The 474,794-nt window shown below is 38.9% G+C and overlaps 3 protein-coding genes and 2 pseudogenes across 22 annotated transcripts; 2 read left to right on the top strand and 3 right to left on the bottom strand.

Moving 5' to 3' along the window:
* Positions 1-56,433: 56,433 nt before the first annotated feature.
* LOC101040043 (RNA-binding protein EWS pseudogene) lies at positions 56,434-58,768 on the top strand (annotated as a pseudogene).
* A 13,957-nt stretch (positions 58,769-72,725) lies between these two features.
* Positions 72,726-321,916, bottom strand: TASP1 (taspase 1). Of its 8 annotated transcripts, XM_074406225.1 has the most exons (15): positions 321,817-321,915; positions 320,318-320,376; positions 309,586-309,804; positions 304,860-304,927; positions 303,185-303,253; positions 271,197-271,317; positions 263,382-263,466; positions 249,619-249,698; positions 238,936-239,042; positions 209,706-209,825; positions 206,393-206,471; positions 164,080-164,190; positions 126,189-126,299; positions 102,288-102,361; positions 72,726-73,786 (listed from the first exon to the last, which is right to left on the bottom strand). In XM_074406225.1, the coding sequence occupies exons 3-15, from the start codon at positions 309,728-309,730 to the stop codon at positions 73,694-73,696; spliced, it is 1,263 nt and encodes a 420-aa protein (XP_074262326.1). In that variant the 5' UTR covers positions 309,731-309,804; positions 320,318-320,376; positions 321,817-321,915; the 3' UTR covers positions 72,726-73,693. The 8 variants fall into 8 exon arrangements, 7 of the variants coding, with proteins under 7 accessions (XP_074262326.1, XP_074262324.1, XP_074262325.1 ...); XM_074406223.1 differs by lacking the exon at positions 320,318-320,376 and having other exon boundaries at positions 321,817-321,916; XM_074406224.1 differs by lacking the exon at positions 321,817-321,915 and having other exon boundaries at positions 320,318-321,778.
* LOC141585677 (malate dehydrogenase, cytoplasmic pseudogene) lies at positions 188,027-192,029 on the bottom strand (annotated as a pseudogene).
* A 37,310-nt stretch (positions 321,917-359,226) lies between the features above and the next one.
* Positions 359,227-439,015, bottom strand: ESF1 (ESF1 nucleolar pre-rRNA processing protein homolog). Of its 9 annotated transcripts, XR_012519291.1 has the most exons (16): positions 438,863-439,015; positions 436,395-437,080; positions 432,256-432,644; positions 431,551-431,664; positions 430,507-430,607; positions 429,328-429,480; positions 427,628-427,742; positions 424,619-424,766; positions 418,359-418,517; positions 396,416-396,537; positions 391,460-391,547; positions 384,542-384,618; positions 383,360-383,506; positions 374,604-374,736; positions 366,728-366,832; positions 359,227-359,378 (listed from the first exon to the last, which is right to left on the bottom strand). XR_012519291.1 is itself a non-coding variant. In XM_074406217.1 (15 exons), the coding sequence occupies exons 3-15, from the start codon at positions 437,032-437,034 to the stop codon at positions 381,151-381,153; spliced, it is 2,547 nt and encodes an 848-aa protein (XP_074262318.1). In that variant the 5' UTR covers positions 437,035-437,080; positions 438,067-438,201; positions 438,863-439,015; the 3' UTR covers positions 374,910-381,150. The 9 variants fall into 9 exon arrangements, 8 of the variants coding, with proteins under 8 accessions (XP_074262323.1, XP_074262318.1, XP_074262317.1 ...); XM_074406217.1 differs by lacking the exons at positions 359,227-359,378; positions 366,728-366,832; positions 374,604-374,736 and adding exons at positions 374,910-381,444; positions 438,067-438,201; XM_074406216.1 differs by lacking the exons at positions 359,227-359,378; positions 366,728-366,832; positions 374,604-374,736; positions 438,863-439,015 and adding exons at positions 374,910-381,444; positions 438,067-438,201; positions 438,654-438,856.
* On the top strand, positions 438,978-473,867 carry NDUFAF5 (NADH:ubiquinone oxidoreductase complex assembly factor 5). 5 transcript variants are annotated; one of them, XM_003933194.4, is made up of 11 exons: positions 438,978-439,278; positions 441,258-441,298; positions 442,575-442,638; positions 447,295-447,342; positions 449,071-449,174; positions 451,819-451,858; positions 454,754-454,951; positions 462,517-462,577; positions 470,633-470,716; positions 471,389-471,471; positions 471,641-473,867. In XM_003933194.4, exons 1-11 carry the CDS (start codon positions 439,057-439,059, stop codon positions 471,725-471,727), a joined length of 1,032 nt encoding a protein of 343 aa, XP_003933243.3. In that variant the 5' UTR covers positions 438,978-439,056; the 3' UTR covers positions 471,728-473,867. The 5 variants fall into 5 exon arrangements, 4 of the variants coding, with proteins under 4 accessions (XP_003933243.3, XP_074262331.1, XP_074262333.1 ...); XR_012519293.1 differs by lacking the exons at positions 471,389-471,471; positions 471,641-473,867 and adding an exon at positions 468,282-468,378 and having other exon boundaries at positions 438,979-439,278; positions 470,633-470,721; XM_074406230.1 differs by lacking the exons at positions 470,633-470,716; positions 471,389-471,471; positions 471,641-473,867 and adding an exon at positions 466,889-467,141.
* Positions 473,868-474,794: the final 927 nt, after the last annotated feature.

The following is a 474,794-nucleotide window of genomic DNA, read 5'->3' as shown; positions in this document are numbered from 1 at the left end:
GCGATTCTCATGCCTCAGCCTCCGAGTAGTTGGGATTACAAGCATGTGCCACCACGCCCTGCTAACTTTTGTATTTTTAGGAGAGACAGGGTTCCGAGATGTTGGCCAGGCTGGTCTCAAACTCTTGGCGTCAAGTGATCCGCCCGCCTTGGCCTCCCAAAGCACTGGGATTACAAGCGTGAGCCACCATGCCTGGCCATTTACACGTTAGAATTAATTATTTATACTTTAGAAGGTATTGCCTACTCTCAGAACATTTGTATTTAAGATCTGTGTCTAATTATGGAATGAGAAGCCTTATTCACATCTGAAGCAATTTTATGTAACTGAACTAGTAAGAAGGGAATCAATGGGTCGGTGTATCAGGCAAATAGATTTAGTTTCTAATAATGAGAAAATTTTTTTTGCAAAGAGAATTGGCTGGCAATGGGATGCATTGCCTTTGAGGTGGTAAGTTCCCTTTCAGGACAGGTATTCAAGCAGAGGCTGGAGATTATTCACATGAACAGCCCAACCTGGTGATAAGGAGAGACAAAAATGTATAGGACAAAACCCTCTGATGTGTTCTGTTAAGAGTAAGCACAAAGTACTATGAAGAAATAGAGGCAAAAATCAGGGAAGTATCTGTTGGTTCTAATGAAGGAGTGGGATTTTATCAAGCATAAAAGAACAGGGTGGAGTGGGTGTATTTGTAGTAAGAAAACTGTGGAGAAAGGCAAGGAAATAGGAAAGTACTTGGTATTTTCTGAAAACTGGGAGTTTAAGGTGTTGAGGAGAGGAACAAGAGTGGCAAGTTATAGAGCCATGTCTAAGGTGTTTTTATTAAAGATTTAGCATGGAATCTCAAAAGAGAACAGAGCTTTCATACTACAGTGAAAATGACTGATGTGAGCAATGTTTTCATGAGCTATTTTCCTTTTATATCAGACCTTAATGACCTAATGAACTGAGAGTTGGAAGGTGGGGTGAATTTGGAGGGGAGGGCTTCTGGACTCTTTGCCCTACTGAGAACACCCTGGTCTCCCATGCATCATCAGGATGGTTCCAAACCTCTGGAAATTTGCTGAACTATAATTCACCTCTATTAGGAGGAGCCAATTTTTCAGTCCCAATGCCTTAGTGGGCCAATGAGTGATCTTCAGAAATCAAGACCTCACTGCCTAGGTTGTCTTTAATAAGACAAGGAGACCCTTATCTCATTCAACACAGGGCCCTAAGCTGGTACTAGGGCAACCCCAGGCAGTTGACTCAGTGGGCAGTAGATGATCTGTTCAAAGGCCAACTTAGCCTGTAGCAGAGTAGGATGTCTGCAGTCTCATTGCAACCCTTATGTATATGACCCCTTAGTAGCTGCTCAAATGCTTCTCTTCAAGTGCACTGCTCTTTTGCCTTCCCCTGGAATGAGACCCCTAGTAATTCACGGAGCATCCTGGGTGCCACATCTGAACACAGTAGTGGTAAACAAAGATGCCCAAAGCCCTCTAGTGGCCGCACAGGGGAAGAGTGCAGCCTAGGAGAGGCCAGGAAAGCCTGTAGCTTTCTCTTCTGACCTAGTTCCTGTAATCGCCATAATTATAGTCTCCCAAGCGCCTCAGTCTTTATATCTCAGTGGCCAAGATGGTAGATTTCTCCATCTTAACACCAGGGGTTAAAAAAACAGTGACTATGTAAGACACCATCTTTTGAGAACACACTTCGTGTCTCTGTGTTAATCATTTTACTACAGGAGACCAGCATTATTACACCCAGTTTATAGATGAGGAAAAGAAGCCCAACAAGGTTAGCTGACTTGCCCAAGGTCAGACCACTTGGTAAATGACAGAGCTCCTTGAAGCCAGTTGTGTCTGACCACCAAAGCCCAGGCTCTTAAACCTAATGCCTGTGCTCGCCTCTCCTCCTCACTCATCCCATGTTCTGCCGGATCCATTCTTTGTTGTGACTCATTGCCTTTGCTTAGATTGTTCAAAAAGGATCTGGCTTTATCTCTATGTATTTTGCTCAGTTATCTCATAGTCCATATAGGGATTTGCTGGTTCTGTAGCTGAGCCCTTGCTCAGGTTGGGTAAGTCACAAAGTTCAGCATTTCTAAAAGATAGCCTAATGCACGGATGAGAAGACTGACGGGTCTGCTTTTCTCACCGCACAGAAGCCCTGTGCTAACTGCTGCCTGTTAAGTAAACCTTAGGGGCAACCTAACAGGCACCTCATCTTCCTACATGCACAGCTTCCAGCACTGCACCTGGCATACATAGTCAACCAATGTTCATAGGGCCTCAGAGTGAGGGTTTAGTGGGCCTGGACTCCAATCCTGACTCTCTCACTTGCCTGCTGGGAGTTGTTGGATAAGTTCATACATTAACGTTTAGTCATTTGCCAAATACTTATTGAGCATATACATATGCCAGATGGCAGAGATACAGCGGTGTACAAATCCAAGTCCCTCCTCTTGGAGGGGAGACAGAGGATAAATAAGTAAGTGTAGAATCTGAGATTATGGTAACTGATATAAGACAAGTTTTTGGATCACACATGTGTGATGTTGTATTATTTAAGGTGATGCTAGTTACTGTAATAAATAATCCTCAAAATCACAGTGGCTTAACCCAAAGAGTAAAGAGTATGTTTCTAGCCAAAGGGCCCACCTCTAAGTGACAACCCAGGGACCCAGACTCCTTCCATCTTGCGGCTCTACCACCATCAAGGCATGACTCTCTAGGATGCCCTGGGAGGATCATCTCAATCCCAGTCTGCTCTAAAGGTAGAAAGCAGGGAGAAAACTTGTAAAGGTTTTTGTAGGTCCAGCAGTGAAGTACTGCCCATCACTTCTAGTCACTCTTTTCAGCTCTGCTACATGACACATCCTTCTGCAAGGGAGACTAGGAAATGAAGTCCAGGTGAGGGGTCTAGGAAGCAGGGGGCTGTATGAACACCCAGTCAGTCTCTTCCAACCAGCCACTGCAAAAGACAGGAAAGAAAGGTAGCAGAAGAGGCTCTGGGTGAACCCAAAGTGGGTAGTCAAGGGGAGAGATCCTTCTCACTCCCCCACTGTCTTCCACATTGTATTATAGTGCTGGGCTGGACCCGTTTCCTTATCTATAAACTGTGGTAAGTCCACTTGTCCAAGCTACCTGTTGGCCAGTGCTTTTGCTGTCCCAAGCATCCTCTCAGCACTTTTCATATCTGTTCAAACAAGCCCAACTTTCAGGCAGCGGCTCCTGCATATCTTTGCCTAATGGCATTTTTCAGCCACTGGAGCTCACTGGTCTTGCATGGAAGACTGGAAGTACTGGGAGTGAACAGACAGAGTGCCTGTTAGTCAACTGGTGATCCTGGGGGAATCAGTAACCCCCCAAGACTCCACTCATCGGTCAGTGAATACCCCAACTCCCTCACCCCTCAAGTGGGGCAACTGTGAAGTGTGTTTTATACCAGTCCACGAGCTCCCAGTGGGATTGAGTTCCAGTTGCTTATGGTGGTAACCTACTTGAAAACACATGCTTTATTAGATTCTTTGCCTTCCCTGTCTCTCTTCCCCACTTCTCTATGTGTACTTGTGGGAATCTTCTACCAAAGAAGCTGCTTGCTCAGATCCATCTCTCAGGGTGTGCTTCCAGGGACCTCAAACCAAACCAAAACATCACTTCACGCTTAAATACTTATTAATAATATGTGCACGATGAAATAGTAAGTGCTTATCAAATATTATTTGATAAGCACTTATTATTTCATCGTGCACATCTGAAGATGGTTTTGCTGTAGGTAATAAACCTACCAAAAAAGAAGAGTCAATCTCATTCTGGCAGGAGTTCTACTAGATTTTAATACCGTTGAGTTGTTACAAAATAAAACTAAAACCCTAATTTTTATTATTAGATTCAACAGGCAGAAAATTAATTTGCCAAATGCCTCTAAAATGTTTTCAGCACTTTAATCTTAGAATAATTTCCTTGCTGACTACAGACCCATACTACTCTTAGGACCACACTTGAGTGACGCTGCTCAAATCAACTGAGCAACAGTGATCAAAACCCCTGTGAGTGTCAATTCTATCCTGACGTACAAAGAGTTATGAATAAGCGTCCCAGGAAGTGTTGGGAGGAGGACATTAGGGTGGAGTTCTCTCTTTGTCATTCATTTACAATTTCCAATGGAAAAATGTGTGGGTCGTCACCATTATGCCTGCACAATTTCAGACAAATTAAAGGCTTGCCTCAGTAATTGCTGGGTGGGTATATGCAGAAACATACATTCACATCTACAGGTCCTGCATACAGTAGTGTAAATTAAGGCAGAGAGTTTACAGCCAGTTGCTTTTCTGAAGCTTGGTATTGGTTTACTGTATGAGATCAGAAGGAGAGGGACATATTTCAGGATCAGAAGGTAAGATTTTTAAGGAATGAATTTATGAGACTAACAATTTCTTGTTGAATCCCACCAAAAGAACAAAGTTTAAATGCGTGTCCTTTTTTCTTTTAATCTCTGTGTACAGATTTGGAAAGTCAATCTAAAAAGACCAGTGCCTTGCCTGTAATGGCAAAAATAACATCATACTTAACCATTTTAGTGGCAGGGGAACGGGTGGGGGACTGGATTGAGACACAGCTGCAATAGCAAAGCTGGGTAAGAATTTTATGACTTTGCTAATTTTCTATCTGTTCTGGGAGTAATAAATGTGCCCTTGTAGATATTCACAATCGCCCTCAAAATGAAAAAACCTTTTAAATGGCACAGAAAAGCCTTTCATTCTAGATGCATGTAATTCATGGTTGATTTTCAAAATGTCATGTTTGAATTGGGAAAGTAATATTTCTTGAATTAATCAGCCAATTGCTTCAAGAATATGACTCAAAGGATATAAAAATTTCAAGCCTGACTTTTAAAAAAGAAAAAGGAATTTTTTTCTATGCAGTTTATTTTTCACAAAGGTCATGGCTAAATCAGATTTATTTGCCATGGAAGAGAACAGTCTAAATAAAGTATGCCTTTAATTCTTTAGTGAAAGGGAATGTTAGCAAATTTTAGCAAGCACCACTTTAAATTTTTACACCATTAGACACGCAGCTTCACTTTGTCTAGTTATACCCTTCTTTATTTCCCTCCCTACCAGATTTTGGTGGGTGGTTTTTGTTTTTTTGTCTGTTTTCACCTTTGGAGAGGAGCTCAGCAAATGGAGGAGAAAGAAAAAAAAAAAAGCAAAGAAACTAAAACAAAGACTTTCAGGACAAAATTCCCTTTGGGGCCTCTAAAGTGACTCACTACCTGTGTTATCAACATAAGTAAAGGGAGGTCTTTGCAAAGGGAAGACAAGAAAGACTCATACCACGGATTCAGCTTTTCCCAAAGAGCCTTCAAATCCTCCATCAGGGCTGGCAGGGCCCAGCAAACACCAGGAAGGGATTCCTAAAGGTTTGAAATCTCAGAGCCAAGGAATGGAGACTGGTCAAGAAAGAATGAGATGTTCCATGCTGTAGGCTATAGGGGACAGAAATTCCTGTCAAGAACATGTCAGGATCCTCACCTAGGGATCCTAGAGAGTGGAGACCAAAGCCACCTGCTCCGTGTTTCAGGAAAAAGCCACCTTTGAGTCCCTCTTGAGGGCTCCCTCCTGCTGTTACAGGATATTGGAGGGAGAGAGAAACAACAAAAGCAGTTGATCCATTGCCAGGAAGATAAAGGCTGCTTCACATCACTCCCCAGCAGCAGATGTAGAAAGCTGAACCTTGACACCAAACTCACTTTCTGTTCCATTCTTCGCTGTTTCTACACAGCCCCATTCCCATCAGCCTCCCCACAGCTGTCCTCCCACCCCCTCAGCCACACAGTTGAGCATCTTATAGCCAACTGGCCATCCTTCAGGCCAGTCTTTTTCAAAAGTACTCTTGGAAACTTTTATGGAAGCAGAACATACATTCAGCAAAGCACACACATATCATAAGTTCACAGCTCAATGAATTTTCACAGAATGAACGTACCATGTCACTCACTGCTCAATGAATTTTCACAAAGTGAACACACCCATGTCACCAACATCCATACCAACATCAAAAACAAAATAGAAGGCTCATGAAGGAGCTCTCTGGGGCTATGGGAAAAACTCACTTAAGTGTACACTTTTTAAAAACTGAATTTCTTGGGGAGAACTGGGGCAAGATGGCCGACTAGGAACAGCTCCTGTGCACAGTTCCCAGCGAGATTGATAAAAAATGTGGGTGATTTCCACATTTCCAACGGAGGTACCTGGTTGATCTCATTGGAACTGGTTGGACAGTGGGTGCAGCCCAAGGAGGGTGAGCTGAAGCAGGGCGGGGCATCACCTCACCTGGGAGGTGCAAGGGGCTGGGGTACTCCCTCTCCTAGCCAAAGGAAGCCATTAGGGACTGTCCCCTGCACTCCGGCCCAGATACTGCACTTTCCCATGGTCTTTACGACCTGCAGACCAGGAGATTCCCTCTGGTGCCTACACAACTACCAGGGCCCTGAGTTTCCAGCAGAAAACTGGGTGGCCATTTGGGCAGAAACCAAGCTAGCTGGAGCAGTTTTTTTTTTTTTTTTCAAACCCCAGTGGCACCTGTAACACCAGCAAGACAAAACTGTTCACTCCCCTGTAAAGGGGACTGAAGCCAGGGAGCCAAGTGGTCTGGCTCACACGGGTCCCACCCCCACAGAGACCAGCAAACTCAGATCCACTGGCTTGAAACTTTCACAGCCAGCACAGCAGTCTGAGCTCCACCTGGGTCATTTGAGCTCGGAGTGGGGAGGGGCATCCACCATGGCTGAGGTTTCAACCCTACAGTGTAAGCAAAGCTGCTGGGAAATCCAAACTTGGTGGAGCCCAACACAGCTCAGCAGCTGCAGGCACTGTCTCACTAGATGTCCTCGCTGGGCAGAGCATCTCTGAAAAAAGACAGCAGCCCATCAGGGACTTATAAATAAAGCCCTCACCTTCCTGGGAAAGAAAAGGGGCGGTAGTGGGTACAGGTTCAGCAGACCTGAACATTGCTGCCTAGCAGCTCTGAAGAGAGGAACAGATTTCCCAACAGCGTTTGAGCTCTGATAAAGGACAGACTGCCTCCTCAAGTGGCTCCCTGAGCCCCATGTATCCTGACTGGAATATACCTCCCAGTAGGGGCAACAGACACCTCATACAGGAGAGCTCTGGCTGGCCTCTGGCAGGTACCTCTCCAGGACAAAGCTATCAGAGGAAGGAACAGGCAGTAATCTTTGCTGTTCTGCAGTCTCTGCTGGTGATTTCCAGGCAAGCAGGGTCTGGAATGCACCTCCAACAAACTCCAGCAGACCTGCAGCCTGACTATTAGAAGGAAAACTAACAGACAGAAAGAAGTAATTTCAACATCAACAAAAAGGACATCCACTCAGAGACCCCATCCAAACGTCACTGACCTCAAAGACCAAAGGAAGATAAATCCATGAAGATGGGAAGAAACCAGTGTAAAAAGGCTGAAAACCAAACACCAGAACACCTCTTCTCCCTTAAGAGATCGAAGCTCTTTGCCAGCAAGGGAACAAAACTGGATGGAGAACGAGTGTGACGAATTGACAGAAGCAGGCTTCAGAACCAGAGCACAGGGTGTTGTCTTTTTCCCTGGAACTAAGACTTGAATCCATGGAAAGGGTCGTAGAGTGTGAGTTGGGCAAAAATACTTCCTAAATTCCCAAATGAGTTCAGACCTCATTAGCAGAGTTCTGTATGGTATATTAGCTTTGTGTTACAGGAGGGATGTTAACTCTAAAAGCATTGACTTCACAATGTGTTTGCAAACCTTAGAGACATAAGGTATCAAAGGGCTCAAAGCTAAAAACAAGAGAACTGAACTCTGATTAATTTAAAGAGAAAGGAGGTATACTGGACAGATATTAGGTGGCTTTAGAAAGACGCAAATAGATAAAACCACATCAAATATTGAGGAAGGACTATGTCAATTAGGATTAGGCTTGATAGCAGGTGAGAGAAAAGCAAAGTAACCATGGCTTAAATAAAATAGAAGTTTATTGCTCTCTCATTAAAAACAAGCCTAGAAGTTGATAGTCCCAGCTAAGGACAAGATGTGGGTTTCCTCAGTCTCACTGCTCCATATTTCTCTTGAAGCAATTTCCATTTCATGGTCTAAGATGACCGCCCAAGCTCTAGCCATCACATTCATATTCCAGCCAGCAAAAAAAAGAGGGAGTGGGAAAGGGCTTCCCAGAAGTTAAAGATACCATTTCTCTTTGCATCCCATTGAACAGAACAAAGCATATGGCCACAACTAGTTGCAAGAGGTGATGGTGGAAATCATCTTTACTTGCAGAGCACAGTGGCTCATGCCTGTAATCCTAGCACTTTCGGAGGCTGAGGCCAGCAGATCAGCTGAGGTCAGGAGTTTGAGACCAGCCTGGCCAACATGGTAAACACCTGTCTCTACTAAAAATACAAAAATTATCCGGGCATGGTGGTGCACACCTGTAATCCCAGCTACTCAGGAGGCTGAAGCATGAGAATTGTTTGAACCCAAGAGGAGGTAAAGGTTGCTGTGAGCCAAGATCACACCCCTGCAGGACAGCCTGCGTGACAGTGAGACTCTTGTCTCAAAAAACATTTTTTTAAATCGTCTTCATCTAGGATAGTCATGTGCCCCACATTAAAAAAAAAAGATTTTATGACAAATAAGAAGATGCTCAAAAGAAAATTAACAGTTTCTGTCACAGGATGCCCTGGACCAGACGAGGTCCATATGAATCCTGATAACAATTGTCAAAATTCTTACAGCAAGTGTGGTAGACCAAAAACCCTCTGAAGCCTACTGTCTTTCTAGGTAAGAGGTGATTGTTGCTTGGATCCAAGGGGAGAAACACTCTAGGAAGTTCCAGAATTCAGTCCCCATAAGCATCTAAAACCCTCGTTAGCATTGCAAGGTAAACATGGTCCTCCCTCTCTCCGCCTAGGCCTGGTGCCTTGAAGCCTCAGCCGGAGCACAGGGACTTGGTGTGTTTTCTTCACCATTTGATCGTCATCTCCTAGCCCAGGGCGTGGCATGCATAGTGAGCTCTCAAAGGCATGCTTGTGAAGCTGATGAATGACTGCTACATTCAACTCGCTCCGACATAAATGCACAACTATTTTTCAGGTATACGTAAATATTAAAAAGTAGTGTTGAATTCACATCTTTTCCTTTCATGTGTATTTCACTCGGGAATGTCTGTGTGTGTAGAGAGACAGGAGAGGCAGCAGCCAGATTCTTGGGCTAGACTGCTCGGGTTTGATGTCCTAATTGGCTGCATGCTAGTTATGTGACCTTGAGCAGGTTACTTAACTTCCCCATGCCTTTGTGTCTTCATTTATAAAACATGATCACAATGGTACTGTTGCTCATAGCATTGCCATGAAGAATTAATGAGTCAACATTTGCATTGTGGAAACTGTGCGTGTATATCACTTAGAATAGTGATTGGCACAGAGTGTTGAAAATAAAATATTAAAAGTACAAGTACCCATTTACAAAGTTACTTTTTAATGTCGTAAAGAGATTCTCTTCCTAAGTAGAGCTGAAAAGCTGCAACCTAGTCTAGATGACTTCCAATTTGGCAGCTTTTTAGGTCCAAGCATTTCTTAAAAGTGCTGTAATCCCAAGAGTGAGTTAGTTTGTCATCTTCAAAGACAGTTTGTGCTGCATCTCCTGGGCGTCCAGACTTAGCTTAAAGAGTCACTGGTTGTTCTAAGAGGCAAGACACACCCCTAACCCTGTTTTCTTGGCTAATGAACCCAGTGCAGGCACTGACTGTATTTCTCTCTCCAATTCTACCTGCCAACTTGCTTGCTTCATAGCATCTCAGCAGCTGACCATATTGCAAACAGATCAATTTCCTTTGATGCCCTGGACCAGACGAGGTCCATATGAGCTTCTCAAACAAAGCTTTTGCTTTGTTTCTAAACAACTTAAGAAGATTTCAAAGAGGACGACGTGGCCTGTTTTCTCAGGCTCCCTTTTCCTGCTCAAACAGAAAGAAAAGCCCCAGCCCCAGGAGGGTCCCAGTGATACAGACAGACAGGTTTTGAGAAGGAGACAGCACAAGGAATAGCTGCAAAGCTTAGATTACTTCCTAAAGGATGGCGGTGGGGGCATATGTGATCTTTATCTAATCAGACGGTCTACTCAGGAAGTCCCCGAGATTAAAGCAAGGGGCTTTTTATTTAGCACTGTGTCAACTTGAAAACGGTCCTGGCAAAGCCGCAGATCTGGACAAGCTCACACCTCTCCCTACCCCCACTGCCCTGACCTGCCTCTCAGCATCTGAACTCTCTTAACGTTCCATTTGGAATAAAATCCTATGATAAAAAGAGTCCCTAGGATTACTGTAGAAAGAGACAACATTTGACAGAGCAAGGCAGAAAACACCACAGTCCTTCCTTACTTCCCAGAATGACTACGTGCAGGCTATGGGGGAAGGCAGCACCCAGGCATTGCGTCACAGCATCTCAGAGGAAAAATAGGAACTAAGAGCAATCAGACCACAACGTGGAATAGGGAGGGCGAGCGAACAGAGCTACAGTTCCTAAATATTCCTTGGTGCAAATAAGAGTGTGGGTAGGGTTAGGGTGGGGTATGTTTTTGCAAAGCAGGAGAGGCACACTGAAGAAATGTGTTGGAAAAAAGACAGGGGCTTGAGGGACTAGGGACTGGTCTAAAGGAAGGGAGGTGACTTACTGGAAATACAGTGACTCAAGGGGACCAAGGCAGGAAAGCTGGAATCACATTGCAAAGTTAGAAAGAGCTCATCTTCCTGGATAAAAGGCTATTGAACTACGGTTCCCCCAACCCAGTGTGTTACCAAAGAGAAAGAACTCACACTGTTCCTTTCCCAATGTAAGTTACATCCTTCCAAATCCAGTATCTACCAAAAAACAGACAGATGCTTCAGTATGATACTATTCATATGAAACTACATTTTCTTGGCATTTACTTTGTTAGGCAATATATAGTATCTCATTTAATTTTTATAACTATCATATGACTATAATTCTCATTTGATAAGCTGCATTCATTCCTTTAGACCTGATTTTTCTTATATATGTAATGGACTATTCCCAGAATTAATTAGTAAAAGAAATTTCTTAAATGAGAGTATTTGACATTTATCTTGGAGAAAAGCCTTCTTCTTCAACTCCAGAATTTTGAAATGAAGGATTCTTTAAGGAAGAATAAACCAGCCAGCAGAAAATTATTAGTTTATTCTTTCATAAATAAATAGGCCAAAATATTTTCTATCTCCTCCAACCAAAAAAACATTTAATGGCCTAAATGATAAGAAATGCATTCTTTCTTGTGAGTCTTTCTGGGTTTCTATTTAGTTAGTTCGTTGCTTTTAGGATGTATACTTCTCTAAGAAATGTTATCTGTCTCTCTTCCTATAAAGACAACAAATTGCAGTGATGTGAAATTATTACAAGTTAAGTAGTATTTGAAGTAACTGCTTGGTGCCCTATAAAAACACATTGTAACTTTCAGGTACTATCCCTGAGATCTAGCTGTGAAACCAACTTTCATAATACTCACTAATGCTCATGTACCTGTTTTCAGCAAGTGGCTGTTTACAAAGCAGGTCCCCATGGGTTGTCTCTACTTTCACAGCCCCGCCTCACAGGTAAGGGAACAGAAGATGAGAGCAAGGAATCAATTCGCTTAAAAATTCACAGAATTATAGGGATCAATTAATTGCCTTGTTAGCTGCAAGATGTAAGTAAATGTGAGCTGTGATTTTTAAATGTGACTTCTAGCTTGTTAACTTGTGAAGCTTAAAAATGATAGGCGGTACCGAAAGGTGCAGAAAAGAGGATCTTGTCTACATTTTAGGCAGGGGTATAGAATTTAAATTTACATCCTTACTTCTCACTGAAACCTAACAGGTCTTAATTGTGATTAGATAAGAGATTTTTGGAAGAAACTAAACTAAGTTTCAGTTGGTCTTCTAAACCATGTCTTCATCATGCTCATCTATTTCAAATATTAAGGAAGCCTGCACTGGAATGGGTAGAAAGGGCTAGAAGATGGAAAACAAGGTGATGCCTTCAAAACATCTTCACACTGTCTTCAATTTTCCAGGCATAATCTCTTCTTGAGGTTGGTGTCAAGCCAGGTGTCAGGAACAGCATCTAGCACCACTACAGAAAGTACCTACTAATCATATTAGATATTATATACATTTGAAGCTGGGCGCACCCTTAGAAATAACCTGGTTTAAGTTTCTTCTTTTCCATATGAGAAAATTATAGGCCAGGGAGGCAAAGAGACTTGCTTATGCAGCTGAAGAAAAATACAAGGATCCACACTTTAACACCATCTGATCAGAAAATAATTTGTTTCTTTTCTGCTTCTTATCCTTTTAACGCAAATATTTCTCTCTTGCAGCTGCAAAGAAACAAATCAGAATGTTTCTGCTTGTTTTATAGGTAGTCTTCCAGCCAGGGAGCTCCTGGATGCAAGGAACAGAGAGCCGCTCAGCCTAAGTGACCACCAGAGGGTGCCCACAGGACAGCCCGACAAATGGGGTGAGGTTGTGGGGATGGACCTGGAACATCTCCCTTCTCATGGGTAATGCATGTGGTATCACAACTGAGACTGTTATCTCTTGTTCCCATCAAGAAGTCAGAGATCTCAAGTCTCTTCTGAAACATGAGGTTCTGCATCTATATTGGGCAAGAAACTCTGCAACACATGCCAACCTCGTGCTTAAGATGTATTTGTTTCTAGCTTTTGCATGCTTGCTCTTCTGGTATGTATCTGTCTCCATATATAAGTGGGAAGAAATATGTCACTTTGATTTCCACACAAGGCAGAAGAGAGTTGTGATTAGATGTCATGAGAGGGCCCACAGTTTCTGCTACAGGAAAGGTAATAGGGGGATTATAATGTTCACCTTTCCCAACTTGTTTCCTGGGGCAGTTACCTACTTGTCCCCAGAGATGTGACAATGGATTTAGACAAAACCCCTCTGTGCCCTTTAGAAGACAAAACTCCTTTCAGAAGAAAGCCAGACCCAGAATAATCAACTAATTCCACCTGTATCAAAACTGTGACATGTGGGTAATATCCATTCATTCCTTCCGTTTGATAAACTAGGTTCATCAGTTTGAACCTGATTTTTCTTACATGCCATTAATTACTCTGAGAGCTAACTTTAACAGATTATTTGTAAAGAAGAATATTTGACATTCACTTTGAAAGAAAGCATTGTTCTTTAATCCCAGCAGTTCAAAATGGAGGCTTCTTTATGAATATAGAACACCAAAACACATGTCGACCACCAAAAAGCTAGTTCTATCTTATGACCTCTTTGTAGTCAATCTTTCACCCTACCCTCTCAACTTCTGGTAACCACTGATCTGTTTTCTATCACTACAGTTTTTGAAATGTCATGTAACAAGAAACATGCAGTGTGTTACCTTTTTTTGAGTGGTTTTGTTCACTCAGCTAAGGCCTTTGAGATTCATCCAAGTTATAATATGTGTCAGTAGTTTATTCTTCTTTATTGCTGAATAGCATTTCATGTATGGATACACCAGGGCTTGTTTACCCACTCATCCACTAAAGGATATTTAAATTGTAAGTTTGGGGAAATTATGAAAATAATTGCCATGAACATTTATGTATAGATTTTGTGTACACCTGAGATTTTATTTCTCTAGGGTAAATGCCAACGAGTGGGACAGGTGGGTCGTGTGGTAAGTACATGTATATATTTGACTTTTTAAGAAACTACCAAATGATTTTTCAGAGTGGCTGTACCATTTTCATTTCCACCATCAATATGTGAGTGTTCCTTACATACTCAGTTGCTACACATCCTCACCAACCGTTGGTATAAAATTTTTTTATTTTAGCCATTTTAATACGTATATAGTGGTCTCTCACCACGTTGTTAGTTTGATTTCCTTACTGTTTCATGGTGTTGAGCATTTCTCATGTATTTATTCGCCTTCATATATCCTCTTTAATGGTATGCCTGGTCAGGTCTTTTGTTCATTTTTAAAATTGGGTTGTTTTCACATGATTATCTCAATAGTTGCAGAAAAGGCCTTCAATAAATTCAATATCCATTCATGTTAAAAACTCTCAATAAACTACATATTGCTGGAACATACCTCAAAATAATAAGAGCCATCTATGACAAACCCACAGCCAATATCATACTGAATGTGCAAGGAAGCATTCTCCTTGAAAACCGGCACAAGACAAGGATGTCCCCTCTCACCACTCCTATTCAACACAGTATCGGAAGTTCTGGCCAGGGCAATCAGAAATAAAGACATTCAGATAGGAAGAAATAAAGACATTCAGAGAAAGAAATAAAGACATTCAGATAGGAAGAGGGGACGTCAAATTTTGTTTACAGATGACATGAGCCTATGTCTAAGCCCAAAAGCTTCTTAAGCTGATAAGCAACTTCAGCAAAGTATCAGGGTAGAAAATCAATGTGGAAAAATCACTAGCCTTCCTATATACCACCAACAGGCAAGCAGAGAGCCAAATCATGAATGAATTCCCATTCAGAATTGCTACAAAAAGAATAAAATATCCAGGAATAGAGCTAACAAGGAAAGTGAAGAATTTCTTCAAGGAAAACGACAAACCACTTCTCAAGAAAATCAGAGAGGACACAAACAAATGAAGAAACATTTTATGCTCATGGACAGGAAGAAACAATATTGTGAAAATGGCCATATTGCCCAAAGTAATTTGTAGATTTAATGCTATTCCCATTAAACAACCATTGGCATTCTTCGCAGAATTAGAAAAATGTATTCTAAAATTTATATGGAACCAAAAAGAGCCTGAATAGCCAAGACAATCCTAAGCAAAAATATCAAAGCTGGAGGCATCACACTATTTGACTTCAAACTATACTATAATGCCATAGTAACCAAAACAGCATGATACGGGTACAGTAACAAACACAGAGACCAATGGAACAGAATAGAGAACTCAGAAATAAGACTGCATACCTACAACCATCTGATCTTTCACAAACTTGACAAAAACAAGCAATGGGGGCTTATTAAACATGTTTTAGTGTCCCAAGACATTTTATCTAAGTCTCAGATAGACAATCCCAGCAAACTATAAATGGTTTCCTCCAGATTCAAAACATAGCTCAAATTAACAAAAAAATTCAGGAGTTTCCTGCTTTAAGAAAAGTTATTACACCAAAAACTTTAAGTGCATTTCCAATAGACTAGAAGTGATTCTTCACATCACCAAAAGATTTCTTAAACAATTTTATACTGAAGCACCACCGGGTTTCCCCTTTCTGATAAAAAGGTCTCAGCTTTACCTTGGAGAATCACCTCTGTTCCACTCATAATTCATGTGATTTGTGTTATATAAACTTGTACTTCAATTTTGCTGAAGGTATTTAGAGGTGTTACCATGTGTGTTTTGGGGGGTTTTGTGAGTTTTGGGGTTTTTTTGTCACTTTCACTGAGAGTCCTGGTGACTAATACAAATTTCTGTAACAGGAAACTCTACAGTGCTTTTAAGTATTTATTTTTTAATTTACTCCCTTCTTTATTTTCTATCATACTGGTCAATTAATTCCACAAAGATAAGAACTGTGACCATCTTGTTCACCATGCAAAATTCTGTGACCAATACATATTTTTGAATAAGCGAAAGGTCTCTAGTTTTCAGCTGGGGTTTTATTTGGGTCAGGATGCAAATAGATTAATATAATTTAATATAATGAGACTGGACCATGTTTTAATGTTCTGGTCTCATTGAAGAAATGACCATAAGTGGTCTGATCCTCAATATTTTCCAATATTACTACTTCCTTGGGTCATGGCATGCATTGACTGTGTCCCTGTAGACCCTCAAAAGATTTTCCTCTCATGGACAATTCCTGACAATGTTCTTTGTGGTTTTTGGAAATAGAGATTACTTACCTCAAAACTGTGCTAACATAAATTTTGTGCATTATGATCCATACATATATGTTGGACCAACTATGTATGTTGTGGGGCCCAGTGCAAAATGAAAATGTGGGGCCCCTGTCAAAAAGCAGGAGGATACGCCATTGGAGGTACTGAAATATAAAGCTGTTTTCTCTCCTCCACAGTATTCCTCTTGACTTGTCATGATTTTATTTGCTATTTAATGTTGTTCTAAGTAAAGAAAACTTAAATTACAATTTTAAGTTCTTAGCATGAATGTTATCATTCATCTTTATATTGTGCAATGCCAGTTTTACATATAAATAAAGAGCTTTTAATGTGTGTGAAGAATCACCAAAATTAAAAAATTTGGATCTATACCTCATACACACATATGTATTTCATTCTTACCAGACCAATGGAAATGCTGCACAAAACTAACTTGACTGTTTTCATTTTACTTATTCGTATACTCACCTTCTACCAACATTCCCTAACTGGGGATTAGTGATAAATAAGGAAGAACCGAAAGGAAAATAAAATATAGATTATCCTACCTTTTCCATTCGACGTCATTTTCAGCATATGTGGTTGGCTAATATGGGCTATGATAAGGTTTTTCGATCATACATGATTCATTCAATGCCATTTTCTTCTTTCTGTGTTTAAAGCAAATTCTGGTGTAAATGGAAAGTTCGGCCTTTGGGGCTGTCAGAACTGTTGCTTGATTTGTTTGTTGTGGGTACAACATACTTTGAGTCTTCATGAACTCCTGTGCATCGCCAGAATTCTGTGCTCATGGGCCATCATGAATCCTATATGCAAATGTGCAGCAAAGAATAGCAGGCACACAAATTCCCATTTTGTACACAACTCTTCTGCTCATGTACATGCTCCATTGCTCCATCAGACTTCACTTACACAACACAACTTAAATTATTAGCAGCAGAACATTCCACCAAGCGTGGGGCCCTTCTGAGCATGGGCCCTGTGCCACTGCCCATGGGTCACATGCCCATGCAGCAGCTTGGCATGCACATGGAGAAATTGCTGATAAAGTCATTCTGCATTTTTCATTTGTTTTGTTATTCTACCCACACTTGACTCCCTGGGAAACCTGTGGAATCAAATGTGACATTTTGAGATCATTAGCTACTTGACAGGGGAGGAGAAAGAAATTTAAAGCAAATGTGTCAGAAGTCACACCTGATTAAAGATCAATCCAGAACAAAGATAAAGGCACCTTAGATATTGCAACATCAGTCAAGAGCAAGATAGGATTTGAGTCCAAATATTTTGAAAACAGGTGAGTTACGTCAAGGAACACAGAGCTGCTCTCTCCAAAGCACATTTAAATAAAAATATTCATTTTTTTTCTACCTGTCACAAACTCTTTACACTGCCTTCTTTTAAAATGATGTAGTTGATGTTTCATACCTAAGCTACGATGTTCAAACTTAAATAGCTTGGTAGCATAATAGGGTTGTTGTTCATGTGAAAAATAATGCCTCATTGTTCTATCAACAAAAAATACATTTTATAGTAAGTTAAAGTTAATATGCCCTTTACACAACATAAAAATGTATTTCTTCCTTCATTTTTATTTTTATTTTTGAATCTTTTAAAATGCACCACACACTTACCTTCCTCCTCAACAGTATCCAATTTAACCTTTCTTTGAAGACCAAAGATTGTCAGGTTGAACCTCAATTAGGATACTTTCAATTGAATTCAACACGTATTTACTCAGTGTTTATGATTCCAATTGGAGAAGAAAGGCAGATGCATAATTTCAAAATTCCTGGCAGGACACAGCAAGTTCCATTATATATATCTAAACAAGTACATGGGAACACGTAAGGGTGGAGGAGGGAGAGTACATCATGGGAATTTGAATGGGTCTTGAGGGATGACCTGTGATAGTAAGAAGGGGTGTGCCAAGCTATGGAATTCACGAGTCTGAAGCAGAAATTCATGGGTGGGAAATAGAGCAGGGTGTTTCAGTAGAACCACAGGTCATGAGTTTGGCAATAGAGAGAAGAAGCAGAGCGTGGAACTAATATGTGCAAACTGCAGGGCGCCATAGAAGGCTTGGTAATGGAGGATGGCACCTGCATTATACTTTAATGCAGTAATGCATTTTGAAGTGTGTAGGACTGTTTGAAACTGTCATAGCATAGAAACTGTTGTACTACCTGTATTTAATGTGTTCTTTTAACTGGTTATTCTGTCACCTTTCTCTCTTGATCTGCCAACTAACTCTTCGTAACGCTATCAGGGTATATGACTCTAGCATCTACATCTAACTTTCTGCTAAAATTCTGCTTCTAGTCTACTAAAAGCTTGGAAACTAAATAACCAAGATTATTAGTATTGTATTTAAATCAGTAGAAACAGTCTATGAGAAATAGACTGAAATTTACTATTTTTCTAGACTATTTACTATTTCACTTAGTAAAAAACAGGGATTTGCCTCAGATTAAAGTGCATGGATCTAGTATCCAACAAAGATTGAAATTTCTAAAGGAAATTTCTAGTTAAAAATAGAATTGACTGTGACTATTTCTTCTTCCTACCCAAATCGCATTACAATGACAGTCAAATAATTTTAAGAAACAAATTCATAGACAAAGTCAAAGAGAATGAGAGGCCATTTGCCATAAATGTTTTCAACACATTTTTGGAAGGTGAAAAATGGGTGGAAGAATGGTAATTACCTTGGCAGAATAAGCAAAGAGAAAACCAAATGCTTTCAGACAAGCGAGAACAGAGCAGCTTCGCTCTACAGAAGCTCTAAATTGCTCAGTGCTTCTAAGCGTTGGGTATTTCAAGAGGAAGGTGAGAGCAAGGCCCACTGTGGAAAGACATCTGTTGAAGGTCTTTCACAGCACAGCTGAACCCATCAGGTCTCTGCTCACATTGTGTGCATCCACACAACTCTTTCCCTGCTTCCTGGGAGAAAGTTGAAGGTTTATTCTTTGTAGTAACTGTATTTGGGGAGCATCCCCAGAGAAAAGCATAGATGAAGCAAGGATAAAGTAAAAGTCTGCTGTGGACTCCCCATCCCTCTTCCCTATGCTCTTTCCGGAACTCTCCCCTCATGTACGCACACCCTGCGCATCCCCGCCACACACACACCTTAGCAGGAGACTTAGATTTCTCTCTAAATAGTCCAAAGAAAAGGACTATAGATAATGACATTTGGAAGTTCTTCAATGAACCAATGATTCACTTCCTGATAACCCTATGATGAAATGTGGAGAAAAGCCCCATTCACAATTTTAGAGCACCCAATCATGGTGTCTTACTCTTGAATACAAACATATCACCAGAGATCTGCCAAGGCTCCAATATGAGTGAATGAAATCAAAAAGAAAAAAAGAGTAGATGTAGGAATTAATAAAAGTATTAAAAATAATATTAGTGTTCTCAGATAAGAAAAGATACTGCATCCAAACAAGAACATGCTGTTGTGAGTAATGAACACAGTGAAAAAAAAAAAAGAGCTCTTGAAAATAAAAAATACAATGGCATGATTGCTGAAATATTTTTAAATGCAATAGAAAGTGGACAAGTTTGAGGGGGAAATCCAGAAAAAAGAGGCAAAAAAGCAAAAGCAAAAAGCAACTAAGAAAAAAAAATTAGGGGATCAATCCAACCACCACCAAGAGAAGTTGGTGGCAGACAGAACAGGGAGACAGAGAGAGAGAGGAGAGAAAATTGTCAAAGAACTCAGGCAAGAAAATTTCCAAGAACTAAGAGAATACATTTCCAGACTGAAAGGGTTCTCTGAGCATCTAAGACAATAAAAGGTGAAAAATTTACACCAAGGTGCACATTTGAGAAATTTCAGAACACGGTTGAAAAGATCTTAAACACTTCCAGAAAGAAAAAGAATGATTATATAGAAAAGAAGAGAAATCCAAAAGTCATAAGGCTTCTCAATAACAATAAGATTCCAGGGGGCCCAAAGGAGAATGAGTTTCAACCAGGGTTGCTTCCTGGCTGTGCTACCAGTGACACCACATAGAACCCCACACTCAGAAGGGGGCCTCACACTTGGCTTTAATGGTGTGGTCGCCATCTTGAAATTCTTAATACTTTTATCTTTGAATTAGTTTTGTAAGTGAAGTCCAATAGCACAGTAGTGCATGCCCTGAGCAGTCCTGGCTCGTGCCCCATCCTGCCTGCTGCCTCCTCTTATCTCCCAGGCATGGGTTCTTGGCTACCTCCTCCCCTATCCCCGCCCAACCGTCACTGCTGTCCAGTGCCAGCTGTGGAAGGATTGAGGTTGGGCCAGCACATCCCACACACTTAGCTGCAAGTCAGGACTCTGATGTCTATGAAGGTCTACACTCACCCCTCAAGTATCCCAGAGCCTGAGGCAGTGTGGCATTAACTAGCAAATTCGAAACATCATGAAAGGTTGAGAGAGACCATCATAGAAAGGAAAAAGCTTTTTTCTGGTTCTTTGTAAAAAAAGACTTTAAGTGTTCATTTTGCACTAGGCTCCACAAATTATGTACCCAGACCTCATGTCAATTTTTTCTGCCTAAAGAATGCAATTTTGTGTATGTGTGTGTATCTCAAAAATCTCAACTGTGAGTATCACCAAAGGTAAAAAGAGCAGTACTCCTAACATTAGTTGATGTATGACCATGTCAGAATGGTTCCAGTGTGAACCCTGGGCCTCCTGGCTGGAGATTCCCAGTTCCAATGAGTCTCTTCTGAGCCACACCCTGACTACTGGATTTGAATGTTGGCATCAGGCATCAGATCCACATCCAGCCGCAATAATTTCTGATGAAATAAAACAGTTTCAGATAGGACTAGATGCTCCCAAGGGAATCCATGAGTAGATTTCCAGGTTCAGTGAAGTTTTTGATGTGTGAATAGAGGCACCGGAATTCAGAGGGATTCTTGGGGTTTTGTAACCTCGAGTGAAAGCAAAACCATCTCAAGTGGGGTTTGAGACCCTGAAAACGGCTTCCAGGAATGAGGAGGATTTCCTTCTCTGGGGAATTTTAACATGAATATTCTGGCTCACTTGGAAGGGCACAGTTTTGGCAGGAGGCAATGCGGTAGGGAGACCCAGACAGATTCTCTAAGTCCCTCCCATCTTTTGAGTCTCTGATTTTCATTTTCATAGATGCCAAGGTCATTGCCAGCTGTGAGAGCAGCCAAGTCTAGACCTTGCTCTTTGAAGTAAGCACTACTTGCTTTACACAGGTCCTCAATCCCAAAGCATTTTATTCTCCCCCAACATCTTCCCCCTCGCTGCCACCCCCAAATCTCAGACCTCACTGCATTTGGTGACCTGACAATTGCCCTTTACATGGGGATTTGTATGGTAAATTGCCACTACGAGGCTCCGGATCCACATCTTCCTCACCTATTTATGCTGTCGTGGTTTTCAGACAGAAACCAGGGGATTCATATGTGGCAGGCTTGGTGGTTCATGAGACAGGTTCTATTAACTTGGTCACCAGGTGGTAACTATATTATTTCACGCTTCTTGGTAACTTCTGTGCAACACAATTACCTTTGACAGTTCTTGAGTGGGACAGCAATTTTTAGCAAATGTTTTCAGTAACCAGAGGCCAGAAGGAAAGGAAATGTGAGTGTTCCAGTTAAGCTGTGAGTGTGGCTCTGACAGCTCTTCAGCACCTCTGTCATGTTATAAATAGGAATTCAGTGGAAATTTAGTACACATGGAACTAACAGAAGGAGGTTGAGCAAAGCTGGCTTCTACTGCAATTAAGAAAGCATTTGTCCTTATATTACTAGAAAAGGTTCCTGATCCAGACCCCAAGAGAAGGTTCTTGGATCTTGTGCAAGGAAGAATTCTAGGCAAATCCATAAAGAAAGAGCAAGTTTATTAAGAAAGTAAAAGAATAAAAGAATGGCTGCCCTACAGGCAGAGCAGCCCCAAGGGCTAATGGTTGGCTATTTTTATAGTTATTTCTTGATTATAAGCTAAACAAGAGTGTATTATTCGAGAGTTTTCTGAGAAAGGGATAGGCAATTCCTGGAACCGAGGGTTTCTCGCCTTTTTAGACCACATAGGGTAACTTTCTGACATTGCCATGACATTTGTAAACTGTCATGGTGCTGGTGGGAGTGTCTTTTTAGCATGGTAATGCATTATAATTAGCATATGTGAGCAGTGAGGAAGACCAGATGTCACTTTCCTCACCATCTTGGTTTTGGACAGCTTCTTTACCACATCCTTTTATCTGCAAAGTCTTTGTGACCTATACCTTTTGCCAACCTCCTAGCCCATCCTGTGACTTAGAATGCCTGATCTCCTGGGAATGCAGCCCAGTAGGTCTCAGTCTTACTTTACCAGTACCTGTTCAAGATGGAGTTGCTCTGGTTCAAATGCCTCTGACACTTACACAGGATAACAGGTCCTACCATGATGAAGTTCTTCTGAGCTCCAAAATACAGTAGGTTGCAAGGATTTTCTTTCAGTAGGGTTTCATGCTAAAGATGTTTTTATATCTTTCACACTAATTCCTCATTGCAAAGAATGTGACATTCATTTCTTGGACTTGCTCAAATTTACAATGCCTTCAGCATTCCTTGAAGATATCCAAGGAAGATGTAGTTTGCCCTCCAAGTATTGGTTTCTAATCTCGGAAAAAGATAAGCAGTCATCACAGATTAGCTGTTCCAAATCTGGTCTTACAGAGTAAGAAGTTGAAATTCAACTGCTTCTCCACACTCCTCACTATCAGCATCACCAATACACATACACACAAACACACATGCAAAAACAAATGCGCACACTCATGCACACATATACATACATGCAACAGTCACTTTCTAAGCACAAAACAAAATACCTGTAGTCTCTAATCATACATCACAGGAAAGGAAAAGAGTCATTTGGCCACCAAATCATCAGCTATTAAAGGGATTGATCATACACAATTGGTAGATCTGCAGAGTTCAGGACTGGCAGAGTTTAACATGAGGTCATATGGTCAGAGCCACATCCTGGAGCCTGTACTGTGACTTGAATCCCATTGGCCTGGTACACAGCAAAACTTCCCTTGATACACCCAAGAGAAGAGTCTGGCCTTTGCTCCCATTTCATGAGCAATGTTTTACAGGCGAGTTTTCTTTTGACCTCCAGTGACTAGACACACGTCATCATCAGCTCTAAATCAAGCCACATTTTTACCCTCTCCCTGAAACGGTGAGGACAATGCCAGCTAGTCTGTAACATGTTGCAAATAGCAACATCTCCTGGAACCATCATTTTTCACCTTCTTTGTTTGCTTAGCAGCCACTTTGTCAATAACAGCTGGTGATATTTTCCCCAGTCTCAGAGAACAGAATTTTGATTATAAACTTTTCCTTCATACCTCATCCTTACCAAAGTTTGACATTTAGCCATTACTGATTTTGAACGGATTTCCTATGTGTCTGAAGGCTTTGTTCTTGCCTTATATGTGATTTTTTAATAGACACCAATCATCCAAAAAGTGATCTGCATAGGCTATGATACAGAATAACTCAAGTGGGCATGACCTTTCTTCCCCCAAATATAACAAGTGACAGTGTGTCAAACTTTCATAAGTGTTGAACATTATAATCTGCTTGATTTAGATGATGAAAGGAGGCAAGCAATAGCGAGGGATTCTGTATGTCACCAAGTCGTCCCAGATCATGCTGATTATGAAAACAGTAGGTTGAAGTCTTTTGCTTGATTCCTTTAAAAATATTAATAGCAGTCTTGAGTACATTTTTTTCTTACAGAAACACAAAATATATCTGTTACACAAATGTGTCAGGGAGCGCAAGCAAGCACAAAGTAAAACAAGAACAAACAACCCGTAAACACTTCGATTTTCTCACCTCACTGTCTCTACTATAGAGTCTGAAAAAGGCCAATACCGTCCAGCCTCCCTTGCAGGTTAGGTGGGCATATGACACATTTCTAGCCAATGAGACCTCAACAGGGAAAAACAGGAACAAACACAAATAAACCTCTGGGAAGATTCCAGATTCTCCCATCTTTCTTCCTTGACAGAAACTTCAGCTGCTGTATTGGGACCATGAGACAGTTAGCCAACCTAGCAAGAGGAGGACCACCGATATATCAAGGATGACAGAGTGGGCCTGCAGGCATCATTGCGAAACTGAACCAGGGCCAGCAACCTCCTACCTTCAGATGTTTTATCAAGTAAGAAAATCACAGCCTATTTGTTTCAACCACTACTGATTGGGTTTCTGTTATATGTAGCATTCTAACTGATACTCCCAATCACCTAGCAAAAACTCCATCCTATCAGTATACATTATTCAAATGCTTTTGCTTTTTTTTTTTTGCTTAGATTTACCTTTTTTAAAAACTTTTATGGATATATAATAGACTTGCGTATCTATGAGGAGCAGTTGTATTTTGATACAAGCATAAAATGTGTAATTATCCAATCAAGGTAATTAGGTAATCCATCACCTTAAATATTCATCATTTTTTAGGGTCTTAAGCCTTCCAATTCCATTCTTTTAGTGATTTTGAAATATATAATAAGCTACTACAAAGCCTTTTGCTTTTGCAGAAGGTCAAATACATGTCATTTTGCTTAATCTGAAACAGTTCAAATTTGCCATTGAAATCAACTTCAGTAATGAGTTTACTCTTATAATGATAACAATACATTATATTGTCATGGCACCTTAGCTTTCATTATCTCATTAGTTCAATCCTCATTTTGGAAGTAAGAAAAATGGAGCACAGAGAGATTGAATTGCCCAGAAAGTAGTTGGGGCTTAAATTCAAGTATTGTGACTACAAATACTTTCCTCTTTCAGTAATATTACACGTTGAGTCTTCCTCAGTGAGTCCTAGCAAATATGCAAACCTGCAGCTTGGGGAATGAGTAAACAGGAGCTCCCAGTTCTAAAGTCAGGCTAGCTATCAACCACATTGAAAGCAAAATTCATTTCTCAAGCAGGTCACCCAGAAAGAGCACAGAGAGTTCTGCTAAAGGTACGACTTGTGTCATGTCATCAAATGTCATCGTGGTACCAGAGAATAAGCATGCTAACATTTCCTAGTCCTCTAGAAAAAGAATACTTTTATCTTTCCTTTTCCAATTTCTTTTACCAGTTTGGGCGAGTATGCCACCAATATCGTTTTTAAATATATGAACCAATGTTTTTATCCTAATAGTTAAGAACTTGGCCTTTAGAATCACACAGAGCTGAATTCACATCTAGCTCTACCGCTCACTAGGCATTACCCTTGGCAAGTTAACTTCTTAGGATTCAGTCCTCTTTTCTGTAACATGAGGGTAAAATAGTCACAATATTTCAAGGAAGTTCTGGGGACTAAATGAGATGTGAGCTTGACAAAGTGGGGCATATTTTTTATGTCCTCTGTGGTCTCTTCCAGTTCTGTAACTCTGTAATAGGATTCAATTAACATTTCTTGTGGACTGGTAATGTGGCCTTATCCAGTTTGATCTTCGGAGTAATCCTGTGGTTGTGAAACCATCCCAAACCCTAGCAACTTAACACAACCAACTTTTATCATTTTTCAAAATTCTGCAGATGAGTTGGTTGGTTCTTCTCATCTCAGCTGGCTTGGCCAGGCTCTCTCATGCCTCTGTGATGAAACAGAGGCACACCTGGCAGCTGGCTGTTCTAGCAGAGCCACAATCACACATCTGGGAGTTGGATGGCTGTCAGTGCAGCAGGAGGCCTAGCACGTGTTCCTCCTCCCGAGTGCTCGCCTGGGCTGGTGGTTCACTTTGTGGTCACAAGAGAGTGAGAGAAAGTGTGTAACACCCCTTGAAGCCTAAGCTCAGAACTGGCACACCCTCATTTCTGCCACATTCTATTAGTCAAAGCAAGTCACAGGCCAGCCCGGGTATAGCAGGCAAGGAACTAGACTCCACCCCTTGATGAGAAGAGCTGCAAAATCACATGCAAGGCTAGGAAGACTCTGTGGCCATTTTAGCAGTCAATTAGCTACTCAGCCAGTTTTCTGGCGCCACACATGTGGTCTGGCCTTCCCAAGTCTTCTCTGCCCAAAAAGCCAGACAGAGTTTGTTTTTCCATCAGGGCACATATTGCAGGTCTGGGTGGGTTGTTTGTTTTTGTGTTTGTTTTGACTTTTAGCTATTTCCAGGATGTTTCTTTCATGGAAGAGAACAGCTCAGTTCTGTCTGCCACGTGTTTTAAGATGAGCTATGAGAGAGCTTTGCTTTGTGGTCAGAGGCTCTGAAATCTGATGGGGACAGCATCAGCAGAGACCATGACAGGCCTCGGGGCACAGGAGGCCACTCTGGTCTTCAGCCTTAGGCGCCTGGAGCTACTCGACAGCCAAAGTTGCACAAGGCGCAGGCATGACCTGCCAGGTTGCCCAGCTGGACCATGGATGACAGGGCACATTCACCTCACCAGCTAATCAGAAACAACCCCAGCCCTAGAAATGAGCAGAACTCCCAGCCCTCAGATGAAAATACTCTGCTAGCACATTTGGAGATTTTACAGGGGACACAAAAGGTTGCAAAGGGCCTTGGAACGCCTCATTAATGGAATCACACACTGCCTTCTGGATTGGGCCAAGGAGGGGTCACACATGCCCAGAAGGGTGCCTCCAGATGGGGGCATGTAGAGGGTGGGTGCCCATTCAGCTCCGGTCACTCCTTCCCCCTTCCAAAATCCCACTGTGAGCCAGGACAGGAGAAACTAGAGATGGTGGCTGGCAGAGATACAGGGAAAAAAGTCCTAAAAAGAGCAAAAACTTCCACTCATGCACTCTACTGACTGAGCCTCTGGGAACGGAGCCTTCTCCTGAGGGAATACTGCAATATGGCTCAGATGCAGAAGGCTCGGAGAAGCCTGGCCAGTGGAGGAAAATGTCCCTTCAGCAGCCTCTCTGACCTCCGGCAGAGCCCTGCTCGGTGGCATTCATTCCTGTGTGAGTGGGCAAAATGAATATTCTTCCTACAGTTCTCTCCGCCCACAGAAGGTGTTAAATGAGGTCGGGCAGGAGGCCAGTATCAGATAAGTCTAGAGGCCAGAAACCTCTGGCAGGCTCAGCCAGCACTGAGGGGGAGCAGCGGCTCAGCAGTGCCTGAGGGAGGCACAGCTTGGCTCTTGGAAAATGGCCTTACGGGGCCTCATTCTCCAGGTACTTGGTTTTTGGCTCTAAAGACAATGCTGAGTTCAGTTCTCACCCATGTGAGAGTTTCCAAATCCTAAAGGCAGGGAGACTCCCCACACCCAGACAGAGGGATGAGGAGTAAGACCCACCCACTTCCTTTCTGTGCATTTCTCCCTGTGAGCTGCTGTTCCACTGCTTCGAGGTGGCCGCGTGGACCCGTGCACTGTGGTTCCTGCTTTCCTCAGTAGGAAAGTGCTCTGGATGTCAAGGTGGCCCACCCATGTCCTGTGATGTGGAGCTCCCCCTTGGGACTTGGAGAATTGCGCATCCCCCTCCCTACAGCATCACACCCCTTTCTTTCTTCTGCACCTCCCATTTGCCAAGCATTGGCTGCAGGTCTCCCAGGAGACGGTTATGGCCTGACTGTAGAAAGAAAGACATTAGAACCTCAACAAGTGGTCTATTCCTGCAGAATCCAGGACTTGGGAGGATTCCCAAGCCTAACTGGGCAGCCCGTTTCCAAGGTCATTGGGCCAGTCAAGCCTCTCTGTGGGTCCTCCGAGTCCACCAGGTTTCTGTGCACTTCCTGTCACTCTCCACCGAGAAAGGCTTCACTGGTAGCCCCTCTGCTTGTGGATGTCCTACCTCCTCCCTTTCTCAGTTGCTCCTCCCAGACCTATTCCATCTTTCTTTCATTTTTTAGAGAGCAGCGTATTCTCTTTTCTAGTATTTAATTGACTTTTTGATTGTGTGACACCAATAGGATTGTCATCCTGGTATGGGGAAAAGCATGACCTCTAGACGGCCTGGAAGGACCCTTGATCTTGACCTGCAAGCTCTGAGGGACAGTCTTAGGGATGACCTCAAGATTATGGAATATCTATATTCTCTCTCTTTCTTTCTCTCTCTCTCTCTGTCTCTCTCTCTCTGTCACACACACAAACACACACACACACACCCCTGCCTGGACTGGATTCCCAAGCCCAAGTTTTAGATCCTGGTAAAAGCATGCAAGTAATTAAGTAGGTGGAGGCAAAGCAGAGGGAGGATGTCTACATAATGGGATGGAAAGTGGGGAGGGAAGAGGTGGGCGAGAGAGGCTTCATCTTCATGAGAAAGGGAGAGCTAAAATCAGAGATTCTCAGGATTTAGCAGAAAGAGCTTCCTATAAAGATATATGTACCCAGGAGAAGTTTTCTGGAATGCTCTCTTTATTCTCTCAAAGATTTCCTGCCCTCACTCAATAACATCCTATCTCCTGGGAAGAAAATGTGAGATTAGCCCATGGGGTCAATAGGAAGTGTGAGGTGGAAGTTCCCTGAGGCCAAGTTCTCCAGCATCCTTTGCCTTCTTGGTGTCCCCCAAGGGCCTCGTATTCCCAACATGGCTTTCCTCTTGCCCCTGGTGCTAGTGCCTCTCCGTCTGCATGGGTCGCGTGTTCACTCCACACTGAGCTGTCTCAGCAGCTGACGTGATTCATGGCCGCAGCAGGCCCACAAATTGGCCCCAGTGGTCTCCAAGGTTCCTCTGGCTTGAAGCACAGTGAAGGCTCACAGTCCCTCTGGATTCTGCTGAGCTCAGATCGCTGTAAGGAAATCCCGCCACACACAGGTGAGCATGTCCACTTAAAAAGCTCCCTCCCCAGCCTCCCCAGGCTCATGCACATTTACACACATTCACTACACTGGACGCCTAGAAACATCAACCTGCCTGATTCTACGTCTTAAAACTGGTGTTTCCTTTAGAAAAAAATTGTAAGGACAATGTAACCACAGTGTAGGTAATGAAGAAAACAGAGTTAAAAATCATCATTCTCAGTCCATCTACCCTGACCCAGTTATTGTTACTTCTGTTTAGTCCTGATCTGTATGCACACTGACTTTTTAAAATAGCAGTTATCATCAGAAGGTGGGGAATTTCGTTAGCTGCTTTTTTTCTCCAAGTCAGATGCATTATCTTAACTGTAAGGCCTTTGGGTGCTGGAGTTCATCAATGACTGACGGGTCCACATCCAAGTGCCAGATCCCTGGAACCAGCTCACAAAGCAGTGAAGGGTGAAGACCGCAGCGCCTCCATCCCTCCTGGAGCCAATCTAAGCATCCCTGACCTCCACAGGGGACTGGGAGAAAATCAAGTTGTCTCCCTGAGTTGGACACCTTTGGGTGTATCCAGTGCCATGACTCCAGCCTTGCTCCCTGGCAAGTCTACACTGGGGGATGGGGGGAGGGAAGTCTAGCACTCACCTTTTCCCAGCTGAGTGATGCAAGACTAGTACCCTGTAGAACAGAGCCACCAGTGTCTCTGGAGAATGGCTCCTGGCACTGGAATCAGAGTGAATGGAACACTGGATGCTTGTTCACTGAGCCAACCCCATCAGTTCCACTGTTTCCCCAAACCTACTGGGTTTTCCTAGCTCAGCTTGAGGTTGTAGCGGGGCAGCTGAGGATGGTGAGCAGGACCGAGCAGACGGACCCCACCGCTGTCACAGCCTCCTCATGCTCAGTTTGGTCTCTTTGGTGATAACACGCAGCTTCCTCCCACTAGGTAAAAAAAAAAAAAAAAAAAAAAAAAGAATGAAGAACAGGACTATTTGGCCGACATACTAGCTAAGAGAAACCTTGGAGGCAGCTGGAGGGTTACTGCCCATTTGACAGAGGCCATGCTTTCAAACACAAATATTAACCTTGGCAATCTGACTGTCTTCTGCTTCATGACTTACACAGTGCTTTTTGGAGTCATGTTTAAGTTGGGAAAGAGAGAGGTGAAGGGCAAAAAGATACAAAGTCTCCTGGAACAACTGAGCTTTTGATTTCTAGAGAGTATTTAACTTGTACCAGTGTTCAAAATCCACCCTCGTTAGAGGCCACTACTTTTCTGCTTTTCTTGTGCAGAAGGGATTGTGTAGATAAATCCAAGTAGCTCCTCCCCCTGGGGTCCTGAGGCTGGAGATAAAAGATACAAATGGAAACACCTGGATTTTTGCTAAAGATGGCAAAAGCACAAGGATGACTAATCCCCACGACTCAAGACTGGGAGCCTTGGGAATCAGTTTCACAAGCAGGAAGATGTTTTTCTGCACCATAACCTTCTCCAGCTGAGCCCACAGCCAATGAGCCTGCATCTAAACTCATTAGCAAGTCAAATCCTGAAGACGGCAGAGGTTCTGCCCACAGCACTTTGCTAACAGCAGTGCCCATAGGGCGCGCCAGGAGTTCAGTGCCTCGAGCGATGGAAGGGGAGAGCCCTCCTGACAGCCTCAAGGTTGTCAGCTGCTGGGGACAGCAAAACTCAACATTAGTGCTGAAGCCTTTGAAACCAGGGGCCCCAGACCTCAGCAGTCATCAGGGCTTCAGAGAATCCAGAAAAAATACATGGTGCATCTGTTAAGTCGTTGTTTTGTGGTTTATGCCACAGTTATCTTAATTCCTCAAGCTACATATAATTTGGCACCCCTTTCCAGGAGGGCATTTCAATGCACACCATGTGAACCAATGATTCCACTCTTAATAATTTGCCTTTAGGTGATAATCAAGATTGCCTGGGCAGTCTTAACCACTTAAAAGAAGTTCAAATGTGTTCATAGAAGTGAAACATGAATTGGTTAAATACATTATGTACCAACAAGCAGTATGTCGTCATTTAAAATTATGTCCTAAATAATTTAATGTGAAAAGTGTTGATATGGTAACTGAAAAGGCGTTATGAAAAAGTATGCATGGCATGATCCCAAAATGACTGCAAAACACTGTGTACAGTACGATGCTGTTTTTGTTTAAAATGCCTATAAGTGTTCATACAGTCACAGAAAAGAACTCTATGTGGGAGTCTTTCTTTGCTTCCCACGTTCCTGCCTCAACTCAAAGCAGGAGCTTCCTCCAACTATTTGGCTTTCTCAGGTACTAAGGAGAAAATGCCCACCTGGGAGGGGACCCTCCCATTAGAGAGAATGACCTGTTGGTCACATTAGCACACAAGTAGATTGAGGGTCATTCTGCCTGAAAACCTGAAACAGAAACTCCTTTCCTGGGCTCTCCAACACACTCCCTGAGGGCCATTGGCTCTTTTCCTGCCCAAGCATGTCTCTTCTGTCTGGTCTAGAGTTTCAGGTTGTCTTGAATAAGTGAAAACACTCATGCTCTCCCTGAGCCCCAGTTCCCTCAATTTGAGCAATTAACAAAGCTGATTGGCCAGGCACTATGGCTCATGCCTGTAATCCCCGCACTTTGGGAAGCTGAGGCAGGTGGATCACTTGAGGCAAGGCAACTTGTCCCTAGGGACCTAGCCTAGTGGATTTCGTGTTGGCTGACTTTTTCCTGTTCACTCCGATGGTATGAATTTTTAGCTGCTGACACCACTGTATGGGTGTTGTGGGGCATGCCAGGGAGCATCTAGTTCTGGCTCCATAGATTTATTACGGCTGGCCAGTCCTAATTAAAAGACTCCCTTTGTCTTGTCTTCAGGCTTCCAGACATGGAACCCAGGCTTTATTTTTGGCTCTGAGCATCTATGCTGCTTCCTGTTATGTTGCTGGATTCATGACATACAGCATGTAAGCTAAGGCAGTCCTAGAGGAATATTTCCCTCACCTTTATTCTTATTCCCTAGGACAGTTCTGGACCCAGCCAATCAAGTGCATCACAGAAGAGCCAGCAACTCTGACGTGCAAAACGCCCATGTCCTACCACCCCCGGCATGCTGGTATTTTTGACAGTCCTCAATTAGAGCAGTATGGTTAACTTCAGCCTGTCATTTGTGTGGGTTAAGCTGATCCTTGAGGGATCAGCCAGTGGTGGGAGGACCATTTTCCTATAAACAAATGATGGAACCTCAATGTCTGGAAGATACTAACTGTGGTTTGGTTCCTGGGGCCTTTAGAAGGGACGGAAATGTCAACTCCCTTTTTCCTTGGCTCCCCAGGCTGTCTCACAGCTGGGACTGATGCTCTCCATTCTAACATCTGAAGATCCTCAGGAGGCCTCCGTACCACAGAGTTGCCTGGTTCCAGTTTCATTTTATCATTGCTAGTACTAAAGGTGCAACATTTATCCCCAAGTGACTACATAAAATAACTTCTTCAAGGGAGTTCCTGGGTATCAAGTTGATGTAAACTCTTCAGAATAGCTAGAAAAGTTGATTTTGATTTTATAGTTGATGTTTCACAAAGACCGAGTCACCGAAACTACTTTTGCCATTTAAGTCCATTTCACTAGGAGAATATTTATACAATTGTTCTTAATACTGGGGTCGTGGGAGGGAAAGGGTGTAGATGATCTAAAAGGAGTTTAAATCAGGAAGAAACAAATGAAAAAAGAAGAGGACCAGCATATCCAGGTTGGTTTTACATGGTTTGAAATTTTATCTGTTCTCTCAGTAGATTGTTACCAAAATCCTGACGTTAGAAAGAAGGCTCTATTCATTCACATATAAGATAGTCTATGTAGAAATTTGCAAGAAATCTACAAAAAAGCACCCAGAATTAATACATGAGTTTATCAAGGTCATGGGATATAAGGTCGACATTTAAAAATTAATCATTTATCTATACATTAACAATCAACAATTGGAAATAAAAATTTTTAAAAATAATACAGTTTAAAAATTACATAGGCTAGGCATGGTGGCTCACACCTGTAATCCCAGCACTTTCAGAGGCAAAGGCAGGAAGACCTCTTGAGCTCGGGAGTTTGAGACCTGACTGGGCAACACAGGGAGACCCTGTCTCTACAAAAAATTTAAACATTAGCCAGGTATGGTGGCATGTGCCTGTAGTTCCAGCTACTCCAGAGGCAGAGGTGGGAGGATCCTTGAGCCTGGGAGGTTGAAGCTGCAGTGAGCCATAATGGCACTACTGCACTTCAGCCTGGGCGACAGAGCAAAATCCTGTCTCAAAAAAACAAAAACAAGACATAATTATGTATACACTTTAAAATATGTGCAGAATCTGTATGATAAAAATTACAAAAGACTGATGAAAGCAAATATCTAAGTAAATGGAGAGACATACTGCATCCATGGACTGGAAGACTTAACAATATTAAGATGTTAATTTTCCAACAAGATGATTTAAGGATTTAACTAAATTTCAACCTCCATCCCAGTTAACGATCTTTTGTACACATAGTAACACTGACTCTGACTCTAAAATTTATATGGAAAAGCAAAGAAACTTAAAAAAGGTCCAAAATGTTGAAAAAAATAAACTTGTAGAAATCATATTATACAATTTTAAGACTTACTTTAAAGCAATCGTAATGAGAACCATCAAAATTTAAAGCTTTTACTCTGTGAAAAAGAATGAAAAGCAAGCTACAGACTGAGATAAATATTTGCAAATCACATATCTGACAACTTATAATCATAATATATAAAGAACTCTCAAAAATTCAATAGTAAATACAAAAAACTAACTTTTAGGTTTATACATATATGAATGTATATAACTCAATACAGCCTAAAACTGCTAGGCACACGAGATTCTCCTGCCTTAACCTCCCAAGTAACTGAGACTATAGGACTATAGGCTCATACCACCACACACAGCTAAATTTTTTTATATTTTTTTGTAGAGATGAGGTCACATAAGTTGCCCTGGCTGATCTCAAGCTCCTGGGCTCAAGCAATCCTTGCACCTTGGCCTCCCAAATGAAAAAAAAACCTAATTTTTAAATGGGAAAAAGAGTTGAACAGGCAACTCTCCAAAGAAGATATAAGTATGGCAAATAATCGTATGAAAAGAAGCTAAACATCATTAGCTATTAAGGAATAGCAAACTAAGTCCACAATAAGATTCCACTGGTCACACATTAGAATGGCAAAAATGAAAATTGACAACACCAAGTTTTGACAAACATGCAGAGCTACTGGAACTCCCATGCATTGCCAGTGGGGATGCAAAATAGTACAGCCAGTCTGGAAAACTATTTGGAACTTTCTTATATTAATTAAACAGGTACTTATTTTATGACCCAAAAACCCCATCCCCAGATATTTATTCTAGAGAAATGAAAGCCTATCCTCAAACAGACACTTGGTCATGAATGTTTTAGCATCTTTATTCCTAAATTTCCAAAACTGGGAAAAACAAACACATCCTTCAGTGAGTGAATTTGGAATATTATTCAGCAATAAAGATGGCACAAGAAACAAACTGGATGAATCTTAAAGGTGTTCACTGCATAAAATAAGCCAGTCTCAAATAGTTACATATTACATGATTCCATTTATACAAAGTTCTTGAAAAGGTAAAACTACAGGAACAGAGAATAGAGTAGTGGTTGCTTGGGGTGAGGATAGAGTTTGCCTCTAAAGGAGTAGCATTGGGGAATTCAGGGGGCTGATGAAACTGTCTGTACCATACTTGTCATGGTGGTTATTTATTATGCTTGTTGCATACTGTATATACATGAAAATGTTAATTTTGCTCTATATAAATTGAAAAATTTTCAAATTTAAAAGTAAGCTTTGTGTCACCATGGAACAGAGCTCTCTAATAGAATATTTCGTGATGAAAATCTTCCATATTTTGTATCCAACTCTGTAGCCACTAGTCTCATATAACTAGTAAGCACTTGAAATCTGGCAAGCATGGCAGAAGAGCTGATTTTTTTCATTTTATTTAATTTTATTGAATTAAACTGTAAGTAGCCACATGTAGCTACTAGCTACTGTTATTGGGCAGTGCACCCACAGAACACTGAAATTTCTATATTGCGTTCCAGAGCTTATCCAACTTGTGCTGGTACAAAAAACAAGAATATCTAGAATAATGAGAAATCAAAAATTCATTACACGTGTGCTCATTAAGAATGCACTAACTTCTAGGCTGGGCGCAGTGGCTCATACCTATAATCCCAGCACTTTGGGAGGCCAAGGCAGGCTGATCACTTGAGGTCAGGAATTTGAGACCAGCCTAGACAACACGGAAAAACCCTGTCTCTACAAAAAATACAAAAATTAACCAGGAATGGTGGAGCATACCTGTATTCCCAGCTACTCGGGAGACTGTGGCATGAGAATTGCTTGAACTGGGAGGCAGAGATTGCAGTGAGCCGGGGTTGCACTACTGCACTCCTGTCTGGGCAACAGAGCAAGACTGTTTCAAAAAAAAAAAAAAAAAAAAAAGAATGCATTAACTTTTAGATTTTGTAGCAAATATTGCTTGCAAGTTCAAGTTTTCTGAAATTTGGGCTCAAATAAATTTATATTCCTTCAGCATATCACATTCAATGAAGTGATAGGCCTATGTGCCAGGGCAGTCAGAAGACACACCACTAGCCTGTCAGGTGGCAGTAGAAGCCAGTCTGTGGCGCTTTTTAATTGTCAGAAGTAATTCAAAAGCAAATTCAAAGTATGTTGACTTTACTTTGGACCAGACATGTCTCAGGCGTTGTAGAACCACTGAACGAGCGTTTTAAGATAATACATAAGGAGATACAGGATTCTTTACAATTTAGTCCTGATCACATCTCAACACTCTATATCTACAGAGGAACTTGTAATTTCCCCATGATGCACCTCTGTTGCTTTGCTTTGGCTGTCAATTCCACATGGAGTTCCTTTTCTACTCTCTCTTACAGTGATAAAAGATGCCTTCCCTGGAGTGGGCGAGGTGGTTCACACCTATAATCCCAGTGCTTTGGGAGGCCAAGGTGGGAGGATTGTTTGAGGCCAGGAGTTCAAGACCAGTCTGAGCAACATAGCAAGATGCTGTCTGTACAAATAAAAATTAAAATATTAGCCAGGCATACTGAGCACCTGTAGTCCCAGCTACTCAGGAGCTGAGGCAGGAGGATTTCTTGAACCCATGAGCTCAAGGCTGCAGTGAGCTATGATGGCATCACTATACTCCAGCTTAAGTTACATATTAGGTGACAGAGCAAGGTATTATCTCAAAAAACAACAAAAAATGCCTTCCCTGTCTGTGTTGTAGAGAATCTCCCAGTCATTTGTATATCTTCATAATCTCGTGCCTTGTCTCTATCCCTCCTGTACTATTACTCACCTTCATACTTTGAATTCGGCTCACCTTTATTTACTTAGTCTGTCTTAAGCAATACTGTCTGTGACAGCATGGGTTTCACATGCTAGTTATTTTTGCTAACACACATTAAGTAAACAAATGTATGTGTAAAGAAAGCTATTTAGCCATTCATGCCCTAACATAAACTCACATGCCAGTGTAGCACACATTCATCAGCTTGGTAACCGGACTTCCATAGTTAGCTAGAGTATCTACACCTCCAGGAAGTGGGTGATCTGCCCCCTACTGCTGCAATAATTAGGCACAAGTCCTGTTCAGGGGATTGGAGGACTGTTCTTTGGGTAAATCAACTGCCCAGTTTCTGACATTTGAAAGTCCCCCCACAGAGCAACTGGCCCACTGCCTGGTTCTACTTGGAAGCCCCCTTACATACAAAACTTTCAATCTATTTTTAGTACTTTATTATAAATAGTAGCAGAGAAACAAACACCACCAGATGTTTGAGGAATGCTTCCCACATAAAAGACAGAAACTAAAATAAAAAAAGAGGAAAAAAAGGAATATGAAAGACACAGAAATCATGTGGGGATCAGAAGAAAACTTCAAAAAAACTCAATAAACTTAACATCCTTAGATTTAAATGAGAAGGTGTTGCATCCATGAGACAAGAACAGAGTACTGCGAAAATAATGAATTGTGTAATAAGAAAAAAACTCATCAATTCTTAAAAGGATGGCTATTTTTTTTAAATCACTAGAAAGCTTAGAAAATAAATTTGATGAACACTCCCAGAAAGCAGAACAAATAGACAACTATTTTTTTTAAAGAGTGATAAGATAAGAGTTTTGGAGAAGTAAAATAAAAGATTCAAGATCCAAATAATAGTTATTCCAAGATGTAGAGAAAAAAAAAGGAAATTATCAAAGAAATAATTAAAGAAAAATTCCATGTTGAAGAACATGTCTTGAGATCCAAACAGTCATCCAAGTGACTAGCACTCTGAGACTCACTGAAGTAAAGAGAAGATCCTAAACACTACCCCACAGACAGAAAAATGTCACTTACAAAGGATTGAAAATGAGATTTTCATTGCACTAGTCACAGCAACCTGTGCCAGAAGACAATGAAACCATTGAGTTTCAACCAGAAATCTACAGAGTAATTACAAATAATTGTCAGGGGAAGAATAAAGACATTTCCAGACACATTCCTAAGCTAAAAATAATTGCCTCTCATGTGCTCTTTCTTTGGAAACCATTAAAGAACATAATCCTACAAAAGGAAGGAGTGCACCAAGAAAAGTGGAAGATGTGGAAATCTAGAAATGGAGATCACAAAGTGATAGTGAAGAAATATTTCAGGATGTCAACTGCACAGCAGCCCTAAAGACGGCATCAAAACAGGATGATGGAGGGGTCTTGCAGGGAGGTCTTTTGAGAAAAAAAAACAGGACAAATGAATTATATATTTGAGCTTTTGGAAAAGCTGTGAGTGGGCATTGGCATATCTAATGGATGAAATTAAGGTTAGATCCCAAAACTGCAGCTGAAAAACAACAACAAAATAAAACATTTTACAAGAAAGAGAATCATAGTTCCTTACTTTGTTCTAAAGTAAACCATGTTTATCAATCACAATAATAAAAAACAGTGACATTTAGCTCAAAATTGTGATGCTATAACGTTAGGAGAATAGAGGGAAAGGAAAAGGGGAGAGGGTGTAGGGAGGTATTATGGTCTTAACACAGCAGGGAGTTAGCACATAGAGTCTAAAATGGATAAATCCAGAAAGAATATAAGCAAACAATTTTGAGCAGTAGGACTAAAGCATAGGAAGGAGTAGGTCCCTGCTACTATGGGGCATTTAATTTTTAAATTATATCCGTATATTTTATTTTTAAAAAACTTTTAAAATGAGAGAGATAAATTATGGTTCCTGGGATATAGATCAGAAAGCAAAGATTTAGTTGCTGAGAGGACTCATAAATTGCGGCACAACCATCTGTCTAAAGGTTCCCTTCTGCAACATGACCCCCAGATGATAGGACAATATTACCCAAGGGAAGAAAGGGAAAACCACGCCCAAGCTCCACCCTCTCTTTTGGGAAATTCTTGGCTCAGCTCACAATACTAAATCTTTGTTCCATGGTGTTTTAGGACTGTACCCTTTTGAAGGTGAGATGTTTATTTTCCATGACTAGAAAGTTTCCTACATCCCTACCCACTACGCATGTGACTGAGGAATTGCACAAGCCTCAGCATGCTTTCTCCAACTCTTATGTGTCAAGCCCTGGCTGCAAATTATGTGTAATGTGACAGCAATGGTGGCTTTGGAGTACCCTATGGACTGGCTCTCTTCCATTTCAGCCAGGTGAATGGTTCACCTTAGAGCTAGGGATCTGATGGTGGGGAAATGACAACTTAATTTAACTGCACTTAACTGCCACTATGTAATTCTTTCTGCTCTCCCAAGCCCCTCGACCTGTTTATCTTGGTCAAGGAGATCCCCCAGCCCCAAAAGAGTCCTATGGAGATTTCACAGGACTCTTCATACTGGCCACAAAATAGCCACCCTGATACCATGTGCACACTTTCTTGTAACTCAACCACTGTTCCTTCCTAAATGGTGACAGCTCATTACAGTCATCTATCTGCTGTTATGCTAACTGCTGTTGGGATTTTATCTCACTCTTTATTCCCACTGGATTTTTGGCAGGAGAGCTAAGGTTTTGTCTAGTAAAGCAATCTTAATCAAAAAATAGAGAAAGAACCAAAAGAGAGAAGCATCACAATTCCATACCTTGATTCGAAGATGTGCCATTGAGATGTTAATATCTTACAGAATAAGAGGTTTTATGGCTTAAATTCAAGAGGTGGGAATGTAGCAGCTGGTATCCCAGTCATGTCTACTATTTTCCTAGATTTCACAATGAACAGTAGGAGCAATTGTTGTAAAGCACAGCCTCGTCATTCAGCATGGAAATGTCGGAGAAGTAATCTACCTTTCCATACTCAGTTTTAGGAAACTGGGTTTTGGAATTGAGGCGCTGCCTGCAGCCCAGCCTTGTAACTTACCTATCAAAACTAAGCCTAGCTCAATATGACTTTACTGTTTGTTCCAGAAAATTCTTGCCTAATAAATAACTTGAAAGTTGGCCCCAGGAGCTTCCAGAAAATCTATTTCCTCAATCAGCCTCCTTTCTCAGGTCAACAGATTGCTCCATGGAGCAGACCTTCTTGCTTGTTTATCAAAGCATGAGATATTCTAGAACACAAGTTTCCTGGGTCCTTCAGTCCCAAGGTATTAAATCATGAACTTTGCCCAGTTGAAATCCCCACATTGAAAGGCCTACCTTAAACCACTCAAAAGCAGATCTGAAACTCTGTCCATATCTGCCCTTGACCTTTTCCTTCCACAATACCACCAAGTGTCTGTCAACATGGTGCTCTCCCTCATGGCAGTAAGTAATAAACCTAGCTTGGGTTGATCAGTGGGGTACTTTTGTTGTCTTTTCGGAGAGTTGGCAGTTGACAAACACACAGATTTTCACCCTTGTTTGTAGAGTCACAACTGTTTGTTAGGTTGGTAGTCTTGCTCTGTTAGCCCGTTTTCCAGTTCTTTCATTTATTTACTCTTTCATTCAAATGTTTATTGAATTCTACTGTGAGCCAGGGGATATAAGAAGCCTGGTTCCTCATTTCATGAAGTAGGGAAAGAAGACACAAATCAACAAATCATATAAATATAGATGGTAATGAATTGTGCTAAATGCTATAAAGGAAGAGTGTGGGATGGCAGGAAAAGAGTTAATAGGCTTACAAAGAACTGCAAAGGATTAGATCATTGGGGCTAAGATAGGAAGAATGAGTAATCTCCAGGTAAGTATCTGAAAAGGAAGAAGGAAGACCTATTCCAACCCAAAGGAACAACTCACCCTATTAGGCTATGAATTCATTGGCATGCTCTTTAATTCCTTTAATCTTCAGGATCAGATAACTATTTTGTTGCTTCTGGCTACTTGTTTTTCACAAAAATGAAAAAGAGATAAATGTGCTTCAAATAAGAGGAGAATTGAAAAGACAAAAAATCCATATTTTCTCACTGTTAAACTCCCTTTTTTCTGAGGTTCTTTAAACCCCTGGTAAGAAAAAGTCATAATGAAAATGGAAGATAAATCACTCTTCAACAAAGTGTGGAGATTGCTTATATTCTTATATAAATGTAAAATAAATACCATATAGCCCAGAAATTTTATTCCTAGGTATTTACCCAAGAGAAATGAAAACATATACCCACATAAAGACTTACACATGAAAATCTACAGCCCTGCTATTTTTAAAAGGCCCAAAGTGAAAACAACCCAGTGCTTATCAACAATAGAATGGATCGACTGTGGTATATTCATTCAATGGAATACTATACAGCAAAGAAAATTAATGATCCACTACTACTACTACAAGTAACAACATGGATGCATCTCTCAAACACAATTAAAAAGTCAGACTAGAATGACTGCATGATTCTGTTTATATGAAATTCTAGAAAAAGCGAAAAGATCAGTGGTTGTCTAGAATTGGAAGTAAAAGGAGATTGACTGCTAAGGTTGTGAAATAGCAAGAAATAGATATATTTGTCTCTGCCCCTGTTTCTTGCCCAGAGCTCTTAAAACCTTTATAACTTATAAAGAGAGCTAGGGGTAGGGTGCTAAGAGAATCTTTTGTTCTAATATTTGGTCTCTGTCCTGGTTTCTGAGACAGGAACCCTAATAATTTTGTAGATTGGGGTAATCTAGGGGAATCTTTTGTTCTAATATTTGGTCTTTGACCCCAGATGCTAACATACTGCTCTTTAGACCTTGTGATTCTGAGTATGGGAGTAGCTAGCACAGAGCTCCCAAATCTCTTGGAATTTCCTGGGTGATAGAAACATCTTTTGTTCCAGTGAGACAAATCTTGTTGGGCTCCTAAATTGGGGGTGGTCACCAGAAAGACCAAATCATAAGCTTGGAACTTTCAGTTTCACTCACATTCTTTGAAGAAGAAAGAGGGGCTGGAAATGGAGTTAATAATCAATCATACATACATGATGAAGTCACCGTAAAAATCCCCAAAGTATGAGATTCAGAGAGCTTCCAGTGGGGTCTATTCATCCATGTGGTAGGAGTGTGGTGCATCCTAACTCTGCAGGGACAGAAGCTCCTGTGTTCAGAAATCTTTGCCCTATATAGCTCTTCAACTAGCTGTTCATCTGTAGTTTTTATTATGCCCCTTAATTAATGAACCAGGAAGTGTAAGTAAAGTGCTTTCCTGAATTCTGTGACTCTAGCAAATTAATTGAAACAAAAGAAGGAGTCATGCAAACCCCCAGTGTTTTCTGGCCAGTTCCTCAGAAGTATAAGTGACAACTTATTACTGTATTTGCAATTAGCAATTAGCATCAGAAGTCAGGGTTGGGAAAGGGTCTCGTGGAACTGAGCCTTCAGCCTATGGGATCTGATCTAGCTCTAGGTAATAGCGTAAGAATTGAGTTAAATTATGGGACACCTAGTTAGGGTACAATGGAGAATTGCTTGTTAGTGACAGTGCAGGGAGGGGGAACTCAAATACAGCTGATGTCAGAAGTGTTATATTGAGTAGTGAGTGTGACTGGAAATAAACAACTTTGGTTTTCCTCAAAAATGAACATTAAGGAATTTTTGGGGTGATGGAAATGTCTCCAGCCCATCAGAATCCATCAGAAAACTACTCAGGCAATTTATCAAAAATGCCAATTTCGGCTGGGTGCAGTGGCTCACGCCTGTAATCCCAGCACTTTGGGAGGCTGAGTTGGGCAGATCACAAGGTCAGGAGTTCGAGACCAGCCTGGCCAATACAGTGAAACCCCCATCTCTACTAAAAAGACAAAAATTGGCCGGGCGCGGTGGCTCAAGCCTGTAATCCCAGCACTTTGGGAGGCCGAGGCGGGTGGATCACGAGGTCAAGAGATCAAGACCATCCTGGTCAGCAAGGTGAAACCTCGTCTCTACTAAAAATACAAAAAGTTAGCTGGGCATGGTGGTGCGTGCCTGTAATCCCAGCTACTCAGGAGGCTGAGACAGGAGAATTGCCTGAACCCAGGAGGCGGAGGTTGCGGTGAGCCGAGATCGCGCCATTGCACTCCAGCCTGGGTAACAAGAGCGAAACTCCGCCTCAAAAAAAAAAAAAAAAAAAAGACAAAAATTACCTAGCTAGGCATGGTGGCAGGTGCCTGTAATCCCAGTTACTTGGGAGGCTGAGGCAGGAGAATTACTTGAACCTGGGAGGTGGAGGTTGCCATGAGCAGAGATCGTGCCACTGCACTCCAGCCCAGGTGGCAGAGCTAGACTTCATCTTAAAAAAAAAAAAAAAAAAAAAAAAGAAGAATGTTAATTTCCTCCTATGAGAAGGTTTGTATATCATAACTCACAAAAAAGATTTAATCCCAGATAAAGTTTGAGATATTTTTTCTTCCAAATATACATGCACTAAAAAAGAGGGATTTTTTTTTAAACAATTTTTAATGTTATCTGCTGTGATTATTTCTCAGTGATGGGGTTGTAAAGGAATTTTATTTTCTTCCTTGTCTGCAGATTAACGTTTTTCTGGTATACTGATGGATTGCTTTTGTAGTTGTAAGAAAAGTTTTCAACTTCATTTAAATAAAGACTTCCTATTTTACATTAAAAAATGTTTGATTATGAAAAATGAAGTAAGAAGGATGAACATGTTAGTGTGGGAGACTGTGGAAGACAGGACAATGTCATCTCAACTGTTCTGAGCTGAAGAGTGAATTAAGGTTGGGAAGGGGAGGTGATTCCTTAGGGATGGGAAGATATGAAGAGCCAGAGACCGATCACCCCATGGCCGTCGAGGAGGGGCAGAGGCTGATTAGGTCTTGTCAGTTCTCCCCACGTCATTTGTGCACATAGTGACCAAAGATAAACAGATTGCAAAGATCCACCTGACATATAGCAGCCTGCCCTGTGTGCCTGCTTGTAGGCCTAAGACAGTTGGACTGAAGCTAAGTCTACGTATCTGACTTATTGATCAATTTGGTATCTCCTCTGACAAAACTGCATCCATTGAAAGGAGAGAGAACTTGAAGTGACCTAGGGGTATGCCGACAGACTCTGTCTTAGTAGCATCTACTATTTCATCTGAAAGAAATACCCAGACACAGGTATTTTTGCCTGTGAGCGTGGCTAGAGGACCGGGCAGCTTAGCACCACTCATGAGGAAGCGTGGCCCTGATAAGCCAGAGACATTTGTATTTATTTTGGTACAGATTTAATGACAAAGTCTTGAAGCAGACACCCTTTGTGGGTAATTAACATTGTCGACCCCCCAGTAGGGGACAGTCCTGCATGCAGATGATCAAAGGTTGGTTTCCGGACAAACAGGTGAACAAACCTATCTAGGTAAATTCCTTTGCACTCTCTTGTTATCTGCCCTCTGCCGTTAGTTCAAGGTAAGAGGATTCAGCTGTCTTCAACAATAATTCTTTCCCAAAGCTTTTGCAAAATGTCCCAGCCTTCTAAGAAGATTTGCATCTTTCCTATAATTTTTCCCACCACCCTGACTGGCCTCCTACAGGAGCAGTTTGCTGTTCATTAGATTTTTGTACCTACTGCATCTCCCAAAATCAGATCAGAATGCCCCTTTCTAAGTAAGCGTGTTCCTCGTGTCTTGGCCCCACAACAGATTTCTGTGCATGTGCCCTAGAACTTTCTCCTGTTTGCCACTCTGACTATAGCCACAAATATGCTCCATTAAACTTTTTGTTTCCTAAGCCAAGTTGAAATGGTTTTGTGCCTAAATATTGTGAGTGAGCAAGTGAAAAGATGGATTTTGACTGATAAGTTTCAGAACAGATCAATTTAGCTTGAATAAATATAACTGATGATGGAAAATTCAGTTTGACCAAAGAATATCTTTGTCTCTCACTTGCATATTATGTTTGGCTATAAAGTGTTCCATTGGCTTTCTCTGGCCAACAATCTACGTGTGGTTTCAAATTCAAGTTTTTTATTTTGATAACTTTTCATATTCAACTTGGATATTTATACTTATCTTTTCTTTGCTCATTTGATACATCTTTGTTGATCTCCTACTCTGTGCCAGGCATTATTCTAGACATTAGGAATAGAGTGATGAATGAGATGGAAAATGAACACACAAATAAAGATAATAATTGGAGAGAGCTGTGAGTGTCATAATAAAAAGTAAAACAGGATAACGAAATAGAGAGTGATTGGAATATACACTGAGCATCTTTCAGCACGACGTGTTATCAAAGGCCTGTCTGAGGTGGTGATAGTTAAGCACAGGCCTGAATGATTGAAAGAAAATGAGAGCATCAGGACAGGCAGAGGGAGAGACAGGTGTGAAAACGCCAATGAAGCAACAAGCCTGGTGTGTGGAGGGGGCCTAGGAAAGGCTGTTGTGGCGAGCGCAGAGTCAACGAAAAAGAGAGAGGAGAGGTGGCTTTGAAGAGGCACGGGGCCCAGGCCATGGAAGACCTTGTAGAGTAAGGTAAGAAGTTTTGGGTTTATTTTGATAGAATGGAAAACCAATGGAAGGTATTAAGTATGGGAGAGATGCAATGATTTCTGTGTCTTAACAAAGTCTGGCTGTGGGGAGGAAAACAGCCTGGAGATAGGAAAGGAATGGCGGGCAGGGAGTCCAGTTAGAAGGCAGAAGATGAGAAACACGAGATGGTAGCTTGAACTGGAATGGCAGTGGAGATGTTGAGAAAGACAGAGATTCAGGATGTGTTCGCAGAGATGAGAAAAAGACAGGATTCAAAGACAGCATTTAGAGCAGGCGTCCCCAAACTAGGGCCCGCGGGCCGCATGCGGCCCCCTGAGGCCATTTATCCGCCCCCCCCTGCACTTCAGGAAGGGGCACCTCTTTCATTGGTGGTCACTGAGAGGAGCACAGTATGTGGCAGCCCTCCAACGGTCTGAGGGACAGTGAACTGGCCCCCTGTGTAAAAAGTCTGGGGACGCCTGCTTTAGAGTGAGAACAACATCAGTTGAAATGGTGAATTCTGGGGAGAGAACAGGTTGTGGACAGAAGGGAGGGAGAGGCCTAGGAATATGTTTTGGACATATTTAGAAACGCTTTATTAGATTGCTGTAACCGAGCGAGCGCGAAATCACCACTGAGACAAAGACTAAGCTAAATTACAGGGTCTTTATTGCTGGCGGCCATGGAGGACTGGCGTCTCTTTAACCCGTGGCCCTGAAAGGAGGGTGTCAAGACCTTTTATGCCCGTAAACCACCTCCTGGGTGGGAGTGAGGGCGAGGGGCTTCGGACATTCCAAGAACCAGTGGACTTTGGACATTCCATAAACCACCTCCTGGGCAGCGGGTGAGAGCGAGGGTCTTCAGACATTCCATGTAAATCACCTCCTGGGCGGGGTGAGGGTGAGGGGCTTTGGACATTCCGATTGTTACTTAAGTGGTTCACAGATGTCAAGATAAGCGTTAGTTTACACATTTTCTGGGTAGGGTGGAAGTTACAAACCTTAGTTATTTATTACAAGTCGCAGGAGCCAAGATGGCGTGGGTTTGGACTGCTTGCCTGTCACGTTAGGGTTACAGAGAGCAGTTCTAACAGAAAGCCGATGTATGGTCAAGGTATGCAGTTTATGGGGCAATTACCATGTCACATTCCCCCCTTGTTTTATTTACAGGAATTAAATTATTGATTTCTCAGCAGGTTAGTATTGTTTGTTTGTTTTAAGGGCCTATATTGAGACTTCAATATCATTAATTGTACGGAGTCTACCATAGATTTAATGAACCTGAGAGTTGGTTTAGGAGGCAGGGGCCGAACATGAGTCCCTTTCGGAGCAGGGCCAGAGGTCCCACCAGGCCCATAAGGAGGGAAGTGAGCCAAGGGGACCAGGAAAACATTTTTTTGATACTAACTTTCTGAAGTCTCTTGAATTTGTTTTCTGGTTTTGCGATTTTGTTTGACCAGTGAGAGGCTTCTCAGATGAGGCCTGACCTGTTAGCATAGAAGCAACATTATTTATTAAGGGCAGCACATAACTCCCCAGTTTTAAGAATAACAAATTTAGTTTTTGCCTATTTTGGAGGACTTTTTTAGCCAAAGACTTAACCTGATCAGTGAGTTGGGAAGTGGAGTTTTTTATGTGGCTTAAGTTAGTATTTATGTGCTGAGAAAGAGTTTTAAAATTTTGGTCCCCAGTTATAAGAGCTGATATTTCAACTGCGGTGGAGCCAGCAATACCTAACTTAACCAGTAGAGGGATGACGATAGGGATTTACAGCACGGATTAGGGTGTCAAGATGGTGATGGCCAAGAGCGCACAAGTCTTAGCTTTAGTGAATTGGGGGATGAGTGTTTGACGCTTTATTGTCCTTCCAGTGGGGCAGTCTTGACGTGGGTGTGATGAATCCAGGCTGTTAGTTCGTCCACCTTGAGTGCGGTGGGTGTGGTCAGGATAACCGTGTAGGGTTCTTTTTAACGGGGGTGAGGCTGGAGGGGCAAATTTTTTAACAAGGACAGAGTTTCCAGGCTGGAAGGGGTGTGTTGGCTGGTATGCGATGTCCAATGGGGTGGGACGGGTGTCTTTAATAAGCTGGTGTACCTGGGATTGAACAGACTGGAGCGCCTGTAAGGATTTAAGGGGTGTATAGTTATGGACTTCAGCATGCACAGTATCCGCGGGTCTGGGGAGGAAGGGAGGGGGCCTGCAGAACATGATTTTAAAAAGGGAGAAGACTCTATGATACGGTGTGCATCGGACGAGGAGGAGGGCAAAAGGAAGCAGGCTGACTCAGTTTTCAGCGGTTTTTAGGATAAACTTTGTCAGGGTTTTTTTTAGGGTCCGGTTTATTCATTTGACCTGTCCTGAACTCTGGGGACGATAGGCACTGTGTAATTTCCAGGATATACCCAGGGCCTTGCTGGGCCCTGAGAAATTTGTGCAGTAAAGGCAGACCTATTATCCGACCCCAGCGTTAGAGGGAGGCCGAACCGAGGAACAAGGTCTTGTAATAGTTTTTTTGTGACCACCAAAGCAATCTCGGACCTAGTGGGGAAGGCTTTGACCTATCTAGAGAACATATCTATAAACATAAGGAGGTATTTATAGCCATTTACTGAGGGTTTTATTTTAGTGAAATTTACTTCCTAGTGCTCCCCAGGGCTAGTCCCTCCGAGTTTTACTTTTCCCTGGCCAGACCTGTTTTCTCCCGCATTTACTTGGGCACGTACATCACACCAGTAGTGATTTCCTTGATACGTGCAGGTAAGTGGGGAATGGAGTGCTTGGCTTTTAGCAGTTTAGTTAGGTCTATCCTAAGTGAGTGGCGTGGTGTGTGTTCTTAACTAGGGCCCGTCCTAGAGTCTCGGGGACCACAATTTTTTGGTCTGGCAGTATCCACTCTCCTGTGGAGTCCTGTGTGGCACTCTGTTTTTTTGCAAAGTTTTTTTTTTTTTTTACCTGAGGAGTACATGGGAGTAGGGGGCAGAACTGGGGCGGGCAGGGTTACAAGGAGGGTCAGTGGTTTCACTGGCCCCGTGGCTGCCTGCCTGGTTTGTAAGTCAGCAGCCCCGTTTCCCCTTGCCTCTGGTGAATCCTCGTTTTGGTGTTCCTTGTAATGGACTGGTGCCACAGTTTTAGGCTTCTATATAGCCTCCAGCAGGGCTAGAATTTCCTCCTTATTTTTAATAGCTCTTCCTTCTGAGGTAAGTAGTCCTCTTTATATATTGCTCCATGTACATGAGCTATAGCAAAGGCATAACGGCTGTCGGTATAAATAGTGACAATCTTTCTCTTTGCCCAGTTTAAGGCTTTTATCAGGGCTAGAAGTTCAGCCTTTTGGGCTGAAGTCCCATGAGGAAGGGCCTGGGCCCAGATGACCTGCTTTGGAGGGACTACGGCTGCCCCTGCGTACCTGACTCTGTTGACTGTAAAGCCGCTGCCCTTTTCCGGGTTCCATAAGGGGATGTCGGTGAGGTCCAGTTGAGCGGTTTGGATGACATTTATTATTTGTTGACAGTTATGTATGGGTTTTTCTGGCTCACTATTAGGCAGCAGTGTGGCCGGATTCAGGACTGTAGTCTTCAGGATCTTGATGCGGGGCTGGTTCAAGAGTAGAGCCTGATACTGTACTATGTGGGCATTAGACATTTACCTTCCTGGAGCCCCGTGGAGTAGTGATTTTACTGCATGGGGTGCCACTAGGTTTAATTCCTGCCCCAGAGTCAGTTTGTCCGCCTCCTTTACCAATAGGGCTGTTGCTAACAGTTGGACTAGAACTGGGTACGGTGTTTTGCCAGACGGGGGATTGGTCTTAGCCCACACTCCGGGTATACTCTCCTGGACGTGGTGGAGGAGGTCTGACTTGATGCCTGATTTGTCTCCGGTGATAAAGCTTTCTGCAAGAGATACTCATCTGACAGAGCAGAAGTGATGAGGCTTTGCTGAGGTGCTTTTGCTACGGAGGGCAAAAGGGGATAGAGAGGCAGGCCTGATTTTCACAGAAGGAGATGGTTGCTTGAAGTTTGTGAAGTAGGTCCTGCCCTAATAGCGGGTAAGGGCATTCTGGAAGAACTAAGAAAGAATGGGTAACGGTGTTGTCTTTTAAGTTAACAACTTGATTTGTGGTCCATGAACTTGTGGTTTTTCCTGTGGCCCCCTGGATGACTGTTTTTCTACTGGATTGTGGTCCCAGAAGCTGAGTAAGGACTGAGTGGGCCGCCCTGCTGCCCACTAAAAAACGGATAGGTTTGCCCCAATTGTTAAAGTAACCCTGGGCTCCTGGGGGCTTCACAAATAAGAGCCCTAGCCCCTCCAATCCTGACCTTCTAAATTGAGGATAGCCCTCCATGGTTTTTCTTGAGCAGTTACTCATCATTTTCTTTCAGGACACTTATTTTTTAATGTCCCTCTTATTTACAGTAGGTACGTTGATTTCTTCCTAACAGGGGCTGGGGACCCTGGGGGCCCTTTTGCAAGGCCCCCTACCCTTGTGGAATGACTCATGTCTCCTGGAGGGCTGCTATTACTGCCTTAGAAACTTTTTTGTTTTGTATGGCTCCAGGAGTATCCCTGTTGTTAAAAACCTTCTGGGCAATTTCCAGCAATTAAGTTAAATTTGTTCCCTGGAATTTATCTAGTTTTTGTAATTTTTCCCTGATATCTGGGGCTGACTGGGATATAAAGGCTAAGTTAAAATGGCGCATTGATTTTCCGGGGCCTCAGTGTCTGTAGGAGCATAGGTATGGTACACCTCTTGCAGGCATTCCAGGAAAGCAGCCGGCTACTCCTGCAGACCCTGAGTCACTGCTCTTACCTTGGAGATGCTGATGGGCTACTTAGCCACCCCCTTAACCCCTGCTAAAAGACACCAGTGAAAAGTGTTCGGAGCCTGGTGACCCCTGAGGTGTTGGTGTCCCATTGGGGTTGGGTAGAGGGAAAAAACCTTTTTAATTCAGTCCCGGTTTTTTTTTTTTTTTTTTTTTTTTGAGACGAAGTTCCACTCTTGTTACCCAGGCTGGAGTGCAATAGCTCAATCTCAGCTCACTGCAACCTTCTGCCTCAGCCTCCCGAGTAGCTGGGACTATAGGCACGCACCACCATGCCCAGCTAATTTCTGTATTTTTAGTAGAGACGGGGTTTCACCATGTTGACCAGGATGGTCTCGATCTCTTGGCCTTGTGATCCATCCGCCTCTGCCTCCCAAAGTGCTGGGATTACAGGCTTGAGCCACCGCGCCCGGCCCCGGGGTTTTTTGTTGTTGTTTCTCCCCCTGGACCTATGATGGCTTTTAGGGCTTTTTATTTAATTCTGCCTCTTTCCTCTGTGGTGAAAAGAATTAGTAATAATTGTTGGCAGTTGTCCCAAGTGGGGCAATGAGTCTGGAGTACAGATTTCAAGAGCCCTGTCAAAGCCTGGGGCTTCTCAGAGAACCAGGGATGTTGAGCGTTCTGACAGAATTTACTCCGTTTTAAAAGCCCACCGCTGCCTCAAGTTCCCCAGCCTCCCAGCACGACCCCCTCCTGGGGAACCTTCCATCTCAGCAGGTATCTAACCCTCCCCCTCTCACCATCTCAGCAGTTCCCCTGCAAGACCCTCTCCCGGGAACTATCTCAGCAGTTCCCCAGCCCCTCCCCTCCTGCACAGCCCCTCACACTGGATGCATCTGCCAGCTTGCAGGCCATAAAAGTCCCTTTTGCCATGCCACGGGTGCTGCGTGCCAATTTTGGGTGCAGCCCGGCAGCTTTTCCCCTGCTCTTAATAAAGCTTGTTTCAGCCCTTTCTTTAATTTCTATCACCTTCCAGTTATATAAGTCACTTGACGAGAAGGGGATGTGAACAAAGAATGGGTGACCCTGATTGTCTTCTCCCATTGGGGGCACTTCTCAGAGAGGAAGGACCGCCGGTGGGTGTGGAGCCCCGCTGCAGGTGTGCAGGGGGAACAAGGGTTGGTTACTGGTACTGTCCCAGGGGGGATGCTGAGGCCCTGGTTTAAAGGGCCTTGAGTCGGGTGGAGGTAATTCCTGATTGTCCACTGGGGAGGGAAGTATGTCTGACACAGAAGGGGCTCCTTTAGGGCCTGCCGGCATAACTTCAGCCTCGCTTGTTTTATGCAGCGTTTAAGCCATGGAGGGCAGGGAGGCTGTTGAACTAAGCCTAGCCACTGGTTGATGTATGGAAACTGATCTGGGTGCCCAGGGGAACCTGTCACCACATTCCATACAGCCTGGCTTACCTTGGGATTATATGTCCTGGTGTCTGGCCACCCCATCCCAAACGATAGCCACTCCAATTTACACAGGGTGCGGAGATTTTTCGGGCTTAGTTTTACCCCATCTTGGCCTGAAAATCCAGCCTTGAAATTGGCCATCATGCACTGGAGGCAGGTGCAGGGCTGGGAACCAGACGATCCCATCTGTTTTGTTTTTTTTTTTTAACCTGCCGGTTGTTACCCGGATCTATTTGCCTTTATAGTACTCTCAGTTTTGGAAAGTGCTGTACTTGTGCCTCGCCCTTTCCAGCACTAGATATGCCTCTGTAGCAAGGTCTTGTAAGGAGGGGGCAACAAGCTTGATAGGCCTATACCTGGCGTGAGGCAGGGAGACGGATGGAAGTGGCCAGAGGTGCGGGTCGATGTCACCCGTGTGGGACCACAGCAGTGAGCTTTTAGGAGATAAAAACCGCTCTGGTAGGATCTTCCCTTAGATGTGCCCTGGAGTCCAAGGGCTTAGGGAAGGTTGGAAAGTGACAAAACAAATGAACAAATGCGCCAGCAAATTAACCAGGTGTGAATTTTGAATTCACCATGGCTTAAAGAGATCACAAAACTTTTTCCAGTCAGTATCAACTGGTTGGTGGCAGTCAGCCTCCCAACACTGGGGGTGATGCCAAAATTCAGAGATTAGGTGAGGATAGGAGCAGAACCTATAACAATACTTAACTACTTTCTGACAGAATACACAATGGTCTCTCTTTTTTCACTTTAGGCAGACAAGGAGTCCTTGCTTGTTTTCCCTAGAATCTGACTTTTAAGGTTCCAGAAAAAGCTACAACTGAGTCACAGGGGGCAGAATTGCCTCCCAGACATTTAAAGGAGAAAAGGAGGGACCTAGTGTTGAAAGAGGAAGAGGAAAAGGAAGGAGTATAAAGTTATTTCTAGGGGCATACAATCAGTGAAAGTCCCCTCTAACCAATGGTTATTTAGCCAGTTGAGAACATCTTCTGGCCTTACTGAGGCAGGCCTAAACCACCGCAGATTAGTTAATAAGCACCTCAGAAAACTAGAGAATCTGCAATAAAGACAGTACCACATGAAAGGTAGACAGACACAGGGTGGGTGTCCCCCATGGGAGACCAATCTGATGCCTGTCTGGTCACATCCCTGAAGGGATATTTCAGAGCATCTTGGCTAAGGTGTACCTGTATAAACCCCGGGCCTGGTCACCACAGAGGTGAATCACCATTATGCCCTATGACGTCTTTGTGGAACCTGGGGTGAAGGCCCACACAGGTCCTGTAGCCTGCTGGCCATGGGACCACACATATACATACCCACTCTCTCACTCACACTGGGGTCACGGAACACAACTGAAAACTAAATTACCCGAGCCTCCAGTGACGTCTCATGGTAGGCTTGCCTAGTCAGAGATTAACAGCTGCGTCCGGTCTCCTGACCTAGGCTCCTGACAGACCGCCCCCCTCTCACCACACCACCAATTTCCAGTCGGAAAGGAGGGCATCCAGACCTTTTATGCCTGTAAACCACCTCCTGGGCAGGGGTGAGGGTGAGGGGCTTCAGACATTCCAAGGGCCAAGGGACTTTGGACATTCCAATTGTTACTTAAGTGGTTTACAGAAGTCAAGATAAGCATTAGTTTACACATTATCTGGGTAGGGTGGAAGTTACAAACCTTAGTTACTTATTACAAGTTGCAGGGGCCAAGATGGCGTGGGTTTGACTGCTTGCCTGTTACATTAGGGTTACAGAGAGCAGTTTTAATGGAAAGCCAAGGTATGGTCGAGGTATGCAGTTGATGGGGCAATTACCATGTCACAGTTGTCACGGTAGAGATGTCACGTAGATAATCTGGAGTTTGGATGCAATTCAGGCTGAATATTTTGGAGGCATGACATTTGATAAAGTCGTAAGACTTGATAAGATCATCTATAAAGAAAAGAGGGCTGAGAACCAAGCCCTGAGACCACCAATGTTCAGAGGTCAGGAAGAGAACAGAGACCATCAAAGGATACTGAGAAGAGGAAACCAGGGAGGGATGAGGAAACCAAGTGTCTAAGAACCCAAGTGAAGAAAGTCTATAATTCTAAACCTTCTGCTTCCTACTTACTTCTAATTTCTACCTTTTATCTGTAAACAATTCTGTGAGCAGTGACTGCACTATTTCAGCCCCACAACCCGCCACACCCAGACCTACTGAAAAGATATTTACTGTGATTAAGTCTTTGGACCATGGCCCAACATCCTCCTAGCCACCTGTGTGGTTGATTTTTTCTTTCTCCTGCCCAGGGAAAGGTCAACCAAATACAAGTCCTCTGCATAATGTGAAACAGGTCTTCTTCATTTCACCCAGTATTGACTTCTCTGTACTAAGAAAATGTGCACTTAATAGATATACTCTCTCAGACAAAAGATGGGATCTAGAGAACATTCTTACAATTGCGTACCAAAAAGCATTTCCCCTTTCCTTGCAGACTCTACATTTCTCTTGGTACCAAGAAGGTTTTGCCTTATTTGACCACACACACATGTGCGCTCATTCTCTCTCTCTCTCTCTCTCTCTCTCTCTCTCTCAGGTCAGGAATTAAAAACTTGGAGCAGCTCAGGAATTAGCTTTAGGAGTGGAAATACCAAATGCTACCACAATCCAGCTCTTGCTAAGCCTTGGGCATTGTAGCTAATCAGTTAGTAACATTGAAAGACTCCTTTTATGGAGGCTTCCCCATCATCAATGAACTCATTTTATGTAAATATTTAGCCAGGCAATAAACTGGACAGCCTATATTACTCAACATCAGCCTCAAAAGACCCTCCCGATTTTATATACACAGCATCTTGGTAGAGCAATACATTTTATACGCATGACATAGTTAGTGATAAATACACCAGGGTAGGTCAAACCCTGTTTGGTTCTCTGCTTTTAACTGTCTTGGGCTTTGCGTGTTTCTTTAATCAGTTGGATGATTTAGATAAACAACATGTATTAGTCTTTGTAAGTATAACATACCTTGAACTTTTTCCAGATATTCATTCCCATTCATCATCATAATAATTGCTCCCCCTTGGCCATTGTTAAGATTGGAAACATCCTTGAACCATTTAATGATATTCCACAAAACTGGACAGACTTTTCATGCCTTGATGAATTGCAATCACTCAGCTTAGACCAACGAAATTGGATATCCTTTAATATGCCTGATGACTTTAAGGAGTTTAGGGAAAGCAGTGTTCCAGCATCAAAATGGCTTCACAGAATAACCATTCATTTGGGGAAAAGCATATGACTTACGTAAAAATTGATGAATGAGTTAGATTTAATCTAATAGCTAACTGCAATGGGTATTATTTGTTCATATTGCTAAACATGGTTTTATCTACAAGTGACTATTTATTAAAGCACTCATTAGAATTCTTAATGAAGGTATCAGCTGATTTTTTTGAAGCTCAAGTTAGAATGCTGAAGGAAGTTTCCTCCAAGTAAATTGACTTTTAACCGTTCACTCCATAGATGATGAGAAAAAAATTAAAAACTTAAAAACAAGGCTGGACCAGGATATGTTTCAGCTACCCTGGAGCTAAGAGAAACTATTTGGCTCTATTTTATGGGGTACTCTATCTCCAAATGGCCACTGTGGGAATGATGTGACCACCACCAAAGTTCTGCAATACATAAGGAAGCAGACTTGACAATTTGTGCCATAAATATCTTTAATATTTTCACAAACATTTTGATTCCATAGGCTCTGAAACCATTGACATTACCATGGTGTAAAGCTGCCTATTATATTGGCATATTTCAATCATCTTTAAGTTTTTTCGTAAACCATGGCCTGAGACCACAGGGTTAAGAACAGAAACTCCCAAGTGTACAGTAGAGAGCATTGTTCTTGGAGTCAAAAGACCAGCATTCAAGCCCTGGTGTTATCAGGGTCAATTTAATTAAATTACTCACAGAAGCATCAGTTTCTTCCATTATTTATCAATTATTAATTGAGCATCTATAATTTTCTGGGCAGTTTCTTGAAATAGAGGAGAGAACAAAGGAGAATACAGGGATTACAATCCACTCTTGATCTTGTTTAATGTAACTCCCTTCCTTCCAGAATTGTTGTATGGGTCAAATGAGACATAAAAAACAAAAGCACTTTATTATAAAGTGCTTTGGGGGTATTTATTACTAACTCCTGGGAGCCATAAGTTAAGGGCTGCTCAAAGGAATATCACTTCTGTCCTGCCACAGGCAGAGCAATCTTCTGCATTTTGGAGAGAACCCTGAGGTAGGCACAAATGCAGGTAGTGGTGGTTGGAAATGAGCTGATCCACATTGGAAACAGTAGGGACCAGGGGATATGGAGGGGATCTGTCAGTGATGCAGACATAAAAGGAATAAGCCCATTGTTGTCATTAGTCTGCTGGTTAGATGGTGCCTGCCTGTCCCGTTCCCCAACCCCTGTACCCTAATATGTACCAGCCACCTGCAGTCTGGCTTGCAACACATTAGTAACTCTTCTCATTAATCAGCTGGACCTGAAATTCTCTAGACTTGAGTTTCTCAAACTGGAGTTTGTGGCTTCTGTGGGTCTATGGATGTAGTCTGCAGAACCATGAATTCAATGACAATACGACAATATTTTAAATTTTATTTTGATGACAAACTAAATTAATACAAATAAACTCAGGGTGAACTTGTAACTAGTCATGATAGGCAATTTCATTTTCTGCATTTGTATTTGAGGTTGTAGTAATAGTGATGCTGAATGAAGCTTTCAAGTAGCTGGGAAAAAATAGTGAAAAAACTGAGTGATGATCAATAATATATGCTTAAAGGCTGGATACAGTGGTTCAAGCCTGTAATCCCAGCATTTTGGGAGGCTGAGGTGGGTGGATCACTTGAGGTCAGGAATTTGAGAGCAGATTAGCCAACATGGTGAACTCTTGTCTGTACCAAAAATACAAAAATTAGTTGAGTGTGATGGCATGTGCCTGTAATTCCAGCTACTCAGGAAACTGAGGCAGAAGAATCCCATGAACCCAGGAGGTGGAGGTTGAAGTGAGCCAAGATCATGTCATCCCTCTCTAGTCCATAAAACAGAATGATACCCTATCTCAAAAATAAAGTATGTTTAAATGTATGTTGAACATTTAAAAAGCTTGTGTGGGGCAGGACGTGGTGGCTCACTCCTGTTATCCCAACACTTTGGGAGGCTGGGGCAAATCACAAGATCAGGAGTTCGAGAGCAGCCTAACCAACATGGTGAAACCCTGTCTCTACCAAAAATACAAAAATTAGCCAAGCGTGGTGGTGTGTGCCTGTAATCCCAGCTACTCAGGAGGCTGAGGCAGGAGAATCACTTGAACACAGTAGGTAGAGGTTGCAGTGAGCTGAGATTGCGCCATTGCACTCCAGTCTGAGGCCCAGACTCCATCTCAAAACAAAACAAAACAAAAAGAAGGAGGTGTGGGCTTATCTTTATGCTCATGTTCTGAGCAGAGATGGTGCATGGATCACATCTATGTATATATCAGACTTCATTGGCAGTAAATGTATTAGTCAACTCTCAACGTTTAGAGTGAACCGGCAACCAACAGAATGGGAAAAAATTTTTGCGATCTACCCATCTGACAAAGGGTTAATATCCAGAATCGGAGACGGAAGTTGAGAGAATGAGGAGGAAGGAGAGAAAATGCCATCCACAGATTACAGTACCTATAGCCAAGCTGCAGAGCAGCAGGGCTACAGTGCTTACACCGCCCAGCCCACCCAAGGATGTGCACAGACCACCCAGGCATATGGGCAACAAAGCTATGGAACCTATGGACAGCCCACTGATGTTAGCTATACCCAGGCTCAGACCACTGCAACTTATGGGCAGACCGCCTATGCAACTTCTTATGGACAGCCTCCTACTGGTTATACTACTCCAACTGCACCCCAGGCATACAGCCAGCCTGTCCAGGGGTATGGCACTGGTGCTTATGATACCACCACTGCTACAGTCACAACCACCCAGGCCTCCTACGCAGCTCAGTCTGCATATGGTACTCAGCCTGCTTAGCCAGCCTATGGGCAACAGCCAGCAGCCACTGCACCTACAAGACCGCAGGATGGTAACAAGCCCACTGAGACTAGTCAACCTCAATCTAGCACAGGAGGTTACAACCAGCCCAGCGTAGGATGTGGACAGAGTAACTACAGTTATCCCCAGGTACCTGGGAGCTACCCCATGCAGCCAGTCACCACACCTCCATCCTACCCTCCTACCATCCTACCCTCCTGTTCCTCTACACAGCCGACTAGTTATGATCAAAGCAGTTACTCTCAGCAGAACACCTATGGGCAACCAAGCAGCTATGGACAGCAGAGTAGCTATGGTCAACAAAGCAGCTATGGGCAGCAGCCTCCCACTAGTTACCCACCCCAAACTGGATCCTACAGCCAGGCTCCAAGTCAATATAGCCAACAGAGCAGCAGCTATGGGCAGCAGAGTTCATTCCGACAGGACCACCCCAGTAGCATGGGTGTTTATGAGCAGGAGTCTGGAGGATTTTCCAGACCAGGAGAGAACCGGAGCATGAGTGGCCCTGATAACCGGGGCAGGGAAAGAGGGGGATTTGATCGTGGAGGCATGAGCAGAGGTGGGCGGGGAGGAGGACGTGGTGGAATGGGCGCTGGAGAGTGAGGTGGCTTCAATAAGCCTGGTGGACCCATGGACGAAGGACCAGATCTTGATCTCGGCCCACCTGTAGATCCAGATAAAGATTCTGACAACAGTGCAATTTATGTACAAGGATTAAATGATAATGTGACTCTAGATGATCTGGCAGACTTCTTTAAGCAGTGTGGGGTTGTTGAGATGAACAAGAGAACTGGGCAGCCCATGATCCACATCTACCTGGACAAGGAAACAGGAAAGCCCAAAGGCGATGCCACAGTATCCTATGAAGACCCACCTACTGCCAAGGCTGCCATGAAGTGGTTTGACAGTAAAGACTTTCAAGGGAGCAAACTTAAAGTCTCTCTTGCTTGGAAGAAGCCTCCAATGTGGGGTGGTATGCCACCCTGTGAGGGCAGAGGGATGCCACCACCACTCCGTGGAGGGCCAGGAGGCTCAGGAGGTCCTGGGGGACCCATGGGTCGCATGGGAGGCCGTGGAGGAGATAGAGGAGGCTTCCCTCCCAGAGGACCCTGGGGTTCCCGAGGGAACCCCTCCAGAGGAGAAAACGTCCAGCACCGAGCTGGAGACTGGCAATGTCCCAATCCGGGTTGTGGAAACCAGAACTTCGCCTGGAGAACAGAGTGCAACCAGTGTAAGGCCCCAAAGCCCAAAGGCTTCCTCCTGCCACCCTTACCACCCCCGGGTGGTGATCGTGGCAGAGGTGGCCCTGGTGGCATGCGGGGAGGAAGAGGTGGCCTCATGGATCATGGTGGTCCTGGTGGAATGTTCAGAGGTGGCCGTGGTGGAGACAGAGGTGGCTTCTGTGGTGGCCGGGGCATGGACCAAGGTGGTTTTGGTGGCGGAAGATGAGGTGGCCCTGGGGGGGCCCCTGGACCTTTGATGGAACAGATGGGAGGAAGAAGAGGAGGACGTGGAGGACCTGGAAAAATGGATAAAGGCGAGCACTGTCAGGAACGCAGAGATCGGCCCTATTAGATGCAGAGACCCCGCAGAGCTGCATTGACTACCAGATTTATTTTTTAAACCAGAAAATGTTTTCAATTTATAATTCCATATTTATAATGTTGGCCACAACATTATGATTATTCCCTGTCTGTACTTTAGTATTTTTCACCATTTGTGAAGAAACATTAAAACAAGTTAAATGGTAGTGTGGAGTTTTTTTTTTCCTTCTTTTAAAAATGGTTGTTTAACTAAGACTTAACAATGGGAACCCCTTGTGAGCATGCTCAGTATCATTGTGGAGAACCAAGAGGGCCTCTAACTGTGACAATGTTCATGGTTGTGATTTTTTTTTTTAAATAAAATTCCAAATGTTTATAAACAAACAAAAATCCAGAATCTACAAAGAACTAAATCAGATTTACAAGAAAAAAGCAAATAAACCCATTCGAAAGTAGGCAAAGGATATGAACAGACACTTTTCAAAAGAAGACATATATGAGGCCAATAAACTATGAAAAAATGCTCATCACTGGTCATGAGAGAAATGCAAATCAAAACTACATTGAGATACCATCTCATGTCAGTTAGGATGGCGATCATTAAAAAATCTGGAGACAACAGATGCTGGAGCGGATGTGGAGAAATAGGAACACTTTTACACTGTTGGTGGGAGTGTAAATTAGTTCAACCATTGTGGAAGACAGTGTGGCAATTCCTCAAGGAACTAGAAATAGAAATTCCATTTGCCCCAGCCATCCCATTACTGGATATATACCTAAAGGATTATAAATCATTCTATTATAAAGACACATGCACATGTATGTTCATTGCGGCAGTGTTTACAATAGCAAAGATCTGGAACCAACCCAAACTCCATCCCATCGATGATGGACTGGACAAGGAAAATGTGGCACATATGCACCATGGAATACTATGCAGTCATTAAAAAACCATGCATTCCTGTCCTTTGTAGGGACATGGTTAAATCTGTAAACCATCATTCTCAGCAAACTGACACAAGAACAGAAAATCAAACACTGCATGTTCTCATAGGTGGGTGTTGAACAGTGAGAACACATGGACACAGGGAGGGGAACATCACACACTGGAGCCTGTAGGGGGAGACTAGGGGAGGGACAGCGGGGGGTAGGGAGTTGGGAAGGGATAACATAGGGAGAAATGCCAGATATAGGTGACAGGGATGGAGGCAGCAAACCACATTGCCATGTATGTACCTATGCAACAATTCTGCATGCTCTGCACATGTACCCCAGAACCTAAAGCATAATATAATATATATGTGTATATATATATATATATATATATATATATATATAATAAAAAATGTAATTTATTATGTCATTATTAACATGAACTTTATTGGTTTAGAATCTTGTATTCACTTGGAAATCTACTTGGATGTATAATTGTACATGAACTATATACATAAAAACCTTATACCTTTCTATGTTTGTACATTTTGGAGTGGCATATTTTAAAATGATTTATGTTAATACTAAGGAAATGGAAAATTTTTTCTTTTATAAGTGTTCCAAATTCAAACATATTAAAATAATATTTATAATGTATTATGAGCTGAATTATGTTCCCCAAAAATGCACATACATGTTCATGTGCTAAGCCCCGAGGCCTCAGAATGTGACTTTAGTTGAAGATAGAACCTTTACAAAAAAAGTAATTAAGGTAAAATTTGATTATTACAGTAGATCCTAATCCACTATGACTGATGTCCTTATAAGAAAAGGCAATTAGGATAGAATTCACTCCAGTGTAGCCATTTAGTACTAGGCTTTCTTCCTGGGAGGTTTTTTGGTAACTACTTTAATATCAGTACTTGTTATAGGTCTATTTAGATATTCTATTCCTTTTCAAGTCAGTTTTGGTAGTTTGTGTTTTTTCTAAGAATTTGTCAATTTCATCTAAGTTGTCTGATTTGTTGGTATACAGTTATTCATGGCAGTTCCTTTATATTCTTTTCATTTCTGTATGATCAAGCAGTATCATCCTCACTTCTACTTCTGATTTTAGACATTTGAGTCTTCTCTCTTTATTCTTAGTCACTCTAGCTAACAGTTTGTCAATTTAATTAATCTTTTTGATAAACCAACTTTTGGGTTCTTTTTCTCTTTTTTTTGTTCTTTATTTAATTAAGTCCCTCTCTAATCTTTATGATTTCCTCCTCCTACTTGCTTTGAGCTTAGTTTGCTCTTCTTTCTCCATTGTCTTGAGGTAGAATGTTTGGTTGTTGATGTGGGATCTTTTTTCTTTTTTAGTGTAGGCATTTAAACTTCTCCGTAAGCACTGCTTTCATGGCATTCCTTAAGTTTTGGTATGTTGTATTGCCGTTTTCATCCATCTCAAAATATCTTCTTATTTTCCTCTGTTTTTATCTTAGACGTATTGGTTATTTAGTAGTGTGCTGTTAAATGTTCACATTTGTGAATTTCCCAAATCTCTGTTACTAATTTTTCATTTTATTCTATTATGATCAGAGGACATATATTGTATGATTTCAATTCTTTAAAATTTATTAAAGTTTGTCATATAGCCTAACACAGTCTATTCTGGTGAATGTTCCACGTGCACTTTAGAAGAATGTTTATTTTGTTGTTGTTGGGTAGAGTGTTCTATTGATGTCTATTAGGTCTGCTTTGTGCATAGTGTTGTTCAAGTCTTGTCTTTCCTTGTTAATCTTAGGCCTCATTATTCTATCCAATATTTAAGTGGAATATTTAAGATTGATTATTACTGTTGAATTGTCTGTTTTGCCCCTCAGTCATGTTAGTCATGTATTTTGGGATTCTGCTGTTAGGTGCACATATGTTTATAATATTTATAAATTTCTAATAAATTGATCCTTTCATCATTATATTGTATGCCCTTTTTATCTCTAGTAATGTATTTTGTTTTAAAATCTATTTTGTCTGATATTAGTTTAGCCATTACAACTTTCATGTGATTACGGTTTGTGTGATATATCTTCTTCCATCTTTTTACATTCAACTAACATATATTTGTATTTGAAGTATATCTTCTGTAGAGATCATATAATTGCATCTTGTTTTCAGTCTCATCTGAGACCCTCTCAGCTTTTGACTGCATTGTTTAATACACTCACATCTGTGATGGTTAATTTTATGTGTCAACCTGGAGGGTGTTTTAATATGAAATTAGCATTTAAATCAGTGAACACTGAATAAAGCAGATTGACTATTCTATGGGTACTTCATTCATGAATTGACAGCCTGAATGAATAAAAAGACTGCCCTTGCTGAGCAAAAGGGAATTCTCCAGGAGATTGACTTCAGACGCTGTCATCAGCACTATCGGCTTCCTTGGGTCTCTGTCTGCTGATCTTCAGACTAGAATTGTATCATGGGCTCTCCTGAGTCTCAAGGCTGCTGGCTCACACTACAAATTTTTTACTTGCCAGCCTTTATATTGACTTGAGCCAAATCCTTATTTTATATGTATATATATATAAAACTTATAAAACCATATAATGTTATATATATGTATACACACATATAATTTTATATGTATGTATATATATGCCAGTGGTTCTTTTTTCTGGAGAACTCTAATATAAAATCTAATGTTATTATTGATGCAGTTAGATTTATATTGCCATCTAATTCTTTTCTGTATGTCTCATGTCTATTTTGTCCCTCTATTCCTACTTTACTGCTTTATTTTGCATTTTCAGTATCTCTAGTGTAACATTTTAATTCCTGTAATGGTTTTTTATAGCTTCTCTCATAGTTTGTTTTTTCTCAGTGGTTGCTCTAGGGCTTACCATATACATTAAATTCATCAAAATTTATTTCAGATTCATACTAACTTAATTCCATCAAGAAACAGAAATGCTGCTCCTACATAGAAGAGCTATGCTACATAGATAGAGCTATGCTACAGAGCTCTATTAACAATTCTTCCTTTCTGTGCTTTCATTGTCATACATATTACATCTATAGATGCCACAAACCTAACAATACATCATTATAATTATTAATGTAATTTTTGTCTATTAAAGTGAGATAACAAAGAACAGTAAGTATATATGTAGCATTTATTTTAGGTACTTTCTTTTTTTTTTTGTTTGAGACGGAGTTTCGCTCTTGTTACCCAGGCTGGAGTGCAATGGCGTGATCTCGGCTCACCGCAACCTCCGCTTCCTGGGTTCAGGCAATTCTCCTGCCTCAGCCTCCTGAGTAGCTGGGATTATAGTCACGCGCCACCATGCCCAGCTAATTTTTTGTATTTTTAGTAGAGACGGGGTTTCACCATGTTGACCAGGTTGGTCTCGATCTCTCGACCTCGTGATCCACCCGCCTCGGCCTCCCAAAGTGCTGGGGTTACAGGCTTGAGCCACCACGCCCGGCCGGTACTTTCTTATTTATCATCTCTAGTTACCTTTATTTGCTCCCATGTGTTCAAGTTATCATCTAGAATCATTTCCTCACTCCAGTACAATGCTGCTTCCACCCATCTCGTTTATGTGGCTGTTGTCAAGTATATTGCATTTCCCTCTATTATAGCCCCAACAATACAATAACATATATAGTGTTTTATACACTTGTTTAATAAAATCAGTTAAGAGAAAAAAGAAAAAAATATGTATACTATTTTTCGTAATTGTAATTATCAGTCTTCTTTGTTTTTTCATTATGGACTCCATTTCCATCTGGGTTTACTTGCTTTCAGTCTAAAAATTTCCTTTAGTATTTATGGTAAGGTAGGTCTGATAGCAGCAAATTCTTTGATTTTTTTTTTTTTTTCCTGGAAATGTCTTGACTTTTTTCTACATTTTTGAAAGACAGTCTTTTAGAATATAAGATTCTTGGTTGATTGTTGTCATTTATTTCAACACTTTGAATATGTTAGTCCACTGCCTTCTGACTGCCATGATTTCTTATAAAAAGATGTTCATTTTATTGTGGTTCCCTTATAAATGACATTTTTCTCTTGCTGCTTTCAAAATTTTCTCCTTGTCTTTGAATTTCAGCATTTTTTCTATAATGTGTCAAACAGACAATAATGGATCTCTTTATGTTTCCCACTTGGAGTTTATTGAGTTTCCTGAGTCTGTTTTCCAGCAAATTTGGGAAGTTATCAGCTACTATTTTTTCAAATACTTTTTCTTCTCCTTTCTCTTTCTCTCCTAGCACTTCCATTATGCATATGATCGTTTATTTACAGGGTGTTCCACAGTTCCTCAAGTCTCTTTTTTCTTCATTTGATTTTCTTATTGTTCTCTAGATTGTATAATCTCTATCAATCTATCAGATTTGTTTATTCTTTAGTCTGCCAATTAAAAAATCTCCTATGGAGCCTCTTTAATAAATTTTTTTAGTTCAGTTTTACTTTTTGGCCCAAGAATTTCCATTTGGTTCTATTTTACGTCTATCTCTTTATTGATATTCTATGTTTGATGAGATATTGTCTTCATACTGTACTTCTTTAAGCATTTTAAAAATTCCTTGAGCATATTTATAATGGCTACTTTAAAGTCTTTATTAAATCTGATATTTGGTCCCTCTCTGAGGCAGTTTCTGTTGACCACTTTGTGTGTGTGTGTGTGTGTGTGTGTGAGAGAGAGAGAGAGAGAGAGAGAGAGAGAGAAGTCACTGTTCCTGTTTCTTTTGCTGTCTTATAATTTTTTTTTAAGTGGACATTTTAGGTAATATTTTGTAGCAACTCTGGTTACTAGTTCCTCTCTTCCCTTTCTGGGTCTTGTTTTTGTTGCTGTTTCCTTGCTCATTTGTTTTGCGACTTGGCTAGGCTATTTTGATAAAGTCTGTTTCTCTCATAGTGTAAAGCCTTGGCTCTCACTTTTCATAGGATGCCTAGTCACCCTGGAATTAAAGTAATTTTAGCAGTTTTCTTTGATTGTCTCTTTCCCCTGATCTCTTTATTAAACTGTCTGTTCTTCTGATATTATACCCAGTAATTAGGCTCCACTAATTACCAATAATTGTTCTACTGTTTTGGAAAATGACCTGTGACATAAATTGCTCAGCAGTATAATCCAATTAGATTGGACCTGGGTAGTTTTTTGTTTGCTTGTTTTTGTTTTTGTTTTTTTATGGAGTCTCACTCTGTCACCCAGGCTGGTGCAATGGTGCAATCTCCACTCACTTCAACCTTTGCCTCTCCGGTTAAAGCAGTTCTCTGCCTCAGCCTCCTGAGTACCTGAAATTACAGGTGCCCACCACCATGCCCAGCTAATTTTTGTATGTTTAGTAGAGGCTGGTTTCACTATCTTGGCCATGCTGGTCTTGAACTACTGACCTTATGATCCACCCGCTTCGGCCTCCCAAAGTGCTGGGATTACAGGTATGAGCCAACTTACCTGGCCCAGGCTGGGATAGTTTAGTTTTAATGTTTGTTCTGATGCCAAAGGGCTCTTTGTAGATTCCTCTTTTTTGCTTCCTTCTGATGAACTAGCTAGCATATTGTTTAGCTTGTTCTTAGCTTGTTTAGACACTGGGAGCACCCTTATGCTTGCACTTCTCCACATTCTGTTTTAGATAAATTCAGTTTCTCTGGAGAGAGCATCAGTGCTCCTTTCTTACAGACTGACTCTCTCTCCTTCAGCAAACTCTCGAAGATACTATTCTAGGTGCTGGGCAGGGCGGTAGCCTCTCGTCTTCTTTGTTTGCCCATCCCAGAATGAAACCTCTGACCTATACATGATTCAGGGGGCAAGGGTGATTGGGACCCCACTTTTCTTGGGAAAAGAAACTTGTTGCCTGGGGTAGAGTCTCTATCTATGGATAAGTGATGGCTAGAAGAAAGTAGCCTCCAATGTCTCAGATGTGCACACCAGGATCCAGCCTCCTCAACTTGGAGTTGGAGGGGATGAGAAATGCCGGCAGCCTGCTCCTCCTGGTGAGATATGGTAGGACTTGTTGGGAGCTGAAAGGAGAGGCAGTTCTAGTCTTCTTGCCCACACTCAACCAGAGTGAACCTTCTATAAACATGTGCTGGAATTTGGGGGGTAGGGAGTGGGTCATGGCCCAAATGCCACAAGTTAGCTGTTTTTAGCCAGTATCAGTAAATTTTTCTTGAATACACATTTCTTGAATACGCATAAAACATAATTTGTTATATGCTCTTAGAACATTTTCCAAAGACTTTAAGTGGTTGTTTTCTTCTGTCTTTTCACTATCTTTGCTTGTTTCCCTGGGGAATAGGAGTCTGTGGAGCTTCTCATGCTGTCATCCCAGAAGTAGAACACCCTCAAACTATCTTCTAAAAGTTTGTTTTGGCCAGGCGCAATGGCTCACACCTATAATCCTAGCACTTTGGGAGGCCAAGGTGGGAGGATTGCTTGAGCTTAGGAATTCAAGACCATCCTGGGCAATATGGCAAGACCCTGTCTCTACAAAATATAAAAAATTACTGGGTGTGGTGGTATACACCTATAGTCCCATCTAATTGGGAGACTGATGTGGGAGGACTGCTTGAGCCTGGGAAGTTGAGGCTATGGTAAGCCAAGATTGTGCCAATGTGCTTCCAGCCTGGGAAACAGAGGGAGTCCTTGTCTCAGAAATAAATAAATGTGGTTTGTTTTTTATACTTAGATTTACAGTTTACCTGTAATTTATTTCTGTGTATGGCATGAGATATGGTTCACATTTTTTCATTTGTATATCTACTTGCTCTAGGAACATTTAAAAATACACTTCTCCCTACAGCTTTGCTATGCATATTTGTTGAAAATTTAGTGTCCATATGTTTGTAGAAAGTAAAACATGACAGAAAAATAAAGCAGAAAAGGAATGCAAAGTGCTGGAGGGGGTGTGGTTAGGAGGGTGCTCAGTTAGGAGGGTGCTCAGAGACGACCTTGCCAAGAAGGTAACATTCTACACTCTAGCAGAATGGAAGGAGATGAGGAAAGAGCAAGTCATGTGACACCATCTGGAAAGTGCTTTCCAAGGGGGTGTGGGGGGTGGTTCGAGCATCTGCAGTGCTTCTGAGATGGGAGGGTGTCTGGGCTGCTTGAAGAACAGCAAGGAGGCCAGAGAAACAGTAGGGGATCAGAGAACAAGAAGGGGCAGAGCCCAGGGTCTTGTAGAAACTCCAGGGCAAGGTGAACTGGAAGGTTTTAAGCAGACAAGTGCCATGATCTTACTCCTTTTGGCTGCCTGACAGGTGACTGTCAGGACAAGAGTGGAAGCAGGAAGACCAGTGCAGAGCCTATTGTAATAACTCATGTAAAAGACAATCTGATTGTAGCAGTGGGGGTGGTAAGAAATGGTTAGATTCAGCATACACTTCAAAGGAAAGCCAACAGAATTAGTGAATTGATTCGTTGTGGAATCAGAAGGAAAGTAAAAATTCAAGGATGTCAGGTTGGTGGTCCCCAGTGAATCTAGCCTCTGCTACCACTGCCCTTAGGCTGTCCCTCCCTCTTGAATCTGGGCTGAACCACGTGACTTAATTTAAGTAATAAATGTGGCAAAAGTGATGCTGGGCCATTACGGACTTAAACCTGTAGAAGGCTTGGCAGTTTCTGCTTTTGTGCTCCTGGGAAGCTTTGGCGGCCATGACTTTTGAGGATGTGGTGTAGAAAGATGCTGTAGAGAAGCTCTGAGCCTGCACGGAGGAAGAAGGACACTCAGCAATCCAGCATACCATCTTGGCCTGTCCCCTAGTGCACCTTCCAGCAAAATGCAGCATACTAGTGACTACCAGCAAGAGCAGCAGAAAAACCACTGAGTGATGTCAAGCTCAATTCACAGAATTGCAGGCAAACTCTGGCTCAATTTACAGTTGTTGTTTAAGGCACTGAGGCTTGTGGTGATTTGTTATCAGCCATAGAACATGAGGCAGATGACCCCAAGAGTTTTGGCCTGAGTGCCCAGAGGATGGAACTACCATTTACCAGATGGGAAAGACTGCTAGTTAACAGGTTTGGAGGAAGAACCTGGGTGGAAAGATTAAAATCTTACTACTTGTACATGGAAAAGAGCACATGTTGTTCTTAATATATTAGAAGATGTCCTCTACCTCTTAAGCATTACTGGATTTTCCAGGGCCAGGAAAGATCATTTTAGGAGTAACTCTTTGGTTCACCATCATACTAGCGACAGTAGATGTTAAAGGAATTGTTTTGATTTTTTTTTTTCAAGCTACTGACACTCCATTGACAATCAAAGAAATTCCCATGGCAATTGAAGGCAAAGAAACTCTCACCCACAAAGTTTTTCTGGCATTGCCACTGTGGTTTCAGGGCTTCAGCAACTGCACCATGTAAAGGAGAAACTACTGAACTCACTTTCCCTCCCAGCTTTCCACAACTGGTCATAATGAACCACCTTGGGCTTGGCTGATGGTCTTCTGAAGCTCAGTGTGCCACCTCTGAGGGAAGCCCTTGCCAGTTTTAGATTTAATCCTTCCTGTGGCCAAACACTTTAGAGACAGAAGCATGGGGGGGAGTGAGAGGGAAGATTGCCTGGTCAGTGTGGTAAGCCTGTGGGTCTCTGATCATAGACAATCTGGCTAATACCTTGTGCACTCGAATCCAAATTAAGTGCTGGGGAAACGTGGTATATTCCTTAAGAATTCTTAAGGCCCCAGAACAAATATTAATGTGATATTATTAACTTTATGTTTCCAACTTCCCATTCACTCCCACTACAGCCCACTACATTTACCTCCTTACTTCTCCTTCCCCTGGTTAATCAGCTTCTGGGAAAGGTTTAGAATGTAACTAGAGGAAAACAAATTAATCATACACAATAATCATACACACAGGGATTCATTGCTGCGGGGCTCAGCCTCGTCTTGGGCCACTGTTCCTGGGAGGGGTGGTGGCTCCCACCTCTGTTCCCTCTGAAAGTTCTCCATCAGCAACTGCCACCTTAAGGTGAACAGGAAGATGGGGCTTTGCAGCCAGAGGAGATTCCCAGTGTTGAGCGTCTATAGGATTTCTGTCAGAACAAAGCTGATGTGCCTTACTTAAGCATTTAGTTTTAAGAGAAAAGTTGGAAGACATTTAAAAAAAAATTACCATGAAATTATGTTACTAACATGTAGACTTAAGAGATAGCCTTTTGGAAATGGGTGTTGTGTGAGGCTGCCACGGCATGCACATCGTGAGGATGTGTTCATGATACAGGACACTGTTCTGGTCTCCTTGAATCTCTTAAAGTCATGAAACACCTTTAACTAAAGCTTCTTTCAACTACTGTTAACACAATTCCAGGTCATTTCCTTGATGGTAGCCACCAATCCTTGATGAACTGTCGCTCTTCAGCTTCTGTTTACTTCCCCATATCCTTAAAAGTGTTTGTCTGTCTCCAGAAGTGTGATGCCTGTTAACAGTGACTTAGTGGCAAACTCTTCCCAAACTTTTGTGGCACATCCAGCCTTGTCACTTGGAGAATGTTCCCCGATGTTATGGATGAAAAATGGTTGAGTGGGAACGGTTGTCAGGGAGAGAGCCACAGGGAGGGGCATAACCAGATGGGCGAGTCCACTCCGTGGAGGGCCTAAAACTCACTGAGGCCTCGTGACCAAGAATAGGAGTGGAATGTGTTTCAATTTGAAGTCTTCCAAAAGCAACCCTGAGACAAGGAGTTGAATCCAAGTAATTCATTTGGGAGATGATTTCAGTAAACACAGGTAGGAGAGTCGAGAAGGAACCAGAAAAGGGAAGAAAGCCAACACAGGTGTACTGATAAGTTAACTACCAGAGGGGGAAACAGGCTTAATTCCCATGGGAACGCTCCCAAAAATTGCAAAACACATACTTGGTATTATTGCACCCAACGAGCAAACGAGCTAGCCAATTTATACGCCAACTTCTAGGGAGTGCTGATTCCCTGGCATTTGTGGCCTGCAGCCCCTGGAGACAGAGCAGCTTTCCATTGTTCTGGAAGAGCCTGTAGAAGTTGTGTGGGGGTATACTGAAACAGTGAGGCCCAAAGGCATGCCGGGCTGGCTTTCATTGGCTGAGACCTTCCCACAGTGCTTGTCGTACATACCTGTAGCCTGGAAATAATGGATATTGGCTATTCTGCTCAGCATTGTCATAGATTCCCCAAAAGTTTAAGGACACAAATGTATGTACTGAGCATCATTAGGCTGAGCCAGCATTGCATGGGAAAGCAGTAAATGAGGGATTGTGTAAACCTGTCGGCCTGGTCATCTTTTCATGATATTAAATGAAAACTGTAGGACATATAACCCCATTTGGGGAGTTCAGTATTTTCAACTCCCATTTTTGGTGCGTTAAAAACAGAAAATTCATGCATAAAAAGAGTCTATAGGATGTTTATTAAGGGTTGCCTCTAGGGAAGTAGGATTGTGAGCTAAATTTTTATTTAAAATTTAAAATTTTTAAATTTTCTTATCTGTTTTCTAATTTTTTTCCTAATAAGTGCAGACTGCCTTTGTAATAAAAATGGCCAAGTTAAAAAGATCCCACAATTATTAACACAATCTCAAGATTCACGAATGATGCTGTTTTCTAAATCTCCTCTTCTTCACGCTCTCCCTTCCTCCTTTCCTCCCTCCATCCAGTGTCAAAACGGAGTGACCTCGCTTATCTGCAGGTCACTGGTATGCAGCATTACCACTCTCAAATGTGGGAGAAAACTGGGAATTATGCAAAAAATGCTTTTGAGTAGCCCCAAGAGATGTCCTCATATCCATAAGCCCAAATTCATTCACTTTGCTCACAGACAAGACCCTCCAACTAGCATCTAGGACTTATTTATACATACTTTGTACAAAATTCTAGCAGATATTGATATCCAAATTCAATTTCACATTAATTTTCTGTGTTTCTAACTTTTACTTTAGGTTCACGGGGTACGTGTACAGGTTTGTTGCATGGCTAGAGTATTGCGGGGTTTGGTGTACAGATTTTACCACGCAGGTCATCAGCACAGGACTGATTTTTAATTCTTACCCTCCTCTCACCCTCCACCCTGAAGTAGGCCTTGGTGTCAATTGTTTCCTTGTGTTCATAAGTACTCAGTGTTAGCTCCCACTTTTAAGTGAGAACATGAAGTATTTGATTTTCTGCTTAGGATAATGGCCTCCAGCTCCATCCATGTTGCCACGAGGACATGATTTTGTTCTTTTTAAAATTTTTTGTGAAGGAGTTTTGCTCTTGTCACCCAGGCTGAAGTACAATGGCTCGATCCCGGTTCACTGCAACCTCTGACTCCCAAGTTCAAGAGATTCTCCTGCCTCAGGCTCCCAAGTAGCTGGGATCATAGGCGCCCGCCACCACGCCTAGCTAATTTTTGTATTTTTTTTAGTAGAGATGGGGTTTTACCATATTGGCCAGCCTGGTCTCGAACTCCTGACCTCAGGTAATCCACCCACCTCAGCCTCCCAAAGTGTTGGGATTACAGGCACGAGCCACTGCGCCCAGCCAATTTCATTCTTTTTTTTTGTGGCTGCACAGTATTCCACGGAGTATATGTACCACATTTTCTTTAACTTGTTCATTGCTAATGGGCATCTAGGTTGATTTCGTGTCTTTGCTATTGTGAATAGTGCTGCAATGAACATATGCCTGCATGTGTCTTTACAGTAGAATGACTTCTATTTCTTTAGGTATATACCTAGTAATGGGATTGTTGGGTTGAATGGTAGTTCCATTTTAAGTTCTTTGAGAAATCTCCAGACTGCTTTCCAGTGGCTGACATAATTTACATTCCCAACAGCAGAGTATAAGTGTTTTCTTTTCTCCACATCAAGTTCACATTTACAAGTGTCAATTAGAGGGTAAGACAGGGTCTGCCATAGGCAGACATATTGAAGGCAGAGAGAAAAATGGCAGGGCTGACAAGACAGCCCAATCAGCACAGGTGCTCCAGGTGCCTTAAGCAAAAGCACACACTCTTATCTCCTCACCAAGCCTTGAAGATGCCCCTGTTTCCAAATCCAGAGCTAGGTCACAGTGACCACATTGAGGAATCGAGACCAGGCCTAATTCTACTCAAGAGAACCAGATATCCCATACTCAGGCCTTACAAAGATATCAAACATAGGCACACAGGTAAAAGCATCCATGTTAAAAAGTGGGCACCTTAAAATACAGCTTCAGAATCTTGGTGATATAAGCCAGACTAAAGAATGAGGTTATTTTCCTTTCTGTTTCTACCTTTTCTACTTTAGTGTGAAATGAAGTTGATTTTACATCTCTCAGTATCCTCTGGTTCCAGTAGCTCATCTTTAATATCTGATCTTATAAGAAAGGAACTTATATTACCTGTTACATTTTTGCCTCCATGATTCTGATTATCTCTATGTTCCCCCTCTTGGCTTCACAATATTCCTTAAATTAAGAAAAAATATTTAGAAAATTGAACAGTAAAGTCTTGACAAACTGTTCTTGGAGGAGCTGTGCTCTTTTATACTGGCCAGTTTTAAAACTCTTAATAAAAGGGGTCTTAAACTTTTAAATACAAATGGAAAAAAGGAAAAAAGAGATGAAAGCAGTGGCATTCCTGGTGAAATTGGTCAGATAATTTTCAGACTCCAAAGCGTCCTGATAGTTTTATGTGATCCAATCCAGTTCCTGAAAAATCTCTGCCAACAGGTAACAGGTCTTCCAAAGCTTTTGAAGCCAAAGGCTCCCCACCAGCCAGCCCATCTCTCACTAAGTTCTCAGCCTCATTAAGAATGAGAAACAGATACCACGGCACCAACCTGTCTATGAGAGCACAGCAAGATAAATGTAATTGCCTGAACCAGGGATACAAATCAGCAACTCTCAAATTATTCATATTTACACCCACTCCAGTTTGGTTGTCTTTCCTTTATAATTTGGCCATACATTGATATCAAGTGTATAATTTTATCTGGGCTTTATCAGTTACTGCCCAGAGCCATGATTACATGGTGCAGGGAACTTCCTCCCCCTGAGTGAGTCTATCTTTAGTATCTTCTTGATAACCACTCTTACAAAAATCAAAAGGAAAGACTTGGTTTTCTTAAGTGGCTCCAGAATCCCTGAATATAACATTTAGAAGTAATTTATCAACTGAAACTATCGAGCTTTTAGCTGCCACTACAATTTTTCAAAGCAAAGTGTTCTTATTCCTACTCTTTGTTATTTTTTATCAAATTGCAACAGAAATTTTAGGGACTTCCATATTGACCATTCAATCAGGGACCAAGGTCCGTTTCTATCTCGCCAGTGTCTTCTTTACTGCATAAGACTGGCCTTTGAACAGAATGACAGCAAGATGGATAATGGTGTGATTTCTGGAAGAACATTTTACAAACAAAATAAATGACAGCTCTCCAATCAGGGATTCAGAAGATAATTTATTAGTCTGAGAAGAGGAGTCACATACTATACCCAGTAATATGCTTCTTTTATTTTTGTGCCTTTATCTTAAAAATATATTTAAACAAAAACAAAGATAATATTGAATTTTCCCATAAACTTTGCTTTCTTATTTACAGTGTTATATTGTAAATAACATTCCATTATACACAAATTAAGGACTGTGCATTACTGTATGTTCTCTTTACATATTCTTTCATAATATAGCCCATACAGCTCGAAGTTATGCAACATTTCAGCTTAGAAAAGCTTGATGAAAGAAGTACAAACTGTATCAATCAGACTATTATTTTAAAAGGTTCTGACATTAATTCTCTGCTAGATTGTTTCACTGAAACCATTCTTTGTTAAAGAAAAATGCCCCATATAAGGGATGAGAACAACAGTTTAAGTTACCACAGGATCCACTTAAACTGGTTAACAAATAAAAACACCTTATTACTTATTACTGTTATTAAATGAAGCACTACCACTGTCAAGTCATTTAAACAAGTAGATTTACTCTTCAGTTCTGACACATTACATCAGTGACAGTTGGTACCTCTTGACGAAATAAAAAATGTTTCCTGCAACTTCAGGTTTTACTTGTAAACAGTTAAAGCATACATTATGTAAAGATGATTTAACCATTCCTGGTCACATAATGAGGAGTTTCTATTTCATCCAGGGAGAAGCGAACACACATACTGCACACATACACACATGCACACGTGTGTGCACACGCACACACACACAGTCCCGCTCACCCGCCAAAGGCCCGTGTGTCACTAAGCGCTAACTACAGCAGCACTTGTGTCTTGAGCAGTGCACGAGGTTGCAATAGGGATTATAAAACAAGGAAGATAAAACAGCCAACTTCAGTTAAAAACCCCAAAAAGCTCAGGTTCTGAAATGCCTCTCAGACACTTCACGCTCAGCCTGAAGGGTCAGTTCACTGGGCTCTCCAGGCGGCACACTCCACCTTCGATTGCCACAGACTGTCCTGCCACCGCACCAGGAGGGAGTCTTGAAATGTGAGTCTGCAGAGAGAGAGACAGGAGAGCATCAGAGGGGTCAGTGGTGTCCCTTGCTACACCCCCACCCATGTCCAAAAAAGGTGGAGAAAACACCAGAGCATTAGGCCTTCTCTTTGCCTCTGAGCATCCACAGGCTGCACCCTTGGTAAACTTCAGTTACTAAAAGATCTTTTGTTCAAATTGCTCAGGAAATATTTACTGAGCATCTGCTACATGCCAAGCACAGCACTAGCAACTTGAGATACAGAAGTGACCAAGTTAGCCAAGACCCCTGACCACACAGAATGTATAGTTTAGTCATATTCACAAGAGTAGCAGTTTTAATGTCAGTTATAATGAGTATATTCATTATCTGAAAACTAATAATTTATATGTTTTGTCCTCTAAACAGAGTAACTAAGGATACTTAATACATGTTCATACCCTAAATTTATTCCTTAAAGAATTTAAGTAGCTTACAAAAATTAAGAAAATTCAATAGCCTAAACTAGGAGAGGAAATGAGAAGAAAAATAAGAGCTTACAAATTAAGGAAGTGGGGTTAACACAAATCTAAGCTGAGGAGTTGGTACCTGTGCTGGAGGCAAGACTGCTGCCCTGTCTCTCAGTTTCCTAGTAGCACAGATCAGGCAGGTGATTCATGGAGCATCATCACAGCAAACCCATTGCTCCGATGAGAACAATTGTTCCTGGCACTGAGACCAAGGAGCCATTTCTCCTATAGGTCTTTGTAAAGGGGGCACTGTGTTTAGTGACTGAGTGAAGACATTAGCTTTACAACAGGGAATTTTGTAGGGCTGAGTGTTACATCACCCAAAGGAGGCTGGTGCTGGAGGCTCTGGTAGAAGACAGTACGCACTTCACTCTGTTTCACGAGGGATCAAAATGGTGTCAGTTAAGAATTCCTCTTTTTGGTGAACTGGCTTAATCCAAGGATAGATAAATGTCTGGAATTTCTAAGAGGGGCTGCATAAACTTCAGGCAGTCTTCTCTACTTATTTCTCTAAACGAGCTTTCCCTAAGTACTGAAACATGGTGAGTCTCATCGGAAGACAAGTAACCTTGGTTTGAAAAAGTGTAAGCCAAGATGTGCTTGAAGCTTCCTGTGGAGATCTCAATGGGGCATCAAATCATAGAAAGAGTGGGAGCTGTTTAAGAAAATGTTTTATATGAGCTTATCTCCAAAGTTCTTTTTTAGAGAAGTGAGTTTAAATTTCTCTTTAGCCTAAAATAGACCACTTTCTACAACAAACCTGGATGTCAGCGTAAAAAATACAATGAACTGTTTTACACTGAGCAAGTGTCTAAGGATTGTTTAGACTCTAGAGTATCCTACAAGCAGAATAACCTAACAAGGTACCTTTATAATATTTAAATAGTGTGTACTTTTATTCAAATTTGGAACTAATGTGGAATAACACATGAAAATGATCCATGAAAAAGCAGCAGACATCCATTTTGGGTCATCTCCTTCCACTCCTCGCTGCATTCCCTGCTCACACATCTCTCTGTGATTTCATGTCTCTAGTACTTTTTTCTGGCTCTTTCTCAAGGGAAGACCTCCTTGACCAGGCCCAACTCAACTTAGAAGCTCTTCTTCTAGCTCCTATAGCACCCATATGAGCATTTCTCAACCAGTCTTGGTTTCAAGTTTTTAGGTTTCCATGATTGAAAGTTGGTTGTAGGCAGAAGCTTGTGTTATATACATCTCAGTTTCCCTGTACCTGACCATGTGTTTCACACAGAAGCACACTCTGGAAATGACTGAAACAGACCACTCTAGGGCTATGTTGATGTAAACGTGCAGAATCTTAAGACACTCTGCTCTTTCTGTTCAAGAGATAGCCCAACTTCTCATATGGCGGTTGCTGCATCCCTGGTGAAGGTGAAGGCCAAATTTTCCACCTTCCAACTGATTGTGCTGTTGGAATAGGGATGGAGCTTTAGATTCTCAGATGCGAACAGATCCATACCAATGGAATTAACTGGCTGTGTACTATAATTTGCTGCTTTCTTGCTAATTCCCTGAGACACACAGACCAATTCTTGAGGTTAACACACCTTGAAAAACCATCAACTTGTAAATTAAACTGACTATCCAAAGCCAATATTATTAGGGCTATATCTTTCTTATAAAACCAAACACAGTGGATTAACACATTTAGCCCAAAGATTTTAAAACAAGAAAATTAAAATATAGAAAGTATTTAATTACCTGATATCTTAATCACAATCTAAGTAGTAGCTGAAATTTCCTATCATTCATACTCAATGTTAAGATCTTTTTAAAATATTTATTTATTTTACTTTAGGTGCATACTATATCTGGCATTTCTCTCCATGTTCTCCTTCCCCACCCCACACTGTCTCTCCACCACCCACCCAATTGCCCAGTGTGTGATGTTCCTCTCCCTGAGTCCATGTGTTCTCTTGTTCAACACCCACCTATGAGTGAGAACATACAGTGTTTGGCTTTCTGTTCTTGTGTCAGTTTGCTGAGAATGATGGTTTCCAGATTCATCCAAGTCCCCACAAAGGACATGAACTCATCGTTTTTTATGGCTGCATAGTATTCCATGGTATATATGTACCACATTTTCTTTGTCCACTCTATCATTAATGGGCATTTGAGTTGGTTCCAGGTCTCTGCTATTGTACACAGGGCTGCAATGAACATATGTGTGCATGTGTCTTTATAGTAGAATAATTAATAGTTCTTTGGGTATGTAATGGGATTGCTGGGTCAAATGGAATTTCTATTTCTAGATCCTTGAGAAATTGCCACACTGTCTTCCACAATGGTTGAACTAATTTACACTCCTATCAACTGTGTAAGAGTGTTCCTATTTCTAGACATTCTCTCCAGCATCTGTTGTCTCCAGATTTTTTAATGATCACCATTCTAACTCAGTGTGGTTTTGATTTGCATTTCTGTAATGACCAGTGATTTTGAGCATTTTTTCCTATGTTTGTTGGCCTCATATATGTCTTAATTCGAAAAGTGTCTGTTCATATCCTTTGCCCATTTTTGAATAGAGTTGTTTTTTTCTTGTATATCTGTTTTAGTTCCTCGTAGATTCTGGATATTAGCACTTTGACAGATGGGTAGATTGCAAAAAATTTTTCCCACTCTGTTGGTTGCCAATTTGTTCTAATGATGGCTTCCTTTGCTATACAGAAGCTCTGGAGTTTAATTGGATCACATTTATCTATCTTGGCTTTTATTGCCATTGCTTTCGGTGTTTTTAGTCATGAAGTCCTTGCCTATGTCTATGTCCTGGATGGTTCTGCCTACATATTCTTCTAGTGTTTTTATGGTGTTAGGTTTTATGTTTAAATCTTTGATCCATCTGGAGTTAATTTTAGTGTAAGGTGACAGGTAGGGGTCCAGTTTCTACTTTCTGCACATTGCTAGCCAGTTTTCCCACCATTCATTAAACATGGAGTCCTTTCCCCATTACTTGTTTTTGCCAGGTTTGTCAAAGATCAGATGGTTGTAGGTGTTTGGTGTTTCTTCTGGGTTGTCTGTTCTGTTCCATTGGTCTATATCTGTGTTTTGGTACCAGTAACATGCTGTTTTGATTACTGTAACCTTGCAGTATAGTTTGAAGTCTAGCAGTGTGATGCCTCCGGCTTTGTTCTTTTTGCTTAGGATTGTCTTGGTTATGCACGATCATTTGTGATTCCATATGAAGTTTAAAGTGTTTTTTTCCAGTTCTGTGAAGAAGGTCATTGGTAGCTTGATGGGGATAGCATTGAATCTGTAGATTACTTTGGGCAGTATGGCCATTTTCACAATACTGATTCTCCCTAACCATGAGCATGGAATGTTTCTCCATCCGTTTGTGTCCTCTCTTATTTTGTTGAGGAGTGGTTTGTAGTTCTCCTTGAAAAGGTCCTTTACATCCTTTGTTAGTTGTATTCCTAGGCATTTTATTCTCTTTGTAGCAATTCTGAATGGGAGTTCACTCTTGATTTGGCTCTCTGTTTGTCTGTTATTGGTATATAGAAATGCTTGTGATTTCTGCTCACTGGTTTTGTATCCTGAGACTTTGCTGAAGTTGCCTATCAGTTTCAGGAGATTTGGGGCTGAGACGATGGGGTCTTCTAGATATACAGTCATGTCATCTGCAAATAGAGACAATTTGACTTCCTTCTTTCCTAATTGAATACCCTTTATTTTTTTTTCTTGCCTGATTGCTCTGGCTAGAACTTCCAATACTATGTTGAATAGGAGTGGTGAGAGAGGGCATCCTCATCTACTACCTGATTTCAAAGGGAATTCTTCCAGCTTTTGCCTGTTCAGTATAATATTGGCTGTAGGTTTGTCATATATAGCTTTTATTATTTTATGATACCTTCCATCAATACCTAGTTTCTTGAGAGTTTTTAGCATGAAGGGCTGTTGAATTTTATTGAAGGCCTTCTCTGTATCAATTGAGATAATCATGTGGTTTTTGTCTTTAGTTCTGTTTATGTCATGGATTACAGTTATGGATTTGCATATGTTGAACCAGCCTTGCATCCCTGAGTGAAGCCTACTTGGTCATGATGGAGAAGCTTTTTTATGTGCTGTTGCAATCTGTTTGCCAGTATTTTACTGAAGATTTTTGCATTGATGTTCATCATGGATATTGGCCTGAAGTTTTCTTTTTCAGTTGAGTCTCTGCCTGGTTTTGGTATCAGGATGCTGTTGGTCTCATAAAATGAGTTAGGGAGGATTCCCTCCTTTTGTATTGTTTGATACAGTTTCAGAAGGAATGGAACCAGCTCCTCTTTGTATGTCTGGTAGAATTGAGCTGTGAAGCCCTCTGGATCTGGACTTTTTTTGGTTGGTAGGCTATTGATTGCTGCCTCTACCTCAGCCCTTGTTATTGGTCTATTCAGGGTTTCAACTTCCACCTGGTTTAGTCTTGGTAGAGTACAGGTGTCTAGGAATTTATCCATTTCTTCCTGGTTTACTGGTTTATGTGAGTGGAGCTGTTTGTAGTAATCTCTGGTGGTAGTTTGTATTTCTGTGGGATCAGTGGTGATATCCCCTTTATTGTTTTTTAATTTAATCTATTTGATTCTTCTCTCTTTACTATTAATCTGGCTAAGGTCCATCTATTTTGTTGATCTTTTCAAAAAACCAGCTCCTTGATTTATTGATTTTTTGAAGGTTTTGTGTGTGTGTGTGTGTGTGTGTGTGTGTTTCTGTCTCCTTCAGTTTGCTCTGATCTTAGTTATTTCTTGTCTTCTGCTAGCTTTTGAGTTTTTTTGATCTTGCTCCTTGAGCTCTTTCAATTTTGACAATAGGGTGTCAATTTTAGATCTTGCTTCTCTTCTCTGGTGGGCATTTATTGCTATAAATTTCCCTCTCGACACTGCTTTAAAGGTGTCGCAGAGATTCTGGTAAGTTGTGTCTTCATTCTGCTTGGTTTTGAAGAACACATTTATTTCTGCCTTCATTTCATTCTTTATCCAGTTGACACTCAGGAGCAAGTTGTTCAGTCTCCAAGTGGTTGTGTGTGTTTGAGTGTTTCCTGATCCTGAGTTCTAGTCTGATTTCATTGCAGTCTGATAGACTGTTAAGATTTCTGTTCTTTTGCATTTGCTGAGGAGTGATTTGCTTCCAATGATGTGGTCTATTTTAGAGTAAGTGCAATGTGGTGCCGAGAAAAATGTATATTCTGTGAATTTGGGGTGTAGCATTCTGTATATGTCTGTTAGGTCTGCTTTGTCCAGCTCTGCATTCAAGTCCTGGATATCCTTGTTAATTTTCTGCCTCGTTGATCTGTCTAATATTGACAGTGGAGTGTTGAAGTCTCCCACTATTATTGTGTGGGAGTCTAAATCTCGTTTTAGGTTGTTACAAACTCGCTTTATGTATCTGGGTGCTCCTGTGTTGGGGGCCTATATATTTAGGATAGTTAGATCTTCCTGTTGGATTGATCCTTTTACTATTATGAAATGCCCTTCTTTGTCTCTTTTGATCTTTGTTGGTTTGAAGCCCATTTTATCAAAGACTAGGATTGCAACTTGTAACCCCCTTTTTTTTTTTTTTTTTTTTTTTTTTTTTGTTCTCCATTTGCTTGGTAAATCTTCTTCCATTCCTTTGAGTCTACATGTGTCTTTGTATGTGAGATGGGTTTCCTGAATACAGCACACCGATGGGTTCTGACTCTTTATCCAGTTTGCCAGTCTGTGTCTTTTGATTGGGGCGTTTAGGCCCTTTACATTCAATGTTAATATTGTTATGGGTGAAGTTGATCCCACCATTTTGTTACTGGCTGGTTTTCTTTGCCGTTAGTTGACTCATTTTCTTCATTGTATTTTTGGTCTTTGCTAACCGGTTTGCTTTTGCAGTGACTGGTACTTGTTCCTTTACGTGCTTAGTGTTTCTTTCAGGAGCTCTTATAGGGCAGGTCTGGTGGAGACAAAAATCTCTCAATAATTCCTTGTCTGTAAAGGATTTTATTTCTCCTTCACTTACAAAGCTTAGTTTGGCTGGATATGAGATTCTGGGTGGGAAGTTCTTTTCTTTAGGGATGTTGAATATTGGCCCCCAGTCTCTTCTGGCTTGTAGGGTTTCTGCCAAGAGATCTGCTGTGAGTCTGATTGGCTTCCCTCTGTGGGTGACCTGACCTTTCTCTCTGGCTGCCCTTAGCATTTTTCCTTCATTTCAAACCTGGTGAATCTGATGATTATGTGCCTTGGGGTTGCTCTTCTTGAGGAATATCTTTGTGGGGTTCTCTGTATTTCTTGATGTTGAAATTTGGACTGCCTTGCTAGGCTTGGGAAATTCTCCTGGATAATATCCTGGAGCACGTTTTCCAGCTTGGATTCATTCTCCCCTTCATATTGAGGTACACTGATCAAGCATAGATTAGGTCTTTTCACATAGTCCCATATTTCTTGGACGCTTTGTTAATTTCTTTTTACTTTTTTCTCTTGTCTTGCCTTCTCTTTTTATTTCATTGAGTTCATCTTCAATCTCTGATATCCTTTCTTCTGCTTGATTGATTCAGCTATTACAACTTGTGTTTGCTTCACATAGTTCTCATGCTATGTTTTTCAACTCCATCAAGTTGTTTATGTTCTTCTCTAAGCTGGTTATTCTAGTTAGCATTTCGTCTAACCTCTTTTCAAGATTTTTGGTTTCTTTACATTGAGCTAGAATGTGTTCCTTTAGCTCAGAAAAGTTTGTTTTTATCCACCTTCTGAAGCCTGTTTCTGTCAGTTTGTCACACTCCTTGGTCAAGTTGTGACCTGTATTGTTGAGGAGTTTGTGATCCCTTGAAGGAGAAAATGTGTTCTGGTCTTTGATGGTTTCATCTTTTTTGCACTGTTTTTTTTCCCATCTTTGTGGATTTACCTGGCTGTGGTGTCCGGGAGCTGCTTGATGAGGTTGCTTTTCTGCCTGTGGAGGTGCTACTGGTTTCTAGGGACTCCTTCAGGTTACTAGGGAAGCTTCCTGTGTCTTTTTTGTTTACACTGGGAGATCAGGCCTGCCTCTTCCACTGACCTGTAGGCGCTGATGGGTCATCAAGAATGGTGTTGTGTCCCGTTGGTATGTAGGCTTCCTGCGTTTTTTGTTTAACCATGTAGTCCAGTCTCACCCCTCTATTGGTGGATTGTGCCCTTCCTCCCCTGGGCTGGATCATTCAGGGTTCATCTCAGACTGTGGCACTGCCTGCACAACCTACTAGAGTCAGAGCTTCAGCCCTCTGGGGTTTTTTGGGGAGGGTAGGGACCCACTCAGTGGCACCCGGCTGTCTCCCCCTTTCAGCTTCCTGTCTCTCTGGTCATGGGGTAGGGACCTGCCCAGCTGCTCCTGCTTACAGCTCCCTCTCCCTCCGGGCAGAGGGAGGGGGCAATAGCTCAGTCCACAGGCTCTTATTCAACTCCATGCTTGTAATTCCAGGTACTTGACTGGCAAAAATCCCCTGTTCTGTGTATTGCTGAGGCTTTGGGGGAAGCGCTGTATCTGGACCGGAGTGCCAGAGGGGAGCCTCTGACTCACCAGCCAGATCTACTTTCTGGGTGAAGGAGCACCCCTTGGTCTGCCCTGAGTGGGCTTTGCTCACCATCGGACTAAATCTGTTGAAAGGCACCTGTTACCTTGGTTAGAGCTAGGAGATCTCTGGATTTCTGCGTCTCTCTTGCTGGGTGCTATGCGCTGGAGTTACATCTAATCGGCCATCTTGGATCTCAAGATCTTTTAAGACCACCTTAGAAACTGCTCTTGTATGGTTTCTAGGAAAACTGTACATGACTTCATTTTAAAAGTCCTCTTCAGAGAGAGAACATTAGAGGGATCAGCAATCTAAACAGTAGTCAAATGGCAGCCCTGAGTCTTGTACGTTTGTTGTGTTATGCTACAATAACAACATTCTGACAAATCCAGCAGGAACATGAAAAACACTAGGGTAAACTTGTTTACATGGGCATTTTCCCTCCTGAAAAGCAGGACTCTGGCCTCCTGAGACACAACTGTGTACAACTCAATTTTATGTTACCATGTACTTTTGAAGAAACAGATATTCTTTTTTTCTACCATTTTCCCTTCTCCTATTAATTTTTATTTTTCAAATTGCTAAGTCATAGAAAACATCTAATTTTTCATGCACTAACAATGTCACATGAACTTTTATATAATCTGGAATATTATGTATAGTTTATAGAACAGAATAAAAATCCATTTAACAACAAGTTAAGTTTCCCTTCTGTATTTATCGCTACTTGGGTAATGTAAATATGGTACTGTGAGATCGTACTGTGAGCTGACATTACCTTACATCCTTGTCTCGTGAATTTTTGCCTGACATGGTAATAGTCACCCTCAGCTTTCTTTCTTTTCTTTTTTTTTGAGACAGAGTCTAGCTCCGTTGCCCAGGCTGGAGGGCAGTGGTGCAATCTTGGCTCACTGCAATGTCCACCTCCCAGGTTCAAGTGATTCTCCTGCCTCAGACTCCCAAGTAGTGGGGATTACAGGCGAGTGCCACCACACCTGGCTAATGTTTTTTTTTTTTTTTAATTTTTAGTAGAGACGGGGTCTCACAGTGTTAGCCAGGATGGTCTCGATCTCCTGACCTCATGATCCACCCACCTTGGCCTCCCAAATTGCTGGGATTACAGGCATGAGCCACTGAGCGTAACCGGCCTCAGCTTTCTTTTAGTGGCACAAATGTGATAGACCTTCAATGACTAAGTCCAGAAAGAAAGGCAAGAGAAGGGCTGGGGAAGTATGTCTGGTTGGTTTTTATTGCCTTGTTTCTATTGTGGACTTTTAAATTTTCTTCTCTCTTAATGAGTTGAATCAGGAGGTACTGCCACTCCCTGCCCATCCTTTTCCCAGAAGTTCCCTGCTCATCGCTTTTTAAGAGCTGTCTTTCAAAAAGATGCAATTTGTGAATAAGTATCTTCTAAGTGTTCTTTGTGTGCAGCATTAAACCTTGGAATGTAGTTAAACTGCTCTAAAAATAGAGTTTGGTCTTCAGCCTTCATCCTGAAAGCAGATGTACTCAACTAACTGACAGTTTCACATGAACTTTCTTAATACAGCTCTGGAATAATGTATATATTTTATAGAATAAAAATCTATTAACTATAGTTGAAAAGATCTGGGTGCCTACTTCCTAAGCCTGTGTGATATTGGGCAATGGAAAATGAAGTCTGGGTTAGACAATCTCTAGAGCATTCTTTCAGAGTTTGGATAATCTCTGATGCTGACTTCAGTTAGCTTATATATACATTGTTAATGAATCAAAAAAAAGTATTTCCTTCTATTTTCTCATTGTCTTAAATTAAGAGTATTAAATAGGCCAGAGCAGTTTGAAGATATAATTCCCAAGTTCAACCAACCAATCAGAAATACCAGCAGAATGAGAGAAGAATGCCATATGTTATTCATCTTACTGTGTGTCGCTCACACCTCATTCTCCACATTGAAAACAAGGATGCCATAAAAGATCACTAGCAAACGTGGACAAAACACAAAGACGACATTAGGGTAAATTTCATTGTTAGCACTGAAACAGGGATATATAAAGTATATAAAGGGCAAAATGTTCTATTCTCCCATATAAATATCATGTCCATTTAAGATAAGATTAAAATGCTGTCTGATGAGAATAGCATGTTGTTCTAGCCTCAAGGTCACTTTGGTTCTTACTATTACCAGGCTTACTGACACCACACTTCAGTCAGAGGCAACATCAGACAAGAGTTCCCTCCTATTTTTAAGTTAAAAGCCTGTGAAGAGACTCACATAAACATGGCAAGCCCCACAGTACCTATTACTCCACCACTCAAATGGAGAATTATCATGAATATTCCCTCTTGCTACAGATGATAAAAGTGCTCCATTATTTAAGAAATACTTATTTTGCTAGTTATTATTGGGGAACAGAAGAATGAAATGCAAGAATCTTGCTCTGAATGCAATTATGTCTTTGAAGGATGCAGAAACTACTTCCTTGTGAAATCTTAACAATAAATCCCTATATTTGCATAATGCTTTAGTTTCCATAGCACTTTTGCATCAAAGAGATCTCAAAATACTATACCTATTTTTTTCAGTAAAACAAACAAACAAACAAAAACACGAGACTTAGAATGGTGATGTGGTTTGCTTATAGTCAGAGAGGAAGTGGAAAAATTGATATGTGAATGAAAGCCTGTGGACTCCAAATTTAGAGCTATCTTGACTCCTCCCGAAGACTTAACATGAAGGAGGATTCTAAATCTGGCTCTGTTAAGGGGCATGCCTTTAACTGCAGGAGGCTTTTGACAAAGCAGGTTTTCAGGGTGAAACAGGGCTTGCTCAGGAAAGCTACTGTCACAAATCTTACCAACAAATTTCGGGATGATTCAGGGACTTAACTTGGTTTAAGCCTTAACTCTGCTATTGATAGATTGAATAGTTTCTGGATCGGGAAGTCACTAGCTTTCTGGGTTTCAACGTCTTTGTAGGTAAAAGTGGAAAACTTCAATTACATTCAGAGTTCTTTCTGATTCTGACATTCTATGGAGTTTTACTACTGAGGGTTTCTCTTTGGGTCTGTAAGGGGAGGCTCTGGGTCACCATTTCCTTGGTCGACAGCACAGTTTCCTCTTCATAGGGAACCTGGTAGGGAGATCTCAACATCCTGATGATTTGTACTAGGTGAAACCCAAAATGTCATTTATAGTCTTCTGGTTGGTAAGCTGCCAGATAACATGAATCTTACTATAGTTTGAAAAGGGCATCTTCTATTTAAAAAGAAATGAAAGGCTAACACTTAAACTATCATTAAGAATGAAGCTACTATCCATTTGTGTAATGGACAATTTCCTGAGAATCTCAGTTAATCTTTCAGTGAGGAATTTTGGAGGGGAAAAATGAAAACCACCAACTTATTTGAAGAAAATTCTCTTTGTGAAAGTCTTGTGCTTCCTGACTTACTGATCTGACCCATGCCACCAAAGAACTGTTAAGGCATTAAGACCCAGACAGCAGCATTTCTCAAGCTGACTTCTTCTGGGTCCCGGGAGGTGCTTTCTCTAAGGAAAAGAAAAAAAAAAACAAAACAAAAAACAAAAAACAGGGCGCACCAGGCGCAATGGCTCTTGCCTGTCATCCCAGCACGTTGGGAGGCCAAGGCAGGCAGATTACGATGTCAGGAGTTTGAGACCAGCCTGACCAGTATGGTGAAACCCCATCTCTACTAAAAAATACAAAAATTAGCTTGGCATGGTGGCATGCACCTGTAGTCCCAGGTTCTAGGGAGGCTGAGGCAGGAGAATTGCTGGAACCTAGGAGGCAGAGGTTGCAGTGAGCTGAGATCGCACCACTGCATTTTAGCCTGGGTGACAGAGCAAGACTCTGTCTCAAGAAAAGGGCAGGGGCAGCTGGGAAGCATGGGCAAAAGCTGCAAATTTATTGCTCTACCTTGTTGTACTCTTCTAAGAGCAAGACAGGCACATGAGCAGAGAAAGGTTCAGACATCTTCCATTCAAAAGATCTGTGTGACTCCATAAAAGTCAGTTCATCCCAAATGTCAAGGAATGCCTTAATACTAGCTGCACCTGAAACTACTACAAATAATACGTCAAACTTTTCCTTTCATTTTACTCCGAAACTTAACCTCACTTTCCTTTGCCGATTCTTCCTGATCTCCCCAACCACTAAACGTTGTAGTATCCTAGGACTCAACAGTTAGACCACTTTCCTTCCACTCATTTTGAAGAAAAATGTCTGTGAAGTGTTTTTGATATAAAATAAAGCAGCATCTGGTTGCACTGGAAATTGAGGGAAGAATAACTCTATAGATTTACCTCCTCCTCCAGTCGCCACACCATTTCTTTACTTCCATTTACAGCAAAGATCTTTGAAAGAGTTCTCTACATCTGTTACCTCAAATTCTTTCCTTTCATTTTCTCTTTAAGCTGCCTATAATCAGCTTTTTGCTTTGACCTCTCCACCAAAACCCCTCTTTATCAAAGTAAGAAATAACTTTCAATGCCAAATCCGATAGAGCCTGTCCTCAGATCTAATTTCACAAGGCCCAGCAACAGCATCTGATAAAGTTGATCACCTGCTTCTTCTTGAAACACCTTTTTCCCTTGTTTTTTTTAGGACACCAGGCTCACCCGGCTCTCCTCTGACCTCTATGATTATAACTTCTCAGTCTCCCTGGATGGTTCCCCAACTTATAACTACAAAAGTTCCCCAGGGATCTTTTCTCCTGTCTGGGTTCACTTCCTTGGTATTCTCATCCAAATGTTTTTTTTTTTAAATGTTTATATGCTGAGTTTCCTAATATGTATCTCCATCTTAGTCCTTTCTCCTAAACTCCAGACACATATATCCAACTACCTTTTGGGCCTCCCCATTTGATGCCTAACAGACATCTTGGAATTAACATGTCCAGAACTGAGTTTCTGCTACTTCCCCTCAAGTTTTCTTCCCTCACTTCACCTTCTTCCTCACCCCAATAGATGGCAATTCCATTCTTCTGTTTTGGCCAGAATCTTAAGAATCATCATTGCCTTTTCTATTCTCGGCAAACCCCAATGGCTCTATCTTAAAATACACGGAAAAGCCAATTACTTTTCACAGCCTGTGTGGCTAATGCTCTAGGCCAAGGCAGCATTATCACTCATCTCTATGGCAACAACCTTCCACCCTGCCTCCCGTTCAGCAGCTGGAGTCACCTCTTCAGGTGTAAGTCAGTTCATATCACTTCACTGCTCATTACTCCCCAATGGCTCCCATTTCAGAGGAAAAGCCCAAATACTGACCATGGGTAAGAAACTATGTAATATATCTGGCTTCCTTTGCCTACTCTGACGCACTAAGACTGGCCTTCTCACTGTCCCTCCAACACCCCGGGAACACTCCTACTTCAGAGTGCTTGTACCTGCTGTTCCCTATGCCTGGAATGTTCTTGCCTTGCTCCCATAACTCCTCCAAGACTTTACTTGAATGACATCTTTGAAAGTGTAACCTACCGTTGGAGCCCCTGTCAAATCGTCTGCTCTTATAGGAGAAAACAAACCAGAACTTAAAAATCATATTTTAACATAAAATTTTAATGTTTTAGTCTGTGTGAGATTTTTCCATAAAATTTGTATTTTATATATATATATATATATATATATATATATATATATATATTTTTTTTTTTTTTAAAGCTGATATGATGAATAAAGCCTTTTAATCTTAAATCTGGAGATTCCTGGGAAGGAAGGATGTGGGGACAAAATGTTGTATCTAAGCAACCATCTTGACTCAAAGTTCTACCCTAAAGCTCAACATGCAGTCACTCATTAAAGAGCTGTCCACCAAATGCCTGCTATGTGTTGGGCGCTGTGTTGTCATTACTACCTGTACATATAATATATACCTAGTAGAGTCCATATCTGTCACTCACCCATTTAATAAAATAATGTAATAAGAGTTGTTACAGCATGAAATGAATGGAGGATTCTCAATATTTACAATCATAAAAACCAATATCTTTTCTCAAGTTAGGAAGTTAACATGAAAAAACAATGACATGACCAAGATTACAGGGTTTTCTTGTCTCGAGATTGAAAAAACAAGAGAAAATCCTTTTATCATTTGACTACTGCTTCCCAAACAAAAAACAAAAACACCACAGGTAATCATTACTCATTTGCTATGCATAATTAAGTCAATCATTTTTAAGTACACTTGTCTCATTTACATGTCATGGTTATATGTCCTGTGAACAAACAGCAGGCATGAGTCCAGCTGGGACAGTACCTATTTATCTAAAATGTTGGGTACTAGAAGGTAACAAGGTGATACTCTTAAGTTCACATTTGTGACTGATAACTACATAAGTATCTAGAGACAGAGAAATTAATGTTTTCATTACTTTTCATGTTATAACAAAAAGTTATTCACTTCATTTCAGCTAACATGGAGGGTTTACAAGTCAAGTAACAGACAATAGACATTTATCTTTGCAAAAATCTTACCCTACACCATGATTAAAGTAAGAATAATTTGAATACATATTATCTGCACCTCTGAGAAGATTTATACTCTTTACAACACAGTAAATTCCCTCTTTGTTTTTCTATTTATTGCTTTGGAGCAATGTTGAATGAAATAGAAGAAATTAATGGTTAAGACTAATTAGGCAAAACTAAAATTACCAACAACTCTAAGAAATTAAGAGGGAACTGTTTTTCATACATTCAATCTTCCGCAATCTTCTCCTGTTTATGTAAATGACTTTCTAAATAAACCCAATGGGATCATCCTGGCAGCCCTAAGAGCATCAAAAAGAAACACAAGTTTCTACATTTGAAATTCTGGGCAGTCTTAAAAGGTACAAGTAAAATCAGTGATTAATAACTTTTCCTGTGGCTTATAAGTGCACTTGCCAAACTTAGCTGTCTGGGATGTTTTCTTAGTACATAGCTATATTGGTGACACCTTACCTACCAGCCAGAAGCAGTTGGCTTCCTGCCAGGGATCAGATGCCTTTAGTTGTTGGATAACATGAGAACTAGATTACCAAAAGCAGTTAAAATTTGGTTAAGACTAAGGCCAATTTGTATCTAGGTGGTTCTTGACAAATCTAAAATATGGTCCAATAAATCCATTTGGTTGAATACATCCATTCAATGGCTAAATGCCACTGGCCACTATTGTGAAACCGAAGTCTCTTTTCAGGAAGTCATGGTCCATCCATCCTATAGGTGTTCCACTGTCCAGTGCTCAGTGGAATACAAGAAGATTGGCTGTAATCAAGGTTCACACAAGAGAAATTTAACATAGCTAGTAAGCAATATTCTCCCTTCTGCTTTCAAAAGGAAAATTACTTGGCTGAGTGAGCTTAAAAGAAATACTAAAGGCGCACCTTAGATTTTATTTAAAAACCTAAGTTGTGGTGCTGTCAACATGGTTGACCTCTATCAGACAGTTTTTAGAAAGAGCTCCTTTGTGACCATTTTGGTATTTTTAAGAGCACAATACACTTATTAACCCAGTTATGCTCCATATACCTTATGAATTAAAAAAATGAGAATTAGGAATAAGTGTGTTATTATTTTACTAAGCCTCATCCAATTTAAGAAAAATGACATCCCTAAAGCAGTAACTTCGCCTGAAAAATTCTTTATATCCCTAAACAGACTGAAAGAAAAGGGAAATTATGAGAAACCTATAAGAGTTTACTAGATATTGTGTGCTTTTAGTAGTTTAACACTGGTAATTCTTGAAGGCCAAGAGTAAATTAATAGGATAACATTTTAAAATGTATACTTAATTAAAGTTTAAAGTACATAAGCAATTAGAAAAACTTGTGAAGGTGACTAAAATACATACATCAGAAGAAACCAGTGTCCATCTAAATTTCCTCTTCCATTCTTTTTTAAAGAATATTTTATTAAGGTTGTTGAATGTACAATTTCTCATTTTGGAAATCTTTATTGTAAAGACAATTCTTTCATCTGATGACCAACAGCATCCACATTGCCAGTGATTGTTCTAGCTTTCCATATTGAATACATTTTTTTTTTTTTTTCTAGACAGAATCTTGCTCTGTCGCCAGGCTGGAGTGCAGTGGCATGATCTTGGCTCACTGCAACCTCTGCCTCCCGGGTTCAAGCAATTCTCCTGCCTCAATCTCTCCAGTAGCTGGGACTACAAGTGTGTGCCATGATGCCCAGCTATTTTTTTTTTTTTTTTGTAATTTTAGTAGATATGGGGTTTTCACCATGTTAGCCAGGATGGTCTCGATCTCCTGACCTCATGATCCGCCCACCTTGGCCTCCCAAAGTGCTGGGATTACAGGCGTGAGCCACCATGCCCGGCCGGTTTCTTCTCGAGACAAATTCTGTCTATAATTCTAAGACAATGTTTAATACTTTCTGCAGTGTCCGGTGGACCCTGCTGCATCAACAAATCTGGTAATTCCCTTCCTTCAGAATGCCATGAAACTGCAGAAGAGTTGGATGGTATTCCTGCTGATTTCAAAGCTGATAGATTGATTTTTAGGTTTGCCTCTTCTGTGGAGGAACACTGCCTTCATTACAGTAACTTAACAGTGAGTCTTAAACTATGGTAGTGGAAGTTCTCTAACTCTGGTATTTTTTAAAGTTGATTTTTGCAGTTCTAGGTCCTTTAAATTCCCACACAAATTATAAAACCAACTTGTCAATTTCTTATTTTAAAAAAATCTGTTGGAATTTTTATTGAGACTGCTTTGAATCTATAGCTAAATTTGGAAAGAATGTCTATCTTAGGATTATTGTGCTTTCCAATCCATGAACATGGCATGTTTCTCTATTTAGGTTTTCTTTTATTTCTCTTAGCAAGGTTTTATTGTTTTCAGGGAACAGGTCTTGTACATCATTCGTCAGATTCATTTCATGTCCTCTGAGAATAACTATGGTTTTTACTATTTCTTTTCCAATTTTTATCTTTTATTTGCTTTGCTGTACTAGTGGAGCATCCAGTAAAAAACTGAATAGAAGTGATGAGTGGATGGCCCCTTTGTCTGTTGTCACTGTTAGAAAGAAAGTGTTCAGTGTGTTTCACCAATTAGTATGATTTTAGCTGTAGGTTTTTGATAATGCCTTTAATCCCATTAAGGAATTTTCCTTGGATATCTCATATTTTGAGGTTTTTAAATCATTAATGCAAGTTGAGATGATCATATGGAATCAAGAGGAACATATGGGTTTTCTCCTTTATTTTGGTAACACAGTAAATTATATCAATATTTTTAACAGCTTTACTGAGATATCATTCATATATCATAAAATTCATCCATTGAAATAACTATTCAATTCAGTAGTTTTTAATATATTTGCAAAATGTGCAATGTTCTAATTCTAGAACATTTTCATCACCTCTAAAATAAACCCTCTGCCCATTAGCACTCACTCCCCATTCCCTTACCCCTACCACTAATCCACATTACCTCTATGGATTTTCCCATTCTGGACATTTCATATAAACAAAATAATACAATATGGGCCTTTAGTGTCTGGCTTCTTTTACCTAGAATAATGTTTTCCAGGTTCATACAAGCTATGGTGTGTACCGGCACTTGATTCCTTTTTATCGCTGAAAATACTCCATTGCATGAATATTTCACATTTTGTTGATCTATTCATCAGTTGATGGGCATTGGATTGTTTCTTCTTTTTTTTGCTATTATAAATAATGCTGCTATAAATATCTATGCACAAGTTTTTATGCAGACATATCTTTTCATTTTCTTGGGTATACACCTAGGAATGGAATTGCTGGGTAACACAGTAACTCTATGTTTAGCTTTTTGAGGAACTGCCAAGTTGTTGTCCCAAGTAGCAGCACCATTTTTCTATTCCTATCAACAATATATGAGGGTTCCAATTTCTCCACACCCTCACCAACACTTGTTATTATTCATCTTTTTTATTATAGTCATCTTGTTGGATGTGAAGTGGTATCTACTTGTGGTTGTGATCTGCATTTCGCTAATGACTAAGGATGTTGAGCATCTTTTCCTGTACTTACTATTTGTCTATCTTCTTTAGAAAAATGTCCACCCCAATCTCTTGCCCATTTTATGCCTTCTTATTGCTCAGTTGTAAGAGTTCTATATATATTCTGGTACAAGTCCCTTACCAATTTCATGATTTGAAAATATTTTTTCCTAGTTTGTGGGCTTTTTTTACTTTCTTGATGGTATCCTTTGAAGCATAAAAGTTTCAAATTTTTATAATGTCCTATTCGTTTTTTCTTTTGTTGCCTGTGCTTTTGGGATCATATCTAAGAAATAATTGCATAATTCAAGGACAGAAAGATTTACTTCTAAGTCCTTCTAAGAAATTTATAGTTTTAGCTCTTAACATTTTGGTTCCTGATACATTTTGAGTTAGTTTTTATATATGGGATAAAGGGTCCAACTTCATTCTCTTTCATGTGGATATCCTTATGTTCAGTACCATTAGTTGGCATTGACTGACTTTTGAAATGCTAGGTCAACTGTGCATTCCTTGGAAAATCCTTATTTGGTGTCCACATGCAATAATACTGCTAGATTGTTCATCCCTAAGCAATAACTTTAAACTTCTTTGCACATATATTCATGAGGGCTATTGGTCTGTAGTTTTCCTTCCTTGTAATATCTTTGTCAAATACTAAGGTTACCCTTGTATCATAAAATGGGTTGGAAAACAATCCCTCTGCTTTGATTTTCTGAAAGAAATGGCATAAGATTAATGTTATTTCTTCCTAAAATATCTGATATAAGATACCAGTGAAACCATCTGGGCATTTACTTTATGAGAATGTTTTGCTTATAGAAATTCAGTTTCTTAAATATGTAAATGGTTATTTAAATTTTCTGGTTTACGTGTTTGTTAAGTTGGTTTTTTTCAACAAATTCATCCAAGTTGGGGCCTCTGTTGAAATAAGTTATGCATTTAAGGCCTACAGAATCTGTGATCCTGCATGACTATTTCCTTTTCATTCTTGGTATTGGTAATGTGTGTGTGTGTGTGTGTGTGTGTGTGTGTGTGTGTGTTTTCCTTTCTTTCCTAATCATTCTTTATACTTAAAGTTTTATCAGTTTCATTAATTTTTGTCAAATAACCTTCTAGCTTTGTTTTCCTTCATTTTAAAATTTTTCTGTTATTGCTTTTATTCTTACTTTAATTATTTTCTATTTATTCTTAAAGCTTCTTAAGATGATAGCTTAACTCATTTATTTTAAACTTTCTTTTCTACCATAAGTATTTAAGAACATACTTTTCCTTTTAATATTTTAATTGCATCCTACAAATTCTGATATTGTTTTTATTACCATTCAGTTGAAAATAATTGCTAGTTTCTCTTGGTCAATATTCCTTATGAACTTGAAAATAATAATTTGTTGAATGTAATGTTTTATAAATATCACTTTGGTCAAGTTGGGTCTATCATTCATATCCTAACTAATTTTTATTCAGTCATTTACTATTGTATGTCTTGTTTCATACTGAGAGAAATAAGGATGTTGAAGTTTCCAACTGTGATTACAGACTTGTCTATTACTCCTTTTATTACTCTTAATTTTTGCTTCTTTTATTAGGCACATAAACATTTAGAAGTTTTATACCTTTTTAATTGAATTGATCACATTTTCAATATGAAATGTCCTGTTTTATCTCACACCTCCTCTGTCTAACCCTAATAAAGCCATACCAGATTTCATTTTTGAAAATTATTGTTTTTAATTTTTATCTCATTTAACTTTTTCAATTATTTTTCATCCTTCCTGGGTTTGAAATTATCTTTTAAATGATGTGAATGTACCCAATATCAGTTATTTTATGCTACTAATTTTTTCAACTGACATACTATTTTATTTTTGTTGATACATAATATTTTACATATGTATGAAATACACATGATATTTTGTTTCATGCACTGAATGTGTTATGATCAAGTCAGGGTATTTGGGGTATCCATCACTTTGAGTATTTATCATTTCTATGTATTGAGAAAATTTCAAGTTCTATCTTCTAGCTACTGGAAATATATAATACATTGTTGTTAACTAACTATAGTCACCTTACTCTATCAAAAATTAGAACTCATACTTTCTATCTAACTGTATGACTTGTACCCATTGACCAACCTCTCTTCATTCCCTCCTCCCACTCACATACCCTTCCAAGTCTCTGGTATTTATCATTGTACTCTCTATCTCCATGAGATCAGCATTTTTTTTTTTTAGCTCTCACATGTGAGTGGGAACATGCTAAATTTGTCTGTGCCTGCCTTACTTAACATAATGACCACCACTTCCATCCACGTTGCTGCAAGTGACATGATTTCATTCTCAAATATGTCCAAATAGTATTCCATTGTTTATATACACTAAATGTTCTTGATCCATTCATCTGTTGATATATTTGTAGGTTGACTCCATATCTTTGTTCCTGTGAGTAATGCTGCAATAAACATGCAACTACACTGCAGGCATCCTTTTGATGTACTGATGTCCTTTTCTTTGGATAAAAACCCAGTAGAAGAAAGACTGGATTGTACAGTAGCCCTATTTTTAGTTTTTGGAGAAACTGCCATACTGTTTCCCCTAGTGGCAGTAGTAATTTACATTTCTCCCAACAGTGTATGAGTTTCCTTTTTTCTGCATCCTCACCAGGACGTGTTATATTTTGTCTTTTTAATAATTGCTATTCTAAGTGGGGTAAGATCTTACTGTGGTTATGATTTGCATTTCCCTGATGAGTGATGTTGAGCATTTTGTTATATGTCTGTTGGCCATTTGTATGACTTCTTTTGAGAGATACCTACTCATGTCTTTTCCCTACTTTTTAATGGGACTGTTTTGTTTTTTTAAACATTGAGTTGTTTGAGTTCCTTGTATATTTTGATTACTGTCCTCTGTCTGATGAAAAGTTTGCAAATATTTTCTCCCATTCAACTGGTAGTTTATTCTGTCAATTGTTTCTTTTGCTGTGAAGAAGATTTTTAGTTTGTATTTGTTTCTCTTTGGTTTTGTTGTCTGGGCTTTTGAGGTCTTGGCCATAAAATCTTTGCCTAAACCAATGTCCTGAAGTATTTTCCCTATGTTTTCTTCCAGTAGTTTTATACTTTGGAGTCTTATGTATAAGACTTTAATCAATCTTCAGTGGATTTTTATACACGGAGAGAGATAGGCATCCAGTTTCATTTTTCTGCATATGAATATCTAATTTTCCCAGCACCATTAATTGAAGAGGTTATCCCTTCCCCAATGTATGTTCTTAGATCCTTTGTCAAAAATCAGTTGGGTATAAAGGTGTGGATTTCTTGATTCTCTATTCTGTTCTATTGGTCTATATGTCTGTTTTTATCATAATATTTTGGTTATTACAGGCTTGTAAGGTATTCTGAAGTCAGGTAGTGTGATATATTCAGCTTTTTTTTTATTTGCCAAGGACTACTTTGGCTATTTGGGCTCTGATGGGTTTCTATATAAATTTTAGAATTGTCTTTTCTAAGGCCATGGAAAATACCTTTGGTATTTAGACAACAGGATTATTTTAAAGATACCAATTCTTCTGATCCACGAGGATGTGATGTCTTTCCATTTGTATGTGTACTCTTCAACTTCTTTCATCAGTGTTTTGTGGTTTTCCTTAGTAGGGGTCTTGCATCTTCTTGGTTAAATTTATTACTAGGTATTTCTTTTCAGCTATTGTTAATGGAATTGCCTTCTTGATTTCTTTCTCCAGGAAGTTCATTATTGGTGTATAAAAATGCTACTAATTTTTACATGTTGATTTTGTATCCTGGATCAGGAATTTCCCTTAAGCAAGGTTTGGGACCTGAGCCCAGCTGCAACTCCAGAGAATTCTCCATTCTTAGAGTCCAGGCACCAGCATTCTAACCATGGGAGACTTTCTCTTTGTTTATAGGCAAGCCATCAGCTTTCCATGTTGCTAAGGTGTTCATTTTGCTCTTTGTAACCTCCCCCAGATTTCTGTGCCATGGAATATTTCTTCACTCTCCTACCCTGGCATTAGGCTTCTGTACGACACTGCCTTGCCCTTGATGAAGGGCCTATACAGGTTGGGAGCAGGAGAGGTTTTTTTAAAAAAAATCTACTTTGCGGCCGGGCTCGGTGGCTCAAGCCTGTAATCCCAGCACTTTGGGAGGCCGAGGCGGGTGGATCACGAGGTCAAGATATCGAGACCATCCTGGTCAACATGGTGAAACCCCGTCTCTACTAAAAATACAAAAAAATTAGCTGGGCATGGTGGCATGTGCCTGTAATCCTAGCTACTCAGGAGGCTGAGGCAGGAGAATTGCCTGAGCCCAGGAGGCGGAGGTTGCGGTGAGCCGAGATCGCGCCATTGCACTCCAGCCTGGGTAACAAGAGCGAAACTCCATCTCAAAAAAAAAAGAAAAAAATCTACTTTGCTTTAACCCAGCCTTCTGTTGCAACTGTGTTGCACTTGATAAAGGATCACTAAGCTTCCAAGTTGTCTTGCAGCCTTATGCTATGCCTCTAGTATTTCTTTGGCCACTGCCATGTATTTGGTGAAAATCTTATGCACCTTAATGAATCACTCACAATTCTTTGCTCTGCTTCAAGCTTTTGGTGCACTGCCACTTGGTGAAGGCCTCATAGAGAAAAACTGGTGGTGGGTGTAAGTTCTCTGTGACTGGAGCGTCTCAGGATTTTAATCTGTCACACCAGCTCACACATGGCCATAAACAGTTCATTAAATATTTGGCTGGTTTCTCTTCATATCCCTCTATGTTGAGTTTGACCACTCGGGCTGCTGCTCTGCCAGGGAATAAAGCAATCAATCAGAGTTTTTTGTCTCCTAGGAAGGGCTTGTCTCTTTCTGGAAATAGTTTACTTAGGTTTTCCTCTACGTATTAAGTTCTCTGGATATTTTTTAAAAATTTATGATTCTATAGTTTATGCAGCTTATTAACATGGTTGGGAGTAGAAGCAACAGTCTCTTGCAAATCTCTTCATTCTATTTAGAAGCGGAAGTTTCTTTTCACTTCTTTTGATAGCTCCCTCTTGTGCACGTCATGTTTTATATTTAAGTCTTCTTTCCATAGCTTTGTGTGAGGTAAGTTGTAAGCCTAGCAAAAAGCACTTGAAATTTCATCTCTGCTATCCTTTATAAATATACATTCGTTTTTAAAAAGCCCTGGAAACCATCTTTGTGAAGATAAAACATGTTGGAACATAGTAGATACTACAACAGTGGTTTTGCGAAAATCCTACTGAAAATTGAATGACAACATATTTGTTCATGTAATCTGGAATGCTGAATTGGAATTCTGTAGATTGGAAGCAACATCAAGGACTTAATGGGGTCTAGTCATCTCTCTTCAGACAGATAATGTTTTGCTTCCTCATTCTTATCATATCTTATCACAGGAAGGGCTTAAGGCAAAGTAAGGATTTCTTATTCTCATATTACAGATGAGGCCTCTGGGATCCAGAGGCAGAGTGATCAAACCACAGATCACGGTGTGCATGGAGTGGGAGGGCAATTCAGGCTCCAACTTCCTGGCGTTGCACCTATCCCAATACTTATTTATTTTAACTGCAAGGCCCAAAGAACTAGTCAGATATGCCAAGAATAGAAATCCTGGCATGACCTCATAAGGTTTGGAAGACTTCACAGTATTAAAATAGAAAAACGTTAAAAACAAAATGTAAATATCATTGCGTTACCATCCAGTGCCCTGTGCTTTCCCAAGGTTAGGGAAATATGGTATGGGCAACATCTCTCCTGTGTCACTACCATGTGTCAGAGTATGACACAGGGTTTGTCACACAAGGCAGAGAAACATCACAAATATTTGTTGAGTAAATTTTTTTTTTTGAGAAAAGCTGAGTAATATAACAAAAAACATCCTAAGAGGACAGCACCTTGATCATGAAAAAGCTTAATCTCTCTTTGATACCACTGGAAAACAAGAAACTATTATAGAAATGTTTTTGCAAAATATTTCTAAGAGATGTGTTATTATCTGAATATTTGGTCATTCAAGTCAAAGTATTGCCTTTCTATGAGAAAAAGGCAATACTTTGGGGGAATGTAATCACTCAACCAATGCAGACTCAGTTACAAACCAAGGATATTTTTTGAACTGTATAATTTCAAGTACAAGGCCCAAAGAACTAATCAAATGTGCCACAATACCCAAGAGTGACATTAAAAAAAATTTTAATTTGAAAATAATTTAAGAATTACGGAGTAGTTTTGGGAAGATCTATACATCCTTTAACAAGTTCACCTACTGTTAACATTTTGCTCCATTTGCTTTGCAATTTGCTATTGCTGTATCCATTCACCCACACAATACATTTTTCTGAAGTATTGAGAAAATATTGTCTATATTATGGCTCTTTACCACTAGATATGTCAGTGTATATTTCCTAAGAATAAAAATATTATACACCACAGTAATTCAGTAAGTTTAACAATGATATGACACTTTTTACCATCTATATTCCAATTTTGTAAACTGGCCTAATAATGCATTTATAGCATTTTTCCAATACAGAATCCAGTCCAGGACCAGTTAGTGCATTTAGTTGTCACAGCTCTTTAGTATTGTTTACTCTGGAACATTTCTGCAACCTCTGTGTTTTATGACATTGACATTATTGAAGAACATGGTTCTTTTTTTCTTTCTTTACAAAATGTTCCTCATTTTAAATTTGTCTGATGTTTCTTCACAGTTAGTTAGGTTCAGGTTATACATTTCCAGATGTCATACTACACAAGTGATACTGTATCCTCAAGTTATCATAGCCAGAGGCACATGTTGTCCATCTGCCCCTCATTGATGCTATTAATTTTGATCACATGGTCAAGGTGTTGCCTGGTTTTTCCATTATATAGTTATTATTTTTCCCTATAACTAATAAGAGGTCTGTGGAGGGACACTTAAAGACTATAAAATAGTCTGCTCCTCCTCAAGGAAATTTTTATAACAGTAGTTTCACCACAGTTATAAAAAGTGACCTCTATATAATAAAAGAAACCTAATTTCATGTATTATAGTTGAATAAGTTCCATGCCAGTTTTAACATCTGTTTCTATTACAGTAGTCCATGCACACTGGGTGTTTATTAAAAACTCTTCATTAACTGTCTGCTATCTGGGTAGGATATGGGCAATTTGTTTTTAAAATCCAGCTGGTACCAGTGCCCTAATTTTGGCTCCTTAAAAAGATACATTTAACGTATGCTATCAAAGCAGTTTATAAATTAAATTAAATTATATAATTGCAAGAACATTCTTTTAAAAAAAGAGACTTGTAAAAAAAACTTAGCTCTACTTATTCAAATTATATATACATCCTTGTTACAATGATATTGATTATTATCCAGTCTTTTCTAAGCAGTATGATTTTTGAGCTAAGCCTTAATTCAAGGCTTTATCTTGGATTAAACACAGCTACCTTATACATGCTCAAATGGCCAGGTGGCTTCAGTTTCTGAGTTTGGTAACACAGAGAAAGAGGACAATTTTTGAAAAGCAGGGCACATTTTTTTGAACTTTTAAAAATAGTTTTTAAATTTTAAATACTTTAAAATGCCTTCGTACTCATTTTGCTACCATGGCTCTCAACATTATGGAGGAACGTGCTTCACAAACCAGTCATGATACTGAACAGGTATGCCACTAGTGGTTCAACTATTCTTTTACAGAAGTCAGGACATCAGAGGGAGAGAAAGGTCTAAAACTTAACTAGAATACAAACTTTTCATAACCCCCTTTCTCTTTTGGGCTCAGCTTCTCATCTATAACTTTGTCTTACTTGCAATACAATAAAATTCTAGCCTTTATAACAAAAGAGATAATTTTTCTTTTTGATCAATAGAATTCGGCAGCCAAATCATTAGTGTTTTTGTTTTGGGGGTTGTCTTTTTTTTTTTTTTTTTTTCTTGAAAGTATTTGTAGTCACAGGCTCAAAGGAGAAAGAAAGGAAAAGGGATTAACTCTCCTCAAGGAAGGTCAAAAACATAATTTACAAGAGAGGCAAGAGGACCACCTGCATCTCCTTGCCAAATTGACTACCAACTGGAGAATTTACCAACAATAAGAAAACCATGTCTACCAGATGTCAAGCTATATAACTGGAGGCCAAATATCTTTGGGCTTATAGCAGGACTCTCCACTCTTTACTACCTACATTTTACATTAAATAATAAGGTGTCTTCCACGGGCCACCAGCAAGGATAACAAAAATATTTCCACACAAGGGACCTAATAACATAATCATACCCCACCAGACTGGCTTCAGTGCTGAAGTCCACCTCAGACATGTTCTTTTGTTAAAAAGCAATCTTAGTTCTGAATCAGTATGCAAGGGGACAGAGAAACTCAAATGACTGCAAGCTATTCCTACGCAAGGATTCTTGCAGTTTATCACGCTGTTTTATATTTGGGAACTCTTTTGTCACTGAGAAGAAATAAATCTGAAAATATGAATAACCATTTTCCCACTTATTAAAACTGTGCTGTTCAATATGGTAGCCATGAGCCACATGTGGCTATTTAAAATTAAGTAAAATTTTAAAATTCAGTTCCTCAATCAAACTAGCTACATTTAAGTGATCAATAACCACATGTGGCTAGTAGCTTTCCTGTTGGAAAACAGAAATATAAAATGTTTACATCACACAAAATTCTATTAGACAGTGCTGTTCTAAACCCTTAAATCACCTTTAAAATGAGCAATCATATTTCCATTCTACATAAATTATGAAACAATCTTTTATGCATTCTCTTAGGAAATAGGTCTGCTAACACAATATGAATACTGTACCAGGTGAAGGTGAAACAAAGGGATCTCGGTAATATTTTCACAATATAAGCCAATCCTTGTCTGATTAAATGCTCTTTACATTATTCACAGAAGTTCTGTGGAGCTACTAGCTGGCTGGATAACATACGGAGGACAGTCTGGATGGGTATTATATAGCAAATAAGCAATAAAGTGTTCTTTATTGTATTTATCCTTTATGATTCAATCTGTATCAGACGGTTCATATCAGAAGTCTTATTTTTGTAAGTCGAAATGTACAAAATAAATCATTTCCTTTAAAAACAAGGCTGCCCAACTTCACAGCTTTACAATTGCGGTACTTTAATGCCAAGGAAATATCACAGGCCACAGTTCTTCCTAAAAATTGTATGAACAAGAAGAACATGCCGGGCGCGGTGGCTCAAGCCTGTAATCCCAGCACTTTGGGAGGCCGAGGCGGGTGGATCATGAGGTCAAGAGATCGAGACCATCCTGGTCAACATGGTGAAACCCCGTCTTTACTAAAAATAAAAAAATTAGCTGGGCATGGTGGCGCGTGCCTGTAATCCCAGCTACTCAGGAGGCTGAGGCAGGAGAATTGCCTGAACCCAGGAGGCGGAGGTTGTGGTGAGCCGAGATCGCGCCATTGCACTCCAGCCTGGGTGAAAAGAGCGAAACTCCATCTCAAAAACAAAACAAAACAAAACAAAAAAACATTTAGCCGGGCGCGGTGGCTCAAGCCTGTAATCCCAGCACTTTGGGAGGCCGAGGCGGGTGGATCACGAGGTCGAGAGATCGAGACCATCCTGGTCAACATGGTGAAACCCCGTCTCTACTAAAAACACAAAAACTTAGCTGGGCATGGTGGCTCGTGCCTGTAATCCCAGCTACTCAGGAGGCTGAGGCAGGAGAATTGCCTGAACCCAGGAGGCGGAGGTTGCGGTGAGCCGAGATCGCGCCATTGCACTCCAGCCTGGGTAACAAGAGCGAAACTCCGTCTCAAAAAAAAAAAAAAAAAAAAAAAGAAGAACATGAGGTCAATATAAAATAAAATCCATAAATCACCTTGCTTACTCCCAGGCTCAACCATCAAGAACCCAGGGAGGCCAAGCAACTCCGGAGATGGTATGTGGATGCCTATGTAATTATTGTAACTCACTGAGGGCCGTGTGCCACATGCATGTGGCATGTAGACAAAGACCATTGCTTCTGCCCATGAAGACATGATGTCAGGGCATGACAGAACACACTGAAATATGAGACAGGTCATACTTGCAAGCATGTCAGCCACTGTGCCATCAAACATGCAGGATGCTTCCTAGAGTCAAAGCTTGCTTTGACTCAGGTTCCTTTATTCTAACACTCCTTGCAGAATCATCCACCTATGTCAGCTTATCAGCTTCACTCCCATTTTCTCTTCCCAAATCCCAGTCTCCTCTTTTCAACTTAATTGCAATGGGCAAAAAGGAAAAAGATGGGAGCTGTAGGGGAAGGTAGGCAGGCTTTTCCTAATGCTCCCTTGCTCTGTCACCAAAAGCAAAATAAATATACTGGTTTTCTCTGGGGCTGTTAGCATTGTTAACTGTTGTTATTCAGATTCTTATAAAGATCATAGAGCTACTTCCCAAGAAAAGTTAACAAAATTCATCCATATCAACTTAGCTAGTTAGAGGTTTATGCGATGGCTAGAAGGTTCTCAGGTTATGACCAGTTCTTTCCCGCTTACCTTGGCTTTCCCATCCTGGGCTGACATATATCCAACACACATGCTCTCTGTTGTGTGGCTCCACAGAAATTCCACTGCCGTAAAAGAGAACACAAATAGGCACATTCAGATCACAGATGGAAAATAAATCTTTGCTTTTTAATAGAACAGTTAAAGATAGCTTTATATGTAACATACTCAGTTCCCCACTTTCCATTTGCTCCTTCATAAATGTCAAGATGATTTATCACTCAAAACTATGTAATGCCATTTACTGTGAAATGAAAAATGTATTTCTTTCCTGTCAAAACTTATGATTATTACATGTAAAATAAATGCTCTTCTGTTTCAATCTGTAACATTAAATGCACACACACACTCATACACACTGTATACAATGATTTAGTAAATGTAATATTCCATACTGTGGCTTTTCTTTAAACTGCATGCACGCACACACACAAATGACACACACACTCCAGATCTTAATTTCCTTTTTGTTTTTTTTGAGATGGAGTTTCACTCTTGTTGTCCAGGCTGAAGTTCAATGGCATGTCTCAGCTCACTGCAGCCTCTGCCTCCTTGGTACAAGCAATTCTCCTGCCTCAGCCTTCCAAGTAGCTGGGATTACAGGCATGTGCCACCATGCCCAGCTAACTTTGTATTTTTAGTAGAGATGGGGTTTCACCATGTTGGCCAGGCTGGTCTCGAACTCCTGACCTCAGGTGATCTACCCACCTCAGCTTCTCAAAGTGCTGAGATTACAGGCGTGAGCCACCACACCCAGCCCTTAATTTCTAAATGCCATTCTCTACAAAAAAGAACCAGGAGTTCTTGGAGAAATGTCCATTCCAGACCTGGCACAGAGAAAATATAAAATGAATCTGGTACATCTTGTGCCAGAAAAGAAAGAAAGTGCTCAAAGAGGCTGGGCATGGTGGCTCACGTCTGTAATCCCAGCATTTTGGGAGGCCAAGGCGGGTGGATCACGAGGGCAGGAGATCGAGACCATCCTGGCAACACGGTGAAACCCCATCTCCACTAAAAATACAAAAAATTAGCCAGGTGTGGTGGCAAGCGCCTGTAGTCCCAGCTACTCAGGAGGCTGAGGCAGGGGAACTGCTTGAACCCAGGAGGTGGAGGTTGTTGCAGTGAGCCAAGATCATACCACTGCACTCCAGCCTGGGCAACAAGAGCGAGACTCTGTCTCCAAAAAAAAAAAAAAAAAAAAAAAAAAAAAAAAAAAAAAATGCTCAAAGAATAAAGGAGACTTATCAAAAAGACCTAGGGGTCAATCTGAAAGGCTCTCACTAGCAAAATCTGTGCCTATCAAAATAAATAATGAGCATAATGAATTATAACCACTGAACAAAGTAAGAACCAATGAACACATACTGATCCAAACAAATAAGTAAGGAGAAGACAACGCTCATCCTTCAGCAGAATGCCAACTAATAAGTATAGAAAAATAACAGAAAATCATGGTTGCTAAAACTAGTAGGTGGAAATTTGAAGAGGAACAGGCTATTTACATAGCTTCAAAGTATCTCTCCAAAAAATTCTTGTAACTGGAAAAACTGTTAGTTCACTTTGGAAGCACTTGATAGACTCCAACTTAACTCATTGAACAAAGCTACCACCACCAGTGAAGGCACAAATCAGCACCACATGTCTTCTGATAAAATACCTTGAGACACAAAACTTCTGTGGTATTTGGTCTTCCTGACAAAAACGCATAACCAGAATTGAATGAGAAAACATCAAACAGACTTGAAATAGCAACACTCTACTAAATAACTGGTTTGAACTCTTCAAAAACGCCAAAGTCAGAAAACACAAAGTTGGGAAACTTCCTGTTTAAAGGAGACATGACAACTGAACACAACATGTCACCCTGGATTGCACTCTGGACTCGGTGGTGAGAGGAGATGTCATGAGGGACATTATGGAGATAATTGATAAAGTTGGAAAAAGGACTGTGGGTTAGATAGTGGTGTCATATCAATATTAAAAGCCATGACTTTGATAACTGCACTGTGATTATTTAGTAGAATGGCCTTGTTCTCAAGGAATACTCACCAAAGTATTAGGAATACAGGGGCCTAATGTCTCCACCTCACTCTCAAATAGTTCAGGGAAAAAAATGCATTTGTGTGTGTGTGTGAGTGTGTGTATGTGTGCGTGTGTGTGTAGAGGGAGGAGGGAGTGAGGATGGGAAAACAAATAGAAGAAAATGAAAACACTGGTTGAATCTTGGAAAAGGAATCATGAATGTCCCTTGTACTATTCTTGGAACTTTTCTGTATGTGTAAAATTATATCTAAATAAAAAGTTGCAAAAAGAAAACCGCAAACATCCAGGGATGCACACAAAGCTCTGTCACATTCAAGTACATATCTTCAAAATTCTGAGTTTTTTAAGGCATCCTTAAAGTTGTAATGTACTCCAATAAAAATTTCAAAAGTCCCTGATAATGAAACTGCATTGCTCAACACTAAACCCTGTCCCCCCAGGCCATCCGTAAGCTAGTTAAACCTGGAGACAAGTGTTTGAGTTGAGACCCAACTGTGTGATCCATGATCCTAGCCTCTGAAGGCTTTGCCAGACATATGGGGAAGAAAGAGGCAATAAGGGGCAAAATTGAGTTCCTCAGATAAATGGCTCATTCTCTCATCACTAATTAATTATCAAACCTGCCAACCTGCTCAACAGATGCTCCACTGAGGAGTACAGGGAAACAGTGTCACGCAATGAAGCAAATTCTCTTCACCAGATGTTTTTTCTTCCACACACATCTGCTTTGAACTTCAAAAATCTTGACATCCAGAGCAAGGTCTGGGATATTCTAACTTGCCTAATAGAGCAAAAGCACTCAAGTCTTACTGAAGTTCCCTAGAGTAGTGACAATAAATTGTATTCAAATACAAAGTTAAGGCATTTCTAAAATTGTACCTCTGCCTCATGTCCCAAATATTAAGGGGACAACTGCTCAGGAATTAGCCAAAAAAAAAATAGATAAAAATGTAGCCAATATGACCATGAGAGCAAAGGGTAAAGACATTACCCTTTTATTTATTAACGATCATTTTAATGATTTTTAAATGTATTATTCTTCCTATAAATGTAGTCTGCTTTTGAAAAATTAAATAAACATAAAAATTTAGACTTACAAAAGATGATAAATTAGGGTACATTGATTAACTTCATTAAATAATTATTTTTATATGAAAAGTTTTCAATAAAATTTCTAAATATAGTGCTTAGGAATTTTTAAAGCATATCTCAGTGTCTAAAAACTCATTCTTCACTGTTTATCACAAACATTTATCCCATCCACCAGTAAAAGGCAAAGTACTGTACTGCCACATATTTTAATAATGACAACTCAAATCAGTACATAGTTATGAGTTGTTAATTCACGCTAGCTTGAAAATCTCTGAAGAAACTGTCTAGGATTTAAATTATAAAACACTTTTGAAGATAAATTATTTTATTACTTGTAGTATATGCATAATGCAAGTTAATTTAAAAAATTATTTCTTAGTAGAAGACCTCAAGGAAGTAAGACAGGGAGGGGCTAACATTGAGGATTTCTCATGTGCCAGGCATTGTCTTTCATAGCAGAACTCAGCAAAGCATAGATGGGGAACCTGAGGATCAGAGAAGGGAAGGAGTATGGCTTCAGTTATTTTACTAGGTGCACAGATTGGACTTCAAGCCGGACTCTGGGATCACAAAGCCTGTGGAAATTCCTTGTTCTATTGCTCTGAAATCTACTCAGTATAGATAAGGATTTATACTTATTACATATTAAGAAGACTAAATTCCTTAGAAACACCAAAAGAGACAAAACATCTAACACCAAACACAACTCTTACAACACTTTAAATCTCTCTTAAGGAAAGCTTTTGAACCATAACAAAACCCAGAGACCATAAAAGATGTCTAAGATCAATATATTTAACTAGTTTAAAAATATTTATAGTTTTTTTTTTTTTAGAAAGAGTCTAACTCTGTCACCTAGGTTGGTATGCAGTGGCATAATCTCAGCTCACTACAATCTCCACTTCCTAGGTTCATGTGATTCTCGATTCTTGTGCCTGGGTAGTTTATGTATTTTTAGAAGAGATGGGGTTTCACCATGTCAGCCAGGCTGGTTTTGAACTCTTGACCACAGGTGATCCGCCCACCTTGGCCTTTCAAATTGCTGGGATTACAGACATGATCCACCTCACCTGGCATGTTTACAGTGTTTGTTTTTGCCATGTGGAGAAAAATGGAAGTCAAGAGATGAATGACAAATTTGGGGAAATATTTGCAATTCATCACATAAACAAAGGACTAATTTTCTTAATATATAAAGATCCGATATAAATCAATAACAAATACCCAAAGAAAACGCAGAAAGGATATGAGCAAAAGGGAATATAAATGGCTGTAAAATATATGAAAAGATAATCTACATTATACTAAAATAAATGCAAATTAAAATCACAAGATACCATTATCAGGTTTCAGACTATTATCAGACTATCAGGTTTCAGATATCAAAAAGTTTGAAACAACATTTGTGTTAGCTGGGAGAGGAGAAAAAAGCAGATTCATATAACAATGGTGGGAGTATGGTTATCTGGAAGAGCATTCTCTGAATCTGTGGTAATTATGTTCTGTAATGTTGATGAACACTGAATTAGCAAATAATGAGCCATTACTGGTAGGGAAAATACAAGGCTGGGTTCCTGCACATCTCTGGTCAAAACATTTTAATAATGTATCAACAAATAACCTTATTTTATATGTGTTTCTGTTTAATCTTTTAAAAATATTTATTTACTTATTCATATACAATTCATTATATGCAGTATTTCTTTATAAATAAAACACTAGCCAAGAAGGGTTTAACGTTTTCCTGATGCTAGGTAACATGCCTATAAATTTCTTTGGCTTTCAAGTTTCACAACAATGCTGTCCTCTATGCTTTTTGTAACTGGTCATCATTCCATGAATCCATTAAGTTAGCTGCTTTTCCATCACTGCATATAGAGATGTTAATTTAGCACCTTCTGGAGCAGCCTCACATACAGATCAGTGAGTTTTCTCTTCTTTTATCTGAGTATATCGTATATTAATTTCACATGAATTCACCATTAACAGCACTACAATTGCTGCCTAAATGAAGCTTATCCAAAATGCACATTTTTCCCCACAAAACACTACCATTCTTGCACTTTGGAACACCAGAGAGCACTTCAGCACTATGATGCAGTTTTAAATGGCAAAATCATCATTCAAAAGTGCAAAAATGTGGAAAATATGGCACAAAATAGACCACAAAATGGATACACTTGTAGTATGACAGTTGAAACAGGAAGGCAGAGCATCACCTCGTTCACCTCAGCTGGGAATGTGCACATCAGGTGACTCAAAATGTTCACCACTTCATGCATGTCCACAAGTGACTATGAGAGTGCTGAAATGCTGATTTGGGGGTTACAAATAAATGTTAGCAAGTAGGCAAATTAACAAATACAGAATCCAGAAATAATGAGGATTGACTGTATTTATCAAAATTACACACCCTTTGACCTAGCAATTCTATTTCTAGATATTTATTCCACAGATATGCCCTTATATGTATAAAATACCATATTTATAAGAATCTTCATCAAAGTTACTTTAATTAGCAAGAAATTAGAAACCAATTAATCGCCTATTGGGCATGTACTATGGTACTCTATACAATGAAATACTACATAACAATTAAAAACAAATCAGGAAGCTCTACATGAATGCTTTGGAACAACTAAACTGTTTTTCAAACTTTTTGACAACAAACCACAGTAAAATCCAAACCAAATCAAAACAAACAACAACAATAAAACCTCCACACATTGTCATTTAGTACACACATCTATTTATAACTAAAATTTTACAAAATAATATTTGCTCTTCTACTTGCAATGTGTTGATCTCTTCTACTGGGTTCTTTATAGTCTACTTATAACATTTTAAAAATTCTACTTGTGATCCACTATATTGATTTAGAACTCATTAATGTGACACACTGCAGTTTGTAAAAACACTGATCTAAAAGATAGTTGGCTAAAAAGTAAGGTGAGGTAGAGAATAATGTATAAAGATGGTGCTGCCATTTTTGTGAAATAAAAGAGGATCATGTATGAACATGCTTGTACGTACATAGGGACTCTCTGGAAGAACATCTTAGGAACTGGCAGCAATGGTTGCTCTTAGAGAGGGAACTAGTTGAGCAAGGAACCTGAATGAACGGCAACCTATTTTTCACCACCTCTGAAACTTCTGAATTTGATCCTGTTTTCATATATTTCCTATTTTTTTAATGCCTCCAAAATCAATTACCCTGTTAATCTACAATATCTATGAAGATAATTTCTTCCCTGTTTAGGTTAAGATATTCATATCTTACCATATATTTTTAATTGTCCTTCATTAGAATGTATTATCATGATGTGAAACTAGTCTAAAGCTTCCAATTTATTTCTTCTTCTCATGCTTATCTAAAACAAGCACATCTTAGGATAAAGCATGAAGAAGCTCCTACTTCCATTTACACTGAACACATACACGTAAGGCAAAATCTGCTATGTTCAAAGAGCAATCAAAACAAACAGAGCCAAACAAACACACACTGTATCTGAACACTTCCCCAAGCTGCTTTTCCATCAGAAATTTAAAAATTTCAAAATCACAAAAAAACAAAAATTTCAAAATCATAAGTTTTTAAAAATGAGACATTTGTGAGTGAGGTTTATCTCACAAAGAAAGCTTTTAAAATGTTTTAATATTAGTTAGTCCTAATTTATAATTAAAACTAAGCAAAGGGTAGTACAAAGTTTGCTCAAATACGGTTACATAGAAAAATTTTAAATTAAAAGAGTAGCATTTACCATCAGCGATATCTAGAAATCTATCACGTGTCTCCTGATTTTTGAGTACTTAATCTGAAATTCTTCCATATACTAAAAATTGAAGTTTATGGTAACAGTATGAAAAGATAATTCTAAAATACAGCAAACCTGGGAAATGCTACCTCATAGCATTGGAATTTTTCCAGGTGTAACTATTACATGTAGGAGACCATGAACTCAGGTAATATGCAGGGTAAATGAGTGGCCTGAAGTAACATATCGAAGCCTGTGACAGCACTGACTATAACAAACTCGGTGTGGTCAAGCTCAAGCTTATTTCCATCTAGAGAAGCTTCTAGTTTTTGAGCAATGACCATTTTCCTTTGGTAGTGACTAGTAACTGTTTATAACCTCAACTACTGATTGAAAAATACTATGTTCTTTAAAAGGCCAAAGCACAGAGATTTGTGGGACTACTAGAGATACCCAGACCATGAAAAGATTCTCATCAGAAAACATTAATGACACACTAAAATAAGTTCTGAGGAGGTTTAACATGTGAAACATGGACACAGAGATTTGGCAGAATTCTTCTCCATCAAGTGCCTTCTTCACACATCATGACATACAAATGCAATGTGAAAAAAGGTACACACTACTGATCCTGTTCCAACATCAGAGAATGGATTGGATAGGGATGCGCTGCATTGTGTGCTTCAAAAATGATGGATTATAAGGACCTTCAGGATGTATTTGTACTTAGAGACTAGCCTTTCCAGAAAGTTGTATTTTAGAATTTGGAACAATTAAATTTATATGCCCAACAGCGGTTCTACTTCGGTCTTGGTGGAGCTCTGCTATATAAAGCCTCCCTTAATACCGAATGCATGGTTTTGCCTCCTAGTAGCATTTAAATCACCAGCTTTATGGGTTAAAAGAGTTACAAGCTACCTTTCTCATGATGCTGTCCCTAGGATACTTTACTTTCAAAATCATCCACATATCATCCTTTTCAAATTAAGTCAGACAAAACAGTTTCCTTACCAGGTTGCAAGTAAGTTTTTTCTATCGAAATGAATTCATTTTTCTGACCAGAAAGAAGTCATCAGCCACTTTCCTCCTCTTTAAAAACATATATACACATATTGTCCTCCAACTGGTGTTAACAACGCCTAGCTGCACTGGCCCCTACACCCACTTAAAACGTCTCTGCTTGGCTTCACATCCCAGACTTGCTTGCAAGGAAAACAGAACTCTAAAATCAGAACTGTCTTGGGTTGGGCAGTTGCCAAGTGAGCTGCCACTCCTGAGCCTTGGGTCAAATGGCATGTCCTAGGACATTCTGCACTGAGTTACTCCTTACTGAGTCCAGAGAAGTAACTGGACTTCTTACTGAGTCCAGAGAAATTCATTTTTTAAATGGGAAGAATGAGGAACTGTAAATAGAACCACCTCCTCTTATCGCTGTAGATTTTTCCCCCTGATTGTCAGAGTCTTTATAACCAGTAGGGAGTTTATTTTTAGGGGAAAAAAAAAAAAAAAAAAAAAAGATGCTGGACTGTCCTGACATGGAATCCTTAAGACTCATATTACACATGTCCCATTACAGCCGTGAAGAAACTCTGACTTGGTGTGCTTCCCTGAAAAACTTTCACCACTTAACTGTCTTTGGAGCAATGGGGATCGAGTTCTATAGAATCCTGGTTATACTAAGCCAAGAAAATAATCATTCCCTCTTTCCAAGGCTTGTTTAAATTTGTTCAAGACTAACTAATGAAGGATGCTGACTGAAAGGAGGATGAGGGTCAAAGAGTAACATAAGCCCTGGAGAACAGTTCAATTATCTTTCTGTTTTATACTTTTATTGTACTAAAAACTGCCAGAAACAAAGGGACACTTGATTGGGACTTGGAAGTTCTCTGGTGAACAGAAAACTGTTCAGTAAAACAAGTTTTACTGAAACATGATTTTATTTATTCAACAAATACTTTTTAAGGATTTATTTCATGGTAAACTCTATTACTCTTTGAGCAGATGAAACTGACTATAAAATTTCCTGAGTGTAATAACAATTACATAGTCACTAGATCTATTCATAAATTTCTGTATTCTGTATTTCAGATGGAAAACTTTGTGGGCCAAAAAATACTTCTTGGTAAGGTAATAGCTAGAACTATACTTCTCATGATGGAGAAGAAAATTACAGATGAAAATCTATTTCTAATATTCAGAGTATGTTAGTGATACAATGTATAGAGATACGTTCATGATTTAAAGGAAGGAAAGTTCTGTTATAAATAAAGTGGCAAATTATAGATACTTGCAATCAACATCTTTCTATTGTAAAACCAAAACTAATTCTGAAACGATTGATCTCAGAGTATTACTTCATTGGATTAATGCTACTCTTCGTTGCTGAAAAGTTTAAATATCATGTTTGCCTTATTCACCTTGTATCTAAGTTACTTGTGTTCTTCTTTCCATCTGATCCTTAAATAAGAACTAAAATGCAGCTTATCTCTTAAGAGGTATCTTCACTATAGTGAAGATATAACAATTCCAAAACATTGCTGAGGCATTAAAGAAATCGGCTTCCAACTATGACAATAGACTCTCACATAAAACAAAGTTTTAATTCTATTTTCAAGATAAAATTATTAACATCAGAAAAACATCTATGAGTATTTCTTTTCCCACTCTCAGCCTAAAAGCTAACTTGCCTTCTCTTTGACAATTATTTTATGATCATGTGAGTCCAGTAGAAATGCCTAGTCATAAGTGCTCACAGTGGTGTGTGCCATGTAATGGAAATAAGTAATATTGCTGGTGCCCTGAGAATGAAGCTTCTTTGAAGTACATGTGTTTATATGTGCTCGCCAAATTTTTAATACCAGTAAAACCAAAAGGCGGTTTGGAATTTTAACTTACAGTAAAATAACCTTTTATCTTTTTAATGTTCCAGGAAGCATCAATTCAATTAAGCATTTTTTTATCCTGAAACCACAGCAATACTTTGGTAACAGCAACAAAACAAACTACTCGATAAAAAGCTTTGCCTATTGTGAAAAGAGGGAGGAAAATATCCCATTTTAGTTCTAACTGGCAACAGTGGAATAGTTTGATTTGATAGAGCTATGTCTACAATGACAAAATAACTCATCCTTTCAGGTAATTATTTAAGAGCACACAAAAATCCTCATAGAATAAATCATATACCATTTATGTAAAGTCTAAAATCAAGCAAACTAAACAATATATCATTTAGAGATATATAAAAGTGTGCAAAGGCTTTCAGGAAAAGCAGGAGGTAAACACAAAGTAAAGGATGGGGAGAAAGCACAGTAATAAGATCAGAGAGGCCCCCATGGGGGCTTCAAACGTAATGGGTAATGGGCAATTTCTTAGGCTGGGTGGCGGGTCCACAAGTGTTCATTTTATTATTATCCTTTATAACTCACAAATTTATTATATTCTTCTTTTAAAAATACATGAAACATTTCAGAGTAAAAGATGAAAAAAAAAAACAGGATAAAAGAGTTGCTGGACAAATGGAAGCAGTATCATGTACAAAAGATAATTATCAGTGTTATGAACACATTTGTGGAAAGAACCTGAAGTTATTCTCTGGGTAAGGTGGGGTTAACTTAATGGCAAGGTAACAATTACCGTGTGTGCTCATTACATGATCAGGCTCTGGGTGAACTATAGGCCTCAAATCTGTTTAGGATGAAGAACTCCAACACAAGCCTGGCACAAAGGCCACTGGCTAAACACACAGCCTTTTTTACCCCTAAGAGCCCATATGCCTTCTCTCCTGCATTGCTTAAGATTTTTCTTAAATACATGGAATCTGTTTCTTGTTGATCCCCATATTCACTGCTTCCTATTAACCACTCCCTGGCAGACACTCCTGAACTTCATAGGGTCTACCAGGCCCCCAACAAGACGCGTGGTACAAAGTACAAAACAGAAAATTAACCCATATATTAAGTTTGACTGTTTATGCTATACATTTGCATATATTCTAGTTACTTGTTTCTAATTACAAGCTTAAAATAGTAAAGGACTCATTTTTTTCACCAGAAGACTTAATTTGATGTGCCTTTGTTTATCTATCTATTAATCATACAGCAGCCTCAATAAAGTACTTCTGTAGCAGCCTGAAAAGTACATGTAATTGTACTTCGGCAGGTAAAAATATATTGGTTTATTTTTTTCTCTAAAACCAGAGAGAAATTAATTCTTTTCAGCTATTTCATTCCAGGCACAAGCATTTGCTTTGTGTTAAATCAGCGATTTGTAGGCTGGGCTTTGTCAGCATCTCATGATCTGGGGGTAGGAGGTGGCAGGATGGGTGTTGCAAACATGTTCGCGTCCAAATTGTCCTTTTACAAGGATATTTGCACAGGCTTTCCTCTGTGATCCCATTAAACTGCCTCAAAATTGTCTTGTTCTTGGATGCTCCTCATTATCCAACATTTCCAACCAATACTTTTTGTTTTTTACGAGCATGAGGATATTTCTGTCATATTCCATTTTTCTGGAAGAGCAGTCAACTTCTTTTAACATTTCTGCTAAATAATCAATAAGGAAACTACATTTGGCAACTAATTCATCCATCCAATAATTATTGGGAACCTATTAAATTCAGTATGACATGGCCTCTGCCCTCAATTCATAATCTGGCGGTATAATTCTTAGAAGCAGTGGAATTTTCCAACACCTAGAAAGAGATTTCAAACTTCTGTAGTCCCTGTGTGTGTCACCGGGGCTCCAAGACTGTGATTTATTCCTCTCAAATAACTGAGTTCTGAAAAAAGATTAAGAAGTGCTGGCCTGGGAAAAGGGCAGATACTTTAACATCTAACTAGGATGTGTCATAGTCAGTGTTAGAAGGAACATCAATTGCGTGGTGCTAACAGAGCACAAGGAAGGAGCAAATTACCTCGGAGGAGGGCTTCCAGAAGATTCAAAGAAGATTCACATTTGATTAGGGTTTTAAAGCCTTTTATTGGCCGAGGGTTTAGCACAGAAAGAGCATGTGCAAGTTATTGGGAAAAAAACATAACTCTTTGGAAGACCAAGTGATTTGAAGTGGCCAGAAGTTGAGATTTTGAGAATGAATGAAGGAAAAGAAAACTAGTTCAACATCATGAATATATACAATTATTACAATTATTATTTGTCAACTTGTTTAAAAAACTAGTAGTCAGAAATAACACTGAAAGGGGGGAAGATCCAAGATGGCCGATTAGACACAACTCCAGCACACAACACCCAGCGAGAGAAACACAGAAATCCAGAGATCTCCTAGTTCCAACTGAGGTACCAGGTGCATTTCAACAGATCTGGTCCCATGGTGAGCAAAGCCCACTCAGGGCAGACCAAGGTGGGGAGGAGTGCCATTTCACCCAGAAAGTACATCTGACCCGCGAGTCTGAGGCCCCCCCTCTGACACTCCGTACAGATACAGCACTTCCCCCAAAGCCTCAGCAATACACAGAACAGGGAATCTTTGCCAATCAAGCAACGAGAATTACAAGCTCAGAGCTGAATAAAAGCCTGTGGACTGAGCTATTGCCCCCTCCCCCTGCCCGGAGGGAGGGGGAGCTGTAAGCAGGAGCAGCTGGGCAGGTCCCTAACCCATGACCAGAGAGAGAGGAAGCTGAAAGGGAGAGACAGCCGGGTGCCACTGAGTGGGTCCCTACCCTCCCCCATAAACCCGAGAGGGCTGAAGCTCTGACTCTAGAAGGTTGTGCAGCCAGTGCCACGGTCTGAGATGAACCCTGAATGATCCAGCCCAATGGAGGAAAGGCACAACCCACCACTAGAGGGGCGAGACCTGGCTACATAGTTTAACAAAAAACACAGGAAGCCTACATAGCAACAGGACAGCATTCTTGACAACCCAGCAGTCTACAGGTCAGTGGAAGAGGCAGGCCTAATCTCTCAGTGTAAACAAAAAAGACACAGGAAGCTTCCCTAGTAACCTGAAGGAGTCCCTAGAAACCCAGCAGCGCCTCCACAGGCAGAAAAGCAACCTCATCAAGCAGCTCCCGGACACCACAGCCAGGTAAATCCACAAAGATGGGAAAAAACCAGAGCAAAAAAGATGAAACGATCAAAGACCAGAACACCTCTTCACCTTCAAGGGATCACAACTCCTCAACAATACAGGTCACAACTTGACCAAGGAGTGTGACGAACTGACAGAAACAGGCTTCAGAAGGTGGATAAAAACAAACTTTTCTGAGCTAAAGGAACACGTTCTAACTCAATGCAAAGAAACCAAAAATCTTGAAAAGAGGTTAGACGAAATGCTAACTAGAATAATCAGCTTAAAGAAAAACATAAACAACTTGATGGAGTTGAAAAACACAGCAAGAGAACTACTTGAAACAAACACAAATCGATCAAACAGAAGAAAGGATATCAGAGATTGAAGATCAACTCAATGAAATAAAAAGAGAAGGCAAGAAAAGAGAAAAAGTAAAAAGAAATAAACAAAGCCTCCAAGAAATATAGGATTATGTGAAAAGACCTAATCTACACTTTATCGGTGTTCCTCAATATGATGGGGAGAATGAATCCAAGCTGGAAAACATGCTCCAGGATTATCCAGGAGAATTTACCAAGCCAAGCCTAGCAAGGCAGTCTAAATTTTAACTTCAAGAAATACAGAGAACTCCACAAAGATATTCCTCAAGCAGAGCAACCCCAAGGCACATAATCGTCAGATTCACCAGGTTTGAAATGAAGGAAAAATGCTAAGGGCAGCCAGAGAGAAAGGTCAGGTCACCCACAGAGGGAAGCCAATCAGACTCACAGCAGATCTCTTGGCAGAAACCCTACAAGCCAGAAGAGACAGGGGGCCAATATTCAACATCCCTAAAGAAAAGAACTTCCCACCCAGAATCTCATATCCAGCCAAACTAAGCTTTGTAAGTGAAGGAGAAATAAAATCCTTTACAGACAAGGAATTATTGAGAGATTTTGTCTCCACCAGACCTGCCCTATAAGAGCTCCTGAAAGAAACACTAAGCACGTAAAGGAACAAGTACCAGTCACTGCAAAAGCAAACCGGTTAGCAAAGACCAAAAATACAATGAAGAAAATGAGTCAACTAATGGCAAAGAAAACCAGCCAGTAACAAAATGGTGGGATCAACTTCACCCATAACAATATTAACATTGAATGTAAAGGGCCTAAACAGCCTAATCAAAAAACACAGACTGGCAAACTGGATAAAAAGTCAGAACCCGTCGGTGTGCTGTATTCAGGAAACCCATCTCACATACAAAGACACATATAGACTCAAAGGAATGGAAGAAGATTTACCAAGCAAATGGAAAACAAAAAAAAGCAGGGGTTGCAATCCTAGTCTCTGATAAAATGGGCTTCAAACCAACAAAGATCAAAAGAGACAAAGAAGGGCATTACATAATGATAAAAGGATCAATCCAACAGGAAGAGCTAACTATCCTAAATATATAGACCCCCAACACAGGAGTACCCAGATACATAAAGCAAGTTCTTAACAACCTAAAACGAGATTTAGACTCCCATCAATACTCCACTGTCAATCTGTCAATAGACAGATCAATGAGACAGAAAATTAACAAGGATATCCAGGACTTGAATGTAGAGCTGGACCAAGCAGACCTAATAGAAATATACAGAATGCTCCACCCCAAATCCACAGAATATACATTTTTCTCAGCACCACATTGCACTTACTCTAAAATAGACCACATCATTGGAAGCAAATCACTCATCAGCAAACGCAAAAGCACAGAAATCATAACAAACAGTCTATCAGACCACAGGGCAATCAGACTAGAGCTCAGAATCAAAAAACACACTCAACCACTTGGAAATTGAACAACTCGCTTCTGAGTGTTGACTGGATAAACAATGAAATGAAGGCAGAAATAAAGATGTTCTTCAAAACCAAGCAGAATGAAGACACAACTTACCAGAATCTCTGGGACACCTTTAAAGCAGTGTCGAGAGGGAAATTTATAGCAATAAATGCCCACCAGAGAAGAGAGGAAAGATCTAAAATGGACGCCCTGTCGTCAAAATTTGAAAGAGCTCGAGGAGCAAGATCAAAAAAACTCAAAAGCTAGCAGAAGACAAGAAATAACTAAGATCAGAGCAGAACTGAAGGAGATAGAGACACAAAAAAAAACCATCAAAAAAATCAATAAATCAAGCAGCTAGTTTTTTGAAAAGATCAACAAAATAGACCACTAGACAGATTAATAGAAAAGGGAGAAGAATCAAATAGATTAAATTAAAAAACAATAAAGGGGATATCACCACTGATCCCACAGAAATACAAACTACCACCAGAGTTTGCTACAAACAGCTCTACTTACATAAACCAGTAAACCAGGAAGAAATGGATAAATTCCTAGACACCTGTACTCTACCAAGACTAAACCAGGAGGAAGTTGAAACCCTGAATAGACCAATAACAAGGGCTGAGGCAGAGGCAGCAATCAATAGCCTACCAACCAAAAAAAAGTCCAGGTCCAGAGGAGTTCATAGCCGAATTCTACCAGAGGTACAAAGAGGAGCTGGTTCCATTCCTTCTGAAATTGTATCAAACAATACAAAAGGAGGGAATCCTCCCTAACTCATTTTATGAGACCAACAGCATCCTGATACCAAAACCAGGCAGAGACTCAACTAAAAAAGAAAACTTCAGGCCAATATCCATAATGAACATCAACGCAAAAATCTCAATAAAATACTGGCAAACAGATTGCAACAGCACATCAAGAAGCTTCTCCATCACAACCAAGTATGCTTCATCCCGGGTATGCAAGGCTGTTTCAACATACGCAAATCCATAAATGTAATCCATGACATAAACAGAACCAAAGACAAAAACCACATGATTATCTCAATAGATACAGAGAAGGCCTTTGACAAAATTCAACAGCTCTTCATGCTAAAAACTCTCAAGAAACTAGGTATTGATGGAAGGTATCATAAAATGGTAAAAGCTATATATGACAAACCTACAGCCAATATTATACTGAACGGGCAAAAGCTGGAAGAATTCCCTTTGAAAGCAGGCACTAGAGAAGGATGGCCTCTCTCACCACTCCTATTCAACATAGTATTGGAAGTTCTAGCCAGAGCAATCAGGCAAGAAAAAGAAATAAAGGGTATTCGATTAGGAAAGAAGGAAGTCAAATTGTCTCTATTTGCAGATGACATGACTGTATATCTAGAAGACCCCATTGTCTCAGCCCAAAATCTCCTGAAACTGATAAGCAACTTCAGCAAAGTCTCAGGATACAAAATCAATGTGCAAAAATCACAAGCACTCCTATATACCAATAACAGACAAACAGAGAGCCAAATCAAGAGTGAATTCCCATTCACAATTGCTACAAAGAGAATAAAATACCTAGAAATACAACTAATAAAGGATGTAAAGGACCTCCTCAAGGAGAACTACAAACCACTGCTCAATGAAATCAGAGAGGATACAACAGATGGAGAAATATTCCATGCTCATGGTTAGGAAGAATCAGTATCGTGAATATGGCCATACTGTCCAAAGTAACCTATATATTCAACACTATCCCCATCAAGCTACCAATGATCTTCTTCACAGAACTGGAAAAAAACACTTTAAACTTCATATGGAATCACAGAAGACCCCCCATAGCCAAGATAATCCTAAGCAAAAAGAACAAAGCCGGAGGCATCACACTGCTGGACTTCAAAGGCTACAGTAAGCAAAACAGCATGATACTGGTACCAAAACAGAGACATAGACTACTGGAACAGAACAGACACCCCAGAATAAACATCACACATCTAGAACCATCTGATTTTTGACAAACCTGGCAAAAACAAGCAATGGGGAAAGGACTCCATGTTTAATAAATGGTGTCGGGAAAACTGGCTAGCAATGTGCAGAAAGTAGAAACTGGACCCCTACCTGTTACCTTACACTAAAATTAACTCCAGATGGGTCAAAGATTTAAACATAAAACATAACACCATAAAAACACTAGAAGAAAATGTAGGCAAAACCATCCAGGACATGGACATAGGCAAGGACTTCATGACTAAAACACCAAAAGTAATGGCAATAAAAGCCAAGATAGACAAATGGGATGTAGTTAAACTCCAGAGCTTCTGTACAGCAAAAGAAACCATCATTAGAGTGAATTGGCAACCAACAGAATGGGAAAAAAATTTTGCAGTCTACCCATCAGACAAAGGGCTAATATCCAGAATCTACAAAGAACTGAAACAGATATACAAGGAAAACAAACCCCATTCAAAAGTGGGCAAAGGATATGAACAGACAGTTTTCAAAAGAAGATATACATGAGGCCAACAAATAAATGAAAAATTGCTCATCATCACTAGTCATTAGAGAAATGCAAATCCAAACCACACTGAGATATTATCTCACACCAGTTAGAATGGCCATCATTAAAAAATCTGGAGACAACAGATGCTGGAAAGGATGTAGAGAAATAGGAACACTCTTACACAGTTGGTGGGAGTGTAAATTAGTTCAACCAATGTGGAAGACAATGTGGCGATTTCTCAAGGATCTAGAAATAGAAATTCCATTTGACCCAGCAATCCTATTACTGGGTATATACCCACAGAACTATAAATCGTTCTACTATAAAGACACATGCACATGTATGTTCATTGCAGCCCTGTGTACAATAGCAAAGACTTGGAACCAACCCAAATGTGCATCAATGATAGACTAGACAAAAAAAATGTGATATATATACACTATGGAATACTACACAGCCATAAAAAATGATGAGTTCATGCCCTTTGTAGGGACTTGGATGAATCTGGAAACCATCATTCTCAGCAAGCTGACACAAGAAGAGAAGGCCAAACACTGTATGTTCTCACTCATAGGTGGGTGTTGAACAATGAGAACACGTGGACTCAGGGAGAGGAGCATCACATACTGGAGGCAGATGAGGGGGTAGGGGAGAGACAGTGGGAGGTGGGGAGGGAGGGGAGGGATAACATGGAAAGAAATGCCAGATGTAGTATGCACCAAAAGTAAAATAAATAAATTTTAAAAAAAAGAAAACACTGAAAGCATATTCTGAGGTCAGATCAGGGGATGGCATTTCTCATCAAGTTAGGTAGTTCCCATCTGTCCTATAGGAAATTTACCAGCATAGGGTGTGGGGGTGTGTGTGTTTGTGTGTGTGATCTGTCCTGCAGGAAAGTCATCAGCAGAGGGTGTGTGTGTCTGTATGTCCCATCTGTCCTATAGGAAATTCAGCAGCAGAGGGTGAGTGTGTGTGTGTGTGTGTGTGTGTGTGTGTGTGTGTGTGTCTTGTTGAAAAGTTAAAGGTAGGGAGCATGGAAATAACAGGAAGAGTTATATGTTTGTCTTATTGTAGCATACATAAAAAGATTCAACATTTAGTTTAGACACATGGTAAACTAATTTCATATACTTATGTCACTCTTGGGTTGAACAGTGTCCTTCTGATCTTGGGATTGGTGTGGCTCTCTAGGTCAGGTTCTCATTTTTGCCCTTTCTTCTTTAGAGAAGTCTTCTCTCCTGTCCCTGATTTGGGACCTATGGCTATGTTCTCTGGGCCAGCTGCAGAGTTGTTATATAAAAAGAACTCTGGGAGCAATAATAAGATGGCACTGAGGGGACAAATAGAGAAGGAAAGGCTGGAAGTGAGGAGGCTTAAGAGGTTGGGGAAACTTGATTAGAGACTGCAATCTAAGAAGTCACTCATCAGATTTATCCCACAGGGTCCCCAAAAAGAGAACCAGGATCTACTGATGAAAACCAAAACCCAACATCTGCCTTAAGATGGCAACAGAGCACCTTGATTTGTCATTGTGGCTTATTAGAAGAAAGGGCTTAAAAGGTTTATTAGTTACCTATTGCTACATAATAAATTCTCCCAAAATGTAGTAGTTTACAACAGCAAACAATTATTATCTCACAGTTTCTGTGGGTCAGAAATTCCACAGTTGCTTCATTGGGTGGTTCTTTTGCAGGGCCTCCAATGAGATGCTGTCATCTGAAGGCTCACTCAGATTTCCGAGGCCATTGGCAGGAAGCCCTAGTTTCTCAGAAGCAGCTGTTGGGAAGGAAGTTGCAGTTCTTTTGCGAAATGGGCTTCCCCACAGTGCTACTTGAGTGTCCTCCTGACATGGCTGCTGGTCTCACCCAGAGGGAGTGATTCAACAGAGAGCCCAAGGAGGAAGCCACAATGCCTTTTTGACCTAGTCTCAGATATCACACACTGTCACTTCTGCCATAATCTTATTGGTTGGAAGCGAGTCTCTAGTGTTTGGGTCACAGTCAAGGACAGGGGAATTGAGCTCCACCTCTTGAAGGGAGGTGTATTCAACAATCTATAGACAAAGCACCCGGAACAGGGTCACACAAGTAGACTTTGAAAGTTCCTTCATACCTGAGATTTTCCTACTCTATTCATGAATCAGTAGACAAAGGACAAACCTCAAAAGTGTCCGGTACTTGAGTTATATCACCCTGGAAGCAGCTCACGGAAGCTCTGATAATGTATTTGTCAAGAGGAGAGCCTACATAATGGCTTCAAGGAAACTCCATCAAGTGGCAATGAGGTTTGACTGAAACTCCTTTTGTGGTGTAATGAGAACATTATGATTTTGAGAAAAGAAAGTGAACACATAAAAGGCTATAGTAGGAGATTATGTGATTACATTATTCTTGGGACCAAAAAAGTGATTAACAATATACAGTAGTTAAATTCTTTTTTTTTATTTTGGAAATTGCTTTATTTGGATGTGTAGAAAATAAAGACTTCTGAGCTTTCCTGGTTACTAGAAATTACTGAGCATCCAGGAGCCATGAATTTATCAAGTTATACTCTCATGACAGTGAAAAAGAAATCAATGGGAAGTCATGGTCCAAACATGAAGCAAATTAAGCTGTAGCCTGATTTGGAGCAATTGATAAAAAGGAGAATCCACTTGATCTCAATGACTGACATAGTCTCCTTCTACAGGCAGAGGTTTATGACAAACACGGCTCTTTATGGGTCTGATCTTCCACTTCCAGGGTATGCAGTGGGCAATATTATACTATAATCTTGATACTGTCAATGCTGGTTACTGACACTATTTAGAATCAACCCCTGATCAAACTGCAGAGATAAGTATAGATGTAAGAAGGCAAATGATAATAACAACAACAATGGTATTGTTGACAGAGGTTGAGGTGAGGTAGGGGAGTGAAGGAGGAAAAGAAAAGGAGAAAAGCGAATACTATAGGGTCTGAATGTTTGTTTCCTCCAAAATCCATGTTGAAACCTATTCACCAATATGGCAGTATTAAGATGTGGGACCTTGAAGAGGTGATTAGGTCATGAGAACTCTGCCCTCATGAAATAGATTAATACCTTCATGAATTAATGGGTTATCATGGGACTGGAGCTGGTGGCATTATAAGAAGGGAAGAGAGACCTGAGCTAGCACACTCAGCCCCTTCACCATGTGATGCCCTGTGCCCCTATGGGACTTTGCAGAGTCCCCACCAGCAAGAACGCCCTCATCACATGCAGCCCCTTGACCTTGGACTTCTCAGCCTTCATGATGTAAGAAATAAATTAATTTCTTTATAAATTACTCAGGTATTCTGCTAGTTTTAGGTATTCTGTTATAAACAACAGAAAACAGACTAACAGAAAACAGCACATGAACTTTCTTCAACTTACATCGTTGAAGTGGTGAAGAATGCTTGATAGACATTATATAAAGTTAATAAATCAAGAAACAGTGTGTTAGAGTACAATAAAATTAAAAGTATTATTTCAAGTTAGAGTAGAATTCCAACAAAAATCAGGAAGGAAGGGAAGTGGTATATGGTGTGAGCTAAGTTTTTAATTTTTTCACAGCAAGGGGTCACAAGTTACTGACTAATCAAGAAATGGATGTGTGAGCACGTTCTACAGAGTGAGGGTGCTTCCCATGAGATTAACCAGAACCAAAGAATGACTGGTGGCTCTGGAAATGGAGTGTAAAAGGTGACTTTCACATCTTTGATTCCTATCCTTCTATACTGTTTGTATTTACTTTGTTTCCTATCCTTCTATACAGTTTGAATTAATTTTCTTATCACATACTTAACATTCGTAACTTTTTTAAGTGAAAAAAAGTCCACATAATTGGTAGCATCTGTAAGTTGACATTGGCCTATGTTCACCAGATTTTAGTAGATAAGTTTCACAAGCATCAACCCCTCCAGTTAACAAATGGCAAGATTTCACTTATTTCATAAAGTGGCACTTCACACTTAATGCATCCTCTTGAAATAAAGAGTAGGAACCAGTTTATAAATGACTACGTTGGTAATAAAAACTATATAACATGAGTGAAAATACTATAACTTATCCTTAAATATGCATTTTTATACCACCAAAAGTGAAAAGACAACCAGAAAGACCTTACAGTTTTCAGGGTTAACATAAATGGGTAAGATTCCTGGCTCAGCAAAGTACTATGAACTCCTTTCTAGGAATAATCAATGAAGCAATTTTAATGCTCCTCCACCCGCCACTGCCCAAACACTAAGGGTTATTCTTCTGAGGTTTTTATTTTATTTTATTTTTTTAATACTTTAAGTTCTGGCATACATGTGCAGAACATGCAGGTTTGTTACATAGGTATACACGTGCCATCGTGATATGTGGCACCCATCAACCCATCATCTATATTAAGTATTTCTCCTAATGCTATCCCTCCCCTAGTCCCCCACGCCTAACAGGCCCCGGTTTGTGATGTTTCCCTCCCTGTGTCCATGTGATCTCATTATTCCACTCCCACTTATGAGTGAGGACATGCAGTGTTTCATTTTCTGTTCCTGTGTTAGTTTGCAAAGAACGATGGTTTCCAACTTCATCTATGTCCCTGCAAATGTTTTATGGAAAGCCCATGTCTTGATACTGTCCATGCTGGTTACTGACACTATTTAGAATCAACCCCTGATCAAACTATAGAGATAAGTATAGATGTAAGAAGACAAATGATAACAACAACAATGGTATTGTTGACAGAGGTTGAGGTGAGGTAGGGGAGTGAAGGAGGAAAAGAAAAGGAGAAAAGTAAAGCAAGCCCCCGTTCTCTCTCCCTCTTCCTCTTTCTCTCTTCCTCTCCTTTATTCTTTATTTTATTTTATTCTTTTTTCTTTCTCTTTTTTTTTTTTTAAATAAGACGTTGCCTGATTCTAGAATCACAAATAAAATCCAACTAAGATCATTAAATCTGTATATATTTAAAGCCAACCAGGTTGAGTTTAACTATTTAACTGGAAGAATGTTCAAAAGATTCAACAATGATTAATAGCAGTTTGGCCAGAGGAAAAAAACTACTACTTGTCTTGGTTTAACAAAACATGACTGTTAAAACACACATCTCCTTGGAGCAACCGAAGTACTACATAAAGAGGGTAAAAGGAGAGAGACTATAGCAAAAAAAAAAAAAAAAAAAAAAAAAAAAAAAAAAAGATACAGCTGGTGGTTAGCATCTAGGTGGAGAAAAAGGCCTCTTACATAAAACTGTATTTTTTCTCTGAGGAATGAACAAAAAGATTCTATGAAAATGTTTTAGGCTTCTACAGAAAAAGCATTTTTATATTCATAAAAAACACTCAGTCTTCTATTTTATAAACTATGAAGGGACGTATACTATAGCAATTGACAATAATCACACAATATACATCAGGCACCACTCATGCTTTCTGCAAGGAAATTTATAGGAAGGGTTAAACTACCATAAGCCCTGTGGATGACCCACAGTGCTGTACTAAAAATCAAAACAAAATAACAACAGAAGAATGGACTAATTCACTGAGCTATCTCCATACAATAGAATAGAATACAGCAATGAAAACGTACAAACTCCTACTGCAACATGGATGAATCTAACAAGCTTAACGTTCACTGAAGACTAGACACAAGTGATACATATTCCTGGTTTAATTTATATAATAAATAAAAGCAGGTAAAACTAACCATGGTGTTGGAAGTCAGCATACTGTTTAACTTTGGAGGGGAAAGAGATCAGAAAGGGTCAAAAGGGGACTTCTGGGGTTGTGGTGAAGTTCTGTTTCTTCTAATCTAGGTGCTGGTTACAGGGGATAGGTTCACTTTGTGATAATTCATCAAGCAGTTGCAGTTATGATTTGTACACTTTTCTAAATATATGTATATACTTCAGTTAAAAGTTAACTTAAAAAATAACATATGCTGCCCCTGCTAGCGTATGTGTCACCTTTATGCAGAATTTTTTAATGTGTCCCTTCTGGAGAGATGGATTAGAAAAAGGCAACCCTGTGGTAAGTGGCAGCCCCACAAGTCTGCACCTTCATAAACAGGGGGTGGGCTGGGTTTCATCCCCACTGGTGCTTGGCTAGAAACAAAACCACACATCTGGATGGTCATCTGCAAATCTGCAAAAACACTCATTTGACCCTCCCTCACCACAGCTTTAAGAGGACAGCAGGGCAGACGTCCGTGGTTTACAGATGAGGAAGTGGCACGGAACAGTGAGACCAATGCACAAAGGTGTCATGGCTAATGAGGCAAAAAGGCAGGACTGACCTCTAGGCCAGTTGCTATTCACACGCTTCTCATTCCTTTTGGAGAAGGGAAACAGGAAGAAACTTCTCTCTCTGTTACTGTGTACCTTGTTATGGGTCACCTCAAATGCTTTCTGGAATAAGATAGGGCATGAATACAGGGTCCAATGTTCTTATTACTGGACTTTAGTAAAGGTCCTTGGTTCTAAGTTTATTTGAAATATATTTTCTAAGCCTGTACTTAAAAATGAACATTCACCTTTTACATGCTTACTTAAGGAAAAAGATCAGTAGAATGGGATGTTCAGATAGCAATAAAGCATGCTGACCCTCCCACAGTTTAAAATTATTGACTTAAGGATATAAATATTTTCATTTTTTCTTGTAGAAAATAAAAGAGAAAGATGCACACAATGCTTATGTCTCACTCACCTAAAAGTGTCTGCTTATTTTGGGAGGAGTCAGGCTCAGCAGAACATCTGCACGAACGGAGAACAATCACTCCGCCAAGCACGCCATCTTCACTGGCGAGGAAAGGTGAACCTAGGCAGAGAGGACTAGTAGTCATTTTTCAGTGAATTTTTTTTTCATTTTCAATTTTCATTTCATTACTAAAACAAAAACGTGGCATGAATAAGATCTTGAAAGATGCCCATTTTCTGACAATCACCTTTGTTCATATCTCATTATACACTTGATGGCAAAGGCAGGTTTATGCCTGAACAGGGGCCATTTCGCAAAGAAAATGCCACACACTGCCAAGAAGATGAGGAGGGAGTGTGCATTACTGTATTCAGAACGGAACTGGAAACACTACCAGATTAAAGGACCAAAACACAAATACAGGAAAAAATGCTCAACGACTCCCTTTGATCAACTCTGAGAGATCACTTACCACAGGGTCTCCCTGCTGTCAGGGACACACCACCAAAAGCTTCAGTTTACTACCTTAAATGCAATTTGAAACAATAGCCACAAACTTTATTATAAACATTTTAAAATGCTTCTGATGGTTCACACAAAGAAGGGTGAAACTGAATTTCTATGATGAGAGTCTGATGGTTAGAAAGAGTTGGGCCTCTTTGAGATCTCACACACTGAACCACTGTGAGCATTTCAATTACATTATATTTTAAAACCCCTCATTTTTATTCCCCAAGGACATCTTCTTCAGATAGCTGGCATAGCAAGTGAGCACATGGAGAACAAATGCAAAATTAACCCAAGCACTATCAAAGAGAGTAATAATAATCAAACCCAACCAAACTGGATTTGGTGGGAGCTTCTGGTTAAACTTAGTATATTAAACACATGTAGTTTTCTCCGTCCCTCCCCAAATCCTAGTGAACTGATGGAAAAGGAAGAAAAAACCCACAGCCCAATAAGGGCAGAAAAAGTGGCAGACAAGGAAAAAACTGACCTTTTGGAAAATGGTAAGAAGACAGGTAAGTGGTTGCTCACCTAGCAAACCCAAGAAAGTTGAAACCTAAGTTTTCATGGGGCCGGGGGAAATTGGAGTGGAGAAAACCCACAGGAAACCAAGCCAGTTTTGCCATAAAATGCAAAAGCGTTCAGAAATTGAAGGCTTCAAGTTTCTCTTGAAGCAACTTGGGCATGGGTACAGGGTAGAGATGATAAAAGATGGTTGGCCGAGAGTGTCCAAAAGAATCCTCTAGACTAGAAGTTGTCTTACTAAGAATGCCATTATTTTGTTCTCTTTTTACTTTTGAAAGGGTTGTTAAAAAGGGGGCGGGGGGAAGAGGAGGAAGAAGAAGAGAAGGAGGAGAATATGCCACAGAGACTATGCTATAGGCTGCAAAGCCCATAATCTTTATTCTCTGGCTCTTTTACAGAAAAATTTTGCCAACTCCTGATCTAGAAGAGAAGATCAGAACTTCAGTTCTTTTCCAAAAAGGAAGTTACTCCTCTCTAACCCTGAGAAAGCCAGGATATTTAGTCTCTACAGAAGGTAAACCAGAGAGAGTTGAGACTTGGGAACATCAGGGTTAGTCCAGGGCAGGAAAGAGGCTGCACACTGAAAACAGGTTGCTGAGGTATAAGCCTTTATGCTAAACAGTGAAATAACCAGCTCCTAGGATACAAGAAATCAAGCTGATATCCTCCAAGAAGAGACAGGATAATCCCTTTCTGGCAACCCAGCCAACTAAAGAGTAAAGATCTACGGCCGGGTGCGGTGGCTCAAGCGTGTAATCCCAGCACTTTGGGAGGCCGAGGCGGGTGGATCACGAGGTCAAGAGATCGAGACCATCCTGGTCAACATGGTGAAACCCCGTCTCTACTAAAAATACAAAAAAAATTAGCTGGGCATGGTGGTGCGTGCCTGTAATCCCAGCTACTCAGGAGGCTGAGGCAGGAGAACTGCCTGAACCCAGGAGGCGGAGGTTGCGGTGAGCCAAGATCGCGCCATTGCACTCCAGCCTGGGCAACAAGAGCGAAACTCCGTCTCAAAAAAAAAAAAAAAAAAAAAAAAAAGATCTACTTGTGTGTCCACCCCCCACCTCCAGCAAAAGAAAAGACATGTCCTTGCCTAAATAAGGGCTTCAAGATGACAAGTATGATTCATACACAAAAGGTTTTTAGTTCAGCTTGGTGTTTATTAAATAGTTAATACCAAACAGTTGATATTTAACTATTAAAAAAGCACTGACAATGTAGGATTACCAGGTGTATTAGTTAAGTCTCTGTTTTAGGAAAGACAGAGACTAAAATAAAATAGTAACACAGGGAAAATTTGGGCAGGTGTACTGAGCAGAAAAAAAGTAAAACAACAACAACAAATTAGAAGCTGGCGCAGTGGCTCACACTTGTAATCTCAGCACTTTGGGAGGTGGAGATAGGCAGATCACAAGGTCAGGAGATTGAGACCATCCTGGCCAACATGGTGAAACCCCGTTTCTACTAAAAATACAAAAATTACTGGGCATGGTGGTGTGTGCCTGTGATCTCAGCAACTCAGGAGGCTGAGGCAGAATCGCTTGAACCAGGGAGTCAGAGGTTGCAGTGAGCTGAGATCATGCCACTGCATTCTAGCCTGGCAAAAAAGCAAGACTCTGTCGCAAACAAACAAACAACCTTAAAAAGACAGATGAAAAATGAGTGAAAAATATAAGAAAACAGTAAGACTAGGCCAGAATTATCCAATATGCAAATAATAGGAGTTTCAGAAAGAGGGACTAGAAAAAATAAAAAGAGTAAAATTTCAAAGAAATAATTCAAAAACATTTCCAAGAATTGAAGATGAGTGTTCAAATTAAAAAAGTCCATCAACCTCCCAGGACAGCTCATGAAAAAAAGCCCCATGAAGATTTATCACTATGAAATATTAAGATACTAAGGAAGGAAAGAAGGGTCTAAAAACTTTCATATGGGAAGAAAAGATCACATGGGAAGTAAGGTTATTATAATGATATCAAATTTCTCAACAGCAACACCTGAAGCTAAAAGATTATGAGGCATTAAAATGCTGAGAAAAAGTTATTTCCAACCTAGAATTCTATATTCAGCCAAAAAGTCAATATGGTATAAAAGCAGAATAAAATGCTACAAAGTCTCAAAGAGTTTATCTCCCATGCGTTCTTCCTCAGAAAGCTACAGGATGACTGTGCCTTGACAGAATGAAGGAGCGAGGTAAATAATGAAGAAATAAGATCTGGATGCAGAGGATCAAAAACAAATGAAGATAATGGGATTCCAATGACACAGCTATGCAGCAAACTGAGAGAGCAAACTGTCCAAATTGGAGCATGAAGCCAGAGGAGGCCAGGAAAGGTAATTCCAAGGGCAGGAAAAAATAAACTGAATACATGTTGGTTTGAAATTATTGAGAAAAAATGTTTCAGATTTTGAGGGAAGTTTGGAGATGAAAGAGTGACTGGTACCAAAAAAAATAATAACAAGACTTATACAAGAAATGAAACAGATCACAGTATACTATGTAGTTAGGATGTGCATAGCTAAACAAATAAAAACTCTCATACTGATGAGCTAAAAAAAAAAAAAAAAGAAAGCGGGGGGGGGAAGAATTATGATACACTGAGGAGTTTAAATTTCAGAACGACCCTGCCATGAGACATTTTATTATCATTTGCAGATGAAGAACCTGAGCTTCAGAGAGGTTCAATCACTTGCTATAGCCATGCTATCATTGAGTAGGAAATATGGCTTCCCCTAGCATCTTCTGAGCCCATGAACTTTGCTAGCAATGCCTCTCAGGTAATGAAAAAAAACCTCTGAATAATCTCAAAATGCAACAGTGTGCTGGACACCTCCACCCCAGCAGCACTCAAACTCGGCACCTCTAAAACTGTTCCTTTTACCACCAACTCCAGAAACTTCTCCTGGGCTCCTATAGATTATCTAAGCTCTAAATGCTTTTATCTGTTAGCTCTCCCTGTGACCTCATTTTTGCCTGCCCCTGCTCCCTTCATTCCCACTGACAAGACCCTCAATGTACTCTCATTGTCCAAGAAACCCTGCAATCAGCTCCAATCAGCCTTCTGCTCTAGTCGTTCAAATCTCTAAATTAATTAATGCAATAAAAATGTACTAAGTGCCAGGACTCTTCTAGGCACTGGCGATATAGAAGTGAGCAAAGTCCCTGCATACATCTAGTTGAGCAGCTTGAGGGACAAGTATTAAACTCACAGAACAATATGGAGACCCACCCAACAGCAATAAGTGCTGTGAAGAAAATGAATCCAGGTAAATGATGGAGACTGTCACTGGGGCTGGGCCTCGTCTACATCAAAGAGCAAGGCCTCTTTTGGTAAGGAGCTAACCATGTGATAATCTGAGGAAAGAACATTCCAGGCAGATCAACTGACAAATGCAGAGACTCTGTGGTGAGGGAGGGAGGGAAGGAGGGAGGAAGGGAGGGAGGGAGGGAAGAGAGAGAATAGAACATGAGTTTAAGAGAGAGGCAAGGCCAGGTCACAGTGATAACATTAATTTGGACTTGTAAAAGTTACTTAGCTATGCAGAATGTAATGACAAGGCAAGCATAAAAGCAACAAGCCACTAAAGCAGCTGCTGTGGCAGCCTAGTTGAGAGTTAACAGTGGCTTGGGTGAGCCTTGTGACAATGGAGGCTGTCTACAGAAGCTGGGTCTGCGATATATTCTGCGAGTAGAACTAATAGAGTTGTTCATGGAAGGGACATGGGAGGCATAGGAAACAGAGACATCAAAGTTTACTGTAATAAGAGATGCATCCCAGCCATGGCCACATCATTAAACAACTGAAAAACCTGTAATAGCTCCCAACTGTCTGAGAATGATGCCCAAATTCCTCAGTCTAGCATAGCCTTTCTTATCCTGCCCAATCTTATCACACTGTTTATTTTTACACATTATTTGGACTTCCATACTCCACTACCCTAAGATTTCCCCCTAGGCCCACTGTTGTGAGTTGTCCTTCCTGGCACCCTTTCTTCCCATAAACTGAATCTGTTCTTCAGCTCTAATGCCTTTTATACAGATCGGAACCTTCTGGGGTAAAGGTATCTGATACACCTTTGAAGCACCCTAGTGATTAGCAAAATGATTCCAACACACACACACACACACACACACACACACACACACACACACACACTCCTGCCTATATCACTGCAGTGTGGCAAAGAGAATGGCAAGAAAGAAGAGAATGGAACTTTTACCCAAGTGCTCTGAAAGAGAGTAGGCGCTCCAGGCTACCATGCAAGCTTGTATCAGCATTGCCTTTGATATGAACTCATCCAATTATTTAATGAAAATATGGTTAGAGCATATTTGAAGGTTCCACATTTTTTGTGGAAAATACTCAGATTTTTACATTATCACCGTGGTGCCAGAAAAACGCTAACACAGGCAGAAAATCCTGTCTTAGTCTTGGGATAGCAACTATGTGTTATTAAGATGTAATTTTTTAATTGTATTCTTCAGGTAATGGATATTAAAAGACATCTTTCAAGGCTGTTGTGAGGACTGAATTTATATGCATGAATTTTTTTTAACTTCTAAGATGCTATATAAACATTTGGTGGCAGTAACATTGATAGTAAAGACCCTTCAGCGTTTCGTTGGTTTTCAAAGACTATCATGTGGAACAAGATCTATTACTATACCAGCCTAGCCAATCTTCTACAACAGCTGGAGCCAGCATTCAACTGACTAGATGGTGGTGGTAATAGGGTATCAGTTTCCCAAGTTAAAAATCTTAAAGTGTGTATATAAAAGGAAACATTATTTCTTACTAGTAAAGAAAAAAAGAAAAATTAACATGAAGTAACATGTGGGACACCGCCTAAGCGCCTTCTACATCCACATAGAGAACCAAGGACAAAATGTAATAAACTAAGACAATCCTAAATTCTATTAACATATGTGCAAGCAGCTGCATAAAACAAGTGGATTAATAAAGAAGTAAGAAAGAAGACCAACGTTTATTCATTATAATAAAATTGTCTCAACTAGATCCCCTAAATATCTAAGCCTGTAACTGCTATGGAATGAAACTGTCACTACAGATGGTGAGATACACTCACTGTGATTAAATGTATGTAATCTGGACATTCACTTAGGCTGTAAATCCAGACTATAAACAAATTACAGACCCACTTACTGTATTTGTGCTATAAATTTTAAGGATGAAAACACTGAAGAAATTTGAGAGTAGAACCACGACAAATATTAAAACAGAGAAGTTAACAAGAATTTAAATGCATATTACTTTGGTTGCTAGTAACAGATTCCTAATTAGAATAACCTAGAACAAAAAGAGGAATTTGCCATCTCATAAAATCTAAGAGGAAAAAAACCAAAGGAGTTAACCCTGGTATGATCAACTGGAACCACAAGGCCAGTGGAGTAGAGTTAGGATTAGACAAACAAGTCTACAGACGTCCACAACACACAAATGGGCAGAACACAGGGCCAGGAAACCAGGAAATCAGAGTTCCAGATTTGGTGCTGTCTTCTTGAATAAAACACTTTACCTCTCTGAACCTTGCTTTTTTTCCTTCATCTGAAAAATTAGACACTGGACTAATAGTCTCTGATGTGCATGTATAGCGTTAGGAGTATTTCTAGTATTCAAGATTCTTCTCTACCCACAAGCAGCAACCAGAATTACCTGATACCAGACAAGCTAAAACATCAGAGATCCTTTTGCAAAACCAGACACAAAGGTTCCTCTTCAACATGTAAGAATTTATCAAGAGAGGGATTCTGTAGCTAGAAGGTAGCTGCTAGTGTTCCACCTTCCCATTACATTTAATAAAGAATTTCTGTCCTTTCAATACAATCTGTGCATTTCATTTTTCTTTTGAATGCCTACGTATCAAATCACTTGAATGCCATTTTCTCTTGGAGGAATTACACATGTATTGAGAAAAACAATTATATTGACACACAGAGAGAAACCGTTTGGAGGTCAGGTGAGCAAGAAAATAAAGAACAGGGGAATGATGACTATTCCTTACTGAAAACGTATACCCCAACTCCACAACAAGAGATTATGAATACCTTATTTAAATAAAGAAGTAGGATAACAGTTTATACTTCCTGGAAGATCAAGGACTTTTTCTCTTAAGATGCAGTTAAGTCTATTAAGATTGTCTCCATCATCCTATAAGATGTATATTAAGTTAACTGCATTCTACCATTTGCTGCTCCTACAAAAATCCCTATGGAATGATTTTCACTACACTCACTTTATAGAAGAGAAACCAAAGGAAAGAAAGATCCTCAAGTACATGGAGGTAAATGAGCCTACAGAAACAGAAGGAAGAAGTGGGAGGTGCGCACTACAGCACTGGCCCAGGTCTCTGTCTGCAAATCCTGAGGACTACACCTGCTCCTCAAGAATCCACCTCACTCCAGGTATCATCACTGTTGTCATTTTCTGGTGATAAGCATAATTGTAAGGTATCCAACTTAAATTTAAAGAGGAGAGGAGAGCTGAATTGAGAACTGAGTTAGGTTTGGCCAAGAATCATTTTGAAATCCCTTATCTAACAAAATTCAAAAGATAGGAAGAATCAACTTGTTTCAGAACAGAAAATTCCAAACTTCCAAACTATAATCAGAGCCTATAGATATGGGAGAGATATTCAATCTTTGAATAAATTTACTGACTCTGCCACAAAGATTAGGAGGAAGAAACCAAACTGAGAATTCAATTAAAGCCTTGGCTTCTTGCTTTAGTCAATCATATATGTAACTGATACTGTATTAGAAATGACAACAGTTGTTGTTGTTTTAAAAAGTTTAACACAAGGTCTCTGTGTTCAAGGAAATATTTCAGTTGAGGAGAAAAAACAACATATTTTGAAAATCATAAAGTAGTCTAGGAAGAATCAGAAAGCATCATCTTTTTTTGAATATTCCATCCCGGCACTCTAACTGCAAGTGGAGGGTCCTCGGATCCCACAAACCCATCATCTAGCAACAATGATAGGCTGAGATAGGTGAATTGCTGACCAAGGGAGTAAGTGAGAAGGCCCTACAGAGAACTGAAGACTCAGTGGAGGGGAAGCCAAATGGGCCTAGGTTTCCAGCCCTAGTTCTGGCATTCTCTATGATTAACTTTTAGGTAAGAAGAAGTTCTTTGCCTTCAGAGTCCTCTATCCTGCCAACACCCCAAAAGATGCAGAGAATGTACTAAACACCTTCCTTCCCCCATTTCCAGCTACTGATACTCCTTCTCCAGGAGTATCACAAAGTAGAAAAGGGGCAAAATAAAGCCAGGCAGTGGCAGAAGGCAAACTGTCCTTTGTGGGAGTAGGTGGGGTGGTACAGATGAACATTTGCATATTAATACTAAACTAGAAGCCATGAATTTGAGTATTACAACATTCATTCAACAAATATTTCATATTTTCTAAAAATCCACTTTAAAATACTTAAGAATCTGTTCTGTACCAACTACCGTGCATACAATGAAAAAGGCAAAATCAGTGGTCTCAAGTCATCTATGATATGACAATCAATAAACAAGCAATGCTAGAAGGGAAAATCAAGCAGGATAAGAGAGATACAGTTGTATGATAGGTATGGAGGGAGACAGTATTTTAATCAGGATGGTCAAGGATGCCCTCTCTGATAAAGATAAAATTTAGAGAAAAACCCCAGCAAGTAAGAGAACAAACAATATAGGTAGTGGAGGTTTGGGACAAAAATGCTTCTACTGTAATAAGGAAATATATCTCCATATACAATTTACATAGCATAGATACTATGCCCAATGACCAGGTATATTCCTCATTTTACATCAAGAAAAGGAGGGGTGGTTGGGATTCAGCTGATTGTTAAGTTGGCATCCTTAATGGTTGTTAACTGTCTTGACTATCCCATGACAAAGAAGTAAATTTTCAAGAAATTACTGTTCTTCTAAGAAAGTTACCACAAAAACCACCCCTGTAGGTTTTAAGTAACAACAATAACAAAAACCCCACAAAATTACATAAATGAGCTGGGCGCGGTGGCTCAAGCCTGTAATCCCAGCACTTTGGGAGGCTGAGGCGGGTGGATCACGAGGTCAAGAGATCGAGACCATCCTGGTCAACATGGTGAAACCCCGTCTCTACTAAAAATACAAAAAATTAGCTGGGCATGGTGGCGCGTGCCTGTAATCCCAGCTACTCAGGAGGCTGAGGCAGGAGAATTGCCTGAACCCAGGAGGCGGAGGTTGCGGTGAGCCGAGACCGCGCCATTGCACTCTAGTCTGGGTAACAAGGGCAAAACTCCATCTCACACACACAAAAAAAATTATATAAATGAAAGTGTCTTATTCCAAGGCCTATTCTATAGACATAAGTACCATCAAGAGACCCTTACAGGCAGAAGCCACGCCAAGGCAATTTTCAATGTACTATATTCACTGTCACTTGGACCTAAAAAGAATATTATTCTTATCAACAAAGCCACAAATAAAAAGTTTTAGTAAGAAAAAAAAGTTATTTGTATATCCTTTCTGAAATTGTCCATATTTAATCCAGGCATTTAAAAAATTTTTTTCATTCAGCAGGATCATGTTATATAAACTACTCTCAATCTGACTTTTCAAATTCAACAATGTAACTCAGAGATCCTCCATCTCAGCACACACAAATTTAGCTTAGACTTTTCAACAATGAATATGCTCTTGGACATAGATGCCATCACTTCTTTAATTAGTATCCTACTGATGGACATTTAGATTGTTTCCAATTTTATTATTTATTTTTGCTATTGCAAATAATACCACAGTGAACATCTGGACATATTCACACGTGTATGAATATATCTACAGGATATATTTCTAAACACAGAGTTGATCAGCATACACATTTATTTACTACAGATTCCTAAACTTTCCTCTAAAAAAATATTTACACCCACAAGAACAGTGTTTGAGAGTACCTATTTTCCCCATAAGGAAATGCCAGCCTTACAAAAACAGAGTATTAGCAAACTTTTTGGTAATTACTAATCTGATATATGAAAAGTAGTAGTAACATACTGTTGTCTTGATTTACATTTATTTATAAGGTAATTAACCATACGTTTACAAGCCATTTGTTCTTCTTTATCTGTGAGTTGCTTTCATATCTGCAGCATACAAAACTGGCTGCCTACACATTATCCATTCTTCCATTCTTCCTTTATTCCTTACAGGCAATCCCTAATTTTGTTTGGAGCAGAAAAGTGCCTAGCTTCCCAGACTCCTTTGCGGCTGGTTAGCTAAGTGGCAAAGTTCTCTAGCAGAGCTTATTAAACAGCACACTTGACTAGCACAGATTTTATTGGCTGCTGCCATCTGTTTCAGATGTAGTGGCTGGAAATGGAGCAGCTATCTTGTTCTCATGAAGAATAAAGCCACCCTCTAAAGATAGCCAAACAGAAAGAGGCTAAGCCCTAAATGCACTATGAAGCCTGTGTGCCAGGCTAAAAGGCTGAATTGCTTTCAGACTTTTTATGTGAGAAAAGAAAAGCCCTCATTTTGTTAAGCCCTTCTATCTGAATTCCTGTCATATCAATCCAACACAATCCCAAACTGAAAATTCCCTTCATCTGTATCTTGTATTTTGTCTTACTAATTTACTATACTCTTTACTTACTAAGGCAGTAAGTCCTTGGCTATTACGTGTTGCAAATACTTTTCCCCAGTTGGTCATATATTTGTCAATTTTGTCTATGGCCTTTTTTGGTAATACAGAGTTTTTAATGCTTATGTAGTCAAAATATTTAGTCTCTTTCCTCTAAGTCTTCTGTGTTGGCAATTTTCAAGAAAGGCCTTCTCTAATAAAAAATTATGAAAATAACATCGATGTTTTCTATTAATTCTTTTACAACTATGATTTTTAATTTTTAAACTTCAGTCCTTCTGGACTTAATTTTGTTATAAAGACTTCAGTGAAGATCTTGTTGTTTTATATTCCTAAATGGTCAGCCAACTGCCCAACATAAATTTCTTGAAAAAGGCCTCTCTTATCCATTGACTTGAAATACATTTTTAATCACACAGTAAATTCCCATATGTATTTGCATCTATACCTAGATCCTCCTGTTCCACGGATGAAATTATTCCTACACAGATTTCGAATGGCTTTATTTTCACAATATTCTTTGCTGCTTTCATATCATTTTTCCACATTATCTTAAACAACATAGGCTGTGACAAATACACTTGCCTTCATTTTAACTGGAATTTTCATATGATAATTTAATTAATAGTGACTTTGCTTTAGAATAAGAATATCCTGATAAATTTTTCCCAGGAAAACCTAAAGATACGAGTCAGTTATGGCCTTGACACTCCAAAATTCTGGGATCAAGTGTATTTTTAGACAAAGAAATGTGGCATGGTACCCTAAAACAAAATATGCAAATATACTGGTACATAATTTGAAAGAATCTCTTACACCTTTGATCAAATAAGTATATTTGTAGAATGTCTTCTGAAATGTACACAGTATGAAACACCAATTTTTTTTTCATGGTCAGCTCTTACTCTGCTAATCTATTTGCCACAGGCTATAATCACCATCTATAATACTCCCAAGAAAATCATTCTCAGCAACCCTCACCCTACTCCCAAAAAACAGGACAGAAAGAACGCAAAACAAAACAAAACAAAAACCCTTCATTTAAGAGGGGTCAGATGGCAAGCTGTCTTTGAGCGAGGTAAAAACAGCCAGGATTGGTGAATTTTTATGTCAATCAATCGCGTGTATATGGAAGAATTCATTGATTCAGTGTTTAAACGTGTACAGAATTAAAAAGAAATTTCTGGGTGAATAGAGTCTTTGCTCATTAAATTCTAGATTCTATGTGTGCTAGAAATCTTATGGTACCTACAATACAGTCCAAAGGCACCAGTGCTCCTGAGCAATGCCTTTTGCTTTAGGAGGACTATGCTGGTATCTTCTATGTGGACTTGGTAAACAAAGTTGATATGGCCAAATAATGCAGGTGAACGACTTCAGGTACATGGGACTGTCTACACCAATCACTGCAAGAAAACCTTCAAGACATCAGACCTTAAAGAACATTATACATTTAGTTGCTGTTGTTCGTTGTATTTCCTTCTCTGAGTTATTTCCTTTTATACTCAATTTTACTATGAGAGCAACTCTATTCACTTTTACTTTGTAGGATCAGATCCCACTTACTGTGCAGAAGCACATAACATAGAAGCCTTCTAGCATGCTTTTAATTCCATTGTAAAATCAGTTTAATGTAGCTTTGTGTGCTCTCATAAACTTTGTCTTTAAGTAAGTACATAAATTTATCTATTTTATTGTGACAACAATGGCTTTGCACAGCTGCTGTGTGGGAAGCTTGATAAAATGGTATTGCTGATATTCCAGTTCCTATCAAGTTTCTGGATACTTCAATATTTTCCATTTTTATGATTGTACTGAGAGGTTACACAGTTATATAATTATAAATGCATATTGTTGAACTTCCAACTCTAGGTCTAGAAACACTACAATGTTTACACTGTGAACTTTACACGAAACTGTCATATATCCCTGTATAGTGAATCACTGTATCCTGAACCCTATAATAGGGAGTCACCCATTAATGCAGCAGGACATTTACGTAGAAAGCTATAATACAATTGTATGATGTATCAGTGCAATGATATATCGGGTTTTGCATCTCACTTGAATGTACTTCTCTACATAAAGGCATATCTTGAAGACACTAAAGGTTCATTTCTAGACAACCACAATAGGGCAAATAACACAATAAAGGGCAAATCACAATAAAGTGAGTCACACAAGTTTTTTGGTTTCCCAGTGTATATGAAAGTTATGTTTATATAACTATACTGTAGTCTACTAAGTGTATAACAGTGCTATGCCTAAAAAAATAGAAATACTGTAACTTAAAAACACCTTATTGCGAGAAATGCTGATTATCTGAGCCTTGGATGAGTCATATCCTTTTGCTGGTGGCTGGTCCTGCCTCAATGTTGATGGCTGCTGACAGATCAGAGTGGTGGCTGATAAAGATTGAGGTGGCTGTGACAATTAAAATAAGATGGCAATGAAGTTTGCCACATCAATTGACTCTGCCTTTTATGAAAGATTTCTTTGTAGCATGCAATGCTGTTTAATAGCATTTTAACCACAGTAGAGCTTTCAAAATTAAAGTGAATCCTCTCAAACCTTGAGGTTGCTTTATCAAATAAGTTATACAATATTCTAATTCTTTTTTCTGTTTCAACAATGTTCACAGCTTCACCAAGAGAAGATTCCATCTCAAGAAATCACTTTCTTGGCTCATCCACAGAAGCAACTCCTCATCTGTTAAAGTTTTATTATAAAATTACATCAATTTGGTCAGATCTTCAGGCACCACTTCTAATTCTAGTTTATTGATATTTCTACCACATCTATAGTGACTTCCTCCAATGAAGTCTTGAACTCCTCAAAGGAACCCATGATGGTTAGAATTTACTTCTTCCAAACTCCTGTGACTGTTGATATTTTGACCTCCTCCCATGAATAAAAATGTTCCCAATAGCATCTAGAATGGCAAATCTTTTTCAACAAGATTTTAATGTACTTGACCCAGAATCATCAAAAGAATCACTATCTATGGCAGCTATAACCTTATAAGATGTATTCCTCAAACAATAAGAGCTGTAGTATGGATGTTAGCAGGCATGAAAACATTAATCTCCTCACAAATCTCCATCAGAGCCCATGGACAACCAGGTGCACTGTCAACGAGCAATAATATTTTGAAAGGAGTATTTTTTTTCCTGAGCAGTAGATCTCCACAATGGGATTAAAATATTCAGTGAACTGTGCTGTAAACAGATGTGCTGTCATCTAGACTTTGTTGTTCCATTTATAAAGCACAGGAAGAGTAGATTTAGCATAATTCTTAAAGGTCCTAGGATTTCTGGAATGATAAATAAGCCTTGGTTTCAACAGAAGTCACCGGCTGCATTAGTGTCTAACAAGAGAGTCAGCATGTTCTCCGAAGCCAAGGCATTGACTTCTCCTGGCCAGCTATGAGAGTCCTGGACGGCATCATTTTCCAATAGAAGGCCGTTGTGTCTGCCTTGAAAATCTGTTGTTTAGTGTAGTCACTTTCATCAGTGATCTTAGCTAGATCTTCTGGATAACTTGTTGCAGCTTCTCCATCAGAACTTTTTGCTTCACCATGCACTTTTATATTATGGAGGCAGCTTCTCTCCATACACCTCATGAATCAATCTCTGCTAGATTCCAACTTTTCTTCTGCAGCTTTCTCACCTCTCTCAGCCTTAATAGAATTAAAGAGAGTTAGGATCTTGCTCTGGATTGGGATATGGGTTAAGGGAGTGTCATGCTGTAACACGGAGTGTTACGGCTCATGTTCTATCCCCATATCAAGTTGTTTTACTTTCTTATCATCTCTGTGTTCACTAGAGTAGCACTTTTTAATTTCCTTCAAGAACTTTTCCTTTGCATGAACAACTTGGCTACCTGGTACAGGAGGCTTACCTCTCGGCCTGTCTCAGGTACTGACATGCCTTCCTCACTAACCTTAATCATTTCTAGCTTTTGACTTAAAGTGAGAGATTTGTAACTCTTCAATTCACTTGAACATGTACAGCTTAATTTCGATATTATCGTGTCTCAGTGAATAAGGAGGCCAAGGACAGCAAGAGAAACAGATGAATAATTGGTTAGTGGAGCAATCAGAACACACACATTTACCACACAGTTAAGTTCACAGTCTTTTATGACCACAGTTTGTGACACCCCAAAACAATTAAAATAGTAACAGCAAAGATCAGTGATCACAGACTATCATAACAGATACAGTAATAAGAAGCTTGAGATACTAGAATTACCAACATGTGACATAGAAACACAAAGTGAGCATACACTTTTACATAAATGGCATCAATAGATTTGTTCAATGCAGAGTTGCCATAAATCTTCAATTTGTTTTTAAAAATGCAGTATCTGCTAAGCATAATAAAATGAGGTATGCCTCTATTCTATTCTTAGTGAACTCGCTGAACATACTAAATACCTGCTCTGTACTCAATGCTCTCTCAGGCAGTATGGTACACAAACATTAAAAAAAAAAAAGTTCCTGAAAAACTTACAACTCTGTTGGCCAGACACAATTTACTTATATAAAGCTAGAGAACAGCATATGGTAATATATTTTAAATTTTTATATATACAAACTCATATATATATATATATATATATATATATATATATTCCACACATACTATAAATATATACACATCCCACTAGAATCTGTAGGCAACTACCGCTTCTCAGCCTTTTGGCTAAGATCAAGGAATCTACAGGCAACTAGACTATCTGTTCACCATTGACCACCCAGAACAGTGTCTGACACATAGTAGGTGGTGATCAACAAATACTTTTAAGTAAATAAATGAGAAATCCAATAGTAGGCCTTGTGTGAAGACTTTTGGAACTTGAGAAGGGCATATTCACTTTATTAGGGGAAGGCCTCAGGATGGAGAAAAGAAGGAAAATCTGTCCTTGGATAATGGGTTGAACTTGGTCCAACATCATGGTGCTGAGCGAATACTAGATAATCAGTCACAGCTCTTGACTATTTGGACACTGTGAACTTTGATACAGGTCACAAAGAAGAGTGCTTAGAATATGGCAGAACGTAGTATCTACTACACGACCTGGATCTAGAGAAATGCTGAAGCCTGCGTGGCCAGGACGTGTGGAAGGATGATGTCCCTAACATAAACAGCACTGGGAAAAGAGTCAACTGGGTTTAGACAAGGAATCATTTTGTCATAGAGAACTAATAATTAATAAAAGGAGCCACAAAGAGAAGGGACAGGAACAAAGTCTGGAGATCCAAGAGACAATAATGTAAAGACCACCGAGGTCTATGCAGAGGAGAAACAACATGAAAAGAAAAATCAAATGGACTAAAATGGGAAACATCAGAAAGGAATGGCAAAGAACTGGTGGTGGAGAACAGGGGAATTCATGAAATGGAAACAGCAGAGGAAGAAATAGATTTGAGGAATCTCATGGCAAAAGAGAAGAATGGATGAGGTAACTGCTATAAAAGACAGCACTAGTGACTAAGAAGTTCAAGACAGTGGTGTCGTCTTCAAGGTCTGCTTAGCATGTTGAGGACACAGTGGTCACATTAATCAGGGACTTTTAATGAAATTCCAGTATGATTTTTAGGTGTTTCAATAAGTCAAGCAAGCACTGCTAGACCTAAAGTTCTCATGGTTGAAGACTTGCACTGTAAACATTCTATTCCCACTTGGGAGTGGCACATACTTACACTGGGATTTAAGAAGCTAAACTGAAAGGGAGGGAGGTCACAAAATGGTGACTCATTACCTAGAAGAATGCATGGATAGCATCATTACTTTTCCTTCATTTATTCTTTAGCTAGTTATTAAGTGCTATTCATTACATACTGAACCCCATTCTGTGTGCTGGGATTACATCAGTAAACAAGATACAGATGGTTCCAGCTCACAGGGAGGTTAGATTCTGATGACAGAAATGGCCAAACAAGCAAATACACACTCACACATCATTTACAATGGTAATAGTTCCATGAAGGAAACAAACCAGGGGCTGAGATGGAGACCGATAGGGGCAAGAGGAACCCAACACTGCATGGTCTTTCAGAGCAGTTGGTTATTTCAATTTTGACTAAAAGATGAGGAAGAAGGAAGATTCGAAAAGATGAGGAAAATGAAGGTTGGAAAGAAGAATGTTCCAGATGAAGAAAACAGCACATGCCAAGGTCCTGAGAAGAAACCTAGGAATTGAGAGAAAAAGAAAACAAAAAAACAAAAAAGAAGGAGGCCAGTGTCCTGAGCAAGAAAGTGACCTGAGATGACGCTGAGTAGACCGACAGTAATCACACCAGAAACCATGAGGTTGTGTCTGTATTTTATCCTCTTTTCAGTGGAGGGTCATCAAAGGGATAAGACCCTACAGAAATAAGATATAAATAGAATCTTTAGAGAATGAATTGAAACATGTTGCTCTGTGGAGAATGATGAGGTGCGGGTAGTTGTTAAGAGAAGAGGCAGGAAGACTGCTTAGGAAGCTTCTGTGGTAGTTCCAGGGCGAGTTCCTCGGTGCATGTGGAGAGACCTCCATGTCCCCTGGATGGCCTCCCTTTCCTTGGGCCCTGGGAGGTAACCCAGCATGGCTGAATGAGCAAGCCCTCCCCACAGTGCTTAGTGTATGCCATAGCATATGCTGCTTAGAGTAGAAGTGGGACAAGAAGAAATGTGACTGAGGACTGAAGCCAGGTGCTCCACTGAAGAGAGCATGTGAGTTACTGCTCCCCATCAGGAGCCCATGTACCACAGCCAAATGGGTGCAAGTGGTTACTGACCTCAACCTGTCATTTCAACCAGATTATTTATATGTCCCCCGGTCATTATGTAATATCAAGTACAGTGCTCTGAGGACAGCTATCGGAGATTTCTGGGCACAGCAAGGCCATTTCCTGTGAAATTCCTTCCCAGGTCTGAAGCTCTGAATTCCTTCCTTGTGTCAGTCCCTGGAGGCCTTGCTTATCCATGGAAGACCCCCTCCATCCTAATTCAGCAGAGCTCTAATTTGTTAACCTTAGGGCACTGGCCAGGATCTACTTTTTAGCTTATCATTTGTTACTAAATAAAGCCCTGAACTTTGTTTTCACTTTGTGGTGGAATTTTAGTTGCCCTGTTTCACTTAATTGCGTATTTTTACATTCTACACATACCTAGGAGCCTTGGGCTGTGGAGATTCTTTTACTGTGTCTAATAAGTAAAATGAAAATAAGGACCACAGGATCAAACAATAAATGCCTTATTTAAAAAACAGGGAAAAATGACAGCCATTAACTTTTAAAGTTTTAAAAAACATCTTTGGAGAGTGAATCTTACCATTTATCGCTGGCAAAACAGCTAATAAGATAGCAAAGGTAACTGAAAATTATTAACTTCCTTCCTTTGTTTACATTGGTAAAAATATCTCTGCCAGGATACAAGGAGTCTTCAAAAAATTCACAGAAAATGTGCCTTATAAAACAACTATGCATGGATTTCAAAATATTTTTGCACCGAAATAAACTCACACTTACTTGTTATAACATGTCTGAAAGAGATCGAATTTAAGGCACTAAGAAATATAAGATATGAGTTTGAAAACAGCCCCTCTCACAGTGACATCAATTCTGCTAAAGTTGAAAGAACAAACATCAAACAAGGTGAAGCTTGGTTGAAATCACTGATGCTTTAATAAATGAGCAGTTTACAAATGCATTACTCGTTCTAAGAAGGGATGAGACAATGTTAAAGACGAAGTCTGCAGCAGTCGACCATCCACATCAATTTGCAAGAAAAAAAATTCATCTTGTTCATGCCCTGATTATAGAGGACTCACAATTAACAGCAGAAACCACAGCCAACACCCTGGTCTGCTGCTGCATGCTTCATCTTCAACACTGTCTCATCCTTTCTTAAAATAAGTTATCCATTTGTAAACTGCTGATTTATATGGAGCACTGCCCCATAAACTTTTCACAAGGGAATAGATATGTCAATTGATTCAGCTTACACAATACTGACTGAAAAATTCAAGTTGAGCAAACTTTCCACTCGCTGGGTACAAAACTGTTGCACCCAGATCGATTCGCTGCAAACAAGAGCAGAGCTTTCAATGGGAATTTTAAACAAGCAGGATCAAGATCCTAAAGTACGTCTTCAAATAACTTTAACAGAAGATGAAACATAGCTTTACTAGCAGGATCCTGAAGAGTCAAAGCACAGTCAAAGCAATGGCTACAAAGAGGTAGAAGTAATCCCGTCACAGCAAAAATATACTGGTCAAGAACAAGGGTCATGGTCCCAGTTTTTTGGGGATGCTCAAGACATTTTGCATGTTGACTTTCTGGAGAGCCAAAGAATGATAAATCTGCTTATTATGAGAGTGTTTTGAAATCATCAGCCAAAGCTTTAGCAGAAAACTGCCTAGGAAGACTTCACCAGAGAGTCCTTCTCTACCACGACAGTATCTCACTTCTCTCATCAAACAAGGGCAACTTTGTGAAAGATCTGATGGAAAATCATTAGGCCTCTACTGTATCATCCCGATTTGGCTCCTTTTGACTTCTTTTTCTTTGCTAACCAGCCCCTTCCTCACCACCCCCCCCAAAAAATGTAAAGGGTACCCATTATTCTTCAATAAATCATGTAAAAAAGACTGCACTGACCCTCTTAAATACTCAGGACCCTCAGGTTTTTTGGAACAGACTGAATGGCTGGTATTACTACTTACAAAAGTATCTTTAACTGGATGAAGCTTATGTTGAGAAATAAAGTTTATATTTTTAATTTCATTTTTCTTTTCTTTTTTTTTTTTGAGATGAAGTTTCACTCTTGTTGTCCAGGCTGGAGTGTAGGGGCATGATCTTGGCTCACCGCAACTTCCGCCTCCCAGGTTCAAGCGATTCTCCTGCCCTCAGGCTCTTGAGTAGCTGGCATTACAGGCATGCACCACTATGCCTGGCTAATTTTTGTATTTTCAGTAGAGACGGGGTTTCCCCATGTTGATCAGGCTGGTCTCGAACTCATAATAGAGGCATAGAAGGTAATAGAAGTTGAGAATGCTTACTGTACAAGACAGCCCACAGTGTATGCCACAAACACTCTCATAGGGTGCAAAGAATAGCATGTAGAGATGAAGTATGAGTCCTGACAATTTACATGATTTTATTGCCCATTTTAAGAATATTTTCCATTACGACAATGTAGTGGATTTCAGATTAGATGCATACACTGAAAAGTGAAAAATTTATTTCAGGGCTTTTCATAAGTTCAAAAATAAAAAACTAACATACAAGCCATTTATTTATATGTATGTGCTTCCCTAATAAAATGCAATTATAGGGCTAGGCGTGGTGGCTCACGCTCATAATTCCAGCACTTTGGGAGGTCAAAGCAGGTGGATCACCTGAGGTCAGAAGTTCGAGACCAGCCTAACGAACATGGTAAAACCCCGTCTCTACTAAAAATACAAAATTAACCAGGCATGGTGGCACATGCCTGTAATCCCAGCTACTCAGGAGGCTGAGGCAGGAGAATCTCTTGAACCTGGGAGGCAGAGGTTGCAGTGAGCCAAGACCACGCCATTGCACTCCAACCTGGGAACAAGAGCAAAACTGTCTTAAAAAAAAAAAAAAATGCAATTCTCCCACAAAGAGAATATATAGTTACAAATATTTATTGTCTACATATCTTTCCTTAAATTGAAGTCTCCATTTGTTTAATGGTCTATTATACTTTTAATTAATTTTTCAGGATCTACAAACCAGTTCTGTTCCTTCAGCTTTGTTAGACATTAAACAGCTTTATTAAAACAGACTTAAGTCCCGAAGATTTGCTACTTTCATCACAAGTATTCCTACAAAGAAAGTTAATTGCCCTATAGAATTGGTATCAGCCTACCACGTAAAAGTATTACAGACTCAAATAAGAACTCTAAGAAATAAACTTAAAAGCTAAAACTCTATTTTGTGCGTGTGTGTGTGTGTGTGTCCATGTGTTTGTGCATGCACATATGTGTGTGTTTGTGCACTAGGTGTGGGCATGTATGAATATGTCATCTGAAAGAACAATTTTAGGGAGCTGTATGCAACAATTAAGAAAAATCTTGTATGTACTTAGCTTCACTGAGTATCATTCTTTCACTGAGACTCTCTAGACCAGCACTGTCCAATAGAACTGTGATGATGAAAATGCTCTAAATCTGCACTTGTCCATTTCATTATCCAATAGCAAGGTGCAGCTACTGAGCATCTGAAATGTGGTCAGTACAACTGAGGAACTGAATTTCTGATTTTATTTAATTTTAGTTAATTTAAATAGCCACATGTGACTATTGACTACTACACGGGACAGGACAGCTTTTGACTGTTAAGGAGAAGCAAAGTACAATAAGGCATGGACACTGATTTTGATAGCAGTTTGAAAGGCATGAATCCTATTTTCCGATGCATGGTGAAAAGGGAATAGCTGCCTTTCCCACATTTCTGCCAAGTTCTTGCCCCACACCCAGCAGTGAGCAGTGTTGTTGGTTTATAGATTTTCTAAACATCACAAGAGATGTTGAATTTATACATTCCTGTTCTCAAAACTTTAAAATGGATTTCTATATACCAACAATGAACAATCTGAAATGGAAATTAATGCATGCTTGCTCTTAAACCTTTGAACTCGATTTCTACATACTAATAACGAACATGTTGAAAAGGAAATTAAGGAGAAAAAAAGCCAGTTACAATAGCATTAAAAAGAATAAAATACTTTTTTTTTTTTTTTTTTGAGACGGAGTTTCGTTCTTGTTACCCAGGCCGGAGTGCAATGGCGTGATCTCGGCTCACCGCAACCTCTGCCTCCTGGGTTCAGGCAATTCTCCTGCCTCAGCCTCCTGAGTAGCTGGGATTACAAGCACGCGCCACCATGCCCAGCTAATTTTTTGTATTTTTTAGTAGAGACGGGGTTTCACCATGTTGACCAGGATGGTCTCGATCTCTCGACCTCGTGATCCACCCGCCTTGGCCTCCCAAAGTGCTGGGATTACAGGCGTGAGCCACAGCGCCCGGCAGAATAAAATACTTCTAAACTTAACCAAAAAGGCAAAAGACTTGTACACCAAAAACTACAAAACATTGTTAAAGAAAATTAAAGATACAACTAAATGGAAAGACATCCTGTGTTTATGGATTACAATTAATATTGTTAAGATGTCAATACTACCCAGAATGATCTACAGTTTAATGCCATCTCTATCAACTCCCAGTGGCATTTCTGGCAGAAATAAAAACACCCATCCAAAAATTCATATGGAATCTCAGGGGACCCAATAGCCAAATAGCCAAAACAATCCTAAAAAAGAACAAAATTGGAGGCTTCATACTTCCAGATTTCAAAACTTCCTATGATACTACAGTAATCAAAAGAGTATGGTAGTGGCATAAAGACAGACATATAGATCAATGGAATAGAACAGAGCCCAGAAATAAACACTCACATGCAAGGTCAAATGATTTGTCAACAAAAGTGTCAAGACCATTTGATGAGAAAAGGATAGTCTTTTTCAATAATGATGCCAGAAAAACTGAATATCCACATGCAAAGTAATTAAGTTGGACCCTTGTTGTACAACATATGCAAAAATAAACTCATAATGAATCAAAGATCTAAACATAAGAGTAAAAACTGTAAAACTCCTGTAAGAAATTACAAGGGGCAAGCTTCATGACATTGGATTTGGCAATGACTTTTTGGATATGACACCGCAAGAACAGGTAACAAATGTAAAAACAGGCAAATTAGACTACATTAAAATTAAAATTAAAAAGTTCTTCTGTGCATCAAAGGACATGATCTATGGAATAACAAAATATTTCTAAATTATATATATAAGGGATTAATATCCAGAATATGCAAAGAACTTTATAACTCAATAACAGATAAACCAAACAACCCAATCAAAAAATGGGCAAAGGACTTCATACTCATCTTCTCCTAAGATATACGAATGAACAATAAGCACATGAAAACATATTTATACCACTAATTCATAGCAAAAAGCAAACCAAAACTACAACAAAGAGACAGCAACACATACCCATTAGGATGGCTACTATCAGAAAAAGAAAAAAATCCATAAAATAACAAGTGTTGGTGAGGATGTAAAGAAATGGGAAAGAAGTGTTGGTGGGAATGTAAAATGTGCAGCTGCTAAGGAAAACAGTATAGCAGTTCCTCAAAAAACTAAAAACAGAATTACCATACAACCCAGCAATTCCACTTCTGGATATTTACCCAAAAGAATGAAACCAAAGTCTAAAAGAGATATTTGTACACCCATGTTAATCACAGCATTATTCACAACAGCCAAAGATATTATTCACAACAGCCACAGGCTAAACAGTATCTCCTGCTCCCCAAATTCATATTTTGAAGTCCTAATCTCCAGTACCTCAGAATATAACTTTATTGGATACAGAGTTTTTAAAGACTTAATTAAGGTTAAATGAAGTCATTCGGGTGGGCTCTAATCCAATATGGCCTGTGACCTTACAAGAGGAAATTAGGACACAGGAACTCACAGAGGAAAGACCATGAGAAGACTCTGGGATAAGACGGTCATCTACAAACCAAGGAGAAAGAGACCTCATTAGAAACCAACCCTGCTGACATCTTGAACTTGGACTTCTGGCCTCCTTAACTGTGAGGAAATACATTTCTGTTGTTTGAGGCACCCAGTCTATGGTACTTTGTTATGGTAGCCCTAGCAACCTAATATAAGGAGGAAACAACCCAAATGTCCATTGACAGATGAATGGATAAACAAAATGTGGTATATACATATAATAAGATATTTAGAAATAAAATGGGATGAAATTCTGACACAAAATGCAACAACTTGGATGAACCTTAAGGACATTATTCTAAGTGAAACAAGCCAGCTGCAAAAGGTCAAATACTACATGATTCCACCTACAAGAGGTACCCAGAGTAGCCAAATTCATTAAGATAAAAAGTAGAATGATAGTTGCCAAGGGCAACAGAGAGGAGGGAAAGGGAAGTTGTTTAATGGATACAGAAGTTCAGTTTTGCAACATGAAAAGAGTCTGAAGATTAGTTGCACAAGAATGTGAACATACTTAACACTATGGAACTGTACACTTACAGTTAAGGCCAGGCCCGCACAGTGGCTCATGCCTGTAATCCCAATACTTGGGAAAGCCAGTACAAGATTGCTTGAGGCCAGGAATTCAAGACCAGCCTGGGCAATAGGGAGAGATTCTATCTCTAAAACATAAATAACAACAATAATAAAATTAGCCAGGCATAGTTGCTCATGTCTGGAGTCTCAGTTATTTGGGAAGCTGAGGTGGGAGGATCATTTGAGCCCAGGACGTCAACTCTATAGTGAGCCAAGGTGACAGAGGAAGACCCTCTCTCTCTCTTAAAAAAGGTTAAGATGATAAACTTCATGCCATGTGTATTTTACCACAATTTTTTAAAAGGCAGAAAGGCAGATGACTAGGGAAAAAAAACAGTACCATTATACATCTCTCAGAATAGTTCAATAAAAAATATTGACAAACCTAGCAAAGATGTGGAGAAACTGAAACACTCATACCTTGCTACTGGTAATATGGTATGTTACAGCCATTCTGGAAAACAACTTGGTGGCTCCTTAAATACCCAAAGCCCCAGCAAACATGCTTTTGAGCATTTATTCTAAAGAAATGAAAACTCATGCAAACACAAAAATCGGTACACTAGTACTCATAGTAATTTATTTATAATACTCAAAATTAATTTATTTATAATACTAAAAAACTAGAAACAACCCAGATGTACTTCAGTGAATAAAGGTTCAACAAATTATGGTGTATCCACACCAGGGAATACTACTTAGTAATGAAAAGAACTATTGACATATACCAAAACATGAATGAATCTCCAGGGAATTTTGCTCACTATAAAGAGAGACAATCCTAAAAAGTAACATACTGAAGGATTCCATGTATCTAACATTTTTGAAATGACAAAATTGTAGAAACAGAGAGAAGATTATTGGTGGCCAGGGATGAAAGGTGGGGTCCATGGGTGCGTGATAGTGAGGTGATGTGGTTATAAAGGGGAAAATGAGGGATCGTTGTGATGATTAAGGGGTTCTGTATCATCACTTGTGTTGAATACATGAACCCACTCATGATAAAATTGCATAGAACTAAATGCACATACACACATGCACACATACACAAACTACAAGTAAAACCGGGGGAAACTGAGTAAGACTGGTGAACTGTATCAATACCAATACCCCAGTTGTGACATTTTATTATAATTTTGGAAGACACTAACATTGGGAGAAACTGAGTGGTATATAGATTTCTCTGTATTATTTCTTTCAACTGCATGTGAATCTACAATTAAGACAAAATAAAAAGATTAAAAAAAAAAAAAAAAAACCACTTCAAATTGGAAACCTGCACTGAATATGCTTCAGGTTAACATAAAGAAAAATAAGCTAATAAAATATGTTAAAAACTCATAAAAACCTGTAAAATCTTATTTTGAGCAGCTATATCACAAAATAAGACTTGTGTACCTTTATTTTGGCACTGATGAGAGCAAACATGCGAAGAATCTGTAAACTCCAGTTTTGATCACCTTATACAAATATAATTATGTAAGTTCTGTTTAAAATAAAAAAGCCACTTCTGGCTGGGCGTGGTGGTTCACACCTGTAATCCCAGCACTTTGGGAGGTCGAGTCAGGAAGATCTCAAGGTCAGGAGATCAAGACCAGTCTGGCCAACATGGTGAAACCCTGTCTCTACTAAAAATACAAAAATTAGCTGGGCGTGGTGGCATGTCCCTGTAATCCCAGCTCCTCAGGAGGCTGAGGCAGAGGCTGCAGTAAGCTGAGATCGCACCACTGTACTCTACCCTGGGTGAAAGAGCAAGACTCCATCTCAAAAAAAAAAAAAAAAAAAAGCCAAAAAAGCAACTTCGTTATTCATCATCAGAGACTGCAATCAGGACATCATACTACTAAAATGTGGACATGACTATCTCATGAAGAACAGCAGCGACAGCTCACATGTGTATAGAATTTTCTCAGCTGTTATATACCTAATCTCACTTTATCCATAGTAACTTTGTAAGGTAGGCAAAGCAGGCCTGTCTGTGCTTTTTTAAGCCACAGAAATGACTTCAAAAGAAAAGTAAAGTGTGTTCAAGAAACATTAATACTACTTTTTAAAGTCAGTTTTCCTATGGCTTTTTAAAGTTTCAAATCATCAGGGAAGCTGAAAACGTAATACCATGAAGATTTATATACTCTTCACCTAGATTCTCATATTAACATTTTGCTACATTTGTATTTTCTCATAGATATAGAGATTGAAATTAACATACACACATACACACAAATACTTTTTTTTCCTGAGGCACTTGCAAGTAATTGTCAAACATTGTAACCCTTCATCCTAAATGAAGACCTGAACAAGGACATTCTCCTGCCTAAACCACAATAATATTATCATGCCTAAGACTATAAATAGTAATTCAAAATTCCACCTAAACCATTAAAATTTCTTTAACCATCTTTAAAATGTCTTCCTAAAAAACACAATCAGAAGCTAATTACTCCCAAATTATCTTGTTTAAAGTATCACTGTTTCAAAATTATTTGACCAAAGCAGCTAATTTTTACCTATAGCACTGGTTGTCTGTCAATTGGTACTTGGGTTGGATTCTTTAAATATTGACTTCTATATTAATAACACAGTCATGTGTTTTGCATCTTTGTCTCTAAATATTACAGAATATAAGAAGCTCTTTGGAATTGTACATATTTTACAATAAAAAAAAAGAAAAAGAAGGGAAGAAAGATAAGCAAGATTATTTTTGACCTTTTAAAAAAAAAGGTCCCCTAAACACACACACACACACACACACACACACACACACACACACACACACACACACACATCTGGGCGCGGTGGCTCACGCCTATATTCCCAGCACTTTGGGAGGCCGAGGCAGGTGGATCACCTGAGGTCAGGAGTTCAAGACCAGCCTGGCCAACATTGTGAAACCTCAACTCTACTAAAAATACAAACAGTTAGCCAGATATGGTGGTGCATGCCTGTAATCCCAGCTACTTTGGAGGCTGAGACAGGAGAATTGCTTGAACCCAGGAGGCAGAGTTGCAGTGAGCTGAGGTCACACCACTGCACTCCAGCCTGAGCAACAAAGTGAAACTCCATCTCAAAAAAAACCCAAAACAAAAAAAACAAACACACACACAAACTTACAGCAAACACATTCAAAATTTTCCTAACAAATACAATTACAGAATTTCTAATCACAAATTCAAATAAAGGCTGCTGCTTGATTTCATTTAAGTAGTTTAAATGACTAGAAATCTTGCTACTTAAAGATACTCTGAGCTTACCCAATCTGAAACTAAAAATCAACTCAGAAGTACAGTAAAATACCAGAAAATTACTAATGTCATTAAGCCTCAGACAGACTATTTGAGAAGCACTCATCATAAGCTGCCCCCTGTAGATGCTAATGAATGGGCAGGGTTTTATCACATTCATAAAAGGTTAAGATAACATTGTTTAATATACTTCATTCTTCCCTCATGAATATGTGGTTTCCATGGGCTCAAAAGTCATAGTTATTTTCAAATATCTGATAGGTTTTAAAAACTGTGATTATAATGAGGGGAAGCAACTTCACAACTATAAAATAATTCTAAATTATGTTATGAGCATTATAATAATTATGGATTTATTCACCTAATTAACAGAATGCAGCTGAGGCCCTATTCAAACTAATCAGTCAATATACTGTACAACTCAACCTTCAGAGTCATATGATTTAATTTCCCTTTGCTTCTTCCAATGTTATAATTATATACTTTGAGTTACTGTAACTAATATTAGTGGTTTTCCCCATATGCTTACAAACTAAAGGAACAGACAAAAAGCTTTTTGATCACCTAATCAGTACCCTTAGGAGAAAAAAACAATTGCTAATATGAAAACAAGGATTTCTGGGTTTTTTCCTGCATGAAATAAAACAAATTCCTTGTATGGTTTAAATTATATCCTAATAGTTCATAAACATCTTTTAACATAAAACTCAATAAAGTACCAACTGTGAATAGTTCAGCAGCTCCCAACTGTGGAATGGTACCAACCTTTACAACCAAGTCCGTGGTCCCCCAAACTGATAACTTTTAAAATCAAATAAACCAGTAACAAAACAAAAGTTCTTTTTAACATAACGTGAGACTGTTTACGGAGTCTGGGAGTTTGGTTTTTTGTTTTGCCTTTGTTACTAGTATGCTTATTTGCTTTCCAACCAAATAATGTTATAAAATTATTTCCAGTTATCAAAATTTAGTAGTTGTTTTAAATGGCTTTTTGGTTTGGTTCCCCAAAGGCCTGGGTGAAGAATACATCTGTGGTTGATACAATCATTATCTGCTACTTAAAAGGCTCTAAGTGTACAAAATATATGAAATTTCCAGGCTCTAGAAGGCTTTCATGCAAACAGGAAACCTTAGCCACAGGGAGAAAACCAACTTCTATTTTGAAAGCCCCAAATCCAAGAAGTTATTCTCTTGCTGCCAGCTACCCATTTCGACTAATTCTGATAAGTCCATCTTATTAGTCTGCTGCTGATCAATATTGTTAGTAATTTAATGCAGTAACAAAATTGTTTCTTTTTCTTATTTGTAAGAAGAAAGGAAGAAGAGAAAAATAATTGGACTTCCCACACACACTGACTCAGTATCATCCCAAGATTAAAAAATCATCCACCATATCAAAGAAGGTAACTTCTAGGTTCTTTGGAAATTGTGATGGTTGTTTTTCATAATCAACGTGTACTGAAAAAAAATCAAATGTAGGTGTTAATTCAATGTAACATGCAGATGAACTATTTATTTTCAAATGACAGTTGTCTGGGTCAATAAATGTGATTTTTTTTTTTTAAAGACAGTATCTTGCTCTGTCACCCAGGCTGGAATGTAGTGGCATGATCTCTGCTCACTGAAACCTCTGCCTCCTGCTTTCAAGCCATTCTCTTGCCTCAGCCTCCCAAGTAGCTGGGACTACAGGCACCTGACATCACCCCTGGCTAATTTTTGTATTTTTAGTAGAAACAGGGTTTTGCCATGTTGGCCAGGCTGGTCTCGAACTCCTGACCTCAAATGAACCTGCCTTGCCTTGGCTTCTAAATGTGATCTTTAATCATCCATTCTACCCAGATGGGAAAAAGTCTTACATGTCTATCACCTTCAATAATTCCACTGAGGATTATCTATCTATTCTTCAACCTTCTGACATTCCTACACAAACTTTCTGCATCTTGTTTCAAATGAGTTATTTCTTAAGCCTCAATTTAAAAAGGGGTAGGGAAGACACTCTGAGAGATACTTGAGAGCTCACCATAACAACACCCCAGAAAGGAGCAAGCAAAAGGCACTGAATTCTACCATGAGCTTCCTAATTCTACCATGAGCTTCTTGATAGCTCTTACAAAGCCACATTCATTTTCTAAGTGACTGTCATCCTTATAGAAATTTCCCATCTTTTCTTTTTCCTTTTATTCCCAATCCACCTACTCACTTAAATGCATTCTATACATTTTATAAAACTTCTATACACTTAAAAATATTATGGGATTATACTTACGTATCTTATATCACAAAGAAAGAAAAATATGATTTTATTTTTCAACTTTGTGACCTCCTGTAAGATGTAGTCTACTTGAAGGAAAAAGAAGATAAAACACAAGGTATACTACTTGTACACATTTTAGAAGTTAAGTTGCTGGATGTCAGTCACCTACTGACAAGATGATTTGGAGTCTAAAGCATCTAACTTGTCCCTTTCTTCATCGGAAATGATGAAGTTCTTTTCTTACTCTGCCACTACACAAACTTCAGAGTTGACCTATACCCTCTTAATGCCCAAACCCAAAAGCTTTTTCTGCATAGTTTTTCACATCTCTAAATACATAGCAATCCTTTCAGTTATACAAAAGAAAAAAAAAATCCCTTCTATCTCTGGCTTCCAAATCACAAGTATCCTATTCTCTTCCCTCATTCTTTCTCTCTTTTCTATATCCTTCAAAGGATACTCTTTTTCTAGCAATGGGGTTTAAAAATAATAGTCAAAATCTCTGCTCTCCTAGAGTTTATGCCCTGCTTAAGGAGACAGACAATAATAACAAGTAAATATAGAATAAATCAAGAAGGGTTACATAGAAACATAAACCAGAATAGGAGGGCAGGAAGAGGAGTAAAATTTTAGGTAGGGTGGATAGGAAAGCTTCTTTGAAAAAATGACATGTGAGCAGATCAGGCCTCTCAGCTGAATCCTGCATATAGAAGTACCATAAATTGTGATGACAACCCCAAAGTCTCAAATCCCCTCTCAAGGTCTAGCCCCACATATAACAACAGTCATTTCTGCAAATACCTCTATACCAACATGGTCAAACCCATTCTCTTTACATATCCAATGTTTCATATATGACATTCCTATAATTTCTGACTGGCAGGTAATACCAAGTCCTTCAGAATCAAAACTTCAGCTATTCTGGTGCCTCTTTTCGCACACCTGTGACATTCTATCAGCCACTGAGCCCCAGAGATTCTCTTTGAGAGTCTTTAGTACATGATCCTTTCTATCCAACTAATTCTGCTTCTCTAATTGCCACTGACTACAAATCAGTACCTCATCTCCAAGGTCTCCTCACTCCAATCCATCCCACATCTTAGAATAAAACTCTATTGCCAAAAGCCTTATGTGACTGTTCAATATATTAAGTCCAATTGTTTGTTTGCTTTTTCACTTGTAATTGTACCACTCTTGACTACACTCTACCTGTTAAATTAGATAACTTGCTGATCATAAAACAAACCCCAAGATTTTCCCTCCTGAAGACACTTCATTCATGACTCTTTCCTTGGTCTACCAGATATGACACCTTGCTCTGCTTCTTTTGAACTCTTCAACTTTTCCTACTTTACCGTATTAAGAGTTTATGGGCCAGGCATGGTGACTCATGACTGTAATCCCAGCACTTTGGGAGGTAGAATCAGGAGGATTACTGGAGCTCAGGAGTTCAAGACCAGCCTGGGCAACATACTGAGACCCTGTCTCCACACAAAAATTAAAACTTCAGCTGGATGTGGTAGTAAGTGCCTAAAGTTCTAGCTACTTAGAAGGTTGAGACACAAAGATGGCTAGAGCCCTAGAGTTTTCAGTTACAGTGAGCTATGATAGTGCTACTGCACTCCAGCCTGCATGACAGAGGGAGACCTAGTCTTAAAAAGAAATAAGAATAGAAAAGGAGTTTAACTATTAAGGTTTTAATTTTTTTATTTCAGTGGTTTGGGGTTACATGAATACATTCTTTAAGTGCTTATTTCTGGTATTTTAGTGAACCTGTCACCTAAGCAGTATATACTGTGCCCAATATGTAGTCTTTTATCCCTCACTCCCCTCCCAACCTTCTCCCATGAGTCCTCAAAGTCTGTTATATCACTCTTATGCCTTTGTGTCCTCACAGCTTAGCTCCTATACAAATGAGAATATATGTTTGGTTTTCTATTCTTGAGTTACTTCACTTAGAATAATGGCCTCCAGCCCCATCCAAGTGTCTGTAAAAGATATTATTTCATTCTTTTTTATGGTTGAGCAGTATTCCATAGTGTGTATACACCACATTTCGTTTATTCACTAGTCAGTGGGTACTAAAGTTGGCTCCATATCTTTGCAATTAAAAATTTTGCTCCTATAAATTTGTATGTGCATGTGTCTTCTTCATATGACTTACTTTCCTTTGGGTAGCTACTCAGTAGTGAGATTGCTGGATCAAATGGTAGTTCTACTTTTAGATCTTTAAGGAATCTCCATACTGTTTTCCATAATGGTTGCACAAATTTACATTCCCACCAGCAGTGTAAAAGTGTTCTCTTTACATTACACCCATGCCGACATTTATTGTTTTTTGACGGTCATTCTTGCAGGAGTAAGGTTGCATCTCACTGTGGTTTTAATTTGCATTTCCCTAATGATTAGTGATGTTGGGCATTTTTTTCATGTCTCTTGGCTGTATATCTATCTTCTTTGCATTAATGTCTATTCATGTTCTTTGTCTACTTTTAGATAGGATTTTTTTTTCTTGATTTGTTTGAAAAAGTAAAACATAGAGCAAAATTATAATACTATAATCCACATAGAATTTTCCAACAATAGTCACAAAGACTGTAGGTTGATGAGATTAGATTCGTTCAGACATTCAAAGAAAAGAAGGAGAAGTCATTGTCACAGATAACATTTTACCAATCATTGTACTTAGTAATAAACAGAAACCAGCTAAAAAAAATGTACTATTAGTTGTTAAGTCCTAAACAGGAAGCTCTAATGCCACCCCACGTTCACATACCACATATGCAGCCAAGGTTTACATCAAAAAGAATAATTCACAAAACCAAGTTCGTTTAAAAATAACCATGAAGAGGAAAAGTCACATCTGAATCACTGAAAGAGGCTTTATATGTGTATATGTGTATAATCTTTTAAAAGAACAACTAAAAAGGAAACTACTTATTTCTTCCCCCACTTAACTAAGCATTCAGTCTATAATCAGCTGGTTAACATGAAGTATTATTAAGGCACTATTTTTACAGTACCCATTTTTATGAGTTTTGTGTGTTACATGAAGGGTGGTTTTTAAAGAAATGTGCAGATAAGTTATTCTTTTTTATGCTTCCAATATTAAGTCAAACCAAAGCCCTGATCTTGGCATAAGGTAATGCAAGTGGAAACAAAGACATTTCAATCTCGGAAGCCTTTCAATTTTACTTCATTCAGTCTATCACATTAAATTCTTGTTTATCAAAAATAGATTTAAACAAACTCTATATTTAAGATGGTTACAGAGTTTGTTTCAAATTGCAGTAAGAGAAAAAAAAATCTTTATTTTAGTAAGTTATTGGCTACTTTAGGAAAAATACCTAAAGACAAATTATTAAAACCATAAGTAACAATGGTTGAGCCTAGTTACAATGATTTAAAATTCATGGTCTGGAACCACAGTTATTTTTGCATCGACCTAACACGTGTCCACGCAAGGAAAATCATGATACAAAAAGGATAACTGCACTCATATGTTTATCACAGCACTATTCATAATAGCAAAGATATGGAATCAACTGAAGTATACATCAACAGATGACTAGACACAGAAAATGTGATATACACACACGCACACACATATAAACACACACACACACACACACACACACACACACACACACAGAGGAATACTACTCAGCCACAAAAAAGAATGAAATCATGTATTCTGGAGCAACATGGATGGAGCTGGAGGCCATTATCTTAAACGAAACAACTCACAAACAGGAAATCAAATACAAAATATTATCACCTGTAAGTGGGAGCTAAATAATGTGCACACATGGACATAGAGTGTGGAATAATACAGCGTGGAGATCCAAAAGGGTAGGAGAGTTGGGGGAAATGAGGGATGAGAACTTACATAAAGGGTACAATGTACATTATTCAGGTGAAGGGTACACTGAAAGCTGAGACTTCACCACTACACAATACATCCACGTAGCAAAACTGCCCTTGTACCCTTTAAATTTTTACCAAAAACAGTGAACTTAGATTAATTGTAAATATATATTCCAAACTCTAGAGCAACCACTAAAAAATATAAAACTGATAACGCTAAAAAAAGACAGAAAATGGAATCATATAAAATGTTTAGTTAAAAGAATATAAAGAAGCATTTATATGCAGTAAAATGATACAGACAAAATTTACAGACAAATCTCTTTCAGTAGAGGAATCAATAAATTATGGAACCATGAAATATTTGACTATAAAACTATGTATACTGATATATTAAGAGCATTAAGTTATGGTAAGTGGAAAGTATACTGCAAAAAATACAGTATACTCTTCTATATGACTGTTTAAAATGAAGGAAGAAAGAAAAAAAAGGGAGGAAGGCAGGAAGGGAGGAAGGCAGGAAAGGAGTAAGGGAAAGCCATAAATACACACACCAAACTGTGAGCAGTGGTTCTTTCTGGCAGGAGAAATGACTCTCAGAATGAATGAAAAGGAGTTACTGGACCTGATTATTACATAAAATTTTTCTACATATGCATTGTAATGAGAAGCCCTAGATATATTATTTATACAAATCTTTTTTTAAAAAAGAAAAAACAAAGTAAGTAAAAGGGAAGGATATCATGGTTTCCACAAAACAAAGAAAGTGGTTGCAAGCTTATTTTCATCATTGGCTGAAAGGGTTTCAACCAAATCATATCAAATAGAAACTTGAGATCCACCATTAACCGTTTTAATTTATAATTTCATTTAATGACTAATTTGATTTATAACTATTTTTTTTTTTTTTTTTGAGACAGAGTTTTTGCTCTGTTGCCCAGGCTGGAGTGCAGTTGCACGATCTTGACTCATTGCAACTTCTGCCTTCTAGATTAAAGTGATTCTCCTGCCTCAGCCTCCCAAAGAGCTGGGATTACACATGCCGGCCACCATGCCTGGCTAATTTTTGTATTTTTAGTAGAGACAAGATTTCACCATGTTGGCCAGGCTGGTCTTGAACTCCTGACCTCAGGTGATTCACCCGCCTCGGCCTCCCAAAGTGCCAAGATTAGAGGTCACAGCACCCAGCCTACAACTATTCTTCATACAAGTAGTTTAGTTTGGCTTGTGAACTAAACCAAGGACCAAACAATTTTGGAGCTGGAAGGAATTTTAGGAACCATCCAGATCTGTCCCCTTCTTTTACATATGAGAAAATTAAGAGTAAAGAGATCTGTCCTAAAACAGACAACTAATTAAACCATCTGTGTGTTAAAAGAGAAAAAAACCTCCTTGCCTCTAGTCTAGTCCTGATAAATCCAATTTACTTCCTTCCATTTACCTTGTAAATATCATCTGTGCTTCCTAAGTAGTTCCTGAAATTTTTCCTTTTTCAATCCCATTTCCAAATTATCTGATTGAAAAGAATTTCACATTTATGGGCTGAATTCAGCAGAGACAACATAGAACTTAGCATGGCGAAGGCATTCAGAAACTGCTTCTTATCTAACATTCCTGCTTTTATTCCTAATAAAACTGCTGAAGCAACTTGTTATATCCAATGAGACAGACACAAAGTTCGGAGTGGAAAAACTGTCTTGACTCCCAGAACATTGTTCTTCTGTATTTCTTACCATTTTACCTTTTATTTTTTATTTTTTAAATAAAAGGCAGTGTGTTCTTGCACAACAAACACCCACGGGCTAACAAGATGACCATGGGAAGTCATGGAACTCTTGCAAACTAAGTTTCAGCTATTAAAGGAACAGGGTCAATTAAGTGAACTCTGACATTTCTTGCTCTTTTCCACAAGTCTGGAATTTCTAAGATGGGGCTCACTATTTATTAGGTAATGGCATAATCCCAGTGGCAAGATGAAATACTGCAGTCCAACTCATGAACAGTTTTATAGAGTTATACAAAGCAACAGAAAAGAGTAGAGTGCAGGAACTCCTTAGCATAAACCCAAACTGGGAGAAGTAGAACTAGCTAATCTGTAGCTTTAGACTCAATAAAGTACTCTGGATCACTCTTCACAACCATAAAATTACCATGTGCCATAATTACACATCCATCACAGTGTTTCTAGGAAATGAATGTTTTTATTTTTTATTTTTTGTGGGTACATAGCAGGTATATATCTACATGGGGTACATGAGATGTTTTGATACAGGAATGCAATGTGAAATAATCATACCATCTACTCTAGGGTATCCATCCCCTCAAGCTTTTGGTCCTTTGTGTTACAAATAATCCAATTACATTCTTTTAGTTATTTTAAAATGTATAATTAAGTTATTATTGGCCACAGTCACCCTGTTGTGCTATCAAATAGTAGGTCTTACTCATTCTATTTTTTCGTACCTCTTAAGCATCCCCACCTCCTGCCAAGTCCTCCAGTACCTTTCTCAGCCTCTAGCAACCATCCTACTTTCTATGTTCCTGAGTTCAATTGTTTTGACTTTTAGATCCCACAAATACGTGAGAACATGTGACATTTATCTTTCTGTGCCTGGCTTATTTCACTTAACATAATGATTTCCCCCAGTTCCATCCATGTTGTTGTAAATGACAAGATCTCATTCTTTTTTATGGCTGCATAGTACTCCATTGTGTATATATGATACATTTTCTTTATTTATTCATCTGCTAGACACTTGGGTTGCTTCCAAATCTTGGCTATTGTGAATAGTGCTGTAACAAACATGGGAGTGCAAGTATCCCTTCAATATGTCTTTTCCCTTCTTTTGGGGATATACATATGAGGGGGATTGTTGGATCACATGGTAGCTCTATTTTTAGTTTTTTGAGGAACCTCCAAACTGTTCTCCATAGTGGTTGTACTAATTTACATTCCCACCAACAGTGTACCAGGTTTTTCTTTTTTCTGCATCGTCACCAGAATTTGTGATTGCCTGTCTTTTGGATATAAGCCATTTTAACTGCAGTGAGATAATATTTCATTGTAGTTTTGATTTGCCATTTCTCTGATGAGCAATAATGTTGAGCACTTTTTCATATGCCTGTTTGCTTAAGTCTTCATTTGAGAAATGTCTGTTCAGATGTTTTGCCCATTGTTTGATCAGATTATTAGTTTGCAAGAGTTCTAAAAATAATAAAATTTTAGTATTGTTTTTTCCTATAGAGTTTTTTGGACTCCTTTTATATTCTGGTTACTAATCCTTTGTCAGATGGATAGTTTGCAAATATTTTCCCATTCTATGAGTTGTCTCTTCATTTTGTTGATGTTTCCTTTGCTACAGAGAAGCTTTTTAACTTGTTGTCATCTCTTCCGTCCATTTTTGATTTGGTTGCCTATGCTTGTAGGGTATTACTCATGTAATTTTGCCCAGATCAGTGTTCTAGAGATTTTCCCCAATGTTTTCTTGTAGGAGTTTCATAGTATGGGATCTTAGATTTAAGTATTTAATCCATTTTGATTTGATTTTTACATATGGTGAGAGATAGGAGTCTAGTTTCATTCTTCTGCATATGGATATCCAGTTTTCCCAGAAGCATTTATTGAAGAGATTTTTTCCAGAGCGTATGTTCTTGACACCTTTGTGGAACATGACTTTTCTGTAGGTGTGTGGATTTGTTTCTGGATTCTCTACGCTGTTCTGTTGGTCTATGTGTCTGTTTTTATGCCAGTCCCATGCCATTTTGGTTACTATAGTATAATCTGAAGTTATATAATGTGATTCCTCCAGTGTTGTTATTTTTGCTTAGGATAGCTTTAGCTATTCCAGGTCTTTTGTGGTTCCACATAAATTTTAGGATTGTTTTTTTCTATTTTGGAAGAACATCATTTGTATTTTGATAGTGATTACACTGAATCTTTAGATTGCCTTGGGTAGTATGGACATTTTAACAGTATTGATTCTTCCAATCCATAATCACGAAGTATTTTCCCATTTTTGGTGTCCTCTTCAATTTCGTTCATTAGTGTTTTATAGTTTTAATTATAGAGATCTTTCTAGGTAGTGAACTTCTGATGAACATCTACTTTTCTACTCTTTCTGTGCCTGGCTTATTTCACTTAACATAATTCCTTCTCATTAACATTCTGAGAATGCATCTAATAACTAATAACTATTATGTAAATAATATATGCTATTAAGCCAAAGAATCTGGTTTTCCTTTAAAACAGCATTCAACAATGGTAATTGTTAAAACAAAATAATAAAACTTAAGTCTGATTCTGATATATTTGAGGACATAGTAACATGAATATAATCAACCTTTTTCTGATAAATCACTAGAGATAGACCTTAAATGCCTATTCATGCCTCATTTCTCAGCTCACATTTTGCCACTGGGCAATTCTTATTAACATACAGTTATATATTTATCCCACTATATATCACTGTAAGCCTTGTCGGTGTCTTATAGCTTGGGAATTAGCTCAGTTATATGGAAGATTTCATTCTGTACTGGCAATTGTGGTGGAATTTCTTTTCACAGTCAATTTTAAACGTGGGTCTTTCTCTTTGCTAGGCCCTAGAGGTAGGTGTAGAAATACAAATGGAGTACCTGACACACAGTGCTTATAGCAGCGAAATAATCTATATTTAGAAGAATGTAACCTTCTTAATGTTATACTTACTGATAAACTTGTTTTGCATAGTCTCCAACAGGGCTTGGTGAGCATCTTCAGCTTGTAAAGCATGTGAACATTCTCTAGCCAGTATGGTGCGCACAAGATGCTCTCCACATCCTAGAAATCCAAAGAAACCAACAGTTGAAGAAAATCAGCACAGAACACCCTGCTTATTTCAATAGCTTTAGAACACGCTTATGCATCATTTAAGAGAGTAGTTAGCTTGGAAAATAATTCAGTGAGGGATGAAATGACTTCCATGAGCAATCTGGTACTTTTAGTAAAAGAGATTCAGAAGAAACTACACACAAAGTTTATCAACCAAAAACAAACCAATACAAATTAATATGATACATAGTTCTCTATTTAGCTAATATGTATTACGACTGGTGTTAGGCACTAATGAAAAAAATCCTCCTAAAAATATTATATGTAATTGTTAAACCACATTGGTGCATTTCAATATATACTCATTGCCACAAATACTATCAGTTCATAGAAGTATGAATTTTTTTTTTTTTTAGAAATTGCCAGATATTTGCCAGAAATGGCTTCCCTGTAGTTTTTGGTAAAGAGCAAATGTAAACATCTTTCAGGATCTAAATATATATTTGTTAATGAATATCTATACTTAAAGGCAGATCTAAATACATAATTCAATATATAACTCTGTGGCATTTACTATTCAGTAAATTTTTGCAATACTGTTTTTATAATTGTGAAAAAGATGACAATAAAGCTAACAGAAAGAAACCATGTTTGACACTTACTATGTACACTGTGCTAAGTTCATGAAGCACCATAAACTTAAATTCCCTTTGTGCACATATTTGATGTTGAACAGTGAAATGTTATACTTTAAGACAATAACAATTGCTAGGAAATTGGCATATTATAAACTAAATGAATGTTCAGAAGGTTATCTACACATGCCTAAAGTCAAACAGCTAAACCACATGAAGTTAACATTACATCATACACAATGTATATCAGAAATTCCCTGTAAATTCCTGTATCCTGTTGTGATACAGGAATTTACTAATGATTGATCTTTTTACCAAGAGACTTTTAAAATTAGTACTTATATTCTCTGACATTGGTCATCTTTAACAAGGAGTCATGACACCAAAGCTTATTCTCCTGTAGGTTCCATTTAAAGAAAAGTTTGACTTCTGTGGTTTTACCTACAAAATCCCAAGGTTTCTTAGAATATGCTGCCATAGAGCTAAAGTATGATTCAAAGGCAAACAGTTACACTCTTTAACCACTAATATTAGAAATAAGTCTTTCGGGCCGGGTGCAGTGGCTCAAGCCTGTAATCCCAGCACTTTTGGAGGCTGAGGCGGTTGGATCACGAGGTCAAGAGATCGAGACCATCCTGGTCAACATGGTGAAACCCTGTCTCTACTAAAAATACAAAAAATAAGCTGGGCATGGTGGCGTGTGCCTGTAATCCAAGCTACTCAGGAGGCTGAGAGGCAGGAGAATTGCCTGAACCCAGGAGGCGGAGGTTGCGGTGAGCCGAGATCGTGCCATTGCACTCCAGCCTGGGTAACAAGAGTGAAACTCCGCCTCAAAAAAAAAAAAAAGAAAAAAGAAATAAGTCTGTCATTATATCCTCTTTCTGTCCTTACTTATCCAAGTAAGAATATGTGTATGTTTTTACAACTTAGTAGAAAACATGGACTATAAAAGACCTGACAAAAAACCTAGAAGTGAAAAATACCAAGTTCTTAAAGAACAAAAAATATGCACTTATTTAGTATCAATAAGCATGACAAATGAATGGATTAAAACACATAATAAATTCATAACTCATGTTTTTAAAAGCATTGATCACCTTTGGAGGATGGATGAAACCAATTCACTATTCTGAAAGCTGATAAAAGAAAACAAGCAAGCATGTTTCTTTCCTTCTTATAGGAACTATATACCAGAGTAACCAAACAATTTATGAAGGAATATTTTCTCTATAGAAGTATCCCAGATAATAAATGAAAAAAGAAATTAACAGAATTGGGATATAATCATTTGCAACCCATAATGTAGTAATTGATAGAGGCAATCAACAGTGGCTGCTAATATCACAGAAAGATACCAAACACTATGTATCTCTTGAGAAAATCATACCTATGTAGTCTTGTCCACTGCCCCAAAAAACTATACTTGAATCAGATTAGGCCTATAAATACAGTTATCAATTTCCTGAAATAAAGAACATCTGCAAAAAAAACCGCTACAGTTACATAATACTTTATGACAAAACACTGGTTCTCCCTAGGATCAGAAGCAGGGCAATGGTGTCTGCTTTCATCACTTCTCTTCACAATGTACTGGAGATTTCAGCCATTGTAATAAGGCAAAGGGGGAAAAAGGCATAAAGAGCAGAAAGGAAGAAGTAAAACTGTCTCTATGCACAGATGATATAATTGTCTATGCAGAAAATCCCAAGGGATCTACAAAACAACTATTAGAGGTATCTCTCCATATTCTTCCTGTCTGATTAGTCTAGGACAAAGATTGGCAGAAGACACCTGCCTGGTACTTACCAGTCCTCAAAATATGAACCTGACCTTCATTTCTTTCCCCATCCATTCATTTGCCAGGCTGTTACTGAGTCACAACTCTTTGGTAAGCCCAGAGTACACAGCACTTAACAAGGGTGCTACTACATACTGTCAGACGTCCCCAGAAGTGTCAGACCTCTGCTTGGTTACTTAGCATTCACTTAACTGTCATTCTGGCCAGTCCTGATGTCAATGCCCTGATTGTGTATTCTACATACCAACCTCAAGGGTTCATATAAAAACCTTGGATTCAGCAGGAATCCTGGACATTCCCATGACTTTAGGAATGCCAGTCTCTATGGCCAGGTCATTTCAGATTAATCCTAACCCTTATTCCAGCCCCAGTTCACTCTTTCCCAGTATGTTTCCTGTTGCTGAGAATTCAGCATGTCCCATGCTCAAACACTTCTGTATTAGAATACATATCTTCTCTTGTGGGTATACCCAAACTGTCAAAACCCATACTGACCCCCAACTTCAACACACACATATATACAACCATAAGGAAGAATAAGTAATAGCAAAAAACAAACAAACAAACAAACAAACAAACAAAAAATACTATCATTTCAAGAAGTAAAAGTAATTAGACAGAGGTTGAAAAAAAATTATAAAAGGCCAAATAGTAAACATTTTAGGCTTTGAATGCTACATGTAATATCTATCTATCAAATCTTCTTAATTTTTTGCAACAAGTCTTAACAACAAAAAAATCATTCTTAGCTCATGAGCTATACAAAAACAGGCCCACAGGTCATAGTTTGCTTATCCCTGAAAAATAACAAACTGTAACACAGTAAGAAAAAGAAAGGGAACCTAGAATGATAGAGAAAAAGAAAATGAGGAATTAAAAGGCCCAGAGCGTAAAATGATAATGCACTTAGGCATTTTGAAAGAGATAAAAGAAAGGAGAAGAAAACACTAATATCTGAATAATGAGTAAGAATTTTCCAGAATTTAAGTTATTAAACTAAAGTTCCACATAAAGTTCCAAAAAAGGGGAATAAAAATTAAAATCCATCATTAGTTGTATCATTATGAAGCCCTGGACCAAAGACAACAAGAAAATATTTAAAAATTAACCAAAAAGTGAAAAAAAATCACCTATAAAAAAATTCAAAAATTTTAAACTGATAACTGAGTATCTCCAAGCAACAAGACAAGCCACAAGACTAATATCTTAAAGATGCTACGGTAAAAAAAACAAACAGAAAAAAACACTGTCAACCTGGAATCAGTTAAACTAGTATTCTAGAGTAAGGGTGAATAGAGACAGTTTCAGACGTGTGAAGACAAATTCATTTCTTAGAGATTTTAACTCCCAGCTCACTTTTACTCTGCCCAACACTACTACTTGTCATCATTCTTACTGAATTTAATATTAATCTAGATGATTCTCCCAATATCTTGGTTTCTAGGTATTCTGATATTATCTCCTCCAGTTATCCACACTACCTGATAAACTCACTCCCATCTTTAGCAGTAATATGAACTCCTGAGTGACCTCAATCGCAATCATCTCACTTCTATCTTTCTAGCTCCCTCTAACTCCAACATTCCCTCCGTCTCACCAAAAACTGCCATCCATTAATTCTGCTGCCTTTTAACTATTCCTCAACCCACTCAGGTCCTCACCTCTATTCTTATCCAACTAAAATTTCATGCTTCATTAACTTACATCCATTCCCTTACTTCTGAAAGCCTCCCTGTTTCTCTCACTTCATCAAACATGTCTGGCAAAAGCCCACCCTGGAGTAACGTCAGAATAGCTATTCTGGGCTGCAAAAACAATACCCAAATCTCAGTGGCTTTAAATATAATTCTCATTAATGTTATAGGTCATACTTGCATCACCTAAAGATCTGCTTCACACACTCACTCACTCAAACCTAAGCAAAAAGAACAAACCTATGCAGAGACTCCATCACCTGTAAATGCACTACCTGAATCACATACCCTCCACAAGAACAAGAGGGCCACCCTGCTGTTCCAGAGGGCTGTTTTACCACGTTAGGCTGAAAGTGACAAATATCATCACCATTTCAGTCCACTAGTCAGAAAAAGCTACATGTTCTTAGGCAACCACGAGGGGCCTGTGAAATATGGGGGGATAAATGGATCTTCAGAGAGCATTAAGTTGAATGTCTGCCATATCTGACTAAATACAACTTTCCATGCCTGCACTTGCATAGCTAAGCATGAGGCACAGCAGCGTGACTGAGGGGTGACATGCCTGAGCATCAAGGCCCCACCATGGCCACTGAGTGGGATAAATTTTTAAATAATAATAATAATAACAAACCACATACTTTGAGGAAGGCAGGAGAGAAAGGACAGACCTGAAAACCAAAGGGTGCTATTTGGTAGCCTGCCTAAACCCAGTCTCTTCCCATGCATCTTGTTGCATGAGATTTTTTAAATTTAACTTTAAATTTTAAAAACTTTCCTCTTTAGTCACTGCAATTAGTTCTATTTTTAAAGAGATGAATTCCTATCATAAATAATATAAAATTATTACTTTACCATTTTTAAAGTATACAATTCAGTGGCATTAAGTACATTCACACTGTTGTATACTCATTAGCACCATCTATCTCCATAACTTTTTTATATTTCCGAATAGAAACTCTAAGTATGCATATACCATGTGTTTTTTATTCATTCATCTGTCAATGAATATATGGGGCCAAATGCATTCTTAATCTGTATATGTGGCTCTTTGCTGGTGATTGAGAATGGTTCAGAAAACTTTACACTGAAATATTACGACTTCTACCTACTTTCTCCAGTTCAAACATGCAACTTTATGTTGATTCCAACAATTTTTGATAAGTTCATGTACATATATTTATCAGATGCCATTAGCAGCGATACACGAAAAAGATCATTTGATCTGAGAATATTTATTTTAACCGACCTTTTGGTGGGAGTGGGGGGAACCCAAGATATATTTAATTGCTTCCAACTACAGAATTTCTTTTTAGGTCATTTGAATAAAAAAAGAATAATTTGATTAAATAGTTTATATTGTCTAAAAAATGGAGTCCTGCATATTTATCATTCTTTTAGAATAACCACTTTCCTCAATCATGTGACATCACTTCAGTGAAGCCACCTTTAAATCATCTGTTTGTGGATTTCTCTCAATCTAGAAAAAGTTAGCAAAACCCCAAGGAAACGAGAAGAGTTAATAAAGTATCTTTATTTTCCTGTCATCTAAATCTTTCCAACAATGCCATTACTTCTCTAGTGAATACATTAGCTTACATTACAAAAAGCTTATGTATCTTTAGGAGAAATCTGAGATTTCTGGGTCAAGCAGCAGGGTCTTTTTTAAGAAGACACCTTGTACATTTTATTTACTCCATTCATTCATTCTCACTTTCTCACCTCCTTTCCTCCCTCTCCCTGCACCACCCTGTCTGTGTCTTACACACACATCCCTACCTGAAGGCCTACATAGGATAAGGGTTAATAGTATTTATTCTGCAGTCAGACTCGTGTTTGAATCCAGTGGGGTGACTTTGGGAGTCTTTATCAAGGGCTCAGTTTCCCTAACTGTAAAATGGGGAATGAGATACCAACTACCTCACAGGGTTGTTTTGAGGACAAAATGAGAAAATTCACATTTAGCATGGAATTGGGCACAGAGTAAACACTTAATAAATACTACAAAGAGGATAATAGCCATCTTAAGAAAAGTTTTATATTACTTTCATGCCCTTCATCTTATTCTCTGTATGCTCCTTCTATTAAAACAAGGTGATTCCCAGCTGGCATGACAATCATCACTGAGAGAGCCTAAAATAGAATTTGAAAGTTTATCCTTTGCCTTGTAATTAATTCTAAATGAAGGCTATTGCTTCAAATCAAGCTAAGTCTTCACACAGGGTAAAAATGACCACCTGAGTAAACCTTCCATTATCAAAACAAAACAGATAGTATGATAAAGATTTATTTTAGTCTGGCAGGAAACATTTTAACTGGTTATCTAGAAAATGTGGATTATGCTTGATTTTTCTTATTTACTCCCTTTATTTTCCACAGTATTTATAATAAATACCTATTTTTTTCTCCAACAGGTTTATTGCCCGACTTACCATTACACTCCTGCTTTTCACAGTATTTTTCCTTTAAGGCAAGTTAGCAAAGGGCAAAACAAAGTTTCCCATAATGGGATTTGGCCCCATTCACTTCACTGGTCCTGTATCTTGAGTACATGAGTTGATCAGAGTGAACACGAACAGATGCCATGGGTGTTTTATGTCACCTGACCTTCATCAAACATTTATAATTATTTTTTAACTTCAGCCCTAGTGATAGACGCATCCTTCAAAACAAGATAATTAAATATAGGTAATGTGACAGCCCCACAAAATCATATTTTCAAATTATGTTTTAGTTCCAAAAGGTAAAAGTAACAAAAAACTCAAATGCTTTTGCAACAAGAATAGAGAAACATCAAAATTTATCAACTCTTGGCTAACATATAAGATATATCTTCATTGCATTTCTAGATTATTTTCAATCTCTTTTGTCTTTATCTCATGTAGAAGTAGCAGCAGTATTGGGATGAGCCACATTATTGCAGAATGAAAATAAAAGACCTTTATGTGTCCAGTTATTAACGTAGTGTTCTAATGGTTGAGGATGATAATATAATTGCTCCACAGGACCTCAAAATAAGATTAGGATTTTACAATCTCACAGATCTTATCCTTGCAGAATTTCTGTCTTCTAAACCACTCTCGCCTCAATTCTAATACAAAGAGCCCCAGAGGGGAAAAAAGTGAAGTTGCATTCACAGGAGAGACACAACACATATCCCTAGGCAGCCTCCTACAAAAGCACAGGCTCAACAATAACAAAAGCTCACATTCAGTACCCCTGGCACATCATCTCCAAGGATTACTGATGATTTTGAAGTATTTATGTCATCTTATAAATGCTGCCATTCACTCTCACTGTGGCTAGTGGGCATCTGAAAAATCTTTCAACACATCCCCTGTTAGAAGTCCACAGGGAATAAGAAATAAGAAAGGGCCTTTCCAAATTTAAAAGGAAACATTTGGTACTTCAGTTTCCAGTATTGCAACATCTCTTTTTCAACAAAGGAATTTATTACACAGTACGTCACCTTTTCCCTGTCAAAAGATTTACTGCCAATTTTGGAGTTAGGTTACTCCTGGTTTTTAAGCCTGTCTTGTGAAATTAAAGAGAGAGCTACCTTAAAAGTGATAGGACACACATGACTTTAGTCTTCACAGTGTCCTTGTGGTTATCAAACCTGGATATTATTTTCCCTGTATTATACACAAGGGAAAAACATAAGGAGCTTCATAATGATATGGAATAAGTGGTGAAGATGTCTAATCCAGTCACGTCTTAACGTTATAGCTCACCAACACACATTTAGCGTTTCCCAAATATTGAGTTCTCTGTAATCCGTAACTTGTCTCATACTTTGGATATTTATTGTAATCTATCAAAAACAACTCAGGCTTTTCCACTTTTTCTGTGATAAATAATAACCAAAAGAAAAACCAATTTTATAATTATATCATAGAGCTACCCAGGATGTGATTGATATATGCATTACTGTTTCATAATTATTTTTAATATAGAGAAATATAATAGTTAGGATTAAACACAGATATCTACAGCACGGTGCTAGACATATAGTTCATATACTAAGTGCTTTATATATATTAGTTTTTATCACTATTGCCAATTTTACTGAGAGGATTTAACCAAATCACAAACCCACACAAAATCCCAACTGTCCAAGTAGCTCCATAAATGGGAAAAGTTCCAGTTTTAGGGATCCAAATACTTTCATAGATTAAAACCCTTTTGAAAAAAAACTAAAACATATCAAAGCAAACAAACAAAAAAAACTCTTCAACAAATATGAGTAGGGAACACCCTTCATCCAATCTACAAAGTCAGAGGAAGTCTGCAGTTCTCAAAACTTCAGCCATTCTTTCTATTCCTTGCTCCTCTGAGTGTCTCTGTGAGGGAGCTGCCAGAGGAGACTGACATTTCAATCAGTGGATTGGGAGAGGAAGACCCACCCTCAGTGGGGGTAGGCACCATCCAATTGGCTGCCAGCAAAGCAAAAACAAAGGAGGTGGAAGAAGGTGGAATAACTTTGCTTCCTGGGTCTTCTGGCTTTTCCCTTTCCCATACTGGATGCTTCCTCCTGCCCCTCCTGCCTTTGGACATCAGACTCCAGGTTCTTCAGCCTTTGGATTCTTGGACTTAACACTAGTGGTTTGCTGGGGGCTCTTGGGCCTATTGCCACAGACTGAAGGCTGCACTGTCAGCTTCCCTGGTTTTGAGGCTTTCGGACTCAGACTCAGTCACTACTGCATTCTTTCTTGCAGATGGCCTATCGTGGGACTTCACCTAGTAATCATGTGAGCCAGGTCTCCCTAATAAACTCCCTTTCATATATACAAATATCCTATAAGTTCTGTCCCTCTGGAGAACCCTAATATACACCTCAGTGTAGAAATTTACCCAATATTCATTTTGAGTGTGAATATAGATGATAAGGCAGAACTTTGCTTTCTGTTCTAAATTATTTAAATTTAGTTATCTAAACTACAGCACTCTAATTAGAGCATCAGGGACAAATAAACCCAGGGAAGGGGGAAAAAAATCAGAGGCAACCACCACCAGTAAAAGTGGTATTCTTACCTATGGTGGTACCCCTAAGATTGCATCATTATATTGTATTTATCTGGGAAACAGAGCATATGTATAAGCATTAGATTTATCCACACCTTAGAACTTCATTAGGAAAGTAGCCATAAAAGAAGCAACACTGTTTGTATGCTCAGTTCACACTCTTGTCAATCTTCTATCTGGATTCTTATTCCATTAGAGAGAGGGATCACATATGAGGAGAACCAGCTCTGGCTGTAGAACCTGAAATGAGTCACTTATGACATCCATGCTTCAGTTTCCTCACTTGAAAAACTAAATGGCTTAGGTTTAATAGTTTTATATTCCCCACAAAACAAAATATTTACACCTGAATGTCCTTTTAGAACTTTAATAACTTGCTGGTTAAAATTTAGTTAAGAGGCTTGCAATAGGCAGATGACTTATGGAAAAACTCTTTTTAAAAGCTGTTCATTAATGAAAAAATACACTTAGATTAAATTCAACTGTAGAAAACTTAACTTTTTAGTGAGAAAGCGTCACTGACTCACTGATTCCCTATTAAATAATCAACTACTGTATATCTGAAGCTTTACAATTAAGTTGCAAGGAAAGTACTATTACCTCCCCACTTGACAAACAAGAAAAGTGATTTGGAAGAACTAAGATTCTAAGATCCAAGTATCGTGACTCCTAGTGACATGCTTATTTCCTACCAGTCAGTCACTGAAGAAACGAGGCTAATATCATCACATGAATAAAGGAGACACAAACAAAGAAAACCCAAAGCTCCAAAAATCTGAGACCATGGACAAGATCACAGTAATAATTATCTGCAAATGAGTAGCACAATAGGTTCCGATACTAACACTTAGGACTGTAGACAGCCCCCAATTTTAACCAGAAAGTCCTATAAATAGTAAGTCACCAAACACATCTCAAAAAAATAAAACTAAAGATTTTATTTTGCCTCTAAGCCATGGTATGCATAATGTGCATTTCATAAGCCAAAAAAAAAAAAAAAAAAAAAGCCCAATGCAGTTATAAACATCTACAAATATGTAGATGTCATGTAAAATAAATATTTCACTATATGCATTGATTATATATGTGGTATAAAGCCCACAAACAGAAAGAACATAAGCAAGATAGTTATATTACACCATAAATTTAACCTATAACTACTAAGCCAGCCATATATATTAAATATTTAATAATTTCCTTAATGACTTAAAATTTAGAAGTGATTTATGGGGGTGATTTTGATCTCTTTAAAAGCTGAAAAGGAAGGCTGAGCTGATGTTATTTCTCAGTAAATTTCTCTGTACAAAGGAGAGGCAATATAAACCATTTTATCAGTTTTAAAGCTGTGCCCAAAGTTTAAAACCAACATTCAGTATTTAGAGGCCAAATAAAGTACCATGGAAAGAAGTCTTAAATCTTCTCACCAGTCACTGCGTATCCCTTTCTCTACCCAATACAGTATCAAGGGAAGTTTTGAGGGTAGGGAAAGACACAACTGTTATGAAAGAGGAAAGAGAAAATGGTAATCATATTTTATTCTACACATCTGGGTAGAACTTAAGGAATATCAATACAGAAATTGTCCAAAAGCTATCTTACCACCAACTAGAAAAATTATCAGATAAAAAAAGCAGACAGAAGAAGAAAGGGGCAAAATACAGGAAGGCCACCTCAAATGAGTTACATAACAAAAGACAAACAGACAATACAAAATTTGGGACTCTTCAAGGTTTTCATTTGACACTTACTGAGAAATAATACCAGGAAAAGAAGGAAATACATCAACTTGTATTACTTGTTAAGTTTATTTATTTAATTTATTTTAGCCAGCAAGTTAATCTACAAGCTTATTTAAAATTACCTAAGATTGTGCTTCCTAATCTCCCTAGGTTATGAGAAAAAGACATATCTTTGACTAAAATTTTTCATATAGTCTCAGGTAATTCACAGAATGTCCCTCAAAAACCCATGTACAGATTCCATAGGATCTACAAATCCCAAATTAAGATACCACACAGCTATAATTTTATTTAAAAATCGTAAGTCTATGGTTTTGAAACTGTAGGCTAAGGTTTCCATTTGATTTTGATTTTTTTTTTTTCTTGAAATGGAGTCTTGCTCTATCATTCAGGCTGGAGTGCACTGGTGCCATCTCAGCTCACTACAACCTCTGCCTCCCAGGTTCAAGCCATTCTCCTACCTCAATTTCCTGAGTAGCTGGGATACAGGTACCTGCCATTATGCCTGGTTAATTTTTGTATTTTAAGTAGAGACGGGGTTTCACCATGTTGACCAGGCTGGTCTTGAACTCCTGTCCTCATGATCCGCCCTCTTCAGCCTCCCAAAGTGCTGGGATTACAGGAATGAGCCACTGCGCCTGGCCTGATTTTGATTTTTAATACTGCTGCTGGAATAACGAACTCCATGTTTCAAAGGCAACAGTGACACTATCAAAGCCTAGAGGCTAACATGGAAATTGCAGTGAAAATTTGGAAACTAGATTATTATGTTAAAATCACATTTCCTATTTAAAAAAAAAAAAAAAAAAAAAAAAAGAGAAGGAGGATCATTGGAGAAATGACTGGTTCTGGGTTCCTGGGTCTGGTGAAAGATGTATCAAAGAGGAGTCTGAGGCACCTTGTTCTACCTAAAACCAAGGAAATTACCAAAGATAATCAGGTCAAAGATTACAGAACCCAACCAAAAGGGGCTTCGTTGCCAAAAGATGGACAATTCTACCAGCTAAAATAATGGTTCTAAATCCTCTAATATGTCTCACAGGCCTCCAAAACAGATCCCTGAAATTTCCACTTCTAGTTTGGATGGAGAACTTGCAAGAGTCCATCACTCCAACCGTAATAACAATAGCAAGTCACAGTCTTTCTGAAACTCAGAAAGACGAAAATGCACAAATGTCTCAAGGAACATAATTCCTGAAAGAGATAAGCCTTTCTTATGAGAAAACAGAGGCATGGACTCTTTAATTCCCAAGGAAGCAGTGGAAAAAGAATAAATGCTGTAGATGAGGATAAAAAACTAGTTGAACTTTAATAAACTTTAAATGACCACATGTGTGCTAACATGATTAACTGGAATCAAAAGAAATCCCATACACTAAACATGGCTGAATCCATTCATCAACTCTTTCCTGCAGGTCATCACTAATAGCTTCAAAAACGTGGGGTAGAGCAGGAGAGCTGAAAGATATCCACACTTTGAGGTGCACAAGTCCTTTGGCAAGTGAAAAGCAGCAGCATTCTGAAGTGTGGTGACAAAATAGGACAGCTGAAGGAGAAGAGCCAATCTGGATGCACAGAGCCTTCACCTACTGCAAGGCAGCAGCCACCAAACAATGGGAAGAGTAAAAAAGAGCTGGATAAATCCCTCAGAAGCACACTGGATCTTACCTCAGAGCACTGTAACTATCCTCCAACGTGTGAGAGCAGAGTGGTAAGACAAAGGAAGATCTCACAGATAGGTGAAAGTAAAAATCACTCCAGTGACCCAATAATCTGAAAGCTGGGCTGTAAAAGACCAAGAGCAAGAGAAAAAGAAGTTCCCCTGTGATTCCTAAAGCTGACAACTGGTCTATAAATAGATAAAGAGATATCTGGAGTTTTGCTTTTGCTGGGATTCCAGTCTTTGCTGAATGATAAGATTCGACACTCCCATCAAATTATCTTATGTTGGCTGGGCATGGTGGCTCACATCTGTAATCCCAGCAATTTGGGAGGCCGAGGCAGGCAGATCACGAGGACAGGAGTTCCAGACCAGCTGGCCAACATAGTGAAACTCTGTCCCTATTAAAAATACAAAAAATTAGCCAGGCATGGTGGCACATGCCTGTAGTACCAGCTACTCGGGAGGCTGAGGCAGGAGAATTGCTTGAACTCAGCAGGCGGAGGTTGCAGTTAGCCGAGATCATGCCACGGCACTCCAGCCTGGATGACAGAGCAAGACTTCATCTCAAGAAAAAAAAAAAATCTTAACCCGGCATATGAAAACAAAAAAGAGCCCAAAGAGCCAGAGCAATCCTAAGCAAAAAAGAAGACAGCTGGAGGCATCACATTATCTGACTTCAAATTATACTACAAGGCTACAATAACCAAAACATCATGGTACTGGTACAAAACAGACACATAGACCAGTGGAACAGAATAGAAAACTCAGAAATAAAGCCATACACCTACAACCATCTGATCTTTAACAAACAGAACAAAAATTAGCAATGAAAAAAGGACTCTCTTTTTAATAAATGGTGCTGGGATAACTGGTTAGCCATATGAAGAAGAATGAAATTGGACCCCTACCTTCCACAAAATACAAAAATTAACTCAAGGTGGATTAAAAATTTAAGTGTAAGGACTCAAACTACAAAATCCTAGAAGAAAACCTGGGAAATATCATCCTGGACAGCAGCATTGGCAAAGAATACATGACTAATACCTCAGAAGAAACTGTGATAAAAACAAAAACTGACAAGTGGGATCCAATTAAACTAAAGAGCTTCTGCACAGCTGAAGAACCCATCAACAGAGTAGACAGAAAACCCACACAATGGGAGAAAATATTTGCAAACTATGTTTCTGACAAATATATAATACCCCGAATCTATAAGGAACTTAATAAACTAAAGACGATCCCATTAAAAAGTGGGCAAAGGACAAGAACAAACTTTCTTTCTTTCTTTCTTTCTTTTTGAAATGGAATCTCATTTTGTCAATCAGGCAAGAGTGCAGTGGTGCAATATCAATTCACTGCAGCCTATACTTCCCAAGTTCAAGTGATTCTAGTGCCTCAGCCTCCTGAGTAGCTGGTACTACAGGCACCCACCACCATGCCCAGCTAATTTTTGTATTTTTAGTAGAGATAGGGTTTTACCATGTTGGCCAGGCTGGTCTTGAACTTCTGACCTCAAGTGATCCAACTGCCTCAGCCTCCCAAAGTATTAGGATTACAGGCGTGGGCCACCATGCCCAGCCTGAACAAACACTTTTCAAAAGAAGACATACAAATAGCCAAAAAACATAAAATAAAAAAAAATAAAAAATAAAAAAAGTTAACATCACTAATGATCAGAGAAATGCAAATCAAAATCACAATGAGATACCATCTCACACCAGTTAGAATGGCTATTATAAAAAGGCAAAAAAAAAAAAAAAAAAATTAGGTGTTGGCAAAACCATAGAAAAAAGAGAACACTTACACACCATTGGTGGGAATATAAATTAGTTCAGCCACTGTGGAAAGCAGTTTGGAGATTTTTTTCTCAAAGAACTAAAAACAAAACTACCATTTGACCCAGCAATCCCATTACCAAGTATATACCCAAAGGAAAATAAATTGTCCTACAAAAAAGGCACATGCACTCATATGTTCATCACAGGACTATTCACAATAGCAAAGATGTTGAATCAACCAAAGTGCCTATTAACGGAGGATTAGAAAAGAAAATGTAGTATATATACACCCTGGAAAATACACAGACATAAAAAAGAATGAAAATATGTCCTTTGCAGCAACATAAATGTAGCTGTAAGTCATCATCCTAAGCAAACTAACACAAAAACAGAGAACCAAATACCACATGTTCACACCTATAAATGAGAGCTAAGCACTGGGTACACATGGTCATAAAAATGGAAACAACAGACAACAGGGACTACTATAGAGGAGATTGAGGGAGGAGTGCAAGGGCTGATAAACTACCTATTGAGTACTATGCTCACTCCCTGGGTGATGGGATCATTTGTACACCTGAACTCAATGTCACATAATATACCCAGGTAACAAACCCGCACATGTACCCCAAGAATCTAAAATAAAAGCTCAAATCATTTAAAATAAAAAATAAAAAAGGTGACACAAGACAAAGCTGTTACTTTACCCAATCTTTGAATTTTGTTGAATAGACTGTAATACTTAGAGCAGCTGCAGCCACCTTATGACCATAAAGGGGCAAGCTGAGTATCAAAGCTGAGTATCAAAGAGTTGAGAATAACGGAGCAGAAAGATGAAAAGGAATGGAGTCTTTGATGCTTAAGAAACCAACCACTAACCACTGAAGCACCTTTCTTTAGAATTTCTCCTGTGAAATAATAATGTTTATTATTTAAGCCAAAAAAAAAATTGGTATAAACCATGGAATACTGTGCAGCCATAAAAAAGAATAAAATCACACCTTTTGCAGCAACATGGATGAAGCTCAAGGCCATTATCCTAAATGAAATAACTCAAAAATAGAAAATCAAATATTGTATGTTCTCTCTCAAATGGGAGCCATACAATGAGTACACAGGAACATATAGAAAGAAATAAGAGACATTGAGGACTCCAAATGACGGGATGGTGAGAGGAGGATGAGGGTTGAAAAGCTACCTGTTAGGTACAGTGTTCACAATTTGAGTGATGGATACACTAGAAGCCCAAACTTCACCATTATGTGACATTTCATGTAACAAACCTGTACACACACACCCTGAACCTATAAAAACAAAAACACATATATATTTTATAAATATAAAACATTTATATATGTTTATATGAATAAAGGATTTATATATATATTAATGTGTGTATGTATTATATATGTCATATATGTATGTGTATATATATATATGTATATATATCTGAGGCCAAAGTGAACTGAATCTACTGCTGCAAGAACACCCAGTTCCAACTCAACTATGGATGAGATTGACACAATGTGTCATACTAGATGCATGGAATAAGAAAAAGTATACCTGTTTTTAGAGGCAAATACCTTCTGCAGTCTCTTCTGTTTTCAAATATATTTTAGTATACAACCAATAATTATAAGACATATGAAAAAGTAAGAAATAATGTGACTGGGAAACAAGAGAAGGAACAGGCAATAGAAGTAGCCTAATAGCTCAGATGTTGGAATTATCAGATAAGGTTTTTAAAAGAAAAACAACAATTTATGTAAGTGGAAAATATTCATAAAAGATGGGAAAACTCCAACACAGAAAAATCTATTAAACCAAGCAGAAATACACAAAATGAAAAAGCATCAAAAACAAAAATGCATTCAGGGGGGTTTAAAGCAAGCAAAAGACAACAAACAAAAGGATAGGTGAATTTGATATAGTAATGAGAAATTACCCAAACTGAAATACAAGGAGGAAAAGAATGAATAAATAGGAATGCAGTACCCAGTATCTGTAGAACAATATTAAATGCATATAACAGCAGTCCCAGAAGTAAAAGAGACAACAAGCCAGAATAAATATCTGAAAATATAATGGCTGAGAATTTTCCATATCTAACAACCCAATAACCTCAAAAAACTCCAAAATGGATAATGCAAACATTATCACATTTAAGGACACCATAATAAAACTACTGGAAAACAAAGATGAAATATTAAAAACAGACAGGATAAAGAAAAAAACATTACATATAAAGAGACCACTACAAAAATTTATCACCAGAAACAATGGATGCAAAAAGATAGTGGGATGACATTTTTAAATTATTGGGAAAAAAAAGCCAACACAGAATTCTCTATGCAGAGAAAACATCCTTCTCTGCATGAAAGTGAAAAGGAAGTAAAGATATTTCTGATAGACAAAGCTAAGAAGACTTATCATCAGGAAACATGAAACATAAAACTACTAAATGCCATTTATTTAGGTTAAAGGAAAACAGTAACAGAGAGAACCCTGAGCTCTTTCTTTAAAAAGAAAGCACCAGAAAGTGGAACTCATTCAATAAGTTTAAAAGCATATATATTTAGTGTGGGTGAGTGCATGTGTAAATTTTTAAAAAGACAATTGAATATCTAATACAGTAACATATTTTAGAGCTTATAACATAATATGGACATTAAAATATGCCCAGAGCTCAAAGAACAAGAAATAAATAATGGACAAACTTTTTAAAGTTTCTTACATTGTCATAAAGTAATATTATTCTAAAGTGGACCATGGTAAATTAATGGTGCAAATTACAATCCCTATAGCAACTACAGAAAATATAATACATAGAATAATAGCAAAATATTTCTGGCAAAGAACAATAATAAAAAAGAAAAAATAGAAAACAAAAAGCAAGACAGTGTATTTAGCCCAATTATATCAATACTTACATTAAATGTAAATGGACTAAACACTCCATGTCAAAGGCACAGGTTATCAATTTAGAATAATATTTTTATTAATAAATGGGAGACTGAATTGTTGTTTGTTTTTAAGAAACATACTTTACCATAAAGACAAGATAGGCTAAAAGTAAAACAGATAAAAATAATATAGCAGACAAATACTAAGGATAAGAGAGTTGCTCTGACTATATTCATATTAAATAAAGTGACATCAAAACAAAAAGAATTATAGAGATAAAGAGAATATTTTATAATAAAAGTGTCAATTAGTAGAAGACATAATAATCTAAATGTGTATGCACTTAGTAACAAAGCAGGAAAAAATATAGTGGATGTAATAGATTGAAACATATCAAATATATAAAAATCATAAATTAAAAAGTTCACAAATAAGCAAATAAATAGGAAATTTTTAAAAATATATAAAATGAAACCTAGCTGGGTGTCTTCGGAGTTTATCTAATTATTTGAATTAGATGAATTACATCATCTCATTACTTTGAAAGTTAGTATATTAAAAAAAGATATGAACATCTTTTCTGACTTTGCTTTATGAACTATACCTCTGGGTAGCCAAATAGATGATAAGCAAAAGATCGTCTTTTTAGAAGAATTATAGTTAAAAAATGCAGGTGACAGCATAAAACTCTGGACTACAGTCACAATGGAGTATTCACAGCTAAAATAAATGTACTAGAGTGACATGGAAACTATATGAACAATTATAAAAGTATATTTACTAAAAGAAAGACGACACAGAAGACTATATAACATATGATACCAGAGACCTATAGGTCAATAAACCACAAAACCAACAATGTATTATTTGGGGATGCATACATATATGATTAAACATTCTGTTTAAAGTAAGGGAACGATACGCAAACTTCAGTACAGTGGTTACCTGTGGAAAAGAATTTGTGACAAGGTAGGAGAGGATGCAATGGTATTATTAATCAGAATGACATAAGCTAGATGGTAGAATAGAAGCCTTCTATCATCGATCCCCTACGGAAGCATCAATTTGACAACTACCTACAAAGGAAAATATATCTGTGTAAGTCCAGAGACCAACAGAGAAGTTTCAGAACACAGTTGGAGCACAAAATTCAAAAACTTCTGGTCCCCAGCATTTCAGATAAAGGATACTCAATCTATAGTCAACATCACTATATCAGGTAAATATAAAAATATCAGGTAAATATAAATACAAATCAAAACCACAATGAAGTATTTCCTCATAACTACTATCAAAACATCAAAAAACAACAAGTGTTGACAAGGATGTGAAGAAAAGGGAATCTTTGTACACTATTGGTGGGATTATAAATTAGTATAGCCATTCTGGAAAAAAGCAGGGAGGTTCCTCAAAAAGCTAAAAACAGAACTACCATACGATTGGGCAATCCCACTTCTGGGTATACATCCAAAGGAAAAATCATTACTTCAAAGAGATAACTGCACTTCCATTTCACTGCAGCAGCATTCACGATAGCCAAGATAAAGAAACTAAGTGTCTATCAATGAACAAAGGAAGAAAGTGTGTGTGTGTGTGTGTGTGTGTGTGTGTGTGTGTGTGTGTGTGTGTGTGATTCAGCCTTTAAAACCGAGAAAACCCTGTCATTTGTGACAATATGGATGCAGCTGGAGGATATTCACGCTAAGTGAAATAAGCCAAACAAAAAAAGACAAATACTGCATGATCTCAGCCGAGCTCATAAAAACAGATAATAGAAGAATGGTTACCAGGGGTGAGGAAATGAAGAGATAGTGGCCACAGGTTACAAATTTATAGTTGTAAGATGAATAAATTCTGGAGGACTAATATATAGCATTGTGACTACAGTTAATAATAATGTATTTTAGAACTGAACTTTGCTAAGCGAGTAGATCTTGATCCTCACCACCTCAAACAAGGTAACTATGTGAGTGGACGGATTATGTTAATTAGCTTGTCTGTGGCAATCATCTTACAATGTATATGTACATCAAAATATCATGTAGTACACCTAAAATAAAATTTTTATTTGTAATTATACCCTAACAAAGCTGAGATAAATATTATTGCAAATGTTTGCACTAAGCTGATGGCAAATTCAAGGGGTTTGGTTATATTTTTATGCTTTATAACTTACATATGTAATATAGATATTTTTATGTATAACCAATAATGCAATTTAAAAATACTTCATAATAATGAAAAAAGTATCTATCTTAAACACACCCACAAAAAAACTGGATCCTTATACTATATACAAAAGTCAACTCAAATGAAGATTTAAACACAAGAACTAAAACTGTAAAATCTCTAAAAGAAAACAGGGAAGTTAGTTGATATCTACCAAAATCTTTTAAAATAGCCACTCCTTTTGAGACAGAAAGTATGCTTCCAGGAATTTATGGTAAGGAAATAGATGCATACACAAAAGCTATGCAAAAGAAAATCACTGCTATTAAAATAGCAAAATAAATAAATAAAAATTTAAAAACCAAGAACTAGGAAACAACCCAATTGTCATTTTAAGGGGATAGAACAATTATACAACAGAATTCTGTGCAACTGTTGTAAAACAATAAAGTCATTTAAATCACTAATGAAGGAGTTAACAAACTTCTAAATTTTATGAGTTTGACAATCCATGATAAAGAATACCATGACATTTTAGAACTGTGTGTGCACTTATGCAGGTAATTATCTTCACTTCCATGTTTCTAGGGAGATAACCCACAAATCCAGATGATTCTCCAAAGGAGAAATGTTACTCCAAAAAATAATTACTACAGTTGCTAGTTTCCAAAGATGGCCCTCAGTGAACAAAGCTGCTAGTGTTCATTCCCTAAGGTGACTCCCTCCTACACTGCATATGGATTGGCCCTGTGATTCACTAATAAACACAGTATCAGCTCAGGCTTAAACCCTAAGAAGGCTGGGCAGCTTTCACATTTGCACTTTTGAGTGTCCTGAGTTACTACATAAAAAAATTCAGCTACTTTGCTGGAAAGGTCATGTTAGATACAGAGAATCTCCAATACTCCCTCAGAGAAGAGCAAGACCAAACCATCCCAGCATACCAGCTGAGCTCAGCCTTCTAGTTGTCTGCACAAAGGCATGAACCATGAGAGTAAAGCCACCATGGAGATAAAATCAAGCTACCATCTGTTGCAGTCACATGAGAATCTCCAGGCATGACTGCAAAAGAACTGTGCACACCAAACTCAGTTAATACACACATCATGAGAAATAAAGAAATGGTGGTTGTGTTAAGCCAGAAAGTTTAGGGACAATAATAGGTAATCAAACAGCTACAGACTGTTATTTCAGACTGACTAACTTCATCTAATAAAGAACCTAGTATTTTCCAACAGAATGAGCTGGTTTTTCAAAAAGATCAACAAAACAGAGCACTGGCCAGATTAATAAGAAAAGAGAATAATCAAATAGATGCAATAAAAAACAATAAAGGGGATATCACCACAGATTCCACAGAAATACAAACCATCATCAGAGATTATTACAAACTACTCTATGCACATAAACTAGTAAACCTGGAAAAAATGGATAAATTCCTGGACACTTGCATCCTCCCAAGCCTAAACCAGGAAGAAGTTGAAACCCTGAACAGACCAATAACAAGGTCTGAAGTTGAGGCAGCAATTAAGAGCCTACCACCCAAAAAAAGCCCAGGTCCAGATGGGTTCACAGACGAATTCTACCAGACATACAAAGAGGAGCTGGTACCATTCCTTCTGAAACTATTCCAAACAATCCAAAAAGAGGGAATCCTTCCCAAATCATTTTATGATACCAACATCATCCTGATACCAACATCATCCTGATACCAAAGCCCGGCAGAGACTCAGCAAGAAAACTTCAGGCCAATATCCATGATGAACACAGATGCAAAAATCTTCAATAAAATACTGGCAAAGCGAATTAAACAAATTAAACAGCACATCAAAAAGCTTATCCACCGGCCAGGCGTGGTGGCTCATGCCAGTAATCCAAGCACTTTGGAGGCCAAGGCAGGCGGATCACCTGAGGTCAGGAGTTCAAGACCAACCTGACCAACATGGTGAATGCTTAAAGAAATAAATTTAAAATAGCTTATCCACCATGATCAAGTAGGCTTCATCCCAGGGACTGGTTCAACATACGCAAGTCTATATACGTAATTCACCACATAAACAGAACCAAAGACAAAAACCACATGATTATCTCAATTGATGCAGAGAAGGCCTTTGACAAAATTCAACAGCTCTTCATGCTAAAAACTCTCAATAAACTAGGTATTGACAGAACATATCTCAAAATAATAAAAGCTATTTATGACAAACCCACAGCCAATATCACATTGAATGGGCAAAAACTGGAAGCATTCCCTTTGAAATCTGGCACTAGACAAAGATGCCCTCTCTCACCACTCTTATTTAATATAGTATTGGAAGTTCTGGCCAGAGCAATCAGGCAAGAAAAAGAAATAAAGGGTATTCAATTAGGAAAGGAGGAAGTCAAATTGTCTCTAATTGCAGACGACATGACTGTATATTTAGAAGACCCTATTGTCTCAGCCCAAAATCTCCTGAAACTGATAAGCAACTTCAGCAAAGTCTCAGGATACAAAGTCAGTGTGCAAAAATCACAAGCATTCCTATATGCCAATAACAGACTTAAAGACAGCCAAATCAAGAATGAACTGCCATTCACAATTGCTACAAAGAGAATAAAATACCTAGGAATACAACTAACAAAGGATGTAAAGGACCTCTTCAAGGAGAACTACAAACCACTGCTCAACGAAATAAGAGCGGACACAAACAGATGGCGAAATATTCCATGTTCATGGTCAGGAAGAATCAATATCGTGAATATGGCCATACTGCCCAAAGTAATTTACAGATTCAACGCTACCCCATCAAGCTACCAATGTCCTTCTTAACAGAACTGGAAAAAACCACCTTAAACTTCATATGGAACCAAAAGAGAGCCTGCATAGCCAAGTCAATTCTAAGCAAAAAGAACAAAGCGGGAGGCATCACACTACCAGACTTCAAACTATACTACAAGGCTACAGTAATCAAAACAGCACGGTACTGGTACCAAAACAGAGATATACACCAATGGAAAAGAACAGAGGCCTCGAAGGCAACACCACACATCTGCAACCATCCGATCTTTGACAAACCTGACAAAAACAAGCAATGGGGAAAGGAGTCCCTGTTTAATAAATGGTGTTGGGAAAACTGGCTAGCCATGTGCAGAAAGCAGAAACTGGACCTACTCCAGACACCTTACACTAAAATTAACTCCACATGGATTAAAGACTTAAACATAAGACCTAACACCATAAAAACCCTAGAAGAAAACCTAGGCAAAACCATTCAGGACATAGGTGTAGGCAAGGACTTCGTGACCAAAACACCAAAAGCATTGGCAACAAAAGCCAAAATAGACAAATGGGACCTAATCAAACTCCACAGCTTCTGCACAGCAAAACAAACAGTTATTAGGGTGAATCGGCAACCAACAGAATGGGAAAAAATTTTTGCAGTCTACCCATCTGACAAAGGGCTGATATCCAGAATCTACAAAGAACTAAAACAGATTTACAAGAAAAAAAACAAACAAGCCCATTCAAAAGTGGGCAAAGGATATGAACAGACACTTTACAAAAGAAGACATACATGAGGCCAAAAAACATATGATAAAATGCTCATCCTCACTGGTTATTAGAGAAATGCAAATCAAAACTACATTGAGATACCATCTTATGCCAGTTAGAGTGGCAATCATTAAAAAATCTGGACACAACAGATGCTGGAGACGATGTGGAGAAATAGGAACACTTTTACACTGTTGGTGGGAGTGTAAATTAGTTAAACCATTGTGGAAGACAGTGTGGCGATTCCTCAAGGACCTAGAAATAGAAATCCATTTGACCCGACAATCCCATTACTGGGTATATATCCAAAGGACTATAAATCACTCTACTATAAGGACACATGCATACGAATGTTCATTGCAGCACTGTTCACAATAGCAAAGACCTGGAACCAACCCAAATGTCCACTGATGATAGACTGGACAGGGAGAATGTGGCACATATACACCATGGAATATTATGCAGTCACCAAAAACGATGAGTTCATGTCCTTTGTAGGGACATGGATGAACCTGGAAACCATCATTCTCAGCAAACTGATGCAAGAACAGAAAATCAAACACCACATGTTCTCACTCATAGGTGGGTGTTGAACAATGAGAACACATGGACACAGGGAGGGGAGCATCATACACTGGGGTCTGTTGGGGAGGAAATAGGGGAGGGACTGCAGGGGGTGGGGAGTTGGGGAGAGATAGCATGGGGAGAAATGCCAGACATAGGTGACGGGGAGGAAGGCAGTAAATCACACTGCCATGTGTGTACCTATGCAACAATCTTGCATGTTCTTCACTTGTACCCCAAAACCTAAAATGCAATTAAAAAAAAATGGCTGAAACAATAACCAGAAGCTACTCATCAGGGCACGTGTGCACACGCGCACACACACACACACACACACACAATGACATTATTTATATGTAACAGTTTCGTTAAAACAATTTTAGTCACTTTTTTTGTACTTTATTTACATAGGTCCTTTTATAACAGACAAATGAAACATAGATCAAGCATCTAACTCTGCCCGTATATTGAGATGAAAATGAATGAGATGGCTGGGCATGATAGCTCAAGCCTGTAAACACAGCACTTCGGGAGGCTGAAGTGGGCAGATCACCTGGGGTCAGGAGTTCGAGACCAGCCTGGCCAACATGGTGAAACCCTGTCTCTACTAGGAATACAAAAATTAGCCGGGAGTGGTGGTATGTGCCTGTAATCCCTGCTACTCAGGTAGTCGAGGCAGGAGAATTGCTTGAACCCAGAAGGCAGAGGTTACAGTGAGCCGAGATTGCACCATTGGACTTCAGCCTTGGTGAAAGAGGGAGTCTCCACTTCAAAAACAAAAAAAAAGAAAAAGAAAAGAATGAGATACTCAAATGAGCCTTCATTTTAAGTATTACAGTATCTTCTCTTTTTTTCATTCAAATATATATTTATTTAGAATGCCAGCATGATGATAAATTGTCATTCACAAACCTGTAACAGGAAGCACATAATTTTTAAAATGTGTTGTTTTTCACAAGTAATTTAAGTATAGCATTATTATCATTTGGTACTTGAGTCAAAGACAACATTTAGATTCTTCAGCTTTGAGGCGCTTCGTAATATTATTGTCTAGTCAGGCAGATGAAAGAAATTCAAAAGCAGTTTCTTTTTCTTCTGTCAGTTCCTTTGCAGTAAGATCTATCTTCTTATGTGAGAAATCATTAATAGGGAGACCTTCAACAAACTTCCAGGTCTTATTCTTGATTACAGCAGGGAATGAGTAGAGCAGATCATCAGGAACACCAAAGGAGTTACCATCAGAGATAACACCCATGGACACAAACTCACCCTCTGGGGTTCCAAACCAGATGTCCCTGACGTGGTCACAGATGGCTGTTGCAGCAGACATTGCACTGGATAGTTTTTGAGCCTTGATGACAGCAGTGCCACACTGCTGCACAGTTGTGACAAATTCTCCCTTGAGCCAATTGTCATCTTTCAGAGCTTCATAAACACCAACTTCCTTTCCTTGCAATTTCACCTTGGCATGGTTGACATCTGGATACTGAGTTGAGGAATGGTTTCCCCAGATAATGACATTCTTTACATCATTAGCAGTCACACCAAGTTTAAGAGCAATTTGAGCTTTAGCTCAGTTGTGATCCAAACGGGTCAAACAACTGAAGTTCTCCTTGGGGATGGATGGAGCTGACTTGGAGGCAGTCAGGCAGTTGGTATTGGCTGGATTACCCACAACAATAACCTTAACTGACTTCTTTGCATATTTATCCAAGGCTGCACCCTGGGATTTGAAGATTTTCACGTTTGCTTTCAGTAAATCTTTTCTCTCTATGCCCTCCCTTCTTGGCATGGAGCCTACGAGAATGGCCACATCCACGTCTTTGAAGGCAACCTCTTCTTTATCTGTTGTGATGACATCTTTCAGGAGGGGAAGGGCACAGTCTTGAAGTTCCATTAGGACACCGTCCAGGACACCCATCATGGGGGTGATATCCAACAGCACAAGAATTATAGGCTGGTCTTTACCAAAGACAGATCCATTTCCAATACTGCACAGCAGTGAATATGCAATCTGACCAGCCGCTCCAGTCACAAGGACTCTGATTGGTTCAGACACGACTGAAAACTGTGAGGACAATTTCAACGCCTGCAAAATGAGCCTCAGAGCGTTAGGTTACCTCTACCGCGGAACTGACTCCTACAGTGTCTTCTCTTAAAATGTGTCCATTCATGTCCTTTGCCCAGGGGTTTAATGGGTTGGTTGGTTTGTTTGTTGCTTGTGAATTTGTTTAATTTCCTTATGGATTCTGGATATCAGATCTTTGTCACATGTACAGTTTGCAAATATTTTCTCCTATTCTGTTTACTGCTGATAGTTTCTTTTGCTGTGTAGAAGCTCCTTAGTTTAATTAGGTCCCATTTATCAATTTTTGTTTTTATTGCAATTGCTTTTGAAGTCTTCATCATGAAATCTTTGCCCAACTCTATGTTTGGAATGGTATTGCCTAGGTTATCTTCCAGGGTCTTTACAATTTTAGGTTTCTCATTTAAGTCTTTAATCCATCTTGAGTTGATTTTTCTATATGGTATAAAGATGGGATCCAATTTCAATCTTTTGCATATGGCTAGCCAATTATCCCTGTACTACTTATTGAATAGGGTGTCCTTTTCCCACTGCTTGTTTTTGCCAATTTTGTTGAAGATCAGATGGTTGTAGGTATGTGGCCTGATTTCTGGGCTCTCTATTCTGTTCCATTGGTCTATGTATCTGTTTTTGTACCAGTACCATGCTGTTTTAGTTACTGTGTCCTCACAGTAAAGTCAGGTAATGGGATGCCTCCAGCTTTGCTCTTTTTAACTAGGATTGCTCTGGCTATTCAGACTCTTTTTTGGTCCCATATGAATTTTAGCATATTTTTTCTAATTCTATGAAGAATGTCATTTATAGCTTATTAGGAATAGCACTGAATTTATTAATGCTTTGGGTATTATGGCCATTTTAACAATATTGATTCTTCCTATCTATGAGCATAGAATGTTTTTCCATTTGTTTGTGTCATCTCTGATTTCTTTGAGCAGTGTTTTGTAATTCTTGTTGTGGGGATCTTTCACCTTCCTGGTCAAAAAATACTATGCTTATTACCTAGGTGATGAAATAATCTGTACACCAAACTCCTGCAATTTTCCTAAATAACAAACCTGTATATGTACCCCTGAACCTAAAATCAAAGTTAATAAAGGTTATATTGGTTACTTATGCAAGGCATCTTTCTTCCTTCTAGACTTAAAAAAAACAACAACAGTAGAATAAGGCTAAATGAGCACATATTTGAATTTTATTATGCTAATGAAACAGCATATTATGTCATATTAGGAAAATTACAACACTTATTGAATAGAAAGAGTTTATTAATTTCCACACTAATTTTGCAAATGATACTTGAGAGGAAAACAAATTCAAACACAACTAGAAATCCTGCCCCAGAACCAAGAAGCAAAGCAGAACATAAACAATATGAAAAAGGCCAGATTCCATTTCATCTACTCAATTTAAGTGAAATGAAGATATAAACAAACTTTGTGGTGGCATTTTTTTATCTCCTGTATTTGATTTTTCAACAAAATCAAATACAAAACAAAACCAAAAACATCCATTTTGTATGGCCAGCTCTCAGTTAGCCAGAAATAATGGCAAGAGGCATGGCTTTGGTAAAAACAGATTTAAATGATAATTGCATGGGTTTTTTTCTTTTAACTCTCTAAATACCTAGTCTACAACTTTTCTGGTAAAAATAAAAATAGCTAATTAGATTTAGCCTTTCTTCTTCCTTCTCACGTTTTTTCACCTTTACTCAGTGAAGACATTTTATATTCCTCAGGCATTCTGGCACTATTTGACCTCTCTGAACTTCAGATTTATTTGAAAATGAGAATCATTACGTAAAAAGTACTCAGCACAGTACCTGACCATGGCAAATGCTCAACAAATGCTAACTACTGTTATCATCCTTATTGTTATCTTTTTTAGTTTTTTGTTCACCCTTATTACTGATCACAAAATGATGACAAATGTCAAGTTTAGTAGGACACTGGTGGCTACCACCTACATGTCTGCTCCCTTCTCCTTTCCAGAATGAAACTTGATTTTGTTCTGCTTTCCATCTACCCACAGTCATGTGCCTACCACTGGTTCATAATCCCATTTTCCTCTGTCAGTGATTGATCCACAAATAAGCATACAACATCAGCCAATTAGCAAAACATTGATTGAGAAGTCTGCTGGGGAGCTTCTAAAGAAAGTGCTTTTCATTCCAAGGAAAAAAAACTACAAAAATCATTATTTTTTCAGCCGGGCGCGGTGGCTCAAGCCTGTAATCCCAGCACTTTGGGAGGCTGAGGTGGGTAGATCACGAGGTCGAGAGATCGAGACCATCCTGGTCAACATGGTGAAACCCCGTCTCTACTAAAAATACAAAAAACTAGCTGGGCGTGGTGGCGCGTGCCTGTAATCCCAGCTACTTAGGAGGCTGAGGCAGGAGAATTGCCTGAGCCCAGGAGGCGGAGGTTGTGGTGAGCCGAGATCACGCCATTGCACTCCACCCTGGGTAACAAGAGTGAAACTCCGTCTCAAAAAAAAAAAAAAAAAAAAAAAAAAATCATTATTTTTTAAATTCCTCTGGAGATCTTTTTGTGATGAGTTTTCTGGTAATGCAGTAGTCATTGTGCTATCAGCCCAAGAAAGAAGCCAACAATGATGGCAACAGAGCTAGCAAAGGAAATGAAGAACTGGGTCCTTGATCTCATCAATGGAGCCCCTGAACCAATCAAGCGTGGAGTCTACCTACCTCTGAACTTCCTCTTACATAAAATCATGTATTTCCTTGTTATTCATGCCCATTGGCCGGGCGTGGTGGTTCACGCCTGTAATCCAAGCACTTTGGAGGCCAAGGCAGGCGGATCACCTGAGGTCGGGAGTTCAAGACCAGCCTGACCAACATGATGAAACCCTGTCTTAAAAAAATAAAAAATAGGCCAGGCGCGGTGGCTCAAGCCTGTAATCCCAGCACTTTGGGAGGCCGAGGCGGGTGGATCATGAGGTCAAGAGATCGAGACCGTCCTGGTCAACATGGTGAAACCCCGTCACTACTAATACAAAAAATTAGCTGGGCATGGTGGCGCATGCCTGTAATCCCAGCTACTCAGGAGGCTGAGGCAGGAGAATTCCCTGAACCCAGGAGGCGGAGGTTGCGGTGAGCCAAGATCACGCCATTGCACTCCACCCTGGGTAACAAGAGCGAAACTCCATCTCAAAAAAAAAAGAAAAAAAAAAAAAGAAAAAAGAGAAAAGAAAAAAGAAAAAAAATTATTCACGCCCATTTGTGTTGTAATTTCTGTTAACTGCAACCCAAAGCAACCTAATCATTATAGTAATGAAAAAATATTAAAAGGGTAATCAATTTTATCAAAACTGCACCAATCCAAACTTAAACTACCCTTCCCTTCACAGAACAAAGCCTCTACCATGAATATCTGAAGTTCTTAAGCAAACAGGAACACTAGTTCTGGTTTACCAATGCAGAACAAGTCAGTCACTTTGTAATCAGAATCTGACAGTGCTTTATAAAAGGCAAAGGATTTCTGAATTCAATTCAACAGGTGTTTATTGAGTATCTACTAAATCTTTAAGTCAATAATTTCATCTTCAAGGAGCTCCTAGGCTTTGTGAAGAACAACCATACAAGTAGTATACATGCGACATCACAGCACCATTGATCTTGGAGGGCATGGGAAGAAATCTTTGGAGCTGGGCATGGGAAGAAAGAAAAGAGGGAGGGAGAGAGAGACAGAAGAAAGAGCAAGAAATGGGGAGAGAGAGGGAGAATGGCTGCAGAAAAGAGAAGATATTTGAGCTCATCTCAGGCTTCACACATGGCTAAGGAGAAGGGAGTCTAAACAAGAGCAAAAGGAGAAACATGCACTCCTCCTTAAGAAATCGTGCTAAGTTGTTTATACTGCAATGATAGCAGAAAGAAAAAGTAAAGTGAATGATAGTAGCTAGGACTTTCTATTAAATAGCAAGAGCTGCACAGACTTCTAGATTAATAAGATAAACCTGTGCAATTCACATAGTGAATTGCTGAAAACTATGAACTTGATGGCACGAGCAGAGTTTAACTTGCAGAGGTGGTTCTGAGGAAAGTCCAGGACTACATTGCTTATGCTTATTCCAGATACAAATGTTATAATTCTGATATGAAAAGCTACAAAGAAAGACCTACTACTAAGATGAAGAATAAAATCAAAACAGGTAAGATGAATGAGACAAAGGAGGATATGAAAAACAAAGATAAAAAAAACTTTAACTTGAGATTATATTACCATATCCCACTAAATTTACTTTTGCATGAGAAAGAAAGCATAACAGGTAGAGTAGAGGCAAATCTAAATTTTAAGGACAAGAAAGAACTCAGGCAAAACAAATGTGCAGGAAATCTTCAAATCCTTATTATCCTCTGACATGAATTTTACTAGCTATCTTAGCTATACTGCTGTAAATATTCTTTTATATTTCTGAGAACACATCACTACATTATCATAGCAGATTTCAACTGGGAGCCTATTAATTATTCTATCACCAATATTAGTAAACAGTGATAAGTACAATAGATTACAACATATATAATTTACTAGGAAATTCTGAAGAACCACAAAACATTCTAGGCCTAGGATAGAGAGACAGAAAAGGAGAAAGCAGAACTCCTCGGCATTATTAAACACAGCCATAACAGAATCTCAACCAACAGGAAATTCACTGGTGCCAAGTGAGAACATCCATGATAATTAGCATAGCTGTGTGTGTCTCCACCATAAGGAAAGGTGTCCCAATCCTGGAATGGGTTGGCCCAATCCTTTCAATCTGCTCCCTCCATTAGGATTCAAACCAAAGTCTGAATCCAAAGCCCATCAATCCCTCACCTCAATGTGTCCCTGAGTGTACCTGCTCTTCCATTCAATTTAGGTACAGGCAGACCTAAAATACCACTGTAGAATCTTGGTTGAAGTCTCTATTTCTTCAATACTCAACTCAGATTTTTTTAACCAACTATCCATGCTTTCTACTAGTCAGTATTTATTTCAATTCTTTTTCATCAAAGCTAAAAGAAAAACACAACATATAAATAAATATACTTTTCATGATATGAAAACATTCTGAAAATAAAAATGTAAGGTACCTTTAATCATGGCATTTTATACTGTGGGCTGGATCATGCTGCAATTCACTAGTAAGAACCATAACATATATTCAATAACAAGTTAATAAAAAGGCAAACTTTCTGCATTTTACATTTACATGTTCCCACTTTTTCTCCATGATTCATTGCCCAAATTAACCAGCCAACATGAACAGAGCTGGTTAAAATAAAACATTTGATTCAGCACTATGCCTTCCTAACCCTTCTATCAGTACCTTTTCAAGTTAGCAGTTTGTGGTATTCACTTCCGTCTGCGGCAAGAACCTTGGCTAAAATACAGGAATCTGTATTTTCCATAAGAGTCTGAAAACATAAGCATCACTTCTTCCAACACAATAAGCCTGCCTTGGTAGTCCCCATTCATGCTAGCCCCAGTGGTCACTTGATAAACTATTAATTAATGCTCACAGGGATACCCGAGAGTCAAGAATATACACCTAAGATCATCTTAGCTTTAAAGGCACCAAAACACAATGAGGAAAGCAGCCAGTAATTTGTATGTGATGGGTGTTGTAGGCACAGCACTACTTTGCCCATCAAAGTGTTGCCTTGCTGCTTACAGTACTATCCGTAGACTAGCAGCATCGGCATCATCCGGGAGCTTGTAAAAAATGCAGAATCCCAGGACTCATCCCAGACCCACTGAATCACAGTCATCCTTTTAACAAGCTCCCCAAGGTGATTCATACACTTAAAAAACAAAACAAAACAAAACAAAACTTTGAGAATACACCATTAAGATTAGTATCCCAAAGAACACTTGGAAATAGAAACCCAAACTAAAGTTTGTGTTTAAGGATCCATCCTTATGCTGACAATGTCCAAGGAAAGCTTAAGAACTAAATATCTACACTTCCAGCATGCTGAAAGCAGAAGCCCAGAATTCCCTGGGCATCCATTTTTTCATGACACCTTGCCAGTATCAGACACACTAAGTACTTTCGGAAAGTGATGTGTTATACCATGTACAACTTTCATAGCAACAAATTTTCAATTTATAAAACTCAAAGTCAACATATTGTGCCCCACAGTCATTTAAGCTGGCATGACTTTAAAGTACACACAAATACGAAGCAACTCATTGGAAATATCTGGTTTATGTTAAGCAGCACTATGGAATCTAAACATTCGTATGCTCAACCAAACCCTATTCCTAGCCAGTCAGCTCACTCATCAACTTACAGATTTCCTTCCAACATATACTGCTCAGCTAAATTTAATATATTTTTAAAATAAATCTTATTTCAAGTAAATTTCCTGAGCTGAAAAGAACTACAACAAAATAATACCAAAAACAGCCCTGTGCCATAAAAGGCACTAGTTCTATTTAGTGAATTCTGCCTCTCACAAGAACCTTCTACAGAGGGAACCAGGATGGCAAAGCCACGATGGCCTTGAGTCCAGCAAGGGCCATGAAGCAGCATGTCACAAAGAAATTGTTTTTCTGCTCCTTTTGATGGGTTATGCTTTCAAGTCAGGAAATTAGAAACAGGTGTGCCAGAGGGCACACACACCCTCGTTCCACACTGAAAACCACGCGTTTTCAATTTTCAAACATGAAAGAGACTCCTGTTGAATGAAAGAAGAAATGAAAATCCAACCCTGTTTCTGCAAACCATATGAAGGGAGCTTAGAAAGTCTGACAGGTTGCTCAACTTACCCCCTCTCCAACTGACAGCAGGTAGTACTCCACAACAGGAAGGAAAAGGCATTCTTTCAAGTGAGAACAATCAAAGGGAGAACTACATCAGGGATCACAGGACTGGCATTTTAACCCATCACTTGATCTTATGCCTCTGTTTTTACCATTTCTCCACCTTGTGTTTTAAAATTAGAAGTCTGTTCTTTCACAAAACAACAACAAAGCAATGCAAAGTAAGTATCTAGAAAGAAAATCTGAGAAATGACAAACATCAAAAGAACATCTTGGGGATCACTTTAGCCATTACATCCCAGGTCTACAATCTCTTTCAGAGAAAGACTTACCTTCCCTCCGTGATGTCCTCAGCTCCTGTAGAGGTTAGGGACTGAAGGTATTTCAGTGAGTATAGGAGTCTGATGGGCAGTGTTAAGATTAAAAACAACTGGTTTTGGTGAGATTTGAGCAGAGAAAAGTGGCAAGAAGGGAGGGGATGTACTAATGGCTACAACAATAGTCAAGCCAACAGGTACACTGAGGAACCTGCAAGTGAACTTTTAGGAGGCATCATAGTGCACATTCCCTAGGTGAATGGATGTAGCAGAGCCTCATTTGGTGTTAACAAGCCTTTTGCTATAGCCAATATTTCAACATATTTCTACACTGGCAAGAAGGTTTCCTATATTACCAAGCCCCCAGCTTTCATGTCCTTTGAGAACAAAGACTATGTTTTTAATTCTCTTTTATCATAACCAGACTAGAACATAGAATAAGAGCTTCTAAAACAGCTGCTGTTTTATTGCATGAGGCCAATTACAAGTCATCTTGCTGAGGAGCAAAATACCTGAACTCATGATGCATGGAAAGACATCCTGCATATCCTTTAAAATTATGTTTGGAAAAATAATACATAAAAACGTTCACTACAAAATATTAAATGAACAAAGTGCAATACAAGCTAAGTAGTATTTCCACTTTTGTTTAATGGCAAAAATCCACCAAAAACATTAACAGTGACTACCACAGGATGGCAAAAATTATCGGTTTCATTTCCAAATTCTATCAATGAGCATGCAGTATTTCACAATCAGGAAAAAAAATCTATTCATTTAAAATCTCCGATATACATGTAACATGTCACACTGAATGAAAGGGAAAAATCCCCTCATTAAATATCAATTGCTGCCACAGTGAACTGGTTTCTTAGAAAATGATCTGGCATAATGCAGAATTCTATGTAATTTTACACCATCAGAGACTATGTACAAAGCAAGAAGCAGTATATTAAAAGTTAACCAGATATGCAGTAACCTAATTAGAGTATACAACAATCTCAGAATAGAATTCCCATCCCAGATAATTACTTTAGTTCTTAGAAATGTGCTGGTAGTTTATATACTCTGTTATATGTAAATGGATAATATTTTTCCCATCCCCAATAACCAAACAGTCCAAAGAGTCAAGTGCTTTGAAGATGATAATGTTTACAAATGTTAGGGTTTTATCTAGGCTCACATCTAGAAGTCATAATTCACAAAAAGATTTCCCATGGCATTATTCCCAAACCTACATATTATGTCTCAAATTGTTTCAGCTCCAGGGGCAGCTCCTTGTTCTCAGCATTCTAAGAATCTTATTGAGTGTGACAAAATTATGAAGATTTATTCTTTCATGAGGACAAGAAACTTCTAAGAAGCCAGTGTCAGCCTACCCAACAAGACAGATTAAGGAATCAAAGTGGACTAAATAGTCTGGATGTCACCAGCAGGACCAACAGCAATGTATTTAACTAGTCGACTAGTTTTGCCTCTCAGTGTCTAGATCAGGCGTCCCCAAACTACAGCCCGCGGGCCGCATGCGGCCCCCTGAGGCCATTTATCCAGCCCCCCTCCGCACTTCAGGAAGGGGCATCTCTTTCATTGGTGGTCAGCGAGAGGAGCACAGTATGTGGCGGCCCTCCAACGGTCTGAGGAACATTAAACTGGCCCCCTGTGTAAAAAGTTTGGGGACGCCTGGTCTAGATCATTGCTCATCATTCCAGAACAATCTCAGAGAAGAAACAGCTATCTTCATGTATCTTCTAATATGAGTATCTCCCTACTCAAGAGTACCCCTTTCATACAAAAGAAAATGTCTAAACACTACCACCTAAGACCACAAATTAAGCCCCAAACCCCTCACACTCAACTTTCATCTTCAGGCATCCTCTGCTCTTATCCAGAATATACTAGTCTTAGCCCCTCATTTGCCTTCCTGTGCCTTCACTTACCTGGGCTTCACTGGCTCACCCCACCACAATGTATTTGTTTGTCACTCATATTCATTCACACTCATTCAGCAGTTCTAGGTGATAAGCAACATTCACACATTATTGAACAAGGCTGATGAAAATCCCAATTCCCTCAGGAGTTTAGAGCAGGGTAGAAATAAAAATAAAATAGCAAAGAACTAAAAATAGAACTACCCTTTGACCCAGCAATCCCATACTGGGTATATACTCAAAGGAAAATAAATTTTTCCACCAAAAAGACAAGGCACTCACATGTTCATCAGAGTACTACTGACTATTGCAAAGACATGGAATCAACCTAGATACCATCAACAGTGAATAAAATAAATAAAATGTGGTACATATATACCACAGAATACTACACACCCATAGAAAAGAACAAAAAAACGTGATGTACCAGTGGCACAATGGGTTAACAAATAACCGTGGATCAAAAAGAAAAGCACAAAAAAACGTATCTTTTGCAGCAACATAGATGTAGCTGGAGGCTGTATTCCTAAGCAAATTAATGCAGAAATAGAAAACCAAATACCATGTTCTCACTTAAATGTGGCAGCTAAACATTGGGTAAACATGAACATAAAGATAGAAACAACAGACAATGAGGACTACTAGAGTGGGGAGGGAAGAAGAAGCCCAAGGGTTGAAAAACTATCTATTGGGTACTACGCTCACGACCTGGGTGATGGGATCATTTATACCCCAACCTCAGTACCGTGGAACATACTCATATAACAAATCTGCATATATACTCCTGAATCTACAGTAAAGTTGAAATTAAAAGAAAGAAAAATAAAGGACAACTCAAATTAGAAAATAAAACCAAATTCTTAAAAGGAAAATAGTTTTAAGATATAAAATATTAGATGATGATACTTCCTATGGGAAAAAAATAAAACATGAAAGGGAGACAGAAAATGTTGGCTGAGGGAAGATCTCATAGAGGCAACTCATTTGGATAAAGGCCTGATGAGGCTGAGTGCGAGGGCTTGAGACACTGAGGATGGAGAGCTAAAGGAGAAGTAGCAGCTTGACAAAGGCCCTAAGGCGGGAGTATGCATGGCCTGTGTGAAGTACTGCAAGGCAGCCAACATAGCTGGAATTGTTTGAGCAAGGGAAGAAAAGCAAGACCTAAAGTCTGAGGGGAAGCTGGGAAGTATCTCCAATAAGGCCTTACAGGCCCTTCATAAGGAATTTGGTTTTCCCACTTATTAAAATGGAAAGTGGCTAAACAGTTGAAAATAGAGGTATGACAGCATCTGAGTACGGTTTGAACAACAACTCCAGGGTTGAGAACTGAATAAAGAAAGGGGCAAAAAGCAAGAGATCAGCTAGGAGGCTAGCAACAATCCAGATTAGAGATGATGGCACCATAGAACTTTGGTGGCCATGAACATGCTGAGAAGCAGTCAGATTTTAAATAGATTCAGAGAAGAGAGTAGACAGAGTTTGTTGTTAAATTGGATGTGAGTGAGATAGAATAAAGGGTCAAGGACGAACCCAAGATTTTGACCTGAGCCACTGGAACTGATACTTGCCGTGGGGAAAATATTTCAAGAGAACAGGTTTAGGGTTAGGCAAGAGCTTGTATTTGACCTGCTAAATAGATGTCTGTTATACATACAAGTGGACAGTTTAACGAGCATTTGGATTATAACTCAGTTCTGAAGAGAGGCCCAGGTTGGAGATAAAATTGTGGGAATCATCAGCACTTAGATAGTACTTAGCCATCAGACTGGATGAGACACCAAGGAAGCAGGAATACAAAGAAAGATAGAAGTGGTTCAAGGACTAGCCACTGACGCACTCCAACACTGAGAGGTCAAAGAGATGAAGAATATTATCAAAGGAGACTGACAAGGAGCAGCCAGTGAGGTGGCAGGACAAACAGGAGACTCTAGTCCCCTGGAAGTCTATTAAGGACAGTATTTACAGGAGGAGCAAGTTATTTGAGCAACCATGTCAAATGCTGCTTATAGGACTAAAAGATAATCACGTGACTTTAGAGGTAATTGTTAATCTTGACAAGAACAAATTGGTGGAGTGGTAGAGGAGAAGGCCTGACTGAAGTAGAATAAAAGTGAGTGAGAGAAGAGAACTAAGAAAAATAATAAACCGTGAGTACAGAAAATCCCTTGAGGTTTCACCTTGAAGGGTTGCTAAGAAACAGGGAAAGGGACAGAAGGAAGACTGGAACCCTAGATGATTTGCACTGAGTCCTCAGTAGAATAAGGCTTGTATTCACCAAGAGTACCTGTGACACACAGAGTACAAAAGAAAGAGAATGACTGTTGCTAAATAGAAGCTGAAGCATGGAGTCCTGCCTGCCTTGGATTCCTCCACACACCCTTAAACAGCAATGACACATGGCATTTGTAAATGTCTCAGCAGTTGTCTCCCATTGGCTCCTGCTGTCACATAACTCCCCTCTCACAGAGAAGGCTGTCTCATGCCCTCCTGACAAAGGTCTCTGGGCACAAGTTTTCTACCACAGTCCAGTAGACAATCTCCCACAGAGGGGCAGAGGAAGACTTCTGGCTGTTCATTAAGTTGAGAAATCAAAAAGGAATGGCAGATTTTCCCAGCCCTTGAGGAATAAACTAATCACCAGCTCAGAAATACTGAGGCATAAGGCTGTTCTCAATTTTTTTTATTCCAATCTACCTTCAAAGCTACTCCTAGCAAGTCCTGACCACAACCCTCTCGGCCCTCCGGTTTCTAGAAATGCCCAGAGCCAAGACCTTGAAAAGCAAAGAAGTAACAAAATCAGAAATCCTTTGGCCTCATAGCAGAAACAAGATAGCAGGTCTTTCTTCATGCCAGAACACTTTAAGGAGAAGGAATGAAGCCTACATCTTCTGACCTTAGTCAACTGCCATCAATACCCCTGTACTCACTGTTTCCCCCACTTTTTGAGGCCAAGCTAGGAGGATCACTTGAGCCCAGATGTTCAATACCAGCCTGGGCAACACAGCAAGACTCTGTCTCTATTTAAAAAAAATTAAAAATTAGCCAGGTTTGATGGTGTACACCTGTAGTCCTACCTACTTGGGGGACTGAGCAGGAAGATCACTTGTACTCAGGAGTCCAAGGTAACAGTGAGCCAAGATCACACCATTGCACTTACTCCAGCCTAAGCAACAGAGTGAGACTGTCTTAAAAAAAAAAAAAAAGGGGGTGGGGGGAAGAATATCTTGCTTCCCCCCGACCTTCTGATCTTCTAATCTTCAATCTGCTCTTCCTTTCCAGAGTCAGAGACAGATCACAGATATATCTTATATTATGCATTTGATGTGTTACTGAAAAATTATGTGCGAATTCAAATTTGGCAAATTGAATCATATTTTAAGAAGCCTATTTAAAGAAAGTCCATGGTAAATAATCTGTTTGAAAAAGTAAGCATTCCTGTCAAAGAGGGAGGAGCCACACATGCATTTCTTAATTTTTATTTGTATACTGGGCACTTACCCTATACAAGGCTGTGTGCCAAGCACTCAGGAGACACAAATATACCCACAGCCCTCCTTTCCTCAAGAGTTTATCTTACTGCCTTAAGAGAGCCTGAAACAAATTATTTATTTTCAAGAAAAAGCTGAGAATAAGAAAAGATTTTACTATAATTTATCAGTTCTAAAATATACTTTTTCCACATTTTTAAAATTCTGGATTCAGGAGGTGTGTTATAATTGATGGCATCCTCCCATGTTATCCTCCAGGCTGCAGTGGTAACAGAGCTGCCACTGCCTCTAGATGCAAGCTGTTCCCATTTGTTGACCCTTCAGTTATGTGCCATGCTGGAACTACATGTGTTGGTTAAACTGTTGTTTAAAATGTGTTCAGAAGGATTACATTATGACATAGAATTCAAACTAAAAATGACTGTACACATAGAAAGGTATGGAAATGGCAAAGAGGCATGACTTTGTTATAAGTGAAGCAAATACTTCTCACTGGTGTAACATCTCTAATTCTATATTTTCCTGTAAAGCAAACACCATGCATTAAGTGATGAGAAGTCAGTGTGTTATACTTTGACAGTCTTTGTTTCCTTGGTGATATAAAAATAATGTTGTATCTGATAAAAGATGATGACTTAGATTCAATAAAATACAGTAAGCATTGAGCCCCTACTCTGGGACAAGAAATGCACTAAGAGCCTTCTATATGTCAACTTACTCACCTTTCACAGTAATGGTAGCTATTACTCTGGTTTTACAAATAACCCCTTTCCCAGGCTCCATAGCTAGTGGATCTACAAGAGTCTGGACAGGAACCCAGGTGTCTGCTCTACTCTATCGCCAGCTAGGCAAATTCCTATGATGCCAGAACATTAGTCAGAGTTTGAAAGGTCAGCTCCTGCTACCCTACCCCTGTGCCCCAGCCCTTACTCATTTCTCCCCACCCAGTGATGAGAACAAGATGCTAGAGCAGGTGCCCCCAAACTACGGCCTGCGGGCCGCATGCGGCCCTCTGAGGCCATTTATCCGGCCTCCCGCCGCACTTCAGGAAGGGGCACCTCTTTCATTGGTGGTCACTGAGAGGAGCACAGTATGTGGCGGCCCTCCAACGGTCTGAGGGACAGTGAACTGGCCCCCTGTGTAAAAAGTTTGGGGACGCCTGTGCTAGAGTTTATCCCTCAGGCTAAGGACCAAATCAACCATCTGGCCTTGGGAGAGCCCTATCCTAACCATAACTAACTACCTTTCTCTGCCTTTCAATTAGCACCTTCTAAGATATATAAACATAAAATGCAGGCCAGGTCTCTGGTTTTTCTGCAGCAGACTAAGGCACAAGTTGTCTTTATTTTGGCCAAACAGTTGCAAAATTTAGTGCTCTACATTTCTTCTGACTTGATCCCCCAACTCTGCCATGTGTTTCCATTGTCAACTTCATAGCAACAGGCCCATGAGAAACAAGAGTGAAGCAATCATACAAAGTCCAATGGACAGATTTACTCCATCATCCCCAGGTTCTGTGGGCTGATGGTAGTTAGTCTTTTAGCTTGGAAAGAGTATAACATGACAAGCTGGGTATCTAAGTTAAAAAGCTACACTGGATGTCATGAAAACTGGCAAACTAAAGGTATCTTTAGTCATATGAAACTATCTCCAACTGATGCAGAACAGGCAAAGGAGGACATATTCAAAAGGAATAGAGAAAAATCTCAATTTTACAATTTTAACTTTACCTACCCATTCCTTGCATTCTACTTACTAGAATCAAATCCATAAAGTATGTTCTTATTCCAACTTGCACACCACCAATTTTAAAATAAGGGTAGGGGAGTGATGAACAATCTCTTTGGGCTTGGAAATCTCTTTTTCAAATTGACACAGCAAGCAGGTTCTCAAGATTTCAGTTTAAAATATAATCCAATTCTCTTAACAACTAGATATGAAAGTAATGTCTAAACCACAAACTATCTCACTGAACATCATATTGACCAAAAAAAAAAAAAAAGAATTATAATACATGATTCCAACTGAGATTTCTTTGGGAAAATCAAATTGAAACCATAAATTAGTCTTTGGTTTGTTCAAATACTACAATTTTCCATAGACACAGGGCCATACTAAATGAGGTTCACAGCCTAATTTGTTAACACTATGCATCAAGGTTTTCATGTGCCACCAATATTAAATTAAAATTAAAGATTAACTCATATTATTACATTATTACATATTACATCTCTTCAAAAATTAATAATGAAAAACAATTTTTGATAATTTTATTAGTATGGATTCAATTAACATTGACTCATCTTTAGACTTCTCCTCATAGGACAATAGCTCACAACCGCATTTTTCCACTGATGCAAGAAATGGAGCTAGGTCAGGAGGCTGCTAAGATAGGAAGGCCTGGGAATATGAGTCTGAAAAAACAGTCAGCAAAGAAGAAAGAGACTGCAAATATGAGACTAGTGCCAAGATTTCAAGTCTGAGCAAAGGATAGGAGAGTAAGAGCAATAAAAGAGACAGGGTACACAGGAGAAAGGTGGGACAGGGTGGGGATGAAGAATAAAATGTTCTGTTGAACCTGATGAGTCTAATATGCATACATAGCACTCACAGGGACATGTTCACCAGGAAGTCAGAAAAGACTCACATGCACCTCAAAAGTCCAAGGTAGATACAGACATAGAAGCCAATCCTGACAGAGAACATGAGATCCCCAGGAGTAACAAGAAATCAGCAGGAGAAAGCACATCAAGGAGATGAAGAGAATTCACCAGAGGCCCAATCCTGAAGCTGTTGGCAATGGGAGGACAGAGGAATAAGAATCTGTGAAGAAGGCCAAGATGGAATGGGTCAGAGAGGCAGACAAACCAAGAGAGTTCCAGGATCTGTGCTACATGCAAAAAGAAAAGTCACCTGTATCAGAGAGCGCAAAAAGAGTAGGCACAAAGCAGGACAAGAGGGCTACTGGACTGGTTGTTAACATGGTGGGGCAGAAACCAATGCGGTAAGAAATTAGAGAGAGAAAGGTAGGAAAGGAAGCCATTTTTGCCCACTCTCCTGATAAAGCCTGATGCTTTTTGAGAGAAAGGGATAGAACTGTAACTTGAGGAATAACATGAAAACAGAATGAATCAATATTATTTTGTCAACCAGAGGTATCACCACATAATGAGAAAAGGCTTCACGTACATATGGCATCGGCAGGATTAAAGTCAGGAAATAGACAATAACCATTCTGCCTATTAAAACTCTCCATGTCCACCATTCCCCATCTCCTGAGCGCACGCGCGCGCACACACACACACACACACACACACATACACAAAGTACTAAATGATAATGCCTTTACAATATAGATATAAAAAGAGGACCTGTATTACACTGAAAGCATAGTTCAAGGACTGTCATAAACTATGTATTTGGAAATGCACCTTGTGTTTTATGTCAACATTTAACTCAAGAGATTATCCATTAATTTTCAAAATGGCCTGCTACTTTTATGTCTTTTGTCACCTGTTTGGCACCATCATGGATCATTAGAAAAAATATGTACCTATAAAAATATAATTAACCATTGTTAATTCCAGAGTTGTACTGAAAATGTTAGTGGGCCGGAAGCAGTGGCTTATGCCTGTAATCCTAGCACTTTGAGAGGCCAAGGAGTGTGGATCACTTGAGGCCAGGAGTTCAAGACCAACCTGGCCAACATGGCAAAACTCTGTCTCTAGTAAAAATACAAAAAATTAGCCAGGCGTAGTGGCACACACATGTAATCTCAGCTACTTGGAAGGCTGAGCATGAGAATCACTTGAACCTGGGAGGCAGAAGTTGCAGTGAGCTGAGATCGTACCACTGCTCCAGCCTGGGGACAGAGTGAGACTCTGCCTAAAAAAATTAAAATAAAAAAATAAAAAAGTAAAAGAAAAAGAAAATGTCAGCAAAGCGTTTACACTGATATTAAACAACCCTTAAAACCTCCCAAATACTGAAGATCTTTCCCACATCCATGCTTTTGTCTATACACCATCATAGCACGTGCTCTATGTTTACCTACAAATATTGCTTTTTATCATTAAATGGTTGAAAAGGCTGAAGTTATGAAAAATGGTTATGAAAGCAGCAAATACCTGAGGTACTCACAGCTGTGGAGTAGGGATTATGAGCTCCAGTATTTTCAGCCCAGCAGCCACATCCATAAAGAGCAGCCTGGGGAAAAAGGAAAATAGATACAATATTTCAGAAATATCAAATGTAATTATTAATTATTAATTATCAACAGAAATCACAGCCATCTAATAAAGCCTGATTTAATAATGATTGTAAGGAAGCTGGTTAATCCCATTTTACAAGGTGTAAAGTGGAGCCTAAAGACGTTAAGTAACTTGTTCAAAGTAAGGGGAATGGCATGTGGGGAGGTGGGATTAGAAAAGAGGTTTACCTGAATCAAAGTTCCACACTTAATCAGTAAACTCAACCGCCTATTTGTGTGGGGGTGGGGTGAAGTTTAGGAGAGTAAGTAAAATAGAAAAACTCCTTCCTCATGTCCAAATTGTAAATTCTAATTACTACAGTAAGCTAAAGAAGCAAATAAGTCCTAATTCCAATTACCATTTCTTTCCTTCTTTTGGAGACAGTCTTGCTCTGTCACCAGGCTGGAGTGCAGTGGCATGTTCAGCTCACTGCAACCTCCACCTCCCAGATTCAAGCGATTCTACTGCCTCAGCCTCCCCAGATAGCTGGGATTACAGGTGTCAGCCATCATGCTCAGCTAATTTTTGTTTCGTTGTTTTTTGAGACGGAGTCTCACTCTGCCACCCACACTGGGGTGCAGTAGTGAGATCTCAGGTTAACTGCAACCTCCACCTCCTGGGTTCAAGCAATTCTCTTACCTCAGCATCCCGAGTAGCTGGGATTATAGGCTTGCACCACCATGCCCAGCCAACTTTTGTATTTTTAGTAGAGATGGGGTTTGGCCATGTTGACCAGGCTAGTCTTGAATTCCTGATGACCTCAAGTGATCTACCCACCTTGGCCTCCCAGACTGCTGGGATTACAGGCATGAGCCACTGCACCTGGCCTAATTTTTGTATTTTTAGTTGAGACAGCATGAGCCAAAGTGATGGGCTTACAGAAAATAGTAAGAAAATCATGGAGACTATAATGCACGAAAGGTGACTTTGCTGGCTTTTCGCTCACCTTCTCTATTCCTCTATAGGGTTTCATAATGTTGGCCAGGCTGGTCTCAAACTTCTGACCTCAAGTGATCTGCCCACCTCGACCTCCCAAAATTATAGGCATGAGCCACCGCACCTGGCCTCAAATTGCCATTCACCATCTGCACTGCTATCACATATCTACAGCAGGGTAATATGCTAAAATTTTTAAGTAGTTAATTGTACATTTAAAATACATTAAAAGTATCTAGTTTCAGCACACTTAAAAAATAATTAGCCTTTGATATCATTTGTTTTTGTATTTTGTTTCATTGGACCTGTGAAAAAGAATTGTTCTTTACCTCTCATCTGATACTTACATAATTTCAGGTTTATTACATCTCCTCTATCCAAGCAATATAATCCAATTAAGCAACTGCATTTTCCTATAAGCCCTTTGACTCCTTTCTTCCATATTCTTTCCTGATTTTCTAACTCCAGAAGCTATGTATACATAAACTAGCCAAGTGAGGTAAATCAATACATAACTTTTACAGAAGTATTTCTTTTATTAGGACAGTTCTATGTGCAGGGGCAGAATGGCTTCAAGACTGTTAGATGTAATACCCTGCTAACATAGTCCAGAACTATCCTTGGTTCTGTTTTTGCTATTTTGCTAACTAAAACAAACAGAAAACAGTGAGAAAGTCATGGAGACTATAATGCATCGAGGATGACTCTGCTGGTTTTTCTCTCACCTTCTCTACTAGGGTATCGGCATCTGATATGCCAAGCTTGATTTTCTTATTGCAAACTTGACAAATACACACAACTTCATGATGTGGAAAAATACCATGACCAAACAAAGGCGTTTACAATGAGTTCCAAGCATTGTACACATGTTGAATAATCATTCCCTACACAGCCCCTTGTACATCAGGCAGAGTAGCACAAAACTAATTATTTTTCCCTTCCGCTTTTTGCTAGTCTAGAAATGTAAGCAACTTAGAGGAGATCAAGCAACATCATTTAAGGATGTGTGGTGATACTCTCCATGAATTCAATCTCTGTTTCAAATAGTTGCTAACCATCATGAACAAAGTAATTGTGACATTGACTCTTCTTCAAATGTGACAAAGTACACAAAGCATACCAAGACATATTCCATCTATAAGATGTCACCCAAATACTGAGTTTAAATGAACCCTTGCAACTGCTCCCTGAGAGCATCCAATTAATTTGTTCACTTAACAAATATTTATGAAGCCGAAAAGCAATGTGACAAAATTGGTTTATCCTCAGAAAGCTTCCTGGATCAAATGGAATGTTAAATTTCATTCTCAGTATAAAACTAAAGATTGGAGATGGGGGACGGAGGGGCAAAGTAAAGAGGATGTGCAAGTGAACTGGGGACCAGCAAATTTTTACATAAATTAGACCATCTTCATATTAGATTTTTTTTTTTTTTTTTTTTTTTTTGAGACGGAGTTTCGCTCTTGTTACCCAGGCTGAAGTGCAATGGCGTGATCTCGGCTCACCGCAACCTCCGCCTCCCAGGTTCAGGCAATTCTCCTGCCTCAGCCTCCTGAGTAGCTGGGACTACAGGCACGTGCCACCATGCCCAGCTGATTTTTTGTATTTTTTTTTTTTTAGTAGAGACGGGGTTTCACCACGTTGACCAGGATGGTCTCGATCTCTTGACCTCGTGATCCACCCGCCTCGGCCTCCCAAAGTGCTGGGATTACAGGCTTGAGCCACCACGCCCGGCCATATCTAGATTTTTTAAGTGGTATCATGTGTTGGTGACCTGAAATACTGGTTACTTTATAAAATGGATGAAATGCTTGATTAGAGGAGGGATGTCAAGGGCAAAAGGTCACCATACATGGAATAGAGGAAATTAAAAATGTAACTCTGAAATCATTTCTCCAACTAAAAAGCAAGCAGTATAATCAGGTAGAGATTGTTACTAAAGAGAGTGATATTTACAGAGAGAAAATGGAAACCGGCACACATTTATTAAATGTCTACTAAATGCCCAGGCCAGTGCCCAGCCTGCTGAAAGTAGCAAAACCAGGATTACCAATTGTAAAATGAGAAACAAACCAATTACTATGAGATAGGTTTTCTTAAAAGGGTATTTGTTTGATGATTTATACTAGATGTTAAAAAACAATGATATGCATTTTTTCTAAAGAAAAAATGTTCCTACTGGTTAAAAAACTGTGAGCTAAAAATGCCATGCTTTACTCTGAAAGGTTAGTTTAAAAAACCCATAATTACTTACCTGCCCAACTCTCCCCGGATGTTTCAAGGCCAAGCCTCCACTGGAGACAGCAGCAGCAACATTCCCTTCGTGGTCCACAACCACAGCGCCCACCGTGTCCAAAGTGCCTGAGTCATTTTCCTGCAGAGCAAAAGTGGCACAAGTATTCACTAGGCGTGGCGTGGGACAATCTGATATTACTACATAGCACTTTTCTGTATAATCATGACAAGACAAAATCTAAACTAATCTTTAAGCGGAACATTGAGCAATCTCCTAAAATTATTATCAAGTTGCCATTTAAATTCTATTTAAATCCAAATGTATTTTCTACCAAAAATTCCAAACAAAAGGTATCCTGCCGTTTTTCTCTAATAATAAGGTTATATTATCTTTTTAATGGAGGAAATATCACAATTTAATATAAATTTCAGTATACAACAGTGTCTCTTCATTCTCAGGAATTAAGTTCATGTTTGAGAATGTGTAGAGGAAAAGATCTGTGGCATAAATGAGCCAATAAATACCTTGTTAGTATATCTTTAAGTATTCTATACAAGCATCTAATAAAAATACAATCCACACAGTAAATAAATAAAATGGCATTTACAATCTTGATGTATACCACACTGTCATTTTTCTCTTACAACTCCTTGTTGGTGAGAAACATTTTGGCAAGCTCCCCTCTCTCCTGTACCAGTAATATGCTTGCCAACTGTATGGCAGAAAAGTGTTCTTAGAAAGCATCTTTGTGTTTTGATGTTTTGTCCCAGGTCCCACATGTTTAAAGCACTTAGTGACATTCAGTGATGATGAGCAGCTGTCTCCTACTTCCAAAGTTTCTGGGTCACCTGTGCAAGAGAGATAAATACTACACTACTGGATAGAAATAATGATTAAGGGAAGCAGGAAAAAAAATCATGGAAAAAAGTCTTATATATTAAAAAGAAGGGTCCTGCTCACACTACTGAGCAGAACTTGGTTGGTACTGAGGGATCCCTAAGAAGCAAAATGACACACTAAGGCCATCACCAGAAAAGTCAAAGAGTTCCTGGGGCCATCTCAGAAGCTGAGCAACATTGAAGAGTTTCTAAATATTGGAAGCAGAATTCAAACAAAAGATTTTTCCCTAAAGCAAACTGGAAAACTCAGAAGTAGAGTGTGCCACAACAAAATTTTACATCAAGTCTGTTAGGGAAAAGTATTTACATCTAGAATTTATATTTCTTGTTCTAAATTCTAACTTCCCTTAAGTATATTGATACACTATGACAGTACTTACTTTGACAGGAAATGTTTAACTGGCTGAAATGAATGCTATATTACAAATCCCTCTTTTAACCACAGCTGGAGAAAGTCTAGCCAATGAATCTACATGGTCCTATCTCAGAATGCCATAGTTCTGCTCAAGACAGGTGCCTTCAAGAATACTTCCTAGCCTGACCATAAACTCCTTGAGGAAAGGTTTGATCCACTCCATATCATCCTGAATGCAACAGACACTCAGGACACACATATTTTAAAATTAAGATACAGGATATCTGTATCCCTGGTGTTACAAAACATGCCCAATAGTGAGTAACATGCCAAGCCATTCCAATGTCAGGGCCAGTTTTCTATCTCCATTTCACAAGCTTTGACTTCATGAAAATCCACATGCTGTCGCTATCTTAGGGAAGACTTAACAATAACCAGACTTGTTCATTCACGTTGGAGAAAACAAAGTTTATCTTCTCTGGAAGGTAAGATTAAGAAGAGCAGTATAGAAATGTATTAAAGACATTTTACTCCAGAAAAGATGGGTAATCTTAAAGAGAAATATAGTTTTAAGGGGAATATTTGTTTTATAATTCTAATCAATAATTTCTAAATCTGTATATCCTTGCAATCTTGGGTACAGAGTGTTAGTTCCCCAGAGGCCAAGTTTGATGTCTTCTTCAGGAAGGCGTCTCAAATTTTAATGTGCACACAAATCATCAGGAGAACTTGTTTAAATGCAAATTCTGATCGAACAATCTGGAAACTATCCAAGGCTGTACATCTAACAATCTTCCACATTATGCTGATGATCTAACAGCATCCCAACCCCAGGGGATCATTATCTACCAAATACCTGCTCCATTCATTCTGAAGCAAAGTACTTACAGGCACACATCGCTGAAGGAGAAACTTAAAACTACCTACAGCTAACGGCCGGGCGCGGTGGCTCAAGCCTGTAATCCCAGCACTTTGGGAGGCCGAGGCGGGTGGATCACAAGGTCGAGAGATTGAGACCAACCTGGTCAACATGGTGAAACCCCGTCTCTACTAAAAATACAAAAAATTAGCTGGGCATGGTGGCGCGTGCCTATAATCCCAGCTACTCAGGAGGCTGAGGCAGAAGAATTGCCTGAACCCAGGAGGCGGAGGTTGCGGTGAGCCGAGATCGCGCCATTGCACTCCAGCCTGGGTAACAAGAGCGAAACTCTGTCTCAAAAAAAAAAAAAAAAAAAAAAAAACTACCTACAGCTAACATTATACCAGTATAAAAGATTTAAGTTCTATCTTGCTAAACTATCAACTGACAGCATATCACCACTATTATACTACATGGATTTGGTATGTATATTTTAAAATACTGATCTTTTACTTTAAAAAACAAACAAATCTTATACAAATAAATGAACTGTAAAGTAACTTTCCTCAACAATGACAAAAAAGTCAAGAAAGGGTATTCTTTTAAGATTATTTTTTGAAATACTGAGTGTTTATTGAGAGACATAGGCCAGTACTTTTTGCCTTTATTTTTTGTTATAAAATTCTGGAAATTTTTACATACTTTTCTCCCTTGCCCTAGTAAGGCAAAAAGTAAAGTGACTGTCTTCATCAGGCCTACCAGATTAGGATAATTGCTTCTGGTAAATAATCAAATTGTGACTTTCATCCTATTTTACCGTCTAACCTTTGAGGAAAAGGTATGTCTCTTTTTTATATTTTTGTTATTTTAATTAATAAAGATTACATATATTTATGGTATGTAGCATGATGTTTTGATATAGGCATAAATTGTAGAATGGCAAAAATCAAGCTAATTAGTGTATACATTACCTCACATAATCATTTATTTCTGGTGAGAATGCTTACAATCTACTCTCTTAAGGGTATTTTTCATTAGCTCTTTTTTATAAACTGCAACTGCTGCTGCTACTACTCAAGGATTCTGTAAAATAGAATTTTATAGAGAGAACACACAATGATAGGCATTCTCTGTAAAGCAATTTTCCTAACATTTCAATCAGGATATTGTGAATCATGAGAACTTTTATGCCTAACCAAACTCCTGCAGAAAAATACAAAAACTGATGTCAGTATAACTGGACTATATATAGATGGATTTACTGTTTCTTGGTTTTCAAAAACGAAAAATCATGAAAAAAATAGAGAAACCTGTTCCAAATTAAGTTAAATATTCATAAGAGCCTGTAACACTTGAAAAAAATCAGAATTACTTCATAAATATTCAAGAATTAGTTCATAGACTTCACATACTGCAAAGCAAATTTAAGGATGATGAAGTAATATTTAAGCATTTTTATGACGTGCAGATAAATTAGGTGAAAGATAAACATTGGTATTTTGGCCATAATAATTTCATAGAGCTCATTTGTACAGGAATGAAACCTTAGAAAGGTTAAAAAGCATATAATGAATGTTACTCTACAGAGCTACTATTACACTTTTACACTCTATAAATACTTAAAAATATGTGCACTACACGCATACATATATACCTATTGTCCTCGACTAAAATATGTTATTTGTAAAAAGCAAATGTATAAAACCATAGTCCTCTTCAAAATAAGCATGTATATAAAGTTAGCATAGAGGTTACATGTATTAAAGAAAACACTGAAATAAAACTTACTTGAAGTAAGCAATAAATTAGTAAACCCTGTTTACTCTGTTCCAAATTAGAGATGGTTACTATATAGTTATTGTAAGAATTAAGTAACACATGTAAACTACTTTAAAAGGAATAAATCCCTTAATACAAAGTTAAGGCACTTCCCACCAGAAAATTAAGCCTCAAATCTGTACTCTTTGAAATCTGCTAAGAGACATCATCTATCAGTCTTTTATCTCATTAACTTCATCTTTTTTGTCCAGAATTACTCAAATATCAAGTAGCCAAAATACAATAATAAATCTTAAATGTATAAATGCATTCTGAAATAGGCATATTATGGGATTATCTGAATACAACGATCAAGATAGAAATACATTCTTTGAAAACATACCAAGCCCTCCTAGCATACCTTTGTTAGGTTTGAGAGCAGCATTATAACTGGCGTGAGCTAACACTTGAGAAATGCAGATGACTTATGCCCACATGGCAGTACAACAATGTCATCATAAAGCTTTCACATCTCTGAGTATCGTAAACATGAAGAGATTGGATCTGGCTACAGGACATCTAGACCTAGCTCTCTATCCCTGACAATCAGGCCTTCAACAGCAGGGCCACAGTGGGCTACAGTTTATCGACTATATGTAAACAATGTATAATTAAGCTAGGGTGGCCATGGTGGCTCATGCCTGTAATCCCAGCATTTTGGGAGGCCAAGGTGGATGGATCTCCTGAGGTCAGGAGTTCAAGACCAGCCTGGCCAACATGATGAAACCCTGTCTCTACTACAAATACCAAAAGAAATTAACCAGGCATGGTGGTGCGCACATGTAGTTCCAGCTACTCAGAGGCTGAGGTGGGAGAATCACTTCAACCCAGGAGGTGGAGGTTGCAATGAGCCGAGATCACGCCACTGCACTCACCGACACAGTGAGACTCTGTCTCAAAATAATAATAATTTAGCTAGATTTATCTACTCTCACCTATGTGGACTACATGAAACCAGCAAAAAAAATCTGAACATACAAACATTCAATGATATTATCTTTCCTTTTTAGAAATTCATCTTCTGATGCCTAATACTATTAATGGTGCTCCTTACAAACTATAATCAAGATGTACATTCTTAAGTAATTTTTTATTTTCTTTAACAGGTATGAGTTTAATGACTTTGCAACACTACACAAATTGGTACCAAATATATTTATAGAGCAAGAGGAAAAAAATGTATACCACATAAAAATCTAAACACAGTAGTCAAAACAGCAGACCCTGTCTCTACAAAAAAGTTAAAAATTAGCCAGGTACGGTGGCACACACCTGTAGTCCAAGCTACTCAGGAGACTGAGGCTGGAAAATTCCCTATGCCCAGGAATGCAAGGCTACAGTGAGCTATGATTGCACCACCGCACTCTAGCCAGGGCAAAAGAGTAAGACATTGTCTCTAAAATAAAAAATAAAAAATAAAATCTTTATATTATTTATTTCCTAAATCACTCTACAAAAATTAACAGAAACAGTTTCAGGTTAAAATAAAAATAAAAGTGTTTGAACCATGCTTTTAAGGGGATTTAACATATCTGGGTTAGAGGAATTAAATTCATACTATAAAAAGATTACTTAAAAATTCCAAACCCTCAGAGATAGCAAACGACAATGTTTTCTAACTGGCAGAATTCCTATACAATGTTCTGGGGATTGCAACATTAAAGGTGGAAAAGGCAATGGTTTTCATCTTGGCTTTTAAAATAATCTTTTAAAAAATGAATTTTAAGGTTTTCTCTTTAAAATTGAATAGTTTGAAGGGCCTCAGAGTGCATGTTGAATGAGCGTGTATAAGTGATGGTAGAGATCAGACTCACAGCTTACACAGCTTACACAGCTAAACAGTAAATACCACCACAAAAGTAGTTTTATCCAGCTTTAAATCATTTCTGTTCTCACTCACATGCAGTTTAATTAGTATCTTTAAATCTTATACCCATAATGAACCACTGGTTAAAGACTGAGAACCTAGGATATACTGAAGTTAAAATAAAAATTACAGCAAGTTCCTTAAGATGACAATAACTAGGTCATTAAACTGCATTCATCCTGTCAAAATACTTACAGAACACATCTCAAGGACTTCAAATATTCGTTCGAATATTTAATGATAAATATGTCCAATTTGGCTTATTTGTCTGAAATGAATAATCACAATTTTATGATTCTACATCAAAATTTATAAATTCTACATTAAATATAAACCTACCTATGACCCAGCAACAAAATTCTTAAGTATTTGCCAAAGAGAAATCAAAATGTATACCATAAAAAGACTTGTCAAGGTTGTTCATATCACCCTTATGCTGAATAGCCAAAACCTGGAAAAATCCAAATCTCTATCAACAGGAGAATGGGTAAACAAATTATGATACTGTCAGTACTGGAGGACTGCTGAGCAATAAAAAGGAGCCCATGCTATATGCAACAATATGAATAATCTTTTGGACATATGCTGAGCAAAAGAAGCTGGACGTAACAGAACACATAGTATAGACTCCATTTTAGTGAACAAGTAAAACTACGGTGAAAAAGAATCAGAAAAGTGTTGTCTTCATGGCAGGGGCAATAACAATGAAGGGGCAGAAGGAAACTTTCTTTCTAGAGTCATGGAAATATTCTATATCTTGATAGAAGTATTGGTTACATGGTTATATATACATGTCAAAATTCACCAAATTATACACTCAAGATGCATGCATCTTATTGTATGTAAATTTTACCTGTAAAATAAAAGGCAAAAAAAAAAATTAATAGCAACGTATTATCTTAAAAAACAAAACCAAATATTCAAAACATCAGATCATGAACAAATTTTTCAACTTTTTCCTATTGGTATAAGGCATATTTAATACACATCTGGTTGTAACTCTAAGAAAAAGGGGGAAAACGTGAAAAATATGAATGAGATGTTAAGAGATATGACTCAAAGTCTAACCTGTGTCTAACTAGATAGAATAGACAGAATAAAGGAGGGAAAATATTTAAAAGCAAAATGGCTCAAATTTTTCAGAACTGATAGGAAACAAGAATCCTAACCTCCAGGAAGCCGGAGAAAAAGGGAAAAGCCAGATAGAAAAGAGATGTCACCTACAGCAGAATGACAGCCAAATTCCTGGAAGCTCGTAGGCCAGAAGGCTATGATTCGTTGGTATAATATCCTCAAAGAAAACTAACTATAAACTTAGAAATGGTACTCAACAAAACTGCCATTTAGAACAAAATCAAATATATAAATAAATAAAATGAGTTTATTCCCAGGAAGAGTGCATTTAATAAAGTTTTAACACTACAACCTGTCCTCCTTCTGCATCCCTACCATCCACACACGAAACATCTAATCTCCCTTTCTTTGCTCTACTTTATATTTTTCCCATAACATCTCATCACCTTCTAAAATGATATAATGCTCATATCATTTAAATTGCTTATCTCCCTGACAAGATGATAAGCTTCACGAAGGCAGGAACCTTTGTATGTTTTATTCCCTAACATATGCCAAGCACCCAGAAAAACACTTGACACCTCTTAGGCACTCAATAAACACTTGTTGAATGAATGAATAAATAAATAAATGATATGTTTCAAGAAGGGAAATAAATGGAGGACAAGCAGACACGCAACAAGGAATAGGTAAACAAATACAATGGCAAACCTGCATAAAACATATTGTCTTTAAAAATAATAATGTCTTATTAGAATGTCATATTGGATTTTAAAATCTGGCTAGATGTGATTTATGAGAGACACACCTAAAGCATAAGCATATGGAAAAGTCAAAAGTAAAAGGATGGGGAAGAAAAACGATATACCAAGCAGATACCAATCCAAACAATGAAACTATGTTAACATCAAGCAAAATAGGTGTCAACACAGAAAGCATTAATAGAGATACAGGGCTTTACATGGCAAACGCTGAAAGTTTAGAGTCACCAAGGAGATATAATAATTCTAAATTTGTATGTACTTTTTAAAAATCCTCAAATTCATATAAAGCAAAAACAGAGAAATCAACAAATTATACTCCACAATGAAATATTTCAACAAATTTCTATTATGAAGAGGTCAAGCAAGAAAAATCAGTAGAAATGGATGTGAATAGCATATTAAAAAGCTTGATTTGATAAGACTGATAGATCTCTGTGCTCAATATTAGAAAAGAAACTTTCTTTTCAGGAACACAACTGATCACACATTAAATCATAAACTAAATCATTAACAAATTTCAAAAAAACTTTATTCTCTGACTATAATACAATTAGGAGTCAATAAAAGTAGATAAAATCTGGAAATTAAAAGATTATTTTAAAACCCTTCTAAATAATTTATGGATCAAATAAATCAAAATAGAAACACAAATAATAATGAATAACAAAAATGTAGCATTTCAAAACTTGTGGGATACAGTAAAAGTAGTATTGAGAGGAAAATTTACGTCCAAAATGGTGAGATAAGAACAAAAAATTAATAAGCTAAGTATCCAACAAAAGAAATTAGAAAGAGGACAAGATAAACACAAAGAAAAGGGGGGGAGGAATAAAAAATGAAAAATCATTGAAGGAGATATAAACTTTAAATAAAGAGACCAAAAAAAGGCAAGGTTGGTTCTGTGACAAAATACTTGAATGAATTCAATCTGATTGGCAATCATTTTCTCTCTATATCATCTAAATCTCAGCAAAAGCCCCTCCCTCCTGCCTTGTCCTCCAACACTAGACTCAGCTCTCTCAAGTGGTAACAGACACTGGCATCTCTACCTCACTTGCAAATCATACCGGGCAATTGTCACTTCCCACCCCTACCCTCATCCCCACACCACCCACACCACACATTAAAATACTGCACATTTAGGGCCAAGTGCAGTGGCTCACACCTGTAATTCCAGCACTTTGGGAGGCCAAGGTGAGTGGATCACCTGAGGTCAGGAGTTCAAGATCATCCTGACCGACATGATGAAACCCCATCTCTACTAAAATTAGAAAAATTAGCCAGACATGGTGGCAGGCGCCTGCAATCCCAGCTACTCGGGAGGCTGAAGCAGGAGAATCGCTAGAATCCAGAAGGCAGAGGTTGCAGTGAGCCGAGATTGCACCGTTGCACTCCAGCCTGGGAGACAGAGCGAGAATCTCAAATAAACAAACAAACTGAGCCGGGCGCGGTGGCTCAAGCCTGTAATCCCAGCACTTTGGGAGGCTGAGGCGGGTGGATCACGAGGTCGAGAGATCGAGACCATCCTGGTCAACATGGTGAAACCCCGTCTCTACTAAAAATACAAAAAACTAGCTGGGCGTGGTGGCGCGTACCTGTGATCCCAGCTACTTAGGAGGCTGAGGCAGGAGAATTGCCTGAGCCCAGGAGGCGGAGGTTGCGGTGAGCCGAGATCGCGCCATTGCACTCCAGCCTGGGTAACAAGAGCGAAACTCCGTCTCAAAAAAAAGAAAACAAACTGCACATCTTCAAGTGATGCAGGCTCAAACAACTCCAGAAAAAGATTTCTTGGTCAGCTGTGGTGGCTCATGCCTATAATCCCAACACTCTGGGAGGTCGAGGCAGGCAGATCACTTGAGGTCTGGAGTTCAAGACCGGACTGGCCCACATGGAGAACCTCTATCTCTACTAAAAATACAAAAACATCATCCAGGCACATACCACTGTTACTCAGGAGGCTGAGGCAAGAGAACAGCTTGAACCTGGAAGGCAGAGACTGCAGTGAGCCGAGATTGTGCCACTGCACTCCAGCCTGGGTGACCAAGCAAGACTCCATTTCAGAAAAAAAAAACAAAACATTTCTTGAATCACTTCCCAACCAAACAGGAGGCCCTTGTGCCTTTCAACCTCTAACACACACATTTCTTTCCACTACAAGACTATAAGCTGGCTTGTTTCAGAATCTTTTTTGTCTTATCTTGCCCCTCATGCATCTATAAACAACAAAGTATCATAACATTAATATTCTTTACTTGAACCTCATCAATAACTCAAACTCTGTTCCCTCTGAAACTGCATCTTGCTCAATTTGAACACGTGATCAAAACTCAGCTTATCTAAAGCAGTTTTCTATTATGTCACATTATGAATGTCACATTTCTGATTATTTCATATTTAGATCTTCTCTAAATGTAATGTTTTTGCACATCACTCTTAAATTAGTTCATTCCCAAAAGCACATCCTTAAACAACTGCCATGAAATATTTGGCTGGTCCCCATAATAACCAAACTGAAATCCAAACCTATTTCTTGTAATATGGGAGTAATGCTTATTTCTTGAAGTTTGGCATGCCCTTTAGTCTACTGTTCAAAACAAACTTCTAAGACTAAAACCATCAAACATTAATCCTCTCACTTTATCTATTAAAAAATTATATTTCTTGATATTGGTCCCATATATTCAATGTTTTCTTTTGGTAACAAATCTTTACTGCCCTCCCATCCTTTGAGTTCATTTGATATCAGATCATACTTTTCTCATTTTTTACTAATTCAGTTCTCTTTTACTCCAAATTTTCTTGATTTCCAAAAACTGAGAATAAGCAATGCTCATACCATACTTTAGCTCTAACTTTGTTTTTCCCACAGGAGAGCTGGTCATCCTTTACTGTAATCAGTCACCACTGTCTGGGAAATATATTCAAGAGAGAAGGAGAGAACCAAGATTATTTGGTACTTTTACTTCATAGAGGCATGTGTATCATAGTATTAATACTTCAAAAACAGAATCAACACACCATGCTACTAACATACAAATAGGCTATGAATTCATTACTGGGCAGATTTAAAAATGCAAAGCTAAACAAGCCAAGATTTTGCTAATTATTAATAAGTAGCAAGAAAATCTCCTTTATAAATGCAGGCAACCTTTTCAAATTTAGTTGTCCAATTTGGCTCTTTGCAAAAACACCTGGCTATGGTCTGGACCTCCGGTCTTTCTTCCATTTTAGGGCACACATTAACCTTTTCTGGATAAAATTACACTTTCCCTTTTAAATATGAGAGCTCTGCCAGCCTTTAAACTGAGTCTTAAAGCAGTGGGGAGTAACAGATAAAGGACTGGAAGGTAATACGTACAGTCTGGATTCTATTCCCGCCAATGAAACACCATGACAATTGGGATGGGCTACTTAACTTGGATTTAAATTCAACCCTTCCAAGACTGAAGAACAATATTTAACATTGACTTAATACAGTAATAAGTTACTTTATTTAACATGGTTTTTTAAAGTACAGCATGTCTATGCATATCACCAAATGGCCATATAATTATGAATAAACCCACAAAAATAGAAACTGTTATTCAAAATCACAAATACATAACAACTAAAGACAAGCATATTGAAAAGCAAAAAGAAAGAAAAAGTATCTATATACTCTTTATCCTTTTGTTTCTCAATAGATCTTATTAGAAAATAAAGACAAGGCCGGGCGCGGTGGCTCACGCCTATAATCCCAGCACTTTGGGAGGCCAAGGCGGGTGGATCACGAGGTCAAGAGATCGAGACCATCCTGGTCAACAAGGTGAAACCCCGTCTCTACTAAAAATACAAAAATTAGCTGGACATGGTGGCACGTGCCTGTAGTCCCAGCTACTCGGGAGGCTGAGGCAGGAGAATTGCTTGAACCCAAGAGGCGGAGGTTGTGGTGAGCCAAGATCACACCATTGCACTCCAGCCTGGGTAACAAGAGTGAAACTCCGTCTCAAAAAAAAGAAAGAAAATAAAGATAAAGAATTGAGAGAGTAGGAGCAGAGTTAAGTATATATTTTAGGATATAAAATTTGTATTTTATATTTTAGAATATAAAATATAACTTAAACTAATTATGATAGTACCATATCCTAGAAAATCAAATGTCACTCAAATTAATCTCAGTGATGTTTTCAGAGACTCTAAAACACCCAAAAGCCTATGTTTAATGCAAACAGCCACGAAGATGGGCCATTCATACATATTTTGAAATAGTCCCCTCATTTGGTCGGAAGTACAACAGAACAAATAAAAGTAGCATGAAGTCCAAGAGGACTCTAGCTATAGTCATAATTCCTCTATGCCCTATTTTACTTTGCTAAATTCTGCAGACAATTTATCAACTGACATTTCCCCACCAGGAACTAGAAGCTGCCAAAACCAGAGTTTGGTTTGACCAGCAAAGCGTGGTTCGATGTTAGACACTTTTTTTAATACCTTAAAATGGAACAGACATGGCCAGTCAGCCAGTTTCTCTTTTACTTGTCCACCTCTCTAGATCTGCCTCATACACTTAGGCAGTCTGCCTGGCACCCTTGTTATCTGAGTTTGAAACCACTGTCCTGCAAAAACCCTCGGGTGCAACCAAACTCATCCATTTGCAGGCCTCTGAACCCAGGACTTTCATCTTTCTTTCTACCCAGACATATAAGCCTGACTCTTTATCCAACATCCAGCTTAAATTTCTCCAATTCCATTAAGCCTGACACATGAAACTTACCAGAGCTTAGAGTGATTTCTCCATCCAGTAATTCCTGTGGCTCTCACTGATGATTTTGTTCTAACACATACCAAATGGCATGATTTTTTTATTGTTTAATTCATTAGGATCAAATACATAAAGGGCAGGGACTAGGTGCCATATCCTCTATTCATTCCCTAAGATCTATTTAAAAGCCTCTACATAAATAGCATTCAATAAATGTTTGTTGACAACAACATTGAGACCAAAGGTTAAAAAAAAAAAAAAAGAGGGCTGGATAAGAAACACCAATGACTGCATGAAGTCGTGACTTCTGGTGGAAAAAAACACCAGTCAAAGCCCATGCACTTCTCCAAATGACTCACTGGTAGTTCCTCAAGCTACAAAAATGAATGGAGCAACGAAAATAGAGCACTGCCTGTTTCTTGAGCTAATAATCCAAAAAGGATATTTTTCAAACCTTAACACTTCTTCACAGAAAAGACTACAATGCTTACAAAATAAAAATGCTCTCCGCACAGCCAAAAAAAGGCACAAGCAGAAGCTTCATAAACTTGTCTGAGTTCACAAGGCAATTCTTATTTCCATTCTGTAAGACTCCTATTCCCCTTGGAAAATCACACATCCAAAATAAACATGTGCTATAAAATATACAGGAATTCTTGTTGTGATGAGGGTCCATTCTTTTTCCTGGCAGTGGGATAAAAGACACGGTCTAGAAGTACATTTGTAAAACAGTTTTACCTGCATTAGCAGAAAAGGCACTTGGTCAAGTTTCTCTAGATTAGCACGCCCCCTTGTGGTCACTTCCTGGCTTACCTCTTTGGAATGGTCAGTGGAGATTGTGGACTGTTTCAAGGTATTATTTTTCAACATTCATTACTCTCCCTTACTTACATACTATCTTACATATCTATAATGTTGAGTAAGCATAATATTATTTAGTGATATTTCAGATAACCTGTCCCTTTTATTTCCTTATTTCCCCAAATACAAGCTTATTGTTAAAACAAGCATAGTTTTTAGACTCAGGTGTCTGAAGCCATTAAATAATAGATTTCAAACCTATTGAAAGACTGCAAAATTTACTATTAAAAGGAAATATCACTGTATGGGTTTTTTATTTCAAAAATATTCAAATCCTCAGTTGTAGATGTTTAAATTAGTAATGTCAACTGAGTAAAGGTACTATTTCTAGGGACTGTGATAAGGATAAAGTAAAAAAAAAATGCTCATGCTTTTATGGACCTACACAAACAAAATAACCACATACACCAATCTCAAAATGGCAAATGTATGAGGCAGATAATTCAATTCAATAAACACTAAGTACCTATCATCTGCACTAAGTAGAAGAAAGAAATCTGATATGCATGGCATTGGAGCTAGCCCATAAGGGAAAAGTTGAATTAGAATTTCCAGGAAGCAAAGAAGTAAGTAATATTCCATTATTAATTAATACTTTTTCCATTAAGGGAAAAGATATAAACAAAAACTTAGACCTGAGAACTTTCAGCAAATTCATGAAAAACTGAAAAGAGACATATATATGATGAGTAAAAAAGATAATTCCTGAAGGAAACCAATAGAAAAGTAGCTTGTGACTAGGTTTCAAGACGGTTTATAAATTCAGCTTAAAAGTTTGGGTTTTAACCCCCAGAGAGTAAAGATTCTATTAAAGTTTCTTCCAGGAGAGAGACAAAACCAGTGCAGGTATTTTTACGGAAATGTATCTTCTGATAGCACACATAATTAAAACAGAATGGGGCAGGACTAGAAGCAAAGAAGCCAGACGTGAAGATACTGCAACAGTCTAGTGGTGGTAAATCTACTAAAAGAAAACAAGAAAAAAAAAATAGTAGTGCATTCATTCATTAAACAAATGTTTATTGAGCATTTATTATATGTCAAGCTGGGAAACCATGGTAAATAAGACACATATAATCACTGTCCTCCTGGAACCTCACTCTACTTGAAAGATAAAGACATCAAATAACCACACTAATAATGACAGAGAGACAACTGGAGTAGCATGATAGCTTAAAGAGAGAGAAGAGGGAAGGAGACAGGTAACATTCCCTGGATCTGGAATACATGTGAGGACCTTGTTAGTTGTATTCCTAGCTATTTTATTCCCTTTGTAGCAATTGTGAATGGGATTTTGCTCTTGATTTGGCTCTCTGTTAGTCTGTTATTGGTGAATAGGAATGTCTGTGATTTCTGCACATTGATTTTGTATCCTGAGACTGTGAAGTTGCTTATCAGTTTAAGAAGATTTTGGGCTGAGACGATGGGGTCTTCTAAATATACAATTGTGTCATCTGCAAATACAGACAATTTGACTTCCTTCTTTCCTAATTGAATATCCTTTATTTCTTTTTCTTGCCTGATCGCTCTGGCTAAAACTTCCAATACTATATCGAATAGGAGTGGTGAGAGAGGGCATCCCTGTCTAGTGCCAGATTTCAGAGGGAATGCTTCCAGTTTTTGCCCATTCAGTATGATATTGGCTGTGGGTTTGTCATAAATAGCTCTTATTATTTTGAGATATGATCCACTGATATCTAGTTTATTGAGAGTTTTTAGCATAAAGCGCTGTTGAATTTTGTCGAAGGCCTTTTCTGCATCTATTGAGATAATCATGTGGTTTTTGTCTTTGGTTCTGTTTATGTGATGGATTACGTTTATAGATTTGCGGATGTTGAACAAGCCTCGCATCCCTGAGATGAAGCCGACTTGATCGTGTTGGATAAGCTTTTTGATGTGCTGTTGGATTTGGTTTGCCAGTATTTTATTGAAGATTTTTGTATCAATGTTCGTCATGGATATGGATATTGGCCTGAAATTTTCTTTTTTGGTTGTGTCTCTGCCAGGTTTTGGTAGCAGGATGATGTTGGTCTCATAAAATGAGTTAGGGAGGATTCCCTCTTTTCGTATTGTTTGGAATAGTTTCAGAATGAATGGTACCAGCTCCTCTTTGTACCTCTGGTAGAATTCAGCTGTGAACCTGTCTGGTCCTGGACATTTTTTGGTTGGTAGGCTATTAATTGCTGCCTGAATTTCAGACCTTGTTATTGGTCTATTCAGGAATTCAACTTCTTCCTTGTTTAGTCTTGGGAGGATGTAAGTGTCCAGGAATTTATCCATTTCTTTTAGATTTACTAGTTTATTTCCATAGAGTTGTTCGTAGTAATCTCTGATGGTAGTTTGTATTTCTATGGGATCAGTGGTGATATTCACTTTAATAAGACTCCATTTTTTAAGAAAGACCTGGGAAGAATCTCAACATATTGAACCTTTATATAAGTTAGAAGCTTTTCCTAAATCAGGAATATATACATATCCATACACAGACACTGCAATTGTCCAGGCATCAAAGTTTGAATTTAGACTCAGATATTGATGACTGACATAAAGTACTACAAACCATAAACATTTAGAAAATCTTCATCAAGTTATACTGAAAAGAATACTGCTCATCAGTATTCTAAATAAATGCATGGGATGGAGGAGATCCAATAATACATTAATTAAGTTACTGACCTATCTACTGATTTACATGTAAAATCTGTAGGCTCATCCAATAATCAAGATATTCTTATATAAGGCAAATGTAATTTTCAGTATATTACCTACAACTCAAGAAAATGATTTCAAATACAAGACAATCACTTCACAGAATAGATTTTCAGTTTTATTTTTTAAAAATAAAGTATATTTCTTTAAGTAAAAGAGAAGTCAAAGAAGTTTCCTACTTCTGTTTACTCATATATTCATATACTAATTAACTCCTTTAGCAGTAAGACAAAACTAGACCATGCAAAGTCAATTTCTAGAGAAGACTAATTACTTCTTTCTCTGCACTCTTAATACTCTAGGAGTCCCTGCCAATCATATCTAGGGAAGATTATTTGAAACTATTATTTCTAAAATCTAGATTATGCCATGTACAGTCAGTTTGTTTTTCCAGTGTGAGGGTCTCCTCTTGTAGCAAGCACAGACACGTACACAAGTACGAATGGAACAATCTGAGGAAAACATGTTGTTTGTTGTGCATTTATTTTCTTTGATCTTAGACTACTTCTCACCCCAAAACTACAATGATTTAGTATGATACAGTTAAGTGTTTACATAATAATTTCAAGATGGTGGATAAAAGGGAAAAATGTTACCCACAATATACTTCAAAAGAATAGAATATATTTATATGAAGCACATAAAGCAAGGCCCAACATTTCCTTTCTGAAACATGTGGCCAATTTGATGTCCCTATGTGGTGGCTAAAGAACACAAAATTTAAAATTGTAGCATCTCTTTAGAGTAGTTTTAAACACACAACATTGTATAAGAGCATCAAAAGCATTATGAAATTTTCTGAACTTGTTTATTAAAAATCAAGGAATGAAAGATATTCATTCACACAATGGAAAATGTCTGATTAGCTATCATTTCACTATCCTATATAAGTATTGCTTTACCTAAACATCAATGAAATTAATTAAAAATTAAATTACTTCATAGAAATCATTGGAGGAGGCAAATAATTATTATGTACAGTCAACTAAAAAATCTGTTACTAAAAAAAGAAATGGGGCCGGGCATGGTGGCTCAAGCCTGTAATCCCAGCACTTTGGGAGGCAGAGGCAGGTGGATCACGAGGTTGAGAGATCGAGACCATCCTGGTCAACATGGTGAAACCCCGTCTCTACTAAAAATACAAAAAAAAAAAAAAAAAATTAGCTGGGCATGGTGGTGCGTGCCTGTAATCCCAGCTACTTGGGAGGCTAAGGCAGGAGAATTGCCCGAACCCAGGAGGCGGAGGTTGTGGTAAGCAGAGATGGTGCCATTGCGCTCCAGCCTGGGTAACAAGAGCGAAACTCCGTCTCAAAAAAAAAAAAACAAAAAAACAAAACAAAACAAAAAAAACCTTCAAGATTCAGCAAGAAGGTTTTTTTTTTTAAAAAAAAGAAAGAAATGGAAACTATTTCAACAATATACTCATGAAAAATGAAAAGAAAAAAGGCTTTAAACATCAAAAATTGTTGAGATCAAACAATACCCCCAACCTCTTTTAATACTCTAAAAGTCCATTCCATGTTTGAAACTGATATTTATGAAACCTAGATTATGCCATGCATTCAATCAGTTTGTTTTCCCGATACAAGGGTCTCCTCTTTAAGCAAGTAACTCTCAGTCATGTAGCAACTCAGTCAGTTCTGTAGCATAAGCCAAGTACAGCAACTGACCAATGAGTTAATGAGTTAACTACTTCATTCCAAAAGTAAGGTTTCCTCTTCCAAATATCATAAAGATTAGAAACCAATACAACTAACTACTTTTTTCTTTTTGTGTCAAAACAAAACAAAAACTAAATTTAAAACAGGTAATCACTTCATTACATACACCACATGAACTTACTGGTAAGTATTCCAACAACGAGAGGCCATGTCAGGGGAAATCCAAATGTCAATTTGCAGAAATTATGGAAGATACAGGAACATGCTGAACTGCACTGTGTATATACAATAAGCAAAACTCAGAATGAAGGAAATTTCACAGGACAAACAGTCCAGGTTACTTGACAGAAAAATAGCCCTTGCTTGGCCTAATATATACAAATTTCAATTACCAGAGTTTATTTAAATCACACCAGTCCCTCAACAACATGGTTCAAATTTCAATTAACATAGTATATTAACTGTGAGTAATTGCGTGAAGTATACACTGCCGCTCCAGCTCCTCAGTTCACAAACCACAGCAAACATCAGAGACGCACATCACAATCAGTGACTGACTATGGTATTCTTTGAAAGTCTGCCAGTGATGTGTCACTGTGCACAGACATAGGTGGAAATGTTGTTACTCTCTCTACATGATGAAGCTACAGAAGAAAGTGAAGAAAAAAAAAAAAAGTGATAATGCTGGAAGTGAAATTCAAATGAAAGATACATGAAGTTAAATAAGAAATAAGTGGCCATAGGAATGTCTGTCACTGCTGCTGCTAAGTCTCTAAATATACAGACAGAGGAACTCACTAAAGAGGATCTTATCAAGGAGTGGAGTTGTGACAAAAAAAAGATGAAGGTGTCCCAGATTTTTATCCTAAATAAAACACTGTTAATGCTTCTACATGCTTTAGTGTAATAAGTAAATACTGGTTTTACATTTTTCTGTTTCCACACACATTTGTAACCAACAGTTAAGAGTTTTCTGGGGTTTTCTTTCTGTTTTCTTTTTTCCTCTTTTTGAGACAGGGTCTCACTCTGTTGCCCAGGCTGGAGTACAGCAGCATGATCATGGCTCACTGTAACCTCAAACTCCCAGGCTCATGCTATCTTCCCACCTCAGCATCCTGAGTAACTGGGACTACAGGTGCATGCCACCATGCTCGCTAGTTTTTATTTTATATTTATATATAGAGAGAGGCAGTGTCTTGCTACGTTATCCAGGCTGGTCTCAAAACTCCTGGCCTCAAGTGTTCCTTTTGCCTCTGCCTCCCAAAGTACTGGGATGACAGGTGTAAGCCACTGTACCAGCCAAGAGTTTCTTTTTTTTTGGTTTTTGGTTTTTGGTTTTTTTCTTTTTGACCTCCCACTTATTACTGGAGGGCAGGAGATTAGCAAATCTTGAAAGAGCTGTGGTTAAAGGCCCAAGCCCCCCACTGCCCCTGTGATAAAAGTATTAAAGTTTTTTGTTTTTGTTTTTGTTTTTGTTTTTACCAGCCAAGAGTTTTTAGGGTTTCGACAAAAATATTTAAAGGTCATGGAACAAGCAAAATTTTTGCTATTAAGACCAGTCTGCGTGGTTTCAGCTTACATGGTCACTTTATGGTCCAGCACTATCATGCAAAGTGTGGATTGTCTGTAGATCATAAAAGTAAGAAAGAGATCAAAGAAAAACCCAAAAGAGATAGATCTACCCAGAGAGTGAAGTAGAACAGAACTTAAGGACTACTATTTTTGTTTCACAATATAATACTACAGCTAAATAGTCATCTTTTCCTTCTCCATCATGTCTTCCCTGTAAATAACAAAAAAATAAGCAAGGATGAAACAAAAATGCCAATTACTAAGAATCAATAATTACTGAGAATTTATATTCCTCATTCTAATATATTTTATCTTAAAATCTATATATCCTAAAAGTAGCAAAATATTCTATTTATCTATAGACTAGCTGTTTCACTCAATATTACTTTGTAGGAACAAGGGATATGTTAATTGTGGGGAAGGAGATTATAAAAACCTATCTCCATTAATGCTATATACTGTAAATTACCTACCAAATAACCACTACCATTGATAATAAAACGGCTATTTTTAGGGGGAAGACAATGTGTCTATCCTCAAGCCATGAACAATGAGATGGTAATTATGACAACTCACCCAATTTCCTAGGCTCCTTCGTAGCTGGAAATAGCCATGCGACTGAATTGTACCCTTTTTCAACTACTGAGGAGAAGTTTACTGAGGGAGATTCCAGAAAAGCTTTGTATCCCAGATAAAAGGAACATACATCTGGCACTATTCCCTCTTTGCCATTCCACCTTACTCTCACCTTGAATGCAAATGTGACATCTAAAATTTCCGGAGCCATATCACATTCATGAGGCAAGGTATAAGAAAAAGGCCTAAGAGAATATCAGCCATGTTGGCCCTAGCACTGTCAGAAATCTAAACTAATGACAGCAACCAACCCTCTCCAAACTTACTACTATGTGGCTAAGCACCAAAGAGCAAGGGGACAAATATGCATTTCTTAAACTACAATCAGGTTTTCCATTTTTTGCAGCCAAATGCATTCCATGGATTGATTCTTATTTAAAACTAATCAAATGTAAGTATAAATGGTCAAGGACTAAAGAAAACAAAAGCGCTCTAATTTATAGAAGTAGAATAGCAAGCAGAATAAATTCTTCTTGCTTTAATTTGTATTATTACTTGTCCTGTGATAATGTTTGTACAATCAATTTCCTTAAAAGAAAAACAGGAAACATCAAAGCAATAAAAAAAAATTCTAAATTATCTAGTTTTTTTCTACACTTTAAATTACAGACGTATCTTGGAAATATTGCAGGTTTCATTCCAGACTACCACAATAGAGCAAATATTACAATAACTTGAATCAAACAAATACTTTGGTTTCTAAGTGCACATAAAAGTTATATTTATACTTTACTAAAGTCTATTAAGTGTAAAATAGCATTATGTTTTTTAAAAAAATGTGCATATCTTAACTTTTTTTTTTTAAGGCAGAGTTTTGCTCTTGTTGCCCAGGCTTCAATGCAATGGCATGATCTCAGCTCACTGCAACCTCTACCTCCCGGGTTCAAGCTATTCTCCTGCCTCAGCCTCCCAAGTAGCTGGGATTACAGACATGCACCACCATGTCCAGCTACTTTTGTATTTTTAGCAGACACATGATTTCACCATGTTTGTGAGGCTGGTCTCAAACTTCTGACCTCTGTGATCCACCAACCTCAACCTCCCAAAGTGCTGGGTTACAAGCGTGAGCCACCATGCCTGGCCCATACCTTAACTTTAAAATACTTTATTGCTAAAAAATGTTAACAATCATCTGAGCCTTTAGCAATTCATAATCTTTTGCTGGTGGCCTTGCCTCAATATTGATGGCTGCTGATTAATCAGGATGGTAGATGCTGAAAGATGAGGTGGCTGTGGCAATTTATTCAGCAAACTGATAATGAAGCTTACCACACTGACTGACCCTTCCTTTCACCAAAGATTTCTCTGTAGCACATGATGCTACTTGACAGCATTTTACCCACAGAACTTCTTTCAAAATTGGATTGAACTCTCAAATCCCATCATTGTTTTATCAATAAGTTCACCTAATATCCTAAATCCTGGCTGGGCATGGTGGCTCATACCTGTAATCCCAGCACTTTGGGAAACCAAAGTGGGCAAATCACCTGGGGTCAGAAGTTTGAGACCAGGCTGGCCAACATGGTGAAACCCCAGCTCTACTAAAAATGCAAAAAAATTAGCCGGGTGTGGTGGCAGGTGCCCGTAGCCCCAGCTACTTGAGAGGCTAAGGCAGGAGAATTGTTTGAACCCAGGAGGCAGAGGTTTCAGTGAGCCAAGATCAGGCCACTTCACTCCAGCCTGAGCTACAAAGCAAGATACCCTCTTAAAATAAAAAATAAAATAAAATAAAAATCTAAATCCTTTCTTGTCATTTCAACAATGCTTTCAGCATCTTTACCAGGAATAGATTCTATCTCAAGAAATAACTTTTTTTACTTATCCACAAGAAGCAACTCCTCACCTATAAAGTTCTATCATGAGATTGTAGCAATTCAAGCCACATCTTCAGGCTCTACTTCTAATTCTAGTTCTCTTGCTATTTCTATCCGCAGCGACTTCCTCCACTGAAGTCCTGAATCTCTCAAAGTCATCCATGAGGCTTGGAATCCATTTCTTCCAAACATCTTTGAATGTTGGTATTTTGACTTTGAATATCAAAAGATCCCATGTATCATGAATACATGTTATGGAATCTAGAATGGTGAATCCTTCCGAGAAGGTTTTCAATTTATTTTGCCTAGATCCATCAGAGGAATCATTATCTATGGCACCTTAGCCTTACAAAATGTATTTCTTAAGTAATAAGACTTGAAAATCAAAATTACTCCGATTCATGGGCTGTGTTAATAGGCATAAAACTATCAGAGATCTTGGGTGACAAGGTGCACTGTCAATGAGCAATGATATTTTGAAAAAAATCTTCTGATCAGTATGCCTGAACAGTAGAATTAACATATTCAGTAAACCATGCTATAAACAGATATGCTGTCATCCAGGGCTTCTTGTTCCATTTATAGAACATAAGAAGAGTAGATTTAGCGTAATTCTTAAGGGCCCACGGATTTTTAGAATGGTAAATGAGCGCTGGCTTCAACTGAAAGTCACCAGCTGCATTAGCCTCTAACAAGAGAGTCAGCCTGTTTTTTGAAGCTTTGAAGCCAGACATTGACTTCTCCCTTTTGAAAGTCCTAGAAGGCATCTTCTTCCAACAGAAGGCTGCTTTGCCTGCATAGATAATCTGTTTGTTGTTTAGTGTAGACACCTTCATCAATAACCTTAGCTACATTTTCTGGATAACTCGCTACAGCTTCTCTATTAGCACATGCTGCTTCACCTTGCACTTTCATGTTATGGAGATGGCTTCTTAAACCCCATGAGCCAACCTCTGCTAACTTCAAACTCACATCTGTCAGCCTGAACAGAAGTGAAGAGAGTTAGCGCCTTGCTCTGGAGTAGACTTTGGCTTACAGGAATATTGTGGCTGGTGATCTATCTAGACAACTAAAAATGTTTCTATTATCAATAATACAGCCATTTTGCTTTCTTTTCATTGATATATTCATTGAAGTAACATTTTCAACTTCCTTCAAAAACTTTTCCTTTACATTCACAATTTAGTTGATTTTTTGGCAGAAGAAGCCTAGCTTTTGGCCTACCTTGGCTTTCAATGTGCCTTCCTTACTAAGCTTAATGATTGCTATTACAGTACAGCCTTTGATTTAAAGTGAGAGATGTGTGACATGAATACTTAGAAGTCACTGTAGTGTTACTAACTGACCTAATTTCAATATGGTTGTGTCTCAGGAAATAGGGAAGCCTGAGGAGAGGGAGAGAGACAGGAGACTGGTCAGTTGGGAGAGCAGTCAAATGACACACATTTATTAAGTTCATCATCTTATATGCACATGGTCCTGGAGCCTCAAAACAACTGCAATAGAAACATCAGTGATCACTGACTACAGATCACCATAACAGATAAAATAACAACAAAAAAGTCTGAAATACTGCAAGAATTACCAAATTGTGACAGAGACATGAAGTGTCCATATGGTGTTAGAAAAATGACACCAATAGACTTGCTCAAAACCAGGTTGCCAAAAACTTCAAGACAGCAAAGCACAGTAAGATGAGGTATGTCTGTACTAACCTACTGTCTACTTCTTTTAAGATGCATATCTCCTTCAATGTTAATCTCCTTCAATAATGAGTAACAAAAATGTAAACATTCGGAACATTATCAAATATTCCTTTTATTATATTTATATCTCCAACTCATAGCTGCTGCTATGTAGCCACAACAAACTGCAGTAGTCAGCCTTAGTCCACATGCTTGCTAACCAATACTACACTAAAACTACACACACAGGACAGGGAGAAAAAAACTAAACATAAGTCAATTTAGAAAACAGTGAGTTGCCCTTTCCTGTCATAGCCCTAAAAAATTAAGAAACTTCCAGTCTCTCTACTCACCACAACTTACCTTTCTCCCCATAAACCTCTCTCACCATCCTCCCGTTTTCTGCCACAAGATTCTACCCAGGGTAACCAACATAGGTGCAGATTTCTTGCTGAGTGACTTTAAAGATGAAAGCCACAATGGGAAAAACTATAGTGACTGTGACTCACTCAATGGTAATCATAAAGCACTCGAACATCCATGATCACTTTTACCCCTTATAACAGTCCTGTTAAGGGAACAGAATATCACTATTTTCATTTAAAAACAAAAAAACTGAGGCTTCAAATGTTAAATTATTCAATGGATTCACAGAACTAACCAACTGACAGTTAATTCACAAAATCTCTTACCTCATATACCTATGGAGTAGACTCTCTTACCCCATATACCTCTCTCTCACCACTCCATGGTAAAACCTCCACCCTTATTATTTCCACCCTTGTTCTCCCTAATCATCCCATTCCATACCAGTCTATAATCGACTATGTCACAGAAACTGTCCCTGTCCCAATCAACAGTCTCCAAGTGCAAAACCAATGTCCAGTCATCTGTGTTCCTGGCTGTGTTCTCAGCAGCATTTGACCAGGTGATGATTTTCTTTGAAATGTTCCTCTCATGGCTTCCTAGACACTCTTCCTGGTTGTGGCTCTGCCTCTATGGCTGCTCCTTCTTTCTCCTTTGCTTGTTCCTCCTCCTCCCAGCATTGAAGTATTAAACTGGCCCAGGGTTCAGTTTTCTGACCACACTGTCTATTCTCACTCCTTAGTGACCTCATCTAGTGACACGGATTGATATTCCTTTTGATGCCAATGATTTCCAAATGGGTATCTCTCTCCCAACCTGCCCATAAAACAGGAGCTTATGCCCATGTGCATGGAGGTACTCAGATAACCAACTCTGGATCTATCGTTTCTGCCTGCCATAGGAAACTTCCTATCAGAAATCCTCTTATCCAGTATGATGAAAGGTTAAATTTTTTCAAAGTTAAAAATTCTCAGTGTGAAGCAGAGATTCATTAAAAAAAAAAAAAAAAAAAAAAAAAAAAAAAAAAAAAAACCAGAAAAAGACATGTATCTTACACATATTATTTTTGTTTAAAACACAAAGGTTCGGCCGGGAGTGGTGGCTCAAGCCTGTAATCCCAGCACTTTGGGAGGCTGAGGTAGGGGGATCACCAGGTCAAGAGATTAAGACCATCCTGGTCAACATGCTGAAACCCCGTCTCTACTAAAAATACAAAAAAAAAAAAAAAAAAAAAATGAGCTGGGCATGGTGGCGCATGCCTGTAATCCCAGCTACTCAGGAGGCTGAGGCAGGAGAATTGCCTGAACCCAGGAGGTGGAGGTTGCGGTGAACTGAGATCGCACCATTGCACTCCAGCCTGGGTAACAAGAGCGAAACTCTGTCTCAGAAAAAACAACAACAACAAAAAAAAACCCACAAAAGTTCATTCCATTTGTCAATCTATTCATTGAGGACCAAAGCCTTTTCTTTGAATGTGGGCCCAAAGATAAATACTCCATATCATCTTTCTTGCATAAACTATAACACACTCAATTTCCCATGATTTCAAGTGTCATTTTATCTCAAATAGAACAAGAACATAAAGACACCAACAAAGCATTCCAAATACAGAATGCTTCTAGATTTTTATTATTTTTGTCAATCTTTTATAATGGCCTTGCCCATATTTAATTCTACAGCAACTTTTCATAAAACAACTCTGCTTTTCCAAGTTAGTTTTCAGACTATTCTCTTGGTTTTCAAACAGATAACTCTCTTTTTAAACTTACTGCTCATCAGTTTACTTGAGACAATGAATTAGGTAACAACAATGATTAAGACAGCAAGCATAACGAGGATACTGGTGGCATATAATTCAACTGAAAGGAACAGAGGCGGATGGCACACCAAAAGGTATTCTATTAGCTTTGGGTGTTTAAGGCGTTATTGGCATTAAGTAATGTTTTATGGTGAAAATGGAAAGCACTGGTCAATCTGAGACCATTAAGTTGGAGATGAGTTAAGAAAGGTCTTGATTTCCACTGCCTACTTCTACCACCAGGAAGCTGTATTTCCCCAGTTCTACTCTTTTAGTAAATGGCAATATCCAACTCCTCAGCTAAAACCCTTAAATCCTCTGCTCAGCTAAAACCCTTAATTCCTTTCACTGTCTTACCAATAACTAAGGCATCAATACTGTCTTTCTAGAAAACCTCAAAATATTTTCCTGATATAGTCACTTATCTTCATCTCCACCCCTATCACCTACAGTCAAAGGTACCATAGTCACCTAACTGTAATGACTTCCTAATTAGTCTACCAACTTCTATTCTTACCTCCTCCTTGGACTGATTCTTCACAAAGCAGCCCATAGAGAAGTTTGCAAAATGTGATTGAGACAGCACTGCTTCCCTATTTCAAATTCTTCAGTGGCTAGCCATTATTCTTGAATAAAATTAAAACTCCTTGCCATGATCTACCAGGAGCTAGCTCATACCTACTTCCGCAGCTTCATCTCATACCATTCTCCCCCTGCTCACTGCTTTGAGCACACTGACTCTCCCTCTGCATTCCTTTAATATGCCAAACCCCACAGAGCCTCCGCACATGCAGCTCATTCTGCCTGGAACACTCTTCCACTGACTATTCGTAAAAGTCACTCAATTTTCAGATGTTACCTCAAATGTCTCCTCACAGGGGTCTTTGTTGGTCATTCTATTTAATAAAGTCTTCCTTCAGACTCTCACATCCAAGTTACTCTATATCACATCATTTTGTTCTTTTTCTCCTTCATAACAGTTACCAGCTATCTTAATTATATGCTAATATGTCTCCTTCTGCTAAAATGTAAGGTCTCATTATAGCATGAACTTCCTCCATCTTGTTCACCATTATTTTCTTACTACCCAGTTCAGTACCATTTCCTGAATGGAAAAATGAACACTGGAATAATTCCAGCTGAAGATCTTCTCTATGAGATGCAGTGAAATTTCTATACATAAAAATCCTAACCTGATGTCCACAGAAAGCCCAGTATGAGAATTTCATAGCAGGTTTATTCATACTAGAAAACTGGAAACAAACCAAATGTCCATCAACAGAAAACAGGTAAACAAATTAATGTATATTCATATTAGGAAATATTACTTAGTAATAAAAGAGAATAAACCAGTGATACAACATATAATAAAAGCTTTTTGTGAAAGAAGCCAAACAGAAAAGAGTACATTCTGTATAATTCCATTTATATAACATTCAGAGCAAGAAAAAGTATTTATTGTAATAAGAATCAGAACATGGCTTCCCATGCTGCCCATGCTGGTTTCAACTCCTGGGCTCTGGTAATCCACCTTCCTTGGCCCCTCAAAGTACTGGGATTACAGGACTGAGCCACTGCACTCGGCCTATCATAAATTTTTAAAAAGGCAAAAAAGTCCTAAATTCATTCACCCACACATTACATCCAATGCAGAAACCCAAGAAATAGACTATCCACTATCACATCAAGATCTACTTATTAATCTGTTCATTTACCTTCTAAATTCTTACTCTTCGCTGGCAGAAAATTAAAAAGGTTTGCACCAAACTGACTATCTCGTGGCAACACACTAAGAAAACATCCATCACTACAAAAGACAATTTATGATGCATTTATATACGGGCAAATGGCTATTTACGAGTGTGTGTGTGTGTGTGTGTGTGTGTGTGTGTGTGTGTGTCTATGGCTGCCTATTAAGTTGGAGATTAACTGGGAAGAATCATAGAAGAACTGGAAATATTATATGTCCTGATAGGTGTATGGTTTACATGGGTATATATGTCAATAAAAACTGATTAAATCATTTAGTCTGCAAATTTTATTATAATTTTTTTTTGAGATATGATCTCACTCCATCACCCAAGCTAAAGCACAATGGCATGATCATGGCTCACTGCAGCCTTGACTTCCCAGACTCAGGTGATTCTCCCACCTCAACCTCCCGAGTAGCTGGGACTACAGGCATGTACCATCACATCCAGCTAATTTTTTGTATTTTTTGTAGAGTTAGGGTTTCCCATGTTGTCCATGCTGGTCTCAATTACTGGGCTCCAGTAATTCACCCACCTCAGCCTCCCAAAGTATTGGGATTACTGGCATGAGCCACTGCATTCAGCCTACCATAAATTTAAAAAGGCAATAAAAGTCCTGAATTCATTCACCCACGCATCACATCCAAGGCAGATACCCAAGAAACAGTCTATCCACCATCATATCAAGATCTACTTATTAATTTGTTCATTTGCCTTTTAAATTCTTGCTCTTTGCTGGCAGAAAATTAAAAAGCTGTGTGCCAAACTGATGTCTCATGGCAACACACTAAGAAAATATCCATCACTACAAAAGATGATTATGCATTTATATATAGGCAAACCATGCAGAACTATGACAAAAAGGACAAAACAGTATGCATCTATTACAGAAGAACTAAACAATAAAGCATATTGATAGATGCTAAGGTACATCAAATGATTATGTGACCTGGAACACCCACCATGAGCCGTATGGAAGGAACCCCTAAGCCACAGGCTGAGCAAGAATGCTGTAGTTTTCAACTTATTTCTATCCCTAAAAACATCTGAATCCAACATGTATATTTTCTTATACTTACACTCTGCTCCCTAAACTATCATGTTAAGAATCACTATCTGGAACTGTAAGAACCAAACAGTAGCCACGAGCCACAAGTACCTATTCAGAAATTAAAAAGAGGCAAGAACAAATGGAAAGCTGAATTTTTAATTTTATAAAATTTTAATTTATATTAACTATTAGAAAGACATAAGTATACCTATAATAACTTTGTATGTAAATTTACTATTTCAACAGTTAATTTTTATGAAATATAAACATAGATCAAATATTTCTAATAAAAATTTAGTGTTAGCCAGGCATGGTGGCTCATGCCTGTAATCTTAGCATTTGGGGAGGCCAAGGTAGGCGGATCCCTTCAAGACCAGCCTGGTCAACAGGGCGAAACCCCATCTCTTCTAAAAATACAAAGAAAGTAGTTGGGTGTGGTGGCACATGCCTGTAATTCCAGCTACTGGGGAGGCTGAGGTAGGAGAATCACTTGAACCCAGGAGGCGGAGGTTACAGTCAGCCAATATTGCATCTTGCACTCTAGAATGGGCGACAAAGCGAGACTCCTTCTCAAAAATAATAGAAAAAAAATTTAATGTTATAATTGAGATGTGGAAAATTCAAACTGGTTCTGAAGACTTAATACTAAAAAAGATAATGTAAAATATAAAATAGCTCATTAATAATTCTTTCCCTAATTACATTTCAAAGTTATATTTTAGATTCGCTGGTTTAAATAAAATATATTATTAAAATTAATTTCCTTTGTTTCTTTCTACTTTTTCTCTTTTATAAGCCTAATATTTATAAACATGTATTTTTTGAATGTAGCTACTGAAAAACTTTAAAATACATACGTGGCACACATTCTATTTCTACTGAATAGTACTGTCCTAAAGCTTGTATCTAAATGCAGAAGATATTTCATTATGATACATTAATTTGAATACTTCAAACACCTCCTGACCTTTTCACTTGATTGTCTTCTTTTCTTTAGTTGAATAAAATCTGTTTCCACCCTTTCTGCCAGCTCTAGTTTCCTCTTGTTTCTTTTAAATGCAGCTAAACTGAATCCTATAAAATAAAATAAAATAAAAAACATTAAATATAACACTTAAGAAATATTAGGGCAATGGGTCAAATAAGATATCTGAAGAGCCTTCCCAGAAGAAACTCCTTAAGAATGTTAAATTAAGGGTTTAAAAAGTCTTTTCAATGTATACAGAGATAGCTGGATAATAAGAGAAATAAACTAAGATTTTAAAATTAAGAAAAAGGTCAAACCCTGAGAAAAAAAGGAGTTCTGTAGGTAGACACTACCTCGGGGCCTCTAATGATGCATGCCTCCTCCAACTGTGGTTTTAAAGATCTCTGTATGTAGAAGACAAGAGATGAAACTCCGGCACAATGCAGTGTGAGAAAACACACTGGAGATTATCCGCAAAGAAAGGAGAGAGTCACAAAGGTTAATATGCTCAGTGGACAGGAAAATGAGAAAAACGCCACCAGGCACCAAAAAATAATAAAAAATAAAGAAAACATTTTTTAACCCAGAAAACTTGCAAATCTCAGCTTTGGTTCCAGATGTAAAGAGGAAACATCTCCCTAGAAATTTCATATAACTAATGAGGGCATTTAGATAGACTTCCAGTAGAATTCTTATTACCTGTGAGACCTGGAGACAAAAAAGTGATCTCAGCGTAATAGTGCTTCACAGGGCCTCCAAACACAAATGCAAATACTCTCCAGAAAAATAAACTGGCCTTAACTTACCCAAACCTCAAGGCACTCCCATGTTCCCATCAACATGTGCTCATAGTTTTAAAAGAAAAATTCATAAAACACGTAAGAAATAAACTACCAAGAATAAAAGCCAGCCAAATATCAGAAAGCATAATCTGACCTGCAAAACCCTCAGGTACCAGAATAATCAAATACAGAATATAACATGTTTATGCTCAGAGAAATAAAGTAATCAAAAATAGGATTATGCAGCATGATAAATTGACCAGGCTGAACTGAAGAACAAATAGAGCGTCAATCAATCAATAAGATAATCAAAATTTTTAAATTTGATATACAAATTTTAACAGCCAATTAGATCTGGTTAATAAGACAAATTACAGACCGGAATATAACACTGAAGAAGTCACTAAAGTTTTCTGATAATGGCAGACTAAATTATTCAGAGTAATTATCCACGGAATATTCCTTAAAATGTTGGGTAAAATATTTAAAATGCCATCTTAAAAGCATTCAAAACCTTACAACTACTAAGCTAAATTATTGGATAAATTGAGGACTAATGGTGTTATTCTACTGCTAACATTTGCCAACACTAGCACACATGCATTTGATTAGATGGCATCAAGGAGAGGCATACATCAAGCCCAGAGCCCATTAAGAGTAGAGAGTTTTATAGGAGACACTTCCCACAATAAACTGGGAATTTAAAGGGCTAATATTCCTAGAGTAAAGCTAATCCATAACTAAGTCCATTATTCCTTCTATCTCAAAAGCAAATACATGCAGGCAGTATTGTCCCAGATTATAGCAGAGCATGAAACCAACAGAAGGCTGGGGGAGAAAATAGGGAGAAGGTAGAGAAAGAGAAAGAACAAAGTATTTGAAAGAGGCAGGGGAAGAAAATTATCTCCGAAAACCTTTTGGTTTTGTGCGGCCCTTGCATAGATTTACAAATATACAGACTGTACAGTCCCAGAAGGAAAAGAAAGAGAGAAGGAGAAGATGGTTAACTTGAATAAATAACAGATGAAAACTTTCCAAATTTGATGAAAGATATGAATATAAACATCCAAGAAACTCAAGAAACTCCAAGTATGAAAACTGAGAGATCTATACCAAGGCACACTGTCAAAGGCCAAAGACAAAGAGAGAATCTTGAAAAGCAGATCATCGTCTACTAGGGATCCCCAACAAAAGTATAAGCAAATTTCTCATCAGAAACTTTGGAAGCTGAACGCAATGAGTTAATAAATTCAAAGTGCTGAAACAACAAAAGCATCAACCAAGAATCCTTGCTGTGGCCAAACAGTCCTTCAAAAATGAGGGGCAAATTAAAATAGTCTCAGATAAACAAAAACTGAGACAGTTCATTTTTACTGGACCTACCCTGCAAGAAATGCTAAAGGAAGTCCTTCAGGTTAAAATGAAAGAACCTTAGACAGAACTCAAAGCTGTAAATAAGGATCGCTGATAAATACATGAACTACTGTAAAAGCTAGTCTTATTGTAATTTTGGTTTCTAACTATGCTTTTTGTTTTCTACATTATTTTATTTTATTTATTTATTTAATTTATTTATTTTTGAGAAAGAGTCTTGCTCTGTCACCCAGGCTGAGCACAGTGGCACAATCTCGGCTCTCTGCAATCTCTGCCTCCCAGGTTCAAGCGATTCTCTTACCTTAGCCTCCCAAGTAGCAGAGATTACAGATATGCACCACCACGCTTGGCTAATTTTTTTTATTTTTAGTAGAGATGGGGTTTCACCATGTTGGCCAGGCTGGTCTGAAACTCCTGACCTCAGGTGATTCGCCTCTTCCTCCCAAAGTGCTGGGATTACAGAGGTGAGCCCTCACGCCTCACTTATTTTCTACATGATTTTTAGAAACTAAAGCATTAAAACCCGATCAGTCTGTTTTGGGACAGACAATGGGAAAAGATACAATTTTATAAAAGAGGGTTGAGATAGATCTGTATAAGAACAGAATTTTTATTTGTTATTGAAGTTAAACTGGTCTAAATTCAAATTAGAGCGTTATAATTTTAGAATGTTAAATGTAATCCCCATCATAACCACACAAAAAAAGCAAGATAATATACACAAAAGAAAATGAAAAAAGAAGAACACAATAAACCAAGTAGATCTAAAAGACATAAACAGAAAATTCTATTCAATAACAGAATTGACATTCTTCTCAAGTTCATTTGGAACATTTTCCAAAATGTCTTATTTGTGTGTGAGCACAAATCAAATCTCTATAAACTGTAAAAGATAGGTATTGTATAACGTATCTTCTCCAGCTAAAACAGATAAAGTTAGAAATCAACAGAAGAAAACTGGAAAATGCACAAATTGTGTAATCTAAAATACAGAAAGAAATCACAAGGGAAATTAGAAATGCTTAGATGTGAATAAAAATTAATATGCCAAAACCTACAAAGTACATCAAAAGCCTTATAAAGGAAAAATGTTACGGCTATATGCACATTAAAAAAGAAGAAAGATTTCAGCTGGGCATGGTGGCTCACGCCTATAATCCCAACACTTTGGGGGGGCAACGCAGGTGGATCTCCTGAGGTCAGGAGTTCGAGACCAGCCTGACCAACATGAAGAAACCCCATTTTTACTAAAAATACAAAATTAGCTGGGTGTGGTGGCGCATGCCTGTAATCCCAGCTACTCAGGATGCTGAGGCAAGAGAATCACTTGAACCCAGGAGGCACAGTTGCAGTGAGCCAAGACCATGTCATTGGACTCCAGCCTGGGTAACAAGAACGAAACTCCGTCTCGAAAAAAAAAACAACAAAATTTTTTAAAAAAAGGAAGATTTTAAACAACAACCCAGCTTTAAAACTTAAGGAACTAGAAAAAGAAGAATTAAACCCCAAGTTATCAGAACAAAGGAAATAAAGATCAGAGTAGAGATAAATAAAATAGATAATACAAAAACAATGGAGAAAAATAAAATAAAAAGTTAGTTTATGGAAAAGATTAACAAAATTTAAGATCTTTAGCTAGATCTTAAAGAGAAAAACAAGGCTGGGAGCAGTGGCTCACGCCTGTAATCCCAGCACTTTGGGAGGCCGAGGAAGGCAGATCATGAGGTCAGAAGTCCGAGGCCAGACTGACCAACATGGTGAAACCCTGTCTCCACTAAAAATACAAAATTAGCTGGGCATGATGGCATGTGCCTGTAATCCCAGCTACTCAGGAGGCTGAAGCAGGAGAATAGCTTGAACATAGGAGGCAGAAGTTGCAGTGAGCCAAGATCGTGCCACTGCATTCCAGCCTGGGCCACAGAGTGAGACTCTGTCTCAAAAAAAAAAAAAAAAAGAAAAAATAAGACATATTACTATAATCAGAAACCAGAGTGGGCACATTACTACTGATTCTTCAAAAATAAAAAGTATTTTAGGCCAGGCACAGTGACTCACTCCTGTAATCCCAGCATTTTGGGAGGCCAACGTGGGTGAATCAATTGAGCACAGGAGGTTAAGACCAACCTGAGCAACATGGTGAAACTCTGTCTCTACAAAAAATACAAAAAATTAGCCATGCATGGTGGCATGCACTTGTAGTCCCAGCTACTCCAGCAGCTGAGGTGGGAGGATCATCTTAGTTTAGGAAGTCAAGGTTGCAGTGAGCCATGTTTGCACCACTGCACTCCAGCCTGGGCAACAGAGCAAGACCTTGTCTCTCTAAAAAAAAAAACCTGTATCTATATATGCATGTATATATGTATGTATGTATGTATGTATGTATGTGTGTGTACTTATATAGGTGTATATATACATAAACATGTATACACACACACACACACACACACACACACACACACATAAATAAGAGAGTTCTATGAACAATTACATACCCAAAAACTGGATGACCTAAACAAAATTAACAAAGTCCAAAAGCATAAAACCTACCAAGACTGCATCATGAAGAAACTGAAAATCTGAATTAACCCATAACTAGTAAGGAGAATGAATCAATAATCCAAGCTCTCCTGGCAAAAAAAAATCCTCAGACTTCATGGTTTCACTGAAGCATTCTAACCAACATTTGAACAACAAACACCAAAAAAATTTACAAAGAGGAAACACTTTCAGTCATTCTATGAGGCCAGCATTATCCTAATACCCAAACCATACAAAGACCTTATAAGAAAGCTACCACCAATACCCCTTACGAACTGATGCAAAATTCCTCAACAAAATACTGTCAAACGAAATGCAGCAGCATATTAAAATGATAATACATGATGATGAAGTGCAATTTATTCCTAAGAAGCAAAGGTCATTCAACATATGAAAATCAATGGTATACATCCACTGATTAACAGGATGAAAAGAAAAAGCCATATGATTTTATTTTTTCCCCCCCCAGAGACAAGGCCTCACTATGTTGCCCAGCCCAGTCTTAAACTTCTGGCCTCAAGTAATCCTCCCACATCAGCCTCCTAAAGTGCTGTGATTATACACATGAACCATCTCACCCAGTATGATCATAAATTGATGCACAAATAATTATGTTACAAAATTCAAAACTCTTTCAGAATAAAACCACCAAAAAAATTAGAAACAGAAAAAAACTATTTCAACGTAAAAAAGCAAAAAGTGTGGCCGGGCGCGGTGGCTCAAGCCTGTAATCCCAGCACTTTGGGAGGCCGAGATGGGTGGATCACGAGGTCAAGAGATCGAGACCATCCTGGTCAACATGGTGAAACCCCATCTCTACTAAACATAAAAAAAATTATCTGGGCATGGTGGTGCGTGCCTGTAATCCCAGCTACTCAGGAGGCTGAGGCAGGAGAATTGCCTGAACCCAGGAGGCGGATGTTGCGGTGAGTCGAGATCGCGCCATGGCACTCCAGCCTGGGTAACAAGAGCGAAACTCCGTCTCAAAAAAAAAAAAAAAAAAAAAAAAAGCAAAAAGTGAAAAGCCCATAGCTAATATTATATTCTATGATGAAAGACTGAAACACTTTCCCCCCCTGAAATCAGAAACATGACAAGAACATGTGCTTTCACCACTTCAAGTACTAGAAGTCCAAACCTAGTATTAGAAGTACTAGAACTAGAAGTCCTAGAAGTACTGGAAGTCCTGGCCAAGGCAATTAGAAAAGGAAAAGAATTAAAAGGCATTCGAATTGGAAAGGAAAAAATAAAATTATGACTTGATCTTATATTTGGAACATTCTAAAGATCTCCACCCCCTCCCCAACACACACACACAAACAAATAAACTAGAACTAATAAATTCAGCAAAGTTGTATGATATAAAATCAACACTCAAAAATCAGTTGCAGTTCTATAAACTAACAATGAACAATTTAAAAAAGAATATAAGAAAGCAATCCCATTTACAATAGCATCGAAAAGTATAAAATGATTAGAAATAAACTAAAACCAAGGAGGCAAAAGACTTGAACACTGAAAATTACAAAACATTGCTGAAAGAAATTAAAGACATTAACAGTGAAAAAACACCCCATGTTCATCAATTGGAAGCTTTAATATTGTTAAGATGTCAGTACTACTTAAAGCAATCTACAGATTCAATGTAATGCCTAACAAAATCCCAATGGTATTTTTTTTTTAAGAAATAGAAGCATCAATCCTAAAATTCATACAATCTAAAGGGACCCTACATAACTAAAATAATCTTGGAGGGAAAAAAAAGAAGTCGGACATCTCACTTCCCGATTTCAAAACTTACTGTAAAGCTACAGCAATCAAAACAGCATGGAGGATGAGCTTGGTGGCTGATTCCTGTAATCCCAGCACTTTGGAAGGCTGAGGCGGATGAATCATTTGAAGTCAGGAGTTTGAAATCAGCCTGGCTAACATGGTGAAACCCTGTCTCTACTAAAAATACAAAAAAGTTAGCTGAGTGTGGTGGTGGGCCACTGTAATCCCAGCTACTCAGGAGGCTGAGGCATGCTGTGGCTGAGCCCAGGAGGTGGAGATTGCAGTGAGCAGAGATCACACCATTGCACTCCAGCCTGGGCAACAGAGTGAGACTCCATCACCGCCCCCCCCACCCCCAAAATACAACAAACAAAAAAAACAGTAGAGAAATGGCATAAAGGCCATTATACAGAAAAATGCAATAAAGAATTCAGAAATAAACCCTCACATATATATGATCAATGATTTGATGAGGGTACTAGCACTATTCAACAAGGAAACAATAGTCTTCAACAAACTGTGTTTGAAAGACTAGACAGCCACATGCAAAAGAATGTAGTTAGACCCCTACTTTATACCATATACAAAAATTAATTCAAAATGGATCAAAGACCTAAATGTAAGAGCTAAAACTATAAATCTCTTAGAAAACAACATAGAGGGAAAGGTTGGATATAACACCAAAAGAGACAATAAAAGGAAAAAAAATAGATAAAAATTTAAAAGATACAATCAATGGAGTGAAAGACAATCAATGTAGTGAAAAGGCAACTGAAAGAATGAGATAAGATATTTGCAAGTCATATCTGATAAGTGTTAATATCCAGAACATATGAAGAATTCCTATATCTTAACAAGAAAAACAACTTGATAGAAAAATAGGCAAAGAGGCTGGGCGTGGTGGCTCACCCTGTAATCCCAGCACTTTGGGAGGCCAGGGCGGGTGAATCACAGCCAAGAGATCGAGACCATCCTGGTCAACATGGTGAAACCCCATCTCTACTAAAAATACAAAACATTAGCTGGGCATGGTGGCGAGTGCCTGTAATCCCAGCTACTCAGGAGGCTAAGGCAGGAGAACTGCCTGAACACACGAGGCGGAGGTTGCAGTGAGCTGAGATCATTACCCAACTGTTACCCATTGCACTCCAGCCTGGGTAACAAGAGGGAAACTCCGTCTCAAAAAAAAAGAAAGAAAAATAGGCAAAGAACTAGGATATACATTTCTCTAAGCAACATATAAAAACAGCCAATGCGCACAAGAGAAAACACTTCAACAGCATAATCATGGAAATACAAATCAAAATCACAATGAAATACCAACTCACACCCATTAAGATGCCAACTATTTTTAAAAAAGAAAAGGAAAGAGTAAGTATTGGTAAGGATGCGGAGAAACTGGAACTCCGGTGCACTGCTGATAGAATGTGAAATGGTGCAGCCACTATGGAAAACAGACAACACGGTAGCTTCTCAAAAAATTAAAAACAGAATAACCATGTGATCCAGCAATTCCCTTTCTGGGTACTCAGAAAAAAATGATAGCAGTGACTCAAACAAATATTTGTATAGCCATGTTCACAGCAGCATTATGCATGATAGCCAAAAGGTGGAAGTAACCAAAGTAGTCATCAATGGATGAGTAGATAAACCAAATGTGGTATATACATACAATGAAATATGATTCAACCTTAAAAAGAAATTCTGACACATGCTACAACATGGATGAACCTTGAAGACGTCATGCTAAGTGAAATAAGCCAATTACTAAAGAACAAGTATTCTAAGATTCCACTTATAAAAGCAGAATTCACAGAGACAAAAATGAACTACCCAGAGCCTAGATGGAAGGGACATGGGGAGTTACTGTTTAATGGGTACAGTTTTGGTGTTATGAGATGAAAAGGGTTCTATAGATGAAGGTTAGTTCCACAATAAGAAAATATTTAAAGCAGCCAGGTGCAGTGACTCACGCCTGTGATCCCAGCAGTTTGGATCACGAGGTCAGGAGATTGAGACCATCCTGGCGAACATGGTAAAACCCCGTCTCTACTGAAAATACAATTAGCTGGGTGTGGTGGTGCATGCCCATAATCCCAGCTGCTCGAGAGGCTGAGGCACGAGAATCACTTGAACCCAGGAGGCAGAGGTTGCAGGGAGCCAAGATCGCACCACTGCACTCCAGCCTGGGTGATAGAGCGAGACTCCATCTCAAGAAAAAAAAAAAAGACAATGTTTAAAGCTACTCAACTATACCATTAAAAATGTTTAAGATGGTAAACTTTATGTGTATTTTACCACAATTTTAAAAAGAACTACAGAAAAAGTACAAAAATGTTTATAGAAGCTTTACACGAAATAGCCAAAAATTGGAAACAACCCAGACATAAATGGGTAAATGGCTAAACTTAATGGCAGTACCTCCATACCATGGAACACTCAGGAATAAAAAAACAAACAAAAAACAAAAACAAAAAAACAAACTATTGAGAAACACTACCTGGTTGTTATCTCCAAAGTTATACTGAAGAGGAAAATAAAAATTTTTTAAAAAGAGCAAATACCAAAAGGATACAGCCTGTATGATACCATTTATATTACATTCTTGAAAAGACAAAATTGGCTGGGCACAGTGGCTCATGCCTGTAATCTCAGCACTTTGGGAAGCTGAGGTTGGCAGATCACCTGAGAGCAGGAGTTGGAAACCAGCTTGGCCAACATAGTGAAACATTGCCACTACTAAAAATACAAAAATTAGCTGGGTGTGGTGGCAAGTGCCTGTCATCCTAGCTACTCGAGAGGCTGAGGCAGGAGAATCACTTGAACCTAGGGGGCTGAGGTTGTAGTGAGCTGAGATCACACCATTGCACTCCACCCTGGGCAACAGAGCAAGACTTCGTCTCAAAAAAAAAAAAAGAAAGAAAGAAAGAAATGACAAATTATACACATGGAAAATATATTAGTAGCTGAGAATACAAGAGTGCACGACCGCACCTGGCTAATTAATTATACCCTATTTAACTAACTGGGTTTCCTTGGAGTTAATCCTCATTTTTTCATTTGATTATTTAAATTATATTCTTAGATTTCAGTAATAAAAATAAAACTTTTATTTAAAAAATAATTACTGTATGTTTTTAATATTTCTCATTTTATGTAAATATTTATTTTCTAAATAGGTATGTAATATAGACAAACCTATACATATTTATAACTTCATTTTTCATTTTTTTTCAAAGTCATTAGTTAGATTTAATCATTATCAGAGATTAGTCTTCACAACAATTTCTAGTTACTTTATAACATTTCAATATAAGAATATATGATTATTTATTTACTCATATTCCTCTGTGTTGGGTATACAATTTTCTCAAAATTTTGTATATGCTTAACAATGCTCACTTGAGCACCTTTCTATATAAATCTTTGTGTATATCTCCAATGACAGGTTCCTAGAAGCAGAACAAGGCTTTTAACACTTTTTATCTATACTACTTAGTTGCCAGCTAAAATCTCTGCCAATTTACATTTATACCTACAACATATTATGATTATTTAACCAAATACTTACCAGGAGTAATATGTTTTAAATATTTCAAAAGTTAAAAGGGAACAAATTTAACATGTACTCATTTTAATTTGAATTTGCCTATTAGTTATGTTATATTATCTACTTAAGACTTTTAATCATTTTTCTGTGAGACAATTACTTGTATATGTGCTGTTTTTAATTTGGTAAATTTCTTCACAGATTAAGCACATTTATCCCTTTGTCATATTTGTGATAACTATTTTTCAGTTTAACTCTTACGTAGTCACACCTTTGTTTTTCCTTCCCTTGGACTTGTATCTAAAAAGTCCTTCTCTCAGCTCAAGGATTGTTAAATATTGACTTATATTTTCTTCTCTTTTTCTCTCTCAATCTCTCTCTCATTGAAGGGTGGTATTATGGTTTCATTAGTAGTAATTATTTTAAATAATCTCTAAAAGGGATCATTTAGCAATCTTTTTATAAAAGTATAAGGAAGCAATGAGAAGACATCACGAATGTAAAGGTGGTTTAAAATGAAATAACTATGTATCTTTCAACTACAAATCTTTCAACATATAAGTTTTCTTCCATAAATATCTGTACTACATGGGTCAAAACAGAAGCAATGTTATACTTTTAGGTATATATGCTCATATAGCTTAATTTTTTTAAGTTTTTACTCACTTGTGGTCATGATGTTAGGAGGGCAAGAGGGTATTCCATGATCTACTGCCCATCTGTAGGCTCCTTCGCCAACTAAAAAGCTAACAACAGAAAAATTATTTTTAAGATTCACAGCGTTATCTTCTCCTACATATTCAATAAATATAGGTAATATGGTAAGGCAATTAAAAAAAAGTATTGCATATGGACATAATTCCAAGTTTACCTCGAAGATGACTACATGCTAAAAAATTCCTGAAAATTTTTCCCCAAATTAGAAATTTTACAATTGGAATGTTACAATACAATTTGGAATAACTCATAAGTAAAAATTGGCAAAACTCAACATAATAAGACGTAAACATAGTTGAGTTCTCAGTAGAAAATATTAAGATTTATCTTGGACCAACAGGGTTCTCAGTTAATGTCACAAGATTGGTTAATCAAATTAACAGTTTACAATTAAGTGAATGTCTTCAGATTTGGATTACTGCCTAGTACAATACCTGGATCCATTCAAAGTGAGTGGGTACATCTAGAAATGCCCAAACATGTATGCTTACATTTCTAAGCCTTGATGCAATAGAAATATATACATAACCCTCAGAATCATATTTACTGTGGTAAGTACTACGGTATGTCCCAAAAGTAACTTTTAAGTACTAAATCGCAAGTTTTAACATACCAAAGTGGGTAAAATGATACTGCTAGCTAAATATAAAAGATTTGTTTTCAAAGATTTCAAATAGCATGTAGGATAATTACCCCATTCCCTAAGTAATTTGACTAGGGAAATAGTAATGGCAAGCAGTTACTATGATAATTAATCACTTCATCTTCTTCCATAGCCAACTTCTTAAGAGTCTCAGCCAGCTAGTAATGGATTCCTTGAACTTGTGCCTACTTGTTAGTTTTCCAATCCCTGTTTTTGGTTTCTGCTATTTAAATCATTCCAACATTAAAAACTAAAAGTAATACATATAGAAGTCGTAAGACTTGACTGTTAATAAGACCAGTGACAGACTGGTAAAACAAAATCTAAGTAGACCCTCAGAAACATATCCAAATAGGAAACTAAATGGTTAACCTCAATAACTGTTTTCTAATATACATAAAGATGGGGATGGAAGGACTATTTTAAAGAGAGAAGAGAGAAGGCCAATGAGAACAACTTTACCTCTTCAAAATTCTATAAAAAATAAAATTCTAAAGGATGCTAAGAAAACAGTTTTTCTGGGGCCGGGCGTAGTGGCTCATGCCTGTAATCCTAGCACTTTGGGAGGCCAAGGTGGGTGGATCACTTGAGGTCAGGAGTTCAAGACCAGCCTGGCCATGATGGTGAAACCCCATCTTAAAAAAAAAAAAAAATAGGCCAGGCATGGTGGCTCACCCCTGTAATCCCAGCATTTTGGGAGGCCGAGGCGGGTGGATCACGAGGTCAAGAGATCGAGATCATCCTGGTCAACATGGTGAAACCCCATCTCTACTAAAAACACACAAAAAAATTAGCTGGGCATGGTGGCGCGTGCCTGTAATCCCAGCTACTCAGGACGCTGAGGCAGAAGAATTGCCTGAACCCAGGAGGCGGAGGTTGCAGTGAGCCAAGATCGCGCCATTGCACTCCAGCCTAGGTAACGAAAGCAAAACTCTATCTCAAAAAATAAATAAATAAAAATTTAAAAAATAAAATAAATAAAATAAAATAATAAATAAATAAAACAGTTTTTCCTATTCTTGAACAAAATGAAATCCACTGCAAAGAAAAGCTGTCACATAGAGTTCAAATGTTAGGATAACTGAAATAAGAACTTGGATGCACATCTGTCCTGATGGCATTTTTAGCAGTTCTCCCTTCTAGGAAAAAAAAATGATAAAAGAAATCATTCTCTTCATGTGAAGTAAAAGAGAAGCTGAAGTAGTAAACTAAATGATCAAGACAAAAGTTTGGAGTTGAATCTAGTATTCTCAGCACTCCCACTGGGCACCTTGGGTTCAATTCCAGTATCTAGAATCAGTGAGTAGCATTTTACAAAATATTTAGCTTTATCTTATTTTTTTTTAATCAACCAAAGGTTTGATTCTAAGTCAAATCAATTTGCTACTGTCAATTACACAAGTTTTTTAATACTTCAGCATTGTAAAATATTCATAGGAAGTCAAATATTTGGACATCATCTTATGAATAAGCATACTAAATATCTACCCTTTCCTTAATATAAACAATTATTGTATAGTAGGTCATCATCACACAAAATATAATTGCTTTTGAAATCATTTTAGCACAAGCTTTTACTAAAAACTACACTGACATGTCACAAAAAAAAAAAAAAAATTACATTCCCAAACATTAAATGCAGTACCAATTCAAATTTCTCTCAAGCATTCTTCTGATTCACCAAGGAGGAAACTTCTAGAAAAGGTTCACACCAATCTATTTCGAAGTCCCACTGACTCTACCTTTATAACATATCTGGAATCTGACCACTTCTCACCACCTCCACTGCTACCACCTTGGTCTGAGCCATCATCGTCTGATACCTACAATGCTGCAGTGGCCTCACTGTTTTTATGCTTGCCTTGCCTTGCCCTGTACCCCCTGACCCCATGACCCCAGTCAATTCTCAACACAATAGACACTAAAATCCTTATAAAATACAAGTCAGGTAATGGCATTCCTCTTTCAAAATACTGTAAAACCCCTTGTGAGGACCAGTGTAAAAACTAGAGTCTTTTTAAAAATCTGTAAGCTCCCATGGAATCTGATCCTCCCCCTCCCCAATTCATCTTTTATTCCTCTTGTCACCTTGTGTACTCTACTCGAACATACAAGGAGGCTCCAGCCTCAGGGTCTTTACCCTGACTGTTCCCTCTGCCTGGCTCTTTCTGTAGTTCCCAAATGGGAAATTCCTTCACATCCTCAAACATACCTCTTTGATGAGGCCTCCTTAAAAATGCATCACAATACCCTGCACTCCTCTACCCAGTACGCCCAATCCCCTTATCCTGCTTTTACTTTTTTCCACTTCTAACATATTATATAATTTAAAATTTATATATTGTATCTATTGGTTTATTTCTGTATAGATTCCTTATAAGCTTCAAGCTTCATAAGGGTGGAGATCTTGGTTTATTCATCAACATATCTCAAGCATTTACAACAGTGCCTGAAGCATATTAAACATTAAATAAAAATTTGGCAAGATATTAAACAAAATAATAGAATGTCAAACTTCCCTAGATTAACAAACAGCATTTTCCTTGTGTTATACCCATCTTCATTTACACTAAGGTAGATCTAAATGGTTATAAAACAAAAAGCAACACTCTACCGAAACCGACATGGAGGTGGGGTAATTAAAACTCTCAGCCAGGCACAGTGGCTCACACCTGTAATCCCAGCACTTTGGGAGGCCAAGGCAGGTGCATCACTTGAAGTCAGGAGTTTGAGACTAGTCTGGCCAACAAGGTGAAACCCCGTCTCTACCAAGAATATTAAAAAAATTAGCCAGGTATGGTGGCGCATGCCTGTAATTCCAGTTACTCGGGAATCACTGAGGCTGAGGCAAGAGAATCACTTGAACCTGGGAGGCAGAAGTTGCAGTGAGCTGAGATCATGCCATTGCACTCCAGTCTGGGTGACAGAGTGAGACTTTGTCTAAGAAAATAATAAAAATAAATAAATAACTCTCAATAACTGAGCTGCAAATGCTGACAGAGAAAACACCCTAAAATGGACTATCCGCGCAAATATGGTGATATGAATTACAATCTCATGGATGTACTCATGTGAATTACAATCTCATAGATGGTCTCATGGATGGGAACTTCCCATTTTCAAAGAACCATGACTCTATATTCAGTCTAAACTGCGTAAGTTAGTGAGTCAGAAAGCGCTTAAGGATCTTCAGGAACCCCAATGATCAAAATACATTGTTTTCAATGAGAAAGATACAGGAGAACATAACTAATTCTCTAGACTCCAGCACTGATTTCTATTTTACCTCACTTCTTTGTTCATCATAAATACACAAAACTGAAGAAAGATAACTTCGGTTATTGATTATTTAAAGCTTATCAACACATAAAATGCAAATAAAGAAAAACTTGCTGTATTGGGAATAACATGTAACAACCAAATTATAACTGTTCTCTTTTGGACTTTGTTTTAAATTCTTCATTACTGAAATGTTCTAACATATACAACCATATTCCCCCAAAATTCAGTTTAAAATCTCACCCCCAAAGTATTGGGATGCCATTAGGAGGTGGGGCCTTTTGGGAGGTGATCAGGTCATGAGGGCGATGCCCTCTTAAGCGGGATTAGCCCTCTTGAATGCTCCCTTTAATGGGACAATGAATTCCCCAGCTCCTTGATCTTGAACTTCCCAGCCTTCAGGATTGTGAGAAACCTTTTTTTTTTTTAATGTTTATTTATTTATTTATTTGAGACAGGGTCTTGCTCAGTCACTCAGGCTGGAATGCAGTAGCGCAATCTCGGCTCACTGCAGCCTCCATCTCCCAGGTTCAAGCAATTCACCTGCCTCAGCCTGAGACTACCACTCCCAGCTAATTCTTGTATTTTTAGTAGAGACGAGGTTTCACCATGTTGGCCAGGATGGTCTTGATATCCTAATCTCATGATCCGCCCACCTAGGCCTCCCAAAGTGCTGGGATTATAGGCGTCAGCCACAGTGCCCGGCCGAAACTTCTATTTTTTATAAGCTACCTAGTTTATAGTATTAAGGTGTTTTCTTATAGCAGAAACTCTCTAGAGTTGACTGTGTAAATGTAATATAGTTTTTTTTTTTTTAAAGTTCCCTGAGTACCCTAAATCAACATAACCAAATTTATCATGTTTTTACTTTGAGCTTATTTACATGTGATCCAAATATTTCTAGTCATCTAATTTCTATAATAATTTAAACAGTGAACTTCCAAGTATGTGAGAGATTTTCACTTCTGGACAAGATGGAGTAACAGGGAACAAAGCCTCTTATTTGAAGCAGTGAAAAAAAAAGGACAAAATATAGAAAATAACATTTTTCAGATATAAGACATTAGGTAACATAAGACAGTGATCCTTCAGAGAAAGGAAACAAAGTAAACCTTGTGATTGCCTTACTGCAATCGTAGGGCTCACCTTCATTACTAGAGAGTTTCTAAACCACAGCACAGGAGCTCCAGCAGTATCTCTGAGTTAAAGTGACATAGTTGGGCATCCAGAGAGGCCACATAGCAGAGTTCACAAAACAGAGTACCAGAAAGGAAAGAGCTGCACACAGAGAATTCTCTAGAGATCTGCTGAGTATCCCTCTGGTCTTCAGCTAAATAGAGATCAGTGAATGTTTAAGAAGAAATTACCCAAAGCCTTGCAACAAATACAATGAAAACTAAAACAAAATAAAAATCCCCAAGTTCAGACAAAGCCAGGAAAGGCTCCTGCTCCCACCAGTGAAAGCAAAGGCCTTATTCTAGGTGCGTCTGTTATAATACTTTGAAAGAGTCTGCCTCAATAGCAAGGCAAAATTAGCTCAAGGCCAAATACTTCTTGTCTCATGCAACAAAGTTTAAAGTGAGACCTGAAAGGCTCAAGCTGTTTTTAAGTAATTTAGCCACATCCTAGAATAAAATGTAAAAAAAGTTATTAAAATACAAAAATACAAAGCACCCAAAAAGGTAAAACTCACAATCTCTGAAACCCAACAAAAATCACCAAGCACGCAAAATAGGAGGAAAAGGTAACCTGTAATGAAGTGAAAAGTCATTGAATTGAAAACAATCTATAAATAATAGATGATAGAATTATCAAAGATATTAAAATAGTTGTTAAAATACTATACATATGCTCATGAAGCTAGAGGAAAGTTTAGGCATGTGAAATAGATACATGGAAAACATTTGTTTAAAGATGCAAATAACTTGTAGAGAAAAAAATAACAATGTCAGAAATAAAAAGCAAGCTGAATGGGCTTAGCAGGTAACTAAGACATTAAGTGAATAGACAGAAAAATAATTAGTAAACTTGAAGACAGCAGTGGAAACTATGAAACTATTTTAAATGAAACAAAGAGAGAAAAAAACAATGAAGAAAAGTAAACAAATCATCAGTGATCTGTAAACTATAAGAGGCTGAATTTATGTATAATCAGAATTCTAAATAGAAGAGACAAGGATTCAGAAAAAAGTATCCAAAGAGATGAAAAATTTTTTTCCCAATGTTGGTGAAATATATATCCCTACACATTCAAAAAGCAAAATGAAAGCTGGGCACAGTGGCTCACGCCTGTAATCCCAGCACTTTGGGAGGCTGAGGCGGGTAGATCACAAGGTCAAGAGATCGAGACCATCCTGGTCAACATGATGAAACCCTGTCTCTACTAAACATACAAAAAAATGAGCTGAGCACAGTGGCACGTGCCTTTACTTCCAGCTACTCGGGAGGCTGAGGCAGAAGAATTGCTTCAACCCAGGAGGAGGATGTTGCAATGAGCCGAAATTGCGCCATTGCACTCCAGCCTGGGTAACAAGAGCGAAACTCCGTCTCAAAAAAAAAAAAAAAAAAAAAAAAGCGAAATGAATCCAAACCAAAGTTATTACAAGAAAACTATAAACCAGTATTACTCATAAACATAGATATAAAAATTATTTACCAAATATTAGCAACCTGAAACCAACAATATATAAAACAAATAATACATTATGACCAAGTAGAATTTATCCCAGAAATGCAACTGTTGTTTTATCAATCAAAAATCAACAAATCACTAAATTAGCTAATTACATTTTTAAAATCATAAGATCATCTCCATAGATGCAGAAAAGCATTTAACAAAGTACAACATCTATTTCTACTATAATTCTCAGCACACTACGTGATATGGTTTGGCTGTAACCCCACTCAAATCTCATCCTGAATTGTAGCTCCCAAAATACCCATCTGTCGTGGAAGGGATCCAATAGGAGGTAACTGAATCATGGGACCAGGTTTTTCCCATGCTGTTCTTGTGATAGTAAGTCTCATAAGAGTTGATGGTTTTATAAAGGGCAGTTCCTCTGCAGACACTCTCTTGCCTGCCACCATGTAATATAAGATGTGCCTTTGCTCCTCCTTCACCTTTTGCCATAATTGTGAGGCCTCCCCAGCCATGTCAAACTGTGAGTCCATTAAACCTCTTTTTCTTTATAAATTCCAGTCCCAGGTACTTGTTCATAGCAGTACAAAAATGGACTAACAAAAACAAGGGAAATTTCTCAAATGATCAAAAGCATCTATGATTAACCTACAGCAATCATCATACTTGATGATGAAAGACCAAATGCTTCTTCCCTAAGATCACAAACAGGGGAAGGATATCCACTCTCATAATTCTACTGTACAGTGCATTGGATATTCCAGCCAATGCAATAAAGCATGAAAAAAAAAATAGTTAAAAGAATCCAGTAGAGAAATAGAAATAAAACTGTATTCATTCCCAGGAGACATATTTATGTAGAAAATCTTGGCAGGGCAAGGTGGCTCACACCTATAATCCCAGCACTTTGGGAGGCTAAGGCAGGTGGATCACCTAAGGTCAGGAGTTCCAGACTAGCCTGACAAACATGGAGAAACCCCATGTCTACTAAAAACACAAAATTAGCCAGGCATTGTGGCACAGGTCTGTAATCTCAGCTACTCAGGAGGCTGAGGCAGGAGAATTGCTTGAACCTGGGAGGCAGAGGTTGCAGTGAGTCGAGGTCGTGCCATTGCACTCCAGCCTGGGTGACAGGGCAAGACTCCGTCTCAAAAAGAAAAGAAAGAAAGAAAGAAAGAAAACAAAATCTTATGGAATCTATAAAAAACGAAACTAAAACAAATGGATTTACCAAATTCCCATCATAAAATGTCAATATGTTAAAATCAATCATATTTCTACAAACTGACAATGAACAATTGGAAATAAACATATTTAAGTATACCATTTACCACAGCATCAAAAAGAATGAAGTACCAGGTGTAAACATAATAAACACTGTGCAAGATCTATACACTGAAACTATAAAAGTTAAAACCTTGATAAATGCATATATTAGAATCCTAATCAAAATTCTGGCAGACTATTTATAGAAAATGGAAAAATCCTAAAATTCATATGAAAATGTAAAACACCTTCAGCTTCTGAATCTAGCGAAAAAAAGAAAAATTTAAAAATTAAAAAAGAAAGAAAATGTAAAACACCTAAAATATCAAAACACTCAAAAACATAAAGAATTAATTTTGTTAAGAAAACCAGCTAGTTCCACAGAACAGAGGTCTCAGAAATAACGCCACACATCTACAACCATCTGATCTTTGACAAACCTGACAAAAACAAGCAATGGGGAAAGGATTCCTTATTTAATAAATGGTGTTGGGAAAACTGGCTAGCCATATGCAGAAAGCTGAAACTGGATCCCTTCCTTACACCTTATACAAAAATTAACTCTAGATGGGTTAAAGATTAAACTTAAGACCTAAGACCATAAAAACTCTAGAAGAAAACCTAGGCAATACCATTCAAAACATAGGTGGGTAAGGACTTCATGACTAAAACACCACAAGCAACAAAAGCCAAAATAGACAAATGGGATCTAATTAAACTTAAGAGCTTCTGCATAGCAAAAGAAACTATCAGTAGAGCGAACCGGCAACCAACAGAATGGGAAAAAAATTTTGCAATCTACCCATTGCAAAGGGCTAATATCCAGACTCTTTGGAGAACTTTTAAACAAATTTACAAGAAAAAAAATAAACAACCTCATCAAAAAGTGGGCAAAGGACATCAACAGACACTTCTCAAAAGAAGACATTTATACAGCCAACGAACATATGAAAAAAAGCTTAACATAACTGGTCATTAGAGAAATGCAAATCAAAACCACACTGAGATACCATCTCATACCAGTTAGAACGGCAATCATTAAAAAATTGGGGGACAACAGATGCAGGACAGGATGAGGAGAAGCACGAACGCTTTTACACTGTTGGTGGGAGTGTAAATTAGTTCAATCATTGTGGATGACAGTGTGGTGATGCATCAAGGATCCAGAAGTAGAAATACCATTTCATCCAGCAATCCCATTACTGAGATATGCCGAAAGGATTATAAATCATTCTATTATAAACACACATGCACACATGTTTACTGCGGCACTGTTCACAATAGCAAAGACTTGTAACCAACCCAAATACCCATCACTGATAGACTGGATAAAGAAAATGTGGCACATATACACCATGGAATACTATGCAGCCATAAAAAAGGATGAGTTCACGTCCTTTGCAGGGACATGGATAAAGCTGAAAACCATCATTCTCAGCAAATTGACACAAGAACAGAAAACCAACCACCACATGTTCTCACTCCTAAGTGGGTGTTTAACAATGAGAACACATGAACACAAGGAGGGAAACAGCACACACCAGGGCCTGTTGGGGAAAAAGGGACTAGGGGAGGGATAGCAGGGGATGGGGGGATAGGGAAAGGATAACATTAGGAGAAAATCTAATGTAGATGATGGCGTGATGGATGCAGCAAACCACCATGGCACATGTATACCTATGTAACAAACCTGCACACTCTGCAAATGTACCCCAGAACTTAAAATATAATAATAATAAAAAGAAAATTTAAAAAAAGAAAACCAGCTAGTTCCAGACAGGTGTAGCATTACTATCTAATATTTTAATAAAGAGGTAGCCATCACTTTTCCCCACGTTTTCTCCTTGTAAAATATTAAAATACTGCATAGGTCCCCTTTGACAATTGCCTCATCTTAGTCTCTCTTCCCTCTTCCCCTGCAGTAATCACAGTGGGTGTACTAAATCTACCTTACAAGTCTTTTTTGTACATCTATGCACATATTTATGTAGCCACAGAAAATCAGAGTATTGTATAAGCTGTAACAATATGAAAGACTACATGGCAATGAGAAAAGCTTAAAATCAGGATTATTGTTACTCAGGTGTAGCGCAGAGATGGGGGTCAGGGTGAGCATGTAGGACAGTGGAAGGAACAAGGAGTATGTGTTAAATCTCTTCCCTTTTAACTTGTTAAAGATTTAAAAAATATATTACTCCTGGTAAGTGTTTGGTTAAATGATCATAAGACACTACAGGTAGAAATGTAAATTGGCAGAGTTTAGGCAGCTCCAAATCTTTCAGTGGTATTTTATTTCCTATCCTAGGTGGCAGAGAACAAGTGTGCATCATATTGTTTTGTAATTCTTTTAAGAAAACAGAAGTCAAAATGAACATATCATCAGCAACCTGATTTATTTACTCTACAATGCAGAGATCTATTTCTGTGGACTGAATCGTGCCTACCCAAAAATTCATTTGTTGAAGCCCTAGCCCTCAATGTGATATATTCGGAGATGGGCCTTTGGGAGATAATCACAGTTGGATGAAGTCATGAGGGTAAGGTCTTCTTGATGTTATTAGTGTCTTTATAAGAAGGAAATGTTTCTCTCTCAACAACCCCTTCCCTACACCCCCATCTCTAGTGTAAGAACACAGTGAGAAGGTAAGCTAGAAAAGGAACCCTCACCAGAAAAAACAAACACGCTGAAACCTAGATCTTGGACTTATTAAATAAGTCTGTGAGAAACACAATTCTACTGTTTAAGACACTCAATCTAAGGTATTTTGTTAAGGCATCTCAAGTAAATTAATTCTAACACTAAGCCATGGTGCCATACACAAATGTTTCTCTCCTTTTTTCTAATGCCACAGGATATCTAATAATATAACTAGAAAACAGTTTATCTAGCCGCTGATGGATATTTAGGTAGCTTACATGTTTATACTCTACAAGCAACAATGCTATAGCCTTCTTGTGCTGTACAAGCCTTCTTGTGAAGACATTTTGTCTCAGGACAGAAATGCTGAAGTATACAATGTGCATTTTCAATTTGTATTTAATAAATAACATCGCCGGGCGCGGTGGCTCAAGCCTGTAATCCCAGCACTTTGGGAGGCCGAGGCGGGTGGATCACGAGGTCGAGAGATCGAGACCATCCTGGTCAACGTGGTGAAACCCCGTCTCTACTAAAAGTGCAAAAAATTAGCTGGGCATGGTGGCACGTGCCTGTAATCCCAGCTACTCAGGAGGCTGAGGCAGGAGAATTGCCTGAGCCCAGGAGGCGGAGGTTGCGGTGAGCCGAGATCGCGCCATTGCACTCCAGCCTGGGTAACAAGGGCGAAACTCCGTCTCAAAAAAAAAAAATAAATAAATAAATAAATAAATAAATAACATCGAAATGTCTCTCAACTGGTTGTTTATGTTCCCATCAACAGCAGAACAACCTGTTTTTCTATGCCCTGAATACTGCATATTGTTGGTCTTTGTTAATTTTGCTACTTTAAAAAGATAAAAAATATTGCCCTTTTGTTTAACTAATAATTCCTTAATATTATTAGATACCTTTTCATGTATTTATATCCAATTAATTTTTTCCCATAAATTGCCTATTTATATCCTTTACTAATTTTTAAAATTTGGGTGGTCTTTTTCTTATTGATATTTTATAGTTCATAAACACTTTGGATAATTTTTTGTTTGCTACATATCCTGCAAATAATTTTTCTCAGTTCCAAAGGACATACTGTCTTTTAATTCTGATCATAGTATCTTCAGTTGTGTCATAGGTATATATCTTTACTTGTCATATGTTTCAATACTTAGCTTTATTTTTTATCTTAATTTTTTTGCCTCATAGTCATAAGAATACTCTTTCATATTTTTTCCTAGTATTTTTATACTACACTTTTTTACTTTTGGGTTTGGGCTTTTGCTTAGTGATGTGACATCGGAATTTAATATTCTTGGACTAGGTAGTCAATTGTCCCAACTCAATTTATTTAATATACCATTCTTTTTCCCCACAATGATTTGAGATGATACTGTTATCATAGACCAAATTCCCTCATGCATTGAGGGCTTCTAGACTTGGAGTTCTTATTCATCTTTTTATCTATACCTATGTCAACCTGTTTTAATTACTACAGTATTATATAAAAGTATGCTATCCATTAAGTACATCCAACTTTTTAAGCTGTTTATAACTGTCTTGACTATTCTTGAACACTTGTTCCTCCATACAAATTTGAGAATCTGCTTGGTAAATGCCATGAGGAGTGGGGGCAATGGGATTATGATAGATTTGTAGGTGAACTTCGAAATACTTTTTATATTGTTTATGCTATTTTTCTTGCCAACCAAACAACTACATCTATTCCTCCCTACTGGGTACATGTCTTCTAAATTGTTTAGTTCATGTTAATTAGGTTCTACACACAAAAGGAAATACTGGGTGAAAGAACACAGTCATGTTTAAATATACATTACAGAGAATATAAATCCAGAGCCAGTCTCTTTGCACTTAATACTCCCTTAAAAAGTTATGGATAGAAGGACTCCATGTGTACCTACTGAACAAACACCTAGCAAATTTTGGGTTGGTACTTTCATATCAGTTAACAAAAATAGCATGGGTTTAATATAAATCATTAGAGACATGTAAGATTATTTTAATCACTTTTCTCATTTTCAGAGTTATCAGGAAACTTACTGAAATTAATCCAACACATATTAGAAATGATCTCAAGAAATCAGATTTGCTTTCCTTTACCATTGCTTTATCAAAAACATATAATATTAAAAATTAATATTTGAGAATGTTTTCATAATTGACTCTCTAGTGTAATAATTAAAGTGGGACATATATGATTAAAATCTTAAATCTATCTGGGTAAAGGATTTAAGATTTTTTAAAACTATATTATTTTCTGTGACTTCAAAACACAGCAGAATCAAACAAAGTAATTCCTACAGCACTGTCACCACAAATTTGAACAAAGAACATTAATGTAACCTCCACAACCAGGCATGCTGAGCATAGACTAAGTATGACATAGTATTAAAGCATAACTTTGAATACTGTTAGGCAATGCTAACAGTACAGGGGCTAAGCTTTGCAAACACAGAATTACTTAGAAAACTATTTAAGGGTAAACTACAATGTCAGGGGTTTGCTTTAAAATGCTATAGGGGCCATGCACATTGGCTCGTGCCTATAATCCCAGCTCTCCTGGAAGCCAAGACAGGAGGATTGCTTGAGTCCAGAAGTTTGAGACCATCCTGGGCAACACAGTAAGACACCACCTCTACAAAAAATAAAAATAATATCTAGGAAAGGCAGCATATGTATGTAGTCCCAGCTACTCAGTGGGCTGAGTCAAGAGGATCTCCTGAGCTTAGGTCAAGGCTGCAGTGAGCCATGACCATGCCACTGCACTCCAGCCTGGGTCACAGAGTGAGACTCTGTCTCAAATAAAATAAAATAAAATAAAAATAAACAAAACCAAAAAAGCCTATAGGAAAAAAACTGAGATGCATGAGATAGATGAAGAACAAAACACTGGAAATTACTGGAGCTGGATCGCAGCTTCCTAAGGGCTATTTACAATATTCCATGTACTTTCATTCTAAAAACTTCTCAAAATTAAAAATTATTTCAGACTCCAACAATAACGTGCAAGTTTTTTAAGATTCATAATAAAATGAGCCCAATCCCCTTTCTGCTTTAATCCATAACATTCTATTCCATCCAGGACTTTATCAGTTGTACAAAATGTTCCAAGATCACAGAACGAAGTTTGTCTTCTTCTGAAAGGCATGCTACCTGGTTTGTAACCAACAGCATCAGGCTTCTGTGGATAAAAATGCACTAAAGACAGGAAAAGTCAGGAAGAACAAAGTGATTACCAGGGAGGAATTCTGCCAGCCGAGAGCTTGCCCTTCTGCCCTTCAAATAACAGTCTGTTTGCAACCGAGACTGGGTTCTTGATTCCTATAAAATAAAATTGGCAAAAAAAAAAAAAAAGTCAGAAATGTCTTCCAGTTTCCCACTCAGTTTTGCAGTTGTTTCAGTAAAACAACTCGAATATATCTTGGAAATTCTTTTTCGATATATCAAGTAATACTAACGAAAACACTTAATAATCATGAGCAATAAGAGTTAAATCAAAAAATGTATGGAATACTTAGGAGAAGAAAAGAACAAATATAAAATACATATTCTCATGTTTTGTCATGTGCTAAAGAAGCAAAGCCTGAATTGAAATACTACATATTTAAATTAGGTTCCTTTTTAATAGGTTTCAGAATAGTTTTTAAAATTAACTGAAAATGTGGTATTCTCCTACTATCAAAACTATGTATATGCTCCAAGCATTTAGTGACTACAAACCCATAAATTCCCTTTAAAGGGTAAACATGATTATAAACAGTTTTAAATTGACCTTGGAGAGAAAAATTAATAGAAAAAAATAAGCCAAAAATTTTAAATGTCACCTGCGAGAGAGATAGAACAGGGGAAATGTCCTTCAAATCGGGTAAGGGTGGGGAAAGAGACGAAGTGTGTAAAAGACTGTAACCTACAATATGGTTCAGATTGTTTCCAGGAGGCTAACCAGCATGTACAAGTGAGGCAACAGTCCTCATCCAGGAAAATGACAGGACAGTATGAGTGTGATAAACACTGTCAGGATGACAATGACAAAGACAATGGCAGTGATAATAACAATGATGATGATGGTGGAAGGCAGTGAAAGTAACTACTTCCTAATATGCACCAGGCCCAGTGTCAAATTCTAAAATGTATTGGATGAATCAACTGATCCTTCAATTCTGTCATATAACCACACTTATTAATCCTATCAGATTAATAAGAAAACATTTATACAGAGGGTTAAGATCACAGCACTGAGTTTTAACACAGAAGCAGCTAGTATCAGAGACACCTTTCATCACTAATCTATGCCTATCTTTCAGGACATTATGAATACAAACAAATAATCAGTGGGATATGAAAGACTACAAAAATTTAAATTAAGGCTACCAGATGACTCCAAGCAAAACCAATTGTAGAAATTTAGTTCAATACCAAATCTTCCACAAAAAAGTATGAAATACAAAACAAAAAAAGAAAAGCCTAAATCAGGTATCTTTGCTAGTTGTTAATATATTTCTGGATGTGATGATTCAATATTATAAAGACATTAATCTTTTCCAAGTTAACTTATAAATCCAAATCTTTATAAATTCTCCATCAAAACTTTCAAAAGGATTTCCATGATGCATAAGAAGCTGACTCTTAAATAAAGAAAACTTTGAAAAAGAAAAATGAAGAGGTATATTTACCCTGCAAGATGTCATTTTTTATTTGAAGCTATTATAATTAAAAAAGAGTGGTTTAGTACAAAATAAACAAATATATCAGTGGAATAGAATAAACCTAAAGTTCAGAAACAGATACTTGTGAATTTATGTATTTAATATATAATATGCCTAGTATTTCAAATCAGTTGGAAAAGGATAAATTACATATAAGAGGGAGAAAGAACACAGGTAAAAGCCTAGGAGTCAGACTACTTTGTAACTGTTCAGTTAATCAATTTATTGCTTCTCAGCTACAAATTCACCCTTTGTTATCTGATGTGTGAAAATGGGTATGGGCCCTCTAAGTATGTTTCCTTTGCCAGCTAGCACAATGGGTAAACTTTGTCAGTATAGGACACTGAAGAAACACTGTAGGAGGAAAGGGTATCTTGCGCACCAGGCTTCACTTTTGACCCATGTGGTATTCTTCTGTGCTAAGTGCCCACCCACAGGGAGCAGCTCTCTCCAGCATTTGAACACCACATTTTCTCCAGCTCCTGATTTGTGCCATAGCAGCATAGCTGAGAGCTCCAAAAAGAATAAGATCATACTCCATCCAGGTCATTGATCCCCACACCCACTCCTCAGCCCCGTAGACACACATTAACAAATGTTCCATGGGGGTGCCTGTGAAGCCAGCCAAAGCCCAGTCTTTATCCTGCCCAAAGGAGTTTAATTCCCACAGCATCTTGACTTCTGTGTGCCCACTTCCCAGCCTGAGCTTCCCTTTGCCTCACAGGATTGACCCTGCTCACACAATGACTGTAGACCAGCTCTGGCCTAGGTAACCTGGCAACTTCTCTGACATTCAGTGGATTATAGCCACACCTTCTTCAATGAGGTATGAACCTACTTCCAAATGTGTTCATCTTGGGGTATTCCCCCTCTGCTCTAGAATACATTTTTTATTTGTATTCCCATGCTTATAGTTCTCTTTGATGTTTATAGAGTTACTCCCCTATCACTACTTAATAACTCTTTTTTTTTTTTTTGAGACAGAGTTTCGCTCTTGTTGCCCAGGCTGGAGTGCAATGGCATGATCTCGGCTCACCGCAACCTCCGCCTCCTGGGTTCAGGCAATTCTCCTGCCTCAGCCTCCTGAGTAGCTGGGATTACAGGCACACACCACCATGCCCAGCTAATTTTTAGTATTTTTAGTAGAGACGGGGTTTCACCATGTTGACCAGGATGGTCTCGATCTCTTGACCTCGTGATCCACCCACCTCAGCCTCCCAAAGTGCTGGGATTACAGGCTTGAGCCACCGCGCCCGGCCCTTAATAACTCTTTATATTAAACTTACATTTAAACTACGGTATGGTTTATTTCTTCTAGTTTTACCCAGACTAATACAATGTCCTTGGACAAACTACTAAATCTCTCTTGTGTCTCAGTTTCCTCATCTGTAAAGCATAGACCTCATAAGGGTATCATGAGAACTAAATGATTTAAATACGTAAACCACTGGGCCAGGCACGATGCTTCATGCCTGTAATCCCAGCACTTCTGGGAGGCTGAGGTAGGCAAATCATCTGAGGTCAGGAGTTCAAGACTAGCTTGGCTGACATGGTGAAACACTGTCTCTACCAAAAATATAAAAATTAGACAGGTGTGGTGGTGCACACCTGTAATTCCACTTACTCAGGAGACTGAGGCAAGAGAATCACTTGAACCCAGGAGGCAGAGGTTGCAGTGAGCCAAGATAACACCACTGCACTCTGGAAGGGGCTGACAGAGTGAGACTCCATCTCATAAATAAATAAAATAAAATAAAACACGTAAAACACTGTAGAACAATGCCTAGGGTGTTACAGTCATTCAATAAACTGTAGTTATTGTTATTCAATTAACTATGTAGGAACAATTTTCAGTCATTTCAGAAAAAGCAAACAATGCATTCAAGAGGTAAATGAAAAATAAACTATACATGTGTTAGAAGAAAATACATGGTAAATTATGCTTATAAATTATGAGGGCCTTTAAGAAATACAAAATACAGGCCGGGCGCGGTGGTTCAAGCCTGTAATCCCAGCACTTTGGGAGGCCCAGGCGGGTGGATCACAAGGTCAAGAGATCGAGACCATCCTCATCAACATGGTGAAACCCCGTCTCTACTAAAGGTGCAAAAAATTAGCTGGGCATGGTGGCACGTGCCTGTAATCCCAGCTACTCAGGAGGCTGAGGCAGGAGAATTGCCTGAACCCAGGAGGCGGAGGTTGCGGTGAGCCGAGATCGCGCCATTGCACTCCAGCCTGGGTAACAAGAGCGAAACTCTGTCTCAAAAAAAAAAGAAAAGAAAAGAAAAGAAAAGAAATACAAAATACAATAGCCACAAAAGAGAAAGTAGGAAGTTTAACAAATAGAAATGTTTAATTCCAATATGATTCAGGATATTATAAACAGAGTTAGATATTATAAACAAAGGAGAAAGCAGTAAGTTTAACAAATAAACATGTTTAATTTCAACATGATTAAGGATATTATAAACAGAGTTAAAAGACAAGTTAAAACACAAGAGGTATGAACAGGTAGTACATGAAGAAATGTTAATGGCCTTCAAACGCACAAAATTGTATTCAATACCAATAAAATTTCATAATAAAAGAAGTTAAAATTAAAACTAAGTGGACCATGCTTTCTTAACTATCACAAAAAAGAGAAAGAATATAAAGCTGGGAGTGGTGGCTCTGCTTGTAATCCAAGCACTTTGGAGGCCAAGGCGGGCAGATCACCTGAGGTCGGGAGTTCAAGACCAGCCTGACCAACATGGTGAAACCCCGTCTTTAAAATAAATAAATAAATAAATAAGAGAAAGGATATAAAACATCAAAACAAATAAATAACCGAATTGACCTAAGTGACACATACAGAGCACTGCACCTGAAAACTCCAGAATACATACTCTTGAGTATGTATTCTTTTGAAGTTCACATGCAAATTTACCAAAACAGACTTTAAGCTGGGCCATACAGCAAGTCTCTAAAAGCTTCAAGGGATTGCTACCACACACAGTATACTCTCTGGCCATAGTGAAATTAAACTAGAAATCAATAAAGAAAGATAACTACAATGTTTTTAGGCAAATAAACTTGACAACTTGACAACTATATGAAATAGACTAATTCCCAGAAAAACACACATGAAAAAGAAAATATAATCATATAAATTTAAAAATATTGAATCCTACTTTTTAAAACTTCCCACCAAAAAAAACCCATTAATTTGAAACAATTTATGAATTATTTCAAACAATTAAAAAAGAAATTATTCCAATTATATACAAACCTTTTCAAAGAATGGGAAAAAAATTCACAACTCATTTTATGAAAGCAGCCATAACATGGTACAGAAACAAACTATCGCACATACAGTCACCTTATATCCCAACACAATTCTGTGAGGAAAAGACTTCTTTTCAACAGAAGGCAACTGACCATTTGGATATCCATATGAGAAAAATAAATAAATAAATGTTGACCCCTATGTTATATATTCAAAAATTAATCTGAGCTTGATAAGAAAGCTAAATGTGAAGGATGAAAACACTAAAATTACTGAAAGAAAAGAATGAAGACTATCTTCATAACTTTGAGTAAGCAAAAACTTCTTAAAATACAAAGAGTTAATCACAAAAGAAAAGGTTGCTAACTTAAACTTCATTAAAATCAAAAACTTCTATTCAGGGCCAGGCACGGTGGCTCAAACCTATAATCCCAGCACTTTGGGAGGCCGAGGCAGGTGGATCATGAGGTCAAGAGATTGAGACCATCCTGGTCAACATGGTGAAACCCCGTCTCTACTAAAAATACAAAAAATTAGCTGGGCATGGTGGCACGTGCCTGTAATCCCAGCTACTCAGGAGGCTGAGGCAGGAGAATTGCTTGAACCCAGGAGGCGGAGGTTGCAGTGAGCCGAGATCGTGCCACTGCACTCCAGCCTGGGTAACAAGGGTGAAACTCCATCTCAAAAAAAAAAAAAAAAAAACTTCTATTCATCAAAAGACAGCATTAAGAGACTGCAAAGGCAAGCCGGGCATGGTGGCTCACGCCTGTAATCCTAGCACTTTGGGAGGCTGAGGTGGGTGGATCAACTGAGGTCAGGAGTTCAAAGCCAGCCTAGCCAACATAGTAAAACCCCATCTTTTTTTTTTTAAAAAAAAAAAAAGAGGGCCCGGCCTGGTGGCTCACGCCTATAATCCCAGCACTTTGGGAGGCCGAGACGGGTGGATCTCGAGGTCAAGAGATCGAGACCATCCTGGTCAACATGGTGAAACCCCATCTCTACTAAAAATACAAAAAATTAGCTGGGCATGGTGGCGCATGCCTGTAATCCCAGCTACTCGGGAGGTTGAGGCAGGAGAATTGCCTGAACCCAGGAGGTGGAGGTTGCGGTGAGCTGAGATCGCACCATTGCACTCCAGCCTGGGTAACAAGAGCAAAACTCCATCTCAAAAAAAAAAGAACAAGAGCCTGCAAAGGCAAGCCATAGACTGGGAGAAGATATCCATAATACATGTATCTTACAAAGTGATTTATATATTTGTATGTAAAATATATAAATACTCCAACAAATCAATGAAATATATAATCAAATAAAAATCTGCAAAAGATGCCAACATGCACTTCTCAACAAGGATATCTAAATGGTCAATAAGCATATGAAAAGGTTCTTATAAGTCACCAGGAAACCTCAAATTGAAATAATAATACCACTACACATATATCAAAATGGTTGAATTTTAAAAATAATAATAATAACAAAAATTGGCAAAGATGCAGAGTAACTGAAATGCTCCTATACTGCTAGTGGGAGTCTAAATTGCAACAATTATGTTTGAAAATCAGCAATATCTATTAAAACAAAACATATATGCATACGTACCTAAAGAAGTACATATGTGGCCAGGCACGGTGGCTCACACCTGTAATCCCAGCACTTTGGGAGGCCAAGGTTGGCAGATCACTTGAGGTCAGGAGTTCAGGACCAGCCTGGCCAACATGGTGAAACCCTGTCTCTACTAAAACTACAAAATTTAGTTGGGCATTGTGGTGGGTGCCTGTAATCCCAACTACCTGGGAGGCTGAGGCAGAAGAATCACTCGAACCCAGGAGGCAGAGGTTACAGTGAGTGCAGATCGCACCACAGCACTCCAGCTTGGGTGGTAAGAGTGAGACTCCATCTCAAAAAAAAAAAGACATGTAAAATAATATTCACTGAAGCTTTACTCATAAAAGTAAAAAAATAGAAACTTCATAAGTTACAGTATATTCCCTCAATGAAATACTATTAAGTGGTAAAAAGTAAAAATCTACCAACACAAAACATGGATCCATCTCACAGGCATTAACATTAAGCAAAAAAAAAAAAAAAAAAAAAAAAAAAAACAGACACAGAAGTGTCTGATTCCATACATGTAAATTTTAGGAACAGGCAGATTAATCTATGGTACCCAAAGTTAACATGGGGGAAGAGAGCACAAGAAGCATGGACCAAGGAAAAGTGCCCTTCCAGGACATGAAAATGTTCTACATTTTGACATGTAAATGTTTAATGTCTTGATCTAGGTGGTAACTTATGTGGCTGTAAACATCTAAAAATTCCTGAAGCTATACACATAAAATACATTTCGTGTATATTTTGCTTGAAAATAAATGATTTCTAAAACATGAGACATATCTTTTATGTACTGATATGGAAAAAGTCTCCAAAACATTATATTTAAATCGAAAAAGTTTATAATTAATACATTTTTTTTTAAGAAAATAAATACAAGCACAAGATAAAACTGTGGTTCTACATAAAAATATAGATAAAAGCACTGTATTTTTACCAGTTAAACCCAAGGGGGAAAGGAAATGAGAAAGAAAAGATTTGGAGGATCAAAGGTAAATTGTATTTATATTACTTTAAATATTTTACAACAAAAAATATAATGTGTATTTCAAATTTTAAAGTTAATATTCTAAACTAGGTCTTGAATGTCTCTAATCTCTCAAAGGGATAGAGGATAATGATCAAATTCTAGTCAAAAACTACTTATAATTAAGATTTTATGTCTTAAATTCAATTAAAAAAAAAAGAACACCTGTGAGCTGGGCGCGGTGGGTGGCTCACGCCTGTAATCCTAGCACTTTGGGAGGCTGAGGTGGGTGGATCACCTGAGGTCAGGAGTTCAAGACCAGCCTGTCCATCATGGCGAAACACCATCTTAAAAAAAAAAAAAAAAAAAAAAAAAAAAAAAAAAATTGTTTTCAACACTATTCCAAGCAGGAATGGTGAAAAAGACTGTAATCATCTTTAGAAGGCATGAAATGGTCACGTGCATAGTTTTCCAAGGATAGCAGGTCATAATGCCCACATACCACTCAGTGCTCCAACTGCTCCAAAATTTAAGGATTTTCCATCCATTATGCTGGCATCACACTCAATTTCACCTAACAGATTTAGATTAGATCCCATTCCTGCATTTGTAAAAGGAGAATCCTAAAAGACAAAAACAAAAATTAAAATATCATTAGTCTTAAAAAAGCATTAATGTCAATCCTTCATGAAATTTTCTAAAAACTAGAAGGTAAGAGAATACTTCCCAACTCATCGTATGATGTCAATACTACTCTGATGTCAAACATGACAAAGATATCAGCAGGAAAGTACAGATCAATATGCTTTGCAAATATTGATTTTTAAAAAGTCATCAAAGAAATACCAGCAAAGCAAATCCAGCAAAATATAAACGAAACTGAGTATCATAAGCAAGAGGAAAACAAGATTGGTTTAATATCAGAAAATCAGTGTAATATTCTGTATTAATAAAATACAGGGAAAAACATGATATCAAAAAACACAGAAAAAAGTTATTTGACAAAAATCCAACAGGCTTTCATAAGAAAAACAGAAAAACAGATAAGGAAACTTCTTTAACTTGATAAAGGGGATTAATGAAACGACCAGGCCAGGCACAGTAGCTCACACCTGTAATCAAACACTTTGGGAGGCCAAGGTGGGAAGATCACCTGAGCCTAGTTGTTCAAGACCAGCCTGGGCAACACAGTAAGACACCATCTCTATCAAAAAAATTAAAAATTAGCCAGGCCTGGTAGTACGCATCTGTGGTCCCAGCTGCTAAGGAGGCTGAGGTTGGAGGATCACATGAGCCTGGGATATCAAGGCTCCAGTACACCAGAACCACACCAAAAAAAAAGTCCGCAGTTAACATTATAATTAACAGTGAAAGACTGGATGCCTTCCCCTAAGGTCAGGAACAAGACAAGGATATCCACTCTCAGTACCTATTCACCAATATACTGTACAATCTAACCAGATAATCAGACAAAAAGAAGAAAGAAAGAGCATCTAGATTGGAAAGGAAGAAGTAAAATTGTCTCTGTTTCAAGATAACATGATCCTATATACAGAAAATCCTAAAGACTCCAGTTAAAAAACTATTAGAATTAATGTTCAGAAAGATTGCAGGATATGAGATCAATATGCAAAACTCAATTGGATTTTTATATATTAGCAATAAATCTGAAAATGAAATCAAGAAAATCTCATTTACAATATCAAAACCAATAAAACAGAAATACATTTTTTAAAAGAAGTATAAGACTTGCATACTAAAAACTATAAAATACATTGAAAAAGAAGTTTAATTCAATACCTAAATAAACGGAAAAACATTCTAAGTACATGGACCAGAAGGCTTAATGTTGTTATAATGGCAATACTCCCCAAACTGATGTAATTTAAAGTAATCCCTTATCAAATCCTAGCTACATTTTTGGCAGAAATTGACAGGCTGATCATAAAATTTATATGGAAATGCAAGAGACCCATAATAACCAAACAATCTTGAAAAGAACAGAAATAAAGGACTCATAAGTCTAGGTTTTAGAACTTACTATACAACTAAAGTAATCAAGATGGTGTAATACAGATATATAGCTAAGGATAGATATATAAACTGATATAATTGATAATCCAGAAATACACCCTTATAATCAATTCAACAAGGTTGCCATAAAATTCAATAAAGAAGGTATAATCTTTTCAATAAGTGGCACTGAAACAATTAGATATCCGTATGTAAGAAAATGAAGTTGGACCCCTATCTCACACCATATGTAAAAATTAACTGAAAGTGGATCAAAGGCCTATATGTAAGAGCTAAAACTAAATAACTCTTCAAAGAAACAATGAAGACAAATGGTCATAATCTTGGATAACAAAATAGTTTTATATTTGACATGAAAAACACCAACCAAAGAAAAAACTAGGTGAACAGGACTTCATAAAAATTTAAAACTTTAATTTCGAAGAACACCATAAAGTTGGGGAAAAAAATGGAAGAAAAAAATCACAAGTCATGTATCTAATAAAGGGCTTATATCCAAAATATATACTGAAAAAAGTTCTACAACTCTAAAATAAAAAGACAACACAATTTAAAAATGGGAAAAGAATATGAACTAACATTTCTCCAAATAAGATCTATAAATCAACAGCAAGTGCATGAAAAGATGTTCATGCCACTGCATTCAGCCTGGGCAAAAAACTGAAACCCTATCTCTAAAAACTAAATAAATAAAAATCAATTTTAAAAATAGAAAAATGTGGCCAGGCATGGTGGCTCACGCCTGTAATCCCAGAACTTGGGGAGGCTGAGGTGGGTGGATGACTAGAGGCCCAGAGTTTAAAACCAGCCTGGCCAACATGGTAAGACCCCCAGCTCTACTAAAACTACAAAAATTAGCCAGGCATGGTGGTGAACACCTGTAATCTCAGCTACTCGGGAGGCTGAGACACGAGAAATGCTTGAACCCAGGAGGCAGAGGTTGTAGCGAGTCAAGATCGTGAGCCACTGCACTCCAGCCTGAGTGAGAGTGAGACTCTGTCTCAAAAAAAAAAAAAAAGGTTCAATATCTTTTGTCATCAGGAAAAGGCAAATCAAAACCCACAACAAAATACTACTTCAAACCCACAAGGATGGCAATAATTACACAGATAATAACATATGTTGCCAAGGATGTACTGACATGCAAGTAAGCAGAACAATATGGCCCACAACCAGAAGAAATCTCAAATAATAACAAACGCAGAAATGACACCAATGACCAAATCGGCCAACAATTTTAATGTTAGCTAACAATGTTAAACTGTATCATATAAACATACTCTATATGCTCAAGTAGGTATATGAAAATGTTAGCAAATGGAGGAAAGAAAAAAAACCCTATAAAAATTTTTGGCCAGGTGCAGTGGCTCATGCCTATAATCCCAGCACTTTGGGAAGGTGAGGCAGGCAGATCACGAGGTCAGGGGTTCAAGACCAGCCTGGCCAACATGGTGAAACCCTATCTCTACTAAAAATATAAAAATTAGCCAAGCGTGGTGGCACGTGCCTATAACTCAAACTACCCAGGAGGCTGAGGCAGGAAAATCACCTGAACCCAGGAAGCAGAGGTTGCAGTGAGCTGTTATCAAGCCACTGCACTCCAGCCTGGGTGACAGAATGAGGCTCCATTTAAAAAAAAAAAAAAAAAAAAAAAAAAAAAAAAAAAAAAAAAAAAAAAAATTGTGCTGGGAAAATCCTTTTTAAAAAGTTAAAAAAAAAAAAAAGAAAAAAATTTAAAATTTTTAGAAATGAAATATATACTAATTTAAGGTAAAGGCACTTTGAAAATGGTTAACAGTAAATTTGGCACTACAGAAGGAAACAGTAATAAATGTAATAATATAGCAATAGAAACTATCCAAACTAAATTACAAAGTGAAAAAAATACTATAAAAAGGAAAAAGAAGAAAAAGAACAGGAAGAGGAAAAGAAATAAAAAAACAGTATGGCCCGGCGTGGTGGCTCACGCCTATACTTCCAACACTTTGGGAGGCCGAGGAAGGTGCATCACCTGAGGTCAAGAGTTCAGGAACAGCCTGACCAACATGGAAAAACTCTATCTTTATTAAAAATACAAAATTAGCCTGGTGCGGTAGCGCATGCCTGTAATCCCAGCTACTCCAGATGCCGAGGCTGAAGAATCCCTTGAACCTGGGAGGCGGAGATTTCAGTGTGCTGAGATAACACCATTGCACTACAGCCTTGGCAACAAGAGTGAAACTCCATCTCAAAAAAAAAAAAAAAAAAAACAGTACTAGAGAAGAACGGGAGATATCGGATGATCCAACATGAGTGTCACTGGAGCCCCAAATGAAAGTAGAAAAATAAATGAACAATAAAAATATTACCAAAAATTATCCAAACTTAATAAACACACAAATCCAAGAAGCTCAACAGTCCTCAAATAAAAGAAACATGAATAAAAATATATCAGAGTACACCATAATCAAAATGCTGAAAACCAATAATAAAGAGAAAAATCTTAGGAGCAACAAGAACAAAAAGACACATGTGAAAATGAACAAAAATATTAAAGAAGATTTAAAAAAAAAAAGATTTTTGGTCAAAAATGATGCAAGACACAAGACGATGGAGAAATCTCTAAAGAACTAAGAGGAGAAACAAACTAAAAACTGAGAAAACTACAAAATATCTTCATAAAGGCAAAATAAAGACTTATTCAGACTGACAAAAATTGAGATAATTTTTCACCAGCAAACCTACACTGTAAGTAATGTTAACGGATATGCTTCAGGCCAAACAAAATACACCACATGTAAATCCGGGATACGAAAAGGAATGAAAGTGATTAATATTCTAAATAAGTGGGAAGATATAAAGAACTTTTATCTCATTTTCTAAGTGTTTCAAATAATTGTTTAAAGCAAAAATAACAACAATGTATCATGGAGTTTATAACATACACAGGTGCAAAATATAGGGCACAAGTAGCACAAAGATTGTGGGGAATGAATAGAAGTGTATCGTTACAAGCTTCTGGCATTATGCATGAAGGCCTATAATATTAATATAATTTGAAAGTAGACTGTGATAATCCAAAAACATATTTTGCAAATGGTAGATCAACTACTAAAAAATAAAAGCACAGCTAATAGGACAAAAGTGGAGGAAAAAACAATTCTTTTTTTTTAAATCCTCAAAAGACAGCATAAAAAGAAGAAATAAGAACAAAGTAGAGATAAACGTAATAGAAAATAACAAGATGATCACTTTATATGCAGCCATGTCAACAATTACATTAAATTCAAATTGTCTAAGCACTTGAATAGAAGCTTATTAACTCAGAAAACTTTACAAGAAGGTTTCCTTAAATATAAAAGCATAGATAGCTAAAAGTAAGAGCATATGAGAAGATATTACCAAAAATATATCAAAACATCCCTTCTTCTCATTGCTAATATTAGTAATGTGTGACTTCTTTTACATTCCTAATCAGTCTGGCTTGACATTTATGAATTTTATTAATCTTTTTAAAGAACTAACTTAACTCTTGGTTTGGTTGACTTTCTGTTTTCTATTTCATTGATTTCTACTCTCATCTTTATGATTTTTTTCCTTTTTGGTTAATTTGGATATGATATGCTTCTGTTATTCTAGTTTCTTAAAATGATAGATTAAATAACTGATTTGAGATCTTCTTTTTTTTTATTTTGATAAAGTGATACTATAGTTTATTTGGAAAACTAAACATGGGAAAATAAGCACTGAATGCTATGAATAATTTCTTCAGAATAAGGAATATTATCCCTCTTGAATATACATGCAAAAATCCTTAACAAAATATTAACAAATTGAATCCAGCAATAAAAAAAAAGAATAAGACATTACAGCCAAGTGAGATACAGCCCAATAATACAAACTAGTCCAACATTAGAAAATCAATTAACAGAGCAGAAAAAAAACATATGATCATATCAATAGTTGCTGCAAAAAATCGTAATGTGTATCTTACACTACAGCCAAGTGAGATACATCCCAATAATACAAACTAGTCCAACATTAGAAAATCAATTAACGGAGCAGAAAAAAAACATATGATCATATCAATAGCTACTGCAAAAAATCCTAAAATAATTCAGTATCCATTCACAATATTAAAAACTCTCAGAAATCTAGGAATAGAAGACAATTTCCTTAACCTAATTAACTTAAAAATGGCAATACATCATAACCAAGTAGCATTTACCCCAGAAATGCAAGGCTGAGTATTAAGGGAAAAACCATACGATCATCTCAGTAGATATAGATAAAGCAGCTGACTAAATCCAACATTCATTTGTGGTTTTTAAAAAAAAAAAAAAAAAAGATCCTGGAAAACAAGGAATAGAAGGGAACTTTCTCAACCTTCTCAACCACATAAAAACATATTTATAAAACACAAACAGCTATTTCCATATTTGTTTGTTTCCATTTTAAAAACAAGCTAAGAGAACCACTGAGTTAGTAAGCCCGTAGGTACAAGATCAAAATGTAAATAAAAACTTTTTTCTATATAGTAGCAACAAACTATTGGAAATTAAATGTTTTTAATACCAATTATCATAGCATCAAAACATGAAATACTTAGGAATAAACATAATATATACAAGATCTGTACACTGGAAACCACAAAATAATCTTTGAGAAGTTTTTATAAATCTCAATGAGTGGAGAGAAATACCATATTCATGAATTGGAAAATGCAATACTATTAAATTGATTAACAGGTTCAAAACAATCCCAATATAAATTCCAGCAGGCTTTCTTTTGTTGTAAAGATCGACAAGTCAGTTTTTAAATACTTATGTAAATGCAAAGGAACTAAAATAGCAAAGAAATTTCTGGAAAAGAACTTTAGGGACTCACATTGCCTGATTTCAAGATTTCAAGCGTGTGATATTAGGCCGGGCGCGGTGGCTGAAGCCTGTAATCCCAGCACTTTGGGAGGCCGAGGCGGGTGGATCACGAGGTCAAGAGATCGAGACCATCCTGGTCAACATGCTGAAACCCCGTCTCTACTAAAAATACAAAAAATTAGCTGGGCATGGTGGTGTGTGCCTGTAATCCCAGCTACTCAGGAGGCTGAGGCAGGAGAATTGCCTGAATCCAGGAGGTGGAGGTTGCGGTGAGCCGAGATCGCACCATTGCACTCCAGCCTGGGTAACAAGAGCGAAACTCCGTCTCAAAAAAAAAAAAAAAAAAAAAAGAGTGTGATATTGACATAAATTTAGATATATAGATGAAAGAGATGGAATAGAGTCCAGAAACAGACACACATAGAAATGGTCAATTTTTGCCAAAGGTGGCAAGGCAATTCAATGGAGAAAGAATAATATTTTCAAGAAATTGTACTAGAAAAATATACAAAGGAAATAAAAGACATTTACCTCACAATAGTATTCAGGAAAATTTGTTTTTGAAAAGGACCATAAACCTACATGTAGGAGCTAAACCTATAAACACTGTAAAAGAAAAAATAGAATAAAGTATTGTGACGTTACATTAGGCAAGGATTTCTTACACAGAAAAACATAAATTATACAAGAAAAAACAAATTGAATTTTATCAATTACTTTTATCAAAAGCAATTATTAAGAAAAAGCAGTTGGGCAAGGTGGCACACCTGTAATCCCAGCAACTTGGGAGACAGAGGTGGGTGGATCCACTTGAGGTTGGGAGTTTGAGACCAGTCTGGAGAAACCCCATCTCTATTAAAAATACAAAAAATTAGCTAGGAGTTATGGCACATGCCTGTAATCCCAGTTACTTGGGAGGCTGAGGCAGGAGAATCGCTTGAACCCTGGAGGCAGAAGTTGTGGTGAACCAAGATCTCGCCATTGCATTCCAGCCTGGGCAACAAGAGTGAAACTCCATCTCAAAAAAAAAAAAAAAAAAAAAAAAAGATAAAGAAAAAGCCATTATATATATATATATATGTGTGTGTGTGTGTGTGTGTGTGTGTACACACACACACACACACACATATGTGCATGCACACATACATGCATGTTTTGTACTAACATAGATTAGTACAAAAACATATATTTTCCTTGCTCTGTCAGCTGAGAGGCCCTATAAATAATGATACTCCAGTAGCAAAGAGCACATCTAGCACCCAAGCCTTGGATTCTAATATTATTCTCCAGTAAGGTAACCAGTATTCCTTGGAGAAATGGCTGATTCTAGGACTGAAGCAAGAAATGTACAAGATAAACCTGGCTGGGTGTGGTAGTTCGTGTCTATAATCCCAACACTCTGGGAGGCCCAGGCAGGAGAATCACTTGAGCTCAGGACTTCGAGACCAGCCTGGGCAACATAGCGAAACCCCATCTCTAAAAAAAAAAAATACAAAAGTTAGCCAGGCATGGTGGCAGGCACCTGTAGTCCCAGCTACCGAGAGGCTGAGGTAGGAGGATGGCTTGAGCCCGGGAGGCTGAGGTTGCAGTGAGCTGTGATCATGCCACTGCACTCCACCAACCTGAGATGGTTTTGTCACTCACAAAAAAAAATAAAAGAAAGAAAGAAAAAGAGTCTGGAGCATCTTATACTACCAGAAAGTAAGAAAGTGTCCAAACAATAATAATAATTCACAATGATGGGGATATATCAAAGCACCACAAGAGCCAACTGAAAGAGCTCCCAATAGCCAAAGCAGAAACAATCTGAGAAACAAAATAATTAAATAAAGCAGTATTAAACTATAACTAAAAGGATGAAATATAAATATTCCTGAGTCCATACACATAAATTCATTACCAAATAGGGGGAAAAAGAAAATCTTTTTTGCAAAAGAATTCCAAAACTATTAGTTACTCCATGCTCAAGAAGGTGAAGCATAACTCCTCACTCCTTAAGTGTGAGGTATGTATACTGACCTCCTTCTGAAGAATACCGTATACGTGTAGGGGAACAAAAGAATTACCTTTACAGTGGAAAAGCCTAACAAACACTACACTGTGTAAGGCATGTAACAGAAGTCAACAACAAAAGTGATAAGTCATGGTCATAATACATACCCTTGATATCGTATGATGAGAATAACAAAGGTCTTCCACCTAAAAACCCATAACCCCATTCTAATCATGACAAAAACATCATACAGATCTCAATTGAGGGACACTCCACAAAACACTTGACTAGTACTCCTCGAAAAGGTTATGGTCATGAAAAACAAGGGAAGTCTGAGAAACTGTCACAGCCTAGAGACATGACAACTAAAAATGTAATGTGGTATCCTGGACGGAATCCTGGAACAGAAAAAAGACATTAGGCAAAAACTAAGAAAATCTGAATGAAGTATAGATGTCAGTTAATAATGTAGGTTTGTTAATTATGACAAATGTACCTGCGAATTAAGATGCTAATTAGGGAAAATGGATATTAGCATATGAGAATTCTCTAAACCAGTGGTCCCCAACATTTTTGGCACCGCTGAGACCAGTTTTGTGGAAGCCAATTTTTCTATGGAAGGGGTGGGGAATGGTCTTAGAATGACAGTGTTCCACCTCAGTGTCAGGCACTATATTCTCACAAGAAGTGCGCAACCTAGCTCTCTCGCATATACAGTTTGCAATAGGGCTCCCACTGCTATGTGAATCTAATGCCACCACTGATCTGACAGGCAGCAGAGCTCAGGCAGGAACGCTCACTCACCCACCACTCATCTCCTACTGTGTGGCCCAGTTCCTAACAGGCCACAGGCTGATACTGGTCCAGGGCCCTGGGGTTGCAGACCTCTGCTCTAAACTATCTTCACAATTGTTTTATAAATCTTTAAACTGCTCTAAAATAAGTTTATTAAAGAAAAATGAGGCCAGGCATGGTGGCTCATGCCTGTAATCCTAGCACTTTCGGAGGCTGAGGTAATGGATCACCTCAGGTCAGAAGTTCAAGACCAGCCTGGCCAACATGGTAAAACCCCCTCTCTACTAAAAATACAAAAAGCAGCTGGACATGGTGCTGCCCATCTGTAATCCCAGCTACTCAGGAGTCTGAGGCAGGAGAATCACTCGAACCCGGAAGGTGGAGGTTGTAGTGAGCTGAGATCATGCCACTGCACTCTCGCCTGGGATATAAGAGTGAGACTCCATTTCAAAAACAACGAAAGAAAGAAAAATGGGTGAGCCGCGGCCACTCATAGCTGTAATCCCAACACTCTGGGAAGCTGCGGCAGGAGGACAGCTTAAATCCAGCAGTTCAAGAGAAAAAATGATCAAAGTCAGTCTCTATAAAAATATACAAAACTTTGCCAAGCATGGTGGCACATGCCTGTATTCCCCTCTTCTCTGGTGGCTGAGGTGGGAGGATCGATTGAGACTGGGAGGTTGAGGCTGCGATGAGCCATGATCATGCCACTACACTCCAGGTTGGGAGACACAAAATATATAAACAAATATATAAATAAGTAAGTAAATTTGATACAGAAAAATCAAAAACAGCCTTGGAGAAAAATTTTATAAAACATATATACATATCTCAGTAAACTTTTTTGTAGCTGGGTTAAATCTTTTCGTTTTTAGTATGGCCTTATGGCAAAGAACACTGTATTATTTTAATAATCACACAGTTGTGACAGAATTACAAACCATAGAATGTTTAATGTTTTGAACAGTACTCTGTTAGGATGAAGATTTTATTGGTTCAGACAAGTCTTCTAGATCTGCTTCACCCAGGATATTTTCTGTTCAGTGATATAAACCATATTTTATTTTATATTATAACAAAAATGGAAATATATCAACATGTCGAAAAGAACTGTTGATGCTTTCTAACATTTACATAAATAGAATTCAGTGCAAGTTACAAAAATTCTGTTGCACCAGTACAGTATTTATATTTTAATGCATTTGTTTACCGCTTGTTTATGTATATGTAGGTGACGTTACTTGAGCTTAAATGTACTTTATTGAGCAAAGTTTAAAAAACAAAGTATATTTTATTTTATGATAAAAGGCCTAATGGCCAAATACTAATATTTGCTGAGACAAGATTGGAAATTGTATCAAGAGTTTTATTTTTCTGACATTTAAAGTTCTACATGATAAAGATAAAACTTAAGTAATGGTGCTACTTCATTTTTTAAGTATTTCTATATAAATAAAATACCGAAGAAAATCTTATTTATTTATATATATATCTTAAAGGACTTCTATCCAGAATTTATTTTTAAAAATCCATACAACTCAGACAAACAATGCAAAGTTTTATGAGGCAAACTGTTTGTTTGTGACAGGGTTTTGCTCTTGTTGCCCAGGCTGGAGTGCAATGGCTCAATCTTGGCTCACTGCAACCTCCACTTCCCAGGTTCAATCAATTCTTCTGCCTAAGTCTCCTGAATAGCTAGGATTACAGGTGCCCGCCACTACGCCCGGCTAATTTTTGTATTGTTAGTAGAGACGGGGTTTCATCATATTGGCCAAGCTGGTCTCGAACTCCTGACCTCAGGTGATCCACCCACCTCAGCCTCCCAAAGTGCTGGGAGGCGCCCAGCAGGGGCAAACAGTTTTATAAAGATTGCAAAATAACACATGAAAACATGCTTAGCATCATTAGCCACAAAGAGTCTCTTATTGACCAAACTCTATTCAAATTCCCCTGAACTATTTTTCAACTGGGCTAGACTTTTGAACTTCCATGTTTACCTCTGCATTGTTCAATTTTAATAAGAATCTTGCTAAATCAGACAAGATACTCCCACCCTTGATATCTGGTCACCCTCAATATTTAATCAGGTTCCTCATTCTCCACCATCCCTCAAGTGACATCTGATCACTGTGGTCTGTCTCCAGCAAGAATCCTGTTAGATGGATTTAGCTAAAATCTCTCCTTATCCGTGATGTTTCCTCTTAGTCATTTTCCAACCACTGATCCCCCACACAGTTTTTTAACTATGAACTCCCACTTGTCCATGCTGTATTCAGAGTTCAGCCCAATCTCTCTCCCTCACTGCAAAATCCCATAGCAGCTGATATGGTCTGAATGTTTTGATTCCTTCAAATCTTGTGTTGAAATGTGACCTCCAATGTTGGAGGTGGGCTTAGCAGGAGGTATATGGATCATGGGGGTGGATCCTTCATAAATGGCTTGGTGCTGTTGTCAAAGCAATGAGTAAGTTTTCACTGTATGAGTCCATGTGAGATCTGGTTTTTTTATCTCTTCCCTCTCTTTCTTGTTCCCTCTCTCACCATGTGATACAACTCCTCCTTTGCCTCCCACCATGATTTTAAACTTCCTGGTGTCTCACCAGAAGCTGAGCTGATGCTGGTGCCATGCTTGTACAACCTGCAGAACCAAGAGCCAAATAAACCTCTTTTCTTTATAAATTATCCAGCCTCAGGTATTCCTTTACAGCAACACAAAAGAAACCAATACAGCAGTGGGTCCTACAGCTATCACAATAGTTCCTCCCTTGAAGTCTGCCTTACCACCTTTCATGAGGACCATAAATGATTTTTTCATTAACAGTAGTCATTAGGGAAATGCAAATTAAAGCCACCAAATAGCATTATATAACCACTAAAATTTAAAAGATTGACAAAACTAAGTATTGCTAAGTATTGGGAAAACTGCAGATCTATGGAAATCTGAATGAATTAGACACTCCTAGTGAGAACGCAAATGGCAAATTGTTTAGCAGTTTTCTTTAAAGTTAAGCATATACGTACCATAGACTCAGCAATTCTCTTATTTTATCTGTGAGAAATGAAAGCATATGTTCAGATAAATTCACATAAAATCTACATAAAGACATATATATTTATATTCCTAATACACCCAACAATATAAGTGAATCTCAAAAGCATTACATGAGTGAAAGAAGCCAGTCACAAAAGATCACAAATTATATAATTCTATTTAGAAAAAAATCTAGAAAAGACTGAACTATGGTGATAAAAAGAAGATAATGGTTGTCAGGGGCCACTGGGGAGAGGACTCACTGTAGAGAGGTATGAGGGAAATTTGAGGGTAATGGAAATGTTATATATCATGATTATCTTGGTGGTTACACAATTGTATATATTTGTCAAAACTCAACAGATTGTACACTTAAAATTGATCAATTTTGTTGTACGTAAATTATACTCCAATAAAGCTGACAAAAAAGTAGTATACCTATTACGTGACATAAACTAACCAGTCTACATACTAACTTTTGCCTTATAAACAATAAACGTCACTTTGGGAGGCTGAGATAGGAGGAGCACTTAAGGTCAGGAGTTTGAAATCAGCCTTGGCACCACAGTAGGATCCCATCTCTCCAAAAACTTTTTTCAAATAGCTGGGCATTGTGGTGCGTGCCTGTAGTCCCTGCTAGTCTGGAGGCTGAGGTTGGGGGTACTGCTTGAGCTATGATTGCACCACTGCACTCCAGCCTGGGAAACAGTAAGACCTTTCTCTAAAAAAAAATAATAAATTTAAATAATTTAAAATAATATATAGAAACTTAAGTGGTCATCTGCTGATCTTCTTATTTAACTCATTTTGTATAACTAATAATCATGTCCACTAAGTAGCCAGTGATCCTTTCAAAATCTGTCAGACTCTATCACTCCTCGGTTCATAAACCTACTATGGTTTCCCATCACACTTAGAACAAATCCAAAGCCCTAATTTTCAACATCTACAAGGTCCTACATGATCTGACACTTCCCTTCCTCTTCCAATTTACTCCCTCCATTCTTCTCCCTTACCGCACTCCAACCCACACTGCAATTCCCTGAGCTCACCAAAAACACCTTGACCTCAGGGCTGTCACATCTATTGCTTATTCATTCCTTTGAGATGTTGAGCTTGGTGAGAGATTCCAGTGAAAGAAGAGGGCCCATAAATATGGCCTGCATGTGCATGTGTGCGTGTGCGTGTGTGCATGTACATGTATGTATAAATACCTGAGGTCCCATGGAGATTGGTACTATAAAGAAGAATGAAGTGGAATATGAACGGATACTGGGGTGCTTTTCCCTCTGAACAAGAAGCCCCTTACCCAACATCTTCACATGGCTTTCTCCCCCAATTCATTCATGTCTCTGTTCAAAAGACAACTTTATCAAATAGCGCTCCCCTTAAGGACTCATCTAGAATAGCATTCCCCAGCCATTCACAACCATTCTCTTTTCTTTATTTTATTTTTCTTTATGGCACTTTCCACTACCTGACATTATATATAATTTTTATTTGTCTGTCTCTCCAAATAGAATATAAGCCCCTTAAGTATAAGAATTTGTCTTTTTAGGTGTTATATCCCAATATCTAAGGCAATGCCTGGCATATGGTAGGTAGGTAATCAATAAGCATTTGCAGAATGAATGAATAGCAGTTAATTATAACTAAACATAAACAGAATAATTATTGTGAGCTATAACCCCTCAAGCAAGCTGATACTTATTAACTCTTACTGGTTGCTTCTACGGAGAAATGTCAGGACAATGTAACGGAGTGTTAAGAATCTAATATTTTCATGATTAAAACAAGAGAAATTAAACAACATAGACAATAATATTTTCTGTTTCTAAAAGATGGAATTCTAAAAGCAAAACATATTTTAAGCTTACTTATAACTTTTCAAGGAGACAAGGTTTTAAAACATGAGACGCCCTTTGACTAATGAACCCAGTAAAGGTAGGGCAGAAAGGCCAAGAGGCAAGTCAGGAGCTACTCTCCTACCACAACATAAAAACCCTTTCCTAGTAATGAAATTTTGGAACTCCCAAGACAAGGCAAAGATCTGCAAAGTATTACTTTTTCACTCTAAACCACAACTTATATTACCCATTTAACGTCCTTTGCTGAAAGCATAAAATAAAATAAGAACTGTTTGCAAGGCTACAGGGTATATTGTACCTCTGAGGATCTATTATGAGACCTCTATTAACAGCTCTTACAGATGCAAACAATTTAGTTCTCAAATGCTGTACAAAAACTAAACTGGCACATTATAAAATCATTTTTATATAAAAATGATTTATGTTTATCCAATTTCTAATCTTCCTTTAAGGAGAAGTCAGACATTAACAGGAAATTACTAATATGTTGTACACACTCTGTTGCTCAAGTGCAAATTCAACAAATACATAATTCGATATACGAAATAAAGTAGAATATATAACTCTTGTTGAAAACTAAGTGTCCTGTCAAAATCATTTTAATTGAGTTTGTGACCAGCCATTATCATGGCCAACATGATGAAAAGCCATCTCAACTAAAAATACAAAAAATTAGCCAGGTGTGGTGGTGTGTGCCTGTAATCTCAGCTACTCAGGAGGCTAAGGCAGAAGATTCACTTGAACCTTGAACCTTGAACCTGGGAGGCAAAGGCTGTAGTGAGCTGAGACTGTACCACTTGCACAGTCCAGCTGGGTGACAGAGCAAGACTCCATCTCAAAAAAAAAAAAAAAAAAAAAAAATCATTTAAATTACTACCTTCACTGATAAGCAGGTACCTTTACTCTTCTAAAGCTGAAAAAAGTGGGGTAAAGCTTTTGAAACGAACTTTCTTGCATCTTTTAAAAAGAATTACAAAAACAGGATGTGTACTCCACGTCATTATACTCTTTTTCAAACTAATACCAGTAAAACATGTACAATATACCTATCTTAGCTAGCACTATTCTAAGAATTACTAATTTTCTGGTATCCCAACGTCGATTTTCATTTATAGGATGAACGGAGGCCAATGAAACTGTATCACTAACTGAAAGACTATTTGGGGATTTTTGTTTGTTTAGCAGCCAATTAAGCTCAAATTTTCAAGAACTGGATGGTTAAAAGATTTCCAATTTAGATTCCACTGCGGTAGTACAGGTTAAGATTCATTAATTCAACGAATATTTATTGGGCACCAATGTGCCAGGCAAATCTTTTCTGTAAAGGGCAAGACCTATTAACTATTTCAGGCTTCATGGGCCACACAGACAATGCTACAACTACTCAACTCTGCCACTACACCACAAAAACAGCCAGAGAGAACACACAAACGAATAAGTATGGCTATGTTTCAATAAAACTTCATTTATGAACACTGAGATATGAATTTCATATACTTTTCTGGAATCATGAAATATTATTTTTCTTTTAATTTTGTTTCAACCATTTCAAAAAGTGAAAATCATCTTACTTTGCAGGCCTTTCAAAACCAGGCATCTGGCCAGATTTGGCTTTCAGGCCATAGTTGGCCAATCCTTGATCTAAACCATGGGGATATAGCAGTGAACAAAACAGAAAAACATTTTTACCTACATGGAGCTTCAATTCTAGCTAAGGAAGACAATAAGAAATTAAATACATTAGATAACATATCAGATACCCATAAATACAAGAGTTAAAAAATAAAACAGGTAAGCAAGAGGAGTAATGGGGATGGTCAGAGGGCTTTTACTAAAAAGAGATGAGAAACTATAGCAGTGGTTACAATATATTTTTCTTTTTATTTTAATTATTATTATTTTTTTTGAGATAGAGTTTCACTCTTGTTACCCAGGCTGGAGTGCAATGGCGCGATCTCGGCTCACCACAACCTCCTCCTCCTGGGTTCAGGCAATTCTCCTGCCTCAGCCTCCTGAGTAGCCGGCATTACAGGCATGTGCCACCATGCCCAGCTAATTTTTTGTATTTTTAGTAGAGATGGGGTTTCACCATGTTGACCAGGATGGTCTCAATCTCTTGACCTCGTGATCCACCCGCCTTGGACTCCCAAAGTGCTGGGATTACAGGCTTTAGCCACCGCACCTGGCTCCTTTTATTTTTTTAAAAATAATTTGAGACTTACAGAAAAGTATAATAGTCTACTAAATAGAATATACAAAGACCTCCAAATTTCAAAAACAACCCAAAAAAAGGCAAGTTAAAAATGGGCAAAAGACTTGAATAGACTCAACTAAACATTTCTACAAAAAAGATATACAAATGGCTACAGGCACATGATAATATATTCAACATCATTGTCATCAGCGAAATGAAAACCAAAACCACAGTGATTTTACTTCACATCCACAAGGACAGCTGTGATGACAAAAACAGAAAATAACAAGAGCTGACAAGGATGTAGAAAAAGTATAACCTTGTATATTGCTGCTGGGAACGTAAAAAAGAGTTCATTCAGTTGCCACAGAAAAAATTCAACGAAGAGTTAAGTATAGGCTCGGCATGGTGGCTGGCACCTCTAATCCTAGCACTTTGGGAGGGAGGCCAAGGTAGGCAGATCACTTAAGGTCAGGAGTTCGAAACCAGCCTGATGAAACCCTGTCTCTACTAAAAATATTCTTAAAACTAGGGAGACTGAGGCAAGAGAATCACTTGAACCTGGGAGGCAGAGGTTGCAGTGAGCAGAGATGATGCCACTGCTCCAGCCTGGGCAACAAGAGAGAAACTCCATCTCAAAATAAAGAAGAGTTAAATACAGAATTAACAAATAACCTAACAATTTCACTTTTAGGTATATACCGAAAAGAATTGAAAAAAGGCTGGGCGCAGTGGCTCATGCCTGTAATCCCAGCACTTTGGGAGGCCGAGGTGGGCGGATCACAAGGTCAAGAGATCGAGACCCGGTGGCTCAAGCTTGTAATCCCAGCACTTTGGGAGGCCGAGGCAGGTGGATCACGAGGTCAAGAAATCGAGACCATCCTGGTCAACATGGTGAAACCCCGTCTCTACTAAAAATAATAAAAAATTAGCTGGGCATGGTGGCTCATGCCTGTAATCCCAGCTACTCAGGAGGCTGAGGCAGGAGAATTGCCTGAACCCAGGAGGCGGAGGTTGCGATGAGCCGAGATCACGCCATTGCACTCCAGCCTGGGTAACAAGAGCAAAACTCCATCTCAAAAAAAAAAAAAAAAGAGAGATCGAGACCATCCTGGCCAACATGGTGAAACACTGTCTCTACTAAAAAGTACAAAAATTAGCTGGGCGTGGTGGCGCATACCTGTAGTCTCAGCTACTCAGGAGGCTGAGGCAGGAGAACTGCTTGAACCCGGGAGGCAGAGGTTGCAGTGAGCCAAGATGGAGCCATTGCACTCAAGCCTGGCGCCTGGCAACAGAGCAAGACTCTGTCTCAAAAAAAAAAAAAATTGAAAAAAGTTACTCAAATACCTATACAAGAGTATTCACAGCAACACTATGCCCAATAGCCAAAAGGGAGAAACAACCCAAATGTCCATTGATGGATGAATGGATTTGGAATGAAACAAATTGTGAATAATGTTGAATACTGTTCCTCCAAAACATTAAGTACTGATACATGCTACACCGTGAACAAACTTCAAAAGCATTTGAAAAAAGTCAGGCAGAGAAGGCCATATAAATGGCATGATTCCATTTATATGAAATATCCAGAATAGGTAAATCCATGGACAGAAAGCAGGCTGGTGGTCCACAAGGGGCAGAGGATAGGAGAATGAAGAGCAACTGCTTGATGAGTATGAGGTTTCCTTTCGGGAGATAAAAATGTTTGGAACGGAAACTGGTAGTTATACAACACTGTAAACATTTTAATGCCATGGAATTATGCATTTTAAAATGCTTCATTTTGCGTTATATGAATTTCACTTCAATTAAACCAAAAAGGCAGACACAAAAGAACACATATTATTCCATTTATGTGAAGTTCTAAAACAGGCAAGACCAATATATGGCAATAGAGGTCGGAACAGTTGTACCCTGAGGTGACTGAAGGGGGCACAAAGGGCCTTCTGAAGGGCAGAAATCTTCCGTTTGCTGATGTGGGTGTTAGTGACACAGGGCCATGTTCACTTTGAAAAAATTCCTGGAGCTATCCCCTTAAAATAACTGTGTGTAGTTTTCTATATGTATACTATACATAGAAAAAAGTTTTGAAACTATAAACTTTTTTGAATAAGATTGCAAATTTTTTTAAAAACTGGGCCAGGCGCGGTGGCTCAAGCCTGTAATCCCAGCACTTTGGGAGGCCAAGGCGGGTGGATCACAAAGTCAAGAGATCGAGACCATCCTGGTCAACATGGTGAAACCCCATCTCTACTAAAAATACAAAAAATTAGCTGGGCATGCTGGCGCGTGCCTGTGGTCCCAGCTATTCAGGAGGCTGAAGCAGGAGAATTGCCTGAACCCAGGAGGCAGAGGTTGCAGTGAGCCGAGATCGCACCACTGCACTCCAGCCTGGGTAACAAGAGCGAACCTCCGTCTCAAAAAAAAAACCTGTTACCATTGTGAATTAAAGAGTCCAAAGGATCTCTGTGTACTATTTCTTATGACTGCCTGTATCCACAATTAACTCGCCAAGTTTTTTTCAAAGAGTCAAAGAATTAAAATTTCCAAGCTCTGGGCTGGGCGCGGTGGCTCAAGCCTGTAATCCCAGCACTTTGGAAGGCCGAGGCGGGTGGATCACGAGGTCAAGAGATCGAGATCATCCTGGTCAACATGGTGAAACCCCGTCTCTACTAAAAATACTAAAAATTAGCTGGGCATGGTGGCGCGTGCCTGTAATCCCAGCTACTCAGGAGGCTGAGGCAGGAGAATTGCCTGAACCCAGGAGGCGTAGGTTGCGGTGAGCCGAGATCGCACCATTGCACTCCAGCCTGGGTAACAAGAGTGAAACTCCATCTCAAAAAAAAAAAAAAAATTCCAAGCTCCAACCCCACTGGTCCAGGTCATGTGAGTTGAAGGCTAGGGAATCATCTTTTTTTTAAAATAAGCTACCGCCAACAATTCTGATCCAGCCCTCACCTTGAGAAACTCCAATTTAAATGAACTCCCTCTTGAGGGGGCTTGTAAAGGCATCTATCAACAACAGCACAGAGGATATTGGGAGTAAAAAAGCTACAAACGATCCATGAGAGACTGCAAAAGCTAACCACTCTGGGGCTAGGATGCAACTCTGGAGAAAAATTAGATGAACTGTAAAAAAAAAAAAAAAAAAAAAAAAAAAGAATAAAATGGCAGACAGTTAATGGTAAATACACATAGAAACCTTTCTGAGCAATAATTGCAAATACAGTCATAAATATTATGCACACACCAGTGAATTTTCTTATGTTTTCCATTAACAAATAATGCAATCAAGATAAGACAAATGATGTTGGAAGCTAAATATCCTTTAGAAAGTTATCAGCACAAAGTCTGAAAATCAGTGCAATATGCTTCGACTTAACAGTACATTCTTCATCACAAATAATAAAAACAATATTTCACTCCTGGGACTAGAAGTAAATAAAAAAACAATTTGGGGCCGGGCGCGGTGGCTGACGCCTGTAATCCCAGCACTTTGGGAGGCTGAGGCGGGTGGATCACGAGGTCAAGAGATAGAGACCATCCTGGTCAACATGGTGAAACCCCATCTCTACTAAAAATACAAAAAATTAGCTGGGCATGGTGGTGTGTGCCTGTAGTCCCAGCTACTCGGGAGGCTGAGGCAGGAGAATTGCCTGAACCCAGGAGGCAGAGGTTGCAGTGAGCCAAGATCGCACCATTGCACTCCAGCCTGGGTAACAAGAGCAAAACTCCATCTCAAAAAAAAAAAAAAAAAAAACAATTTGGTTCAACCTTATTTGGGTCAGAGTTTTTTTTAATCTGCTTTGCTTCAGGTCAAAATTCTTTGGAGAGCTATACTTTGGCATTAGTTCAAATTGTTTCAATGAGAAATTTTTTTTGAAAAGTCTAGTTTGATTTGAAGTTCATTTTCAAAACTGTGTAAGTTAATATCTAAGTCCAATTCCTATTCTGAAAAATTAAAGCTCATTCCAGTTTTATGATTAGTTTGGTAGAAATCCCTATTACGACAGTTGGCAAACTCTAGACCATTAAATTCATGAGCATTAAACCATTCATTTCCCAGACCCTTCCAACAAGACAAAAGTTGGCATCTCTGTCCAAGACTTATTTCGAGCTGTACCTTAAAATGAAGTGCAGTACTACACAAGCTCCTACAGGCAAAAGCAGCAGCTGTCACTCAGCTCTGGCAGATTGCAGCCCTGGGAGAATGCATGCTCCATGTGGCTAAATCTCATTTTTGCCAAGAGAAGTTACAAGTCCAGATGTTTATATTAGTCTCCTCATTTTTACACGTTGACAACAAATTCCAATCTTTAAAAGTTAGTCTATGGGCCAATCAACACACATCTGTGAAATGTCTCTTTTGCAATCTCTGGCCTACATCACTTTGTAAGATTAAGAACGTCTCAAGCATCTCCAGATGCAAAATCAAAGCTCACATAAGTCTTCAGTTTTCCATATAATACAGGTTTCAGGCAAAGTAGCTTTTTGACACAAATGACAGCCCTAACAACAAATTTTATCATGATGCTTAAATATGTAAAGTTTGAATTACCTCTTGCTACTTAAAGAAGAAACAATTAATACAGAAGTAAGCCATTTAACCTGCTCTGCAGTCTAACTATCAAGTATCAACTCACCTTTACTAAAAAAGCCAGATTAGTGGTCAGTAATGCCACATATCTTCTGATTAAAACAAATAAATTTTGAAATACCTTTTTCCTTCTCAATAATGAGTCAGATGAGCTTTCTACTGAGAATCCACAGGAAGTCATGGTATTTTTGTCAAAATATCAGAAAATTCATAAAATGTTATGGTATCTTTCTCAAATATCATTAGTATAGACAATTTTATCTACAACTTTACCCAGTGGTAAACTGCCTATCTAGATAAAACATGATATTCTTTTTAGAACTAGTCATTTGTAGCAAACACACACACACATTACCCATACATAGAAGTACATGGGAGGCAGGGCTACAAACATTCAGGCAACATGCAAAAATGGCAAAGAGATTATCAGGTAAAGTAATTATAGGATTAGAATTTGTCTATAAATTAGATAACCAGCCCCAATATATGCAAAAGTTGACTCTTCCATTCCCACCATGAATGTTAGTGACTTCAAGATCAAGAAAGCAGGCATATGACATAAAATAGTATTAAATCTTGAGGAAATCCTGGCATTCGGAGAGCAGGGTTTACATAAGAAAAAGTCTCTAGTAAACATAGAAACAGTAACAAGAAACCAACTCAGATGTCTGTTCAAGTACCCTGCCCATGAAATTACAATTACTAGACCCAGGACTTGCCCTTCCATCTTCTCTCCCAGCATGCCCAAATACCATTTCTCTGCATTTATTTTAGGATATAGAGGATGGGCTTAAAGGATGTATATCTATCAATTTTACTGCACTTAGTTCAGTTCTGGAAAAAATGTTCAATGAAAAGAAAGTAAAACTACAGCAAAACTTTATTAGTAGTAAATTTAACTGCGTTAACCTTGTTTTCCATGACTAAATAATTATAGAATATGAACAATAATAGAGATCTACAACATAGAAATCACAAGAGGATTATTAATTCCTTCTAAGTTTTGGTACAAGATTGATCTAAGAAGCAGAATTTTCATAACTGGAGCTAACTGGAAGTCATATTATTTGTTATCATGGGACTAGAGAAAGCCAGGTCAGAAAGAAGCTAGACATACCGTCCAATTTAATACCCAGTTTGCAAGTAGTTGCTAACTACAACTTAAAATATTTCCAGGGAAGTTATTATATACCCATGCGAATATGAACATGTTGTGCCAAAAACACAGAAAACATGCAGTTCTCACACAGCAGAGGGTGGTTTGCCATTATAAACACTCAAGTTAATCCTTGTATAGAAAAATTGGTAGATATTTGCAAATTCATTTTCGGATCACTGAAAATTAAAGCCAGAAAGCCTATTTTCATCTATGTATCAAAAAAAGGTACATGAGATTATTTCTGTAGTGATACTGCCTGTTCTTCTGTTCTTAGACTTACCCTCAAACGGTCACATAAAAACATTTTTACCCAAATACTTTCCCATTATAAACAATTAGGACATGCTTTACTGAGCTATATATTATGTTTGAGGTTTTAGCCAATTAATATTACATTTATAAAGAGTAAAAATTGCAAGAATTAATGAACTTCATCCAATAAGTTTCAGCAGGGTTAGCCACAAAACACTTTTATTAGGCTCAAATGAAGTATCTTTCATTCATTAATACAGAATCACAAGGCATACTTAGGAATCAGAGGCTCAATTATGTTAAAAAAAAAAAAAGTTCCTAAGGAAACAAAAAACTTTCCATTTTTGTTCTGTAACTGCTCCTAAAACAAAAGATATTATTTTTTGACTATCTCTCTTTTCTATCTCAGGACATATTTACAGATGCACTGGCAGCTTTACAGACATGCTAAAAGTTCTTGCTGCAGTTGATCAAAGTTGGAATGTCTGAGGAAATTACTCAAGTAAGACAGCTTGGAATTATATCTAGCCAAATAGTTAGACCACTCTACTTTTAACATGTGTTAAAGTAATATTTTAGCTATCCTGGATGTAAGTTGAGAGAACATTTGTTTGCATCACACTCTGTGAACACTTGAGTCAAATATAGTATGTTGAATATCAGGTTTTAGTATCTGTGACAGTTCTTTTTTTTAACTGTTCAATTCACAAAAGATAGCATACTTTATTTAAAAAAAAAAAAAAAAAACCCACACGACAACATATGTAGAAGAAACTACAGCTTTTTATGATCTTCTTAAAGTGCCCAAGTGTTTCTGGAAATGTCAGAAAAAAACTGAACTAATGTTAATATTTCTTCATTAGAGCATTTGTTGAGCTGAAACAAAATATTCTGTCCAAAAATGGATTTTTTTTTTACTTTTTCTTACGCTACCCACTATAAGCTCAAGATATTTTTCATTATTTAAAATATTTTCATAAAAAGGTATCACACATCTGCACTTACCTTCTATTACTAATCTGCCTAATTTTAAGCAGAAAAATGACATCACAACACTTTATTTTCACATTTTTTAAATTGAAAGCCACAGAATTGCAGTACAAAGAGTTATTTGTCAAACATAACACAAATCTCTAAAATAAAATATTGGCTTCAATGAACTATCACATCTGAAATAGTTTTAAACTTTGTTTTAGTTGGATCCTTTATGATGTCCAGAAAGAGGTTAGCACACACAGTACCTGAAATTGTCCTTTCCATATGAGCTACAATAGAAAAGACAGATGTAGCTGTTTCTCCAGTACTGCCAAATTTGGCAGCCACTTACACTTCCCTTCAACCTAAATAATTATACCTTTCAACCATATTGACAATAATATGGAAATATCACTCAAAAAGAACCTAACAGCCCATGGAATTATAATAATTTAAATCATCCTTTTATCAAATGACATGGTCAGAACTGGAGAGGAAAGAGGATACTGCAAACTTTTAAGTCCTCTACTAAGCTTTTTGTGTTTAACAAAAAGACTTCTAACCCACTAGAAAATGTTGCTAACATTTGTACATACTCCAGAAAAGGGAACCATAAAGAAATTTCCCACTCTGAATGTGTTATAGTGTTGATCTCCAGTGTTACACTATATGCGTGTCATGAACTGTCAGGAAATATGTACATGATACAGGAGGCTCGACCCTGAATGAGAATGACTCCCAGTAAAAACTGCCTGGCAATGGGAATGGCCAAAGAACTGCTGTCAATTGTTATGCCTAAGATTCAACATTAAGCTGATTTCTATAGTGAGGTACAATCCTTCATCATTCTAACACTTAGGTAAAGAACCCATGAAAGAGAAAGAGAACACATGAAAGAGACAAAGAGAAAGAGAACAGCAAGATTTAGAACCTTGATCAGAATCTTAAAAATCATGTAACTTAAACTTTTTCCTCATTGTTTTCCAGATTCTGAATAAAAGCCTGGGTTTGAGAGACACAAAAAAACTGAAAATCAAAAGGTAGTCTTTGAAATCAAACACCATCATACCAGCCTGTGATTTTCCAAACACAGAAAAATCTTATTAGCCTATCTCCTTCATTACAAAAAAAAGATGTTAAAGTATAAAACTAATGCCACAAATGATACAGATCCAAACACAAATATATATATATACACACACACAGAATGATTCAAAAATTACAACACTATAAATGCTATTACCAATGAACCTAATTAAATCCCATTTGGGTAATATCCCTATTAATATGGGACTAGAAGACATATTACACTCAAAAATCCAAAAGCCTAAATTGCTTCCACATAGTCAAAACACAGGATTTCCACCAACTCCACCACACTACCATATGTGGCTTTAAGTAACTCAAAATTGAATTCCAAAATGAAGTCTATTTTTGAGAGTAACAACTCCCAGAGAAAAACAAGGTCACACATATAAAGTTTTACGCTCCTCAGGAACTGCTAGGTCTGATCTTGGACGCTCTCTTCTAGTACATTCAGCTGGGATGAATATATCTGATGAGGTCCATGTACCTCATCAAGAAATGACCAGAAAAGACTAAAACAGTTCTTCATGTTCCCATCACTACAAAGTAAAAGCATGACAAGCTCTATACTTAAGTGTTTTGACTTGGTCAAAAGCTAACACTGGGTTTGGTAGAGTGTAAAATCAATCTAGAATGTAATCTTTAAAAAAAAAGAGTGGTGGGGGGAGAAATTACTGCTTTTCCATTAAGCAGGTACTTTGTGCTAAAGAAAGTGTCATTTCTAGGGTCTCAGAAAAAGAACAGATGTATCTATGTGTAAACATAAACAGTAAGTTACAAATTGCCCCTCAGTACTAAAGGCAAGAATCAGCATCAGTACTCAAAAAAGTGTTTTAAAAAAAGCGTAACTTACTTTTACTGTCCCAGGCTAAATGGGCTCTGTCTGGTGCTTCTTTGTCTGCACATGGCCACCCACAGCCTGTCTTCTAATTAAATCAATGCTCTAGCAGCAGAACAAGCAAACAAGTTGCCTCCCATCTGCGTACAGCTCTTCAGGACACATTTCCCTTGTTCAGAAGGTGGAAATTCTTGGGAGAGGTGATTTTCTCTGCCTCTTCACAAGAAGAACATGGATACTTGGCTGGATGCAACTCCATGAAGTGTAACTGTGTGTGTACACCTCAAAAAATAAAACAAAAAATGCAGAGAAACATAAAGACTCCATAAACAGCTAGAATACACAGAAATACTGAAGCACCACTGGAAATACTGCTAAACAGACAGGTAAAATAGGATCTTTGAAATAATCAATAATACCAAGTTAAGAAAAAAAAGGAAAAAGAGCATCTAAGGCCAAAACGCAAATTTCATGTAATGAAAACACTGTAAGTACTACAAAAGAAAAAGGGTAAATCTTCTACTTACATAGAAAAAGACTCCCCCTCAACCCACTTACATAGAATAAAAGGTATTATCAATGGAAGAGAAAAATAAGATTTTCAAGGGTAGGTCTAAACTTAGAATCCACATGATAGTTAATAAGCACTTATGTAAATGTGAGCTAAATGCATCAAGCTGTCTTTCCAATGCGGTCAGCTCTACTAGAGGGCAGGGGGCAGGGGGGAAAGAGCAAGGGATCACTCTGCTTATGAAAAGATAATTTCTACAAAAAATAAAAATGTACAGGAAACTGGAGATGCTCATTTAGTTAAATAATTTTAAACTTCCCAAATATCAGAAATGACCTTAAAGCAGATGCCCCTCCTTTTTTGCAATAAAAACTAAATAACTGAAGTTGGGTAAGAAGCAGAGTGTGGTTAAGCATCTGCTCACAAGAAAACTTGCTATAAGTTTGGTGAGAGAAAAGGGAAATGTATCAGCCCTTCCCAGTGTCCCCTTCCATCCTAGGTATGTCCATATGCCATCAGGAAGCCACACCATCTCCATGACCACTAGGCGTTTCAAGGACTGGCAGGCCTTAGAAGTTTTTTCTATCCCCCTGAGGTTCACAGACAATTCCAACCAGGAGTATAAAGCCCATGGAAGGGCATAGGGCCTATTCCTGCAGCTGCACAAGAGGCCCGGGCTGGGGTTCACTCACAATGAACTACTCGAGTGCGACCAAAAACATTCTGGAGATCCCTGCCTTAAAGAAATGCAGAGCTAGCTGGGTACAGTGGCTCACACCTATAATCCCAGCACTTTGGGAGGCCAAGGCAGGTAGATCACTTGAGGCCAGGAGTTCGAGACCAGCCTGGGCAATATGGCAAAACCCTTCTCTACTAAAAACATAAAAAAATTAGCCAGGCATGGTGGCACACACAGTAGTCCCAGCTACTCAGGAGGGTGAAGCATGAGAATCATTTGAACCCAGGAAATGGAGATTGCAGTGAGCCAAATTCACACCACTGCACTCCTGCCTGGGCGACAGAGCAAGAATTTGTCTTAGCCAAAAAAAAAAAAAGATGTAGAGATACAGACAAATGTATAACAGTATTATATATAATAATATAAATACATAAGAAAAAATACCTACTTCCTTTCTCGTATACACCAAAATATTAGTCATCTGAATAAGAAGTTATTCTTAAAGGACTTCTCTACAGTTTATAAGCAAGCAATATTTGGACACAGAGATCAAAGACAATGAACTGTTTTTAACAGAATGATATAAAAACTTGGCCCAATATAATCTGCTCTATAAACACTAAAGCATTTGGACAATAACACTAACACATGAACTAGCATCTCCACTGACAGGGAGCTTTAAAGCATCAATCAAGTGAACAAAAAACTTCACAGTCCAATTTTAATAACGTAAGTTCAAAAAAAGATGTTTAACAAAGAAAACTGTATAATTTGCCTGTCACTATATGAAATTTAAAAGCTATTCCAGGCTTTTAAATTTCATATAGTGAAATAGCGCGGTGGCTCACACTTGTAATCCCAGCACTTTGGGAGGTCGAGGAGGGCAGATCACGAGATCAGGCATTCAAGACCAGCCTGGCCAACATGGTGAAACCCCATCTCTACTAAAAATACAAAAATTAGCCAGGTATGGTGGTGCGTGTCTGTAATCCCAGCTACTCAGGAGGCTGAAGCAGGAGAATCACTTGAAACCAGAAGGCAGAGGTTGCAGTGAGCTGAGATCATGCCACTGCACTCCAGCCTGGGTGACAGAATGAGACTAAGTCTCTAAATAAATAAAGTTATTTCTAACACTATTCTTAACAGACGTATTCTGCCTACCAAAATAATCCATTTTCAGAATGAATTAACCAAAATTTCTCAAAGGTTACAAAAAGATCTTCAAAATATCTGCCAGATTCATCAGTTTTCTCACAAAAGATTACAAATTACTTCCCAAAAGTCTGTCATTTATATTTCACCTATTATTACTCATTAGACTTTTTTAAACCATGTCTTAGTGCTTTTTCAGGAAAACACCAATGTGCAAAAGGAGGTTCAGGCAGTATTTTATAAATAGTTCATTTTCTATCATAATCCATGAAACACTTTCTACTTTAGAAACAATCCTAAGAAAATAGTAGCATCATGAGTCACCCACTTCTATATCCAATTTCCTCAAAAAACAAATTCACATAAGTTATACCATGTGAAATATGCAAAATTATGGTCTGGAATCTTAAATCCACTGTCACTACTTGATCCAAAACTATTTTGAAAGCAGCCAAAAAGCAACTGTCATCCAAGAGTGTAGTCTGAGACATGAAGACCAAATTGTTTCACAATATTAATCTTCTCTGCTGTGAGTGAAACCAGAGTTATACCACCCAGTGAACAGAACTCACTTTCTCATCAGTTATTAAGATAATCTCAAAAAAGCTGTATGAAACAACAGGGATGAATCAACAATAAATCATTAAAATATGATCTATAAACTGACATTTCCGTTTCCTTCCCTACATTTTGAAGATAAACAAAATACACTTTGGAGTATTATCATTTACATTTCCACACTGCAGAACACCTCTCATACAGGAGCAGCCACCTTCCCTCCCAAAACTCTAAAGGGAGAAGGTGGTCAATTTAATAGGCAGAAACTTTTGTAACCGCTCCCCACCCTTTACTTAAATGAAGAAAACACCTCATTCTGGTGTCCAGAAATGACAGTCTTAAGATGACACCACTTGTCTGCAGTGGTGGTGAAGAAAAATAAAACCACACAAAATTATCAATTTCTAAGAAAAGTTAAAAAATGATATGTCTCTGTAAGGCCATTTAGTGTGCATGTGGTATTTACACACACATACACATACACATATTTTTGCCTTTTCTCTTCCTCCTCCACTGCATCGAGTTAAGATCAGTGTACTTTTCACTATTTGGGAAAACACAAATATCACGCTTTTAAAATAAAAGGCCAGATACTCTTTCTAGGCAATTAAACCATTTCAGTCATTTCAATCCACAATTAGTATTTAAGGAATTCACATCAATTTGAATATCTGCCTAAGTAATACTATAACAGGCAATTTTAAAAAATATTTTAAGATTATTTATTGTTTCCTTAAGCTACATGGCAAGAAAATAATATCATTTTTTAAATCAGAAAGTATATCCCAAAGTCTAAAGAGAAAGGTATAATGATTGTTCACATCTGTTCAATAATTCAGACATGACTTAACTGAACAGACTGACCAGAACTAAAGATAATTATTTACTCTTAAACATAACACATTATAAACAAGGCTTTCCAGAATTTTTCTCAGCACTTTTCAGTATTCTGAAAGGACTTAATACTGTTACTTATTGTTACTTATATTTTTCTTTTTTTTTTTTTTTTTTGAGACAGAGTCTCTCTCTGTCACTCAGGCTGGAGTGTAGTGCCGTGGTCTCGGCTCACTGCGACCTCCGCCTCCCAGGTTCAAGCGATTCTCCTGTCTCACCCTCCCGAGTGGCTAGAATTGTAGGCGTGTGCCACCATGCCCAGCTAATTTTTCTATTTTTAGTAGACAGGGTTTCACCATTGTTGGTCAGGCTGGTCTCAAACTCCTGACCTCGTGATCCGTCCGCCTTGGCCTCCCAAAGTGCTAGGATTACAGGCATGAGCCACCACACCCAGCCTGTTACTTATATTTTTCTAAGTACAGCAAATATTAGAATCCAATCTTCTTATATCTTTCTATTGACCCAAGCTATGACAATACTTCCCCAACTGAACTCCATCTGAAAACCTATCCTGTTTTAAGGTAATGAATCACAATTATGCAAGGTGACAGAAACTGCAGGGGGTAGTATGAGCATGATTTCCAAAGTAATTCTTAAAATTTAGGAAAATTCTTTGTTAGTGTAAGCTTCGCTTTAAACTCTTAACATATATTTCAGTCAAAGAGTCCATAGAAAAATGAATTTTTAAAGATAATTAATTGAAATTCCTCCACAAATTTCATAATTAAAAGTTGAGGCCGCCATGGTGGCTCATGCTAATAATCGCAGCACTTTGATAGGCCAAAGCAGGGGGATCACCTGAGCTCAGGAGTTTGAGACCATCCTGGCCAACATGGTGAAACCCCATCTCTACTAAAAAAAAAATACGAAAATTGGCCAGGTTGGGGGTGCATGTCTGTAGTCCCACCTACTCGGGAGGCTGAAGCATGAGAATCACTTGAGCCAGGAAGGCAGAGGTTGCAGTGAGCCAAGATTGCACCACTGCACTCAAGCTTGGGCAACAGAATGAGACTTCATCTCAAAAAAATAAATAAATATATATATACATATATATAAAATAATTAAAAGTTGAGGTGTGGAATGCACTAAAGTCACTTGGAGAAGCAAGTGACTTTATGCTGCCACTGTCCTTAAGACTTATTCCAATCAAAAATAATAGAACAAAACATTTTTTCCCTTTAAATTCATATCCACACTCAAAAAAACACAAGTTATTCAAAATTATAAATCCACTTACTAAGGAGAATCTCATTATTTCAAATATTTTTATCATTTTTAAGTATAAATAAGCAAACCCTTTAAAAGTAGGATTCAACACTAGTGGAAAATAGAATAAAATATTAAACATGATATAGAAGTATGACTTAGGAAAATTAAAGTTATTCTAACATGAAAAGAGAAACTTAATTTTATTCAGTTTTCCATTCATAATTGCCATTCATAGTTGTATATTTTCCAGCTACTCATTAACCTTCTTTCCTCAGACCTACACTGCCTCCATGCACTCAGTAATTCAGGATACCACCTTCTGCACAAAGAACAGTAATTTTCAAATAACAATTGAATTAAGTTAGACAAAGCCCTCTTTGTGGTCTGTTTTGAGTAAAGGTAACATTTGGTGGTAAATACATCTATCTTCTTTCTTATGTCATTTTTCTCCTCTTATCCTCAACATATAATTAACCTTTCTCTGATGCTATAAAACTTGTCATTAATAGTTACCATAAACATTCACCTCATACATACCATTTTCAAAGCACCTCATAACAGTAATAATTGCTAACAGTTACGGGGTGCTTACTACGTACCACACACTGTTCTAAGAGATTGTCAAATATTTGGTCACATATTAACTCAGCTAATCTTTACAACTCTATGAAGTGGGAATAATTATCCTCATATAATAAACAGGGAAAATGAGTCAAGGACAGACAGTGCCATACCCAGGGATACATGGCTAATGACTGGTAGAGCTGGTATGAAATGTATCAGTCACATGCCATGTCAGATTCAATAGAACTAAGTGCCCACCATATACTCTCACCTTCCTTGACTACATTAGGACCAATCTGACATTACCAAGAGAAATTAATCTACAAAGCATGATTAAAAGCTCAGGTCCACAATTAAGCAGAAAACACAGCTAGGACTTTTGGTAAATACTGGGGCAATTTTCACAAGGAAAGGCATGAAAGGGTATGTGCCTTGGTATGAGAGCCTAAATACAAGGGCCACAACCCAGTCAATCTGGAAATGTCGACTTTAACTATCATCTCCTCCCTCAAACTCATCATTGTTTTATTATCATGTCATACTCGATTCCCTTAGTATTCTCAACCAGAAAAATATTTTTCACAATAATCCTCTCAAATCTATCTTCTCCAAGTTTGAGCAGCAAGTCAATCTTCTGAAGACCTCAATATCACCTGCACCAATTCATCAAGCTTCCAAATCAAGAGTTAACTGAGAGAATCTCACTCCAGAGTATAAAAAAATTATAGGAAGCGTGAGAGCCTCCCGACTCAATTCTTCAATGTCCACAGTAAATTGAGGGATAAAACTAAACATCACACTGGGACAAGGCATACTTCACGGCACACAATTTCAGGGTATATATTTAACTGCTAGGATCATGAAGAATCTTCTCCTTCTACTTTAGGCACTTCTAGACAGCTGGAATTTTTTTATTTTTAAACAGAACATATATCACTTTTGGGGGGTTAACTTGAAGGATTTTCCTACTGAAAATGGGAAACTTAAGTATCCAATCACCATTAACTTTGTATTCATGAATCTCACAAAAAAAAAAAAAAAGAAAGGAAAGGAATTTAATCAGCTTTTATATTACTCAGAAAAGCCACCAATGAAAACAACAATATCATAGGCTTCTTCATAACTTTGCTAGTATTGGTGGGAAACACTGGTCATATAATTTATGGCTGACTAACTCAACAGTTTCATGTCATTTAAGAACAATAAAGATAAATTCACAAATATTTTAAATAGAAAAAAGAAATACCTCAAGTTCCACCAGTGCTGCAGTCACTGCATCAGTTGCAAGAGCACCAGCCTGCAGCTTTTCAATTGCCTATGAAACCAAGGGGAGAGAGATCATTCATTGCAAAATCACAACTTCTCAAACTTTCCAAAGGCTTAAAGAAGAATGGGAGACACTTAGATTAATAAAAATTGACCACTCGTTCCATTCCATACTTTAACTACTCAGATTTAAAATCAGCAAGTGTTTACATTCAGGTTAATTGGTAATATGGCTTAATATTACTCAAATAAAAACAATAAAATCTAGCTATTAAATAAAAAGTACAAGGAATTTAGTACGCTTCATTCATTGTAAGGCAATTCAAAACAGCCACAGAAATCTCAAACTAATCATTTCTCCTCCCACTGTTAATACTCTCCACACCGAAAAAGAAGTGACTCTCAGTCACAGGGGCATGCCAGAATCTGAGGATAAAAGGATTCATTTGACAAAAACATTTTTGATACTCTAATGTAAAGTTTAAATCAAGATGAATCATATTATTTTGTAATATAAACTACACAGAGTAAAGGTCTATAAAATCACCTGGCCTTGAGCATAAATTAGGAGAGAAAAAGAAAGAGAAGGGAAAGTCTTTTATAAATAAATTATTAACATTCCAATTTGGTCAACAAAGAGAAAGCTCAAAACTAAGAGTTGTATACCTCATTAAACTTTTAAGAAGTTTGTTCATTGTAAATAATGAAGAGGCTAAGCATACAATTCAAATGTATTAGATTTCTAGGAGTATAGTTATACAAAACTTATTTATTTCAGATAGAAAAATTTCACACTTTGAAAAATAAGAAAAAATATAAAATAACTTAGAGAACCTTTAGCTTTATTATAATAAATTTCAAAAGAACAAAATCCCTATAGCAAAATATTCTTATTTATAGGATTTCAATCATAAGAAAAAGCTTGAATCTCTGATGAAGTGTAATCAGCTTTTAAATGTTATGTAAATATCAATGAAAAGAGCAGAAAGAGACCCATATTTACTTGATATACAATATCCAACTGGATCCTATTTGCACAAAAAGTAGTGGAACGTTTGCCTACAAGACTAATCAGAATCAAAATAAAAACAAACATTTCTTCTGAGTCCATTCCTACTCCCACATTAAATATTCAGCAATTTAGCAAAAACTCAAAAACCAATGGGGAAAAAAGCACAACTGAGTACAAGGGCAAAGCTGAACTCAGGAATGACAACGAACTTGCTCTTACAAACTATGCAATGAAAAACAGAATGAAAACATATAGGATAATCTCTCTTTAAAAAGCACCCATTTTAATTTATTTATTTTTTTTTTCCCTTCATGGAAAAACACATTGACTGCCTTTAAGCTGTTTTCTCTATCCTTCTGTCTACAGAAGTTCAACATCAGTGCAAAGATTAAAAAAGGTATGATTGTGTGTCCACAATTATAAAAATACAGACTTTAATCTGGGGAAGGAAGATAAAGGGCTAAGCATCATGTGGAAAATTAAAAACACAAAACAATCCGCTACAAAAATAAGCAAAATAATTTTGTGGTCCAAACTGGAAGAAGACTATCCTAGAAATGAAACTTTAAAATGTTGAATTTCAAGGTAAAACAGCTTTGTGTTCAAAACTGAAATGCTTAGATCGTACACATTGTGTTCATACCTTCTGACAAGCTCGTTTGCATACATGTTTATATTCCTTGGCTTTGGATTCAGAATGATAACCTGCACCTGCAGTAGAAAATAAAATCCAGTTGTTAATTATTAAAATATCAAGAGACTTCATTTATGTTATATAAATAGTCCATACAAACTGGTGCTGTCCTAGTAAAAACAAAACTATTGCCCTAACTGTATGGAGTTTTATGACTTCTTTCTCCAGGGTAAGCCTTTTTAATATCATGACTTATCTCCTTTCCCAAAAGCTCTTTTCCTGCCAAAAGCTCATGTCCCTAAAGAGGCTTCACCAAGGTCACCTCCCCTCTTGCTTTCAAGAACCTCTTTCTAAAATCAGGAGTTCTTTTGGTCTGGAGCTGATAAACCAGAAGGTATCAGAAACAGGGTCCCTTCAGGTCCTCTCTGCCGACCTTCAGAAAGCCCCTGCCATTCGGGAAGTTACTGTTCCAAATCCAGAATTCATAAGAATAATTCAGAAAGCTGGATCGCTTCTGAGTAACATTTGAAGTTGAAGAATCTTACATCTCACATGTCTATAACCACAACAAATCACACCATTCCTAACCTAACACTTCACATCCTCTCACCCACTAGAATGTAGTTCAGGGTGTCTCTGAAAGCTCAGTGACAGCACATTCATGACTGTCTATGAGAATTTCTGGTGGTCTCTGTCTTTTAATCAAATACCCAAGAACTTTCTCAAGAGAATGGCTCATTTAAAACAGTTTCCCTACCAGGATTCATAACTTGCTTAGTTAGGGACTTAAGAATAACCTAAACAAGAAGGAAACAAAGACAAGAGTCCTTAAACTCTTAATTAGGCCACTCTGTAGTCAAAGTTTGTTAACAGAGCACTGAACCACCTCTCCCTAGCCACCCCTAAAGCCTCACAGGGCTCCAACGTAAGGAAGGTTAAGAACTACATCTCAGCCGGGCGCGGTGGCTCAAGCCTGTAATCCCAGCACTTTGGGAGGCCGAGGCGGGTGGATCACGAGGTCAAGAGATCGAGACCATCCTCATCAACATGGTGAAACCCCGTCTCTACTAAAAATACAAAAACATTAGCTGGACATGGTGGCGCGTGCCTGTAATCCCAGCTACTCAGGAGGCTGAGGCAGGAGAATTGCCTGAACCCGGGGGGCGGAGGTTGCGGTGAGCCGAGATCGTGCCATTGCACTCCAGCCTGGGTAACAAGAGCGAAACTCTGTCTCAAAAAAAAAAAAAAAAGAACTACATCTCAGGGGCTCATGCCGTAATCCCAGCACTTTGGGATGCCAAGGTGGGAGGATCACTTGCGGCCAGTTTGAGACCAACCTGGCCAACATGGAGAAACCCTATCTCTACTAAAAATACAAAAATATTAGCCAGGCATGGTGTCACATGCCTGTAATCCCAGCTACTCAGGGGGCTGAGGCACAGGAATTGCTTAAACCTGGGAGGCAGAGGTTGCAGTGAACCAAGATCGTGCCACTGCACTCCAGCCTGGGCAACAGAGTGAGACTCTGACTCAAAAACAAAACAAAACAAACATGTTTTCCACTTAGAAAAAGAAAAAAAAGCTAAATTTCTAGGCCTTAGGACTCCTCCTACAGGTCTGCAAACTCTGACACAAATCTAACCCACCTTTCCTCAAGGCAGAGAAAGCACCCGCGCACCAAACTGTCATACAAGGACCCAGGAAAACTGAGATGCCTATGCCACCAGAATCCACAAAATACCAAAATCCTAAGCCTGTTTCTCAAGAGAACTCTGAACATTCACAGAGCCTGTGCCAATATTTAACAGGCCTCTCTTTATCGTTCTCTAAGAAAAGGTGATACCAAGTTGGCTGTCTTACATCTCAGAGGCCCCAATCTTTGAGCAGCATTTTCTAAAGCATGGGATACTACTCCAAATAGATGACTCCAGCGTAATGGACAGGGGCACTAAATAGTCTTAACCTGTAAATCCTTTTGAAAGAATAAAAGTCTCAATAGCGCCCCAGTATATCTTTAATTCCTGGTTAACACTTGCTAATTTCCCCGTTTAGCAATGGAAATGTAGGCTCAGAATCCAAGCCACTGACAAACAGGATCCAGTTAAAATGCAGAGTTTTGTTTGCACTGTGTTTAAAGTTATATTCTCTTTATGGCAAGTGATACTGCTATTTCATTTAAGTAACCATAAACTTCATCTTTCAAATGTTAAGATGAAAAAAGTTTAGTTGTTTGAATATTAGATAAAACAGTATAGGCAGTGGGAAAAATCAAGAATCTACTACACAAATCATAAAAGTTTAGCAAGTCTACTCTAGTGCTAAAAAACAAAACTGCTCTACATTGAATGAGGCTGTAAATTGTTGACCCTTAAATGTGCAAGATATATCCTTCTGCATAATCAATCACTCTATCTGACTCTAATAATTTAGAAGTGAGGGTCACCCTTAATTCACACAATATCCTACCATAACTCTGAGTACCTACTCTCCTTGCTTGTCCCCAGCACCAACTTCACCTGAGAGTATGAAATTAAATAATTCAAACCTAAAACTGTTGAACCATTAAATCATTCTGAGCCTTGAGAGGAATGTGGCTGTGCAGCCTGAGTCACACAACATGCAGCTGCAACTTTTGCCTTTTTCCTGTAAATAATTAGGAAAATCAAACAACACCAGAGCTAAGACCCTCTCAGATCACTGCCCCTCCTCACAAAGTAAAAAGTAATCTCACTTAGGATGTAACAATTTGTAACCCATCAAATTGCTGTAACTTATGCGCTGGTCGCCTACGGAAAATGTTATTATTCTGCTAAAATTTCTCTCTACTTACATAAATGAAAGCTTAACTTCTCCACTTTGGAACACTGACCTCATTTGTTTGGAGTCAGTGTTTCCGAGGTGGGCATCCTCAAGCTTTGTGCATGAATTGTTGAATCCCATTATTTAAGGTTGGCAGAGCCATTATCATCTAGTCTGTCTAAGAGAGGAGGGACAGGGTCATGACAGTAATAGAAAGTAGGGCTTTCCAACTAATTGAAGCTTTATGTTACTGCTTGTTACAATGTTCAGATTTTCTTTTATACTTTCCAAACACTCACTCTGAATACAGTAACTCACTGGTACCATGGAAGATGCTCCATCAACATAGTGTAGTAGAGAGAACACAGACTAGGAACCTGAAGGCAGAAGCTCTAGTTCCAGGTCTACTTTTAGCTAGGTTATTTCTGGTAAATTTACCTCACCTCCTTGTAAAAGCATCTGTGAGACAATGAAATTAAACCTGGTTTTTGTTTTTTGGATCTTTTTTTTAGATACTCTGGATTAGATTCACATAAGGCTTCTGGGTTGTCAGTCTAGATACAGCCAAAGGTTAATGGCTAGGCAGGATACCAGTCGCATGAGAGAAAACAGTTCTTCTCTTCATTCCATATCAAAGTAACCCTTCTGTCATCTTGCTTGACTACCCAGGGAATGTTAAAAGGAAACCCAGACATTCCTTCCCTCTTCACGGAGGTCACAGAAAGTGGATTCTGAATGCAAGAAAATAAAAACGGCCAAAGGAAAAAAAGCCCACTGAGGAAACCTGGGCAACCCAAGACCTTTCAAAGACAGGACACCCAGGGGATGAACTGTGTCTGTCCTCATGGTCCTCTGAAATAGAGAGATCGCAGGCTGACACAGTGCCAAAAGCACTAGAATGAGACATAAGGGCATACATAGTTGTTTCTTAGGCTGGCTCTAGCACCAACTTGCAGTGTGGCTGAAGTCACTTAAGTCACTTAATCTCTCTGGTCTTAAAGTTCCTCATTACAGTATTAAGAAGGTGGGCCAGGTGCAGTGGCTCACGCCTGTAATCCCAGCACCTTGGGAGGCCAAGGCAGGTGGATCACCTGAGGTCAGGAGTTCAAGACCAGCCTGGCCAATATGGTGAAATCCTGTCTCTACTAAAAATACAAAATTTAGCCAGACATGATGACAGACATCTGTAATCCCAGCTACTTGGGAGGCTGAGCAGGTGAATCACTTGAACCTGAGAGGCGGAGGTTGCAGTAAGCCGAGACCACACCCATTGCACTCCAGCCTGGACAAGATGAGCAAAACTCCACCTCAGATAAAAAAATTACTTGGTCCGCCCGGGCGCGGTGGCTCAAGCCTGTAATCCCAGCACTTTGGGAGGCCGAGGCGGGTGGATCACGAGGTCAAGAGATCGAGACCATCCTGGTCAACATGGTGAAACCCCGTCTCTACTAAAAATACAAAAAAAATCAGCTGGGCATGGTGGCACGTGCCTGTAATCCCAGCTACTCAGGAGGCTGAGGCAGGAGAATTGCCTGAACCCAGGAGGCGGAGGCTGCGGTGAGCCGAGATCGCGCCATTGCACTCCAGCCTGGGTAACAAGAGCGAAACTCCATCTCAAAAAAAAAAAAAAAAAAAAAAAAAAAATTACTTGGTCTGGTTTTAATACTTACATAACCTAAATATATCTGTTACATAGGGTTAAAGTAAATAATGGGGTAGGGAAGTGAAGACCTAGGAAGAACTGCCATTATAAGACCTTCTAACTGGGGAGTAAAGAAGGTTTTCACTATACCACAGTCAAACAACCGCTTTGGTTCCAACTCCTCTCTGGCAATTTTGCCTCCTCCAGATGTGAAATGCGTTTCTCAGTGTACTTCAAGGCAGAAAAAGAAGTATCGACATTACTGGTATCTTCCAAGCCATCCACAAAGCTTACCTGCATGCACCAGCACAAAGCCTCCTCGTTTCTCTTTATAGGACTGCTTTGTTTCCAACTCTTTGGCTGTTATTTTACCAGCCGAAACCTGAGATGATCTGGAAGGCAGCCCTTCTCCAGAACTCATCCCCTTCTCCATGGTCATTCTCCAAGATTACCATCTTCTATTGAGAAAGGGGCATACTTCCATCCAAAAGTAATTGCAGAATAGAAATTACCCTAGAGGAAAACAGGCAAATATGGTATACATTTCTACCAAAACACAAATTACTTACACAAATTCATGCAAAGATAACTTTCAAAAGTCCTATTCTTAAAGTTATTTAACTGGATAATATAAAAAAAGCTATCAAAGTTATTTATTAAAATTACTTTTTCTTGCTCCCATTGAAGTTGGATAAAATTATTTAATTGGGTAACATAAAAAGGCTAGAATTTAAATCTCTCTGTCTGCTGATAGTACCTGCTTGGGCCCGGGCACGGTGGCTCAAGCCTGTGATCCCAGCACTTTGGAAGGCCAAAGCAGATGGATCACCTGAGGTCAGGAGTTTGAGACCAGCCTGGACAACATGGTGAAACCTCATCTCTACTAAAAATACAAAAAATTAACCACACATGGTGGTGGACACCTGTAGTCCCAGCTACTCAGGAGGCTAAGGCAGGAGAATCGCTTAAAACCGGGAGGCAGTGGTTGCAGTGAGCCAAGATCCTGCCACTGCACTCCAGCCTGGGCAACAAGAGTGAGGCTGTCTCAAAAAAAAATTAAAAATAAAAAAGTACTTGAGGCCGGGCATGGTGACGAACGCCTGTAATCCCAGCACTTTGGGAGGCCAAGGTGGGTGGATCACCTGAGGTCAGGAGTTCAAGATCAGCCTGGTTAACATGGTGAAACCTCATCTTTACTAAAAATACAAAAAATTAGCTGGTGTGGTGGCACACAACTGTAATCCCAGCTACACAAGAGGCTGAGGCAGGAGAATCGCTTGAACTCAGGAGGCGGAGGTTGCAGTCAGCCGAGATTGCGTCACTGCACTCTAGCCTAGGCGACTGTGTCAAAAAAATAAATAAATAAAAGGAAGAAGAAAAAAGAAAAAAAAAGAAAACATAAAGAAGTCACTTAGCTGTCTACTCCGAAAAAAAAAAAAAGCAGGTTACTCCGAACACAGTTTGCATCCCAGTGTTAATTACCAGCTCACAAGAGAGTATTATTTTATTCATATGTTAGTTGCCTTAAAAGCACATTTTCAATAAACAATACGGGTAGTTGTCAAAATTCTTTTCTAGTACCTCATTTTTTTAAAATAATTTTATCTGCTATATCAAGCAAATATTTGAGCTTTTATATTTAAGTTTCAAATTTGTTTGAATGTTTTTTGGTGGAATTTGGGCAGTTTTCGGTTTATATTTTACGTAAGTATTGGTCCACAATGGATTGAAAATTTTTGCTGGTCTTTTATAACAGAGATAGTCTGAGATGCAATACTATGTGGCATTTTTGAATTCCCTTAATTCTTGGTTTAAAAGAGTCCATTTAATTTTTATTATATAACATTCTATTTATAAGACAAATAGTTTAAAATTATATAAACACACTCTTGTATTAAAATATTTACACAGATTCATAAATGCAGGACAAAAATTTTATTACCAAAGTGCTGATTTTTATTAAGTAACAGTAAATTAAAATGCCTGGTTTTGTTTTGTGGTAGTGGTTGTCTTCCTAACCATGTTTTTCTTGCTAAGACTTCACAAGAATCTGCCTCAATTACCTTTATTTTCTTTTGGTTATTTCTCACAATATTTCTCTGAAATAGGCTATCATTTAGTCATGTATGAGTTGACAAAGTGGATTTGGTGGTTCATCTGTCAGCCTATACATGCCATTATGTCTGTATCATGCCATCATACTTGGCCCAGCCATGAAATGATCTTGGGCTCATTAGTCTAGGAGCACAAGCACACATAAAGTGAAAACTCAGGTTTTGGAAAATTAAGAGCTTCAACTAAAATGAAAACACTTCTTTTTTTTTTTTTTTTTTTTTTTGGAGACGGAGTTTCGCTCTTGTTACCCAGGCTGGAGTGCAATGGCGCGATCTCGGCTCACCGCAACCTCCACCTCCTGGGTTCAGGCAATTCTCCTGCCTCAGCCTCCTGAGTAGCTGGGATTACAGGCACATGCCACCATGCCCAGCTAATTTTTTGTATTTTTAGTAGAGCCGGGGTTTCACCATGTTGACCAGGATGGTCTTGATCTCCCGACCTCGTGATCCACCCGCCTCGGCCTCCCAGAGTGCTGGGATTACAAGCTTGAGCCACCGCGCCCGGCCTAAAATGAAAACACTTCTAAGCAGTAGAGATTAAGAAAGTTCAAGCTACTTTGACTCACTATCATCTGAGGTATTTTTTCATTAACAAAAAATTATATTTATATTTTATAAGAAAATACATGGCTGGGCGCAGTGGCTCACACCTATAATCCCAGCACTTTGGGAGGCCAAGGCGGGTGGATCACAAGGTCAGGAGTTCAAGACCAGCCTGACCAACATGGTAAAACCCCATCTCTAATAAAAATACAAAAGTTAGCTGGGCATGGTGGTGAGCGCCTATAATCCCAGCTACTCAGGAGGCTGAGGCAAGAGAATTGCTTGAACCCAGGAGGCAAGATCGTACCACTGCACTCCAGCCTGGGCAACAGAGTGAGATGGAGTCTCAAAAAAAAAGAAAAGAAAATACAAGCATAATTATAACATCAACATTTTTATACGGTTTGATGTAACAGGCATTTTAGTATACATGAGAGATTTTAAAAATTGCTTCTCAACATTGTCTAACAAGAAATAAAATGTGGAAGGTGATTAATACTCCATTTCTTGAGCAATCTACCCTCCCTCAGAGACTATCTAAAATATATTTATTTAGAAAACCATGTAATCTCAACAAACCCCTCCAAATATGCTGACCCTAAAGTTTCACTGGACTGGGAAAGGAACTCAACTAGATGAACTATCAGTATACTCCCAATGGTTACTGAAATATTTCTTATTCAATTAGAACTGAAGCAACTTCTACTCCAACATCAGTTTTTGTTTAACTCAGAACTCATTAAAGATCTGACATCTAATAAATAAAGAGGGCCAAAAAAAAACAAAAAACAAAAAAAGGGGCAAATGGACAAATCTCAGCTGGCAGAAAAATTACATAATACCTTAACCAGACAAAAAATGCTAAATCTCACTCAAAAGAAAGATGCAAAATAAAACTACATTTAAATACCATTTTTGGCTGGGCGCGGTGGCTCAAGCCTGTAATCCCAGCACTTTGGGAGGCCGAGGTGGGTGGATCACGAGGTCAAGAGATCGAGACCATCCTGGTCAACATGGTGAAACCCCGTCTCTACTAAAAATACAAAAAAATTAGCTGGGCACAGTGGCACGTGCCTGTAATCCCGGCTACTCAGGAGGCTGAGGCAGGAGAATTGCCTGAACCCAGGAGACAGAGGTTGCGGTGAGCCAAGATCATGCCATTGCACTCCAGCCTCCTGGGTAACAAGAGCGAAACTCCGTCTCAAAAAAAAAAAAAAAAAAAAAAAAAAATTTTTAACTTAATTGGCAAATATCAAAAAATGACATTTTGAGAGTACAGAAAAACAGGAGCTCTCATTAAGTTGCTAGTGGCATTATAAATTGGTACAACTCAACCACAGCAATTTGGCAAAATCAATCAAAATTAAGATATAGACCCAAAATGTCTTGATGGAAGTGGTTAAAAGTAAAAGCAGCCATCGGAAACAAAGATAAACTTGATACACATATATGTAACAGTCTCTAACATATTTGGTAGGTAAAAATGGAATGGAAATAACTAATTTTTTAAGGTATGGTACAGAAGTATTTGCAGCACCATATGGGCAGGAAGGAGGGGAGAACACAGTTAAATATATATGCAAAGTATAAATCTGGATGGATAAGCAAAAAAAGTCATACAATACTCATTACCAAAGGAGATTTAGGTAACCAATAGCAAAAGATGGGATAGAAATTTCACTATTCACGCCCTTGAACCTTTCAAATTTGAACTATCTGAATGAATCACTCACAACAAAAATTATCATTATCTTTTTTTTTTTAATTATTATTATATAGAGACGAGGTTTCACCATGTTGGCCAGGCTGATCTCGAACTCCTGACCTCAAGTGATCCACCCTTGGCCTCCCAAAGTGCTGGTATTACAGGTGTGAGCCACCACGCCCAGCCAACAAAAATTTTTTCTTCATATTTTCATTTATGGGAACGCTAGGTAACAAGCTAAGCCAAAGAACCAAAATAGGGTAAGCATGTTTCTCTGAATATTGAACTGGGATGCATAAACTACAGGAAATCCAAATGGGGCCGAGTGGTGGTGAATCACATTATTTGATCTCTACAGTTAAGACTAGGTAGAAAAATAAATCATGACTGTAGATTATCATCAAATATCTCTGTGATGTTTTTATTGTATATGTAATCATTCTTACAAATCATGTGAAACTGGTTAAGTGTACTTACATCAATACATAGATCAACAAGAAAAATGTCTGGTACTTCAGCTAAGCTATGAGGTAACACTCAAAACAAAAGGTTTCCAAAGAAAGGAGAAATATAGGCACATAATAGTTTTAGACAACAAAAAACAACTCTATACATCATTTTTATAATGGCTTTATTTCTGAATAAGATGTTTGAACACAGACATTTTGCAATTTCCTCCTAGTAATGATACTAAAATTCATCATGATTATTATTTCTAAATAATACTGGCAACTTGTCTCCCCTCCACAACTGTTACTCAAAAAGTTAAACAGAGTTACGCTAAGACCCAAGAATTCCACTTCTTGGTATATACCCAAGAGAACTAAAAACATATACTACATAAAAATGTATACATGGATATTCATAGCAATATTAAAAGGTCCATCAACTGATAATAAACAAAATGTGGTATGGTCATACAATGGAACATTATCAAACCATAAAAAAAATGCAGTGCTGACACATACTATGCCATTAAAGAATATAGAAAACAATGGAAAAAAACAAAACAGACACAAAAGGACACATATTGTGTATAAGCAAATCTAAAGCGGACACCAGTAGATTTGTGATTGCTTAGAGCTGGAGGGATGCAGGGTAGGGTGATGGAGAGGGACTGTGAGAGTGACTAATGGGAGCAGTTTCTTTTGGTGCAGATAAAAATGTTCTAGGGCCGGGCACAGTGGCTCATGCCTGTAATCCTAACTCTTTGGGAGGCCAAGGCAAGCGGATCACCTGAGGTCAGGAGTTCAAGACCAGCCTGGCCAACACAGCAAAACCCCATCTCTACTAAAAATACAAAAATTGGCCAGGTGTGGTGATGGGCACCTGTAATTCCTGCTACTCAGGAGGCTGAATGAGACAGAAGAATCGTTTGAACCCAAGAGGCAGAGGTTGCAGCAAGCCAAGATCGTGCCATGGTCTAAAGTTGAATTTGGTGATGGCTGTACAACTCTGTAAATATATTAAATACCATTGAATTGTAACATTTTAAATGTGTAAATTGATGTATGAATTGTATCTTATTAAGCTTCCCATAAGTTGTACCTTTTCCAAGTTACTTAACCCAATGGCCTTTTCTTAATCTTCTGCTTACAACCTTTGATTCTCTTGATCACCTGCTTTCTGTGGCAATATTCAAATCTACTATCCCAGCTCTTCATAACCTACCTCTGACCCCAATCTCAAATGTTTCCTTCAGCAATGTCCTTTCTTTTCTTTTCCTTTTTTTGAGACAGAATCTCGCTGTATCACCTAGGCTGGAGTATAGTAGTACAACCTCAGCTCACTGCAACCTCCGTCTCCCATGTTCAAGCGATTGTCCTGCCTCAGCCTCCCAAGTGGCCAGGACTAGAGGCACATGCCACCATGCCTAGGTAATTTCTGTATTTTAAGTAGAGACAGGATTTCACTATGTTGTCCAAGCTGGTCTTGAACTTCTGACCTCAGATGATCCACCCACCTCAGCCTCCCAGAGTGCTGAGATTACAGGCGTGAGTTGCCACTCCCTGCCAACCTTCAGCAATTTCATCTACTCCCAACCTTTCAAAACTATCCTCTCAGCAAATCAAATGATTCCTATCTTCTGTCTTAGCTGTAGCCACAAGTTTTATGGATAGTTCAGTCTGGGTCCACCTCACTCTTAGCCTAACCAAAACAAGCTCACCTTTCCCCCAAATCTAGTTCTTTCCACATTACTCCTTTTTCTCAATAGCACTATCCCTTTCTATCTCACCTTAAATTCATTTTGGATTGCTCTCAACTTTCCAAATCTCACAGATCTCTCCCTAAAGCATTTAACTTCCTTTTTCTCAACTCTTGTTCAGCTCATACACCTCTCATAGCATGTTGCAAAAGCAATGTTAACTTTTCTCACCAAATCCAGGCTAGCGTAACAAAAAACATCTTAAAAAGGCTGCCAAAAGAAAGCACATAAAGGGTAACTCCAATCAAAACAAATAACAGGCCAAAAGACATGACCAGGCAATACATGAAAGAGGACATTTAAATTAGGCATCCAATATTAAAGAAAGAATATTCAAAGAAATACAAACAAAAATGAAATTTTTCTTAGTAGCACTGTACCGGCACCATAAACTCATGTAACCATTTTGAAAACGCATTTGTCCATAAGTATCAAGACCCTCAAAATGTGTAATTTTGTGTTTTTGTTTTGTTTTTTTTTTTTTTTTTTGAGACGGAGTTTCGCTCTTGTTACCCAGGCTGGAGTGCAATGGCGCGATCTCGGCTCACCGCAACCTCCGCCTCCTGGGTTCAGGCAATTCTCCTGCCTCAGCCTCCTGAGTAGCTGGGATTACAGGCACGCACCACCATGCCCAGCTATTTTTTTTGTATTTTTAGTAGAGACGGGGTTTCACCATGTTGACCAGGATGGTCTCGATCTCTTGACCTTGTGATCCACCCGCCTCGGCCTCCCAAAGTGCTGGGATTACAGGCTTGAGCCACCGCGCCCGGCCAATTTTGTGTATTTATATTATCTCCTTTTTTCTTTTACACTATCACTGAACCCCAGGCTGGAGTGCAATGGGGCAATCTCAGCTAACTGCAATCTCTGCCACCCAGGTTCAGGCTATTCTCCTGCCTCAGTCTCCCGGGTAGCTGGGATTACAGGCACATGCCACCACGCCTGGCTAATTTTTTCTATCTTTAGTAGAGACAGGGTTTCACCATGTTGGCCAGGCTGATCTTGAACTCCTGACCTCGTGATCCACCTGCCTCGGCCTCCCAAAGTGCTAGGATAACAAGCATGACCCACCACTCCCGGCCAATACATACGCTATCTTTCCAGAGATACTCTATGTAGAAGCAAGTCTACACAGACACAAATTACCACAGATGCCTCTAAGGAGAACTAGCAGACTGAGGGGCAAGGATGAAAGGGAAACTTAATATTTTGCTAATAATCTCTTGTATTTCAATTTTTTTTTAACTTGGTACAATCTACTAAAAAGAGATGATTTAAGTGGGCCATCTCTGAGACCAAGATGAGTTTACATTAATTTGATTATCAAGGCCAGGAAAGAAACAGACTATAACATTGCATTTTCTGCAGAGACTCTCATGGCACTAATTTGACGTCTAAATCTTGCCTCATCTCTCTAAAAGACTGTATTATTTTCTTACTGTATATGATGAAACTTTTTTTTTCTTTACACCATTTTGAAAACTATCACAGGTCCTATTGGTGTGGTGTTAACGTTTTTCACCAGAGGTTCACTTATTAAGAAGCAATTGAAAAAGGAAGTAATGGAATTCATCCATCTTACAGCAAAGGGCTTTGACAGAAATCCAGTCCTTAAGCTATTAAAACTCACAAATAAAGAACTGTGCTGTTGCTTTTTTTTTTTTTTTTTTTTTTTTTTTTTGAGACAGAGTCTTACTCTGTCACCCAGGCTGGAGTGCAGTGGCGTGACATCACCTCACTGCAACTCTGCCTCCCAGGTTCAGGCAATTCTCATGTCTCAGCCTCCCAAGTGGCTAGAATTACAGGTGTGCACCATGCCCAGCTCATTTTTGGTTTTTTTTTTTTTTATTATTTTTAGTAGAGACCTGGTTTCATTGTATTGGTCAGGCTGGTGTCAAACTCCTAACCTCAAATGATCTGCCCACCTCAGCCTCCCCAAGTGCTGGGATTAAAGGCATGAGCCATCACACCCGGCCTTATGTTGCTGGTTTTCACATCAAGATATTGAAGGTTTAATGCCTCATTAAATGAACTCCAGGATATACTTAAATTCAACTTTGAACCAGTAATTCCACTTCTGAGAACATTTTTTTACCAAAATAACTAAACAAAGAAAAGGTTTTATGCTTTTTTTTTTTTTTTTTGACGGAGTCTTGCTCTGTTGCCCAGGTTAAGTGCAGTGGCACAATCTTGGCTCACGGCATCCTCCACCACCGGGTGCAAGCGATTCCCCTGCCTCAGCCTCCTGAGTAGCTAGAACCACAGGCACGCACCACCACCCCTGGCTAATTTTTTTGTATTTTGTATTTAGTAGAGATGGGGTTTCACCATGTTGGCCAGGATAGTTTCAATCACCTGACCTGGTGATCCGCCCACCTTGGCCTCCAAAGTGCTGGGATTACAGGCATGAGACACCACACCCAGCCGGTTTTATGCCTTTTATACTGTGTTTAACACAGGATAATTTAGAAGAATAAAAATCTGGGAGCATCCTAGAAGTCTAATACAGAAAAATCGTTCAGAAATCAATAACCTACACTTTCACAATCAACTGATTTTCAACAAGGGTGTCAATGCCATTCAGTGGAGGAAAGGACAGTCCTTTCATCAAATGATACTAAGAAACTAGATATCCACATGCTAGATATTCATTCATCCAGAGAATGAAACTGAACTCCTACCTCACATCATACAGAAAAATTAACTCTAAATATCCTCCCTACTGCACTTGGCAAATCTTTGAAAAAAAATTACTAAGTAGATTAAAGACCTAAATGTAAAAGCTAAAACTATAAAACTCTTAGAAGGAAACATGGGTAAATATTTATGACCTCAGATTTGACAATGGTTTCTTGGATATGACATTGAAGCACAAGCAAGCAAAGAAAAAAAACAGATAAATCAGACTGCACCAACATTTCAAACTTTTTTTTTTTTTTGGAGACAGAGTCTTGCTCTGTTGCCCAGGCTGGAGGGCACTGGCCTGATCTCAGCTCACTGCAACTTCTGCCTCCCGAGTTCAAGGGATTCTCATGCCCCAGCCTCCCAAGTAGCTAGGATTAAAGGTGCCCACCACCATGCCCAGCTAATTTTTGTATTTTTAGTAGAGACAGGGTGTCACCATGTTGGCCAGGCTGGTCTCGAACTCCTGACCTTAGGTAATCCGCCCACCTCATCCTCCCAAAAAAATGTTAAAGTTTTGTGCCTCAAAGCAGGTGTCCCCAAACTGCGGCCCCCTGAGGCCATTTATCCGCGCCCCCCCCCCCAACCCGCTGCACTTTAGGAAGGGGCACCTCTTTCATTGGTGGTCAGTGAGAGAAGCACAGTATGTGGCAGCCCTCCAACAGTCTGAGGGACAATGAACTGGCCCCCTGTGTAAAAAGTTTGGGGATGCCTGTCTCTAAGGACACCATTCAAGAAAGTAAAAGGACAACCCATAAAATGAGAGAAAATGCAAGAAAATATTGCAAATCATTAATCTGGAAAGGGACTTACATCTAGAATATAGAAAGAACTCATACAACTTTAAAATAAGACAATTCAATTTAAAAATGGGCAAAGGAATTAAATAGACATTTCTCCAAACATATATAAAGGGTCAATAAGCACATTAAAAGATGATCAACATTGGCCGGGCACGGTGGCTCAAGCCTGTAATCCCTGCACTTTGGGAGGCCGAGGCGGGTGGATCACGAGGTCAAGAGATCAAGACCATCCTGGTCAGCAAGGTGAAACCTCGTCTCTACTAAAAATACAAAAAGTTAGCTGGGCATGGTGGTGCGTGCCTGTAATCCCAGCTACTCAGGAGGCTGAGACAGGAGAATTGCCTGAACCCAGGAGGCGGGGAGGTTGCGGTGAGCCGAAATCGCGCCATTGCACTCCAGCCTGGGTAACAAGAGCGAAACTCCACCTCAAAAAAAAAAAAAAAAAAAAAAAAGATGATCAACATTATTAGCCATCAGGGAAATGAAAATCAAAACTACAATGAGCTACCACTTTATAAGCACTAAGATGCCTATAATCAAAAAGAAAGACAAGTGCTCTCAAGGATATGAAGAAATCAGAACTCCAATAACCTGCCGACAGGAATGTAAAATAGTGCAACCAATTTGGAAAACATCTGTCACTTACTCAAAAAATTAAACATCGTTACCATATGACCCACCAATTCAACTTCTAGGTATATATCCAAGAGAACTGAAAACATACATCCATACAAAAACTTGTACACAGATGTATGTTTATAGCAGACTTATTCAAAATAGCCAAAAAGTGGAAATAACCCCAAGTTCATCGATTGATAATGGTTAAGCAAAATGCGGTATATTCATACACTGGAACATTACCCATCCACAAAAAAGAAGGAAATAATGATACACAGACATTGATGAACCTTGAAAACATACTAACTGAAAGACATGAGACAAGTGAGGCCATATAGTCTATGATTCCACTTACATGAAATGCCAGTATAGGAAAATCCATAGACACAGAAAGTAGATTAGTGGTTGCAAGTCCTGGGAGAGAAAGGGGAGAATCTAATGTGTAGTGACTGTCATGAGTACAGGATTTCTTTTGAGGGTAATGAAAATGTTCTGAAAGTACATAGTGGTGATGGGTGTGCAACTTCGTCAATATGAGAAAAACCAGTGAAATTTACAATTTAAGAATAAATTTGGGCCGGGCGTAGTGGCTCACGCCTGTAATCCCAGCGCTTTGGGAGGCCGAGGCGGGTGGACCACGAGGTCAAGAGATCGAGACCATGCTGGTCAACATGGTGAAACCCCGTCTCTACTAAAAATACAAAAAACTAGCTGGGCGTGGTGGCGCGTGCCTGTAATCCCAGCTACTCAGGGGGCTGAGGCAGGAGAATTGCCTGAACCCAGGAGGCGGAGGTTGCAGTGAGCCGAGATCGCACCACTGCACTCCAGCCTGGGTAACAAGAGCGAAACTCCGTCTCAAAAAAACAAACAAAAAAAAAGAATAAATGTTCTGGTGTATGAATACCTTAATAAGACTTTCTCAAGAGGAAAAAAGAATCTATCCGTGCAATGGACACAATGTACATAACTGCGCTTCTTAGTTATAACGGTATTTTACCCGCATACCCTATGATCATAAGTAGGTTAATATGAATGAAATATTCGAAAAAAAGATCAAAATGCTGGCTTGGCAGAACTAGGTGATCTCTTCATAACTATTTCGGCATTTTCCAGATATTCCTTAATAAGCACTGCTTTTTGTAAGTGGTGGGGAAAAAATTATTTACAACAAAAAGATAAATTATTAAACTCCCAAGAATATAAGTAAAAATTCCTTAGCTAATAAAGAATAATAATACAGCAATCTAATGGTCCCTAAAATACCTTTCCCTCTCCTCCCCTACAGAAGACAGTAATGTTGAACTCCCTCCTTCCGGAAACATGATGCCCTCGATTTCCAGGACACGTCGAGCTCCTGCTTCTCCCCCTCCTCTCCAGTTACTCCATCTTCTCCGTCCTTTCCTCCTCCACCTCATTAGTAAATACTAACGACCCGCGGGACTCTCACCAGGCCTCTGTAATTAAGTAAGGAGCTACCTTGCCCCCAACCCCGCCACCCAGGACAAGGCGCACATTCTCGGTTCTCTGTTATCCTCGGACTCTGAGACACGTCCAGACCGAGACTGCAAAGCAGGTGAAGGACTGCGAGAACTCCCCACATACAGACAGTCCTTCCCCGGCGGCCACGAGGACGCTAAGCCGGAGATAAGGCTGGGAAGGGGGACGACGGGGCCGCCAAAAGCGACCAAGACATCCTAGCCCCCTCCTCTAGTCCCTCCCCGGTCAGGGGGTGTCCTGCGCGCCGCCCCCTCTCGGACCCGGAGAGGACGTCCCAGCGAGCGTAGGGGGCCCACACATGGGCAGCAGCGCAGAGGCAGCAGCGGCGCGGACAGCGTGAGAAAGAGGGACACTCACCCGCGTCAGCTCCGAGCCCTCACTGCACCGGAAGTAGTCACCCGCCCGTTGCCAGGGTGTGGGAGCGGGGGTGACATGAAGTCTTCCTATTGGTTGTACACCGTACCACGTGGCCGGAAGCAGGCTCCCACTCGCGGCTCTGACTCCGCCCCCCGCTAAGGAGCGGCTCACCTGGCCTCAGAGCTCAGAGGTGCAGCACGAGGTGCAGCACGAGCTCCACCTGGGGCTTCATTCAGAACTGCGCATGCGCTTTTCCCTTCCCCCCCCCTCTCTCTCTCTCTCTCTCTCTCTCTCTCTCTCTCTCTCTCTCTCCCTCTCTCTCTCTCTCCCTCTCTCCCTCTCTCCCTCTCTCTCTCCTCTCTCTTGCTCTCTCTCCCTCCTCTCTCTCTCCCTCCTCTCTCTCCCCCTCCTCTCTCCCTCCTGTCTCTCCTTCTCTTTCCCCCTCTCTCCCCCACCCCGCCCCTGAGTAAGCCAGCAAGATGTGATTGTATCTGAGTGGTTGGCTAATACTGTGATACTAAATGAAATTAAGCTGACCATCATTTATCTAGGCGTCGCTTAAGAGCTTACTTTCTTTCAATCCTTACAGCACTCTTAAACGGTAGGGAAAACAGGTTCTGCATTGATTGCTTGTAGGAGTTGGGGCACAAGCCTTGCTTGCCCTAGGGGAAAGGAAAGAGTTGGCGGTCTTACCTTTTTTTTTTTGAGACGGAGTTTCGCTCTTGCTACCCAGGCTGGAGTGCAATGGCGCGATCTTGGCTCACCGCAACCTCTGCCTCCTGGGTTCAGGCAATTCTCCTGCCTCAGCCTCCTGAGTAGCTGGGATTACAGGCACGCGCCACCATGTCCAGCTAATTTTTTGTAATTTTAGTATAGAGACGGGGTTTCACCATGTTGACCAGGATGGTCTCGATCTCTTAACCTCGTGAACCTCGTGAACCTCGTGATCCACCCGCCTCGGCCTCCCAAAGTGCTGGAATTACAGGCGTGAGCCAGCGCGCCCCGCCGGCGGTCTTACTTTTATCGGCTGGGATCTAAAACCAAAACCCAATAACATTTATGTAATCATTTTAATGTTTCTTTGTAACTATTACTATGAATCCTTTCACATGTAACCAACCACCTTTAGCCTGCTTTGGGAAAGCAGAGATTGGGAGGATTTGAGCAGTATTTCTCAGTGTGGTCCCCAGACCAGCAAGCTAGCATCATCTGGGCTCTTACAAAAAATGCAGGTTTGTTTTTTTTTTGAGACAGAGTCTCTGTCGCCCAGGCTGGAGTGCAGTGGCACGATCTCGGCTGACTGCAACCGCTGTCTACCTGGTTCAAGCGATTCTCCTGCCTCAGCCTCCCGAATAGCTGGGATTACAGACGTGCGTCACCACTCCCAGCTAATTTTTGTAATTTTAATACAGACGGGGTTTCACCATGTTGGCCAGGCTGGCCTCGAACTCAGATGACCCGCCTGCCTCAGCCTCCCAGTGTTGGGATTACAGGCGTCAGCCACCTAACGTGGTGAAAAATGCATATTCTTAAGCCCCACTTCAGACTTAACTAAATCAGAAACTGGATTTAGAGCCCAGTTTTCTGTGTTAACAAGGCTTGCAATCTGTGTTAACAATCTGATGCACCTAAAATTTGAGAATCACTAATCCAAAACGACTTTCTCCTCAGCCAATTTGTAGAAGTTGGGTGGAAAGGGTGAAGGAACTAGCTCCTCAGAAGAGAGAGGAACAATCAAGAATTTGAGCAATCAAGGAAAAAAGCCAGGAAGGCAGTTTGTGGCTAAGAGGGGGAAGAGTCCTTGGAGTTGATTCCTACTCTGAGATTCCTAGATTAAAATGTATTCATTGTAAAGAAAAGATTGCTCAGCCAGGCACGGTGTCTCACGCCTGTAATCCCAGCACTTTGGGAGCAGAGGCGGGCAGATCACTGGATCAGGAGATCCAGACCATCCTGGCTAACACAGTGAAAACGCATCTCTACTAAAAATACAAAAATTAGCTGGGCGTGGTGCTCACCTGTAGTCCCAGCTACTTGGGAGGCTGAGACAGGAGAATCGCTTGAACCTGGGAATCGGAGGTTGTAGTGAGCTGAGATCACGCCATTGCACTCCAGCCTGGGCGACAGAGAGGGACTCTGTCCAAAAAAATAAAAAGAATAGAAAAGATTGCTCAACTGTTAGTAATCCCAAATCCATATTTAATAATTTTGTACTGTTCAATGTATTTATTTTTTGCTAATATTCTTCTCTATAAGCAAAAACGTAAAAGTTTTTGTGTATAGAAAAGTTGATATTGTGAAATAGGCCGGGAGCGGTGGCTCACACCTGTGATCCCAACACTTTGGGAGGCTGAGACGGGCAAATCACCCGAGGTCAGGAGTTTGCGACAAGCCTGGGCAACCTGGCAAAACCCCGTCTCTACTAAAAATACAACAAATTAGCTGAGCCACGGTGGCGCGCGCCTGTAGTCCCAGTTGCTCCAGAGGCTGAGGCGGGAGAATCGCTTGAACCTGGGAGGTGGAGGTTGCAGTGAGCCGAGATGGCTCCACTGCACTGCACTCCAGCCTGGGCGACAGAGCAAGACTCTATCAATAACAGTAACAAAGGCTATTGTGAAATATATCTATTAAAAAAAAGAATTTTAGATTTGAAAGAGAATGTAGGAACCTATGTTAAACGGTTTGAATAAGAAAAAAAAAACATAGTTCCACAGAAACTGGATTTTAAAAAAAGAAAAAAAGTGCTTAATGCGTATAAGTCAGTAAAAGATAAACAGCAGTAGTGTAGAGGTTAAGAAAAACGATTCTAGATCCAAGAGAATCTGAGTTTCTATCTGAGCCCTGCCACTTACTTAAAAAAGTATTAGGCCCATAATAAGTAATCAATAAATGTTAGCTTTTCTGTTCTGAGACCGAGTGGTGAAAGTAGGCATCCTTGTCTTGTTCTGGTTCTCAAGGGCAATGTTTCTAGCTTTTATCCATTCAGTATGATGTTGTCTATGGGTTTGTCATAGATGGTTCTTCTTCTTCTTATTATTATTATTATTATTGAGACAGAGTTTTGCTCTGTTGACCAGGCTGGAGTGCAGTGACACGATCTTCACTCACCGCAACCTCCGTTTCCTGGGTTCAAGCGATTCTCCTGCCTCAGCCTCCCAAGTAACTGGGATTACAGGTGCATACCACCACACCCAGCTAATTTTTATATTTTAGTAGAGACAGGGTTTCATCATTTTTGCCAGGCTGGTCTCGAAATCCTGACCTCAAATGATCCTCCTGCCTTGGCCTCCCAAAGTGCTGGAATCATAGGCGTGAGCCATGTGCCTGACCAAGGCCACTTTTGATGGGCAGAGTGGCATGTGCCTGTAGGAAGGCAAGGAATTAATGGTGGCATTCTTGGAGACAAATTGCCATACTCAGTAAAGGTTCAATGGTTGCATGTCCCCAAGATCCCCTTTGGTTACTAAATAAAAACAAACAACAACAACAACAACAACAAAAACCTGAATCTATTAAAAGGATGAGAGTAGCTCACAAAATCAAAAAGAAGACTCTCAGAAAAGATAGGAACTAGAGAAGTTCTAGCTAGCAAGTACTAAGGGACAGGTTTTCAAGGCACAGCCACAGGATAAATCAACTTTATGTGTTTCTCATACCTTTGTCCTCCTGCTCAAATTCCAAGCTAAAAAAATGTTATGGCATAATTGAATCATGTGTTTGCACCTTGTCCAAGAGAGGACACAATCTCTGAACTCATACTTCCACTAAAACTGCATAAAATGGGAGAAGAAAATCGAGAAACTATTTCCAAGAAAATAAACATGGGCCGGGTACAGTGGCTCATGCCTGTAATCCCAACACTTCCAAAGCGGGTTGGTCACTTGAGGTCAGGAGTTCAAGACCAGCCTGGCCAGCATGGTGAAACCCCATCTCTATTAAAAATACAAAATTAGCCAGGCATGGTGGCACATGCCTGTAATCCCAGCTACTCTGGAGGCTGGGGCAGGAGAATTGCTTGAATCCTGGAGGCGGAGGTTGCAGTGAGCCGAGACCACGCCATCGCACACCAGCCTACTGGACACTCTTAGTGTCAAGAGTGAAACTCCATCTAAAGAAGAAAGAAAGTCTCATCCATAGGCTGAGAACAAAAAAGAAAGGAAGAAAGGGAGGGAGGGAGGGAGGGAGGGAAGAAAGGAAGGGAGGGAGGGAGGGAGGGAGGGAGGGAGAGAGGGAACATGGATGCCTGGCTGCAAAACAACAGATGCTCATTGTCCAGGATGCTTTGGGTATAACTTTATCTAAAATAAGAGGACCAGCCAGGGTTTCCCCACTCCATATAACGTCCTTTAAAAAAAAAAAAAAAAAAAAATCGAGGCCGGGCGCGGTGGCTCAAGCCTGTAATCCCAGCACTTTGGGAGGCCGAGGCGGGTGGATTACGAGGTCGAGAGATCGAGACCATCCTGGTCAACATGGTGAAACCCCGTCTCTACTAAAAATACAAAAAATTAGCTGGGCATAGTGGCGCATGCCTGTAATCCCAGCTACTCAGGAGGCTGAGGCAGGAGAATTGCCTGAACCCAGGAGGCGGAGGTTGCGGTGAGCCGAGATTGCGCCATTGCACTCCAGCCTGGGTGACAAGAGCGAAACTCCGTCTCAAAAAAAAAAAAAAATTGACCAGGCGCGGTGGCTCATGCCTGTAATCCCAGCACTTTGGGAGGCCGAGGTGGGCAGATCACCTGAGGTCAGGAGTTCGAAACCAGCCTGGCCAACATGGAGAAACCCCATATCTAAATTTAAAAAAAATCAGGTCTAGGCGCAGTGGTTCACGCCTGTAATTCCAGCACTTTGGGAGGCTGAGGTGGGCAGATCACGAGGTCAGGAGATTAAGAACATCTGGTTAACATGGTGAAACTTCTTTTCTACTAAAAATACAAAAAATTAGTCAGGGATGGTGGCACACGCCTGTAGTGCCTCCTACTTGGGAGGCTAAGGCAGGAGAATCGCTTGAACCCAGGAGGCAGAGGTTGCAGTGAGCCGAGATTGCACCACTGCACTTTAGGCTGGGCAACAGAACAGATTCTGTCTCAAAAAAAAAAAAAAAAAAAAAAAAAAAAAACTGCCTATATGCTACATTGTCTATGTCGGTGAATAATAAAGTTTCACCAAACTTAAAAATATATTATTTGTTTGGAATTATTAATCATTGTTATTTTATATACTTTAGAACTAACGGCTGGGTGCAATGGCTTGAACCTGTAATCCCAGCACTTCAGGAGGCTGAGGTGGGCAGGTCACCTGAGGTCGGGAATTCGAGACCAGTCTGACCAACATGGAGAAACCCCATCTCTACTGAAAATACAAAATTAGCCAGGTGTGGTGGTGAATGCCTAATCCCAAGTTCTCAGGAGGCTGAGGCAGGAGAATCACTAGAACCCAGGAGGCAGAGGTTGTGGTGAGCCAAGATCATGCCATTGCACTCCAGCCTGGGCAACAAGAGCAAAACTCCATCTCAAAAACAAAACAAAAAAAGAACTAACAATATTTCTCTATCCTTTATGATCTTGGTGAAGAAGAGTATACCGGATAGTACTTAGGAAAAAATGTATTTAGCTTCTATTTCTATGTTTCTCTTAAGTGTGAGGATAACATTGAAGGGATGCAACTTGTATACTTAACTAACTTTTTATTTTTTATTTATTTATTTATTTATTAAAGATGGGGTTTCACCATATTAGTCAGGCTGGTCCCGAACTCCTGACCTTGGGTGATCCGCCCACCTCAGCCTCCCAAAGTGCTGGGATAACAGGTGTTAGCCACCTTGCCCGGCTAAATTTTTTTATTGTATTTTTTTTTTTAGAGATGAGGTCTTATTGTATTGCCCAGGTGGGTCTTAAACTCCTGGCATCCAGTGGTACTCCCACCCTGACCTCCCAAAGTGCTGGAATTATAGGCATGAGCCACCACACCCAGCCCTACACTAACTTTTTTCTTTTTTTCTTTTTTTTGAGACAGAGTTTCGCTCGTTACCCGGACTGGAGTGCAATGGCGCTATCTCGGCTCATTGCAACCTCCGCCTCCTGGGTTCAGGCAATTCTCCTGCCTCAGCCTCCTGAGTAGCTGGGATTACAGGCACGTGCCACCATGCCCATCTAATTTTTTGTATTTTTAGTAGAGATGGGGTTTCACTATGTTGACCAGGATGGTCTCGATCTCTTGACCTCGTGATCTAACTGCCTCAACCTCCCAAAGTGCTGGGATTACAGGCATGAGCCACCGCACCCGGCCCTACACTAATTTTTAAAAAACATTTTATTATGGAATTTTTTTTTTAAGATAAAGTCTCACTCTGTTGCTCAGGCTGGAGTGCAGTGTCGGGATCTCAGCTCACTGCAACCTTCATCTCCCGAGTTCAAGCCACAGCCTCCCAAGTAGCTGGGATTACAGGAATGTGCCATCACACCTGGCTAATTTTCATATATATATATATATATATATATATATATTTTTTTTTTTTTTTTTTTTTTTTTGAGACAGAGTTTCGCTCTTGTTACCCAGGCTGGAGTGCGATGGCGCGATCTCGGCTCACCGCAACCTCCGCCTCCTGGGTTCAGGCAATTCTCCTGCCTCAGCCTCCTGAGTAGCTGGGATTACAGGCACGAGCCACCATGCCCAGCTAATTTTTTGTATTTTTAGTAGAGACGGGGTTTCACCATGTTGACCAGGATGGTCTCGATCTCTCGACCTCGTAATCCACCCGCCTCGGCCTCCCAAAGTGCTGGGATTACAGGCTTGAGCCACCGTGTCCGGCCTAATTTTCATATTTTTAGTAGAGATGGGTTTTCACCATGTTGGCTAGACTGGTCTCGAACTTCTGACCTCAGGTTATCCACCCGCTTTGGCCTCCCAAAGTGCTGGGATAACAGGCATGAGCCACCTCACTTGGCCCATTATGGAAAAAAATTTTAAATTTGTTAAAATAAGACAACAATGAAGTTTACAGCATTGATTCACTTTTCCTTCTTTTTGAATGAAATCCCATGTTCCAGTCACCAGTTAGTCTACAGTTTATCTGAGTTTATTCTGGCTGCTCAGACTTTGTTAGCAGATGCTTCTGGTGCCCAGAGTGCAGCTACTTGGCTACCTCTAATCTCAGCCCCAGCAGGCAGCTCTAGCCTGCACCGTCAGCTTCCCTGTCTTCTGCTTTCTGTCCCAGAGCCAGCTCCAATGCCCAAGCATAACCTGGGGGCGTATGAAACTGAACGCCCACCAAGCGAGGTGTATATCCTCAACCAAAGAGGAGATTTAAATGCTCCAGCCTGAAGTCCTTCAGGCCAGTTCCGAGAGGCAAACTGTGAACTTCTCGGAGTTCTTGGAATACTGAGTCTTGCAGCAAAGGATGAAGTATCCTGACACTGGCTTTTCCTTCCTATCTGCCTTACTCTTCATAGCCTCTCACTTTGCTGTCTGTGATCACCTCCCAAAAAACTCCCTGCACCTACACTCCTGTCTAGGGGTTTGTATTCATGGGAGACCAAATTTAGACTGGCATCCTTTATCCAGTCATATCTTCTGGTTACTGGCAACATCTAATATTGATTTATATGAAACCCATTTGAAGACGTAAGTGTTTTTTCAAGATGTTGGCTGATGTAACTAACTGCTATAGAGAACAGCATTATGTAGGAGTAGCGTTATTTCACTTTTCTTTCCTTTTTTTTTTTTTTTTTTTTCAAAGACGGGATTTCACCATGTTGGTCAGGCTGGTCTTGAACTCCTGACCTGAGGTGATCTGCCCACCTTGGCCTCCAGAGTGCTTGGATTACAGGCATGAGCCACCACGCCCGGCCTTTTTTTTTTTTTTTTTTTTTTGGAGATGGAGGCTTGCTCTGTTGCCCAGGTTGGAGTGCAATGGCACAATCTTGACTCACTACAACCTCCGCCTTTCGGGTTCTCGTGATCCTCCTGCCTCAGCCTCCCAAGTAGCTGGGACTACAGGCGCACACCACCATGCCCTGATAATTTTTGTATTTTTTGTAGAGACAGGGTTTCGCTATGTTGCCCAGGCTGGTCTCAAACTCCTGACCTCAGGTGATCTGTCTGCCTCAGCCTCCCAATATTTTTCTTTTCTTTTTTTTTTTTTTGAAACAGAGTTTTGCTCTTGTAGCCCAGGCTGGAATGCAATGGCATGATCTTGGCTCACCGCAACCTCTGCTTCCCGGGTTCAAGTGATTCTCCTGCCTCAGCCTCCCAGGTAGCTGGGATTAAAGGAATGTGCCAGCCCACCTGGCTAATTTTGTATTTTTTAGTAGAGACGGGGCTTCTCAATGTTGATCAGATTGGTTTCAAACTCCAACCTCAGGTGAGCCACCTGTTTTGGCCTCCCTAGGTGCTGGAATTACAGGCATGAGCCACTGCGCCCAGCCTAATATTTTGCTTTTCTACGGAAATTGAGGAGCACTCTCTTCAATATTCTTGCTTAGTTAAAAGAGAGGGAAAGAGGAAGGGAGGGAGGAGGGAAGGAGAGAGAGAGGAAGGAAAAAAGGAAGGACGAAAGTGGAAAAGGGAAATGAATACGGTGTTCTTTCTGACAGTTTTTGCTACAGAATTTAAGTGTACTTTTGGAGCTGAACATAAAAACTTCACCCACCCAATCTTAATTCTGAACTTTACCTCTGAATCTTGTACTAGAGCCTTCTATCTAACTCATGGATACCCTTAGGATGTGTTAGCAAGTGAACTGGCTGTCACCACTTTGAGACATGGGAACACACCCAGGCCCCCAGGGAAGCTGGACCCAGCGGTCAGAGGACAGCACTATTGTAGCCCACTGTCTCTAATGAGAAACAGATGCTCCTAGCTGTTGCCTGCCATCAGCTTGCTCACTGAATGTTTTCAGCCCTGGTTTCTTCTGGACCAATCCAGCTGTATAAACACATTTCATCCACAGCCTGGTTGTAGGGGCAGCCAACAGATCTGTCTTCTTTTCTATTAGGAGAGCCTGCCTGTGCTGAATCCATTAGAATAACAATTAAACAAAGGTAGGATTTTTTTTTCCTTTTTCTTTGTAAAGCTTCTATTTTCTTTTTGCTAACGGGTAGTATTAGCTGATGGTTACCTGGGGTGGTATTGGCTGATGGTTAAGCTATTGAGAGATAGGGGAAAAGGAAATTTGTTTGAAATGAGAATCCTTTTTTTTTTTTTTTTTTTTTGATGGAGTCTTTCTCTGTCACCCAGGCTGGAGTGCAGTGGTGCGATCTCAGCTCACTGCAACCTCTGCCTCTCGGGTTCAAGCAGTTCTCTTGCCTCAGCATCCACAGTAGCTGGGATGACAGGTGCATGCCACCATGCCTAGCTGATTTTTGTATTTTTGATAGAACTGGGATTTCACTATGTTGGCCAGGCTGGTCTCAAATTCCTGACCTCAAGTGATCCGTCTGCCTCAGCCTCCAAAATGCTAGGATTACAGGTGTGAAGCACCGCTCCTGGCCTGATATGAGATTGCTTTTAAGAAAGATGGGGTTGTAGTATGGGACATCAGAATGGCTGAGTTGTAGAAGTAATCACATGTTTTGGGGACTATCACTTAGCCCCTTTGGGCTTCATTTTCTTTTTTCAGTAAAATGAAGGCATTAGACTTAGCTGATCGCTAAAGAACTTTCTTATTATTAACATTTTAAATAATTTGTCATTTTATGAATTCTATACATTCTTTCATTTAACAAATATTTTCTGAGCATCTATTATGTGCACAGCAGTCTTATTAGCACTTGCAAAACATTAGTAATAGAAGATTTGTTAGAGAGCCTAGCATCTGTTTCCTTGTCTCTCTCCAGCAACTCTTCCCTTTTGTGCTCAATAGCAACAGTCACTTGGACCACGGTAACTTACCAGCATCTCCTTTTTTTTTGACCGAGTCTCTGTCACCCGTGCTGAAATGCAGTGGCCTGATCTCGGCTCACTGCAACCTCCGCCTCCCAGGTTCAAGCAGTTCTTTGCCTCAGCCTCCCAAGTAGCTGGGATTACAGGCACCTGCCACCACGCCCAGCTAATTTTTGTATTTTTAGTAGAAATGGGGTTTCACCATCTTTGCCAGGCTTGTCTCAAACTCCTGACCTCGTGATCCACCCGCCTTGGCCTCCCAAAGTGCCGGGATTACAGGCGTGAGCCACCATGCCTGGCCAAGGAGAAATTTAAAATGGCCTTGTTTGAAGCCCCTTTCCTCCCAGCTATGTTCACTAATCACTCATTCCCTCTTCCTCTCTCTCTCTCTCTCTCTCTCTCTCTCTCTCTCTCTCTCTCTCAGGTAGTTTTGATCTCAAATTTCTGGCCTCAAGCAATTCTCTCATCCTGGCCACTCAAAGTGCTAGAGCCACCAGGCCACCATGCCCAGCCACTCTCAGATAGTTTAGGATGGCTTTCTGTCACTTTCAACCAAAAGACTCCTTACAAATACATAGTTAAACCCTTGTTTTTAGTATAAGGAACCTGATTCTCACAGTGTTTGGAATTTGTCCAAGCTCCCTTGGTGAGTGAGTAGCAGAGGTGGTATACGGTCATACATCTCCCGACCTCCAAACCAGTTCTTTTATTTCATGTTTCTTCCACCTTTGTATGATGAATATTTCCAAACATGCTGAAAATTTGAAAGTGAGAAAAGCAGGCCAGGCTTGGTGGCTCACACCTATCTGTAATCCCAGCAGTTTGGGCAGCCAAGACAAGCAGATCACCTGAGGTCAGGACTTCAAGAGTAGCCTGGTCAACACGGTAAAAACCCGTCTCTATTAAAAATACAAAATTAGCCATATATGATGGTGGGCACCTGTAGTCCCAGCTACTTGGGAGGCTGAGGCAGGAAAATCGCTTGAACATGGGAGGCAGAGGTTGCAGTGAGACGAGATCACACCACTGCACTCCAGCCTGGGTGACAGAGCAAGACTTCATCTCAAAAAAAAAAAGCAAACACCTGTATACCTACCACCTAGATTCTACCATTTACATTTAACTATACTTGCTTTATCACCTATCCACCCAACCATTCCTCTACCCAGCTGTAAACATATCTTTTTTAAAAAAAATTAAAATTGTTTTCTACTAAACATCTTTTTTTTTTTTTTTTTTTTTGAGATGGAGTCTTGCTCTGTTGCCCAGGCTGGAGTCCAATGGCGTGGACTACAGGTGCCCACAACCACACCCAGCTAATTTTTTTTTTTTTTGTATTTTTAGTAGAGACCCCATTTTGCCATGTTGGCCAGGCTGGCCTCGAACTCCTGACCTCAGGTGATCTACCAGCTTCAGCCTTCCAAAGTGCTGGGATTATAGGCGTAAGCCACAGTGCCTGGCAGTATCTATCTATATATATATATTTTTTTTAATGAGTTTCCAACTAAATTGCAACTAGCTCACTTTCTGTTATGCCGTGCCTCAGCCTTCTTTGGTGTGGCCGTATGTTGGGTAGAGCTTGGATGAGCAAACTGGCTTGTCCCCAGGCATGTAGGAGGGCCCTTCAGGAGAGGATGGAGTCACAATTAGGAAAGGAAGAGGACCGGGCTGTTGAGTCAGGGCCTCCCTAAATGGTGGTGGTGAGCCTAGAGGAGAACCACAGTATATGAGTAAAAACATAAGTGGACAAGAAGATTTTTGTCAGTGATGAATAGTATGAAGAAAATAAAGCACAGTGATGTCATAGAGCACATGTGTATGTCAGGGAAAACAGTATTTGATCAGACCAGAGAAGGCCTCATACAAGAGGTGATGTTTGTAATGTTACACCCCAATTAAGAAAGAAAATAGACCTGTCCTGATCTGGAGGAACAAGTTTCTGGCAGAAAGAAAAGGAAGTACAAAGGTCCTGGGGTGCTCTGGCAACAGCAAAAAGGGCAGAGCATGGTGGCTCACACCTGTTATCCCAGAACTTTGGGAGGCTGACGCAAGTGGACCACGTGAGGTCTGGAGTTCAAGACCAGTCTGGCCAACATGATGAAACCGCATCTCTACTAAAAATACAAAATTAGCCAGGCATGGTGGCATGCACCTGTAATCCCAGCTACTTGAGAGGTTGAGGCAGGAGGATTGCTTGAACCTGGGAGGCATAGGTTGTAGTGAGCTGAGATTGTGCTGTTGCACTCCAGCCTAGGCAATAGAGTGATACTCAATCTCAAAAAAGGCAAGCAAGCAAGCAACCAGGCAAGCAAGAGAAGAAAGAAAGAAGAAAGAGAAAAGAAAGAAGAGAAGAAAGAGAGAAAGAAAAGAAAGAAAGAAAGAGAAAGAAAGAAAGAAGGGGCCAGGTGCGGTGGCTCATGCCTGTAATCCCAGCACTTTGGGAGGAGGCTGAGGCGGGTGGATCATGAGGTCAAGAGATCGAGACCATCCTGGTCAACATGGTGAAACCCCATCTCTACTAAAAATACAAAAAATTAGCTGGGCATGGTGGTGTGTGCCTGTAGTCCCAGCTACTCGGGAGGCTGAGGCAGCAGAATTGCCTGAACCCAGGAGGCGGAGGTTGCGGTGAGCCGAGATCGCGCCATTGCACTCCAGCCTGGGTAACAAGAGGAATGAAAGAGAAAGAAAGAAAGACCAGAACCTTGGCAATGTATCTCTCATCTTCTCCTCCTCATCACAATTATCACCATTATGAGCAACAACCTCATTATAATTGCAAGAACAGGCCGGGCACAATGGCTCACACCTGTAATCCCAGCACTTTGGGAGGCTGAGGTGGGCGGATCACAAGATCAGGAGTTCCAGACCATCCTGGCCAGCATGGTGAAACCCACCCCCCCCACCCATCTCTATTAAAAATACAAATATTTGCCAGGCATGGTGCCACATGCCTATAATTCCAGCTACTCAGGAGGCTGAGGCAGGAGAATAGTTTGAACCAGGAAGGCAGAGGTTGCAATGAGCAGAGATCTTGAGACTGTACTCCAGCCTGGGCAACACAGCAAGACTCTGTCTCACAGGGCGTGGTGGCTCACGCCTGTAAACCCAGCACTTTGGGAGCCCGAGGTGGGCGGATTACAAGGTCAAGAGATCGAGACCATCCTGACCAACATGGTGAAATCATGTCTCTACTAAAATACAAAAATTCGCTGGGTGTGGCTGTGGTGGTGCATGCCTGCAGTCCCAGCTACTCCAGAGGCTGAGGCAGGAGAATTGCTTGAACCCGGGAGGTGGAGGTTGCATTGAACCAAGATTGCGCCACTGCACTCCAGCCTGGCACCTGGCGACAGAGCAAGACTCTGTCTCAAAAAAAAAAAAAAAAGACTCTGTCTCAAAAAATTATAATAATAATTGCAAGTAATATGCGGATTTGCAAAAAAAAAAAAAAAAAGAAAAGAAAAGAAAAAGAAAAATAATTGCAAGAACGTGGCATATTTAACAATCAGTCACTGTGGTTTCTAAGTGAGTTGGATCCTTACATCTGTTATCAAACCAAAGTGGGGTTGGCTCACCTGGCACAGTAAGGCCAAACATCCACATTGAGGTTTGCAGTGGGAGAAAGGAGCGTGTTTATTTACAGGGCACCAACTGAGGAGAATCTGGGCAGCTCATGCTTAAGACCCAACCTCCCGGATGGTTAGTAAGTAAGGGTTTTTTTTTTATTTTTTTGAGACGGAGTTTCGCTCTTGTTACCCAGGCTGGAGTGCAATGGCGCGATCTCGGCTCACCGCAACCTCCGCCTCCTGGGTTCAAGCAATTCTCTTGCCTCAGCCTCCTGAGTAGCTGGGATTACAGGCACGTGCCACCATGCCCAGCTAATTTTTTGTATTTTTAGTAGAGATGGGGTTTCACCATGTTGACCAGGATGGTCTCGATCTCTTGACCTCGTGATCCACCCGCCTCGGCCTCCCAAAGTGCTGGGATTATAGGCTTGAGCCACTGCGCCCAGCTAAGTAAGGGTTTTTAAAGGTAGAGGTAAATTTCAGGAAAGCAGAAATTGTAGGCAGAATCTTAAAACAATACATGGAGGTTGCATATTGGTTTGGCCTGAAAAGGGCAGGATATCTTGAAGCAGGAGCTTCTAGGTCATAGGTACATTCAAAGATTTTCTGATTTGCAATTGATTAAGGAAGAGAAGCTTTGTTTAAAAATTTGGAGTCAGCAGAAAAAGAATGCCAGCCCTGGCTTGTGGGTGTGACCTTCTCCAGACACCTCAGGAATAAATTTAGAACAAAAAACAGCAGAGTTCAGCCCTCAGTTCTCCCTTTTCTGAGGTCTTCGTGTTAGTGGCTCCATTTGATGGGGGTCTGGATTTCTTAAAAAACAACTCAGGGACATAAGTTAAGATGTTACCTTTAGGCTGGATGTGGTGGTTCACGCCTTTAATCCCAACACTCTGGGAGTCTGAGGCGGGTGGATCACCTGAGGTCAGGAATTTGAGACCAGCCTGGCCAGCATGGTGAAACCTCCCTCTCCACTAAAAATACAAAAAATTAGTTTGGCTTGGTGGCGTGTACCTGTAGTCCCAACTACTCAGGAAGCTGAGGCAGGAGAATGGCTTGAACCTGGGAGGTGGAGGTTGCAGTGAGCCTAGATTGTAGCATTGCACTCCAGCCTGGGCAACAAAGCAAGACTCTATTTCAAAAAAAACAAAAATAAAATAAAGATATTACCTTTAATTTCTATAGGAAACCAAAAATCTTGTGATTCTACCTTCCTTGGCTATTGTTTTAAGCTACTGTTACTTCTTGCTTATCTAGTTACTTATTTACTTCTCAGGGCTGGCCAGGTACCTGGAATTTTTCTTGAAGGCACTTAAGATTTTAGTTTTTTTCCAAGCTTGAGGGAGATCCCGCAGATTGCTAGGAAAGGTCTCTGTTCTGTTTGTACCTCTGTTGGCCAAGTGATAGCTCAGTAATCCTGCCAGTCACTCTCTCTCTTATTATTATTATTTTTTTCACTATCTCCAGTAATGGCTATAAGCAACTGCTAGTTACTCTCTAGACATACAGCTCCAAGAGTAGTTTGGATACACAGAAGCCCCGTAAGTCTGCAGAAGCAAGCTGGTCCTAAACAGAAACGTACTAGGCTTTCACAGATTTTGCTTGTCCAAAGAACAGGCTCAAATTACATCCCAAACAATTTATGGCTTTTTATGCAGCTGTTTTAACACTTTAGCCAAATAATTGTTAGTTTATTTTGTATAAATGGTTTAAATATGTGTTATAGCATTAAAATGATCCAAACCCAACACTTTGCATTGCTTTCAAGTGCCTTTTTGACCTACCCTCCGTGGAAACCAGATTAACTTAAAATTTTATAGGAGAAATGTCTTAATCTTCCCATTCTGCCCTCAGTGGTTCCAAAATAATGAGAAAATGGGCATCTTCAGTTTATTTTATTTTCTGTAACTTTTTCTTTAATTGTTGAGATATTGATTCAGAAAGGAACTGGAGAACATATGCTTCAAATTTTATTTTTATGGAGTTCTTTTTTAACTATGCCATGAATAATGTCCAAAACATCAATATTAAACCAAATTAACACCATAACTGACAAGGGGGCATTTGAATCTAATAGGTGATCAGCTGCATTTTTCTGGTCCAATTGTACAAACGTAGCAGAATTTGGACCAGAAAAGTCCAAAATATTCCTAGAAACAACAAAATGGAATTTTTTTAAAATTCATTTTTTATTTTTTTATTATTATTTTTTTGTGTGTGAGACAGAGTTTCGCTCTTGTTACCCAGGCTGGAGTGCAATGGCGCGATCTTGGCTCACCGCAACCTCTGCCCCCTGGGTTCAGGCAATTCTCCTGCCTCAGCCTCCTGAGTAGCTGGGATTACAGGCATGCGCCACCATGCCGAGCTAATTTTTTGTATTTTTAGTAGAGACGGAGTTTCACCATGTTGATCAGGATGGTCTCGATCTCTTGACCTTGTGATCCGCCCGCCTCGGTCTCCCAAAGTGCTGGGATTACAGGCTTGAGCCACAGCGCCCGGCTTTTTTAATTTTTTTAAAGATGAGGTTTCACCATGTTGGTCAGGCTAGTCTTGAACTCCCGACCTCAGGTGATTCGCCCGCCTTGACCTCCAAAGTGCGTGGATTATAGGCGTGAGCCACCACGCCTGGCCAAAATGGAATTTTTAAAAGGAGAAATTCTATATAACATGATCATTTAAAACTGGATTACCACTGGAAAAATTTCCTGGGAGCAAAGTCATATTTATTAAAGACAAATGTATCTCAAGTACAGGAATATCTCTCTTTCAGGATTCTCAAAATGCAGATGTTTACGCAGGCAAATACTGACACATTGTACTTTACAGCAATGTTTCTACAACTGTGGAGCTGGAAGAAACTACGATAAACTCTATGGATTCCCTTGGGTGCCTTTTACCATTTCTGTGTCCTGCCCTTAGCTTCTATGTTTTTGCTTTTAACAGCCAGTGTCTGTGACTCTTCGAAGCCATCCCTTGGCCTGATGGAGCCACTCTGCCCATTTTGCAGAGAGCTACAAGTGCCTGGGAGTTCACATCCGCCCAGCATGGCATTTGATCAACAGTGGCTGGTAGTGGAATATTGATGCCCAGCTCCCTTCCCTCAAGAAGGTACAAATTCTGAGGTGTAATTTAGACTCTAGAGCATTGCACACAACTCCTCATCTCAGGGTCTGCTTCCAGAGAACCCCATGTAAAACCTGAGATGAAGTTTACCTGCTGCAATCCTTTAATTTCATAGGTGCTTAGCTCAATCTATCAATTAACAAGTTTTTGTTGAAGGCCTACCATGTTCTGGGCATGGTTTAGGCATGGAGAAGTGCCAATCTCTAGGGACATGGAAATGACAGTCTTTTGACCCAGACCCACATTATCTTCTGTCAGGGCCACTTTGAGAGTCCAGGGGAAGGTGCTACCAATGACAAGTATGTGAATTATCTCATGCATTTCAGCATTCATTCAGGCATTATCCAGTAACAACACTCATGGAAGCTGGGAAAAAGAGAAATCTAAAAAAGTTTAATTGGAAAATTATGTAAATCATCTACTCCAACCTAAAGTAGGCCAGCAGAAAAATATCCAGATGTTTACCTGAGTCCAACAGCATTCAGTCAGAAACTATTAAACATTATTATTTGATTCTTAAAATCCCTTTCTTCTTTTTTCCAGATCCTTAAGGTTTACAAATACAAAACATGACAGGAAATTGCTGTTAGGAAGTGGTTTTATTTGCCCCAAAGAGATTCTAAACACTTATATGGCAGGTTTCCAGTAAAAGCACCTCTATTCCCACTCTTAATTTTTTTTTTTTTTTTTTTTTTTTTTTTTTTTTTTGAGACAAGATTTACTCTGTTGCCCAGGCTGGAGGGCAATGGCGTGATGTCAGCTCACTGCAACCTCTGCCTCCTGGGTTCAAGTGATCTCATGCCTCAGCCTCCTGAGCAGCTAGGACTACAGATGTGCACCACCACAACCAGCTAATTTTTGTATTATTAGTAGAGATGAGGTTTCAACAAGTTGGCCAGCTGGTCTCAAACTTGTGACCTCAAGTGATCCACCCGCCTCAGACTCCCAAAGTGCTGCGATTACAGGTGTGAGCCACCACACCTGGCTTCCCACTCTATTTTTTAATCATTCATCCAATAAATATTTACAGACCCTTGAATACAGCTGACCTCCTAATCAGCCATGTTATTATTATTATTATTGGCACAGTCCCTGGGCACTCAGCACTTTGAATTGCCAGTGAAGTACAGGCAAAGGGAGGCTATCCAAGCTGGTCTTTTTTTTTTTTTTTTTTTGGAGATGGAGTTCCACTCTTGTTACCCAGGCAATGGCACGGTCTTGGCTCATCACAACCTCTGCCTCCTGGGTGTAAGCAATTATCCTGCCTCAGCCTCCCGAGTAGCTGGGACTACAGGTGTGCACCACCATGCCCAACTAATTTTTGTATTTTTTTAGTAGAGACGGAGTTTCACCATGTTGACCAAGATGGTCTCAATCTCTTTTTTTTTTTTTTTTTTAAAGACACGGTTTCACCATGTTGGTTGGGCTGGTCTTGAACTCCTGACCTCAGGAGTTCCGCCTTGGCCTCTGAAGTGCTTGGATTACAGGCGTGAGCCACCACGCCCGCCTCGATCTCTTGACCTCATGATCCACCTGCCTCAGCCTCCCAAAATGCTGGGATTAAAGACATGGTCTTTTTCCTAGAATTCATTTCTAAACAAACAAAAAACTAACTAAATAAATAAGTAATTGTTACAATTCAGATACTACCTGTAGTAGGCAGCATAATGATCCCTTTGAAATATCTATGACCTAATCCACAGAATCTGTGAGCATGTAATTTCACATGGCAAAAGGAAATTCAAGTTGCAGATGGAATTAAGATTGCTAATCAGATGACCTTAAATAGAGACATTATCCTAGATTACTCTGATGGGCACGACGCAATGACTTAAATGTGGAAGAGGGAATCAGGAGTATCAGTGTCAGAGTAATGGGATGTGAGAAAGGCTTAAGTGGCCACTGCTAACTTTGAAAATGGAAGGGGACCATGAGCTAAGGAGTGAAGACAGCCTCTAGAAGTTGAAAAAGAAAATGAATTCTCCCTTAGAGTCTTCAGAAGGGAACACAGCCCTGCCAACACCTTAATTTTAGCCCAATAATACTCATTTGTTTTTTCTGAGACGGAGTTTCATTCTTGTTGCCCAGGCTGGAGTGTAGTGGCGTGATCTCAGCTTACCACAAGGTTCAAGCGATTCTTCTGCCTCAGCCTCCTGAGTAGCTGGCACTACAGGTGTATGACATCATGCCCAGCTAATTTTTGTACTTTTAGTAAAGACAGGGTTTCATCATGTTGGTCAGGCTGGTCTCAAACTCCTGACCTTGTGGTCCACCTGCCTCAGCCTCCTAAAGTGCTGGCCGGGGTGAGCCACCATGCCTGGCCAGTAATACTCATTTTATATCATGGAATTGGAAAATAATAAATTTGTGTTTTGTTTTTTGGGGATATTTTGAGACAGAGTCTTGCTCTGTCATCCAGGCTGGAGTGCAATGGCGCGATCTTGGCTCCCTGCAACCTCAGCCTCCCAAGTAGCTGGGATTACAGGTGCCTGCCACCATGCCCAGCTAAGTTTTGTATTTTTAGTAGAAATAGGGTTTGATCCGCCTGCTTCAGCCTCGAAAAGTGCTGGGATTACCAGTGTGAGCCACCATGCCTGGCCAGATTTGTGTTGTTTTAAGCCACTAAATTTGTGATAATTTGTTATAGCAACAACAGGAAATAGATATGCCATCTACTTTTCAGGTTTATTGCTGCATCTGAAGAAACCACGAAACCTTTGCATGTGTCACAGGCATAATTCATATGTCATCACTTAATTTTGACTCCCTACCTGTATTTGAAATGTCCTGCCATTCTTTATGGCTGTCACCAGGGTCTTCTATCTATATTTGAACTCTACTGCAGTCATGGGTCAAATGCCATTGCTTCCTTCTGGCCTCAGTACAAAACTAACACCAACAATAATAAATATTTTCCAGCTTAGACGTGTTAATTCTCCTTGCAATTTACACTTTGTGGTATCCAGCTTCCTTTTCTGCTTTCCCTTCCATTTTTACAGTCTGTTTCATTTGAGACTTTGGAGATATGATGTTCAGTGATGATACCAATAAAAAATGAAATACAGATGGGTTTATGACAACAAAAAGAAATTTACCAGCTCTTCTAGATAAAATACATTAAGATCAAAGACACAGAGTGTGGCATCAGTATCACCAAGGCACCAAATAATTCCATATGCATTTATTTATACCCTAATTTATTCCTTTATTCATTCAATTGAACATTTACAAGTATCTACTGCGTGTTGACCATGTGCCAGAAACTATTCTAGTTACGATTATAGGGATTCATCCATGACAGAGGTCTCTGCCCTTGTGAAATTTATATTCTGGTGTGGGGAAGTAGGCAATAATCTAGATAGGCAGATAATAAAATAGGTTGATGATGTGAAGTGCAAAGAGATAAAAGAGCAGGATAAGCATGATGAAGTAGGGGTGCTGCCATTTACATCAAGTGGACGGGGTAAGCCTCACTTTAAAAAGTGACATATGAGGCTGCGCATGGAGGCTCATGCTTATAATTCCAGCACTTTGGGGGGCTAAGGCAGGTGGATCACCTGAGGTCAGGAGTTCAAGACCAGCCTGGCCAATATGGTGAAATCCCCTCTCTCCAAAAACAACAAATTAGCCAGGCATGGTGGTGCAAACCTGTAATCCCAGCTACTCAGGGGGCTGAGGCAGGAGAATTACTTGAACCTGGGGGGCAGAGATTGCAGTGAGCCAAGATTTGCACCACTGCATTCCAACCTGGGCAACAGAGGGAAACTCGGTCTCAAATCAAATAATAAATGGATTGTCCTAGTTGCTAAGAATCTATTGTGGAGGAGCAATAGAGAGAGCAGGGGCACCATGCATGAAGCAATTTCAGTAATCTAGCTGAGAAATGATGGCTTGAGCCATGCGCAGCAGGGGTGAGAAGTGATCAGATTCTGGTTATATTTTGAAGGTTAGAGACCAGATGATTTCCTGCTAGACTGGGCATGAACTGTGTCAGAAAAAAAGGATAAAAGATGACTCTAAGCTCTTTAGCCTTAGCAACTAGAAGGATGGCGTGTTTGGTTATTGAAATATGGAAAACAATAAAGAGAAGAATCTTTGTGGAGTAGGAAGAAATCAGAAGGTCAAGTTGGGACATGCTAATTCTGATACAGCTAACAGATATCCAAGTGGAGCTGTCACTAGGCAGTGGGAGATATGAGTCTGGAATTCAGGAGACATTTCTGGATTGGAGGTATATCTTTTGGAATCATAAACCTATAGTTTATATTTAAAGTGAGAATAAAATAGAGATCACCTAAGGGAACGGGTGAAAATATAAAGTGGTAAAAATCTGAGCCCGGAGGCGCTTAGCAGTAAGAGGTCAAGGAGATGAGAAGAACCCACAAGGAAGTTTGAAAATGTCAAGCAGGGCACGGTGGCTCATGCCTGTAATCCCAATACTTTGGGAGGCTAAGGTGGGTAGAACACTTGAGGTCAAGATTTTGATACCAGTCTGGCCAACAGGACAAAACCCTGTCTCTACTAAAAATACAAAAATTAGCAGGGTATGGTGGCACATGCCCATAGTTCCAGCTACTTGAGAGGCTGAGGCAGGAGAATGGTTTGAGCCCAGGAGGTGGAGGTTGTTGTGAGTGAATATCATGCCACTGCATTCCAGCCTGGTCAACAGAGCAAGTCTCGGTCTCAAAAAAAGAAAAGGAAAAAAAAAAAAAGAAGAAAGAAAGGGGATGCAGGAGGAAAACCAGTAGAGTGTGGAGACCTGAAACCCAAATGAGAAAGTGATCAAGAAGCAGACTGAGGTTTGTCCACATTAAGGATTTAGTGCCATTAGAGCCATTGGTTAACCTTAACTGGAGCACCTTCTTGGAGTTCTGATGGCAATGCCTAATTTGAGAAAAGGAGACCGGGGGAGGTAGGGAACACAGACAGATCTTTTGAGGAGTTTTGTTTGTCCACACTAAAGGGAAGCAAAGAATGAAGTTAAAGCAAGAATGAAGTCAGCAGAGTGTTTCTCTTACAATAGGAAAAATAACAGCACAAATAAATGTGCTGACAGGAATGATCAAAGGGGAAGAGCTGTTGGAGCTATGTTCCTGAACAAGCTGTAGGAGATGGTATGGAGCCGTAGTTCCTAAGTTTCCATGTGAGTGGGAATGCCCTAGAGGGCCTACAAACACACAGATCGCAGGGCCCCCACCCCCAGAGTTTCTGATTCAATTGGTCTGGAGCGGAACCTGAGAACATGCACTTCTTTCTTTTTCTTTTCTTTTCTTTTTTTTTTTTTTTGAGACAGTCACCCAGGAGTGATCTGCTTGCTGGAGTGCAGGCAGATCTTGGCTCACTGCAACCTCCGCCTCCCAGGTTCAAGCAAGTCTCCTGCCTCAGGCTCCCGAGTTGCTGGGACTATAGGCACACACCACCACACCCAGCTAATTTTTGTATTTTTAGTAGAGACAGGGTTTCACTATATTGGTCAGGCTGGTCTCAAGCTCCTGACCTCAGGTGATCCACCTGCCTCAGCCTCCCAAAATGCTGGGATTACAGGCGTGAGCCACTGTAACCAGCTGAACTTGCATTTCTATTAAGTTCCCAGGTAATGCTGATGCTGCTGGCTTAGGGAACACATTTAGGAACCACTGATATGTATGGAAGAGGGTTGTTGCCTTTTTTTTTTTTTTGAGACGGAGTCTCACTCTGTCACCCAGGATGGAATGCAATGGCATGACCTCAGCTCAGTACAACCTCTGCCTCCCAGATTCAAGTGATTCTCCTGCCTCAGCTTCCCAAGTAGCTGGGACTACAGGCATGTGCCACCACGCCTAGCTAATTTTTTGTAGAGACGGGTTTTCACCATGTTAGCCAGGATGGTCTCAATCTCCTGACTTCATGATCTGTCTGCCTCGACCTCCTAAAGTGCCGGGATTACAAGCGTGAGCCACTGTGTCTGGCCAGTTGTTGGCTTTAAATAGGAGTCTGGGCCGGGTTTGGTGGCTCATGCCTATAATCCCAGCAATTTGGGAGGTTGAGGCAGGGGGGTCACTTGAGGCCAGGAGTCTGAAAGCAGCCTGGCCAACATAGCAAAATCTGTCTCTGTTTAAAATACAAAAAATTAGCTGGGTGTGGTGGCACATGCCTGTACTCCTAGCTACTGGGGAGGCTGAAGCATGAGAATCAATTGAACCCGGGAGGTGGAGGTTGCAGTGAGCCAAGATTGTTCCACCACACTCCAACCTGGGCAACAGAGTGAGACTCTGTCTGAAAAGAAGTGAAATAGGAGTTTGTTAATCTGTAATAACAGATTCATCCATTAAAGTAGCTATATATGAGGGTTTATTTTAGAAAGATGCAGTTGGGAAGACAGCCAACATAGTGTCTGTGTCTTAGGACATGTGATTTACTGAGAGCCTGGCAGTGCTTCGGATGAGAAGTCACTCAGGATAGGTCTAAGTTTGCAGGCACACTACCCTCACCTCCTATTAGCTGGGCCGTTTTTCTGATGTACAGCCAAGTAGAAACTCTTGGATCAAGAAGTACTCCCTTTACATGACTAGAATGCCTCGACAGCCTTTCCTGGCTGATCCTCAGCAGCATTCTTGGGAGTCCCAGGAGCTCTTTGCAATGTGTGTTCCATAACATCGCAAAAGAGCCTAACTCAATATGATTGTGTTATTTTGCTCGCCAGCATTTGGAGTCATGATTAGCTGAAGGCTGAGTCAAAACCCCCAGAAGCCTGAGCCTGTATTTTGTTGTTGTTAATTCTTACTGCAATGTTCATCTCTTGCCAGAAACAGCCATTAGCAATCAATCTTTCCATAAAGTTTTTCTTTTTTCCCCCATCATTGAGGAGATCAGGGCTAGAAATACATTCTGAATATTTAGAATGTAATAGCAACAATTTCCTTCTGTGTAGCTGTTTAAAGTTTTAAAACATTTTTCTGGCTGGTCATGGTGGCTCATGCCTGTAATCCCAGCACTTTGGGAGGCAGAGGCAGGTTGATCACGAGGTCAAGACATCGAGGTTTCACCAATATAGTAAAACCCTGTCTCTATTAAAAATACAAAAATTAGCGGAGCGTGGTGGCACATGCCTGTAGTCCCAGCTACTCAGAAGGCTGAGGCAGGAGAACAGCTTGAACCCGGGAGGCGGAGGCTGCAGTGAGTCGAGATCACACCACTCCTTTCCAGCCTGGTGACAGAGTGAGACTCCATCTCAAAAAAAAGAGGAATTGCAATTGCAATAAATGAGCCTTTACTAATGTGATGAATTGTTTGGGGAGGGGAAGCTCCATGTTCTTTGATTAGGTCTCAGTCTCATGGTGAGCCTGTGCCTCAGACTGTGAACTTCTTCAGTGCTTCTCAGGACCCCTCCACCCTTAGGTGGGACAGGATGACTGGAGCTGGCTGGGGCTGGGTATTTCCCCTATCTCAGGTAGATTAAGCTCTAAGGAAACCTCAGAAGGCTGAACTCTAATAAAATCATTTCTCTTGAAAGCAGGCCTTTTTAGAAAAAAACAGAATGCTTTGGTGCTTTTAAAAATGGTTTATATTCTCCTCCACCTGCCAGAAGCACAAGGATTTTTTTCTCCAATATTCACTGTGAGGACTTGGTAGAGACTCAGGAGATAAAACTCACAAAGCCATGGGTTCCCCGCCACCACACAAAACTGAGTCCCCCATCCTGTTAAACTCCAGGGTCCCCGTGAAGTTTAACTGTCAGAATTGTCCACACTGAGCCTCCAGCAATTAATCAATTACAGTTCAGATTTTCTGACCCTAGCACTGGTGCCAGCTAAGGTTTCTGCCCCAGTAAGTTGTGATTTTCTGTATCTGCCTATCTATTGCTCCAGTTTAAGGGGCAGCTGTTTGCCCTGTGATCTCACTTCTCCCATATATCTATGAAGAGTTGTTGAACAGCTTTTTCTTGCTGTTAGGACAGAGTGGTGACTTCCAAGATCCTTACATGTCAGACAAGAAAGGAGAAGTCCCTGCCTATATTTTGCTATGAGGCATTGGAAAGTCATGTGGTAAAGAGCATCAGTATAGAAATTTTATTATAAACAGTGAAGAATCAGAAACAATAATCCAATCAGCCCCAGACTCTCCAGGGTATAAAAGAAGGACCAATGGGTGGAACCAAAATGGAAATCAGCATGACTCACAAGGGAATGATCAAATGATAATGGTTTTTTGTGGCTGTACCAAACTCTGGATGGGACCTGAAGTTGGAGTTGGAGGATCCAAAAAGCCTGAAGGGAAGAAAGACTTAATGTTTATTATTGCCTGTCTCCTTTCTTCCTTCTTTCTTTCTTCTTTTCTTTTTTTCTTTTCCCAACATCTTATTCCTTAGGATCATACAACATGAAACTCTACAGACAGGATCAAAGAAGGCTGAAGATGACAAAGTAAGAAGGGAGATAACAAAAGCAATAAAAGAGGAAAGTTTAGGGAATTTGCTGTCAGAAGATAGAGAAAGATAGGCCAGGCATGCTGGCTCAAGCCTGTAATCCTAGCACTTTGGAAGGCCGAGGAGGGTGGATCACGAGGTCAAGAGATCGAGACCATCCTGGTCAACATAGTGAAACCCCGTCTCTACTAAAAATACAAAAATTAGCTGGGCATGGTGGCACGTGCCTGTAATCCCAGCTACTCAGGAGGCTGAGGCAGGAGAATTGCCTGAACCCAGGAGGCGGAGGTTGCAGTGAGCCAAGACCGCGCCATTGCACTCCAGCCTGGGTAAAAAGTGCGAAACTCCATCTCAAAAAAAAAAGAAGGTAGAAAAAGGTAATCAGAAATGATCCTATGGAAGACAGGACACCTCACTTCTGATTGGGAAATCCAAGGTTTCATGGTCAGCACTTTAACCCTTCTCCCCCAGTGCCCTGAGAGTGATATCCCCTCTACCCCAGGCAATGCCTCTTTCTGAGGCAGGAAATTCTTCAAACAAGTTTCCAAATTAAGGGTTTTCATTGAGCTCACTTCCCAGAATTTGGTCCTGGCCTCTTTTTCCAATTACAGAATATGAATCAGCTAATGATTCTGAAAAATAAAACTTCGGATACTTCTTGGTACTTGGAGAAAGAAATAAATATACTGTGCAGTGCTCTTCTGTTACATTCCAGAATAATCTTCACATTAACTCAGTGGGGAAGCAATTGGATTTCCTCTGAAAGAGAGGAGAACATATCTCCCACATAGCAAAAAAAGGTCAGTAAATTCCAGGGCCAGTAGCTACTAGAAATATTCCCATTTTTTGAAGAGAATGTGTTCTGACCTCACCTCTAAGGGACTTGGTGCTAATTAAAAGTACCTTGTCAGCAGTATTTATTACTATTATTATTGGTGAGTGAATCATTCTCTTTTTCCACCAAATCTACTTTCCAGACTCACCTATTCTAAATGCGGGCTTACAGCTCACTCATGGGTGCCAAAACAACCCACTCGGATGAGTCTCCTCAGCATTTCTCTGCCAAATCCTTTTCCTCTCTAATCTGAGACTAAAAGTCTTATTTGAACAATTGCCTGCTCTTAAAACTTTTTCTGGATTGACATATGTCTTACTCCCATACCAAAACATTTTTTGCATTCTTCCAAGACCAAGTTAGATCTCCTTAATAAGACATGGAAAATACAGATTTGCCTTCAGCTTAGTGTCTTACAGGGCAGACCTGTGAATTCCAAGTCTTGCTAATGAATGGATTGCCAGAGAAGTTTTGGAGATCCACATTGTCCCTGTATTTGTAAGATATCATAGCAGTGGAAATTCTTTTTTTTTTTTTTTAAGATGGGGTTTCACCATTTTGGTCAGGCTGGTCTTGAACTCTTGACCTTAGGTGATCTGCCCACCTTGGCCTCCAAAGTGCTTGGATTACAGGCGTTAGCCACCACGCCCAGCCCAGAGGTGAAAATTCTAATCAATGCATTAACAAAGGGCCATTCTAAACCCGTACTTTATTTTTCAATTGAATTTCCAACTCTCAAAAACATCACAAAAATAGTACCAAGATACATGTACATCCTTCACCAAGCTTCCCAGAAGTTAACAACTTCCATAACCAATTACCAAAATCAGAAAATTAGCATTAACTGATTCATTACTATTACCTAAGTGATAAACTTTATTTCAATTTCACTAGCTGTCCTGCTAAGCTCCTTTTCTGGTCCCAGATCCAATTGAGGATCACATGCTGCATTCAATTGTCATTTCTATTTATTCTTTTTTGTTGTTCCTCCTTTAATTTAGGGCTGTTATTCCATCCTTATTTTTCATGACCTTGGCACTTCTAAAAGTCAGTTATTTGGGGCCAGTTATTTTGCAGACTGTGTTTCAGTTTGGGATATCTCTTCTTAGAAAATGACCTCTCATGCACCCCTGACCACATTTCCAGAAGGGTGTTGGGGTTCTACCCCTGTGAGCAAATGTAGGCTAGGGGGAAAAATAGTGAAATAATGGCAAATAAATACTTATTTTTTCTATGGAACGTACTGAAAAATGAGGCCTCATGCAATTAATCTTTTGAAGCCTGTAAGTCTGAAATGTAGTTATCCTTTTCTTTTTCATTTTTTATTTTTAGACAAGAGTCTCGCACTGTCACCCTGGCTGGAGTACAATGGCATGATCTTGGCTCACTGCCACCTCCACCTCCTGGGTTCAACTGATTCTCCTGCCTCAGCCTCCTGAGCAGCTGGGGTTATGTGCGTCTGCCACCACACTCGGCTAATATTTTGTATTTTTAGTAGAGATGGGGTTTCACTGTGTTGGCCAGGATGGTCTTGATCTCCTGACCTCGTGATCCACCCACCTCGACCTCCCAAACTCCTGGGATCACAGGCATGAGCCACCACGCCCCAGCGTAGTTATCCTTTTCAAAGCCATGAAGTAGTGTGCGATCAGTTACAAAAAACCCAGAAAACCAAATTCAAATGGCTTAAGCCACAAAGATTTATTGACACACTTTTTTTTTCTTTAAGAGACGGGATCTTACTATGTTGCCCAGGTTGGAGTGCAGTGCCTATTCACAGGCAAAATCCCACTACTGATCAGCACGGAAGTTTTGACCTGCTCCGTTTCCAGCCTGGGCCGGTTCACCCCTCCGTAGGCAACCCAGTGGTCCCCCGCTCCCAGGAGGTCACCATATTGATGCTGAACTTAGTGCTGACACTAACTTAGTGCCAACCAATTGGCATAGCTCACTACAGCTCAGAACTCCTGGGCTCAAGCGACCCTCCCACCTCAGCCTCCCAAGTAGCTGGGACTACCACAGGTGGCTTATTGGCATACTTAACTGAGAAACCTGGTGGTAAGTTAAACTTCAGGCAAATGCTGACCCAGGTCCTCCTGAGTCTTTTAACGTTAACTTTGCCTGCCACAGTGTTGGCTTCACCCCAGTGCTGGTTGTCTATATGGTCACAAAGTGCCTATCAATAAAAACTAGGGCAACGTGCCTTCTCATCCATATCCAGAAAATCATAACACAGTCACTAGGGCCAGCAGATGAAATACTTAATTGCTTTAAACCACCTGTTCCCCTGAGCCAAGAATAGGACCACTGTCACCCAAATCACATATTGGGTGCTGTTAGGAAGGGAAAAGGAGAAATGGATGCTATATTGATACGGTTTGGCTGTGTCCCCACCCAAATCTCATCTTGATTTCCCACGTGTTGTGGGAGGTAATTGAATCATGCGGGTGGGTCTTTCACATGTTGTTCTTATGATAGTGAAACCTAATAGTTTTAAAAGGGGAGTTTCCCTGCACAAGCTCTCTCCTCTTGTCTGGGAAGCCAAGGTGGGCAGATCGCCTGAGGTCAGGAGTTCCAGACCAGCCTGGTCCAACTTGGTGAAACCCTGTCTCTAATAAAAATACAAAAAGTAGCCGGGCGCGGTGGCTCAAGCCTGTAATCCCAGCACTTTGGGAGGCCGAGGCGGGTAGATCACGAGGTCAAGAGATCGAGACCATCCTGGTCAACATGGTGAAACCCCGTCTGTACTAAAAATACAAAACATTAGCTGGGCATGATGGAGCGCGCCTGTAATCCCAGCTACTCAGGAGGCTGAGGCAGGAGAATTGCCTGAACCCAGGAGGCGGAGGTTGCAGTGAGCCGAGATTGTGCCATTGCACTCCAGCCTGTGTAACAAGAGCAAAACTCCGTCTCAAAAAAAAAAAAAAAAAAAAAAATGCAAAAAGTAGCTGGGCATGGTGGTGTGCACCTGTAATTCCCAGCCATCTGGGAGTCTGAGGCAGGATAATTGCTTGAAGCTGGGAGGTGGAGAATGCAGTGAGCCAAGATCACACCACTGCACTCTAACCTGGGTGACAGAGCAAGGCTCCGTCTCAAATAAATAAATAAATAAATACAAACAAACAGAGCCAGCACTTTGAGAGGCCAAGGCATACGGATCATTTGAGTCTAGGAATTTAAGGCCAGCCTGGGCAACATGGTGAAACCCTGTCTCTAACAAAATATAAAAATTAACCTGGTGTGGTGGTGCATACCTATAGTCCTAGCTACTTGGGAGGTTGAGGTGGGAGGATCGCTTGAGCCCAGGAGGTAGAGATTGCAACAAGATAAGATTGTGCTACTGCACTCCAGCCTGGGTGACAGTGAGACATTATCTCAGAAAACAAAAACAAAAATGAGGCCAGGCCATACCTGTGATCCCAGCACTTTGGGAGGCCAAAGTGGGAGAAGAACTTGAGCACAGGACTTTGAGACCATCCTGGGCAACACAGCAAGACACTGTCTAAAGAACTAAAGAATTAGCTGGGTGTGGTGGCATGTTTCTGCAGTCCCAGTTACTTGAGGGGGTGGGCTGAGGTGGGAGCATCTCTTGAACCAGGGAGGTTCAGGCTGCAGTGAGCTATGATTGTGCCACTGCACTCCAGCATGGGTGGCAGAATGAGACCCTGTCTCCAAACAAAACTACTTACACAGAAACCCTTGTCTCAGGCTCTGCTTTCTAGAGTAACCTAGGTTAAGACTCTGGATGAAACAATTAGTTATTCTAGTGCAGAGTTCCCTAAATCCCTGTTGTTTAAAGGGCAGCAATGGTATACTAAAATTGTTTATAGTTTGTAGTATTCTCTAAATTTATTGGCATTGCAATACTTTTTCTTACATGAACATTTTGTGAGGCTTGTGTTCTGTAGACACGTTTTGGGCAAGATTGGCCTAGATGGAACACCCTGGGTCTCACATGATATGACTGTATCAGCTGTCTCCAAGAGTGAGTCCCCATGAGCTATTCCTGGTAGCCATAGCATTGCTTTGGCTCATTCCCCATTCTCACATTAAATCTGGGCTGGCCTGAGACTTGTGTCAGCCAATAGAATGAACATCAATAGCACTGCAGGCCTGGCCTTTAAGACAACCGGCAATTCCCACTTTCTCCTTCTGGGAATACTTACCTTTGGGAGCCTTGGGTTACCACTTAAGAAATCTGGCTACTCTGTCGGAGAGACCATATGGAGAGGCCACGTAAGGAGAAGAGGCCCTGAGACAACAGAGAGGGAAAGAGATGCAGCCGCCCAGCATCCCAGGCTGAATTTCCAGATGGCTCCAGTCTTAGCCACATCTAACTGTGAACCACGCCAGACCAAGGGAACTGCCCGGCTAAGGCTACCCAACATATAGAAATATAAGTATAGGCCTGGCACAGTGTCTCACGCCTGTAATCCCAGCACTTTGGGAGGCTGAGGCGGGTGCATCACCTGAGGTCAGGCGTTCAAGACCAGCCTGGCCAACATAATGAAACCCTGTCTCTACTAAAAATATAAAAACTAGCTGGGAATGGTGGCATGCGCCTGTAATCCCAGCTACTCAGGAGGCTGAGGCAGGAAAATTGCTTGAACCTGGGAGGTAGAGGTTGCAGTGAGCTAGATTGTGCCACTGCACTCCAGCCTGGGCGACAGAGTAAGATTACTTCTCCAAAAAAAAAAATTCTTTTTCATTGCCTCCGCTATCCTGTTACAAGCCTCCATTTTTTTCTTGCATAGATTATTCCATTAGTACATATTATTTATCTGTTTATTTATGCCTTCTCCTATCACTAGTATATAAGTTTTATGAATATTCCCACGAATGTAAGAATATAAATTCCATGGATTTTGTTAATGCAGCTATGAATGTTTAGTCACTGTTTTAAACAGAATGCTTTGTTCACTGTACCTCTTATGCCTATAACAATAATTAACATATGTAAGATGTTCAATAAAGACTTGTTAATTCAATTAATAAAAATACACAAAAGAGAGTGGTTAGATAATAGAGAGAGACAAGATACTAATGTCATAGTTTAAGCTCCTTGATCCAACTGACTGAAGACCTACCCTGGGCTTTGTGATTGCATGAGTCAATAAGCTCTCATTTTGTATTGGGTCAGTTTTGAGTTGGATTTCTAGGAAAAACTTGCAACTGGAAGAACCGTGATACACTAAATGTCTTTACACTTCTTTCTCAAGCAACAAAATGGTAAAAACTGTTACTGTCCTCCCAGCCTACCTCAATAGCTCTGTTAACATTTGTGAAACTCAAATGAGTTACTATTTATGGACGCACATTGCTGACTTCAAGATAACTCTGCAAATGTGGGAGCTCTTGTTACTCACAACAATGTAAATAATAGGATCTTATCATTGAAAGGAAAATTAGATTAGGAAACTAAAATCTTACAAAGTTATCAGAAATTACTTTGGCTGCCAAAGTGGGACTCTAAACAATCATGAAAGCCCCTTCAGGTTTTCCAGGGATAGAAAACAACCCAGTTCTACCGAGTAGACTTAAAGGGATGATGGGGAATCAGGAACACACCTGCTTTACAAGTTTTAAAGAAGAAGAAGTTAATGGTGATAGTGTGTGTTTCACAAAGGGCTGGTGGTAGGGGGCGGGGGTGGAGGTGGGGGGAGACTTAAAGACAGCCATGCTCATACCTCTTCCTTTTACAGAAGAGGCCAAGACATTGTCAGTTCTTTGTTCAAGATCACACAGCCAGTGGCATATTTGAGACCAGAAATCCAGGTCTCCTGGCTTCCAATCCCATGCTCTTTCCAATACCACAAACACACAATTTCACTGTTTTGATTTTTTCTTTGTTTTTCCTTCCTCTAAATTTTTGAAGATAAATTGTAAGTTTGAAGACCACATTTGAAGTCTCCTCCATTTCAATATTTGACCTATGGAACAATTTGTAGACAGAGGACGGAGAGTGAAAGGAAAAATCTTATTCCAGTATTCCAAAGTTTTCTTGCCCAAGAAAAACTCAGTAGTTCAAGCCGTTGGCTGCCATCTATGCTTCAAAGACCTTAAACTTTTCTTCCAAAGCCATTTTGGCTTTGAGGTCTTTAAATTGCATTGGCCTTTTTATTAATTCCTAAAGGCCTTTTTATAAACACTGAACAACAAATAAAAGAAGAGGAGGAAAATCAACTTTTAAGGCAAAATGGAAAAACATCTACCCATCGGTGAACTTTGGGATGGAGCAAGAATCATATCCCCTGTCTGAGCTGGATGAACAGAAAGAATGTAGGTTGGTAGCATACTGAAATTCTGTGACTGAGCCTTTGAATTGCTGAGTCATTGCTGAAATACCAGACACGGCCCTGTACAGTTAGTGAGGTCCGTGGATGAAACTTAGATGGAGATTAGCCGTCACAGATTTCACGCCTGTAAATGCACATTGATGACTTGAGTATAAACCTCTTCTACCAGTGATAACTCAGCCATGTCCTGATCACAGGCAAATCACACAGAGAGATTTGTGTTTACCAGGCATTGAAAAGGTGGAGCTCTCTTTAGTTTGGCTCCCTTAGAAGCAGACCCTGAGATAGAAATCTGAGTGACAGTAGTCTGTTTGCAATGAGATTCCAGGAAGCACCAATACAGGAGTAGGGGAGTGTGTTGGGGAAGAGAAGAAAGCCAACAAAAGATGAGGTCTGTTGGGGGGCGGACTAAGGGAGGGACAGTGGGTGGGTAGGGAGGTCGGGGAGGGATAACATGGGGAGAAATGCAAGATACAGGTGACAGGGGGGATGGAGGCAGCAAACCATATTGTCATGTATGTACCTGTGCAACAATTCTGCCTGATCTGCATGTGTACCCCAGAATCAAAGAAAACAAAAATGTGTTTGTTGATGGGCAGATCACCACTGAGGGCAACTGGAGCTTCATCCCACTGGGATGTTCTTGTCTTTATTTTAAAATAACTATTCAATGGATTCTGTAGATAAAAGAATAAAGCACCTGTACACATGATCTTGCCTTAAAACAGCTGAAAGTATGTGCACCTTTATAGAATCAATTCCATAAACAGTATTGGTATGAATGAAGCTGGAATATATTTCCACACAATGATCGAGAGCTCCACAGATCAGGTTTTGTTGGTGGAAAAGTGTTTTCTGTGGCTTAGAGAGGCTCTTGCACATGGAAGGATGAGAAATGAGATGACTCATAAGGAGCCAATTCACAAGTCTTTTATTTATTTATTTATTTATTTATTTTTAAAGATGGGGTTTTACCATGTTGGTCAGGCTGGTCTTTGAACTCCCAACCTCAGGTGATTCACCCGCCTCGGCCTCCAAAGTGCTTGGATTACAGGCGTGAGCCACCACACCGGGCTACCAATTCACAAGTTTTAAAACCAACTTCATCCAACACCAGTCTTTGAGTGGCAACCACAGCTCCAAAACAAAGAGGAAACACCAGGTGTTCCCAGTGTGGGAAGATTGCTGGGCCCCACTGGTCTTAGTGACACCTGCACTGCCAGCTGGGGATCATTACTGGTAGTGTCATCTTCAAAAGCAGAGGACAGCAAACACAGCACAAAGAAGCACCAGAAATGTGGGTTGAAGGGGTTGGTGGGTTGATTAGCCAGCCAGCATACTTAGGGAGCTGGATGAGAGCCATCATGTACTCCGTTTCCCATGGTGGTGGCTGCAGCTCTCATCTTGGCAAGAACCCATCACTGGCAAGGTGGTTTGAGAACTTCCTCTCTCATCACACCTTCTCACCCTTCCCCTATTCTGTTGCTCTTCCCCCCAAACCACACGTTAAGGGCTCACTTGACAAGACAGTGGCTTGTTACAATTTCTTACTCCATTCATGCTGCTATAACAAAATACCTAAGACTGGACAATTTATAAAGAACAGAAATTTATTTCTCACAATCCTGGAAGCTGGGAAGTCCAAGGTCAAGGCTTGGCATTTGGTCTGCTGAGGAGCTTCCTACTGCGTCCTCACATGGCAGAAGGTGGAAGGGCAAGCTGGCCGAGCAGTTTGTGAAGTCCCTTTATAAGAGCTTTAATATTATTCATCAGGAAGGAGCTTCCACTGGCTAATCACCTCTGAAAGTCCCCACCTTTAATACCATCACATTGGTAACACCTGAATTTTGGAGGCGACACATTAAGACCATAGCATGATTTATATTTTGCTTGCCCCTCCTTCTCAATTTCCACTATTATTCAAAGAATCAAAGAATACCAGAGGTGCAGCCTCCTCAAAAAATTATAATGTAAATATGTCTATAAACATACACACATACTAGATAGGTATCTCTATATATAGGCATAGAGAGAGCGAGAAGAAAGAAAGAAAGAAAGAAAGAAAGAAACCAAGAGAGAGAAAGAAGGAAACAGAAAAAGAAAGAGAGAGGGAGATAAAGAGAGAAAGAGAGAAATAGAGAGAGAAAAGAGAAGAACTAAAGAAAAAGAAAAGAAAGGAAGGAAGAGAAAGAGAGAGAAAGGGAGAGAAAAAAGGGAGAGATAAAAAGGGAAGGAAGGGCGGGAGGGAGGGAAGGAGGGAAGGAGGAAGGAAGGAAACAATCAAGGTTACGTGGTGAAATTTTAACATTGGGGAATACGGATGAAGGGTATATGGAAGTTTTTGAGACCATTCTTGCAACCTTCACGTAAGTTGAAATGTTATTTCAAAATTAAAAATAAACAAGTAAACTAATTATTAGAACACTGGCATAATTATGTATAATTATTATCACAATTAGTATTATTTTTTAACTATTAAAAAATCTATTTGTGGCCAGGTGTGGTGGCTCATGCCTGTAATCCCAGCACTTAGGGAGGCCGAGGTGGGCAGATCATGAGGTCAGGAGTTTGAGAGCAGCCTGGGCAACATAGCAAAATCCTGTCTCGACTAAAATACAAAAAATTAGCTGAGCATGGTGGCGGATGCCTGTAATCCCAGCTACCTGAGAGGCTGAGGCAGGAGAATGGCTTGAACCCAGGAGGCAGAGGTTGCGGTGAGCCTATCCACTGCATTCCGACCTGGGTGACAGAGGGAGACTTCATCTCCCCCCAAAAAAAACAGAAACAAAAAACAAAAAATCTATTTGTGGTTGAGAATGGTGGCTCATGCCTGTAATCCCAGCACTTTTGGATCACTTGAGGTCACTTGAGGAGTTTGAGACCAGTCTGGCCAACATGGTGGGACCCTGTCTCTACAAAAAAATACAAAAAATTTAGCTGGGCATGGTGGCATGTGCCTGTAATACCAGCTATTTGGGAGGCCAAGGCAGGAGAATTGCTTGAACCCAGAAGATGGAGTATGCAGTAAGTGAAGATTATTCCACCACGCTCCAGCCTGTGCAACAGAGTGAGACTCTGTCTCAAAAAAACAAAAACAAAAAAGGTTTCCTTTCCTTTCATTTTTGTCAAGGTGAGATTTACATGAAATTAACCATTTTTAAAGTGAACAATTTAGTGGCATGTAATACTTTCCCGATGTTTTATAGGCACTATTTCTAATTCCAAAATATTTTCATCACCTCAAAAGGAAACCCTGTGCCAAGTATTCCAGTTATTCCCCATCCCCTCCTCACAGTCTCTACACATCTGTTTTCTGTCTCTATGACTTTGCCTATTCTGGATATTTCTTTAATAAATTTTTTTTTTTTTAAAGATGGGGTTTCACCATCATGGCCAAGCTGGTCTTGAACTCCTGACCTCAGGTGATCCACCCACCTCGGCCTCCCAAAATGCTAGGATTACAGGCATGAGCCACTGCGCCTGGCCTATTCTGAATATTTCATATAAATGAAATCATTCAATATTTGTCCTTTGGGTTCAGCTTATTTCACTTGGGATGTTTCCAAGATTCATCCATGGTATAGCATGTATCAGTACTTCGTTTATTCTTATGGCTGAATAATATTCCTTTTTTTGTGTTTTTGGTTTTTTTTTCTTTTTTGAAACAGAGTTTATCCCCCAGGCTGGAGTGCAATGGCTTGATCTTGGCTCACTGCAACCTCCACCTTCCGGATTCAAGTGATTTTCCTGACTTAGCCTCTCAAATAGATGGTATTACAGGCACCCATCACCATACCTGGCTAATTTTTGTATTTTTAGTAGAGAGGGGCTTCACCATGTTGGCCAGGCTGATATCGAACTCCCTAACTCAGGTGATCCACTCTCCTCAGCCTCCCAAAGTGCTCGGATTACAGGTATAAACCACTGCACCCAGCCTTTTTTTTTTCTTGAGAAAGAGTCTTGCTCTGTCACCCAGTCTGGAGTACAGCAATGTGATCTCAGCTCGCTGAAACCTCCACCTCACAAGATCAAGTAATTCTCCTGCCTCAGTCTCCCAAGTAGCTGGGATTATAGGCATGTACTACCAAACCCAGCTAATTTTTGTATTTTTAATAGAGATGGCATTATGCCATGTTGGCCAGGCTGGTCTCAAACTCCTGACCTCCAGTGTTCCCCCTACTTCAGCCTCCCAAAATGCTGGGATTACAGGCATGAGCCACCACACCCAGCCTAAAGGTAACATCTTAACTGACCTCAGTTGATCTGCATGCCTCGGCCTCCCAAAGTGCTGGGATTACAAGCATGAGTCACTGTGCCTGGCCCAAATAATATTTCATTTTATGGATATACCACAATTCATTTATCCATTCATCTGTTGATATATCTATGGCTGTTTTCACCTTCTAGCTATTGTGAATAGTGCTGCCATAAACATGGTATACATGTATTAGAACACATGAAAACTTGATGTTTGTTAGTGTCCGTTTATGACTTAAAATATAAGTCCCCTCCAGAAGCCTATGAATAATATGAAACTTAGACTTCTCAGATGTGTAAGTTCCTTTTTGTACATAAGCTAGTTTAGATTGGGTTTCTGTCAACTTGAAAGAATCCTGACTACTACAAAATTTTTAAATATCTTGCAAAATACAGTCTTTAGGATCTATGGAAAGAATTTGCTCATTAACAGTGACTTTTTGAAAAAAGACCAAGTAACATTTTCTGAAGTTCAAAGCTCTCCTGTCCCTAAGGAAACTTGAAATGAATATGAATCTGAAACATTTCTGAAATAGAAGAATGAGCTCAGCTAAGCACAGAACATTCCTGAACTGTGTCTGACACCACAACAGGATAATCATAACGCAGGGTCTTGAACCAGAATTGTTTTTGTGTGTGCCAGACTTAAAGAAATTCATAGAGCCTTAACTGTAAAAGAATTATATTTTTAAAAAACAAACCTTTTCTGAAGGGTAATCATTTTTAGCAATCCATCTGAACAGAAGTCCCCAAAACACAAACACTGTTTCTCCTTCTTTCACCGTCTGCTTCCTGCCATCCCTCTTTCATCTCTGTGGTCATAGGAGTTTTAGCATTTTCTTTTCAAAAGACTTCTAAGATTGGCCTTTGGTTTACCGGGTGAAATCTTTACCACATACACTTCTTCAAAAGCACATTGTTTCTTCCCATTTTTATTGAAGAAAAAACCAAGTAATGAGCAAATCTATCTGAGGACAACCTAAAAACAAAAATCCATCACCTTCAGTTCATTTTGATCTGGGGGTTCTTGACTCACCTGGTTAATCAGGATACAGATTTAATCTGAGCTCTATCCTGCTTTCCTCGGTGTAACTGCTGTGGTGGGTCGGCAATGGCGTTTGTATTTCCTTCTGCCTCTCAAATCTCTCCACACTCTTAGGTTTCCCTCCAGGCTACTGTGGATTGGACCAATCACATTCTTGCTTCTAGAAATGTGAGATAGGTGCAACACATTCTAAGTCAATATGGGTGTTCACTTAAACTGAGATGAATTTAGGAACTTTCAGTCACTTTGGGAAACTATGTTTGGCTATATGATCAGTGAACATGGTCTTAAAAGTAAAAGGAAGCCAGGCATGGTGGCTCATGCCTGTAGTCCCAGCACTTTTGGATCACTTGAGGTCACTTGAGGAGTTCAAGACCAGCCTGGCCAACATGATGAAACCCCATCTCTACTAAAAATACAAAAAATTAGCCGGGCATGGTAGTGGGTTCCTGTAATTCCAACTACTCAGGAAGCTTAGGCAGGAGAATCACTTGAACCCAGGAAGCGGAAGTTGCAGTGAGCTGAGGTCGTGCCATTACACTCCAGCCTGGGTAACAAGAGCGAGACTCCATTTCAGGAAAAAAAAAAAAAGTAAAAGGAGAGGAGAAAGAAGAGGAGGTTATAAAGAACAGAGAGACAGAAAGGAAGAGGGGCAGTAAAGAAGGGGAGAGAGAGAAATAAGGAGAGAGGGAGAATAGGAAGAGAGAAATAAAATTTTTTTTTTGGCTTATATCAGAGGCCCCCAACCCCTGGGCCATGGACTGGTACCAGTCCCTGGCCTGTTAGGAACTAGGCCGAACAGCAGGAGGTGAGCAGGGGTGAGTGAGCCTTATCGCCTGAACTCCACTTCGGTCAGATCAGAGCAGCATTAGATTCTCATAGGATCGTGAACCCTGTTGTGAACTGTGCATGCAGGCGATGTAGGTTGCATGCTCCTTATAAGAATCAAATGCCTGATAGTCTGAGGTGAAACAGTTTGTTCCTGAAACTATGCCCCAGCCCCATTCAAGGAAAAAGTTGTCTTCATAAAACCAGTTTCCTGGTGCCAGAAGGATTGCGGACCACTGGCTTATGTGACTAAAGAGACAGAGGAATCTCATTTCAGGTGAAACTTGATCAAGCGGATCAAAGCTAATCCCCAAGGACCTGATGTTTTTGCATCTCTTTATCCTGCTAAGGTCAAGATGGTTGCCACAAGCCCTCAGAGCTATATGCTAGCTTTCTGTTATCTAGGAGGAAAGAGATACAGAATTCCCACTAAAGTTCCATGAGTTGCCCTGATTGGACTGACATAGCTCACATGCCTGTCTCTGCATCAATCACTGTGGCCACTAGGGGATGGGGGATGGGATGGATTATGTTGACTGGATGGATCTAGGTCATAGGTTTCATCCCTAGAGTTAGAGCTGGAGTCAGCATCCCCAGATACACACAGATTCCCAAAAAGAAACCTAGAAAACCTAGAACTACTGGCAAGAGAAGTGTATACTGGAAAAAAAGTCAACAAATGTTTATCACGTTGATCTTCCAGTTTGGCCAAATGACTCCATTTCCTTATAATTCCTCCTTTTTGGGCTGGATGTAGTGGCTCATGCTTGTAATCCCAGCACTTCGGGAGTTCGAGGCAGGTGGATGACTGAGGTCGAGAGTTAGAGACCGGCCTGGTCAACATGGCGAAACCCCATCTCTACTAAAAATACAAAAATCAGCCAGTCATGGTGGTGGGCACCTGCAATCCCAGCTACTTGGGAGGCTGAGGCAGGAGATTTGCTTGAATCGGGAGGCAGAAGTTGCAGTGAGCTGAGATTGCACCATTGCACTCCAGCCTGGGTGACAAGAGTGAAACTCGGTCTCAAAATAATAATAATAATAATAATAATCATCATTCCTCCTTTTTATCTACATTAGTTTGACTTGGCTTCTTGTACTTATAGCCAAAGTGTGTTCACTAAGATCTCTCACTAATGAGATTCTGCTTCGTCATAAGGAAAAAAAAAAAAAAAAGATCTCGCACTTGAATAGTGAAAAGAGAAAAAACAGCAGTGGCCTAAGTTACAGAGGAAAGGTAGAACACAGTGAAGTTACATCACATGGACACTTAGCTCATGTAAGAAGACAGTAACAATGTAAATTACTTGGGTGGCTCTGCCCCCCATCTGAGATGGTAGATGTGAATGGCTCTTCCCTTAACTAGCTTGGTTCTGTCTTTCCTCCATGATATGAGCATCTTGCCAACTATAATATGATTCAAATATACATTTCATAAAAGATGGCCCTACACCAGCCATTACTTTAACTGGTACTCAACAAAAGGAACAGAAATGGCTGGAGAAATAACTGGCCAAGCAGTACTTATTAAGCATGTTACTCTCCAAAGTGGCATGTTTCTGACTCTAAAGATGATTTTCCCAAAGGACTTTCAAGGAAATTTTTCTTCTTCTTCTTTTTTTTTTTCACTGTATAGAAAAGTCTTCTACCAGATCAAGGAATATTTTTCTAAAAGACATTTTGTTTTTCTTTTTTTAATAAATACTCCTACAGCAATATAATATTTTTCTTAGTGACTTTTGAGGGAAGTGTTGCTAATTTGTAAGATAAGACTCTACTACCCCTAGAAAGATAACTATCATCCACTGATGCTAAGAAAACTGATCAGTGGAAATAATGGAATATCACTGTGTCTATGAATATAATCAATTTGATGGTTTGGCTTTATATTTTCCAACTATTATAATGGGTTTCTGAACATCATTAAAACTTAATAAATATTGAAAAATGAATATGGTTGATTTGGGCCAAATGGCCATGCTTGATGAGATAACCTGGACCCAGCATGCTTAAATTCTGTTTTGGGACATTTCACAGCGGTTTAGTGGATAGAGAGAAGTGGTGTGACTTTTAATACCATTTCTGCTGTGAATTATTTGTATGATCTGGGGGAAATTACATAATTTCTCCAAGTTTCAAGTTTCCCCACTGGTGAAATGAGAATAAAAATGCTTACCCTCCTTGTTTTCCAGAGTTATTAAAAATTCGTGGCCTATACTGTCTTAGGCAGCTTCTTGATATCTTTTAGGGCCGCATGAAAGATATGCAGAAGGAAAAATATTCAGATGGAAAACAATGTCAGTGCCTCCAGAGATATTCAGTGAACAGTTTATCCCATCTAATGTACCCTTGGTTGTTAAAACAGAATCAAGCACTAACAATACAACCCACAGGAAGCATAATTTCTCCACAGCCCATGGTAATCCTCATGGAGATGGTATTTCTAATGCTGTGTGTTGCCAACTCCCAGCTTATGATCTTTGACCCTAAAAGCTCCGGAGAGGAACAAATTATGAAAAATAGTCTCTGCTCTCCAGAACAAAGCCTGATGCTAAGTCAGACAAAGAAAGAAACATTGGGAGCCAGCCACCCATATCTAAGCTTTCCAAGCAGAGGAAGCAAATTTAGTAGCAACTTCTTCCAGGAAATCTGGATGTTGTGATGTACAGTGAAGCAGAAAGAGGTTTATATTGTTCTAGGCAAAGCTCACTTCTAGGATTATAGAACCTCTCTTTTTGGTCATGTTGCTTTACGATTTAAAAATAAAAAAGAAATCTCTTTTCTGCATATGCCTAAGTCTAAATCCTGCCTTTGGGTAGCCATGTGCCTCTTTCAAGAGTCCAATAAGGCTTGGGAAGCTACTAATAACAACCTTTCCTCTGTCCTGCAAAGGCATTGCTTTTCTCATTTCCCATCATTCCAAGGGATATATGGATATATGTATATGTGTACTTAGTGACCCAGAAAATCCTGTCTTAGAATGTACCCATCAGAAATGGTTGTTTATGTCTACCATAGGCACTTCAAAAGTGTTTATAGCAGTCCTGTATGAAATTGTTCCAAAGTGGAAACAGGTACGAATTTAACTCTTCAGCTTTATATGCTGTTATTTTAGAATCTGAATAGGAAATTAGATTAGTTGAAAAGAACCCACTGAAGTTAACTGAAAATTCACTTACATGGAAATTTTTATCTGTTCTCAGAATGACTTACACAATTTTCTTATGAAGATGTAGTGTTTTCAGTAAACCCACATCTCATGTCATAGGCAAAATTACCAGGAAAGTTGTTAAAAACTAATACCATTTGACTGTCTCAGAAAACACTGAATATGGGCCAGGTGTGGTAGCTCATGCCTGTAATCCCAGCACTTTGGAAGGCCACAATTGGAGGATTGCTTGAGCTCAGGAGTTTGAGACCAAACTATGAAACAGGGCAAAACCTCAGTCTCTATTAAAGATACAAAACTTAGCCAGGCATGGTGGCGGGCGCTTGTAATCCCAGCTACCTGGGAGGCTGGGTCAGGAGAATTGCTTGAACCCAGGAGACAGAGGTTGCAGTGAGCCGAGATCGTGCCACTGCACCTCAGTCTGGGTGACAGAGCAAGACTTTGTCTCAAAAAAGAAAAAAAGAGGCCGGGCGCGGTGGCTCAAGCCTGTAATCCCAGCACTTTGGGAGGCCGAGGCGGGTGGATCACGAGGTCAAGAGATCGAGACCATCCTAGTCAACATAGTGAAACCCTGTCTCTACTAAAAATACAAAAAAAAAAAATTAGCTGGGCATGGTGGCGTGTGCCTGTAATCCCAGCTACTCAGGAGGCTGAGGCAGGAGAATTGCCTGAACCCAGGAGGTGGAGGTTGCGGTGAGCTGAGATCGCGCCATTGCACTCCAGCCTGGGTAACAAGAGGGAAACTCCGCCTCAGAAAAAAAAAAAAAGAAAGAAAAAAAGAAAAAAGAAAAGAAAAGAAAACACTGAATATTAAGGAACAGAAATGTTCCCAAGCTAATTCAAGTAAAGAGGGATTTCTGTAATGATATCAGAGAATCTCACAGATCTTAATTACAGGAATTACAACCGGACAACCATATTCTCCTGTGTTTCTGGAGCTGCATGGTGGCTCACCTCTGCATCTTTCTGAATGCCATTCTGTCTCTTGTTTCTCTTTGATGCCTGACTCTCCAATTGCTTATTAGCCAGCGTGTCATCAGTCAACCCCAAATGATGGCTTTGGCCCTTGTCTATATGAACCTCCAGCCTAGCTAGATCACTTTATTGCTTTCTCCCAGGAGATGCTTTGTAGACACTCAACAAATATTTTTTTTTTTTGAGATGGAGTTTCGCTCTTGTTACCCAGGCTGGAGTGCAATGGCGCGGTCTCAGCTCACCACAACCTCCGCCTCCTGGGTTCAGGCAATTCTCCTGCCTCAGCCTCCTGAGTAGCTGGGATTACAGGCACACGCCACCATGCCCAGCTAATTTTTGTATTTTTAGTAGAGACGGGTTTTCACCATGTTGACCAGGATGGTCTCGATCTCTTGACTTCATGATCCACCCGCCTCGGCCTCCCAAAGTGCTGGGATTACAGGCTTGAGCCACTGCGCCCGGCATCACTTGCTAAACACTTAATAAATATTAATTTTCTTTTGCCCTTTAGAGAATGAACACCTTGAGTAGAAAATAATCTTTGTACGGCCGGGCGCGGTGGCTCAAGCCTGTAATCCCAGCACTTTGGGAGGCCAAGGCAGGTGGATCACAAGGTCAAGAGATTGAGACTATCCTGGTCAACATGGTGAAACCCTATTTCTACTAAAAATACAAAAAATTAGCTGGGCATGGTGGCGCGTGCCCGTAATCCCAGCTACTCAGGAGGCTGAGGCAGGAGAATTGCCTGAACCCAGGAGGCGGAGGTTGTGGTGAGCCGAGATCGTGCCATTGCACTCCAGCCTGGGTAACAAAAGTGAAATTCTGTCTCAAAAAAAAAAAAAAAAAAAAAAAAAGGAAATAATCTTTGTTTGATAGTAGGCTAGTGAAGCAAAATGCTTTTCTCTGCCTTCCAGCCGGAAGAAAATACTTCCATTTGGGTGAGGCAGACTTCTAGAAGACTTGAAATTCCCAGATCAGGCCGGGCGCGGTGGCTCAAGCCTGTAATCCCAGCACTTTGGGAGGCCGAGGCGGGTGGATCACGAGGTCAAGAGATCGAGACCATCCTGGTCAACATGGTGAAACCCCATCTCTACTAAAAATACAAAAAATTAGCTGGGCATGGTGGCGCATGCCTGTAATCCCAGCTACTCAGGAGGCTGAGGCAGGAGAATTGCCTGAACCCAGGAGGCGGAGGTTGCAGTGAGCCGAGATCGCGCCATTGCACTCCAGCCTGGGTAACAAGAGTGAAACTCCGTCTCAAAAAAAAAAAAAAAAAAAAAGAAATTCCCAGATCAATTTGGGAATATTTAAGATTGAACCAGATCACTGCTATTTCTTAAATCAACATACTCCTGTGCCTATGAAAAGGTTTTCATTTTCATATCCCAATGGTGGCAATTTATGATTTTATTATATGGTAAGAAAAAAAAGGAGAAAAACCATTCAACCCTCAACCTCAGGCTGAAAGCTGTGGTTGTCCCTTGTGTTAAAACCGCTATAAATAAAAGTCTAAGTCTTTGATTGGGAGTGAATTGAAGTGGTGCATAATCTAAAACCTAAACGGTGAACTATCTTGTGATGAGAGAAGGCTTACCATGGAAGCATGAAATAGGATGAGGTCAGTGACCTTCAGCACAGTTCCAGAGATGACCTGTGTGACAATTTGGACAGGCCCACGGACTAGTTGTCAGGGTACACTGGTATAAAACTATTCTGTGTTTGTCCACCACTTCGTCATCTTCCCCGCTTCCTACCCCCATCCATTTTCCACTTTCTTTTCCCTGCTGTGAGCCTGGGAAGTCAATCCTTGCTTGCCAGAGCTCCCTGAAACTGCTTCTTTTTGGGTTTTGCCAATGGGAGCCACTAGTAGTATGGCCCCTAGACCCAGGCAATAGGGCCTCCAGCCTGGGTGGGCCTGATACTTAGAGAGCATCACATATAATAGACACATGCAAAAAATAAACATAAATTTATTTATTTTTGAGATGGAGTTTCACTCTATTGCCCAGGCTGTAGTGCAATGGCGTGATCTTGGCTCACTGCAACCTCTGCCCTCTCTGTTCGAGCAATTCTCATGCCTCAGCCTCCCAAGTAGCTGGGATTACATGCACCTGCCACCACACCTAGCCAATTTTTGTGTTTTTAGTGGAGATGGGCATTTCACATGTTGACAGGGCTGGTCTTGATTTCCTGACCTCAAGTGATCCACCCTACTCAGCCTCCCAAAGTGCTGGGATTACAGGCATGAGCCACTGTGCCTGGCCAACAAAAAATAAACTTATTAAAAAATGACACCTGGGTGCCTCTGTCACTCCAGAGACAGCACTATCATCCATGTAGACAACGATAGTATTTTGAGAGGATTTGACAGCAGAATTCTTACATGGGAGAAAAGACACATTCTTTAACTTGTTAAAATTTCCCCCATATCAGAAATGCAGTGGATTTTTGTACCAGGCAGTGTTGTTTCTAGTAGTGCTTGGTATCCATTTTCTTGCTTCTCTTTGAGTTCTAATTCGTGCTCCATGAGTACTTACTATTTAGTGGAGTTTCACATGGTGGCTGAGGAGTATTACATGTTGTATATATGCAGTCTAGATGTCACTTGGTGAAGCGTAGTGTCAATCCTTGACATTTGCCTGCTGGATAAACATTAAACAATAAAAGGTGAATAGATTTATGTTATAAAAATGTAAAGATTTATTAAATTTTAGAAATTAAATAAAAATTTGGCCTTTACATAGTTTTGATTTAAAATGTGAAATTACAGTGGTCTGTCAGAGAATGGTTCCAGTACCTCTAATGGATACCAAAATCTGTGAATGCTTATCACAGATATAAAAGTGTCGAATTTGCATATAACCTAAGCACATCCTCCTGTATACTTTAAATCATCTCTATTTATAATACCTAATACAAGGTAAGTGCTATGTAAATAGTTTTTATATTGTATTATGTAAAGATTTTTAAAAGTCTGTACATGTTCAGCACAGAAACAATTTTGTCTTCTAATAATCTCCATCCTGGTTGGTTGAATCCACAGATGCAGAAACCTTGGAAGTGGAACCCATGGGTACTGAGGGAAGACTAATTAATAATTGGTATATTTCAAAAACTTGATAAATTTTGAGTATTTTAGAACAAAGAACTTTTGAAACAAAATGCAAAACATAATTTTAAATTTTTTACACTGTCTTTCCAAGTTTTATGAAAATTTATTGAATATTGAGTACTTGTACAATTATATTTTATTTTCAATCCTTCAATCTTTAACTATCAACAGAACATAATTTGTCTAAATTCCACATATAAAAATAGTAGTTTTATAGAAATAAAGACAAAAAGGCCAGGTGTTGTGGCTTATGCCTGTAATCCCAGTAATTTGGGAGGCCGAAGTAGGTGGATCACCTGAGGTCAGGCGTTCAAGATCAGCCTGGCCAACACAGCCAAACCCCATCTTTACTAAAAATACAAAAGAATTAGCCGGGTATGGTGGCATGCACCTGTAATTCCAGCTACTGGTGAGGCTGAGGCAGGAAAATAGTTTGAGCCTGGGAGGTAGAAGTTGCAGTGAGCTGAGATTGCACCATTTGACTCTAGCCTGGGCCACAAAAGTGAAACTCTGTCTTAAAAAAAAAAAAAAAAAAAAAAGCCAAGCATGGTGGCAGGTGCCTATAATCCCAGCTACTGGGGAGACTAAGGCAGGAGAGTCACTTGAACCCAGGAGGCGGAGGTTGCAGTGAGCTGAGATAGCACCACTAAACTCCAACGTGAGACTCTGTCTCAAAAAAAAAAAAAAAAAAAAAAGAGACAAAAATTAATCTTATGGAATATATAATGATTTAGAAATTTACTGTTTTTATTACTAATGCAAACACTGCCTTCAATAACAGAAGATCAATTATATGTTATAATAAATTTAGTTGTCTTTAATATTTTTTTAACTTTCGATTCTGCACAAATATATAAAAGAGAAAAGTCAACTGTCAGAATTAATTGGAAACAGTACATTTAATTTGAGAAGTCAAGAGTTAACAGCAATCACATGGGGCTGTGGGTCTCTGCTTATCTCATCTCTTTCAGTTATTTTACAAATCTGAACCTCTTGTGGTTTCAACATGCAATCTTATACCCCTGTAAGTCTGACTTACACACTCAGTAATCACTCAGAATAATGGGCATGGACGTAGAGCAAGGGCAGGGATTGCTGCAGGCCCTGGCACACCCTGTGGACCATTGACCTGCCTTCTTGCCACACAAGAGCTCTGGAGTTTGGTACTTTTTCCAGTTGCCTTTTCAAGTCCCTCTAGTCACACTGCTTCCCTGAGTTGGCGTAGACACAACGTAGCTTTGGTGAGGTTAATCAAGAACAAAAAAGAACAGCTCTGTCTTCTTTTTCATTTGGTTTTGCTAACCACCAATGCTTTTTTGGCTTCTCGGAAAAAAAAGAAAAGAAAGCTGTTGCTGTCGGCTTGGTCTGCTTAATCCCTCTGCCTTGCCTTCTCTTTCTTCTGAAAAAGACCCAATCTTCCTTTCCCACATCTAATCAGTGAGCAGTAGGGACCAAGGAAGTTGGGTAGGTTGGATAGCCTGGAACCACGTGATGCAATCTAGACCAATCACAATTTCTGTCCTATATACCACTTGAGTCGCCAAATCAGTTGTTTCTGAGACATTTAGGAATGGCATCATTGGGAGGTTTTCAACATACTTCTGTCTGAGATTCCTTGGAGCATTTGGCAGATTGTTTAGCATTTCATTTGAATGCATGAGCTCTCTGCATCATCCCACCAATAAATCTGTCATGTACTTGCAAGCCATGAAATGAGGCTCAGAAATGAGATCCAGCTTTGCCTAAAGATGTGATGGAGAGAATCAGCACAATCTGAAGATAGGATAAAGCAAGGAGAGCCTGTCTGTCTTTCTCAAGGCAGTCAAAGTGGAAAGACAGAAGATCTCAGAGCAGCAAATAACAGCAAGTCTTTGCAAGGCCTTCCAGGAGTGACAATCTGTCTTCTGAGCCTCCAAATCTCACCAGCCAGATTATGGACATCAAGGAGCTAGCCAACTCTACCTGTGACATGCTTCCAAAATACTCATCTTTATGTATGGTGGAGGCTTTGGCCATTATGTAGTCTATATTACTAGCTCCTAGATTTAAAATGTAAGTAGAGTTTCCCTTTTTCTTATTCTGCACCATTCAACAATACTAAGTTAGGGCCCTAAATGGGTTTAGCCAACATTTCCACATTTGAATCTACATAAAATTATCTTCAAAGGAATGACCATGCTCCCAGTCAGGGGTAACTCCAAAAGAAAAAACAACAACAAAACTTGCCAACCTTATGTCAAAATGAAATGAGTTGTTGGGGAAGGGAAGGCGTTGAGGATATTTTCTGAAGTGTAATAGTAGTGATAAAGTTAAATATTTCGCCGGGCGCCATGGCTCAAGCCTGTAATCCCAGCACTTTGGGAGGCCGAGGCGGGTGGATCACGAGGTCAAGAGATCGAGACCATCCTGGTCAACATAGTGAAACCCCCTCTCTACTAAAAATACAAAAAATTAGCTGGGCATGGTGGCACGTGCCTGTAATCCCAGCTACTCAGGAGGCTGAGGCAGGAGAATTGCCTGAACCCGGGAGGCGGAGGTTTCGGTGAGCCGAGATCGCGCCATTGCACTCCTGCTTGGGTAACAAGAGCGAAACCCATCTCAAAAAAAAAAAAAAAAAAAAAAAAAAAAAAAAAAAAAAAAAAAAAGGTAAATATTTCATTCAATCCTTAAAACTGCTCTAGGAAATAGGTACTGTTAGTATCACCAGTAGAGTTGGAAAATCAGGTCTAAAAGAGCTAAATCACTGGGTCCAAATCACTTATTACTAGTAAATGGCAGAGCTGGGATTCAAAATCAGGTTGGCAAACTCCAAATCCTATACAGTTAGCTACTATGCTATGCTAAAGACTGCCTGGAAAACTTTCACAGTGATGATAATTTGGGGGAAAGAGACACTTCAGAACATATTTGGATATTTCTATCTTGAAAAGGAAATTTCTTGCGTAGTTTTAAGGGGCCACACTTGATTATATCAAACAATTTAAAAATATTTCATTGATAATGAAACATGGCAAGTGAAGACTGGGATTTCCTGAAGTTTCTCCTTAAAAGCCGAGAGGAGGAAGTCCCCGTTATGTAGCATTGTCCAGCACTCCAGGGAAATAAGAAGGGAACCCTCAGAGAAAATCTAAGTGGATGGGGTGACGAGGAAAGCATAACCTATGGATGCCCAAGTGCTATGAATTAAGGAAGAAATCTTTATGGCTTTCCCATTTTTGTAATGTTCCAGAATGTTCCATTGTCAATGTTAACAGTCAAGGTTAGCTCTTGTCCAGGGCAGAGAGTATGATAAAATGTGATATGCAATCATTGGAATGGGATTTTCAGCAGGTGAGCAAAGGCAATCAGTGTGACCACAGCCTAAAGTTCCATATTGGACACTTCTTTTATCTGGTCTTGGATTCTCATTGCATTTCATGTATCTAATCTCCCACTCTCCCACACTTTCCCAAAGAAGAAAAAAGATAATTAACAAAGTTAATAAATACTGATCAGTTATCAAAAAAAAAAAAAAAAGTCCAGTAGTATAAAACCAGTGAACCATAACATAGTTTCTTGTAAGTGCAGCAGTTATCTGTTGGAGCATTTTCCCCAATCTCTCTGTTATAGAAACTATTCAGAGAACTGCCTCCTGGCTCCCACTGATCACAGCTAATGGGTGAGTAGCAGATATAAGCTGAGCCTTACCTTTGCCCAATCACACTGTTTCTCTGCAAATTTAGGGCTCAGAATATTTTAAAAAACATTTTAATGTTTTAAAAATTTGAAAAAATCTTAAATTTTCAGAAAAGTTTTTTCTTTTCTTCCTTTCTTTCTTTCTTTTTTTTTTTTTTTTTTTTGAGACAAGGTCTTGCTCTGTACTCCGGGCTGCAGTTCAGGAGTACAGTGGTGTGATCATGGCACTGCAGCGTCCACCTCCTGGGCTCAAGCCATCCTCCTATCTCAGCCTTCTTGGTAGTTGGAACTACAGGTGCAAGCCACCAAGCCCAGCTAATTGAAGAAATTTTTTTTTTTTTTTTTTTTTTAAATAGAAACAGGGTCTCACCATGTTACCCAGGCTGGTCTCAAACTCCTGGGCTCAAGTGATCCTCCTACCTTGGGCTCCCAAAATGCACCCAGCCAAATGCATTTATTATTTCTAAACCACATGAGAGTAAGCTACCAACATCATGACCCAACACTCTTGGGCAGGTTAGTGTTTGTTTCCTTCAGAAAAAGACATTCTCCTATACAATCAAAATGCAGTCAGCAAAATCAGGAAATTAACATGAATACATCACTACCAGTTAATCCTCAGGCCTCATTTAAGTTCTACCACTGTCCCAATAATGTCCTTTATAGTACAAGGGTCCAGTTCACAATCATTCATTATATGTCTCTTCATTAGGGATTAGACAACTCTAAGAATTTTGAAAGTAAATGATACACAGTAAAACAAAGTCATATAAACAGATACTCAGGGAAAAGTCAGTCTTCCCTCTTGTGTGATGTCCAGAGGCAATCCCTCTTACCAGTGTCTCATGCATACCTCTAGCCCATCTACCATACACAAGCACAGTTGTGTACATTGTTTTTTGTTTGTCTAGAACTTCTAACCTCAAGTGATCCTCCTGCCTTGGCCTCCCAAAGTGCTGGGATTACAGGCATGATCCATTTTTTGTTTCAGACCCAGTTTTGAGCTTTTGTTGCCCAGGCTGGAGTACAATGGCGCCATCTTGGCTCACCACAACCTTCGCCTCCCTGGTTCAAGTGATTCTCCTGCCTCAGCCTCTCAAGTAGCTGGGATTACAGGCATGGGCCACCACGCCCAGCTAATTTAGTTGTGTATATTGTTGAAGAGGGATGTCCAAGCCTCTCTTAGTTCAGGGAAAAATAAGATCAGATCTAGGAGTTAGTTCTTCCTGTAAGAATGTTGAATATAGGCCAGGCACAGTGGCTCATGCCTGTAATCCTAGCATTTTGGGAGGTCGACGCGGGTGAATCACCTGAAGTCAGGAGTTCAAGACCAGCCTGGCCATCATGGTGAAACCCCATTTTTTTTTTTTTTTTAAAAAAGAATGTTGAATATTTATTAAGAACTTTATTGTTCATCATTTGGACAAAGGTTAAAAAGAGTTTCCAAGTGAATATATCTACCCACATTTATAACACAAAGTCACTATTCACTTGGAGAAGATAAAAATTCTTTCATTGTCATACATTTGACATTTTACTTCTCTCTTTGTAGACATTAAGGATTCTTTGTCATTTAGTTGTTTCAAATGCTTGGAACATCTTCCAGATTATTACCTAAGTTATAACATTGTCTTTAAAATTGTGTTAGTTGACATATAATATTCACAAGTAAACTTACTAAGCAGTTCTTAATGTTGCATTATATACAGTAATGTAACTTTACATAATAATATTTTATCTTAATGACATCAAGGTGAAAAATTCAAACTTCATTACTGAATCTTAACTATAAGGCACAAACTCTTTATATATTTATTTTTGAGACAGGGTCTTGCTGTCACCCAGGCTGGAGTGCAGTGGTGTGATCACGGCTCACTGCAGCCTTGACCTCCTGGGCTCAAGTGATTCTCCCACCTCACCCTCTCAAGTAGCTGGGACCACAGGTGTGCACCACCATGCCCAGCTAATTTTTAATTTTGTAGCAATGGGGTCTTGCCATGTTGCCCAGGCTGCTCTCATCTCTTAGGTTCAAGCATCCCCTTGCCTCAGCCTCCCAAAGTGCTGGAATACAAACAAGAGCCACCACAACCAGCTATTTCTTTAATAACATAGAAAATGGACCTATAACCTAAAACATGAAATTCTGATGTGGTCATCTTATTTCACTTGCCCAAAGGGCTAAGGAGAGAGATGTGTTGGCAGCAATATTAGCAAATATGAATATGAATACAGGAAACAGAGATGAGGGGAGGAATGTTTCTGAGGACATGCTAGTTTCTGCTCCTGGTCCCTTCCTGAGCATTGATTGCTTTCTTGCCTTTGCAGTCTGTGCTATAAGACATCACAGAATCCTTCTAATATCCATGCTCATGTCTTTTAAAATTTTGCTTAAGCTAGTTTGAGTTGGTTTCTGTTGTGTGTAACATTCCTAAGAATATGGATAGGGAAGTGGAGGCTCACTTGAGTCCAAAGAAATCTGAAGAAACACAATTCCCATGTGGTTTGGTTTTTCTTTATTTGATATGCAGTCTCACTCTGTTGCCCAGGCTGGAGTTCAGTGGCACAATCTCGGCTCATGGCAACCTCCATCTCCCAGGATCAAGCGAGTCTCCTGCCTCAGCCTCCAGAGTAGCTGGGATTAGAGGTGCCCACTGCCATGCCCTGCTAATCTTTGTATTTTTAGTAGGGATGGGGTTTCACTATGTTGGCCAGGCTGGTCTGGAACTCCTGACCTCAGGTTATCTGCCCACCTTAGCCTCCCAAAGTGCTGAAATTACAGGCGTGAGCCACTGTGCCTGGCTCCAACATAGTTTCTGATACTGCCTGAGCTCTCCAGAAGAACTGAAAGACTTACAGATCTACAAGTCTAACTTATGGATCCAAATGGAGGAAAGATGTAAATCTAATTGTTTTCAGAGTTTTTGTGTAGTTGAAAAATAAGCTGTTGTCAGTTAACCAGTTCCATCTTTTAGAGTTGTTCTATTTCTAAGTAAAATGTCTTACCTCTTAGTTTAGTTCAATAATTTTTCCAAAAAAATTAAAAAATTCAATCCATTTTATTGATCATTTCCTGTCCTGCTCATCAGATGAACTTTTTGAAGCATGATTGAGTACATTATTTCTTACTAATTCAAGAGAAAAGACACTGCTAATTTCAGATTTTAGTAAAAAGACATTTCAAAAATGTAACACTGCCACATTGGGGATAAAACTGCAACATGAGTTTTGGTGGGGACAAATCAAACCATAGTTGCTCAAGACAAAAACCATGTGTACTGATGAAGGATAATGACTCAATTTTAATTTTTAAAACTTCATGAAAACAGCTCATAACCCCAAGGCAGGAATTTCTCACAACTTGCCCTAACACAATATAATTTGTTAGTCTATTTGTTTTGGCACTGTCAGATAGCATGGAGTTTTCATCTCCACATTTTGGTCAAATTTGGGTAATGCAGACCCACACTTAAGGCTGGGCACAGACTCTCACTTGCACTTTTTCATTTTCCCCTGTGCCTGATTCTGGTTTGCTCCTGGCAACTGCTCCTTCATAAACTCTTAGAAGGTGATCATGTGAACTCAGGATGCTAAAAATAGTTTATAACTCTTGTGCCAGTAGTACTTACAGAACAAAGGGTCCCAGTTGCCTTCTAAGGGGGTTTGTCTCACTTCTCTTGACTCATGTCCACATCCAGAAAGCTGGGCACCTTATAGTATTGAGCATTCTATTCCAGGAAAGTCAAGTTGCAAGCACTCCAACTACAATGCAGTATAAAGAGTTTGTTTAACAATATGGAGAAATGATCTGCAATGGTCTCAACATTAGGCAAGATAACCCAGAAAGACAATAGCCAAAGGCCACCATATTTGTCTTTGTTTTAGTTAGGATATAGATAGGACAGTAAGTAACAGAGATCTGAGAAAACAGGGGCTTAAACAAGATAGGATTTATTTTTTCTGTCACATAGAACTTTTGGAAAAGTCCATGGATGAAATGGTGGATATGCTCTACAAAATCCTCAGTAATCTTGGCTGCTTCTAGCTTACCATTCATTGTTCCCAGATAATAAAGAGTGTGGCTTTTGTCTTCAGGACCTAAGATGGCTGCTAATGCCTTAGCTTTTACATTTGCATTCCAGGCAGTAGAACAAAAGAACAGAAGGCAGCAAGAGGCAAAATTTACTAGTCCGTTGACTTCAAAGGAAGATCCCTAGAAGCTATCATTTGCATCTACACCAGTATACAAAGAATGAGTAAAATAATCTTTATTATGGAAAGCCCTACGCTCAACTAACAGGTTCTGTTACTGTGGAAGACAGAAAGAAGAAATACTTGGGAACCATTGTTCTCATTTACTGTCACTTCAAGTTCCTTGGAGAGCACGCATAACCTTTCTCCTGGTCTGACTTGCTCAGTGATCCTAGGTACTATGGCCCAGCTGCTGGTAAAGAGCTTTTTCTGCTATCCAGCATGTTCTGTTTGCAAAGAATAAAGATTTACTCAGGTAAGCTCAAATAACAGGACATTTACTATAATGTAATGCACTAGAAAGGTGGGGGTAGATGTTCATCAAATGGCCAGTGAAGCAGATCTCATTTTTCCAATTTGACTACAGAACATTTCCAGACATCCGTTTCAGAAGCTTGCCACTCCCCCAGTAAGGGGTGTATTTCCTCCCCTGGGAAGACCTTTTTGATTGCCTTGACTGATAAGAGTATGAATGGCAGAAGTGTCTACTGAGGCAAGGTCATAAAAAGTAATAGTTTTGCCTGGGCACAGTGGCTCACACCTGTAATCCCAGCACTTTGGGAGGCTGAGGTGGGCAGATCACTTGAGGTCAGGAGTTCCAGACCAGCCTGGCCAACATGCTGAAACCCTGTCTACTAAAAATACAAAAATTAGCTGGGCGTGATGGCAGACCTGTAATCCCAGCTACTAGGGAGGCCGAGGCACATAAATTGCTCAAACCTAGGAGGCGAAGGTTGCATGAGCTCAGGTTGCACCACTGCACTCCAGGGGAGTGACAAGAGCAAAACCCCACCTCAAAAAAAAGTAATAGCTTCCATCACCTTTGGAACTGAGCCACTATTCTCCCAGCTGCCAGCCAGCACTAACTTGTAACCCATGTGATGGAGCCATGCTGGTGGCAAATCCTCCAGGCTTCGGGGAAGCCACCTCAGCTGATGCCATGTGGGGAACAGGTGAGCCTTCTCCTATAGCCCTTTGCAAATCAAAGATTCTTGAGAAAATATGTTATTGTGGTTAAGCTTTCAAGTTTGGGGGCTATAAAAATGAATAATGAGGTCAGAACTCAAGGAAACATCCATGATCAGGAAGGGCAATATAGCTGGGTCTTAATGTGTACAGGAATATATACATTGAGGAACAGGAGGGCCTTTCAGGATCTAATATGAGTCAGGTGACTAGATTATCTTTGTACACCTTGGTATCATCAGAATCCAATTAGTAGACAGAAACACTAGCTTAAACAAGGTAAGCTTAAATAATTATTCTTTGTAATGGGATTAGAGTAACAGGGAATTGATGACAAAGGATTAACTGGGGGTTGGGGAGAGAACTCTCAAGAATATAGAAATCGTGGATATAGGCAACATCCATTATCCCTCGTGCTGAGACACAGCATTCAAATGAGAGGTAAATCTGGTAAACCCTCTTCATCTCTGTGGGCTGAGGTCTGAACCTCACTGGTGAGGGAGCAGCTGTGGCACACTGGACTGTGAGAAGTTACTGGGGTTCCACACTGGCAGGACTTGATGGGAATCTGGCTTCTGGAGAGCAGGAGAGAAACCTTCCACAGGAGTACAGAAGCAACAGAGCAAAATGAATAAAACCATAAGCTGGTTCTTTAAAAAGATCAAGAAAATTAATAAACTTCTATTTAGACTGACAAAAAAAATGGCAAAGACAAAAATTATCAGTATTATAAATGAAAAAAGAGATACCACCAGACCCTCTAGACATTAAAATAATTAGGAAATACTACTAAAAAAAAAAAACCATTATGCCTATAAATTCAACAACTTGAATGACACGGATCAATTCCTTGACTATAAACTATCAAAATTCACTCAAGAAGAAATAGATAACCTGAATAATCCTATATAATAACATAAATTGAATTTTTAGTTGAAAACTTTCCTATGAGAAAAACTGGCTTCATTAATTATATATATAAAAATAATAATATATATATATATAAATATATATATTTTTAATTGCACTTTAGGTTCCGAGGTACATGTGCAGAACATGCAGGATTGTTGCGTAGGTACATACATGGTAATGTGGTTTGCAGCCTCCATCCCCCCATCACCTATATCTGGCATTTCTCCCCAACCTCCCTACCCATTGCTGTCCATCAAACATAGTGTGTGATGCTCCCCTCCCTGTGTCCATGTGTTCTCATTGTTCAACACCCACCTATGAGTGAGAACATGTGGTGTTTGATTTTCTGTTGTGTCAGTCTGCTTAGAATAATGGTTTCCAGATTCATCCATGTCCCTACAAAGGACAACGAACTCATCATTTTTATGGTTGCATAGTATTCCATGATGTATATGTGAACAATTTCCTTGTTCACTCTATCATCGATGGGCATTTGGGTTGGCTCCAGGTCTTTGCTGTTGTAAACAGTGCCACAGCGAACATATGTGTGCATGTGTCTTTATAACAGAACAATTTCTAATCCTTTGGATATATACCCAGTAATGGGATTGCTGGATCAAATGGAATTTCTATTTTTAGGTCCTTGAGAAATCACCAAACTATCTTCCCGAATGGTTGAACTAATTTACACTCCCACCAACAGTGTAAAAGTGTTCCTATTTCTCCACATCCTCTCCAGCATCCGTTGTCTCCAGATTTTTAAATGATCACCATCCTAACTGGCATGATACGGTATCTCAACGTAGTTTTGATTTGCATTTCTCTAATGACCAGTGATGATGAGCGTTTTTTCATATGTTTGTTGGCATTATATATGTCTTCTTTTGAAAAGCGTTTGTTCATGTCTTTTGCCCACTTTTGAATGGGTTTTTTTTTCTTGTAAATCTGTTTTAGTTCTTCGTAGATTCTGGCTATTAACCCTTTGCCATATGGGTAGATTGCAAAAATTTTTTCCCATTCTGTTGGTTGCTGGTTCACTCTAATGATTGTTTCTTTTGCTGTGCAGAAGCTCTGGAGTTTAATTAGATCCCATTTTTCTATTTTGACTTTGGTTGCCAATGCTTTTGGTGTTTTAGTCACGAAGTCCTTGCCTATGCCTATGTCCTGAATGGTTTTGCCTAGGTTTTCTTCTAGCGTTTTAATCATGTTAAGTCTTATGTTTAAGTCTTTAATCCATCTGGAGTTAACTTTAGTGTAAGGTGTCAGGAAGGGGTTCAGTTTCTGCTTTCTGGACACTACTAGTCAGTTTTCCCAACACCATTTATTAAACAGGGAATCCTTTCCCCATTGCTTATTTTTTTCAGGTTTGTCAAAGATCAGATGGTTGTAGATGTGTGGTGTGGCCTCTGAGGCCTCTGTTCTGTTCCATTGGTCTATATCTCTGTTTTGGTACCAGTACCGTGCTGTTTTGATTACTGTAGCCTTGTAGTATAGTTTGACTCAGGTAGCATAATGCCTCTAGCTTTGTTCTTTTTGCTTAGGATTGTCTTGGCTGTGTGGGCTCTCTTTTGGTTCCATATGAAGTTTAAGGTGGTTTTTTCCAGTTCTGTGAAGGGGGTCATAGGTAGCTTGATGGGGATAGCATTGAATCTATAAATTACTTTGGGCAGTCTGGCCATTTTCACAATATTGATTCTTCCTAACCATGAGCATGGAATGCTTGTCCATCTGTTTGTATCCTCTCTTATTTCCTTGAGCAGTGGTTTGTAGTTCTCCTTCAAGAGGTCTTTTATATCCTTTGTTAGTTGTATTCCTAGGTATTTCATTCTCTTTGTAGCAATTGTGAATGGGAGTTCACTCTTGATTTGGCTCTCTAAGTCTGTTATTGGTGTATAGGAATGCTTGTGATTTCTGCACACTGATTTTGTATCCTGAGACTTTGCTGAAGTTGCTTATCAGTTTCAGGAGATTTTGGGCTGAGACAATGGGGTCTTCTAAATATACAATCATGTCATCTGCAAATAGAGACAATTTGACTTCCTCCTTTCCTAATTGAATATCCTTTATTTCTTTTTCTTGCCTGATTGCTCTGGCTAGAACTTCCGATACTATATTCAATGGGAGTGATGAGAGAGGGCATCCTTGTCTAGTGCCAGATTTCAAAGGGAATGCTTCCAGTTTTTGCCCATTCAGCATGATATTGGCTGTTGGTTTGTCATAAATAGCTTTTATTATTTTGAGATATGTTCCATTGATGCCTACTTTATTGAGAGTTTTTAGCATAAAGGTTGCTGAATTTTGTTGAAGGCCTTCTCTGCATCAATTGAAATAATCATGTGTTTTTGTCTTTGGTTCTATTTATGCGGTGGATTATGTTTACAGACTTGCATATGTTGAACCAGCCTTGCATCCCTGGGATGAAGCCTACTTGATCATGGTGGATAAGCTTTTTGATGTGCTGTTTGATTTGGTTTGCCAGTATTTTATCAAAGATTTTTGCATCTATGTTCATCATGGATATTGGACTGAAGTTTTCTTTTTTGGTTGAGTCTCTGCTGGGTTTTGGTATCTGGATGATGATGGTCTCATAAAATGATTTGGGAAGGATTCTCTCCTTTTGTATTGTTTGATACAGTTTCAGAAGGAATGAAACCAGCTCCTCTCTGTACGTCTGGTACAATTCAGCTGTGAACCATCTGGACCTGGGCTTTTTTTGGTTGGTAGGCTATCAATTGCTGCCTCTACCTTAGCCCTCGTTATTGGTCTATTCAGGATTTCAACTTCCTCCTGGTTTAGTCTTGGTAGAGTACAAGTGTCTAGGAATGTATCCATTTCTTCCTGGTTTACTGGTTTTTGTGAATAAGGAGCTGTTTGTGGTAATCTGTGATGGTAGTTTCTATTTCTGTGGGATCAATAGTGATATCCCCTTTATCGTTTTTTGTTGCATCTATTTGATTCTTCTCCTTTTTTTTTTTTTTTTTTTTTTGAGACGGAGTTTCGCTCTTGTTACCCAGGCTGGAGTGCAATGGCGCAATCTCGGCTCACTGCAACCTCCACCTCCTGGGTTCAGGCAATTCTCCTGCCTCAGCCTCCTGAGTAACTGGGATTACAGGCACGCGCCACCATGCCCAGCTAATTTTTTTGTAGTTTTAGTAGAGACGGGGTTTCACCATGTTGACCAGGGTGGTCTCGATCTCTTGACCTTGTGATCCACCCGCCTCGGCCTCCCAAAGTGCTGGGATTACAGGCTGGAGCCACCGCGCCCGGCCTCCTTTTTCTTTTTTATTAATCTTGCTAGTGGTCTATTTTGTTGATCTTTAAAAAAAAAAAACAAACCAGCTCCTGGATTTATTGATTTTTTTGAAGGATTATTTGTGTCTCTGTATCCTTCAGTTCTGCTCTGATCTTAGTTATTTATTGTCTTCTGCTAGCTTTTGAGTTTTTTTGATCTTGCTCCTCTAGTGCTTTCGACAACAGGGTGTCGATTTTAGATCTTTCCTCTCTTCTCTGGTGGGCATTTATTGCTATAAATTTCCCTCTCGACACTGCTTTAAAGGTGTCCCAGAGATTCTGGTAAGTTATATCTTCATTCTGCTTGGTTTTGAAGAACATCTTTATTTCTGCCTTCATTTCATTATTTAGCCAGTCAACACTCAGAAGCAAGTTGTTCAGTTTCCAAGTGGTTGTGCAGGTTTGAGTGCATTTCTTGATCCTGAGCTCTAGCCCGATTGTGCTGTAAACAGCCTTTTAAAAAGCTAGAATAACTTTCCACTAGTTAGAACTGAACATCGTAATATATAAAAATTTTATAGACTCCATAATTCAGGTCATTTGGTTTAATTATGACTAATCTGTAGGAATATACAATACAAATTTGTCAACCACCCACAATTAGCAACAATAATTATGGAGAAAAATTTTACTATGTTCAGAAAAAGATTTATTCATATTCTTGAAAGATAGCTTTGTTCCCAATAAATATTCCTCCTACTATTTCCATATATTTTAGGAAAAGATGTATTCAGTTCAAAAATAAGTAACATCAAGTTATTTGACTTTTTGTTTTTTTCTTGCTTGAAACTGCTCTGTTTTGGTTTTTATAGATTTAATCAACATTGACAAGGCAGGATCCATGGACTTCCTTTGTGATTCCCTTTCAATCTCACTCTCTTTTTTCTTTATTGCCTGAGTAAGTTCTTGTTCTTTCTGTTCTCTTTGCCGGGCTTTCTCTTCAAGGATTTTTTCCATAGCTTTTGTTTTCTTGAAATTGGGATCTGAGGGGTCCAAATTGAACAAATGGGAAGTGTACATTGCCTGAAACCGTGCATCACTAACATTTACCTGCAAATCCAAAAGAATAAATAATTAATAAATAAACAAAATTACTAAAGCAAAAGGCCAGAAATGTGGCCACATTTAGAAAGTTGGTGAATTGATTATATAAAATATAAACCTGAGCATTTTTATTGATTCATTAGGAAACTGTTTTTCTATAGATCTTTATGGCCCACCTTTGGACCACAATGTGTAGGGCACCCTGTTCTTATCATCCAAGGACAACCTATTTCAAAGGGAATGCTAGTGGGCCATATATATATATTATGGCTGGTAACTACAATGACTACTTAGAATGACTGCAGGATTGGTTTGCGAGGCAGGGCTTTCCGATGCTTACACCACAAAATCAATTTCTCACCAGCATAAATAAGCCAATCAGAACATCTTCTGCTTGAGGGCCTGCATTCTGAGTAGGTTTTAAGAAATTTTAATCTTGGTACCAAAAATAAGGAACAATTGAAGGTGATTCATAGATAAAAAGATTAAAAGATGACTATGGCAAAGAATCCATCCAAGATCAAGGTCTGATCAGACACAAGCCTCAAATTTATCTTCTTTCTATAAAAACTTGTGGTTCCACATTTAAGAGTATACCCTTAACTCCCTCCAGCCTTTGAGGGTTGCCAGGCAGGGAGTAACCAGCAAGAAAGTGAAATGCAAGTCCACCTGGAGATGGACCACAGCTCTACATAGTTATTATGAGGACAAGAGACTCAATATGCAGGACAAGGAAAAGAATCTCATAAAAATATATCTTTATGCATGATTATTAATGTCTGAAGGCAGAATGACTGCACATCATTCTTTGCTTTTCATAAGGAAACTAACTCAACAAAAACCTCACTGGAATGGGAGGATATATGAAACTGACTCAAATAACGGAAGCTACAGAGTAGCCCTTGAATCCTTCTATACACTACTTAGAAGCCAACTGTATATTACTCTCCATTGTTTGAACAAATTCAAAATTTCCCAAATATCCCCCATCTTATTCAGGGTCAGTTATTCCACATTAATGGTTGGAAGTCATTAAGCAGTTCCTAATAGCTGTTTGTAGATTTTCAGTAGAGGGCTCAAACTCATGCTTAGGGGATTCTATAGCTATTAGGAACATGTACTCAATAAGAGGAGGAAGGGGTAATGGAACAAAAAACACAGAAATTTAAAAAACATGGCTTACTGCACTGGCCACTGCACATAGTGAGAGTGTGGTCCAATGTGACATGAACCTGCTATTCAAGCATACCTTTCCTGGTCTGAGGATCACTATATGTGATTGTAACATTGTAAACTACACATTTTTTACATTGTGGGGGAGCCAAAACAATGCAAAAAAAAAAAAACCTACATATTTTTGGTACAATATGGCTACTAAAATACAAGTCAAGTATTTCACCTGGTGCTCAACCAAAAAAACAATAATTTCATCCACCATGGGATGAACTGGCTGTGCTATACTAAAAGAGAGTAGCTTTGGCTCCACCATCAGTCTTTTTGAAGACATTTTCTTTCTTTCTTTCTTTTTTTTTTAGACAAGGTCTTGTTCTGTCGTCCAGGCTGGAGTACAGTGGCATGATTATGGCTCACTGAAGGCTTGATCTCCTGGGCTCAAGTGATCCTCCCACCTCAGCTTCCTGAGGAGCTGGGATTACAGATGTGTGCCACTATGCCTGGCTAATTTTTATTTTTCATAGAGATGATGGTCCCACTGTGTTGCCCAGGCTGGTCTCCAAATCCTGGGTTCAAGTGATGCTCAGGCCTTGGCCTCCAAAAGTGTTGGGATTATAGACGTGAGACATTGCACCTGCCCCTAAGACATTTCCAAGGGTAACTTTGACTATGCTCAATTTCTATCTGCACATCTGACTTTAGATTCAATTCGATCTTTAAGAGGCTAATGACTGGTATCCATGGTTACCTCAAAGTCATCCTCTATTAATTCTTTCTTTTTCATGAGCTGCTTTTTCTTCTTTTTGCTCAGATTCTGGTGCTCTACAATCTTGTTGTAATTGAAGTGTTTCTTACCATCCTCGGCCTCATCCATCATAAGCAAAGCCATTTCAGCCTGTGGAGAGCAAAAAAAAATTCAAAGGTACAGTGCTTCCCCCCACCTCCCCAAAAAGGAATATGGGGCACAAGATACCCCTTCTAGGAAAGGAAGACTCACTTATTAAAACACTGGGGTACCACCTGTCATCTGTAAACTGACTGTGGACTACCAAAACAAAAAGATCTCTGTATAGCAATAAGGTAGAATCTCTGGAAGCAACATTACTGAGAGCAGGAGAGATAAAACCTTGTAGTTAAAAACCAGGCCCCACTTCACTTAGTGTGACTCGTTGGTAGGCTGTAGGAACAAGAGTCCTCAAGTACCCTCAAATAAAAAGTTCTCATTTTCACGTTGTTCTTTCTGCGCAATGACACTAAATGTAGCAAATGTTTATTTTGTGATGCAAATTATACTTTCTAAATGTGTAACTTTTATCAAGCAGTTTTTTTTGTTTTTTTTTTTTGCCTTTTTCTTTTTTTTTGAGATGGAGTTTCGCTCTTGTTACCCAGGCTGGAGTGCAATGGCGCGATCTCGGCTCACCGCAACCTCCGCCTCCTGGGTTCAGGCAATTCTCCTGCCTCAGTCTCCCCAGTAGCTGGGACTACAGGCATGTGCCACCATGCCCAGCTAATTTTTTGTATTTTTAGTAGAGACGGGGTTTCACCTTGATGACCAGGATGGTCTCGATCTCTTGACCTCGTGATCCACCCACCTCGGCCTCCCAAAGTGCTGGAATTACAGGCTTGAGCCACCACGCCCGGCCAAAGGTTTTTAATAATGAGATATTTTCCTCTTAATTTATAAAGGAAAATATCTTTGAGTTGGAGATAAATTTTAACTTTGTACTAGTTGAAGAAATTATGTTCAGTTATTAAAAAAACATTATTTAGAAACTACGTTGCTAAAATATTTAATTATGTCTCTTATAATTTAGTTATAAATGCCACTGCTAAAATAAGTTATTTTTTAAAATTAGCAACATGGGTACAACTTCATTTAAATTGTATCTATCAATTATTCACTAAGCATATAAAAATAACTGTATTTTACCTTTTGTCTTTCTATTTCAGTTTCTTCTTTGGGAGATGTGCCATCCTTTGCAGATTTTACTGATTTTTTCTTTATATCTGGCACAACAAACCAACATAAGAGGGATAAAAATTACAGGACTATCAGCAACATTCTGTTTATACTAGGAACAAAAATACAAGATCTCTAGGAATAATCTTAATAAATGTGTCAAAACTAAAGGAAGAAAAAACATGTTACTGAAAGAAGACTGTGGGTATATAAATAGAATAAATACAATGCTTCTGAATGGAGTGACTGCATGTTATAAAGGAAGAATTTCTTTCAAGTAATGTCTAATTACATTAACAGTTAAAAAAGAAAAACCACAGATCAATTCAACAGATGCAGAATAAGCATGTCAATAAACATAATAATGTTGATTAACATTTAACATCCATTCATAATAAAAGTAATATATACATTTAATGAAATTCTAAATGAAAATTCTATTCAAGGAAATCTTTACAAAGATTACATAGATTCCATGTACTAGTGATATACTACATTAACATGTATTGAAAAGTGCAAATAACCCAAAAAATTACTACACAATGTGATAAAAATAATGAAACAGTATATAATAAATATAGTATCAGTAGAAACAGAAAATGTTGTTTAGTAACTGCTGCTGAGCAATTTCTTTCATTCTGAAAAAAAAAAATCAAGTTAAAGCCTTATCTCATAATATATAACAAATTAAAATGTAGGTGAATTTAAGAGTTAAACATCAAACAAAATAAACCGAAGAAACCCTATGAGAAAATACAAGGGAACAGCTACTGGATCTTAAATAGAAGAAATATTTTCTTAGTATAAGAACACTGGAAGAGACAAGGAAAAAAAATCCAAGTGATTTGACTATATAAACTCAACACCAAACATCAAACTGTCATCTACAAAATGAAAAACTTATCTTTATAATAATAATTTGACAGTCACTACCTATAAGTTTTAAAAAACCCTTTCTCCTTCTCTCAAGAAAAATCTGATATTTGGTGAACTTTCTAGCTCTATTACCAGGCAATATTACTGGCAAAGTGGTTCCTGACTGGAAAGTAACATATATTGAGATCTCTAAATGCTTATAACTTTGGGCTTCTCTGAATACCATGACTCCTGTAACTGATATAAGAGGGATCTGGAAGCTATGCTTAGGCGCTGTTAAAAAGCTCTCAGTTCCTATTTGAGACAGGAGACTTCTAGTCCAGGGTGACTATGGCACACTGTGTCTCCCTTCCTTGCACCTAACTGTACTGCTGAGTGAATGGCCATGAAGACTTGATGAAGAGAAATACCCGACACTGCCCTGCTATGTTTCCTGGCCTGACTACCTACGAGAGCCAAGTGTGACCCACTCAAGCTTTTTGAGTTTGACTGCCCAGTAGAGCCTAAGAAAATCCCCTGCTGGGCACTGTACCACCCTCAACAAGTGGTCTTTGGAACAATAAGGCATTCTATGCCCCTAGATGTGATATAATATAAAAGCTATAACATTGCCCATGAAGTATTCTTGCCAAAACCGTTCAACATGAATCTAACTTCCAGTTTATGGAAAATGTAAGGGACCGAGGGGCAAGGAACAGATAAATCTAGAATATGAGACATTCCAAAAGATCATTAGCTTGGGTTCTTGAAAGGCAAATGTTATGGGAGGGGGAAGTGTATATGATGTCTTTTAGACTATAGCGAACTAAAGCGACTACTACTAGATATGCCTATTATATAGTAATATCTTGTATAAACATATTTTTATGTTATAAAAGTATATGCATACAAAAGCAAAATGGCAAAATGTTACCAACTGCCAAAGACAGGTGCTGTTCACTGTATTATTCTCTCAATTTTTCTCAATGTACAAATTTTCATAATTAAAAACAAGAAATGGGCTGGACATGGTGGCTCACGCCTGTAATCCCAGCACTTTGGGAGGCCAAGGCAGGTGTATTAAGACCATCCTGGCCAGCATGGTGAAACCCTGTCTCGAATAAAATACAAAAAATTTAGCTGGGTGTGGTGGCACACACCTGTAGTCCCAGCTACTTGGGAGGCTGAGGCAGGGAAATTGCTTGAACCCAGGAGGCAGAGGTTGCAGTGAGCCGAGGTCTCATCACTGCACTCCAGCCTGGCAACAGAGCAAGACTCCATCTCAAAAAAAAAAAAAAAAAAAAAAAAAACAATAACAACAAGAAATGGCCAGGCATAGTGGCTCACACCTGTATTCCCAACACTTTGGGAAGGCTGAGGCGGGAGGATCACCTGAGGTCAGGAGTTTGAGCCCAGCATGGCCAACATGGTGAAACTTTGTCTCTACTAGTAACAGGGCAACATTCTGTCTTGGAAAAAACAAAAAAAGAAATGGTTGCTACTATTATAATACTAATCTTTCACTTATAAATATTTCATGTAGGCTGGGCGCGGTGGCTCAAGCCTGTAATCCCAGCACTTTGGGAGGCCGAGGCGGGTGGATCACGAGGTCAAGAGATCGAGACCAACGTGATCAACATGGTGAAACCCCGTCTCTACTAAAAATACAAAAAATTAGCTGGGCATGGTGGTGTGTGCCTGTAATTCCAGCTACTCAGGAGGCTGAGGCAGGAGAATTGCCTGAACCCAGGAGGCGGAGGTTGTGGTGAGCCGAGATTGCGCCATTGCACTCCAGCCTGGGTAAATAAGAGCGAAACTCCGTCTCAAAAGAAAAAAGGAAAAAAAAAAAGAAAATAAATATTTCATGTAAATGAAAATACTAACACAGAGAAAAGAGAATTCACCAACAAAAACAAATGGTCAATAAACAGAAGGAAATTATTTCACCTATCTCACAAATGTTAACTGAGCACTTAGTATTTTGCAAGCACAGCTCCAGGTGCTAGTGATACAAGCTGTGAACAAGAGGTTAAAATCTTCTCTCATGCAGTGTACCTTCAAGTTGGGAAAAGACAGAGGCATAGCAGGAAAAAAGGGTTGGAGACCGAATGGGGAGGCTGGTTTTGTTAGGGTAGCTAAGGAAGGTCTCGTCAACGATCTGGATGAAGTGACAAGGTAATATGTAAGATACCTGAAGAAAGGTATGGCAGGAGAAGGGAATGATCAAGATGCAGCAGGAAGGCTTGTGAGGTTCAGCAGAGAAAGGTGAAGGGGGTGGAAGAAGAGATCAGAGAGGCAGGAAGTGGGCACACTTTATCCTCTCTCCCCAAACTCACACATCCGAAACTCTGATCTCAGCTAATGACCTTAGTCCCATTTTGCTGAGAAAATAGAGGCAATCGAAGTGAACTTTCAGAGGTTCCTACGATAAAAGTTTACTCTATAGTGCAGGAAATAATTATTTTGGAACTAGAGAGTTGAGTCTAAAATCCTACAAGCCGGCTGGCCTTAACTAGGGGGTTAACTTAACTTCTCTGTGTGTCAATGTACTCATCTATAACATGGAGGTAATAACCATACCTACCAGAGGGCTGGTGTGAGCATCAAATAAAGTAATATTGGTAGAGTGCTCAGAACAGTGATTGACACACAGTCAATACTGTGTGTGGGTTTATTATTACCTAAACAAATGAACTGTCCATGCTACAATCTAAATCTCCATTTTCAGCTATCCTGACCTGTACATTTCCCTTAAATTTGACAATTCATTTAATCAACTGCCTTAGGCAGTAACCTCCCACACCCAGCCCCTCCAATGATCTGTTTCTAGGTCCTTACCTTATCTGCTCATGCAGATTATCTGTATTTCCACAAGTGAATGAACAGTATAAATCCATAAACCAGTCAGGCAAATCCCTCATCTTTCTACCACCAAATATACAAATTTACTTGAATTTATATTTACATTTATTACCCCCATTTTCTGTATCTTAGTAACTTCTTTGCTGTTGAAGCAATCCTAAAGGAAAAAAAAAAGCTCTAAAAGCTTCTATCTTTAAAAAAAAATAGCTTTCCTTACCTACATTCAGGTATTGCTCCACGTCTCTGCTCCCCTTTACAGTGAAACCACTGAAAAATGATCTACATTCTTGGTCTCTACTTCCTCACCTTCACCTCAAACTTTAACCCATACTAATCTACTGAAACCTCTACCACTTCACCAAGTGTCAGAGCCACTACGTTAATAGTTCCTCCTATTTACCAGCTGCTCCTTCTTGGCTTCTTAAGCTTCTCCCACTTTTCAAGTAGCACTTCCTCTAGTATGACAGGTAACAGTGCCTCCTGTAGACTTCACCTGACCTCAGGGCCCATCCTGTATCCTAGTCTCTTATCACTGCTCTCTACTCTCACTGCCATGGTTTGAAGTACTATTTATATGCTACTGATCCTTAAGCCTATATTTGGACTCTGATTTCTCTGCTCGTCTCTCAGACTTACATCTCAGTATCAACCAAACACCTGCATTTGTATATGTAATTGACATCTCAAAGTGATTATGCCACAAATGGACCTATTTACTTTGCTTTCCACTCAAACTTATTGTTCCTATATTTCTTCCTAACTCAGAAAATGGAAGAACATTCTTTCATAGACTCAAACCAAAAACAGGAGTTATGCTAAATTTCCTCCTGATTTAGCAAGCATACTTTCAAAATATATCCAGAATTCCATTCTCTTTTCTCTCCAATTCCATGAATGGCAGCTAAATAACCATCATCTTTTGTCTAGACTTCGGCAAAAGACTGGTCTCCCAGCCCTCACCAGTCCTCAAACTGTTCTCTTTTCAGGCTCAGAGTAAAATGTTAATCTATACCAGATCATATCTCATGTTTGCCTGAAGACTGTTTGGGCTTTCCACTGTCAGTAAAGTAAAATCTAAATTTGCTGTCAGGACAACAAAGCTCTGCACAGGTAGTTTCCGCTGTGTTTCCAGCCTATCTTCAAACCAATTCCCTCTCTAACAATGCTCCAGCCACACTGATGTCTTTCAATTCTTAACACCACACAATGCATGCAATGTTTCTCACCTTGGAGTCTTTCTACCCACTTTCCCCCTTTGCAAATGCTCTTCCCCCAGCTCTTCATGCCTGACTCCCCATTCTACAGGTCTCAGCTCTAATGTCATCGTCTCAGATAAACCTTCTTTGCCTACCCAATGTATACTCCCATATCTCCTACTTCTACCCAGTTATATCTTCTATTTCTTTCCTTTAAAACATTTACCATACTCTCATACTATTTATCTGTCTGATATATCTTCCTTCAAACCAGACTCCCATGAGGGATGCGATCCTGCTTGTATTATTACTACTGTATCTCTAGCCTAGCAGAGAGCTCAGCACTTGGTAAGCAACCAAAACAGTTATTATAGAATGAATAAACAAACATGGCAAGACACTAGCTTTCTGTGCTAAATTTTACATAAAAAAAATTCTTGCCTTGCTGTTTTTCATTATTCAAACAAAACAAAACCTATCACAAAACAAAAAAATAGAGAAAACTTAAGCCCAGATAGAAACAATTACCCTTTGAGAACATTCTGAAATCAAAAGAAAATTAAAAGCAAGCAAATTTTACCTACAACTTTTTTCTTTGGAATTTCTGATAATAACTTTAGAGAAAGCATACTCTGAATTTAAATGTGTTGATTCCAAGAAACTGGCTACCCCAAGCCACCAAACCATTTAACTTACTCTTTGGATCCTGTTCTGAGTTCTGCAATTTGACCCGATTTCACATGCCAAAGGAAACACTTTGGATAGAGAACAAGGAAACTATAATGCTTAGCATTTCACCATTATAAAGTTGGTTTCCTGAAACCAGAGGATAAGGCTAAAATCCATCATCTTCTAGAAATCACCACTCAGGTATGATAAAAAGCAGAATATGCTGTTTCCACTTCTCTGTCCAACTCCCAAGAATCTTACATTCTATAATAGACTTTATTTATCTTAATCTCCCTCTCATCAATAAAATGTCAGTACTAAATAGCTGTAACAATCAGGAAATAATTTTGAGCAATTCTGACTTTCCTTTTGAGAACTATTCTGGCTCACTAGTCACAAGGGGAAAAAAAAAAACAGGGAAACTTCATAAAATTCTTCTCTTTACAATGCCGGCTTGGATTGCTCCAGGAGCAAGCCTTTTGGGGTTCTTGTGTGTGGTATAAAGATCAGGGAAGGCAAAATGCACGAGAACAAATGGAAAGTGCTTACAGTGATTTCTGTACTGACTTAACCAAGTATGGCCTGAACCTTACCAAACACATTTACACATACCATAGAGGAAAGAAAGAATGAGTGGTGCATATGAGATGGAAACAAGGCTCCCTGGATATAGGAAATCAGGTACCAGATAATTTAGGGATTCAAGGCAAAAGAGGAGTAAGGAAAGCTGGCTTTTTAGCTATAATTAAGCATAAAAAGTACGAAAGGAATAAAATGAATCATAGATGCTTTTGTATATTTCAGCAGAAAAAGCCTTTATATGATAATTTCATGCATATATTTTTAAAAAATTATACACATATCAACATGCAAATAGAAACAAATTTGTTTCATACTTTTAATTCTTCATAGACTTTGCTGACAGGGACCTAGAATGGATATGCTATTAAAAATCAGTGAAAGAACATAAGAAAATGATTATTCCTCTATTTCCTCTCATTCTTTATTATAGAGTCACTTTGACTGGTACTAAGGATATTTCCCAGAGAGGAATCCCCAGTAAACTATTAACCACAGTATCAAAAGCCACTGATATTAAAATTATTCCCTGTATGTAGAAGGGACAAGCCGACACTTCCCAAACAGATGAATGACTGTATGCCACAGGACAGATTTACTTATAAGTCACTAAGGAAGCTACACAAACACTAGCAATTTTAAAAGAATGGTTAGTTTATATTGCTTCCATGCATCTCACCTTTTTCTTTAGATTCCAACTGAAAACTACAAGTATGAGCTGGCTTACCTATTTTTTTAATTTCTTCAGCAAAGTATGGGTCATTCATATCAACATCAGAGGGAAGTTCCTCTTCACTGGTCTCTTCAGCAAGAGACTTAAAGTTGAACATAAAAATAGAAAGTTAAATTATTACAAGGATTATAATATATGTATGCAAAGAAAAACTGTATGCATTTCTTTTAAAAGAAGTAGTTCAATCTAAAAGTAAACCAGTATTTAAATGGACCAGTTTATAAAACAACTCCCACCTAAGAAATTCTGTTTGTTCAACAAATAATTACAGAGGCTGGGTGCAGTGGCTCATGCCTGTAATCCCAGCACGTTGGGAGGCCAAGGTTCACTTGAGATCAGTAGTTTGAGACCAGCCTGGCCAACATTGTGAAACTCCACGTCTACTAAAAATACAAAAATTAGCCAGCTGTGGTGGCAGGCACCTCTAATCTCTGCTATTCAGGAGGTAAGGCAGGAGAATCGTTTGAACCTGGGAGGTGGAGACAGTGAGCCGAGATGGTGCGACCGCACTCCCGCCTATCAACAGAGTGAGACTCCATCTCAAAAAATATATACATAGAATACTTAATAAATGCAGGAAACTATGTAGGCTTTTGGGGAGAAATGAAAGTTATCAGGTACATGGCTCCTGCCCTCAAAAATTTTACCGTCTATTAAAGGAAATCAGACACACAAACACATCAATAGACAAATGCATAAATAAAAATAATTCAAGATAGGAAAGGTTAGGAGAGACAAAGTGATGCTGACATTTGAAGGAGAAGATCTGAAGGAGAAGAATACTTTTAGATGGGTGATCAGTGATGAGAGGTGGCCTCCTCTCTCATAAAATTGAAAAGTGACAGTGACTGAATAACTTGAAGTAGTACATGTGAATTATCTCTTAAATTATTAGTTACAACAATTTGCTGGCTTAAAGAAAATAATTTTTATTATGAAATTTAAAAACATACATAAAAGTAGTTTAGTTGGATCTCTGGGCTACAGAAGAAGAATAAAAAAAAAAAGAAAGAAAAAAATAAAACTAGTGTAGGACAATGTAATGAACCCCATTCTCATCACCCAATTTCAACAATTATCTTGTTTTATCTATATTCCACCTGTAAAAACTGTTAGGCTATTTTTCAGTAAGTTTGCTGGTTAAATTTTTCCTAATCTAATTTGAACAGATTCTTTACTAAATTAGCAAATTTAAATAAAGCAATCAAATCTATAAAATAAATATAATGGCTGTGCAAGGTGGCTCACACCTGTAATCCAAGCACTTTGGAAGGCTGAGGTGGGTGGATCACAAGTTCAGGAGATTGAGACCATCCTGGCAAACACAGCAAAACCCTGTCTCTACTAAAAAATACAAAAAATTAGCTGGGCATGGTGGTCCCAGCTACTCAGGAGGCTGAGGTAGGAGAATCACTTGAAGCTGGGAATCGGAGGTTGCAGTGAGCCGAGATGATGACACCGCACTCCAGCTTGGCAACAGAGCAAGACTCCATCTCAAAACAAAACAAAACAAATATAAATAGAATATATGTGAACTAAGATCAGGCTAACCAGACTGGGTTTATCTCTAGAAATCTAAAACATCTCAAGTTATTTTAACACAGCTATTTAGAATGCCATTATTGCTAAACATCCTGTACGTAAAAAGACCCTTACCCTAAAGAATATTTGACATTAATGTCCTTATAAGACCAAGTGCTTCTAATAATTTTTTTTTTTTACCAAACTATTATATGGATTGAGCTGTAACATGCTTTTAACAAAGAATATTTGCTATGTATCTACTCACACATTTCCTTAACTGCTTTATAGATCTAAACAACAGCTAGATCAAAATACTAGATATCACTATACATAACATGTATTCATTTCTTCAGTAATAATTTTTCAGTATCAAAATTGAGGAACAAAGGGGCAAACATACTTTTAACTTGAAGAAAATTCTTTTTTTTTTTTTTGAGATGGAGTTTCGCTCTTGTTACCCAGGCTGGAGTGCAATGGCGCGATCTTGGCTCACCGCAACCTCCGCCTCCTGGGTTCAGGCAATTCTCCTGCCTCAGCCTCCTGAGTAGCTGGGATTACAGGCACGTGCCACCATGCCCAGCTAATTTTTTGTATTTTTAGTAGAGATGGGGTTTCACCATGTTGACCGGGATGGTCTCGATCTCTCGACCTCGTGATCCACCCGCCTCGGCCTCCCAAAGTGCTGGGATTACAGGCTTGAGCCACCGCGCCCGGCAGAAAATTCTTTTATCTACAAAGAACCTGTGGAGTTGGAAAGGATCTGTTGGAGTCAGGTCCAGTACAGAGTACTGTAGGGTCCAGAACACCCTGGACACTCAACAATGTACTTTGAATGCTGCTGATAAATGAGTCCAGACTTAGCTCAAATGAATGGAAAACATAAAAGCTCTCAGCAAATGAAAATCAAACACAATAGCTGCTACAATTCTCAGAGTGACTCCTTTATTGACCCCATAAGGACCCACTTGAGACATTTCCAATAAACTGATAGCTTAACACTTACGGAGTTATTTCATTTAGAAGATATTTTACTGCCTACTTAGTTTTAAAAGAAGTACTACGGAAGAAGAAAGTTAGGTACACATCAATGGGAGCAGGGCTCTTACTCCATGTGGTGTTATGATGTCTATTGGTTTTCATCCATGATGTCTGGCTCGTAACTCCACAGCCTTTACTATAGTCTTTTGTTCAGCCTCAAGGGCAGGACTGTACTCTTCCCTCACCTTTCTGATCGTGTGTTTTAAGACTTTCCTTAGAAAGGGTCCTATCCTGTACTCTGTGGGAAGGAATGCTGGCATCATGAAGCTTCCATAAAAACCCAAGAAAACCAAGTTCAGAAAGCTTCTGGATAGCTGGACACATGGAGGTTCTGAAGGGCCCATACCTTACTCTATGCATCTCTTCATCTGTATCCTTGGTAACATTCTTTATGATAAACCAGTAATTATGTGTGTTTCCCTGAGGTCTGTGGGCCACTCCAGCAAATTAATTGAAACTAAAGAGGGGATAGTGGAAATCCCAATTTGAAGCCAGTCAGTGAGAAGTTCTGGATGTCCAGACTTCAGACCATTGTCTGAAAGAGCGGGGGCAGTCTTGGGGACTGAGTACCCAACCTGTGGGATCTGACACTATCTCCAGGTAGTGCTGGAGTTGGAGGATACCCAGCTGGTGTCTACTGGCTAGTGTGTTGAGAAAACCTCCTACCCGTTTGGTCACAGAAGTCTTCTTCTGTATTGTTAGTTAGTTGTAGTGTGAGAGCAGAGGAAAAACACAGTCTGAAAGAGTTTTTCCCAAAACACCCAATTTCTCCATTTTACTATCCATTTCCACAAACACTGACTACAACAGAAGTATAAAAATTACTCCACTGCATCATTCAGCGCTTTGCATATCTCTCTATCTTTACAGCACTAAAAGTCAAAGCTGTACCAAGAGCACATAGTATAGAAATAATATAGTAGAGAACAGAATAAAGAACACTTGTCTGAGTAACTGTGGATTTTGGTCTCAGCTTGGCCACTGGTATGCTATGTAACTTCAGACTAATCAGCTAAGGTTTTTTACAACTATAAAACAGAGTTGGACTAGAATTAATAATTTTTTTTCTTTTTTTTTTTTTTGAGACGGAGTTTCGCTCGTTACCCAGGCTGGAGTGCAATGGCGCGATCTCGGCTCCCCGCAACCTCCGCCTCCTGGGCTCAGGCAATTCTCCTGCCTCAGCCTCCTAAGTAGCTGGGATTACAGGCACGCGCCACCACACCCAGCTAGTTTTTTGTATTTTTAGTAGAGACGGGGTTTCACCATGTTGACCAAGATGGTCTCGATCTCTCGACCTCGTGATCCACCCGCCTCGGCCTCCCAAAGTGCTGGGATTACAGGCTTGAGCCACCGCGCCCGGCCTAGAATTAATAATTTTAAGATTCCCCAAGTTGCAAAATTTTGTGATTATCAGTGATAACACTATAAGGCACATGACTACCAGAACACTGCATTTCAGTGACAAGTCCATTTTAGAGGCAAAAACCTAAGTGATCTGTGCTACTACTGAGGACTCTAACTCTGAAAAATATGTTATTCTCTGAACAATGTGAGTCAAATCACATTGTCCACAGATACCATATTAACACAGAGGAAACACTTTTTTTTTTTTGAGACAAAGTCTTGCCCCGTCGCCCAAGCTGGAGTGTGGTGGCATGATCTGGGCTCACTGCAACGTCTGCCTCCCAGGTTCAAGTCATTCTCCTGCCTCAGCCTCCTGAGTAGCTAGATTACAGATGTGCACCACCACACCCAGCTAATTTTTGTATTTTTAGTAGAGATGGGGTTTCACCATGTTGGCCAGGCTGGTCTCAAACTCCTGACCTCAGGTGATCAACTTGACTTGGCTTCCCGAAGTGCAGGGATTACAGGCATGAGCCATTGCACCCAGCTAGGAAATACTCTTGATAAATGAATTTAATGACAATAAGGTGATAAACGAGCCATATGATAATACTACAAGGTGAAAAACACAGGTTGAGAGATGGAAACTATGGCATAATTTCACTCATGTTAAAAACCTCTATATGCATATAAGCTCAAGGAACAAAGTCTGTATGCACCTCTATTGCTCAAAAACATGAAACAGAATCATACTGCGTATATCAAGACATTAATTAAACTATTCGTTTTATGTAGGTGGCACATAAGTGTCAGAATGTAGCAATGGAAGTGGTTCTGGACTATGACCAGGCTTGGTATACCATTATGTTGCCTTGCTGAAAACACTTAACTTACTGAGTTCTCACTTTCCTCTTTCTTAAAATTGGGATGATAACAAGGCCTACTTCAGTAAGTAGTTACATTTTGAGATAACGGATGTCAAACATCTGGTGCCATCTGATACATGCTGTTCAATGAACATTTGGTCATAATTATCACTGATACCTTCTGTTTCTTTTTTAGTCTTTTTTTTTCTTTCTTCTTCTCTAAAAATTGTTCCCAAGGAGTTAGTTTATCCTTTCCTTCCAATTTGTTCTTGACCATCTCTTCTGCACTTTCTTTAAGACCTGAGGAAAAATCCAAATAGTTTAGCTTAAAACGTCTTATTGTCTGGCAATCACTTAAACATGTAATTTACAAAAACAAACATAATTTATGCATATTTAATAGAGTAACAAAGATAATATGCAACGGTAAATGTATTACCCCAAAATCATACAGTGACCTAAAACCAACTTCTATAAAAGTTATTTCCTAATAACAAACAATAATAAACCTAACCAAACAAAATCAAAACAAACCAACACACAAACCTAGCAACTTGATACATGGTCAAGCCACTAAAAAAATATATTGTACCTAGGACCAGGCTTCATTTCTCTAAACATTTTTGTTCTGAGCTGCTAAGAAAACTTCTGAACTAATTCTTCTCAGAATACTAATTAATTTTTGTAGCAAAAGACAAGTGGTTTCTCTTATCTTTAACTTTATCCCTACTTGCTTCTGTCATCCAAGTGAAAGCCTGTGTTCTCTGGGAACTACAGGTTTCTTTCTTTTTTTTTTTAAGACGGGGTTCCACCATGTTGGTCAGGCTGGTCTTGAACTCCCGACCGCAGGTGATCTGCCAGCCTTTTTTTTTTTCTTCTTTTTTTTGGAACTACAGGTTTCGAACAAAAATTGTTAGTAAGGAATCCCTGTTGAAATATCCCATGAGCAAAGGATTCTCAATCTTTCCCTAAGTATTCTGTGAGGCCACACAGTTAAGATCAAAAGGACCACCAAGTTCAGATTCTACTTCATATGGTTTAGTTCTTTCAATGCTACTATTTGCTCTTATATTTCATCTCAAAAAGTCTTTGTTCCTATAGTCTGCTGTTTCCGATTCACGTTCCTAGGTGTCTTATGCAGTAACTAGAGAGAAGTAAGAAGTGGGAGAAAAAGCCCTAAGACTAATCTATCAGTTTAAAAAGACCCTCATTATTGCCGACGTGAAGGAAATGTAAATACCATGTTGTCCCCTTTGATAATAAAGATTTTTTTTATTTTACAGTAATGTTTACAGGACATGGTTGGGTGGATCTTCAAATATTTAGATGACACAAAATCCATTAAAAAAAAATGAGACATGATCAATCCAGATTATCTTCCCAGATACATTCTAAATTCTAAGAAAGTAAAAACAATCCTAAATATGTATCACTAATGAATATATAGAGACTGAGAACATTTAGTAATTTGTCTAAGAACATGGAGGTAGGAAGCTGCACAGCTAAATTTTGAATTCATGGTCATCCTCTCTACTATTACCACATACACCTAAAATGCTAGTTTGACCTACAGAATGAAGAAATACACAGCCCAAGAATAAAATCTAAAACTTTGGGCTTCTGGTTCCTTATCTGCAAAATGAATGGTTTAGATCAGAAGCATGCAACTCTTTCCTCCCACATGCACCAATTTTCCCCACTCAAAACATTTGGTGAAAGTCCAAATATATAAAAAAACTAAAAGGAGTGCTTTTGGGCCTAGAGCTTCAAAGAACAGTTTGAAACAGCTGAAACAGATTTCTAAGACCTTCCTTTGTTTTTAACCCAAGACTTAATCTCCAAATTTCTATAACTTAGAAAAGTATTAATGTTAACCTATATGTATACCTACGGTAATATAACATTTGTTTTTATGACATACTGCTGTTAGTATCTCTAACTTACAAGATGCCAAATCAGAACAATTCTCAATTCAAAATGTTTCTTATAAGAAAAACACAATTTACTTTAGTAAACAGTTTTCAGGAGAAATATGTAATATATAAAACCATGTTTAGATTTCTGATTCAACAGATAAACAGCACCTAAGAAATGTAAACTGGGATCTTCATTTGAGAAAAAGCAGCAAATTCTGATAAAACAAGTTGATTTCAAATAACAAAATAATTTATGTGTTATGCCTGTAGGTCAACAATCAGTTCAGTCTAACATTTTAAATGTACAGTACTGTATTATTATATGTGAGGTTTAAATAATACTCTTTGAAGTATTCTACTATAATTTCCTCATGTATTAAAATTTTATTACTTAAAAATACTAATATAGAAATTTTTCACCAAACAAGTTATTTTCTGATTTTGATCCAAGCTCTACTTCTAAATCACCACGATGCTAAGGAGGTCCTGCATTGTTGTCTCTCAGGTGACTAGAGCACTGGGTTGATGTGTCTCAACCTTTTTTGGAGGTATGGATAACCTGAGATATTGACAAAAGTTATAGACTCTCTCCCTGGAACAATGTACTGGAAAAACTTGTGTACAATGTTCAGGAGGTTTATGACTATCCAAATATCATCTCTGTGTAAGGATCCAAGAGTTTAAGGTAAAGAACATTTGTAGGAGATAAAGAGGTCTAGCCTCAGGGAAGACGAAAGACCATTCCTGTAACTTTGAAGCTTACCAGCACTGACATTTGTAGTTTCTACATCAGGGTTTCTCAATTTCAATATTATTGTCATTTTGGACAGACAATTCTTTGTTGTGATGGGCTATCCTGTGCATTGGAAGTGATTTAGCAGTATCTCTGGTTATCCAGTAGATGCTAGTAGCCCCAGCTGTAACAATAAAAAACGTCTCTAGACACTGCCAAATATCCTCTTGCGGGGGGGCAAAATTACCTCTAGTTAAGAATCACTGTTTTAGACGATGATTACAAATCATTTCTAAAAAAAAGGGGGGCTATATCTTTATTTGAACCACATAAGTGAGGTTATTTTATTTGGTGCTTGATTATATAATGTCTTCCCACTTTATAAGTTTCATCTGAGCAGTCCTTTCTTCTAACTAGACCAAAAGTAGCTTAAAGTCACCTTCTTTAGTATTCCATAATATTTAGCATAGTGCCAGACACATAGTAAATACTTAATAAACACTTAATTGATCTGTTTTAAAGAAGGGATTCTTATTTCAAGCCAACTGTTTGATCTTTCCTATTTGGAACATATTCTCTCCAACAGAAAATGAATCAAAACTTTAGGATCTAAATAAATGGCCTTGATCCTCACGTGGTTCACGTGGTTAAAAAGAAAAAAAAAGACCTATAACTCTAAAATAATTCATGAAATGTTTATTCTTAGGAAATAATATTTTTCTGGTACTTTATTTACAACAAGTAACAGTATGTTCAGTTTAATACAGTCTGTAATTTTTTTGCCTCTCACTTAATACACCCCAATAGTAGCATAAGAAACACACTGCAATGAATTCACACACCACCATGATAACTTAAAAAATGCTTTGTTCTTGTTGTCATAATGATGTCATTTAAATCTCTTGCAACAGATTACAGTTGTTTATGTTCTAAGTTCTTAAAAATATGCCTATTCCAGAAGCCTCTTGGCCCAAGCACAAGAACATTCTTCAGAGACAGTTTTAGCCTCATTTGAGAGCTGCCACTATGTTACTGAAAAACAACTTCATTATAACTGCTTTCAGTTTTGCACAAATTTGTTTTAAAAAATTTTAAGTGCATATCCAAGGACTTCTAAATGAGTTAAAAATAACGTCAATAATCCTACAAAGAAAGGGCAAAAACCTCTTTCGAAGCTAACCACAAACACAGATGACTCAATTATGACAATAATAATTTAAGCACAATCCATTCAGAAATATTCTGGCAGTCTGCATACATATAAAAATACTTTTAATCGCTTCTCGGCCTTTTGGCTAAGATCAAGTGTAAAAATACTTTTAAATATCCTTGCAAAACCCACCTAAATAAGAGTATACATTCCTCCTACCTAATTCATTTGAAATATCTGAAGTCTTCAAAGGGCAGGAGATGAGTAACTTAAAATAACTCCACTAGGTACTATAACTGGCTTTGGTCATAAAAACAAAATGTACATTTAAACATTTCTGATATAGGCTAAAATCAGCTCTCTTTATTTAAATCTGACTGCAACACCCAATTCCAAAAGTAGCTTTTAAAATCTAACACACTATCATCACTGCCACCACTCTGAGTATAAGACTTTTTTAAAATTTTGAGACGTAGTTCTTGTTGCCCAGGCTGGAGTGCAATGGTGCAATCACAGCTCACTGCAACCTCTAGCTTCCAGGTTCAAGAAATTCTCCTGCCTCAGCCTCCCTTGTAACTGGGATTACAGACGCATGCTACCACACCCAGCTAATTTTTTTTTTTACAGTACCATGGTCTTCTAGTCTCCAGCATTTGTCACAGTTGCAAATATATATTTATTAGTGGAATTTTATAAATTATTATTAATGGCTATTTCTCTTAATAGGTTGCAAGCTCCATGAGGGCAGAGGTCACAGCCTGTTTTTCTTCTGATGGTAACTCTAGTGGCCAAAGGTGTGACATATAGCACACATCTTATAACTGCTGAATAAAAGAGCAAATAAAAGAAAAAAAAAAATGAGTCAAATTTGTTCCCAACCTTACAGACTAGGAACAACAATGCATAAAATTAAAAAGTAAAATAACAACTAGCTTGGTGAATAATAGTAAATAGCAAAAATGACCAATCAACCAGAGCCGACAAAAATACTCTTTGGTTGCACTTAACACTATGAGAACCGTGTTATATGGAAACAATACATATAGCCATAAAGATAATAAGGATGAGGGTACAGGAAGCTGCTTAGATAGACAATTAGTTCTTATATAACCCTTAATTCTGTATCTTCCAAAACATTCAATGAAGTATCCATAGAAAATATGCTCAAAGTATGTGATGAATGAACACGTTAATACTTTTTTTTGTTGCTGATAGTCTAAAAGCTATTTAACTGGGTAGAAATTGCTTTACATTTGTCTTAAATTTGAGCTTATCATACTCTTCTTCTACATCATCTTTTCTCTCTCTTGAAATGATGTCTTCCATTTACAAGCATATTCAGTTTACTGTAAATCAAGCTTCCCCTGCTTCTTAGAATCAAATATTCTGAAAAGCTAACTTCAAATACAAAACATTTGGGCCTCATCAGGGAGCTATTGTTTCCAGTATTTGCCTGTACTTTATTTGTATATTTTCTTTGCCTTTCAAGTAGTTTGTAATCCCAATGTACACAATATCAAGCCGTCCTAGTACTGACAAACTAAAATTCTGGCCAAGTCTGATGAAGCCATTCTGATAATTAGCTTATGGCAAAGAAGACTGAAGAACTACTTGTTCTACTGTTATTTTCATACATGTTTATAGGCAAGGTAGAAAATAAATGAAAATTTTTAAATGTAAGGAAACAAAAAGAATATCTTGGAAACCAGTCACAGTAAGAAAGCTCAAACAGAAATACTAAACTAGATTAGAAGCAAGGAGTTTTCCTTGGGGACAAACACTAATCTGCTATGGTCTTATATGGATATTTGGTTGTAATCGGTTGCTGGCTAAGAAGGCAGGACACAGAGTTTGAAGCCTAATCATGGTGGGAGGTCCCATCAGAGACCACTACATTAAGCCAAGATGCTTAAGGGTGCTCTCAGTGGGTGATGTCCCTTCCCCACTCCCAAATCAGAGCGAACACATGCCTTTTTGGGCTTTGGTTATGGGTAGAACATGGGAAGTAAAAATACATTTTTCCCCTATAGAATTTATAGCCACAAACCCCTGGGTTTGTGGCTGGAATTCACACTACTTGTGTGGCCCAAAATACTCCAATCTAAAAATTTAGTTTCAATTGGTGTTAGATTCAAAGTGCCCTCAGGCATCTGGCAAATATTTTTTAAAAGAAGTACTTTTGACCCAGGCTTCTGCAATTCCCTTAGGTATTAAAAGAGTCAAGAACAATGAGATCACAATCAAACTTCACTGTGAATCAGAATAAGCAGAAACAAACTATAAGAACCACAAAGACTACGAATATTGGAATTATCAGATACAGAATATAAATCAGCACTTTTAAAAAACAAAAGAGGAAATTAAAAGATCAGACTAACAAAAGAGTAAGACTAGGAAAAAAATAAACAGCACACTAGACAGAGGTAAAGAAAGAATTAATGAACTGAAAGACAAAAGTGAAGAAATTACCTAGCATGTTGTACAGATTCAAAGGGATAGAAAATATATGAGTTATCAGATTCAGAGTTAGAATGTATCACACATACCAAACAGGATTTCAAGAAGGAGAAAACAGAAAAGATTAGGAAAATGTAATGCTCTTAAGAGAAAATGGTGGAGAAGTTTTCAGAACTAATGAAAGAGTACAATCTTCGGGATTCTGGGTATCTAATTTCAAGCAAGATTAAAGCTAACAAGCAAAAAATGACCTTCATCAGAGTGCAACACTAGAATATCTAAGACAATGAAAATATCTTAAAAGTAAAGTACCCAGACAGCACTGTAGAGCAAGACAACATCTCTCCTGACAGGATAACAAAGTGGACCTCGAGTGATTATAATACTTGATCTTAGTCACACTGGCTTCCTGACTTGCACAGGAGTCAAGAAGCAGCCTTGTGAGCTCACAGCAAAATTGCCCCTTCCCAGAAAGAGGCTAAGAGGGGGACTGGCTTGGCGCATCCAAGATAACAGCAGATACCCTTCCCTCCCAAATTCTCAATATTCATAGCCTCACTATCACCATCTACCCAAAGGAATCATCCCACCAGGAATAATCTCTTTCTGCCTTTTCTCCCTATTCATTTTGGTCACTGCAAAAAGCCCCTAATCATCATGTTCCCCCTAACATCCAGTGTTCTCATCCCCAGAAGGTAAAGATACATCCATTCTTCGGCCCCATTCCCTGCCAACTCTCTACTGCTAAATTCTATGGAATTCACAGTACTTCATCAGCAGAATCTCATTATATCTCTGAAAATTTTCTTTATCTTGTTCTAACTGAAATCTGGTGTTCCACCAAGGATACTACATACTACAGTCCTTTTCAATTGCTGCTGTTGGTTTGTATTTTAGTTTGTTTTCTTCACAAAACCCCCATACCAACTGGCCAACATGGTGGTACTAAAGTGTGGTACTGGTCTAGGGATAGGCAGACCAACTGACCAGTAAACACAGAGCCAGGTAACAAACCCACACGGTTCTGAAACTCTGGTACAAGAGAGGAGACATGTCAGATTACTAAAGGAAAGGAGAGATTATTCAACAAATGGAACAAGATAAAAAAGATTTTCTATATGGCACAGGATAAAATCAGGTCCCTACCTCATATTAAAAAAAACAACTCCAGATGGATCAAGGACTTAATTGTCCCGAACCTTACATCTTTTAGTAAAAAAATCAAAGAGAACATTCTTTTCATCTGGACAAAAAGTGTTTCTTAGAGGAAGCAGAAAATATTAACTATAAAAGATACATTTGACAATATTAAAATCAAGTATTCTTGTTCATTAGATGACAGAAGAAAGTGGAAGAGAGGAGTTACAAACTAGAAGATATTTGTTGTCTTATACAAGACAAAGGATCAGTATCAGAGGTAAAGAGCTGCTAACAGCTAACAGGAAAAGCACAAACAGTACAACAGAAAAATGGTCAAAAAACATCTATCAGTATTTCATGGAGAAGGAAACACATTTGTTCAATCTCATTGGTGACGAAAAACCCAAATCAAGCAACTAGTGGTGGGAATGTCAAGTAATATCACAACCCTTATAAAGCTCAACATTCATGGTTGGGTGTGGTAGCTCATGCCTATAATCCCAGCACTATGGGAGGCCAAGGCAGGTGGATTACCTGAGGTCAGGAGTCTCACTCTGTGGCCCAGGCTGGAATGTAACTGTGATTTTGGCTCATTGCAACCTCCCCTTCCTGGGTTCAAGCGATCCTTCTGCCTCAGCCTCCCAAGTAGCTGGGATTATAGTTGCCTGCCACCATGCCCGGCTAATTTTTCTATTTTTTTTTTTCTTCTTTCCCTTTAAAGATGGGGTTTCACCATGTTGGCCAGGATGGTCTCAAACTCCTCACTTCAGGTGATCTGCCTGCCTCAGCTCCCAAAATGCTGGGATTACAGGCATGAGCCACCATACCTCGCCCAGAATGTTTACATTTTAAAAAGGCAAATGGCAAGAATATACAGAGAATACTTTTATAAAGTTCAAAATTAAAAAAATTACATGTAGACTATTGAGGGATAGATATATCTGTGGTAAAACTACATAGAAAAGAAAAAGAATGATTAACACAAAACATAGTTTCATAGTTTCCTCTGGTAGGGGAATGAGGGGGATATAACTGGAAGGTCACACAGAGGACTGCAGACATTGGTAATGTCTGTGGCTATATGGATTCATTTTATTTTTATTATTATTTGAGACAGAGTCTCACTCTGTCACCCAGACTGGAATACAGTAGGATGATCTCAGCTCACTGCAACCTCCGCCTCCCTGGCTCAAGAGATTCCCGTGCCTCAGCCACCCAAGTAGCTGGGATTATAGGCATGTGCCCCCATGCCCAGCTAACTTTTGTATTTGTAGTAGAGATGGGGTTTCATCATGTTGGCCAGGATGGTCTTGAACTCCTGGCCTCAAGTGATCTGCCTGCCATAACCTCCCAAAATGTTGAGATTACAGATGTGAGCCACCACACCCAGCCTATTTTATTATTTTTCTTTAAACTCTAAATATACATTTTAATATATAACTATACACATGTATATTGTATTATTTTAACCTATGATTTTTTTTCCCCACAATGAAGTGTAAACATTTTTTAAAAGACAGTAAAAGAATGTTTACCCTTTGATAACTGTGTGCTAAACAGCTTTTACCTGCCTTTGGGCAGTTAACCCCCATCAAAATGATAGGTACGTAAACCTAAATTTGCTGACTTCAAGGCCTCTATGCTCTTTCCATCGTCACAATAAACTGTTAATGCTATCCCAAATTTCATTATAAGCAGGCCCCAATTTACATACTGCATTTGAAAAATCCACCTGTAAACTGATGGCTTGACATTCAGGGGTGCCTAATTTTTCCTCCCAGAAGAGTTTCCTGTCCACAGAAGCTATGAATATAGGATATACTGGGCTGGGCGCAGTGGCTCACACCTGTAATCCCAGCTCTTTGGGAGGCTGAGGCAGGTGGATCACGAGGTCAAGAGATCGAGATCACCCTGGTCAACATGGTGAAACCCCATCTCTACTAAAAATACAAAAAATTAGCTGGGCATGGTAGTGTGTGCCAGCTACTCAGGAGGCTGAGGCAGGAGAATTGCCTGAACCCAGGAGGCTGAGGTTGCAGTGAGCCGAGATCGTGCCATTGCACTCCAGCCTGGGTAACAAGAGCAAAACTCTGTCTCAAAAAAAAAAAAAAAAAAAAAAAAAGACGGATATACTGAGGCTGCGTTACAACCAAAACAGCATTTCTAAGTCAATTTCAAAAACTTGTTATAAAAAACAAAAGGAAATGATAAACACTTCAACTTCCCTAGCATTCCAGTAATTAAAAACATTTGTAACAGTCACAACTAAATTCAAACTAGATTTCCCTTGTTGCAATCTAAGTAGTTTCTTCCATATTTATTAGGGTGAGTTTATATAAGTTAACTAGAATTCCTTTACTTCTAAAAAGACTTTCCAAATAACTACTAAGAAAGCAATACCTTCCCAACCATTCTCTCACATGGTAGACATAGACAATGATAATGTATGTATAGCATAACAGACAAACTGGAGGAAGCAATCAGAGAAGAAAAGAGTCTAGGGGCTCTGGTGGGCCTAAGGATGAAAGGAATCAAGATTGGGGCTAATATGTCATCCACTGGTGGTATGCTGGTTGGGAATCCTTGAAACAGAGTAAACCTTTAAGGTTTATTCTTCCAACTTTCGTATTTGTAATTAGCTGGCTACTTCATTGGCAGTGTCCTTTGTACAGTATTTGATAGAATATACCAGAGAAATGTGAGTTGTATATTAAAAAAAGAAAGTATAGGTAATAGAGAATAAAAACAACATTAAAATTAAGGACTTCAATACAGTCACATGTCAGCTAATGATGGGAAACATTAACCTAGATGATATGGGCTAATGTTATGACCTTTTTATCACTGTGTGAACATCATGATAGAGTATACTTATACAAACCTATACTGAATGCTGTAGGCTACTGTAAAACAATAGTGTTTGTGTATCTAAACATAAAAAAGGCAATGCGTTGTGCAAAAACATTATGACAGCACTAGTTGATAAAGATTTTTCAGCTCTACTATAACTCTCATGGGACCACTGTTGTGTATGCAGTCCACTGTTGACTGAAATATCATGATACAGGTATGACTGTATTTTTCATAGCTTGTCTTATAAAGCTCTGTGCCTATTCTTGTCAATTCTCTGATGACAGAATCTATTAAGAATTTGTGACAGGTCAAGCACTCTCTGGGTATAAAAAGTTGTCAGAATCTTAAATAATATACATGTTTAGAAGCCTGCAGTGCTCAACAGCAAACATACAGAAGGCTTCCCTTGCCTTATTATTATTTTCAACCTTCAGAACATCTTATGAGAACACAGGCTTCTCATTTTTACACATGTAACCCTGGCTGCAGACCAAATGCTCTCACACAGTGAGAAGTCTATGACAGTACAAACTGGGTCATCCCAGGTAAGCACTTATTATTGTTTTAAAAATAAAAATTTCCCCAAATTTTCAAGTAAAATTCAATGAGGGTCTTGTGTATCTTTGTGTACACAATGATAAACACATGCACACTACACTAAGAGGTCAGGCACCAGATTTAATCAGCAACCTAGGGAAATACCCTTTAAAAATTCTAATTCAGATCAAAAGTTGAATTAGTTTTTCTTTCTCCTAGTTTTATGATCTTAAGCAAGTCTATGTCTCAGTTTTCTCTTCTGCAAATGGAGTACTAACCACTTTGAAGAACTTAATGTAGAATTGTGTGTGAAGCATCTAGAATAGTTCCTGATATAGCACAGGTATCCTATAAGTACAAACTTCCCCTTCCTCACTCAGAGGATATTTTAAAATGTAATTCTTCTAAATCAAAATTATGCATCTAAAAATTACTTTAAATTTTTAAAATTTCCCTATTTACAGAAAGAAGGAACAATGGAATAAAATGTATTTTATGACACTCAAAGCTGACAATGCTTAGGAAAAGTCTGGTTAAGCCCTACACAGAGAGACTTCCAATTATTATTATTATTATTTTGAAATGAGTCTTGTTCTGTCACCCAGGCTGGAGTGCAATGGCATGATCTCATGGCAACCTCCATCTCCCAGGTTCAAGGGATTCTCCTGCCTCAACTTCCCAAGTAGCTGGGATTACAGGCACCTGCCATCATTGGCTGATTTTTCTTTGATATTTCTGTAGAGATGGTGTTTCACCATGTTGGCCAGGCTGGTCTTGAACTTCTGACCCACCTTGGCCTCCCAAAGTGTTGAGATTATAGGTGTGAGCCACCTCCCCAGGCCCAGACTTCCAATTGTTAAGAAAGCATGATCTCAGCTCATTGCAACCTCCACTTTACAGGTTCAAGTGATTCTCCTGCCTAGGCCTCCCAAATAGCTGGGGCTACAGGCACGAGCCACCATGCCTGGCTAATTTTTCGTATTTTTAGTAGAGACAGGGTTTCGCCATGTTGGCCAGGCTGGTCTTGAACTCCTGACCTCAGGTGATCCACCCACCTTGTCCTCCTACCTTGTTCTGGGATTACAGGAGTGAGCCACCAGGCCAGGCAAGGTATATCTTTTGATAGCTAATTTGATGACAGTTAGCCCACCACCCACCTTCAATGAAGATTAAATTGAGTAAGGAAAGTACTGTCTCACTCCCACACAAAACCAGCAGATTCATTTGGCCCAGCCACCAGTTCCAGCCACAGAAGTTTTTACTGGCTTCCCCGTAGACCTCAATGCTGAAAATTACCACTACATATTGCACACAGTGAGCAACTGTCTACAATAGTCTAACCAAAAAGACACTGAGAATGGCTGCAAATCTTTCAGAGCCCAGAAAATGTCAATATGGTCCCAGAGTGAGATTAAGTTTTGTATCAAATCAAAGATCTAAAGAGAAGTACTTATGCCCTATCTGGGCTGGGCCTGGTGGCTCACCCCTGTAATCCCAGCACTTTGGAAGGCTGAGGTGGGTAGATCACCAAAGGTCAAGAGTTCAAGAGCAGCCTGGCTAACATGGTGAAACCCTGTCTCTACAAAAAATATAAAAATGAGCCAGGTGTGGTGGCATGAGTCCCAGCTACTCAGGAGGCTGAGGCAGGAGAATCGCTTGAACACAGGAGGCAGAGGTTGCACTGAGCTGAGACCACCCCACTGCATTCCAGCCTGGGCAACAAAGCAAAACTCCCTCTCAAAACAAACAAACAAAAAAGAAAAGTACTTAGGCCCTATCCTTTACATGGACCCAAAACCTGAATCTATGGCAGAAATTAGATTTTATTTTGTGTATAATTTTATCAGTATTTCTGAGCATTCAAAGGTTAAACAATAAAAAGTTCTCCAGTTAGCACAAGAAATTAAGAGAATCCTTTCAAAAAGCAGGGCATGGTGGCTCATGCCTGTAATTTCAGTGCTTTAGTAGGCTAAGGAGGAGGATAGCTTGACACCAGGATTTTGAGACCAGCCTGAGCAATGTAGTAAGACCCTGCCTCTATGAAAAATAAAAAATGAACCAGGTAGACATGGTGGCACACACTTGTGGTCCTGGTTGCCTGGAAGGCTGAAGCAGGAGGATCGCTTGAGCCCATGCACTCCAGGTAACAATGAGTCATGATCAAACCATTGCATCTCAGCCTGGGCAACACAGCAAGACTTTGACGCTTAAAAAGATAAACAAACAAACAAATAAATAAATAATATTTGATAAGACACATGAAGATGCTATACTCAGAAATGTATCTGTGAGAAAATGTAATAAAAGATTATGTTATCCATTTAGCAAAACATTATAAAGAACTCACAGCATAACATCAAGGACCAACTTTTGAATTTTGCAATAATGAAACTGTTGAAAGTTAAGTAATACTATTGAGTTCTGTCAAAACAACACACAGAACATGTGCAATGAAAAAATGACAGTTTGGTAGCCAGGCAGTTAGAATACAGATAGAATGATGAAAGACAACCACAAATAGAATAGCAAAAGTTTTGCTTTACAGATCAAAGAGTTCAGAACCTCCAATCAGCATAGCTGTGGGCTATGGGAAAACAATACATGTGCCAAGTTTTCTTTTCCTGAGCTCTGGGGCAGACTGCAAGTTTAAGGCAAAGTTTTTTTAAAAAAGGTATTAATAGTATGGTCTAGAAACAGTGGCTACACATGCAAAGAGTGGGAAGGACTATATTAACAGAATCATCCTAGATATTTGCAACCAGAGGATCTTGCTAATTTACATATTTTAACTGGGATCCTGTGGGGGCGGATTGGGGGGCGGGGAACAGGTCAATTAACCTGAAACTTCATAAGGCATTGCAATTTTAGCACTTTCTGAAACTACTAGTATAAAAAAATCTTTGCTTTTTCATTAAATCTTTTACAAAGCTTCTTGGAGAGCCTCTTTTTAAACATTATATCAGTATTATTAAGAGAGAAAACAGTCTATTAAATAATTCAAGAAGCACTGAGAAAATTACTAGCAATCATATGAAGAAAATGTATTAGCATCATTTTTGGATAACTCCAGTTGCTTCTCATTTTTATTACACATTCCAAACATGACTCCAGTCTTTTTTTTGCAGAGTATGAAGTTACAGCTTATTACCTTACAAACTCCTCGTATCAACCTGTTAACTGGATGATTCAAGGAAGGAACACACACTTAGGTTTTAAAATTCTAGCTACTTATTAGCTGTGTGACCTTGTACAAGTTACAAGAGTGCACTGTGATCTGGTTTCCTCCCCACCACCAAAATATGAGGCAAACTACAAATTCTTTTAGCTTATTTTTAAGTTCAGGTTTTCCATTTAATGCCCTCTTCTACACTCAACTCAAAATTTTAAACATCTGGTTATTTTTAAAGTTCTGACCAAAACAACATTTTTGTGACTATATTTCAAATAATGAGTACATTGGCAATAAATGGAAATAGAACCAAAACTAAACAGTGAACAGGTTTTGAGATGTCTAAAAATCAAAATGCTTGAAACTGGGCTGCCTAACAAAATGAATGCCCCACTAATTCAAAAACATTTTAACTTCTAAATAAAAAGAATAAATAATACAATGGCCACATATGCATGTCATTGATGTCTCTGTGTTGAAGCTACCCAATGGAACAACTGAACAGAGAAATGGAGATAAGATAAAAGTGGCGGGGAGGACAAAGTATAAAGAGCAGATACCAGAATAAAAATGAAATTACAACTGTAAAGAGTGGAGGAGGAAAAAGCAGAACAAAGAAAGGGCTACACCCCCACTCCATACCCAAGGAATAGGAATCAAATGGGGACTCCTCTTGCTGGGTGAGGCAATAAGAGAAGTTCTTGCCTGCACGAGACAGTAAGAGGCGCCCCTAGTTTTCTGGCTTCCGTGCCTCCCTCCCAAGAATAAGTATTATAGAACTCTGTGTGCTCCTGACAAGATATTCCAATGACATTCACAGCCCCACCACTACTAAAGCTTTAAGACCATCAGAACTAATCTCGAAATCCCTTTATTCATATTTAAATCTGCCACCAAGTTTACAACTCCCAAATCATTCCTTCTCCCAAAACAATGCTGAACATCCTCAAGGACTAAAGCCTTTATACTCACTAGTAACTTAAAGCCAGTCATTAGTCATTAAGGAAAGCCCTGGTACATATTTATCTGCTAACTGTAGTTTCACTAAAACTTAGTGCTCTTCTGAGAACACTGCTTCCCCTCTATCTCTTTTAGGAGGTGAATTTCTCTCTCCCACTGTCCATGCAACTCACTGCCAATTCCCATCCACTGGCTAGCCCTCCTCCCCAATGCCTCCACCCTGAATATCATGTTTTCAGGCTATACTAGATACTAAGACTACACTCTTCCTTATTGTAGACATTTTTTTTTTTAACCAAATTCTTCCATATCCTGATGTAGGTATCTTAATGACTGCAATTGTTCCCTCATTTTAATCTTAGCTCACTGCCAACTCTTTCCAATACTCCTGTCATAATTCTTGGTGACTCCAGTATCCACACAGATGACCCTCTGGACATACCTTTGGCCTCACAGTTCACTGACCTCCTCTTCTTCTATGGTTCTACACTCTAGCCCATCTCACTGCCAGATGGTAAACAGATCATGTATTATCCAAAGTTACTTTCCTAGCATCCTGCTTACTTTCCAAGCATCCTACTCTTCTACCACCAGCTCCAATCTTTTCATTTTAACCCATTTATGCCTGAGATTGCAATTTTTTGAATTTCTGCAATCAGACCTTGAGCAGTGGGATATAAATAACTCCCATATGCTTAGTGTTCCAGGCATAAATCTAGGTAACCTGAGACTAACAATATCCTTGGTGTAAAAATGGCACCATGCTTATAATGGAAGCATATCTTAGTTTTTGGAAGTTACATTTTGAAGTGCTTTTTTTTTTTAGTGTCATGATGCTTGCAACTTTCTAACAGTCAAATATTTCAGAAAAGAAGACTTGCTTATACTTACTGTCTCCAATTCCTCTCTTCCCATTTTCCCTTCAAACCATACGAGTCACTTTCAACCCCCATCATCCCACAAAAACCACTCAGTATCACCAATGAGACTCACATTGCTAAATCCAATGGTTATTCTCAGCCTGCATTTTATTGACCCATATTCTCATTGAAATACTTTCTTTAATGGCTGGCTGAATACCCATCAATTATGAATTTCCTCCTGCTTCTCTGATAGCCTCTCCAGCTGCTCTGGATGGTCCATCCTCGTCTTCTACCTCTAAATGCTAGAGTGCTCCAAGGATCAGCTTTCGAACCTTTCTTTTTTGCCCATATTTACTACTTGTTGTTCTTATTCACATTCAGAGATTTATATGATGGAGGTCTCAAATTTATATCCCTAGCCCTGTACTCTTAACTGTATAACCAACTGATTCCTTGGCATGTCTATTTAGGTATCAATGGACATCTTGAACTTAATATATGGAGGAAAAAAAAAGAATTCTCGATGCTCCCTTGCATACATGTCCCATCCACAAGCTTCATTATCTGAAGATTACTGCAACAGCCTCTTGACTGATCTCCCCAATTTGGTCCTTGCTCCCCACTTTTATTTATAGCAGCAAGAGTGATCCTGTTAAACATAAAAGTCAGATTTCACTGCCTCACAGCTCAAACCCCTCCAATGGTTTCTCATCTCAGTCACAAAAATTCATGCCTTTATAATGGCTTACAAAATCTTCCTATCTGGCCCCAAACTACCTCTCTGATCTCCTTTACTTCTCTCTTCCACTCTAGTCATACTGTTCTCCTCAGATTCCTCAAACACAAGAGATAAAGTATACTTCAAGGACACTCCTTTGCTACTTCCTCTGCTCACACAGTCTTCCTGGGCCAGGCTCACTCCCTGACCTCTACTTCCTTTAGTTCTTGGTCAAATATGTTTCTTATATATCTGCCACCTGTTTGGTCTCTCCTTCACTAGATTATAGTGAAGATTGGTCTCTCCTTCACAGATTATAAGATCTATGAGTTCAGGGATTTTTATGGTTTGTTCACATAGTATATAGAATAATTCCCAGCACAGAGTAGGTGTTCAGTTAAGTATTTGATGGAGTAAGGAAGGGAAGTTGGGGTACCATAGAATGTTGAGTAGAAAAAAGACCAGCTATCCATTTCACTAGTATCTATTAAACCAGAGATAGCTAAGAAAAAGAGGACTTTTATCATATTTAATCTTTTAAGATTACAAAGAAATGTCATTATTTGTTCCTATCTGGATGGAATTTCATCCATGTTTATATTCAGCTTGTATTATCTACAAAAAGTATTATGTAGATTAATTGGACTACGAATACAGGGGAAGTTATATAAAGAGAGAAAACTGATTATACTTCATTTATATGTATATTAAAAATTCCCCAGTGAGATACATTTCTTCATGAAGACCCAACTGGTTAATATACATCACCTTATCTACTCATTAGTAAGTTGGCAGGATACCTTTAGCAATGCATTGAGATAGGAAATGTAACTCCACATACATCAAAATAATTAAGTATAACTTTCTTCAAAAATCTTATTCAACATTTTTACTTATTTGTAATCCTAATTAATAAAATTGTATTATTACATTTCCATAGAAATTATTGATAGAGTAGTTCATTCTAGTTATACCCATGAACCTGTTATCAGTTCCCTTAATACTTACCCTTAATAAATTAAACTCCTTATGTTACTATACTGTAGAACACAATGTAAAAAGGTAGAAAGTTTAAATAGTCTAGACTAGAATTTCTTTTGAAAAAAAATCAAACCACAATAAATGTGAGCGATTAAGAGTACTTATTTTCCTGGCTGGGCATGGTGGCTCACGCCTGTAATCCCAGCACTCTGAGAGGCCGAGGTGGGTGGATCACCTGAGACCAGGAGTTGGAGAACAGCCCGACCAATATGATGAAACCCTGTCTCTACTAAAAATACAAAAATCAGCCGGGCATGGTGGCATGCACCTGTAATCCCAGCTACTTGGGAGGCTGAGACAGGAGAATTGCTTGAACCAAGGAGGCAGAGGTTGCGGTGAGCTGAGATCACGCCATTGCACTCCTGCCTGGGCAACAAGAGCAAAACTCCGTCTCAAAAAATAAAAAAAAAGAGTACTTATTTATTTTATTTTATTTTTTTGAGACGGAGTTTTGCTCTTGTTACCCAGGCTGGAGTGCAATGGCGCGGTCTCGGCTCACCGCAACCTCTGCCTCCTGGCTTCAGGCAATTCTCCTGCCTCAGCCTCCTGAGTAGCTGGGATTACAGGCACGCGCCACCATGCCCAGCTAATTTTTTGTATTTTTAGTAGAGACGGTGTTTCACCATGTTGACCAGGATGGTCTCGATCTCTTGACCTCGTGATCCACCCACCTCGGCCTCCCAAAGTTCTGGGATTACAGGCTTGAGCCACAGCGCCCGGCCAAAAGAGTACTTATTTTCCTGAAGAGGTTAATATTTTGGAGATCCAAGCCACAAAACCAGTGAATATATAGTATAATCTCACACTGACCCTCTGTGGTTTACTGAAGTATAACATCACAGAAGTCCTGAGGTTCAGGGTAACTGTTACTGAAAACACACATTTCTTAAGACATAAATTCACTGAAATACACGTCATGAAAGTATTTTGTAGTTTATAGCAAGTATCTCTAAGCAAAAAAGGTATTATTAGTTCGAATTTCCACACGAATAAACTGAGGTACAGAAAGACTGTTCAATGATCTCATATGTATGTGTAGCACACAGAAAAACCCTTTACACTTGCATGTGCATGTACATAAGGATTCACAGGTAATAATATCCCACTAGGGGCTTTCAAAAATACGGCAATTTACCTTTAAAATGTCAATTTTCCCCTATTCAATTAAAAGTAAAAAATATATGCCCAATGTTGACAATAATTCCATGAAACTGACACTCCTTCTGATTGCCGAAGGTATTATAAGCTGGTACAACACTTTAGGAAAGCAATTTGGCAGTAACTTCAAAACACAAAAAGTATTCATGCCCTTTCTCTCTAAGCAATAAAGGTAATTCTATTTCTGGGAAACTATCCTATGAAAATAATTCAAAATATGGAAAAAGCTATAGATTATTTATAACATCCCAGATACTTGGCATCTGAGATTTACATTTTAGGTTTTGACACTGGTAGTTTTAACAGCTTGTGAGAGAACCACAGGTTGATCTACAACACATGTAAAGTTGCTGTGTGAGCAAGGAAGTCACATAACTAACTAAAAAGTTAAGCCTGAATGCTAGCATCAGCGTCTCGTTGTGGCCTGGTTGCTCTCTACTAGTCCTGACATGCTTGGAAACATTTCTAACCTGGGAGAGAGAACAACACACCTTTGTTTTAAAAGTTTTAAAAATTAAAAGGCCCTAAGAGAGCAGGTCAATTAGTTGGCTGCTGATGAAAATGAAGAGATTTAAGAAAAGCTTGATATTTGTGGGTTTGGGATCTGTCCTATTTTTTTTTTTTCAATGTTATAGGTCCACTGCAGTGAAAGAGTAGAAATCTGAATATTCCACAGCAGAGAAATGGTAAATTAAACTGTAATCTTCTTAACCAGTGGTTGAATTAGGATAGTGGAATCACAGATGATAATCTTTCATTTTACTTTTCACTTCATAAGGTCAACATTACCCTGACAACAAAAACCAATACAAGGAATGAAAACTACAGATCATATTACTCTTTGTCACAAGTATAAATATTTTTAATAAAATATTACTAAATTAAGTTAGGAATATATTTAAAAAAATAAGATACCATGACCAAATGGAGGTTTAACCCAGGAAACAAAAGCACTGCTTAAATCTTCCAGTTACTGATACAGGTATAAATAATACTTTTAGATATTTGCCCTACATGACTAAGTTTTGTTTGTTTGTTTCAGATAGGGTCTCATTCTGTTGTCCAGGCTGGAGTGCAGTGGCATGATCACAGCTAACTGCAGCCTCAACCTTCTTGGGCTCAGGTGATTCTCCCACCTCAGCCTCACCAGTAGCTGGGACTATAGGCATATGCCAACATGCCCAGCTAATTTTTGTATTTTTTTGTAGAAATAGACTGGTTTTGCCATGCTACCCAGGCTGGTCTCGAATGTCTGAGGCTCAAGTAATCCACTCATGGTAGCCTCCCAAAGTGTTGGGATTACAGGAGTTAGCCACTGCGCCCAGCCTCATAACTATGTTAATAAAGACACAATCTAGATGTGGTCCACTTAGTGAGAGAACCTATATCATATATCTGTACCTTATAACTGGCATTATATATTTCTGAAATACTTGCTATGAAACACCTCCATCCAGTTTATTTTATATCTGCTTTCTCAGACAACTGAACACCTCAATTTAAAAATGCTCATATTAAAATATATTCAATAAGCTCGTTCTAAGATTAGAATTAAACTACAATGTATTCAACTTAAAAGACAGAATTCAACATTTTTTGGAATCATAAAGTCAAGGGACTCAAGTAAAATATTTCTTCACAAACATCTCTGAGTGGCATGATTATGTGGCCTTATTGTGGAAATTTACTGACACAGAGAGCAGCCTTTAGTTCTTTTGCCAGAAAATTTTAATAATATAGAGAATTCCTCTTTATATTATTACATTAAAATCTGCCTTCGTTCAACTTTTATCCAGTGGCAGCAGTGCTAACCAGTGAGGTAATAAAAAAGATTAAGCCTTCATTTACATATCCCACAAGTACTTAAAAATTGCTGTTAAAGTCACTTTTTAGACTTTTCCTCTCCAGGCCAAATCAACTGAGTTCTCCCAAACACTTGTCATATGATACACCAGTAAACTTCATTTGTTCTTACCACCACTTCCTGCAGAAGCCAAACATTTAAAACAAATGGGTTGCAACACAGCAATTCATTCCTGTAGGAATATGCAGCAGACATGTGTCCATCCTAGCAAATTTACTACAATAGCCAGTCAATCCTCAAATATCAGAATACCCTAATTTTTCCCCAAATAAAAACCCATGAAAACAAATGTTGTACTCCCAATACAAAAGCATGCTGCTTATAAAAAATAGAATTGATAACAGAACATTTTTAAGTTTTAAGCAATAATAGAACATTTTTAAGTTTTACAACTGGTTAGTACTTTTTCTCCTACAGACTAATAAAGGCTAAAGAACTGAACCCTTACCCAAAAATGTACCTGGTTTTAAAGTTATATATAACATAAACAGCAGTAATATACAAAAACAGTATTGGCTGCAATGCCCAGCACTGTTGAAAAAAAATGTGTACAGCAGTCCCCTATTATCTGAGGAAGATATATTCTATGACCTGCAGTGAATGCCTGAAACTGTGGATAGTACTGAACACTATACATACTATGTTTTTCCCTATACATCTATAGCTATGATAAAGTTTAACTTATAAATTAGGCACAGTAAAAGATTAACACCACCAATAATAAAATAGAACAATATACTGTAATAAAAGTTTATCAATCTAGTCTGTTACCTCTTTCTCTTTCAAAGTATCTTATTGTACTATCCTGGGTAACAAACTGCAGAAAGTGAAACCAGGAAAAAGCGGCAACTGCTGTTTACTACAGAATGATCCTGATTTATCCCAGCTTCTATCTTTGTTTAGCTTTGACATGGTTCTAATTAGCTTTGTACTAGTATTATTCTACTCTACTATGCTATATTTCTTTGACTATTTGAAGCAAGATTGAAGATGGGAGACTATGTAATACATATTTTGTGTTAGTGAAGCTTCATGAATTAAGGACTAGTAGGGGTTATGGAAGAAAAGGTCACTTAAGAATTAAATATCTTTGCCGGGTGTGGTGGCTCACGCCTGTAATCCTAGCACTTTGGGAGGCCGAGGTGGGTGGATCACCTGAGGTCAGGAGTTCAAGACCAGCCTGGCCATCATGGTGAAACCTCAACTTTAAAAAAGAAAAAAAAAAAAAAAGAATTAAACATTTTCAAAAGAAGTATAATAACTTTAAAACACATGGTGCCTGGATTCATTCAAGTTTCTATAGCTTGAGAATACACGCTCAAACCTAGGAAAGGCTACTCTGATAAATGGACAGGAATAATTTATAGTTAGTAAATCAATCAACAAACTAATCAAGAATAAGCTGGTAAGAGTCTAAATTGCTAGTCATTAAGTTAGTTAAACAGTGTATGCAAATATGATGTTAAGATCCTCACTAAAACATTTCCAGTTCCTTCGTATCTAAAATGTACTCAACATACTGAAATTGGAAAAAGAGAAAACATTTAGTATCTAATTCTTACCTGGAACCCACTTAATTTCCATTTCCATATCATTTTCTTTGCCTTTCTTTTCTTTTTCTTGAATAACCTGTAAGAGTTGCCTGTACTTAGCGATTTGTTCTTCATCATCCTTCTGACTTTTCTTTGTTTTCCCATCTTCTACATTGACTCCATCATCACCTAATGAAAAAAAAAAATTCTCAATACACAGAAACAATTCACTTCTAACTCTAGTGTTTACATCTCCCAGTCACTTTCTTTTAAAAGACGTTAAGACCACAGGATATCAAAATCAGACTTAAACTTATGAATATTAAATGAAAGACTCAGGGTCTCACGTACAATAAAAATCAGTTGCAATATAAATTTGTACCGTCACAGCAGTATGCTTGGAATCACCCTTTTCATTAAAATTTACATTTGATAATTCTGCAGTCACATGACATCTTTGGGCTTCTCTTTCCTATAAGCTGCAAGACAATGAAGATGGCATTTTATCCCTCCTTATGTCCTCCACTATCCAGCACAGTGCTTTAAAATGTTGAGCTGAATAAATGTAGGCTGAATATTGTTGGGATGAACTCAGTTTGGAGATTTAGCTGTTCAGACTGAAGAGAAGAGATAAAGGCAGTTGTTTATAATCCAAACCTAACAATACTGGAACCTTTTCTTTCTTTCTTTTTTTTTTTTTAAACAAACCCTTGTGTTGAGGGCTGACTTTCAACTGACTGCAGCAAGGGAGCTGCTCTGCTACGTATGAAACCGTGACCCAGAAACAGGTTGTTTATGAATGGTCTAGTGCCAGGTTCCCCATGAATGTGTGTCGTGTGACGGGTGAGGAGCGACCACCTTTCTGCCTGTACCCCACTTTCCCAGGACATGGGACCCACGTCCCAGAGAGCGCAGCCAGGCATGCCCTACAGAACCTTTCCATTTTTAAGCAAGCATGCTTACTCCAATGATCTCATTGATATATTAAGAATAAAAATGAATTAGGAGTTACTTTAATTAATTTCACTGTGTGGAAAAATATTCACAATTGCAATTCCTAGTTCCATAAAAATAATCAGAATAGAAACAAAGAAACAGTATAAAAATCATGGGCAATAAATACCCAAGAAAACTAATACGCCAAAAACTTTGTTCTACATTTCCACTGCAAGTCTCCAAATCAAAAACAAATCAGAAATCTGGGTTTTAATGCAAAACATACAGACTTATTGAACTGATTGTCTCAAGTAAAGGAAACTCTACAAGCAGTTAATGAAGTCGCTCTCCTATATAACCTATTGCAAACCACTCACCAAAAATGTCTGACATTATTAAGCATTAGCTGGGAAACATCAGTGTTAAGACTGTTCTTGTATCTTTTTTAATTTAAAAATTCATTTATATTTTTCTTTCTTCGGCAGGTTCATATAATCAATGCCCTTACTTCTTAAAAAAGTGTTATAGAAAAAAATTGGTTAAGTAACTATTTCTGTATGTATATATGTTTTTCTTAAAATAAATAAAAAATGGTTCAGGACATTCTTTCTATACTATCACATTTTTATTTTCATTCAAACAGCTGAAATTCATTTTTTTTCCTGTTTGTGCTTTATGCCACAATAATAATGTTGGATGGAATTCTGTCATGTATCCCATAATTCAATGGATAAAACATCAGGAACACATTAACAAATGGCAAAGTATTTCTTTCTATTAAACGCTTACTTCTGAAAACATAATTAGAAGCAAGCTCCTCTCAGGTTAAAATTTTAGTGGTAAGTCTCTGATGGCTTACTTTAAAATGATTTTTTCCAGTACTGAAATTTTACTTTCTGAAGCTCTAAAATGTAGGATAAGTCATGTAGCTCTGTTTTTTCGCAACTCAAGCACGCTGGTTTGTGAAAGCCTTAACACTAAATAAGGAGTGAAAAAATAATAATCCTAACAGTAAGCCACCCTGCTATGCTCTCTTAAAAACAGTAAGCAGAAATATTCAGTAACTCTAAGGTATACAAACATACTAAGGTATCTATGACAGGTACTAAATTACAGATTATAGTAAATTTGTAATCAATTAAAATGCTGAAGAAAAATACATGCTTTAAAAAAAGTGGTGTATCTCAAACAAAAGGTCATTACTTATTAAAGTTTTAAGAAATAAAAATACATGACACATGGTACATCATTTCAATCTTTCCAACCATAAGCCTAGTACTATTATGATCCTCATTTCACAGCAATGGAAGAAAGATATAGGGGGTTTAGTAAACCTAATCTATGTACGGTGAAGTTAGGATTTGAAACCAGCAGAGCCCAAGCTCTTAACCAGAAAGTATTAACAAATTAATGCTTATTATTCACAATATTAGCTGCCCTAATATCAAAAATGTCATTTTAAACTTCAGTTCTCCCAAAACAGAAATCTATTTGAAAAACTTGTATCCAATCTTCACACGTGTGTAAAAAGTTATCTTTTTTTCCTTTATCTTACAGCTGATAGTGAGGAAAAACTATCCAGAATTTTCAGAAAAGTTCTAAAGGCCCATATAGGCATATAAATAAAGATGAAATACTGATAAATAATTATGTCTTCTTCCACATCTATGACAGAGGATAATGGCAAAAAGGACTCAGCTGTTCTGTGAACAATAAATAATAAAATGGTCATCCAGTTATTCAGAATGCCAAAAAAATTAACAAGCATCAGCCACTAAGACCTTAAAAAAAATGTGAGTCTCCTTGTGCCCAACTAACTCCCATTGCAAATATACATTTTCCAAGAGTATTAAATACTTAAGCAATTATGTAGTTGCATTAATATGAGATGTCTGAACAAAGAAACAAGAATGATGAAACATGATTTTCCATACTGTTCAAGAGTAGTATTTTATGAAAAGCTTAGAAAAATGAAGCGCTGTCTTCAGTAGTCTAAAAGAAACAGTGATATAGCAATTATAGGATCTAAGAAAGTCAAGGTTTAATAGCACTACGGTAATACTAAAGAAGCATTTTAGAATTTATTTAATCTAACATTTAGGCTATAAAAATAACACAGATGCAAAAGCAAAACAAAAAAGCTATGAAAAATGTTAAGCTACAAATTAAAGAATATTCATTCTTGTTAATTTAAAATACTTATATCTACGTTTAACACTTAATGGGTTCTTCACTTTCTGTCGGCACTAAACCTCTTACTCATAATTATTCATGACTGGGAATTCTTCTATTAGATAAGAATGAAGATGTGAAGGTATTAGGCAGATAGCACCAACCAAAAGTTGACAAGAAATTTCAACCAGGCAGCCCATTTCCAAACAGACACAGATCAAATACAGGGAAAAAGGAGTCTGGGGGCTTTATTTCTACAAAGTGAGCTATTTTAAGCAAAGTGCATATACATTTAAAAGTACAGTTGATTCTTAATATGGAGGTTAGAGGTGCCAACCCCAGGCACAGCTGAAAATCCACATGTAACTTGATTCTTCCAAAACTAATAGTCCACTGTTCTGTAGAAGCCTTACCAATAACACAGTCAGTAAACGCATTTTTTTTTTTTTTTTTTTTGAGACGGAGTTTTGCTCTTGTTACCCAGGCTGGAGTGCAATGGCGCTATCTCGGCTCACCGCAACCTCCGCCTCCTGGGTTCAGGCAATTCTCCTGCCTCAGCCTCCTGAGTAGCTGGGATTACAGGCACGTGCCACCATGCCCAGCTAATTTTTTGTATTTTTAGTAGAGACGGGGTTTCACCATGTTGACCAGGATGGTCTCGATCTGTCGACCTCGTGATCCACCCGCCTCGGCCTCCCAAAGTGCTGGGATTACAGGCGTGAGCCACCGCGCCCGGCCACACATGTTTTGTATATTATGTGTATTATATGCTGTATTCTTATAATAAACTACAGAAAATAAAATGTTACTAAGAAAATCATAAGGAAGAGAAATATATTTCCTATGCATGCATTACAAAGAAGTGGATCATTATAAAAGCCTTCACTTTCATTGTCGTCATCACACTGGGTAGGCAGAGGAGGAGCAGGAAGAGGATTTGGCCTTATAGTTTCAGGGGTGGCAAGGGCAGAAAAAAACCCATTTATAAGTAGACTCACACATTTCAAACCCATGTTGTTCAAGAGTCATCTAGATATCATTAATCATTTCGGTCATTTAAAAAAAAAAAAAAGGCCAGGCACAGAGGCTCACGCCTATAATCCCAGCACTTTGGGAAGCTGAGGTGGGTGGATCACTTAAGGTCAGGAGCTCAAGACCAACCTGGCCAACATGGCAAAACTCCACCTCTACTAAAAATACGAAAATTAGCTACTCAGGAGACTAAGCCAGGAGAATTGCTTGAACTTGGGAGGAAGAGGTTGCCCAAATTGCGCCACTGCACTCCAACCTGGGTGACAGACTGGGATTCCGTCTCAAAAAACAAAAACAACTTGAATAAACATAAAGATAATTTGAGAACTTCTTAAGAGCAAGCTGGTCGGGCGCGGTGGCTCAAGCCTGTAATCCCAGCACTTTGGGAGGCCGAGGCGGGTGGATCACGAGGTCGAGAGATCGAGACCAACCTGGTCAACATGGTGAAACCCCGTCTCTACTAAAAATACAAAAAAATTAGCTGGGCATGGTGGTGCGTGCCTATAATCCCAGCTACTCAGGAGGCTGAGGCAGGAGAATTGCCTGAACCCAGGAGGCGGAGGTTGCGGTGAGCCGAGATCGCGCCATTGCACTCCAGCCTGGGTAACAAGAGCGAAACTCCGCCTCAAAAAAAAAAAAAAAAAAAAAAAAAAAAAAAAGAGCAAGCTAAGTACTTCAGACTAACCCTTTCACTGAAGACCTTAAGTTGGAATTAAGTTGGATTAAATATTTTTAAAATATTTTATAAAGTTGAACTGTCAAGTTAGAGAAGAATTACTTGTCAAAAACAAGAAGGGAATATTAGAGGGATGACCCCAAGATTAAAGACCTGTTTTGCTCTGAGATCATTTCCTGTTTCCTGATCCATAGAAAAAACAGCTGTGAAACATAACTGTGGTTTTAGCAGCCTTTAAGGATCAAGAACACAAAAATTAAAGCCCAAACAAAAGAGGGAATTTCAATTAGTACCCTGACATTAAATATTAGCACCCAGAGGGATATACTCCCAGGGAAATGATCAATCTGAAGTAAACCAGCCCTTATGCAGAATTTAATCACCGCAGAAGCCAGGGAACCTTAAACCTTAACACTTGGAGAAATGTGGTTCTAGACCAACCAAAGTAAATTAAAGTTTTCTCTGATCAAAGATACCCTAACTTCAAATATAAAGTTAACTAGGCACACAAGTAAACGAGACAAATATCTTGTAAAATAATAGAAACAAACCTGAAAATACATGAAATATTAAAACTATCAGAGATTATAAAAAGTTTAATATGTTGAAACTATCGGCAATGAGTAAAAAATATAAAAAGTGGTATTTCTGACTTGAAAAAATAGCCAAATACAGCCCCCATAAGTAAAAAATGTAATAACCAAGATTAAGAACTTAATGGAGAGGTCTATCAGCAGATTTAACATTGCTGAAAAGACAATTAGTGATCTGGAAGGTAGGTCAGAAGAAAATATCCAGAATGTAGTACAGAGACAACAGATTAAAAATAAGAGTAGAGACAGGCAAGATACAATGAAAAGATCTAACATGTATTTAGTTGATGTCCTAGAAAGACAAATAAACAACATCTGAAAACATAATGGCTGAGAAGATTCCAAAACTGATGAAAGATACCACTCCATAAATAAATGAAACCCAACAACAAACCTCAAGCTTCATAAATTAAAAGAAATCTACTCTTAGACTTATCATAGTAAAACTGCAGAAAGACAAAAATAAAGAGAAAACTTTAAAAACAGTCAAAGGAATAATTATAGACACTGAGAGTCTACTTTCTAACTGAAAAAATGGAATGTAAAAATATTTAATTAATCTAAATGAGATGCTCTTATTTTTAAAAAGGCAAAGGGGAGGGGTGCCTAAAAGATCATTTTACTGGTTTACTAAGAAACTGTGCAACCATATGAATCAGGACAAGCCTAAAAGGCCATGCTTGGTTAGATCACGGTTTTAAACAAAATGTTTATAGTTAAATTCAGCCAAAGAAAATGTTTTTTAAAAAAATCAATCACTGTCTACAAGTATATATAATACTGTGCATGTGAATATATCTGTAGACAGAATTTGGCTCTTCCTTTAAATCTACTGCCAAAGACCTCTGTCCATTAACGGTCACTAAAAGATTAACAAGTACCTTGTAGCTCCTCTTCTATCTCCTCTTCATCTTCACTAGAGGAAGCTAAGTAGGCTTGAAAATCCATGTCTAAAAGCTCTTCCTTTTTAAACTTCCTGTTGAGCATTGTAATTCTTTCATGATCAGTCTCATCCCAAGTGATTTCCACCTTTCACCAATGAATAAGAAAAAATAACACAAGAAAATGGAAACGTCAAGTCAAACTTGTTAAAGAATATATGTTGTTAACTTGGATGTTCAACAGTAAGTTAAAAGTTAAGACACGTTAAAACATATATATATATAAATGACATGATTAATAAATAGTATCCTATTTGTGAAAGGGAATCATTTTTATTAGCTTGTATCTCCTCCCAATTCTCTACTATCTACAGCATACTCCATTATTGATAGTAAAAATTAACCAGTGTGTAAATTAATTACAGTGAAAAAAACTAAGAAAATGTACTGGTAAACAAGTTTATATTATGGGCCAGGCACAGTGGCTCACGCCTGTAATCCTAGCACTTTGGGAGGCCAAGGGTGGATCACCTGAGGTCAGGAGTTTGAGACCAGCCTGGCCAACATGGTGAAACCCCGTCCCTACTGAAAACACAAAAAATTAGCTGGGTGTGGTGGTGGGTGCTTGTAATCCCAGCTACGTGGGAGGCTGAAGCAGGAGAATCAGAAGGCCTGTCGTCCCATCTACTGGGGAGGCAGAGGTTGCACCGAGCCAAAATTGCGCCACTGCACTCCAGCCTGGTCAACAAGAGCAAAACTCCATCTCAAACCAAAAAGTTAACATTATAAATCAGTGAAAATACGTATTTCACCCGGAGTTCAAAGATTTCAGGAGATGTGCAAACTATATGAAACCTGTTGATAAAGCAACGCAATCTCAGTGGGGTACATTTTTAAAAACGATTAAGAGCCACTGATGAGAAAAGCATCTACTAGCTGGAAGTAGCTTACACTCCCATGATACATGAATTCACCTATGACATGACTGATGTGGTGATGACTGGCTCCTGTCCTCTACATGGCCCCTATTATCACATAAGGCCCTACTAGATATTTTATCTTCATCACAGTGTAGATCCTACATCCTTGGTTTTCTTTTTTCCCCTCAGGACAATCCCCCCAGAAAAGGAAAGCAAAAGAGACAGCAATGAATCAAGATCCTTAAAATCACTGTCACCTATCTCAGAAATTCCAGCTAGTCACAGGATTCAGAAACAATCCCTATTCTGATAATTAAGCCTGAGCTGATAACCACCAAACCAATGCTGGAACTAGGACAGATGTCTATGATACAGCCAGGACCCAGGAACGCTACACTGGCTGCCTGGACAGGCTGGCCCTAATCATTATTTTGCTCCTGAAAGTGACATGACTTTACATTTCATGTGACTGATTTTTTTAGTCTTTGCTTACTATGTAGAGTTTTACTATACCCAGTAACTAATCAATGCCATCTGTGTCCACCACAGCACAGCAGGTGACAGATACAGCTACTCTCTCTGCTACCAGTCCCTCCTCAGAGAAGCACAGTAATTTTATCACACAGGAAGAGGAGAGGGAAGCTAGTGTAGCTATTACAGAGTACAGCTGTGGACAGAAGGGTTATTGGGAGAAAGAAAGGGGAGAAGGGGCCAGCTACAGTGTCTCACGCCTATAACCCAACACTTTGGGAGGCCAAGGCAGTCAGATCACCTGAGCTCAGGAATTCAAGATCAGCCTGGCCAACCTGGTGAAACCCAGTCTCTACTAAAAATACAAAAATTAGTTGAGTATGGTGGCTCACATCTGTAATCCCAGCTACTGAGGAGGCTGAGGCAGGAGAATCACTTGAACCCAGGAGGCAGACGTTGCAGTGAGCTGAGATTGCGACACTGCAATCCAGCCTGGGAGACAGAGCGAGACTCTATCTCAAAAAAAAAAAAAAAAAAAAAAAAAAAGGGAGAAGGTAGTTAGCTAAGTAATAAACTATTTCAATAGACAAAAACCTTCTGGCTGCTTGTTACTATGTAGCCATATGATATTATACCTTAATAATTCTGTATCAATTCTTTTTATAATTTTGAATCATATCTGCAGAAAAAGGTACTCCTATTTTAAATTTTCACTAGTTTTGTTTAACTGTGCTGGGAGGTAATTTATTACATACTTCTCCTTATTCCCTAGGATATTAATAACTGATGTATTACTTAGTAGAGTGTGTAGGAAATACAGAAGAGAAAAAAGAAACATCAGCAGGTAACTGACACAGGCTTAAAGGCATAATAAGAATCTGAAAACAGATTCACAGATATGGTAGATGCAGACACACGTGTCTCATTTCTATTTGTACCCATGCATTAAAATTTTGAGTACTTTGAGGCTAGAAGCGGTGGCTCATGCCTATAATCCAAGCACTTTGGGATGCCAAGGTGGGCAGATCATTTGAGGTCAGGAGTTGAAGACCAGCCTGGTCAACATGGCAAAACGTTGTTAGTAGTAAAAATACAAAAATTAGCCGGTGTAGTGGCGCACACCTCCGTCCAAGCTACTTGGGTGGCTGAGGCATGAGAATCGCCTCCAGCGTGGGTGAGAGAGCAAGCCTCTGTCTCAAGACAAAACAACAACAAAATTAATATTTTCCATTTCTAAAGATGCTATAATATACAAAATCTTTTCATAAAGCCATAGAGAGTCCAGCTACATTTTTTTTTTTTTTGAGACAGAGTTTCACTCTTGTTACCCAGGCTGGAGTGCAATGGTGCGATCTCGGCTCACCGCAACCTCCGCCTCCTGGGTTCAGGCAATTCTCCTGCCTCAGCCTACTGAGTAGCTGGGATTACAGGCACGTGCCACCATGCCCAGCTAATTTTTTGTATTTTTAGTAGAGAAGGGATTTCACCATGTTGACCAGGATGGTCTTGCTCTCTTGACCTCGTGATCCACCCGCCTCGGCCTCCCAAAGTGTTGGGATGACAGGCTTGAGCCATCGCGCCCGGCCCCAGCTACATATTTTTTAAAGTTAAGAAATACCGTTGATGTTCCCATTGCAGCAGATGTGAAATATTTTGGTTTATATGCTGTTAAATCCACTTCCGAGGCAACATCCTTAGGTTCATCATCAAAAGTAATATCATCTGGTATAAATCTAAGAAGAAAAAAATAATTTAAACATACGCCACAGTGATAACTAGTTTAGATTCTCATCTAATTAGTTGTAGTTTTTACATACATACATATAACTTTCTAAAAAAACACATGTTTAAGAGGCAAACAATGTTAGACATAATCTTCGTTTATTTCTGAATGAATTCGCCTTCATATGAATTTCTGAAATTCATAAGCTATAACTCTATAATTCCACTAAATTTAAAGGAATGCTGTATAGATAAAAATCCTGCTTTAGGAGTCAGTTAATGAGTCAGGTGCAAGCACATATTGGTCCCTCAAGTTTCAAAAAGATCCAGACTTCTGACAGTGCAGTCACTGACTACATATTTTTTGTTGTTATTGTTGTCAGAGAGAGGGTCACCCAGGTTGGAGAGCCATGCCATAATCATGGCTCACTGAAGTCTCAATGCCCTGGGCTGAAGTGATCCTCTACAAGTGTGTGTCACCATGCCTGGCTAATTTTTACTTTCAAAATTTTTTGTAGAGACAGGGTCTCACTATCCTGCGCAGGCTGATCTCGAACTCCTGGGCCCAAGTGATCTTCCTGCCTAGGCCTCCCAAAGTGTTAGGATTACAGGTGTGAGCTACTATGCCCAGCTGGCTATATTGTATTTTGAAAATCAAATATAATTATTAATAGGCAAGCATTCCAAATACAAAATATCATATACATAAAGTATCACTGAAAATAAGGGAAAGCTTAAGGTTGATTCTTAAAATTTCCTCATTGCACATTTAGCCATTTACATTCAGAGCAGTGTTGTCCAACAGAATTTTCTGTGACAAGGGTAATGTTCTGTATCTGCTCTGTCCATGTAACCATTATCTGAAATGTGACTATGCAATTAAATTTTAAATTTTATTTAACTAAAATAACCATATGTGACTAGTGGCTACTATACTGGATAGCATGGATGTAGAGATACCAGTCTGTTAGCAAATTCCTCTGCCCCTTCCTTCATGCATTCTTTTTTTTTGGAGACTGAGTCTCGCTCTGTAACCCAAGCTGGAGTGCAATGGCGCCATCGCTGCTCACAGCAACCTCTGTCTCCTGGGTTCAAGCGATTCGCCCACCTCAGCCTCCTGAGTAGCTGGGATTACAGGTATACACCACCACGCCCAGCTAATTTCTGTATTTTTAGTAGAGATGGGATTTCACCATGTTGGTCAGGCTGGCCTTTAACTTTTGACCTTGTGATCTACCTGCCTCGGTCTCCCAAAGTGCTGGGATTACAGCCCCTCTATGCATTTTTAAAAGTTACCTCATCTGGTCCCTAGCTCTAAAAGGCAGTTGCAAGGAAATATCATCGTGTAGGTTATACCATCTTTAAAACAGAGCCAATATGTTTGAAAGGACAAAAATGTGGGGATGATTCATACGTAATACTTTAGAATTTTCTTGGTTTTCTTTCTTAGGAGTGATGGTCCATGCAATAGAGTTCACCCAAAAGCAAAAAATCATTTTAGAATACAAAACAGAGATCACTACCAGTTCACATATTTTACTTCTCATAATCCTGTTGTACTAAAAGATTAAATTAGTAATACATACACTGGATTACCTTAGATCTATGAAAGAACAACTACTTTCAAATTCCAGGCCATCACAATCCTCATAAATTTTGCTAGCCGTTTCTGGAGAATCACAATCTACTACTGCATAATAGTATTTCAGTCGTTTGAATTGATAATCTCTCAATTTTTCTCTAGAGGTCCTAAAGCAGGAAAAACTCATTAAGCATACTTATACAGAAACACAAAAATTTCCCTTTAAAAAATAAATGCTTTTTTTTTTTAAGAAAAACATATTACAAGGTGGTCTTCATTCCAAGCCATATTTCCTTCATGACTTTGCCTTTATGAACATTAAATACTTAAAAGCTCAACTTATTCTCACAAGGTACAGGTATTTGGATTGGAATTTGGTATCTAAAAAAGGAGAGTGTGGGAAATACATGTGTCTATCTATAATTTAACTCATATAATAGTTACTTTGCTATCACATATCACCTTCTCAAATTAAACCAATGACGATTAATATAAAATGTTAGAAAAGCATTAGCTACAAAGACATTTCTGATCTTGCAGTGTTCGCTTAAGAATCTATAAGTTTAACTTCACTTAACTACAACATATTCCTTTTTTTGTAAGTTTCCACACAAAGCATTGATACCACACACTCTTTTAAGTTTCCACACAAAACATTGAGATCACACACATTCTTCATCTGCTCTCTTCTGTCACTAATATATTTAACCCTCATTTTTAAGTGCAAATAGTGCGCCACCTAGTGGCTTACAAACTATTTTAAATTATTTTCTATACTGCACCACGACGATAAAAAACGTATCATTCTTTTACTTTTCTATTTGATTCTCAAATAAGAAAAATTATATAATTTCAAGGCAAACAGAGCCTCAATGATGTCTCAAAAAAAAGCAAAACGTACTAATTCAGAGCAACAAGGTTGAAGGAACTCAAAAGAACTCAAAATCAGTTAAATCATGAATGTTTTACAAAACTGCAGTAATTATTTTCATGAATACAGAAATATAAATATACCCATAAAAAAAATCTTCTTGGAATAATGTACCACTTTTGACAGACTTTAAATCTGTTTTGCAACCTGTTTTAACCATGAATGGCACAAATATAAACTTTAGTTTTAACTGTTACAGTGACCAGAATTCTGAATATAAATTTATGAGGTTTAGGTTTTATGTTCTATAATGATTTAATACCAGTCCTTTTCTGGGGCATCTTCGGGAATACTTAATAGCTCTACTGGTCCTTGAACTTGCTCTTCCTTCATCCTCTCCTTTCCAAACTCTGAAGGATATATCTAAAAAGAAAAAACAGAATCAATATAATTTGTGCATTCATTGTCACAAATATCTAGACCTGTTTGACTCAATAAAAACAGCAAGGGTGACTCACTTCCAAACCACTATAGTAAGCTAGAGCATCCTGAGAAATTTTCTTTAAAAATAGATCACTTTGGCTAGAGAGTAACAGATATATAATGCAATTTTATTTCAAAATCTGAAATTCCAAACACTTCTGGTCCCAAGTATTTTGGATAAGGTAGACTCAATCTCTAACGATTGAGGGCAGGGCTATTTCAGGCACTGCACTAAATACGTAGTGTGAGCTCCTTTATACTTAATCCTTACAACCACCAATACTATTGTTATATCCATCTGGATATGTTAGAAAGATGTAAACATATTTGAAAGATTAATTAATAAAGGATCCAGGATCACATAGCACTTATGAGAATTAAGATTTGAACCCAGATCTGTAATAACGCAAAGCCTGGATTCTTAATCATTAGGTTGGCTTGAAATATGGTGTCCCCAAATTTATGTAAGTTTTTCAAATTTATTAAGTGTTATACTTTACTTCACATAGGTCATTTCTGTTTATTAAGGTAATTCCCAAGGACTTTATATGGTTTTGTTTCTAGTATAATTAGAATTTTTTAAAAATTGGCCAGTGTTAGCAATAAGGAATGCAATTTATTTTAAAAAACGTTTCTTATACCCAGTCCCTTTAGTGAGCTTTTATTTCTTTGGGTTTTTAAAGTGTAGACAATCACATAACCTATCAATAATAATTTTACCTCCTCTTTTCTAACATTTATACCTGTTATAGAAGTTTCACACTCAATCATATTGGACAACTTTAACATTATTTTCCTTAAAAGGAAAACTATGGCTTAAAAGAAATCAGATTTAACTTAAAATGCCTAGAAATATTTACTTCAAAATGAAATCAATTCTCACCTTGACGGAAAATATAACACCTCCTTTGGGTTTAAATGAATTGAACAGAGCCAGCAAATCTTTTGCCTTTAATCTATCCCAGTCCATGTTACAAACTGCTAATCGACGTGTAATCTGAGAAGAATTAAATAGTACATAATCCATATCATTCTCAATACTTGAAAAATAAAGATTCTAAAAATGTAATGCCTTCTGTCCCCTTTGCTCTGAAATTAACAGTACAGTAGTTATTTAAGTGTAATTCACTACATAAAGGAGAACTTGGAATGAGCCAAAAAACAGTAAACCATAACAGATAAGCATTTTCTCTTACTTAGTTCTTAATTCTTAAATCAGAACATCATCATAAGCTGATTGTTTAAATACCAAGTTTGCTAAGCTATTTTGCCATGCATGCATGAGTAAGGAAGTTGAGTATGTTACCCTGTAGCATTTCTATTAGGTGCCATACGAACAGAAATATAAACTACTAGCTAAAAGAAGTATTAAAAATTTCATGCAGCTTTTCATTGTTTATGTACAGCTCCTTCCTTATTTGCTTGGACATCTTCTAGTTCATAAATATTCCGTACCAAATTTTAATCAAAATCATCAAGAATATTATTACCAATAAGCTTTTCCCACTTAATAACATCAATTCTACCAGTCATAAAAGCTGCTTATACTATGTTTTTCACAAATAATCTTGTTTATTCAAAAGGTTACCTCATCAGTACAAGGAGCATCTTTATCTAATTCTCTCCAAGCATGCTCAAAACCAGATTCTTCTGGAAACAAATCTGCCACATCATCTTCATCTTCAGAACTAGTTTCTATATTTCCTTTACCCCTTGCAAGATCAGGGCCACTGTCACTTTCATCATCATCCCCACTATCCTCATCTTCTTTCTCTTCGTCATCTTCATCATCTTCACTTTCATTATCATCATCACCTGAAGCTCTACTGACACCTGTAATTTCATTTTCAGATTCCTTATCACTTCCTATTTCACTAACACTTTCTGAATCTTCCTCCAGAGCATCTTTGTCAAACATTTCACCATCTGTTGAGTTTTCATAACCATCACTGTTTGTTGTCTTTATGGGTAGAACCACTGTAAAATGTTAAAGGGGAAAGAAATTAAGAAAAGATATACACTGAATTAAACTGAATCCAAATTATTCTGACATCAAATCCAGTAAAAATATAATTTCTATGAAACACAGTAAAGGCAAATATAAATTCAGTAAATGCCTGGTCAATTTTTATGATAGAAATCCTAACCATAACTTCTATGAAACAGAGTAAAGGAAAATATGAATTCAGTAGACACTTAACCAAGTTATTTAATGAAACTCTTAACACACGCCCACATAATGCAAGTAGATCCAGATATTCATTCAATACTTAATGGTGTGCCTGCTACATGCTAAGTGCTCAATATACAATAGTTGGGAAGAGAGAAGCAAACAGTGCCCTCAATGAAACTTCTAGCTGAGTGAAAAGAATACATGAAAAGATATCAAATAAAATCAACATACAGAAAAAGTTAAAATAACTAAGCTATCCAAGAAAGAATATTTTCTAAGGAGATATAACAGGGTCCCTAAGTGAGTGATAACTGAGCTGTTAATTGAAGGAGGAAGATGGATATTTGTTTGAAACAGCAAGGAAGGTACCTATAAAAATCTGCCGATAAGGAAAATGCCAACAATCATGCCCAGATCACAGACAGCACGTGATCAAGTAACAATTGGAAATAAAGACTTAAGTAGAGGCCAAGCTATCCAAAAACCATAGAGAGAGGTTGGATTTTTTTTTTTTTATAAAAGCAATGGGAAGACACTGCTGTTTTCAAAAAAGAGGATGTCATCTTCTTTTGGATACTGTCATCCTCAGACTTGCATATTGAGATCACCTTGACTATATTGTAGAAAATTGACTGGGGAAAGTAAAGAACAGATTTGAATATAGTAAAGGTAGTACAGTATGCAAGGCAAGAAATGAAAGTAGCACTAAATTGGGTGGCAGTATGCATGCAGAGAAGTACATGGATTTCAGACTCAGTTAGGAAGTGAAACTAATAATAATAATCACCGACTGGGGATTTGATATGAGGAATGGAAGTTTTGGAAGTGTCAAAGATGAGTCACAGCTTCTTAGCTTTCAGAGCTAGCTAGCTAAGCAGATGGATAGATGAAAAAGGAACATTAGGAATGAACTAGTTTGTTTGGTGGAGGGAAATCATGAGTTCAGTTTTGAATATGTTGAATATGAAATGCCACTCAGTCATCTAAAAGAAAGTATCAAGAGTGTACAGCTCAGAGAAGTCTGGGTTGGAGATCAGTAATTCATTCACATGTAGTTGACAACACAAGTTGTGATATGGATGAGATCACCTACAAAGACAGAGAAATAATATTTATAACTTTTCTGCCAGGTCTTGAACTTTGTAATCGACTATTATGATTGGCCATACACCAAGATTAAAAGATTGTTTTTGCTTAAGTTGGAATTTTTAGTCTTCACAACTCTGAAAGGGCTCATTTCCTACTTCTAAAGTAATCACATGCTTCTATTTAATGGATGTGTAGATATATCTTATGCATTTCATTAATCTTTAAGTTGGAGCTTATGTTTCTGCTTACAGGCTCTAAGTTTGGACAGTTAAAAGCAAATTTAAAAGTTTAAGATTTAGAATGAAATTGAAACTAAGTTTCTCTTGGTCCTATAATCTGACAATAGTAAGATTCATTGACCAAATATTTATTGAGTACCTACTACATACAAAGAATTGAGGTAGAATAACGGAAAAGAGGAAAGATTCCAACAGAAGTGAAAAAAAGCCAAAATGAAGTCATTGTCATAGGTTCCGTATATGAGATCAGAAAAACACAACATTGAAAGTTACTATGAGGTAAACAAAATTCACTTTTAAGCAACAAACTTAGAAATAACATCTTACAGACCCAGTCTATCTAGTATTGCAACATTTCTCAATTGTTGGTCATTATACCATTTTCATAATTTTTAAATATCATTGATATTTTTATTAAATTGAATTTTTAAAAAGTTAGTTTTGTTCTGAACAATATTCCTTAAGTCACAGATGTGATGGGGTAATTACATTGTTTTCTAAGATCGTGACATAGTCCATAACTTTTAAATATTTTAAAAGTTTGAGTATCATCAAAAATCTTCTCACTTATAACAATGGTATACCTACCACACTTTGGGTTGTATAATAATAAAGTGTTGTGGCTGGGTGTGGTGGCTCACACCTGTAATCCCACTCACATGTGGTAACAGAGCACCTGAAATGCGTTTTGTCCAACTTCACATTAATATGAAAATAGTATATTAGTAAGAAATTAGAAAATAGAATATAAAATATACCATTGGCTTTTATATTAAATACTAATTTTTTGATATACTGGATTAAATAAAATTATTTAAAAGAATTTTACCTGTTTCATCTTTTTAAAGTGGCTACTAGAAAATCCAAAATTATGTATTTCTACTGGACAATGTTACTTTAGACAAGAGCCACTGCACAGAGTTTGGCAGGATTACCTGCACAAGAATATTTATAAAAGGACAAGAAGGGCTAACATCAAGGCCATCCTCCACTCACCAAGCCATACATTCTGGAGGGGGCTGTGTCTGCTCAGGTGCAAAAAGCTGTTGCTTCAAAGGTGCCATCTCTTCACCAAAGTGTGAGCCCTGGGAGCTCTATGTGTCCAGAGCATGCCTTTTTCTAATTTGCATAAAGGTATCATATAAGCTAGCGACAGCCCTGAGATGGGTGACCATGCCTTAGTCATATTTTATCTGCCACATACTAGTTAATAAGTAGTCGAACAAATTATTTTTATTTTTGAGACAAGAGTCCTACTTACCCTCTTTATTTTATTTTATTATTTTTGAGATGGAATCTCACTCTGTCACCCAGGCTGGAGTGCAGTGGTACAATCTCAGCTCACTGCAACCTCCACCTCCCCGGTTCATGCAATTCTCCTGCCTCAGCCTCTTGAGTAGCTGGGACTACAGGCACGTGCCACCACACCCAACTAATTTTTGTATTTTTAGTCGAGATGGGGTGTTTCACCATGTTGGCCAGGCTGGTCTTGAACTCCTGACCTCAAGTGATCCGCCCACCTTGGTCTCCCAAAGTGCTGGAATTACAGGCATGAGCCACCGCTTGGTCTACTTACCCTCTTTAGACACATCTCTTCTTACCATTCTATAACATATAACACTTTATCTGGTTAGAGAATATAATTCTTGGCCGGGTGTGATGGCCTACTCCTGTAATCCCAGCACTTTGGGAGGCCGAGGCAGGTGGATCGCTTGAGGTCAAGAGTTCAAGACCAGCTAGCTCAACATGGTGAAACCCTGTCTCTACTAAAATACCAAAAAAAAAAAAAAAAATTCGCTGGGCATGATGATGCCCACCTGTAATCCCAGCTACTCAGGAGGCTGAGGCAGGAGAATCACTTGAATCCAGGAGGCAGAGGTTGCAGTGAGCCAAGATCACGCCACTGTATTCCAGCCTAGGTAACAGAACAAGACCCGGTCTCAAAAAAAAAAAAAAAAAATAGAGAGGGACTATAGTTCTCACCAGGGCTCACCACTAATCAAAATCATTGTTCAACTTCAAGATTCAAATTTTCATGTCTGTCTTCTAGCACCACATAAAAAATTAATAATCACTGCATATCTTTTATAGCTTTGTATTTCCAGATAAGCATTTGACCATTCCATTATACTATGCAAATACTTATTAATGTGTTTACATTTTTGAAGGATCAGTATAAAAATAAATAATGTAACACCCAAGAATCTCTAATTTTTTCCAACCTACCTGATTGCATTTCTCTTGTCTTAGAACACTTGATCCTGGGAGATTTCACGATTTCAGAGGTGCTCGAATCTAATGTCCTTTGTTTTTCTTTGCGAGAAGAGTCTGTAGTATGTTGAACAATGTTTTTTTTCTCTTTCATGCTTTTTTGTATAAATTCTTTGCTATCCTTCTTCAGACTTATGCTTGAATCTACCTTAGATTTACATGAGGTTTGCATTTTTTTAATTCCTTCAGAATTATCTAAATCAAAATCAGTTTTATTTTCAGAACCCTTCTTATTAGCATTGTTTTTTTCCTTTTTCTCCTCAACTAGATTTTTTGAATCTATTTCTTTTTTAGTCGGGGGTTTTTTCTTCTTTATTTTCTTTGGATTCAATGCTTTGCTATCTTCATCAGAGAGATCAGAATCAGAATCTGAAAGGTCGTAAAAACGTTTCAAATCCTCTGTAGTGCTGTGGTTAATGGGGCGCCCTCTTTTATCCACAGCATAGTTCAACTTGAACTTCTTGTCATGAAACATAGCTCGAAATCTCTTGTCGATTTTGACTTTTCGATCCTTTTCTGGCATTTCCCAAAATCTCGGGTCCTTTGCAACCCGTCTAAACCGCTGGTCACTCATTATTTCTTGTTTGGATGACATTTTTAATTTTTTATCTTGCTGAACAAATGTTTGAAGAAACCAAATACTAAAAAATAAAACAAATGTTTTAATGGTAATAATGGTTAGTACTATAATTAAATGTTTTAAAAACACATTAATTCACAATATATTCTAAGTTAAATGTACATAAAATAAAGGTAACTTTAATTTCATCTCTTCAACTTATTCTGGGTCACATGCAAAAAAGCAGAAACATAACAAAATATCCTCTTTCCCATTACAGATCATTCAGAGAAATGAATTTAAAGGAAACAAAGCAGAATCCCAGGGCTTTACGGAGGGGAACAAATGTTTGTTCGTCCACTGCTCTCACTTAGAATTTCTATCTGTATACCTCCATGTGTCACTAATTGAAAGCAAATATAATTAAGATTCCCTAGTCCGGGCACAGTGGCTCACCAGCACTTTGGGAGGCCAAGGAGGGCGGATCACTTGAGCCCAGGAGTTCAAGATCAGCCTGGGTAACATGGTGAAACCCCATTTCTACAAGAAATACAAAAATGAGCTCGGCTTGGTGGCACCGGCCCGTGGTCCCAACTACTCTGGAGGCTGAGGCCAGAAGATCACTTTCACACAGGAGATCGTGGCTAAAGTGAGCTGTAATGGCACCACAGCACTCCAGCCTGGGCAACAGAGTGAGACCCTGTCTACCGGAAAAAAAAAAAAAAGTTAGATTCCCTAGCTTCATTGGCCTTATTTGTTTCTTCACATTCTGGTCTCATTCTGCTACTCCTTATCTCCTGCTACTGCCAACAGCGTTTAGTTCTTTAAGACTAGCATCCTAACTAAACAGACCAAAATCAACTCAGGTTTAGCTCACAATGTTCTGTCTTTAAATCCAATCATCCTTCAAAAGCAATAGAAAGTTCAGGCCGGCCACAGTGGCTCACGCCCTTAATCCCAGCACTTTGAGAGGCTGAGGCAGGCGGATCACGAGATCAGTAGATCGAGACCATCCTGGCCAACATGATGAAACCCCGTCTCTACTTAAATACAAAAAAATAAGACAACCTGGTGATGCGCGCCTGTAGTCCCAGCTACACGGGAGGCTGAGTCAGGGGAATCGCTTGAACACGGGAGGTAGAGATTGCAGTGAGTCAAGTTCACGCCACTGTATTCCAGCCTGGAGACAGAGCGAGGCTCCGTCTCAAAAACAAACAAACAAACAAAAAAGTTTAAAAATGAATAAAAAGTAAATTTGACTCTCCAGGTAAAGTCTCACTCCAGTTAATAAGTATCATTTCTTTCTATAATCTCTTACTCTACAAGTGATGAAGTCCCAAATGAGCTGATCCCTCCAAAACATATTAGAACATACACATATGTGTGTATAAATTAATACTGTTCCCTTGTGAATAGTCCCTAATGTTTTAGCATGTCTGGATGGGAGTTTTGCAAAGAACCAAAATTCACTGATTAATGGCACACACACATACACACACACACACACAAAGGATTGATTAAAAGGGCAGGTATCCCTTATTTTAAAAACAAGGCCTTTTATACACTAACCAGGAAAAACTGTATTCCACCCTCCCCTTCTGCACGCTTTCTAATGCAGAGAATACAAGGCTGGCCCCGGAACGAGGGTCTCCTACCCACAGCTAACCGACTGACTCGAGAAGCGACCCTGAAGAAGATCGATGAAATCTGAAGAAGGAGGTCGAAAAGGCTCAGGAGGAAGGGGCAAAACCCCTCGCAGATGCGAAAGAGATCCTGTCAGAGACCAGTTCTTCTCCGGGGCCACACACACCCCTCCACGAGCCCTTCAGTTCGAGCTCTTCAACTCGAGCACAACGCCACTCACCGTCCGGAGTCCTTTCCAAGCCTAACGTGGGACTCGCACCCACAATGCTCCGCGTGACGCTCTGCCGTAACGGCAAGCGAACTAGGCCAAACTACTTGCACGTTTCCTCTGCGAAGGTCTTTGCAGCAGTCTGCTGAAGCCGCTCTGGCGCATGCGCACGAAAAAAGTGCTGGTAATTGGTATAGCTGCTGGAGATGCTGCGGCCGGCGGGTCTCTGGCACTTTTGTCGGCGACCTCGGGCGGCGAGGGTCGCAGCGGCGAACCTGGGCTGTAGGGAGGTCACCTCTGGTGTCTCTCCCCGGGGCGGCACATCGTCCAGAGCCCTGAATATCTTCGATCGGGATTTGAAAAGGAAACAGAAGAACTGGGCGGCCCAGCAGCCCGAGCCGAGGAAGTTTGACTACCTGAAGGAGGAGGTGAGCTCGCTGGGCGGCAGGGTTCGGGGGCAATTCGGAGCCTCGTCTTCCTCTCCGCGAGCTCTGGCTGGGCCCTGACCTCAGCGTCTGACCTTGACCGGCAGCCCTGCCTCTCTTGGCCTCTACCGTAATCACGCAAGGCCTAGGCTCGGTTATTTGTAACATGCTTTTCATTCATTATTGCGTTCATTTCAGCAAAGTCCCTGAGGCCGAAAGGACCTTATAGAGGCCTCCAGAGAAGCTCCACAGAGGGAGAGAGTGGGAGAGGAGGTCAGGAGAGCCCAAATCATCAGGGCCTTGCAGGATAGGGACTTGGGGTTTTCTTCTGTATTTGCGCTGTCCAGCCAGCGTGGTAACTGCCGTCCACACATGTGGCTGTTGAACACCTGAAAGGTGACTAGTCCGATTGAGATGTGTTTTAAGTGTAAAATACACACGAGTATAGTGACTTAGTATGAAAAAAAGGATGTAAAATAGCTCATTAAGAGCTTTTATACTGATTACATGTTGCAATGATATTTTTGATACATTGGGTTAAATATAAATTTAAAATTAAATTTCTCTCATTTTTACTTTTTTCTTTATGTGACTACTAGAAAATTTGAAATTACGTGTGTGGCTCTCATGATTTTTTGTCAGCACTGCTCTAGAGAAATGTGAAGCTCTTGTTTTAATCGGTGGAGTGATCTGATTTATGTTTTAGGAATATCAAATTAAGGTCTCTGATTGGTCTTTGCTTGTTTGAGAAACCTCTTTCTCCCTGCCCAGGTGGGCCCGGTACTGAGAGTTTCTACTTTCAGGACATACGTTCCCAAGTTCAGGCCTCAGTAAATGTTTATTCAGAAGTAGAACAAAATTGGAGTCAAGTATAATGCAACAAACAATGAACTCCTAGATTGAGCAGAGCTCTGTGCAAGTACAGGTCTGATCAGATGATTGACAGTTTGTTCTCAGGAAGTCTTATAGAAAGAGAGACTGGTAATGTCTATTATAGATATAGGAAGTTTACCACCAATAAAATTTTTGCATCCCATTTGAAAGGCATGGTGCACTTACTACACTGCTGTTGTTATGTACTTAGAAGATGTATGCTCGTAGCCGTTTCTCCTCCAAGAAAAGCACCTGGATTACAACTTAATTGAGGCCTCGCCAATTTGTGAGACTAGAACAAATAAAGTATATGATAGTTCTTTTTATAATAAACATAGGGCGTTCATATTAGGAATGATGTACAAAGTGGACTCCTGGGAAAAAAACATCTACAGGTACTCTCCTTCCTCCCTTGCCCTTCTTCCAAAAAGCAAGTACACCTGTGTTTGGGAGTCCTAATAGCAACTCTGGGGGTGTTTATGAGGGAATGAGTGGAATGTGGAGAATGCTAGACTCCCACATCTTTATTGCTGCCAGATGAAGCCAGCCCAGCAAAAGGTGGTGCTTATGATTCTTAAATTGGAATGGGATTGGGGCCTGGGAGCTGCCCTTACCTCAGATTTGGCTTTTCTAACTTGTGAATATCACTCAGAAACCTTGTTCATTTAGGAGTTCCACAAAATTTGTTAGTCATCAAATAGTAGCGTTTTTCTTGACCATTTATGTATTGATCTGCAATAAACCCCAAGTAACTCATTTTTCACTTTATATACCTCATGCTAATATCTGTGGACAATAATGTGCCTTTTGTGTTCTTTGCTTTTTGTTTTTGTGATCTTCTGTCACATGGAATGTAAAGGCCACATATATATGTATGTGTATATGGGAATATTTTTAAGAATATTTACTCTTGATTTCATTAAATTGACTTCTGAAGTAATTTGCCTCAATTTTGTTTCCTGGTGATTTGAGAAGAAAGTTCCTGTGATGAAATTGAAAAGGGGATAAAGGGAAGTACTTATTTTAAAACATAAGTAACCTGTGGATTGTTGAATACTGGAAAAAGAGTATTACTTTCCTGTTAACCTATGCTTCTTGTAATCCTTCAGGTTGGAAGTCGAATTGCGGACCGTGTATATGACATACCCAGGTAAGTGGTGGTGATCATAATACCATACCATCAGCTTTTGAGTGGAAATTCAAGAGGTTAAATGCCGGGAACTTGATACCTAAAATGGCAGAATCTGGAAGAATTTACTCTGACTGGTGATTTAAATCACTCTGTAAGTCTCCTTTTTCATGTCTGGAGAGCAAATGTTTTCTTCATTGTTGCTGAAAAAAGAAAAGAATGTATGGAAGCACAACTCATATCTCTTTCCAAGCCTGAATCCACTTGATTTGGCCAAAAGCCAGTAATAGAAAGATTGCTCTAAAAATTGAGATACTTAACAACATGCGAATTTTTAAGATTTACTTTCTAGTTCCGAAGCCTCTGTACCTGACTGTGCCATATCGCCTGTGTTCCTCGCAAGCATTAGGCATTAGGTAAATAAAGTTATCTACCACTAGGGATTCTCCAGCTGTGTACTAGTGTTCTATAATTTTGACAAAGCTTTTTAAAAAGAAATTGCAAAGGGGCTCTTTCTGTTCCAGTTTTTCAGGAAGAATATTATTAGTAGATAAAATTTTAAGTTTTCTTGTTACATGTTTTTTTTGAACCTATGGCCTACAATTAGATGTCTGTACCAGTGTAGAAGTATAAAGTATATTTAGAGGAGACAGCATGGCATGGAGGATGACAGTTCCAGTTCAGGATTCAAACTGACTGAATTCAAGTGCTGACTGCTCCTTATTAGTTGAGGTACTTGGTTTGACTTACTTAGCTTCAGATACTTAGCACAGTACTTTGAACCTGGTACGTTTTCAGTAAAAGTTTAACTATTATTTAAGTTCCTTTTTTAGTTTAACATTAATACCTAATGGTATTTCCCATGATGATTTCTAAGTGTTCCACTGCTTCAACAAGTCTGAGAAATAGGGATAATTATTGATAAGTATGTCAATTATTTTCAAGTTAATTTACATTATTAGCTTCTTTGCATTCTCTATCTGGATGTATTATTGAGTTAAAATATCCTCATTAAATCTCTTCCTCAAGTTCACATCATGGAGCCAGCTAGTGGAAAGCTGGCTCATCATGAGGTCCTGTGAATAGCTAGATTAGACAGACTTGCATTGTGCTGTAGGCTCTGGTATATATAACTTGTAAGGTGAGGCCAAAAAGGCAGATGATGTAACCTTCTGGAAGTTGTGTTCACTGAAATGATTTTACTGAAGAAAAAATAATTCTTAATTTATAGACTATATTATGGATGGAGCATAACTCCTGTGTTCTTTTTTTTTTTTTTTTTTTTTTTTTTTTTTAGAGATTTCCCCCTTGCTTTGGATCTTGGTTGTGGAAGAGGTTACATTGCACAATATTTGAATAAGGTATATTTATTCAATGACTTAATTTGTTTTGAAAAGTAAAATTGGCTAATTTTAAAGAAAGACTTTCCTAATCAGTTTAGCTTGCAGCATATTTAGATTTTAATTATATCAGAATTGTTCATTTGTTTGTTATTAAGTGATAGAACCAATGGTGGTTTTCTCCCCTCTTTAGAATTTTTTTAAGTGTTTTTTCTTTGTATCCATTTTATGTTGTGTTTCTACTGATAATTTATTTGAATCTACATAAGATGTATTTCTCTTTGTTCCCACTTTGTTTGCATTTTTGATAATTACAATAAAAATCAGATTTCATATAGAGAATATGATTAAGCCAACCTTTAGCTAGAAAAATATTTTATTAGTTGACTAGAAATCTTTCTGTATAATTCAGTATAAGTAGCTTTGTTAATGCTTATAACATTTTATTTTATTTTGCACTTTATAATTCAGACCATAAAGACATTAACTTATTCTTTTAGCTCTTAGGTATACGATATTGTGCCGGACACAAAGATTAAACTGTTTTTTCTTTCTTTCTTTCTTTCTTTTTTTTTTAATACGAAGTCTCACTCTATGCTCAGGCTGGAGTACAGTGGCATAATCTCGGCTCACTGCAGCCTCTGCCTCCTGTGTTCAAATGATTCTCCTGCTTCAGTCTCCCAAGTAGCTGGGGTTACAGGGGTGCACCACCACGCCCTGCTAAGTTTTGTATTTTTGGTAGTGATGTGGTTTCATCATGTTGGCAAAGCTGATCTTGAACTCCTGACCTCAAGTGATTCGCCTGCCTTGGCCTCCCAAAGTGCTAGGGTGACAGGCGTGAGCCACCACTCCCAGCCATAAAGTGAAATTTCTACATAAAATCTGCTTAAATAAAAACATACACTTGGGACCGGCTGGGGAAGGGTGTGGTGAGGCTTTTAACACTGTTATTGGTAATAGTAAATGCCGTGGAAAAGGTGCACTTATTAAAATACAACAGGAATTAAGGAAAAAGAAAAATCAGTAGGGATTCACGTGGTCAAGGCTTCTTAGAGGGCACAGAATCTGACCTGGGATTTGAAAGAATTTGAGTTGGTGCTTCCTGGCTTTGGAAGTCAGAACATGGCAGGAGGAAGGGCACAGAGGTAGAATGCTGTAGGGTGTGATCTTGTGATGTTTGAGAAAGATTGATTTGGGGATGGCATTCAAGAAAGATTGAAGATGCAAAAGGGTAAAGAAACAAACCCATTAGAAGGCTGTGTTATAGACATTACAGGAGTGAGAAATAAAGGCCTGCCACCCATTAAGAGCCAGCACATATAAATGATGGGATGTTTGAGAGAGACCTAGAAGCATCAGCAGAACTTGATGACTGATCAGATATGGTAGGCGAGCAAATCTGTTCTTTTAGTTACTCAGGCCAAAAACATTTTTATTGATTTCTCTTATCTCTTTCTCTTTCACATCAAATCCATCAGCAGCTTTTATTTCATTTCAAAATATAACCAAACTTTACCTCTTCTTGCCACCTTCCCCATCACCATGTTGTTTAGCTACCATCACCTCTTGCCTAGATTATTGTAGTAACCTTCTATTGGTCTCCCTGTGTCTACCTTTGTCCCTGACAGTCTGTTCTCCTGGCAAAGTAATCCTCTTAAAACACGAATCAAATCATTGTTAGTCCCCTGCCCAGAACTGTTAAGTTTCTCATCTAACTTAGTAGTCATCCAGAGTCCTAATCCATAAGACCCTCAGGATTCTGTTTTTTTTTTTAAATCATGTCTCTGGTCCTGTCTTCTTCCTTTCACTTCCAACTTTTCAGCAATCCTGGCCTCCTTGCAGTTTCTTAAACAGGCCAGGGCTTTGCAGTGCTCTTGTTCTCTATGCTCTTCCCTGTCAGATTTTTACTCAGCTGGCCACATCAAAGATTCCTCCTGTGAGTGCTTTAGAAAATAGTGGCCCTGCTCTCTGCTGACTAGTTGCTTTATTTGTTTCCATAGTACTTGCAAGCTTCTGATGTATATTTAGTGTATTTCTTCTTATCGGATTTACTCATTTTTGATCACCACTAAATCCTAGTACCTAAATCACAATGAAGATTTATTAAATGACTATTGCAAGATAACTTTAGAGTTAAAGTTATACCTTTTGTGACTGGAAAAAGTCAGGGGATATGATATGGCAAGGTGCACGGGATCGTTCCTATTTTAGACATTTGAGTTTGAGGTGACAGTGGAATATGTTAGTATTGATAGCTGGCAGGTAGTTGGAAATGTGGAACTGGAATTGGGATATTGAGGTTAAGAGCATTAACTTGAAGTCAGATAGGGCTTCAGACTTCAGCTCTGCCACTGTCTTGTGCCCTTGAACTTTGGACCAATCAATTGCTCTAGACCTCAGTTTCTATAAAACATGGTCAAGAAAACCCATCACAAAAGCTTGGTAAGAAGTGAGACAAGTTGTATCTGTCAAAGGGAGACTATGGTTTTTATTTGGAAGTCCTTTTCAGAAGTGACAACTGAAACCATAGAAATAGGTAAGATCAGCTGGGCGTGGTGGCTCACGCCTGTAATCCTACCACTTTGAGAGGCTGAGGCGGGTGGATCACCTGAGGTCAGGTGTTCAAGACCAGCCTGACCAACATGGTGAAACCCTGTCTCTACTAAAAAATGAAAAAAAGAAAAGAAATAGGTAAGATCTCTGCAGCAAGAATATAGCAAAGAACCTTCTGCAATTGTACTTAGGGTTAGTAGAAATAGGAGGAGCCAACAAAGATGCCGGGAATAGTAAGATGGAAAGTGTCTTAGTAAGGTAACTTGATTGTTGAAAGTGAAAATGCACTGATGCCAGTTTAAACACAGAGACATTTGTTACAGAGAGACTCCTATGTAACTCAGGGATCCAGAAGTAGAGTCAGGCCTCACAAGAGATGGGAACTTTGAAATACTGGAACAACATTCCTCTTGTTCACATGTACTCTGGTATTACATGAATGCTGCCTGGTTGCTTTCATTCTTTACACTCCCTGTAGTCTATCCCTAGTAGTGTTCATCATTGTGTGTGGTTCTGTATGAATACCCTATACCCAGTGGTGAGCTGAAGCTAGCTTAGGCCAGCCTATGAGAGCCATTCGTTAGCATCTCTTCCCAACCTCTGTTCTGTGACATTGTACTGATACCTTGACATAAGCCCTAGTGGGAATATTTATACCATGGAAGTTGGCAAATGCTACAAAGCAGTCCCCCACCAAGAGTCAGCATACCACTGCCTTCATCCTGAAGTCTAAATGCTCTTCCAACTCCAGGGACCTCTGCTATTATCTTGAAGTCTCTTAGTTTAAATTTTCAAGTGAGAGATGGTGATAGATAGTCCTATTGATCTAATTCTTCACCCTTCGCAGGAGTGTGCTAGAGCTGGCTCATGAGAGCCATTGAGCACATCTCTTCCCAGCTCCGTACTTAGCAACATCGTGTTGGTAGCATGCAATCCACTGTTGTTTGAGTGCATCATGGAAATTGGCAAACAGGGCACTTCCTTTTCTTTCTTTTTTCTTTTTCTTTTCTTTTCTTTCTTTCTTTTTCTTTCTTTTTTTTTTTTTTGAGAACCCATATTTAACTATTGACTTGCATACCAGTTGCCCTCAGATAATCTGTGGTGACTACGTAATGGTAGGGTTTTTGTGGTAGGGGAAATCCCTTTTCAAGCTGGGGGCAGGAAAGTGGGTGTGGATAAAGTAAAAAAGGATTGGCTTCTCTAATAGAGGAGGGCAGCCAGAATAGAAGCTTCTAAAGAAGCTTCTAGGAGGCTGTTGACAATGCTGTGCTTCAAAGAGGTCAGGTGAAGCCAGACAGAGTAGTGAGCAGAGACTGCAGATAGCGTTAGGAGTGCAGTGAAAGCAAAGAGATACTCAGAATGGGGAGAAAGAATTTAGGAAGAAGTAGAGTTGTGGATTATAAACCAAACAATCAGAAGGTGCCTAGAAGGAGGAGATTTTTGATAATTGGAAAGCTTATGCCTGTTACAAGGTGAAGGAAGGAGGCAAGACAGAGATTAAAGATTGATAGACGGAGATAGGGGAGCAGGATCCTGGAGAAAAGAGCGCTGAAGGGAAAGTGTTTTTCTAGTACAGAAATGGCACAGTCTCCTTTCTTTTTGGAAGGAAGAGAGGGTAAGTGAAACGGCAAATGCAACCACTTAAGCCCCACCCTAAGCCTTTGTGTCTAGAAGTCTTTCATTACTTTGTAAACTCCATGAATGAACAACTAAAAGGCAGGAAACGCATTGAGGGTCCTTTGTGGCACAAGATGGGGAAACTGGCTCTTAGCATGTTATGCCATGTAAAAGTTAATACAGAAGCCCTCCCCCAGTTTAGTAAACTCAGGATGTTGAATCTGCATATTCATGTTCTCTGTTGTGTTACATATAATTAAATATAGCAAAAGATACGTGTCACTAAAAGTATTTGTGTACCGTAATGGTTTTATGTGAAAAATACTCTTACAAAGCTGAAAATTATAATACTTATAATTAATTATAAATATAAAATTATAAAATATAAATACTTATAATTAATATTTACAAGTGTAATTAATTATAATTAATACTTTTACCTTTAGAAATGTCAGCAATTGTTTGTGACTGGATTTATTTGTTTCAGCTTTAGTTATTCCATTGCAGGAAACTATTGGAAAGTTTTTCCAAGCCGACATTGCAGAAAATGCCTTGGTAGGTAGCTTTTTAACACTTTTGGTTTCTAATCTCATGATTTGTTTCTTCGTACTTTATTTCTTCATTTTTATTTTCTTCAAACTAGCTTTCTTTTCTGACACATGAAAAGGAACTAATACAGGAAATATCAAGGACAAAGGTAAAATCACCCCTAGTCCCACCATTCAGAGGCAACCATTGGTGACAGTTGATCTCTATATATTTGCAGACATAACTGTCCCCACCCCCACACACAATTGTTTATGACCATTACTATGCTAATATTCCATGTTATTTACAGCAGGTCATTTTTTTGTCAGTGAATTTGTACATATATGTGTTATATATCATCTTTTTAAATGGCTACGTGGTATTCTAATATATGAATACTTCATAGTTTATTTAGCTAAACTTTCTATTGAAAGGCAGTTACATTTCTAATTTCTTAATAACCAACACTGCAGCGAACATCCTTATGTGAAGCAACTTTGTATGTTTGATTTAGTTTTTCCTTGGGTATAAAGTCCTGGAAGCAGAATTTATGGATTCATTTTGATGTTCATTTAAAAATTTTTGACATACATCTTTCAAACTGCCCTTGGACGATGAAAAAGGTGCTTTGTACTCCTTTACTTTGGCAACACTGGGCCAGTCTTTTTGTCTTTGTCAATCTGACAGCTACCAATGTCTTTCGACTATTGGTATTTCTTGTGAATTTTGTAAATAATTTTGTGACATGGCTGCACCTTGTCCTTCATCTACTTTAGCTGTCATGTGTTCTTATTCTAGGTGATTTGTAAGAGCTTGTTTTTTAGGGATATTAATCCTTCATTATATATGTTATAAATATTTTCCTCAGTTGTTTACATTGTTTATTGTTTTGCATTAATAGAAATTTTTGGCTGGGCATGGTGGCTCATGCCTGTAATCCAAGCACTTTGGAGGCCAAGGCGGGAGGATCACCTGTGGTCAGGAGTTCAAGACCAGCCTGACCAACATAGTGAAACCCTGTCTTAAAAAAAAAAAAAAAAGAAAAGAAATTTTTAATTAGTTTATCATCAAATATATCCGTCTTTTCCTTTACAGTTTCTGGCTGTTACATTTACCTAGGCTTTTTCATCAAAGGGTAAAATAATGTCCTGTCCACCTATATTTTCATCTAGTACTTCAGTTATTTAACTAAAACTTTCAGCCTTCTTTTTTTTTTTTTTGAGACAGAGTCTTGCTGTCACCCAGGCTAGAGCATGGTGGCACAATCTTGGTTCACCTCTGCCTCCCAGGTTCAAGTGATTCTCCTGTCTCAGCCTCCCGAGTAGCTGAGATTACAGGTGCATGCCACCATATCCAGCTAATTTTTGTATTTTTATTTGAGATGGAGTTTCACTATGTTGGTGAGGCTGGTCTTGAACTCCTGATCTTCAGTGATCTGCCCGTCTTGGCCTCCCAAAGTGCTGGGATTATAGGAGTGAGCCACCATGACCAGCCAAACTTTCGGCCTTCTGAGATTTGTTTGGTGTGAGATGGGTATCCTGTTTATGTTGTTTCAACTAGTTAGCCATTTTTTTCTGGCTGATGTTAAGTCATTTAAGAAGTGCCTGTTGGGTGCCTTCTCTGTGCCACCTTTGGGAAGGCGAGTAGAAACTGCCAAGTAAATAGAACATTGACTTCAATTTAACAGTGATTGTGTTATTATTAATTGAGAGTCTACATAAATGTGGTTTTGATCTTTTGTTTTCTTACTGTTAGAAAAATTCCTTAGAAACAGAAATTCCTACTGTCAGCGTTTTAGTTGATGAAGAATTCCTTCCCTTCAGAGAAAATACATTTGACCTGGTGGTTAGCAGTTTAAGGTTGGTAATCCACTTTTTAAAAACTGTATGTTATAAATAGATCATTTATGTCATAAAGGTTTTGAACCTGAGTTTTTACGTTAGCTCATCTGCTTGCTATTTGCAGGTGACTAATTATGTTACTTTCAGTTTTCCCATATGTATGACAGAACTATAATATGACCTCCTTAGTTTTTAAAGTATCTAATACTTGTTGAAAGCCTTAAGAACAATAAATATGGGCTTAACACAGTATGGTTTGAAATGGACATTCAATTCTGTCCTGGAACTCAGCATAAGGAGATGCAGTTCTACCAGGAAAGTGTGACCATACTCTGCAGAGACTGAGAATGTGACTTTTACTGTCACATATGACTACACTCTTAAGTGAGAGTAGAGTCAAAAGAAAATTCAAGGGCTGGACGCAGTGGCTTATGTTTGTAATCCCGGTACTTTGGGAGGCCGAGGTGGGTGGATCGCTTGAGGCCAGGAGTTTGAGATCAACCTGGGCAACATGGTGAAACACTATCTCTACTAAAACTACAAAAATTAGCCAGGTGTCATGGCATGTACCTGTAATTCCAGCTGCTCCAGAGGCTGAGGCATGAGAATTGCTTGAACCTAGGAGGCGGAGGTTGCAAGGAGCCGAGATTATGCCACTGCACTCCAGCCTGGACAACAGAGCAAGACTCCATCTCGAAAAAAAAGAAAGAAAGAAAATTCAAGTGATTTATTATATTTCAGTATATATAGCTCTGGTTTTTGTTTATTTTCACTATCTTAAAAAAAAAATAGATGTACCACATACCTACTAGAATGGCCAAAATCCAGGACACTGACAACACTAATAAATGGTGGCAAGGATGTGGAGTTTATTATTGGTGGGAGTGCAAAATAGTACAGGCACTTTGCAAGATAGTTCAGTGGTTTCCTACAAAACTAAACATACTCTTACCATACAATCCAGCAATTGCATGCTTCTTGGTGTTTACCTGAAAGAGATGAAAACTTATGTTTATGCGAAAACCTGCACACAAATGTTTATAGCAGCTGTATTCATAATTGCCAAAACTTGGAAGCAACCAAGATATCCTTCATTAGGTGAAAGGATAAACTTTGTTACATCCAAACAACAGAATATTATTCAGCACTAAAAAGAAATTGTCAAGCCATTAAAAGATATGGAGAAAACTTAAATGCATATTACTGAATAACAGAAGCTAATCTGAAAAGGCTATACAGTGTGTAATTCCAACTGTGACATTCTGAAAAAGCAAACTCTTAGAGACAGTAAAAAGATTGGTGATTGCCAGGGGTGGTATGTGGGAAGGATAAATAGGTGGAGCACAGAGGATATTTAGGGCAGTAGAGCTCCTCTATGATACTGCTATAATATTGGATATATGACATTATACATTTGTCCAAACCCTTAGAATATACCCCACCAAGAGTGAACCTTAATGTAAATTACGGACTTGGGGGAAAATGACATGTCAGTATGGTTCATCAGTTGTAACAAATGTACACTCCAGAGATATTGATAATAGGGGAGGCCATGCATGTGTGGGAATAGGAGTATGTAAAAAAATCTCTGTGCCTTCCTCTTAATTTTGCTGTAATCCTAAAACCGCTCTAAAATATAATTAAAAATAAAGTCTTAAAAATTAGCTTTTTAAAAAATGGGATGTTAATTGGAAAACTCACAGAATCAAGCTTTTGATGAGTTATGCTATTTGCCTTGAGAAAATTTAGGTCTGCAGATAATTCTTTTTTCTAAGAAAATCTGGCTTAGAATACTACTATATTTCTGTAGCTTAATTGATTTAACTGATATGCTTTGAGTATTTTTACTACTTTTTACAAATAAAGTCTCAGAATAGTACTGTTTAGGTAAAATGCCTAAGTACAAATAACTTTTACATAATTCAGTGATGAAGAATTAGAAAATAATTATACTAGATTCTTTTACTTAAGCAAAGTGATATATTGACATGGGGAATTTTCTGGTGTGACACAAGGAAGGTTTTCCGCTAGGAATATTTATTTACTTACTTACTTTATTTATTTATTTATTTTGAGATGGAGTCTCACTCCTGTCGTGTAGGCTGGAGTACAGTGGTGTGATCTCAGCTTACTGCAACCTCCAGCTCCCGGGTTCAAGTGATTCTCCTTTCTCAGCCTCCTAAGTAGCTGGAATTACAGGCATGCACCATTATACCTGGCTAATTTTTGTATTTTTAGTAGAGATGGAGTTTCAACATGTTGGCCAGGCTGGTGTTGAACTCCTGACCTCAAGTGATCCACCCAACCTGGCTTCCCAAAGTACTAGGGTTACAGGAGTGAGCCACCACGTCCAGCTAATTTTTGTATTTTTAGTAGAGATGGGGTTTTGCTATATTGGCCTGGCTGGTCTCGAACTGCTGACCTCAGGTGATCCATCCGCCTTGGATTCCCAAAGTGTTAGGATTAAAGGCGTGAGCCACCGCATCTGGCCCTCTAGGAATATTTATAATTTTGAAATGTGTATGAATATAGTTAGTGGATTTTGATAGGCAATTTCAAAATTCACAGTTTAACACCTTTTTATGGGTTATCATACTGGTGATAATTTTACTAATTAATTGTGCCAATTAAGCTGAAACAAATCTGTATTCTGTTATTTTAGTTTGCACTGGGTGAATGACCTTCCTAGAGCACTTCAGCAGGTAAGAAAACTTCCGTTCATTCAACTATCCTGTTAGAAACCTACAGATGTTTCAGATTTCACAAACTATTTACTTGTAGGTCTGACAGTTGGAGAATGGAATCAGTGGAATCACCTGGTGCCACTTGGCATATTAGTAGTACATTGGGCAACTCTTCTTTCCCTGAGAATTTAAGAATAATGTTGATATCAGAAGACATTTTCTGTGTAGATTTCTTCTAGCCCTTAATTTCCTATAAACTTTTTGTGAGTAGGAACCTACTTATTTATATTTGTATTTTCCCCATGTCTTATACTCAGAGAATGCTAGGTAAATTTTTATTGTGACACTTATCAATAAATAGGTGAGAGGTAGGTAAAAAGTATGTGTCAAAGGAGAGAACAAGATTAATGTGGCTTGAGGTGGCCTAGAAAAGCTTCAAGAGGAAAGTACTTGGACAAGACCTTAGGGGTAGATAGGACTTGGATTGGGAAGGCATTCTAAGAAGGCAGAATCACAGAATAGGTGGAGAGGTACAAGAGCCTCATCAGCATGAAGGAACAAAGAGGAAACCTGTTTGGGGGACTAGTATAGTGCTGGGAAATGAGGTGTGATATATTGGGACAGGATTTAGGAGGTACTTGAGTGTCAGGTTAAGGAATTTGGGGTTGATGCAATTCAGAGCCACTGGAGAACTTTGAAGAGGAAAATGACGTAATTACACAGCTGGTGGGCAAAATAATAATGGCCATATCTGAACACATAATGATTTTCTAGTTTCCAGTTATTGTGCTCTGTTTTACATTTGTGTTAAATAGCTCTGGGAGATATATTTATTTTGCTGATTAGAAACTGATGCCTGGGCCGGGTGCAGTGGCTCATGCATGTAATCCCATCAGTTTGGGAGCCCAGGGTGAGTGGATCACTTGAGATCAGGAGTTTAAGACCAGCCTGGCCAACACAGTGAAACCCTGCCTCTACTAAAAATACAAAAAATTAGCCAGGCGTGGTGGCAGGTGCTTGTAATCCCAGCTGCTAGGGAGGCTGAGGCAGGAGAATCTCTTGAACCCAGGAGGTGGAGGTTGCAGTGAGCTGAGATGGCACCATTGCACTCCAGCCTGGGTAACAGAGTGAGACTCCTTCTCAAAAAAAAAGAAAAGAAACTAATTCCTGGAGAAGTTGTTTAAATTAAAGGGAGATTGTTAGATTGTTTCAGTGGTCCAAGCATGAGATAAACTAAACCTAGGTGGTAATGGTAGGAGTTAAAAGGAAGAGTAATTAGGACTCCACAAAGAAAAAATCAACCGTTTGGTGGCTGGTTAGATCTAAAGATCAAAGGGAGGAGCCAAAGCTCACTTTAAAGTTTTGAGTCTAGATTAGTAAAAGTAGGGGAAAGAATGTTAATGATCAGATAAAGGGAATAGAAAATGGTAATAGAAATATGACATTTGGAGAGGAGAACTGATTTGATAAATACGTGTTTTCCTTGCGGGGCTGGAGGGAGCAGGAGTGGTAAGTATGCTGAGAGACAAATGTCCAGGGAATAGGGAGTTGAAGATGATTTTAGACTTCTGGGAAGATGGCCAAGCTGAACCTAGAGATTGGAAAGTGGTCATTGTGAAATGATGGGAGTTGGTAAGCCATCTGAGGAAGATGAGGGCTGCAGACTGCTCAGGACTAAGTCTTAGGTACTTGGTTTAGTAGAGTCTGATAACATGAAGAGGAAGTAACACAAAAGGTAAAGAAGGGAAGGAACCAAAGGTTTTACAAATTATTTACGTAATACTGCTTTTAATTGCTTCATGATATATCAAATATAAATTTAAGACAGTGCTTTTATTAGAAGAGCCTACTGTGATTTGGATTCTGTTTTACTTCAGAATCTACCTTTTCCTATAATGGTCCCCATAGCTAAGAATAGTCAGAATTTAGTTACAGCTTGTAGTCTAAGAGAGTAAGCAAAACTTGTGATTCTGGAATTCACTCCGGCCATTATTTTTCTTAACTTACCAGTTAAAACTTGGTTTTGTTTTAAAGCTGGAAAATAAATTACTTCTTTCGAAAGAAAACGAATGTGTTACTAGGTTAATGCTGTGAATCATAATGATTTCTCTGTAGCTTTTTCTACATAATAAGGCACCCTAACTTGATGGCTTATAACAACTATGTAGCTTACGATTTTGTGGGTTGGCAGTTGGGGCTGGATTTGGTTACGAAATCTGGGTCTGACTTGGCTCATCCATGTGTCTGTGGTCAGCTGCCAGATTGTCTGGGAGCTGGCTGGTTTGGAGGGCCTCGGCGTGCACAGCTGGCTAATCTCTGCTCCACATCTCTCCTCCTCCACTAGGCTAGCCCAGGCTTGTTCTCACATCACAGCTGGGCTGGGCTCCAAGAGAGCAGGTGGAAGCATGCAACACATTTGAGACCTAAACTTGGAACTGGCACACTGTCACTTCCACTGCATTCTTTTGGCCCAAGCAAGTCACAAGGCCAGCCAAGATTCAAGGAGAGGGGTAATAGACTCCCTATCTTGATGAAACTTGTTAGAAAAACATTTCAGAGGCCATAGATACAGGCTGGTTTGTGATTTTTGCAGCCTATCCCAATTAAAATTTTTTTCTTTCAGTATTTTTCTGATTATAAAACTAAGTTGTACCGATTAGAAAACCTGAAAACATACAACATTTTTGTAGGCATTAATATTATTAGTGAATGTATAGTTGTCTTTCCAACTATATTATGTATGCATCATGATTTTCTGACAGCTAGTTGCATTGGATATTGTTTATTAAATTATCTGATTATTATTTTGGCAGAATAAGAATGGTAGTCATAAAATGTTGATTAGACACTATATATTTATTTTTAACAGTTATATTTGTACCATTTTGAATCACGTTGTTGTATTTATTACAGATTCATTATGTTTTAAAACCAGATGGAGTATTTATTGGTGCCATGTTTGGAGGCGACACACTCTATGAACTTCGGTGTTCCTTACAGTTAGCAGAAACGGAAAGGGAAGGAGGATTTTCTCCACACATTTCTCCTTTCACTGCTGTCAATGACCTGGGACATCTGCTTGGGAGAGCTGGCTTTAATACTCTGACTGTGGTAACTATCAAGTTAATCAAGTTGCCCATTACTTACATAGTTCAGAAATAACTTCTTTCCATTTTAGATAGAAAACTATATGTGTTCATGGTTTTATGGCACTGTTTCTCTCCTTTTCTTTTTTTAAGGGAAAAGCTCTGATTGACAATGTTTAGTTGGTATAACACATCTTAATTGATATAAGGTAGGAATGTATAATTTTTTACTGTTATCTAAAAAAGTAGCTCAAAAAATGTGTCATAGTTAACAAGAAGGGAAGTTTCTAAACATACAACTCTGTCAGAATCTGCAAATCCAGTGTTAGGTGTAAAAAGGGCCTTAGAGTATTCCATATAATAGGAAGAAAAGGGGATACATAGGGGAACCTGTAGTATTACCATCAACAACTACCCCCAAACAGTGCCATATGAAGCAGAAAGGAGAGAATGTGTGTTCTCAAGCCTAGGGTGAAATCAAGGCTAGAGAAGGTAGGACAGGGTGCTGTACTCCAATTAAGGCTGGAGAAAGCTCAAAAGAGCCCTAGGCAGTCAGTGAGTAATGTCTATGAAGTCAGCATGGTACAGTGACAGGGTAGGACAGTAGGACATTGGTGTCCAACAGGAGTAACTTGGATCCTTCCCCTCTCTCTTTACTAGACAGGGAAATTTGAGTAATTTACTTACCTTTTAAGCACTTACTTCTTTTAAAAATGCAAATATTACTCACCTCAGGTGGCTATACGTATTTAAAGAGATAAAGTGTGTAAAGTACCAGGACCGAGGTAGATGCCCAGCTTACATTGCTCCTGCTTACCTCCTTCCCCATCCCTCTGCTCCTAGCGTTTTCTAGAACTAGGCTTCCAAGAGACAGCCATCTGGAGATAATGATTGCCCTCTTCCTCTTCCCTCCACTAACAGTCTTTCTACAGTGTCATTCCTCTCTTCAGAGATCAGTCCAGTAGACTTACTGTGAATTTCTAAACCCCCCTCAGGCCTAGAAACATCCCTAAACCTGATTAGTGGAAATAGGAATTTCTGGATGAAGAAAGCATCTCACTACATAATTAGAGATGATATGCTTAAATGTTAAAAAGCTGTTTGGCATGATTTTGTATGAATATATTTTATGAAATCAGCCAACCAAAAATAGATTGTGTCAGATCCTTCCTTGTTTTGGTAGAAAGCAAGGGGCATGGGCAAGCAGAGCCCCTGATGCTGGAAAGGAGCCTCCAGGGAGGGGAAGAATTAGCCGGCTGGAGGGCTAGGCTGGGACCTGAAGAGAACCCTGAAGGTTTCATAGCTGTGTCTAAGATTGACCTTTTATTAACTTTTAAGTAGCCTAAATCCATAGAAACTGCATTCTGAGAGGTTGCAGCTGGAAATCAGAAAACTGCTTCACATGAGTGCTCTACTTTGTAATGAAAATAAACACTGTTAATGTAGGCAATTGTACATTGAAGGATCACTATATTTATATTTGTAATTATATAAGTAGCACACAAATATATTTTGGTTATAAATATTAAACTATACAGATAAAGCAAAAGTCTGTCATTCCCTCTTAATCCTAAAAATGCTTAGCTCTCTCTTGAGCATAAGAGTTCTCAAAATTTTTGTCTCAGGACTCCAGTACACACTGAAAAATTATTGAGAAACTTTTAAAAGGTTTTTGTTTAGTGAGTTAACATCTGTCAATATTAACCATTAGACATTAAACTGAATTTGTTTTAGTATTCATTTAAAGTTAACAATAATTTACCTATTACTTGTTAACATGACGTTTTTTAATGAAAAAGAACTATATTTTCTTTTCTTTTCTTTTCTTTTTTTTTTGAGACAGAGTCTTGTTCTGCCACCCAGGCTGCAGTGCAGGAGCATGATCTCCACTCACTGCAACCTCTACTTCCCAGGTTCAAGCAATTCCCCTGCCTCAGCCTCCTGAGTAGCTGAGATTACAGGCATGCACCACCATGCCCTGTTAATTTTTTTTTTTTTTTTTAGAGACAGGGTCTTGCTATGTTGCCCAGGCTGGAGTGCAGTGGCTATTCACTGGTGTGATCCCACTACTGATCAGCATGGGAGTTTTGACCTGCTCCGTTTCTGACCTGGGCTGGTTCACCCCTCCTTAGGCAACCTGGTGGTCCTCCTTAGGTAACCTGGTGGTCCCCGGAGGTCATCATATTGATGCTGAATTTAGTGTGGATACCAATCGGCATAGCACACTATAGCCCAGAGCTCCTAGGCTTAAGTGATTCTCTCACCTCGGCCTCCCGAGTAGCTGGGACTACAGGCACGCGCCACTGGGCCCCGCAATTTTTGTATTTTTAGTAGAGATGGAGTTTTACCATGTTGGCCAGTCTGGTTTCAAACTCCTGACCTCCAGTGATCCACCCACCTCAGCCTCCCAAAGTGCTGGGACTACAGGCGTGAGCTACTGCACCTGGCCATATTTTCTAAAACAAAAATAATCGAAAGGGAAGAATGTCATTGCGTCACATTTTTACCAGTTAATTTGTACCTTAGTAAGAGAGCTAGATTTTCATGTCTGCTTCTGCATTCAAGTCTCTTGCTATATGACGTGTCATGTCATGTCACTTCTAAAACAGCCCATTGTAGAATAAGAGGTAGAAAGCCAAATAATATCTTAGTATTATTATGAAAATAATTTTGACTTAGTGGACCCCCAAAAACATCCTAGGGACCCCAGGACTCTCCAAACCACACCTGGAGAACTGCTGCCCTAGAGGTTGCTACTATTATCAGTTTAGTGTGTAACCTTCCAGATTTTCTTTTTTAACAAGAACGACTTTACTTTATATAGACATTCATATGTATTCATACATTTCTGAAATTGTTTTATTTTTAACAGTATATTTTAGAGAGTTTTCTAAGTTGGTATGGATATATTTGTACTCCTTCTTAATTTCCGCATATTATTTACTAGTATGAATGTACCACAGTTTTACTTAACTATTTCCCTATGAGTAACCTTTAGGTTTGTTCTGATTTTTTTGCCAGTAGGAGCAATGCTGTAGTGAACATCCTTCTATACAAATTCATTTATTTATTCAGTCTTGCAATAAACATTTACTGAGTACCTTCTATGTAACAGGCACTATCCTGGGTACTTCAACTATAGCAGAGAACAGAACAGAAATCCCTGTCTGATGTTTTTGGGCTTATTGCAGGACTGTTAGTAAACTTTAGAGGTTTCAATAGCACTGGGATGTTGTACACAAAATTTGTGTTGTTGTTTGTAAATAGAGGAAAGTGCCCATGGTTTTTACCAGATCTTGAGAGATCTGATATAACTAAAAATAGATTAGGAACCAGTGATTTAAAGTATTTTTTGTTTGTTTGTTTGAGACAGAATCTTGCTCTGTCACCGAAGATGGAGTACAGTGGCACGATCTCGGCTCACTGCAACCTCTGCCTCCCTGCAACCTCCACCTCCCGGGTTCAAGCAATTATCCTGCCTCAGCCTCCCAACTAGCTGGGATTACAGGCATGTGCCACCACACCCAGCTATCTTTTTACATTTTTAGTAGAGACAGGATTTTACCATGTTGGTAAAATTGGTCTCAAAACTCCTGACCTCAGGTGATCCGCCCACCTTGGCCTCCCAAAGTGCTGGGATTACAGGTGTGTGCCACTGCACCCAGCCTATTGAAAGTCTTTATCAATAATATTTATTTTACTTATAACACAGGAAAAATATCCTTTATAGTCTACCCTCGTGAGAATTGTCTCCTATATTGCTGTGTCACCAACTTATTACTGAGATGAAAAAAGAATCTCTGGGAATGTAAAGCCTCTAAAAAGTATAGAAGCAGTGTAGGGCTGGGATGGTGTGGAGAGGTGTGGTGCATATTTTCATGAGGTGATGTTAGAAAATTTATACGAGGTCATACAGGTTAGTCAGCAATATTAGGGGACTCAAAAGTTATTGCCCATTAGGAAAAACATGGAATTTCTGCTGAGCACCAGAAGAAAGTTAAATTATGTGAACTACACATGGTTTTCTAAGGTTATAAAGAATGAATTTTAGAAAGATTTCTACTAAAAATGTTTAACCTCATGTTAAAACGTTTAAAAGCGTACATTTCTATTATTTGGAAAATCTAATTCAATATACTATTCATATTCTGTAAAAGTGAGCCTAATGACTCAAACTTTAATATAATACAAAGATATTAGTATAGAATCTTCTTTAGTTTATAAAATTAGAGAGTTGCTGATTTAATAAAGTTATAAGATTGTGTTCTTGAATCATTAAATTTATCCTTTGAGGCATGTATTTCTTTCCGAAGTACTGTATTAATATTGTGTGCTGGCTAGGCAGAGTTCACTCCTGTAATCCCAGCACTTTGGGAGGCCTAGGTGGGAGAATCACTTCAGCCTAAGGATTCAAGACCACCCTGGGCAACATAGGGAGACCCCATCGCTACAGAAAAAATTTTAAAATTAGCTGGGTATACCTATAGTCCTAGCTACTCAGAAGACTGAGGTGGGAGGATTGAGCCTGTGAGACTGAGGCTGTAGTGAGCCATGATCTCACCACTACACTTCAGCCTGGGTGACAGCAAGATCCTGTCTCAAAAAAAAAAAAAATGTTCTAATTCATTTTCTAAAAATTTCCATCCAAAAAAGCTTTCATATAATCAGCTATACAGGTTTATGTTGCATACATTAGATATATTACTTTTATGCTACAATGGATTTTTAATTTTAAAGTGAAATCGAGTCAAATTAATGTCATATAGTTGTATTTACATCTTAATGTTGTATTTTCATATTAATGAATTAATTTCAGAGAATCAGCATTCGGAGTAAAGCTGTTTTCCTTTTAGAATTAAACTACCAGACTAGTACTTTAAGAGAATGGTACAAATACGGTCCTTCTTAATTTGAATAAGGCCTTCAACACATCTATTGTGGCATTCTTTTGATTGAGGTAGAGATAGTGCTTTTAGTTGGTTTTAATGAAGAACTGTTTTCAAAGAATATTGCTTAATGGCTAGATAACAGCCTGGAAGGAATTTTGTTTTTAATCTTAAGATCTTTTTTTTAAAAAATAGCTGTTAATATAGAAAAGTATATAGATGAAATGTTCATGGTCTCACCTCCCAGAGGTCTCATTAAAACTCATATACAACTGATACATGTGTGTATATATATATATATATATATATATATATATATATATATATTTTTTTTTTTTTTTTTTTTTTTTAGAAAGAAAGGATACATGCAGAGAAAGAATGATACAGTGAGGTGTAAAGTGAAACGAAGTTTCCTCCTTCTGACTTCTTTTTCTTTCTTTTTTTTTTTTTTTTTTTTTTTTTTTTTTTTTTTTTTGAGAGAGGATCTCACTCTGTTGCCCAGGCTACAGTCCAATGGTGAGATCTCTGCTTACTGCAATGTCCACCTCCCAAGTTCAAGTGATTCTCATGCCTCAGCCTCCCAAGTAGCTGGAACTAGAGGCATGCGCCATCACACCCAGCTAATTTTTATATTTTTAGTAAAGACAGGGTTTTGCCATGTTGGCCAAGCTTGTCTCAAAACTCTTGACCTGAGGTGATCCAGCCAACTTGGCTTCTCAAAGTGCTGGGATTACAGACATGAGCCATCATGCCTGGTGCTTCTCCTGACTTCTAGTACCCTGGTCCCTTTCCCCAAAGATCTGTTAGCTGTGTTTTAGATATCCTTTCAGAACAATTTTTTTCATAGACCCATAGAATACAGTTACATCATTTAAACCCACTTACACAATATTACATGTACTCTTCTCTCTTTTTTTTTTTTTAGTCAGTAACATATCTTGGAGATTTTTTCCTACAGACATATATCTACCTTATTGTTTAAGAACTGTACAGTATCTTATAGAGTACATATTTTTAAATTTGTTTAACCAGTCCTCTATTAATGATATTTAGATTTATTTTAGTTAGTTTCCTGCCTGGCATCATGGCTCATGCTTGGAATTCCAGCACTTTGGGAGGCCAAGGTGGGCAGACCACTTGAGGTCAGCAGTTCAAGATCAGCTTGGCCAATATGGTGAAACCCCATCTCTACTCAAAATACAAAAATTAGCTGGATGTGATGGTATGTGCTTGTAATCTCAGCTACTGGGGAGGCTCAGGCACAAGAAGTGCTTGAACCCAGGAGGCAGAGGCTGCAATGAGCCGAGATCACCTCACTGCATTCCAGCCTGGGCAACAGAGCAAGACTGTCTCAAAAAAAAAAAAAAAAAAATTATTTTAGGCTAGTTTCCAGTCAGAACAAACTCCTACTTTCAGTGCCTAACACAATAAAATTTTATCACTTCACAGCTGCATGCTGGTGGGAGAGCCCATCTCCGTCTTGTAGCTGTGCCATCTGGTCTTGTGTTCTGTAAGGTCACCAGAGCAAAAGAGATGGCCTAGAAAAGGCTCTAGCTCTTAACCGTCTTGCCTCTCCTTTCTTTGGCCAAAAGAAATACGTGTTTGACAGTTTACAATAGCAAAGACCTGGAACCAACCCAAATGCCCATTGATGATAGACTGGACGGGGAAAATGTGGCATATATACACCACAGAATATTATGCAGCCATCAAAAATGATGAGTTCATGTCCTTTGTAGGGACATGGGTGAACCTGGAAACCATCATTCTCAGCAAACTGACACAAGAGCAGAAAATCAAACACCGCATGTTCTCACTCATAGGCAGATGTTGAACAATGAGAACACATGGACACAGGGAGGGGAGCATCACACACTGGGGTTTGTTGGGGGGAAATAGGGGAGGGACAGTGGGGGGTGGGGAGTTGGGTAGAGATAGCATGGGGAGAAATGCCAGATATAGGTGAAGGGGAGGAAGGCAGCAAATCACACTGCCACGTGTGTACCTATGCAACAATCTTGCATGTTCTTCACATGTACCCCAAAACCTAAAATGCAATAAAAACAAATATGTGTTTGAGACTGGGAAGTGTCAAGGAGCACCTGGGTATTTGGAGAGCATATGTGGTCTCTGCCACTGTACCACCAGTGAAGTCCTGTGTCAGGATTCAGAAAGAAGAGGAAGTCATTGCCCAATTTTTCATCTGAGAAACAAACTCCACATGTACCAGCAATGTGCTCTTTTCCCAAACAAGCCTATTAACTGCATTACTAGATGAAATATTTTGATTCTCGGTGCCCCATTTTAGGAAAGATTGATATTGACACTGTCCAGGGACATGTAGTCAGAACATGTAAGGATCTATAGATTTTGGTGTCCTGAAGGTTTTCAAAGACTTGGAGAAGAGGGCAATGGTTTGTAGGGTACAGAATACCCTTAATCTCTTATTCTGTGTGGTTCCCAAGGAGAGAACTAGAACCAATGATAGAGTTTTAGGACGATTTCTCTCACACTTGAGGATATTTAATCAGCAGTTAGAGACTTTCATAAATCAAGCATAAGCCAGATGACATCTATGAAGAACATCATAAAGATTTTTTGCGTAGCCTGGGAGATTGGTCTGGGTAATCTCTGCAGCCCCTTTTTAAATCTAGAATTTTGTATGACAAACGTCAAATGAGTATTTCTTTATCTTTTTAAATAGGACACTGATGAAATTCAAGTTAACTATCCTGGAATGTTTGAATTGATGGAAGATTTACAAGGTAAGGCACTTTAAGGAATTTTTAGACTCCATTGGGAAAGGTAGGCAAAAAAAAAATAACAATTTTTCAACTCCATTTGAGAGAGAAATTTTGAGAGCCAGGTCTTTGGCAGGCACTGGGCTAAGCACTAGGGATCCATTGTTGAGGAGAAAGCAGACTGTCTTCATGGAGCTTCTGATATAAAATGGAAGAGGCAGGCACCAGGCAGCTGTCACAAAGCTAAGTGTTAAATTAGAACTGTGGTCAGTGCCATGAAGTAGAGGCGCATATAGTGAGTGCTACAGCTGCTTGTAAAAGGATGCTGAGAGTTTTTTTGAAGGGTGCACTTAGGATGATAGAACACATTGGTGACTTCCTTCAGCCACAGTTGGCAGCTGACATCCAGGCTCAAGAAAGAAGGTAGTTGCTTGGTTTAAGAGTAGGGTTCGTCAGGGGAAAATCCCAGTCTGGGAGACTCAAAGAAGTCTTATCTGAGGGAGAGGCAATTGAGCTATGCTCTAAAAAAAAATGGAGATGTATTAGCTAGGTAGACATAGAGTAGGCTAGTGAGTCCAAGGCAAGGAGAACAGCAAATGCAAAGGCCCTCCTGTGAGAATGAAAATAGCAAGAACGGAAAGAAGGGCATCTTGGCTGGGGTACACTGAGTGAGAAGGAGAAAGTTAAGCGAAGACCTTGGTGGGTCAGTGTGACTCAGAGATCAAATACAGGAGCCCTTTATGGGCCTTGTTACAATTGTTTGCCCTTATCTTAAAATGCCCCTTGAGGTATCTTAGAGAGGTAACAATATCAGACTTGTAGTTTGAGACAACTATATTGACAGATAAACGAGTCGTGAGATTTATTTCGGTAAAGCTTACTGTGAGACGATGCTGGTTTGTTCGAAAGTGGTGGCAATGGAGATAAAGAGAAGCAGATGCATCCCAGACACGTTTGGGAGGGAAATTTAACAGTTCCTCTGGTGGATTGGATGTGGGCAGATGAAGGAGAAAGACATTTGAAGTGTAATTGCTGAATTTCTGGCTCACAAAAAGAGATAATGTCCTTCATTGATAGAGGAAACAATAGAATAATACCAAGTGTAGGCAGGTATAGCCCTTGAGTTCACATTTGGATACACCAGGTTTGAAGTGCTTTTGAAATACCTGAGGTGATGTCAAGCAGGCAGTTGAGTATGTGGGTAGGTAGCTCAGAGGAAGTGACTGGCTTGGTTAAAAAGTTGGGTGACATTTGTGAACAGGTGGCATTCAGAGCATTTGCCTACAATAAAAACATGCAGTGAGCAGAGAAAGTGGCTTGCTATTGATCCTTTAGCAGACGATGGCTGAGCGTACAGGGAGACTGAAAAGGAGTAGCCAGCAAGGTGTTTAAGAGAAAACTGAAAAGTGTAGATTTGCCCGAACCAAAGGAAAGAAAGAGTGTTTCAAAACAAAGCAAGCACTTAGCAGCAGTAAAAGCAAACTATGAACTGAAAAGGAAGTCCACAAGATTTGGAGCAAGAAGGTTATTGGTGACCCTGATGAGAGCTCTTTCGTTGGAGTGAGGAGAGTAGAAGGGAGTAGGTTGAGGAGTAAGTGGAAGGTGAGGAACAGCAAATATATGCTGTTCTTTCAAGAAGTCTGGTGGTGAAGAAGAGGTGAAGGGTGGAAAGGTGACAGGTGTCAGAAGAGAGGAGAGGAATAGGAGTTGGAATGAGGTTGTTTTTTTTTCTCTAAGACTTGAATTTATTTAACTGCTGACTGGAAGAATCCAAGTGCTTTCCTAGAAGAGGTGACTCTAGAAGAGAGAGAGAGAAAAAAAAATGATGATGACAGAGAAGGTGGGAAGGGTATGATACAAAGGCCAGTGGAGGAGTTGACCTTGCTAAGGGGAGAGGCAGAGTTATAGCAGGAAAGGAGAAGAGGTAGTGCCAGTGGATGTAGGCATTTATGTTTGACAGCAAGAAGTTCCCATCCAGTGGGTCTATTTTTTTGTCAAACAGGAAGTAATATATATGCTAAGAATTAAAAAGTCAGAGGTTTGAGAAGTGAATGGATCCATTTGAAATAGTCATTACAGGAAATGAGAAGGTGAACTGACCATCAGTATTAGTGGGCAGCTCAGGACCAGGCACAGAAATCAGATAGTTGAATTAGTTTGGGTTGGGGGTTTGCTGGTTAAAAATGACAAAAAGACAAAGGCAAAAGACAATTCTAGGAGTGTAATTGAAATAACAGGTTAAAGAATCTAAGCTGGAAGAAAAGGGAAGTGGGAACAAAAAAGAGTGAGCTGATAAATTGGGAGGAAGAAGAGGAGCTGTGCACAGGTGATTCCAAGGCGGTCAGGGCATGGTCATGGGACACACTGGAGGGGCAGGAGGATATGGTCAGAAAATGAGATGCTTGATGATTTTGGAAGTAAAGCTATTGTAAGTGATAACTAGGCCTGGGACATGTCTCAGATGTCAAGGCAGAGATAGAGTGATGGATGATTGATTAGAGATGAGGTTTTAAAGTCTAGACTTGATGATTATTAACATGAAGTCACCCAGGATGGTGGCAGTACTGGGAGTATAGAGGAAAACTGAGCCAAGTGCCAAACCTTTCAATGAATGAGGTGAGTGACTAGCCTAATGTCAGACAGCAAGCAGGAATTAGAAGATTACAGCCTTATAATGTGAGGCATCAGCAGGGTGAAGGTGTTTAACAGGGTGGGGAAGTAATGGTCTGGAACAGACTTCAGGGAATAAGAAGGACACAGACCCAACTCTGAAAGAGGTAAAATATGCAAAAATAAACATCTGTTACTTGAAAGGGATGCTAGAGAAGCAATTTCCTCAAAAGAGAGCTTCAACTTAGGCCGGGCGTGGTGGCTGAGGCCTGAAATCCCAGCAGGCAGAGGCAGGCAGATCACAAGGTCAGGAATTCGAGACCAGCCTGGCCAACATGGTGAAACCCCCGTCTCTACTAAAAATACAAAAATTAGCTGGGTGTGGTGGCAGGCACCTGTAATCCCAGCTACTTGGGAGGCTGAGGCAGGAGAATTGCTTGAACCTGGGAGGTTCAAGTTTTTTTGACTTCATGTCAAAAAAAAAAGAGAGAGAGGAAGAGCTTCAACTTGCCTCCTTTGTGGGAATTTGTGAGGTGGTTCTTTTATATATATATAGTAATGTCAAAAATAGTTTTGATGAATGGGGGAAGCTAAAGGGGTTAAAGGTATGTTCTGTGAATCCAGAACTACATTTACCTAGAGTAGCCTTCATCTGGATCCTGAAAAATTGTAAGATGATTTAAAGAAAGAGGACTACACAAATAAGTATCTAGTCTCTACTTACAGATTTATAGTCTTTTGCGAGCATTGTTATACTTGCTTCCTTGTGTTACAAGTGAAAAAAATTAAGGCCAAAGAGAATAGTTGCCTGTTACGTGGCAGAATTAGATGCCAAACTCATGCTTCTTGACTCTGCCCTGGCACTGTCTGAACTGACTGTGTTCCTTCTTTTAGTTGCCCATCTGTAACAAGGTTCATTTTACCTATTGTGCAGCCTTCTGAGTATGGAGCTTCTGTCGACTCTGCAAACAGAAAGATGTTTAGCTGAAATCTTAGCACTGCCATCACTTTTTATTCATTAATAGAGGGATTGGTAGCCTATGGCATGCATGACCAAGATGACAGAGGATCAATAAGAGGATCACACACACGCCTTCCCCAGCACTACCCCAAGGACTTACCTCACCCTGATGTAATCAAGGAGTCCCTTTATCCAAAGGCTTGAGAGATGATGGCGGGCTAATGATTTATCACTCAGGCTCTAATGATAAATTTATTTTTCAAATACACCATTTCTTTTTGTGCAACCATAGAATCTGTGTTCATGATTCATTTCATGAAAAAGAAAAATACTAGAAATTAGACCTCTCCATTGGAAAAAATTACTTCCCACTGATTAAAAAATATGTACAGTGCTTACTCTGTGCTCAGTATAATTCTCTGAGGTTTTTCTAATACCCTAATTTTACAGGTGAGCAAATCAAGACCTTGAGAAGTTAAATATCTTGTCCATGGTCACACTGAATCTGTACTTAACAATTTGAATTCAGAGTCCTATACTGCGTATTTGATATGTATGTGGTTCTTTAAATTCAGGTTAACACATATGTTCAGTGAAAGATATTAATCTTAAAGGTACAGCTGCTTGTATTTTAATCACCATCCTGACCAAAATATTGAATATTTTCAGTCCTCCAGAAGGTAGCCTTGTGCTCCTTTCAAATTGATAACCCCCTCTTCTCCTGAAGGTTTCGTTGTTGTTGTTGTTTTGTTTTGTGTTTTCAGATGGAGTCTCACTCTGTCACCCAGGCTGGAGTGCAATGGTGTGATCTCGGCTCACTGCAACCTCCACCTTCTGGATTCAAGTGATTCTCCTCCTTCAGCCTCCCAAGTAGCTATGATTACAGGCATGCACCACCATGCTTGGCTAATTTTTGTATTTTTAGTAGAGACAGGGTTTCACCACGTTGGCCAGGCTGGTCTCGAACTCCTGACCTCAATCAGCCCATCTTGGCCTCCCAAAGTGCTGGGATTACAGGTGTGAGTCTCCTAAAGGTTTTAAATAGACCATATATTTCCAGTAACTATGGCCTAATACTTAACTTTCAGATGCATTGCTAGTACTTCTCTTTTTCACTCTAATGTTTGTTACAGAAATCAGATGTTTTAGTTTTTGATGTATCTTATCCTTAGGAATATTAAGAGGAGTTATTTAAACTTATAAAATGATACTTAACAAAATAGATATAATCATTAACAGGTTGGTTTTATACACATTCACTTACTTATTGAGCACCTACCCATGTGCCAACCACTGAGCCAATGGTGGAAATACATAGTTCTTGATCTCAGGGAGCTTATATTGTAGTAGGGAGAAAGAAACACACAAAGATAGAGACAGACAGACTCATGCATTCAACTGTAAAATGAAGTCATTTATTATAAAGCACAAGGAGAAACTGAGGAGGAAAAGGCCCTAAATCTGCTTAGGGGTCAGGAATCTTTTGCAAAAGAGGCAGCACCTAAGCAAAAATGAATTTGCCAGGAGAGTGAAAGGGTGGGTAGAGGTTTAGGGGAGCTAACATTGTATTCCACATGGCAGTAGAACAGGATATACACATGTTTCACTCTCCTGATTAAGAAACTGTAATCAAGTATTCCTTGAGTATGTAGAATGGGGAGATGATGGGAAATGATAAAGGATCAGAGGCTTCTGAATTTTTTTCAGATTAGCATAGGAGATAGATTTGTGTGTGTTAGAAAGCTTACCTTTCAGCATTGTTTATAAGGCATAGTTTATGAGGAAGATAAGACTAGAACAAACATGGTTAATGTGGTTTTTTTTTTTTTTTTTTTTTTTTTTTTTAATGTATGAGGAAACCAGATGATATAGTTAGTGAGTAGCAGAGCCAGGATTTAAACCTGGTCAAGCAGCCTGATTTGTATGCTGAGATCTTACCCGTTCTACCATGGAAAAAGTTAGAGGCAGATGAGATGGAATGAATAGTCAGGGGATGATGAAGGCAGGGAGACCCTGGGAGACTTTCAGGTGTGCTGTTCTGCCAACTAGAAGATCGTATTACTTCCAAATTTGTTTCTGGTATTTTACATTTGCGGTATATTTTTTTTCTTAATGGTTGTGGTGTGTCTCATTTAAGCTGCTATTATTAATTTACAGAAAAAAGTCCAGAATCTTGACCTAATTTTACAAAACAAGCTGCATATCAGCTGATGAATGCGTGAGAAATTTTCAAGGCTTTCACAGTGGTCTTAAGGTAAGTTCAGTTACTTTTTTAAAACAATACTCAGTATTGTTTTTAGTAGACTGTAATAAATTAGGTTTATTTTAAATAAGCAGTTGAACTTCACCTTAAAAACACTGTGAGAGTCTTAAACAGTTAACCTGCTAGCCAGATTTTTCTGTCATCTCAAAGCCCAGGGTGAGTCAGAAGTCCCAAAGTTTCAGTTTTTCCCAGGTGGTCTTTAGTAGAGGTCCCCCATGATGCATTAGGACTATTATTCTTTTGAAGATGGCGGAACTGGAATTTGATAGAGGTTGAATGACTTTGCCCCAAGTTATGTAAGTTAAAACTAGGAGTATGATCCCAAAGTCCAGACTCTTTCCACCACCTCACGCTGCTTCCGCAAGGAGAAGGGAGGTTCGGTGTGGCAGTGTGAGTGGCTTGTGAGGGAAGGTTGGAGCCCTGCACAGTTCCCCCCTGTGCTCTGCAGTAGTGCTCTTGAATTTCTGTGTGGCTGATGTAGGTCAGAGCTTCAGAGAGTGTTATGCCTACGAATCTTAATTAGTGTATCCTAATACTGATTGTTTAGAAGGCATTTTAGAATTTCTAGTACATCACATATTTATGTCTAAAAAAGCAAATCTCTTTTCTACTGGTGTTGTCCATAACTAATGCATAATTAAGCCATAGCAGCAAGAAGTTGAGCGGAAATGAAAGCACCATACCTGAGCAACAGACCCTTCCAGTGCAAGTCCCACTTTACCTCTGATCACTTGATATGGTTAAAATGTGACCACTAGAAGCCTTTATGGAGCATCTAGCCTGGTCACTTTGAAGACCACAGATGATTGGCCCAAGGCCATTCAGCTGCTTCATGACAGCAAGAGTATGATCCTCCTTTTTCTTGATGATGATTAACCTGCTAGTTTGTGTCTGTCGTTCTTCATGAATTGGGGCTGTTACACTTACAGGATTTAGTAGCAGAGATTCATTATTTTAGGGAATAGTAGAAATCCTTTGGGATTGAAGAGAAGAAAAAAGTTTAGGTGCAGCTAATTTGTTGATTGTTTTTAATAAGACCACTGAAAATTTGGTAGATTATTACTTTTTTTTTTTTTTTTTTTTTTGAGACAGGGTGTCGCTCTTGTTACCCAGGCTGGAGTGCAATGGCACGATCTCGGCTCACTGCAACCTCCGCCTCCTGGGTTCAGGCAATTCTCCTGCCTCAGCCTCCCGAGTAGCTGGGACTACAGGCACATGCCACCATGCCCAGCTAATTTTTTGTATTTTTAGTAGAGACGGGGTTTCACCATGTTGACCAGGATGGTCTCGATCTCTCGACCTCGTGATCCACCCGCCTCAGCCTCCCAAAGTGCTGGGATTACAGGCTTGAGCCACCGCGCCCGGCCAGATTATTACTTTTAAACTCTGAAAGAATACTGATACTGGTTAATTTATTCATTTCTTGATTTGTGAAAGTAGAAGAAAAAACCAAGAAAATAACATTTGATCATGTATTATAGTTTAATATAGAGAATACATATAAAGGATTTTTACTTCTGAAATTCTTTTAATTTTGCAGACTGGCCTAAAATGTGCTCAAAGTAATTTTAAGTATTTGTATAAAGAGAAGACAAATATACAACATTAATCGTAAATGAAAAATAATGCTTATCCTAGCTTTTCACCATCAACTTGAAGGAAAGAAGTCTAAAATTTTCTAAACATTAAGAAAAGTACCTCTAAAAGAATGCACATAATTCGTTCCTAATGTGGGATTAGTAAAATACTGTAAAATCTGAGAACACATAGTAGCTTTGGTACTATCTAATGAGTCTCAAAGCCATCTTCCAAGTTTCACAATCATACTTGTTATGGCTTAGGAGTGAGGTATTGTGACACTGGCCTGCCCTTCTCCAAAGAGCAGCTAAAAGGAGCATGAGTTGTGACATCCTTGGTAAAGTTCTTCAACTCACCTGGGGTGGCAATCACCTGGCTTTTGCCCAGCTGGCTTACTTTAGACCATTGTTGGCAAGTAAAGCATTGTGGGGCTGCCTCCTGAAATTTCACTTGCTTGTCTTAATATTTAAGAAGTTTCAAGTAGTTTTTAAAGTCAATAAGAAGCCTGCTATTATCTGAAAGTGAAATGAGATGTAGGCTATTTTACATGACTCTTAGAGAAGGAGAACAGGTATACTGTTGGATGAGATGGGAATAAGTCTGTAATATTGAGCTGTTCTGGGTATTTGCTGTATTATGTCAAACTACTTGTAGTGTGTATTTTTAGGTATGGGTGAGAGTAACTGTTCTTGGAATAGAAAAGCCCTGCTGCATCGAAACACAATGCTGGCAGCTGCAGCGGTATACAGAGGTAAGGACAACCACTCTTTCCACCCCCCTCACCAAAGCACTGTGCTGTATCATGTTGATTCCCTTTGCATTGCCAGTGCATTTTCCATTCCGATTAAGGCTCCCTCAGACTTCATGGCCTTGCTGTCAAAATACAGATCCTGAAGCTCCTTCACATTGCCAATGCATTTTCCATTCCCATTAAGGCTCCTTCAGACTTCATGGCCTTGCTGTCAATATACAGATCCTGAAGCTCCTTCACATTGCCAATGCATTTTCCATTCCCATTAAGGCTCCCTCAGACTTCATGGCCTTGCTGTCAAAATACAGATCCTGAAGCTCCTTCACATTGCCAATGCATTTTCCATTCCCATTAAGGCTCCTTCAGACTTCATGGCCTTGCTGTCAAAATACAGATCCTGAAGCTCCTTCACATTGCCAATGCATTTTCCATTCCCATTAAGGCTCCCTCAGACTTCATGGCCTTGCTGTCAAAACATAGATCCTGAAGCTCTTTTTCCAGGCAGGCTTTTCTATCTCCTTACCCTCTGTATTAAGAATTTTTCATGGAAGGCCTTCTCACAATCTTACAAGTATCCTGCTACCCATTTCTTTTTGAAGAACATGACTTGTTGATCAGAAATTTTTTCCTTCTTGCATTTTTTCAGACTTTAACCATTATTTGTCTTTTTAGAAATGTATAGAAATGAGGATGGTTCAGTACCTGCCACATATCAGATCTATTACATGATAGGATGGAAATACCATGAGTCACAGGTAATGTTATCGAGATGGATCATTTTTCTTAGTGGGTTCATGTTCAGATTTTTGTTTACTAACTTGGGGGAGGGGGTAAATACTAACTTGTAAGACAGCATTAAGGGCTTTAATTGTGGCTGTGTATTATCTCTATATTTCTAATATCTTTAATCTTTATTATTTTCAGGCAAGACCAGCTAAAAGAGGTTCCGCAACTGTGTCATTTGGTGAGCTAGGAAAAATAAACATACCAGAGGGGGAGAAATCACAATAAATGTTTACTCAATGTTAATGTCGTCCAGAATTTTCTTCAGAAATGGATAGCTTTCACATTTAAAATTACTATATTTTGAAGCAAGAAGCACTCTTAAGCTATTTACTAATAGACTTTCCATATAATTAGGAAAACCTAATAACACATCTATAGTAAACATTTCAGTTTCATATTGTCTCTATTTTCATAAGGATACTGCTGCCTAGGACTTGAGTGTCTTTGCAGATTCAGCCTAAAAGCAAAGAAAATATTTCCCTAAAATATTTGCAAATAATGTTCATATGTGTAAATACCTGACTTGATGGGAAACTTTACTCATGCTGACATTTTGTACCTTTTTCTCCTTCTGGTGTTTTTTCATTACTTCTGTGAGAGGACCACAGCCGTGGAGATGAGAGGAGAAAAAAGTTGGTAGGTTCTTTAGAGTTCTGGCTCATTTAGAATGAAAACACAGATTTTTTTTTATTACTATTGTAAAGTACATAAGGGAAAATTTTGTTATACTGTTTTCTTTGCCTTGAAGAGAAACAGAAGAACATGCACCTTCTCCAGAGTTATGTGGTTTTAGAATTTAGAAGAGCATGTATCTTTATTAAATCCTTCCTCAACTCTTTTTTTAAAGCATCTGAATTTAACCTTATTTCTTTTTTACCTACCTGGTCTGTGTGAGACCACCATGGTTTTACACCTCACCCTACCTTGGGTAAGAAGAAAACATTTTAAAGAATTACAGAAGCAAAATCACATGTAAAAGTCTCTGCACAGTCATCAATTTATTGTTAGGCTTTCCTTTGTAAGTTCAGGACTTACAATCCTAATCCAAGTTCACCATCCCATTTTTGTTGAGGATTGTTCAAAATCCCTTGGAGATAGTCAAGCTCAGACAGGTTAGGATAGGTGGGAAGAACATAGAGGGTGGTAAGAAGGAAGCAGGAGTGCGCACTAAATGTGTTGTTTCTCATTAGCTGTTTGCTGTCTTTTCCATTTAACCTGGGCACAGCCCCAGCCTCATTCTTCGCCTCAGTGATTTATGATAGCATTTCCTTCTGTCTCCTCTCAGTCCCTCTCTCTTCCACCTTCCTTCCTTCCTTTACTGTATGAACAGCAAGCTCTTCATGGGTCGGGACTGTGTCTTAACCTGTACACAGTACGTGGTGCTTTGCACATAGTAGATATTCAGTTACATTTTGAGTTGAACTGATTATATGAAAAACATGCCCTTTGAAAGACTACATTATAGTTAAAAACCAAGATTTTTGTAGGAACAAAAGAAACTATTCTCTTCAGTTGGAAAAATCATCGATATTTGGAATTGGGATACTCTTGGTAGCTTTTTTGTTCTATGTTAACACAAAGTTTAAGAACTTGTGAAGTAAAATTTGGGGAGGTTTGCTTTTTGTTCTTGTTTGTTTGTTTGTTTGTTTGTTTTAGCTTAATTTTCAGAACTTGAAGAGAGAGAACAACAACAAAAAACTGTGCTAGCCAGCCACAATGGCACATGCCTGTAGTCCCTACTTGGGAGGCTGAGGCAGGAGGATCACTCGAGCCCAGGAGTTCAAGGCTGCAGTGAGCTATCTGTGCCACTGCTCTCCAGCCTGGGCAAAAGAGGAGACCTCATCTTAAGAAAAATCCACCAAAAACCCTGTGTATTAAAGTGCAAACTGATGATGGAGGAATGGGTAAATTTCAGGGGTCTATATTTCCAAAAGGACATGTATTCATATGCAGTAATATTTGTTTTTGAAGAACACATCTGAAAGTGTTAAAAGTGGCTGTTGCTGAGGAAGGGGACTGAGGAACTCAGCGTGTCTGTGTCATTCTGTTTGAATATCTGTCTGGGGTATAGAAACTAGGAGGGAGACTTATACTTCTCACATTTTAAACTTCCTATAAATTTTGAATTTTCCAAGCAAGGATATTACTTCTGCTTATTTAAAGTCAACAGAGTTATATGTGGATGGTGGGCTGGAACTGAGGATTACTCTACACTGGCTACCTCAAAAACTCCATTTGTTTAAAAAAAAATTAAGGAAAGAAAAATTAACACAGCTAATTGAGGACCTTTATTGTTTAATGTAAGTGACTATAGTGAAAATATTTATTTTAGTGTGTATGACACTAGTAAAACTTTTTAAGTTAATATCTGTTCAAAGTATGCTATCAAGCTTTTATTGTTTGGAGCCCTCAGGAAATTGATTTTCCTGAATAACCACATTTTCCAAATGATTAAGAGCTCATCCTTTTAAGCAATGAAACTTTAAAAAAGTCTCTATCAAAAAATTTTCAAAATATGTTACATTCTTAAATGGTATATGAGATAAAAAACCATAACCATTTCAGGTGGGATTTTTTTGAGACAAGTCTTTCTCTGTCACCAGGCTAGAGTACAGAGGCGCTATCTCAGCTCACTGCAACCTCTGCCTCCCAGGTTCAAACGATTCCCCCCCGCCTCAGCTTCCTGAGTAGCTGGGACTACAGGTGCGCAGCACCATGCCCATCTAATTTTTGTATTTTTAGTAGAGACAGGGTTTCACCATGTTGGCCAGGATGGTCTTGATCTCTTGACCTCTTGATCTGCCCACCTCAGCCTCCCAGAGTGCTGGGACTGCAGGTGTGAGCCACCATGCCTGGCCAATAACCATTTCTTGCTAACTCCACAGTTACTATATAAACTCAAGTTGTACCATATTACTTGTTCCCAGACTGGCCCCAAGAAGGCTGTGGTTTGTTTTGTGTCTCTTACAATACTTCCCTTATTTGCTGTCAGTTGTCAATCTCAACACCTTGACCAAAATGAACTTTCTTGACCTATTTCTTCTCTGGTCTGCTATAAGATTAGAATTCATACTGAAAGATTTCTAGGACTCGTGTAATAAGGTAGGAATGAGGAACTAGGTTCTGGGAGAAAGACTCTCCTTTGGAATAAAATCATGAGCTTTATTGGTTCCTTTAACAGATCTTCATTGAGTTTCATGTGCCAGGCATCCAACTATTCTCTGCTTTTATAGTTATCAGTCTGACAGGGCTCTAGTATGTACACACTGTGACATCTGTTGGCTGCGACTGT

Source organism: Saimiri boliviensis, chromosome 9 (assembly GCF_048565385.1).
Source record: "Saimiri boliviensis isolate mSaiBol1 chromosome 9, mSaiBol1.pri, whole genome shotgun sequence".
NCBI lineage: Eukaryota > Metazoa > Chordata > Mammalia > Primates > Cebidae > Saimiri > Saimiri boliviensis.
The sequence above is the reverse complement of the archived record's forward strand: the minus strand, read 5'-3'. Positions and strand labels throughout refer to the sequence as shown.

Excerpts from the sequence above, each read along its gene's own strand:
- TASP1 (XM_074406223.1), bottom strand. The coding sequence starts at position 309,730 with ATGACCATGGAGAAGGGGATGAGTTCTGGAGAAGGGCTGCCTTCCAGA. Across the intron at positions 206,472-209,705 it reads ATCCGGGGAGAGTTGGGCAG|GCTGCTCTTTATGGATGTGG; the intron begins GTAAGTAATTAT and ends CTTTTTCCCCAG. Across the intron at positions 102,362-126,188 it reads AAATAAGCAGACACTTTTAG|TGGAATTTCTGTGGAGCCAC; the intron begins GTGAGTGAGACA and ends CTTTTACGGCAG.
- ESF1 (XM_074406217.1), bottom strand. The coding sequence starts at position 437,034 with ATGTCATCCAAACAAGAAATAATGAGTGACCAGCGGTTTAGACGGGTT. Across the intron at positions 431,665-432,255 it reads ATGCTCCTTGTACTGATGAG|ATTACACGTCGATTAGCAGT; the intron begins GTAACCTTTTGA and ends AATTCTTCTCAG. Across the intron at positions 427,743-429,327 it reads TGTTCTTTCATAGATCTAAG|ATTTATACCAGATGATATTA; the intron begins GTAATCCAGTGT and ends TTTTCTTCTTAG.
- NDUFAF5 (XM_003933194.4), top strand. The coding sequence starts at position 439,057 with ATGCTGCGGCCGGCGGGTCTCTGGCACTTTTGTCGGCGACCTCGGGCG. Across the intron at positions 454,952-462,516 it reads GCTTTAATACTCTGACTGTG|GACACTGATGAAATTCAAGT; the intron begins GTAACTATCAAG and ends CTTTTTAAATAG. Across the intron at positions 470,717-471,388 it reads AGCTGCAGCGGTATACAGAG|AAATGTATAGAAATGAGGAT; the intron begins GTAAGGACAACC and ends TTGTCTTTTTAG.